Source organism: Mastigoproctus giganteus, chromosome 10 (genome assembly GCF_048544385.1).
Source record: "Mastigoproctus giganteus isolate SK-2022 chromosome 10, ASM4854438v1, whole genome shotgun sequence".
NCBI classification, from domain to species: Eukaryota; Metazoa; Arthropoda; class Arachnida; order Uropygi; family Thelyphonidae; genus Mastigoproctus; species Mastigoproctus giganteus.
The window spans coordinates 24,645,392-25,213,818 of record NC_143584.1 but is presented as its reverse complement, the minus strand read 5'-3'; the positions used below and the strand labels follow the sequence as shown (position 1 = coordinate 25,213,818).

At 37.0% G+C, this 568,427-nt stretch overlaps 2 protein-coding genes across 3 annotated transcripts; one reads left to right on the top strand and one right to left on the bottom strand.

The window, feature by feature from the left end:
* Positions 1-18,303: 18,303 nt before the first annotated feature.
* LOC150078879 (uncharacterized) lies at positions 18,304-75,307 on the bottom strand. Of its 2 annotated transcripts, none has more exons than XM_090382732.1 (4): positions 75,200-75,307; positions 39,014-39,173; positions 30,104-30,640; positions 18,304-18,637 (listed from the first exon to the last, which is right to left on the bottom strand). In XM_090382732.1, exons 2-4 carry the CDS (start codon positions 39,123-39,125, stop codon positions 18,447-18,449), a joined length of 840 nt encoding a protein of 279 aa, XP_090238858.1. In that variant the 5' UTR covers positions 39,126-39,173; positions 75,200-75,307; the 3' UTR covers positions 18,304-18,446. The 2 variants fall into 2 exon arrangements, with proteins under 2 accessions (XP_090238858.1, XP_090238859.1); XM_090382733.1 differs by having other exon boundaries at positions 39,014-39,168.
* A 23,226-nt stretch (positions 75,308-98,533) lies between these two features.
* Positions 98,534-549,013, top strand: LOC150078878 (RAB11-binding protein RELCH homolog). Its single transcript, XM_090382879.1, has 25 exons — positions 98,534-98,828; positions 119,752-119,841; positions 144,520-144,591; positions 157,205-157,368; positions 173,055-173,240; positions 193,467-193,555; positions 220,657-220,959; positions 231,024-231,201; positions 265,661-265,773; positions 281,861-281,951; positions 288,789-288,860; positions 307,646-307,786; positions 329,369-329,533; positions 356,720-356,900; positions 382,826-382,982; positions 396,231-396,400; positions 405,838-405,923; positions 417,230-417,336; positions 453,743-453,925; positions 466,913-466,976; positions 482,820-482,843; positions 500,816-500,954; positions 510,062-510,178; positions 526,772-526,925; positions 548,878-549,013. Exons 1-25 carry the CDS (start codon positions 98,534-98,536, stop codon positions 549,011-549,013), a joined length of 3,477 nt encoding a protein of 1,158 aa, XP_090239005.1.
* The last annotated feature ends 19,414 nt before the right edge of the window (positions 549,014-568,427 follow it).

Sequence of the window (568,427 nt, the reverse complement as noted above, 5' to 3'; positions counted from 1 at the left end):
GTATTATGTTGGGAAAGCAACCAGTTTTACTATTTTTCACTTCAGTATCTTAATCAACTAGAGTCATTGTGTAATTTAATTAAGATGTACATTTGTATTTTTCTGGAACTCACTACCAGAAATGCCATATGCATTTAGTGCATGTGTGCGTGTATATATATATATATGTGTTCTAGTTTATATGTGAAGAAAGCTGTACATAGCAAAACAACAAAACTTTCAATAAGTAGCAGTGGTGCTATATAAAAAATTATTTATTACATGCTATATGCAACCTTTATTAACATACTGTATGATTTTTGTTTTTATTTTCTTCAGCTGTACTGTAAGCCATTTGCAAAACATTGTATAATAGTCCATACTTGTAAAGACAAATCCTTCCATTTTAAGTGCATGATATATTTGAATGCACTTGCTAATATTTCAATGTATTTGTAAAATTTTCTCCTGTTATAGACTATATTTTTGTATACTTAACATCATTCACCAGAGGTTCATTAAACTCAGGCAGAAAGATTTTATATAATACTGTAGAATCTCTAACCATTTATGTAAATATAAATCATTGGTCATTTCATGAATGTGTGTCAAAATGCAAATCACAAATTGCCATTCATATATATTATATTTATAAGTAGTAATTATATTTCCCATTTTACCAACTGTGATATATACAAAGTGAAGTGTGTATTTGATTTTTTTTTTTTTTTTGTTTGATTGGCAGGATATAAGTAAAAAAAGTAGAAGTCTATAGATTTTACATTTGCAAAATTCAGTCCTTTTTGACATGTAGATATTGTAAAGATAAAAGAACATGAATGTACATTGTTTACTAGAGATTAACTTGCTATGAAATTTTTTTCACAATGGAATATTTGTTTCTGTTCCATTAAATTGCTTTTGTGTATGTACTTCATCTCTGATTTTGAACCTGGAGACCTTTCAGCAAATCTTTTTTCTCCAGTTATGTGCCATCTTTTATATCATCTTCCTTTTCTCCAAGTACAATCAGTAATATAAGCATCTAGAACATGGTCAACATCCTGTACCACATATGCACATGACACTACTTTAGTAGGCATCTCCGTAGCCAGGTGGGCAGGAGCAGCAGTGCGTAGCACACGCTTCTTGATTAGACCGGGGTTCGAGCCCGTGCCTACCAAATACGGAGGATGCAGTAAGGTCGGGGAATGACCACCGCATATCCCCGGAGCAATATGGCCTTAGTTGCTAATGCTCCTAAATAACCAACCAACTAATTTAGTGTCGTGTGCCTTCATTAATTGCAAAATGATTCATCATCCCAGCAAAGCTGTTACAAAAGTCATAACAGATAGGCATGCCCATTTTCCATTTAATTTCAAAATGAAATTAAATTGGAAAACAGAAACACTTGTGTTTCAGTGTAGGGCCCCTCATCCTGTACACCCATTTTTTTCCAAAATAATAGGGTGGTTTCCTTGTGTGTAGATACCTCTCGCTATAAGCCTCATAAATTAAAATGCTGTACTCTGCTTTACATAGTGGCAAGGCTTATCAGAAATTCAGCATTTCTGCGTGACCAATGATTTTATCTTTCTAGAAGTTTAGGGTGTGATGCCAAAATAGTTTAATAGAAAAATATTGATTACAAAATTGATTGTATTAAAAAAAATTTTTTGAGAATTTTAGTCTTACATGTTATGTTATTGATAAAATATTACAACTGCTGACTTGGATGTTAAATAATTTAATGTTCAAGTCAATGGTTGCAATATTTTATCAATATGAGTATACCTGATGCCCGAGGTCTCTTCTGTTATGTTATGATATATTTCATTCATGCGTATGTTAGAGAGACAGACATTAGAAAGTATCTAATTTTTAGAAGTTCTGGCTAAAATCTTCACACAAACTATAGTACGGCTTTAAAAAGAGAAATGTTCCTTTAATTAAGTTCCTAATTCTTACTGTTATAATAAAATAAATTCTGTTATTATTAACTTAAGCTGGCAAACTTAGCATACTACCTGCCACCAATTATAATTAAAAAATAATGTTTGTTATAAACGAATAATAATAATTTTACTATTATTATTCTTAAGTGGATCCAGAATGTTAACATATAAAAGATATTTGATTTAAGCACTCTTGACTCAAGATATGACAAAATTTTGAATTTGCTATACCATATTTCTCAACATGACCCTTGCATTTTCTGGAACATTAGCTTAAAAAGCATTTAAGCTTACTACTTTATGAACAAGTTAGTGCAGCGTATCATTTTAGTTCATAGTAAATCACTGAAGTAGGTAAAATGGCATTATTTTTGTTACATCTCATATTGTGAATGCATTCACATGTTTCTGTGATATTGCACTACCTCGTATAAGCAACGCTTCCCCAGTAGAGAAGACTAATGTTACTTATTCTTGGTGGATAACCACCACCCAGATATCACCATTTTGAAGCTTGTTGGCTTCTAATCAGTGGGCAGGTAGATACCCTGGTGCTACAATGATTGACAACTTAGTTATGAGGGTGGTGATATCCGCTGAGAATAAGTATCATTAGTCGTCTCTACTGGCAAAGCATTGCTTATTCAAGGTAGTGCAATATCATGGCAACTTGTTGTGAAAGCATTCACAATATGAGATGTAACAAAAATGATGCCATTTCACCTACTTCGGTGATTTACTATGAACTAAAATAATGCTTTGCGCTAATTTGTTCATCTAGTAAGTTTCCTGTAGTTTGAGGTTTTCAGCTTTAAACTCGTTTTTAGGCTTGCTACTTTATTATATGTTGTTATAATTAATTAGAAAAGTGCAAAATCATACTTCTTTGGATTACAGATGCAAATTAACTTAAGGATAAATTAGTATGTGTGTAAGCTCCATGAGATATGACTACACAGACCAATACTATACTTATAGAAACAGTGAAGAGATGGGGGAACTAAATTAAGACTAAGTGTATTGCATAAGGAATATGTACCTGATAAATTAAAATATGTTAAATAAATATAACTGGCTTGTTGATTTGCCATTATGGCAAATTTCAAGCCAATTATGAATAAATTAGACTGGCCCTTAAGCAATACTGAGACTAAATGTTGTGAAATATCACTAATGGTACTAAAAACCAATCACAACAATAAGCAATATATGAAACAAAAATGAATTAAAACAGAGCAACCACAGAGTCCTGTCACATCAGAAGGCACAAAACATGGGGAGTCTGCATTTAAAACCACAATGTGAGCAATATATATGGAACAGAAATAAATTAAACAGAGCGACCATTGAGCCCCATCAAGTCAAATACAACAAGCCATAATACAATTGTTGCAGAGTCTCATTTCAAACATTAAACAAATGAATGCATCTTTAAGATTTTTAGTATATTTAATAGATTTGATAATAGAGAGCTATTGAGTGCTCTATAATTCCTATATTCTATTATACCATGAAACAACAAGGATCACCTTTATTTTAGATATAGGAAGCTTCTTTTCCAACCAACTCCTAGTCCAACGCGCTAATAATTCTTTGGGAATGGGAAGGCGATATCAATTTTACAAAACATGTTTTGTAAAACTGATATCGCCTTCCCATTCCCAAAGAATTATTAGCGCGTTGGACTAGGAGTTGGTTGGAAAAGAAGCTTCCTATATCTAAAATAAAGGTGATCCCTGTTGTTTCGTGGTATATTTAATGTAATATTTCATAACCTTTGGTCTCTGTGTTGCTGAAGATGTGCCAGTCTATTCATAATTGGCTTATATTTTACAAGCCAATTATCTGTCACTTTTTTTTAGTGCAGTGCTAGTAAAAATTTTTCAGAACTAGTCAGTAAACTGCTGTGCAGATTTAATACTCGTACAGTTGCTCACAAAGTGATCTGTTCAGGAAAGGTATATTTGATGAAAAAAAAAAAAAAAAAATGTATGATAGTATAGCATGTTATTTCAGGAATATTTTATCTCTGCTTTTGCATACTTTAGAATTTTAATTCAAAGGCTGTTTGTCGATCATTTATTGTATTTGCCTCTTTCTGCAACAGTTATTCTTAATTTAGCTTTCCTAAATATTTTATATCACAATGCTTATCCCACTCTGTTAACTTATTCTTAATTTAAATCTGTAATTTACCTGAATTAGGTTCAGCCAGCATGCAAATCATTATGTTTTGCAACCACTGATGCTTTTCTTGTTATTATCACTTCAGTTTATATATAAAGATTTTTATTGTAGATATATCCCAAATGTGGCACAGTTCTGTATTATCAGTTTTTATTCTGATGAGTATGCTTTTAGCTGCATCGTTATTACCCAAAAGGAAACTGTCCCTTGTTGACCAGCATATTAAAATTGTCTAGATTTTTTTTTAAAAAAAAGTTCTGCTTTTTTTTTTATACCTTTTTATGTATACTATTAACAAATGTGCATTGTAAGAAAACTTTTAAATCATATTTCCTGTTTTAATAGTATCTTTGGTACAGAAGAAACATGAAACGTGCAGATTGACTCATGAACATACACACTTGTACAGACAAAATACAAAACAGTGCAATGTGGTAAAAGATGCTAATGCACCTGAAACTCTACAAAATGCAGAGATGGTTAAATTCAAAACATTGATTCTAAAATTCTAGTCAGTTTTTAAGCTAAATTTTCATTTGTGCTTCAGTTAAAGGTGTTAATAGTAACCAGTTGAAATATCATTTTCCGCTTTTAGTTAAATGGATGAAACAGATATATTTTTTAAGGTATTAAATCTCATTTTGTTACTTTTTTTAGTGCTGTGCTAGTAACAATGTTTTCAAAAACCAGTTGCTCAGTAAACTGTGCAGATTTAATACTCATACAGTTGCTCACAAAGCAATCTGTTCAGGAAAGGTATATTTGATGGGGAAAAAAAAATGAATGATAGTATAGCATGTTAATTCTGTAATATTTTATCTTTACTTGTGTACTTTAGAATTTTTATTCAAAGGCTGTTTGTGCTGTTCATATTAAGAACACATTCTTCCAGATACAAGTTTTTAAAAAAATATGCAGTCATTTTACTTGCTCCATTAAAAAGCATAGCTAAAGTGGTTGATAAACAGAAATAAACCTTCCAGGGATAGTTTTTAGAGTAAAGATAATAGTGCTTTGATTTTAGTTACATAAATGTCTTCCTATTTTTATAATTAATAGGAAATAATCTGGAGAAAGTTGCTGCCAAAATTTAGCTTATAGTGTGCAGGGTTCTCCATAAAGGAATGAAATTAAATAAAGGATAACCAATTAATTCCTCTGTCATATATTCCAAAAAAAAAGCAAAATATATATTATTATTTTTTAAAATTAATTCTGAATACTGTTTGAACTTTTCAAAAATGGCCAGTGAATTTTGATTGGGAAAAAAATAAACTAAAGCAGAAATGCACTAAGTATGAAGAAACATTTTACTACCATGTGTCTACTAATTCTTTTACTTTTTGCTGTTCAAATCTCCAGTCATTTTTAATTTCAAACGGCCATAGTTCCAACCATTCAGAATTGGACATGTTTACATTACTTTTATATTTTATTTTGGACCTAGGAGAATATGTCCCAAAATTTTTTTGCATACTCCTGAAATATTCTGTGTACAGTATATATATAATTATGCCATTAAGTGTTTAATTTTTTTTTCTTCTAAGCTTGTGGTGCACTGTGCCATTTGTTCTATTTCAATAAATGTGAAATAGTATCCACAAGAAAGCTAAACATATGAATTGTAAGTTTACAGTAATTAACCATAAAGCAGTTTAGAAATCAAAGTGGAATTGGGAAAGTTTGTACCACATAGAAACTTGGGCATGAGCAATGCAGTTTAGCAAAGAAGTGTTTTGAAAATTGCTAAAAATAATTGATTAATAGATCTGTCCCCTATAAGTACAGGATAGCTCTTTGTAAAGCAAATACAAGAGTTAGGTGTGCATTCAAGTTATAAGATCTCCAACTTTATTTCTCACAAAATAATCAAATTATATGGGTAGAACTGCCTTTGTTTTTTGCAGTATGTTCTGAATGTTTTCAGAAGATGGCAGCACAATGCAGTACATCATATTGATTGCAGTACCCTAAATGGTATACTTTGTTCATAATACTTAAAATGGCATTCATCAAGAATGTCATTATCTGATTTTTGCATCTCACTGGGGAAAATCCCACTTGCAATCTATTGGGAAATGTCAGAAGTGTATCCTGCAGGCCTTATGGATGTGAAAAATGTCGTACCTGGGTATGTAAGTTTTGTGAAGGACAGGAGTCTTACAAGGATGGAGCACATGATCAAAGATATTGAACCTGTCATTCTGAAGCTAACATCTGCCTGGTTCAGGAAATGGTTTGAGTGACAGATCAACAGTGGATGAAATTACAACAGCTACAGAAATTTCTATTGGATCCATGCATACCATACTCCATGAAGATCTCAGAATGAGCAAGGTAGCTTACCCAGGAACAAAAAGTCAACTTGTGTGAAGCAGTGCTGCTGCAGTGACTCATCAATCCAGAAAAGAAATGGCAGCCTGTCCAATGGAAGCAAACTGATTCACCACCACCCAAAAGGTTGTGTTTCTGCAAGTGCAAAGAAAATTGTGGTTACTGCTTTCTGGGATATTGATGGAATACTTGGGTCCATATTGTGTGCCCAGGTATTCCATCAATATTCCAGAAAACATTGTGTAACCAAGGGCTATATTGACAGGAAACTCATATGAAGAAGTTCTGAAGAAAAGTTCCTCCCAGCACTTCAGAAAAAATGTCCATCCAGACAATCACATTCGTTTCCATAAGGGCAACTCTTCCCCCTCATCGTTCTGGAAACATTCAAAATATTTTAAAAGAAAACATTGAGGTTATCCCAGACCTTCCATACTCGCTTGGCCTTGCACTTAGTGATTTTGGTTGTACCTAACAATGAAGGATGCTGTTTGTGGCAAATTTCCTAGCTGACAAGCAGCTGCTTCTGCCATTTACCAGTGGGCTGAGCATATCTCCAAAGAGAGCTTTGCTATGGCCTTCAGAGCTTGGAAGAACAGTTGCAAAAAATGTGTGCAGCTTCTGAGACAAGTGTCACCTCTGTATCTTGTGTACTTTGAGAAATAAATATGAAGACCTTAACTTGAATGTGCCTTGTACAATCTCTCTCACAAAAGTTTCCATTTAAAAATATTTGAGCACATTTGGAGTATTGACAGAATTTTCTGATCATATACACATCACAAAGAACTGGAAAATTGTCTTTTTTTATTGTAAGCATTCACTAAGTTTAAAAATAACTATATATAAACCAAAGAATGCTTATAAAATTATTTTCCAAAAAGCCAGGATACTGTGCATAATAACATCTCCGTGTATCTACTTCTTTACTTGCAGTTACTCAAAAAATTTGCTTCACCTTTAGTGACATTTCTAAGTGCTATCAGGATTCAATAACTTATAAATTACTTAACAAAAACAGCAGTCAAAGTAACTTGCAATAACCTGTTCCAGAAACTTTTACAAAAACTTGGCAAGTTGATGTTGGTAGAAAGTCAATCATATAGTACTGTACTTTGCAGTGCTCACACTACTGTTTTTAATGCTAACATTAAAGCCACTATTAAATTATAAATTTGTATATTAGGAAAAATCCAAAAAAAGTGTTTAAATCCCTCCACTTTTAAAGAATTTTGTTTTCATCTAATATATAAATTACATAATTTTAAACCAATTCCTAATCACAAATTTCCTTTCACTTTAATAATGAATTGTAGTATTTATTATATACAGTATGGCATTTTAATGCAAATATAGTTCCTATATTTCCCTCTCTCCTCCAACTAAGTATTTGTTAGAGGTGCAATAAGCATAGCTGTTTTCAGCAAGGCTGCAAATCCAGAATGAAATTTCTTTACTAACTGATAGTGATAAATGTTTGTTAAAGCTTAGAAAAACACATTTATCCAACACAATCATTTTGGATTACTGGAACATATCAAAATCAAAGAGTTAGGTTTTTTTTTGTACTATGTGTTTGTGAATATCCTGTATATAATTTTGTATCCCTCTTTAAATCTAACCTTTTAAGTTTATAACTTAATTCTTCCGTTATTTATTTCAAATATAAAATGCTTTCCACAAGTTTTCAGCAGTTGGTATGCATGTAAGAAAATTCTGATATTACTTTTAAGAAGTCTTAGCTGTTGCAGAAGTACATCATACATGGTATAGTTTATATATATTCTCCTCTTTGAAATGTTCATTTCGTTTGGTCAAATGGAAATGTATAGTTTACTTGAATTACATTTTCAATAAGAAGCAGGAATAAGTTTTTCTTTCATATGTTGCATACAAGTTTTGGTGTATCACTTGTTTTAATTAACCATTTTAGATGTATATATATATATAGATCCTTTTCAAAGAGTGAATATATTGTGTATATGTAAATATATTTGCATTAATAATTAAACTGTTATGTTTGGAACAATTTGGAATTAGTCATTTTTTTGCTTTATCACCAATTATTTTGATATATAATTAAAAAAAAAAAATTCTATAATCAAACTATACCCTCTTAAATTCATTGTAACCAACTCAAGAATTGTGTTTATGCATCAGTAGAATGTGAAATCCATTAGGATGAAAATAGGAAAAATTCATGCATAAAATTCTTATCACTAGTGAATAAACATCTACTAATAAAATAAAATGTTTAATTACTGTATTAAACAGAAAACTTGAAATTCAAAATAGTAAAAAGACAATGGTAATGATAAAAAGGGCTCACATCTGGTTAGTATGGGCTTGGCACCCACGGCCCCAAGCTGGATATCATCATTCTTCTCTTTCTTGGCAATTCCATTCTACTTCTGATTATTCTTGTTTTTTCTCTCTCACTTACACACACAGTAATTCAGAATTTTTTTTTTTTTTTTTGGCTGGTGCAGTATAAGCCTCAGGCTTTCTTGCACCATATGATATAAGATTTGAAATCAAGATGCATCATCAGCTCAATGTATATGGCAAATTAATAGTATCAATCCCAGGCTTTCATATAATTCAAAATGCAATCACATACAAAAAAAAAAAAAAAAAAACAGGAGTGACAACTCTTGCATTATAGGAAAGTACTGTGAATGGATTCAAAAATTGATGAAAAGAGGGCTGATGGATTTAATTGATTAAAAGAGAAAGCACTGGATAGTTACAATTAATGTGATACTAATTCATATTTATTTAGATTATAAGAATATATGCAGTGAAACTAATAACATAAAACAAGAAAAACCTAAGTGAGAAATCATTGTCAAAGAGCCAAGATGAGTGGTTCAGCTGCTATATACAAAAAAGAAAGTAATTCAGATAGACCCATTATGAAATCAAATCGGATCACTTCATATGAATGGCATTGCTGACAAACTGAATAAAAATTTGGACCTATATATATATATATATATATATTCACATATAAATACATTACAAGAGACAGGGATACTGGAAGATAAACAATTAAAAAAATTGGAAACAAAATTGTTGGAGCTATAAGAAAACAAGGCAGCTGGAGCCAATGGAATTGATCCACTTATGTTGAAATTAGCAAAAGAGCAAATCATCAAAAATAATTAGAGCATCCTTGGATTTGGGGTAAGGCCCAACAAAATAACATGTGCAATGTCTCTCCTATTCACAAAATCTGAAATGAAGCCAAACTTTCCCTGTTGTATTACTGATTGAGAAAGTATTCCCAAGATGCTGGCCTCCTAAAAATCATTCATAAACTGTAAAAACCTAACACCAAATCACACTGTCCCATTGTCCAGATTCTGCCTGCCAACCTGGATGAGCGGCTAGAGAGATTAATAGCTGGCAGAATCTCAACTTATCCCTAACAAACTACCAAATGTCCCCAGGCACCTACAGGTTTAGCCCGGGGAAGTTGAGTGAAAATGCCCTGGCTAACATCATAGAATGCATTGAAGAAAGCACAAGCAAATATGTCCTAGCAATCTGGTTAAGTTCAAAAGGTGCCATAAACTCTGGTGGAAAAGTATTCTTGATTATCTTCTCATAGTTGGCTGCTCCATCCATCTCTTCAGCAAAAGTACACTTTTCTTTCAGTAAAGTAGTTTTTGACAAAGCTATGTTGTTATTTTGGTTTTTAGGAGCATTAGCAACTAAGGCCATATTGCTCCGGGGATATGCGGTGGTCATTCCCTGAAACTTTCCGCATCCTCTGTATTTGGTGGTAACGGGCTCGAGCCCAGGTCTAATCAAGAAGCATGTGCTACACACTGCTGCTCCTGCCCAACTGACTAAGGAGACACCTTGACAAAGTTAGTTTACTGAAAAATCTAATCATTAAGGCTAAAAATCGATCTGTCATGAATAGCCGCTTGAGAGTGCGCACAAAGATCCATTTTAAGCCCCCTCTTCTGGAACCAAGTTATGGATAACTGGCTTCAAAAACAGCATGATATGCATCAAATTGTGTATGCCAATGATCTCACTATTCTACTCCAAGCAAATGCCAGAGTTGAAATTGAGAATTCAGAATGTAAATTCGGCCAACTATGGGATCTATTGAGTTGGTCAACTCGCAGCAAGCTAAAAATCTCATTGGTGAAACCAAAAATGATCTTCAAGGGCAAGCTGAGACATAAGATTGGCGAATAGGGGAAACCCTGGAGCCCGCCAAAAAAAATAATAAAATACTTTGAACTTTGAGACATAAGATTGCTGACAATAAAGCTGCTAACAAAATAAAAATGTTCATGGGTATGCTGATCAGACTTGCCAAATAAGACTGATCTTAAGAGAAGAATGCTATCTGTTCTATACAATTCAGTTTTCATCCTCCATTACCACCTCACCTCACCTTTGGGATAAGGGGCCTGGTACATTGAGCCAAGTTTCCTGCATGCTGGAAGAAGCTGCTGTTAATACAAAGATCCATGGTTTTTTCCATTATTAAGGTCTGCAGAATGGTCTCAATTCCGGCTGCACGGGATCTTGGGATAACTTCTACTGGATCTTCATATTGTCTACCAAGGGCTCTGTTATAACATCAAACTCTACAAATGATTAGTCAGAAGATTCCCATATATTATTCATATTTATATGTATTCACATATATATATATATATATATATATATATATATATATGTAATATACGTGATGAAAACAAATTGCTGCAATATGATATTGGGTAAGTTACTGCTAAGAATAAAGAAGACCAGTTTTCTTCAATGTTAAAAAAAAACCCATAAAAATTGCTCAAATCATTGATGGGATCTGAATCTAGGCCTTCTGCAGAAAAGACCTCAGTAGTACTACTCATAAGAACCACAAATTTAAAAGAGAATTAGTCAAATTATTAGAAGGGTTCACCAGTTTTTTTTTTTTTCTTTTTGTTGTTATCTTAAGCTTGCTTCCTTATAATAGGCACAGTGCCATATTGAGAATAAAAAAATAAATAAATGGATAGCCTATTTGAATTCCAGTAACAGTACTATACTGTATATCCCGTTGGATAATGTAAATCTCTGGAAAGCAAACCATTAGATAATGCTTGCTGTACTTTAGCCTGTTAATGGGAATTGAACATACAAACCTTTGTGTGCATAAGATGTGGTGTAATCACTCTTCAATAATATTCTAAATGTAAAATAAAAAGGCCATATATTTCTCATGCTTTATTACAGCTAAAACAGTGATTCACATGCTTTCTTACCTTTTGTTAAACAAATATTATACTTTAAGAGAATACATGAAAAGTTTATTACACTCCATACATTATCACTACTGTTTTTCATTCAAACAGGTACCAATTTAAATATAGTACCTGCAAATTGCATTCCTTAAGTTAAACTTTCATCCACCTTATAAATACTTTAAAATGAAACACACGGTAACACATACATATATATATGTTAATGCTCTATTCTCTTTAAAAAAAAAAATCTACATCTTGAAAGTAGTAAATTTTAAGCATGCAAAGACTTTTCATCAGAAAAGATCTAAATAATGCATAGTTATTATACAACAAATAAATAATTGAATCCCATTAATATATTTAACACTAATACTTTTTGCAATTTTAAACCCTTTAAATGCATACTTTTCTAACTTGAGATCTATGGTACTAGCAGAGTTTAAATCATGTACACTAACACAACCCTATAAAGATACTTTATGTGAACAGAACACGGAGGCTGTTCCACAAAATACACAAGACTACTGAAACGCAATATGAAATCAAATTGTCCAAAAATCACAGTTGCAAAAGTTTAATATTCGATTAACTCTAAAAAATTTATTTGTGACTCTGAGGCACTTGGATATGTCTTGAAAAATGACCATATTCTATAATAAATTAGCCATTTTTATTATACAATATAAATGGATGGACTGTGAGTCAGAAGTAGCTTGAATCTGTAATCAACTAAAAATTTTTATATTTATTACCAATAAACTATTATTCAAGCAGTGCACATAAATGAGCATTTTGTATATGCATAACAAACTGTTGATGCTTATAACTCTTTTTACCATTTATCCTATTTTAATTATTATACATAACATATGGACATACACATAGAATAAATTGTTCTCTACACAGATATGAGCACAAAATGATATCATGATACTACCACCCAAAATAATTGTGCCTAAAATCTACTAAAGGTTACAATATCTATAACAACTGCTATATAATTATTTTACTATAAGGACCATAAAATCTTTTTTTAAATTAATAAACGTCCTTAAATAGCAAATGTTAGAACATTAATTATGAAAGTAACTAGCAAATCATCACAATTTTTGTACGATAACTAAATCTGTGTGGCAGCTACTGCGGAATAATAATAAATTATGTACTAAAACTCAAGACAATGCATATATACAGATTTATACTTTAAAATAACAGTACAATCCAAACACATTGAGATTCTACTAAAGATTTAAAGGTAATTTAATTTATTACATGCACTTCATATTAAGTGCTATATATAGAATAAAGCTGGAAATTGCAGAGTATCTCAAAAAATGCATACACTCTTCAGTAAATGAAAAATACATGATTATTTGGAGAGAAGCTGTGTCACACTTCCTAATTATGACATTTTGATTTTGCACCAAGGCAACTAAGGAAATGAAGCATCATATGTTTGAGGGTCAGTGTACCTGTTTTGAAGGACAATAAACCAGTTCTAGGAAGAAGAAAAAAAATACGCAACCCTTGCTGAAACAAACTAATTTGGCCGATGTGTGAAAGAAGTCAATAAGCATCCCCCCCCCCATCTACAAAAGTTCAAACCAGGACTTTTCCACATGTGGAAGGACAGTGATCATATCCACTATGATTACTGTCCTTCACATTCCATTTATGACCCTCACTAGCTATGAGGGCAATATATAAACAGAATAACTGTTCAGCCAACTGCTCTGAGGGAGAAAATAATGCAAGGTAGTTAAGTCATGCAAACTGGTACTATGCAAGTTGATTTTAAGTGGAAATAAACCTGAGAAACTGTGTTGTGCAGAAACAGAAAAAATAGCCGAAGCTAAGCCACTATCACATAACAATGTCAAGAATTCATAAGTTTTCGGGCTGATGACTCACTGCATTCAACATTTGTGAGAACTCATACAAATTCATGCAATCGCCATAAAAAAAAAAAAAACTTAATACAGTATATTTCTTAAGACTGGAAGCAGCCCACTGCACTACATCACATTTATAAACTACTAAGCAAAGCAAATAAATTTCATTTATGCCATGTGTTCACATGGCATAAATGAAAACAATACTAATCACTGTGAATAAACATATCCATAGTACTGATCACATTCCACTCTGTACAGAGAGAATTTGTGAACTACAAACATTGTAAGATAAGAAAAATTTCTCCAGACTAACACTGTATAAATCTGAAATGCCACAATATCCACACTATTTGTAAGTCAGTGACAAATTTGGGGAGGGGATAACTGATAAGTTTTAAGCCTGTCCTACTTGAAGTTGTAAAATACTAATATTGAAACCTTTCCACATCAACATATCAATTTTGGTACCACATTAAGCAATTATTATGTTTGTGTTCGGGTGACCCTGGATTAAAAAAAAAAAGTGGCTGCTGTGTTATCATAAAATTGTTTTGTGAAGAGATTATTTTCGAAATGAAAGATTTTTGATGCTAAAGATGATGAAAGGTCAGTAAGCTTCATTTTCATTACAACTCTGGAAAACATCAAAGTGGAAAAGCAACTTTCTGAACATTAAATAACTCAAAAGGATAGCAGAGAGGCTCAGACTATCATATTTTCACTATTATTCATAGCAATTTGAACAGAAGTAAACTCTAAACAATGGGTCCCCAATCATTGAATGCATTCTGAGAAGCAATAGTAAAATGAATGAGGATAAAATGTAAGGGTATAAATGATTCTAGAACTAGAAGCCATAATTTCAAGTTACGGGGAAGATGTTTAGACTGGATTGTCAGAAGTTTTATTTTAGTCATTGAGTTATAAATTAGTGGAATAAGTTATCTACATGGGTGGTAGAGGGGAAATTCAAAGGTCAGTTATCTATGGGAGGAGGGAAATGCATAGGTTGTCTATTTCCTATTCTTTTATTACTTTTTTTTTTTTTTTTTTTTTTTTAATTTTCTTCTTATTTTATTCTTGGTTGGTGCAGCATAAGCCATAGGCTTCCTTGCACCATGTGGCCATTGCTAATACTAATAACATCATTCAGATCACCATAACACTGACAAAAATTTCAATGTGCAGATCTTCAAAGATCTCTTAGAATTAGGTTTTTTTTTACGATGCAGGGATAACCATGCTAGACTACAAAAAAAAAAAAAGTACATGTATTGTTTTCGATTATTATTGCTCATTATTAAATCACTCAAAAGAAAACACAGCATCAAGTACTGAAAAACTGTTCTGCATTACACTCAATTTTGTAGAAAAAAATCATGTTAAGACAAGGAATTCCTGTATTCTTTTTTACTAACCTCATTAGCTCTGATATAGGTACCTTCAGTTTATTAGGCTATTTTTATTTCATTTTTTTGATCTTCACATCATTTAATATTGTTATTCACTAATGGTCAAACACAGATATTACATCTGTCAACCAGTTTCACATTTCTCTAATTTTCAACAAATAGTTTAACAGCACTTGTATTCTCAGTCCATGCACCTTAAATTTGCTACTTGTCTCAGTTATCTAAGGCAACACTGACTCTCACAATCACTACAAGCTTTCAAACATCAGCTATGGTTACCGAAAAGTGAAAGAACAGGAACACTGGCTTTCAAAGCCTTGTCATACATGATGGCATGTGACAATCTTCTGAGTGTTTTTATTGACTAATCGTTAGTGCTTATGTAATGTCAGGTGGGAAATATATTAAGACCAAGCTGAATTTGATAAAAAAAAATTTGCAAGAAGAATGATGAGGATAAATAGTTTAAAGATAGTTATATTTATGAGGTCTCTCAAGTCCATTGGATAATAAGGAATAGCAAAATGATATGCATGGGTCCAATAAATTACATATTCTTATGGATGGAACTGATTGGTTGGTTAGTTGTTGGGTTTTAGGTACATCAGCAACTTAAACCATATTTCACCACTGTGTACTATTTTGTCCATGCAAATTGTGTTCACAGTCTGATTTACATGTTGTGTGGACTGAAAAACTCTACTCCTACCACCTGAGATCAGCTAACTACAGACTCAATTGAAGAGAATTGGAAAATTTCTCCAGTGTCACTGATGGGAATCAAATCCAGACTCTCCAAACAAGTAATATGTGACAAAACTACTACACTGTTAAGGAGGACTGTAGATGAAGCAGTAAATATGACAGGTTGGGGCATTCTGCATGAATACTGTTCCAAATTTAAGGAAACTTGCACGTACTGGTGTTTTTTTTTTTTTTTTTTTTTTTTTGATTTGGTAGTTGTTGGCGCATCGGCTTCTGTGGCCATATTGCACCTCCCAAGGTTTTTGCAGTACTTTGATCCAAGCCCGAGGCGGGAATCGAACCCGCGACCTTTGGGTTGCCGGGCAGGTACTTTACCCACTCGGCTAGCCCGGTCGGCACGTACTGGTGTGCTCAGTTCATATACATGTTGCTTTCATCCAAAGTATGTTATCCATTTGCAGGCAACATTTTGGTGAAAGAAACTACCATTCTTAAACAAGAACACTAGCTCTCACAATGAAAGAATGCAAGACAAAATAATAAAATTCATTAAATGGAATTTTTTTGTGTGGTTTATCATATTAATAATTATGCATTCCAACAGCAATAAGGTTTGGTTCAGAACCATTTTAAGAGTCAAGTAAAATGAAAAAGATTGCCATGGTGACAGTGAATGTCCCAAATTAAAATGACTGGTTCATTCATTGTGCCATACAACTCCATTGCTTTAGATAATTTAGACAGTACTCCATATCAGTATTCCTATGAAAAAATATATATAAATAACATCCACAAAAAAATTAGGACATTTAAGCCTGACTGGTTGAAAAACAGATTCAATTGCATTCTTACATGTTAAAGCCAAACTGCATGAATAAATGTTAAAGTTTTCAGTACAGGTTTGTCCCAAATGCTAAAAATTGACACAAGTTATCCTTTTTCTGAAAAAAATTTATATTTAAAAAAATAAATGAATTATAATAATAGTAATAAATAAAAAGAAATGGAAGAATGCTTTTTGGCCAACCCAGAAACAGTCAACAAGAAAGCAACCAACAGCTTCTTAAAAATATATATTATATTCTCCATTAATTATATTCAGTTTATAATTTGAGTACTTCAACAAGTACTATTAAAAAATAATCAGGCCATTTGTATATCTAATCTTGTAAACCTGTATATGTTTGATTTATTGAAATGCGTACACATTTTTTGAGGCATCCCATCTTGAGAATATAGAGTAATACCATCAGTCAAAGTGGTATTCGAGAAATTCTACTATAAAATAGATAAAATATTTTTGTTAAAATATTTATTGCAAAATCATTATACTATTTTTCAGATTAGATTATTTTGTATGTATTCCAGCCTTAATTCATCATAAATAATAAAAATGCATAAAAATTCAATATGTATAGCAAATGCATATTTAGAAATTGTCATATAATATTCTATTAAAAACATTTCAAAAATGTACACTTATAATACACTCATGTGTAATTATACATCATTCACATAACCACTCAACTACACAGAATAGAGTATTTTAACCTGAAGTTTTAATTGTTATCCAAATATCATACAATGGAGTGCATAACCTGTTTTTCCCATTACAAATGGCAAAAATCAACTTGTAAAAGGAAACAGCATTAATTTTTTTCCTATTATAACAGCAATTCAGATTTACTTATGGGTGTTTTGAAGTCCTTTTGCTGAAATATTTTACCCAAAGGTAACAGAGAATGGAATGATTATATTATCAATGTGCATTTCTGACTAATTCTTGAAAACCTAATATAGGTCTATAACTTATTAAATCCACACGATTCCATTGAAATTCTGAAAGGTTATTCTCTCATGTTTACAATTACCAATGGAACATGTAAAATGTTAATACGTACACACTACAAAATTAAGTTAAAATCATCCAATCTTTATAGACAAGAATATATTATTGAAATAACAATTAGAAAACATTTACAATTCTGTTTTCTTTAATAAGCTCTTTCTTGTTTATGAAAAGAAGATGGTATGTAATACTTCATTAAATTTCATTCCTTCTTTAGAAGGAAAACAGAAAATTTGAATTTAACATCATCTTTCTCTCACTCTTTTTTACAAGTGTGATGTATTAAAGCGATTATTGCATTTTATTTTGAAGCAGTGCAGATAAACTACGGAGGCGGATAATGATACCACCGTTTTTATTATATAACTCTATACACTGCAGACAATATGTAGAGGAATTTCCTTAAATGGCAGTGAATTTAATTATTATCGCAATTATACACATCTTTAAAAAAAAAAAAAAAAAAAAACTACGACTAACAATTCAAAATGAAAAAAAAAAAATTGCAAAACATAAAGCAATTTGTACAATAAATAATTTGTAACAAAACTTATACATTAACAAAACTTATGAATATGTATAGCTAATGTGCATTTTTTACTGTCATTCTCGTACTCATCATCTCACTGTAAAATATATTAATAAGTATTCATAAAAAACCATTCATTCACTTTGGGAAACTTTCATTAAAATATTAACTTTTTTTGTGAACTACTAAAGGACGGTAAAGATGTGTCAGGCAAGGTAAGTAACAATGTAAATAGTCTCTTCAACTAGTTTTTTTTTTTGTGCGATTCTTTGTAAAATTTTTTTCACAATACACTCAGATAAAATATAATACAAAAAGTACAGAAATACTAAATATGAGTGCATTAACATTTGCGATTGTTGCTAACTCTTGAATGATGCAGCCAGTGATCCTTTCTATGAGGATTCTTGACACTTGATTGATAATGATAAACAGAGTTCTGTCTAATCAGTTGTGCTCGATTGAGTTTCCTTTGCTCTTGCCGCTTATGAGCTTTCTGCGATAAATGTAAATTCTCAACTTTCCGTCTTGTATCTATAATAACAAAGAATTAGAATAATAATAAATAAGAATTTAAAAATTGCAACCAACTCAAACATAAGCATATGATATTCACATACTTCAAATTTTGATTTATAAGTTAAAACAGGGTAGCCAACACTAGCCATGAACAGCTGTTGTTAGCGGCATGCCTCCCAGTATGAAAAAATTAAGGTAAAAAATTTTACAACCAATTTGATAAGTCCAAAATTAATACCAGTTTTATTACTAGGAAATTATGATCTGGATTTCGACCTGACAGGAACTTACAGTTCATATTTACCAAATTTCAGTTGAAGTATGGGTATCAAATCAGCTCATCACAATGATTCTGTAAGGAGGAACATTTATTTCCCTAAGTGTATAGGATGTGTAGAAGTGCACATGACATGCAGGCTGAAAAATCCAGAATAACTCATGGGGAAACCCTATACTCTCCATGTGAGATCAAGTTAACTACAATCTTGAATGAAGAGGACTTTGGAGATTCTCTCTCTCTAGTAGTTGACAGGAATCAAACCAAGACCTCCCACTCAAATGGCAGATGGAAATATATCTGTGTCATTGAAGATGAGTATAAGAACAATAGACTTTTCTGAAAGTAGAGTCTTATGTTGCAAAAAATTCTTTTGAGAAATAAGACAACTGCAAAAAAGGTTAGCGATCCATAAGATTGTTCATTTAGAAGATATTTATGTCAGACTCAATCAAAAATCTGAAAAATATCAAGAGCAACTGCTTGAGTTCCAACTTTTCCATCAAATTTGTCCAAAAGTTTCCTTACAATATAAAAATACAAAGAAATTCAGTTATTAATATAAACCAGTGGATTAACAATGACGGAAACCATGTTGGCGATCACTGGTTGGATGGAAGACAGACAGTGACAGTTGAATTTTTTCATTACTTTTGAAAGAGGAGAGGTAAGTGTAAATGGGGTAATAATTGGAAGAGATTTGTCATCTTTTTAAGGAAATGGCTGGAGCAAATTTCCAATCAGAAGGAAAAATGCTAGTGGAAATAGAAAGTGTAAAAAAGGTGACACAGAACAGGAGAACAGGTCTGGAGAAAACATGGAGAAATGTCATCAAAACATGGAGCTTCCTTGGCATCAAGATTTGTAAAAATTCTTCAAATGACCCTCTGCTGGAAGGCCATGTGAAGTAATTAGTGGGAGTGTACTGGGTATGGTAGGAGACTGTTTATTAAAACTGATACAGGAGTTAAGTTTAAAAGCTGTCATAAAATGTAGGAAGGAATAAAACTGCAACTTTATTAATTTGGTGCCTACTGTACATTGCACATTTTACATGCAACTGTATTTTTACTGTATTTTGTTGAACAAAAACTTTTTAAAATTACTCTGCGCATATGCATTTGCATTGTACTTACATAATAATAAATACTGTACAGTAATAAATGAATCCCAAGTGTTATTAAAAAGAAATGGAAAAGGTGGGTTTACTATACAGTACAGTACAACCTTGAATAATCAGAGTCCTACTGTATACTATGTAGGAATTTTAGAAAATTATAGCATATAGCATAAAGGCATACACTAATGTACCACTGCACAAATTAAAAACAGATTAAAATATGTTGAAATGCTGATTAATTAAAATTTTCCTTTCATAATTCAGTCTAAGTAACGTGTCATGGGCAAGGTATTAAAAAAAAAAAAAAAAAAAAAAAAAAAAATTTATGCTCTATCATTTTAACAAGCTTAAAATTTAATAAGTTTTGCTGAATTTTAGGCATGAAATCTGCCCTGAACGAATTTTGCTAGTTATCTCTTCACTCCCACCCAAACTTCGACGCTTGGAAAGATGCTCTACCTGTATTGGATTTCATGAAGAGTTGGCATCCCTGTACACGGCATATCATAGCTGACTCAACTATGCCTAATATATATTAAGATCATTTACTGCACATTCTCACAGGACAAATATGGCCACAGTTCACTTCAATTTTACATAACCACACTTCCTTAAAGTGTAATTTCCTTACAATATAAAATACAAAGAATACAAAGAAATTCAGTTAATATCAGAAACACAAAATGCATATTCAGTGGAAACCTTACTCCCTCAATCTGAGACAGATTACCTCCTCAATGGCTAAAAACACCCAGGGAGGGGAAATTCCTCCAGTCACTGAAAATATACAAACTTAGACATTTCAAAAATTGTCAACATCAGCTGTTGCCACAAAAGCCAATGTTGAAAAATAAATGAGTGGAATGTGAAGGATATGCAAACAATCTTAAATAACTTCAAGGGGTGTGTCAGGGTAGTAAACTATAGAAGAATACTTAGTCTTAACTGTGTCTACAGTAATGTCATGAGTGTTGCCAATAAAATGGCTGAATTTGAACTCCTGGTTAGGAAAACTAATGCCAATATAGCAAGGCTAACAGAAAAACATGGTGCTACCTGGAAATTGTGGATGACAAGTTCCACTATGGCATGTATAATGTATTTAGGAAAGATAGAAGGGGTGGTGGTGTCATGCTTCTTATCAAAAGCATGCCTGAGCATGAAAAGTGTTTGCGGAGTCTAAAGTTAAGTCTGCCAGCATAGAATCTGTGCGGTCTGAGTTAGTTGGAAGTGAAGGAACAATGAGAGTGGGGGTAATCTATAGACCAGAAATTTTTGAAGAGTACGACAAGAGTCTTTACATGCAAATAGAACAGGCAAGCAAGTGCAAATGTTTTATTAGGGCAATTTCAATCTGCCTCAGATTGATTGGAATAAGTGGGAGGGGAACACACCTTGGTGAAAAAATTTTCTAAATAAACTAGATGGTTATTATTTGTACAAGCATGTTAGAGATAATACTAGGGGTGAGAATATTCTTAACCTCATCATTACCCATGAATTAGATGACATCACAGGGCTTAAAATACAAGAACCAATGGCAGGTAGTGATCATGCAGTTGTCGGTTGGCAGATGAAGAAAGATGTTGCAGTAGTTAAAGATAAAGGCAGGAGTTTTAATTTCAGAAGAGGGGACTTTGACAGTTTAAGGTGCTATATGGCATCTATTAATTGGTGGGGGGGATTGCAGAGTGAGGGCGAATACACTTGAATTACGGAATACTATTAAGAAAATATTGTAGGAGAAGGATGACAAAATGGATGAATGCAGAGCTGACTGGTCAAACAGAGCAGAAACAGAAAAAGATAGCACAGGACAGTTGCAGAGCAATGAAAAGTACCAAAGCCTACAACAGCTAAAAGCTGATTTGTGATAGTACCACAGATAAGGTTAGAGAGATCAAGGCTGCATGTGAGAAAGCACTGACTAAGAGAGCAAATAATGGCAATAAGAAATTTTTCATGTACATGAATACAAGGGGAAAAAAAAGTGAATCAATCGACCCCTGTGCACTCGGTGTTGGAAAGTCTTAGAAAACCCAGCTGATGTTGCGGATGAATTGAACAGGTACTTTGCATCTGTCTTTACTGAAGAAAGACCCTTCATGATAGAGGCTGTGCAAGTGAGGCAGAGCCATATAAAATTAGTGACTTCAAAATTACAGACTACTATGAATTAGAAAAACTTTCAAGCATAAAGGCAAGTAAGGCTCCTTGAGTTGAGGGCATATACCCACGACCAAGGAGCATATTGAACCACCAAAGTTAATTTATAAGGGCATCTTTGGACTCAGGATAGATTCCTTTGGATTGATAAAGTGCCAATACATAAAGGCAGTCCTAAAAGCGAAGTTGGTAGCTACAGACCGGTTAACCTGTCTTCAGTGGTAGGGAAAATCTTAGAAGCAATAAGTAAGAGTGCAATCCAGAGACATTTAGATAGATATGGCATTCTAAATAACACACATGGTTTTATTAAGGGAAAATCATGTTTACTGATTTTACCTTAACTTAGTAAGCCAATTTGACATAGTTACTCATGAGCTGGATATAGGGAACAATTTTGAAATAGTTTATTTTTATTTTAGTAAGGCATTTGACTCAGTCCCTCATGAGAGGTTATTGTATAAGCTGGAACATGTTAGGATTACTGGAAAATTACAAAGATGTAAGCCAATAGAGTTGTAAGCACAAGATAGAGTTGTGATTAATGAATATTTTTCAGATTGGTGTTTTTTTTTTGTTTTTTTTTATGTGAACCCCAAACACAAAAGGTATTAGAACCTATAGTACTTAGTACCGTGCTTGGGTTGGAGGTTGAAAAGACGAAAGAAGATATTTGTTGACATCGGACTTGAACTTCCGTAGATTGTAATTTTCAGGAAATACGTATGAAGGAAGGTTGTTCCAGAAAACGGCAGTTGAGTGAATAAATGAGGAAGATGGAAAGTTGGTTCTGTGGGTTTGAAGTTGGACATAAAATGGATGTTGGCTGGTATTCGGACTGTTTTGAAAGAGAGAGCAGAAATTACAGAAGCCAATTCAGAAGAACAGTGCCCATGGAAGTATCTGTAGAAGAGGCATGCAACAGAAACAGTACGTCTATGAGAAAGCGAGTGGAGAGACTCTGTTAGAGATGAATCATTAATTAACCTAACTGCCCTCTTCTGAACAGAATCAAGAAGCTTGAGAGAGGTTTTGGGTGTTTTTTTTTTTTGAGAGAGGTTTTTTTCTTTTTTTTGGCTGATGCTGCATAAGCTTGCTTTCTTGCATCAAATGCCTCTACTAATGCTAATGTGGGAACAATATTCCATGGCAGAGCGGATTTGCGATTTATACAGAGTGAGCAGCTGTTTGGAAGAAAAGTAACGCTGAGAGCGAAAGAGAAAACCAAGTTTTTTAGATGCAGAGGAAGCAATGTTTGTAATGTGCTTGTGCCAAGAGAGATTAGAAGTCAGGGTAATCCCCAAAAGAGATATATCATTTTGCCTAGAAATCGGAGTGTCACTAAAGATAAGCATAGGAGTAGAAGAATCCTTTTTGAAAGATATAAGACAAGACTGAGTTTTAGAAGGATTGAAATCAACAAAGTTGTCTTTGCCCCACTGGAGAATTACCTGAAGATCGGCATTTAAGGAATTGGTAGCAGATTTTCAAGAAGTTGAAGCTGATTGAGCAGGACAAGGTTTCTCAAAATAGAAAGTGGAATGCAATGTGCTATCATTGGCAAAACTATGAATAGGATTTCCAGTCAATAGAAGAACCTTTCCATTGAATTAGTCCATAAATGGGTAACATAAGCCAGAATATCACCAGTGGATCAACACTGACAGAATCCATACTGGCGATCGTTGATCAGAAGGAAGGTTTCTAGGTAGTTTAAGAGTTGGCAGTTAATTGATTTCTCCATTACTTTAGAAAGAGTAGAAGTAATTGCAATGGGACGATAATTGGATGGGAGGGATTTGTCACCCTTTTTAGGAACTGGCTGGATATGAGCAAATTTCCAAACAGAAGGAAAAACACCTTTGGAATAAGAAAGTGAAAAAAGGCAGCAAAGAATAGGAGTAAGTTCAGGAGCACAGGTTTTGAGAACAAGTGGAGAAATACCATCAGGACCTGGAGCTTTCTTAGCATCAAGATTCATCAAAATCCTTCTGATATCCTTTTGACGGAAGACCACAGGAGGCATTCAATGCAGTGTGTTGGGAATGGTGGGAGGTGTTTTACCAAGATCATTAATACATGAGCTGGAAGAAAAATGGGATGCTAGCAGGTCAGCTTTATCCTTGATTGAAGTGACAACAGAACCATCTGCTTTGGACAGAGGTGGGAGCAGAGATGGGCAAAAGTTGCGGCCAATAGCTTTGGCAAGAGACCAGAATGCTCGGCTATCATTAGGGCAAGAAGCAAGTTTTCTACTCTTAGCCTGTTCAAACTCTAGTTTGGACTGATTAATAACTGCTTTACAATTGTTGGGAGCTTTGGTATAGGCAGAAAATGAAACTGAAGAATTAGAAACAAGCCAATTACGATATGCAACGTTCTTCTCTTGAACAGCCTTAGCACATTTATTGGAAAACCAAGGTTTAGATAAAGGACGAGATTTTAAAGTGGAGTGTGGGATAAAGGATTCCATTCCTGCAAGAATAATTTCACTGACACGATCTGAGCAAACGTTGACATCAGAAGTTTTGAAACAGTAATCCGACCAAGGAAAAGAAGAAAAGAAGTCTCGCAGGTCATCCCATTTTGCATTTTTGTAATGCCAAACAACACGTGGTTGGGAATAGCCATGAGATAAAGGTTCCATTGGAGAAGAGACAATCACCAAGTTGTGATCTGAAATGCCTAAAGGAGCTCTCACTTCGACCGTGTACTTAGAAGGGTTGTTTGTGAGAAAAAGATCAAGCGTATTGGCTTGATCCTAATTGTAATTAGGATTGTCCGGTAATCTTGTAGGTAAATGAACAATCTGTGCTAGGTCATTAGTAATTGCAAAAGCCTGAGCATCTCGACCTGCTGGGTCGGTGTGACTAGAAAACGGAAGCCAGCTGGAGTTGTGAACATTAAAATCACCAAGGAAAATTACTTCACTGTTAGGAAAGTTGGACTGGAGAAAGTCAAGTTGCAAAGAGAGGAAGTCAAAGAGCTCCAAGTGATTAGTGGAGTTGGGAGAACGGTAGAGACAACAGATGAATTTGACACAATGAGGTAGAGAGATTTTAAGCCAGAGAAGATCAAAGAGAGGAGATTCCAAATTGCCAAGTCTCTGACAGGGAATATCAGAATGGACATATGCACAAGTACCACCTTTGAGGTGAAAGGAATCATACAGCGAATAATTTGGGCATCTGAGATGAGCAGTAGTTGAATCAACCAATAACTGAGATTCTTTCAGAAAAAGTACATGTGGTTTGGCAGACTGCAAGTGGAAATGGACATCGTTGAGATTAGAATTGAGACCACGTATATTTGTAAAATGAACTAGGAAGTGCTTGGGAGGTTTAGATCTTTTCGCAGATAAGCTTGCTCTATTAGTTTGACAATTCATGGTGTATTCAATGGTAAGAAAAATTGGGTGGGACATGCTGTATGAAGTAATGAAATTTTTGGATATGGCATACATGTGGTAAGAATATACCCAGATCCTTGACATAACGTGGCCTCGACAATGCTCCCCGCATACACACAACTCGGACTCCCTCCAGTCACTATCTGGCAGAGTAGAGGTAGCAAGATTATACACTAGCTGATCCGGAAGCCTCCTAGAGAGTTACCAATAGGTTCAGTCCGGTGTACTAACTAGTGCCCGGCCTGCGAACACCGTTTTAGAGCAGTACCCTCGAAATGTAAGGAATATTGGATCTCGCCACGACGTTCATCATAACCTCAAAAGTCAATCATACTGCATGATGGAAGAGATAGGGAAGGATTGACCGGAACTTAGCTCTAGAGACTAAACATGGGTTCCACCACTTCAAGCCTCCAATAAGCAAAGTGGTGGTATTTCTCCGGTTGATGAGAGTCATCTACCACCTAGTACTGCCTGGTAACATAGAGGGTCAGTGTTCCTCTGTGTGGTGTGGGCGCCACACCTCGACCCCTGCTTACGTTGGTTCACACCTGAGTGGTCACCCACCATGTACTTGTGCATGGAGGTTATACCCAGGATTACTAACAGTCCTACCATTGTGAAGGTGCAAGCAGAGGATTTGGCTGTCACAGACCGTCCGGACTTCGCCGAAATTGGGTCCACTTGACTTGAGTTTCACCCGAATAATAGTTCCATCAGCGTTTTAGACTCCCAGGTAGCAAGTACAGCTTGTCTGGCATATCTGAGAGAATGTCTGTGACAACCTCAAGTGTAAAGTTAGAAGTGGGCTTTGACCGTATGTCGTGATTACAGGAATGATTATTAGTGATTATTTGTCTTTGCACATGCGCAAAGACAAATAATGACTATTTAAGTTTCAGGTTTAACCCGATTCGGTAATTTTCATTCCTGTGATCACAACATATGGTCGAAAAGCGTTGTCAGCTTCAGGAAGGAAAATCATTTTGAATATTTTCATTAGATTCTTTTAATTGCGTTAATTTGATTTTTAATTGTTTTAAATTGATTTGAATTGTGTTAAATTGGTTTTTTAATTATTTAAATTTTACTCTAATGTACCGGTAAGTTGTCAATTTTTTCGTTTTTTCCGTTTTAATTTCTGGAGGGTATCATATGGAAGTGTTCTACGTACTATATTGAGGTAAACTCCTCTTATTATTTTACAAGAATTTTATATATAAAAAAAAGTTAATTCTTTGCATAAAATGTTGTTTTTTTTTTTTTTGTTTTTTACAAAATATAAAAGGTTTGTGAAAGCTAACTTCTGCTAAACAAAATTCTTTGCAATTTTTGCAATAAATTTCTGTAACTTAAAATGCAGAAAGATATTTATATGGGATGAATGATTTATTTAATATTGATAACTTTTGCATATAAATATGATTAAATATAATGTATTAAGCATGTGATATTGAATTGCATTAGCAATGGCAATGATATTTAACACTGCTCATATGCAATAAAGTTTAATAACTGTTAACTGGCATAAAATTTATAAATTAAGCAATAATATATTAGGGCAGAAAGCCTCAAACTACCTAAAATTCAAACTGAGATATTCGTTAGTGCATTCGCATCATTACTACATAGTTGAATTTTTTAGACAAATCAAAGTTTGTACATGCCATATTATTGTTACAACTCATATTGTGAAAACTTTCGCACGAGTTGCCCTCCATATACTTCAAATAAATAATGTTTCCCATTAGAGAAGACTACTGTTACTTATTTTCAGTTGAGTACCACAACAGTTTCAAAGCTATTTGGCTTCTCATCAGCAAGCAGGTAAGCACCCAGAGGTATAAAGGTTGACAACATAGTTGTAACTTATTTACACAATATGAGATATAATATTGGTGTTTAGATACACCATAGATAACTCTTAATAAACTACAAAGTAGTTGTTGTAGGCATCATTTGCTGTTTCTCATATTGTGCTCTGCCTTCACGACGAGTTGCCATGATATTGCACTACTTCGAATAAGTAACTCTTCACTAATAGAGAAGACTATTGTTACTTATTCTCAGTTGAGTACCACCACCCAGACAGCACTGTTTCACGGCTATTGGCCGATCATCAGTGGGTGGGCAGGTACCCTGGTAATGCAGACATGACGACCCAGTTGTGAAGTTAATCACACAATATGAGAGATGCCAAGAGGTGTAGATGTCAATATTTAAAATAAATAAATGCACAAGGCATCATACTTTAAGAGTTTGGTATCTATATAATATCGGTGTTTAGATACACCATAGATAACTCTTAATAAACTACAAAGTAGTTGTTGTAGGCATCATTTGCTGTTTCTCATATTGTGCTCTGCCTTCACGACGAGTTGCCATGATATTGCACTACTTCGAATAAGTAACTCTTCACTAATAGAGAAGACTATTGTTACTTATTCTCAGTTGAGTACCACCACCCAGACAGCACTGTTTCACGGCTATTGGCCGATCATCAGTGGGTGGGCAGGTACCCTGGTAATGCAGACATGACGACCCAGTTGTGAAGTTAATCACACAATATGAGAGATGCCAAGAGGTGTAGATGTCAATATTTAAAATAAATAAATGCACAAGGCATCATACTTTAAGAGTTTGGTATCTATATAATATCGGTGTTTAGATACACCATAGATAACTCTTAATAAACTACAAAGTAGTTGTTGTAGGCATCATTTGCTGTTTCTCATATTGTGCTCTGCCTTCACGACGAGTTGCCATGATATTGCACTACTTCGAATAAGTAACTCTTCACTAATAGAGAAGACTATTGTTACTTATTCTCAGTTGAGTACCACCACCCAGACAGCACTGTTTCACGGCTATTGGCCGATCATCAGTGGGTGGGCAGGTACCCTGGTAATGCAGACATGACGACCCAGTTGTGAAGTTAATCACACAATATGAGAGATGCCAAGAGGTGTAGATGTCAATATTTAAAATAAATAAATGCACAAGGCATAATACTTTAAGAGTGTGGTATCTATATAATATCGGTGTTTAGATACACCAGCAACATACACGAGAAACAGCAAATGATGCCTACAACAACTACTTTGTAGTTTATTAAGAGTTATCTATGGTGTATCTAAACACCGATATTATATAGATACCAAACTCTTAAAGTATGATGCCTTGTGCATTTATTTATTTTAAATATTGACATCTACACCTCTTGGCATCTCTCATATTGTGTGATTAACTTCACAACTGGGTCGTCATGTCTGCATTACCAGGGTACCTGCCCACCCACTGATGATCGGCCAATAGCCGTGAAACAGTGCTGTCTGGGTGGTGGTACTCAACTGAGAATAAGTAACAATAGTCTTCTCTATTAGTGAAGAGTTACTTATTCGAAGTAGTGCAATATCATGGCAACTCGTCGTGAAGGCAGAGCACAATATGAGAAACAGCAAATGATGCCTACAACTACTTTGTAGTTTATTAAGAGTTATCTATGGTGTATCTAAACACCGATATTATATAGATACCAAACTCTTAAAGTATTATGCCTTGTGCATTTATTTATTTTAAATATTGACATCTACACCTCTTGGCATCTCTCATATTGTGTGATTAACTTCACAACTGGGTCGTCATGTCTGCATTACCAGGGTACCTGCCCACCCACTGATGATCGGCCAATAGCCGTGAAACAGTGCTGTCTGGGTGGTGGTACTCAACTGAGAATAAGTAACAATAGTCTTCTCTATTAGTGAAGAGTTACTTATTCGAAGTAGTGCAATATCATGGCAACTCGTCGTGAAGGCAGAGCACAATATGAGAAACAGCAAATGATGCCTACAACAACTACTTTGTAGTTTATTAAGAGTTATCTATGGTGTATCTAAACACCGATATTATATAGATACCAAACTCTTAAAGTATTATGCCTTGTGCATTTATTTATTTTAAACAATATGAGATGTAGCAATAATGGTGCCAATGTACAAACTTCGGTTTGTCGAAAAAATGCAACTATGTATTAATGATGCAAATACACTAACTAATGTTATAGTTTGAATTTTACATAGTTTGAAGCTTTCTGCCCTAAAATATTATTTGTCTAAGATGCATACATGTTGGCATAACTGGGGTGTCAACCCTTGTACCTCTGGGTGACTACACGCTCATTGATCAGAAGCTAAATAGTTTCAAAACAGTGCTGTTTGAGTAGTGGTACTAGAATGAAATTAATTAACAGTAGTAGTCTCTAGTGGAAAGCATTACTTATTTGAAAGCATAAGGAGGGCAGCTCATTGTGAAGGATTTCATAATATGAAATGTAACAATAATGGTCCAATGTACAAACTTTGGTTTGTCTAAAAAATTCACCATATAGTAAAGGTGCACATGCACCATTACTACATAGTTGAATTAATGTCATAAATTAATAGCATTATATACTGTATATGACACTTATTTCTACAAGTAAAAATTTTTCGTTCTTAAAAATTTACTCACTTTCTGCAGCATTAAGGAGTGCAGAACAGCTGTCTGACAAAACTTGGGTCAGAACTTTTCTCTGTCTTACTGCATGTGATGAAGATGAATTCTGCAGATGAGAATCATCTGGTTTTGAAAATGACTGCTGCAACTGTGGCAGTGATAAAGACAAATCTTGGCTTTGATCAGAATCCTTGAAAGATGACTGACATTCAGTATCCTGAGTGGATACAATGCATTCCATATTGCTGTGGAGAGAGGTCAAGGAAGAAGATCCATAAACACTCATACTTGGATGCTCAATAAGAAGATTTTCTAAAGGAGACATTTCAACATGGATTGGTCCACCTGCAGTGAAACATGGTGGAGGAGTAATATACCAACTACCTTCCATCTGTGATGGACTTCCTGGAGGAGGAGGAAGAGGAGCACAAGCACCCAAATCCAAAGGTAAGAGCTGAACATTTATGGCTGACAGAACAGAACCTGAGGACTGTGGCATATCACATTTACCTTGTTTCTGTACACTTTCATCTTCTGCTGTTTTCTCGGGATCTAATTAAAGAAACATTTAAAAAATGTAAATTAGGTCATTTTAAGTCATTAAAACATAACAAAGTGAAAAGAAAACTTGAATGTTTGAGCCAAAACAGGAAGTGTTTTGTGGCCAATGCAATAGAATACTTTAAGATGTTAGAACACAAAGAAATATCAATGAGGCAGTAAGAGTCGTATGGACATGTCTGTCTAGCACTTCTGGCTAACAGTGGTTACACTTACTATAAATTTGGAAAAGGTTTTCATTGTAGTCCCATCTAGACAAGATTAAACTTTATGGGAACTTCTGCCTGCCTGCCTGCATCAAGTTAAGGAAAAGAGCAATTAAATGTTTCTACTGATGTTTGAAACTTGGCTGTACTGAGTGGCCAGGCTTCCACAAACTATTCAGGAGCGACTGTGTACAATTTAAAGGATCTTGTCATTAAGGAAATTAAAGGCATGGCCCACATAAATGCCATGGAAAGCAATGTCACGTTCCCCTCCATGTGGCCCCCCTGAATACTGTACTGTGCAGGTGCCCAGTCTACAGTAGTACTCAAAAGCACCAGAAGTCAACCCTGTAGACCAAGTTCTGATCTCCCTCTCAATCCCACTGTCAGTGAGAAGGATCACCAAGGGCAGCCTTTATATTTTTGATTTTAAGTGACTTTTTTCTACTATGTAAAAGTCATGAACTAATATTTGTATAGCACTTTTATCAAAACCGAAATCATGAATTATAGCTCAGCAACCTAAAGCCCATAACACTGATTTACACATATTCCTCCTCCCCACATCAGTGGTAAGCAACAGAGAGGACAGGCTAGAGTCCTGCATTGGGTTGGCTATCCACAGTGTGGTTTGGGTCTTCAGAAATTTTGCTGTTTGTGGGTCAAGTGCAGTACCATTTTTGTATGTTGATAATTTAATTCAATAATACCAAAAATAAATATAAAAAGAACTGTTTTTAATAGTTTTTTTTCTAAGAAACATTTATGAAATTATCAGGTGTATATCGGATTTTTTTTTTTTTTTTTTTTTGTATGCATGTGTGGTTTGCAATTAAACACAATCCAACTCCACTACTGAAATCTTTATCAAATTGTGTATATTCATCTAAAAGTTACAATTAGTTTTCTAGATTTATAATTATCATTTTAATCCACTTCCTCAATAGCAACATTGCCAGATGTAAAAAGTAGATGAAAATTTGAAACTCAGACATTCTTTTTCAATTTTTGAATTATCTCAGATTACAACATTATTGTTATGTTATATTGCTTCTGATTATGAAAGTTGCACTCTGCTTCAAGATTATGAAAGTTGCACTCAGTGCTTCAAGATTAGAAAGTGAATCAACACTAAAAATTAAATCTTTCAGCACAAAACAAAAAAAAAAAAAAAAAAAACATCATTAAAAGTTTCCATAAATTGAAGATTAAGATAACACTTAACTCAGGATTTCATTCACTGCAGTAAATTCAAATTTACTTTATAATTTAAGCAACTTAACATCATATATGCAAAATTGTCTGCGCTTTCATTTTTTACCGTTTATAAAAATAATTTTTATGAAATATATATTTTATTTGAATTTTTATGATGAATGAGCAACTTAAGCCCAAGTCCAAGTATATAAGGAAGATTACTATTGGTAAATCATGCAAGAAGGCAAGCTTATATAGCATCAGCCAAAAAAAAAAAAATCCCATTTCACCTATCCATCCCCTCCAATAGTTTGTCTAGTATGTATTTCCTTGAATTTATTCACACTATCAACTTCCACAATAATGGATGGAAGCTTCTTCTAGCAATGAACCACCCGTTGGCTGAAGGGAAACTTCCGCACATCTATTCTGCAACCATTCTTCCTCAATTTAAATGTATGTCCCCTCATGCGCATAGTCTGGGCAAGAGAAAGAACCCTATTAACACTGAGTTTGCTCAAGCCATTCAAAGCCCTAAACACCTCAATCAGATCACCTGTGAGGTGATCTGATTGAGGTGTTTAGGGCTTTGAATGGCTTGAGCAAACAATGAAACTTGCAGAACTGAAATCTTCAGACAATGAAACTTGCAGAACTGAAATCTTCTTAGTAAGAGCACTCCTTTGTTCCCCTCACTGGTCTCAGTGCCCTTCTTTGCACCTGTTCCAGCAGCTCTACATCCTTCCTAAAATGAGGCCTCTAAAGTTATATGCAGTACTCAGGATGTGGCCTGACCATTACCTTATATAATGGAATAATCACCTCCTTATCCCTGCTAGCAAAATTCCTGTATGCCATTGACAAAACCTCATGAGTTGTCCCAGCAGCCTGTCTGTACTGATCAGAGAACTTCATATCTGACTGCACAATTACTCACAGGTCCTTTCATTTTCAGCAGTACCACTCAAGGATTACTGCTACCCATATGCATTTGACCCATTAGAACTGACCTTTTTCCCGTGGATAGCAAGGGAGTAAACAACTTAGAAAAACTGTTTTCACTTTTTTTGTTAATTTAACATCTCATCCTTCATAATATTTTTCAGAGTGCACTTAAATTGTAGCTACCATAAACTGGTTTTGTTTATGCAAAAGTAATTTCTAACAAGTCAGTGCCATCATTCGGGAAAAGTGTGGCCAGAAGCAATGATAGGGACAGTAACTGGACAACTGTGCCAAATTTTGTATTAAACATACAAAATAACAATATTCATTTCTCGTGGGGTGAAAACGAACTTTGTAACATATATTAACCGAATTTTGTAATAAACAAATATATTTACATAGAAAAGCCTATCCTTTCACAGGGAAATGGCATGTGCTTCATTTAAACCGAGTTTGTATCAACGAGATTTTACTGTAATTTTTATTATTATGCAATATCGCTTATAAATATTTTATAACTTAAATATTTCATAATAAAAATTCAGAAATATTATATGATCTCAGAGAATAATAATAATAATAAACACATTGAAGCCTTTAGAGCAGTGGTTCCCAACCTTTTTTGACTCATGAACCCCTTTCAATACAGGGTGATTCACTACCAGCGCGACAAACTTGCAGGAGGTGTAGGGGGCACAAAGACAATTTGGAATCACATAGCATTGCAGGGTCCGAAATGCCTTCGTCACGCAGTAGAGGACATTGAACGGGAGGTCGCGTGAACAGGGATCCCGCTGGAAGTCAGCATTTGTGAACCGGTTCCTGAGGCAGTAGGATGGACGAGTATTCAAACGTTGAACTGGCCGACATGCACCTCGCATATGGAGCTGCGGAGTGTAACGGGCGTGCCGCTTTGCGCTTGTACCAGGAACGTTTCCCGCACAGGTGTGCTCCTCATCATACGATTTTCGCACGTGTGCACAGAAGGTTACATGAGACTGGTTGTTTCACGAGAGGTACCATGAATCGAGAGCGAACGACGAGGACGCCAGACAATGAGGAGAATGTCCTACGTCTTGCAGAAGGCAATCCGTGTACGGGTACTCGAGCGATAGGCCAACGATTGGGTATTTCTCAATCCACTGTATGGAGGATACTGTCAACAAAAACCAAATGAGTTCATACCATCTGCAACGTGTCCAATCATTGGAGCCTGAGGATTATCCACTCCGGAGGACTTTTGCTACTTGGTTTCTTCAGCAGAAACGGTTCGCAAATGCTGACTTCCAGCGGGATCGCTGTTCACGCGACTTCCCGTTCAACGTCCTCTACCGCATGATGAAGGCATTTCGGACCCTGCAATGCTATGTGATTCTGATTCGTCTTTGTGCCCCATACACCTCCTGCAAGTTTGTCGCACTGGTAGTGAATCACCCTGTATAATATTTTTAATGCAAATTAAAACCACTTTCAACATAATATTTTTGGTTTGCAAGTCAAAAAAGGTTGGGAACCACTGCTCTAAATGCTTCAATGTGGATGACACTATTAAAGATAACACAAGAATGACCTCAAGAGCTGGACTGGATGAAGTCGATGAATACGAAATGTGAAAATCTGCTTGATTCTCAGATAGTAGAAATAGCACTCAGATAGCACTGAACAGCTGTGGTGATGGAGAAGAGAGCCATAAAAAAATATGAAGCAGCAGCATCAGCTTTCATCAGCCAGCACCAACCACCAGGCCACCAACTTACAGTGAAACAACTAAAGGAGGCCTTCACCATCTTGAATCCTGCCTTATGATATTTGAATATGATCCAACATGGACAGGAGAAAAATGTTGGGATGTGCTGCTCCCAGTAAGAAATCCTCTGTGAGAAGAGAAAGTCACAAACTCAACCAACTCTGGACACCTTCAGGAAATCATTCACTTCTGCACCTCCTGATTTACCATGCCCATCCTTTGCTGAGTTAGAAGTTGAGAAAGGTGAAGAAGCTAATGATCCTGCCACTGCAGAGAATCCCCAGCTCCCAATCATCGAATAATTCATATAAGTTTTTTTTTTTTTTTTTATGAAAACCCCAAACACGAGAACTTATAGTACTTGGTACCGTGTTTGGGTTGGAGGTTGAGAAGACAAAAGAAGGTATTTGTTGACATTAGACTTCAACTTCTGTAGACTGTAATTTTCAGGAAATACATACGAAGGAAGGTTGTTCAGGAAAACAGCAGTTGAATGAATAAACGAGGAAAATGAAAAGTTAGTTCTGTGAGTTTGAAGTTGGACAGTAAATAGATGTTGGCTGGTGGCGGCATGTGTTCAGACTGTTTTGAAAGAGAGAGCAGGAATAATAGAAGCCAATTCAGAAGAACAGTGCCCATGGAAGTATCTGTAGAAAAGGCATGCAGCAGAAACAGTACGTCTATGAGACAGCGAGTGGAGAGACTCTGTTAAAGAGGAGTCATTAATTAACCTAACTGACCTCTTCTGAATGGAATCTAGAAGTCTGAGAGAGGTGAGAGGTTTTGGGGGCACCGCCCCAGATGTGGGAAAAATGTTCCATTGTGGGACGGATTTGCGATTTGTACAGAGTGAACAGCTGTTTGGAAGAAAAGTAATGCCGAGAGCAATTAATGTATTAATAATATTAATATGAGGATCTTCGAACACATCTATTACATTAACAGAGAACTTGCTGCATTTACAATTAAGAATTGATGATGTCATCCTAGCTGAGTAATTTGTGCTGAAAAGGTAATTTGAGAGCACATTTCCATACAAATTGTATGAAAACATGAAAACTGTATTTTTGATAAAAGAGAAGAGAATCAGCTGTCAAATTATCAAGAATTTAAAAGGAAACTATTCTAGCTTATGAAGAAAACAGATAGATGAATGATGGAAAGATTAACAGAGATGGAATACATGTCTAATGAGTATTGTGAACAAGCTGACATGTACTTCCTGTTACGAAGTGTTGAAGAAATGTACACAGCACCATCATGAATACTTGCAACAATACCTAGGCTGAAAGCATCCCAATGCCAATGTCACAGGTGACATGAGTGACTCAGAAGCTATCATACAGCATTATGCATAAAGTTAGTGCAGACAAGTTTGATTTGAGTGTTCTTAGTGCAAGAGCTACTGTGGCTAAAATGCATCTGGAGGGTTTTTATATGGCAATTCCGTTCGTGTTTATATTTTGCTGGGGAAGATTTCCAAGGGTCACAGGGTGTCTATAACTTACTGCAGAGATATTTGATTTTATATGATTATAGAAGTTTATTTCCTTGAGGAACTGAAAAACATCTGCTATATTTTTCCTGTCTTCCAATATGGTTTTGAGAGTGAGGGAGTGATGCTTGGTTCTTAACTCTTTAAAGCAGTTTTGGCATTTGGTTGCAAAAGCTGGACAAGTAATTAGTACATGTTTTACTGTTTGTTATTTGGTTTTTAGGAGCATTAGCAACTAAAGCCATATTGCTCCAGGGATATGCGGTGGTCATTCCCTGACCTTTCCACATCCTTCATATTTGGTGGTCATGGGCTCGAACCCCACTGTTTGTTGTGTGTGGCAGGTAAGACATAGGGGAGGGGGATCCTCTCCTCGCAAGAGATGACAGTGGTTGAAATGAGTGTGTCCTATTCTTAACCTTGCAATTATCACTTCATCATGTCTGTTTTGTTGTATGCTGTATTTCCACGGTTGGAGTAAAATTTTAATTTGGGGTAATTTATTATTGGTTAGAACTTGCCATTGCTGCTAGTGATGTGTCCTGCTGTGATGAATAACTTGTTTGTAATCTGAGAAAGGAATGTTTTTGGGTGAAGATATGTTGCTGTTGGCTTCTTTAACAGCTGTCTGCTTGTTCATCGCCATGTATTCTGACATGACTTGGGATCCAGCAAAGTCTAATGTTATGACCTTGTTCAATGAGCTTTGATACTCAGCATTGGATTGGTTGCTGGAGTGAATGTTTATTAAAACTGACATTTTGTATAGCTATCATGGAGCTAAGGGAGTCCATGAAAATGATACTGTTCTGAGAATTTGACAGTTCAATTTGATTTAAGGCTAACATAATGGCTTGCAGTTCTGTAGTATAAAATGCTGCAATCTTTTGAGTCTTTCGGTCAATGTGATATCTGAAGAATAAAATGCTGCTCCCACTTGAGATTCAGTTTTTGAGCCATATGTATATAGGATGCAATGATCTAAAAATTGTGACTTGTAAGCAGCATGCAGATGTTGATAGTTTATATGAGGGAGAGCTTGTTTGCTCCAGAACTGGAAGAAGTCTTATGCAGGCTGTTTGATTATCCAGGGTGGCATATACTGCTTCGTCAGTGGAGTAATTGAATCTAGATTAAGATCTCTACTGTGGAGGTTTTTCAGTCTCATGCTCACAGGTTTATTGATTCTTTGTTGTTGATAACGTTGTTCCCATTCTGATATAAAAAGAGTTTTCTGTAGGGGGTGACTTGGTAGGGATGTTATTTTAGCTCCATAAGAAAGTAATTTATTATGTCTTCTAATTTGTAAAGGAGGTTCTTGGGCCTCAGTGCACAGGCTCTGGTGCAGACAGGGACATGCACATGAGTGTCCAATATAGAAGAAGCAGTTCTGGAAACAGTGGTATCCAATCTCATAGTTAGCACATGTGCACCAGCTCCATGGTAAGAGTGAACCAAACTACCATTCACTGAAATTATGAGGGAGGAAATGGTTTGTACCTGTAATACTTTTACCATGTTCAAGGATCCCTGCCTGCAAATAATGAATATAATGTGTCCTACTGTGAATGGGTTCCACAAAAAGTCACCAATGAACTTGTAATGGTTTCCAAACACTTCTTGTGAACTGACAAAGTGCGATTCTCACAGAAGGGCACGTGAAACTGTCACAAAGTGCAGCATTTGGAAAATATAAAATGCATGTTGAGGCTTCACCAGAGAATCAGTTTATGGGCCTGTACTTGGAGACAAAAATCGCAGATCCCTATCTATTGTCTGGCTGAGAAGCATTACATTCCCTTTTTTATCTATTGTGCTACTGGACTTAGTAGATGATGTGGCCTTGGCCAGGTGGCACACAATATGGTTCAAACATGGTGTCCCTGTGCATTTTAGTGCTACCTTCACACAATCTACTCAATACTGTATTCCTGGGAGATGGATAGACTATGGCAGTCCTGCAGCCTGTCCACCCAGATCACATGATATAAATCTGTTGGGTTATTTCTTGGAAGCAATTTAAAGGTAGAAATTTACACTGACTCACCTTCCAGTTTGGAAGATTTTTTTGGCATGGCTTCATGCAGCTATTATCACTATGGATGTTTACTGTTTTACTGAAGATACATGGCAACCTGCGATGTGATCTTGCTGCTTGCTACAGCATGCAGAAAAACATTCTGAACATATGCTGTAGGAGTGAACCCTACCTCTCAGCAGCTGACCGTCTATCCAGATATGCTATTTCAATATTGTACAGTATACACTGCCACATGAAGTGTAATGAAATATTGTTACTTTTTGCTTGCCATTCATGAACTCAATTCTTTGAATACTATGGTCTTTTGTTTTTTATTTATTTATTCTGGTACTCAACACATTATGAAAGCAAATAAACAGCCCAGATGCCACTTCGACAATCTTTAATTGCAAATAACTTATTAAATGAGTGCTGGAATAAAAAAAAACATTCCAAACATTTTTGGTTTATTTTTGGCAATGGAATAATTTTCTGGACTGATTAAGCAGCATTAATGGTACACCCTGTATATTCCTAGTTAACAAGGGATTAATCCTAGAATTTACAATAAGAATTGGATGAACTATAATCATACAGATGTGAAAAATCTTTTATTCCTGCAGTTAGACATTGTTTATTCTCAAATTAATAAACTCAATAATTTCTCACTTTGAACAATTAAAATTTAAATCAATCAATGAAACCAAAATATTACTGTCATAAGTTATCCCAAAAATTCTAACTGGCATATTACCTGATACATCTACCAAAACCCATTCACCTTCTTCTCTAGTATTATATTGCAAGCAAGAGTTTTCTTGCACACTATCTTCTCCAAAAAAGAAACTTACAATACCACTGAGCATGATTGGGTACAGGAAGCAATAAGAAGGAAATTCCAAAGACAAGCTGTGCTAAAAAAAACATAGAAAGTCATTAGCTTTAATATCTCCATAATAAATCAATTATTTATTTTTTATTAATTAATTATTTTCACAGCACTGTCACTCCTTTCACCATCAAATACATCTCAACACTCAGGTAGTGTCAAAACACGTTAAAAAGAAACTTAATAAATGTGAATACAAACAATGGGGCTATATAAGTACAGTATTATCAGTTAAAAAAAAAAAAATATATATATATATATATATTTATATATATTCTCATCCTCAGTTATTTTAACTGCCTAATAAATTCAAGTCTCAATTCACAAAAAAAAAAAGGAAAAAAAAGAAAAGAAAACACCTTTCCAGTCACTTCCCTCATCACCACATATGCCCATCCATTTTGCCATGAATTTTGCTAAACTCCCGCACCTTGGCAAAATTATAAGCTAATTTATTCCAATGTTCTACAACACTGCTGCCCAAAGGTAAACGTTTGAAAATCCATTCTTTGTTAATCCCCAAGTTTTTATACACTGTGCTGCCACTTTATTAGGTACACCTACCTAGTAGTGTGCTAAGCCTCCTTTAGTCTTCAAAACAGCCTGAATCGAACAAGATGCTGAAAATGTTGTGCAGGAATGGAGTATCATGCAGTTCCTTGAGATTCGATGGAGGTGTAGGCCTGCAGCAAACAGCCCTTTCCAGCTCATCCCAAAGGTGTTCAATAGGATTGAGATCCAGGGACTGAGCAGGCCATGCAGCAAAGAAAAGTCATTGTCATGTTCCTGGAACCATTCCATAGTGATTCGGACTTCGTGCGCCGGCGCATTATGCTGCTGGAAGTAACCATCTGACTGAGAATAAACTGTCAACATGAACAGATGCACTTAGTCAGCAGCATTGGCGCCTCCGTAGCTAGGTGGGAAGGAGCAGCAGTGCATAGCACACGCTTCTTGATTAGACCGGGGTTCGAGCCCGTCACTACCAAATACGGAGGATGCGGAAAGGTCAGGGAATGACCACCGCATATTCCCGGAGAAATATGGCCTTAGTTGCTAATGCTCCTAAAAACCAAATAACAAACAAACTTAGTCAGCAACAATGTTTAGGTACGATATGGCATTCAGACATGAATCTATGGGTATCAATGGATCCCACATTTGCCAAGAAAACATTCCCCACACAACACTGCCCCCACCACCTTGCACAGTAGCCGTCAGACATGATGGATATAAATGCAGGGTTCATGTTGTTTTCGCCAAATTCTGAGCCTTCCATCAACATGATGCACCAGGAACTTCAACTCGTCAGACCAAGCAACTGTTTTCCAATCCTTGATAGTCCAGTGCTGATGTTGCTGTGCCCACAGGTGTGCTCTATTGTTCTTCATTGATAACAAATGTATGTGACGTGGCCGTCAGCTGTTGTAGCCCATTCGCGACAAAGTGCAACTAGTGGCCCATTGCAATATTTTGTTCTGCGCTCAAGGTCACATTCTGATGTGATGTGCAACATTGTGGCAGTCTGCTTGAACAACTCTAGCCATCCCATGACCTCTCTCTCAACAAGCGATTTTCTTCCACAGGAGTGCCATAGAGAGGATATTTTCTGTTCGTTGCACCATTCTCAATACACCCTTGAAACTGTGATGCGTGAAAAGTTCAGGAGAACTGCCATTTCAGAGATGCTTTGTCTAGCATGTCTTGCACCTACTACTATGCCACGTTCGAAGTCCGTTAGATCACTCCTTTTCCCCATTCTTGCTACAGTTTGTACGCTTAACTGATACTAGAAACGTTGTTCTGCTGCATTTATATCCACAACTGCGGTCATGTGACTTTCAATGTTGCGGTACAAACCATTTGTGTGCATAGCAGGGGTGTACCTAATAAAGTGGCAGCACAGTATTTGTATCCTCTGGTTATTGGTTCACCTTCTAGTAAGAACATATCCCTCCATCAGTCACTTTACCCATCCCCTCAGAACTTATGGACTTGGGTACCTTTCCCTAAGATACCTAGTACCCAAGCTACGGAAACTGAACTTGGCCTGTTATAACGTACGATCACTCATCGGTGAAGACAGGATATTAGAGCTGGAAAAGGAATTAGAAAATGTGAATTGGAATATCATCGGTTCGGCTGAAACAAGAAGAAGAAATGAATCACTTATAAGTTTATCAAGTGGAAATCTACTGTACACCAATGGAAACAGTGAAAGGAGTGAAGGTGGAGTTGGGTTTCTGGTCCATAAAGATTTTAAAAACATTTTGGAATTCAAAAGTACATCACCAAGGGTGTCAAGGCTAATACTCAAGATTTCTAAAAGGTACAAGCTAAAGATTATAATGATTTATGCACCAACATCGAGTCATGATGATGAAGAGGTTGAAGACATGTACACCGAAATTGAGTCTTCTAGATGAGCAGAAAACCAACTACACTATTATTATGGGGGACTTCAATGCTAAGGTTGGAAAAAGGCAAAACAGTGCAGAAAGAGGAACTATAGGAAATTTTGGAATTGGTGAAAGAAATAAAAGAGGTGAAAGACTTGTGGAATTTGCAGAATCTCAAGGACTGTCAGTAATGAACACTTTTTTCAAGAAAAGGGTGAACAGAAAGTGGACATGGAAGAGTCCAAATGGCTTAACAACTAATGAAATTGACTTCATCCTCACTAACAGAAGATATATTGTGAATGATGTTACCGTCCTGAATAAGGTAAATGTTGGAAGTGATCACAGAATGGTAAGATGTACACTTGATATAGATGTAGGAAAGGAAAGGAAAAAACTGACTCGAGTAAATAATACAAAGGTCTTTGAGATAACAGAGGAGGAGAAAAAGCAGTATGTACTGGAACTTAAAAACAAGTTTGAGCTTCTGCAGACTGCTCAGGACCAAGATATCGACGAGGAATATTACAACTTTCTGAAAGTGATAAAGCCCAAGAAACCTATAGGGAAACAGAAATCCAAAGAAGAAAAAATTAGTCAAGAAACACTTGTCATGATGAACCGAAGATGACAAATGATGAGCAAGAAAATCACTGACAGGGAGAAAATTTGAGTATACTGAGTTATGCAAAGCCATTAGAAAGAGACTCAGAGAGGACATAAGAAGATTTAACACAAGAAAAGTAGATCAAGCATTAAGGGAAAACAAAGGATTTAAATCAGCAGCCATGAGCATTAATACAGAAAGACAAATGATACTGAAACTGAAGAATAGCAATGGTGTACTTATAAACAGCAGAGAAAGCATAATTCAAATAGCAGAAGACTACTATAGAGAATTATACAAGGAGCGAGGGAATGATACCAGCAGTGGGGAAGATGGATTGCAAAGTAGCAACACATACGACATACCCGTATTCTTCCTGATGAGGTAGAACATGCATTGAAGAAAATGAAGAATCGGAAAGCTCCGGGCGAAGATGAAGTTACTGTAGAGTTGTTAAAATTGGGAGGAAGAGACATAACACAAAAACTGGCAAGACTCTTCACAAAGTGCATTAGAAAAGGGGTGACGCCTAAGCAGTGGAATAATGCAATCATAGTTTTGCTGCATAAGAAAGGAGATAAATCAGAAATTGGAAATTATAGACCAATTAGCTTGTTATCCCACATCTACAAGTTGTTCACAAGGGTCATTACTAACAGATTAGAAAGAATACTTGATGGGAATCAACCGAAAGAGCAAGCTGGCTTTAGGACAGGATTCTCAACTATGGATCACCTTCATGTAATATCACAGCTAATGGAGAAAGCAAATGAATATAAAACACCATTATGCCTGGCATTTGTGGATTATGAAAAGGCATTTGACTCTATACAGCATAAGGCAATGTTTCGGGCACTGGAAAGACAAGGCATAGATACCCCATATATTATGATTTTGAAGAAAATATATGAGAGTCCTACCTCCTTTATTAGACTAGACAAAGATAGTAGCAAATTTAAAATCGAGAAAGGGGTTCGACAAGGAGACACAATATCTCCGAAGCTGTTTACTGCTGCCCTTGAGGAAGCTTTCAGAAGATTAGACTGGTCGCAGAAAGGAGTCAATGTGAACGGAGAGTACCTAAACCATTTACGATTTGCAGATGACATTGTGGTTATAAGCCACGATCCAAAAGAATTAGAGGAAAATCTTAGTCAGTTATGCACAGTTAGTAAGGATTTTGGACTAAAGACGAATATGGCTAAAACAAAAGTAATGATGAACAAGTATGCCACGGAAAGGGAAATAATGATTGAGGGAGCAGTAATTGAAAAGGTGCAGTCATATACTTATCTGGGACAAGTTATTAGCTGTAATAATGATAAATGGCTGGAAGTCAAGAGAAGAATAAATTTTGGATGGATAGCATTCAGGAAATATAGTCACATACTGAAGAGCAATATCCCAGTTTGTCTGAAACGTAAAATAATGAATCAATGTATACTCCCCACCATGACTTATGGAAGTGAAACTTGGGCACTCACCAAACGAATGGAAGAGAAGCTGAGAACTACACAGCCAAGAATGGAACAAATTATATTGGGAATCAGACTGTTAGATAAGAAGAGAAACACATGGATTAGGCAGCAAACTCAGGTAAAGGACATTCTTATCAAAACTAAAGAACTAAAAATGGTCTTGGGCAGGATATATAGCTCGAAGACATGATGACAGATGGACTAAGAAAATAACAGAATGGTACCCAAGAGGAGCTAGAAGAAAACCTGGAAGACAAAGGCGGAGATGGATAGATGAAATTCATGAGTTTTTGGGTAGTAAATGGATGGCCAATGTTCAAAACAGAAGGAACTGGAAAGTTGCTGGAGAGGCCTTCATCCTGCAGTGGATTGAAAATGGCTGATGATGATGACCCAAGCTTTACACTTTGCAACTCTTAAACCATTCTTCATATGGTTTTAACTGTTCCTGTGATTCATCTATAATGCTACTAAAACACTGACTCAAGTCAATGAAATACCTTTATTAAATAAATATACTGACTGTATAAACTGTATATTAAAATAAAATAAAATAAGATGATATTATAACAAGAATGAAAAATAAAAGCACTAAAAAGATGTTTAAAATTACTAAAAACCACTAAAACCGTAGCTTTCGGCGGCGGCAGCAACCGCTTCATCAGTAATAATGGTTAGAGGTTATTCAACAATCTATATATGAACACCTATACATTTGTACATCAACAGCAGGTATGCAACACGAGCTATGGCACTTGCGTTTGGTCCACTTCCCGTGTGTTGGAACTGGAAATGGCATTGGAACGATCCATTCCGAAACGTTAGTCTCTCCCTAGGATAAGGGCTTCAAAGAGTGGATGAATACGACAGCCCTTATCCCTATTAAGACTATAGCATCCAGACGAACATATTCTTAGCCTCTCTAACCATTTTCGGTTCCAAAAACCATGCACTTTATCGACAATCACGGCTTCTTTAGTCGTAATACCATGCAGAGTTTCTCAGGCATGTTCAGCTATAGCTGAACCTACATAATCAGCCATCTTGAGGGCCCTATCATGCTCCCCCAAGTGATCACACAGCCTACATTTCGTCTCACCCACATAACATTCCCCACAATCCGGACATTCAATTTCGTATACAACTCCACTAGTGTCATTAGTTGCAATAGGATCTTTAATTGCGCACATTACAGTGAGCAGTCTCCGGCCCGGAAACTGCACACAGTGTATCTGACACAAGCGCAATATACGAGTGATGGGTTTCAAGATGCTCAGATAGTAGGGGATGTATGTGGTGGCAACAGGTGTAAAAACATCCCTACGACTGCAACTCATATCTCTTAAACATCCCTCAATAATGCTCTGAGGGTATCTGCACATTACTAGGTCAGCCGTAACCCATTTGGTCTCGTCATCCCTCTCCTCAGATGAACAGCAATGGGACCCCACACTACCAATTCAATTAAGGCCTTGACTACACTATTTTTGTGTCAATCAGCCTGGGCAGTTTTAAAGTGTGTATTGGCCGCAACACATTTGCCTTCTCTATACATGTACACGTCTAGGAATAGAAGGGCCCCACCCAGCTCCACCTCCGAAGTAAACTGAATGTAGGGTGAACCATTATTTAACCAATTAAGTACTTCAGTTTCATATCTTCACGATAATACAAAGGGGATATGAAACTGAAGTACTTAATTGGTTAAATAATGGTTGACCCCACATTCAGTTTACCTCAGAGGTGAAGCTGGGAGAGGTCCTTCCATTCCTAGATGTGTATAGAGAAAGCCGATGTATCGCGGCCAATACACACTTTAAAACTGTCCAGTTTTAAAGTCGGTTGCCACAAAAATAGTGTAGCCAAGGCCTTAATGGGTAGGGTGGGGGTCCATTGCTCTTCATCTGAGGAGAGGGACGATGAGACCAAATGGGTTACTGCTGACCTAGTAATGTGCAGTTACCCCCAGAGCATTATTGAGGGATGTTTAAGAGATATTAGTAGCAGTCATAGGGATGTTTTTACACCTGTTGCCACCGCATACATCCCCTACTATCCGGGAATCTTGGAACCCATCGCTTGTATATTGCACTCATGTCAGATACGCTGTGTGCCACTTCCGGGCCGGAGACTGCGCACTGTAATGTCTGCAATTAAACATCCCATTGCAACTAATGACACTAGTGGGGTTGTATATGAAACTGAGCGTCCGGATTGTGGGGAATGTTATGTGGGGGAGACGAAACATAGGCTGCATTATCGCCTGGAGGAGCATGATAGGGTCCTCAAGACGGCTAATTATGTTAGGTTCAGCCATAGCTGAACATGCCTGGGAAACTGGGCATGATATTACGACTAAAGAAGCCGTGATTGTAGATAAAGCGCATCGTTTTTGGAACCGAAAATGGTTAGAGAGGCTAAGGATATGTTTGTCTGGATGCTATAGTCTTAATAGGGATAAGGGCTGTCATATTCATTCACTCTTTGAAGCCCTTATCCTAGGGAGAGACGAACATTTTGGAATGGTTCGTTCCAGTGCCATTTCTGGTTCCAACGCACGGGAAGTGGACCGAACGCAAGTGCCATAGCTCGTGTTGCGTACCTGTTGTTGACATATAGGTGTACATATATAGATTGTTGGATAACCCGTAACCATTATTGCTGATGAAGGTGGCTGCTGTCGAAAGCTACGGTTTTAGTGGTTTTTAGTAATTTTAAACATCTTTTTAGTGCTTTTATTTTTCATTCTTGTTATAATATCACCTTTTTTTTATTTTATTTTAATAAAATAATACAGTTTATATGGTCAGTATATTTATTTAATAAAGGTATTTTATTGATTTGAGTCAGTGTTTTAGTAGCATTATAAATGAATCAGTGTTCCTGACTCCAGAGGCCTCTTCAATGATTTAAGTGTTCCTCACCAAGCAGTAGCCCTTCTTTGAACCCACTCTATAAATTCTTTTTTTTTGTAAGGAGGTTTGCAGGACTATCTTGTCCTTTCAACTGCTATTGCAGCCAACAGGATTTAAACACATTAAAATTAGATAATGCAGTTGTCTTAATTCTAACAGCAGAGCAAACTTTTTGCCCTTATGAATTGTCTGGTATTGCATGACTTTCAAACAGATGGCATTAGCAAAAGGTTAATCAGCCATTTGTTTAAAAGATGAGACACTCCTAAGATAGCCTATTTCAGAACTCACTGGTCCCTCATCAGACAATAGCTGGTCTGTAGTCTTGTTAACAATAACTCAAAACAACTGTAAAGATGTTATTTGATGTGAACTGTCTTTGATTTTGAATTTAGCAAAGTTGTTTGTTATTTGGTTTTTAGGAGCATTAGCAATTGAATTTATGCCCCCTGTTGTGTATAGTCTCAGAAAGTGGAAGAATACCATTAACATTCAGCTTAATTCATTCAAGGCTTTAAACACCTAAATCAGATCTTTCTGCAGGTGCCTGGTCTCAAGACACTGCAATTTGCAGAACTGAAGCCTTTCTAGGTAAGAGCACCCTTTTGTTCCTTTCGCTAATCTGGTTGCCCTTCTCTGTATCCATTCCAGCAGATCTACATCCTTCCTAAAGTGAGGCCTCCAGGCCTGTATACAGTACTCAAGATGCAGCCTAATCATGGCCTTATACAAAGGGATAATCACCTCATTATCCCTGCCAACAAAATTCCTGTATATCGTTGACAAAACCCCCATCGGCTGTGCTGGCAGCATATCTGCACTGCTCAGAGAATTGTCTGACTGCTCAATTACCCCAGGTCTTTTTCATTCTCCACTACCCTGAGTTGATAATTTACTCTGGTGTTACTGCTACCCATGTGCAGTACCTTTCATTTGTCAATGTTAAACTTCAACTGCTATTTTTCAGCACATTGACCCAATTTTCCTAGATCTTGTTGCAGTAGCTCACCCTAATGACTGTCATTAACCACCTTGCTAACCTTTGTACCATCTGCAAACTTAGACATTAAGTCTAAAATACCTTCATCAATATCACTGACAAATATTGAAAACTGGATCCAGCATTGAACCCTAGAGATCTGCACTAATAACATTAGTCCATGAAGAGCAGTGCCCATTGATAACTACTCTGTCTTCTCCTACCCAACCATCCCTTTATACATAGCAGTAACTCTCCCCTAATATCACACTGATACAATTTGTAGAGCAGTCTTTCATGTGGAACATAAGTTATTTTGAAATCAAAGTACATGTCAAATTTTTGCATTTAGTTCTATTATTACTACTCATAGTAGCCAATCAGAATGGTTAAACAAGATCACTCTTAACAAATCCACACTCTGATTACTGTCTAGATGGCCATGAATTACTTCTTCAAACAGGAACTCCATTATTTTCTCTGAAATAGAAGTCAAGCTTACGGGTTTATAATTACTTCACCCTTCAATAACTGGGGAGTCATTTGCACATCTCCAATCTATAGGGACCTCCAAAAATATACTCTCATAATTATAGCCAAACATTTGCTTACCTCTTCTGCTATTTCTTTTAATACTGGATAGATCCCACCAGCCCCCGGTGTCATTTACTTTTAGTTACAATTTCTTTTTCATTTTCTTTTCAGTTATCACAAATTCATTTAGCTCACATTTAGTTATAACTTGGTGTACTTCTAATCACTAAAAAGTTCTTCACAGGAGAATGCAGATGCAAAACATTTATTTAGCTTGTTAGCAACCTGAACAGGATTAGCAATAATTATGCCATTCATCTCTTCCCTTCTACTGTTAACACAAGTAAAGAATTATTTGCCACTTTTCTTTGCACTCTTAGTCAATGACTTTATTTTCCTTGGTGACTTGACTGCAGACTATTTTGTACTAACTGTAAGTTTCTGTGTCCCCTGATAATTATAATAATCCCATGCATTTTTCTTCTCTGCCAGTCTCATCAGTTCATCTGACATCCATTTAGATCTAAACCTTGAACAATATCTCTTACTTGGCATAAAAAGCTTGTAGCTTCTATGATTACTTCCCATTTATGATTTGCACTTGATAAATCAGTTGGTCCCAGTGAATGGAATTTAAAAATTGTCTACAACCACAGTAGTCACCTTTACAATAATAAAATCCCTTCCCTTTATCCTTCGCTGCAGTTATATCTTTAAGTAAATCTCACATCAAAATATTGTGCTCACTGCACCTAATGGTTCATCTGGATATGTTTAATGCATGAGAAGTTACTGCTAATGATCAGATCAAGAGTATTACTTTTTCTTGGTGCTTCTATAAGGTGTATTGGATGACTGTAGAAACCAGTCATCCAATAAACAGAGAAAAAGTTATTCAATATCTGGAAAGTTAAAACTCTCATTAAAAGACATTCTATCATTTTAACAGGTCATTATACTTATCATAGTCATTTTGGCCTGTAACACAATCCTACTTTCATTTTTTTTTTTCCCAATGCTTATGCCATACCAAACTAACACAACATTGCACTGGCCACTCACATCAACTGGGTGCCACTGCCTTAGATTCAATGCGCTTCTTAACCAAAAAGATCACTCCTCCACATCATCCTGTCATTGTATATATTACACTCACCATATTCAAATTCTGCACCACTTATATCTGAGTAGCCTTAGATTCAATGTGCTTCTTAACCAAAAAGATCACTCCTCCACATCATCCTGTCATTGTATATATTACACTCACCATATTCAAATTCTGCACCACTTATATCTGAGTAGCACCATATCTCTAATAACTCTACAATGTCACTGTTTGATCACCTGAACAGTAACTCATCAAATTTGTTTTTACTATACAAGTAACCATCATATAACATGGTTATTAAGTTCCTGTAAAATGTCCTGTTGTTAGAAATCGTGTTATACGGGACTAAGAAAGAGTACAAGAAGGGGGGTTAAGTTCCAAAAGCTAACAAAATGTTAACAAAACTAACAAAAATACACCATTCTAGATTTCATGTATCTTCTGCTCTCTTCAAAAAATCAGTAATCTGGATTTGTTTGCTTCTTGATAAATCTTTGTAAATTTCATCATATGGAACTAAGCATTTTTGAAGCTCCCTTTTGAACTTTGGGCTCCTTTCATTCAAAAAATAAGATTCTAATTGCTCAGCTAACTTTATGCCTTCCCCTATGCTTTTTAGTGTAAAATTTGGATGTTTAGAATTTTCATCTGCGATATCATCATCTGAATTGATTTTATTTTACCTCCAATGCCATTTGCACCAAATCCACTATGCCAGCTACTTTTTCTACCAGTAATTCTTGAATGTCATCAGTAATCATATCTTTTTTTAACTTTTTTAGGAGCATCGGCGACTAAGGCCATGTTACTCTGTGTATATTGTGTATAAACTGCGTGTCCTGAGGTCAATTTTCTGTTTTGCTGGACAAAAAACCTGAGTTTACAAGAGGAAAAAACCATGTTACCCCCTCCTGAGCTCGACTGACTTAGCCACATTGTGAAAAAGATCCATAAAAATTCCTCCCTTTACAACAGGATTCGAACTCGAGTCTTTTCCAGCCGGTGTGGGGAAGAGGGAAATTCTATCAACTTGCTACCCACGAGGGCTTCAGTAGTCATATGGAACGAGTACAGAGAAGGGCAACAAGATTAGTGAATGGAACAAAGGGTTGCTCTTACGAAGAAAGGCTTAAGTTTTGCAAATTACAGAGTCTGGAGACTAGGCATCGGCGAGGTGATCTGATAGAGGTGTATAAGGCTTTGAATGGCTTGAGCATGCTCAATGCCGATGGGATTCTTCCTCTTGCTCAGAATAATCACCTGAGAGGGCATAAATTCAAATTGAGGAAGGATGGATGTCGGATAGATGTGCGGAAATTTGCCTTTAGCCAGTGGGCAGTTGGTTTGTGGAATAGACTTCCATCACTTGTTGTTGAAGTTGATAGCCTAAACAAATTTAAGGCTCAGCTGGACAGGTATTTCGAACGAACGGAGGGGTGAAATGGGAGTAGTGGTTGTGTTTTTTTTTTTTGGCTGATGCTGAATAAGCTTGCTTTCTTGCATCATATGCCTCTACTAATGCTAATATCATCAAAACCTCCCCCTCCTACTGACGCAGCAAGTTCTACTATTGCACCGATTCCGTTTTCTGCCCGTTCGATCATATTTCCTGAATGAATTGACTCTGGCCATACATTTTTTCCACATGAACTTAATGTTCACAGTTTTACTTCTTTCAGCGATAAAGCTACGATTCTGATACAGTCCACAACTGAGAAATGTTACCATGCCTCCATTACTTCAATAGATTCGGAATCAATTTTTTCTAAAATCCATTTTAACGATTTTCTGATGGAATGAGTTTTAAAGGTGGATATAATGCCTTGATCTAACGGCTGAATGAAAGTACAGGGGTTGCCTGTACTACTAGCATTAGTGTACACACAACTATACAAGCACTTTTTTCTTCTCTTAGTAACCCTAACTAATGCAGCCCATGTATTTTTTTGTCCATGAGAACTCCCAGCAGGTCTTGTAATCCCAGACACCTTGCTTTCCATGCTGCTACATGTCCCATAGAAGCAATAAAAGAATCACTTTCACTTATACCTATGGCAGTGCACCCAGTTGATGTGGGTGGCAAGTGCAATGTTCAGTTAGTTTGGTGAAAATATTCTTGCACCCCTTAAATATTCTTGAAAACATTTAAGTGTATTCTATCTCTGCAAAAACAGCATATCCTGTTAGCAAGCACAGACCATGCGGAGAAACATTCTACCCCATGAGCTTTGCACAGTCTCAGAAGGGCCAAATTGATTGACAAGCCTCCCATCATGCACTCCCTCCTATCAGAATTGCAGACTCCCTTCAAATTTAATCCTAAATCATGACTATTTCTCAACACTGCTACGTACTTATGTAAAACCTCAGATCTCCTACTCTCAACATCATTAGCACCAACATATACAAAAATATCACCTTTTTTGTGTCCTTAAAAAATGACAGCTACTCTACAACATCAACTTTTGCCCTTGATAGACATACCTTGCTCCTATTCTGCTTATCTTTTTCACAAAATATATTTCCCATTTTCCTGACAACAGATCACTGACAATGGCTACTTCCACAGGATCAGTGCTTTCTGCCATGAAAAATTTTATGGGCATTTGGATTTTTCATTTTCAAAATCATACTTTTTTTCTTTTGAATCCAGAAGATCTGTCACTTTATACAACAAGTGAGAACAGCTCATAGTCATTGCCCTAGTATAGCACACAAAAACAATTAAAAATGAAGTTATGTGCTTGTTAAGAGAGAAAAACAATTTTGATGAAATTGTACCTTCCCTTGCCCTGGTGCAGAATATAAGTGGAAATTATTTATTTTACTATACCAGATGACATATTTTTGGAAAACAAACCTGCTGTTACTAACGATATCATTTCCCTGACTACCTCACTTTTAACTAGGTTCTCCATCTTTCCAGTTCTGTGGTCATTTTAACAGGTCAATGTGACAGAAAAAATCCATTTGAGGCAAATATGATATTATGGTATATAGTCGGACCTCTCTTTAACGAACTTCCATATAGTGAAGGTTTCTATGTAGTGAACTTTTTTTATTTCCTCTTGGTTATTATATTGAAAATAGTTTCCGTATAATGAACTGATTAAGAGACCTGGGTACACATTGTTCGCACCTCTGTGCCTTTAGGCAATAAAGCTGATGCTGTAGAAAGCACGAATTATGAGCTAAAAGGATTATGAATTAATCTCTTCAGCTTTTAGGAGCTAAAGGGATTAATTCCACGAATTAAGAGCCAAAACTTTCTACAATTGAGTGGCACCTGTAAAACCCTGCAGGAGGAAACTGGCCAACCACAATGCAGGATAGAAAAAGATGGAAGGTTTTGGGAGAGGCCTTTGCCCAGCAGTGAGTCAGCAATGGCTAAAAAGAAGTAAAACCTAAACAGCTTATACACTACTATACTGAGAAGTCGTGCTGATTAACTGCTATCTATGTGTCCACAGCCATTGGCAAAGATTAAGGCATTTTCCAGACGTGGACATTGACTCTGGTCAACCTGTTTTCTACATAAAAGCATCCTATTAGAGAATTAGAACAGAGTGATTTTCCTTTATCCCGGATTTTCATCTGTCGTTTGGAAGAAATTAGCCATCCACACTTTCACTAAATTTCACCTGTCTCTGTTTACATGGTAGGTACAAGTGGTCTCTAAATCAGTTTTGTTTTAGCTGCTGTACAAGTAATAGTGTCTAAGAGGAAATCCATGAGTGTAACATGAAAAGACAAAAGTGCTTAATAGTGTAGATCGGGATGTTAAAGGGAAAAAAAAAAAAAAAACTGCTTTAAAATTTCTTATTCCTGACATTAGTGTATTAACCATTCTGAAAAACTGTTTCAATTTTCAAACTGTTTGAGGAAATGGGACCCAGTTGGAAGCATGCGAAATTATGCCTGTGTGTGAAGATCCAGATGAAACAGTTTTTAAGTGGATGAAGTTGATTCAAGACCAAAATGTGCCAATATCACAGTCATTAATAAAAGAAAGGGCCATGGTGTATGCATCTTTTCTGGGACATAAAACATTTTAAGCCAATTCTGGTTGGCTGAACAAATTTAAAGAGTGCCATGGCACTCAAAAAAGTTATTTCTTATGAAAGTGGAGTAGCAATCGTAGAAGACTATACCCATTAGAAAGAAACAGTTTTGAAAAAAATTATGGAGGACTACGAGTCCAAAGACATATTCAACTTGCAGGTCTATTTTTTAAATGTTTGCCGAACAAGACAGTGTCTTTTAAAGGTGATAAAAATAGTAAGGAGAGAATTACAGCCTTGGTTGGTGCAAATATGGCTGGTAATGAAAAACTGAAACTTTTGGCAATAGGCAAAAGTAAACAACCCCAATGTTTCAAAGGAGTAAAGTCATTAGATTTGGACTACAACTACAACAAAAATCTTTGATGATAAGTGAAATTTTTGAGCAGTGGATTTTAAATTTTGACAGAATGATGACGAAAGAAAATAGAAAAATCACAGTGATTGTCGACAACTGCCCTGCGCAACTTCATTCGGTAATTTCAAAACTTACAAGTGTGAAGCTTGTTTTCTTCCCTCTGAATACCTCATCTAAATTGTAGCCAATAGGCCAAGGATTTGAAAATGCACTACCAAAGGTACATGTTAAAAAAATTATACTGAGAATAGAAACCAACCGAACTATAGATTTGCGGATGTGCATATCAGAGTTGGCAAAAGTGTGGAATCAAGATGTGACAGAAACAACAATTAAGAATTGTTTCGCAAAAGCAGGTTTTGCTAAAATGCCAATTAACAGCAATGAACTACTACAAGACACTGAGCAATCTTGGGAAGAGTTTCTGATTTATTTCCCATCTTCTATTTCCATCATGCAGTATGACTGATGACTTTTGAGGTTATGATGGACATCATGGCGAGATCCAATCTTCCTTACATTTTAATGGTACAGCTCTAAAACGGTGTTCGCAGGCCGGCCGATAGTTAGTACACCAGACCAAACCTATTGTTAACTCTTTAGGAGGCTTCCGGATCAGCTAGTATATAATCTTGCTACCTCTACTCTGCCAGATAGTGACTGGAGGGAGTCCAAGTAGTGTGTGTGTGTGTGTGTGTGTGTGTGGCGGACATTGTCGAGGCCATGATATGTCAAGGATCTGGGTATATTCTTACCATGTGTTGCCATACCCAAAAATTTCATTACTTCATATAGCTTGTCCCCTCACTTTTTCTTACTATTGATTACACCATGAATTTTCAAACTAATAGAGTAAGCTTATCTGCGAAAAGATCTAAACCACCCAAACACTTCCTAGTTCATTTCACAAATATACGTGGTCTCAATTCTAATCTCAAAGATTTTCATTTCCACTTGAAGTCTGCCAACCCCCATGAACTTTTTCTGACAGAATCTCTGTTATCGGTTGATTCAACTACTGCTCATCTCAATTGCCCAAATTATTCGCTGTATGATTCCTTTCACAACAAAGGTGGTACTTGTGCATATGTCCATTCCAATATTCCCTGTAAGAGACTGTAATTTGGAATCCCCTCTTTTCGATCTTCTCTGGCTTAAAATCTCTCTACCTCATTCTGTGAAATTCATCTGTTGTCTCTATCCCAACTCCACTAATCACTTGGAGTTCTTTGACTTCCTCTCCTTGCAACTTGGACTTTCTCCAGTCCAACTTTCCTAACAGTGAGGTAATTTTCCTTGGTGATTTTAATGTTCACAACTCCAGCTGGCTTCAGTTTTCTAGTCACACCAACCCAGCTGGTCGAGATGCTGAGGCTTTTGCAATTACTAATAACCTTGCACAGATTGTTCATTTACCTTCAAGAATACGGGATAATCCTAACCATACAGCCAACATGCTTGATCTTTTTCTCACAAACAATCCTTCTAAGTACACAGTCGAAGTGAGCAGTCATTTAGGCACCTCAGATCACAATTTGGTGATTGTCTCTTCTCCAATGGAGCCTTTATCTCATGGCTATTCCCAACCTCGTGCTGTTTGGCATTACAAGAATGAAAAATGGGATGACCTGCGATTTCTTTTCTTCTTTTCCTTGGTCGGATTACTGTTTAAAAACTTCTGATGTCAACGTTTGCTCAGATCGTGTCAGTGAAATTATTCTTGCAGGAATGGAATCCTTTATTCCACACTTCACTTTAAAATCTCGTCCTTTATCTAAACCTAGATTTTCCAATAAATGTGCCAAGGCTGTTCAAGAGAAGAATGTTGCATATTGTTATTGGCTTGTTTCCAATTCTTCAGTTTCATTTTCTGCCTACACCAAAGCTCGCAACAATTGTAAAGCAGTTATTAATCAGTCCAAACTTGAGTTTGAACAGGCTAAGAGTAGAAAACTTGTTTCTTGCCCTAATGGTAGCCGAGCATTCTGGTCTCTTGCCAAAGCTATTGGCCACAACTTTTGCCCATCTCTGCTCCCACCTCTGTCCAAACCAGATGGTTCTGTTGTCACTTCAGCCAAGGATAAAGCTGACCTGCTAGCATCCCATTTTTCTTCCAGCTCATGTATTAATGATCTTGGTAAAACACCTTCCACCATTCCGAATACGCTCCATTCAATGCCTCCTGTGGTCTTCCGTCAAAAGGATGTCAGAAGGATTTTGACGAATCTTGATGCTAAGAAAGCTCCAGGTCCTGATGGTATTTCTCCACTTGTTCTCAAAACCTGCACTCCTGAACTTACTACTGTTCTTTGCCACCTTTTTATTCCAAAGACATTTTTCCTTCTGCTTGGAAATTTCCTCATATCCAGCCAGTTTCTAAAAAGGGTGACAAATCTCTCCCATCCAATTATTGTCCCATTGCAATTACTTCTACTCTTCCTAAAATAATGAAGAAATCAATTAACAGCCAACTCAAACTACCTAGAAACCTTCTGTCTGATCAACGATCACCAGTATGGATTCCGTCAGTGTCAATCCACTGGTGATATTCTGGCTTATGTTACCCATTTATGGACAAATTCAATGGAAAAGTTCAGTGAAACACAAGCAGTTGCTCTTGACATCTCAAAAGCTTTAGTTTGTGTTTGGCATAAAGGTCTTCTAAACAAGCTTCTATCTTATGGTTTGCCAACTGTTTTTAGTAATTGCTTATCCAGTTTTTTCTCTGATCACTCACTGAGGGTGATGGCTCTCTGTCTTCTAACTGCTTCACTAATGCTGGTGCCCCCAAAGGTTCACTTCTTTCCCCCACCTTTCATCTTGTATATTAATGACCTTCTTCAATTGACTGGAAATCTTATCCATAGTTTTGTCGATGATAGCACATTGTATTTCACTTTCTATATTGAGAAACCTTACCTTGCTCAATCAGCTTCAACTTTTCGAATGTCCACTACCAATTCCTTAAATGTTGATCTCCAGGTAATTCTCCAGTGGGGCAAAGACAACTTAGTTGACTTCAATCCTTCTAGAACTCAGTCCTGTCTTATATCTTGCAAAAAGGATTCTTCTGCTTCTATGCTTCTTTGGTGACACTCCGATTTCTAGGAAAGTTGATATATTGCTTTTTGGGGATTACCCTGACTTCTAATCTCTCTTGGCACAAGCATATTACAAATATTGCTTCCTCTGCACTCTAAAGACCTTGGTTTTCTCTTTTGCTCTAGGCGTTACTTTTCTTCCAAACAGCTGTTCACTCTGTGCAAATTGCATATCTACCCTACCATGAAATATTGTTCCCACATCTGGGATGGTGCCCCCAAAACCTCTCTCAGGCTTCTAGATTCCATTCAGAAGAGGGCATTCAGGTTAATTAATGACTCATCTCTAACAGTCTCTCCACTCGCTGTCTCATAGAAATACTGTTTCTGCTGCATGCCTTTTCTACAGATACTTCCATGGGCACTGTTCTTCTGAATTGGCTTCTATAATTCCTGTTATCTCTTTTGAAACAGTCCAAACACATGCTGCCACCAGTCATTTACTGTCCAACTTCAAACTCACAGAACCAACTTTTCATCTTTCGTTTATTCATTCAACTGCCGTTTTCTGGAACACCCTTACTTCGTATGTATTTCCTGAAAATTACAGTCTACAGAAGTTCAAGTCTAATGTCAACAAATATCTTCTCAACCTCCAACTCAAGCACGGTACTAAATACTACAGGTTCTAATACCTCTCGTGTTTGGGGTTTTTATAAAGAAAAAAATATATATATATATATATATATATATATATATATATATTCATTTTACTATCAGGAATTTTGCAACCAGGGATGAGAAGGTGATTATCCCCTTGTATAAGGCAATGGTCAAGTCACACCTTGAGTACTGCATACAGGTCTGGAAGCCTCATTTTAGGAAGGATGTAGAGTTATCAGAATGAGTAAAGAGAAGGGCAACAAGATTGGTGAGGGTAACATATGGGTGCTCTTACAAAGAAAAGCTTTAAATGTTCTGAAAATTGCAGCATCTGGAGACTAGGTATCTGCAAGGCGATCTGACTGAGGTGTATAAGGCCTTGAATGGATTGAGCAGGCTCAATGCTGATGGGATTCTTTCTCTAGCTCACATTACAAACCTGAGAGGGATAAACTGAAATTGAGGAAAGACAGTTGTCAAATAGATATGCGGAAATTTTCCTTTAGCCAGCAGGTAGTTGATTGCTGGAACAAACTTCCATCGGCCATTGTGGAAGTCGATAGCTTAAATAAATTCAAGGCAGAACTTGACAAACATTTGAAATGAATGGATGGGTGAAATGGGAAGGGTTTTTTTTTTTTTTTTTTTGGCTGATGATGCAAAGCTTGCTTTCTTGCATAATATGCCTCTACTAATGCTAATATTTCTGAACTTACAGTATTTTTCCTTGTTGAAAAGATCATGTATATTTATAAAGAAATTTCTGTTTAACAAATTTTTTCAAGGGTATGATCGATTTCGTCATATAGAGGTCCGACTGTATTATTATATAGTTTTTTTAGGCTGTAGGTCATGTCAGGGCTCACATCTAGTGAGTATGGGCTAGTCACACCCAGGATCCTGAGCTGGATGTCATCATTCTTCTCTTTCTTGATGATTCCCTTCTACTTCAGACTCTTGGTCTCTCTCTCTCTCTCTCTCTCTCTCTCTCTCTCTCTCTCTCTCAGGGTAACTCAATTTTTTTTTTTTTTTTGGCTGCTGCAGCAAAAGCCTCAGGCTTCATCGTACCATATGGCCAATAAACTTACATGGCACTTGGCATACATAATGTCTGTTCCAGGAAAATAATCTAATCACTGATTAAATAAGTAATGCAGGACCATCTGGACAGGCATACAATTATACTGCAATCACAGCATGGATTTTTTCAGGGTCAGTCTTGTCTAACTGATCTGATGCATTACTATGATGCAGTAATCAAGGAACTGGATGAAAAAAATAATTTTGATATAATATACTTGGATTTCAGGATGGCTTTTGCTACTGTTGCACATAAAAGACAGCTGTACAAAGTGAAGCAATGTGGCATTAAGGGAAAGTTATTACGGATGATTTAAGTGGAACAAGACAGAGAATGGTTATCAATGGGGATTGTCAATTTACAGAAATTTTGCCAGCAGGGATAAGGAGGTGATTATCCTTTGTATAATGTCATGGTTAGGCCACATCTTGATTACTGAATACAGATCTGGAGTCTCACTTTCGGAAGGCTGTAGTTCTGCTGGAATGGGTGAGAGAAGGGAACCCAGATTGGTGAAGGGAACAAAAGGGTGTTCTTACCCAGAAAGACTTCAGTTCTGCAAACTGCAGTGTCTTGAGATCAGGCACCTGTAGGGAGATCTGATGGAGGTGTTTAAAGCCTTGATTGGGTTGAGTAAGCTAAATGTTAATGGCATTCTTCCACTTGCTCAGACTATACACAAATTCAAGTTGAGGAAGAATGGTTGCAGGATAGAGATGCAGAAGTTTGCCTTCAGCCAGCAGGCAGTTGATCGTTGGAACAGGCTTCCATCTGTTGTTGTGGAAGTGGATGGGTTGAATAAATTCAAGAACTAGACAAATTTTTGGAGGGTATGGATGAGTGAATTGTATACGTTTTTTTCCTGTCTGATGCTATATAAGTTGCTTTCTTGCATCATTTGCTACTGCTACTAATAATATTATCTAGGTAATTTTGTTTATTTTTTAACAGGGCAGTTCAACCTTTTGTCGATAGATGGCGACACTGAAATTTAACTGTGGTCCGTGCACACCTTAGGAGTCCGCAAATAATGTCCGAAAGTAAATAAATATTGAAAACGTGATGGAATGGAAACAGTTTTACTAGGTTTGGTGGCTCGTAAAAATTGTTGAAAGTGCGTCGAAAATTCAAATTGAAAGGGGGGGTCTCTTCATGTCACCAATATTTGAGAATCACTTTCGAAGTGTCAAGCCATGCTGTTCAATACAGTATATAGACTGATCTGATAAGAATGCTTTTCTTGAAAAAAAAAAAATAAAATAAACAATAGAATCTTTAAATACCACATATCATTGCGCTAAAGCGATACGTTTGAGGAATCTGAATGTAAATGCAGAAAAATGCAAATGTATTACGATTATGCATAATAAAAATATGGCAACATCGGAAATATTGCTACTGTACACTAATCTAGTTTTCGGTAATGTACAGGAGGAAGTTCAAAAACCATTCTCTATCAAACAGTTTCTAAAAATAAATATTCGTGCATATATGAATAAAATTAATTCTTGCCGGTTCCAATTTTTTAGTTGAGGTTATTTTATTTTTTTATTTTTTTAACACATCTACATATTTTCTACTTTCTGGGTGTACACATTAGGATTCTGTGTAACAACAAAGTTTGTCTGACGAACTATGAAGTGCTGACATGTTCCGTTCACTATCTGATCGATACTTACATATAAGCAAGTTGTATACGGCAGACTATTTCTGAACGTCTCCGTGTCAAAAGCCGATTCCGCATTTTCTGTTTCACGCGACAGACTTGAAATCCTCAAACTTTTCTTTCCGAATAGTTGCTACTAGTAGCAATTTCTTCATTCGGCACAACTTCTTTAAAACATAATTTTTACCTATGATATAAATGTTAAGTGGTGAACCACAATGTTTTAAATCACAGTGATAAGGTCCTAAACCGGAAATTACAAATTGTACAACTAAATAATTATGACAAAACTTCCTTGCAGTAATATTTTCCTAATAAATAACGTTTTACAATTAATTTTTTCGTTACAAAGTAATTTGAAAAATGTGTATTTTACATGAAAAATATTTCTTCTCACCCCCGCGCAATCATTTCCAGGTTGGGGCTTGTGAAGAGATGTCAACTCTATTTCTAATATAAAGCGAGAGAAAAATGCTTAGCTATTACTGTCCCATATAACTGCAATTGTTCAAATATAAGTAGTTAACCTTGAAAATCAGTAGGGTGAAGTTTACTGCAATAGACTTTAGGAATGCTGGTTATGTAATTACCCTGTCTTCAAATAGAAATGCTGTCTACTACCTTCGCCAGATCTATTTACAGAACATTGATCAAAGTTTCTTTACAGCGATAGGGAGAATGGAAGGGGGAGAGAGAGAGAGAATCCAATTGTTTCAAGGTAGACACCGTAGTAAACGATTAATTTTGCCAATAACGGAACTAAACTTTGATATCCTAAAAATGCACTAAAAACGACCACTTTAAACTTGCTCTGAAATGAGAGCAAACTTAGTCATATATTAGCAATTACTAATAGATAAAAACAAATACTGTCTCTATACTCAATACTGAGCCTTGTATAGAAAGTGCCTAAAACAACAGTATTTTCATTCTACTTCAAATCATTTAACCCCAGGGGGATCACACTGGTGAGTATGAGCTTGGCACACTCGGGGTCCTGAGCTGACATCATCATTCTTCTCTTTCTTGGCGATTCCCTTGTACTTTCTCTCTCAAGGTAACTCGGATATTTCCTTTTTTCTTTTGGCTGGTGCAGCATGAGCCTTGGGCTTCCTTGCACCATATGGCTAATAATAATAATAAACTACTACAATATTTCCTCTTAAATTTTCCTGTAAAACTTAATTTGTAAAAGAAGTAGACATAGATCATGAAATCACATCCTATGATTTTGTCACTAGTACCATGCCAAAGGTAAAATTATGCCAAAGTAACCTGAAATCAGAGTGACAGATTATAAAATATGCTTCTACATGTAGCCATTCAAACTCAGTTAACATTAAAAATGACAGCCCAGATCGAACTCAAATCTACTAAATATTGTACTTAGTTCCTCCCCACACACATACATATTCATAGGGTATGTGGCGCCCAGGTGCCAATCGCAATTTGGCGTCCCCTTTAAAATTTTCTTCATATGTGTAGGTTTCAGGTACCCTTTGAACGTTGTTGCCCAGGTGCAGTGCACCCCTTGCACCCTCAGAATGGCTGGCCCCTGCATACACAACTGACATGTTGATGGTATCCTAACTGTTGCTCAGATAATACACTCCCTTGAGTGTATTATCTGTTGCTCAGATAATACACTCAAGGGAGCAAATTTAAATTGTGGGGATGGTTGCTGTTAGATGTGCAAAAATCTGTCTTTAGTCATAGGGTAGTTGATTGTTGCAGCAAACTTCCATCTGGTATTGTGAAAGCAGGCAGTTTGAAAAATTTACAGAGGAATAGAAAAATTATTAGTGGTGAAGCATAGGAAGTTTTCTTTTTTTTTGGCTAATGCTGTATAAAGCTTGCTTCTTTGTAATTTTTGCCAATACTAATACTGATAGTCAGCAGTTAATTTTGAAAAATTGATACTGAATTCAAAGTAAAGCAGCATTAAATAATGTTACATTACAATTAAAACAAAAAAATTTGATCTGAGAAATTTAAAATTAAATTAAAAAATACAACATGCCACTGCAACAATCAACAATTTCCACTTCCCCAGTAGAAATGACCATGCTCAAAGTCTTAGTGGGAGAAAGGACCCATTCCATTCACAGAGCATTGTAAGACATGATTCCATCTTTTATGTAGTGATGGGTACTAACAAATGAAGTAGACTACTGATTAATAATTCAATAATTACATTTAACATTTGATTAATTAATTGATCATTTTTAGTCAATTTTCTCAACAAATAACTCATCAATTACTCCAATTGTGACTTTAAATGAGTTTTTTTTTTCATGGGTTACTTCCATTTAGAAAAGTAACTATCAATTAACACTGTCACACTGCAATTACCTAATAATCGGCACCTCCATAGCCAGATGGGCAGGAGCAGCAGTGCATAGCACATGCTTCTTGACTAGACCGGGGTTCGAGCCTGTGGCCACCAAATACGGAAAGGTCAGGGAATGACCACCGCATATCCCAGGAGCAATATCGCCTTTAGCATTAGCATTAGTAGAGGCATTTGATGCAAGAAAGCTAGCTTATGCAGCATCAGCCAAAAAAAAAAAATAAATAAATAAAAAATACCCACTTCCACTTCACCCCTCTGTTCGTTCGAAATACCTGTCCAGCTTAGCCTTAAACTTATTTAGGCTATCAACTTCCACGACAAAGGATGGAAGTCTGTTCCACCTACCAACCGCCTTAGTTGCTAATGTTCCTAAAAACCAAATAACAAACAAACCTAATAATCAGTGTAATCGTGTATTATTTACTAATCTACCATTGTGAAGATGCATACAAAGGATGTGGCTGTCACAGGATGATCAGACTTCACTGAAATTTGACCAAAAAGGCACCTGAATACCAGTTCTGTTGAAATTTTAGACTTCCACATAGCAAGCCTAACAAGCCTCTACTCTTAGCCTGTTCAAACTAGAGTTTGAACAGGCTAAGAGTAGAAAACTTGCTTCTTTCCCTAATGGTAGCCGAGCATTCTGGTCTCTTGCCAAAGCTATTGGCCACAACTTTTGCCCATCTCTGCTCCCACCTCTGTCCAAACCAGATGGTTCTGTTGTCACTTCAGCCAAGGATAAAGCTGACCTGCTAGCATCCCATTTTTCTTCCAGCTCATGTATTAATGATCTTGGTAAAACACCTCCCACCATTCCTAACACGCTCCATTCAATGCCTCCTGTGGTCTTCCGTCAAAAGGATATCAGAAGGATTTTGATGAATCTTGATGCTAAGAAAGCTCCAGGTCCTGATGGTATTTCTCCACTTGTTCTCAAAACTTGTGCTCCTGAACTTACTCCTATTCTTTGCCGCCTTTTTTCACTTTCTTATTCCAAAGGTGTTTTTCCTTCTGCTTGGAAATTTGCTCATATCCAGCCAGTTCCTAAAAAGGGTGACAAATCCCTCCCATCCAATTATCGTCCCATTGCAATTACTTCTACTCTTTCTAAAGTAATGGAGAAATCAATTAACCGCCAACTCATACTGTGGATTTTAGTGTTTTGCACCAACCTTGCGTAGAAATAAAACAAAGGAAACTGGACTTTTAATAACTGTGTTTATAATAAATTATAATAACCTGTATTTACAATAAATTTAACTTTACGATAAACTATACATATAAAATATTAAAATCTGCTACATTATGAACAATAAAATGCATTAAAATATACTAAGTTAAAAGCGATAAAGAACCAGAATATTAAAATCTGCTACATTATGAACAATAAAATGCATTAAAATATACTAAGTTAAAAGCGATAAAGAACCATAGCTTTCAAAGGCTCCAGCCTTCTTCTTCAGCGGTATTTTCTTATTCTGCAGTACATCTTTAAATATCAGCAGGTTTATGTTACTCATCACGTGTTTCATTCTCACGTGTTCCGTTCTCTTGCGTTGTGGAACCGGAAGTGGCTCGAGCGGGAGTCATACGGAACCGTTCATCCCTTCTGAGGATAGTGGCCTCAAAGAGGGGATGAATCCGCGTACCTCTATCTCTATTAATGTTGATTGTAGAACAGATCCGCAAACTCTCGAGCCACTTACGGTCCCAGAACTTATGCGCCCGATCGGTGATGATAGCATCGTCCGGGGAGATCTGGTGCTGCTTCTCCCAAAAATGCTCGGCCACAGCGGACTTGCCATACTCCGCATTTCTTATTGCCTTAGTGTGTTCCCCCAGACGATCTTTGAGACGGCGTTTTGTTTCCCCTACATAACATTCCCCACAATCCGGGCATCTAATGCTATATACGACCCCACTTGTGTTCTCTTTTTGAATGGGGTCCTTAACCTGAGACACGATTGTGTGCAGCCTCCGCCTATATGTATAGTTTATCGTAAAGTTAAATTTATTGTAAATACAGGTTATTATAATTTATTATAAACACAGTTATTAAAAGTCCAGTTTCCTTTGTTTTATTTCTATGCAAGGTTGGTGCAAGACACTAAAATCCACAGTATGAATATACCCAACCTCAGAGGCCTGTTTGAGGAAATAACCGCCAACTCTTAAACTACCTAGAAACCTTCCGTCTGATCAACGATCGCCAGTATGGATTCCGTCAGTGTCGATCCACTGGTGATATTCTGGCTTATGTTACCCATTTATGGACTAATTCAATGGAAAGGTTCGGTGAAACACAAGTAGTTGCTCTTGACATCTCAAAGGCTTTTGATCGTGTTTGGCATAAAGGTCTTCTAAACAAGCTTCCATCTTATGGTTTGCCAACTGTTTTTAGTAATTGGCAGTATTTTTTAGTAATTATCCAGTTTTCTCTCTGATCGCTCACTGAGGGTGATGGTAGATGGCTCTCTGTCTTCTAACTTCTCCACTAATGCTGGTGTCCCCCAAGGTTCAGTTCTTTCCCCCACTCTTTTCCTCTTGTATATCAATGACCTTCTTCCATTGACTGGAAATCTTATCCATAGTTTTGCCGATGATAGCACATTGCATTCAACTTTCCATTTTGAGAAACCTTGTCCTGCTCAATCAGCTTCAAGTTCTCGAAAATCTGCTGCCAATTCCTTAAATGCCGATCTTCAGGTAATTCTCCAGTGGGGCAAAGACAACTTAGTTGATTTCAACCCTTCTAAAACTCAGTCTTGTCTTATATCTCGCAAAAAGGATTCTTCTGCTCCTATGCTTATCTTTAGTGACACTCCGATTTCTAGGCAAAATGATATATCTCTTTTGGGGATTACCCTGACTTCTAATCTCTCTTGGCACAAGCACATTACAAATATTGCTTCCTCTGCATCTAAAAAACTTGGTTTTCTCTTTCGCTCTCAGCGTTACTTTTCTTCCAAACAGCTGCTCACTCTGTATAAATCGCAAATCCGCCCTGCCATGGAATATTGTTCCCACATCTGGGGTGGTGCCCCCAAAACCTCTCTCAGGCTTCTTGATTCCATTCAGAAGAGGGCAGTTAGGTTAATTAATGATTCATCTCTAACAGAGTCTCTCCACTCGCTTTCTCATAGATGTACTGTTTCTGCTGCATGCCTCTTCTACAGATACTTCCATGGGCACTGTTCTTCTGAATTGGCTTCTATAATTTCCGCTCTCTCTTTCAAAACAGTCCGAACACGTGCCGCCACCAGCCAACATCCATTTACTGTCCAACTTCAAACCCACAGAACCAACTTTTCATCTTCCTCATTTATTCATTCAACTGCCGTTTTCTGGAACAACCTTCGTTCATACGTATTTCCTGAAAATTACAATCTACAGAAGTTCAAGTCCAATGTCAACAAATATCTTCTTTCATCTTCTCAACCTCCAACCCAAGCACGGTACTAAGTACTATAGGTTCTAATACTTCTCGTGTTTGGGGTTCTCATAAAAAAAAAAAAAAAAAAAAAAGCCCTAGTCTGCAATACTTGAAAGAGCTCCGTGACAAAACTCAGGGACCAACATTAGACATGAATTTCTCTAGATTATGTAAACCTAAATTATAATTTTTGGGAAACACACTAGAAGGAAAACTGTTAAAAACACATGCACACAAACAGAAGGGATAAACAAAGAAGAGAAAAAGTTGGCTCTGCAAGTTTGGAGATGAACAGTGAATGGATGCCGACTGCTTTCAGAAAGTACTAGTTTGGAAGAGAATAGGGAAATTAGAGATACCAGTTTGGAAGAACACTGTCCACTGAAGTATCAACAGAAAAGAAATGCAGCAAAAACTGATAGCCTATGAGACAGAGTGGAGAGACTCTAAGAGATGGGTCATGTCATTGATTAAACCGATTGCACTCTTCTGAATACAGAAGTCAGAGAGAGAGAGAGAGAGAGAGAGAGAGAGAGAGAGAGAGAGAGAGAGAGAGAGAGAGAGAGAGAGAGAGAGAGAGAGAGAGAGAGAGAGAGAGAGAGGTTTTAGGGATACCAGCCTAGATATAGGAACGATATTCCATGATGAGACAGATTTGATATCTGTATAGAATGAGTAGTTGTTTAAAGAAAAGTAACACCCGGAGGGGGAAAGCCAGGACAATTTTCAGAGCGATCATATGATCTTGTCTAGAAATCTGAGTTGTCATCGAAAGAAGCAGAAGGCTTTGTTTTTTTTAATGAAAAATAAAAGAGGAATGAATTTTAGAAGGATTGAAGTTAGTTTTCTTTGCCCTTTTAAGAATAACCTGGAGATCAACAATTAAAAAATTGGTGGTAAATGTTTGAGAGGTGGAGGTTGTTTTTGAACAGCAAGGTTTCTCAAACGGGAAAGTGGAACGAAGCATGCTATCACTAGCAAAACCATGAATAGGATGTCCAGTCAGCAGAAGGTCATTAACATATATACAAGGAAAAAAAAAAAGAGAGAGAAAAAAACTGAACCTTGAGGAACACTAGCATTAATGGGGAAGTGAGAAGACAGAGCACTGTCTACCATCACCCACAATGATTAAGCAGAGACAAAACTGGATATCCAATTGTAAAAAAACAGTTGACAAGCCATAAGATGGGATTTTGCTTGGAAGACTTATGCCAAACATGATCAAAAGCCTTAGAAATGTCAAGGATAACTGAGTTTCACCAAACTTTTCCACTAAATTTGTCCGTAGATCAGTAATGTAAGCCAATATATCACCTGTGGCTAGACACTGACGGAATCCATATTGGCAATCAATAATCAGATGGAAGGTTGAGGAAGTTCAAGAGTTAGCAGTTTATGGATTTCTCCATTACTTTGGATAGAGAAGAGATAAGCGTAATTGGAAGATAACTGGAGAGATGAATTTGTCACCCTTTTTAGGAAATGGCTGGATACAAGCAAATTTCCAAGCACAAGGGGAAAAAGGTGACACAGGAGCACAAATTTTAAGAACAAGTGGAGAAATACTTGGAGCTTTCTTGGTATATTGTTCAGAATTCTTCTAACATCCTTCTGTCAAAAGACACTGGAAGCTTTGTTGGCAAGAAAAAGAGGGTGTCGAGTGTGTGGTTAGAATTGTCTGGTATTCAGGTAGTATAAGAACAAGCTGTGTGAGATCATTACAAAAGCCTCAGCATTGTAACAACTGCTTTCCAGCAATCAGAAAACTGAAAGCAACCAAGTTGTGAACATCAAAATCACAAATAAAAACTAACTCACTGCTAGGAAAGTTAGATGACAGAAAGTAAAGGTTCAAAGAAAGGAAGTCAAAGCATTTCCAAGTGATTAGTGAAGTTGAGAAAACAGTAGAGGCAACAGATGAATTTGACAGACTGAGGTAGATTTTTTAAGCCAGAGGAGATTCCAAGGCAGGAAATCTCTTGCAAGGTTGTTCGGCCCAATAGACTATCTAGCAGCTGAGCTTTTAAAACCATTTTAGAGCTATATTCCAAAAATGTAAGGAGCACTGGATCTCACCATGATACCCATTATGACCTCAAAAGACAGTATTATTTGGTAGTTCTGTCATCAATTGCCACTTCATCCACCTTATTAATAAGTTGGTTAATGTAACGGATATTCAAAAAGTTTGTTTATTTTCACTTCTTGGCACTTCTTTGTGAAATTAGGTATGCTGATTGTGACTACTGTCTTAGTTTTAATTTAGTTTTGATCTTAGTTTGAATAACACCAGTGGTTTACCCACAAATGAAAGAAAAGTAAATATGCAATAATACTATATCACATTTAGTAAAAATATCTAATGTTCATGCACAACAGAGTATTATTCTTTGCTACAAATAAACAAGCTAAAATCCAAAATCGCAAACTGAAAAGCAGAAACCCTCCTAGGGTTAATCAAAAGAAAAATTTTCCGTGATTTTTAATCAACCACTACTTTCTCTTTTTCACTCTGTGTGTTTCCTAGAAAGCCATCCACTACAAGGCAAAATGACTGTCAAGAATTTCACTCAACACTAGTCATTTTGTATTCTAGTTCTTGTGAAGCCAACAGTTGCTTAACTTGTGGACCAGTAAGTATGCCACCTTTCACTTGTGCATCAGACAATTTTGGAAACAGTCACCTTGAATGTCCAATACAAATAAATTCCCAGCTTCATATGGAATGGTGAATACAATACTGTTTCTTGAAACCAAGGGACATTGTGTGCACCATGATACAACTCAGTTCTGGTGGAAGACTATTCTCTTCTGCTAGTACCATTCAAGTAAAAATTTAAAGCTATGCTGCTTCACAATGAGAAGAGCAGCACAGTTTTAAACTTTTACTTTCTATAAAAAAGATACCACCCTTCTCTACTGTAACTAATACTAATTTCTTCAAAAACCAATTAAATCAAAGCAACAGCACAGGAATTCTGCAACAGTATAAAAAAACATGCATAACTGGCTTGTCTTTTTCTGTATGTGGAAATCTTTGCTAGGGTCCAGCAACTTCACTCTTTTAAATGAGATGTTGGTTAGAACCAGATTCTCACTAAGTCATCCAATTCCTTATTATTAAGGAAATGTAGCCCTTAACTTAACCAGGATTATGAGGCATAATCCACAAGATCTTAATCACAAAATTCATCATTGAATTCTAAACTCTACTCTGGAAGATGGATTGAGAATTGATAAACATTGTATGGCAGGAGCAATAGCAGATTGTACAAATGATGTCAGCTTTTCAATCCATAACCTTTTTACATTGATATCTATAAAAAAAAAAGTGGCAGCCATTATGATAGTGTGTGAGCACTCTTCTTATTTGAGGTATTGCAAAAGGCATACACTTATAATTACCACAAAACCAACTTGCCTTGATCACAGATAATGGACTTCATGTGCACTACAAAGCTTCATACCACCAACAGCTTCACCTGCTTTGGACAGGTGAAGCTATCCTCATTTTATTATTATTAGCTATATGATGAAAGGAAACCTGAGGCTTATGCTGCACCAGCCAAAAAAAATTTTTCTGAATTACCCTGAGAGAGAGAGAAGTAGAAGGGGAATCACCAAGAAAGAGAAGATGATGATATCCAGCTCAGGACCATGGGTGTGCCAAATATTATAAAGCAAAATGAGGCTGGAGATAAATTAACCTTCATTTGGTAGCCATAACAAATTAGGGGAGGGGAATTACACAAATACTACAAGAACTTATATACATATCACAATACTGGTGTAATAATCACAAAAACAAAACCTTCAAATGCTGCCAAAATACTGAACCTAGAAAAATTAAAAACATCACTAGAATCAGCACATAAAAAACATATACATATAAACAAACATTTTGCCACAGTCTTGTCTTTTATATATGAATGGCAGTGTGCTACTGCAACAGGATCTAGATAATTTGGGCAGATGGGCTAAGAAGTGGCAACTGAAGTTTAACCTTGACAAATGCAAAGATATGGGTAGAAGTAACACAAGAGGAACATACCAACTGTCTGGTACTACACTTAAGGTGGTAGAAAATGAAAAAGACCTGGGAGTAATTGTGCAGTCAGATATGAAGTTTTCTGAGCAATGCAGGTCATGGGGTTTTGTCAATTATATATAGGAATTTTGCTAGCAGGGAAAAGGAGGTGATTATCCCTCTGTATAAGGCAATGGTCAGGCCACGCCTAGAGTATTGTGTACAGGTCCGGAGACCTCATTTTAGGAAGGATGTAGATTTACTTGAGCATGTACAGAGAAGGGCAACAAGATTGGTGAGGGGAATGAAGGGATCCTCTTACCAAGAGAGGCTTAAGTTCTGCAAATTGCAGTGGCTGGAGACTAGGCACCTGCACAATGATCTGATTGAGGTGTATAAGGCCTTGAATGGATTGAGCACACTGAATTCTGATGGGATCCTTCCACTTGTTCAGATTACGAATCTAAGGGGGCATAAATTCAAATTAAGAAAGGACAGATGTAGAATAGATGTGCGGAAATTTGCCTTTAGCCAGCGGGTGGTTAATTGCTGGAACAAACTTCCATCTGTGGAAGTTGATAGGTTGAATAAATTTAAGGAGGAACTGGGCAGGCATTTGGAGGGAATGGTGTGATTTTTTTTTTTTTTTTTTTTTTGGCTGATGCTGCATAAGCTCATACACTTGCTTTCTTGCATCACATGCCACTACTACTAATGTGATTGAATGAAATGGAATAACAATTAGTCATTCAATTGTTACACTTATCAATTAATTATTCAATAGTTTTCAGTTGGTTTATTAAAAAAAAATAACCACATCAATTGCTGTATTAGCTGTCTTGTTATTAGTAGATAATAGTAGTAGTAACAAAGCAAACTTATACAGCATTGCAAAAAAAAGATACACACACACTTCCCATATCACCTGTCCATCTCTAATAGTTTGTCTAGTTCTTCCTCAAATTTATTTAGACCACCCACTTTTACAATGCCACATTATTATTCTTATTTCTCCTGCTTTTTGTTTCTTCCCCATTAGGCTTCCCCAACACCTATACTCACTCACCTGTGCTATTCTCTCTCCTGTTGTTTCCATATTTAATTCAGAGCTTTCTCCTCCCACTCTCAACACCTGTCTTCTCAACATTTATTCTCATTATCCAATTTCTGCAATCCTTCCTCAGAATTTGCCCACCTGTGCCAATATCACCCGAAAATCTAACACTTTTATAACTTCTCCCATAAAGTTCTTCCTCATTCATTCTTCCTTTAGTTAATGTGCCTTTAACATTTCTTCTAAATATTAAATAAAGTCAGGGACAGCTAACACCCCTGTCTATATTACTTTTAAAAATATTACTTTTTGACCCCTAACAATCTAATAATCATTTTTCTGCCATTCCAGTCCAATCCTATTCATTCAAATATATTCAATTAAAAGCCTTCTCCATATCTATAAAATATATACACACATGCTGTTTGAAGATAATAAGCACTCAAGACATATCAGTATTATTACGTTTATTTCCAAATTGGAAATATGTACAATGGATTCAACTGTTTTGTGGCATTTTCTTACTTCAGTGACTACAAAGACAGTAACTAAGGGTTATTCGTTATGGAATTCTTAAAATTTTTAATAGAATTAAAAGTTTTAGTAAATCAAACTTAGATCTAATTCAAATAATTTGTTTTAAGGTTAAATTTATATAGTAAATAACAATAATACATAAACACTTGCCAGCTGTCATTGCAATATCACCATTTCAAAAGATCACTTTGGTCACAATAATTTGTTGAAAAATCTTATGAGTTCCATAGTTTTGGGTGTTTTATTACCTTCAATAGTTTACCTACACATAATGCCACTCAAAGAATACCTCATGTACATATATCTTTGTTCACTTGGCAGAAGTCTTTCTGTCAACATTCTGTTCATACCTATTGCATTCCTTGTTCCATCTGTCCTTCTCCCATGTATTCCTTCATCCTTTGGGTTTAATATTCTTAGCATTATCTTTTCTGCATGCAGTAACAAACTTACAGTTCTAAAATCTTACTTCATTACATGATTTTTCTTTTCTACTGGCATCATTATTCTGGTATTAAAAATCTTCTAGCCATTCTCCTTGCTCATGCATTAATCTACATAATTTTGTTAATTTCCTTAAGTCCACTTCCCCTCAGTCACCTCCAGCAGAATTCCATCAATACCTACAGCCTTATTTCCTTTAACACTGTGATTACCTCTTGCTCCATTATGACTGTCCCCAAGCTTTCTTGATCCATTTTTTCTACATTATCAAAATCACCCTCTTTCTGCCACTCATTTAACACACAACTCCTTAACATATTCCACCCATTGCCCCCTTATCTCCCCTAGTTTTCTTAGTACCTTTCCTCTATAACAACTGACCTCTTCCCTTATTTCTTACTCTCGTGCATTAAATCATATTTTCCTAACTTTTCTATACTTCTTCTAATTACCTACAAAACCCATCCTCATTCCTCTCTTGTTTTATCTGTTACTCGTCTAATCCTACTATTAATCTCTCTATGCATCCTACTGCTGTTTTTGATATTAATATTTTTCCATTTCCTTCGTTTCTCTTACCAAATCCTCTGTCACCTAGTTTCCTACATCTTAATCATTACCTATATTCTATTTTCTCTTTAGTGAGGTCCTTTTTATTGTCTCTTAAACTTACTATTTTTTGTAGTAGTACTAGCAAATGATGCAAGAAAGCAAGCTTATATAGCATCAGCCAAAAAAAAAAAAAAATACTAACCACTTCACCCATCCATAGTCCCCAAAAATGTCTAGTTCTTTTTGAATTTATTCAAACAATCCACTTCCACAAAAACAGATAGAAGCCTGTTCCAACAATCGATCACCCACTGGCTGAAGGCAAACTTCCACACATCTTTCCAACTTCCATCTTTCCTTAACTTAAATTTATGCTCCTTCATGTGTGTGTAGTCTCAGCAAGAGGAAGAATGCCATTCACATTCAGCATACCTAATCCATTCAAGGCCTTAAACACCTCAATCAGATCACCCTGCAAGTGCTTAATCTCCAGAGAATGCAATTTGCAGAACTGAAGCATTACTAGGTAAGAGCACCCTTTTGTTCCCTTCAACAATCTGATTGCCCTTCTCTGCACCCATTCCAGTAGACCGACATCCTTCTTAAAGTGAGGCCTCCAGATCCATATACAACACTCAATATACGGCCTAACTATGGCCTTGTATAAAGGTTAATGCAGTAATATCTTTATCTGGTGATGCAACAGAACCATCCAGTTAAAACAAGTGGAAGTATAGATGGACAGAAGTTGTGGCCAATAGCTTTGGCAGGAGAACAGAACGATCAAATACCATTTAAACAAAAAGCAAGGTTTCTACTCTTAATCTGTTAAAAATCAAGTTTGGTTGATTAATAATTCTTTTAAAGATGTCATGAGCTTTAGTGTATGCAGAAAATGAAGCTGGAGATATGGATGCAATCCAATTATAATATGCTACATTCTTATCTTGAATAGCCTCAACATATTTAGTGGAAAATCAAGGTTTAGATGAAGGAAAATCTTAGGGTGGAATCAGAATAAAGAATTTCAGCCTTACAAGAATAATTTTACTGACATGAAATGAGAAAAAATTAGGATTGGAATATTTAAAACAGTAATCCAACCAAGGAAAAGAGGACTAGAAATCTTATAGATTGTACCATTTCTGGGAACAGCAGTTTCTATCATTCTTGAAGAGAGATGACTTACAGTCAGAAAACTAAGAGAAACCTTAGGTATTAGTTATGAGAGTGCAAAATGCATTTTAAAAAATGCATGCGTGAATGGCACTTATTTGTCATGTTGGGTCCCTCAACTCTTCATGTACATTAGCAGGCAGGGTCAGATTAAGGATAAATTTGAGAACCCTTTAATATATATATTACACACATACATATAGATACCACATAGGTTTTTATATTATATTGCTTTATTCATTGATACATATTTTTCTGTCATCTGTAAAAACTATTATTATTATTAGAATTTTTTTTTAATACACTACTATAGAAAACATTTACATTGAAAACGGGGCCCCTCTTTGGTTAGGCCCCCAGCCATGGTCAGTTTGGCCATAGCATTAATGCGGCCCTGGAAGCAAGTTAGCATTGACATCAGTGTTCACCTTCAAAATACCTACCAACGTTAGAAAAATTACTTTTTTTTTTTTTAAGCAAAATATGATTAGCCCTGAATCTGTCAATATGATCCCAAATCAAAACAACAAAGTTCACAGTGGAAGCAAGGCACATCCACCTCCAAAAAAACAAATCTACGATGCATGCTAGCAAGTGTGTGATGATCAACTTTCAAAACATGGAAAAACAATCTGAAAATTATTACACTGAAGTTCAAATTATGTAAAAAGTGGGCTAGAACATGATTTAAAAATGACCAGTGTTCTACTGCATCATGATAATGCAATCATGGGCACAGCCTAAATTGTTGAGGAAGGGCATGAGTTAAGCATCAAAGCAATTCTCCACTTACCCTACAGGCAAAATATTACCCCTAGGGCCGTGCAAATGGGGGATGCATTGGATGGGCCGCACCAGGATCATTAAAGTCTCAACATAAATAAACGATGTCCCTTAACCCCTTTTGCATCCGGGCTCCCAAGTACCTTTGTACGGTCCTGATGTTACCCCTTCTGATTTTATACAGCTCCTAAGGTTAAAGGTAAACTGAAAGATCCCCGTTTTTCCACCAGAACAAACTAATATCACTCAGAATAAGTTAAACTGGGTTTTAAACATCATCTCTCAAATATTTGAAAAATGGGCGGATACTATGATATAAGTGTCGAAGTACTAGAGTTTAGATTGAGAAAGAATAACCATCTGAAGCTTAACAAAAATTTTATATTTTTAATTTTTTTTTTTTTTTTTTTTTTGTAATCGTCCCTAGACATTAACTAAACATCCAGTTTTGCTGAATTACTGCGATCTACAGAGTTCAATCAACACTGTTTTGTAAAATACTACAAAAATATGGCAGTAGTTTCAAATCTGCCAAAAGAATAGATTTAATTCGCTTCGCTATATGTTATTACTATTAATATTACCTTTAGTCACCTGAAAATTGCTACAATATAAAGTTCCATATGACCTTGAAAATCAGCTGCTCAATCCCACACCCAAGAACTAACAACTATACATAGTTTGTCCTTGAGGACAACAGGCAATTGAGGAAGACAGCTTCACCTTTACAAAAACTTAATTTTAAAGACTTCATGCTTCTATAATCAAATAATAACAAAATTTTTATACTGTTTACCTTTCTAATATTTTTAATTACAGGTTTTGCTACTAGATAATGCTCTATAAATTACACAAAGCATACAGAAAAGAACAAAAAGGACAAGCAAAAGTCCGCACTGGCAGAGCGTTCATACCAGCGCACTAGAAAACGCTACTTCTCTGTTTACGTTTTCTCCTTACGTCATATGCCACTGTATCATGATTTCTATTGGTCAAATGAATTAGACGTATATCCAATGAGCAACATCTACGTCCAAGGGAAAGTAGACGTAATCTGCAAGGAGAAAGGGCATTAAGCGTGGGCTGTGTCATACGTACGTCAAGTGGCAGAGTGGGCGAGTCAAGGAGAACATTTGCAATATTTTACCAGTTTCGTATTCTTGTCAGTGATGTATTCGGTGAAGCAATCGTTGACGAGTACTAAAATTATTGTTACAATATAATTGTTTTACTCCGTCAAGTAATAATAATTCTAGTATTTGTTTGGTTTTTATTTTTCTTCTTTTATATTTAAATATAAATTAAGAGTTGTCTAATTTAAAACACAAAAAAGTGCCATACATATGTAAGGTTTTTAATTACTGGGTTTTTGTTTAGATATACAGTATAGTATTCCAAGAAACTCAAAAAAAAAAAAAAAAAAAACTTAGAAATCGATTATAAGAAACCATTGGCCAAATAATGGCGAACAAAATACGATAGTTTGCAATTGGTTAAATACGAATACAGTTTTTCTTTTTTTAAGTATTAAGGTGAAAACCAGTGGCGTAATTATGCCCACAGATAAACTGTCACTATGCCAATGCGGTGCATTGGGGCCCACGGTCGAAAGGGGTCCTCCTGCCCGAAACAGAAAAAAATTTAATTGATTAAAAATGTAAGTTTTTTTTAGTTATGATTACGATAAAATTTACTTTGTCTACGAACAATAATTTTTTTTCACACGAAGCATGTTGATTAATGATTCACAGCACACCTACAAGCCAAACTGCAGTGAATAGAGGTGAAATGGTATTAGCATAGCTGCTGCTTCCAGGCCAATTTTTAAGGATTTTTTTATTTTTACCAAAACAAATATTTTCGGGGGGAGGGGCACAATAAACTTTGCATTGGGGCCAACTTTTTCTAGTGACGACACTGGTGAAAACCATACATCTGGTGAGTATGGGCTTGGCACACCCAGGGTCCTGAGCTGGATATCGCCATTCTTCTCTTTCTTGGTGATTCCCCTCTCTCTCGGGGTAACTCGTTTAATTTATTTTAGCTGGTGCAGCATAAGCCTCTGACTTCCTTGCACTATATGGTTAGTAATAATTATAATAATATGCTCCATTTCAAATAAAAATATATTATATAAGTTTAAAACCAATAATTTAGAGTAGTTTGATTACAGGTTCAGCCTATTAAAAGAAGGGGGGAAATGTGATTATTTAATTAAGATTTTAAATAAGACACTTTTCACATGAAGTATTTCAATTCGTTTATTAGTATGCGAAGGACAATTAGTAAAATTAGACCCCCAAACAATCCCAACAACTAAAAAAAATTTGGTGGTTGTCGCTCATATCCGTATAGATTATTTTGTCTGAAGAAATGTGTGTGTTCGCAGGCCACTTTGCATGTTCCGCAGGTAAAAACCCTATTACTTATGCTTCAGATCCGTTTGCTGTAGCCACGATTGAAGATGAACATTAAAAATTGCTCCAGCCATCGACTGAAATGAGAACAGACCTATGCAAACAAATTATTATTTTTATCATTAGCCATATGGTGCAAGGAAGCCTGCACCAGCCAAAAAAAAAAAAATTCTCAGTTACCCTGAGAGAGAGAACAGAGTCAGAAGTAGAAGGAAATCACTAATCAAGAGAAAAATGATGATATCCAGCTCAAGACAATGAATGTGCTAAGCCCATGCTCGCCAGATGTGAGCCCCTAATGGCATACTAAGTTTCCATTGAGAAAACCTAGATTCCTTCGCAAAAGGTGCGATTAGTGGTTATCACATAGCAGGCGTCCACATTCGCTTGATAACAGAAAGAGTGGATATACTCTTTTTGCTATGAAGCTCAAAATCAACAACTGTAACCAATCCCACGCAAGGTAGACGAGATTTTGGCACCACCAAAACCAAATTCAAGGTAGCAGAGAAGAAATAAGACCTAAGAGTAGATCTACAGCCCAATATGAAGTTCTCTAAACCGTACATATAGGCTTCTAGGACAGCTCTTGTGGTTCTGTCAGTAATACACAGGAATGTTGCCAGCAAAGAAAAAAGAAATTATTGTCACATTTTATAAGGCAATGGTTAGATCCCATTGTGAATACTAGATACAGGTTTTAAATCCCCATTTTAAGAAGGATGTAGATCTATTTGAATGACTAGAGAAAAAGCACAAGAACAGGTTGAGTACAAAAACAGTATCCTAACCAAGAAAGACTTGAGTTCAGAAAATTTGCCGCATCCGAAAACTATGCATCAACAAGTAGATCGAAGTATTTATGACTCTAATCAGGAGAAAAAATACGTAGTAAATATCTTATAAGGAAAAACAATAATCACCATAACAAGGCGTATACGGTCGCCTTGTTACGATTAACATTGGGAGCCAATGTAAAAATATGGAACTACCACTTATTACTAGCGCCAAAGTATACTATCTTGAGGTCCGAACCTGTTCCAGAGTGCGTTCCTCAAGGAAGAGTTTTTACGACTCTCGAAGGGTGGCCAATGCCGATGTCGTGGATGAGTTGAAAAGAAATTACATAGAGTTTAGAAAGGAATAGTCTACAAAAATAAAAATGTTTAAAAGTCAGCCATAGCAGTCTTTTATGGAGCATGTTGGGAACTCTGATCCTTGGGGTTCCATTTATAGAATTATTACTGACAGGACTCACCTTGATGAAAATGGCTTACAGTGTTCTTAATGAAAGCCAACAGGACATTATTACATGGGCCCAATCTGTCACACAGGTCATGTCAGAACTATTTTTAAAAGACAATAACACTGTAAATAATAGTGTCCAAAATCAAATTTTAAAAGAGAACGATGAACATATGATTCTGAAGAAAGGGAAGCGCCTTTCTCGCTTGCAGAACTTAATGCAACTATGAATTTAATTAAAGATGGAAAGGCTCCAGGAATTGATTTCCTGGAGACTTGCGTTATTAAACGCTTTCACTTAAAGTTTCCTCTGTTCTTATTGGACATATGTAATACGTGTCTTAAGGCGGGAATATTTCCTAAGATCTGGAAAATTTCTGTTTTGAAAGTAATCCTTAAGAGTCCGGAGAGACCACTGAATGAACTGATGTCATATCGCCCGAATGTCTGCGCGAGTAGCATAGTGATGTCCTCCCCACACCAAGTAGAAAAGGCCCTGGTTCGAATCCTGTCGATGATGCGAGGAACTTAATGGGCTTTTTCACTACGTGGTTGAGTTAGTCGGTCTCAGGCGTAGATAGCAAAAATTTTCCCCCAGAAACTGGATTTTTTTCGTCCAGCAAAACAAGCAAATCGTCCGGAAAACACACGCACTTACAGCCACAAATAAGGGTTTATGTATTAAATTACGAGTAATCCTAATATAATAATTTGATAACAGTAATTTTAATATGGTCCGATTGCTCTTTTGCCAATTTTGGGCAAAGTATAAGAGAGATTAATCATCCTAAGACATCAGGCAATATATGAATCTTTGGGCTTGTATTCAAAACAATGAGGATTTAAAAAGGGGAATTATACCAATGATGCAATCAGAAAATAAATAATTTTCTGTTTATACTCCGGGACGACCAAACGGTCAGAGGAGTTCACAAGATAGACAGAATACAAGAAACAGCACCGTATTTAGCAGTCACGGGCTTGAACCCCGGTCACTCAAGGCACATGTACTTAAGCACCTGCGCGCCTGACCACTCTGCTACGAAAACTGTTCAGGAAGAGTCGCGGCGATGTGTGTTTAGTTTGTTCGTGGACTTCAGGGATGCGTTCAATGTCTTGTGCTGGGGTAGTATTCAAAGCAGGGCTAGAACGCCCTCTTTAACATCTTTAGGGATTACTTTTCTGATTTCAGGGTCATGGTTCGATCCCGTTTGGATCGAACCGAGGAGTTCTGTGTCGTTGAGCGCGGGTGTCCCAGGGCCTTATATGTGACACAAAGTTTTGGAGCGCGATATGGGTGACACTTGTGCCATCTCCTAAGCAGACAACTTAGTTTTAATTTTTGCAGGTGATTCTCGGAAAATAATTGAAAAAAATGACTAGTTCCATACTTCAGGAACTCTTAAATTGGTCAAATTTACATAAGCTACAAATTTCCAAAGAAAAAACCGCGGTTATGCTTTTAAAGGGCAAGGTCAGTTTGACTAGATTATTAAAACAAAGGAGCGTTTGTTTTTTATACAACATGTCAAGTACTTTAAACAGAAAATTAAATTATTGTATGCCAAGCTTCGGAGAGTTACTAGAGTATTATATGAAAGTGTTTTTGTCCCCATAATCACTAATGCCTCCGAAGCTTGGGTTATGAAGGCTCAAAATTCAACAATAAAGAAACATCGGTTAGTCTTTACAATCTGGTAGTCCTTCCAATTGATCGTTACGAGTAGCACTGATGGACATGCCTAGCTCACTATGGTTGGCGTTATTTAGAGTCTTTATCTCCACCTTGCCGCTTTTTTAATATCGGGAACTCGTTTTATTCCCACCTTGCTGCTGTTTTAAACGAGTTCCCGATATTAAAACAGCGGCAAGGGGGGATAAAGACCCTAATTAATGCTAACCATAGCAAGCTAGGCATGCCCATCACTGCTACTCGCAACGATCAATCGGAAGAGGTACCAGATTGTAAAGACTAACCGAAACATCTTCTTTCGGCCCAGTGATTCGCTCTACTGGGTATTACTGGGTATTACAATGAGGATTTAAAAAGGGGAATTATACCAATGATGCAATCAGAAAATAAATAATTTTCTGTTTATACTCCGGGACGACCAAACGGTCAGAGGAGTTCACAAGATAGACAGAATACAAGAAACAGCACCGTATTTAGCAGTCACGGGCTTGAACCCCGGTCACTCAAGGCACATGTACTTAAGCACCTGCGCGCATGACCACTCTGCTACGAAAACTGTTCAGGAAGAGTCGCGGCGATGTGTGTTTAGTTTGTTCGTGGTGTGTTTGTCGCACCGTATCTACAGTTGCCATTCAGGTTTTTTCTGGCAAATTGCCTGCTGACTTGTTGGTCATTCGTGACTGAGTTATGTATTGCCTCAGGTGGGGTATCCCTGCGGAGATGTTAGGTGTTGGAACCTGCCCAGAAGGTGAGAGGGGATTCGTGAGGCAACGGGCTGCAGTAGAGCGGAGAAGAAACTGTGATGAGCTTCTAAATCTATAGCAAAATTGCGTTGGAACCGCTCTGAGAAAGGCAGAAAAAAAAAACGTTTTAATTCCTGCCCTCCGTGTCTGCTGTGAATTACAGGATTAGAGCCTGGCTGCAATTTAGTTTGTATGCTTGTGTGATTCTGACGGGGCACGGCCTGATGTCTAGGCTAAATCAATTCAGCTTGGTCCCTTATAGCCTTTGTTTTTGCGGAGAAATGGAGACTAGCCTTAATGTCATACTCCATTGTCCATATTATGTTGACCTGCGAAGTGAGCTTAAGAGAGGAGTCTGCACTTAAGATAATGTATCGGTTTTATTTGTAAAGCATCTTAATTTTCAGTTATTTTGTTGTTAGATAAAAAATGTTTTAAGAGAAGATTGTGGTTATTGAACAAAGTTGTACCTGTGTGAAGTTCAGAACGGAAACGGTGGGACACTATTTGTACTGATGGATTTGTGTTCGTTTTATATATGTTGAGATCACTCAATTCTTTAAATAGTGATTGGCAAATTATTAACTGAAATTAATATTGTAAATATTGTTTAAGGTTTTATGGAAATTTTAAATTTTGTAACTGTTTCCAGTGCATATGGGCTCATTGCCCTTGAGGCACAAAAAATAAAAGATGCGTTCCAGTATAATGAGTTGTACTCATTATGCTAGAATGCAGGATAACTAATAAGAAAATGTATTAGGGTGGCGATGGAAACAGCCATTAATAGCTTCTGGCCATTTCTGACTTCAATCTGAACTTGACTAATCCAAAACTGCAGATACACTGATGAGCCAAAACATTATCACCAGCGAGTGGTTAAGCAAATCGAAGCAACTGCAGGTGAACTACGGCGCGGGTCGGGACACGGTATAAAAAACACCTCATAATGAGCTCCATTAATCAGTGTTACTCTTGTTCTTCAGATGGGAAAGGCAGAGGACTTAAGCGAGTAGCATAGATAGCAAGATTTTTTGTCCAGCAAACAGACAAATCGACCATAGAACACACGCAATTAACAGACATAAGACACAGTACCGCAGATGAATTTAATTATTAGGGTGGCCTAAATATAATAGTTTGGTTTTTTTTTGGACTTAAGCGACCAACTTTTAATAGGCAGACGACTGGGTCAGAGCATATCCGAAACGGCTGGTGGGATGCTCACGGTCAGCCGTGGTTAGTACCTACCGAAAGTGGACCGTGGAAGGAAAACCCACGAACCGCCAGCGAGGTGTTGGAGACCACGGCTCATATGCTCGAGATCAGCAAAGGTTCTCCAGGATGGTACGTGGCAACAAAGGGCGACAGTGACGCAACTGGCCGGTAATCGGAATGCTGGTGATGGGAGTAATGTGTCACAACACACAATACATCGAACCATTCTGAAAATGGGGATGCGTAACCGGAAGCTGCTCCGAGTGCCCATGGTTCACCGGCGACAGCCCCTACAATGGGCACGCGAGAATCGAAACTGGACCTTGAGTGATTGGAGGAAGGTCATCTGGTCCGATGAATCACGTTTCCTATTTCACCCTGTTGACGGCCGGTAACGTGTGCGTCATTTACCTGGGGAAATGATGGCGCCTGTATGCACCGTGGGATGAAAACAAGGCGGTGTCATGCTTTGGGCGATGTTCTGCTGGGATACCCTGGGTACAGTCATCCATGTGCTGGGAACTCTGACGTATACCACCTACCTAAAACATCCCCTGGTGCTGTCTGACACTAAATACACCTTATCAAAACATCATGTTCATCCAGCAAAACAGGCAAATCGACCAGAGAACACAGGCAATTTGGAGACAAAAAAAATAAATGGGTATATGTAAGAAATTATAGGTGGCCCTAATATAATAATTTTATTTTTTTACCTAAACAACATTGCTGACCAGGTACACCCTTTCATGGCAACGGTCTTCCCCTCTGGTGGTGCGTCTTTCAGCAGGATAATGCGCAATGCCACACCGCCGTATTGTTCGAGACTGGTTCGCAGAACATGAGGAAGACTTCCAGGTATTGCCCTGGCCTCCAAATTCTCCAGACATCAGTCCCATCGAGCATCTGTGGTTTGTGTTGGAACAGCAACTCCGATCTGCGGTATGGGCTCACATCTGGTGAGTATGAGCTTGGCACACCCAGGGTCCTGAGCTGGATATCATCCTTCTTCTCTTTCTTGGTGATTTCCTTCTACTTTTGTCTCTCTCTCGGGGTAACTCGGGAATTTTTTTTTGGCTGGTGCAGCATAAGCCTCAGGCTTCCATGCACCATATAGCTAATAATAATAATAATAATAATCTTAACCATGGGCCTTACAGGAGTTAAAGGATCTCCAGGTTATGTGCTGATACCAGATACCACAAGACAAGTTTAGAAATCTTGTAGCGTCCATGCCTCGCCGGGTACGAGCTGTTTTGGTTCCACGTGGAGGACAAACATCATATTTAAGTAGGTGGTCATAATGTCTCATCGGGGTATATATTTTTATTAAAGTGAAACAACATATCTTGTTTTATCCGAAAACAGAAATACGTACAGGTTTAAATTGGCAAAAATTATGTAAAGAAGCAGCTGTGATTTTTGTGCATACACGCAAGGTTTTAGCAGTGGCAATGAATTCTTTCACTTTTCCCACTGCGTTTTTTTTTTATTATTATTATTAGCCATATGGTGCAAGGAAGCTTGAGACTTATGCTGCACCAGCCAAAAAAAAATTTCCAAGTTACCCTGAGAGAGAAGTAGAAAGGAATTACCAAGAAAGAGAAGAACGATGATATCCAGCTCATGACCCTGGGTGTGCTACATTAGTGGCAGAGAGGCAGTTATCTGGAAAATAAAGGATTCTGGGCAAAGAACTGGGATTGACAGACGGGTAGTTCTCTTGGCAGTACAGAGGGTTACTTGTACAGCTCATGTGTTTTCAATAATATACAAGAATTTTGTCAGCAAGGACAAGGAAGTAATCATTCCACTGTACAAGGTAGTGGATAGACAACATCTTGAATACAGCATACAGCAACATCTTGAATACAGCATATCTGGCAGCTTCATTTTAGGAAGGATATAGATCTGCTACAACAGGTGCAGAGGAGAAGAAGAGCAAACTATTATTTTTGGCCACCCAAAGATGGCCTAAAAATAATACTTTGCTCTTCTTTTTAGGCCATCTTTGAAGATGGCCTAAAAAGAAGAGCAAACATTGCTTGTGTTCTATGGTCGATTTGTCTGTTTTTCTGAAGGAAAAACCCCAGATTCTGGGGGGGGGAGACCTTGCTATCTACGCCTGAGACCGATTAACTCAGCCAAGGAGTGAAAAAACCCATTAAAGTTTCTTGCGTCATCGACGGGATTCGAACCCGGGCCTTTTCCACCCGGTGTGATGAGGACGGTGACGATACCACTGTGCTACCCACGCAGACTAGGAGAAGAAGAGCAATGAGATAAGTGGGGGGAAGACAAAAAGAGTACGCTTACCGAGAAAGACATAAATTCTACAACTTCTGGAAACTAGAACATCTGCGAGGAGATCTGATTGAGATGTTTAAGGTTTAATTGCATTGAGTAAGCTAAATGTTGAGCACTCCCACCCTTGCTCAGTCAACATACAAATGCTAACATTCCATATCTGCAGATAAAACTGTTGGTCCGTAGCCGGCTAATTGGTAATCATCACATGTAAGCTTACGGTGGCTATTTATGAATGGCGGAAGTGCACAGACCAATTGGAAAAGTCCGCGGGGCTTCACTTCATTAAGGGACTGGGTACCTTTCTAGCCACAATTGTTGTACTTATATGGGGTAATTCATCTGGCTGCTGTTTTAAATGATGCAATATGTAGAGTATAAAAACATTCAGATATCTGATTATAAATCAGTAATTTTGATATTTTAACATTTAAAATTTAAAAAGATTATTGTCTAATTTTATAAATAGAATGAAGTAAACAATTAACCTAACTAACAACAAATTATTGTTGTTAGTGACGTGAATTGGCCTTACCAATGCCAGTTAGCAGTGCGGTGGAAGTGGGGACTGTCCGACCCTTATTAGCCGAACACTCCGGATACTGATACACTTTGGTCGGGCGCGTGCTCTCGCTTTACGTATGGCCTGGGTTTTGTGGTGGTCGGTTTTGACCCCGACAGTCCGGTATTTGTGCTTACTGTCCAGTACACAAATTGATAAAATACTACCCGATGTGTAAACTATCCGGTGTTTTGCTATTAAGTAAATTTTAAGATTATTGTAATTATGTAAGTTTGTTAATTTCGGTTTCATTCAATTTACGTTTAGTTTTCAGCCAAATTTCAGTTACATTCAATTTACGTTTAATTTTTAGCTAAATTTTAGTTACATTCAGTTTTCATTGTTCATTTTTCAACTATTGTTGATTTAAGGAGAAGTATATTCTTTAAATTTTTATTATTCTCACATGATCCGAATTCTAATGTTTGAACTGTTTCACATACAAACAATCAGTTATTTGGATTTCAGTTCATTTATGTGGAATCCATAGATGTCTGTTGATTTTTTTTTTGATGGGGAGGTCACCTTGCCTATTTAACCCTATGTAAAGCATTACTTGTGATTTTATACACGTAGTCATTGTTGAATTTCGCTCCTGCCAGCCTCAGAACTCGGTTAACACATTTTAAAAAGTTGTCATTGGCATTTTAGCCATCTTTCTCTTTTCTTTAGATAAGATCAGTGGTTCTCAAATGGTATACCAAATGTGCCACAAGAATGGAAAAACTCCATTGAATTCATTAAAAGATAGTTATAATTTAAACTTTTGTTATTCCATGATAATTCCTTTATACAATATGATACAATATGTTAGTGACAGGCATAGGTTCTCGAATCACATTCGAGAATCTATGCCTGTCCCTTGATTACACTCGCAACTCTTCTCCGTTTCCGGATATCCAATTAAGTCCTTGGTGATTCCCTTCTACGTATCTCTCTCTCTCTCTCTCTCTCTCTCTCTCTCTCTCTCTCTCTCTCTCTCTCTCTCTCTCGGGATAAGTCAGAAATTTTTTTTTTGGCTGGTGCAGTATAAGCCTCAGGCTTCCTTGCACCATACAGCTAATAATATTAATAATAATAATAAAGTAAGAGAAAATAGACCATTATGGTCAGTGCACGCTATTTCAGACTAATTCCAGAAAACAGATGATATCTGTATTAGTATGTTTAGATGTGTCAGCGATTTATGTCAAGTCGCAAATGATGCCGCCTCTTCAAGTCACAAAAGGTTAGTCCCCGAATTTTCGGAACACAATTGATTGCTCTATCTTTTGACTAGTCTGCGCGGGTAGCACAGTGGTATCGTCACCGTCCTCCCCACACCGGGTGGAAAAGGCCTGGGTTCGAATCCCGTCGATGACGCGAGGAACTTTAATGGGCTTTTTTCACTCCGTGGCTGAGTTAGTTGGTCTCAGGCGTAGATAGCAAGGTTTTTCTCCACAGTAACTGGGGTTTTTTCGTCCAGCAAAACAGGCAAATCAACCATAGAACATAGCAATTTACAGACACAAATACGGGTTAATGTATTTAATTACGGGCAACCTTAAAATAATAATTAAATGAATAATTATCTTTTGACTATTCCCTTGTGTGCGTGAAGGGATGGCGCCTCTGTAGCCAGATGGACAGGCTACAGACAGGCAGCAGTGAGTAGCACACGCTTCTTGATTAGACAGAGGTTCGAGTCGGTGCCCACCAAATACGGATGATGCGGAAAGGTCAGGGAATGACCACCGCATATCCCCGGAGCAATATGCCCTTAGTTGCTAATGCTCCTAAAAACCAAACAACAAACAAACAAACAAACAAACAGTGTGAAGGGATTAATTTAGAAAAATAACACAAAGTTAAATTTTTCACCAATCTTTATTGAGAATAACCTCAGGGGCTCACATTTGGTGAGTATGGGCTTGGCACACCAAGGATCGTGAGTTGGATAATAATAATAAAAAAAAAAAAAAAAATCCACAACATGTCATGCCTTCGTGGGCAAAGTTGGTATAATCACCGTCCTCCCCACGCCGGATGGAAAAGACCTGAATTCGAATCCCGTTAATGATGCAAGGAATTTTTATGGACCTTATTCACAACGTGGCTGAGTTAGTCAGTCTCAGCCGGAAGTAGAATGGGTTTTCTCCTTGAAATTCAGATTTTTCGTCCAGCAAACCGACCACAGAACACACCCAATTTGTAAAATATTATATACGGCCCATTATTTTCTAATAATAATTGATCTAGGCGAATTCTGTTCTCCATACCGCTATAAAAATTGTTCACTGAATATTCATATCCCTCAGAGAATTCTGTCCTTCAAATCTGAAAGGAAATCTCTATAAGCAAGCTATTTCAGATACATCATCTCGCCAACAACAGTCTGTTGTAGTCAGATCGAGCGATCCTGCTGGCTAGTGATGCGGTAAATGGCGACTTAAAATTCGCCATTCCTAGAAAGTTTGCCATAAGATCTCTTTGAAATCATGGTAAACATGGGGCGTAGCAGCTCTGCACATAAAAATTATGCTTCCATGCAAACTACTCTCATTAACTCTGGGACACTTATGATCCGAAATAGGTTACCGTTAACTGTGCATGTCTCAAAATGCCATCGATTTTTAATGGTTTAATCCATATGATGTTAAATAGCCATTTAACATCATATGGATTAAAGATCACTTCGATTCCAGTTAATACAGATTTGATTTTACACTGATGTGCAAAATTTAAGAACCAGCCAGGTTTTCACCTGTAGGTTCTCATAGGCGTGGACTGGATATGGGAAAAGCATACCAAAGGAACCTCGTCAGGTACAGAAATGATGAAGGAAACAACACCGACACAACAACGGAAACAAAACAGTACAGATGGACTTTATTCAAAAATGGCAACATAGCACTGACCGCCATGATACAGACGCATCACCGCCAAAGATGGAATAAAGGGAAGAGGTGGTCCTCAGTAGGAGATATGACCCCCAAATGTCGATGAAGGCTTTGCACCGCCTGTCCATGCTTAGAACAACGTTGTTGATAAGTTCTTAGGGTAACATCGTCTATTCCTCTTCAGCGCCATCTTCAGCTGATGAACATTTTCTGGTGCGTGTGCCGTGACGCTAGGCGTTTCCCCAGAGCCTCCCATATGTGTTCGATTTAGATCGGTGGAACGGGCAGGCCAATCCATACGAACAATGTCCTCACTTTCCAAAAGAATATATCAACAGCTACAGTGCGATGGGGTGTGGCGTTATCATCCATAAAAAAAAAAAAAAAAAAGTTGTAAGTTTGGCCACACTTCCCATACATGTACACAAACCACATTGACCTGCGGCCACTTCTCTGAGAAGGGCCATGAATTTAATAGCTGCCCCAACAAGACAAACGAACCTGTGTGTGCCAACTATAAGTCTCTCCAGTCGGATCACGCACACTCTATTCGAGATGCTAAGTATCCTACCTACTTAAAGGCCAAAAGCACATACCAACTTCGAATCAATTATGGGGACAAGGCTTAAACAATACAATTATGGAGTGCTTAAAATACACCAGCTAAACTCACAGAGAGCCAGAGCAGTGGCTGAACAGGTCCGCATTAAAATACACCAGCTAAACTCACAGAGAGCCAGAGCAGTGGCTGAACAGGTCCGCATTAAGATGGACGAGGAAAACGCGGATGTAATCCTGCTTCAAGAACCATATACACATATGAAACAGGTGAGGGGATACCCCCCTGGCGTACAAAGTGATCCACACTGATAAAGATACACCCTGGGCAACTGTTGTTATCCGCAATCCAGAAATAATTGCAACCCGTATTCCACAATTATGTACTAGCTGGGCAGCATGCGCCCATATTGCCACTTCTATCGGCAATCTCTACATGATCGCACTATACCGCAGGCCAGGACATCCAACAATCTATACGATACCTCCAGGCTGTCCAACACATCCTTTCAGGACAAAAGATAATAGTGAGAGCTGATGTTACCTGCCACTCGCCAGCCTGGCACAGCACAACCCAAGACCAGCATGGCACCTAAAACGGCCAGCAACTGGAAGACTATTTGTCAAACTCTACCTACACAGTGCAGAATAACCCTTCACGCTCCCAACCTTCTGCAATACGCTATGGGCAGCTACAATCGACATCACACTAACTACAAGGATCATAGCAGAGCATGTCTCAAACTGGGAAGTCCAAAGCGCCTGGACCACATCTGATCATCGCAACATAACATACCAAATTGACAGAACCATAACGAGGAGACCTACCATCAGGCTAAAGATGAACAGATTCTCAATAGAAAAAGCAAATTGGCAGATGTTTCAGGAGCAAATGAACTGAGCGACGAAAATCCTGACAGACAGGGAAACCTAGACATCCTACAAAAAAAAATAAAATAACCCAAATAATTCCAACAGCGGCAGAGGCAGCAATGAGAAGAAAGACCCCGGCGTCGGGTGCGAAGTTCTGGTGTACTCCGGAGCTCCAAGGGCTGAGGAGAGAAGTCCAAGCAAAAAAGAAAGAGTTCCAGCAGGCCCGTAGATCATGGCGGGCCGCGGAGGTGGAGTATCTGCGCCAGCACTATAGGGAAGCCAGGAAAAGATACACTGACAGAATAAAAAAAAAAACAAAAAAACAAGAGGGCACCTTGGGAATGGCTAGTCTCCACGACTGGGAACACAGATCCCTGGGGACTGGTTTACAAAATAACCACAAGCAAATTTAACCCCGGGGGCTCACATCTGGTGAGTATGGGCTTGGCAAACCCAGGGTCCTGAGCTGGATATCATCATTCTTCTCTTACTTGGTGATTCCTTTCTACTTCTCTCTCTCTCTCTCTCTCTCAGGGGGTAACTTGGGATTTTTTTTTTTTTTTTTTTGGCTGGTGCAGCATAAGCCTTAGGCTTCCTTGTACCATATGGCCAATAATAATAATAATAATAATAATAATAATAATAAATTCCTAAGGGGAGAGGTTCGAACTGCAACTAAGACACTACAAGGTACTATAACAATAACCTGGGAAGACTCAACAACTAACATACTGAATAGAATTCTACGGGAACCACAGAGCATGCTAACACCTCATCAACAGACCATCTGTCAGGCAAACGATGCATATATTACGCAGAGAATAGAACGACAATTTACAATGGACGAACTTCAAGCTGCAATTGGGCAAGTGAGAAACAAAAAATGTCCTGGCCCAGATTTACTGGAACCAGAGATTACCAAGAAAGTGGTAGAAATAGCCCCAAACCACCCGCTGGCTAAAGGCACACATCTGCTCATCTATCCTACAACTGTCTTTCCTCAATATGAATTTATGCCCTCTCAGGCGATTGTTCTGAGCAAAAGGAAGAATCCCATCAGCATTGAGCATACTCAAACAATTCGAGGCTTTATACACCTCAATCAGATCACTTCGCAGGTGGCTAGTCTCCAGAGACACTGTAATTACAAAACTTAAGCTTTTCTTCGTAGGAGCAACCCATTGTTCTATTCACTAATCTTGTTGCCCTGCTCGGTACTCGTTCCAACAGCTCTACATCCTTCTTAAAATGAGGCCACCAGAACTGTGAACGACAGGTTTGGTGCCAACGACCCTACATAACAGCCTAGCAGCAATAGGTTTCCCAGCGAACACAGTTAAAGCAATAAACACCTATGCAGTCCCAGTATAAAATACTCCTTCAAGGTCATAGATTGGACTAACACCTACAGGGAACTCCAGAAAGTCGCAATCCTGAACAACTGCAGGACAGCCAGAGAGTTCCTCGACCAACAGTAACACCAGATATAACAACACTCACCCTGTGTACTTTGTAGCAATACCCGTCACGAGGTGAAACCCCCAATCAGGGAGAAATAATATAAGAACAATAATAATAATATATCTATTTTTGGAAAGTTCTATTGACTCCCTTCTCCTCTCCCGCTGCTTTCCCAAAATAAGGGGAATCACACAGTGGCTTAGTTCTTGGTCGTTATGTAGAGTCGTTGGTTCGAAAATCGAATTATCGACAAAAGAATTTAGCGCAATGACAAGTGTCCAACTTTTCGGACAGCGCAGCTGTTTTATAATGATGAAATACGAAAGTGTCGTGTCTAATCATAAGCAATAATCATAAGAATATCATAATCATAAGAAGCATGAGCAAATCATAAGAATTTCATAATCCTAAGAAGCATAAGAAAATCATAAGAATTTCATAATCCTAAGAAGCATAAGCAAATTATAAGAATTTCATAATCATAAGTGGTACAGCAGACTCTCGATTAACCGGGATCGGATTAACCGGAAAGCGGATTAACCGGGACACTTCAAGACTCTAAATTAAAAAAATATATATAATAATCAACCAGAAATCATAAAATTCAAGTAATAACTAGAATAGGTATAAACAGATATTTTGCAAGTCGTGAATAAGTAGTAGTAGTAGTAGTAGTAGTAGTAGTGGCACATGATGCAAGAAAGCAAGTGTAGGAGCTTATGCAGCATTAGCCAAAAAAAAAAAAAAAAAAAATCACACCATTCCCTCCAAATGCCTGTCCAGTTCCTCCTTAAATTTATTTAACCTATCAACTTCTACAACGACAGATGGAAGTTTGTTCCAGCAATTAACCACCCGCTGGCTAAAGGCAAATTTCCGCACATCTATTCTACATCTGTCCTTTCTTAATTTGAACTTATGTACCCGTAGGTTGGTAATCTGAACAAGTGGAAGGATCCCATCAGAATTCAGCGTGCTCAACCCATTCAAGGCCTTATAGACCTCAATCAGATCACCGCGCAGGTGCCTAGTCTCCAGCCACTGCAATTTGCAGAACTTAAGCCTCTCTTGGTAAGAGAATCCCTTCATTCCCCTCACCAATCGTGTTGCTCTTCTCTGTACACGCTCAAGCAAATCTACATCCTTCCTAAAATGAGGCCTCCAGACATGTACGCAGTACTCAAGGCGTGGCCTGACCATTGCCTTATACAGAGGGACAATCACCTCCTTTTCCCTGCTAGCAAAATTCCTATATATCATTGACAAAACCCCATGACCCGCCCTAGCAGCCTGTCTGCACTGCTCAGAAAACTTCATATCTGACTGCACAATTACTCCCAGGTCTTTTTCATTTTCTACCACCTTAAGTGTAGTACCACACAGTTGGTACGTTTCTCTGGGGTTACTTCTACCCATATGCAGTACTTTGCATTTGTCAAGGTTGAATTTCAGTTGCCACTTCTTAGCCCATCTGCCCAAATTATCTAGATCCTGTTGCAGTAGCACACTGCCATTACTGTCATTAACAACCCTGCCAACCTTTGTGTCATCTGCAAACTTCGACATTAAGCCTGATATACCTTCATCAATATCATTGATAAATACACAAAACAACAGTGGACCCAACACCGAACCCTGTGGCACTCCACTAATAACATTAGTCCACGAAGAGCAGCACCCATTGATTACCACCCTCTGTCTTCTCCCACTTAACCATCCTTTTATCCATTGTAGCAACTTACCCTTAATACCATTCTGCTCCAATTTGTACAGTAGTCTTCCATGCGCAACAGTGTCAAAAGCTTTCCTGAAATCCAAGTATATGATATCAAAATTATTTTTTGCATCCAGTTCCTTTGTGACCACATCATAATAACCAATCAAATTTGTCAGACAAGACTTTCCCTTAACAAACCCATGCTGTGTTTGAATTATTGCTGCAGTCTTGTCTAGATGATCCTGCAATGCATCTTTAACCAGCGACTCCATTATTTTACCCGGAACAGAAGTTAAACTAACTGGTCTGTAATTACTCGTGTCACCCTTCGATCCACCTTTGTGAATTGGGGACACATTTGCACGTCTCCAGTCCGTGGGAACCTCCCCTGAGTCCAAGGATGCTCTCATAATTATGGCTAAGGGTTTGCTTAGTTGCTTTGCTGCGTCCTTTAAAATAACTGGATAGATCCCATCCACCCCAGGTGCCTTTCTTATGTTTAATTTCAACAATTTCTCCTCCACTTTGCTCTCAGTTATTACAAAATCATTAAGCACACTACTACAATTTGATAACCTTCTTCCATTTTCAAATTGTAATAATTCCTCACGTGTGAATGTAGATGCCAAATACTCATTCAGTTTGTTTGCTATCTGAGCAGGATCATCAACAGTCGAACCATCGATGTCAAGTGGACCAATCATATTTAGCCCCTTCCTTTTAGAGTTTATATAAGTAAAGAAATCCTTGCTGTTTTTCTTAGCATCTTTTGCCAAAGATTTCTCGTAATCCGCCTTTGCCTGCCGAACCTCCTTTGTGACCTGAGTACAGACTAGCTTATATCTGCCACAGGCTTCTGCGTCACCTGATAATTTATATGCATCCCATGCATTTTTCTTCTCTGTCACGAGTCTCATTAGTTCATTTGATAACCATTTAGGCCTAAACCTTGAACGATATTTCTTAATCGGTATATAAAGTCTAGTAGCTTCCACGATTAATTCTTTGAATGCTTCCCACTTAGAATTTACTGTTTGTAACATCGTCAGTTGATCCCACTGTACAGAATTTAAAAACTGTCTGAGACCACTGTACTCCCCTTTACGGAAGCAAAAACCCTTTCCTTTACCCCTGACGGTAGTTACCTCTTTGAGTAAATCCCACTTCAGCACACTGTGATCACTGCCACCTAGTGGTTCCTTTATCTGCAAATTCTTAATACACGAATGATCACTGCTGATAACCAGATCAAGAGTGTTACTTTCTCTGGTTGCCTCTCGAACATGCTGCTGCAGAAAACAATCATCCAATAACTCCACAAAAGTCTGACTAGTGTGTGAGTGACCAACCCACAAGTTCCAGTCAATATCTGGGAAGTTAAAATCCCCCATTATAAGACATTCTGATTTACTGGCCCACTCTATTTCTCTGTACAATTGTTCATTGTACTCATTCAAGTCATTAGGCCTATAACACACTCCTACTCTTATTTTTCCTTTCGCAGTGCTTATCTCACACGAAACTGACTCAACAGAGAACTGTTCATCTATATTAACTGGGTGCACTTCCTTTGATTTTATGTTTTTCTTAATTAACAGCATAACACCCCCTCCCTTTCTGTCCTGTCTATCCTTTCTGTACACATTGTACTCCCCAAATTCCAGTTCTGCATTCCTTATATCTTTGTGACACCACGTCTCTGCTATCCCAACAATATCCGCCTTTGATGTCTTGACCAACACTTCAAATTCATCAAATTTATTTACTATACTTCTAGCATTGGTATACATGCAAGCATACATGCTCCTATGCCTATTCCTTGTTACCCTAACACATCCCATATACCCAACTATTCCATGATGACTGCCATCAGTCCCTGAAACCCCCAACACCCCTCGCTCCAGGTCGCTTCTTATTCTAATAGAAGTTGTGCAGGAATCGCCTTCACCTCTGCCTGCGGTTACTGTTAAACTATTAGTCTTTGTATCCCCCCAAACTAGCAGTTTTCCGACCCACCTAACACTGCCTCGATAGCATCAGCAAATATTCTTGCACCCTTTCTATTTAAGTGTATCCCATCCCTGTAGAAGCAATCTCTCCTGTTAACAAGTACAGTCCAGGCTGAAAAAAATTCTACCCCTTGAGCCTTGCACAATCTTTCTAGGGCCGAATTGATCGACAAGGCTCTCATCATATATTCCCTCCTATCGTGTCTGGGCAGAATTGCAGACACTTTCAAATTCAATCCTATTTCACGGCTTTTTTTCAACAGTGACCTGTACTTGTTGAGTAATTCCGCCGGTCTCCTACTCTTAATATCATTAGTGCCAACGTGTACAACTATATCACCTTTTGTGCCCTTGAAAGATGATATACGCTCTACAACGTCATCAACCTTTGCCCCTGGCAGACATACCCTGGTCCTGTTCCACCTATCCTTTTTACAAAATATATTCCCCGTCTCCCTGACAATAGAGTCACCAACAATAACTAGTTCCTTTGGGACCAGCGCATTCTGCTTTGGAGATTGCCGCTGTGTTGCCTGATGCCCAGGAGTGAGCTCTGGCGTTGAGTTGGGCAGCTGAGAGCCTGATGGGCCCCTCAATTTAGATCTTTCGAGGGCATCCACCCTGTCCTTCAAACTCTCATATAGGCCCATAACAACGCTGAGTTGTCGCCTGATTTCCTTACACTCCTTACATCGCGCACACACAAAGACATCCCCCATGGCAATATTATGTTCCGTTCCAGAGAGTTCGGCAAACATTTCACAAGTTGCACATTTTTTTAGGCTGTGATGCGTTGGAGAATTGCCCCCCTCAGTTCTCCCCCGATTCACAGCACTCCTGCCACTTTGTGCCCGTTGCTTTGCTGCTCTAGTCTGGGGCATGGTAGTTTAAATTAATAAAATCAATAAATTAAATATCAATAGTATTTGAATAGAAACTATTAAATAGAAACAGTGAAGCGTATTACTATATAATTATGCGTTAGAGCTACCTAGCTACCTCAATTAAAAAATTTGAATTCCCTACCACTATATCCAAAAACAATGGCTACAAAATGGAACGAAATAACGGTTTTACCTATCGTAAGTAAAATCCACAAAAACTCTTTATCTAAATTAAAAATAAAAAATAACCAGCGTAACTATAACTATATGACTACGTATTAAGTACAATATAAAATAACAATCATGTAAATAAAAGGCAAACACTTATGTTTTTTGCGGAGCCTGTAACTGTCAGCTGTAACTTTTAAGTGACAAGCGGCAACCCTGCTGTCTTCACATCCGCCGTTAAAAAAAAAAAAAAAAAAAAAAAGAGAGAGAGAGAGAGAGAGAGACCAAATGTTTAGTTTGTTTTAGTGCGTCGCGTCGATTGTTGTGTTCCCTTGCAGCGCAAAAAGACATCTTGTTTCGTTATTTATGTCAGGGATGTCGAAATTTTTTTTATAGTAAATTTTTTTTTTTTTTGTTTAGAAATTGCGAAAATGATGGACAAACGCAAAAGAGTTGTGTTTTCAGTTAAACAAAACCTTGAAATTATTCAAAAGTTTGAAAACGGTGCATCTGTTAAATCTCTAAGGAATCATTATAATAAGGATGTATAAAAATGGCCAAACATTAACAAGTATCGCGTGGAATTCAGATTTGTCAATAATAATATAGCAGCAATATGTTATTAGTCATTCCCGAGTTAGGTAAAACTCGACGAAGTCCTGGAACGTATGTCATCGCCCGCATCTTTCCCAAAAATAACTGTAAAAAATACTCACATCCATCGCGATCATACGCGAAGAACTTAAGAAAAAATTTAACAAAAAACACCAACTTTTAAACTGCATTCACCAATTACGATTCCTTCTCAAAAGAAATATGCCATCAGACGCCTGGATCGAATATACTAACCACAACAATGTACATATCAACGCCACCATCCAACATATAACACAAAAACACACCAAAAATGGAACACACTCACATCCAAAACCCCCCCAAAAATTTCCACCGTTAACCTCTCTTCAAAATCCTTCACCCCTTCCGAACTCTCCGGCCTAGAATTTGGCTTTAATTTTGCCATTAAAGAACAACAGTATCCAATAAAAGATTGTATAATCGAACTGCAGTCTAAACTCGACCAACATCCCGATAAGTGGCGACTTATATAACTAGTCTAACAGGATAATAAATTCTAAACTCACATCTCTCCCTAACATAAAAAAACAACAACTCTCGGATTTACAAAGACTAAGCAAAACCCCAGATATCATCATCCAAAAAGCTGACAAAGGAGACACAATCGTTATCCTGGACAAGGACACCTACACAGAAAAAATGGAATTAATTTTAGCCGACCAAGATACATATACAAATGACAGCAACCACAACATTACAAAACTTAAAAATAAACTTGACACAATTCTCAGAAAACTCAGACAGAACAAAGAAATCAACCTCTTTACTTTACAACAGATAGGTATTCGCAACAACATTCTGCCCCACATGTTTGGAATAACCAAGCTACAGAAACCTGGCCACCCACTAAGACCTATTGTTTCTTTTAGTAGATCAGCTTTTGCTAATTTATCCGCCTTCCTTGCTAAAATTATATCCCCACTCACTCGATTCTCTACATTCAAAATTAATAATACAAACCAAGCGTTCCAAAAAATCAGCAACACCACCATATCCGAGGAAGACATATTAGCTTCTTTTGACGTCATATCCCTATACACTAACGTGCATATTCCTTTCACCCTACAAGCATTACGCGTACTTCTAACAGCTGATGACACTTTAACGAAACGTACATCTCTTTCAGTTTACCACATCCTTGAACTTACTACTCTTTTACTAGACGCTAGATATTTTAGATTTAATAATAAAATTTATCGACAAACATTCGGTTTACCAATGGGTTTAGGCATTTCTGTTCCCCTTTCTGAAATTTATCTCGCCACTATTGAAAACCAAATTTTACAACCTTTCCCTTCTGAAATTAAATTATACATCCGCTACGACGATGATGTCTTAATAATAGGCAACAGAACAACCATAGACAATCTTTTTTTAAAATTCAATACAATACATGACAGGCTAAAGCTTACCCTCGAAATCGGAACGGACAACCAAATTAATTTTCTTAATCTCACTATTTATACAACAGACACAAATTTAAATACCAAGATTTTCAGAAAAAACACGCACACTGGTAAATATCCACATTTCACTTCACATCATCCCCTTAGTACCAAAAAAGCCGTCCTATACAACCAAATCTACAATGCTATCAAATTCAGCTCTTCACAAAACGATCTACACAATGAACTTCAATACCTTACTGATAAATTCATAGCCAGGAGCTATCCCCCTCAACTCATCCAACACACAATATCCACCGTTAAAAACAACATTAATAACCCCATCAGACACAGTAACAAGACAAATACTCGCATAGTTCTCCCTTACCATAGTGAACTCGCAGAACAATTCCGACGTACATTCAAAGACACCGACATCTCCCTCACTTTCTCTACTTATAATAACTAGGTTCCCTATTTAATTCTTATAAAGAAACATACAAGTATCCCATCAATGATCTCAATAATATAATATATTTCATAAAATGCCAACCAAACTGCGACACCTATTACATCGGCAGCACTACCACCAAATTCGGTTCCTCCACAACTTCCAACACCCGCGCATACTACCACTTCAACAGTTTCAGGACAAGTCAATCCTGCAGTGAGTTAACAACCCAAGCTCAAAACCACAACCCCCCCCCCCCTTGTTGACTCTGCCATCACTATTATTAAACTTAGATCGAGCTACAGAATTCTTCAATATGAAGCCCTCACCATCGAATGGTACCGACACCATTCCGATCTCAATATTATTAACGCAAAACTTCCCTTCAACCTCTCATCGGCTTGGAACCTCTCGCAGCTAAAGTTCCCACGAGTCAAAAAGAGCATCACGAGAGTATAGACCAACTTTAAATACAACACGCGCTCACTTTTCTTCCATTTGCCAACTGATGACGGTTCATTTAACGAAGTCTCTCAGAACGACTATTGGCACCACCGGTCTTCTCTTTTATTTCATTCTTTCATTCGCGTCCTTCAACCTTTTTATGACAACCAAAGATTGGAGATCTGCACTTCTACTTCCTTGCGCTCATTTTAAAATTTGTTTAAAAATATTTTTACCCCATTCTCTGCCTTAGTTCTTTTTAATGCTTCTTCTAAACTAAATTCAGCCACCATTTACCAATAAATTTATTGCAGATTTATACAAGGTGAGTACCGTTTTTTAGGCATTTGCCATTCGAATTTCATAATCATAAGCAAATTATAAGTGGTAATTTTAACTCTTAAAACAAGCCATCTATTGACAAATTAGTGAACCAATGTTTTTTTGATATTCACGTGAAAAAGTATATGTGTGGCCAATATGGCTGATGAAGATGAACTTGGTGTTGTGGAAGATGATGCTAATTCACACGCGGATAATAGTGTTGTACAGGAAACGTCTCCAAGCCACTGTCATTCAGAAGAAAGTTTGGACTTCACTCTCGATAGGATAGCTGCTAAACTCTTGAAAGATAATTTTATTCTTACAGCTTTAGAGCTGCATACCGAACTAGTAGAAAATGGAAGGGAGCTACCGCGGCTACGAGACTATTTTTCAAACCCGGGTAATTTCGAAAAGCAGTCCCAAATAACATCGGAAGTGTCACCAGTTTTGCGTAAGTTATTGTAAATATTTGTTTCTAACCATGAATATTTATGAGAACATGTTTCACCACACGGAATTATTTTTTTTTATCAAACATTCCTTCGATGACTATTGTAGCTCGTAGTTTTATAGTATCATCATATCAGTTTACTGTTGGTGCGGACGGCATACAGGGATTGACGTTTCCTGTATTACATCATGTACTTCGTTCGGTGACTAAAAAAATCGATCTACATAAATAAAGCAAATTATACAACATATTATTTACTGTTGATAGAGCTTGGCATCAAGAGAATTGAGCTAGTAACTCTGGCGTAGCTGATGCCACTTGGACCCCTCTTTGCGGAGTGGCCCCGTTTTTCTCAGGGAGAAACCCTCCCCACCTCCCGAATAGTTTCATAACTCTTTCAGAAAATAAGATATCAAAAATTTTACTGAAATATAAAATATAGTACTAAATGGAATTTGAGAATGTTTTTTTCCCCTAAGGGGGGGGGGATGGTGGTTTCGCCAATCTTTCGGTGAGAGGGGATTCTCAAACCCCCTTCTACGCCACCACTACTCTTTCGACATACAGCTCACATTCTTTCGACTTTATGATAAATGTGAATCAATACATTTCGAGAAATTTCTGGGTGTTGTACCAAAAGCCATTCTGATAAATTTTGGTGCATCATTCGGTATACACTTTGAATTAGGATTATAAAAAGTAAACAGTTAAATCACAGTTGTGAAAGCAGTATGTGACAATGATGCATTGCTTTAGATTAGTGTTTGTTTCTCAAAGTGTATTATGTGGACAACTAATTTCATAAGGTTCACCGGGTAATCTGTTTACTGCTTGCAAATGTAAGTTACTGCTACAGATTGGCAGGTTTTTCTACCATAGCTAGCAGGAACCGGTGGGCAAGATGGTCTACAGACTGAAAAGTTTGAGAAACACTGCATTAATGGCCTTTTGGACATGTAACATTATTTAGACATGTTACATGGGATTTGGACATGTAACATTATTTAGCTAATTACATAACAGCATCAGTTCTCTGTCATTGTAGTTAGCAGGATGATTGCCTATTTGGAGGATGGAATAAAACTCACATGGCTGGTTCTAAATTAAAAAAATAATAATAAGAGTAATAATTAAAAAAAATATATTTAGCTTTTTTTAATTTAAAGTTTTGTTTGCTTCTAAATATGTAGTAAATTTGAACTAATTTGGACTTCACCAGTTGGGACACTCAGTAATTTGGGCTGCAACTATTTTATGCATTAGCAATTAGTAAAGGCACATGATGCAAGAAAGCAAGCTTATATAGCATCAGCCAAAACAAAAAAAAAAACCCCTTCTCATTTCACCCATCCACTCTCTCCAAATGTTTGTCTAGTTCTGCCTTGAATCTATTTAAGCCATCAACTTCCACAACAACAGATGGAAGTTTGTTCCAGCAATCAATCACCCGCTGGCTAAAGGCAAACTACTGCACATCTATCCTACAACTGTCTTTCCTCAATTCGAATTTATGTCCTCTCAGGTGATTATTCTGTGCAAGAGGAAGAATCCCACCAGCATTGACATGGGCTCAATGTCCTCTCAGGTAATTATTCTGATAAAGAGGAAGAATCCCATCAGCATTGACCATGCTCAAACCATTCAAGGCTTTATACACCTCAATCAGATCACCTCGCAGGTGCCCAGTCTCCAGACACTAATTTATTATAATCTGTTTGTGCAGAACAGTTATTTCATAATAATAATTCAGAATTTATTTCAGAATGGTTTTTCACTCACTTTGTAAAAGAAGTAAAATAAATCAGATGAAAACATGAAGGCAATGATAATATAAAATGGTGTTATTTACAACTTGGTTGCAAGTTGAAATGATATAAAGTAAATTACATTAGTAAGTGCATGAGGGCAAAAAGCTATTAAATGATGTACTTATTTAGATGTAATTGAAGATAAAGAGTGTAAAAATATGTTGTATAAAAGTTCATAAAGGATATTAATTTGTGGAGATAAGAACATGGCTAAAAAATGAAATAGCAACAGCATTGAAGGCCGCTGTAGCCTGGTGGTCAGGCGCGCAGGTGCATAAGTACACGTGCCTTGAGTGACTGGGGTTCAGGCCCGTGACTTCTGAATACGGTGCTGTTTCTTGTATTCTGTCTATCTTATGAACTCCTCTGACCGTTTGGCCATCCCGGAGTATAAACGGAAAATTTATTTATTTCAAGAAAAAAATCTGTACGTGAAGTGAAGAAAAAGAATAAAATAAAGAAAAAAGTTAAATTACACAAAGCAGAAGTTGTCTCAATACTGTTATTAAATTAGTAATAGTATTTGCCATATAGTGCAATGAAGCCAGAGGCTTTTGCTGCGCTGGCAAAAAAAAAAAAACACTTAAGTAGATAAGAAAATAAAATTATATGCTTCCTTCCTCATACAGTTAACTATCCAGTTGACTTTTGAATTTGTTCAAACTGTCAGCCTCAGCTACCTGTGAAGGCAACTTGTTCCAGCAATTAATAACTCACTGGCTAAACAGAAAACTTCCTACAATGTAATCTAAAGCTCAACCTCTCTAATTTGAATTTATGGCCCCTAGTTTTGAAATTCTTTATACCAGTGAAAGTCCAACCTCATTCATTTTACTAATCCCTCCCAGTGCCTTATAAACCTCAATCAGGTCACCTCTGAGGTGTCTGGTTGCCAAGCCCTGTAGCCCATATAATCAGTCTTACCTCGTATGGTCATCCTTTTGTTGATCTCATCATTAAAGTTGCTCATCTTTGGACCCTTTCAGGAAGCTCAATGTCTTTATTCAGATGAGATCCTCCATACTTGAACACACACACACAACATTCTAAATGTGGTCTTACAATTGCCTTATAACATCCCTATCTCTACAGGATAACGTTCGATAAATCATCAGTAGGACACTATGGGCTTTCTGGTTGCCTGTTTACACTGTTCAGAAAACTTCATATCTGCCAGTATTTTAACTCCCAGATCCATTTCCTCCACTGTTTTAATTCATCCCTACCACATGTATAATTTATTTATGGGTTGCTATTCCTTAAGTGTAAGACCTTGCATTTAGCAGCATTAAAACATTCTCTGACCATCTCTGAAGTCTGTTCAAGTCATTCTGAAGGAGCACTGTTTGGCACTGATCGTTAATAAATCTACCAATCTTTACGGAGTCTGCAAATTTTGACATCATGCCTTCTATCCCTTTGTCTGTGTCTTTTATGTAAATGAGAAACAACCATGTTCCAAGAACCTTGAGGGATCTCAATCCTGACTTTACACCAATCTGAAGAATATCCATTATTCACAACCCTCTGCTTCTTACCTGCAGCCACCCAGCAATCCATATTAGAATCTTACCAGTAAACCTATTCAAGCTTATGCAGTAACCTCTAATGAGGGACTGAGTTAAATGCTTTGCTAAAATCCAAATAAATTGTCAATTGTTCCCTACATCCAGCTCATAAGTAACTGTGTCAAAATTGCCTACTAAGTTAGTTAAATATAATTTTCCCTTAACAAAACCATGTTATGTGCCTTTTAGAATGCTATATCTATCTTAACATCCCTGGATTTCACTCTTAATTTCTGCTTCTAAGATTTTATAGATTGAAGTCAGCGGGTCCCTGTTCAAGAATTACTAGCAGGCCCTGGGGTCTTGTGCAAAAGTTATATTGGGGGTTTTTGTAATGTTTTTTTTTTAGTGTTTTTGTAACTAGACATTAAGACAGCAGTAGGGTTGTTGATAGAATTGGAAAAGATGTGGATGATATTATTATTTAGACCAGTGCTTCTCAAACTATCTGTGGTGAAGAACCAATTTGTTATATTTCCAGTCCGTCGCAGACCGGTACTTTTGTAAAATACAAATTTCACGGACCAGTAACGGACTAATTGTTGGGTCCGGTAACGTCTGTGACCGATTTCCAATTCTTTGCAGACCAGTAACAAAATATGCAGACCACACTTTGAGTAGCACTAATTTAGACAATTTGAACAAGGGGACCTGTTGGACTGAACTGGTTGAGCATGCTTGTGGCTGTCTCTGGAAGTTAGACTAACTGGTCTGTAGTTACCAACTTCACTCTTAGAACCACTTTTATGTATTGATATGTTGGCACTTAACATAAAGGCAGAATTTTGGTTGATTCCTCCTTCAACGCAGTGGTCAAGCTAGCTACTGATTGTAAGCATGTTAACCTAGCCCAAAGCGAACAATCCAGTCCATCTCACAAATGTTCATTGTTTGGGATTCTAGGCAGGCCAATGAAGCTTTTGCACATGGCTTTTAGTCGTGTCTTCAAACCAAATTAGTACAGTTTATGTAGTATTACATAGTGCATTGTTATGCTGAAACAGGCACAGTTACTAACTGTGAGCATGTTGACCAGATCCAAACTGATATTCTGGTTCAGTGAGATTAAGTTTGAAGCTGTGGGCAGTTATAGTGCAGTCCACCTACTGCACTATAACTCCAAGTCACTAAAAGTTATCCAGTATGGCCATGTCATACTACATAGCATGTAGCCTCCACATACTGCTATCACAGTGTTGGAAAAGGCAAATTGTTAATGCACCATATGATATTCATTGTTCTGGGAATGATAACTAATAGTTCAAACCACAAGAAAAAAACCACAGTTGGTGAATGCACCCCTGCTAAACTTTTGAGATGATATCATCCATTTTCAATCCACTGCAGGACGAAGGCCTCTCTAGCAACTTTCCAGTTCCTTCTGTTTTGTGCAGTGGCCATCCACTTACTACCCACGAACACGTGAATTTCATGTCTATTTCCGTCGTTGTCCAGGTCTTCCAGCTCCTCTTGGGTACCATTCTGTTATTTTCTTATTCCATCTGTCATGTCTTTGAGCTAGGTGTCCTGCCCAAGACCATTTTAATTCTTTAGTTTTGATAAGAATGTCTTTTACTTGAGTTTGCTGCCTAATTCATGTGTTTCTCTTCTTATCTAACAGTCTGATTCCTAATATAATTTGTTCCATTTTTCACTGTGTAGTTCTCAGTTTCTCTTCCATTCTTTTGGTGAGTGCCCAAGTTTCACTTCTATAAGTCATGGTGGGAGTATACATTGGTTCATTATTTTATGTTTCAGACAAATTGGGATATTGCTCCTCAGTATGTGACTATATTTGCTGAATGCTATCCATCCAAAATTTATTCTTCACTTGACTTCCAGTCATTTCTCATTATTGCAGCTAATGACTTGTCCTAGATAAGTATATGAATCCACCTTTTCAATTACTGCTCCTTCAATGATTATATCCCTTTCTGTGGCATACTTGTTCATTATTACTTTTGTTTTGGACATATTCGTCTTTAGTCCGAAAGAGTAAAAGTAATTGCAATGGGACGATAATTGGATGGGAGGGATTTGTCACCCTTTTTTAGGAACTGGCTGGATATGAGAAAATTTCCAAACAGAAGGAAAACCACCTTTGGAATAAGAAAGTGAAAAAAGGCAGCAAAGAACAGGAATAAGTTCAGGAGCACAGGTTTTGAGAACAAGTGGAGAAATACCATCAGGACCACGAGCTTTCTGAGCATAAATATTCGTCAAAATCCTTCTGACATCCTTTTGACGGAAGACCACAGGAGGCATTGAATGGAGCATGTTGGGAATGGTGGGAGGTGTTTTACCAAGGTCATTAATACATGAGTTGGAAGAAACATGGGATGCTAGCAGGTCAGCTTTATCCTTTGCTGAAGTTACAACAGAACAATCTAGTTTTGACAGAGGTAGGAGCAGAAGTGGGCAAAAGTTGCAGCTAGTAGCTTTGGCAAGAGACAAGAATGCTCAGCTACCATTAGGGCAAGATGCAAGTTTTCTACTCTTAGCCTGTTCAAAATCTAGTGTAGACTAATTAATAACTGCTTTACAATTGTTGCGAGATTTGGTGTAGGCAGAAAATAAAACTGAAGAATTGGAAACAAGCCAATTACAATATGCAACATTCTTCTCTTGAATAGCCTTAGCACATTTATTGGAAAACCAATGTTTAGATAAAGGACGAGATTTTAAAGTGGAGTGTGGAATATAGGATTTCATTCCTACAAGAATAATTTCACTGACACGATCTGAGCAAAAGTTGACATCAGAAGTTTTGAAACAGTAATCCGACCAAGGAAAAGAACAAAAGAAATTTCTTAGGTCATCCCATTTTGCATTGTTGTAATGCCAAACAACACTAGGTTGGGATAGCTATGAGATAAAGGCTCCATTGGAGAAGAGACAATCACCAAGTCGTGATCTGAAGTGCCTAAAGGACCTCTCACTTTGACTGTGTACTTAGAAGGGTTGTTTGTGAGAAAAAGATCAAGCGTATTGGCTGTATGATTAGGATTGTCTGGTATTCTTGTAGGTAAATGAACAATCTGTGCAAGGTCATTAGTAATTGCAAAAGCCCCAGCATCTCGACCTGCTGGGTCGGTGTGACTAGAAAACGGAAGCCAGCTGGAGTTGTGAACATTAAAATCACCAAGGAAAATTACCTCACTGTGAGGAAAGTTGGACTGGAGAAAGTCAAGTTGCAAAGAGAGGAAGTCAAAGAGCTCCAAGTGATTAGTGGAGTTGGGAGAACGGTAGATACAACAGATGAATTTGAAAGAATGAGGTAGAGAGAGATTTTAAACCAGAGAAGATCGAAAAGAGGAGATTCCAAATTACCAAGTCTCTGACAGGGAATATCGGAAAGGACATTTCATAAGTACCACATCTGAGTCGAAAAGAATCATACAGTGAATAATTGGGGCAAGTGAGATGAGCAGTAGTTGAATCAACCGATAACTGAGATTCTGTCAGAAAAAGTACATGTGGTTTGGCAGACTGCAAGTAGAAATGGACATCATTGAGATTAGAATTGAGACCACGTATATTTGTGAAATGAACTAGGAAGTGTTTGGGAGGTTTAGATCTTTTCGCAGATAAGCTTATTCTATTAGTTTGAAAATTCATGGTATATTCAATAGTAAGAAAAGTGGGGGGACATGCTGTATGAAGTAATGAAATTTTTGGATATGGCCTACACACTGTAAGAGTATACCCAGATCCTTGATCCCCCCCCCACGCATACACACTACTTGGACTCCCTCCAATACTATCTGGCAGAGTAGAGGTAGCAAGATTATACACTAGCTGATCCGGAAGCCTCCTAAAGAGTTACCAATAGTTTTGGTCTGGTGTACTAACTAGCGGCTGGCCTGCAAACACCATTTTAGAGCTGTACCCTCGAAATGTAAGGAAGATTGGATCTCACCATGATGCCTATCATAGGCTCAAAAGTCATCAGTAATACTGCATGATGGAAGAGATGGGGAAGGGTTGACTGGAATTTAGTTCTGGAGATTAAACATGGGCTCCACCACTTCAAGCCTCCAGTAAGCAAAGTGGTGGTATCGCACCCGTTGATGAGAGTCATCTACCACCTAGTGTTGCCTGGTGAAACAGAGGGCAGCATTCCTCCATGTGGTGTGGGTGCCACACTTTGACTCCTGCTTACGTTGGTTCACCAATCTCGTTGCTCTTTTCTGCACCTGTTCCAGCAGATCTACATTCTTCCTGAATTAAGGCCTCTAGACTTGTATACAACAATATTCCAGATGCAGCCTAACCAAGATCTTGTACAAAGGGATAATCACCTCCTTATCCCTACTAGCAAAGTTTCTGTGTATCATTGACAAAACCCCATGAGCTGTCTTGACAGCATATCTGCACTGCTCACAGAATTTCATATCTGACTGCTTAGTTATCCCAAGGTCTTTTTAATTTTTCACTACACTGAGTGTAGTTCCATACATTTGATAAGTTTCTCTGAGTTTAATGCTACCCTTTTGCAGTACCTTACATTTGTCAATGTTGAACTTCAACTGCCACTTCTCAACAAATTGACCTAATTTTTCTAAATCTTGTTTCAGTAGCATACCGTCATTACTCTCGTTAAATACCCTTCCAACCTTTGTATCGTCCGAAAGCTTTGAAATTAAGCCCGATATACCTTCATCAATATCATTAATAAATAATGAAAACAGCAGTGGGCTCTGCACTGAATCCTGGGGAACTCCACTGATAACAATAGTCCACGAAGAACAGTGTCTACTGATAACCACTCTCTGACTTCTTTCACTTAACCATCCCTTAATCCATAGCAATAACTTTCCCTTAATGCCACATTGGGCCAGTTTTTATAGTAATCTTTTATGTGCAACATTATCAAAAGCCTTCCCGAAATCCAAGTATATGATATCAATTAATATCATTTATTGCTTGCTCGGTGGTGTGTGGGGAGCCCAGGTGCTGAATAAAAATTAAAAAACTACGAATCTTGATAAAAGTATTTCTTCTGGGGTTCTAACATACTCCCTACCTAAAAAAATTAATGTTGACTCCGATAATGTTACTTCAGCAAAAATGCAGGAAACAGAAGTTATGTTAGGTCCAATACCCCATTACCTGATAATGCACTCTTCAAGTGACATAGCAGAAACCTTTGGGGAAAATGTCACCCTTCTTTATCCAGAAGGATTGGCAGGTTCTCCTAAATCAATGAAATGATTTCGCTCAGGCAACATCCTTGTAGAGAACAGAAGTGACAAATATTCAGAATAGCTCCTCCAGGCAACATCTATAGGGGAATGGCAATCATAGTTTTTCCCCATAAGACACTGAATTCATCCTGTGGTGTCATCGCGGAATGGGTTCTCATAGAAGTGTCTGAAGAGGAAATATGTTCTGAATTAAAACCCCAAAGAGTGACAGCTGCAGAACGAATATTCATGTGTAGGGATGCGAAACTATTCCCACGAGAAACATCATCCAAATATTCAATTCATCAGCGTCTCCTAATGAAATCAAAGCTGGCTATATCAACTGTTGAGTGTATCCATATGTCCCAAATCCTCTAAGGTGCTGCAAGTGCTAGAAATATAGACACTCACACATGGTATGCAAGGGATCCATGAACTCGATGTGCTGCAGAGGACTACAAAACTATATCATGTTCAGCTATAAAACCCACCTGCATTAACTGCCGAGGAGAACACCTTGCTTACTTGCAACCATGCCAGAGGTGGAAGGAGGAAAAAAGAAATTCAAAGACTTAAGGCAGAGCTAAACATATCAGGAGGCAAGAAAAGTGGTGAAATCCATGAATACCAACAAACCTACTCAGAAGATAGCAGGGAGATGGTCCATTGGAACTTGACCGAAATGACTATCCCAACTGTCATTCACTCTCATTGCACGACCTGTTAAGGTAAAAAAAAACCACATGCTGAAGTGTGAATCAGCTGCCACTCCTATATCTGTACTTTCTAATGCTCTACTAGTAACAAAAGAAATCGATGGAGAAAAGAATAACCCTGAAGCACCTCCTAGTTCTCAATAAAAAATGGATGTTGAGGGAAAAGAGGTATTGGATGAAACACTCTTGGAACTCTTTGTGGAGGAAGAAGTAGACAAAGGACAGTGTCCATACTTCTTCAAAAGAGATAAATCCAAAACTGAAAGAAGTAAGCCCTCAGCACTTCTAAAGCCACCAGATGTACCCACCAAGCCAAATTAATGGTTAAATACCTACAGTGGAATTGCAGTGGATTCCAGCAAAATACGGCCCTCCTGCACATGCATGAGCCAGTTTTCTTTAGTTTGTAGGAAACATATTTCAAGGCAAATGAAAACCCTTCCTTACATAATACAGGTAGGTCCCGTTTTACGACATGGTTAGGTTCCAGCAAAACAGGGTCGTAAAATGAAAAGTCGTAAAACAAGATCAAATTATAATGTAATTGAATGAGATAGATTCCAAAATTCCCAAAATTTTTCCAAGTATGCACTAATATGTCTGTTCTTTAGCATTAGCATTAGTAGAGGCATATGATGCAAGAAAGCAAGCTTATTTAGCATCAGCCAAAAAAAAAAAAACAAAAAAAACCCTCTCCCATTTCACCCCTCCGTTCGTTCGAAATACCTGTCCAGTTGAGCTTTAAATTTGTTTAGGCTATCAACTTCAACAACAAGTGATGGAAGTCGGTTCCACCAACCAACCACCCGCTGGCCAAAGGCAAATTTCCGCACATCTACCCGACATCCGTCCTTCCTCAATTTGAATTTATGCCCTCTGAGGTGATTATTCTGAGAAAGATGAAGAATCCCATTGGCATTGAGCATGCTCAAACCATTCAAAGCCTTATACACCTCTATCAGATCACCTCGCCGGTGCCTAGTCTCCAGACTCTGTAATTTGCAAAACTTAAGCCTTTCTTTGTAAGAGCAACCCTTTGTTCCATTTACTAATCTTGTTGCCCTTCTCTGTACCCGTTCCAGCAGCTCTACATCCTTCTTGAAATGAGGCCTCCAGATCTGTATACAGTACTCAAGATGTGGCCTAACCATTGCCTTATACAAGGGAATAATCACCTCCTTATCCCTGCTAGAAAAATTCCTGTATATCATTGACAAGACACCATGAGCTACTCTTGCAGCTCGTCTGCACTGCTCAGAGAACTTCATATCTGCCTGCACAATTACCCCCAGGTCCTTTTCATTCTCCACCACTGTCAGTGTAGTACCGCAGAGTTGATACATTGCTCTGGGGTTACTGTTACCCATATGTAGTACTTTACATTTGTCAATGTTAAACTTCATTTGCCACCTCTCAGCCCATCTGTTCAACCTTTCCAGATCCTGTTGCAGCAGCATAGCGTCAGTAGTGTCCTTAACGACCCTGCCAACCTTTGTATCATCTGCAAACTTAGACATTAAACTTGATATCCCATCATCAATATCATTCATAAACACCGAAAACAACAATGGACCCAACACTGAACCTTGAGGAACTCCACTAATAACATTAGTCCATGTTGAGCAGTGTCCATTGATTACCACTCTCTGTCTTCTGCCACTCAACCATCCCCTTATCCATAGCAGCAATTTGCCTCCAATGCCACAGTGCTCCAATTTGTGCAGCAGTCTTCCATGTGCAACAGTATCAAAAGCCTTTCTAAGATCCAAATATATAATATCAAAGTTATTCCCTGCATCCAGTTCTTTTGTGACTACATCATAGTATCCAATCAAATTGGTCAGGCAAGACCTGCCCTTAACAAAACCATGCTGCATCTGAGCTATAACTGAATTCTTGTCTAGATGATCCTGCAGTGCTTCTTTAACCAGTGCCTCCATTAATTTACCTGGAACAGAAGTTAAACTAACAGGTCTATAATTACTTGTGTCAGCCTTTGATCCTCCTTTGTGAATTGGGGTTACATTTGCACATCTCCAGTCTATGGGTACCTCCCCTGAGTCCAAAGAAGCTCTCATAATTATGGCTAGGGGTTTGCATACTTCCTTTGCTGCCTCCTTTAATATAACTGGATAGATCCCATCCACCCCAGGTGCCTTTTTTATGTTTATCCTCAACAATCTCTCCTCCACTTTCCTCTCAGTTATTACAAAATCATCCAGCTCACTGCCAATGTTTACTTTACCTACATCATTCTCCTTCCTGAATAACTCCTCATGCATGAATGTAGATGCAAAATACTCGTTTAGATTGTTAGCCACCTGAGCAGGATCCTCAACTGTTGAACCATCAATATCCAGTGGACCAATCTGATTCATCCCTTTCCTTCTCGAGTTCAAGTATGTAAAGAACTCCTTTCTGTTTTTCTTTGCATCCTTTGCCAAGGATATTTCGTAGTCTGCCTTTGCCTGCCTAATCTCCTTTGTGACTTGGTTACAGACCAACTTATATCTATCATAGGCTTCCATGTCACCCATTAATTTGTATGTACCCCATGCATTTTTCTTCTCTGCCACATGTCTCATTAGTCCATCTGACAACCATTTAGGCCTAAACCTTGAACAATATTTCTTAGTTGGTATGTAAAGCCTGGTAGCCACCAAGATTAGTTCCTTGAATGCTTCCCATTTTGAGTTGCTGTTGGTAACATCATCAGTTGGTCCCACTGTATAGAATTTAAATACTGTCTCAGACCATCATAGTCGCCTTTACGAAAACAAAAACCCTTCCCTTTACCTCTGATGGTAGTTACCTCCTTGAGTAAATCCCACTTCAACACACTGTGATCACTGCCACCTAGTGGTTCATTTATCTGCAGGTTCTTAATGCATGAAGAATCACTACTGATAATCAGATCAAGAGTATTGCTCCCTCTTGTTGCCTCCCGAACATGCTGATGTAGAAAACAATCATCCAATAAATCCACAAAAGCCTTGCTAGTGTGCGAGTGACCAACCCACAAATTCCAGTCAATATCTGGGAAATTAAAATCCCCCATTATAAGACTCTCTGATTTACTGGCCCACTCTATTTCCCTGTACAATATATTATTATACTCATCAGAGTCATTAGGCCTATAGCACACTCCTACTCTCAATTTTGATTTCCCTATGCTTATGTCACACCAGACTGACTCGACACTGCCCTGTCCATCGATGTCAACTGGCTTCACTTCCTTTGACTTTATGTGTTTCTTAATTAATAGCATAACCCCTCCTCCCCTCCTGTCCTGTCTATCCTTTCTATATACATTGTATTCCCCAAATTCCAGTTCCGCATTACTTATATCTGTGTGACACCACGTCTCTGATATCCCAACAATATCTGCCTTTGATGTTTTGAGCAATACCTCAAATTCATCAAATTTATTTACCAAACTCCTAGCATTGGTGTACACGCAGGTATACATGCACCTGTTTCTATTCTTAGCTACCCTAACACAACCCATGTGTTTACTTGTAACGCAATGACTACCAGCAGTCTCTGAAATATCCTGCATCTTGTTTTTCAGACTTCTGCTCATTTGAATAGAAGCAGTGCAAGAATCACTTCCACCTCTGCCAGTGGCTACTGTTAATCTATTAGTCCTTGTATCCCCCCAACTAGCAGTTTTCCGACCCACCTAACACTGCCTCGACAGCATCAGCAAAAATTCTTGCACCCTTTCTATTTAAGTGTATCCCATCCCTGTAGAAGCAATCTCTCCTGTTAACAAGTACAGTCCAGGCTGAAAAAAATTCTACCCCTTGAGCCTTGCACAATCCCTCCAGGGCCGAATTGATCGACAAGGCTCTCATCATATACTCCCTCCTATCGTGTCTGGGCAGAATTGCAGACACTTTCAAGTTCAACCCTAATTCACGGCTTTTTTTCAACAGTGACCTGTACTTGCTAAGTAATTCCGCCGGTCTCCTACTCTTAATATCATTAGTGCCAACGTGTACAACTATATCACCTTTTGTGCCCTTAAAAGATGATATCCGCTCTACAACGTCATCAACCTTTGCCCCTGGCAAAGGTTGATGACATTTATAAATAATTAAATATTTTAAACATTTAATGCACATGTTTTATTTATACTTATATATAAAATAATTAATAAAATAAAATTTTACTTTGGTCCTGTGGAGTCATTACTTGAGTACGTATTTACTCAAGTGATGACTCCACTTCCCGTTTTGTCCACACTAAAAACTAAATCAGGGTGGTAGTTGCCTTAATCTATTTAGCGTTTAAATTCGGAAGGATACTTTTCCACCACTGCAACATCAGCACTAGCAGCCTCACCAGACACTTTCGCATTGTGAATTTTACAACAGTTTTTAAACTGATGAAACCACCCTTTTCTGGCCGTAAATGTTTCAGTGCTACCAGACTCCTCACATATTTCATCAAATAACGACTTTGCCTTGTCCAGAATTACCACCTGTGTAACAGGAATGTTATTTTGGTTCATATCATCAACCCACAGCACTAACAATTTCTCCATTTTTTCCATTGTCTCACTGTATGATAAGTTGTTCTGGAGGATGACACATTTGTTTGTTATCCCTGTGGTGTTTTATTTTATCAACATTGTTCGCTTTATTTTATTTTATCAACATTGTTCATAATTGTTGATACAGTAGAAGGTGCTAAACTCAATGCCTTACACACATCCGACTGATGCTCACCAGACTCCATGTGATCACATCCATTTTCTCCTTAATTGTTAGTGTTTTACACTCTTTTTGCACCCCCCTGGACAGAAACTGCCCTATGCTTAGAACTCATGGTTACACAACAGTTATTATTAATGAGAAATAACACTGTGTAACCCATTAACAATTGAGGGAAAATTCGCAATGAAACGAACATGGCACACTGAAAGTAAACAAAGAACCCCGGGAGCTCACATCTGGTGAGTATGGGCTTGGCACACCCAGGGTCCTGAGCTGGATATCATCATTCTTATCTTTCTTGGTGATTCCTTTCTACTTTTGACTCTCTCTCTCTCTCAGGGTAACTTGGGAGTTTTTTTTTTTTTTTTTTCCAGGTGCAGCATAAGCCTCAGGCTTCCTTGCACCATACGCTATTAATAATAACAACTCTTGGTGTAGCTATCATTCCACCCATAATGCACCACAAAAAACAAAAGAAACGCCTAGTGCGTGTTTGGACTTGCAGGTGTTGCTGCAACATGTTACTGAGTTGTGATTTTTTTATTTTCAATTTTTTCCAGGGAATATTTTGAAATAGTCGTTAATGTGAAAAGTTGTACAATGGACCATCGTAAAACGGGATCTACCTGTACTACTATCGTACATAAGGATAGACCTGGGGATGGACCTGCCCATGGAGTTGTCATCATCCTTGTGGGCAGCCAGTCCTCATTTCAACCAGTACTGCTTTCCACCAACTTAGAAGCAGTAACAGTTTGCCTTACGGTTGGGTTTTATTAACAGTCTGTTTGATTTACTTGCTACCTGGCGCTGACATTTCCCAGAGAGACCTTGATGATCTCATTGTGCAGTGCCACCCCCTATCCTACTTTTCGGGGATTTCAGTTTCATAACATCTTGTGTGTGTTATGACATTAATGGAAGGGGATGTGTTGTTGAGCATATGCTCACTGACAATAACCTCTCCCTTCTAAATGTAGGAACTAACACCTTCCATATGCCTACCCGTACATTTTCTCCCATTGATCTTTCTATCTGCTCCCCCTTCTCTCCTCTCTTCACTTAATTGCGAAGTGGTGAGCCCATATGGAAGTGATCACTTCCCTGTGATAACCACACTAATTATTGGAAGACTACGTCTTCCTTTTAGGTCATTATAGTGGAAGATTGGTCAGGCTGACTGGAATGCCTTTCAACATCTGGCAGAATTTGATATCACTGCAGTCAGTCAGGAGCTTATCAGTAATGCAGTGGTGTACCTCACAGAGAGTATTGTTCATGCGCTGCATCAGCCATACTGAAAACCTCTTCTCGACTTCCACCTTTTTCTAAACCATGCCGGAATGTGCATTAGCAAAAAAGGCTCAAAACAAAGTTGGGGGATATTCCGATGATATCCTACCATGACAAATCTAAGCCTTTAAATGTGCATGAGCCAAAACACACTACATCTGCTGTCGGAGTCAAAAGGAATCGTGAATCCTTTTCACATCATCAATTACCCAGTCCACTAGTATAAGGTGATCTGGAATAAAATCCAGAAAATGGATGGAAAATATACATCTCACCTTTCATCGATCCTAGAATATAATGGATGCACTATTACAGAGCCAACTGCAATAGTCAATGCTCTTGGAGAAACATTTTCTAACATCTCTGCTACAACAGAATTCCTGGTCCTGAAACAGAAAAGTGAAATACAGGCACTTAATTTCACATTAAAAGGCCTTTACCCCTATAGCAGGCTGTTCACCACAGAGGAGCTGAGAACAGCTCTAACCCTCTCTGAGGCAAGTGCTGTTGGACCAGATGCCATCCATTATGAAATGATTAACACCTTTCACCAAAATCTCTGGATCACCTGCTCCTTCTATATAACAGAATTTTTACTGAAGAGCAGTTTCTGGATGCCTCGTGCAAAGCAACCATTCTTGCCTTTGTAAAGCCAGGGAAGGATCCGTTCCTACTAATTATCGTCCTATTGCTCTCATTAGCTGTTTGTGCAAAATCTTGAAAAGAATGGTCAATATCTGAATTGTCTGGCATTTAGAATGAAACAACCTACTCTCCAGCTTGCATTGTGGCTTCTGAAGGAACCGGTCTACTCTGGACCATTTAATTAGACCGGAAACTTCCATCTGGCATGCATTCCTAAAATATGAACATTTAGTGTCTGTATTTTTTGATATGGAGAAAGTGTATGACACAACTTGGAGATTGCATCTCCCCATTTTTATTAAAAACTTTTTAACCAATTAGTCTTTCCAAGTTTGTGTGTTATATTTTTTGCTATCAAAATAAATTGTATCACAGAACAACTTCCAACTGTGAACAACACCCTCAGTGTTGATGACTTTAACATATTTTCTCAGTCATGAAACATGAGGGTTATTGCACGACAACTACAACAAGCCATTGATGACCTTAATTCCTGTGCACTTGCTAATGGATTCAGGTTCTCGCCGCAGATGACCATTTGTGTACATTTTTGTCATAAGCGTAATCTTTATCCTGAAACTGAATTGAGGCTCAAAGTGCTATTCCCTTAGTTCTAGACAAAAAATCCTTGGGTTGTTGTATCTGATAAAAAGTTGACATTTCTCAAACACATCCATTAATTCCATACAAAGTGCATAAAAGGCTGAATATTCTCCACACTCTTTCCTCTACATCTTGTGGTGCAGACAGATGTACCCTACTACAAATCTGCCATTATCATTTCAGTGTGTAAGCAGTTGTCTCTAAAATGCACTTTAAAGCTAAAATCCCTGCCAGACCATTATACAAGGGTGGTTCAATAAAGAATCGCCCTGACCTAGCTGCAGAGGTGCTAGCCTGTTGATTCTTGGCACAGGTTTTAGTCCTTCTCTACATAGCCACCATGCAGATTTACACATTTTTTCGATCGATGGATGAGGCTACAGATACCGTTTTTGTAGAAGTGGTGAAGTTAACCTTTGAACCATGACTCTATTGCAGAAATTAGTGTCTCGTTGTCAGGGAAGTGGGTCCCCCAAAGAAACGATTTGAGGGAAGGAAACAAAAAGCAATCCGATGGTGCAAAATCGGGTGAGTAGGCTGGATGGGGCAGTATTTCATATCCACAAGTAGCCGCTTGTGTTGTTGCAATTTCAGAAGTGTGAACTGGTGCATTGTCTTTTAAAACATTCTCAACTCTTTTGAATAGCATGCCATGCCTACATGTTTTGATTTTCTCCCATAATTTTGTGAGTAAGTTGGCATAATAGTCACCTGTAATTGTTCTATCTTTCAGCAGGTAATCAGTTATTATTACGCCTTTCTCATCCCAAAACACTGTCAGCAAGACCTTTCCTGCTGATGCTTGGACCTTTGTTGGGGGGGCCGGAACCAGGATGTCACCATTTCATGGACTGCTTTTTACTTTCAGGGTCGAAATGGTGTATCCAACTTTCATCCTGAGTGATTAGACGAGAGAAAAAGTCTTCCTCATTTTTTTTGGCATAGGGCTAACAACTCTTGTGATTTCTGTTGTCGATCAGCCTTCTGGAAACCAGTCAATAATCAGGGAATCCATCTTGCACTCAATTTCCATAAATGGAGTTGGTCATGTAGGACTGTTTCAACAGAGCCCACACCAATCTTCACCTCCTGGGACAGTTCACGCACAAATATTCGGCGATCTTCCATGATTAATGACTCCACTTTTCTGATCATGCTGTCATCAATGGCTGAATGGGGATGACCTGGAATGGGCTCAGATTCTACCGATGTCCACTCAACCTAAACCATCTATGCCAGTGCTTCACAATGCCATAGGATGGGACTTCATCCTTATATACAGCAGTCATTTCCACGTGGATTTCTTTAGGAGATTTCTCCTTCAAGAACAGATACCCGATTACAGCTCTGGCTTCAACTTTGTCCATGATGCCACTTCGTCACACATTCAGCTCTGTAAGAGAAAAACAAATTAAGACACAGGGCTGAAATTTTACACCTTTAGTACAGAGATATGTATGATGCTACACACAAATTTTTTTTTTTTTTTTTTATGAAAACCCCAAACACGAAAGGTATCAAAAACCTATAGTACTTAGTACCGTGCATGGATTGAAGGAGAAGTATGGGGGGGGGATGCCGGAAACTTTGCTCTAGAGACTAAACATGGGTTTCACCACTTCAAGCCTCCAATAAGCAAAGTGGTGGTATTTCACCGGTTGATGAAAGTCATCTACCACCAAAATATCATGACTGTGCGATATGTGGAAGTAGATGAGGGCAATTCTTTATTGAACCACCCTTGTATGTTGACATCCATTTTTGAGCCTCAGGAAAATTTGTACAACACCCATCAGACTGCGAATTGTCCTTTCAGTATTTGTGTTCAAGAGCTACTTGGAGAGCTTAACATCATGGCAGACAAGGTTTCCCAATCACCAAAGCAGTCCCTTCCACCTTGGCATGCTCATGTTCCAGAAGACTTTCCCCTTAAGAACTTGGTGAGGACTGGTACTTCATCTGTCTACCTGCAGTTATGTTCAGCACACCGAGCTGATCATTCTGACTTCTTGTCAGTTTACAACTGACGGTTCGAAGTCAGAATCATGTGTAGGATCTGCTGCTGTCTTTTCAGACACCACTTTATCAGACCAGATGATCCCTGAGCCTAGCATATACACTGCAAAGCTGTATGCAGTAGAGTTAGCCTTGGACCATATCAGAACTTGCCCAGGGGCGGACTTTGGCCTAGGCAGACTAGGCAACTGCCTAGGGCCCGTAAAATGGTTTTATTATACATTTTTTCATTATTTTCTTTTAAATAAATTTATAATGTTCTGCTTGTTTTGTGCCGATCACTCAAAGCATCTTTGCATGGCATGCTATCTGGTGAATCATCGGGTATACCGCTCCTGACGCGATATACACGATTCACCAGATAGCGCTCGTCGCACATTGATTAGGTAGATTTAGTTACTTAATCAATGCCTCTGTTGTACGTTGGTATGAACTATTTGATTTAAGTTGGCAAATTCAATAATAGAGATCAAATGTATTTTTATATTTAGTAATAGAAGACATTTTTTAACCCATTCAACTGTGCCCTCCATTACATTTTCTGAAAGGTGGCAACCCTAGGCGGGGCCCGAAATGAGAATCTTGCCTAAGGCCCGATTTTTCCTTAGTCCGCCTTGCCAATACCAATGGTTTATGATATATTCTGATTCCTTGAGGCTCTATTAACTTTGAGATACAGTTCTCGTGGTTCAGCAGAAGATACACTCTCTCTCTCTCTCTCTCAACATAAATTTGATATCCGCTTTTGCTGGATTCCTAGCCACATTGGCTTTAGCAGAAATGATTTGGTTGACACTGCAGCCAAATCAGCAATTTTCACAAATAATCATGGCCTGTCAGCCCACTATACAGACTACAGGCAAATTCACAACAGATTCACTCCCAATGGCAAAATTCGTGGCATAGACAGACAACAAATAAATTGTATCAGATAAAACCTGTAACTGGAACATAGTAGTCTAGTCTGTGCAGGAATTGTAGCAAGAAAGCTGTCCTTTCTTGGCTCCATATAGAATACAGTCTTCAACAGGAACGAGTGTGTAAGATGACTGTATTCTTGGCTCCATATAGAATACAGTCATCTTACACACTCATTCCTGTTGAAGGCCCTCTTATGTGTGATTCTTGTAACACCATTTTAACTATAAAACATATTTTAACTGATTGTGTCAACTTCACCTATGCTTGGAACATATGTTTTACTGCTTTTACCAATGTGACTGGGCCTTGCACTCAGTTAGATTTTAGTAGACAGTGACCATGTGTCAGATGTTTTTAAACTTTGACAAATATATATAATTTAGTGCATATATTTTTAGCCTGAATGTAGTACGATTTATTCTGTTTTACATTTGTACATTTTTATACATATTTTGATGCGGTAACCTTTCTGAAAGGTATCAATAATCATTTTTAACTATTTTATGGCGTGGTCATGGTGCACTACATTTGCTTTTTTGCCAAAAAACAGAAACAGCATTGTAATTCAAATTTATTCGTCCTCTTCTGAAATTAAAACCCATGTCTCTAGCTTTAACTATTGACATCTTTTTTCATCTTTCGACTAATGATTGTGTGATTGTTACATGCCAATGGTTCTTGAACTTTAACCCCAGTGATGTCATGTGATTCTCGAGTAATGACAAGGGCAAGAATATTCTCACCTCTAGTATTTTCTCTAACATGTACTATGGGGTAATTCTTGTGCCTTGTGTAATGGGATAATCAACTCCTTAACTCTGCTAGCAAAGTTTCCATATGTCATTTACAAAACCCTATGAGCTATCCTGGTAGCCTCTCTGCACTGCAGGCACCTCCGTAGCCAGGTGGGAAGGAGCAGCAGTGCGTAGCACACGCTTCTTGATTAGACCGGGGTTCGAGCCCGTCACCACCAAATATGGAGAATGCGGAAAGGTCATGGAATGACCACCGTATATCCCGGAGCAATATGGCCTTAGTTGCTAATGCTCCTAAAAACCAAATAACACACAAACACACTCTCTGCACTGCTCAAAGAACCTAATATATGACGGCACAATTACCCCAGGTGTTTTTCAATTTCTGCTATCCATATGTAGTACCTTATAGTAGTCAATGTTAAACTTCAATTGCCATTTGCACATTAATACCCATATTTTATTATAATATGTTTTAATGTATCATAATAAAGCATACAGAAAGTTAATTTGATAACCATCATTTTAGTTAATTTGTGAGTTTTTATATTTCTGCAAAATTTTCATTAGCTGTATTGTTTTTGCAAAGACTTATTAGGATGTTTAAAAGTAATGCAGTATGTAAACATTATCCCTTTTTTTTGTTGTTGTATAAACATGGTTTAACCCTGCTGTTATTCCGTTTTTCTAGCACGGACATCTAGTGTACAGACATTCGATTCTTTAGATTTTGCTAGGTATTCTGATGATGGAGAAAGACAAGTAGATGAAAGGGTTGCAGGTAAATATCTGAAGGTCTCATTACATTTATTTCTGATGTCCTTAGAGCATATTGGTGGGAAAATTTTGAACTCCCCACATTTCAGGCCATGTGACCATCATATTGCTTTTTTTATATCTGTGTGTATTGCAATTACAATATCATTTAGAAAATGAGTGGGTTTGGTCTTTTATTTGATCTATTATTTATTTCACATTTGTTAACTGTGTTTAAATAACTCATTTCCACTAAAGTTTAATCAAGAATAAATGAGTGAGTGACATACTTTAATTATAATAAAATACAAAAAAGCAGTTTATCACAAAAAAAAAAAAAGAAAATTTAGAAAAATATATTACTTTTTAATGTCCATTTTAAATATTAGAGCTAATATAATGAATGGCAAATTATCACACATTAGTATGTTTACCCATTTCTTTACTGCAGTTGTAGACTCCTTTTCACAATAGAAAGCAGTATTTCATAATTGATTGGCTAGATTAAAAAAAAGAAGAATAAAACCAGTATAAGTACATTAGTAAACTGATTCCTAGCCATTATAACTACCTGTTCACAGATACAAAATTTGACCCTAGTGCTGAAAAATAAGAACCTTACAATAGGTAGGATTTTACTTTTCATTGGGGGATTAAATTTTTGATGATGCTTGTGAAAAGTAGATTAACAAATGGTGAGGTTAAGCACCTATAGAGAAAAGATAGGTTAGGTACTCAGCTTGCAAGATATCTTTGTGTAAAATATGCTTATTACATATTGACCAGTATTAATTTTATATCAGATGTACACTGAGTAACAGTCTAGAGCTGGGCTTCTCAAATGGTGGCCCACAGCAGGTTGTTTGAAGTGGCTTGCAAATTAGCTTCTGAAGACTATTCAACTTACAGAAAATATCAATACAAGTTAATTAATAAATGTGAATTCATTTTTGAATTTTGAATTTGTTGCCAAGCTGAGAACAGCTAAGTTGTTGTAATTAATAATTATTACCACTAGAGCATAGCATCTCTGTCATGATGAAAGTCACTTCCCAAGAGCTGATATATACATAGTTGCAGTATAGCCATTTTATAATTCAATGCAAATGTTTGAAATCCAACCAATTTTCAACACTAGAGTAGCTCCTTAAAAAAATGGAAATTTGTTTTAGAATTTTGCAGAGTTTGTTTATTTGCCGAGTTAGGTGGGTCGGAAAACTGCTAGCTTGGGGGATATATGGACTAATAGATTAATAGTAGCCGCTGGCAGAGGTAAAAGTGATTCTTGCACTACTTCTATTGAAATGCAATTGAGCAGCAGCCTGGAAAGCAAGGTAATGGGAATTTCCAGGTCTGCTGAGAGTCATAGTGGAACAAGTAAATACCTGTATACTTGCATGTACACCAATGCTAGGAGTATAGTTAATAAATTCGGTGAGTTTGAAGTACTAGTCAAGACATCAAAGGCAGATATTGTTGGGATATCAGAGACATGGTGTCACACAGACATAAGCAGTGCAGAACTGGAATTTGGGGAGTACAATGTCTACAGAAAGGATAGACAGGATGGAACGGAGGAGGGGGTTATGCTGTTAGTTAAGAAACACATAAAATCTAAGGAAGTGCATCCAATTGATGTGGGTGGACAATGCAATGTTGAGTCTGTATGGCGTGACATAAGCACTGGGAAAGGAAAAATGAGAGTAGGTGTGTGTTATAGGCCTAATGAATCTGATGAGTATAATGAGCAATTGTGCAGAGACAGAGTGGGCGAGTAAATTAGTGTGTTTTATAATGGGGGATTTTAATTTCCCGGATATTGACTGGAATCTGTGGGTTGGTCACTCACACGCTAGCAAGGCTTTTGTGGATTTATTGGATGATTGTTTTCTACAGCAGCATGTTTGGGAGGCAACTAGAGGGAGTAATACTCTTGATCTGATTATCAGTAGTGATTCTTCATGCATCAAGAATCTGCAGATAAAGGAACCACTAGGTGGCAGTGATCACAGTGTGCTGAAGTGGAATTTACTCAAAGAGGTAACTACTATCAAGGGTAAAGGGAAGGGTTTTTGCTTTTGTAAAGGTGACTACGGTGGTCTGAGACAGTATTTAAATTCTATACGGTGAGACAACTGATGATGTTACAACAGCAAATTCAAAATTGGAAGCATTCAAAGAATTAATCTTGGAAGCATTCAAAGAATTAATCTTGGAAGCTACTAAGCTTTTCACACCAACAAAGATATATTGTTCAAGATTTCGGCCTAAATGGGTATCAGATGAACTAATTAGACATGTGAGAGAAAAAATATGCATGGGATACATATAAATTAGCATGTGACACAGAAGCCTATGATAGATATAAGCTGGTCTGTAACCAGCTTATATCTATCTTGCTTATATATCTATCTATCTTATATCTCGTAATCTGCCTTCACCTGTTAGGCAGGCAAAGGCAGATTACGAGAAATCTTTGGCAAAAGATGCAAAGAAAAACAGCAGAGGGTTCTTTACTTATGTAAACTCTAGAAGGAAGGCGATAAATCAGATTGGTCCACTTGATATCGATGGTTCAGCTGTTGATGATCCTTCTCAGCTAGCTAACAAACTAAATGAATATTTTGCATCGACATTCACACGTGAGGAGTTATTCAGGGAGGGGAAAACCAGAGGTGTATTCAACTCTGGCAGTAAGCTAGATAATCTTGTAGCTGAGAGTAAAGTGGAGGAGAAATTGTTGAAGATAAACACAACAAAGGCACCTGGGGTGGATGGAATCATTAAAGTTATATTAAAGGAGGTGGCAAAGGAAGTAAGCAAACGCTTAGCCATAATTATGAGAGCTTCCCTGGACTCAGGCGAGGTACCCATGCACTGGAGATGTGCAAATGTGACTCCAATCCACAAAGGAGGATCAAAGGGAGATGCAGGTAATTACAGACCTGTTAGTTTAACTTCTGTTCCAGGGAAATTAATGGAGGCATTGGGTTAAAGAAGCATTGCAGGATCATCTAGACAAGACTTCAATTATAGCTCAGACACAGCATGGATTTGTTAAGGGGAAGTCTTGTCTGACTAATTTGATTGGATACTATGATGTGGTCACAAAGCAACTGGATGCAGGGAATAACTTTGATATCATATATTTGAATCTTAGAAAAGCCTTTGATACTGTTGCACATGGAAGACTGCTGCACAAATTGGAGCAGTGTTGCATTGGAGGCAAATTGCTCCTATGGTTAAAGGGATGGTTGAGTGGGAGAAGACAGTGAATGGTAATCAACGGACACTACTCTTCGTGGACTAATGATAGTAGTGGTGTCCCTCAGGGTTCAGTGTTGGGTCCATTGTTGTTTTCTGCATTTATAAATGATATTGATGATGGTGTATCAGTCTTAATGTCCAAGTTTGCAGACGATATTAAGGTTGGCAGGGTTGTTAATGACACTAATGACAGTACATTGCTGCAACAGGATCTAGAAAAGTTGAGTAGATGGGCTGAGAGGTGGCAAATGAAGTTTAACATTGACAAATGTAAAGTACTACATATGGGAAGCAATAATCCCAGAGTAACATATCAACTCTGTTGTACCACAGACAGTGGTAGAGAATGAAAAGGACCTGGGGGTAATTGTGCAGGCAGATATGAAGTTTTCTGAGCAGTGCAGATGGTCTGCAAGAGTAGCTCATGGTGTCTTGTCAATGATATACAGGAATTTTTCTAGCAGGGATAAGGAGGTGATTATCCCTTTGTATAAGGCAGTGGTCAGGCCACACCTTGAGTACTGTATACAGGTCTAGAGGCCTCATTTTAAGAAGGATATAGAGCTGTTAGAACGAGTACAGAGAAGGGCATCAAGATTAGTGAATAGAACAAAGGGTTGCTCTTACGAAGAAAGGCTTAAGTTTTGCAAATTACAGTGTCTGGAGACTAGGCACCTGCGGGGTGATCTGATTGAAGTGTATAAAGCCTTGAATGGTTTGAGCTTGCTCAATGCAGATGAGATTCTTCCTCTTGCTCAGAATAATCGCCTGATAGAGCATAAATTCAAATTTAGGAAAGACGATTTTAGGATAGATGTGCAGTGCAGAAGTTTGCCTTTAGCCAGCGGTTGTTTGATTTGTGGAAGAAACTTCCATCTGTCGTTGTAGAAGTTGAAAGCTTAATAGATTCAAGGCAGTACTTGACAAACATTTGGAGTGCGTGGATGGGGGAATTAAGGGTTTTTTTTTTTTTTGGCTGATTCTATATAAGCTTGCTTTCTTGCATCATGTACCTTTGCTAATGCTATATTCCTGAATTTGTGTCATTTAAATGTTAGGCTTTTAAAACTAATTGCTCATAGAAATGAAACAAAATGAATTACACCCATTTTTTTTACCATTATCAGATGCTGTTCTAGCAAGCCATGAATGACTTTGCACAAACTATATTATAATTGTTTTATTTACCCATTTTATGCGAAATGACAAATTTAATTACATACCTCTTTTATTTATTTATTATTATTTTTAATTGTTTTTATTCAATTTTAGCTGAAAATATCTTTCTCTAAACGAAGGAAAGTTGACGGTTTTAAACAGAATGGACAAATAACTGTTGCTTCGTACTACTTGATAATAATTTACCCATGTGTTTAATCTGTAACGAAGTCCTGTCAGTTGTTAAAGTATGTAATTTGAAAAGACATTATGAGACCAAGCATAACGATTTTCGTGTAAAATTTCCACCACACTCAGAATCCAGAGAAAGTAAGCTAGATAGCCTAAAAGTGTCATACATGCCAACATAATATTGTGTGGACCTTCTTCATCGTAGGAAAATGTACGGAAGCTTCTTTGAAAGTATCGTGGATTCTAGTTAAGAAAATGCTACCCTTCACTCACAGTGAGGTGGTGAAACAATGCACATTAGAAAGTCAAGGTATTAGAGGGGAAGAAACAGTTAAAAGTTTCAAAAGATTCCTTTATCAAATGATATGGCTACATATTGCTGTCATGAACTCACAAACGGTGAAGCTGATCAATTACTTGCTGAACTGTCTGCATGCAAATACTTTTCTTTAGCCATTGCACAGATACAGCTCAGCTTGCAGTTTTTGTGAGTTCTTGAATGGTTAATGTATTTATCGAAGATTTGTTGGGACTAATAGCTCTACATGGATGGACAACAGGAGAAGTAATCTGTAATGAAGTTTTAAAATTATTTTCTTCCAAAGAATTTTGAACTGAAGATGTGTTTCCATTACAACAGATGGGGCTCCAGCCATGATAGGTGAATGAAGCGGGCTTGTTAGCAGGCTTAAAGAAACAAAACACAATCTTATTTCCTATCACTGTATTATACATACTGCAACACTTTGTTCAAAACCGAGTGGGGACTTTTTTTTTTTTACTGAAATGACCAAATTATTTAATTTTCTAATAATGATCAAAATCAGCACTGTCACAGAGGCAGCTAAAACAGTTTTTAAAAGATGCTGATGCTGAGTTTCCAGACCTGGTTGCTTACAAAAGCATGAAGTGGTTAAGCAAGGGAAGAATGCCGAAAAGGATATGGGATTTAAGAAGTAAAATTTTGAGTTTTTTGCAGCAGATTGAAGACAGTGATATTTAGTAAAAACTAAATACAGGCAGTTCTCGCTTTTATGAGTTCCCGAGTTTACGAGTTTTTTTTTTTTAAAGTATCAACAAAATCGAAAATATAAACATTAATTGCAAAAAAATGAATGCCAAACATTCATAAATACTGCCTTTCGAACCACACTCGTAGCTATGCAATACAGTGTACTCTGCTTTACGATATTAATCCGTTACCATCATATTGCGAAAATATCGTAATGTGAACCCAGTAACACATTGTTTTTTTGGTAATTCATTCCACGACCTCAGAAGGTCAAATTTTTGCTATATAACTCCCTAAAAGGTCGTTTTTATAGTCTAAATTGTATTAGTTACCAATTCAAATCATTAAATGCACTACACTTTCATCTTTATCATATGTTATAAGAACCAATTTTGAACGGCTTTGATATATTTCTAAAGCACAATTCTGGAAGTCACGACCATAAAACGATAAAAACAATTTTCACTTTCTGGTTTATTGGGCTTTTCTGTTACTGCAAGCAATTATAAACAGGTAATAAACTCGGTGTTATTGCATTTGTGAAAATACCGATAGCTGAAATTGTGTGGGTTTTTACATTATTATGGTGAAATGTGTTTGCCCTTTACTGAAATCTTCAATCATATAAAAAACATAAATAAATTTTCAGAATCTTCTCTTCATTCCTTTTTTTTTTTTTTTTTTTAAAAGCTTCATAAACTTGTTACCCTGCACAAATTGTGTTAATTGCAATTTGTGCGCTCCATTAAAAATGCTTATGCATGCTATTGAAATTTATAAAGAAAAGAGAAGATTATCTTGGAAATAAATGCCTCTTGAAGCATTTCTGAAGACGACTCCTTTTGCAACAAACCAACGAGTGCCAAGCCAATAATGAGTGATCAACGAGCATGCATTTAGTTGACAATGATGATGAAGAATAAACATTCTTTAACATTTGTAAGTCATAAATAATTTCATTATTATTATTATAATTTGCTTGATATTACAGGCTATGTTTTCATTTCTTTGGATAAATCAATCATTGTATAAACAAAAACTAATTTCATTGTTGATAATGTAACCCCTATTTTTAACATTGTCTATGGGAAATAAATTCCCGCTTTATGCGTAATATCCATTAGTGGTGGCCCACTTTTTTGTAATGTGACCACCTACATCCTCATTCCTTGAAAGCATTCAAATGAACTGTATATTTAATTTAGAAGAGCCGTGTTCAAAATTGGTTATTGGATTTATTCATAATTTGGGAAATTAAGCTTCTTTAAAATAAAGGATTACCTAGAATTTATTCTTTGGTACTTCTTCAAACTCAGGATATCATGATTTTTATTTTACAAAAATCTAATTTAACTTTGAGAAGTCTGTCTATCTACATATCATTATAATAGCCATCTAAATAACTATTGTCCAGTTATTAGTTTGATAAACTACAAGACCTCTCAGGATATGTGCCCTCATATCAATGATAACAGAAATAAAACTTAAGTAGCCTTCATTTGTTATCTAGGGTGAGGTTTGACATTGTCTTGGTTAAGCTTTGAAGAAACTTATTTTTTTTATAAAAAAGTTGCTGAATTAATCTGGCAGTAGTATGGCCAACTTTTATAACACAAGTAGTATGTTGTCGCCTGATAGGACGAACTTTAACCTTAAGTTTTGAGAAAGGTATTTAGTAATTTGAATTGTGCTTATATTAACCGCAAACTCTTAAACAACCTAGAAACCTTCCATCTGCTCAACAATCGCCAGTATGGATTCTGTCAGTGTCGATCCACTGGTGATATTCTGGCTTATGTTACCCATTTATGGACAAATTCAAATGAAAAGTTCAGTAAAACACAAGCAGTTGCTCTTGACATCTCAAAGGCTTTCGATCATGTTTGGCATAAAGATCTTCTAAACAAGCTTCCATCTTGCGGTTTGCCAACTGTTTTTTGTAATTGGTTATCCAGTTTTCTCTCTGATCGCTCACCGAGGGTGATGGTAGATGGCTCTCTGTCTTCTAACTTCTCCACTAATGCTGGTGTCCCCCAAGGTTCAGTTCTTCCCCCCACTCTTTTTCTCTTGTATATTAATGACCTTCTTCCATTGACTGAAATCCTATCCACAGTTTTGCCGATGATAGCACATTGCACTCCACTTTCCATTTTGAGAAACCTTGCCCTGCTCAATTAGCTTCTACTTCTCGAATATCCACTACCAATTCCTTAAATGCAGATCTCCAGATAATTCTCCAGTGGGGCAAAGACAGCTTAGTTGATTTCAGTCCTAAAACTCAGTCTTGTCTTATATCTCACAAAAAGGATTCTTCTGCTCCTATGCTTATCTTTGGTGACACTCCTGTTTCTAGGCAAAATGATATATCTCTTTTGGGGATTACCCTGACTTCTAATCTCTCTTGGCACAAGCACATTACAAATATTGCTTCCTCTACATCTAAAAAACTTGGTTTTCTCTTTCGCTCTCGGCGTTACTTTTCTTCCAAACAGCTTTTCACTCTGTACAAATTGCAAATCCACCCTACCATGGAATACTGTTTCCACATCTGGGGGCAGTTTCCTCAAAACCTCTCTTATGCTTCTAGATTACATTCAGAAGAAGGCAGTTAGGTTAATTAATGACTCCTCTCTAACAGAATCTCTACACTCGCTGTCTCTTAGACATGCTGTTTCTGCTGCATGCCTTTTCTACAGATACTTTCATGGGCACTGTTCTTCTGAATTGGCTTCTATAATTTCCACTCTCTCTTTCAAAACAGTTCGAACACGTGCCACCAATATCCATTTTACTGTCCAACTTCAAATTTGCAGAACCAACTTTTCATCTTCCTCATTTATTCATTCAACTGCTGATTTCTGGAACAACCTTCTTTCCTTCATACGTATTTCCTGAAAATTACAGTCTACAGAAGTTCAAGTCTAATGTCAACAAATATCTTCTTTCGTCTTCTCAGCCTCCAACCCAAGCATGGTACTAAGTACTATAGGGGCACCTACGTAGCCAGGTGGGCAGCAGTGCGTAGCACACACTTCTCAATTAGACCGGGGTTCGAGCCCGTGACCACCAAATACGGAGGATGTGGAAAGATCAGGGAATGACCACCGCATATCCCTGGAGCAATATGGCCTTAGTTGCTAAGGCCATATTAAGGCTCCTAAAAACCAAATAACAACAACAAGTACTATAGGTTCTAATACCTCTCGTGTTTGGGGGTTTCATAAAAAAAAATATATATATATATATTACACTAATGCTTGATTTTTTTATGAGTAGGTTGAAATATTTATTAAATTTATTATTTATTTATTTTTTTAATAATAATACTGTGTTTTTTGGTTACTAGAAATGCTCATTAGTTTTAATGAAACAAAAAGTTTATTAATTATGATTAAATTTTAAAAATTTTTTTACAGTACTATTAATTACAGCCAAATTGAAAATTTGGCTGTAATTAATGTTTATTGCATGAAACTTTGACATTATTCTAACACTAAAAATTAATCGAGAAACACCTTGAAATTAATATTTTTCAATGAAAAAGAAATAATAATAAATTATTTATTCCCATATTGAACTAAATTGTAAACTTGAAATAATTAGATAAAATGATTCATCTTTATTGTTTTCAAGGTTCCAGTAAAATTTGTTGGCTACACATGAGCAGTTTCCCCACGGATCTATGGGATAAAACTCCAGATACACCGTAGTTTACCCATAAATTTAACTACATATGTAGCCTTTACACTACATATGTAATTAAATTTATGGGTAAACTATGGTGTATCTACACTGATATTATATAGTTACCGTATTTCCCCATGTATAAGACACACCTTAATTTTGGGGCCCGAAATTTGAAAAAAAATGTATTACATAAAGTTATTGAACTCAAGTTTTATTCATCATAAAATTCATACAACTCCTCATCACTGTCAAAACTCCCACCATTAGCTTGTCCTCATATGTCTCTGATGACGAATCACTGTCTTCATATACAGTAAACCCCCGCTATTCGCGGTATCTGTTTTCGCGTATTCGCGATAGCTGATTCAATATAAAATGAAACCTAAAAAAATGTGAATTTTAAAGCGCCGTGAATATTATCCGCCATAAAAAAACATGGGCGTGGCTAAAATTATCTTTCCCGGTCAGAACAGTGCTCAGTGGGTGGGGGGAGAGGGGTGACAAAATCGAAGCGTGGATGTTTTTCGCTAATCCTTGTTCAGTATGTGTTATGCGCTTGTAATGGAAGTTTTCGTCGTTTGCTTATAAATTGAATAAATTTATCAATTTATAAATTGATATGCTTACAAAAGTGATAAATCTACCGTTTTGCAGTGTAAAACAGACTTTTTCGAGTGTGTTAACGGACGAAAGTGACTTTATTGTGGACAAGTTCTTTCTAACTCGTACAAAAATATGGCTACGAATAACAAGAGAAATGTGAAAATATCAAAGAAGGGGATGACATTTGCAAATAAAATATTAGACAAAATTTCTAATGGTGAAAGTGTCTCCTCAGTGGCAAAACATTATAAAATCAATGAGTCAACGGTACGATCAATCAAAAAATCGGAAGAAAAAATCCGCCGTAGTGTCTGTGAAAACGCGTTAATTGCTTCAAAAATTTGCTCTGTAACTCATGATGTTAAACTAGAAAAAATGGAAAAGGCTTTAAATCTGTGGATAGAAGACCGAACTAAAAATAAAATTCCGTTAAGTTCACTCATCATTCGTGAAAAGGCAAAACTCCTTTATCAACACTAGCGAAACTGGTGATAGCACTGGCGGGATAAGTTTTTTTTTTTTTTTGCTAGAGCAAAGGCGCTGGTTTGAAAGAATTGTTTGAAATTTCTAATAAATATTACATTTAATATTAAATTGTTTCTTATTTTCATTTCGATGCCATATGCTTGCATTTCACTATGTACTGTCTATGTACATAGTCATATTATGAAGGTACATATAATACATACATAGACAAAATTTTAGACTAGTTTTTCTTATATATTTCATACTTTGGAACGGAACCCCTTTATTACTATGGGAGTCATAACTCAGTATTCGCATTTTCGGTATTCGCGACATTTCTCAGGAACGTAACCCCCGCGAAAAGCGGGAGTTTACTGTATTACCTCGTCCTCAGTTCCATCTATGGCATTTGAAACGCCATACTTCTTAAATGACCTGACAACGATCTCAATCTTGATATTATCCCAGGATCTTTTCACCCAGGTACAAACTTCTCCTATAGTTGGTTTCTTCACTTTTCCTGCTGGTGTCAAATTGTCCCCAGAAGATTTCATCCATTGGTTCCATTCGTCTCACATGGCAGCTTTGAAGGATTTGTTAATGCTGACATCAAGTGGTTGGAGCTGGGATGTCAAGTCTCCAGGTATGACAGCAAGTTTTGTATTTTGCCCTGCAGTAATCTTCTTTGTGTTTTTTGTTATGTGTGCCCTGAACTGATTAAGCACCAATAGGGCAGATTTGCGTAAGAGCCCACCTGGTCTCCTGCTCCAAACTTGCTCAAACCAGATTTTTATCCCATCTTGATCCATCCAACCCTTGTCATGAACGTGGACAATCACTCCTCGAGGAATGTCTTCTTTTGGCATTGTTTTGAGTTTGAAAATCAGCATAGGAGGCAGCTTGGTTCCGTCAGCACAACAAGCTAGAACAACTGTATTATGGCTCTTTTCTTGTCCACTTGTCTTCAGAGTTACAGTTTTCACCCCCCCTTCTTATCAACAGTTCTGTTACTTGGGACATCAAATTGAAGGGTGACTTCGTCCATATTTGCAATCTGTCCCAACTCAAACTGATGTGTCTTCCGATGTTGAATGATAAAACGATGAAATTCGAGGACCTTCTGCTCATAGCTTTCAGGCATCTTGTGGGCAAGTCTGGTGCCTGTACGCATGCTTAGTCCATTCCGTTTCACGAACCTGAAACACCAATTGTGTCCTCCTTTGAAATCAGTTACTTCTTTTTCATCAGTAATTCTCCTTGCCTCATGCTGAACCATCTTTGTGGACACAGGAATTCCAATTGCCCTTTGCTCTTCAATCCATATCTTCAATTCCCTCTCTAAATTAGGCCATTTTGCTGACTTGCCTCTCATGGCCTTCATCTGCCGTGGTGTTTTCAGTAGGGTTTCTTCTTCCCGTAGCCAGTCTCGGATTGTTTTCTCAGTTGGAGGAGGACCAAACTTGAGTTCAGCAGTATGATTTCCATTCACTTTTGCAAACTGGATCACTTTTAACTTGAATTCAGCACTGTACGAAAATCTTTTCTGAGCCATTTCTGGGCAGAACGTGGCAAAACGTAACCTAATATACTGGTAACAAGTGCGAAACAATGAGTGCAAAGACAACAAGCGCGAAAAAGCGGAAAATGCAAATAAAAAAAATCTACAACCACTGTAAAAGACGTACCCAGTTTTTAGACTCCAAATTTTTCGAAAAAGGGTGTGTCTTATACATGTGGAAATACGGTAATTTAAACCCATATCATATTATGCCTTGCTCATTTAATCTTCAAATACTGTATCATTCTGTACACTATTTGGCATCTCTCATATTGTGGAACGACTTCGCAACTGTGATAGCATGTTTGCCTTATTAGGGTACCTACCCGCTCGCTGATGATGAAGCCAACTAGCTTCGAAACGGCCATCTGGGTGGTGGTGGTGGTGGTGCCACTGAGGATAAATAACAGTAGTCTCCTCTACTAGAGGAGCGTTATTTATTCGAAGTAGTGCAATACCTGTTATCTCATTGTGAAGGCAGCCACAATATGAGATAAAATCAAATGATGCCTTTACACTACGTATGTAGTTATATTTATGGGTAAACAAACTATGGTGTATCTACACCAGTATTATATAGTTAATTTAAACCCATATCATATTATGGCTTGCACATTTAATCTTCAGATAATGATTTATAGGTAATTGTTCACTTTAAGCTAATTCAGCTGTGTTAAAATATTTCTTATTTCGGTTTTGCTTTATAGTCAGATATTAATGGCCAGTGTATGATTTAATAAAATTATTTTAATCAAATTATTTCATAAATGTGTTAGTTGACTCTCATCAACCAGTGCAATACCACCACTTTGCTTATTAGAGGCTTGAAGTGGTGGAACCCATGTTTTGTCTCTAGAGCTAAGTTCCGGTCAACCCTTCCCTATCTCTTCCATCTTGCAGTGTGATTGATGACTTTTGAGGTTATGATGAACATTGTGGTGAAATCCAATATTCCTTACATTTCGAGGGTACAGCTCTAAAACGGTGTACACAGGCCAGCCACTAGTTAGTACACCGGACCGAACCTATTAGTAACTCTCTAGGAGGATTCCGGATCAGCTAGTGTGCTACCTCTACTCTGCCAGATAGTGACTGGAGGGAGTCCGAGTAGTGTGTATGTGGGGAGCATTGTCGAGGCCATGTTATGTCAAGGATCTGGGTATATTTTTACCATGTGTACGCCATATCCAAAAATTTCATTACTTCATGCAGCATGTCCCACCCACTTCTTCTTACTATTGAATACACCATGAATTGTCAAACTAATAGGGCAAGCTTATCTGTGAAAAGATCTAAACCTCCCAAGCACTTCCTAATTCATTTCACAAATATACGTGGTCTCAATTCCAATCTCAACGATGTCAATTTCCACTTGCAGTCTTCCAAACCCCATGTACTTTTTCTGACTGAATCTCAGTTATCAGTTGATTCAACTACTGCTCATCTTAATGTCCAAATTATTTGCTGTATGATTCCTTCCGCCTCAAAGGTGGTACTTGTGCATATGTCCGTTCTGATATTCCCTGTCAGAGACTTGGCAATTTGGAATCTCCTCTCTTTGATCTTCTCTGGCTTAAAATCTCTCTACCTCATTGTGTAAAATTCATCTGTTGTCTCTACCGTTCTCCCAACTCCACTAATCACTTGGAGCTCTTTGACTTCCTCTCTTTGCAACTTGACTTTCTCCAGTCCAACTTTCCTAACAGTGAGGTAATTTTCCTTGGTGATTTTAACGTTCACAACTCCAGCTGGCTTCCGTTTTCTAGTCACACCGACCCAGCAGGTCGAGATGCTGAGGCTTTTGCAATTACTAATGACCTAGCACAGATTGTTCATTTACCTACAAGAATACCGGACAATCCTAATCATACAGCCAATACGCTTGATCTTTTTCTCACAAACAACCCTTCTAAGTACAAGGTTGAAGTGAGAGGTCCTTTAGGCACTTCAGATCACAACTTGGTGATTGTCTCTTCTCCAATGGAACCTTTATCTCATGGCTATTCCCAACCTCGTATTGTTTGGTATTACAAGAATGCAAAATGGGATGACCTGCGAGACTTCTTTTCTTCTTTTCCTTGGTCTGATTACTGTTTCAAAACTTCTGATGTCAACGTTTGCTCAGATCGTGTCAGTGAAATTATTCTTGCAGGAATGGAATCCTTTATCCCACACTCCACTTTAAAATCTCGTCCTTTATCTAAACCTTGGTTTTCCAATAAATGTGCTAAGGCTGTCCAAGAGAAGAATGTTGCATATCGTAATTGGCTTGTTTCTAATTCTTCAGTTTCATTTTCTGCCTACACCAAAGCTCGCAACAATTGTAAAGCAGTTATTAATCAATCAAAACTAGAGATTCAACAGGCGAAGAGTAGAAAACTTGCTTCTTGCCCTAATGGTAGCCAAGCATTCTGGTCCCTTGCCAAAGCTATTGGTTGCAACTTTTGCCCATCTCTGCTCCCACCTCTGTACAAACCAGATGGTTCTGTTGTCACTTCAGCCAAGGATAAAGCTGACCTGATAGCATCCCTTTTTTCTACCAACTCATGTATTAATGAACTTGGTAAAACACCTCCCACCATCCCCAACACTCTCCATTCAATGCCTCCTGTGGTCTTCCGTCAAAAGGATGTCAGAAGGATTTTGACGAATCTTGATGCTAAGAAAGCTCTAGGTCCCGATGATATTTCTCCCCTTGTTCTCAAAACCTGTGCTGCTGAACTTATTCCTGTTCTTTGCTGCCTTTTTTTTTACTTTCTTATTCCAAAGGTGTTTTTCCTTCTGTTTGGAAATTTGCTCATATCCAGCCAGTTCCTAAAAAGGGTGACAAATCCTTCCCATTCAATTATCGTCACATTGCAATTACTCTTTCTAAAGTAATGGAGAAATCAATTAACCGCCAACTCTTAAACTACCTAGAAACCTTCTGTCTGATCAACGATCGCCAGTATGGATTCCGTCAGTGTTGATCCACTGGTGATATTCTGGCTTATGTTACCCATTTATGGACTAATTCAATGGAAAGGCTCGGTGAAACACAAGTAGTTGCTCTTGACATCTCAAAGGCTTTCGATCGCGTTTGGCATAAAGGTCTTCTAAGACCTTTGGCATAAAGCTTCCATCTTATGGTTTGCCAACTGTTTTTAGTAATTGGTTATTCAGTTTTCTCTCTGATCGCTCACTGAGGGTGATGGTAGATGGCTCTGTCTTCTAACTTCTCCACTAATGCTGGTGTCCCCCAAGGTTTAGTTCTTTCCCCCACTCTTTTCCTCTTGTATATTAATGTCCTTCTATTGACTGGAAATCCTATCCATAGTTTTGCATTCTACTTTCCATTTTGAGAAACCTTGCCCTGCTCAATCAGCTTCAACTTCTCGAAAATCTGCTACCAATTCCTTAAATGCCGATCTTCAGGTAATTCTCCAGTGGGGCAAAGACAACTTAGTTGATTTAAACTCTTCTAAAACTCAGTCTTGTCTTTTATCTCACAAAAAGGATTCTTCTTCTGCTATGCTTCTCTTTAGTGACACTCCGATTTCTAGGCAAAATGATGTATCTGTTTTGGGGATTACCCTGACTTCTAATCTCTCTTGGCACAAGCACATTACAAATATTGCTTCCTCTGCATCTAAAAAACTTGGTTTTCTCTTTCGCTCTCGGCATTACTTTTCTTCCAAACAGCTGCTCATTCTGTATAAATCACAAATCCGCCCTACCATAGAATATTGTTCCCACATCTGGGGTGGTGCCCCCAAAACCTCACGGCGCCTCCGTAGCCAGGTGGGAAGGAGCAGCAGTGCGTAGCACACGCTTCTTAATTAGACCATGGTTCGATCCCGTCACCACCAAATACGGAAAGGTCAGGGAATGACCACCGCATATTCTCGGAGCAATATGGCCTTAGTTGCTAATGCTCCTAAAAAAAAACCCAATTAAATAAAACCAACCAAAACCTCACTCAGGCTTCTAGATTCCGTTCAGAAGAGGGTAGTTAGGTTAATTAATGACTCCTCTCTGACAGAGTCTCTCCACCCACTGTCTCATAGACGTACTGTTTCTGCTGCATGCCTTTTCTACAGATACAGTGAAACGTCTCCTAACGGACACCTCTCGTTAACGGACATCTCTCTACAACGGACATTTTCAAATTCCCCAACTCACCTCCATTGGTTTTAACGTGTTTGCAGCTTCTGTCTAGCGGACATTCTCTGTAACGGACGTGGACAGGCAATCTGCACTGTTTCGTTTAGATTAGCACTTAATTTGATCTCCCAATAATGGACAGCGGGCGAGCTCACGGCCCTTTTTCTAGGAATGTTTCTTCCACGTATTGCCTCAATCGTGTGTTTATTTTCTATTTCCGATTCTCTGAATTTTATCAAGGTTTACGTCGCTGTTCTAAACCCTTTTTCAAGAATTTTAAGGCACGTGTAAAACTTCTGATGAATTCAGTGTGTGCAGGGAGGGGGGAATATGGTCGGCCTTTCGTCTTTTCAGTTTCAGTTTTCAGTTTTGTTCAGTGTCGTGTGAAGTGCACAATGTCTTCTCGTAAACATTTAACTTTAAAAGATAGTCGAACTCATTAATGCGTATGATCGGCAAAAAAATAGTGTTCGCAATCTCGCTGTAAAATTCAAAATCGGGAAGACACAGGTAAGCGACATCCTAAAAAAAAAAAATGAACTGCTCAAACAATTTTGGCAACACGTAAATAATCAGGTTCAAAAATCATTCCTGAAAACTGTTGGACTTCAAATTTGTCGCGCACGTGCTAAAAAAATTACCATTAATGGGCCTATTATTAGGGAAACGGCTCTGGAGGTTGCGAAATCTATGGGAGTAAATGAGTTTAAAGCTTCTGTGGGATGGCTAGACAAGTTCAAAACTCGGCATAAAATTTCTTGGAAAACTGTAAGTGGTGAAGGTGGATCTGTTGATACTGGGGTTGTAACAGCGTGGATAACCCCAGTATCAACAGGGGTTGTAACAGAGTGGACCGTCAAATTGGAAGATTTATGTTGTGATTTTGAAGTTAAGGATATTTACAACTGTGACGAAACAGGGTTGTTTTTTTAAAGCTCTTCCTGAAAACACGAGTCTAAAAAACGAAAAGTGCCAGGGCGGAAAAATTTCTACGGAACGCTTGACTGTACTATTGTGTACAAATATGCTGGGAGACTTTGAACAACCTCTTGTTATAGGAAACCCACAAAATCCTCATCGTTTCAAGGGCATAAAGTTGAATCTTTTGGATGTTGACTGGAAGTCTAATAAAAAAGCTTGGATGACACGAGATATCATGAGCGAATGGATAAGTCACTTTAACCAAAACATGATTCGTCAAAACAGAAAAATTATTCTTTTCATGGATAATGCTGCATCTCACCTGCACATTGAATTGTCCAACATTCAAATCATTTTTCTGCCACCAAACACATCTGCAGAGTGTCAGCCCTTGGATCAAGGGATAATAAAAAATTTTAAACTTCACTACAGAAAATGTGTTTTAAGACATCTCATTGCAAACATGAACGATGTAACATGTGCGAGTGACCTTGCAGAGAAAATCAGCATCCTAGATGCGATTCAATGGATTTCCTCTTCAGTAAACGCAATTAGAAAACAAACTGTCGTGAACTGTTTTGTAAAGTCTGGCTTCTCAAACGCAAAAATTGAAGTTGTGAACAGCAATGTGGAGCACCAAGAAGAACAAGAACTTCAACATCTATTGATAATATACAATACTTCCGCTACAAGTGACCCTGGCTACAAAGATAGACTCAAACCTCACTACAGAAGATGGTGCTCTAGATATCAACGACATTATCATCGATATTTTTCAAGAAGTTCCTCATGAGGATGAAGAAATGGAAGGTCATTCTGTCGAAGAACGTATTAACGACGAACCACCGATGAAAATAGAAGAAGCGCTCATACAAATCAATCGTTTAAAAATGTTTTTCGCCGCTGAAGAAGATACTGAAAGACTTTCGATGGTTTCTTCACTCCAAACAAATGTTGAAAACAAAATTATCAGCCGGAAGAAGGTGCAGAAGAAAATAAGTGATTACTGTATGTATTTTTCTTAAGATAAAGTCATAATATGCATAGCACAATTGTATGTATATTATTTACAAAAATATTGTGCAAAATCAGTATATAATTTAATTTAATTTTACATTAAACGTTTAACGATTTTTCTTTATCTCTTGTGTATGTAATTGTATATTATTTACAAAAATATTGTTCAAAATATGTATATATTTTAATTTAGTTTTACATTAAACGTTTAATGATTTTTCTTTCTTTCTTTTTTTTTTTTTTCTCCCTTAGACTTCTTGTTAGCGGACACTTCTCTCTAACGGACACATTTTCATTCCCCATGGCTGTCCATTAAAGGGAAGTTTCACTGTACTTCCATGGGAACTGTTCTTCTGAATTGGCTTCTATAATTCCCGCTCTCTCTTTCAAAACAGTCTGAACACGTGCTGCCGCCAGCCAACATCCATTTACTGTCCAATGTACTTTGCTAGTAACTTCAAACTCACAGAACCAACTTTTCATCTTCCTTGTTTATTCATTCAACTGCCATTTTCTGGAACAACCTTCCTTCATATGTATTTCCTGAAAATTTCAGTCTGCGGAAGTTCAAGTCCAATGTCAACAAATATCTTCTCAACCTCCAATCCAAGCATGGTACTAAGTACTATAGGTTCTAGTACCTCTCGTGTTTGGGGTTTACATAAAAAAAAAAAAAAAAAGATTTGTATTTAATAGAATCAAAAAGACTCAATGAATATATATGTTTTTGCTCCTCGTCTAATACAAAAATAGAATGCTGGTTAATAATGATCTCTCGTGGTATGTCTCTAGAAAAAAAAATTATTTATCCTAATTTTCATTCAGATGATGGAGAAATCATCTGAAAGAATATTATTAATAAAAGCCATTTTATTTTATTTTAGTTTTACTTGCAGCAGAACACCAATAGTTATTCTGTTAAGGGATTAGTTATTGGGGATATTGCCACCATCTTCTATATCTCCTAATCTAGAGATTAGCATATAACAGATTGATGGTGGATATTTGAGAAGTTGAGGCTGTTGTTCTGGACAAAGTTTCTCAAACTGGAAGGTGAAATCAGGAACGTTTGAGAATTGCCCCTGAAATCAGGGGCAATTCTCCAACGCATCACAGCCTAAAGAAATGTGCAACTTGTGAAATGTTTGCCGAACTCTCTGGAACGGAACATGATATTGCCATGGGGGATGTCTTTGTGTGTGCGCGATGTAAGGAGTGTAAGGAAATCAGGCGACAACTCAGCGTTGTTATGGGCTTATATGAGAGTTTGAGGGACAGGGTGGATGCCCTCGAAAGATCTAAATTGAGGGGCCCATCAGGCTCTCAGCTGCCCACCTCAACGCCAGAGCTCACTCCTGGGCATCGGGCAACACGGCGGCAATCTCCAAAGCAGAATGCGCTGGTCCCAAAGGAACTAGTTATTGTTGGTGACTCTATTGTCAGGGAGACGGGGAATATATTTTGTAAAAAGGATAGGTGGAACAGGACCAGGGTATGTCTGCCAGGGGCAAAGGTTGATGACGTTGTAGAGCGGATATCATCTTTCAAGGGCACAAAAGGTGATATAGTTGTACACGTTGGTACTAATGATATTAAGAGTAGGAGACCGGCGGAATTACTCAACAAGTACAGGTCACTGTTGAAAAAAAGCCGTGAAATAGGGTTGAATTTGAAAGTGTCTGCAATTCTGCCCAGACACGATAGGAGGGAGTACATGATGAGAGCCTTGTCGATCAATTCGGCCCTGGAAAGATTGTGCAAGGCTCAAGGGGTAGAATTTTTTTCAGCCTGGACTGTACTTGTTAACAGGAGAGATTGCTTCTACAGGGATGGGATACACTTAAATAGAAAGGGTGCAAGAATATTTGCTGATGCTATCGAGGCAGTGTTAGGTGGGTCGGAAAACTGCTAGTTTGGGGGGATACAAAGACTAATAGTTTAACAGTAACCGCAGGCAGAGGTGAAGGTGATCCTTGCACAACTTCTATTAGAATAAGAAGCGACCTGGAGCGAGGGGTGTTGGGGGTTTCAGGGACGGATGGCAGTCATCATGGAATAGTTGGGTATATGGGATGTGTTAGGGTAACAGGGAATAGGCATAGGAGCATGTATGCTTGCATGTATACCAATGCTAGAAGTATAGTAAATAAATTTGATGAATTTGAAGTGTTGGTCAAGACATCAAAGGCGGATATTGTTGGGATAGCAGAGACGTGGTGTAACAAAGATATAAGGAATGCAGAACTGGAATTTGGGGAGTACAATGTGTACAGAAAGGATAGACAGGACAGAAAGGGAGGGGGTGTTATGCTGTTAATTAAGAAAAACATAAAATCAAAGGAAGTGCACCCAGTTAATATAGATGAACAGTGCTCTGTTGAGTCAGTTTGGTGTGAGATAAGCACTGCGAAAGGAAAAATAAGAGTAGGAGTGTGTTATAGGCCTAATGACTTGAATGAGTACAATGAACAATTGTACAGAGAAATAGAGTGGGCCAGTAAATCAGAATGTCTTATAATGGGGGATTTTAACTTCCCAGATATTGACTGGAACTTGTGGGTTGGGCACTCACACACTAGTCAGACTTTTGTGGAGTTATTGGATGATTGTTTTCTGCAGCAGCATGTTCGAGAGGCAACCAGAGAAAGTAACACTCTTGATCTGGTTATCAGCAGTGATCATTCGTGTATTAAGAATTTGCAGATAAAGGAACCTCTAGGTGGCAGTGATCACAGTGTGCTGAAGTGGGATTTACTCAAAGAGGTAACTACCGTCAGGGGTAAAGGAAAGGGTTTTTGCTTCCGTAAAGGGGAGTACAGTGGTCTCAGACAGTTTTTAAATTCTGTACAGTGGGATCAACTGACGATGTTACAAACAGTAAATTCTAAGTGGGAAGCATTCAAAGAATTAATCGTGGAAGCTACTAGACTTTATATACCGATTAAGAAATATCGTTCAAGGTTTAGGCCTAAATGGTTATCAAATGAACTAATGAGACTCGTGACAGAGAAGAAAAATGCATGGGATGCATATAAATTATCAGGCGACGTAGAAGCCTGTAGCAGATATAAGCTAGTCTGTAATCAGGTCACAAAGGAGGTTCGGCAGGCAAAGGCGGATTACGAGAAATCTTTGGCAAAAGATGCTAAGAAAAACAGCAAGGATTTCTTTACTTATATAAACTCTAAAAGGAAGGGGCTAAATATGATTGGTCCACTTGACATCGATGGTTCGACTGTTGATGATCCTGCTCAGATAGCAAACAAACTGAATGAGTATTTTGCATCTACATTCACACGTGAGGAATTATTACAATTTGAAAATGGAAGAAGGTTATCAAATTGTAGCAGTGTGCTTAATGATTTTGTAATAACTGAGAGCAAAGTGGAGGAGAAATTGTTGAAGTTAAACATAAGAAAGGCACCTGGGGTGGATGGGATCTATCCAGTTATTTTAAAGGAGGCGGCAAAGCAACTAAGCAAACCCTTAGCCATAATTATGAGAGCATCCTTGGACTCAGGGGAGGTTCCCACGGACTGGAGATGTGCAAATGTGTCCCCAATTCACAAAGGTGGATCGAAGGGTGACACGAGTAATTACAGACCAGTTAGTTTAACTTCTGTTCCGGGTAAAATAATGGAGTCGCTGGTTAAAGATGCATTGCAGGATCATCTAGACAAGACTGCAGCGATAACTCAAACACAGCATGGGTTTGTTAAGGGAAAGTCTTGTCTGACAAATTTGATTGGTTATTATGATGTGGTCACAAAGGAACTGGATGCAAAAAATAATTTTGATATCATATACTTGGATTTCAGGAAAGCTTTTGACACTGTTGCGCATGGAAGACTACTGTACAAATTGGAGCAGAATGGTATTAAGGGTAAGTTGCTACAATGGATAAAAGGATGGTTAAGTGGGAGAAGACAGAGGGTGGTAATCAATGGGTGCTGCTCTTCGTGGACTAATGTTATTAGTGGAGTCCCACAGGGTTCGGTGTTGGGTCTACTGTTGTTTTGTGTATTTATCAATGATATTGATGAAGGTATATCAGGCTTAATGTCGAAGTTTGCAGATGACACAAAGGTTGGCAGGGTTGTTAATGACAGTAATGGCAGTGTGCTACTGCAACAGGATCTAGATAATTTGGGCAGATGGGCTAAGAAGTGGTAACTGAAGTTCAACCTTGACAAATGCAAAGTACTGCATATGGGTAGAAATAACCCCAGAGAAACGTACCAACTGTGTGGTACTACACTTAAGGTGGTAGAAAATGAAAAAGACCTGGGAGTAATTGTGCAGTCAGATATGAAGTTTTCTGAGCAGTGCAGACAGGCTGCTAGGGCGGGTCATGGGTTTTTGTCAATGATATATAGGAATTTTGCTAGCAGGGAAAAGGAGGTGATTGTCCCTCTGTATAAGGCAATGGTCAGGCCACGCCTTGAGTACTGCGTACAGGTCTGGAGGCCTCATTTTAGGAAGGATGTAGATTTGCTTGAGCGTGTACAGAGAAGAGCAACACGATTGGTGAGGGGAATGAAGGGATTCTCTTACCAAGAGAGGCTTAAGTTCTGCAAATTGCAGTGGCTGGAGACTAGGCACCTGCGCGGTGATCTGATTGAGGTCTATAAGGCCTTGAATGGGTTGAGCACGCTGAATTCTGATGGGATCCTTCCACTTGTTCAGATTACCAACCTACGGGGACATAAGTTCAAATTAAGAAAGGACAGATGTAGAATAGATGTGCGGAAATTTGCCTTTAGCCAGCGGGTGGTTAATTGCTGGAACAAACTTCCATCTGTCGTTGTAGAAGTTGATAGGTTAAATAAATTTAAGGAGGAACTGGACAGGCATTTGGAGGGAATGGTGTGATTTTTTTTTTTTTTTTTTGGCTGATGCTGCATAAGCTCCTACACTTGCTTTCTTGCATCATGTGCCACTACTACTACTACTACTACTACTACTACTACTACTACGTTCAAACTTCCCAAGCAACCATTTCTAAAGTAGATTTTGCAAATGTGAAGGTGTCAATAATCTCTCTTCCCCTATACTTTGCTAGTAATATTTTATTTCTGTTCAGGTGAAGCTAGACAGTGAAATTGCCTCTTTGGGGATTTTCTGATAAACCATACATTTGTTGCAAAAAATACTGACTCTTTGATTCACACATTTCTTATATATATATTTATATATATATATATTTATTATTATTATTATTTTTAATGCTGAAGTCCATTTACCATGAGAAATAAAAGAAAGACATGTTCACTTGAAACAAAATAGATATTAATAAGTTAAAAATGCTAACTAATTTGTTTCCTTATAAGAATATACATTAAATCGTTCATCCTTAAAATTACAAACACAAGTCTAATACAGACACCTTGCTGATAATTTGTTTGATGAGCAAGTTTTCATAAACATCAATATTAAAACATATAATAGGCTAATGAACCAAAAGTTTATAATATTAAAACACAAAGGAAAGCTTGGTTGTGACTTTTACTCTTTTCTCTGCCTGTTGATATCAGGTAGAAGAACAGAAAGTTTACAATACTTAAAATTATGTAGCCTAATCCTGTGCATAAGATATAATGCCAGTGGTGGTCACTATGTGGATGTGTGATATGCATTTTCTTATCTTGCAAGTAGAAAACATATTTGTAAACTTAAAACTACCCCGCTTTATATAGAGCTGAAAGTATATACCTCTATGCTCTTTTAGGCAACCATAGATGGTCAATATTGCAATTATATATAAAAGAAAGAAGGGTTATGCATAAAACCTTGTATAATTATTCCATTTTACAGATTTTATGCATAATCTTGTATCCATTTTCTTATGCAGCTACTTTTTACATATTTTCTAACACACTTAAGACCAGAATGATTGTGATGATATTCATTCTACAAACTTGCTTAAACTTTGATTTCCATATTTTTTTTTATCCCCATGGCATCTTCAAAATAGCCAGCAGGTCACATTCACTTGCAATCTTTTTAACCATTATATTATGTTGCAGAAAATGACAAAAAATTGTGTACAGTAATAATTCTGCATTCTTTGATAAACATAATGGAATATATATACCAAGGATGTTATTTTATTATACAGTTAAGCAAGTTTTTATTCAGATTTTATCTCAACTTTGCAACTGGGTTGTCATCGTTGCAACGGTGACAACTGGGTTGTCATCGTTGCAACACCAGGGTACCTGCCTACCCACTGATGAGGAGCCATTAAGCTCTGAAACGGTGTCATATGGGTGATGGTATCCATTGAGAATAAGCAACAATAGTCTTCTCCAATGGTTGAAGCTTTACTTATTCGAGGTAGTGCAATATCATGGCAACTCATTGTGAAGGTATTCACAATATGAGATATACTTAATGATGCCAATTTATAATTACTTAAGTAGTTAGCTACCTACAGAAATGATGCAATTGCACTAACTTGTATGCTAGTGGTTTACTTGAAGATAAGTGGTCAGTTACACGCAGGAGGCAAATAAGACATTTTGTTAGATCCAAATGATGAGTAACTAATTGTTCATGTCTAGAGATTAAAATTAATGATTGTTAAAGAACTGCTTTTGTGCATTAGGATTTATTTGAATAGTTGTTGGTGTTAGTTTTTATGTCAATGAGTTTTGCTATTTTTTTTTTTTTTTTTACAGTATTAGAGTTTGAACTCCGTAAAGCTAGAGAAACAATAAAATCTCTAAGAGCCAATTTAACTGTGGTAACAGGTAAGATGTTAATAAATATTGCACCAAATGCATTCCCACCTAAAAGTTTGGAATCACAGCATATGACAGTAGTTCCTTTTTTAATATTTTTTTGAAATTAGCTTTTACAATGTTAAGTTTTTTTATATAAAAAATAAACACACTACAAAGTATCAGGGAAAAGGCCTACGTTCCCAGGATTCATGATGCAACAGTAATACTGCATCACTGGGAAACCAGGAAATAAATATAAATGGTTGGATTAAAATAGTTTAATGACTAATAGAACAAAAATATTACTTTTATATTTTGTTATATTTGTCATTAAATGATCTTAATCCAACCATTTATATTTATATCGTGGTTTCTCGTTGATGCAGTATTATTGTTGTAACACTACAAAGTATTTTAAAATTTTTTGTTGAGCATTGAAAAATTTACAACAGAGAATATTGAAATGATTAATATTAGAAGCTATACTGATTTTTCATCAAAATATCCTCCACAAGATTTCATCACTGCCTTACACAAACGTGGTATTCTGCCAATTAATTTTATTGTAGTGTCTTGACTGACTACCATTATTCTAAGAAATCTGCAAGGTTTCCCATAAATTTTGTGAAGATTGAGAAGGCTTGATGGTCTAGATGATCCCATAAAAGCTCTACTGCAGTTTAAGTCAGGCGATTGGGGTGGCCACACCATAATTTGTAGTACCCTCCTCCTGTTGTTTAGTTGCTAGAAAGTTCCTGCACAGCGTAGAGCTGTGCTTCGTGTCATTGTCTTGTTGCACTAAAAAATTTTTTCCACAAAGTCTATGTCCAGAGGATATTGCATTATATTCGAGAATGTTTTTTAGTCTTCTTTTCTTAAAGTTCCTTCTATTTTGACAATATCACCCACTCCAGAAAAACAGATGCAACCCAAAATCATGATGGAATCACCATAAACTACGCTTGGATCCAAAAATTTCAAATTTGGATTAATCTATCCACAGTATGTTTTTCCCAATCTTCGATTGTCCAATGTTGATGGCTCTTAGCCTGATCCAGTCATATTTTTTTTTTTTTTTTTTTTGTCAGTTTTAATAAGGGTTTTTGGATTGTTACATGGCCATGAAGTGCTTGTTTAAGATGAAGTTTTATAGTGGTTAGACACAGGAGTTTGTTCCAGCTGAACTCAGTGTGGATTTCAGGTAAAGTAAGTCATCAGTTACATTTAGAAATCAGTGTTATGGGCTTATCTTGTGCTTCCGTTGTTATGCACAGTTTGTCCTTTAAACTGCCAGTGTCCTTGAATTGTCAAATGATGTTGTACTCCTTTAAATTGAAACACCCTAATTTTTTGCCGATACTTACTCTATACAGAGTTATAATAGCACTTTTTTTTTTTTTTTAAATATTCATTTCCTTATTTCTTTGCCATATTTATCACAAAACTTACATCAAACACTCTTTCTGAATGAGAGGTGTTCACGTTTATAAGTTACAGCTCTTATTCCTCGATTTATATTATTGCAAAACACTCTAGAACCATTTTACAATCTTCTGTAATTTTGAAAAAATACTTCCACTTTCTAGAATATTCTGGAATCACCTACAACCGTCTACCACATTTAGGAATATTTTACGTTTTACCACATTATGTTAGTGTTTAGAGTTATTATATAACGGTGATGAGAGACTGAGGCGTCTTCTTCACCTTTCTGAAATATTCTTGAAATTCTAGAAATTTCTTGAATATTAAATGTTATTTAAATTTTTTGATTTTTATATATAACAGAAAATATTTTAACAAATTGGTAAACAAGTTGGTCCTATTTTTATAACTTTGAAAATTAAGAAATTGAAAATGAAACAGGATTCTAAACTTTTAGGCAGGAGTGTATGTATAAATCTTTTGCTTGCAGTTTTGTTTCACTAAATCAAAGATGTTAGTGGAATTCTTATTTTCACTATTGTATTATTATGGGACTGTTATTTATGAAAACCATATATACAAGATTGTAATAAAATCCCAATATGTTCGGATGAAAAATCAAATTCTTTCAGAATTAAACTGTAAATATTGCAAGGCCTATACATTTATGCCTTTAATGGTGCATCACTGTGTATTATCAACTATTGCTACTTTTGAATTATTGCAATATCCCAAAGCACTAGGTTGACAGAAATAGCTTTTATAAAAAATTTCCTGAGTATGTATCAATGAATGAAATCTAAAGGTAGTATGATTATGTTAAAGATTTAAATGAGATTTTGTTGACACTGAAGTACGTATTTTCGATGGAATACACAGGGTGTGCCATATGTTGGTTTATCAAGAAGAATTTGTACAATTTCATGTCTATATTACTTTATTAATATTATGTTTATTATTATATTGTTTTTGATATTTAAATGAGTTTGAACTATTTTCAGTAATTTAGTAAAGAATATACATGCTATTCAGCTGAATAAATACAGTAAACCCTCACTATTCGTGGTATCTGTATTCACGGTTTCGCTTATTCACGGTCGCTGATTTAATATAAAATGAAACCTAAAAAAATGTGAATTTTAAAGCACCGTGAACATTTTCCGCCATTAAAAAACATGGGCGTGACTAAAATTATCTTTCCTAGTCAAAACAGCACTCAGTGGGTGGGGGGAGAGGGGTGACAAAATTGCGAGCGTGGATGTTTCTCGCTAATCCTTGTTCAGTATGTGTTATGCGCTTGTCATGGAAGGTTTCGTCGTTTGCTTTTAATTTATATGCTTATAAATTGAATAAAATTTATCTTTTTATAAATTGATATGCTTACAAAAGTGATCAATCTACCGTTTTGCAGTGTAAAACAGACTTTTTCGAGTGTGTTAACGGAAGAAAGTGACTTTATTGTGGACAAGTTCTTTCTAACCCGTACAAAAATATGGCTACAAATAACAAGGGAAATGTGAAAAGATCAAAGAAGGTGATGACATTAGGGAATAAAATTGAATTATTAGACAAAATTTCTAATGGTGAAAGTGTCTCTTCAGTGGCAAAACATTATAAAATCAATGAGCCAACGGTACGATCAATCAAGAAATCGGAAGAAAAAATCCACCGTAGTGTCCGTGAAAATGTGCTAATTGCTTCAAAAATTTGCTCTGTAACTCGTGATGTTAAATTAGAAAAAATGGAAAAAGCTTTAAACCTGTGGATAGAAGACCGAACTCAAAATAAAATTCCGTTAAGTTCACTCATCATTCGTGAAAAGGCAAAACTCCTTTATCAACACTTTAGCGAAACTGATGATAGCACTGGCGGGATAAGTGTTTTAGCTAGCAAAGGCGCTGGTTTGAAATTTCTAATAAATATTACATTTAATATTAAATTGTTTCTTATTTTCATTTCGATGCCATATGCTTGCATTTCACTATGTACTGTCTATGTACATAAAATACATAGACAAAATTTTAGACTAGTTTTTCTTTTATATTTCATACTTTGGAACGGAACCCCTTTATTACTATGGGAGCCATAACTCAGTATTTGCATTTTCGGTATTCGCGGAATTTCTCAGGAACATAACCCCCGCGAATAGCGGGGATTTACTGTACATCAAAATTATGAAATTTTCTGAAGATAACTTCTTTCTTTTCATGATCTATAAGCAGAACTTATTTGGTTTTTGATGGGCTTGATGGTATATATTTATAGTTTTTAAAATCAAAATTGTGATCAAAAGGTATGAAACTAATTAAAATTATGAGGTGAAGGAGGATCACTAAGTAAGTTATGAATTAAGGAAATCTTTTTTCCTTAGAGAAGCAGTCGTGAAATTGATTTGAATATATAGCATTTATTTTTTTATCATAATCACCAAAAACATTTTTACACTTGTCCCATCATTTTATCAAATTATGAAACTTGCTTAAGGCATTGGTCACTTTTATAATCAGTGATATGTTATTAGAAAAATGTTTGCTACCAAAACTTGCTGTTTGGGCCACTTGCTACCAAACTTTTGTTTGGTAGCAAGTGACCCAAACAAACAGTCATTAAACTCTTGTTCCTCTCGGTCACCAGATTCTCCTCTACCATGTATGAACCTTGACTTATTGAAATTCATCACAACACATTAATCCTAATTTTCTATAGCAGTTGACAAGATAGGTGTTATTAACTTTATTCCATGTGCCCATTGTCATATAATATATATATATATATATATACACAGTAAACCCCCGCTATTCGTGGTATCTGTATTCGCGTATTCGCGATCGCCAATTTAATATAAAATGAAACCTAAAAAAATGTGAATTTTAAAGCGCCGTGAATATTTTCCGCCATAAAAAACATGGGCGTGGCTAAAATTATCTTTCCCGGTCAAAACAGCGCTCAGTGGGTGGGGGGGGAGAGGGGTGACAAAATCGCGAGCGTGGATGTTTCTCACTAATCCTTGTTCAGTATGTGTTATGCGTTTGTCATGGAAGGTTTCGTCGTTTGCTTTTAATTTATATGTTTATAAATTGAATAAATTTATCAATTTATGAATTGATATGCTTACAAAAATGATAAAAATACCGTTTTGCAGTGTAAAACAGACTTTTTCGAGTGTGTTAACGGAAGAAAGTGACTTTATTGTGGACAAGTTCTTTCTAACCCATACAAAAATATGGCTACAAATAACAAAGGAAATGTGAAAAGATCAAAGAAGGTGATGACATTAGGGAATAAAATTGAATTATTAGACAAAATTTCTAATGGTGAAAGTGTCTCTTCAGTGGCAAAACATTATAAAATCAATGAGCCAACGGTACGATCAATCAAGAAATCTGAAGAAAAAATCCACCGTAGTGTCCGTGAAAATGTGCTAATTGCTTCAAAAATTTGCTCTGTAACTCGTGATGTTAAATTAGAAAAAATGGAAAAAGCTTTAAACCTGTGGATAGAAGACCGAACTCAAAATAAAATTCCGTTAAGTTCACTCATCATTCGTGAAAAGGCAAAACTCCTTTATCAACACTTTAGCGAAACTGATGATAGCACTGGCGGGATAAGTTTTTTAGCTAGCAAAGGCGCTGGTTTGAAAGATTTGTTTGAAATTTCTAATAAATATTACATTTAATATTAAATTGTTTCTTATTTTCATTTCGATGCCATATGCTTGCATTTCACTATGTACTGTCTATGTACATAGTCATATTATGAAGGTACATATAATACATACGTAGACAAAATTTTAGACTAGTTTTTCTTATATATTTCATACTTTTGAACGGATCCCCTTTATTACTATGGGAGCCATAACTCAGTATTCGTGTTTTCGGTATTCGCGACATTTCTCAGGAACGTAACCCCCGCGAATAGCGGGGGTTTACTGTGTATATATATATATATATACACACAGTATATATTTTTTTATGATGTCAGATGAAATTCTAAACCATCATATATAGATTGAATGATTGTATCGTATTCAACTTATAAAAGTTCTTGAATGTTTTTATAATAGAGTAGAAGTGTGTTATAGGCATAAGGACTCTGACGAGTACAACAAACATCTGTACAGAGAAATAGAGTGGGCCAGTAAATCAGAATGTCTTATAATAGGGAATTTTAACTTCCCAGATATTGACTGGAACTTTTATTTATTTTTATTTTGTTACACAGAGCATTAAAACTATGATAAATGAATTAGCTTTCGGCTGGGGCAGCCTTCATCAGATTAAAATACTTTGAAATACTTTGAAATATTTAAAATACTTTGTAACAAAATAAAAAAAAAAAAAATAAATTATGAATCCAGAGCACGCAGGCGTGTTTTATTATGACTGGAACTTGTGGCTTGGTTTGGTCACTTGCACAGTAGCAATACTTCTGGATTTATTGGATGATAGTTTTCTGCAACAGTATGTTCTAGAGGCAATCAGAGAGTAACACCCTTGATCTGATTATCAGCAGTGATTATTCATGCATTAAGAATCTACAGATAAAGGAACTGCTTGGTGGTAGTGATCACAGTGTACTGATGTGGGATTTACTTAAAGATGTAAGTACCATTAGGGGTAAAGAGAAGGGTTTTTGTTTCATAAAGGTGACTATAGTGGTCTCACATAGTTTTTAAATTCTATACAGTGGGACCAACTGATGATGTTACTAACAGCAAATTCTAAATGAATTTGCTGTTAGTAAATGGAAGCATTCAAGGAATTAATCTTGGAGGCTACTAGGCTTTTCATACCAACTAAGAAATACTGTTCAAGGTTTAGTCCTAAATGGATGTCAGATGAACTAATGAGGCTTGTTTTTTTTTTTTTTTTTTTTTTGGTAGTTGTTGGCGCATCGGCTTCTGTGGCCATAATGCACCTCCCAAGGTTTTTGCAGTACTTTGATCCAAGCCCGAGGCAGGATTTGAACCCGCGACCTTTGGGTTGCTAGGCAGGTACTTTACCCACCTGGCTGGCAGAGAAGAAAAATGCATGAGATGCATATAAATTAACAGGTAACACGAAAGCCTATGATAGATATAGCTGGCCTGTAATCAAGTCACAAAGGAGGTTAGGCAAGTGAAGGCAGATTATCTTTGGCAAAGGATGCAAAGAAAAACAGCAAAGGCTTCTTTACTTAAGTAAGCTCGAAGGAAGGGGATGAATCGGGTTGATCCATTTGATATTCATTGTTCGACTGTTGATGATCCTGCTCAGGTAACTGACAAACTAAATGAGTATTTTGCATCTACATTCACACAGAGGAGTTATTTAAGTAGGGGAATGCTTAAAGTTTATGAAACTCTAGCAGGGAGCTAAAGGATTTTGTAATATCTGAGAGCAAAGTGGAGGATAAATTATTGAAGACAAACATAAGAAAGGCACCTGGGACAGATGGGATCTATCTAGTTATATTAGAGGCATCAAAAGAAGTAAGCAAACCCTTAGCCATAATTATTATGAGAGTATCCTTGGATTCAGGGGAGGTCCCCACACACTGGAGATGTGCAAATGTATCCCCTATTCACAAAGGGAGTTCAAAGGGTGACATGAGTAATTACATACCTGTATGTTATCTTCTGTTCGGGGGAAATTATGAAGTCACTGGTTAAAGTAGCATTGCAGGATCATCTAGACAGGACTGGAGTTATAGTTCAGACACATAATGGGTTTGTTAAGGGGAAGTCTTGTCTGACCAATTTGATTGGATGATGTGGTCACAAAGGAACTGAATGCAAAAAATTTTGATATCATATACTTGGATTTCAGGAAAGCTTTTGATACTGTTTCACATAAAAGGCTGCTGTACAAATTGGAGCAGTATGGCATTAAGGGCAAGTTGCTGCTATGGATAAAAGAATGGTTGAGTGAGAGAAGACAGTGAATGGTAATCAGTGGACACTGCTCTTCATTGACTACTGTTATTAGGGAGTTCCTCAGGGTTCAGTGTTGGGCCATTGTTGTTTTCTATATTTATCAATGATATTGATGAAAATATATCAGCTTAATGTTCAAGATTGCAGATGATACGAAGAAGATTGGCAGTGTTGTTAATCACAGTAATAAAAGTATGCTACTGCAACAGGATCTAGAAAAGTTGAGCAGATGTACTGAGAGGTGGCAACTGAAGTTTAACATTGACACTGTACTGCATATGGGAAGCAGTAACCCCAGAGTAACATATCAACTGTGTGGTACTACACTCACAGTGGTAGAGAGTGAAAAGGACCTGGGGGTAATTGTGCAGGCAGATATGAAGTTTTCTGAGCAGTGCAGACGGTCTGAAAGAGTAGCTCATGGTGTCTTGTCAATGATATACAGGAATTTTTCTAGCAGGGATAAGGAGGTGATTATCCCCTTGTATAAGGGAGTGGTCAGGCCACACCTTGAGTACTGCATACAAGTCTGGAGGCCTCATTTTAGGAAGGATGTAGAGCTACTGGAATGAGTGCAGAGAAGGGTAACAAGATTGGTGAGGGGAACAAAGGGTTGCTCTTAACAAGAACGATTTAAGTTCTGCAAATTGCAACATTTGGAGACTGGGCACCTGCGAGGTGTATAAGGTCTTGAATGGTTTGAACAAGCTGAAAGCTGAGGGAGCATAAATTCAAGTTGAGGAAAGGCAGTTGTAGAATAGATGTGTGGAAATTTTCCTTTAGCCATCAGGTGGTTGATTGCTGGAACAAACTTCTGTTGGTTGTTGTGGAGGTTGATAGCTTAAATAAATTTGAGGAAGAACTGGACAAACATTTGGAGCTAATGGATGATTGAAACGGGAAGGTTATTTATTTATTTATTTTTGGTTTATGCTGTATAATCTTGCTTTCTTGCATCATATGTCTCTCCTAATGCTAATTCCCTGGTGAAGAGTTGAATCGGCAATGTTGCATTTTGAATTAGAAAAACCAATTAAATACCATTTGAGTTTGGATAAGCCGAAGAGCTGTCAAAAACTAGTTTAGCCTTTTTCATGCCCAATTGCCTATTCCAGTTGCTCATAATCTTGAAATATGGAAGCTGTCATTCATAATGTTGTTGCTGGTATATTTAACAGGTAAGTTTCAAACATCTACGAGATTAATTTTTGCTTGTTGTTCAAGGCTTCATTTTGATTATTCCTGTTATCTTGTAGTTAGCAGAAACAGTAATTCTATTCATAATCTTTTTTCCTTTGCATAAGTGAAAGCATATTTAAAAATTTGAGTTGGTGTGGCCTTGTAAAGTCCCATTTTGTCTTATTAAAGATATTTTTGAATTGTATGAGTTTAATACAGTTTTTCAACTTGTTTGTAGCCACGTTCAACTGCTGAAAAATCGGATTCTTGCTTCTCTCCATGAATTTTTCTATACATAATGTCATGCCTCTCCGTGTCAGCCAGCCATCCATCTGTTGGTTGCTTGAACCAAACCAGCAATTCTCTATTAATGGCTGGATGATTTCCTTTGTATTTCCTTTTCTTGTTCTCATTAGCCCTGTTATTGTTTGTTGTTTCAAGCAATTTTAATAATAATAACAGGCATTCCTAATTTATCAGTTGCTTTCTTTTTTTGGAGAAGTTGCTTAAGTTTAACTTATCATATCTATCTATAAGATGCATCTTTTCTGTTACCCTCAAGTCATTTCCTTTCTTGCTAACTGACATATCCTTAAAATCACTGAAAATGTAGAAACAGTTTAAAATTGAGCTCTGGTTGAGGAGGATTAACACCAACAGGTTCAAGTGAGATACTGTAACTGAATAAAGAGGCAGACTCCAAGTGCAGTAGGAAGCCAAGATAGGGAGTGGTGCTGCATTAAGTATATTTTGCATACTGGTATGAAGAACCATAATTTTTGGAGGACACATTCAGAGAGCATGGGTATCATAAAATCCACATTGGTTTTATGATACCATGCACAGAAATTTGCTGCAACAAAGCTTTATTCTTCCATCTAAAGGATTTGTGATCAATGTTCTTTATAAGAGCAGTGCCAGCTGAGCTTTCTAGGATTGGGATAGCACTTAGCAGTGTAATGCTCCTTCCTGTTGCCATCTCCTACAGGGAGCCCATTCAGGATCACCTCTAAAACATTTTTCTGTTGACAACTGGACAAAACAATTATATATTTCAATGGTTTGGTAGCTAATTTTATTTGAAAAATTTCATATTGTTCTGGTATTTCCAACTTTCTTTTCTTGTTTTAACTTGTACATTCTAGTTCTTCTAGAATTATTGCTTTTCTTGAACAATGATAAACAAATGTTTGGTTCTTTGAAGCTGAAAATCTGATTCCAATAAGCAGTGAAAATATAGTGCATTTTGATGATTTTGAATTTGTTCTCTGAAGTTTATATAAAAGGGCTGATTCTAATAACCAGTGGTCACTGTACCTTTAAATAAAGATTTAAGGAACAAAAATATCAAGAGCACTGATTAGTTGCCTTTAAAAAATGTCACACTTAAAACTTAAAATTGCAAAATTATTAGTTATATTGAATAAAACTAAAATTTATTTCTGTTATGTTCTGTCATACTGGCTCTACATGATAAATATATTTGATGGATAGATAAAAATATGGGTGTTCATTTTTTTAAGATAAAATTACATCTTCTAATAAATTTACAATACATTTAATTCAAGGAAGGATAGTACCAGTTCCATTAATATTTAGCACCTCCGATTTTGACAATGGCTCAATGGGACATCCCAAACAAACTTTTAATGGCAAATAATAATGTTGGGCAGTTGGCAACTTTTCACTATGTGTGTTTCTCCATTGCCATTGCAGTGTGCAGAATTTTGGGTTTCACTTCCTGTTAATACTTAAGCCCAGTAATTCTCAAACTGTGATCTGCAGAACACTGATGTTCTGTGATTTGGATCAAGATGTTCTGTCATGAAATAAAATAATGGTGGTCTTTTCTTACTCTGCAGAAAAATATTTAATGTATAAAATTTTCTTAAATTTTTCCCCATCAGTGTTTCTTAAAACCTTTTCTCTTACTATTGGTTGTCCACTACAAGTACTAGCATACAACCAAATGAACAAGTAGTTAATGAATAGCGTAAACTCATTAAAATTCAGCACCCTTGGAAATTGAGAGGTGCTGGATTTTAAACTTTTTTGCATTTTACAGTGGTGTTTCTAATAGTTGAACAATTTTGGAGAAGCACATTTCATTTGAATAATTAACCACGAAGACTGAACTTATTTACTTCTGTAAACAATACATTTAATGACAAAAAGATATTATTATTGGGTTAAAATGTAATCCATGAATTAATATCTTGTTTACAATAAATGTAGTCACTGCAAATGGAAGAATGTCAGTGGATGTACTTCAGAGAAAAAATGCATTTGTAATGGAGAATAATAAAAAATAAATAACTGTTCTTCTTAAGAAATCATTATAACAGTGGCCTTTATCAGTTTACATGACGTTTTGACATTTAGTAATATACTGGGAGAAATTCAGTCAGTTTCTCGCACATAATAACCAGATTGCTGAGTTTTGTTTTTGCCAGTATTATAACTACAGCAGAGAGGGAGGAGAAGAAAAATAGGCAATCAAGGTCATTCACTAGAATGACCTTGACTCATTCACTTCTCTTTCGTAGTATGGTTTGGAAAGCCAGGTGGGGGATCTTGAGTCCCATGTTGTTTTTTGTTTTAGTCATGCACCTGACAAGCTGGATAACTAGTTAATGGTGCCAAAATAACTTTGGTATGTGGAATTAAATCTATTGTGTGTGTGTGTGTGTGTGTGTGTGTGTGTGTGTGTGTGTGTGTGTGTGTGTGTGTGTGTGTGTGTGTGTGTGTGTGTGTGTGTGTGTGTGTCAGTAAGTTTCTGTTTATGAAGATATTAACTACATTTAATGAAGCATATATTTTTTCAGCTGCATCCACACTGAATATTTTAACTCGCTCTCTTTGAGCAGTTTGCACTAAGTTACAAAGTTTACTGAAAAAGAGATAGCACTAAAAATGAGAAATTCAAAGTTATAGTATAGCTAAATCTATATGGCATCAGAGAAAAGACATTTGCAGGAATACCTTGTCTATTTTTACAAAATATATCTGTTTTTGCAGCCAGCAGGATTTAAACTACATTGATAATACAATGGTCTTAATTCTCACAGAACAAAATTGCCTTTGTTACAAGTTGCTCTGATATTGCACTGCTTTCAAACAGATGGCCTTGCCAAAAAGGTTAATTTGCCATTTTTTTAAAAGATGAGACTGCTAGGACAGTCTTTCAGGTCTAACCCATCCCTAATCAGATAAAACATGTTCCTAGTGATAACATTCAGACAAATCAGATAGCCTTAGCTATATTGAAAATGCTGATTTTGTATAACACATAGCAACTCACATTGAACAACTTCTTTAAAACTGTTTGTGTGTTGCTACTAGAAACAACCTGCTGTCTGCAGAGGGACTGACCTGGCAGATTCCTCATGAGACATGTAATGACAGCCTGTTTTGTTTAGTCCTGGAGCATGCTGTCAGAGCAGCCACATCTTTTAAACAAATGACTGAGTAACTTTATGGCAAGGTCATGTTTTTGAAAGTAGTGCAGGGGAAACTTGTTGCAAGCCAAGCTTGTTTTATTGTGAGAATTATAATCATTGCATTATCTATGCAATTTGTCTTGCTGGGTACAAAAAGTTTAACGGATAAGATAATCCTGCAAGAATAAAGAGAGAAATGTCACCCATTTCTTGCATGGATTCTTAAAGACTAATGTGATTGTTAATATGAGTTGCAGATTGTTATCCTAATATTTCCGTATTTTAAAATGCTGATATTTTTGTAAAATGTGCTGGGAAGTTTACTTTATTAAGGATTAGTTTTTATAACATTCAATGTACAGTTTCAAAATGCAGATATTACTGAAATTTACATACTTATATTTTAAATTATATATAATGTCATAATTTAAATAATTAAATAAAAGTATTTATTTTAGTTTGATATTTGTACGTTACCTACATGCATACCCAGGAACTTTATGGGGAGAAAGGGATTGAAGATTCATGGTTTCAAAAAAAAAAAAAAAAAAAAGCTTTAATTTTACAAGTAAATTATGAAGAGTATAAGTACAAAAAGTCTTGATTGGTATTATTAGTATTAAATATATCAAAGTAAGGGATTAAAAAATAGACATTTGAAAAAAAAATTTTTTTTTTCTAGAATCTGATCCTAATACTCCGGTTGCTGGTTTGGATAATGTGGTCTCAAATGAACGAGTTAAGCCACATGAGAAACGTGCCTTGAACTTTCTCATTTATGAATATCTTCTAAAGCACAACTACAAACTAACTTCTATTACATTTTCTGATGAAAATGAGGATCAAGTAAGTCATTATTTCCAGAAAGTTTTTCTTCCTCTTATAAAAAAATAACTATATTCAGACTTTCTGTATGACGATGTTTTTTCTTTGCCTTCCTTCTTTTCAGAAGTTTTGTAGTACAGTGTTATAAGTAGCAGGATTTGCAACCATTTTTTTATATGCCAAGATATGTAATATTTCTTGGCTATATAGTGGGATTCATCCCCTGGTACTCATTTGGATAGGTCTGCATTTCAGTCATGCTGAAGAATAAAGGAAAAAGGCCTCTCTGGTTTAAGCTGCAGTTAGTTAACCCAGGTGGAGGGGGTAAGTTTCCCCATGAGTATTTCTGGGTTTTTCGGCCTGCATAACATGCAAATTGGAGGGAAAATTTATACTTTTACAGACAATATACATTATGAAAGTTTAAACTTAATATCATATGAGCTAGCACAGTAAGAGAAAATAGTTGATGTCCCAATGAGTCTTAAATTAAAAAGGCTATGGAAAGGGCTAGTATTTTCCCAGCCCAGTAGTAGTCTTTTCACAATGGCATCGATTTCTCATTGTGAGACTATTGCAGCAAGTTTTCTCTGGGCTGTTCTACATATAATCATCACTTCTTATATGGTGAGTTATGATGCTGTATCACATTTGCAGTGCTTACCAACATGTTGGTGATGTAGTTCACAAGTTAAGAATAAGCAATCTGAAAATAGCTTTTTAGATTGCTTTATTGAATTTATTTAATACCTTAAGTAAAATAAACTATAAACAGTAGGACTTGCATTTATTTATTTATTTTTCATGTACTAGGCCAGGGTTCAAGAAATCCTGGGTGCAAAGTACTTAAAATATTCATTCTGGCACTTTGTTTATAGCTCAATCTTGCAATTATTTTCTCTTGCAGTGTTGCACTGTTCAACATTAAATTGTTAAAGAAAATTAAATTGTTATAATTTTATATGAGCTTATAAAAAAGGTTACTCACATCAAAAAAATACAAAAATCCAGATGCATTTCTTGTTCTATTAGCTGTTTCTTGGTTGAACATATACATGACCAAAGAAACAAGTTCAAAGAGTAAATAGGAATAATGGGAAGGACCACAGGTATAGATCATAAGTCACTGTATGGCACGTGATAATAGAGGTGTTAATTGTTCAATGAGAATATAGTGATTTCACCATTTGTCACTCATTTGGAGAAGTTTGAGTTTGAATGCTCTCAGAGACTGGAGGAATTGTTAAAGGCCTCTTCAGTTGAAGATATAGTTAACCATTCTCCTGGTTCCTGCCTATGAATTACTCTGGCACAACATAAAAATTGGTCTATGAACACATCTGTACAGTCAGAACATGTGCACACTCACACACAATATATACAGAGTGAAATATAGTCTTAGATGCACTGTAAAAATAACAACAGGTAATAACAAGAAATTTATCTTTATTTTTGCTTCAAGTCTGGATGAACTGTGGAGGGAACAAGCTCTCTCAGTGTTGTAGTGTCTTCTGGGATCATAAAAAATAAAGTTACAAACTTGTCGGAATTATAAAACAGCTGGTGTCCATTGCTGTTGATTCCTCCAATTAGTCTGAAAGGCAGGATCTTTTGAAGGGAAACATTTTTACTTCCCTTTGAAGGTGTAAAGCATAAATTTTTTCAGTTCATTTATGTGTCCAGTTGCACATTTAATTCAAAAGCTTAAGTGCCTGAAGAGTGTGTTTTGGTGTATGAAGAACAAAGGCCTCTGCAAGTTTTCAGACTGTAATTTGTCTCTTTAATAACAATAGCATATGTTGTGCCAATAGCTATTGATGTTGATGAATGCATCATGTTGTGTGTTTTTCTTCCCTCTTTAAACCACTTAAGTCATTTAAATACAGTGGAGCTAGGTTTCCACCATAGACTTTTTGCAAATGTTCTGTTTCTGTAGGTCCCCCCCCCTCCATAAAACAGAATTTCACATTGGCTTGCTGTTCATTCATTATTTTCCTTGTGGGTATATTTTCCTTATTTGAGTTTCATGATGGTTTTCAGAAATTATTGTGGGCCTGCAGAGACAAAAACAATGTTAGAGGAATATCTGATAAGTTTCATTAATATTCATTCTGTATATTGTGTAATAAAAATTAGTCTTGATTCATTATTGAAAACTCCTCATTTATCAAAAATTCAAGTTTGCTAGATTATTATAATTTTTCAGAAACTTGTGTTTGCATTTTTGAACTATACAGTGTATTGTACATTTTGAGTACTATTTCTCTGCATATTAACCATAATGTTAATGCACTTATCTCATTGTAGTATGAGGCATATTCTTGTTCTGTAAAAAATTGGGCTTACTTTGTTTGGGCATAAATGAACTGCATATTCCACTTGCTATTTGATTGAAAACCTTTGACCTCATGGGTGTGGCCCAAAAATTGATAGTTGAGAGGGACTGGGGGAGAGGTCAGTGTTTGCAACAGATTGGCACGATGATGACTGCAGCAAGCTCTGATTTTGATGTACATTTTGCAGTGTTGTATTTCCATACTAAAGAATCACTCATGTGAAAAAAGTTCAAGCATTTCTTTGATGACATCCTACAGTCTTAATAATGTTTGGCCCTGTGTGCAGTAACATCAGTTAGTATTAGCAAGTGATGCAAGAAAGCAAGCTTATATAGCATCATCCAAAAAAAATCCACTTCACACATTCATCATCGGCGGAGATGGGAGAAACCCCTTGTGCCATCAGACAATTAACCCTAACTTCACACATTCATTATTGTCCAAACCCTCTGATAATTTGTCTAGTTCTTCATTCAGTTTATTCAAACTATCCACTTCCACAATACCAGATGAGAGTTTGTTCAATCAACTACCTGCTGGCTGCAAAAAAATTTCTGCATATGTATCCTGCAACCATCTTCCTCAATTTAAATTTATCCACTGATGTCTGTTGTCTGATTAAGAGGAAGAATGCTATCAGCATTTAGTTTACTCAAGGCATTCAAAGCTACTTTAAATGCCTCAGTCAGATCTTCTTGCAGGATCTGGAAACATGCTGCAATTTGCATAATAGAAGCCTGTTTGGTAAGGATATCCTTTTGTACCCCTCACTAATCTCATTGCTCTTCTTTGCACCCATTCCAGCAGATCTCTATCCTTCCTAAAATGAGGCATCCAGACCTGTATTACTCAAAATCTGGTATATCATTGACAAAACCCCATGAAATATCCTAGCAGCACATCTGCAATGCTCAGAGAACTTCATGAGTTTGGTATGTTATTCTGATATGTTATCTTTGGTTTGTTATACCACACAATTGGTATGTTATTCTGGGATTAGTGCTACCCATATGCTGTACCTTGCATTTATCAGTGTTAAGCTTCACTTGCCACTCTCAAGTCCATCTGGCTAATTCTTTTAGACCTTGTTGGTGTAACATATCCTGATTACTGTCATTTACATCATCATTTTATATCCTTCCAACATTTATATCATTTGCAAACTTAGACATTAAGCCTGGTATGCCTTTGTCACTGTCATTAATAAATATTTTCAAAATTTGCAGAAGACTTAAAGAAGACACTAATGACCTTAAGAGTAAGAGATCTGCAGATTTAATTAACAAGTACAGGTCAGTGTTGAAAAAAATCGTGAGCTAAGGTTGAATTTGAAAATGTCTGCAATTCTGCCTGGACACGATAGGAGGGAGTACATGATGAGAGCCTTGTCAATCAATTCGGCCCTGGAGAAATTGTTCAAAGCATGTAGAAAGGGTGCAAGAATATTTGCTGATGCTATCGAGGCAATGTTAGTTGGGTTGGAAAACTGCTAGCTTGGAGGGATTCACAGACTAAAAGATTAACAGTAGCTGCACGCAGAGGCGAAAGCGATTCTTGCAATGTTTCTATTGTAATGAGCAGTAGCCTAGAGAGCAAGTTGCTAGGATTTCAAAAGCTGTTGGGAGTCATCATGGAACAAGTAAATATATGGGCTTTGTTAGGGTAACTAAGAGTAAGAACAGGTGCATGTACACCAATGCTAGAAGTATAGTAAATAAATTTGATGAATTTGAAGTGCTGATTAAGGCATCAAAGGCAGATATTGTAGGGATATCAGAGACATGGTATAACACAGATATAAACAATGCAGAATTGGAATTTGGGGAGTACAATGTGTACAGAAAGGATAGACAGGTAGGAAAGCAGGAGGGGTTATGCTGTTAGATAAGAAACACCTAAAATCTAAGGAAGTGCATCCAGTTGACATAGGTGGACATTGCAATGTTGAGTCAGTTTGGTGTGACGTAAACACCGGGAAAGGAAAAATGCGAGTAGGAGTGTGTTGTAGACCTAATGATTCTGATCAGTACAGCAGACAGTTGTGCAGAGAAACAGAATGGGCCAGTAAATCAGAATGTCTTGTAATGGAGAATTTTAGCTATCCAGATATTGACTAGAACTTATGGATTGGTCGCTCGCACGCTAGTAAGACTTTTGTGGATATTTTGGAGGATTGTTTTCTACCACAACATGTTCGAGGGGCAACCAAAGGGGGTAATACTCTTGATCTGATTATCTGCAGTGATGGCTCATGCATTAGAAATTTGCAGATGAAAGAACCACAAGGTGACAGTGATCACAGTCTACTGATGTGGGATTTACTTAAAGATGTAACTACCATCAAGGGTAAGGGGAAGGGTTTTTGTAAAGGTGACTGCAGTCGTGTCAGGCAGTTTTTATATTCTATACAGTGGAATCAACTGATGATGTTAAAAACAGTGAATTCTAAATGGGAAGCCTTCAAGGAATTAATTAATGGAAGCTACTACGTGTTTCATACCAATTAAGAAATACTGTTCAAGATTTAGGCCTAAGTGGATGTCAGATGAACTAATGAGGCTTGTGGCAGAGAAGAAAAATGCGTGGGTCGCATATAAATTAGCAGGTGACACAGAAGCCTATTGCAGATATAAGCTAGTCTGTAATCAAATCACAAAGGAGGTTAGGCAAGCGAAGGCTGATTATGAAAAATCCTTGGCAAAGGATGCAAAGAAAAACAACAAAGACTTCTTTACTTATGTAAACTCTAGAAGGAAGGGGATGAATCAGATTGGTCCACTTGATGTTGGTGGTTTGATCGTTGATGATCCTGCTTAGATAGCTGACAAACTGAATGAGTATTTTGCATCTACATTCACACATGAGGAATTCTGTAAAGAAGGGGAGGACGGAAGTTTACTAAACTCTAACAGGGAGCTAAATGTTTTTGTAATAATGGAGAGCAGAGTGGAGGAGAAATTATTGACGTTAAACATAAAAAAGGCACCAAGGGCAGATGGAATCTATCCAGTTATATTGAAGGAGGCAGCAAGGGAAGTAAACAAACCCTTAACTTTAATTATGAGAGCAACGTTAGATTCAGGGGGATGTCCCTATGGACTGGAGATGTGCAAATGTATCCCCAATTCAAAAAAGGCATTCAAAGGGCGACTCAAATAATTATACACCTGTTAGTTTAACTTCTGTTCCAGGAAAAATAATGGAGTCATTGGTTAAAGAAGTGATGCAGGATTACCTAGGCAAGATTGCAGTAATAGTTCAGACACAGCATGGGTTTGTTAAGGGGAAGTCTTGTCTGACCAGTTTGATTGGATATTATAATGTGGGGCGCCTCCGTAGCCAGGTGGGAAGGAGCAGCAGTTCGTAGCACACGCTTCTTGATTACACCGGGGTTCGAGCCCGTCACCACCAAATACGGAGGATGCGGAAAGGTCCGGGAATCACCACCGCATATTCCCGGAGCAATATGGCCTTAGTTGCTAATGCTCCTAAAACCCAAATAACAAACAAACTATGATGTGGTCACAAAGGAACTGGATGCAAAAAATAATTTTTATATCATATACTTGGATTTCAGGAAAGCTTTTGATACATGGAAGACTGCTGTACAGATTGGAGCGGTATGGCATTAAAGGCAAGTTGCTGCAATAGATAAAAGGATGGTTGAGTGGGAGACGGCAGAGAGAGTGGTAATAAGTGGACTAATGTTATTAGTGGAGTTCCCTAGGGTTTGGTGCTTGGCCCATTGTTTTTTAATATTTATTAATGATATCGATGGAGTTATATCAGGCTTAATGTCCATGTTTGCAGATGATACAAAGGTTGGCAGGGTTTTTAATGATAGTAAAGACAGTATGCTACTGCAACAGAATCTAGAAAAGTTAGGTAGATGGGTTGATAAAAGGCAACTGAAGTTTAATATTAACAAATGCAAAGTACTGCATATGGGTAGCAGTAACCCAAGAGAAATGTACCAACTGTGTGGTACTACACTCAGGGAAGTGAAGAATGAAAAAGACCTGGGGGTAATTGTGCAGTCGGATATGAAGTTCTCCGAGCAGTGCAGACTGGCTGCCAGAGTAGGTCATGGAATTTTGTCAATGATATATAGGAATTTTGCTAGCAGAGACAAGGAGGTGATTATACCTTTGTATAAGGCAATGGTCAGGCCACACCTTGAGTACTTCGTACAGGTCTGGATGCCTCATTTTAGGAAGGATGTAGAGTTACTAGAATGAGTACAGAGAAGTGCAACAAAATTAGTAAGAGGAAGGAAGGAAGGGGTTCTCTTACCAGGAGAGGCTTAAATTCTGTAAGTTGCAGCATCTGGAGTCTAGGCACCTGTGCGGTGATCTGATTGAGTTGTACAAGGCCTTGAATGGTTTGAGCAGGCTCAATGCTGATGGGATTCTTTCGCTTGGTCAGATTAAGAACCTGAGGGGGCATAGATTCAAATTGAGGAAAGACAGTTGTAGAATAGATGTGCTGAAGTTTTTCTTTAGCCAGTCGGTAGTTGATTGCTGGAACAGACTTCCATCTGTTGTTGTGGAAGTTGATAGCTTAAATAAATTTACAGCTGAACTAGACAAACATTTGGAGTGACCGGATGGGTGAAATAGGAAGGTTTTTTTTTTTTTTTTATTTTGGTTAATGCTCTATAAGCTTGGTTTCTTGCATTATGTGCATCAACTAATGCTAATTTAGTGCATCACACAGAAATCAGAAATTAACAAAATCGAAGTAAAATCTTTGGGGAATGAGAAATTTTGGTGACTTAGAAGGAGGAATGCAGAAATTTAAAAAAAAGAAAGTAATATATTTTTTATCCATTTATTTTGTATAAAAGGAATCACATTGATCTTTCTCATAGGCAGGTTGGAAAGTGACTCCATTCATATTGTAACATCTTCAATTCAAAGATAAGATGTGTTAAGTTTAGACAGGTAAGCCTACTTAAAAAAAAAAAAAAAGGTAACCCTATTTGATACTAGCCTACTACTAAGTTCTCTCAATAAAAACTGTAGCATGGATTGCAAACTGAATGTCAGAAAATGTGCATTGCTCAGCCAGCATCCATTAATGATCTGTACTTTGTTTCTGGAACAACCCCTCCCCATATGTATTTCCTAAAAAAATGCAACTTGCAGAAGTGAAAGTAGAAAGAATACACAAAAAACTAAGGTTTTTGTGTATCCAAATCTTTAATATGTCAGTGGCACTTTTTTAATAAGATTTCCTAAAAAAAAAAAAAAAAGTAGAATATGCAATAAAAAATGATATGCTCTATTAAAAATGTAAAATATGAAGAACAGTATCACGATCATTAAATTTGCCATTTACAGCATAGCATGTTAAAAGTTTGCATTTTCTGTCTTCTTATCTTCATTGTACCTCCAAATTGTTGTAGCCACCAATTGTCTTTCACTAAATTGTCATATACAGTGAAATGTCATTCATCAAATTGTTCCATGTACCAAACTGTCATACAATTGTATGACAGTTTGGTACAAATTGACATGATTCTGGTTCCCGAGTTTATTCTGCTCCTAGAAATTCCTTTATCCATTGGATGGATCCAATTAACCATTGTGCCTTTGTAAAGTCTTTATGTAGAATCCAATGAAGCACCATTGATGCTTTGACATCAGTAGTTTTTTTACAGTATTCCGTTAAAAAAAATCCCTGTCAGACCCTTCCTACGCGGACATTCGTTTATATGCCACAATGTGAGAATCTGTAATCATTAATTTGGTATCAAGATTCAAGGGCTAGTTCAAGGTACAAACTTTACATTGGATAATATATCCATGTCACCCATGCATATCCTTTCTTCTTGAAATATGTGACTTCCATCTTGTGATTTTACTCTTAGTTGCTGGCTGAGAGTTGACACATCTCCATGTATATACCAGCAACTATTTGCAGCACGTTAAGCTGAATACCCTGACATTTTGCCTGCATATAGAGATGGCTTGTAGTCTGAAATGTTATTTGGGATCTCCTTGTGTTTTTCCAAGTAAAACTATCTGCAGTTGGATTCCATATTAATGTAATATACACTGCAGAGTTACATGCAATAGAACTGGCCTTAAATCATATACATCCCATCAGTTCCAAAGGTGCATGTTACATACCAACTCTCCAAATGTTTTATGCACCTTATTAGATATGAGAAGCACTCATCCAGTTTTGTGTTGGGTATAGCAAATTCTGCATTCTCTTTCAGTTGATATTTGCTTTTGCTGGATCCCTAGCCATGTTAATATCACAGGCAGTGACCTGGCTGATGCCACAGCCAAATCAGCAATGCCACAGAATTTCATCCATTAGTGCCCTATACAGACTTCAGGCATCTAATCCACAAGAAACTATATATACACAATGGCAAGCATCTTGGCATGAGCACACTACCAACAAGCTAATGTAATTATGCATTGGCAGTCTACTCGGTGCATGATTTGCTGGGAGGAGGTAGTCCTTGTTCAGCTTTGCATAAGACATTGTCACCGGACACATTCCTATCTACTGAGGACTGATGATTGCCCTGTGTGGTTTTATTGTGACACCATTTTAACAGTTTGGTACTTTTTAATCAAATGTATGTCTTTTAGTAGTGAATGTCATATGTTTTACTCATCTGGCTGAGCCTTATACATTTAGATTTTATCAGACTATGACAATTCATCAGATATATTCAAGTTTTTACATCTTATTGATTTATATAATTTTATTTAGAGTGCTTTATTATTCAATATATGACTTTATATTATATATTCTTACATATGGGTAAGTGCGAAAGCATCAATTAACGTATCTATCTACCAAAGTAGTTAAGTTAAATTGACATCGTTTTGATTATATCTCATATTGTGAATACCTTCACAACGAGTTGCCATGGTATTGTACTACCTCAAATAAGTAACACTTCACCAATGGAAAAGACTATTGTTGCTTATTCTCGGCGGATACCACCACCCAGACGGCACCGTTTCAAATCTTGTTGTCTCTTCATTGGTGGGTGGGCAGGTACCCTGGTGTTGCAATAGTGACAACCCAGTTATGAAGTATAACTTCACAATATGAGAGATGCCTGAAGGTGTGCAGTAGTATAAACTATAAAATATAGTTTATACTACTGCACCCTTTCTATTTCATAGCATGAGGCTTATGCCCTTAAATATTTTATAGATTACATATACTTTTATAATTTATTAATTGATTGTACTATTTTATACCTTTTGACTTTGCCCATCAGCATCTGAGGCTTTAAGTTATAGCCTCAGATGCTGATGGGCCATAAAACCCACTAAACAACCAACCATAGCATTAATTTGCCCTTAATGCCTCCATGTAATTCAGTTGTTTCATGTGGTGTGAACACCAGGAGAATTACTCTTGCAAAAGATGACAAACTGATGCCATGACCTTTGTGTCATGGCATCAGTTTGGCATCAGATAGATGGAATAGGACCAGGGTATGTCTGCCAGGGGCAAAGGTTGATGACATTTTAAAGCATATATCATCTTTTAAGGGCACAAAAGGTGATATTGTTGTACACAGCACCAATGACATTAAGAGTAGGAGATCTGCAGATTTACTTAACAAGTACAGGTCAATGTTGCAAAAAAGTTGAGTTAGGGTTAAATTTGAAAGTGTCTGCAATTCTGCCCAGACACAATAGGAGGGAGTACATGATGAGAGCCTTGTTAATCAATTCAGCCCTGGAGGGAATGTGCAAGGCTCAAGGAGTAGAATTTTTTCCAGCATGTTCTGTGCTTGTTAACAGGAGAGACTGCTTCTACAGGGATGGGATACACTTAAATGGAAAGGGTGCAAGAATATTTGCTGATGCTATCGAGGCAGTGTTAGGTGGGTCGGAAAACTGATAGCTGGGGGGGGATTCACAGACTAAAAGGTTAAAAGTAGCTGCAGGCCGAGGTGAAGGTGATTCTTGCACTACTTCTATTAGAATAAGCAGTGGCCTGGAGCGAGGGGTGCTGGGGGTTTCAGGGACTGATGGCAGTCATCGTGAAATAGGTGGGTATATGGGATGTGTAAGAATAGGTGCATGTATACCACTGCTAGAAGTATAGTAAATAAATTTGATGAATTAGAAGTTTGGTCAAGACATCAAAGGCAGATATTGTTGGGATATCAGAAACGTGGTGTTACACAGATATTAGGAATGCAGAATTGGAATTTGGGGAGTACAGTGTGTACAGAAAGGATAGACAGGATAGGAAGGGAGGAGGTGTTATGCTGTTAATTAAGAAAAACATAAAATCAAAACAAGTGCATCCAGTTGATATAGATGAACAGTGCACTGTTGAGTCAGTTTTGTGTGACCTAAGCACTGCGAAAGCAAAAATAAGAGTAGGAGTGTGTTATAGGCCTAATGACTCGAATGAGGTAATACTATTGATTTGGTTATCAATAGTGATCATTCGTGTATTAAGAATTTGCAGATAAAGGCACCACTAGGTGGCAGTGATCACAGTGTACTGATGTGGGATTTACTTAAAGATATAATTATCATCAGTGGTAAAGGAAATGGTTTTTGCTTCCGTAAAGGTGAGTATAGTGGTCTCAGACAGCTTTTAAATTCTGTACAGTGGGATCAACTGATGATGTTACCAACAGCAAATTCTAAGTGGGAAGCATTCAAGGAATTAATCGTGAAAGCTACTAAAAGTTTCATACCAATTAAGAAATATTGTTCAAAATTTGGGTCTGAATGGTTATGAAATGAACTAATGAGACTCGTGACAGAAGAAAAATGAATGGGATGGATATAAATTATCAGGCGACACAGAAGCCAGTGGCAGATATAAGCTAGTCGGTGATCGAGTCACAAAGGAGGCTAGGCAGGCTAAGGCAGATTATGAGAAATCTTTGGCAAAGGATGCTAAGAAAAACAGCAAGGATTTCTTTACTTATATAAACTCTAAAAGGAAGGGGATGAATCTGATTGGTCCACTTGATATCAATAGTTTGACTGTTGATGATCCTGCTCAGATAGCAAACAAACTGAATGCGTATTTTGCATCTACATTCACACATGAGGAGTTATTAGGGTTCGAAAATGCCAGAAGGTTATCAAATTGTAGCAGGGTGCTTAATGATTTTGTAATAACTGAGAGCAAAGTGGAGGAGAAATTGTTGAAGTTAAACATAAGAAAGGCACCTGGGGTGGATGGGATCTATCCAGTTAACTTAAAGGAGCCGGCAAAGGAACTAAGCAAACCCTTGGCCATAATTATGAGAGCATCCTTGGACTCAGGGAAGCTCCCCACGGTCTGGCGACGTGCAAATGTATCCCCAATTCACAAAAGGGGATCGAAGGGTGACACGAGTAATTACAGACAAGTTAGTTTAACTTCTGTTCCTCGTAAAATAATGGAGTCATTGGTTAAAGAAGCATTGCAGGATCATCTAGACAAGACTGCAGCAATAATTCAGACACAGCATGGGTTTGTTAAGGGAAAGTCTTTTCTGACAAATTTGATTGGTTATTCTGATGTGGTTACAAAGGAACTGGATGCAAAAAATAATTTTGATATCATATACTTGGATTTCAGGAAAGCTTTTGACACTGTTACAAATGGAAGACTACTGTACAAATTGAAGCAGAATGGTATTAAGGTTAAATTGCTACAATGGATAAAAGGATGGTTGAGTGGGAGAAGACAGAGGGTGGTAATCAATGGATGCTGCTCTTCGTAGACTAATGTTATAGTGGAGTCCCACAGGGTTCGGTGTTGGGTCCACTGATGTTTTGTATATTTATCAATGATATTGATGAAGGTATATCAGGCTTAGTGTCGAAGTTTGCTGTGTTAATGACAATAATGGCAGTGTGCTTCTGCAACAGGATCTAGAAAATTTTGGAAGATGGGCTGAGAAGTAGCAACTGAAGTTTAACCTTGACAAATGCAAAGTACTGCATATGGGTAGAAGTAACCCCAGAGAAATGTACGAACTGTGTGGTACTACACTTAAGGTGGTAGAAAATGGAAAATACCTGGAAATAATTGTGCAGTCAGATATGAAGTTTTCTGAGCAATGCAAACAGGCTGCCAGGGCAGGTCATGGGGTTTTGTCAATGATATACAGGAATTTTGCTAACAGGGAAAAGGAGGTGATTGTCCCTCTGTATAAAGCAATGGTCAGGCCATGCCTTGAGTACAGCATACAGGTCTGGGAGCCTCATTTTAGGAAGCATGTAGATTTGCTTGAGCGTGTACAGAGAAGGGCAACAAGATTGGTGAGGGGATTGAAGGGATCCTCTTAGGAAGAGAGGCTTAAGTTCTGCAAATTGCAGTGGCTGGGGACTAGACACCTGCGAGGTGATCTGATTGTGGTGTATAAGGCCTTGAATGGGTTGAGCACGCTGAATTCTGATGGGATTCTTCCACTTGTTCAGATTACGAACCTAAGAGGCATAAATTCAAATAGAGGAAAGGCAGATGTAGAATAGATGTGTGGAAATTTGCCTTTAGCCAGCAGGTGGTTAATTGCTGGAACAAACTTCCATCTGTTGTTGTGGAAGTTGATAGGTTAAATAAATTTAAGGAGGAACTGGACAAACATTTAGAGGGAATGGTTGTGTGAAATTTTTTTTTTTTTTTTTGGCTGATGCTGCATAAGCTCATACACTTGCTTTCTTGCATCACATGCCACTACTACCTTTTTGGCCACACTTTTTAAAAACAGATGATCAAATCAACATAAAGCTTGCACCATCTCAGTGTTTACTATTCACTGGAACAGTGTTTGCTACAAAAGAAAATTAAAATCTGCATAGCACCTTAAAAGTTACAGCCTAGGAACATCACTTTTTGATCACCTCCTTGTATGTGCATAAACTTTTCCCATATTTTAATTTATTTCTAAACATCTGGAGTGAAGAAAATATCCATGATTTTCTAAATTTATAGGAAAATCTGATATTTGGTTTCATGACTTTTAATATATAACGTCTTCAATATATTTAACAAAGGAACACAAAATTTGTCATTTTCATATTTTCGTTTAATAGTAATATGAACTAATATTCATTTTATTATGAACAGATTATATCTGTTCATAATAAAATGTATTAGCTACATACAAAAATTTAGGTGAGTTTTTCCTTATCACCACAATACTGTATTATCATAGTTATTACAATTAACATCTATACAGATGTTGAATTTCTTATATATATACAGTGCATTCCCGCTAATCTGAACCCCGGTAATCCGAACGTCCGCCTAATCCGAACACGTTTCGGTCAGCGGAGAGGAAATTTTTTAGTTCGCAAAATATATGTTAAATACATTAAATTTAAATGGTATTAATGGTACAAAGACATTTAGAATTCCACAAAAAAATTGTATTTTATTGTAGTACTGTACTAATACAAAATTAATAAATCAGTGTTTGACATGGCCTATTAAAACTACAGATCAATACTTATACACCAAAACAGGAACAAAAGCATTTTTCAGAAGTAACAAACTCTGTTAATTTTTTTTGATGTAACGATGAAAATCGATTAGAAGATGCTATGTTTTGCCACCGGTTACACTCTCCCACAGCTCAGCAACCCAATATACAACATCTTTTAAGTTCACTTGTTTCATTTCCTCATGTAAAGAAAGTGAATTGGTGTTATCTTCTATCAAGGACCTAAGATATTTCTTTCTGTATGCAAGCTTGATAGACTGTAACACCCCCTGGTCCATGGGCTGTAATAACGGTGTTACATTAGGCTGTAAGAAAGCTGCCTTTATATCCTCTGATGTAAACTCGGAAACGTCTGGGTGGGATGGCGCATTGTCTATGAGGAGAATGGCGCGAGGTGGCAAATCATTTTCATTGCTGAAACGTTTCACTGCTGAGACAAATTGATTATGAAACCACTCAATGAAAAGCTGTCCGTTCATCCAAGCTTTTTTTTTGACTTTTGTAATGAACTGGAAGGTTAATGTTCATATTTTTAAAAGCGCTCTCGGCTTCGCTGATTTAATGATCATCATCAAAGGTAGCTTGTGATTTCCTGAAGCATTACTTCAAGCTATCAACGTCACTCACTCCTTATTCATTTTAAAATCTGGGGTACGTTATTCGGCTAATCCGAAATTCTGCTAATCCAAACAGGGCTCGGTCCCAATTAGTTTGGACTAGCGGGAGTCCAGTGTATATATATATATATATTGTGTTTTTAAATAATTATTATAAATGTCACAATATAATAGCGTAGCTTAATTTAATTTATTATGATACTCACCTTTTTATAATTGCATTGATGTTGGAATAAATTGGATGATAATTTTAAATTTAAGTTAGCATGAATAAATTTAAAATTATCATCCAATTTATTCCAACATCAATGCAGATTATAAAAAGGTGAGTATCATAATAAATTAAATTAAGCTACGCTATTGTATTGTGTCAGTTATAAATGGTACTTTAAGAGATCTACAATTTTCGAATTGTTATTATAAATGTCTAAATGATTATTTTCAATTTATCACTTGCAACGTTAATGCTGTTGCCGAGTGGCAATTAGACATTATACGTGCTTGATATATTATAGTTTGATTGTTTAAACTACTTCAATTTTCTGGTATTTATTTTCTTTAAAGGTATTAAGGTGTATACGTAACAGGAGATTCAGTTAGAATGTGTAGTCTAACCGATTCCTGGGGGTCTGTAATGGTATTAAAGATATGAGTAATACTTAATGAAGTTAAAGTTAAAATTATAATTATTTTAACAAACTTTAAATAGCATTTAAACGGGTAGATGACCAGGTAAAGAAATGTTTAGTTGATATTGATTTGATTATTAATTAATGCTATTTAAAGTTTGTTAAAATAATTATAATTTTAATTTTAACTTCATTAAGTATTAATCATATCTTTAATACCATTACAGACCCCCAGGAATAGGTTAAACTACACATTCTAACTGAATCTCCTGTTCCGTATACACCTTAATACCTTTATAGAAAATAAATACCAGAAAATTGAAGTAGTTTAAACAATCAAACTATATATATCTATATAACACTTTATTATTAATAGGGAAAAGCAGAATTGGTGTTGATCATATTAGTAAACATGTAGAGTACTGTTCCTTTATCATATTAACTTGATTCAGCTTTTCTGTATGGTGACACAGAAACCCACATGTTAATCCTTTCACTCATTTGTGAAAGATTTAATGTATTTTAAATGCACATTTGCATATTGGTTGGCTTTACTTTACTTAATTTATTGGTGTAGACAGGAGAATATTGAATGTTTCTTTGTATAATTTAATGAATAAGGTTAATTTAATAAAATGATAATTTTTAGACCTCTTTCTAAATTTTGTGTTTTAAGGATTTCGAAGATTGGGATGATGTGGGTCTCAATATTCCTAAGCCACCTGAACTTTTTTACCTTTATCGAAACTATTCTCGTCATGAACATATGTGGAAAGAGTTTAATGATATTGCATGCCAGATAGATATATGTGAAACAGTTGAAGTGAACGACAACTTGCAGGAGGAAAACTTTGTGATATTGGTAAGATAACAGAATTTGTTTAGCTCATTAAGTTTAATAAGATGTTAAGATATTGATTTGTTACAGCAGAATTGTTTAGATCTAGGGTTTGCAGCCTGCAGCATGCTAAAGATTCCTTTTGTTCTACCATAACCTTGTTCTGACTTGTTATTCTTATATGAAACCTAAACAGATTTAGCTAATTTCTCATAGCATATTAGAGTAAGTTGGCATTAGAAACAAAACAAGAAAAGTTCTATATAGAAAAAATAGCGACTACTCTTTATTTCTTTTTGTTTGCTAAATATTGAAGCCTACTTTTAGACTTCTTTCAATGTGGCGAATAATGTAGCTTATTTCAATTGTTTTCAAGATAGCAGAAGAGCATCAGAATGTAAGCACAAATTCCAAAAATTCTGAACAGGTGGTGATTATGATCTGAGTGGTTGCTCCTCCCCCCCCTTGAAAGATGCAAAAATGCAAGTTCTACTAGCACTATACCTTCTGCTTTCCCCAAAGAATCTCAAATTTTTCTGTACTGGTTTCTGCCTTGAGTAAGAGTGCAGTAGCACCACTCTTTGAATGGCCTGGGGTTCCAGCCCGTGACTGCTAAAATACAATTAAAGTTTGTATTGACGATTTATTGTAAACTCCACTGACCTAGTGGTCATGCCAGAGTATAAACAAGAAATTTTTGTTCTCAAGTGTTTGCTTACAAAGAATGCAGCAGAAGTTATGCAATGAATTTACTACATTGACTTAAGAGGTGTAATCTAGAAACCAACTCTATTTACTTATTGTACAATTGTTATGTTGTGTAAGGTTTTACTAATATATCCTATTTTTCTAGTCTCCCTCTTATTCTACCCACAGTTGTCACCTCTGTATCCAATTCTCATAACTGCACAAAGTATTTTTGTAGTTGTGTTGCTCCCACTGGTGTATTGCTATTTCCATTATGTTTCTGGATTAATACTGATTCCATGTGGGGCATCTTCCAGTTTGTTTAACAACTAGGAGTCTGTTATAGCTTGATCTGGGGAAAACTGGGATCGGGAGGGGTAGTTAAATATTTCAATTCCTTTGTTACATAGAAATTTGTAATGGTAATGGCCTTGTGAGGTAGTTTATTGTCTTGGTGAAAAATAAGGTTGCATTACTGAGTTTATTAATTGAACAAGTAAATGGGGTTTCTGTAGGAGTTGATAATACTGTCTTGCTGCTGCTGTTGTAACACCATTTTTAACAGCATGTTGCAGGAACAACCCTTCCTTATTCCAAAATATTGAGTACAGAATGTTGTTAGCTGATGATGGAGACTCCATTGTTTGGATTGTCTCTGGACAAAGAACTTGTCCATGTTTACTATTCTGATCAGAAAATACTTTGTATCTGCTACATAACATGTTAGCAGGACTTAACATTCACTCATTCACACTTGCTTTTTTCTCGGCATACAACTCCTGTGGAAATCAACATGCACACACCTTTGACATCATTAGGGATAATCTAGAAAGCAATTCTATGGGGAAAGATCTCTCTTTACACAGATATTTTCAATCAGGTGTCCTCCATGGTTGGTTTCTCCACATGCCATGCCATGGTTCCTCTCAAAGGCCTGTCTGCCATTTAAGTTCACAAAACCACTTGCAAATATACTATCAGAAAGTGCAGAGTTTCCACCAAACTGCTAGGAGCTCTCAGTGGATATCACTGAGAGCGCCTAGCAGTTTGGTTTCCTCTTCTTTTGTGAACTTACTGCTGTTTTTATTTTTTTCCAGCAAAAATTTGTGGTTAACAAAAGTCCCCAAAACTGGACAATGTACATCTTTCAATTTATTAAACCACCAGAGGTCCGGTGTGTTGTTCTGTGTGGGGCTGACTTCATTTTGAGGTGGGATGAGATTCTGCTGGCAACATCGAATTGGGTATTCCTTGAATTAGGGTTGAATTTGAAAGTGTCTGAAATTCTGCCCAGACATAGGAGGGAGTATATGATGAGAGCTTTGTCGATCAATTCACCCCTGAAAGGATTGTGCAAGGCCCAAGGGGATGAATTTTTTTCAGCCTGGTCTGTACTTGTTAACAGGAGAGACTGCTTCTACAGGGATGGGATACACTCAAATAGAAAGAGTGCAAGAATATTTGCTGATGCTATCGAGGCAACGTTAGGTGGGTCGGAAAACTGATAGCTTGGGGGGATACAAGGACTAATAGATTAACAGTAGCCACTGGCAGAGGTGAAAGTGATTCTTGCACTGCTTCTATTGGAATGAGCAGCAGCCTGGAAAACAAGATGCAGGGAATTTCAGAGACTGCTGGGAGTCATTGCAGTACAAGTAAACACATGGGTTGTGTTAGGGTAGCTAAGAATAGGAACAGGTGCATGTATACTTGTGTATACACCAATGCTAGGAGTTTGGTAAATAAATTTGATGAATTTGAGGTATTGCTCAAAACATCAAAGGCGGATATTGTTGGGATATCAGAGACATGGTGTCACACAGATATAAGAATGCAGAACTGGAATTTGGGGAGTACAATGTGTACAAGGAAGGATATACAGGACAGGATAGGAAGGGAGGAGGGGTTATGCTATTAGTTAAGAAACACATAAAATCCAAGAAGTTAAACCAGTCGACATCGCTGGACAGTGCAGTGTCGAGTCAGTTTGGTGTGATATAAGCATTGGGAGATCAAAATTGAGAGGAGTGTGTTATAGGCCTAATGACTCTGATGAGTATAATAAGAAACTGTACAGGGAAATAGAGTGGGCCAGTGAATCTGAGAGTCTTATAATGGGGGATTTTAATTTCCCAGATATTGACTGGAATTTGTGGGTTAGTCACTCACACACTAGCAAGGCTTTTGTGGATTTATTGGATGATTGTTTTCTACATCAGCATGTTCGGGAGGCAACTAGAGGGAGTAATACTCTTGATCTGATTATCAGTAGTGATTCTTCATGCATTAAGAATCTGCAGATAAAGGAACCACTAGGTGGCAGTGATCACAGTGTGCTGAAGTGGGATCTACTCAAAGTGGTAACTACCATGAGGGGTAAAGGGAAGGGTTTTTGCTTTCGTAAAGGCGACTGCGGTGGTCTGAGACAGTATTTAAATTCTATATGGTGGGACCAATTGATGACGTTACCAACAGCAAATTCAAATAGGGAAGCATTCAAAGAATTAATTTTGGAAGCTACTAGGCTTTACATACCAACTAAGAAATATTGTTCAAGGTTTAGGCCTAAATGGATGTTAGATGAACTAATGAGACATATGGCGGAGAATAAAAATGCATGGGATACATATAAATTAATGGATGAAATGGAAACTTATGATAGATATAAGCTGGTCTGTAACCAAGTCACAATGGAGATTAGGCAGGCAAAGGCAGATTATGAGAAATCTTTGGCAAAGGATGCAAAGAAAAACAGCAAAGAGTTTTTATCTATGTAAACTCTAGAAAGAAAGGGATGAATCAGATTGGTCCACTGGATATTGTTGGTTCAACTGTTGACGATCTTTCTTAGGTGGCTAACAAACTAAATGAGTATTTTGCATCTACATTCACACATGAGGAGTTATTTAGGGAGGGGAATGCCAGAGGTGAATTGAACTCTGGCAGTGAGCTAAATGATTTTGTAATAACTGAGAGGAAAGTGTAGGAGAAATTGCTGAAGATAAACATAAAAAAGGCACCTTGGGTGGATGGGATCTATCCAGTTATATTAAAGGAGACAGCAAAGGAAGTTAGCAAACTCTTAGGCATAGTTATGAGAGCTACTTTGGACTCAGGGGAGGTACCCATGGACTGGAGATGTGCAAATGTGACCCCAATTCACAAAGGAGGAGCAAAAGAGTGACAGAAGTAATTATAGACCTGTTAGTTTAACTTCTGTTCCAGGAAAATTAATGGCGGCACTGGTAAAAGAAGCACTGCAGAATCATCTAGACAAGACTTCAGTTATTGCTCGGACATAGCATGGTTTTGTTAAGGGAAAGTCTTGCCTGACCAATTTGATTGGATACTATGATGTGGTCACAAAGGAACTGGATGCAGGGAATAACTTTGATATCATATATTTGGATCTTAGAAAGGCTTTTGATACTGTTGCACATGGAAGACTCTTGAACAAATTGGAGCAGTGTGGCATTGGAGGCAAATTGCTGCTATGGATAAAGGGATGGTTGAGTGGGAGAAGACAGAGTGGTAATCAATGGTCACTGCTCATCGTGTACTAATGTTATTAGTGGAGTCCCTGACATATTTCCAATCGTTACAGTAGTAGTAGTAATAATAGTGGCATGTGATGCAAGAAAGCAAGTGTATGAGCTTATGCAGCATCAGCCAAAAATAAAATAAAATAAAATAAAATTTACACAACAATTCCCTCTAAATATTTGTCCAGTTCCTCCTTAAATTTATTTAGCCTATCAACTTCCACAACGACAGATGGAAGTTTGTTCCAGTAATTAACCACCTGCTGGCTAAAGGCAAATTTCCGCACATCTATTCTACACCTGTCTTTCCTCAATTTGAACAAGTAATCTGAACAAGTGGAAGAATCCCATCAGAATTCAGCGTGCTCAACCCATTCAGGGCCTTATACACCTCAATCAGATCACCTCGCAGGGGTCTAGTCTCCAGCCACTACAATTTGCAGAACTTAAGCCTCTCTTCCTAAGAGGATCCCTTCAATCTTCTCACCAATCTTGTTGCCCTTCTCTGTACATGCTCAAGCAAATCTACATCCTTCCTAAAATGAGGCCTCCAGTCCTGTATGCAGTACTCAAGGCATGGCCTGACCATTGCCTTATACAGAGGGACATTTACCTTCTTTTCCCTGCTAGCAAAATTCCTGTATATCATTGACAAAACCCCATGACCTGCCTTTGCCCTGTCGGCATTGCTCAGAAAACTTCATATCTGACTGCACAATTACTCCTATGTCTTTTTCATTTTCTACTTAAGTGTAGTACCACACAGTTCGTACATTTGTCTGGGGTTATTTCTACCCATATGCAGTTCTTTGCATTTGTCAATGTTAAACTTCACTTGCCACTTCTCAGCCCATCTTCCCAAATTTTCTAGATCCTGTTGCAGTAGCGCACTGCCATTACTGTCATTAACAACCCTGCCAACCTTTGTATCATCTGCAAACTTCAACATTAAGCCTGATATACCTTCATGAATATCATTGATAAATATACAAAACAACAGTGTACCCAACACCGAACCCTGTGGGACTCCACTAATAACATAGTCCATGAAGAGCAGCACCCATTGATTACCACCCTCTGTCTTCTCCCACTCAACCATCCCTTTATCCATTGTAGCAACTTACCCTTAATACCATTTTGCTCCAATTTGTACAGTAGTCTTCCATGCACAACAGTATCAAAAGCTTTCCTAATATCCAAGTATATGATATCAAAATTATTTTTTGCATCCAGTTTCTTTGTAACCACATCATAATATCCAATCAAATTTGTCAGACAAGACTTATCCTTAACAAACCCATGCTGTGTCTGAATTATTGCTGCAGTCTTGTCTATACAGTCTTATACAGAGACTTCACGCACTGCACGATTTTGAAAATAGAAACAGTCATGTGATTTACACGGTTGGATCAAAATCGAACAACTCAGTAGGTGCTGCAGTAGTTTTACCGGAATATACTGTCTGTCTCCTTGCCTCATGTTTGCAGTATTTTCACAGCTGAATTATATGCTATCAAACTAGCACTGCATGATATTAACAAGCACCATCTTCTTCCTGCTCTAATCTATACTGACTCCTTTAGTGCTATTGCACTAAAGGAGTCAGTACAGAATAGCAAATATTCCTCAAACCCCTTGATTCAACATTCTTAAAAAACAATTCGGAGATTTTCATGAAGCAAGAAAACAAGTTTCTGTGTGTTGGATTCCCAGACATGTTGGAATCCCAGGAAATAATCATGCAAACCAAGCTGCCAAAAATCCAGATCTTAATATACATGATGATAACTTTCAGTTTGTACCTTTTACAGATTATAGTGATGTCTTTCATGCCAAATATACTTCGAATTGGACACAACTTTGGAGGAACCAATCATGCAATAAACTCCACAGAATAAAAAATGATCTATGTGTATGGCATTCTAGTTCATGTACAAATAGATGGGAAGAAGTTATATTGACAAGACTGCACAATGGTACCTTTCTCACGCAGAAACATCTGTTTCTAAGAGAAGATCCCCTGCTCTGCTCTGTCTGTCAGTTACAACTTACAGTAATAAGGTACATTCTGATTGATTGTCCATCCTATTCAGCTGTTTGTACTTCGAATCATTAGCAAACTTGCAAGCTCATCTAACTCTGTTTCATATACTTTGTGACAAAGCAAACTCAAATGAGCTCTTTATGTATATTAAACATCTTGGGATAATAAATACACTTTGATATATCCATAAATTGTTAAAATGAAGATAGTGACTCTGACAGACACATATTGGCCATAGTTGCCCTTGTGTCGTGAAACCTACATAACAACAACAACTTAAATAAATTCAAGGAAGTACTGGACAAACCTTTAGAGCAAATGGATGTGTGAAATGGGATTTTTTTTTTTTTTTTTTTTTTTTTTTTACCAATGCTACGTAAGCGTTCTTTTTTGCATCACACGCTTCTACTAATACTACCTTGGGTGAAACTTTTACCCAAGTCTCAGTTGCTTCAGCCTACACTCTGGATTTCCAGGAAATAAGACCACCACTGAACAGAGACCCATCAACTTTCGAACTTCACTATTACTTCCATATAACGAGCCTCTTCAATATTGTGAACTTTTACAGGCCATCAGAACAACACACACAACAATGCTGTTGGGCCATATAGAATGTGTTGTATCATTTTACACAGCACCTTGATGAGAAAAACTTACAACTGCTGTTAGTCTTTTTAACTGAATCTTCCTGGAAAATATTTATCACACTTCTTGGCACCATGCTACAGTTCTGGCCTTTTTGAAACCCAGAAAAGATCCCTCCAATCCTTATAGTTACAGATCAATCTCTCTGTCAAGTTGTCTTGGTAAAAATTCTTGAAAAAACGATCACAGTCGACTCATTTGGATCATTGAAACTCAACGTCTACTGAGTAATAGTCAGCATGAATTTCACCAAAACAGGTCCTTCTTAGATCTGATGTTCAAGGCTGAAATTGAAATTTGCAATGCCTTTGTGAAAAACAAACACCTTGTTATGGTCTCCATAGATGTAGAGAAGGCATTTAATACTACCTGGTATTATGGCATTCTCAGTGACCTTCATACTCTTGGCCTACGAGGCAACCTGCCTATATTTATTAGGAACTTCCTCCAGAGCTGCTCTTTTCAAGTTTGATATCAAAACACCCTTTCTACTACATTCTGGCAAGGAGTACCACAAGGGTCACTATTGAGTGCAACCCTGTTTGCCCTTAGAATTTATTCCATTACAGAACTCCCAAATACTGTAGAGGTGTATGTTGACGATCTCTATTTCTTGCTAGTCTCAGAAAATGAGACCTATTCAATGGCAGTTGCAAATATCCCTCAATAAAGTACAAAAGTGGACTGTGCTCAGTGGATATATTCTTTCCCATCAGAAAATCGTTGTGATCCACTTTTGCAAGCAACATAAATTACATACAGATCCTGAACTTCAGTTATCAAATTCCTGCATTCCAATTGTCAACAATATCAGATTCCTGGGATTAATCCTTGACTGCAAGTTAAACTTCTTTGAGCACGTTAAATTTGTATATACTACCTGTCTTAAAAAGCTGAACATGCTAAGAACTTTATCTGCCCTGTCTTGGGTAGCAGATCATACAATTTTGCTGCTCTTATGTAGAGCACTGATTAGATTCTGTTTGGATTATGGTGCTCCAGTTTATGATTTTGCCCAAAGGAGTGTACTACACTGGCTGGTTCCTCTACAACACAATGTATTGTGCATTGCACATAGTGCTTATAGGACATTTCCAACTCATAGTCTATATATTGAAGCTCATGAGTTCCCCTCTGTACCTCCGCAGAAGAATGCAGTTATTTAAATATGCAGTAAAAATAAAAAGTTGCTCTCTGCATCCTATTCAACCATACCTCTTTAATCTACCACAACTCAATCTCTATAGAAATAACCCTAGTAAAATAAGACGATCATGCCTACAGCTCCTTGAAATATCACAGAATTGGAATGTTCCTCTTCACAATAGGCAAGAGGTAAAGAATTACTCTCACCCACCATGGACTCCCTTTCCTTAACTGAACTTTGATACTTTTCTTCAATGGGGAAAGAATTGTCTGCCGACTCTCAATGTGCAAGAACTCCATGCAAGCCATAATCAAAATTATGCTTACTTCTTGCTAATATATACGGATGGTTCCAAATCTCATTCAACCATTGGAGCAGTTTTTCCCTCTACTATTATATAAGCTTCTCTTCCACCTGAGTATAGCAGCATGGAACTACATGCAATAAAATTAGCTTTAGACAATTTTACCAATTAGCTCCAGACTTTTTACCCATCTGCAAAATATTTAGTTTATACCAACTCTCATCTCAATTAGAGCAATGCAAAATCCCTCTCATAAGGATCACCCTATTTTTAACCAAATCAGGAATTTGCTATTGCAAATTGAAGATCCTCAGCAACTAGTAAACTTTTGCTGGATTCCAGTTCTTTACTTCTGTCCTTATTATTCCAGACCCTGATTATAATATCACAATACAAGCAGCATGGCATGCACAAGGGATAGAGCTATGGCATAACCAAATGTATAAGAAACTTTTTCAGTTGAAACAGAACACGAAATTTTGGCACTCGAGAATTCAGACAGTGCACTGGGAAGAAGTTGTACGTGCACTGATAAGAATAGGATGTACTCATTTGGCTCACCTCCACCTACTCACAGGTGATGATCCTCCTCATTGTCCACACTATCAAGAACATTGAATTTCAATACAGGTGAACCCAGCTTAACGCTGATAATTTGTTCCGGAAAAACAGAGCGCTAAGTGAATCCGCGCTAAGCGAGCGCCGCATTCCCATAAGGTAACATATGTATTTTTGAGTTGCTGTCGGTGCCATAGGATATTTCCTAATCAATAATAAATGGTAGTGAAAAGATGCACAAATGTTGGTCAAAATATTTAATATTCAAATATTTGTACATATAAAATATTCTGCATTACATACGTATCAAAATTAAACTTAAAATTCCAATTAAAATCATGAATTTAATTGATCTAAATTGATTTAATTTAATTGATGAATTTAATCATGAAAAATGTGTTGATTTTGGGTTGAACTTTGGCCCTCTTCCAAATAAACTAAAAAGGGTATTAATTTTAAATCCCCCGCAGCGTTACCACCCAACAATAAAGTCAACTGATCCTTCGTCGCTTTGAAACCTGGCATGTTTTTTTTCTTCTTTCAATATGAAACTTCTTTTAGGCATTCGTTTCCACAAAAGTCCTGCTTCATATATGTTAAAAACGTGTTGAGAAGTATAACACATAATACCCCTCTTCAATAATTTTAACAAGTTCTTTTCTGAAAGTTTCAGCTCCTTGATCTGCACTGCGGTTTCTCCCTGGATTTTAAATCTATTCAATCAGCCCTTACTAGTTTTAAATGGTTCCAATTTTTTTTTTTTTTTTAAGTGAGTTTTCTTCAGATCATCATATAGGCTAATCTCTCTCTCTCTCTCTCTTTTTTTATTAACTCTTCGAAAATGTAACTGCGTTGGTTGCATTAATTATGATACAATGTTCAAGTAAACTGTCCATTACGCATGATGTCTAATACTGTACTGAGTGATGTCTAGACTTCCGATAAATGCATATAACGCAAATATTACAAGCAAGATACTTGATCATTTTTTAAAATGTTGATCTCGGAACTACGTAACAAGTCACAGTACTGCAATTAAATTAGCGTGGGAAAAGTTTTAACCGTATTTTTATATTCATTTTCAAGCTATCGACTCCATCAAATGAAATGATTTCGTTAAATATGCCAAAAATGCAATCTTTAAAAGAGCGTTATAGTGATCTGTGACAGCGTTATAGTTAGATACGGGTTATAATATGTATAACGAATCAGCGTAAAGCAAACTGTATTATAATGGGGGCCTGCTGTATTTTATTCTCTGACTAATCTCCGAGAACCCATGACATTACATCATATTATTGGAGAGGAGGCAAATATTAATGAACTTTTCTGTTTTCTGAAACAAATTGGAATGTATGATCCATTATGAATAGGTTGCTGAACTGAAAATAAAATTGAGCTGTTTTCATTCTTAATTATTTTCTAACATTCCTGTGAATAGGTGCACTATAGCCACAGCAGCTTATGGGCCAATAAACACACACACACACACACACACACACTCTCTCTCTCTCTCTCTCTCTCTCTCTCTCTCTCTCTCTCTCTCTCTCTCTCTCTCTCTCTCCCTCCCACCCAATATTTTCTCTTGAAAAAAAATATTAGGAATATGTAACTTATCCAAGTATCGAATTATATTCTGTGTTATTTTCACCAAAATGTAACATGTCCAAAAAAAAATTCCATTTCATATGTAATAAGGAGGTGATTATCCTGTTGTATAAGGAAATGGTTAGGCTACATCTAGAGTATTGCATACAGGTCGGCAAGTGTCATTTGCAGATGGGTGTGGATCTTTTGGAGTGGGTAGAGAGAACAGCAATAAGATTAGTGAGAGGAACAAAGGGTGCTCTTATCAGGCAAGGCTTCAGTTGTGGAAATTGCAGTGCTTGGAGATTAGACACCTCCAAGGAGATCTGATTGTGGTGTTTAAGGCTCTGAATAAATTGTGTAAGCTTAATGCTGACAGAATCTTTCCTCTTGCTCCAACTACACACGAGGACACAACTTCAAATTGAGGAAGGATAGTTGTAGGATAGATGTGAAGAAATTTGTCTTCAGCCAGCAGGTAGCTGAATGTTGGAACTAAATTCCATCTATTGTTGTGGAAGTGTAGTTTGAACAAATTCTAGGAAGAACTAGGCAAATTATTGGAGGGCATGGAAAAGTAATTTGGGAAGTTTTTTTATTTTTTTGACTGATGCTGAATAAGCTTGCTTTCTTGCATCATTTGCCACTATAATACTAAGTTTATTTTTCATTCTTTGCTATGTAATATCTTTTCAAATTGTAATGATAATGTTTTTCTTTCTTATACGAAATATAGCTTTGTTTGTTAAACGAAACTTTATTTCATTGTACAATCCATTGCATAGACTTTTGAAACACTGTTTATAGAAATCTGATCACCTTTTTATAAGGCGTCTCCGTAGCCAAGTTGGGCAGGAGCAGCAGTGCATAGCACACACTTCTTGATTAGACCGGGGTTCAAGCCTGTGACGGCGCCTCCGTAGCCAGGTGGGAAGGAGCAGCAGTGAGTACCACATGCTTCTTGATTAGACCGGGGTTCGAGCCCGTCACCACCAAATAGGGAGGATGCGGAAAGCTCAGGGAATGACCACCGCATATTCCGGAGCAATATGGCCTTAGTTGCTAATGCTCCTAAAAACCAAACAACAACAACAAGCCTGTGACCACCAAATACAGAGGATGTGGAAAGGTCGGAATGACCACCACATATCCCCGGAGCAATATGGCCTTTGTTGCTAATGCTCCTAAAAATCAAATAACACCATTTTATAAATTATCCTTATTATTGGGCCATATTATTTTTTACAATCACTGTATTGTTTTTACGAGCACTGACATATGGATTGTCGATCGTATTTTCAGTTTATTGTGATCAAACGGGTTCTAATTTTGAGTGATTTGACTGTGGAAGAATTTCCTTAGGTGTGATTAATAGTTTCGAGGTGAAACTTTTAATATTAAGCTTTTGTGATACAAATACAGCTATCTGGTTAAGTGAGTGTGGTTTACCACATATGGCTGCTATGTGGTAACGATCGGCGGCGGCGGATCCGTAGTTTTGGCGGGAAACGTAAATCACGTTTCTTATTTTTTTGCTGATAGATCAAGAAAGTTACTGTAAGTACAAATAATATTGTTGCTTTGAACCTAAAAGGAACAGTTCAAGAACACAGGATTTAGAAGTTGGAATTATTGAAATACTGTAGTTGTTATTACTAATACATTTGGAAGTTGCTTATTTAATACTACTAATATTAATCTATTTGTGAGTTTTTGATGTTAAAGAATTATGGAAGCTAGAAATCCTAATGGTAAACGATATTTAGACAGATCCAGCGGGGAGGGAGAGGATACTTCACCCCTACTCCCACCTAAAATTCCTCAATCTCATGGCGATATACAAAGGTTAGGTGAGTTCGTATATTCTAAAAGTATTGGTCACGAGCAGTTAAGACCCGCGGCTCAGTTGGTTCGAGAGCAGAGCACAGGTGGTGAGTTAATTGAAGTGGAGGGGATTGGGTCTATTCCCACCCCTATTTTGAATACTGATTCAAGTACAATGACTGACGAATGTGAAAATTATGCGAGTATAATAACTGATGAGTGCGATAATATTCAAGATGCCTCCTCTGTATACGCGGTCATTTCTAAAATGCGAAAAGATATCACAAGTTTTCTTTTCGGAGAGGCTAATAAGGTGACTAAAAAAAATGGGGATATCATTATGGACAAATGGTGTAATTTGGAGACTGTAACAACTGCATTATTGATAGAAAATGAGAGATTAAAAGCCATTAATGAGGAAATTGATAAAAGAGCCCAATTGCTACAAACAGTGTTAAAAACTTTATCTGTGGTCTCTGGTAAACACATTGAACAGGATGAAGGGAAGAACATACAAAAGTCAGATGTAGATACAGATGAGTTTCTGACGGATAGGTTACATACACAAGAGCCTGTGCATACCTATGCTGATACTGTGAGGGGTACTATTGAGAAGGGTGTTTCTTCTAGTGATATTCTTAAATCATCTAATAATGTTCTAATAATTAGAACTTCAGATACTAGTGACTTGAAAACAAGTTCTGATGTGAAAAATGTAGTTACTACAACTCTTAAAAATGATTTGAAGAATGTAAAAGTGAAATCTTTGCGACTTGTTCGCAATCGAGGAGTGGTTGTGGAAACAGCTACGAAATCAGATTTGGACTGCTTAACTTCTACGGCGGCGTTTTCCGAAGCTGGAGTGATCACTGGCGTTCCTCGTAAAGGTAATCCATCAGTCATAATTTATGATGTCCCACGGGATCTTTCAAAGGACGATATTATGGATAATCTCTATAACAAGAACTTGATAGATTACGGTTTCACATTGGAAGAAGTGAAGCAACAAACAGTTTTTCGATTTACTACTCAGGCCAGGTCGTCATCGCTAGTTCATTGGGTTGTTAGCTTCTCACCTAAAATTTATAAATGTGTCCTCCCTGGACAGGTTGTTTTTGACTTGGAGTTCTCATAAGCACCGTCCTTATACGATAGTCACTAAATGTTTTCTGTGTCTTGGGTATGGACATACTACCCAATATTGTTCGCATGAGTCCCCGTCTTGTGGACATTGTGCTCGAAGTGGGCATGTATTTAATGAGTGTCCATTTAAGGAAGAGCCACCTAGTTGTATCAACTGTAAGAGACGTAGGAAGGAATATCAGCACTCGGTTAGGGACGGCACATGTCCCGAGTACTTACGGGCATTACAGACGGCACGATTAAGGACCGCCAATGAATAATAGTTATAATAAAAGTTTTATTCCCGGAGGTGGATCTGTTATTGGAGATAATGATGTTCTTGCTGATTCTCCTGCGTCTTTGCTTGCTGGTATTAGGATTATGCAGATTAACGGTCAGCGTTCTAGAGCAGTATCAGACGAAGTTCGAGTGTCTGCTGAGCAAAATGCTATTGATATTATTGCAATTCAAGAGCCTTATACTGTTGAAGTGCAACCTGGATATACTCCAAAGGTAACGGGATTTCCACTCACTGCCCGTATAATTCAACCGGTCTCTGAGGAACTTAAAACATGTATTGTGGTGTTAAATAATCAGCTTGATATCACTATAATCAATGGTTTATGCAATAGAACAGCTACTTTTTATAGAACAGCTGAATTTTTATTTAATTTCTCTATATTGTCCTCCCTCAGAAGATTTAAATTTATCCTTTAATTATCTAGAAACAACTTTAAATTTCTTGGGTCCACAGAATGTCATAATAACTTCTGACATAAATGCTAAATCTCCACTCTGGTTCAGTAATGGAAGCGATCGTCGTGGTCATATGTTGGAGGAATTTATTATTAATAACAGCTTAAATGTAATAAACCTACCTCAAGTAGTAACAGCTTTTTCCAGCTCTGTTGGAGAATCAAATATTGATGTGACATTAACTAATTTTCATTTTAAAGCAGTTGTTCGTGATTGGGTGGTGAAATCTGATTGGACAACAAGTGATCATCGGGTTCTATTTTTTGTTGTTACTGATTTTTCTAAACCTGGAGATCAATTTCTACTACAGCCAGCTTTAGTCAGATTTTCCATAAATCATATAAACTGGGAATTATTTGACTCCTCCATTTCTGCAGATTTCCCTGAACAAGACTTTTCGTCTCTTCACTCTTTTACGGCTGCTGGAATTGCTTCCTTATTACGCCAGTCATTACTTAAGGCCTCATACAAATCGGCCAGCAAGAAAAAGATTAGATTAAAGATCTGTTCCTGGTGGACCTCAGAATTGTCTTCTTTAAGGAAAAAGGTACATCAAGCCCGTCGAAAATATCAGTGTCGACATAGGCATTGGCACTCTGATGAAGTAGCTTATTTTTACTCTCAATATATTTCACTCAAACAACGTTATGTAAAGGCTATTGCCACACGTAAGCGGGAAACATGGAAGGAGTTTGTTCACACTGCTGGTAATGATAATCCTTGGGGTCTTATTTATAAGATAGCTCGTAATAAGATTCACTCTTTAGATGTATACGGCACTGTGAAAGAAGATTTTCTGGAGACCACTGATTGGATGAATACAGTTAATGTTATTCTTGACAGACTATTCCCGGTGGATGATATAATTACTGATTCTGTTGTACATTCAAATATTCGAGTTGCAAATTCGCTTTATACCACCAATATTCAGACAGAAGAATTTACCATTGATGAGTTAACCGCTGTTGCTAAAAAGATTAATATTAAGAAATGTCCAGGGATAGACCTGGTTGAAAATACATTTATTTTGCGATTTTTCAAATTGCGTCCACAAGTACTGCTTTTACTTTTTAACAAATGTCTCCAAGAAGGTCTCTTTCCTGATATGTGGAAAATTGCGCTTTTAAAACTGATTAAAAAACCAGATAAACCAGCATTAAATCCCAGATCTTATAGGCCTATTGCACTTTTGCCAAATCTTGGGAAGTTTCTAGAACGTCTAATGACTCTGCGTGTTACTGATCTTCTTCAGGCGAAAAATATGGTGTCCTCTAATCAATACGGGTTCTGTGTAGGGAAGTTCTGTGAAGATGCACTTGTTGAATTTGCTGGCAGCATTGAGAGTTCAACATCAAAGTACACGTTAGCTACCTTTGTTGATTTCGAGGGCGCTTTTGACTCTCTATGGTGGCAGAGTGCTCTCGAACGGTTACGATCAGCCGGATGCTCTCAGCAACTATACCACCTATTTACAAGCTATTTCAGTAATCATCACATTTTAGTGAAATCTAAATTTCAGGAGGTGTCTAGAGAAGTTTCACGAGGGTGTCCCCAGGGGTCTATCCTAGGGCCTCTTATATGGAATATGGTATTGCAGGATTGGATTTCCCTTAGTTTCAGTGGTACCAAAATCATCGCTTATGCTGACAATCTTACTATCTTAATTCATGGTTCATCTAGATCTGCTATCGAAAGTAATGCCAATGATGTCTTACAAAATTTATTCCAATGGACAGTGGATAATAAATTGACAATAAGTTCGTCCAAGACTAAAATGATGATCTTTGGATCACATTTAAACCCTCAACGACCCCCCCCCCCTTTTGTGAAGATTAATAATAACAGGATTCCACTTGTCTCTGAAACTAAATTACTTGGGATTACAATCGACTCAAAGCTTAATTTTGTCTCTCATTTAAATAACGTAACAACAAAGATCAGAAGATTCACTGGTGCTATTGTAAAAATTTCTCGTTCAGACTGGGGACTTTCTAGACGTACCATGAGAATCTATTATAATGCCGTATTCCTTCCTATGGCTACTTATGCTGCAGGTGTATGGTTTCACAGGCTTAGAACTGTTAAATTTCGATTGAAGTTGGCTACTATGCAACGCACAATATTATTATGTATGTTAAGAGCTTGTCGAACTGTTTCAACTTCTGCACTGCAGGTTCTTGCAGGTGTATTGCCATTGGACCTTCACGTAGCTTACAGAGGTCTTTGTTATAGGTTAAAAAACCAACTATCAACTGAATTTATGGGTTTGGTTCTGAATATTAATTCAGATATTAAGCAAGAACGTAATTGTTTGTGGAATGAAATGATAAATCTGTGGCAGACCCGCTGGGATATGTCATCTGTGGGATCTGTTACTGGGACTTTTTTCTCTGAGGTGACCTTTTGTGTAAAGCAGAAACCTGCTTGGTTCTCTTTAGACTTATATACATCCTTCCTCTTAACGGGACATGGATCTCTTAACGAAAAACTATGTCGTTTTGGTCTTTCTAGAACGGAAGCTTGTCAATGCGGGGAAAATGAAAATTGGAGCCAAATTTTATTTGAATGTCCGCTGTATAATGACTTTAGAGATGTTCTTCATTCATCAGTTTCTACACTCTCTCATGGGCATGAAACTTTGCTGGTGGGAGACAAGAATTCTTATGTTGCTCTTCAGCAGTTTGCATCTGATGTTTTCACAAGAAGAAGAATTAGTTATACGGCTACGAATAATTCTACTCCTTTGGCTGGTGGAGCTGCTCAATAGGGAGCAACATTGCCTAAATTTTTTTATTTATTTATTTATTTATTTATTTATTTATTTTTATTATTTTATTATTTTTTTATTATTATTATTATTTTATTCATTATTATTATTATTTTATTTATTATTTATTATTATTATTATTTTATATATTATTATTTTATATTATTTTATTTATTATTATTTATTTATTATTATTATTTATTTATTTATTATTTTTTTTATTTATTTATTTTTTATTATTTATTTGTTTATTTATTTTTTTATGTATATGTATGTATGTATATATATATATATATATATATATTTTTTTTTTTTTTTTTTTTTAACACCACGGAGAAATTCTTTTTTTTTTTTTTTTTTTTTCTCTCCTCTGGAGTTGGCCCCCAGAGGAATCTGGCCCATATTTTGCCAACATCAGGTGGGTCAGAGTCTCGAATTGAGACAGTGCGAGCTCCATTGAGACTGGCCCACCTTCCCGTGGTGTGGACGAGTACCCAGAATCATCTGTCTAGGTGACTGATGATTCTGCTGGGTAGCCAAGCGGTCAGACACAACAACAGAACACACACAGAATACACACAAACATACACTATTTATTTCTGGCCCTTCTACAGTGGTACTGTTCTTCACAGAGATACGAGGCGGAGATGAACTGACGTTCTAGGTGCCGCCCATTACAAAAACACATGTCCACATGTATTGTTTTTACGCATGTTTGAATATTAGTATTTGTAGTGGCAAATGATGTAAGAAAGCAAGCTTATAAAGCATCAGCAAGCTTGATCCCTTCCAATGGAATGTCTTGCTGTTCCCTGAACTGAGGAATAATACCAACATTGAGCTTGCTGGGTCTGTATACAGTACTCAAGATGCAGCCTAACCATTGTAAAATGGGATAATTACCTTCTTATCTCCACTGGCAAAGTTCCCGTATACTATTGACAAAACCCCATGAGCTGGCCTGGCAGCCTGTCTGAAATGCTCAGAGAACTTCATATCCGACTGCATGATTACCCCCTGGTCTTTTTTCATTTTCTGCTAACCTGAGTGTAGTACTACACAGGTGGTATGCCAATTTGGGATTACTGTTACCCATATGCAGTACCTTGCATTTGTCAGTGTTATACTTCAACATTTGTCAATGTTGAAGTATAATTTCTCAGCCCATCTGCCTAATTTTTCTAGTCCTTGTTGGTAACTAATCCTGATTACTGTCATTAACCATCCTGCCAGCCTTTGTATCATCTGAAAACTTAGACATTAAGCCTGATATATCGTCATCAGTATCATTAACTTCATCGGTATCATTAACCTGATATATCTTCATCAGTATCATATCAGTCAACCCAGCACTGAACCCTGGGAACTCTTATTGACTTCACTAATAACATTAGTGAAGTCAACTTAATAACTTAGTGAAGTCAACATCCACAGACAGTGAGACGATTGCAAAGGTTGAGCAGCTGGTGCTGAGTGACAGACGTGTGACAATTCATTTAATTGCAAATGCAGTGGGAATTAGTTATGGGTCTGCCCACAGCATTTTACATGACCATCTACACATGTCTAAGGTCTCTGCATGATGGATTCCAAGATTGTTGATGCCTTTGCAGAAGCAATTTCGGGCAACAAAGTTGGCGAGAGTCGGCTTCAAACTACTGCAGCACCCACCCTACTCTCCTGACCTAGCACTGTCAGACTTCTTGTTTCGGGAAATAAAGAAACCATTGCGTGGACGCCGCTTTGGTTCATCTCAGGAGGTCATCAATAAAGTGGAATTGCAGTTTTGGGCAAAAAGTGTGGACTTCTATGATGAGAGAAATGTGTTACTCTACATCGAGAGTACATAGAAAAGGATTAAAGTTCCTGTGAAGTTTCATCTTTCTAGGGCTATTATTTCTAGATGAGGGTATGAACTTTTTGATACCACCCTTTTATATGGTCCTGCATTACTTCAACTTCTTAATATATATATGCATAAGCTCAATTGTCTTCACCATGTCTGTCTGCATGTAATATCTTGACTCCCAGTGGAAGGATTTGTTGAGCCTTCCCAAATTTCATTAAAATTGGACAAATAGAAATCCATTTAGTATTTTGTCAACTGATATCACATATGCTATTTACGTACCATATATTACAGCTGAAGCTCTGATATTATGTTTGTTGCCATATGCTGGTGATTTAGCAGATGTGCAGAAATGAAATATTCACCATTTTCACATAAGTTGTTACTTTTGAAAACATGTTTTTCATGTTATCAGTGTACTAAATATATGATCATGAATTAATACTATTTAGTTATTATATTAATCATAACAAAAATGTGATAAATTGTTATTGAAATCCAGAAAGAAATAAGTAAACTGCATTACAAGATGGTTGACATCATACTTATTGCTGTTTAGTTTATTAAATTGCAGAGCTTGAAATATGTATCACATTTTGTGTTTGATTACAAAGTGTTAGAAAATGTGGAGCGGATATTGAAGTATGCATTATGAAGTATGCACAGTGAAGTGAAAACAATTACTTTTATATATGATTAATTAATTGGTAACAAAGTAATTAGTTATTTACTTTTCACTTCTGTTAATCTGAAAAGAAAAAAAATGCAATTAATTTTAGAAACATAATTGAACATGCCCAAAATATAATAAACTATATAGTCCTGAATGAATCAGGACTGTATAGTTTCGTTTAACCGTCTTGGAGCATACTTGTACTACTTAAGTTAAAATATTTATCATAATTCAATATGGTATTCAGTTTGAGGTATATCATTAATTATTATTATTTTTTTTAACTGGAGAAGTATGGCCTAAAAAAAAATTCTTTATGGTTCCATGTTTTTTGTACAATGTGCCATCCACCCATTCCTCTGTTCATTTATTGTAGAGCTTTGTTTGTCATGCTCTGCATTGGAACTGAATTCCAGTGCATTTAAAATGTGCACTGGAAATGAAGTAGTCAAGAAATAATTTTTTTTGGTTAATAAGGCTGTTGTCACCAATGGTATTATTAGTTCTTATTATCCAATGTATTGTCATAATAAGGAATAAAATTATATATTGCAGCATTTTAAACTATCTCTGAGCTTTTATCCCAAAATTACTAAATAGTGATTGGTGTACACCAAACTCACCTGCTGGCAAGGTGCGTGCGTGTGTGTGTGCACGTGCATGCACAGTAGGAGATTAAATGCCCCTTTCAAATTACCAAAGTTGTTGCTGTTATTTTTATAATGCTATATCCATTTTTTAGGAAAAGGAAGCACAAAATCTGAGGGATGAAATTCAAAGGATCCTTCAAGAAAAAGAAAATCTTTCAGCACATGTAAGAAAGTTGGAGAGGTATATTTTAGCTCTTGTCGATTACTTTGTTTCATATATTAGATTGAGTTTTCCTTATGACAGAATAAGACTAGTAGATTTCTGATGATCAGTGAATCTTATCTTATTAATTAATGAATGAATTCTAATGAATTACATGACAGTGGGTCAGTTTATCTAGTGTGTAACTAGTTTGTGGTTATTGGGCATCATTATATCCTCAGTGGCAACTGAAATTACTCAATGAAAAATCAAACTAAACCACCTGTGAACTGTTAGATGCTACAGGATATTATAATGGAGCCTAATGAAAAAGGTCTTATTTAGCTTAAAACAGATTGGCCATAATCTAAGAATACTTAAAATTGTGATCCAGTCCAGTAGGACTGTATCACAATTTTAAGTATTTTAAGTATATACCCAGAAATAAATCAAAAACTACTTAAGGTAGTTAAAAACTGCTAGGCTATAATCAGATGCTAAGACTCTGAATGACTCCATTGCTCTCTGATAGAATACTGAAGGTTAACTGGTTAGGAAAAAAAAAATGACCAGCAGTGTCTAATGATTTCAGAGGAAAGCCAGTAAATCCCAGTGACTACTGAACCCTATTCACTGAATGAATAGGGTTCAGGGCTCTAACATATGATCATAAACTTGCAGTTTTTAATTCCTGTTTTAGTTTATTTATGAGTACATTCCAAGTCGCCAGTCTCTGGGATTGGATCACGATTTGGGGTGTACTTAGATCTGGATCACAATTTGAGATGTTCTTAAATTTGTATCATTATAGATCAGTAAAGCTTTTGATATAGCCCACATAAATGATTGTCATATGGATTGAAGCAATGTGGCATTAAAAGCAAGTTACTACTATGGATAAAGGGTTGATTAAATGATAGGAAACAGTAATTATAAATGGCCACTGCTCTTCATGGACTAATATTATGATTGAGGTCCCATAGAGTTTAGTTCTTGGTCCCTTACTGTTTCTATTGAAGATGTTGATTTCAAGTTTAATGCCTAAATTTACTGATGATACAAAGGTGGGCAAGGTGGTAGTGAAATTAATTAGGGGATGTTTCATTAAGCCCTAGATGAATTATCTGGATGAACTGAAAAATGGCACTGGAAACTGCATTCATTATCTTGCATCTGGATAGCAATAATCCTAGAACAGTGGTTCTCAACCTTTTTTGAACCCAATGGCCTCTTTTCACCTATTTCTAACCCCTCCCCCCCCCTTCATCGAAATCAAAATGACTTTTCCTGTATAAAACTAGTTTAAGAAATAGTATGTGTGCAAATTTACAAGTATTTTGATAGTATTTGTGAATTTTGAAGATTTTTTTATTTTAAAATAAAGCATGTATAACTGTGTTAATCTAAGAATTCTTATTAGCATTAGCATTAGCAGAGGCATTTGATGCAAGAAAGCAAGCTTATGCAGCATCAGCCAAAAAAAAAAAAAAAAAAAAAACCACTTCCACTTCACCCCTCTGTTCGTTCAAAATACCTGTCCAGCTGAGCCTTAAACTTATTTAGGCTATCAACCTCCACCACAAGGGATGGCAGTCTGTTCCACCAACCAACCACCCGCTGGCTAAAGGCAAATTTCCGCACGTCTATCCTACATCTGTCTTTCCTCAATTTGAATTTATGCCCTCTCAGGTGATTTTTCTGAGCTAGAGGAAGAATCCCATCAGCATTGAGCATGCTTAAAACATTCAAGGCTTTATACACCTCTATCAGATCACCTCGCTGGTGCCTAGTCTCCAGACACTGTAATTTGCAAAACTTAAGCCTTTCTTCGTAAGAGCACCCATTTGTTCCATTCACTAATCTTGTTGCCCTTCTCTGTACTCGTTCCAGCAGCTCTACATCCTTCTTGAAATGAGGCCTCCGGACCTGTATACAGTACTCTAGGTGTGGCCTGACCATTGCTTTGTACAATGGAATAATCACCTCCTTATCCCTGCTGGAAAAATTCCTGTATATCATTGACAATACTCCATGAGCTACTCTTGCAGCCCGTCTGCACTGCTCAGAGAACTTCATATCTGCCTGCACAATCACCCCCAAGTCCCTTTCATTCTCTACCACTGTCAGTGTAGTACCACAGAGTTGATACGTTGCTCTGGGGTTGCTGTTTCCCATGTGTAGTACTTTACATTTGTCAATGTTAAACTTCATTTGCCACCTCTCAGCCCATCTGCTCAACCTTTCCAGATCCTGTTGCAGCAGTGTAGTGTCAGTAGTGTCCTTGACAACCCTGCCAACCTTTGTATCATCTGCAAACTTGGACATTAAGCTTGATATACCATCATCAATATCATTTATAAATACAGAAAACAATAATGGACCCAACACTGAGCCCTGAGGGACTCCACTAATAACATTAGTCCACGATGAGCAGTGTCCATTGATTACCACTCTCTGTCTTCTCCCACTCAACCACCCCTTTATCCATAGCAGCAATTTGCCTCCAATGTCACACTGCTCCAATTTGTGTAGCAGTCTTCCATGTGCAACAGTATCAAAAGCCTTTCTAAGATCCAAGTATATAATATCAAAGTTATTCCCTGCATCCAGTTCTTTTGTGACTGCATCATAGTATCCAATCAAGTTGGTCAGGCAAGGCTTCCCCTTAACAAAACCATGCTGTGTCTGAGCTATAACTGAAGTCTTGTCTAAATGATCCTGCAGTGCTTCTTTAACCAGTGCCTCCATTAATTTTCCTGGAACAGAAGTTAAGCTCACAGGTCTATAGTTACTTGTGTCAGCCTTTGATCCTCCTTTGTGAATTGGGGTCACATTTGCACATTTCCAGTCTATGGGTACCTCCCCTGAGTCCAAGGAAGCTCTCTAATTATGGCTAAGGGTTTGCTTACTTCCTTTGCTGCCTCCTTTAATATAACTGGATAGATCCCATCCACCCCGGGTGCCTTTCTTGTGTTTATCTTCAACAGTTTCTCCTCCACTTTACTCCCAGTTATTTCAAGATTCTGTAGCTTACTGCTAGAGTTGAATACACCTCTGGCATTCCCCTTGCTGAATAACTCCTCATGTGTGAATGTCGATGCAAAATATTCATTTAGTTTGTTAGCTACCTGAGCAGGATCATCAACAGTTGACCCATCAATATCAAGTGGACCAATCTGATTCATCCCCTTCCTTCTAGAGTTTACATAAGTAAAGAACTCTTTGCTGTTTTTCTTTGCATCCCTTGCCAAGGATTTCTCGTAATCTGCCTTCGCCTGCCTAACCTCCTTTGTAACTTGGTTGCATATCAACTTGTATCTATCATAGGCTTCTGTGTCATGTGTTAATTTGTAAGTATCCCATGCATTTTTCTTCTCTGCCATATGCCTCATTAGTTCATCTGACATCCATTTTGGCCTAAACCTTGAACAATATTTCTTAGTTGGTATGTAAAGCCTAGTAGCTTCCAAGATACGTTCTTTGAATGCTTCCCATTTTGAATTTGCTGTTGGTAACATCATCAGCTGGTCCCACTGTATAGAATTTAAATACTGTCTCAGTCCATCGTAGTCGCCTTTACGGAAGCAATAACCCTTCCCTTTACCCCTAATGGTAGTTACCTCTTTCAGTAGGCGCCTCCGTAGCCAGGTGGGAAGGAGCAGCAGTGCGTAGCACACGCTTCTTGATTAAACCGGGGTTCGAGCCCGTCACCACCAAATACGGAGGATGCGGAAAAGGTCTGGGAATGACCCCCGCATATCCCGGAGCAATATGGCCTTAGTTGCTAATGCTCCTAAAAACCAAAATCACATCACCTCTTTCAGTAAATCCCACTTCAGCACACTGTGATCACTGCCACCTAGTGGTTCATTTATCTGCAGATTCTTAATGCATGAAGAATCACTGCTGATAATCAAATCAAGAGTATTACTCCCTCTAGTTGCCTCCTGAACATGCTGATGTAGAAAACAATCATCCAATAAATCCACAAAAGCCCTGCTAGTGTGTGAGTAACCAGCCCCCAAATTCCAGTCAATATCTGGGAAATTAAAATCTCCCATTATAAGACTCTCTGATTTACTGGCCCACTCTATTTCCCTGTACAGTTCCTTATTATACTCATCAGAGTCATTAGGCCTACAGCACACTCCTACTCTCAATTTTGATCTCCCAATGCTTATGTCACACCAAACTGACTCAACACTGCACTGTCCAGCGATGTCGACTGGCTTCACTTCCTTGGTTTTTATGTGTTTCTTAACTAATAGCATAACCCCTCCCCCCTTCCTATCCTGTCTATCCTTTCTGTAGACGTTGTACTCCCCAAATTGCAGTTCTGCCTCCCTTATATCTGTGTGACACCACGTCTCTGATATCCCAACAATATCTGCCTTTGATGTTTTGAGCAATACCTCAAATTCATCAAATTTATTTACTAAACTCCTAGCATTGGTGTACACGCAAGTATACCTGCACCTGTTTCTATTCTTAGCTACCCTAACACAACCCATGTGTTTACTTGTACCGCAATGGCTCCCAGCAGTCTCTGAAATACCATGCATCTTGTTTTTCAGGCTTCTGCTCATTCTAATAGAAGCAGTGCAAGAATCTCTTTCACCTCTGCCAGTGGCTACTGTCAATCTATTGGTCTTTGTCTCCCCCCAAGCTAGCAGTTTTCCGACCCACCTAACACTGCCTCGATAGCATCAGCAAATATTCTTGCACCCTTTCTATTTAAGTGTATCCCATCCCTGTAGAAGCAATCTCTCCTGTTAACAAGTACAGTCCAGGCTGAAAAAAATTCTACCCCTTGAGCCTTGCACAATCTTTCCAGGGCCGAATTGATCGACAAGGCTCTCATCATATACTCCCTCCTATCGTGTCTGGGCAGAATTGCAGACACTTTCAAATTCAACCCTAATTCTCGGCTTTTGTTCAACAGTGACCTGTACTTGTTAAGTAATTCTGCCGGTCTCCTACTCTTAATATTATTAGTGCCAACGTGTACAACTATATCACCTTTTGTGCCCTTAAAATTTGCACAAAATTTTAAGGAATTTTCACAAAATTTGCAAATATTTCAGATTTAATCAATGTTTAAATCATAGCTGTAGAAGAAACATTGGTAGATTATGGAAATATAAATCTTTTTATTTGTAATGTAATATGTACTTATAAATATATATAAAGAAAATAAATTTTATAATACAATCAAAGCTGTTTATAGTGACCCTATTTTAATATCCCAGCACATAATGAACTGTGTGGCAGGTCCCAGCCAATTTCCCATAAACATTACTTTTGTTTTAATGACCTTGAAAAATGAACTAATTCTGTATAATGACCCAAAAATCTCCACCACACTATCTTGTTTGTTACTTTTTTATTGTAATAAAAAGTGATAAACATTTCTTTCATTTTGAAATGTAACATACGATATTTGCATTTCCAAGTTAAAGGAAAAACAAAAAAATGCAAAAAAAGTTTTTTTATCATGGACGAAAATCATTTTAAACTTAAGTCTGGATAATTTGTGCATCAGATAACTATTGAAGGTGTAAAGTCTTCTGATTCTGGAAATTTAATTCTGGGAATGGAAAGAGAATGGTGTAAAAGATGTCTTGGTGACATGCGACCAGAACATCTTCAGAACTGACAATTGGATAAAACACTTGCATTTAAAGGGAGAAATGTAGTGGTGAAGGGGAAAAAAAGCAAAACGACAGATTGCTATTCTCCTGGAAGCAAACATGTATGACACAGAGAAGCTTCTTTACTGATCAGTGGGAAAGCAGATGCACCAGTGCTTTAAAAAGTTTTGAAGATATTGCCATCTACGTATTGAGCAAACCACCAAAAAGCCCTTGGATATCATCAAAAAATCTATGATGACTTAAGAAGAGACTTAGATCACAAGGTGAGCAGAGAGAATAGAATAATTTTGCTGTTTGTGGATAACTGCAACCTTCATTGCTAAGTGAATGGCCTGTTCAATTATTGTTAAGTACATAGCACCCAATAAGACATCTGTTCTTCAGCCATTTGATCAAAATTTAATCCAGTGCTTCTAAGAATGTTAAAAAAAACTGTGCTTTGTCTCAAGAGCAGAACACAATGCAAAGACATTGCATGCAAAATGCTGGCAATGTATTTATGTTTCAGCTTTGGATGAGGTTAACAAAAAAAAAGTGATTGCCAACTGCTTAAAACATTCTCAATTTGCCTTGAATGATACAGTGAATGAAGCTTTGCATGCTTCTGTTAATCTTGAAGAACAGTCCAATATTAACGAAGCAATTTTTAAGGAGGCACATCATCACCTAAACTTAAGGAGAAATGTGTTCTGAAGGCTATGCTGAAGTGGATTTAGACATTGGGTGTAATCAGGATATGCATGAAAGAAGAGGAACTCATTCTAGACATAATGAAACCCGAAATTTGTAATGATGAAGAAAAGGAATCTACTGTGGTTCAGCAAGAAGTCTTATTGAAGGGATATTCATCAAGGATTAGAACTTATAAGTGCAGCCTTACTGCTAAAGTGAATGAACTGCTATCATGTATTTTCCCAGTTTGTTATTAAAACACACATTTCTAACTCGCATCCACTGAAATAGTGCAATTTGACAGATTATTTTAAAGTCTGAAACCAGTTCCCCTATCTGTGGTTAGGCCTTGATATGCAAGGATTGTTCCCATCTGTGGTTAGGCCTTGATATATGAAGGCTGTTCATCCCATCTGTGGTTAGGCCTTGATATATGAGGGCTGTTCAATAAAGAATGATTGTAATTTTTTGTGAACAACCATGCAAGCAGCACGGTTGTTCACAAAAAAATTATTATCTAGCTGAGCTACAGAATTTAAGACCAAACCAAGCTGCATCACATATCAACTGCACAATTGACTTGTGCACATCATGTGATGTTGGTGGTCAGTCAAGTTTATGCTGTCATCTTCTCCACACTATCTTGTTTGTTACTCAAGAAAACATTATTTGAAGCATTTGAAATGCTGAAAGAGACTTTTAGTGAATCTTCACTTCCACGTAGCACAAATCATAGGTGGTTTAGAATGTTTAAAGATGATTCAATCACAAAAATCAGCAGTCCAACTACTGCTGTCACCACAGAAACCATAAATTGTTTCTGTAATCATGAGAGAAGATCATTGTATAACAGTAAGGCAACTGGCAGAGATGTTGAAAATATCAGTAGGAAGCATGTATGATATTCTCTATAACCATTTGCATTGGCATGTGTTTGTGTACGCAGAATTCCAAAACTGCTCACACCTGAGCAACAGCAAGTTCAAATGGAGGTTTATCAGGAGTTGTAATGAATGGTTTTATTTCCAAAGTTAAAGAAGGAGCTGCAAGGAAAACATTTCCAGTTGTCAGAAGAAGTTGTAAAGACATCGGAGCCGATTCTCATATGCATGTCAAAAAATGGCCTCCACCATGTTTTTGAAGAATGGCAGAAACATTGGAGTAAGTGCATTTCATCAAATGGGGGCTACTTTGAAAACAACCATTAAAATATATGCTGTGAAAAAAAACAATTATGATCATTGAACAGCCCTCATATATGCAAGTAGGTATACATATACATAGATACAGAACATGCATAATTTACAAATTAATCTTACTACACCATACAATCAATGCAGAATATGCAATCTTCATTTTCTTGTTTAATATTGTAGTACACATTCTGAATTATATCATACTATTAGTAGAATTATATTAAATTTTCAAAATTTTCTTTGTTCTTTTGTTGATTTTACGAACTGTCAATATAACAACTGTTTTTATTATTCTCCTCTGGGGGGGAAATAAGGAAATGGAGAATATTAAATTATATTTAATTTAAACAAACAGTTCTAAAAAGATCCAGAACTTGTTATTACTCAGCTAGTTTACAGACATTGGGTTCTGGGATAATGCCCCTGTTATCAGTGTGACAGACAAAGAATCCTCCTTTCCATTATTTCTAACTCGCATCCTAGGAGCATTAGTATCTTGTTGGGAAACACTGTCATCATTCTTTACACTATTGAAAAAACATATCAGATTGTACAGTTACTCTCAGAGCCTCTTCGTTACAAGAAAACTCATGCTTTTCTGTTAGTGATATATAGGAACTTAGCCAAAAGAGATGAAGTGGTGATTATTGCATTATGTATGCAGTGGTTAGGCTGAATCTTGAATATTGAAATATTTAAGATGTATTTCTAAAGTGTAATATTCTATTGCTTAGAATATTACACTTTAGGAAGATGTTGTGGACCCTGTTGGAGAGGGTTCGGAGAAGATTGGGAAAGGGCAGTTTTTTCTTATGAAGAGAGACTTAAGTTTTGAAAGCTATAATGTTTGGAATTCTGTAGGGTAACTTTATTAGCATTAGTAGAGGCATACGATGCAAGAAAGCAAGCTTATACAGTATCAGCCGGGAAAAAAAGAAAAAAAATTTCCACTTTACCCATCCATTCACTCAAAAAGTTTGTCCAGTTCTTCCTTGAATTTATTTCAGCTATCAACTTCCACAACGACAAATGGAAGTTTGTTCCAGCAATCAACTACCTTTTGGCTAAAGGCAAATTTCTGCACATCTATTCTACAACTGTCTTTCCTCGATTTGAATTTTTGGCCCCTCAGGTTCATAATCTGAGCAAGAAGTCCTAGTCTCAGATGCTGCAGTTTGCAGAACTTAAGCCTCTCTGGTAAGAGGACCCATTTGTTCCCATCACCAATTTTGCTGCCCTTCTCAGTATTATTATTATCATTATCATTATTATTATCAATTTATTTCTCTGTTGAAGAGACAACCCTGGGACAGCCATTGGCTAGAAGGGGTGAGAGTTACAATCTAAGGTGTGAAGCGGACCCATGAACAAAAGGTTACAAAGTCCATGGGACGTTCACCCTGAAAGGTTGAATACAAAATTTTGGAATACATGAGTAATTATGATTTTATAATAGAATATTTAAACTTTTGGCATCTTTGAACATCATAGAATATTTAAAATTTTCATATCTTAGGTTGGCATCTAGAATACCGAGAATATATAGTTAAAAGAGATCAAAATTAAATGCAGTTTTTGAGCCGAGTGGCTGTACACTATGGTTTTACGAGATGATAGGATTCAGCAAAGACTTTCAATCTGTAGGCCTTTTTTTGTTACAGAGCTTTTCCGGTTCAATTCTTAGTTGGTTGAAGAGTTCTGTTGTGTTTGCTGGAAAAAAGCGACTTAGGCTGTCCAGGTTTTTTAAGTTGCTTTGAAGTGGATGTCTTGTTTCAGAAATCCTGGTGGATTCTCGATGAGAGTGAAACAAGCCGTCAATACTGGGAGCATCTAATCTTCCTGTTAGTAGCAGTTGGGCTAATGTGAAAATGTTTCTTGTGTTAATTGTCTGTTTCCAGGGAGTAATGCTGAGATTGGAAAGTAGGGTGACTCTAGAGATAGTAAATGGGTGATTCGAGATCCTGTTCAGCCATCTCAAGAGCCAGTGTTCAATACTTAGGAAAGTTTTCAGGTTGCTCGGTGGAACAGAGGACCACATCTGTGAAGCATATAATGGGATGGGAAGTATACATTTCAAGATATACTTTTTAACAAGATCTGGGTTTTTAATGCCAATTAACTCCTGTTTGGCAGCCCAGAGCGCTGCATATGTTTTTGCTTTGATGTAATCAAAGTGCTCGGAGAATGTTAGTCCCTCATTCCATTTTAGGCCAAGGTCTACATGCGATTTAACCTTTGTACCTTCGCATCTGCTTACCATCATAGAGATATTGTTCCTGCTCTTTTTCTTTGTAATTGTCATCTGGGCAGATTTGCTTTGGTTTAAACGTAGTCCAATACAGTTGAGGTAATGCTCCAGTTCATTTATTGTGTTATTGGCTTGTTGATTTGTTTGTTTAACTTGTTGTAGATCTTTAGATTTGACAAAGAATTTCAGGTTATCAGCATATGTAATAAAGTTGTCTTTATGGGATGCAAAAAGTGGTTCCAGAGCTGCAGCAAATAACAGTGAAGAGAGAATGCCTCCCTGTGGCACTCCCTGCAAAATGGAGTAATGGGCAATAAAATCGTCATTACAGATTATGTGGCATCTTTCCTTCAGAATGTTACATAAAATCTTCAGGAGATTGCCTTGTATTTTGAAGTAGAAAGATAAAATTTGTTCCAGAGCCATTATCGAGATATGGTCAAAAGCTGTGGATATATCTAGGAAGATAATATCGAGCTGTTCCTTATTGTTTAGAGCTTGCTGCATCCGGAAAAGGATCTCAAGGAGATTTGTGACGGTTGATCGTCCTGATAAGACAGAGTGTAGGTGCAGAGGACGATGCCCGAAGCGGTGTTGGGTGAGAGCTGAGAGAAGAGTCTTCTCAAAAAATTTTCAAGATGGTGCAACTTATGGCTATGGGTCTATAGTCTTTGGCTTTTTTTGGTTTCTTTATTTTGGGAATGGGCCTGACTATGTAGCTGTTCCATATACAGGGGAGAGTACCTTTTTGAATGATTTCATTGAAAGTGTGTAAGGGCTGCTGATTTTTGCCATGAAAAGAGAGAAGTTGTCAGGACCAACAGTTGCTTTATTAAGAAGTTCATTTATGGCTTTCATGGGGTTTTCTTTGGTAACTGTGATGACTGTTAGAGGTGTCTTTCTTAGTAAGTTTGGAACAGATTCATCCTTTTCTGTGATTCGGTGAAGGCAATCAGTTATTCTCTTCCTGTTTTCTTCGGTTGCTAATTGGTTGGGTGTGGGAGGTTGTCCAAATATCTTCTTGGACCATTCGGTAAAGACCTCGGCAGTCATGTGACCCTTTTTTCTGTTATCACCAACAATCTAGCAACTCTTCATCCTTCCTAAAATGAGGCCTCCAGACCTGTAAGCAGTACTCAAGGTGTGGCCTGACCATTGCCTTATAGAAAGGAGATAATCATCTTTTCTGTACTAGCAAAATTCCTGTATATCATTGACAAGACCCCCATGACCTGCTATGGCAGCATATATACACTGCTCAGAAAACTTCATATCTGACTGCACAATTACCCCCAGGTCTGTTTCATTCTCTATCACCCTGAATGTAGTACCACACAGTTGGTACGTTTCTCTGGGGTTACTACTAACCATCTGCAGTACCTTGCATTTGTCAATGTTAAACTTCAGTTGCCACTTCCCAGTTGTCACTCCTGTTTTTAACATTCTTTTCTTCTTGTCCCATGGTCAATCTGGTACTATGCATTTTTCAGCATCTGTAACATTCACTTGAAACACCTTCTGTTTGTATCTCTATTTTAAAGTTCCAAGAAGAAATTAATCCAGATATTCCTCTTGAATTTTGGAAAGGGGTGGTGGTGGTGGTGGTGGTGGTGGTGTTGTTTGTGGTTTTATGGTGCAAAAGCTGCTTCGGCTATATTGCACCTGTAAAGGAAAGAATAGACTAAATTATAAGAATCGTTTATGACTCAGTTTGTTTACTTCATTGAAATAGTTTCTGCTGCATGTTTTCATTTGTTTATTTTGCATTTAACTTCTGAAACCTCAAAGGTAGAAAGGCTGCTCTTTAGAATTTAGCGTCATCTGATGCTTCCTGTTAGAGAAGTCTAGTGTTACTTATTTTCAGTTGAGTACCACCACTCAGAAGGCACTGTTTAAAAGCCATTTGGCTTCTCATCATTGAGATGGTTGACAACCCAATATGAGACACGCCAAAAGGTTTGCACAGAAAGCGTCAAACTAATATCATAGTTTTTCACCTCGCATATAAACCACTGCTTTGCAAATACAGTCAGTCCTCGTATAACACGTGTTTACACTACACGAATTCGATCATACACGATTTATAAATAGGGGAACGATATCTCATATAACACGAACCGAATTCGCTTATGCACGATTTGCCTTTGTGTTTACAAGAAATGGCAGTCGAACGCGGAATCGCCCCAACTGAATGCAACACGATAGGAATGAAGAGAAGATTCTGAAAATGTATTTATGTTTTTTTTATCAGTGAAGGGGAAACACATTTCACCATAATAACGTAAAAACCAACACAATTCCAGCTTTCGGTATTATCGCAAATGCAATGAGATCGAGTTTACTACCAGTTTATAACAGATTCCACTAGCAGGAACGCAACTGGAAATTGTTTTTATTGTTTTATGGTAGTAACCCCTAGAAATGTGCTTTAGTAAAATGTGAGGTGTTAATAGTGTATCTCTGCCTTTACGGTGTTGTTTATTCAGTTGCTACATGCGCACAGCCTTGTTTATGTGTATCAAGCGTGCCTCCTCGTTTTGTAATTGTGCTTTATTCCCTAAAAATGAGTAAAATACTTAAAAGGTGTGAAAAGGAAGTGTCCTGGTGAAGACACTGCAGATTCAGAGAGAAAAAGAAAAGCAATATCGATAAACAGAGGTGGACTGGGCCAAAAATTCTTACCCGGAAAAATTTAGTGGCCTCATACTATGGTTTATGGCCAAAATCACACTGGCCTCCGGCCCACTGGGGTTTCTCCTGTAAGGCTTATGGCCAGTCCGTCTCTGTCGATAGAGAAAAAAATATGAAATTGAATTGTGAAACGCTTTGGGTGAAATGAAAGACCATGTGATATTGCACGTGCTACAGATCTAAATGAGGCAACGCCGAGAGTTACAAAGAATGCAGAGAAAATAAAAACAACTTTGATAGCAGGAACAACTCAAAGTGTAATTAAAATCCATTAGATTAAGACAAAGAATTGGAAGAGATGGAACGACTGTCATTTGTTTGGATAGAAAATCAAACAAAAACAAGTTTGCTTACGATAGAAGAAAAAGCATTAGCAATATTTTATTACGATTATTTATTGTGTTTGGTAATGTTTTGGTTACAAATGTGTGTTCAATCTTGGGTGGTCGGCACCTAACCCTATTTTTCCCATAGGGCCCGTTGTTTATATTGCACGATTTTGCATTGCACGAGGGTTTCTAGGAACACAACTACGTGCTATACGAGGACTGGCTGTACTGCAAAAAGGAAATAAATGAATAAAATCAAAATTATCTACTAAAATATTGATAAAGTATGGAAATAGTTCCCAAAAAAGGTGTGGTCAGCATAGTCTCCTCAAATGCTGTAACTTATAGTTATCCTGTGTATTGAAATAGAAATGAAAGTCTGCCACAAAACCAAGTACAAAGAAATAACTGGAAGAACATTTCTGAAGTTCCTTCTTCACAGCTTCAGTTGCTTCACTGGTGAGGAATAAGTTTGCTTACTGGTTATCATAGTGTAGTGGTTGCAGGCACTCAGCTTAGACCTTTCTGGGTTAAGGGTTTATTAAAATGCTGTGTTCTTCATCTGCCAGTGGTGTGCTTTCTAACTTTCTCTGGAAGAGATGCATTGCTGGCCAAATTTCTCTATCTATCTTTCCAAGTATTTTTAAATTTATTCATTTTACATTTATTCTTTATATGATGTGAGTTGTTTGTGAGTTGTATACAACCTGCATCTTAACTCCATTAGTCCAACTAGTTTATTCTTCTCTAAATTCATTTGAGCTTATTTTAACTTTAGACCAATAAAGGAGACAGCTAATTCTAAAATGGAAGTGAAGAATAGTAACTAAATATACATTTTAAATTTAAAGTACAGGAACTCCCCAACTTATGTAAATTTGATTTTACGTAAGTTTTTGCCGGCCGTTGGAAACTGAAAAAAATATGGAAATGTATTTTGCATCTGTAGGGATAAATGGAAGTATTGTGAAAATATCGTGATGTCAACCCAATAACACATTGGTTTTTTTTTTTTTTTTTTTGGTTTTTTTTGTAATTCATTCCAAGTCCTTGGAAGTTAAATTTTGCTATATTACTAAGCTATTTATCTCTCTAAAAGGTCATTTTTATAATGGAAATTGCACTACATTTTCATTATTATCATATATTCTGTTATAAGAATCAATTTTCAACACCTTTATGATATTTTTCTAAAACACATTTCTGGATGTCACTACCATAAAACAATGAAAAAAATTTACACTTTCCCGTTTATTGGGCCTTTCTTTTAGCTCAGTTTATTATAAACAGGTGGTAAACTCAATCTTATTGCATTTGCGATAATACCGATAATTGGAATTCTGTGGGTTTTTGCGTTACAGTATTATGGTGAAATGAGTTCCCCTTCACTGAAATATTCAATCACATAAAAAACATAAATAAATTTTCAGAATCTTCTCTTCATTCCTATTTACTTATTACAATGGTGAAGAGAAAGGGACTAACGGAAAGTGCAAGTGCTGGCAGTGTTAGAAAACGAAACAAAATTGATTTAGAAATTAAGATGAAAATGATTAAGTACAAAGTACGAAGCAGCACAAAGTTTGTCATTTATTGCAAAGGAATTAATTTTGCTGCTTCAACAATGAATACTATTTTAAAGGACAATGCATGTATAAAAGAGTATGTTAAAGGATCAATGCATTTAAGATCAACGTGATCACAAAACAGCGTTCAGGGGCTATATCAAAGATGGAACAGCTTTAATAATATGGATGAAAAATCAGATTCAGAATCAAGTTCCCCTGAGTCCATTGGAATCAAAAGCAAGAAGTATTTATGAAGATATTAAGGATAAGTACGGGAAACCCCAAGCCAAGTTCATGGCAAGCAACAGGTGGTTAATAGGTTCAAGTGTCACACTGGTTTCCAAAACATTAAAGTATGTGGCAGAAGTTGCCAGTGCCGATTCTGCAGCTGCAGAGAAATTTTGTGATATGTTGTAAAAAATTATTGAAGGCGAATGAAAATTATTCAACACATCAAATTTTTAACGTTGACGAGACTGCTCTGTATTGGAAAAAAAAATGCCAGATCGAACATACATTGCCAAAGAGGAAAGACAATGCCAGGTTTCAAGGCTTCAAAACATGGGGCCATGCTCTTGCTTGGGATTGATGCAGTGGGAGATTACAGGTTAAAAACCACTGCTTGTGTACCATTCTGGAAATCCTTATGCATTTAAGGGCATCGATAAAGCCACTCTATCCGTGCATTTCCGATTGAACCAGAGAGAGCATGGATAACAATATCTCTCTTTGAGGATTGGCTTAAATGCTGCTTCATTCCCGAGGTTGAGAAATATTGTAAAGACAATCACGTTCCTTTCAAGATTTTGTTTCTATTAGAAAATGCTCCTGGACATCCTGTGCATCTAGATGATTTCAATCGAACGCAAGAGTCATTTCTACTGCCAAACACAACTTCACTCATCTAATGTGGATCACGGTGTTATTTCGAATTTAATAGCATACAATTTAAGCACAACATTTGCTCAGGCATTGTCTGCAGTAGACAGTGAGAAAAATTTACGTTAAGAGACTTTTGGAAATCTTACAATATTTAACACGCCATCTTAAACATTAATAAGGCCTGGGCAGAAATTACTAAAAGTTGTTTATATGACGCATGGAAGAAAATATGCCCACAGCACATAAAAGGCTTTGAACGGTTTGAAAAAGACGAATCATGTGAAGAGGTTACAGATAAGATTGTAAAGTTTGCAGAGCTACTTCAGTTGGAGGTTGTTGCCGAAGACATAGAGGAGTTAATAGAGGAAGAAGAGAAGGAATTATATAATGAAGAACTTATTGACTTGCAGGCAGCGATAGTGAAAGAAGAAAATGCTGACGAAGCTCAAGATGAATCAAATGAGGAGCTGAGATGCTTCATTACCAGAGAGATGGAAATGGCATTTTGTGAAATTGCATCAGCAAAGACGAGGTTTTTGAAGATGAATCCTGACAGCAAATGATTCTTAAAAGTTAAAAGAGGAGGTGATTGATATTAGCATTAGAAAAGGCACATGATGCAAGAAAGCAAGCTTATATATTCGGTCCTTGAGGTTGTCACAGACATTCTCTCAGATATGCCAGACAAGCTGTTCTTGCTACCTGGGAGTCTAAAACGCTGATGGAACTGATATTCGGGTGACACTCAAGTCAAAGTGGACCCAATTTCGGCGAAGTCCGGACGGTCTATGACAGCCAAATCCTCTGCTTGCACCTTCACGATGGTGGGACTGTTAGTAATCCTGGGTATAACCTTCATGCACAAGTACATGGTGGGTGACCACCCAGGTGTGAACCAACGTAAGCAGGGGTCGAGGTGTGGCGCCCACACCACATGGAGGAACGCCGCCCCTCTATGTTACCAGGCAGTACTAGGTGGTAGATGACTCTCATCAACCGGTGAAATACCACCACTTTGCTTATTGGAGGCTTGAAGTGGTGGAACCCATGTTTAGTCTCTAGAGCTAAGTTCCGGCCAACCCTTCCCTATCTCTTCCATCATGCAGTATGATTGATGATTTTTGAGGTTATGATGAACGTCGTGGCGAGATCCAATATTCCTTACATTTCGAGGGTACAGCTCTAAAACGGTGTTCGCAGGCCGGCCGCTAGTTAGTACACCGGACTGAACCTATTGGTAACTCTCTAGGAAGCTTCCGGATCAGCTAGTGTATAATCTTGCTACCTCTACTCTGCCAGATAGTGACTGGAGGGAGTCCGAGTAGTGTGTATGCGGGGAGCATTGTCGAGGCCACGTTATGTCAAGGATCTGGGTATATTCTTACCACATGTACGCCATATCCAAAAATTTCATTACTTCATACAGCATGTCCCACCCACTTTTTCTTACTATTGAATACACCATGAATTGTCAAAATAATAGAGCAAGCTTATCTGCGAAAAGATCTAAACCTCCCAAGGACTTCCTAATTCATTTCACAAATATACGTGGTCTCAATTCTAATCTCAACGATGTCCATTTCCACTTGCAGTCTTCCAAACCCCATGTACTTTTTCTGACTGAATCTCAGTTATCAGTTGATTCAACTACTGCTCATCTCAGATGTCCAAATTATTTGCTGTATGATTCCTTTCGCCTCAAAGGTGGTACTTGTGCATATGTCCGTTCTGATATTCCCTGTCAGAGACTTGGCAATTTGGAATCTCCTCTCTTTGATCTTCTCTGGCTTAAAATCTCTCTACCTCATTGTGTCAAATTCATCTGTTGTCTCTACCGTTCTCCCAACTCCACTAATCACTTGGAGCTCTTTGACTTCCTCTCTTTGCAACTTGACTTTCTCCAGTCCAACTTTCCTAACAGTGAGGGAATTTTCCTTGGTGATTTTAACGTTCACAACTCCAGCTGGCTTCCGTTTTCTAGTCACACCGACCCAGCAGGTCGAGATGCTGAGGCTTTTGCAATTACTAATGACCTAGCACAGATTGTTCATTTACCTACAAGAATACCGGACAATCCTAATCATACAGCCAATACGCTTGATCTTTTTCTCACAAACAACCCTTCTAAGTACAAGGTTGAAGTGAGAGGTCCTTTAGGCACTTCAGATAACAACTTGGTGATTGTCTCTTCTCCAATGGAACCTTTATCTCATGGCTATTCCCAACCTCGTATTGTTTGGCATTACAAGAATGCAAAATGGGATGACCTGCGAGACTTCTTTTCTTCTTTTCCTTGGTCTGATTACTGTTTCAAAACTTCTGATGTCAACGTTTGCTCAGATCGTGTCAGTGAAATTATTCTTGCAGGAATGGAATCCTTTATCCCACACTCCACTTTAAAATCTCGTCCTTTATCTAAACCTTGGTTTTCCAATAAATGTGCTAAGGCTGTCCAAGAGAAGAACGTTGCATATCGTAATTGGCTTGTTTCTAATTCTTCAGTTTCATTTTCTGCCTACACCAAAGCTCGCAACAATTGTAAAGCAGTTATTAATCAGTCCAAACTAGAGTTTGAACAGGCTAAGAGTAGAAAACTTGCTTCTTGCCCTAATGGTAGCTGAGCATTCTGGTCTCTTGCCAAAGCTATTGGCCGCAACTTTTGCCCATCTCTGCTCCCACCTCTGTCCAAACCAGATGGTTCTGTTGTCACTTTAGCGAAGGATAAAGCTGACCTGCTAGCATCCCATTTTTCTTCGAGCTCATGTATTAATGATCTTGGTAAAACACCTCCCACCATTCCTAACACGCTCCATTCAATGCCTTCTGTGGTCTTCCATCAAAAAGATATCAGAAGGATTTTGATGAATCTTGATGCTAAGAAAGCTCCAAGTCCTGATGGTATTTCTCCACTTGTTCTCAAAACCTGTGCTCCTGAACTTACTCCTATTCTTTGCCGCCTTTTTTCACTTTCTTATTCCAAAGGTGTTTTTCCTTGTGCTTGGAAATTTGCTCATATCCAGCCAGTTCCTAAAAGGGGTGACAAATCCCTCCCATCCAATTATTGTCCCATTGCAATTACTTCTACTCTTTCTAAAGTAATGGAGAAATCAATTAACCGCCAACTCTTAAACTACCTAGAAACCTTCCGTCTGATCAACGATCGCCAGTATGGATTCCGTCAGTGTCGATCCACTGGTGATATTCTGGCTTATGTTACCCATTTATGGACTAATTCAATGGAAAGGTTCGGTGAAACACAAGTTGTTGCTCTTGACATCTCAAAGGCTTTCGATCGTGTTTGGCATAAAGGTCTTCTAAACAAGCTTCCATCTTATGGTTTGCCAACTGTTTTTAGTAATTGGTTATCCAGTTTTCTCTCTGATCGCTCACTGAGGGTGATGGTAGATGGCTCTCTGTCTTCTAACTTCTCCACTAATGCCGGTGTCCCCCAAGGTTCAGTTCTTTCCCCCACTCTTTTCCTCTTGTATATCAATGACCTTCTTCCATTGACTGGAAATCCTATCCATAGTTTTGCTGATGATAGCACATTGCATTCAACTTTCCATTTTGAGAAACCTTGTCCAGCTCAATCAGCTTCAAGTTCTCGAAAATCTGCTACCAATTCCTTAAATGCCGATCTTCAGGTAATTCTCCAGTGGGGCAAAGACAACTTAGTTGATTTCAATCCTTCTAAAACTCAATCTTGTCTTATATCTCTCAAAAAGGATTCTTCTGCTCCTATGCTTATCTTTAGTGACACTCCGATTTCTAGGCAAAATGATATATCTCTTTTGGGGATTACCCTGACTTCTAATCTCTCTTGGCACAAGCACATTACAAATATTGCTTCCTCTGCATCTAAAAAACGTGGTTTTCTCTTTCGCTCTCGGCGTTACTTTTCTCCCAAACAGCTGCTCACTATGTATAAATCGCAAATCCGCCCTGCCATGGAATATTGTTCCCACATCTGGGTTGGTGCCCCCAAAACCTCTCTCAGGCTTCTTGATTCCATTCAGAAGAGGGCAGTTAGGTTAATTAATGATTCATCTCTAACAGAGTCTCTCCACTCGCTTTCTCATAGATGCACTGTTTTTGCTGCATTCTACAGATACTTCCATGGGCACTGTTCTTCTGAATTGGCTTCTATAATTCCCACTCTCTCTTTCAAAACAGTCCGAACACGTGCCGCCACCAGCCAACATCCATTTACTGTCCAACTTCAAACCCACAGAACCAACTTTTCATCTTCCTCATTTATTCATTCAACTGCCGTTTTCTGGAACAACCTTCCTTCATACGTATTTCCTGAAAATTACAATCTACAGAAGTTAAAGTCCAATATCAACAAATATCTTCTTTCGTCTTCTCAACCTCCAACCCAAGCACGGTACTAAGTACTATAGGTTATAATACCTCTCGTGTTTGGGGTTCTCATAAAAAAAAAAAAAAAAAAAAAAAAATATAGCACCAGCCAAAAAAAAAGGAAAGATAATAAAAAAAAACCAACAAATCTTCTAATTTCATCCATCCACTTGCTTTAAATGTTTGTCTAGTTCTGCCTTGAATCTATTTATGCTATCAACTTCTACAACAACAGATGGAAGTTTGTTCCAGCAATCAACCACATGCTGGCTAAAGGCAAACTTTTGAACATCTATCCTACAACTGTCTTTCCTCAGTTTGAATTTATGCCCTCTCAGGCGATTATTCTGAGCAAGAGGAAGAATCCCATCAGCATTAAGCTCAAACCATTCAAGGCTTTATACACCTCAATCAGATCACCTCGCAGTTGCCTAGTCTCCAGACACTGTAATTTGCAAAACTTAAGCCATGCTTCGTAAGCGCAACCCTTTGTTCCATTCACTAATCTTGTTGCCCTTCTCTGCACTCGCTCCAGCAGCTCTACATCATTCCTAAAATGAGGCCTCCAGACCCATATACAGTACCCAAGGTGTGGCCTGATGACCATTACCTTATACAAGGGGATAATCACCTCCTTATCCTTGCTAGAAAAATTCCTGTATATTATTGACAAGACCACATGAGCTACTCTTGCAGACCATCTGCACTGCTCAGAAAACTTTATATCTGCCTGCACAACTACCCCCAGGTCCTTTTCATTCTCTACCACTGTCAGTGTAGTACCACACAGGTGATACATTACTCTGGAGTTACTGCTTCACATATGCAGTACTTTACATTTGTCAAAGTTAAACTTCAGTTGCCACCTCTCAGCCCATCTGCTCAACTTTTCTAGATCCTGTTGCAGCAGTGTACTGTCATTAGTGCCATTAATAACCCTGCCAACCTTTGTATCGCCTGCAAACTTGGACATTAAGCCTAATATACCATCATCAATATCATTTGTAAATACAGACAACAACAATTGACCCAACACTACACCCTGAGGTACTCCGCTAATAACATTGGTCCACGAAGAGCAGTGTCCATTGATTAGCACACTCTGTCTTCTCCCATTCAACTATCCCTTTATCCATAGCAGCAATTTGCCTCCAATGCCACACTGCTCCATTTGTGCAGCATTTTTCCATGTGCAACAGTCAAAAGCCTTTCTAACATCCAAATATATGATATCAAAGTTATTTCCTGCATCCAGTTCCTTTGTGACCACATCATGATATACAATCAGATTTGTCAGACAAGACTGCCCCTTAACAAACAGGTCTATAATTACTTGTGTTGCCCTTTGATCCTCCTTTGTGAATTGGGGTCACATTTGCACATCTCCAGTCCATGGGTATCTCCCCTGAGTCCAAGGAAGCACTCATAATTATGGGTAAGGGTTTTCTTACTTCTTTTGCTGCCTCCTTTAATGTAACTGAATAGATTCATCCACCCCAGGTGCCTTTCTTATGTTTATCTTCAACAATTTCTCCTCCACTTTGCTCTCAGTTATTACAAAATCATCTAGCTCACTGCCAGAGTTTAATCGCCTTTGGCATTCCCCTCCCTGAATAACTCCTCATGTGTGAAATTAGATGCAAAATACTCATTTAGTTTGTTAGCTGCCTGAGCAGGATCATCAACAGTTGAACCATCGATATCCAGAGGACCAATCTGAGTCATCCCTTTCCATCTAGAGTTTACATAAGTAAAGAACTCTTTGCTATTTTTCGTTGCATCGTTTGCCAAAGATTTCTCATAATCTGCCTTTGCCTGCCTAATCTTCTTTGTGACTTTGTTACAGACCAGCTTATATCTATCATGTTTCCATTTCACCCATTAATTTATATATATCCCATGCATTTTTATTCTCTGCCATATGTCTCATTAGTTCATCTGACATCCATTTAGGCCTAAACCTTAAACAATATTTTTGTTGGTATGAAAAGCCTTGTAGTTTCCAAGATTAATTCTTTGAATGCTTCCAATTTTGAATTTCACGCTGGTAACATCATCAGCGGCTCCCACCGTATAGAATTTAAATACTGTCTCAGTCCTCTGTAGTCGCCTTTACGAAAGCTGAAGCCTTTCCTTTTATCCCTGATGGTAGTTACCTCTTTGAGTAAATCCCACTTCAGCACAATATGATCCCTAGTGGTTCCTTTATCTGCAGATTCTTAATGCATGAAGAATCACTACTGATAATCAGATCAAGAGTATTACTCCCTCTAGTTACCTCCCGAACATGCTGCTGTAGAAAACATTCATCCATTAAAACCACAAAAGCCTTGCTAGTGTGTGTGTGTGACAAACCCACAAATTCCAGTCAATATCTGGGAAATCGAAATCCCCATTATAAGTTCCTCTGATTTACTGGCCCACTATTTCCCTGTACAGTTTTTTTTATTATACTCATCAGAGTCATTAGGCCTATAACACACTCCTACTCTCAATTTTGATTTCCCAGTGCTAATGTCACACCAAACTGACTCAACAGTGCACTGTTTATCTATATCAACTGGATGTACTTCTTTTGATTTTATTTTTCTTAATTAACAGCATAACACCTCGTCCCCTTATATCCTCTCTGTACACATTATACTCCCCAAATTCCAATTGTGCATTCCTAATATCTGTGTGACACCACGTCTCTGATATCCCAACTATATCTGCCTCTGATGTTTTGACTAACACCTCAAATTCATCAAATTTATTTACCAAACTCCTAGCATTGGTGTACACGCAAGTATACATGCACCTGTTCCTATTCTTAGCTACCCTAACATAGCCCATGTGTTTACTTGTACTGCAGTGACTCCCAGCACTCTCCGAATTCCCCTTAATCTTGTTTTTCAGGTTTCTATTCATTCCAATAGAAGCAGTTCAAGAATCACTTTCACCTCCCAGTGGCTACTAAAAACTGCTAGCTCAAGCTAGCAGTTTTCCGATCCATCTAACTCTGCCTCAATAGCATCAGCAAATATTCTTGCACCCTTTTTATTTAAATGTAACCCATCCCTGTAGAAGCAGTCTCTCCTGTTAACAAGCGCAGACCATGCTGAGAGTTGCCTCCTTAGCCAGGTGGGCAGCAGCGGCAGTGCGTAGCACACGCTTCTTGATTAGACCGGGGTTCGAGTCTGTGACCACCAAATACGGATGCAGAAAGGTCAGGGAATGACCACCGCATATCCCCGGAGCAATATGGACTTAGTTGCTAATGCTCCTAAAAAAAAAAAAATAAATAAATATCAAAATAACCATGCTGAGAAAAATTCTACCCCTTGAGCCTTGCACAATCTCTCCAGGGCCGAATTGATCGACAAGGCTCTCATCATATACTTCCTCCTATCATGTCTAGGCAGAATTGGAGACACTTTCAAATTCAACCCTAATTAATGCTTTTTTTCAACAGTGATCTGTACTTGTTAAGTAATTCTGCCAGTCTGCTACTCTTAATATCATTAGTAAATTAGATATGCTTGCTTGCTACAATGAAAAGAAAAAAGCCACCGTCCAGTCATCCATTAATATGTTCTTTCGTAAGGTTGAGCAGCCAACCCCTTCTAAATCTCTACAGCCCTCAACCTGCACAGCGGCATACTTATCAGCTGAAGAATTCGATTCTGGCAAAGATGCTCGAGAGATAAAACTTTCTGACATTATGCTTGTCTCCTCTCTTTTTTTATGATTTTGAAATTTTTTAAATTGCAAGCTTTTTTAATTTTTCCTGCGCATGAGATAAAAAATTTAATAAATACAATAAAATTAGATAGTATGAATCAGAGCTGTAATACTCAATATGTTCTACGTTGATAATGATATTAGTAAATTAATAAGAGGAGTTTACCTCAATATAGTACGTGGAACACTTCCGTATGATACCCTCCAGAAATTAAAACGGAAAAAACGAAAAAATCGACAACTTACCGGTACATTAAAGTAAAATATAAATAATTAAAGTAAATTATAAATAATTAAATAATCAATTTAACACAATTCAAAATCAATTCAAAACAATTAAAATTCAAATTAACGCAATTAAAAGAATCTAACGAAAATATTCAAAACGATTTTCCTTCCTGAAGCTGACAATGCTTTTCGACCGACTGTCGTGATCACAGGAATGAAAATTATCGAATCAGGCTAAACCTGCAACTTAAATAGTGATTATGTGTCTTCGCGCATGCGCGTAAAGGTCCACGCATCGGAGATCAAATATGGCCGCCGAACATTAACAGAATTCTCGTGTAATTTAATTTCAACGGTTTCTGCAATTAATAGTCGCGTATAATTACGTTGAACGTTAAGTATTTTGGCCTCGTTAAATAAAAATAAAAATTTGGCCTCGTTAAATAAATAAAATTTTTATTTAACGAGGCCAAAATACTTAACGTTCAACGTAATTATACGCGACTATTAATTGCAGAAACCGTTGAAATTAAATTACACGAGAATTCTGTTAATGTTCGGCGGCCATATTTGATCTCCGATGCGTGGACCTTTACGCGCATGCGCGAAGACACATAATCACTATTTAAGTTGCAGGTTTAGCCTGATTCGATAATTTTCATCCTGTGATCACGACAGTCGGTCGAAAAGCATTGTCAGCTTCAGGAAGGAAAATCGTTTTGAATATTTTCGTTAGATTCTTTTAATTGCGTTAATTTGAATTTTAATTGTTTTGAATTGATTTTGAATTGTGTTAAATTGATTATTTAATTATTTATAATTTACTTTAATTATTTATATTTTACTTTAATGTACCGGTAAGTTGTCGATTTTTTCGTTTTTTCCGTTTTAATTTCTGGAGGGTATCATACGGAAGTGTTCCACGTACTATATTGAGGTAAACTCCTCTTATTAATTTACTAATAAATACAATAAATAATTCTATTCACATGTTCGTCGAACATTTCCTTTTTTGATTCAATCAATTCAGCGAGCACAGTTGCGAGTGCTGCACAAGCATGTGGGAGAATCTGACTTACGTAGAGTTCTACGAAATGCAACCCTTCGTTAATCGGGGAGTGGCTGTATTTGAACACATAATAAGCATAAATATATGTGCCCGTGCAGATTTAAAATTTTGCATGCTTAACTTCTTTCCAACTGGAAATGGACTGGCTAATGGATTCATGTCTATGTTGTCCGTAATGTGTTAATTTAAGAAATTGAATTAATTTAAGAAACTGAATTCGGTGCGTGATGTTTTGCAAAAAATCTGTGTATGGTCAAGGAAAATGAAGTCACATTGAACTTCACATAAATGAACTGACAAAGGAACACATACCATATACAGGGTCCAGTCACATTATTATGACTACCTACCTAGTATCCATAATATGTGCTTTTCGCAGCATGCACCGCAGCCAGCTGCCGTGGGAGGGATCAATAACTCCGTGGAAGGTTACTATGGGTATCTGTGACCATGCCGACTGCTCTGCACCCCAGAGTTCATGTAGGTTCCTTGGTGGAGGATCCATCCATCTGATGTGTAGCTCGAGGTGGTCCCATAGATTTTCAATTGGGTTAAGATCCTGGGAATTCGGTGACCAAGGGAGTAGCTCGAAGTCTTCGTCATGCTCCTCAAACCACTTGCAGAAAATTCTGGCGATATGGCATGGCGCATTGTCTTGCTGATAGATACCATAGCCCCCAGGAACACAGTCAACATGTACGGGTGTACCTGATCGGCGACGATCGATAGGTAACCATTTGCGTTCAGGGTGCCCTCCAGAGGTATCAGCGGACCCAAGCCATGCCATGCCATGAAAACATTTCCCAGACCATAATACCGCCCCCACTAGCCTGCCTTCTGCCAACAATCGTGTCCAGGTGTCTGTTCACTCGGTGAAGTAGAAATTGTCACTCATCAGAGAAGGCCACCCATTGCCACTCGGTTGGGGCCCAGTGTCAGTATTGCTGTGCAAACTGATGAAGTTGTTTGCAATGAACAGCCGTCAGCATCGGTGCTGTCACCAAGCATCTGCTCCAGAGTCCAATGTGCAACAGTGTTTGTTGCACTGTCATGTTGGAGACCTTTCTAGTGGCCCCACGGTTTATTTGGACAGCCAGTCGAGCAACAGTAGTACGCCGATCAGTCCTGGCCAACCGTTTCAGCCAGCATTCACATTTGGGATCAATGGCGCATGGGGTTCCACAGTTGGCACGTCAGGTCGTCAAAACTGTCCCATTGGTCCAGCCTTGATACGCTTTCACCACTGCAACGTGTGAGCATTTCACAAAATCTGCTGTTTTGGAAATGCCGGCACTCCTGGACCAATAGCCGACGATCATGCCTTTTTCCAGGTCTGATAGGTCGTGTGCATGGATGCCAAACATCAAGCGTTATATGCTTGTGCTGTGTGAACTTCACACGTGCACTGTATGATTCGTTAGGCGTGTATGATTGCATTTGGGGGTAGGCATAATATTGTGAATGGACTCTGTATTCTCATATGTGTTCTGGTGTATAAGTTGACCTTTGAACTCGTACAGAGAGTATAAACTTGAATTAAAACTACCTGCTTAGGTTAGAAAGATATGAATTAATAACAATATATTTAGAGTTTAATACATACATTTTTATACACATGTACTTTGTTGCTCACCTTTTAAAACCAAAGAATTTGTTAATCTTCATCAGATGAAAAAAAAATAATGGAATCTGTTGGGATTTGCATTTTCAGTGTTACATTTTCAACTTCGTGAAAATTAAACTTTTCAGATTGTCAGTTTCTTATAGTAAAATTGCTTCCTTATTAAGGCATTGCTTACAGAGAAACTAATTTGCAGTATAATAATAATATAGTATAAGCAGGCCCAAGGAACATCTCAATTATATAAAACAAACCTTCCTAATACACGTATAGCATCCATTAGGGCAGTTTCATATCATACATATGTCTGTAGGTTTTGTAGCATTATACATATGGGAGTACTGTACGTGCTTACCACTTTCCTTAAAATTTACCGTGCAGTGTAATAAAATGTCATAATGTAAACTTTTAAAAGAAAACAAAAATAATTAATATCATTTGAGAAAATTATGTTTTTCTAAGAGAAAAAACATAATTTTCTCAAACTATTTCAATTCCCATGTTGAAATAGTACCCTACTTATTTACTAGAAATAATTAAATTAAAAATGGAGACTGTGATTCTTAGTGCAGATTTTTACTGTAATGCACTACTGCATGAGATGCAAAAGGTGACTTAAAAGGTGGGGGGGGGGGAATTGACTTATACAGTGAATATATGATTAAGCATGAATTTTCAAGGGGAAAAAAAAATAGTTGACCTTACTCTGAATTGAATTATACACCAGAATATATGGTTATTAGCCAGAACTTAAAATCATATATATTCATTGTACGGCTGTGATAGTTCTTTGAACATAATTTTAACGAAAGAGTTTAATTTTATGAAGTGATTTTTTGAAGATAGATAATGTTCCAATGATCACTTATTTGATGCAAAATAATCTTTCACTTTTAGGGAATTAGAAGCATATAAAAGTAGTCTGTTATCATCTGCTCAAGATATATCATCATCCCAAAGTCATAAGCTTAATTGGCACAATGAATTAAAAGATGTATCTAATATTACATCAGTAGAGCACACTATGGAAGAAATACACTCAAAATACATTCCAGTCTTACATGAAAATATAAAATGTTTGTGTGAAGAATGTGGCTGCTGTAAATGTTTCAAGCAAACTCATAAAAGTGATCCTGTAGTTTCCATGGAGAGCTTACCTCAAACTATAAATGTTTCATTCAGGAAACCAAAAAATTGCAGGTAAGGTTTAGTTCAATTATCTGACAATCAGATAATTTATATAAACTATCTTAATTATAATGCCTGGTTGGTAAAGTGAATATGTTTTTTGGTTATATACTTTATAAAATTACTAACTCATAACGACACTTCCCCTTCCAAATTTGGTAATTAGAAATTTAATTGCTGTATACTGAGCTGTCACGTTTAAAATTAAAAAAAAAATTAAAGGAAATTTTAGTTGTAAAACAAGCACATTAATGATTTTAGTATTTAAATGTTTTAATATCATATAAATATCAAAATCATTTAATTTATTTTTGATGTCATATTCAGTGGAAATTATATAATAGCAAATAAGCAATATAAGTGTAACACATCTGTGTGTATTATGTGTTCAGAATATGTTAGTGGCCAGTTTGGATGTTTTTCAAAAAAACTAGAATATCCTATAAGCAATTGATATTGGCCAGGTTTAAAAGGCCTTTTCAAATGAGTGACAAGCTGGCTCAGTATATTTAATGTGATAATAGTGTCTGCAGATAAGAGGGAGTAGGATCTTCTGTAAATTATTCTGTATTTTTCAGTCCACAGAAATTATACAGACTCTCCTGTGAACACACGCTTGTACAGACATAATGCATAACAAAACTGTATGAACTATAGTACTATATCTTGATGCAGACCAGTGGTCACAAAATAAAGAATACAAGCAGATTCATTTAAGAAAAATGTGTTTGTGTAAAAATTTGAATTGTGCTTTCTGATAACTAATAATTTAAACCTCTAATTTTAACATTGATTTGTTATTTTCCCACTGGTCTCTGTTCTGGGGTTACCCAGTTGATCATAAATATGTCCCCAATAATAATAATAACACTTTGCATGGATTTCAATGTTCGTAACTTAGTAGCTGTTTTTAACTAAGTTTTTTATTCTGATTTCAGAAATGTTATTTGGTTTTTTCTATCATGTACCATATTTTCACAATTCACTTAAGTTGATGTCATGAGTTGTATTATTGAATGTAGTAATAAATATTAAGTTACAAGTAAATGCTGTGAATTTGTAAACTAAATCTCCATACGTTGGCAACACTGACTTCGGTCAGTGTTACCAACATATGAAGCTCATTGTGAGCTCAGTTTATTTTTGAGGTTGTTGTATCAAACTTGTGCTGAAAAGTGAGTAAAATGTTTTCGCACAAGTGTTTGGACAATCTGAACTTATTTCATTATATTTGTAGAAGTTATGTAGTCCTCAAGCAAAAACAAGATGTTAGAGAATTCGTAAAAAAAGTGTGTATTGTGCAGATTTTGGAATGAAACTCTGTGACCAAGATATAGTGGGCACCACACAACATTTGCCGAACATGTATTTGAAGCATTGAGATTGGGGAAAAATGGTAAAAAGAAGGCTATGCCATTTGCAATTCCCATGATTTGGCAGGAGCCTACAAACACTGTGATGACTGTTACTTTTGCTTAGTTAATGTAGAGGGATAAAGAGTAAGAAGGTTATTGTGTATCCTAATATTCCATCTGCCATTACAAAAGTTCTACATGGGAATGGAAATAACCTCCACTTATAATGGAGAATGTAGCAGTAGAGAGTGCTGAAAGTGAAGCTTCTGAAAATGAAACTGAAGTCTACATATCTGTAGATATGAGTCCAGCCCCTAACTGTTTTCATAGCATGAACTCAATGATCTGGTAAGAGATTTAAATTTACCAAAGGAATCTGCAGAACTGCTTGGTTCTAGATTCAAGCCAAAAAATGTTCTAGCACATGGGACATTTTTTCCATAGTACAGACACAGAGAATGAGTTCTAGTCCTCTACTTTTTTGAGAAATATTCTGTTTTTTGCAGTAATATAATATAAATGACAATGAACGTATTTAGGAATTAATTACAATCGTACACAGTGGAGACTTTTTATTGACTCATCAAAGAGGAGTCTCAAAAGTGTCTTTCCCCACGATGGAAATAAATATGGACCAATTCCAGCAGCTTTCTCTGTTCATTTGAAAGAAATATATGAGAACTTGAAGTTGTTGACAAATATTAAGTATGAAGAACATGGTTGGTTGGTTGGTCTGTGCTGACTTTAAAGTGATAGGCATGTTACTTGGACAGCAATCTGGGTGCACAAAAATGTGTTGCTTTTTGTGTGAATGGGACAGTTGGGTGAGCAGTAAGCACGTGGGATGTCAAGGTCTAGCCAAAGAGAGACAGTTTGTTGCCTGGATCAAAGAAAGTTCATAAACCACTGGTAGGCCCCAAACTGTCCTCCTTCCACATTTGCACTTCAAACTGGGTTTCATAAAACAGTTTGTGAAAACATTACCTCAGGAAGGTCTCTGCTTCACTACCTTTGTACTAAATTCCCATCGATCGCCCAAGAGAAGCTAAAACAAGTTATTTTTGCTTGACCTCAAGTTTGCAAACTGATAAGGGACCACGATTTTAAATGAACTATGACTAAATGAGAAAAACAGGTATGGATTAGCTTCGGGTCTGTTGAGAACTTCTTAGGGAACAATGTGGATCCAGACTACAAGAATATAGTTGAAAACATGTTGACAAACTTCAAGAACTGGATGTCATGAGTGTCAAGGTACTTTTTTTACATTCCCAAATCGACTACTTCCCAAAAAAATCTAAGAAGAGTTAGTGAAGAACAGGGTGAGAAGTTTCACCAGGACATGAAAGACATGGAGATTAGGTACCAGGGAAGGTGCAATGTCAACATGCTGGATGCTGAAGAGGGACTGTAAAGTAGTAGGATCTTCAAGAAACTCAAAGAAACAAAAATTTGACCCATTGTAGATCAATTTTTAAAGTGAGAGGTGAGTGTTTAGTGGGCTTTTTACCATACCGTCCTTTTTAAGTGTTTTCAACATGTTATAATAGTGTTATAATTTCAGTGTGCACAAATTATAACAAAATTATAGCATTTTGTTATAATAATGCAAAATTTCTGCCAGAATTAATAAAAATTAGTGAAAAGTCAAATTTTCTTTCATGATTTTTGAAGAAAAATCATGAAAGAAACCCGATGTGATGAAACAAACGGAAGTCATTTTTGAAATGAGCATTAGAAAATAATTCAAAAACACTTTTCTGAGAAAACATCGGTGAATTTTTTTTTTCAAAATACAGAGTAATGTAATTATTATTATAAGAACTGGAGCACTGCGACCTGATTAGGAACTGTAGTGCCAGAAAAAACATGAGCACTGTGATCTGAGTCACTGACATCCCAAATATTCCCGAGAACAGGAGTACACAGATATATACAGGGTGATTTATGAAGATATAGGGTAATTTCAGGAGCTGATTTCTGAGGCAATTTTGAGTAAAAATGTTCATATGAACACCAGTCCGATTTTGAATAATTATGGCATTATGTGTAATCTTCACGGATTCTCAGAAATGCACCACTACAAATCGTGCTCATGACTTGTTTAATGTAGCCAGACCAAATACATGCAATGGGCAGAGCAGTCTTGCACACATTCCTTCCTGTGTCATTCCTTTCTGTGTTCCATTGTTACTTTCAAGATGCCTTTTACATTTACAAATGTTGAATATGCCAATTTGGGGCGCAAGATTATGGATTTTACAACGGAAATGCTGTTACTGTTGCTGCTGTAACAGCTGTTGTTGCTGTTTTTTTTTTTTTTTTTTTATGTAAACCCCAAACACGAGAGGTATTAGAACCTATAGTACTTAGTACCGTGCTTGGGTTGGAAGTTGAGAAGACGAAAGAAGATATTTGTTTGACATTGGATTTGAACTTCTGTAGACTGTAATTTTCAGGAAATACGTATGAAGGAAGGTTGTTCCAGAAAACGGCAGTTGAATGAATACAAGGTTGTTCCAGAAAATGGCAGTTGAATGAATAAACGAGGAAGATGAAAAGTTGTTCTGTGAGTTTGAAGTTGGAGAGTAAATGGATGTTGGCTGGTGGCGGCACGTGTTCGGACTGTTTTGAAAGAGAGAGTGGGAATTATAGAAGCCAATTCAGAAGAACGGTGCCCATGGAAGTATCTGTAGAAGAGGCATGCAGCAGAAACAGTACGTCTATGAGACAACGAGTGGAGAGACTTTGTTAAAGATGAATTATTAGTTAACCTAATTGCCCTCTTCTGATTGGAATCAAGAAGCCTGAGAGAGATTTTGGGGGCACCACCCCAGATGTGGGAACAATATTCCATGGCAGGGCGGATTTGCAATTTATACAGAGTGAGCAGCTGTTTGGAAGAAAAGTAACGCTGAGAGCGAAAGAGAAAAACCAAGTTTTTTAGATGCAGAGGAAGCAATATTTGTAATATGCTTGTGCCAAGAGCGATTAGAAGTCAAGGTAATCCCCAAAAGAGATATATCATTTTGCCTAGAAATCGGAGTGGCACTAAACATAGGAGTAGCATAGGAGTAGAAGAATCTTTTTTGCGAGATATAAGACAAGACTGAGTTTTAGAAGGGTTGAAATCAACTAAGTTGTCTTTGCCCCACTGGAGAATTACCTGAAGATCGGCATTTAAGGAATTGGTAGCAGATTTGCGAGAAGTTGAAGCTGATTGAGCAGGACAAGGTTTTTCAAAATGGAAAGTGGAATGCAATGTGCTATCATCGGCAAAACTATGAATAGGATTTCCAGTCAATGGAAGAAGGTCATCAATATACAAGAGGAAAAGAGTGGGGGAAAGAACTGACACCGGCATTAATGGAGAATTTAGAAGACAGAGAGCCATCTACCATCACCCTCAGTGAGCGATCAGAGAGAAAACTGGATAACCAATTACTAAAAACAGTTGGCAAACCATAAGATGGAAGCTTGTTTAGAAGACCTTTATGCCAAACACGATCGAAAGCCTTTGAGATGTCAAGAGCAACAACTTGTGTTTCACCGAACCTTTCCATTGAATTAGTCCATAAATGGGTAACATAAGCCAGAATGTCACCAGTGGATCAACACTGACGGAATCCATACTGGCGATCGTTGATCAGACGGAAGGTTTCTAGGTAGTTTAAGAGTTGGCGGTTAATTGATTTCTCCATTACTTTAGAAAGAGTAGAAGTAATTGCAATGGGACGATAATTGGATGGGAGGGATTTGTCACCCTTTTTAGGAACTGGCTGGATATGAGCAAATTTCCAAGAAGAAGGAAAAACACCTTTGGAATAAGAAAGTGAAAAAAGGCGGCGAAGAATAGGAGTAAGTTCAGAAGCACAGGTTTTGAGAACAAGTGGAGAATAACCATTGGTACCTGGAGCTTTCTTAGCATCAAGATTCATCAAAATCCTTCTGATATCCTTTTGACGGAAGACCACAGGAGGCATTGAATGGTGGGAGGTGTTTTACCGAGATCATTAATACATGAGTTGGAAGAAAAATGGGATGCTAGCAGGTCAGCTGTATCCTTGGCTGAAGTGACAACAGAACCATCTGGTTTGGACAGAGGTGGGAGCAGAGATGGGCAAAAGTTGCAGCCAATAGCTTTGGCAAGAGACCAGAATGCACGGCTACCATTAGGGCAAGAAGCAAGTTTTCTACTCTAAGCCTGTTCAAATTCTAGTTTGGACTGATTAATAACTGCTTTACAATTGTTGCGAGCTTTGGTGTACGCAGAAAATGAAACTGAAGAATTAGAAAGAAGCCAATTACGATATGCAACATTCTTCTCTTGAACAGCCTAAGCACATTTATTGGAAAACCATGGTTTAGATAAAGGATGAGATTTTAAAGTGGAGTGTGGGATAAAGGATTCCATTCCTGCAAGAATAATTTCACTCACATGATCTGAGCAAATGTTGACATCAGAAGGTTTGAAACAATAATCCGACCAAGGAAAAGAAGAAAAGAAGTCTCACAGGTCATCCCATTTTGCATTCTTGTAATGCCAAACAACACGAGGTTGGGAATAGCTATGAGATAAAGGTTCCATTGGAGAAGAGACAATCACCAAGTTGTGATCTGAAGTGCCTAAAGGACCTCTCACTTCAACCGTGTGAAGGGGACTTAGAAGGGTTGTTTGTGAGAAAAAGATCAATTGGCTGTATGAATAGGATTGTCCGGTATTCTTGTAGTTAAATGAACAATCTGTGCAAGGTCATTAGTAATTGCAAAAGCCTCAGCATCTCGACCAGCTGGGTCGGTGTGACTAGAAAACGGAAGCCAGCTGGAGTTGTGAACATTAAAATCACCAAGGAAAATTACCTCACTGTTAGGAAAGTTGGACTGGAGAAAGGCAAGTTGCAAAGAGAGCAAGTCAAAGAGCTCTAAGTGATTAGTGGAGTTGGGAGAATGGTAGAGACAACAGATGAATTTGACACAATGAGGTAGAAAGATTTTAAGCCAGAGAAGATCAAAGAGAGGAGATTCCAAATTGGCAAGTCTCTAACAGGGAATATCAGAACGGACATATGCACAAGTACCACCTTTGAGACGAAAGGAATCATACAGCGAATAATTTGGACATCTGAGATGAGCAGTAGTTGAATCAACCGATAACTGAGATTCTGTCAGAAAAAGTACATGGGGTTTGGCAGACTGCAAGTGGAAATGGACATCGTTGAGATTAGAATTGAGACCACGTATATTTGTGAAATGAATTAGGAAGTGCTTGGGAAGTTTAGATCTTTTTGCAGATAAGCTTGCTCTGTTAGTTTGACAATTCATGGTATATTCAATAGTAAGAAAAAGTGGGTGGGACATGCTGTATGAAGTAATGAAATTTTTGGATATGGCATACACATGGTAAGAATATACCCTGATCCTTGACCTAATGTGGCCTCGACAATGCCCCCCGTATACACACTACTCAGACTCCCTCCAGTCACTATCTGGCAGAGAAGATGTAGCAAGATTATACACTAGCTGATCCGGAATCCTCCTAGAGAGTTACCAATAGGTTCGGTCCGGTGTACTAACTAGCGGCCGGTCTGCGAACACTGTTTTAGAGCTGTACCCTCGAAATGTAAGGAATATTGGATCTCGCCACGATGTTCATCATAACCTCAAAAGCCATCAGTCATACTACATGATGGAAGAGATAGGGAAGGGTTGATCGAAACTTCGCTCTAGAGACTAAACATGGGTTCCACCACTTCAAGCCTCCAATAAGCAAAGTGGTGGTATTGCACCGGTTGATGAGAGTCATCTACCACCTATTATTGCCTGGTAACATAGAGGGGTGGCATTCCTCCATGTGGTGTGTCACCCGAATATCAGTTCTATCAGCGTTTTAGACTCCCAGGTAGCAAGTACAGCTTGTCTGGCATATCTGAGAGAATGTCTGTGACAACCTCAAGGACTCAAGGATCAGAAAACAATGCTGGTACTTGTTGAATACCAGCAGTGTTTTCTGAACCACAGGGTTCCATATCAGTAAATTATTAGCTGAGTTTTCCAAACATTGTGAGATACCAGCTCACTTCACAGTGTTCACATTCCATGTGAGCATGCGTTTCAACAAAATGTCACCGAGAAAGAGAACATCATCACGGCAGTACAGTGCAATCCTCGTGCTAGTAAGTGAAGGATATCCACATGCCATGTACATGACAACATTCTCTTGATCAACCAAAGTAACAGTGGAACAGAAAGGAATGACACTGCTATGCATATGTTTTGTCAGACTACGTTCAATGAAGGTCATGCAAGCACATGAGTTACTAGTGCAATTGCAATGGATGGTGTAGGAATTAAATCTGGGTCTCATCAAGCACTCAGAAGCCCACCTTAATATTACAGCTATCTGGCTGCAACATTAAAGTGGATAGCTGACTTCTTTTCAGGTATTACCTCTTTGTCTTGAAAATGGATATAAACTAAGGGGATATATATATATATATATTGGGGAAAAAAAAATAGAATATGCTGTTTCTTGATTACCAAGAAAGATAAACTGTTGAATGGACCATTCTTCTTTGAAGAATGTTTGACCACTGGTTTGAAAACTTTCATGTTTTGTGATATGTCACCACACTGTCATAATTAGCCTTTAGGAATGGAATGCAGTCACACCACAGCTTCCATTCACAATGGTGCTCCAGCCCAATATTGAGCAACCTGTAAACCATGGCAGCCTTTGCCACTAAATGGCTACTTGTCAGACATTATCCACATGAATTTCCTTCTCCATGCGCAGATCCCCAACTGCTTAATGCCATAAGACAAGGGTCAGTAACCTGCGGCTTGCGAGCCACGTGCAGCTCTTTGAACATATAACTGTGGCTCTTAAACTTTGTCCACATCTGCAGCAAGCAACGTATTTCTGTGTGCAAATATTTTCGAACATGAACTATATTAAAAATAAACAAAGAACCCATCTAAAAACAATGTGAGTCTCTCTGCATGTTTAAAGATGAAAATTGCAGCATACTCGCCTGATGTTGAGAGACTCGCTCAAGAATTTCAGCAGCAAAAGTCACATTAATTTGTACCTAGTTGGATGTTTGTTATGTTTTTTGCAGTATTAATAAATAATATTTAAAAAATATATATATTTTTTAATGGAACTCCTTCCCATTCAATTCCATTTCTTAAAAAACTCTTCCCCCCCCATCCCAGCTTTGACTGAGGTGCGGCTCTTCGGATCCTTTTTTTTTTTTTTTTTTTTTTTTTTTTTTTAATCAAAAATGGCTCTTCACTCAAAAAAGGTTGCTGACCACTTAAATTTTCTTAAAAGTGTCAGCATTTCAATTTTTAGTTTAAAATGAGTTTGTTTCTAATAGACTGTGTATATACGTCGATGAGCCAAAACATTATGACCACCGAGTTGTTATGCAAATCAAAGCAACTGCAGGTGAACCCTGCCTTGTGCATGGGTCGGGACATGGTATAAAAAACACCTGATACTGAGCTCTGTTAATCAGTGTTACTCTTGTTCGTCAGATGGGAAAGGCAGCAGACTTAAGGGAGTTTGACAAAGGCCAAATTGTAATGGCCAGACAACTTTGTCAGAGCATATCTGAAACGGCACAGCTAGTGGGGTGCTCATGGTCAGCTGTGGCTAGTACCTGTCGAAAGTGGTCTGACGAGGTCGTCTAACCACATCGATGAGCTGTGGTTGGATGACTACAGCTCATCGATGCTCGAGGTGAGCGAAGGCTCTCCCGGATGGTACTTGGCAACAGAAGGGCGACTGTGGTGCAACTAGCTGGTAATTGGAATGCTGGTGACAGGAGTAATGTGTCACGACACACAGTACATTGAATCCCGCTGAAAATGGTGCTGCTCCAAGTGCCCATGCTAACCATGGTTCACCGGAGACAGCACCTACAATGGGCACACGACATTGAAACTGGACCTTGAGTGATTGGAAGAAGGTCATCTGGCCTGATGAATCGTGTTTCCTTTTCCTTTTGCACCATGTGGACAGCCAGGTACATGTACATCATTTACCTGGGGAAGTGATGGCGCCTGGATGCACTGTGGGACGAAAACAAGCCAGTGGCGGCAGAGTCATGCTTTGGGCGATGTTCTGCTGGGATACCCTGGGTCCAGTCATCCATGTGCCAGGCACTCTGACATCTACCACCTACCTAAACATCATTGCTGACCAGGTACACGCTTTCGTGGCAACGATCTTCCCCTCTGGCGGTGCTGTTTTTCAGTAGGATAATGCACCATACCACACCACTCAGATTGTTCAGGACTGGTTCGCAGAACATGAGGAAGACTTCCAGGTATTGCCCCGGCCTCCAAATTTCCCAGACATCAATCCCATCGAGCATCTGTGGTTTGTGTTGGAACAGTAGCTTCGATCTGCGGCATCTCAACCACGGACCTTACAGGAGTTAAAAGGATCTGCTGGTTACGTGTTGGTACCAGATACCACAAGACACATTTAGAAATCTATAGCGTCCATGCCTCACCAGGTATGAGCTGTTTTGGCTGCACGTGGAGGACCAGCATATTAGTTAGGTGGTTATAATGTTTTGGCTCATCGGTGTATATATGCCTATGATGGAAAGTGTTAAAATTTTATATTGCGCAGTCTGGAGTCATTTTTATGTATATATAGCAAGCACTTTGGTTAACAGAAATATATTATACATATATTTTGTTTTAAAGAACCGTATCTCAGGACTTCCAGAAAGCTCTTTTTCATGCAGCTCACCAAAAAGTGGCTCAAGATAATCGTTTAGTGAATGAAGTTGCAGAAACTGTAGATTCTAATGAAGAGGTTGTTCTCATGTTATCTCGCTGTCTACCTCATATTGTGCCGAATGTTCTCTTAGCAAAAAGAGAAGTAAGTAAATATCTGCCCATCCCATTATTTTACACAAAGAATGTGTTTTCTGTTACTGTGCAATATTTTAATATAATTATTTACAAATAAATATCATAATATTATAGATGTTCTCTTCATAGACACTGCTGGAGAAGGAGAAAATTTTTGTATCCAAGATGAATTCTTTATCTTAGATGCCAGGTTATTTCCGTCCCCCCCCACCCTACTGAATTTATTTACATATCTTTCAAAGTCTAAATTTTTAAATAAATATGAAAAAAAAAAAGAAAAAAAAGAGAAAAATTGGTTTATTTTGTTTTTGCCATTCCTAATATTCATCATAGCTCTCTATTGCATCAGTATCACTAGATTCACATAACTTATTGATTGAGTTGATTATCTGACCACCTTCTGTAGTCTTCACTTTTGACCATTTTATAGTAGAAAGCACTGCTGAATGATTAACGGCAGTGCTTTTTTTGGGACGGTACGGCGTACCGGCACCTTTATTAACAGTGACGTGTGACATTTGGACAGTGCACTCCGAAATTTGTAATATTTCGTAAATTTTTTTTGCATGTTTACCTATTATTCAAATAAGTTTAAAATTATTTAACTAAATTTGCAATTTTTACTGACTATTGTTAAGATATTTTCTATATAAAACAGTATAACCATTTTTATACCTCTAAATTACTCGGTCGAACCTCTGTTTAACGAAGTCCTTTTATAGCGAATCATTTTGAATTCCCCTTGGAAGTTACATTTAAAATAGTTTCCTTTGAGTGAAGAAAATTTTCATATAGCGAACAGATTAGGATAGAATTAACTTGGTATGCACTGTTCACATTTCTGGCCTTCAGGCAATTTAGACAATTAATGCTGCTGTGCGAATTAAGAGAGCTTAAAGGGTTAGTGGTACCTGGTAAAATCTATCCGACCACCTGTCCCACATATGGAGAAGTCGCGCAGGTCAACAGTGAACAGATCAAGGGGCATTCCCAATGGGCTCTGGTCCACCTTCTACTGCAGTGGTGTCCAAAGACAGTTTCAAAAAAAAAAAAAAAAATCAAATTTAAGCACTAGTAACAATATTGGTGATGAGAGAAGGAAAACGAAGACGACGAAGGTATTAAATCTTCTAAACATGAATTGTTGGCATTTGGTGAAAATTAAATTAGAAAATTATCAATTAGGTTTCAGTTAAGTGAAAGATACAATTCGTGGATTTTGGGAATACTTAATTGTATCATTCAACTGGTTTCAGAAGAATGGAAGCATTTGATGGACGCTCTGAGTACGATACCAATTTCATTGAGTGAATGAGGATTTTCACAAATTAATCTAATCGCCAGCTGAACCAGCTTAACACTTTGTTGATGACAAAAACAGTTTCTTCCCTACTGTTTCTTAAAATTGTAGGCCCACCACTGACCCGCTTTGGTCCAGCAAAATATGTCGATTCATGGCTGCTCCGGAAAGGTCATTCAGCAACAGACACACACAAAGAGGAAGAAAAGAAGTTGGCATAGGGTGTCAGATGAGAACTTAATAAAAATTTGGAATATTCTACAAAAACTTTATTATGAAATTATTTTTACTTCCGTTATTTATTTTTACTTATTATTTTTAGGGTCTGTAGTCTAACGAAGGACTCTTATTATAATGTCACTGGGTTGTCTGTCCATCCGTCTATCACAGCATTGTATCTCCGGAACCTATTGACTTGAAATTTTGCATGGGTTTGTACATCGTGTGGCCAACATAACGCCATATTGATCGTTGTTGACAAAAATTTGTCTGAGAAATGGGGGGATAAATGTTGGGTGACAAAAGTGTTGTCGACAACCTATAGCTAATTATACACGGTTGGAAAGAGCTCAACGAGTAGATTTAAAATATAATTTTTTAAAATATTTTAAAAATTAAAGATGGCCGCCAGACAGGAAACAGAGTAATTTTTGTGTCCCCCCCCTCCATTTTCATCGCTAATGGAGCTAAACATTTAAAAATCACATTTGCTATGCGTTATTCTGTGCTTATCAAGAGAACACTATTCCGACTGATATCTATCATTTAGTTTTGTGTTAAAATTAAAAAACAATTTTTTATTGCACTTCGACAGCGCGCTTCTTTGTACTAAGTAACACTCCTTTTGGTGAAGTAAAGGTTGCTAAATAGTTGGTTAATAATTCTATAAAGGTCATTTATAAATTTTGCATCGAGAAGTATTTTTTAACAATTTTCAAAGCTGGAGTTGTCCCGGCAAGGAGATACTCAGAGAGCCAGTGTTGAGGTCACGATGGTGGGGAAGCGCCTGCACGGAGTCTTGCACAGCTCTCACCTGCCATTCGCTTCTCCCCAAGACTTGAATCGCTTCTCCAGGAAGAAGTCGGAGTTGCTTTTCCCACCCTTGTCATTCACAACTGGAAAGACTCAAATAGACAATGTTTTTGTTAGTTTCTCAGTTTTAGGCCAAGCCAGGGTACTAGAAACTTTTTTTCAGTTAACATAAAGATCTCTATTTGAGATACTACACTAATGACCATTCGTGACTACGGACCCTTCATCCTGAGTGATGATGGGCACTCAGGATCGGTCCAATTTATTTACTTATTTTACTCACATTTTACTTATTTATTTAATATACTTGAATAATAAATTTATGCTTAATAAACTGTGTTAATATACTAAATTTGTTCTTATTCCAAAAACATTACTACTAAAGTAACAATATCAAAAAAAAAAAAAAAAAAAAAATTTCATATCCTTTTAATTTTCAATTTTTCCTGATAGCAAAGAATGAGTACTGGCACCTATTGTTTTACAAAAAAAAAGCACTGACTAACGGTAATATAATTTTGCATATCATATTATGCAGTGGTGATCTGTCATCACATACACGATAAATTCAACCTTTTGAAGCAAGCCACCTCTTGTTCATTTGTTATAATACAGCATAATGGTTGCATATACACACTGCTTCTCCATAACTTTTTCATCAGTGTTTCTGTTCTGTTGATCAGACATTCCAACAGGTTGCCAAAAAAAAGTAACATTCTACCCCACCGTTGAGCTTTATGATGTATGATTACCGCCATTATAGTCTATAATTGACATAACTCAAAAGATCACTGTTGAATATAATTTAAATAGTTAATTCTGGACAGAACTGACTCTAGACTCCATGATGCCTTGTGCAGCAATCCTTCGTTAGAGGCCCTACCTCTCCATTGTGGTTTTGTAAGTTTTTCTGACTTCTGATTTTTGTCACATACAGTGCATACACTAAAGCCAAAAAGTAGTGCAAAATTGCAAGATGGGGAAGATCTCTATGTTTGCTCGTCTACTGTCAGGTCGAGAATTGAATATCTGTGTTGTATCTGTCAGTTATAAGTTTCCCATTAATAATGCTTAATATTTCTACCATATTGGAAGGTGTGCTCAACACATTTGCACCTAAAAGGCTAGCATATTTGCTCCATCTTTTTGTGTTTAATTTCCTAGTTATTAGCAGTTAGATAGTATGAACCAGAGTTGTAATGCTCAATATGTTCTACGTTGATATCAATATTTGTAAAATAATAAGAGAAGTTTACCTCAATATGGTAGTACATAGAACATTTCCGTATGATACTCTCCAGAAATTAAAACGAAAAAATCGAAAGACTTACATTAGAATAACAAATAATTTAAAAAATAATTAAAAATCAATTTAACAAAATAAAACTCAATTAAACACAATTAAAAATCATTTTAATGCAATTAAAAATTAAGAAAATTAATTAAAAGAATTTAACGAAAAAAATTGCAAAATGATTTTCCTTCCTGAAGTTGACAACGCTTTTCGACCATATGTCATGATCACAGGAATGAAAATTACTGAATAGGGGTGAGTATGAAACTTAAATAGGGATTATTTGTCTTTGTGCGTGCGTGTAAAAGCCTATGAATCGGAGATGAGATATGGCCAATGAACATTAACAGAATTTTTGTGTAATTTAATTTCATACGGAAGTGTTCTATGTACTATATTGAGGTAAACTTCTCTTATTATTTTAAAAATATAGTTATTAGCAGTGTAATGTTAATATGCCAAAATTTGTTTTTCAGTATTTTTATTTTGGGCCCCTAGGTTGTGGATCAAAGTGAGTATTTTTTCCATTCTCCATGTTGTTTTCATGTTTGAGACTTTCTCCTTTAGTGCAAACAAAAAGTTAGTAGCATTCCTTTGCTGTCAGTCATCGTGGCTACAGCTCTTATCCAATTTGCTTGCAAATTCTCCAGCTACAGAGGAAATAAAGAGTGGGAAACCAAAAGAGAAACCCAAACTTAACTGCAACAAAAGTCACAAGTCCTGTTAATTGCTCTCTTCTCCTGACTGAATTAGAATGAAAAATTGCTACCTAAATTACCAACAGAATCACATGATAATTACATAGCTTTTGGCTGCTGCATTTTAGCTGTGGTGCTTTTAATTGCATGGTTTTGTCTCCTGAAAAACTCCAGGTTTTATTTTTTATTTTTTTTGTCTAAAAGTTAAACTGACCAAAGACATACAGTTACAGCAGAATATAACAGTCATAGTTTTTATTAATAAATTGCAGAAAATCATGAATACTCTATCTTCCATGCCTGCATTGAAGGTGATCCACCTGGGCCAGAATACAGATGTATGCTTTCAGAATTTGAGTCCCTATCAGATAACAAATGCATGTTCTATAGTATTCTGTTCAAATGACACCTTATGTTTGCCCACAAAAATAATATTGTAGCACTATTAAAAACTAAGAAATTAAAGGAGTTCATTGTTATAACCTGTCTTTATCATTTAATTTTACATTTATGTTTACAGTTACATTTTTTGTAACTAAATAGTTACAAAAAATGTCGCAACAGTGGTTTTAGTTTTCACAGCTGAGAAAATACTTAAACATCTTGAAACAGTTGTCATAAAGTTGTCAAAATTTGTTAACTAATGGGAACCATTATTCAGTTTTTTTAAACAATAAGGTGGTCACTCAGAAACCTTCACTTGTGTTAGTGTCTTAATTTAAACCAAATTCTAATCAAAGTGTGAGCAAAATGCAATGGAGTTTAACTTTGAAAAAGAAAGGCATGGGAAGAATGAAAAGAAGAGGAAATAAGATTCTGGCTACAAGCCTAATTCTGATAGGAGAAATTGTTGTTACAAGTTACAATAGGGAACAGCCAATTTTTAAAAATCAAAATCCTTATTCTAAGTTTTTCATGTTTCTTTTTATTTGAAGAAGGCATTCTGTATTTTTCCCTTTAGTATATCTCTTAATGGTAATGGAGAGAGAGAGAGAGAGAGAGAGAGAGAGAGAGAGAGAGAGAGAGAGAGAGAGAGAGAGAGAGAGAGATCAAATTTTCAAAATTTTTACAACTTTTTTTTTTTTTAACGAAGACCAAAAGCATGAAAGGTATTAGAAGCTATAGTATTTACTACCACATGTGGGTTGTACATTGAGAAGATACTTGTGTTGACATTAGACTTGAATTTTTGTAGATTGTGATTAGAAAAACTGTGAAGGGGGAGTTGTTCCAGAAACTGGAAGCTGAAGGAATAAATGAGGAAGAAGAAAAATTGGTTCTATGAGTTTGAAGTAGGACAATAAAAGAATGCCGACTGGTTTGGAAGATAGAGGGGGGGAATTACAGAAGCCAGCGGAAGAATGAAAACAGTACCCATGGAAATACCTATAGAAAATGCATGCATCAGAAACAAAACGTCTACGAGACAAACTGCCCTCTTATGAATGGAATCTAGAAGCCTGAGAGAAGTTATGGGGGCACTGCCCCAGATGTGGGGACAGTATTCCATGGTAGGGCAGATTTGAGATTTGTACAGAGTTAGTAGCTGTTTAGAAGAAAAGTAACACTGAGAGCAAAAGTTAAAACCCAGACTTTTTAGATACAAAGGAAACAATATGGTAATGCGCTTATGCAAAGAGAGAGAGAGAGATTAGAAATCATGGTAATCCCTAGTAGAGATATGTGATCTTGTCTAGAAATCTGAGTATTATCGAAGATAAGCATAGGAGCAGGCAGAAGAATCGTTTTTGCAAAATATAAGAGAGGACTGAGTTTTAGAACAATTGATATTAAGTTGTTTGCCCATTGGAGAAGGCTGTGGAGATCTGCATTTAAGGAATTGGTGGTGGCTATTCAAGAAGTTGAAGCTCTTTGTGCAGGGCAAGGTTTCTTAAACTGGAAGGTGGAATGCAATATTCTGTCATCGGTAAAACTGTAGATAGGATCCAGCCAATGGAAGAAGGTCATTAACATAAAAGTGGAAAAGAGTGGGTGAAAGAACTGAACCTTGGGGAGCATCAGTGAAGAAGTTAGAAGACAGAGAACAGTCTACTATCACCTGCAGTGAGTGATTAGAGAGAAAAAAAATAGATACCCAATTACAGAAAACAGTTGGCAGTCCACAAGATGGAAGCCTATTTAAAAGAACTTTATGCCAAATGATCAAAAGCCTTTGAAATGACAAGAGCAACTGCTTGTGTTTCACCAAACTCTTCTATTGAATTTTTCCATAGATGGGTAACTTAAGCCAGTATATCTCCAGTGGATCGACACTGACAGAATCTATATTGGTAATCATTGATCAAATGGAAGGTTTCTAAGTAATATAGGAGTTGGCACGTGGATTACAAATGGATTAATGGGTCTCTCTATTACTTTAGAAAGAGTAGAAGTAAGTGCAATTGGACAATAATTGGATGGATGGTTGGGATTTGTCACCTTTTTAGGAGCTGGCTGGTTATGAGCAAATTTCCAAGCAGAAGGAAAAACATTTGTGGAATAAGAAAGTGTAAAAAGGTGAAAAAGTGACAAAACCTGTGCTCAGGAGCACAGGTTTTGAGAACAAGAGAATAAATACCATTAGGACCTGGGACTTTCTTGGCATCAAGATTGTTCAAAATTCTTCTGACATCTTTTTGAGGGAAGACCACAGGAGGCATTGAGTGGAGTGTACTGGGAATGGTACCAGATGGTTTACCAAGATCATTAATACAAGAGTTAGAATAAAAGTAGGATGCAAGCAAGTCAGCTCTATCTTTAGCTAAGGTGGCAGTAGAACCTTCATGTTTTAACAGAGGTGGGAGTACAGATGGATAAAAGTTGCAGTCAATAGCTTTGTTTGTTTGTTTGTTATTTGGTTTCTAGGAGCATTAGCAACTAAGGCCATATTGCTCCGGGATATGCGGTGGTCATTCCCTGACCTTTCCGCATCCTCTGTATTTGGTGGTTACGGGCTCGAACCCCGGTCTAATCAAGAAGTGTGTGCTACGCACTGCTGCTCCTTCCCACCTGGCTATGGAGGTGCCTCAATAGCTTTGGCAATAAACCAGAATTCTCAATTATCATTTGGGCAAGAAGCAAGTTTTCTACTCTTAGCTTGTTCAAAATTTAATTTGGACTGATTAATAACTGCTTTGGTGTAGGCAGAAAATGAACCTGGAGATTTGGATGTAGCCAGTTATGATATGTAACATTCTTATCTTGAGCAGCCCTAGCACATTTATTGAAAATCGAGATTTAGATAAAGAACAAGATTTTAAGGCAGAGTATGTAATAAAGGATTTCATCCGTACAAGAATAATTTCACTGACACGATCTGAGCAAACATTGACATAAGAAGATTTAAAACAGTAATCCAACCAAGGAAAAGAATAGAAATCTTGCAGTTCATCCTATTTTGTATTCTAGTGTAGCTAAAAGAAATTGCCCATTGCTTAAAATTCATTAGCACTTCATTCAGAACCAAAATATTAAATAATGATTTAATTTTAATCTTATTAGTTTTTTATTTTTTAAGTTTTTAGTTTTTAATTTAAATAGTTGCTAATAAAATATTGAACTTAAAAACACATACGAAGAAAAATAAAATCATTTTCTTCTCATCAATTACAGAGAGCAAAATGTTTAGTGAATGACATTGATGTGCAAGTTGTTCTTCAGTCTGTTTCTTTGTGGAATTATTTCACTACAATCAGCCTCTGAAGGTTGATCAAATAAAGGATACAAGAAATAAAAGTTCAGAAGAATTAATAACCTTTAAGATTGATAATGTGATTTTATTTATTTTATTTTACATTATGAAACTGAAATTTGTTAGTGTTATGTGCATAATGTACTGTTGATGTGATATTGTTAGTTGTCTGAATAATTAGGTAGTTTGTTGATATGTGGCATAAAATTTAATGATGTTTAGCATAGAAATTAAAATAATAAGAAAGAGAAAAATTCACTTACCTTTGTATGAAAATGTTGTTTTTGCAGTTATTTTCAACATTCCAAAGACATTTAATATAACATCTTTGGAATATTACAAAATAACTGAGGCAGAACATGGTCATCTAAGTGGCAATTATTACATCAAAATATATGACTGAGAATAGCCTCAAACTAGAAAAGTTAGCTTATTGATTTTATCTGAGAACTTGCATTACTGTTCATGATGAAAGACACTTAATGCTGAAAACATATTTGTTAATTTTTAGCTTGAAATAAAGTGAAATAAAATAGAGAATGCTGGAATGGTTGTTTAGTATGACATTTGCTATCTGCATAACTGCCAACTCTCCAGATGTAACTGCCAACAGAATCAGTCTATTTGATCCTTCTCTGTCTCATTCTCACAGTATTCTGGTCTCATCATGGTGACAAAATGTTGCTCTGTCTTTTTTGAAAAAAATTATAAATTTTTTTTTCATAAGTTTTTTTAAGACTTTCTTTCCAAACGCACAAAAAAATTAATAAATAAACTGCATTAAAATTGGACTTCTAAAAAAATTTTGTGAATTTCTTTTTATTTCCATTAATGAATTGGCTGTTATGTGCTGTGGGAAATAATAGCATTATTTTCTGTTATGCAATCATTTCTTACTGTAGTGTGAAGCTAATTAACAATGTCTTTCAGTTAGATATCAAAGAAATACAGTGTAAAATTTGAGAACACATAATATGCACAATTTTCCATGTAACATCTGAAAAAGGTAAAATTTGTCTTGTGTAATGTATAATGTATATATAAGTGAATTTTCAATTTCAAGCAGTGGGAAATGTGATGTAATCAGACATTTGCAAAACAAATAAGCATAATGACAGTGCGCAATGAGAAAGAAATGCAAAATCAGATGTTGCATTTTGTGGTGATGATTATGTTATGTATGCCAAATGTTTATTTTCATCTTCCTCTGAGTAATGCTGATCATGCAGGTGCATTGTTTAGTAATATGTTTGAATAACAGAAAAAATTGTTTCGATAGCAGAAAAACGTTGTGGAATAACAAAAACAGTAGGCATTGTCAATGCAATTGCACAGATAGGAAAAGAAGAGGTAGTGATGGCTCTCAAAAATGTGCCATTTTTGATTGCTACAGATGGCAGTAACCAAAGTGATTCCAACTTGCATCCCATTGTGTTGAACTTTTGTTTTAAAAAAAGTCACATCTTAAACAGCTTCTCTTACTGGGAGTACTGGATGGTAACTGTACAGGGAGTACAACATTGGACACCTTAACAACTTAAAAGCATGTGGGATTCCTTCAAAAACTGCCAAGCTTAGTAGAGTCTGTCCTCGTATAGCACGATAGTTGCGTTCCTAGAAATCCTCGTGCAATGCAAAATCGTGCAATATAAACAACAGGCCCTATGGGAAAAGTAGGGTTAGGTGCCGACCACCCAAGATTGAACACACATTTGGAACCAAAACATTACCAAACACAATAAATCGGATAATTTTAATCGTTATAAAATACTTACGTATTTTATAACGATTAAAATACGTAATAAAAATAATATTATATCATAATAAAGTATTTTTAGTATTTTTTAATACTAAAAAAGTATTTTTACGGATAAAATACGTATTTTATTCGTAAAAAAATTATTATATCAAATAAAATAGTCGTAATAAAATACGTATTTTATAATACGTAAGTATAAATTATAATACGTAAGTCGTAATAAAATATTGCTAATGCTTTTGCTTCTATCGTAAGCAAACTTGCTTTTTGTTTGATTTTCTATCCAAAGAGATGACAGCCGTTCCATCTCTTCCAATTCTCTGTGTCTTAATCTAATGGATTTTAATTACACTTTGAGTTGTTCCCGCTATGAAAGTTGTTTTTATTTTCTCTGCATTCTTTGTAATTCTCGGCGTTGCCTCATTTAGGTCTGCAGCACGTGCAATATCACATGGTCTTTCATTTCGCTCAAAGCGTTTCACAATTTCGTATTTTTTCTCTATCGACAGAAGCGGACTGGCCATAAGCCTTACGGGGGAAACCGCGGTGGGCCGGGGGTTGGTGTGATTTTGGCCATAAACCGTAGTATGAGGCCACTACAAATTTTCCCGGGTAAGAATTTTTGACCCAGTCCGCCTCTGTTTATCGATATTGCTTCTTTTTTTTTCTCTCTGAATCTGCAGTGTCTTAGCCAGGACGCTTCCTTTTCACACCTTTTAAGTATTTTACTAATTTTTAGGGAATAAAGCACAATTACAAACGAGGTGGCACGCTTGACACAGAAACAAAGCTGCGCGCGTGTAGCAACTGAATAAACAACACCGTAAAGGCCGAGATACACTATTAATTAACACCTCGCATTTTACTAAAGCACATTTTTGGAGGTTACTACCATAAAACAATAAAAACAATTTCCAGTTGCATTTCTGCTAGTGGAATCTGTTATAAACTGGTAGTAAACTCCATCTAATTGCATTTGCGATTATATCGATAGCTGGAATTGTGTTGGTTTTTACGTTATTATGGTGAAATGTGTTTCCCCTTCACTGATATAAAACACATAAATACATTTTCAGAATCTTCTTCGTTCCTATCGTGTTGCGTTCAGTTGGGGTGATTCCGCATTCGACTGCCATTTCTTGTAAACACAAAGGCGAATCGTGTATAAGCGAATTCGGTTCGTGTTATATAAGATAACGTTCCCCTATTTATAAATCGTGTATGATCGAATTCGTGTAATGCAAACACGTGTTATACGAGGACCGACTGTATTAATAAATAATGCACCTGTAGTAGGCCTAAAAACTGAAGTAGCAAGGGTATTAAAAGAGGAGATTGAGTTACTTGGTGGTAATAGGCTGCCCTTTTTATCTTATTAATTTGTGTGTTGAAAAGGGATCTGCATGCCTTCTTGTGAAAATGGATGAATACTTTTAGAAATTTACTACTATCTAGAAATCAGTGCTAAAAGCAAAAAATGGATTTAAACAATTTCAACTAATGCATGCCACTGAAATAAAAAAGATTTTGAAGCATGTGTGTACATGTTGGCTGTCTTTGGCAGGTCTGAATTTGACATATCTATTCAAACTCTGAGTTACCAAATTGAACCAAAGGTTTTGAAAGAAGTCAAATTGATGAACTCAAAAGAATTTTTGAATTAAACTTCTGGTAAAAGCAACCCTAAACAGGCTAAGCAAGCCGATAATTCAATGCATATTATCCTCACTTGTGCAGAAAGCCTGTTCATTTTCTCTCTTCTGGCTTGAATAAAGCAATTTGCTTGTTTCTTTTAATGTAACTCACATCTGTGTACTGAGGTCATTATTCCTAATTATGTTGAAGAATGTTATATGCAAATTTATTTTGCCAACAGTTTTCAGATTTTACATTTTGGAAATTGATTACCATAGCAGACTAAACTAGAAGAATGATTCTTAGTCATAGCATTTCTTCTGCCAAAGTTGGGGAGAGTCTGAAACAAGAGAAGATTCTGTTCTTTTGCTCATTGAGGAAGTGGCATCTAACTACATGGTGCACAAATTACAAGGCTGCATGTAACTACATGGTGCACAAGTTCCCAGCCGACCAGGCTAGCCAGGTGGGTAAAGTGCCTGCCTGGCAACCCAAAGGTCACGGGTTCGAATCCCGCCTCAGGCTTGGATCAGAGTAAAATGTAAAAACTTTGAGAGGTGCATTATGGCCACAGAAGTCGATGTGCCAACAACTAAAAAAAAAAAAGTTCCCAATTAAAAATTCCATCAGATTGGCAGTGCATCCTTTTCACATTAAAATTTTTTTTTGTGGACAAGTTTACAGTACTTATGCACAAAATTTGGTGTCATTAAAAATAAAGATGAAGCAACAAATGTTTTGCAGCATTAGATTTGTCATTTCATTTTCAGTGTAGAAACCAACCAGAGACTATTATGAAAGAAGAAAGAATTGATGTACAGTGGTGCCTGGTTGGTAAAATAAGTGTACAAGGAAGCTTGAAATGTTAATAGATTAGAGATCTATTAATGTTAATAGATCCAACGTTACACTTGGCATTTTAACAATTCCTCATATCTCTGAGGAGTGTGAGAGATTATTCAGCTAGGTTAAAAAAACAAAACTGGCTTCAGATCTCTTTCTAGTGAAGCTTTGGAAATGCTCCTGACAGCCAATTCCATACAGCAGGACCATTATTATGAAAAAAAAAAAATTGACTCCCCATTTCTGAAGGTGGCTGATCTTTCTTGAAGCAATCAAAATCAGTGGATATCTAATAGAATATCTAAGCAGAAATATACAGCAGAAAAATGTTTGGTAAGCCAATGTGTAAAAACATACTGTACTATTAAACAAACATGTCTGCATTTTAATATAAAATGTGTATTTTGCCACTGAAATTAATTCCTAGTGGTGTAGTGTGGACTTCTAAAGAAACCTCCCACTTTTTCTAAAAAGTCTCCTGTTTTCCTCTTGCTTACAAATTCCTCATGTCCAGCTTATTGAAAGTGAAATGTTGGCATCTATGTATCTGCGATAAAAGTGATGATCAGATGGTTGTGGTGCTTTATATGTGATATGTGACAAAGTGTCAATAGTAGATGTTATTTATGTCATTTTTGGAAAGAATATTAAGGCATAATTTCCTGCATTATGAAGTTATTGTCAACATTAGTTAGATTAATGGGTTTATGCTGCTCTTTGTAAGAATTGTCTTTTATATGCAGAAGCACAAACATATTCCCTGACTAACAGATGAGTTGTTAAAATATGCATTCAAACTTGCCTCAGTGCAGTTTATAACGTGCATATATGCAAATATATCGTATCAAATTTCTAAAGAATATAAGAAAACATCAGCCTTTTACACAATCAAGTTTTTTTTAATGTGAACATAGTTATAAATTCTCATCACATAATGCAATGTGGAATTGTTTTCTCTTGAACTAGTTTACGGAAGCAGGAACTAAACTGATAAGGTTCAAACAAATAATAAGCTAGGATCCTAAACTAGGCAAAGTAATAGCAGTTAAATGGTTGGTATAGTCCTACATAGGATGTCAAGATAAAATTTATTTAGATATTCAGAAATTTATTTTGATATATATTGGTGTTAAGAAAATTAGCAGTGAAAAGAAAGACTGGTAATTATTAATTTGAGGATGATTGTGTTCTCCTGCGCTCACCAGGTTCAAGTTTAATTTGCAGAAAAACATGTTTTATATACATTTAAGCGGGTGGGTTGACAAATTATTTATTATATTTTAATTTGTGTGCAGTTTTATATTATAAATTATAACAGAATATTTTTGAACTACATCATTGTATCATAAGTAGAATGTGATATTTTTATAAGTTTTACTTTAATAATGGTGATTGCATGACTCAGGCAGGAATGACTGCAGCAATTCCATTATGTATCATAAGACTACACCTAAAAAAAAAAGGGTCCAAAGATGGGTAACTTGCCTGGTGAGATCAGTAAAAGGGCGTCCACATGAGGAAAGACTTCGAATATGTAGGTTGCAGAGCTTGGAAACTAGGCACTTTAGAGGAGGCTTGATTGAGGTGTTAAGACTCTGAGAGGCATAAGTAAAATGAATGAGTCCTCAAATAGGCCTCTGAGGTTGGGTATATTCATATTACGTTCTTAGCGTTTTTTTCACCAACCTTTCATGGAATAAAATAAAATTAAAACAAAACAAATCTTGATAACTATATTTACAATAACCTGTATTTACAAAATTAATATACGTATTACAATATTAAAAGTATTAAAACACAAGATTAAAATGCATTAAAATATACTAAGTTAAAAGCGATAAAATCCCGTAGCTTTCAAAGGCTCCAGCCTTCTTCTTCAGCAGTACTCTCTATTATTCAGTACACCTTTAAATATCAGCAGGGTAATGGTAGGCATCACATGTTTCCATTCTCACGTGTTCCGCTCTCTTGCATTGTGGAACCGGAAGTGGCTCGAACGGAAGTCGTACGGAACCGTTCATCCTTTTTTAGGATAATAGTCTCTAAAAGGGGGTGAATCCGTACACCCCTATCCCTATTAATGTTGGTTGTAGAGCTGATCCGCAAACTCTCGAGCCACTTACGGTCCCAGAACCTATGCGCCCGATCGGTGATAGTGGCATCGTCTGGGGAGATCTGGTGCTGCTTCTCCCAAAAATGTTCGGCCACGGCGGACTTGTCATATTCCGCATTTCTTATTGCTTTTTTGTGTTCCCCCAGACGATCTTTGAGACGACGTTTTGTCTCCCCTACATAACATTCCCCACAATCCGGGCATCTAATATTATATACGACCCCACTAGCATCCTCTTTTTGAATGGGGTCCTTAACTTGAGACACAACTGTGCGCAGTCTTCGTCCCGGAAGCTGCACACAGCGTGTCTGATATTTTCTTAATACTCTGGTTATATAATCCGTCAAGCCCGGATAATAGGGAATGTATGCAGTAGATACTGGTATAAAAGATTCATCTCTCCTCTGATTTTCATTAATAAATTTATCTATAATCCTCTGGGGGTAACCACATTTAGTAAGATCCGCCGTGACACGTTCATACTCTGCTTTCCTATCATCGGAGTTACTGCAATGTGATTTCGCTCTATTAATTAGCGTTCTTATCACACTGTTCCTATGATGGCTGGTCAGGGCTGAATTATAGTGCGTATATTGCCCTTTACACATCGTTTTTCTAAAGACTTTTGTCTTTAACCGCTGGTCTTCCCTACAGACCAACACATCCAGGAACGGCAGAACTCCTCCATCTTCAACTTCCGATGTAAATTGTATGAATTGGGAGAAGCCATTTAAGATATTCAACACATGATCTTCACTCCCCTTCCGAACAAATGTAAACGTATCATCCACATACCTTTTCCAGGGGCGCATAGGGAGAACACTAGCATTAAATATTCTGGTCTCGAGCTCCTCCATAGCTAGATTTGCTATAATTGCGCTAATGGGGGAGCCCATAGCTGTACCATTAACCTGCTTATACATAATGTTATCAAAAACCATAGTGTTACTTGAGAGGCACAATTCTATACCCTTCCTAATATCTTCTGGATTAAGTTGCGTCCTAGTATTTAGGGTAATATCCCTCTGTAAAACCATGTTTGCACACCACACTCCATGGTCAATAGGAACATATGTAATGTTATTTTACATCAAATGATGTAAAATAACGATTTTACATCATTTGATGTAAAATCGTTATTCACTTGTATTCCTATTGACCATGGAGTGTGGTGTGCAAACATGGTTTTACAGAGGGATATTACCCTAAATACTAGGACGCAACTTAATCCAGAAGATATTAGGAAGGGTATAGAATTGTGCCTCTCAAGTAACACTATGGTTTTTGATAACATTATGTATAAGCAGGTTAATGGTACAGCTATGGGCTCCCCCATTAGCGCAATTATAGCAAATCTAGCTATGGAGGAGCTCGAGACCAGAATATTTAATGCTAGTGTTCTCCCTATGCGCCCCTGGAAAAGGTATGTGGATGATACGTTTACATTTGTTCGGAAGGGGAGTGAAGATCATGTGTTGAATATCTTAAATGGCTTCTCCCAATTCATACAATTTACATCGGAAGTTGAAGATGGAGGAGTTCTGCCGTTCCTGGATGTGTTGGTCTGTAGGGAAGACCAGCGGTTAAAGACAAAAGTCTTTAGAAAAACGATGTGTAAAGGGCAATATACGCACTATAATTCAGCCCTGACCAGCCATCATAGGAACAGTGTGATAAGAACGCTAATTAATAGAGCGAAATCACATTGCAGTAACTCCGATGATAGGAAAGCAGAGTATGAACGTGTCACGGCGGATCTTACTAAATGTGGTTACCCCCAGAGGATTATAGATAAATTTATTAATGAAAATCAGAGGAGAGATGAATCTTTTATACCAGTATCTACTGCATACATTCCCTATTATCCGGGCTTGACGGATTATATAACCAGAGTATTAAGAAAATATCAGACACGCTGTGTGCAGCTTCCGGGACGAAGACTGCGCACAGTTGTGTCTCAAGTTAAGGACCCCATTCAAAAAGAGGATGCTAGTGGGGTCGTATATAATATTAGATGCCCGGATTGTGGGGAATGTTATGTAGGGGAGACAAAACGTCGTCTCAAAGATCGTCTGGGGGAACACAAAAAAGCAATAAGAAATGCGGAATATGACAAGTCCGCCGTGGCCGAACATTTTTGGGAGAAGCAGCACCAGATCTCCCCAGACGATGCCACTATCACCGATCGGGCGCATAGGTTCTGGGACCGTAAGTGGCTCGAGAGTTTGCGGATCAGCTCTACAACCAACATTAATAGGGATAGGGGTGTACGGATTCACCCCCTTTTAGAGACTATTATCCTAAAAAAGGATGAACGGTTCCGTACGACTTCCGTTCGAGCCACTTCCGGTTCCACAATGCAAGAGAGCGGAACACGTGAGAATGGAAACATGTGATGCCTACCATTACCCTGCTGATATTTAAAGGTGTACTGAATAATAGAGAGTACTGCTGAAGAAGAAGGCTGGAGCCTTTGAAAGCTACGGGATTTTATCGCTTTTAACTTAGTATATTTTAATGCATTTTAATCTTGTGTTTTAATACTTTTAATATTGTAATACGTATATTAATTTTGTAAATACAGGTTATTGTAAATATAGTTATCAAGATTTGTTTTGTTTTATTTTATTTTAATTTTATTTTATTCCATGAAAGGTTGGTGAAAAAAAAAAAAAAAAACGCTAAGAACGTAATATAAAATGAATGAGGATGAAATTTTCACGGTTATAAATGATTCTAGAACTAGGGGCCATAATTTCAAGTTAGGGGGGGAGATGTTTAGACTGGATTGCAGGAAGTTGTATTTTAGTCAGCGAGTTATAAATTACTTCAATAAGTTACCTACATTAGTAGAGACTGACTTTGGGGAAATTTAAAGGTCAGGTAGGATTATCTACAGGAGGAAAATGCATAGGTTGTGTATTTCCTTTTATCTTATTAATTATTTATTTTTTAATTTTCTTCTTATTATTATTTAATCTTTTGGTTGGTGCAGCATAAGCCATAGGCTTCCTTGCACAATGTGGCCAATACTAATACTAAGTTCACTGCTTATATAGCTTGTGTTATGTATTCCAAGGTAGTCATTCTTCTAGTAATTTCTTCTAGATAGTCATAATTCAACTGGTGAGTCTTGTATGTTCCAGATATAAGGAGTGTATCACTCTTAAACTAAGAGTTTGTGCGCTGCTGTATGAAATTAATCACTGAAGAAATGAGATGCGATCTTAGAGAAATAAAACTAGAAATTTTTGAGGAATTCCAGTATTTGTGAAAACTTCAGTATTCCGATTCAGACCTCTGAAGAATAATGGTTAAGTGCAGACTGATCTGGTCCAGTATTTCGTTTTGGACACTATTAGAGAAATGGATAACATGTTTTGTAATAAAGCTAGGTCGACTATAACTGGTGTTAGTATGTCTGCTAGGAACCAAAACTGATGATGTTACCAATACGTTTTTAGTGGGGGGGGCAAAGATTATTACTGTATATTCACATGGGAACTAACAATATTAACTGATGACCTGCATTTGCTAAGTGTAGGGTATGCTGAGAAAGTGCTTCAAAACCATGGATTAACTAAGACTTCGGTTCTCTGCAGGGCAGAGGGGAAGTTTTATCAGAGTGGCCAACCCTAGTAGCTAAAAATTAGCCAGGGTGGTTAAAAACATATCAAAAACTATTTCTAGTGCCACCCAAATTGAAATAGATTCTCAGATTTCATCAGGTCTCCTCTTCAATTCTGGAACTTAATCAGCAAAATCTGATTATGCCCCCAGAATGACATCACTCCACGTCTGTTAGAATTGCTAGCAAGCTAAGAAGAGTCATCCAGCAATGTATCATCATCATCATCATCATCATCAGCAACCTACCCAGCAAATCAGTGTTCTCCTTTGTCTGGCTTTATTTAGCTTGTGGCATGTATCCAAAGGTACTCTTGTTGATGGTCATAATTCAGTTGATGAGTCTTTCTCATGGCACAAATGTTAAGTGCATGGGGGGCTTTACCAGACTATTTTAGTTTGAGCAGTCACTTGGGACAGTTTAAATATGTAAACGCAGTAAACCCTTTAACATCTGGCACTCTGGTAGATTAAAAGGGGTGCGGTTTTTAAAATTTTGTGGAAAAACATTTAACAACTGCACTGTTTTTTTTATGAAAATAAATGTTTCAGTTGTCAGTAGATAATAACAAATGAAATTATTTCTATTCATAACATTAATAACTAAAAGGTACGCTAGTGTTTAAAAAAAAACAGTGTAGTTGTTAATTGTAAATAAACAACAATAAACCGAGTCACAGCAAGTGTCATTATTCAGTGGATGATAATAGGCATGTACTTAAAATTGATTGTAATGTTAATTTTAAATGCATTCCTGGCACAGTATCAGAGGGAGAGAGAGAGAGAGAATATCAATGGATATACTTCAGACAAAAAATATTTCTGCATTGGAGGATAAAAAAAATTCTTAAAGAATGATTATAACAAGGTATATGCAGACTATGAATTACATAAAATTTTGAATTGAACAATGTACTTTGAAGAAATTCAATCAATTTCTTGTGGGTAATAACAAAGATATGTAAGTTTTGTTTTTGTCACCATTATAACTTGTCATGCAGCTGACTAGCTGTATGACTGGTTATAATGGCAACAAAAACCTTGGTCATGTGGAAATAATGTATTATTTCTGTGCATCAGTAAGTTGCTTGTTATAGAAGTAATGTACTCTTCATTATATTTAATAGATTTATTAATTTCATAGATTTAAAGAAGAATACATTTTTCTGTCTACCCTGGACATCTAACTTGTTACCAGTTCATGCTAGTACTGTATAAACATCCACAAAGCTATGATTTGCAAGAGCAGTTTTTGCTAAGTTACAAAGTATACTGAATGAGTGATATCACCAAAAGAGAGAAATGTCACCCTTGTCTGCACAGTTTAAATACATATGTGATTATTGATAAAAGTGTCAGATTGCTTTCTTAATATTTTCAGATTATAAAAAGGTTTATAAAATATGGCGAATATCAAAGAATTTTGGATTGTAAAGTGCTGGATTTTAGCAAATTTGCTGAAGAGGACCTTAAGTATCTGTTCAAAACCTGTGACTAAAATAAACCCTGTTACAGTGTGGGGAAGTGTTGCTTTTCATTACACCCATTTAATTTTATTAAATCGATGTGAAGGACAGTTTCCTTATTTATTGAAAAAGCTAAACATAAAAAAAAAAATTACAGGGTTCTAAGCAGTTTGAAACAACTGAAATATAACATTATTTTATATAAATTAACATTTACAATCGCAGGATAAATAGAACATTTTGTATCTTAACTCTTTTTATTGTATTGTAAGTTTACTTTTTTTTTGGAAATAGTAAATCTGTAATTAAATGGATATATTAATATTTATATAAACAGGTGTATTTGGTTTCTCTTCCTATATCCAAATGAAAAGTATGTAAGGTATGTAATTTTCAGGTATAGGAATTTTTCTCAACTTATGATTTTTATCCTAAGTTGTCTTAGTTGTCTTGGTTGGTACTTAGGTACCCATCACATATCTCCACTGAAATTGCCTTATCCTGAATGCAACTTGCAAAGCTTCCATACACCAATACAAGAAGTCTTATGCTTCTAATGAAGTAAATCAGTACATTAGGTTATTTGTCGATAAGCATGCCATATATTCATCACTGAGCTGTGATATACATGACTATTTGGTGGTGAACTGGAATTACTACCTGGCACTATATGATCACCATTATTACCGTCAAGTTCATTTACATAATCTTTATGAAAAAGTACCACTCCTATAGTGATAATTGTAACATAGAATCCTTACATATGGGTTCTCCATGATAGTGTAGATTGTGCCACTTTCCACCAATTTGTAAATGCCAAGGTGTAATTCATATTACAATACTGGAGTGATTTGGGATGTCAGTGCAAACTTGTAATGGACTTTTCAAAAAGTGGTTGAGTAAGTAATTTTTAAATGTTGTTTTTTCCTCAATAACTTGCGAGTCTTAGTTGTTTTGGTACTTACCTAAAATAACTCATCTGTTTGAAGAAGCACCATGAATGTGGATACTTAAGTATCCATGAAACCCCAGGAAAATAATAATAATATTATTTTCGTATAATGTCGAAAATAATATTATTATTGTCGTGTTGTGCGAAACCGTGTTATACAAGACTAAGAAAAAGTTTTTGAAGCTCCCTTTTGAACTTTGAGCTCCTTTCATTCAAGAATCTGCATTCAGAAAATAAGATTCTAATTGCTTGGCTAACTTTATGCCTTCCCCTAGGAAGGCATAAAGGAATGCCAAGAAATAAAAATTTGGAAGTTTAGAATTTTTATCTGTGATATCATCATCTGAATTGATTTGATTTTACCTCCAATGCCGTTTGCACCAAATCCGCTATGCCGGCTACTTTTTCTACCAGTAATTCTTCAACATCTTCGGTAATCATATCTTTTTTTATTTTTTTAGGAGCATTGGTGACTAAGGCCATGTTACTCTGCGTATATTGTCTATAAATTGCATTTGCCCTTAGGTCGATTTTCTGTTTTGCTGGACGAAAAACCAGAGTTCCCGGTTTTCCATCCGAGCCCGACTAACTCAGCCACGTTGTGAAAAAGACCCATAAAAATTCCTCCCTTCATCGACGGGATTCGAACTTGGGTCTGTGTGGGGAGGAGGGCGATTCTATGAACTGTGCTACCCACGAGGGCTTCAGTAGTCATATCATCAAAACCTTCCCCTCCTACTGATGTAGCAAGTTCTACTATCACACCGATTGCATTTTCTGCCCATTCGAACATATTTTCTGAATGAACTGACTCTGGCCATATATTTTTCCACATGCATTTAACGTTGACGGTTTTACTTCTTTCAGCAATAAAGCTGTGATTCTGATACAGTCCACAATTGAGAAATGTTTCCATGCCTCCATTACTTCAATAGATTCGGAAACAATTTTTTCCAAAATTCATTGTAACAATTTTCTGATGGAATGAGTTTTAAAGGTGGATATATGCCTTGATCTAATGGCTGAATGAAAGAAGTTATATTAACCCAGTACAACTGTGGCGGTAGGAACATAACTTCAACGTTTGGATGGCCTGGTGTGCTCTCCAATAGTAATAAAACTTTGAATTCTAGAATTTTCCACAAGTACAAGTTCAATAGCACAGAATGTAACACGGAAATTTCCCAACAAAATAAAATACACGGATTTCTCAATTTTTTTTTTTTTTTTTTTGTCTAGTTAGTCAACAGCGGGAAATCAAAAAGAGTGGAAATATTGAAAAATTACATCCAACATAATAGCAAGGTTCCCCCCACACAAAAGCTCAAAAATACCGTGTTATGCGAGGTTTACCGAAATTCTCTGTGTTAGAGCGAAACCGTGTTATATATCAGTACCGTGTCGTGCCAGGATTGCCGCAATTTATCAATCATGTTAGAGCGAAACCATGTTGTAGAAGTGCAGTGTTATACATGGGTTTCCTGTATTATGATCCAGCGAAATTCAAAAGTCTGGTAGGTTGAAGAGCATTTTTCAGTTCAGGCAGGAATACCTAAATATTATTATGGGTAATGACCTAAATATTATTAGTATTTGCCACAAATTTGTAAGGAAGCCTATGGAGCACCAGCCAAAAAAAAAATAAATAAAAAATAAGAATAAAAATAAAATACAGCAGACTCTCGATTTACTGGGATCACATTTCAAGACTCCAAATTTAAAAAAAAAAGAAAATAAACCATAAATCATAAAATTCAAGTAATAACTAGAATAGGTATAAATAGATATTTTGCAAGTCTTAAATAAGCGACATTAATAAGTCATCATTGGGAGATTAGTGTACCTATTATCTTGCAACCCCCCACTGTCTTCATGCATACCGCTAAAAACAACAAAGAAAGAGAGACCAAATGTTTAGTTTGTTTTAGTGCGTCGCGTCGATTGTCTTCTTCCATCGTACCGCAAAAAAGACAAATTTTGTTTCGTTATTTATGTCAGGGATGTAAATTTTTTTTATAGTAAATATATATATATTTTTTGTTGTTTAGAAATTGCGAAAATTATGGGTAAATGCAAAAGAGCTGCGCTTTCAGTTAAAACAAAGACTTGAAATTATTCAAAAGTTTGAAAACAGTGCATCCATTAAATCTCTAATGAACCATTATAATGTTGGTCAAAATTTAATTTTGACCGTTATCATGGTGCCGACTAAGAATAAGTGACAGCGGTACTAGTAAATCCACCAAGAAAAGGAAAGCGATCGATTTGGATCAGAAAATTAAACTAATAAGAATGTATGAAAATGGTCAAACATTAACAAGTATCACGCTGAATTCAGATTTGTCAATAATAATATAGTAGCAGTATATTACTACTCATTCCCGGCGCCTCCATAGCCAGGTGGGCAGGAGCAGCATATGGACATGTGTGTGTATAGGTAGGGTGGCTCCTAGAACGTCCGTTCAAATCCACCTCGTTTCTTTGTACGTTAAACAGACTGCAAAACAGGCCAGCGTGTAATATAATGCAATGTTCGTGTAGTTTAATGCATGTTATGTTGTTGTGTTATGCTGACCTCTTGGCTACCCAGAAGCAGCTATCACCAGGAAGGCTGCTTCTTGATACTCGTCCACACCACGGGAAGGTGGGCCAGTTCCAGTAGATGGGACGCATAAGGTCTCAGGTTATGAGACAACACCTAAAAAAAAAAAAAGGGCAGGAGCAGCAGTGCGAAACACACTCTTCTTGATTAGACCAGGGTTCGAGCCTGTGACCACCAAATACGGAGGTGCGGAAAGGTCAGGGAATGACCACCGCATATCCCCGGAGCAATATGGCCTTAGTTGCTAATGCTCCTGAAAACCAAATAACAACTAGTCATTCCCGAGTTACGTAAAACTCAACGTAGTCAGAAGTCCTGGAACGTATCTCTTATGTATGTCGGGGACTTCTATATTTTTGGATTAACAGGGAAATCGATTATCCGGGATTTGGTTTTTACCATCTATCCCGGAAAATCAAGAGTCTACTGTAATAATAATAATAATAATAATAATAATAGGAGAAAAGGAAATAGACGACCTATGCGTTTCCCTCCTCTCGTAGGTATTATCCAGCTGACCTTTAAATTTCCCCAAACTGTCAGTCTCTACCACCCATGTAGGTAACTTATTATAGTAATTAAAACTTGCTGGCTGAAATAAAACTTCCTGTAAACCTGTCTAAACATCTCCCCCCTCAACTTGAAATTATGGCCCCTAGTTCTAGAATCATTTATAACTGTGAATATTTTGTCCTCATTCATTTTACTTATGTCTCTCAGAGCCTTAAACACCTCAGTGAAGTCTCCTCTAAGGTGCCTAGTTTCCAAGCTCTGTAACTCATATATTTGATGTCTTTCCTCATATGGATGCCCTTTTGCCAATCTCACCAGACGAGTTACCGTCTTTGGACCCTTATAAGAACAATATCTTTCTTTAGTATTAGTATTAGTAATGGCCGCATGGTGCAAGAAAGCCTATGGCTTATGCTGCACCATCCAAAAAAAAAAAAAAAAAAAAACCCTAATAATTAATAAAAGAAAAGGAGATTAAACCTATCATCCTATGTGTTTCCCTCACCCGAAGGTACTATCCAGATGTCCTTTGAATTTCCCCAAACTGTCAACCTCTACCACCCATGTAGGCAACTTATTCCAGTAATTTATAACTCACTGGCTAAAATAAAACTTCCTGCAGTCCAATCTAAACAGCTCCCCCCGTAACTTAAATTTATGTCCCCTAGTTCTAAGCATCATTTATAATCTTGAAAATTTCGTCCTCGTTCATTTTACTGATTCCTCTCAGAACCTTAAACACCTCATTCAAAGGTGCAGTCTCCATACTAAAACACAGTATTCCAAGTGTAGTCTAACAATAATCTTATTAGCATTAGTAGAGGCATTTGGTGCAAGAAAGCAAGCTTATGCAGCATCAGCCAAAAAAAAAAAAAAAAAAAAAAAACCCCCCACTTCCACTTCACCCCTCTGTTCGTTCAAAATACCTGTCCAGCTAAGCCTTAAACTTATTTAGGCTATCAACCTCCACTACTAGGGATGGAAGTCTGTTCCACCAACCAACCACCCGCTGGCTAAAGGCAAATTTCCGCACGTCTATCCTACATCTGTCTTTCCTCAATTTGAATTTATGCCCTCTCAGGTGATTATTCTGAGCTAGAGGAAGAATCCCATCAGCATTGAGCATGCTCAAACCATTCAAGGCTTTATACACCTCTATCAGATCACCTCGCTGGTGCCTAGTCTCCAGACACTGTAATTTGCAAAACTTAAGCCTTTCTTCGTAAGAGCACCCCTTTGTTCCATTCACTAATCTTGTTGCCCTTCTCTGTACTCGTTCCAGCAGCTCTAAATCCTTCTTGAAATGAGGCCTCCAGACCTGTATACAGTACTCTAGGTGTGGCCTGACCATTGCCTTATACAAGGGAATAATCACCTCCTTATCCCTGCTGGAAAAATTCCTGTATATCATTGACAATACTCCATGAGCTACTCTTGCAGCCTGTCTGCACTGCTCAGAGAACTTCATATCTGCCTGCACAACAACCCCCCAAGTCCCTTTCATTCTCTACCACTGTCAGTGTAGTACCACAGAGTTGATACGTTGCTCTGGGATTGCTGTTTCCCATGTGTAGTACTTTACATTTGTCAATGTTAAACTTCATTTGCCACCTCTCAGCCCATCTGCTCAACCTTACCAGATCCTGTTGCAGCAGCATAGTGTCAGTAGTGTCCTTGACAACCCTGCCAACCTTTGTATCGTCTGCAAACTTGGACATTAAGCTTGATATACCATCATCAATATCATTTATAAATACAGAAAACAATAATGGACCCAACACTGAGTCCTGAGGGACTCCACTAATAACATTAGTCCACGATGAGCAGTGTCCATTGATTACCTCTCTGTCTTCTCCCCCTCAACCACCCCGTTATCCATAGCAGCAATTTGCCTCCAGTGTCACACTGCTCCAATTTGTGTAGCAGTCTTCCATGTGCAACAGTATCAAAAGCCTTTCTAAGATCCAAGTATATAATATCAAAGCTATTCCCTGCATCCAGTTCTTTTGTGACTGTATCATAGTATCCAATCAAATTGGTCAGGCAAGACTTCCCCTTAACAAAACCATGCTGTGTCCGAGCTATAACTGAAGTCTTGTCTTTACATATTTAGACTCAAGAAGGAAAGGAATGAATCAGATTGGTCCACTGGATATTGATGGTTCAACAGTTGAGGATCCTGCTCAGGTGGCTAACAATCTAAACGAGTATTTTGCATCTACATTCACGCATGAGGAGTAATTCAGGAAGGAGAATGATGTAGGTAAAGTTAACATTGGCAGTGGCTTGGATGATTTTGTAATAACTGAGAGGAAAGTGGAGGAGAGATTGTTGAGGATAAACATAAAAAAGGCACCTGGGGTGGATGGGATCTATCCAGTTATATTAAAGGAGGCAGCAAAGGAAGTAAGCATACCCCTAGCCATAATTATGAGAGCTTCTTTGGACTCAGGGGAGGTACCCATGGACTGGAGATGTGCAAATGTAACCCCAATTCACAAAGGAGAATCAAAAACTGACACAAGTAATTATAGACCTGTTAGTTTAACTTCTGTTCCAGGTAAAATAATGGAGGCACTGGTTAAAGAAGCACTGCAGGATCATCTAGACAAGAATTCAGTTATAGCTCAGACGCAGCATGGTTTTGATAAGGGCAGGTCTTGCCTGACCAATTTGATTGGATACTATGATGTAGTCACAAAAGAACTGGATGCAGGGAATAACTTTGATATTATATATTTGGATCTTAGAAAGGCTTTTGATACTGTTGCATATGGAAGACTGCTGCACAAATTGGAGCAGTGTGGCATTGGAGGCAAATTGCTGCTATGGATAAGGGGATGGTTGAGTGGCAGAAGACAGAGAGTGGTAATCAATGGACACTGCTCAACGTGGACTAATGTTATTAGTGGAGTTCCTCAGGGTTCAGTGTTGGGTCCGTTGTTGTTTTCGGTGTTTATGAATGATATTGATGATGGGATATCAAGTTTAATGTCCAAGTTTGCAGATGATACAAAGGTTGGCAGGGTTGTTAAGGACACTACTGACGCTATGCTGCTGCAACAGGATCTGGAAAGGTTGAACAGATGGGCTGAGAGGTGGCAAATGAAGTTTAACATTGACAAATGTAAAGTACTACATATGGGAAACAGTAACCCCAGAGCAATGTATCAACTCTGCAGTACTACACTGACAGTGGAGGAGAATGAAAAGGACCTGGGGGGTAATTGTGCAGGCAGATATGAAGTTCTCTGAGCAGTGCAGACGAGCTGCAAGAGTAGCTCATGGTGTCTTGTCAATGATATACAGGAATTTTTCTAGCAGGGATAAGGAGGTGATTATTCCCTTGTATAAGGCAATGGTTAGGCCACATCTTGAGTACTGTATACAGGTCTGGAGGCCTCATTTCATGAAGGATGTAGAGCTGCTGGAACGGGTACAGAGAAGGGCAACAAGATTAGTGAATGGAACAAAGGGGTGCTCTTACGAAGAAAGGCTTAAGTTTTGCAAATTACAGTGTCTGGAGACTAGGCACCAGCGAGGTGATCTGATAGAGGTGTATAAAGCCTTGAATGGTTTGAGCATGCTCAATGCTGATGGGATTCTTCCTCTAGCTCAGAATAATCGCCTCAGAGGGCATAAATTCAAATTGAGGAAGGACGGATGTCGGATAGATGTGCGGAAATTTGCCTTTGGCCAGCGAGTGGTTGGTTGGTGGAACCGACTTCCATCACTTGTTGTTGAAGTTGATAGCCTAAACAAATTTAAAGCTCAACTGGACAGGTATTTCGAACGAACGGAGGGGTGAAATGGGAGTGGTGTGTGTGTGTTTTTTTTTTTTTTTTTTGGCTGATGCTAAATAAGCTTGCTTTCTTGCATCATATGCCTCTATTAATGCTAATGCTAAATGATCCTGCAGTGCTTCTTTAACCAGTGCCTCCATTAATTTTCCTGGAACAGAAGTTAAGCTCACAGGTCTATAATTACTTGTGTCAGCCTTTGATCCTCCTTTGTGAATTGGGGTCACATTTGCACATTTCCAGTCTATGGGTACCTCCCCTGAGTCCAAGGAAGCTCTCATAATTATGGCCAAGGGTTTGCTTACTTCCTTTGCTGCGTCCTTTAATATAACTGGATAGATCCCATCCACCCCGGGTGCCTTTCTTCAACAGTTTCTCCTCCACTTTACTTCCAGTTATTTCAAGATTCTGTAGCTTACTGCAAGAGTTGAATACACCTCTGGCATTCCCCTCGCTGAATAACTCCTCATGTGTGAATGTCGATGCAAAATATTCATTTAGTTTGTTAGCTACCTGAGCAGGATCATCAACAGTTGACCCATAAATATCAAGTGGACCAATCTGATTCATCCCCTTCCTTCTAGAGTTTACATAAGTAAAGAACTCTTTGCTGTTTTTCTTTGCATCCCTTGCCAAGGATTTCTCGTAATCTGCCTTCGCCTGCCTAACCTCCTTTGTAACTTGGTTGCATATCAACTTGTATCTATCATAGGCTTCTGTGTCATGTGTTAATTTGTAAGTATCCCATGCATTTTTCTTCTCTGCTATATGCCTCATTAGTTCATCTGACATCCATTTTGGCCTAAACCTTGAACAATATTTCTTAGTTGGTATGTAAAGCCTAGTAGCTTCCAAGATAAGTTCTTTGAATGCTTCCCATTTTGAATTTGCTGTTGGTAACATCATCAGTTGGTCCCACTGTATAGAATTTAAATACTGTCTCAGTCCATCGTAGGCGCCTTTACGGAAGCAATAACCCTTCCCTTTACCCCTAATGGCAGTTACCTCTTTGAGTAAATCCCACTTCAGCACACTGTGATCACTGCCACCTAGTGGTTCATTTATCTGCAGATTCTTAATGCATGAAGAATCACTGCCGATAATCAAATCAAGATTATTACTCCCTCTAGTTTCCTCCCGAACATGCTGATGTAGAAAACAATCATCCAATAAATCCACAAAAGCCCTGCTAGTGTGTGAGTGACCAGCCCCCAAATTCCAGTCAATATCTGGGAAATTAAAATCTCCCATTATAAGACTCTCTGATTTACTGGCCCACTCTATTTCCCTGTACAGTTTCTTATTATACTCATCAGAGTCATTAGGCCTATAGCACACTCCTACTCTCAATTTTGATCTCCCAATGCTTATGTCACACCAAACTGACTCAACACTGCACTGTCCAGCGATGTCGACTGGCTTCACTTCCTTGGTTTTTATGTGTTTCTTAACTAATAGCATAACCCCTCCCCCCTTCCTGTCCTGTCTATCCTTTCTGTAGACGTTGTACTCCCCAAATTCCAGTTCTGCATCCCTTATATCTGTGTGACACCACGTCTCTGATATCCCAACAATATCTGCCTTTGATGTTTTGAGCAATACCTCAAATTCATCAAATTTATTTACTAAACTCCTAGCATTGGTGTACACGCAAGTATACCTGCACCTGTTTCTATTCTTAGCTACCCTAACACAACCCATGTGTTTACTTGTACCGCAATGGCTCCCAGCAGTCTCTGAAATATCATGCATCTTGTTTTTCAGGCTTCTGCTCATTCTAATAGAAGCAGTGCAAGAATCTCTTTCACCTCTGCCAGTGGCTACTGTCAATCTAATGGTCTTTGTCTCCCCCCCAAGCTAGCAGTTTTCCGACCCACCTAACACTGCCTCGATAGCATCAGCAAATATTCTTGCATCCTTTCTATTTAAGTGTATCCCATCCCTGTAGAAGCAATCTCTCCTGTTAACAAGTACAGTCCAGGCTGAAAAAAATTCTACCCCTTGAGCCTTGCACAATCTTTCCAGGGCCGAATTGATTGACAAGGCTCTCATCATATACTCCCTCCTATCGTGTCTGGGCAGAATTGCAGATACTTTCAAATTCAACCCTAATTCTCGGCTTTTGTTCAACAGTGACCTGTACTTGTTAAGTAATTCTGCCGGTTTCCTACTCTTAATATCATTAGTGCCAACGTGTACAACTATATCACCTTTTGTGCCCTTAAAAGATGATATTCGCTCTACAACGTCATCAACCTTTGCCCCTGGCAGACATACCCTGGTCCTGTTCCACCTTATATAATGGGATTATGATGTGCTTATCTCTACTAGCAATTGTTCGATAAATCATCGACACCATGGGTCTTCCTTGCGACCAGTCTACAATGCTCGCAGAACTTCATGTCTGACCTTATCGTAATGCCCAAGTCCCTTTCCTCCACTACCGGCTTTAGTTCAACTCCAAGTGTGTAAATTATTTTGGGGTTACTGTTCCCCAGGTGCAATACCTTACACTTTGCTGGATTAAAGCACATCTGCTATTTTTCTGACCATCCCTTAAGTCTATCTAGGTCACTCTGAAGAAGTTCTGCTTGGCGGTGATCATTAACTACACTACCAATCTTTACATCATCTGCAAATTTAGACATCACGCCCTCTACCCCTTCTTCGATGTCATTTATGAAAATCAAAAACAACAGTGGTCTTAATAGTGATCCTTAGGGAACCCTCACTTCTTACATCAACCCAATCTGAGGAATAACCATTTATCACAACCCTCTCCCTCCTACCCTGAAGCCATCCAGCTATCCATCTAGGGATTTTCCCTGTGATTATGACCTGTTCCAGCTTATAAAGTAACTGTTGATGTGGGACTGATTCAAATGCTTTGCTGAAATCCAAGTACACAATGTTGAAATTAGTCTCTAAGTCCAGCTCTCGAGTGACCCTGTCAAAATAGCCACCCTGATTGGTTAAACATGATTTTCCCTTTACAAAACCATGCTGAGTATCCTTCCGAATTTCATTTCTATCTAAATGATCCTGAATTCCACCCTTGATCATTGTCTCCATGATTTTCCCTACTACTGAAGTTAGACCAACTGGCTGGTAATTTCCAGCTTTACTCTTAGAACCACTCTTATGTATTGGAGATACATTGGCACTTTTCCAATCCAACAGAATCACTCCCGAATCCAGCAATGGTCTCATAATTAGCCTCAATGGTTCAATGTACTCGCTTGCCACCTCCCTTAAGATTATAGGGTATATACCATCAATCCCAGGAACCTTATCAGCCTGTAGTCTTGAAAGTTTTTCATTAAATAAACATGAAATTTCAACATCATTAATTACATTTTTTTTTTCAACTTCACTCCCATAATTTCTCATTGACGTGAAGGGTTTTTCTTCTGTAAATATCGATGCAAAGTAACTGTTGAGTTCATCTGCAACTTCAACTGGGGTATCTAATACTATCCCACATCCATTACATAAGGGTCCAATCTGGTTTGTCCTTCTCTTCTTTGCATTTATATATGTGAAGAATTCCTTATCGTCTCTCTTTGCTGGTGATTTCTCATAATCTGCCTTTGCCAGCCTAACCATTTCTGTGGCGCTATTATGGATCACTTTGTAGCTGTTATAGGCATCAGTACTTTTTATTGCTCTAACTTTTCCATGCCATCTTTTTCTGCCCAAGTAATATGGCAATTTCATTATTCATCCAACTTGGAATCTTCCTCGTGGAGTAATTTTTTAACGGTATCACAGAAGTCTTGAATGTGTATACCTTCAAGGCTTCTGTGATTAATGTTTTAAAGGTATACCATAATTCAGTTGTATTTGCTCTCTGTAAGATATCTACCCAGTTAATAAAGCCATGTACCAACTTAAGCTGTCATAATTTCCTTTCTTGCAATTATAACCCATTACTTTGCCTTTAACTACTGCTACCTCTCTCTCTCTCTCTCTTCATCATCCACTCTAGAACTCAGTGATCATTTCCTGCTGCTGGTACCTGTACTGTCAGCCCTATTATGCCATCTGATTCATTGGTGATGATGAGGTCTAGAGTATTCTTTTCCCTAGTACTATCCCTGACGTGTTGATACAAATAGCAATCATTTAGTTGATTTAAATCCCCCCCCCCCATGTGGAGTTTCCTTCCCATTTGCCCCAGTCAGTTAGAGGCAAATTAAAATCATCCATAGTAAGACATTGATGTTTATGTGCCCATTCCATTTGCATGTAAAGGCTCTCATCATAATCTTCACGATCACCTAGCCTGTAGATTATTCCACACTCATTATACCTTTTCTTCCAACCATCTCACACCATACAGATTCTATACTGCCATGCAAAATGTCTGAATCAAGGAAAGCTTTCGTCGTGCTCAGGCTGTTTTTGACATGAACCACCCCTTGTATCTTCCCTATCCTTACTAAAATTCATTATACACACCATACTGAAACTCATCATCCCCTACTTCTAGGTGGCAGCAGGCTTCTGTTGGCACTATTATATAAAGAGCAGCAGCCTAGAGAGGAAGTTGCTGGGGACCTCAAGAGCTGCTGGAAGTCATCATGGAACAAATACAAGGGCTGTGTTAGGGCAACTAAGAGTAAGAACAGGTGTGTGTGTGTGTGTATTTGCATGTACACCAATGCTAGAAGTGCAGTAAATAAATTTGATGAATTTGAAGTGCTGATCAAGGCATCAAAGGCAGATATTGTAGGGATATCAGAGACATGGTGTCACACAGATACAAGCAGTGCAGAATTGGAATTTGAGGATTACAACGTGTACAGAAAGGATAGATAGGGTAGGAAGGTAGGAGGAGTTATGCTGTTAGTGAAGAAACACATAAAATCTAACGAAGGGCATCCATTTGACATGGGTGGACCGTGCAACGTTGAGTCAGTTTAGTGTGACAAACACTGGGAAAGGGAAAATGAGAGTAGGAATGTGTTATAGACCTAATGACTCTGATGAGTACAACAAACAATTGTGCAGAGAAATAGAGTGGGCCAATAAATCAGAATTTTAATTTTAACTTTCCAGATATTGATTGGAATTTGTGGGTTGGTCACTTGCACGCTAGCAAGACTTTTGTGGATTTATTGGAGGATTGTTTTCTTCAGCAACATGTTTGAGGGGCAACCAGAGGAGGTAATATTCTTGATATAATTATCAGCAATGATGACGAATGCATTAGGAATTTGCAGATAAAGGAATTACTATGTGACAGTAATCAGTCTACTGATGTGGGATTTACTTAATAAGGTAACTACCATCAAGGGTAAAGAGAAGGGTTTTTGTGAAGGTGACTACAGTGGACTACAGGGTAAAGAGAAGGGTTTTTGTGAAGGTGACTACAGTGGTCTCAGGCAGTTTTTGAATTCTATACAGTGGGATCAACTGATGATGTTAAAAACAGTGAATTCTGAATGGGAGGCCTTCAGGGAATTAATCTTTGGAAGCTACTAGGCTTTTCATACCAACTAATAAATACTGTTCAAGATTTAGGCCTAAATGGATGAGGCTTGTGGCAGAGAAGAAAAATGCATGGGATGCATATAAATTAGTAGGTGACACAGAAGCTTATGGCATATATAAGCTAGTCTGTAATCAAGTCACAAAGGTGGTTAGGCAAGCGAAGGCTGATTATGAGATATCCTTGGCAAAGGATGCAAAGAAAAACAACAAAAACTTCTTCACTTTTATGTAAACTCTAGAAAGAAGGGGATGAATCAGATTGTTCCACTTGGTGGTGGTTTGATGATCCTGCTTAGATAGCTGACAAACTGAATGAGTATTTTGTATCTACATTCACACATGAGGAATTCTGTGAGGAAGGAGAGGACAAAAGTTTACTAAATTCTAACAGTGAGCTAAATGATTATTTTGTAATAACAGAGAGAAAAGTGGAGGCAAGATTGTTTGAAGTTAAACATAAAAAAGGCACCTGGGGCAGATGGAATCTATCCAGTTATATTGAAGGAGGCAGTGAGGGAAGTAAGCAAACCCTTAGCCATAATTATGAGAGCATCCTTATATTCAGGGGAGGGCCCCATGGACTGGAGATGTGCAAATTTATCCCCAATTCACAAAGGGGGTTCAAAGGATTATGCAAATAATTATAGACCTGTTAGTTTAACTTCAGTTCTGGGGAAAGTAATGGAATTACTGGTTAAAGAAATTATGCATGATCACCTAGACAAGACTGCAGTAATAGTTCAGATGCAGCATGGGTTTGTTAAGGAGAAGTCTTGTCTGACTAATTTGATTGGATACTATGATGTAGTCACAAAGGAACTGGATGCAAAAAATAATTTTGATATCATATTCGGCAGTCTCTCGATTTACTGGGAGTGGATTAACTGGCACACTTCAAGATTCCAAATTTAAAAAAATAAATAAATAAAAATCAACGAGAAATCATAAAATTCAAGTAATAAATAGAACAGGTATAAGCAGATGTTTTGCAAGTCGTAAATAAGCAACAAGAAGCAGCATTATAAGTCATCATTAGGAGATTAGTGTGCCTATTATCTTGCAACCTCCGCCGCTCAAAAAAAAAAAAAAAAAGGACCAAATGTTTAGTTTGTTTTAGTGCGTCACGTTGATTGTTGTGTTCCATCGCACCACAAAACTACAAATTTTATTTTGTTATGCCTGTCAGAGTTGTCAATTTTTTTTTTTTTTGTTCAGAAATCATGAAAATGATGGGCAAATGCAAGAGTTGTGCTTTCATTTAAACAAAAACTTGAAATTATTCAAAAGTTTGAAAACAGTGCATCCGTTAAATCCCTAAAGAACCATTATAATGTTGGTGACCAAACCATATGTGACATTGTAAAAAGTAAATGGAAGCATCATACATCATGCAAGTAATGTTTGGTAAGCTCTTTATCTGGGCCATGTCCAGCCCATAAACTTGAGTTCTTTGGCTGTTTAGTTACAAGTTGATTTGATTTTGTGTTATGGATGTAGTATAAGTGTGTTGACCACATACTACCATAATCATCAAGAAGATTAATACTATCATTAAAATAACTAAATACAATATAATAAGAAAATGAATGCAAATGAAATACCTTTATATTATATATTTTCTAAAATGAACAAAATTATATTGCAGGAGTTAATTCCACTAATTCTTTGTACAGTTAGTCTTCATCCTGATGCAAAAGAAAGAGATAAATTGTTAAACATCCTTTTTAACCTTATAAAACGACCAGATGAAGAACAAAGGTGGGAAAATTACTAATTATCTATGTTATAAAATATTTGACATTTATTACTTTAATGCCTTTAGAATATTTATTTTTCAATTATGTACTGACATTCTTATTTCAGTACATTATGTTGCATATCATTGAAGTATAGTACAGTTTGTTACCGATATACATGATTTTGCTATTGGATGACTTGCATCCATATTTTATGCTACAGTCAGGAAGAAAGATGCCAGGTCTTATGGAAGGTGGTGATATTTCAAGTTGAAAGGCTACTCTACAAATTGCAGATGCTGCACTTCTCTAAAAAGAGAAGTATAACATTATTTATTAGTAATGCTCTGCCCCCCCCAAACAGCTGTTTCAGTGCTTGTTGGCACATAATCATTTTACAATACGGTGATTATCTAACTCACAAAATGAGAGATGCTAAAAGGCCCGAATATTAAATTTCCAAAATTCAGCAAGAAATTCTCTGAGCCTATCTGCAAATAAAATACATTAGCTGTGGTATTATTTTGGCAGGATTTCTTAAATTGTAAGGCTATCATCAAGTTGTACTATTGTGACACTTCCTTAAAAAGAGAAGTATAATGTTACTTATTACCTATTCCTCAGATGTCTATTTCATTGCTAATAAATTACTTTATATTTCTCTTTTTAGAGAGGTGTTATTAGTAGTGCAGCATGGAGCAACTCATGGCAGTAACCTTACGTTTTGAGAGATCAGCACCTTTTTTAGACAAGACAGCAGTAATAATTCAGACACAGCATGGGTTTGTTAAGGGGAAGTCTTGTCTGACCAATTTGGTTGGATACTATGACATGGTCACAAAGGAACGATGCAAAAAATAATTTTGATATCATAACTTGGATTTCAGGAAAGCTTTTGATACTGTTGCACATGGAAGACTACTATGCAAATTGGAGCAGTATGGCATTAAGGGCAAGTTGCTACAATGAATAAAAGGATGGTTGAGTGGGAGAAGACAGAGAGGTAATCAATGGATACTGCTCTTCGTGGACTAATGTAATTAGTGGTGTCCCCCAGGGTTCAGTGTTTGGCCCATTGTTGTTTTGTATATTTATCAGTGATATTGATGAAGGTGTATTAAGCTTAATGTCAAAGTTGGCAGATGGTACAAATGTAGACAGGGTTGTTAACGATAGTAATGGCAGTGTGCTACTGCAGCAGGATCTAGAAAAGTTGGGCAGATGTGCTGAGAAGTGGCAACTGAAGTTTAACATTGACAAATGGAAAGTACTGCATATGGATAGCAGTAACCCCAGAAAAATATACCAGCTGGATGGTGTTACACTCAGGGTAGTGGAGAATGAAAGAGACCTGGGGTAATTGTGCAGTCAGACATGAAGTTTTTTGAGCAGTGCAGATAGGCTGCCAGAGTAGGTCATGGGGAGTCTTATCAATGATAAACAGGAATTTTGTGAGCAGGGATAAGGAGGTGATTATCCCCTTGTTAAATGCAATGGTCAGGCCACACCTTGAGTACTGCATACAGGTCTGGAAGCCTCAGTTCAGGAAGGATGTAGAGTTGCTAGAATCAGTACAGAGAAGGGCAATTAGGTTGGTGAGGGGAACAAAGGGGTGCTCTTACGAAGGAAGGCTTAAGTTCTGCAAATTGCAACGAGGCACCTGCTAGGCAATCTGATTGAGATGTACAAGGCCTTGAATGGATTGAGCAGCCTCAATGCTGATGGGATTCTTCCTCTTCCTCAGGCACCTCCGTAGCCAGGTGGGCAGGAGCAGCAGTGCGTAGCACACGCTTCTTGATTAGACTGGGGTTCGAGTCCGTGACTACCAAATATGGAGGATGCGGAAAGGTCAGGGAATGACCACCGCATATCCCCGGAGCAATATGGCCTTAGTTGCTAATGCTCCTAAATAACAAACAAACAAACATCCTCTTGCTCAGATTACAAACCTGAGGGGGCATAAACTGAAATTGAGGAAGACAGTTGTTGAATAGATGTGCGGAAATTTTCGTTTACCCAATGGATAGTTAATTGCTGGAACGAACTTCTATCTGTCGTTGTGGAAGTTGATAGCTTAAATAAATTCAAGGCAGAAATAGTGAAACATTTGAAACGAATGGATGGGTAAAATGGAAAGGGGTTTTTTTTTTTTTTTTTGGCTGATGCTCTATAAGCTTGCTTTCTTGCATCATATATGTCTACTAATGCTTTCACTAGTTTTAGTCTTTTTTTTTTTTTTTTTTCTCTTGCATGTGATATAAAATATGTAAGTCCTACTATAACTAAAGTTAATTTTTCCAGAGAGGCTCAGAATGTTTTAGCTCAACTTTTGAAAGTTATTTATAACAGAAAGTAAGGTAGATATTTTAATACCTTTTTTTTTTTTTAAATCAGTTATCACAGGTTAAAATTTGCTCTCAAATTTCTACTCTTTCATTAATTACCAGTATATGATTTGTTACCTATAAATAGTTACATATGCATGTAGTGCTTTCTTTAATGGAAATTAAAGAAATGTGATTTCTGTTTAATGTGATTTTAAATCCTGTTACTATGCATTTTCATTATTATACAAAACATTTTCATTTAAGCATTTTCATTGCACCTGGTATTGCACAGGGAATGTTAATTGATATGTAGTTATTCCCCACCTTTTCCTTTAATTAGTCCCATGAAAACAATGTGCTAAGGATGAATCCATGAGAAACAGCAGAGTTTGTCCTTAAAAAATAAATTAAATAATCATAACCTTTTGTTTCTGACTTGTCCCTTCAGCCAAGTTTGAAACCCAAAGTTCCTGTATAATAATTGTAAATGTAAGGGAAACATCAAAAACCTTTAATTTGTATAACATTAGCTGTTGTGTGAGTGTCTACCACAGACCCTAACACATTTGGAGCTTTAATATCATTAGCATTTGTAAATATTTCCTGTTAAATGTTTTTCAACCAGCCAGGGTGGAAAAATACAATGTAAGATCAAAATGTTCCAGAACTGAATTTTCATTTAAACAAATATAACCTTTACAGTAATTCTTTAGGGAAGGGGATGACAGAAGTTTATTAAACTCCGATGGACAGCTAATGGCTATGTGATAACTGAAAGGAAGGTTAAAGAGGAATTAGCACTAGCATTAACATTAACAAGGGCACATGATGCAAGAAAGCAAGCTTATATAGCATCAGCCAAAAAAAAAAAAACCCTTAATTCACCCATCCCCTCACCCCAAATGTTTGTCAAGTTCTGCCTTGAAAGCTCTATTTAAGCTATCAACTTCTACAACAACAGATGGAAGTTTGTTCAGCAATCAACCACCCGCTGGCTGAAGGCCAGCAGGTGGTTGATTGCTGGAACAAACTTCCGCACATCTATCGTACAACCGTCTCTCCTCAATTTGAATTTATGCCCTCTCAGGCGATTATTCTGAGCAAGAGGAAGAATCCCATCAGCATTGAGCATCAAAGCATTCAAGGCTTTTTACACCTCAATCAGATCACCTCGCAGCTGCCTAGTCTCCAGACACTGTAATTTGCCAAACTTAAGCCTTATTTGGAAGAGCAACCCTTTGTTCTGTTCACTAATCTTGTTGCCCTTCTCTGTATTCATTCCAACAGCTCTACATCCATCATAAAATGAGGCCTCCAGACCTGTATACAGTACTCAAGGTGTGGCCTGACCATTGCCTTATACAAGGGGATAATCACCTCCTTATCCTTTTGCTAGAAAAATTCCTGTATATCATTGACAAGACACCATGAGCTACTCTTGCAGACTGTCTGCAGTGCTCAGAAAACTTCATATCTGCCTGCACAATTATCCCCAGGTCCTTTTCATTCTCTACCACTGTGAGTGTGGTACCACAGAGTTGATGTTACTCTGGGATTACTGCTTCCCATATGTAGCAGTGTACTGTCATTAGTGTCATTAACAACCCTGCCAACCTTCATATTGTCTGCAAACTTGGACATTAAGCCTGATATACCAGCATCAATATCATTTATAAATACAGAAAACAACAATGGATCTAACACTGAACCCTGAGGGACTCCACTAATAATATTAGTCCACGAAGAGCAGTGTCCATTGATTACCACTCTCTGTTTTCTCCCACTCAACCATCCCTTTATCCATAGCAGCAATTTGCCTCCAGTGCCACACTGCTCCAATTTGTGCAGCAGTCTTCCCTGTGCAACAGTATCAAAGGCCTTTCTAAGATCCAAATATATGATATCAAAGTTATTCTTTGCATCCAGTTCCTTTGTGACTATATCATAGTATCCAATCAAATTATTCAGACCAGAGTTCCTTTTTACAAACCCATGCTGTGTCCGAGCTATAACTGAAGTCTTGTCTAGATGATTCTGCATGCTTCTTTAACCAGTGCCTCCATTAATTTCCCTGGAACAGAAGTAAAACTAACAGGTCTGTAATTACCTGTGTCTCCCTTCAATCCTCCTTTGTGGATTTGGGGTAACCTTTGCACATCTCCAGTCCATAGGTACCTCACCTGAGTCCAGGGAAGCTCTCATAATTATGGCTAATTGTTTGCTTACTTCCTTTGCCACCTCCTTTAATATAACTGGATAGATTCCATCCACCCCAGGTGCCTTTCTTGTGTTTATCTTCAACAATTTCTCCTCCACTTTACTCTCAGTTACAAGATTATTGTAACTGAGTTAAACTTCAATTACAATTGAAATTTAACATTGAGTTGCAGTAATTCAATAATTACTGGAGATTCAAGGATAATTTAATTTAATAATTAGGGCTAATAATATATTAAATATAATTTTTAAAATAATTTAGCCATAATATATTAAATATAATTTAATAATTATGGCTAAAGGTTTACTTTGTTCTTTTGCTTCCTCCCTTAAGGATAAGTCCTACCAACCCCAGGTGCCTTTATTACATTTAGCTTCAACAGTTTCTCTTTCTTCTTGGTTATCACAAAATTGTTTAACTGTTTGTTAGCATTTGATACGCTACTGGCGTCCCCATTCCAAAAAAATTCCCCTGTTTGAATATAGATGCAAAATATGTTCAGTGTGTCAGCAACCTGGGAAGGATCAACAGCTAAACCATTCATATCTAGCAGATCACTATGATTCATCCCCTTCCTTCTAGTGCTTACATAAGTAAAGAAGTCTCTGCTGCTTTTTTTTCCATTCTTTGCCAGAGACTTCTCATAATCTGCCTTAGCTTGCCTAACTTCCTTTGTGATTTTAATGCAGCCGAGTTTATATCTAACATAGGCTTCTGTATCACTTGAATTTATATGCATCCCATGCATTTTCTTCTCTGCCACAAGTCTCATCAGTTCATCTGGCATCCATTTAGGTCTAGGCTTTGAACAGTATCTCTTAGTTAGTATAAAAAGTTTAGTAGCTTCTGTGATTACTCCTCTGCATGCTTCCCGTTTAGAATCTGTTGTTGGAACCTCGTCAGTTGATCCTGCTGCATAGAATTTAAGAACTGCCTGAGAGAACTTTAGGTGCCTTTACAAAAGCAGAAGCTCTGCCCGTTACAGTGGTTGCATCTTTAAGTAATCCAAAATCAGTATACTGTGATCACTGCCATCCAGTGTGGTTCTTTTATTTTCAGATTCTTAATGTATGAAGAATCAGTGATTATAATCAGATCAAGATTATTGCTTTCTCTTGTTGCCTCAAACATGCTGCTGTAGAAAACAGTCATCCAATAAATCCAGAAAAGTCATATTAATGTGTGTGACCAACCAACAAGTTACAGTCACTGTGTGAAAAGTTAAAATCCCCCAGTATAAGACATTCTGATTGACTGGTTCACTCTGTTTTTCTTTATATTTGTTCATTATACTAATCATAGTCCATTAGACCAATAACCCGCTTCTCTCATTTTAAACATTGCACTGGCTACCCATGTCGGTTGGTTGCACTGCCTTAGATTTTATATGCTTCTTAACTTGGAACATATCCTCTCCCCCTGTTCCTTGCTGTGTTATTTCTGTACACTTTGTACCCCCCCATATTTAAATTCTGAATTCCTTATGTAGGAGTGACAACGGTTCTCCGATATCCCTACAATGTCTCCATTTGATGACCTAACCAGTACAGGAATCCCTTGATTAGCGCGATTAATTGGTTCCACGAAAATGCCATGCTAATCGAAGTTAATAATCAATACAAAATAGCCTAATTCATTCCAAGACCTACGGTGCCTCTGTAGCCAGGTTGGTAGGAGCAGCAGTGCGTAGCACACGCTTCTTGATTAGACCGGGGTTCGAGCCTGTGACCACCAAATACGGAGGATGCGGAAAGGTAGGTCAGGGAATGACCACCGCATACCCCCCAGAGCAATATAGCCTTAGTTGCTAATGCTCCTAAAAACCAAACAACAACAACAACCAAAACCTACAATATACCAATCAATATTTTTAAAAATACGTTTTTTATGGCAATTTAATTTACAGCAGTATAAAAGCAAAGGATAATTATAAATATTTGCAGTACAGTAATCAAAAGTTTAAAATTAAAAAAAAATTACAATATATAACTCACTTTATTTCTTTATAAAATATTTCAAAAGGCTGGTTTGCGCAGACTTTTTTTCTTCCTTTTATCATAAATTCGCTTGTATGGATACACATCTTTTTCAATGTTCCTGCAAATTTGCATACTGCGCTCGATATCTGGGTCTACATCCATGATTAGTTGTTTCAAATTTTCAGCTGCACAAAATATTCCTTCAAGTTCTTTTAATGTCAACTTCTTTTCTTGAACATTTTCTTCCTCGCAAATTTCCACCTCATCATATGCTCATTGTTCATCAGTATTAAGGAGGTCAGAATCACTTAATTGTTCTGAATGTGATTCCAGCAATTTGCGAACATCACTGTTGGCGATTTCATCAAAACCTAGATCTCTTCCAATATTTGCTATTTCATCAATAACAGTGTTGATATGAGTGAAACTATAGAAATCATTTAGCAATTGGCAAAATATGCTTCCAAACTGCTCTCATATTGCTGGATGTTACTTCAGACCATGACTCATGAATATTGTCTATTGCTTTCCCGATGTTGTAATTTCTCCAAAATTCAACTAAAGAAACTGCACCATCTCCAGTTGTTGCTTCAGTTGCTTGTACAAATGTTCTGCATAAATAATAGGCCTTAAAAGTAGTGATTATGCCTTGATCCATAGGCTGTAAAAGTCTTGTTGTATTTGGAGGTAAAAAAATAATTTTCACGTTTTCACACAAATCAGAAAGTGCTGGTAGGTGGCCTGGGGGATTGTCTAAAATTAATAAAATTTTGAATGCAAGATTATTTTCTTCACAGTAGGCCTTAATTTTCGGACAAAAATAGCTAGTGAACCACTCTTCAAATAAAGCTTTCGTGACCCAAGCTTTTCTATTAGAGCGCCAAACAACAGGTAGGCTTGCTTTATTAAAACCTTTACCGAAAGATCTGGGAGTTGCATTTCTATAGATAACCATGGGTTTTAATTTCAAATCGCCTTCTGCATTGCTTCCCAATAAAAGTGTTATTCTATCTTTGGAAACTTTATAGCCTGGTTGAGCCTTTTCTTTTTTTTTGCTAGAAAGGTTTTTTTTTTTTTTTTTTTTGTCATTTGTTTCCAAAAAAGGCCTCTTTCATCAACATTAAATATTTGTTGATCTGCATAGCCACCGTCATCAACAATTTTCTTTAAAATTTCGGGATATTTCATGGATGCATCTTTATCTGCACTTTCCGCTTCTCCAGTCAATTCAATGTAGTACTAGTAGTAGTAGTAGTAGTGGCATGTGATGCAAGAAAGCAAGTGAATGAGCTTATGCAGCATCAGCCAAAAAAAAAAAAAAAAATCACACCAGTCCCTCCAAATGCCTGTCCAGTTCCTCCTTAAATTTATTTAACCTATCAACTTCCACAATGACAGATGGAAGTTTGCCCAGCAATTATCCACCCACTGGCTAAAGGCAAATTTCTGAACATATATTCTACATCTGTCTTTTCTTAATTTGAATTTATGCTCCTTTAGGTTCGTAATCTGAACAAGTGGAAGGATCCCATCAGAATTCAGTGTGCTCAACCCATTCAAGGCCTTATACACCTCAATCAGATCACCGCGCAGGTGCCTGGTCTCCAGCCACTACAATTTGCAGAACTTAAGCCGCTCTTGGTAAGAGGATCCCTTCATTCCCTTCACCAGTCTTGTTGCCCTTCTCTGTACATGCTCAAGTAAATCTACATCCTTCATAAAATGAGGTCTCCAGACCTGTACACAATACTCTAGGCATGGCCTGACCATTGCCTTATACAGAGGGATAATCACCTCCTTTTCCCTGCTAGCAAAATTCCTATATATAATTGACAAAACCCCATGACCTGCCCTGGCAGCCTGTCTGCATTGCTCAGGAAACTTCATATCTGACTGCATAATTACTCCCAGGTCTTTTTCATTTTCCACCACCTTAAGTGTAGTACCACACAGTTGGTACATTTCTCTGGGGTTACTTCTACCCATATGCAGTACTTTGCATTTGCCAAGGTTAAACTTCAGTTGCCACTTCTTAGCCCATATGCCCAAATTATCTAGATCCTGTTGCAGTAGCACACTGCCATTACTGTCATTAACAACCCTGCCAACCTTTCTATCATCTGCAAACTTCGACACTAAGACTGATATACCTTCATCAATATCATTGATAAATATAAAAAACAACGTTATGTAGTCCTGTTCTTTTCTTAAAACGTTCAAATCAGCCTTTACTGGCAGTGAAATTTTCTTCCGTTTCTGCTTCAATCACTTTTTCTTTTGAAGAATTTGCTTGAACATTTTCTTCAGTTACCGCTCTACCGAAGTTTTCTATTGTTGACTTTTCTTTAACATTGCAAAAATACTCAAGGCTTTTGTTTTTATGGTCATTGTGCAGATTGGAATTCTTTTTTGATTGCAGTCTTCTATCCAAATGGCTAAAAGATGTTCCATCTCAATCATTGTAACACTTCTGTTTCTTGTGGTTTGTGTGCATGCTGACAATGAAGCAAGCTTACCTTTTTCCTTATATGCATTGGCTTTACTTAAAATCATCTGAACCATTGATTCAGGCATTCCAAGATGTCAAGAAATTTGTATTTTACTATCACCACCTTCAAATCTTTTTATGACTTCAGTTTTTTCATCTAACATTATCACTTTTCTTTTTACCAGAGGCACTATCAGATACACTTTTCCTTTTATCCATAGTTAATTATTACGTAATATATAAAAAATTTAATAGAAATTAATGTAATTAATTAGTATCACAGTAATTAATGGCGGGAGACAGATGGCAGATAGGCGGGAGATGTGTGTTAACGTCTGCACGTTAACACACAACGCAGGAACAACTGAAAGCAGCTGATCTGCATGTACGTAATAAATGTGGTGGCGCCGACGTTGTCCTTCAGAGTGCATAATGTTAGAAAATACTTCAATTGTTGTAATAATACATGTTTGAAATAATCCGTTTCTTTTTATTTTCGTATGGTTGAAAAACAAACTAGCTTCCCACATTGTATCTTGTGTTAGTTTTTGTTTATTTCTCGATAACGCTTCTCGATGGAGAAGGTATGATGTGATGCAAAATAAACAACTCCCTTTTGTGAACAGAGCCATGCACTCACTAAGAAAACAAGCCAAAATACTGCACTAATAAAAATTTTGATTTGTGCTAATCGAAAATTGGTAGCTAAATATAAACCGTGCTAATTCGAGTCTCATGCTAATCGAACCCATGCTAATCGAGGGATTCCTGTACTTCCAGTTTATCTACTATGCTCCTAGAGTTATTGTTCACAATCAAGTAGACATTTACCTGTTTTTACTCTTAGTAACCCTAACACAGCCAGTGTATTTGCCTCTTCCATGAAGACTCCCGGCAGGCCTTGAAATCCTTGATAGAAAGCAGTGCAAGGCCCTCTGCCTGCGGCTGCTGTTAAAAGTATTACTCTGTGTCCCCCCCTCCCCCCAAGACCTGCAGTTTTCTGACTAACTAAGACTGCCTTGATAGCATCAGTAAATATTTTTGCACCCCTTCTATCTAAGTGCATCCTGTCCCTGTAAAAAATCTCCCCTATTAAGCACAGTCCACACTGAAAAAATTTTGATAATGAGTTGGCAAACCATCCTTTAAACATACGACCTGAGAATTTAAATTACAATCTGCTGATAGGCCAAGTAACTGTTTTACTGTCTCTGTCTACCATATTTGACCACTCTAATGCCAATTTGTGACTTTTCCTTCCAGAAATGAGGGAGAACGTCCTTACTTAGGCTTGGTCTCTAGCAGTTGTTTGCCACTTGTGCTCAGTTTCTGATTCAGATTCCTGTATACTCAGATGATTCAAAATCCATAGTATCACAAAAGTAGTTCACAACAGCTCTCACAGGAATACATCATGCATACAGAGGAACCCCATGCAATGAAAATAACCTGTAATATCAAAAAATTAAACTACTACAAAGAAGTATCATTTACATTGACTCTTTAAATATGTTACAAACATTACAAATCATGAAAAGAAAATCATTTCACTTCTGTTTTTTTTTTACTATTCCATTCATTATAGCAGAACTTCTGGAAAGCAACGGATATCTACCCACGTTGGATTCCGGAGGACATTGGCATTACAGATAGGATTACATGGAAATGAATGAAATAAAATGAAAGTAACTTTGGACTACCTAAAAAACAAATAACTACAAAGAAGTGTCATGTACACTGACTCTTTATTAGAAGTGTTGCAGGGCACAACAACCATTTTCCTTCCAGTTCTTGTTTTCATATTCATTTAATGTTAGTAGAACCCCTGGAAAACAACAGATATCTGCCTGTGTTGGATCCCAGAGCATGCTGAAATTACAGATAGTGAGATGGCCAGTATAGTTGACTGATGGGTTTTTAATTCCATGTACAGACTATAGGCAGATAATTTGATACTTTTTACTGAGATGTTGGTACATGGAGTGGCAGGAGCAGCAGTGCGTAGCACATGCTTCTTGATTAGATCGGGATTCGAGCCCGTGACCACCAAATACGGAGGATGCGGAAAGGTCAGGGAATGACCACCGCACATCCCCTGAGCACTATGGCCTTAGATGCTAATGCTCCTAAAAACCAAATAACAAATAAACAAACGTGGAGTGGCAAGCACAAACTAGAATCAAACTGTGTCAGGTAAAACCAAAAACAGAATTATGGACTACAACTTTAGTTGTCAAAGATGCAAACTCCAAGCAAAGGATCTGCCCACAGTGGCAAAATATTGAAGAGAACATCAACAAACCTTTAGAAACCTCTATAGAATATATGAACTATTTACCCTTAAGGTATTAGGTGAAAGAGATACAATCAGATTTTTTTTCATCCCTGCAAATGATTAATTTCTACTACAATCTTAAGACATTAGAATGTACACCTCTAGAAAATCATGTGTGTGTCCAAGGACAGATAGGGTTCCACATATCCGGAATAACAAGTAACATTTAGCCTTTTATAAATATAATATTTTTGAACCCTGTACAGCCACACTTTGGCCCAAGCTACTGACGCATGATAAAACGCCAATCCAACCAACTGTTCCAGAAATAAAACAATTAATTTGACAAGTCTAAAGGTAAAGTTATGCCAGAATTATTTTGGCTGTTATGAATTTACATTCAGAAGTGATATTCTTAATAATCTGCTGAGTTATTCTAGAATGACTAATATGTTAGTCATTCTACCTCGTAGCATGAAGCCTTTGCCCTTAAATATGCCCACCCACCGAGGAGAAGTCAACATGCTTTGAAACGGTGCCGTCTGGGTGGTGGTAGTATCTGCTTGGAGTGGGTGGCAGTGGTCTTTTTCACTGGTGAAGTGTTGCTTGTTTAAGGTGGTGCAGTACCGTGGCGGCTGTTCACAATGTGAGATGTAGCCGGAGCAATGCCAGTTTGATTGATTGATTGATTTAGCTGCATTGGTGGGTGGCTGCTTTGTGGTAATGCTTTTGCACTGGCCTGTGTATTAGTCGTTTTGCCTCGATTGGTGGGCCTTTGTCCTTAAATATGTTATAGTCTATATCACTGCACACCATCAGGCATCTCTCATATTGGGAAGCTATACTTCATAACTGGGTCGTCACTATTGCAACACTAGGGTACCTGCCCACCCACCGAAGAGAAGCCAACAAACTTTGAAACGGCTTTGAAAGGGCGAAAAGAAATACAGGTCAAACCGTCTGGGTGGTGGTATCTGCTGAGAATAAGTAACAATAGTCTTCTCCACTGGTGAAGTGTTACTTATTCTAGGTAGTACAATACCATGGCAACTCGTTGTGAAGGTATTCATAATATGAGATATAACCAAAACAATGCCAATTTATTTAATTAATTTAACTACTTTGGTAGATGGCTATGTTAAAATGATGCTTTTGCACTAACCTATATGTTAGTCCCTCAACCTGTTTTATTTGATCTGTTTCTTCCCAGTGGCACTGCATTGTTTTCATTAAATAATCGATGGTAATGTAGTGCTTTTCATCAGCATTATCATTTCATTAGTATAGGTACTCAGCATCTCAATAGATGCTCAGTACCTACACTAATTATTACAAATCTGTCCAAGCTCTCAAAAAAAGAAATCAATAGAATTTTCAAACCTTTTGGGAACTGTGGTTACTCACACAAATTTAGAGTCAAAACTATTAAAATAACTAAAGAAAATATCAATAGATGCTCAAGTAACAAAGAATCTGATGAAAAATAATACATTATCATTTCCTAAGTCTCAAATTAATGAACAGATAAAGAATATTAATAAGAAATACAGGTTAAAAACCAGATTTACCAGAGTCTATGCCATTAAAAAAATTAAAACACTGTCCCCCTTTCTATCCATAAGGTGTATAACTTTAAATGTTGGGATGGCCAGGAATCTTATATTGGAGAAGACAGATGAAGGGGCGCCTCCGTAGCCAGGTGGGAAGGTGCAGCAGTGCGTAGCACACGCTTCTTGATTAGACCGGGGTTCGAGCCCATCACCACCAAATACGGAGGATGCGGAAAGGTCAGGGAATGACCACCACATATTCCCGGAGCAATATGGCCTTAGTTGCTAATGCTCCTAAAAACCAAATAACAAACAAACAAACAGACAGATGAAGACTATTTGGGGGAATAGGAGAACGTAAGTTAGACATAACCCACTGTCACCAGTCTCACATCTGGTGAGTATGGGCTTGGCACATCTAGGGTCCTAAGCTGGATATTATCATTCTTTCTCTTTCTTGGTGATTCCTTTCTACTTCTCTCTCTCTCTCTCTCTCTCTCTCATCTCTCTCTCTCTCTCAGGGTAACTCAGGAATTTTTTTTTTTTTTTTTTTTGGCTGGTGCAGCATTAGCCTCAGGCTTCCTTGTACCATATGGCTAATAATATTAAATAATAATGAGACTTGGAAATTTTTTTTTTCTGAGTACATTACTGTGTACTTAAAAAGTGCTTGAGGCATGTACTTAGAAATGCTTGAGAGATTCGATAGAAAAGAAAAAACAGTGCTCCTGCTCATTATGCAGCAGTAATTGCTAATCATCTTTCCAAACACTGATTGACTCACAACATCCTCTTCATTCATCTTATTTTACTGCATATGAATTAACCCTTAGCCTTAATTATGAGAGCTTCCTTGGACTCGGGGCATCCCCGTGGACTGGAGGTGTGCAAATGTATCACCAATTCACAAAGGAGGTTCAAAAAGTGACACAAGAAACTACAGACCTGTTAGCTTAACTTATGTTCTGGGGAAAATAATGGAATCACTGGTTAAAGAAGCATTGCAGGATCATCTAGACAAGACTGCAATAAGAGGAGTTTACATGTTAAGGCAGCATGGGTTTGTCAAAGGGAGGTCTTGTCTGACCAGTTTGATTGCTTACTATAATGTGGTCACAAAGGAACTGAATTCCAAAAATAATTTTGATATCATATACTTGGATTTCAGGAAAGCTTTTGATACCGTTGCACATGGAAGACTGCTGTACAAATTGGAGAGGTATGGCATCAAGGCTAGCTGCTACAATGGAGAAAGGGATGGTTGAGTGGGAGACAACAGAGAGTGGTAATCAATGGACACTGCTCTTCGTGAACAAATGTTATTAGTGGAGTTCCCCAGGGTTCGGTGTTGGTCCCATTGTTGTTTTGTATATTTATCGATGATATTGATGAAGGTATATCAGGTTTAATGTCCAAGTTTGCAGATGATACAAAGGTTGGCAGGGTTGGTAATGACAGTATGCTACTCCAACTGGATCTAGATAAGTTGGGAAAATGGGCTGAGAAGTGGCAACTGGAGTTTAACATTGACAAATGCAAAGTACTGCATATGGGTAGCAGTAACCGAAGAGAAACGTACCAACTGGGTGGTACTACACGCAGGGAAGTGGAAAGTGAAAAAGACCTGAGGATAATTGTGCAGCTAAATATATAATTCACTGAGTAGTGCAGACAGGCTGCAAGAGTAGTTCATGGTGTCTTGTCAATGATATACAGGAATTTTTCTAGCAGGGATAAGGAGGTGATTATTCCCTTGTATAAGGCAATGGTCAGGCCACACCTAGAGTACTGTGTACAGGTCTGGAGGCCTCATTTTAGGAAGGATGTAGAGTTGCTAGAACGAGTACAAAGAAGGGCAACAAGATTGGTGAGGGGAACAAAGGGGTGCTCTTACCAAGAAAGGCTTAAGTTCTGCAAATTGCAGCACCTGGAGAGTAGGCACCTGCGAGGTGATCTGATTGAGGTGTATAAGGCCTTGAATGGGTTGAGCAAGCTGAATGCTTATGGGATTCTTCGTCTAGCTGAGACTAAGAACCTGAGGGGGCACAGTTTCAAATTGAGGAAAGATAGTTGGAGGATAGATGTGCGGAAATTTGCCTTTAGCCAGCGGGTAGTTGATTGGTGGAACAGGCTTCCATCTTTTGTTAAAATGATGCTTTTGCACTAACCTATACGTTAGTCCCTCAACCTGTTTTATTTGATCTGTTTCTTCCCAGTGGCACTGCATTGTTTACATTAACTTTTGTTGTGGAAGCTAATAGCCTAAATAAATTTAAGGCTGAGCTGGACAGGCATTTGGAACGAATGGAGGGATGAAATGGGAGGGGTTTTTTTTTGGCTGATGCTGCATAAGCTTGCTTTCTTGCATCGTATGCCTCTGCTAATGCTAATATGAATAACACTAATTGAACCACATGAAATGAGTAAATTTTATTAAGAAGGGACAGATACTGGTGAACAATTTGGCATCCCCCCCTTTTGTTTCTTTTGTAGTCTCACATACTCCACATATAAACTAATTTGGTGTAATTTAGTTTCATTAATATCCTAATTTTTAAGTCATGATGATAGGATTTAGCATGGAATCCAGAAAGGATTCTCATTCATATGTGTTGAGAGAAGGGAATTGCAGGCATTCACAATGATTTAATGAGAAATGTGAATAAACAAATTAAACCATATGTGGAATGACTTTTCATGTCCATTTTCTGGGATGTAGTGTGGGTATCCTTCTGATGGGGCTGAATTAGAATGAAAAACTTTTTTTTAGCTGATATGGTCATTCAAATTTAATGAAATTTTGTTAGTTTCTGTGGTAATCTGCTAACTGATAACTATGGACCTCTTAGATCCATAGCTGTGAGTGATCTTTTTACTTATTTGCCAGTTCAGCAGTTGTAATGATGTATAACTAAAATGATCATTCAAATATTCTTTCTTTTACCTTGGTTTACAATGAATGACTTTAAACATGTATTTACTTTCATATATTTTTGATCTCTATTGTAGTATGTTGTTCACTATTAACACTTAATGTATGCCTGGCTTACGGTGTTAAGCCTCCTTTTAGGCACAGTGAATGGATTTCATTCATTCATTTATTTACATATCATCAGTGATTTTTATGCTGCTGTTCACTTAACAGTACAGCCATCAGAAATTCAACATTTGGTACAAATGAATTTACATATTTATTAGGAACTAAATTTATAATGAAATTTGTCTGATTTTTAATGATTTAAAGAAAACCTTTTTTTTTCCCTATAATTTAGACAGATGATCCTTACTGGATTTGTTGCCATTGCTCAACATTTAGGACCAGCCAGAATTGAAAATGAATTATTACCTCAGTGTTGGGAGCAGGTAACACGAATATGTTTTCATTGTAGTGATATATTTAGCATTAGTATTAGTAGTGGCAAATGAAGCAAGTTTATACAAAATCATAAAAAAAAAAAAAAAAAAATTGCATCCCCCTCTAACAACACTAGATGGAAGTTTGCTTCAATAATATTACTCTCTGGCTGAAACCCAAATTTCACATATCTCTTCCAAGTATCCTTTATCAGTTTAAATTTATGTTCCCTTATTTGTCTTTTAGTATAATATCTCTTGTTGATATTGCATTTATTAACTTTCTTTCATTGTGCAATTTATTATAAATGTTAGTTATTATAAATTAGCACAGACCCATTTCATGCATATGTTATCTAGATAGACAGTTGTTTTATATAGTATTGTTATTTAGTGACTGTATATAGGACGTCTTATGGCATTGTCATAATTTCTTCAGGAGGTCATTCCTGAGGTCAATCTAAGTGAAAAATGCATCAATATGAGTACGATTCTTAATGGTTATGGAACTATAGATATTTGAAATGTAGCATCTTTAGTACTGTGTTGTAACAGAAGTAACTGTGAATATACTGGGTGTTTTGTTTTTTTTTACCCAGTGAAGAATACACTGATATGCATTTTGTATGCAGGTTTTGTGGTGGTAACTCCAGTGCTGCCATTGGGGAATATTGACAATGCTTCTCACAGTGACAGTGAAGAATCAGTGAGTATTTATTAATGCACTAATTTTGTCAATCATCCAGTGTGATGGATATGGGTGAGGAGGAACACTTGACTAAACTGTGTAAATTGTACAGTGAAGGTAAAGAAAGAAGAAGAAACGTCCCCTGGAAAACTTTATTGCTACCAGCAGCTTCCCGCTACACTTGCTAAATGGGTAACATGTCAGTCATATACCAATGAGGTTTCCACATAGGCCAACAGTTTCCAGTACCCACAGTGGCAAAATGCAAATGGATGTGAGGGAAGAACACAAGTGTTTGGTTACTTACAAAAACCACAGCAAACTCCTTTCCTGCTGTTGGCAGCTTCCCACTATTCGCTTGGTAAATGGAGAATATTTATGATTAGTGAGTCGTTTATCAACAGGGTTTCTCATTAGGCACTCAGCATTGTAATGTCAGCTCACTCATAAAGAATTAATCTAAAACTGACAAATTTATGCTAGAGCATCTTAATAAACTTGTGAATGGCCCACATCAGCATGACAATGTGTCTACTTTTTTACCAATGGCATAAGATGATACTGAGCATTTTAACATTTGTTTCTGTATGCAGAGTCACTGTTCAGAAATTTCTAAACAATACATGACTCTCCCCCCCCCCCCCCAATTGGAGCTGTTTTATACATGAAAGTTTACCATGTTTCATTCTTGTTGTTGGAGCTGGCTTTGCCTCTGCATGCACCAGCCATATTTCATCACAAATATTTGCAGTCCACTGTACTCAGTGGTAATGGCAAACTGAACTTCTATATTTTTACCAGTGGCAAAGTGATTACAATTAAGAGTGACAATTTTTTCTCCCAATTAATTTTGGAACTAATCACAATTAATCTTTATGCCATTGGTAAAAATTTTACAGATCAGTTTGCCATTACTATTGAGTACAGCAGACTGCAAAAATTTACCATGAAACATGGGTGAATGTTTGGGTATCAAGAACTTCTTACTTGATATTATATTTAGTACTTATAATAGATATATTTTCATTTTGACAGTTAGATTATGGGAGAATACCGTTTCCCCTCCCCCTTTTGCCCTTGTATAAAAGTTGGGAACTGTGATTCACTTGTATAACTGATAGTGTTAAGTTAGTTGCAGTTTCTGCATTTCATACAAGGGCTACTCCTCCCATACCTTGCTGTTAAAATGAAGATTTTGTGGACGGAGTATCTCTCCCCCAGTTTCTCAGATGGGCTGCATAAAATTAACATTGTATATTGTAATTGCCAGTGCCAGTAACAGATGATAAATTAATTGGTGCATGGGCATAATAGACTAAATAATCATAGATTCAAGTGATTGATTGATGCAATGATTCAGCTCAGTCAGCACTTAATGGAAAGCAGCTTGTTAGGGTTACAGCAGTTATATAGATGATTTACTGTAAACTCCACTGACCTGGTGGTTTTACTGGGGTATAAACAAGAACTTTTTTTTTCCAGTTTCTTTCTTTACCTTTACCATATATACAATGCAAACATTTTCCAGTGTTATCAATGTATTGTAAAATGAGGCAATCTTTTCCATAGTTGGAATAGTATTTTTCAGTACCAAACTTCTTTACTTAATGTTACATTTCAAATACAGTAAACCCCCGCTATTCGTGGTATCTGTATTTGCGGTCGCTGATTTACTATAAAATGAAACCTAAAAAAATGTGAATTTTAAAGCACCGTGAACATTTTCCGCCATAAAAAAACATGGGCGTGGCTAAAATTATCTTTCCCGATCAAAACAGCGCTCAGTGGGTGGGGGAGAGGGGTGACAAAATCGCGAGCGTGGATGTTTCTCGCTAATCCTTGTTCAGTATTGTGTTATGCGCTTGTCATGGAAGGTTTTGTCGTTTGCTTTTAATTTATATGCTTATAAATTTATCGGTTTATAAATTGATATGCTTACAAAAGTGATAAATCAACCGTTTTGCAGTGTAAAACAGACTTTTTCTAGTGTGTTAACGGAAGAAAGTGACTTTATTGTGGACAAGTTCTTTCTAACCCGTACAAAAATATGGCTACGAATAACAAGGGAAATGTGAAAAGATCAAAGAAGGTGATGACTAGCGAATAAAATTGAGTTATTAGATAAAATTTCTAATGGCGAACGTGTCTCCTCACTTTCTGTTATTGAGAAAATCTATTATAAAATCAATGAGTCAACGGTACGATCAATCAAGAAATCGGAAGAAAAATCCGCCGTAGTGTCCGTAAAACGCGCTAATTTCTTCAAAAATTTGCTCTGTAACTCGTGATTTTAAATTAGAAAAAATGGAAAAAGCTTTAAATCTGTGGATAGAAGACCGAACTCAAAATAAAATTCCGTTAAGTTCACTCATCATTCGTGAAAAGGCAAAACTCCTTTATCAACACTTTAGCGAAACTGGTGATAGCACTGGCGGGATAAGTTTTTTAGCTAGCAAAGACGCTGGTTTGAAACATTTGTTTGAAATTTCTAATAAATATTACATTTAATATTAAATTGTTCCTTATTTTCATTTCGATGCCATATGCTTGCATTTCACTATGTACTGTCTATGTACAGTCATATTATGAAGGTACATATAATACATACATAGACAAAATTTTAGACTAGTTTTTCTTATATATTTCATACTTTGGAACGGAACCCCTTTATTACTATGGGAGCCATAACTCAGTATTCGCAACACTTCTCAGGAACGTAACACCCGCGAATAGGCGGGGGTTTACTGTACCTATAAAATATTTAAGGGCAAAGGCCTCGTGCTATGAGGTAGAATGACTAACATATAGGTTAGTGCAAAAGCATCATTTTAACGTAGCCATCTACCAAAATAGTTAGTCCACTGAGAATAAGTAACAGTAGTCTTCTCCACTGGTGAAGCGTTACTTATTCGAGGTAGTACAATATCATGGCAACTCGTGAAGGTAACGCTTCACCAGTGGAGAAGACTACTGTTACTTATTCTCAGTGGATACCACCCTCTGGATTTCATTAATAGTAGATGGCTACGTTATAAGTGCACAAGACTAAAAATACTTTAAGCTCATAAAAATTCACATTTTATTAAATGATTTGTTAATAAACTAGTAAAACCAAAATCTTAATTTTCTCAAAAACTAGATGTGATAGCAAAATCTAAAGTTATGTTGGTCAACACTACAAAATACATGAATAACTTTTTATTAGGAGAAAAAAAAAGTTTAAATTTGTTGGTTAGTATAATTAGCTAACGTACAATTCTGTTTTGTTATGCCATTTGTGAAACAGTACATCATAACTATAAAAAGGCTTAGAATATATATGAAGAAGTGTTTCTTATCCATATTAAAATTCCAAAATTTAGTACAGGAATAGTAATGAGAGCTGGCTTGCCAAATTATATATTTTTCCTAATATTTTCTATAGAATTCAAGGCTAAAAATTTGAATTTATGCACATTACAGTTGAAGCAACAGGCATGCTCTCAGTGCAGTTAAAAATATATCAAAGGAAGGAAAACCAGCTATCTCAGTGTCAGGGAAAGATAGTGTTTTCTTCCTCTAATGATTAAAGTAATTACCAAAAAGTTATAAACATAGATAATAATATTACAAAGGTGTGCTATTCATTTTAAAATTCATGACTTTTACCTTTTAAAAAAAATCCTCTGACCTAAAAACACTTTCTGCGCAGAGAATATCTTTAAAATCTATTTAAATAAATGGACTTTACGTGGAAAAAGTGCCAAGACTGCTCATCAAAAAATTTAAAATACTGGTCATGCAAGGCCAGTACTTATAAAGAATACAACATATCATATTCCAAGGCAATGAAATAATTTACATTGATGAAATATATGTCCACATCAGTCACACAGCAGCTAGTTGTTGGCAGTCTTGTGATAAAATCAATGTACTTCTGCCAATTGGAAAAGGCCATTAGTTAATTATTGTTCATGCTGGAAAAGGTAAGTGATTTTTAAAATGTGCATTCCTTTTTAAATCAAGACAAAATACTGGAGATTGTCATAATGATATAAACTTTAAATTTTTTTTAAACTGGATGGAATCAAAACTTATATTGAATCTTTAATCTAATTATGTAACTGTAATGGATAACACTAGTTATCATTGTGTCAAACAAAATAAAATATAAAATGCAGAAGAGATATTATACAGGTAATATATAGCAATGATTGGAGTAAATCAGAACTCCTGGAATTGGTCAAAATGACCTAAAATTTACAAAAATATTTAAGGCTCATAGGAATACTGTTTATGGACTTCTACCACACTATGCAGATTTGAATCTAATTGAGGTCAGGGGAGAAATAAGAAACTGAATTGCTTCAGAAAAAATTGCATTAACCTTGTAATTAACCTTTACCTATTAAAATACAGGTGGAACTGTTTGAATACATGTTTCATAAATGAAAAAAAGTATTACAATCATGAAATCAAAATTGAAAATAAGAATTGGGGAAAATGGAAGTTGAATAGATAAAGAATTTTACAGAATAAGTGCAGGAAAAGATGCATTGTTACATGATTGTGATAGTGATTATAGTACAGAAAAGAAATATTCAATAATAAATATGAGGGGGTGAAAGATGTGGCAGTCAGAATAATTGCAAAAAAGTCAAGCTGTATAGTTATTTTATCGTTGAATTGTGGCTCAATTTCCCAGTGATTATTTTTCAAAAGAAAATCTATTTCCAGTGAGCATTTTCCAGAGGAAATAATAGTTAAGGCTAATGAAAAAGGAGGGGGATGGATGAATAGAGAACGTGAAAATGGGGATTTTTACAGCAAACTTCACTTTCAATAATGCATTCCTGCAGAGCTCACTTAACTGAGGAAGTGTAAAGCATTGGTTTTTTTTTTTTTTTTTTTTTTCCCTCTCTCAAAGTTGGCAATCATACCTGGCTCAATACTGAGGTTGCCACCTTCTTGATATTGCTGTTAATAAATAATTTAAATCACTTTCTGAGAAAAAAGTGGGAGCATTGGTTAGTTGACAGATGCCATTAATGCATAAGAACTAGATCAATGAAACAAGTTGCATATGATGAGATATGTCAGTCAGTCATATGGTCCAATTTCATGTGCAACAACTAGATTTCACAAATCTAAATAATGAACCAGTCACTAAAATATAGATAGAAATTGAAGAGGAAGAAATGGAAATTAAACTTTCATGGACTCCAGCAATGAATATTATGGATTCATTTAAATTACACTTCAAAGCTGGCCAGTATTGGCAAGATATTAATATTTTGTTGGTAATACCTATTTATTGCTTTTTATTTTGATTCAGTTATTAGTAAATTTGAAATTAATTTCTAGTACCTGGCCAAAGTATGCAAAGTTTATTTACTTTTATATCTCTTTCACAATGACATGCATCTGTTGATTGTTTAAATTTTTAGTTTTTTTTTTTTTTAAATTTTGATTATTAGGGCTTTTCATCCATTAATAAAAAATAAATAAATCTTCTGTTTATACTTCGGGACAACCACATGGTCAGAGGAGTTTACAAAATAGAGAATATATGAAAGAACACTGATTTAGGAGTCACATGGGCTTGAACCGCAGTCACTCAAAGCACATTTACTTGTGTACCTTTTCACTTAACTACGCGGCTAAGGTGGCCTGAGTTAGATTAGCTAACTAAATAATGGATAAAAAGCCTTAATCATCAGAATTCAGCCCACTTCTGCCAGAAGAAGTAGAATTTCTAATTTTTTACCTTGCAAAGCAACTGACTTTAAAAATACACACACACACACAGCTGTTATTATTTCTTTGTATTATTATTTTTGAAAAGTTAACAAGATAAATGTCTAATTGAAAAATAACTTCAGTAAATATGTGGTGTCAAGTTCTAACAACATTGCTTAAAGCATTTTTTTTTATTTCCTAGATAAAATTTTAATCTTCAAAATAATCGTATATTTCACACATCTGTAGATATGCTAAATTGATCTCAGCTGCACATGGTATGAATTATCTGATAAAAATCTTCCCAGAGTTGAATTAAGATGGTGATATATTTGTGAGGGCAATTTAATAACTGAAATAAGTATATTAAAATAGTGGAAATTAATAATAAATTTCAAAGAAAATTGGTATACGTTTATTATTATATTTTTCCCCCTTAGATCAATCATCGTTATGCAGAAAGGCGGTTGTTAGTTGCAGAGTCTTGTGGGGTGTTGGCACCTTTTATTCCAGTAAGTATATAGATAGGGTAGCTTCTATAATTTTTAGTAATAGAAATGTTAAGCTTCTCTCGCTCTTCCCCCCCATGCATGTACACACTGTGTGTGTGTGTGTGCGTGCGTGCGTGTGTGTGCACGTGCTGAAACAATGCACTGGCTTTTGCATCTTGCTCCCTACATGCATGCACATAGGGTGTGAGATGGAAAAGCCAGTGCATTGTTTCAGTGTATTTTATTTGTTTGTAAAAGTTTTTACCAACAAATAGTTGGTAATTTTTATTTTATGGTAGTTTTATTTATTTTATTTTTCCTTTTGTCTTCTGAACCTATCCAATTATCTGTTTTGTCAGTTTTAGTGTAATGTGAGGAAATTTGCTGAATTCATTTGTAGTTTACAAGTTACTTGTATTATTATTTTTTTAATCTTGCACTTAGTGTCAAACTACTATAAATTTCAAGTGTGCACCACAACTGATGTGCAGATTTGATGTCAACCATATATTCATTTTGTATTGGCAAGCACTTGGTAATTGCTTATAGGTAACTTCATCATCATCATAATCATCATCAGCCATTTTCAATCCACTGCAGAATGAAGGCCTCTCCAGCAACTTTCCAGTTCCTTCTGTTTTGAGCACTCGCCATCCATTTACTACCCACAAACTCGTGAATTTCATCTATCCATCTCCGCCTTTGTCTTCCAGGTTTTCTTCTAGCTCCTCTTGGATACCATTCTGTTATTTTCTTAGTCCATCTGTCATCATGTCTTCGAGCTATGTGTCCTGCCCAAGACCATTTTAGTTCTTTAGTTTTGATAAGAATGTCCTTTACTTGAGTTTGCTGCCTAATCCATGTGTTTCTCTTTTTATCTAACAGTCTGATTCCCAATATGATTCGTTCCATTCTTTGCTGTGTAGTTCTCAGCTTCACTTCCATTCTTTTGGTGAGTGCCCAAGTTTCACTTCCATAAGTCATGGTGGGGAGTATACATTGGTTCATTATTTTACATTTCAGACAAACTGGGATATTGCTCTTCAGTATGTGACTATATTTCCTGAATGCTATCCATCCAAAATTTATTCTTCTCTTGACTTCCAGCCATTTATCATTATTACAGCTAATAACTTGTCCCAGATAAGTATATGACTCCACCTTTTCAATTACTGCTCCTTCAATCATTATTTCCCTTTCCGTGGCATACTTGTTCATCATTACTTTTGTTTTAGCCATATTCATCTTTAGTCCAAAATCCTTACTAGCTGTGCATAACTGATTAAGATTTTCCTCTAATTCTTTGGGATCATGGCTTATGACCACAATGTCATCTGCAAATCGTAAATGGTTTAGGTACTCTCCGTTCACATTGACTCCTTTCTGCGACCAGTCTAATCTTCTGATAGGTAACTTAACAGTTCCCAAAGGTTTATCAGGAAGATACTTTTCCAAATATTCAATCACTTTGACCTGACATTCCAGTCAATCAGTTGTTAGGATATGTGATGGGTAGATTAGGTTAAGATTTCCCCATGCAGTCCTAGGAGAAACTGCATTGAATGAAATTGTACATCAAATTTAATTGACTGGTGAATCATGTCAGTGGCCAGTGAACTAACAGTGGAAAAGCTGTTTGGTGATAGAGCTAGGGAACAATTAAATTACTTATAAGCAGACTGGGTTTTCTAATGTTTTGTAATTTTATAAATAGCATTCATCCGGTTAATTTTTGGAAATCCATAACAGATTCATTAGTAAGAAACAAAGCTTGAAAGTTTCAAATATCGATACTTCTCTGTGTGCAGAATCATGTAATAGTGGCCAGTGAACTAACAGTGGAAAAGCAGTTTGGTAATAGAACTAGGAAACAATTAAGTTACATATAAGCAGATTGTCTGCATACCTGTTGGGTTTCTAATGTTTTGTAATTTTATAAATAGAATTCAGCCAGTTAATTTTCGGAAATCCATAACAGATGCATTAGCAAAACAAAGCTTGAAAGTTTCAAATATTAATACTTCTCTGTGTGCAGAATAATTGGATTGTACAGGGTGCAGAAAAAAAAAAAGTGATCTATAAAAACTCATCAAAATAATTTTAATAAATTATAATAATCATGATTAACTTGAGGAGACTGGGTTAATTGATTTGTCGGAACTCTCAATCATGTGGACATAGCAGGCAGATGTCATGGTTGCCACATTTTCATTGTCCTTGAAGAAGTAAGAGCCAGTAATCCTGAAAGACTATATTGCCCACTGAAAACTGTAACCTTTACATAAACCTTCCTAATATACAGTAGTTTGATATTTTTGTCTGACCTCCAGAAAGACAAAAATGTGCCTCACCAGTCACAAACTGATTGTGAACAAAGTCTTCGTTCCCATCCAGGAGCCAATGGCTTAAGTACTGCACAAACTCTGAAAATTTATACCTGATGGCTTCAAAATTGACACAGCTATGGGAGCAGCAGCTGCTCTGGTCCTACCAATATCAGCAGTCTCTGTCTCATTACTTCAGGAATGCAGTGTGTTCACCACAGAACTCTGTGTCATTAAGATGGCTTTGACCTTTCTTACTAATGATTTCAGTCTGAAGACTATAATCAATACACTCTTTGAGTGCAGTGATGGCCCTCCAAGACAATTTTCACTCTCCACATCCATACCTAAAACAAATAAGATCTCAAATATCACAACTTGATAACAATAAATAGACTGTCACATTCTGTTGGATCCCCGAGCGTGCTGAAATACCAGGAAGTGAATGTGCAGATAAAGCAGCAAGAAACCCCTTTGACAACAACTGCACCCAGATTCCTTTTACAGGTTATAAATCAATCATATACAAAGTATGCAATGAAAAATGGGAAGAAGTTTGGTATAACCAGTAATATAACAAGTTATAAAACACAAAACAGAATCCACAGCTATGGAACTCCAACTTCTGATCAAACAGACATGAAGAGGTTGTACTGGCCAGAGCACATATTGGTTATACTCACTTCATGCATCTCTTTTTATTTCTAGGAGGTGAACCCCCCCACTTTGCTTGCACTGTGGTTCACCACTAATTGTAAAACGTATTCTTATTAAATGCACTTGTCGGTTTGTCAGATCCACGTCATTCTGATCCCTCTCTGACTTCAGCTGTCATGTTATTGGGAACAAGCCCAGTCTGAGTTTTCAATTATCCAAAAATTTGATTAATTTATATATACTCTTCTAAATCCATTTTAATAACCTTGTATGTTCATAACTTTTACAGGAGAGTTGGGTGTTAACAACAAAAATTGTAGTAGTTAATGTAATATGAACTTTCAGTGCATTGAACTACCCGGTTGTGTAGGCAGAAATTGAATTCCTTATGCAAAATGTGCTGTAAGTCTGCTTAACAAAACTGCACGATAGTGCAATTTTGTTAAACAGACAAGTAACACATTTTTCCTCAGAGTTCATAATCAATGTCTTAGTGGCATGAGCAGACTGTACCAGATTATTTTGGTTGATGCTGAACTGACAATGAAATAAGAATTGCCATTTTTTAAAATATGCTTAAGTGATAAGTGCACGTTGCATGCCATTCCACTGCTCCATAGTTACAAAAATATATGGTGCTGACAACACATCACAGTTAACTAAATTATCTGTACCAAAGTGGTGTGCTGTAAAACTAGTTTTTGTAATTGTCCGTTCTCCACTACACTCCATACCAAAGGTTTTTGTTTCTTGTGTCACTCTCCCTTGGGATGTACTAGATTAGTTACAGGAACTGGGATACTGAAGCTAAGATAAGCTTTAATCCTGATGAGGGCACAGAAAATGTGGAAAACTTTATTTCATATTTAAGACTTACTGTTTTTATGGAAGGGGTATAATTACAGTGGTTAATTCTCTGCCATTAGTATATTATATCCCTGAAAGAGGGTCATGACAAGTATACCAGAATCCAGTTATTCTGCATGTAAAGAAATGTTAATATTGTATTAGCTCAGTTATCTGGCATGTATGGGAATTGGGATTTCCAGTTCAGTGAGCATTATTCCTACATTCCTACACTATACAGTGAAATGCCATAATGCTCTGTACCACACCAGTGCCACACCAATATACCCTGTACTTTATTTACTTCGGCTTAATTTGAAAGTAATACTTAATACTTGTCATTGATTGTGTTTTTATGTCATAAATTGTCAAAGAGCCCATATCATACTCCTTCATAAGTCCTGACAGGGGTTCTGCCCCTTGACCTAGAAGTGATGAGGCATGGTATGATGTATCTACATAAGAAAGGTACTGCCACAAACATCCTTAATATAAGCCTTGATATTGATATTGATGAAGATATCAAGCAAGAAAAGAAGCATATCGTGGAGGAACTGTACAGAATATGGCAGTTACACTGGGATGAAAGCACGAAAGGTGATATAATGAGGTGCTTTTTACTGGAGGTAAAATTGACAAGCCTCAAAGCTCTGCCGTGGTTTCCCCCAGGTGTGTATGTGATTTTCCTTATCACGGGGTATAAATTCTTCAAGGATAAACTGACCTCTCTGGAAATTACTGATGATCCTACACGTAACTGTGGCAAAAGTGAAACGTGGGAACACATTAAGTGTCACTGCCCAGATACACAACCTGCCAAATGGTCATGAGCACCTTTTTGTCACACAGGAGCATTATTAAAAAGTACTGACTAAATATGCACAGGCTGTATTCACCACTTGCCGAAATATGAACAGGACTCAGAGTCCAAGATTCTGGAGGGAATCCAACTTAAGCGCTCCTGTCTAAATAACCCTTAGCTGGACCACCTGATTCTAATATCCAATTTTGACTGCTAACAACTAATGGTGTAGGGTGCTGACACTGTCACAGTGTGGGATTACATCCTGGAATAGGCCTCCTGGATGAACCACCCACGGCACCATTTGCTGACACCATGCTTTGCATTGGATACACCAGGGCACCAACACCACAAGCTACTCTGTCTAAACAAAGGACCATTTTACTAAATTAGAGTGCTGACACCATTAGTTGTGGGATGCTGATGCCGTCACAGCATGAGATGTCTGCCACGATACCCTGGCAGTACTGATTTGATGGAACAGAGGAACTCAGAGATAGTGAACCCTGTATAAATAAAGGACGATAATGACAGTTTTGGGACACAGACAACCTCTACTTGGCTGGTAAGAATTGTAAGTACCACTGGCCGTCTGGGGTTAGGGGGCGCCTCCATAGCCAGGTGAGCAGGAGCAGCAGTGCGTAGCACACGCTTCTTGATTAGACCAGGGTTCGAGCCCATGACCACTGAATACGGAGGATGGGGAAAGGTCTGGGAATGACCACCGCATATCCCCAGAGCAATATGGCCTTAGTTGCTAATGCTCCTAAAAAAAAAACCAAATAACAAATAACCTGGGATTAGGATGCTAGGGGCCTCATGCCTGTCATCTAGAATGAATTGTTTAATGGTTCTGAGCATCTTACTGGCATGGTCCCTGCCGATCGGGCTAGCCGGGTGGGTAAAGTGCCTGCCTGGCAACCCAATGGTCGCGGGTTCGAATCCTGCCTTGGGCTTGGATCAAAGTACTGCAAAAACCTTGGGAGGTGCATTATGGCTACAGAAGCCGATGTGCCAACAACTACCAAAAAAAAAAAAAAAAAAAACTGGCATGGTCCCTGCCTTATCATATATGAAACATCTGGGACACAGCAGGCAGAAGATGTAGAATACCCCCTATGCCTGGAGATCCTCTCCCTTTCTGGCCCATGCATTCCTAGGACCAGGATGTTATTTTCCCCCCTGTGTTCGGATGCTGCTGACACACCTTCTTGAGGGTGGGGGATATGGACTTTACTCATGACTTTTATTTTCTTCTCCCCCGTGGGAGATGGCCTCCTGGATCCCCATTCCCTATCTACCCCTTTTCACATCCCTAAGGTGGATGCTTCCACCTCTTTACTTCTACTTCCTCCCCTACCTCCAATCTATTTGTCCCTCCTTTTCACTACTATAGGGATCCCATTCCCTATATCTTTACTCCCCACAGGTGGACCTCCAAATTCCACTTTTGCTGTATGTCCTGTTTACTAATAAGTGATTGTTTACATATTTTAACGATTTTGTGGCTAAAGTGTTTCAACAGAGAACACATTTGAATGATAGATGGTAAAAACCCACCTCCCATGATCATACATGATCATGTATCAATATTTATTTCTGCTGACATCAGATATAGCATATTTTGCATTACCTATATTAGACCTTTTACTAAAATTGTTTTCCCCCATATCTTATTGCAGCTATACCATTTTCATTTTATTTTCATTTTTATTTGCTTTTTATTAATATTTTGTTGTACTAATTTTACTTTACAGTTCCCCAACTTTATATTGGCTTGGCAATTCAGCCCATAATTTACTTAATTCATCATAATCTCTAGGATCTTAACATTCTGGCACCTTGTGTAACTTTCACATCCATTTATACTTACTTAATTTAATTTAATATTAATACAAATTATGTATATACTGGTTAATTGAATAAATTTTGCTGTATTACTAGTTAATTGATTAAATTGCTTCGGTTTGGTCGATTTTTCTTTTACTGTTATTTATCTACTATCTGTATGGGTATTTAGGTGTATCGGGAACAGGAGATCCAGTTAGCCTGTGCAGTCTAACTTCTTCCTAGGGGTCTGTACATGTAATGGTAAATAATAATAATCATAATAATAATGATAATGATAATAATAAATGAAGTTAATATTTTGTATTTCAAACAAACATCAAATGAACAACAAATAAATCAATGTTAACTAACATTCTTTTACCTGGTCATCTATCCGCTACTTCATCGGGGGCTTTGAGCAGGTCGATAGCCGGATTAAAGGAATGTCTCATACCTACCTGTTTCTGTTATCCCTTTATCAGTTTTGCCTTTTTAGTGATACTTTTGTACATAATTACTTAATTTTAGAAAACTTTAATTAATTGATTTTAGATAACTTTAATTAATTGATTTTAGATAATCTTTAATAAATTGATTTTAGATAATCTTTGATTAATTAATTTTGGTAAACTTTATTTATATTGATTTTAGATAATCAAATTATAATTTTAGAAATAATTTTTTTAATCTTAGAATCGGAATCAGCAAACTGGTATAGGTGATACAAAGCCCAACGGGTGAGTATCTGGATAAGTGAGGAGGTTTTTACTTACAGTCAGTTGTCCTGTGGTGGTCTGTCGGAAAAAGGGGGTTAGTCCCATTCTGTGTTTGTTTTATTGACCGATCGGTTTTTAGTGTGCAGATGCGCCTATTGTTTGTTATGCCGTGATGTCGATATTGCTGTCAGACGGTATATTTTCAAGTCATGAGAGGGTTGATTTTTACGTATTATCGGGCGTGGGGGGCCGTGGTTGGGGGAATTCTTCCACGTTGAAATGATATGTTTTTCGTATATATTAGAAAATTACGTGGTGATTATTATTGATGATGAGGTAGCAGTAGTAGTAGTGGCATGTGATGCAAGAAAGCAAATGTATGAGCTTATGCAGCATCAGCCAAAAAAAAAATCACACCATTCCCTCCAAATGCCTGTCCAGTTCCTCCTTAAATTTATTCAACCTATCAACTTCCACAACAACAGATGGAAGTTTGTTCCAGCAATTAACCACCCGCTTGCTAAAGGCAAATTTCCGCACATCTAATCTACATCTGTCTTTTCTTAATTTGAATTTATATGCCCCCTTAGATTCGTAATTTGAACAAGTGGAAGGATCCCATCAGAATTCAGCGTGCTGAACCCATTCAAGGCCTTATACACCTCAATCAGATCACCGCACAGGTGCCTAGTCTCCAGCCACTGCAATTTGCAGAACTTAAGCCTCTCTTGATAAGAGGATCCCTTCATTCCCCTCACCAATCTTGTTGCCCTTCTCTGTACACGCTGAAGTAAATCTACATCCTTCCTAAAATGAGGCCTCCAGACCTGTAAGCAGTACTCAAGGTGTGGCCTGACCATTGCCTTATACAGAGGGATAATCACCTCCTTTTCCCTGCTAGCAAAATTCCTATATATCATTGACAAAACCCCATGACCTGCCCTGGCAGCCTGTCTGCATTGCTCAGAAAACTTCATATCTGCCTGCACAATTACTCCCAGGTCTTTTTCATTTTCTACCACCTTAAGTGTAGTACCACACAGTTGGTACGTTTCTCTGGGGTTACTTTTACCCATATGCAGTACTTTACATTTGTCAAGGTTAAACTTCAGTTGCCACTTCTTAGCCCATCTGCCCAAATTATCTAGATCCTGTTGCAGTAGCCCACTGCCATTACTGTCATTAACAACCCTGCCAACCTTTGTATCATCTGCAAACTTAGACACTAAGCCTGATATACCTTCATCAATATCATTGATAAATATACAAAACAACAGTGGACCCAACACCGAACCCTGTGGGACTCCACTAATAACATTAGTCCAAGAAGAGCAGCACCCATTGATTACCACCCTCTGTCTTCTCCCACTTAACCATCCTTTTATCCATTGTAGCAACTTACCCTTAATACCATTCTGCTCCAATTTGTACAGTAGTCTTCCATGCGCAACAGTGTCAAAAGCTTTCCTGAAATCCAAATATATGATATCAAAATTATTTTTTGCATCCAGTTCCTTTGTAACCACATCATAATATCCTATCAAATTTGTCAGACAAGACTTTCCCTTAACAAACCCATGCTGTGTCTGAATTATTGCTGCAGTCTTGTCTAGATGATCCTGCAATGCATCTTTAACCAGCGACTCCATTATTTTACCCAGAACAGAAGTTAAACTAACTGGTCTGTAATTACTCGTGTCACCCTTCGATCCCCCTTTGTGAATTGGGGATACATTTGCACATCTCCAGTCCATGGGAACCTCCCCTGAGTCCAAGGATGCTCTCATAATTATGGCTAAGGGTTTGCTTAGTTGCTTTGCCGCCTCCTTTAATATAACTGGATAGATCCCATCCACCCAGGTGCTTTTCTTACGTTTAACTTCAACAGTTTCTCTTCCACTTTGCTCTCAGTTATTACAAAATCATTAAGTATCCTGCTACAATTTTATAACCTGCTATTTTCAAACCTTAATAATTCCTCACGTGTGAATGTAGATGCAAAATACTCATTCAGTTTGTTTGCTATCTGAGCAGGATCATCAACAGTCGAACCATCGATGTCAAGTGGACCAATCAGATTCATCCCCTTCCTTTTAGAGTTTATATAAGTAAAGAAATCCTTGCTGTTTTTCTTAGCATCTTTTTCCAAGGATTTCTCGTAATCTGCCTTCGCCTGCCTAACCTCCTTTGTAACTTGGTTACAGATCAACTTGTAGCTATCATAGGCTTCTGTGTCATTTGTTAATTTGTATGCATCCCATGCATTTTTCTTCTCTGTTACGAGTCTCATTAGTTCATTTGACAACCATTTAGGCCTAAACCTTGAACAGTATTTCTTAATAGGTATGAAACTTTTAGTAGCATCCAGAATTAATTCCTTGAATGCTTCCCACTTAGGCGCCTCCGTAGCCGGGTGGGCAGGAGCAGCAGTGCATAGCATACGCTTCTTGATTAGACCGAGGTTCGAGCCCGTGACCACCAAATATGGAGAATGCGGAAAGGTCAGGGAATGACCACCGCATATCCTGGAGCAATATGGCCTTAGTTGCTAATGCTCCTAAAAACCAAATAAACTAACAAACAGCTTCCCACTTAGAATTTACTGTTGGTAACATCATCAGTTGATTCCACTGTACAGAATTTAAAAACTGTCGGAGACCACTGTACTCGCCTTTACGGAAGCAAAAACCCTTTCCTTTACCCCTGATGGTAATTAAATCTTTAAGTAAATCCCACGTCAGTACACTGTGATCACTGCCACCTAGTGGTTCTTTTATCTGCAAATTCCTAATACATGAATGATCACTGCTGATAACCAGATCAAGAGTATTACTTTCTCTGGTTGCCTCTCGAACATGCTGCTGAAGAAAACAATCATCCAATAAATCCACAAATGTCTGACTAGTGTGTGAGTGCCAAACCCACAAGTTCCAGTCAATATCTGGGAAGTTGAAATCCCCCATTATAAGACATTCCGATTTACTAGCCCACTCTATTTCTCTGTACAATTGTTCATTGTACTCATTCGAGTCATTAGGCCTATAACACACTCCTACTCTTATTTTTGCTTTCGCAGTGCTTATGTCACACCAAACTGATTCAACAGTGCACTGTTCATCTATATCAACTGGATGCACTTCTTTTGATTTTGTTTTTCTTAATTAACAGCATAACACCTCCTCCCTTCCTATCCTGTCTATCCTTTCTGTACACATTGTTCTCCCCAAATTCCAGTTCGGCATTCCTTATATCAGTGTGACACCATGTCTCTGATATCCCAACAATATCCACCTTTGATGTCTTGACCAACACTTCAAATTCATCAAATTTATTTACTATACTTCTAGCATTGGTATACAAGCAAGCATACATGCTCCTACTGCTATTTTTTATTACCCTAACACATCCCATATACCCACCCGTTCCACGATGACCGCCACCCGTCCCTGAAACCCACAACACCCCACGCTCCAGGTCGCTACTTATTCTAATAGAAGTTGTGCAAGAATCACCTTCACCTCTGCCTACGGCTACTGTTAAACTATTAGTCCTTGTATCCCCCCAAGCTATCAGTTTTCCGACCCACCCAACACTGCCTCGATAGCATCAGCAAATATTCTTGCACCCTTTCTATTTAAGTGTATCCCATCCCTGTAGAAGCAGTCTCTCCTGTTAACAAGTACAGTCCAGGCTGAAAAAAATTCTATCCTTTGATCCTTGCACAATCTTTCCAGGGCCGAATTGATCAACAAGGCTCTCATCATATACTCCCTCCTATCGTGTCTGGGCAGAATTGCAGACACTTTCAAATTCAACCCTAATTCACGGCTTTTTTTCATCAGTGACCTGCACTTTTAAGTAGTTCTACCGGTCTCCTACTCTTGATATCATTAGTGCCAACGTGTACAACTATATCACCTTTTGTGCCCTTAAAAGATAATATCTGCTCTACAACGTCATCAACCTTTGCCCCTGGCAGACATACCCTGGCCCTGTTCCACCTATCCTTTTTACATAGCATGTTCCCCATTTCCCAGGATGTTTTTATGATTTAAGGATGTTGTCCATTTGCATTTTTTCATGAATTTGTATTTACATGATTTTCCATTGTTATTTACATGAAGTTTGTTATTGCTATCCCTTGGACTGGGCCGGTATAGCTTTTCTAAGGCATAACGGTCTGTATTGTCCTAGGGGATAGCTATTTACATATATATAGCCTCTTACTAAGTGAATGTTTACCTTGTCTCCTTGTGCTGTTTAGTTTTTTGTATTTTGCTATATTTCCATTTGTGCTTTTCTAATTATTATATCGAAAGGGTGGGTTAGTATAGGATGCCGGATTACAAGTGCGGTCAGAGGACGAGCCTCTTCTGAGGGCAATAAATCCGGGCCTCAATTTAGGTAGTTTTTATCCTGCTTTTTAATTTGGTTTTTTGCTACTGATGGTTTATAGCTGTTTTGTGGTGTTTTCAATTATTCTATATGGGCAGATGTTCGGTTGATTTTTGATGTTCATATGTATGACCGCTTTAATGTGGTGTTTGCTGTCCCTTGGACTGGGCCGGTATAGCTTTTCTAAGTTGTTTAAGTTGTATAGCTTTTCTAAGTAGTTGTTAGGTATATTGTTTTTGGCGAGGGTTTTTATAAGTTTTTTAATTGCTTCCGTTATATTTTCTGTATTATTGCATATGTTTATTAATGTGGTTGTTTGGTTCCTAATTGTGTTTCCTTGTATGTGCTTAGCTATGTTGCTATCCCAGTGGATGAGCTTTATGGCGGGAAAGTTGAAGTAGTCTCTTTTGTCGTAATGTTTAGTGTCAGTATTGTCTTTGGTGATATTGATCTGGCTGTCGAGGTAAAATGCTTGCAGGTTGCTGTCTGGGTTGGTACTTTCAATGCTAAGGTCTGTGGGGTAGATTTCCTGGGCTAATGTTTCGAAGTTGTCGTAGTTGACGACTAGGACGTCATCGATATATCTATATATGTTGATTCCTTCTTGTATGTTATTTTCAAAGTGGTGTAAGTAAAGGTTGTCTATTGTGCTGGTGCAGCAAGATCCCATGGCTATCCCTCTTGTCTGTAAGTAAATGCTGTTTCCCATCATTATGTAGTTATTTTTGACGTTGAGATTGATTAGATCGTGCCAGTATTGTTTATTACATTTCAAATTTTTTTGGTGGTTTTGAAAGTAGTGTATGAAGACTTTAACTAGATTGTCATGTGAAATGCTAGTGAAGAGGTTTTTGAAGTCATAGGTGTAGATGCTTCTGATATTGTTGTTTTTATTTTGAATGTAGTCTAGATATTTTTTGTTGTTAGTTATTTTGCTAGTTATAATTTTAAGTTTGTCTTCCAGTAGGCTGCTGGATGGTTTTATGTAGCTGCTTTTTCCAGATGTGATGAACCTTTTTCCCATGGGTATTTTGTGAAATTTGGGATCCAGTAAATGAGTGGGTATTTTGTAGTGTCTATTTTCAGCTTGAGTTTTTTGTGTAATGCTATGATTTTCTTGCTGATGCTGTTTGGTGTGGAGTTTATATCAGCAAGAAAATCATAGCAGGCATCAACATATATAGATATATCGATGACGTCCTAGTCGTCAACTACGACAACTTCGAAACATTAGCCCAGGAAATCTACCCCACAGACCTTAGCATTGAACATACCAACCCAGACAGCAACCTACAAGCATTTTACCTCGACAGCCAGATCAATATCACCAAAGATAATACCGACACTAAACATTACGACAAAAGAGACTACTTCAACTTACCGCCATAAAGCTCATCCACTGGGATAGCAACATAGCTAAGCACATACAAGGAAACACAATTAGGAACCAAACAACCACATTAATAAACATATGCAATAATACAGAAAATATAACGGAAGCAATTAAAAAACTTATTAAAACCCTCGCCAAAAACAATATACCTAACAACTACAGCAAACACCACATTAAAGTGGCCATACATATGAACATCAAAAATCAACCGAACATCTGCCCATATAGAATAATTGAAAACACCACAAAACAGCTATAAACCATCAATAGCCAAAAACCAAATTAAAAAGCAGGATAAAAACTACCTAAATTGAGACCCAGATTTATTGTGCTCAGAAGAGGCTCGTCCTCTGACCGCACTGTAATCCAGCATCCTATACTAACCCACCCTTTCGATATAATAATTAGAAATGCACAAATGGAAATATAGCAAAATACAAAAAACTAAACAGCACAAGGAGACAAGGTAAACATTCACTTAGTAAGAGGCTGTATATATGTAAATAGCTACCCCCTAGGACAATACGGGCTGTTATGCCTTAGAAAAGCTATACCGGCCCAGTCCAAGGGATAGCAATAACAAACTTCACGTAAATAACAATGGAAATTCATGAAAAAATGCAAATGGACAACATCCTTAAATCATAAAAACATTCCTTTCTTCAAAACCTCATCATCAATAATAATCACCATGTAATTTTCTAATATATACGAAAAACATATCATTTCAACGTGGAAGAATTCCCCCAACCACAGCCCCCCACCCCCGACAATACGTAAAAATCAACCCTCTCATGCAAATATACTGCCCTATAGCAATATCGACATCACGGCATAACAAACAGTAGGTGCATGTGCGCACTAAAAACCGATCGGTCAATAAAGCAAACAGAGAACGGGACTAACCCCCTTTTTCTGACAGACCACCACAGGACAACTGACTGTAAGTAAAAACCTCCTCACTTATCCAGATACTCACCCGTTGGGCTTTGTGTCACCTATACCAGTTTGCTGATTCCGATTCTAAGATTAAAAAAATTATTTCTAAAATTATAATTTGATTATCTAAAATCAATATAAATAAAGTTTACCAAAATTAATTAATCAAAGATTATCTAAAATCAATTTATTAAAGATTATCTAAAATCAATTAATTAAAATTATCTAAAATTAAGTAATTATGTACAAAAGTATCACTAAAAAGGCAAAACTGATAAAGGGATAACAGAAACGGGTAGTTATGAGACATTCCTTTAATTGGCTATCGACCCGCTCAAAGCCTCCGATGAAGTAGCGGGTAGGTGACCAGGTAAAAGAATGTTAGTTAACATTGATTTATTTGTTGTTTATTTGATGTTTGTTTGAAATACAAAATATTAACTTCATTTATTATTATTATCATTATTATTATGATTATTATTATTTACCATTACATGTACAGACCCCCAGGAAGAAGTTAGACTGCACAGGCTAACTGGATCTCCTGTTCCCGATACACCTAAATACCCATACAGATAGTAGATAAATAACAGTAAAAGAAAAATCGACCAAACCAAAGCAATTTAATCAATTAACCAGTAATACAGCAAAATTTATTCAATTAACCAGTAATATGACAATAGCATTAACGTAGCAAGTGATAAAGAAGCCATAATCAAATAGGCTTAAATAAAATAATAATTAAAGAACATAATATATATATATATATATATTTTTTTTGAATAATGTTTAAAATAGTTGAAACTAAATCTTTCATAATAAAAAATAAAAAACTAAAGCAAACATCAGAGGCAGCAAAAAGCATATTCCTCTAAATGATGCTTGAAATATAAAAATGAGAATGATAATTAAATAAAAATAATGCCAGCAGCATGCCAAGACAGAATATTGAAAATAGTCAAAATTAAATATAACGATCAAACCAACAGGGAGGGAAGAGAAGGGTAACAAGAATAAAAATATTGTAGCAGAAACTCTCCAAGATAATTTAGAAAATCTAAATGGAAAGATAATAAAATAATAATCAATTAAATATAAATTTAACGGGGGACCCCCTGGTGGGCACCATGTCCAAATTTATATGAAATATCACCAACAGAGATGCAAACCAACTACAATAAAATAAAACAAAAAATAAGCTAAAAATAGACTGATCGTTACTCCCCATCTCAACAGAGGACCACAAAGCCGTTAATGGTCAGGGAATCGCTGCATTTCGATCGCCAGACAAATCGCCGCAAAGGCGAGTCAACCGAAAGATCAGTCCACCATCTGATCCCCAGATCGAACTGCCAATGCAGAGGATGTGAATAGCAGTGGTCCTGATGTAGTGAAAATTAAAAATAGGACAGATACTAGGACTCCAATGCAAAGCCACACCACTGACAAAGAGTAATCTTAACCAGATTATTATTCGGCTATAATCTGGCCAAATTGACAGACAGGCTGCTAGGACATCTCATGGGGTTTTGTCAGTGATGTACAGGTAACCTTCATATAACACGGTAGTTAGGTTCCTACAAAATCTTGTGTAATGCGAAACCGTGTTATATGGGACTAAGAACCAGTACAAAAAGGGGGGGGGGGTTACATTCTAAAAGCTAAGAAAAATACACCATTTTTTTTTTATAACTATTGGAACCTTAATTTTATAATAGTAGTAACTTAAATAGTAATAACTGAGCAAACATCTTATCTTACAAACTGTGATACGTATATGTCATATAAGTAGTCATATAATGTATGTTCATTTAATGTTCTTCCTCTTCATCGCTGCTAAGCATAATCAAAAGAGAACATTTTGTCTGTTGCAGAATATCACCTTCTGAACGTTCTTCTGCAGCATCTAGATTTTGTGTATCTTCTGCTCTCTTTAAAAAATCAGTAATCTAGGTTCGTTTGCTTTTGCTTGATAGATCTTTGTAAATTTCTTGGTATGGAGCTAAACATTTTTGAAGCTCCCCTTTTGAACTTTATGCTCCTTTCGGTAGAAGGATCTGCATTCAAAAAATAAGATTCTAATTGCTCGGCTAAGTTTATGCCTTCCTGTATGCTTTTTAGTGTAAAATTTGGAACTTCAGAATTTTCAGCTGCTTTATCATCCTCTGAATTGATTTGGTTTACTTCCAATGCCATTTCCACCAAATCTGCTTTGCCAGCCTCTTTTTCTACCAATAATTCATGAATGTCTTCAGTAGTCATATCATCAAAACCTCCTACCGACTTAGCAAGTTCTACTATTGCACCGATTCCGTTTTCTGCCAGTTTGACCATATTTCCTGAATGAACTGACTCCAGCAATAAAATACAACCGTCAACACTCAGTTGACGGTTGTATTTTACTTTGAGCGATAAAGCTATGATTCTGATACAGTCCACAATTAAAATGTTTCCATGCCTCCATCACTTCAACAGATTCGGACAGAATCAATTTTTTGCAAATTTCATTGTAACGATTTTCTGATGTAATGAGTTTTAAAGGTAGATATAATGCCTTGAGCTAATGGCTGAAGTTATATTAGGCAGTAGGAACATTACTTCAATGTTTATTAGATAACGTGCCAGGATGGCCTGGCACGTTATCTAATAGTAATAAAACTGAAATCTAGATTTTTAAATAACAAAAACACGGCACGCACAAGTTGCAACAAACACGATATGTGCAAGTGAGACACGGAGTAATGAGTTTCTGAAAATTTATTTATGTTTTTTATTTGATTGAATAATTCATGGAAGGGGAAACACATTTCACCATAATAACGTGAAAACCCACCCAATTCCAGCTATCGGTACTATAGCTGGAATTGATTGAGTTTACTACCCGTTTATAATTGATTGCACTAACAGAAAGGCCCAATAAAATGGAAAGTGCAAATTGTTTTTATTGTTTTATGGCATGACCTCCAGAAATATGCTTTAGAAAAATATCACGGAGGTGATAACGACTAGCTAGTCAACAGCAGGGATTCACAAAAAGGAATGGAAACATTGAAAATTACATCTAACAATAATAGCAGGGTTTTCCCAGAACAAAAGCTCAAAATTACCATGTTTATTCGAGGTTTCCAGCAGTTCTCAAACCATGTTAGAGCGAAACAGTGTTGAGTAAGGATTGCTGCAATTTATCAATCGTGTTAAAGCGAAACTGTCTTGTAGAAGTACCGTGTTATATGGGGGCTGCCTGTACTGGAAATTTGCTAGTAGGGGACAAGGAAGTGATTATCCCATTGTTATAAGGCAATGGTAAGGCCACATCTTGAGTACTGCATACAGATTTGAAAGCTTCATTTTAAAAAGGATGTGACTCTCTTTGGATAGGTACGGAGAAGAGCAACCAAATTAATCAAGGGCACAAAAAGGAACTCTTACCGCAAAAACTTAATCTGAAAATTGCAGCACCTGTAAACTAGTCACCTGTGAGGAAACCTGATTGAAGTGTTCAAAGCTTTAACTGAATTGAATAAACTAAATTCTAATAGAAGTAGTGCAAGAACCACCAGAATCAATAGTTAAATAGTGATGGCATAACTACAGATGGTAGTTTGTTGGAACAAACTATCATCTCTTGTTATATGTAGTTTAAATAATTTAAGAAAGAATTAGACAGATTATTAGAGGTGATGGAAAGCTGATGTGGTATAAGGTAGGTTTTGTGTTTTTTTTTTTTTTTTTTTTTTTTTATGCTCTAAGCTTGCTTCCTTTTATCATTTGTCCCTACTATTACTAAATAAGGCATGGCTACTGTTGGGTTATGAATTCTTTCAGTCTCCAGTCGGATTTGTCCATGATAGTATATTGGTTTGTCACTTGTTTGGACAGGTTTGGGTTCAAATACTGTTGTAGACTGGAGGAATTCTTAAATCCTTTTTCAGTCAAGGCTGTCCTTAGCTGAACTCAGGCAAAGGGAGTAGAGCTGTCTCCTTACAAGTTATTTAGGTTTTTCTGCCATAGAACATGCAAATCAGCCCATGCACACTACTGTGCAAACATAAGGTAGCCGACTGGGCTAGCCAGGTGGGTAAAGTGCCTTCCTGGCAACCCAAAGGTCGTGGGTTCAAATCCTGCCTCGGGCTTGGATCAGAGTAAAATGCAAAAACTTTTGGAGGTGCATTATGGCCACAGAAGCCGATGCGCCAACAACTAACAAAAAATAAATAAATAAAAAATAAAAAAAAAAATAAGGTGCAGACTGCTGTATTGTCTTTGATGCTGATTTTCTATATAAGTAATAATAATAATAACAACCTCATCAACAATCTAAAGGGATTCTAACCCAAAGCTCTTCAAACAAATGACAAGAGGCAAACCATTATACTATACAAAGAACTCTACTGGAATAATTCAACAAATCTGCTCAACAATAATTGTGGAAGTAACCACAATTATTCTTGTAAGATGAACAGCTGATCTTCATCCTTTGCATCTTATTGTCAGTTAAATACCTTCTGTTGTGCTATTATCTGTAAATATATTTTAATAATAATATAATTTCTGTTAATATATTGTAGTAATAATATAATTTCTGTTAATATATTTTAGAAATATATATAGGCTGAAACTTAGTACTATATCTATTAAAGACAATGTTTTATGCTTTCTGCTTATGTTTTATTTTGAGCACAGAATAAATCATTTTTGTGAAACACGTGGGACATTGGAATTTTCGTGCTGTTTTTCCATATGTCTAAATTTTCACAAATAAGTTTTCACAAATTAAAGCAATACTTAAGTTTCCTTATGTATTGCTTTTCACAAATATATCTGTTGTGATAAGCAAAATTTCTGTAAAATAATTGAATAATGTGATGTTAATGGAGGTAACATTTGTACTTTTGCTTGTTTAGAGTGAAATGTGTAGCTCTCTTGTCCTCTCAATGCTCCAACAGATGCTTAAAGAAGACAAAGAAGAAATTGTGCGTGAGTCTGCAACAAGGAACCTTGCGCTGCTTATAGCCTTTGTTGATGATACTGATAAATTTTCTCAGGTAATTGCTTTCTGAAGAGATATGAAGGGTATCAATTTTTTTCTTAATTAAATTGCTGTGTAACACTGCACATTTATGTTAGCCTTCCTCTCTGCCCTCTCCTGTTTTGGAGGTTAAAAACAGCCAAAAATTTCTGTGGATGTTATTTTGAATTTGCTTTGGGATTTCTTTCTTAACTTACTCTTTTCTTAGTGCACTTCAACACCAGTTGCTTCTAAAAAATATTAAAGATATTGGCATTTCACATAAAATGAAATTTCCAATCAGTTAATAGCATATGATGCAAGGAAGCCTGGCATAAAAAAAAAAAAAAAAAATACATTGTAACCATGTATTTTTCTCTCCTGTAGCTACTGATCCAGCTGTTTAACCTTTGAATTTTCTCAAGCTTTTGGCCTCAGCCAATAATATAGTTAACTTATTCTACTAATTAACAACATGCCGAAAACTTCCCACAGTCCAGTCTATACCTCTCCTCCTGTAATTTAAATTGGTCTTCTATTTCTGTTATCATTAATAATAGTGAAATTTTCATCATCATCCATTTTACCATTCTCTCTCAGATGCTTTGCTAAAATACAAATAAAAAATGTAAATATTCAGAATTTATTAAAAATTACACTTGACTCCATATTATTTATGTAGTTTTACATGATTTATTTAATCCCCAAACTAGAAATTTGACAAAAAAATCAAACCTGTTTCCTACCAAACAGCAAGCCCAATATGGTAAATAATATTGCATTCTTGTCGACAGTTCAGTCCAACCTTGCGTATCCATAATCAAGACAATTGAATTGAGCTTTTTCTTGATAGTTGTCTTCCTTTTTAATGTGATTTTTTTCCTTTGTGTTGATGACAGGTTTTTTCCAAGTTTGCCCAACTTTATCTTGATAATAGATACCCAAAACTGGATCCAAAATGTTGACAAGAATGCAATATTATTTAGTATATTGGGTTTTCCTCTCTGTAAAAAATAGGTTTAATTTTTTGTCTGATTTATGTTAAGTGGGTCATTTTTAATAAATTTTGAGAATTCATCCGACATAATGCCTTTAAGAATTCTTCTAGTCTCTAACAGGATTTCATCCAAATTTGTCCGAACAAGTGACAAAATCACAATACTGTTATGGGCACAAATCCCACTGGAAACTAGAAGAATTCATAACCCAACAGTGGTCATATCCCTGTTTAGTATTAGTAGGGGAAAATGATACAAGGCAGCAATCTTATACAGGAAACAAACTTATAAAAGTAAACAAGCTTATGAAAAAAAAAAAAAAAAACCCACCCTATCCCACATAATCTTTCTATCACTTCTAATAATTTGTCTAATTCTTCCTTAAATTATTAAAACTATCCACTTCCATGACAACAAACTACCCACTTCTGTGAAAACAGATGACAGTTTGTTCCAACAGTCACTCTCTGGCCAAAAACAAATTTTTGCACATCAATTCTGCAGTCATCCTTTTTCAGTTTATGTCCCTTTATATGTGTTGGCTGAAAAGGAGTAAGGATGCCATCGGCATTTAATTCACTCAATCCATTTATAGATGTGAACTGCTGTGAATTTCAGCACTTGTAAACTGGCCACTTAGTTTACAAGTGCTAAAATTTTCAGAAATTAATCTTTTGTGATAAAAGTACCCTTTTGTGCCCTTGTCTTATCTGGTTGCTTGTTCTGCACCTGTTTAAAGAGATCCACATCCTTCTTAAAATGAGGCTTCCAGACCTGTATGCAGTACTCAAGATGTGGCCATATCATTGCCTTATACCAGCATTTCGCAAACTGTTTTAGTCACGGAACACTTTTCAGCTCACAATATATTGATGGAACATTTATATATTTACGGAACACTTACGAGAAACAAGTTTAGCAGAAGCCAAAGAACTGTTTGTAATATTTTATTACATATGGCACACTGTGCATCAGAGCATGTTTATTTCCAACACATTCAAATTTTTGGGGAACAAAAGGCTGTGATTGTTCATCCTCACTTTGAAGTGTGACAATATTGTGTTCGTTTTCATCGACCACAGTTGCACTACTAGAAGTACATGCTTCTCGTTTCAAAGTTTCTTTTTCCAACCACAAATTCATGGTCATTTATTTTAATAATAGTATTTCAAAATACTGATAATTATCAAAAAAAAAATTTGTGAAATAATAAGAGAAGTTTACCTCAATATAGTATGTAGAACGAACACTTCCGTATGATACTCTCCATTTTTAATTGTATTAAATTGATTTTTAATTGTGTTAAATTAAATTGATTTTTAATTATTTATTACTCTAATAGTGTGAATAGCAGTAAAGCTTAATAGACGTTACTCACCTTGATTGAACTGCTTATTTACATGAAGTTGGGGTGGAAATGAAGTTTAAGTTGAAGTTTAAAATTAAAATAAGTTAATTGAATGAATACGGAATTGTTAAAATTTGCTGAAGGAAGTAGAAGTGTACTACCTCGTCCCTGGTTGTCATTTTAAAAATTGAAATTTAAAATAATATGAAATAAGCAAGGCCAATAGTCACACGAGTGACTTTCGTATTAAACGTCATCATTTGGCAGTGATAAGAAAGGAAACCGTGTATTTAAAGGATTTCTATATTCCCACAATGCATTTTGTGACATGTGGGAATCGTATGTGTGTAAGATTCCAGACCGGGGAGAGATTGGTAGGTAGTTTCGTATTTAGGACATTAAGTTTAGTATTATGGCGACGCCATTCTGTGACAAGTGCTTCGTGTTGGAAGATTTTGTAACTGGATCTTAATTGAATAAATGTAATGGCCGAATCGACTAGGGGGTTGTGAGAATGTACATGTTGTGTAAGTTTGGTGCTGGTTTGATTAGTTCTGAAGCTGTTATAATGGTAATAGGTACGTGTATTGGAAGTTTTGGTGGAACCGCATTTTGTGGTAGTGCTCCTGATGTAGCATGCGTTACAACCGGATTGGCATTTAGCATTAGCATTAGTAGAGGCATTTGATGCAAGAAAGCAAGCTTATGCAGCATCAGCCAAAAAAAAAAAAAAAAAAAAAAAAACCCCCACTTCCACTTCACCCCTCTGTTTGTTCAAAATACCTGTCCAGCTGAGCCTTAAACTTATTTAGGCTATCAACCTCCACGACAAGGGATGGAAGTCTGTTCCACCAACCAACCACCCCGCTGGCTAAAGGCAAATTTCTGCACATCTATCCTACATCTGTCTTTCCTCAATTTGAATTTATGCCCTCTCAGGTGATTATTCTGAGCTAGAGGAAGAATCCCATCAGCATTGAGCATGCTCAAACCATTCAAGGCTTTATACACCTCTATCAGATCACCTCGCTGGTGCCTAGTCTCCAGACACTGTAATTTGCAAAACTTAAGCCTTTCTTCGTAAGAGCACCCCTTTGTTCCATTCACTAATCTTGTTGCCCTTCTCTGTACTCGTTCCAGCAGCTCTACATCCTTCTTGAAATGAGGCCTCCAAACCTGTATACAGTACTCAAGGTGTGGCCTGACCATTGCCTTATACAAGGGAATAATCACCTCCTTATCCCTTCTGGAAAAATTCCTATACATCATTGACAATACTCCATGAGCTACTCTTGCAGCCTGTCTGCACTGCTCAGAGAACTTCATATCTGCCTGCACAATCACCCCGAAGTCCCTTTCATTCTCTACCACTGTCAGTGTAGTACCACAGAGTTGATACGTTGCTCTGGGGTTGCTGTTTCCCATGTGTAGTACTTTACATTTGTCAATGTTAAACTTCATTTGCTACCTCTCAGCCCATCTGCTCAACCTTTCCAGATCCTGTTGCAGCAGCATAGTGTCAGTAGTGTCGTTGACAACCTTGCCAACCTTTGTATCGTCTGCAAACTTGGACATTAAGCTTGATCTACCATCATCAATATCATTTATAAATACAGAAAACAATAATGGACCCAACACTGAGCCCTGAGGGACTCCACTAATAACATTAGTCCACGATGAGCAGTGTCCATTGATTACCACTCTCTGTCTTCTCCCCCTCAACCACCCCTTTATCCATAGCAGCAATTTGCCTCCAATGTCACACTGCTCCAATTTGTGTAGCAGTCTTCCATGTGCAACAGTATCAAAAGCCTTTCTAAGATCCAAGTATATAATATAAAAGCTATTCCCTGCATCCAGTTCTTTTGTGACTGTATCATAGTATCCAACCAAATTGGTCAGGCAAGACTTCCCCTTAACAAAACCATGCTGTGTCTGAGCTATTACTGAAGTCTTGTCTAAATGATCCTGCCGTGCTTCTTTAACCAGTGCCTCCATTAATTTTCCTGGAACAGAAGTTAAGCTCACAGGTCTATAATTACTTGTGTCAGCCTTTGATCCTCCTTTGTGAATTGGGGTCACATTTGCACATTTCCAGTCTATGGGTACCTCCCCTGAGTCCAAGGAAGCTCTCATGATTATGGCTAAGGGTTTGCTTACTTCCTTTGCTGCCTCCTTTAATATAACTGGATAGATCCCATCCACCCCGGGTGCCTTTCTTGTGTTTATCTTCAACAATTTCTCCTCCACTTTACTCCCAGTTATTTCAAGATTCTGTAGCTTACTGCTAGAGTTGAATACACCTCTGGCATTCCCCTCGCTAAATAACTCCTCATGTGTGAATGTCGATGCAAAATATTCATTTAGTTTGTTAGCTACCTGAGCAGGATCATCAATGGTTGACCCATCAATATCAAGTGGACCAATCTGATTCATCCCCTTCCTTCTAGAGTTTACATAAGTAAAGAACTCTTTGCTGTTTTTCTTTGCATCTCTTGCCAAGGATTTCTCGTAATCTGCCTAACCTCCTTTGCAACTTGGTTGCATATCAACTTGTATCTATCATAGGCTTCTGTGTCGTGTTAATTTGTAAGTATCCCATGCATTTTTCTTCTCTGCCATATGCCTCATTAGTTCATCTGACATCCATTTTGGCCTAAACCTTGAACAATATTTCTTAGTTGGTATGTAAAGCCTAGTAGCTTCCAAGATAAGTTCTTTGAATGCTTCCCATTTTGAATTTGCTGTTGGTAACATCATTAGTTGGTCCCACTGTATAGAATTTAAATACTGTCTCAGTCCATCCATCGTAGTCGCCTTTACGGAAGCAATAACCCTTCCCTTTACCCCTAATGGTAGTTACCTCTTTGAGTAAATCCCACTTCAGCACACTGTGATCACTGCCACCTAGTGGGTCATTTATCTGCAGATTCTTAATGCATGAAGAATCACTGCTGATAATCAAATCAAGAGTATTACTCCCTCTAGTTTCCTCCCGAACATGCTGATGTAGAAAACAATCATCCAATAAATCCACAAAAGCCCTGCTAGTGTGTGAGTGACCAGCCCCCAAATTCCAGTCAATATCAGGGAAATTAAAATCTCCCATTATAAGACTCTCTGATTTACTGGCCCACTCTATTTCCCTGTACAGTTTCTTATTATACTCATCAGAGTCATTAGGCCTATAGCACACTCCTACTCTCAATTTTGATCTCCCAATGCTTATGTCACACCAAACTGACTCAACACTGCACTGTCCAGCGATGTCGACTGGCTTCACTTCCTTGGTTTTTATGTGTTTCTTAACTAATAGCATAACCCCCCCCTTCCTATCCTGTCTATACTTTCTGTAGATGTTGTACTCCCCAAATTCCAGTTCTGCATCCCTTATATCTGTGTGACACCACGTCTCTGATATCCCAACAATATCTGCCTTTGATGTTTTGAGCAATACCTCAAATTCATCAAATTTGTTTACTAAACTCCTAGCATTGGTGTACACGCAAGTATACCTGCACCTGTTTCTATTCTTAGCTACCCTAACACAACCCATGTGTTTACTTGTACCGCAATGGCTCCCAGCAGTCTCTGAAATATCAAGCATCTTGTTTTTTAGGCTTCTGCTCATTCTAATAGAAGCAGTGCAAGAATCTCTTTCACCTCTGCCAGTGGCTACTGTCAATCTATTGGTCTTTGTCTCCCCCCACGCTAGCAGTTTTCCGACCCACCTAACACTGCCTCGATAGCATCAGCAAATATTCTTGCACCCTTTCTATTTAAGTGTATCCCATCCCTGTAGAAGCAATCTCTCCTGTTAACAAGTACAGTCCAGGCTGAAAAAAATTCTACCCCTTGAGCCTTGCACAATCTTTCCAGGGCCGAATTGATCGACAAGGCTCTCATCATATACTCCCTCCTATCATGTCTGGGCAGAATTGCAGACACTTTCAAATTCAACCCTAATTCTCGGCTTTTGTTCAACAGTGACCTGTACTTGTTAAGTAATTCTGCCGGTCTCCTACTCTTAATATCATTAGTGCCAACGTGTACAACTATATCACCTTTTGTGCCCTTATGTATTAAACATAGTCCCTAATTTATTGTATGAAGAAAATATTAATGTGATTTCTGTGTTTGCAAACACTTGGCAGAACTGTCTGGCGAGACTGCTGTGATAGGTAGAATAATACGTGTGTTCTGTTTGGTGTTATGAATACGCAGGTTATTGACATTATTCCTTGCAACAGAAATTGTGTGTTGAATTAATTGTAATGGATATTTCTTTGTGAGATATTGTAATTCGGCGGATAAGTTGTCTTGCGAAGAACTGAACTTTATGGCATTGTGGATTTGATTTCAAAGAACGGACTTTTTCATACTGAGTGGGTGATGTGATTCAAAATGTAGATATTTTCCCGTGTGTGTATTTTTTCTATAGATCTTGGTTCCTAGTTTGGTACCTATTTTATATATTGTGAGGTTAAGAAAGTTGATTTTATTGTCAATTTCTATTTCTAGTGTGTATTTTAATCTTTTGTGTATTGTATTGAATTTAATAAAGAGATTATCAATGGTGGCTCTGTTTCCTATTAATAATATGTCATCTGCATACCGCATGTAAAGTTTAATACCAGGAGGGAAAGGTTGAAGTACTTGGTTTTCAATAGCAGCTAAGTAGATTTCTGACAAGGGAGCTGAAATTTCTAACCCCATGGGAAGGCCAAATGTTTGTCCAAATATTTGGTTTTGAAAACAGAAGTGTCTTGCGACTTGTGGGAATCTTATGTGTAAGATTCACACACATAAGATTCCCACATGTCGCCAAATGCATTATGGGAACATAGAAATCCTTTAAATACACGGTTTCCTTCTTTCTTATCACTGCCAACCGATGACGTTTAATACAAAAGTCGCTTGTGTGACTATTGGCCTTGCTTATATTATTTTAAATTTCAATTTTTCAAATGACAACCAGAGACGAGGTAGTGCACTTCTACTTCCTTCAGCAAATTTTAATAATTCCATATTCATTCAATTAACTTATTTCAACTTATTTTAATTTATTTTAAACTTCGACTTAAACTTCATTTCCACCCCAACTTCATGTAAATAAGCAGTTCAATCGAGGTGAGTACCATCTATTAAGCTTTACTGCTATTCACACTATTAAGTCGATTATACAACGGTACATTAAGAAGCTCTATAAATCATCTAATTGTTACTCTAATGTAAGATTTTCAATTTTTTCATTTTAATTTCTGGAGAGTATCATACAGAAGTGTTCTGCGTACTATATTGAGGTAAACTTCTCTTATTATTTTACAAATATTGATATCAGTATAGAAAGTATTGAGCATTACAGCTCTGGTTCATACTATCAAAAAAAAAATTAAACAAGGAAGTGAGTTTAGTTATGATATCGGTTCGCTTCTTCCTCTCCTTCAACCTGTGTACTCCAGGCTAAATCGCATACGAATGGCATATTAGATCACTACATTGCTAGTTTTCCATAGATGGCATTACCTCTATTCTATTCTCAAAGCCCGCCAAAATAAAGCGTTCTGCAATCTATTTGATTATGTCTATGCCAGTATATTAATAACCGAAAAAAAAAGTAATGTTAAAAATTATAATGATACAAAAGTGGTGTCTGCTACAAATATGCAAAATTTGTTTTATTTATTATTTTTTTTTAAATTATTAATTAAGATTGTTTGTGGAACACTTGTTTACATCTCGCGGAACACAGATGGAGAAACCCTGCCTCATACGATGGAATAATCACTTCCTTGTCCCTACTGACAAAATTCCTGTATATCATTGATAAAATCCCATGAGTTTCCTAGCATCCTGTCTGCACTGTTCAGAAAACTTCATGTTGGATTGTACAATTACCACTAAATTTATTTTGTTCTCTATAACTCTGAATGTGGTACTATCTGATTGATATGTTATTTGAGATTAATGCTACCCATATACAGTACATTGCATTTGCCAATGTTATGTAGTTGACACCTCTCAGCCCACCTGCCTAATTTTTCTAGTTCTTGCTGCATTAGTGGTATGCCCTGATCTGTCATTAACCACCCTGCCAACCTTGATATACCTTAATCATTATTGCTAGTAAATATTGAAAACAATAAGAGGACCAATGCTGAATCCTGAAAAACTTCAGTAATAAAATTAGTTGAAGAAGAGCAGTGCCTATTTATATCCGCCCTCTGTCTTCTATCATTCACCCATCCCTTTATTCATAGCAGTAACTTGTGCCTAATGCCACACCACTCAAATTTGCATAACAGTCTTTCATGTGGAACAATGCTTTACTGATAACTAAATAACATTTCACTAACACCATGCTGGTCTAAATTGTACACCAGTGCTGTAAAAATTCTCTTTTGCATCCAGTTCTGTCTTCCAAAAAATCCATGTACATCTGCTTCAAATGATTTGCTAAGCTGCTATTTTACTATCCTGTGAGTTTCTTTTAGAGAGAGAGAGAGAGATCACTCCAGTTCTTCTAACTTGTATATTTTATCAGTTCTTAATTGATTTTAAATTTGAGTTTTATTTAAACCCCTTTCTAACTTTTAGGCACAATAACATATATGCATAAAGTGCCTCTAATCTTCATCATGTCAATCCACCCACATGTAATAACTCAACTCCTAATGGATAGATTTCCATGAAATTTTATATTTGGTTCTTAAAAGAATTTGTCAAGCTATTCCAGATTTCATTAAAATTGGATGATTACAAATCTGGCAATTATTATTTCTTTGTCCATCCATCTGTATGTAATAATTTGACTCCCAATAGATGATTCCTGTGAAATTTTATATTTAGCTGCATTAGAAGACTTTGTTGAGCCATCCCAAATTTCATCCCATTTCAAATGGAGAAATTTTCTATTTAAACTTTTTGAACAATTTTTTGGGCTTTTTCAGATTTCATTGAAATTAGTCAAATAGAAATCTAGTAATAATAATATTATTTCTTTTGCTGACCTGGCTAGCCGGGTGGGTAAAGTGCCTTCCTGGCAACCCAAAGGTCGCGGGTTCGAATCCCACCTCGAGCTTGGATCAAAAGTACTGCAAAAACCTTGGGAGGTGCATTATGGCCACAGAAGCCGATGCGCCAACAACTACCAAAAAAAAATATATATATATATTTCTTTTTCTCATACATATCACATAGGCAATCCATATACCTGTGTTGATTGGAGGAATGAATGGACAGATTGTGGTGTATTGTAGTGTGGTGAGTATGCAGAAGTGATAGTGACAGAATTTTATGAATAGATTAAACTGGTTCTGACACACACACACACACACACACACACACACACACACACACACACACACACACACACATGAACCAAAACATTGAGTCTGTCTCCACTTTTGGAGATAGGCTCAATGTTTTGGCACATGGGTGTATGTGGAGTGACAATACTTACCTGTACTGTCATTCCATGGCATCTAAAGTGACAATACAGGTAGGTGTTTGTCAGTATGAAGCCTGCCTCACTAGGGAAAGGGAAGAACCTGATGGAGTTTGAACGGTGAATGATTTTTGGCATTATAAAGGCAGGGACCAGCACCTCAGAAACCACAGCCATTGTTGGCTGTTCAAGGGCCACCGTAGTAAAGGTATGGTGGTAATGGTTTGAAGAGGGAAACACAAAACCATCCAGTGTGCTGGGATGGGGAGACCACCACCGTTTGACCGTCAAGGTGGATGGTGATTGACCCTTGTTCGAGATACCTCAATTTACAGCAGATTACAACCAGAGCATGCAAAGAAATGTTTCTGACCATACCATCCAGCAGGTAGGCTTACAGAGCAGGTGACCTGCTCATGTACCCATGTTGACTGACCATCATTAACACCTCTGCAGTGGGCATGGGATACACCATTCCTGGGTATTAGATGACTGGAAATGAGTTGCCTGGTCTGTTGAATCAAGGTTCCAGCTCCATCATGCCGATGGATGGGTGCATATTATTCGGCGGCAAGCAGGTGAACGGATGCAACCAGACTGCACAGTTAGATGAAAACAGGTCATTGGTGGTGGTATCATGGAATGGGGTATTTTCTCACAGACATTGCTGCCCCCCCCCACACACATCCACATTGAACACACCCTCACCACCAGATCCTACCTTGGTATTTTGTTTCAGACCAAAATTTTTTCCCTACATGGTGACAGTGTATCCAGATGGCACTGGATTCTTTCCACAAGACAGTTACCACAAGACCTGCATTGTGCAAGAATGGTTTGAGGATCACGTCCAAGCATTTTGTGTGCTCCCCCTGGCTGCTAAATTCTCCTGATGTCAGTCCCATCAAATAGTTCTGGAATGTAGTGGAATACAGTATTTGCAAGTCCATACCAGTGCTTCATTCTTTTGCCAAACTCCAGGGTGTCCTGCTAACCATGTAGTCCAGGATACCCGTTGTTTGACCAAGTCAGTACCACACTGGGTACAAGCATTTATCATAGTGAAAGGCTAACCAACACTATTAGATAGGTGATCCTAATCTTTTGGCTCACGAATGTATATATGTTACTGGCAAAGTATAGAATCTAGATGTATGGAATGCCTGGATTTTATACTTTGCATAGATGTATACGTTGGAAAAGTCCAGTCACCTATGGTACTGATATTAGCATTAGTAAAGGCACATGATGCAAGAAAGCAAGCTTATATAGCATCAGCCAAAAAAAAAAAAAAAGGCACCTTTCTCATTTCAACCATCCACTTCCTTCAAATGTCTGTCTAGTTCTACCATGAATCTATTTAAGCTGTCAACTTCTACGACAGATGGAAGTTCGTTCCAGCAATCAATCGCCCACTGGCTAAAGGCCACACATCTATCCTAAAATTGTCTTTCCTCAATTTGAATTTATGCCCTCTCAGGCGATTATTCTGAGCAAGAGGAAGAATCTCATCAGCATTGAGCATGCTCAAACCATTCAAGGCTTTATACACCTCAATCAGGTCACCTCGCAGGTGCCTAGTCTCCAGACACTGTAATTTGCAAAACTTAAGCCTTTCTTCGTAAGAGCAACCCTTTGTTCCATTCACTAATCTTGTTGCCCTTCTCTGTACTCGTTCCAGCAGCTCTACATCCTTCTTGAAATGAGGCCTCCAGACCTGTATAACACCCAAAGTGTGGCCTGACCATTGCCTTATGCAAGGGGATAATCACCTCCTTATCCCTGCTAGAAAAATTCCTGTATGTCATTGACAAGACACCATGAGCTACTCTTGCAGACCATCTGCACTGCTCAGAAAGTTTCATATCTGATTGCATGATTACCCCCAGGTCCTTTTCATTCTCTACCACCATGAGTGTAGTACCACACGTTTGATATATTACTCTGGGGTTACTTCTACCCATATGCAGTATTTTACATTTGTCAATGTTAAACTTCATTTGCTACCTCTCAGCCCATCTTCTCAACTTTTCTAGATCCTGTTGCATCAGTGAACTGTCATTAGTGTCATTAACAACCCTGCCGACCTTCATATCATCTGCAAACTTGGACATTAAGCCTGATATACCATCATCAGTATCATTAATAAATACAGACAACAACAATGGACCAAACACTGAATCCTGGGGAACTCCACTAATAACATTAGTCCACAAAGAGCAGTGTCTATTGATTACCACTCTCTGTCTTCTCCCACTTAACCATTCCTTTATCCATAGCAGCAATTTGCCTCCAATGCCACACTGCTCCAATTTCTGCAGCAGTCTTCCATGTGCAACAGTATCAAAAGCCTTTCTAAGATCCAAATGATATCAAAATTATTCTTTGCATCCAGTTCCTTTGTGACTATATCATAGCATCCAATCAAATTATTTAGACAAGACTTCCCCTTAACAAACCCATGCTGCGTCTGAGCTATAACTGAAGTCTTGTCTAGATGATCCTGCAATACTTCTTTAACCACTGCCTGTATTAATTTCCCTGGAACAGAAGTTAAACTAACAGGTCTGTAATTACTTGTGTCACCCTTTGATCCTCCTTTGTGGATTGGGGTCACATTTGCACCTCTCCAGTCCATGGGTACTTCCTTTGCTGCCTCCTTTAATATAACTGGATAGATACCACACACCCCGGGTGCCTTTATTATATTTATCTTCAACAATTTCTCCTCCACTTTCCTCTCAGTTATTACAAGATCATCTAGCTTACTTTGAATGCTTCCCATTTAATACACCTCTGACATTCCCCTCCCTGAATAACTCCTCATGTGTGAATATAGATGCAAAATACTCATTTAGTTTGTTAGCCACCTGAGCAGGATCATCACCAGTTGAACCATCGATATCCAGTGGATCAATCTGATTCATCCCTTTCCTTCTAGAGTTTACATAGGTAAAGAACTCTTTGCTGTTTTTCTTTGCATCCTTTGCCAAAGATTTCTCATAATCTGCCTTTGCCTGCCTAACCTCATTGTGACTTGGTTACAGACCAGCTTATATCTATCATAGGCTTCCATGTCACCCATTAATTTATATGTATCCCATGGATTTTTCTTCTCTGCCACCTGTCAAATTAGTTCATCTGACATCCATTTAAGCCTAAATCTTGAAAAATATTTCTTAGTTGGTATGAAAAGTCTAGGATCTTCCAAGATTAATTCTTTGAATGCTTCCCATTTTGCATGTAAAGGCGACTATCTCCGTAGTTGCCTTTACGAAAGCAAAAACCCTTCCCTTTACCCCTGAAGGTAGTTACCTCTTTGAGTAAATCCCACTCCGGCACACTGTGATCGCTGCCACCAGTGGTTCTTTTATCTGCAGATTCTTAATGCATGAAGAATCACTACTGATAATCAGATCAAGAGTATTACTTCCTCTAGTTGCCTTCTGAACATGCTGTTGAAGAAAACAATCGTCCAATGAATCAACAAAAGCCTTGCTAGTGTGTGACTGACCAACCCACAATTCCAGTCAATATCTGGGAAATTAAAATCCCCATTATAAGACTCTGATTTACTGGCCAACTATTTCTTTGTACAGTTGTTTATTATACTCATCAGAGTCATCAGTCCTACAACACACTCCTACTCCCAATTTTGCTTCCCCAGTGCCTATGTCACACCAAAAAGAATCGACACTGCACTGTCCAGCCATGTCGACTAGCTGTACTTCCTTCGATTTTATGTGTTTCTTAATCAATAGCATAACCCCTCTTCCTTTCCTATCCTGTCAATCCTTCCTGTATACATTGTACTCCCCAAATTCCAGTTCTGCATTCCTTATATCTGTGTGACACCACATCTCTGTTATCCCAACAATATCTGCCTTTGATGTTTTGACCAACACCTGAAATTCATTAAATTTATTTACCAAACTCCTAGCATTGGTGTACACGCAAGTATACATGCACCTGTTCCTGTTCTTAGCTACCCTAACACCGGCCATGTATTTTCTTGTTCCGCAATGACTCCCAGCAGTCTCTGAAATTCCCTGCATCTTGTTTTCCAGGCTGCTGCTCATTCCAACAGAAGCAGTACAAGAATCACTTTCACCTCTGCCAGTGGCTACTGTTACTCTATTAGTCCTTGTATCCCCCCCCCCCCCAAGTTAGCAGTTTTCTGACTCACCTAACACTGCCTCGATAGCATCAGCAAATATTCTTGCACCCTTTCTATTTAAGTGTATCCCATCCCCGTAGAAGCAGTTTCTCCTGTTAACGAGCACAGACCAGACTGAGAAAAATTCTACCCCTTGAGCCTTGCACAATCTCTCCAGGGCCAAATTGATCGACAAGGCTCTTATCATATACTCCCTCCTATCGTGTCTGGGTAGAATTGCAGACACTTTCAAATTCAACCCTAATTCGTGGCTTTTTTAAAAATTGACCTGTACTTGTTAAGTAATTCTGCCAGTCTCCTACTCTTAATATCATTAGTGCCAACGTGTACAATAATATCACCTTTTGTGCCCTTAAAAGATGATATCTGCTCTACAGTGTCATCAACCTTTGCCCCTGGCAGACATACCCTGGTCCTGTTCCACCTATCCTGTTTTCACAATATGTTCCCCGTTTCCCTGACAATAGTCACCGATAACAACTAGTTCCTTTTGGACCAGTGTATTATGCCTTGGGGGATGCCACTGTGTTACGTGATGTTCAAGTGCAAGCTCTGGCATTGATGTGGGCAGCTGAGTGCTGTTGGGCCACTCAATTTAAATTCTTTGAGCGCATCCACCCTGTCCTTCAAGCTCTCATATAGGCCCATCACAATATCATGTCTCATTCCTGATTGCTCCACAAACATCAAACAAGTAGTGCATTTCAAAAGGCTGTGATTCAGAGGACAACTGCCCCCCCCCCTCAGTCCTCCCCTGAGCCACAGCACTCCCATTAATTTGAGCCTTTTGCTTTGCTGCTCTGGTCTGAGTCATGATTTCGATTCAATTTCAAGTAAAATTTCAATACAAAAATATAACTCTAAACTTATATCCCAATGCAGTTATAAACCTATATATATATTTCAGTATCGAGTATTATCTCAGAGTTATGTTATATAACTTTCTTATCTCCTGTCAAGTTATATGTATTAATTTATATGTTATGTTTGTAAAATGTAGGTTATATGCATTTAGTTAAAAAAACAAGTACAATTTAATTGACAATGAAATTTAATAAGATTAGTAAATTTTACTAATTAATTGATACTACTATAGTATACTAAGCTAACAGATTTCTAATACAGTGCTACATGTTTTGCTGTCTAGTTTTACGTAAACCTTACACTATCTAGTTTGGGATATACGTTATATCGTATAACAATGGCGGCAAGTTATGAATGGTAAATCTATGGACACTAAGTATTAATTACTTTCAAAATTGCCTTATCTAAATTCAAAATAAACCAGAGCTTGACTAGGTCTGTAAGCTACTTATAGAAAATAATTTAATATAACAACTAAGTCAATAAAACGGCTAAATATAATTAAAAACTTAATGTTCGCAGGAGCTGCAAAAACTTGTCTAACACGTGGATTTGATACCCTTACCGATACTGAGTAATAACCGACAAAATCTCTAAGTTCAAAAACTAAGTATGTTACTAGGAATATAATGCTACTTCTAGAAAATAAATTAATATGTCAATAAAAAAGCAAAATTTAAGAAAAACTTCTCTATTAGCTGGAGCTGTAAAAACTTTACCTGTTCACATATACTCTTGTACCCCATTTATATAAGTTAATCCCAGTTTTCCTGGCTTATATACAATGGCATGGTGAAGGAATACTAATTAAAGTGAATTAGTATGAAATAAACTTTTCTTTCATCATCCTATGCTGTTATGTAAGTGAATCGCAGTTTACCAAACTTTTGTGGATAGTCTGAAACTGTGATTCGCTTATATAAGTTTTGTGCTGATTTACTTTAGAATAGTATTTTCTCCCATTGCTCTTGTATTAAGTCAGGAATGGGCTTCATAACAGCAAGGATTTATTTTGAGAGAAAAAAAAAAAGAAAGAAATTTCCATATGCTGGGAATTCTCCCCCCCCCCCCCCCCTAGTAGTAATACATTGGTGTGTAAAATTTAAGGACCAGTCAGGTTTTTACCTACAGCTTCTCATAGGAATGGACTGGATACAGGAAAAGCATACCAAAGGAACCTGGTGAACTACAGAAATGACGAATGAAACAACACCAACACAACAACAGAAACAAAACAGTACAGAGGGACTTTATTCAAAAATGGCAATATAGCACTGGCTGCCATGATATAGATACATCACTGCCAAAGATGGAACAAAGGGAAGAGGTGGTCCTCAGTAGATATGGCTTATGGAACTTATCAACAACACTGTTGTTGATAAGTTCCACTTCACCCCTCCATTCATTCAAATGGAGGGGTGAAGTGGAAGGTTTTTTTTTTTTTTTTTCTTGGCTGATGCTGGATAAGCTTGCTTTCTTGCATTATATGCCTTTACTAATGCTAATGCTAAGTTCTTGCAGTAACATCGCTCATTCCTCTGTTATCACCATTTTTCTGGTGGGTGTGGACGTGCCGCTAGGCATCTCACTGTACAGAATTTAAAAACAGTGGTCTCCGACAATTTTTAAATTCTGTACAGTGGGATCAACTGACGATGTTACCAACAGTAAATTCTAAGTGGGAAGCATTCAAGGAATTAATCGTGGATGCTACTAAAAGTTTCATACCTATTAAGAAATATTGTTCAAGGTTTAGGCCTAAATGGTTATCTAATGAACTAATGAGACTCGTAATAGAGAAGAAAAATGCATGGGATGCATATAAATTTTCAAGCGACTCAGAAGCCTATGGCAGATATAAGCTAGTCTGTAATCAGGTCACAAAAGAGGTTAGGCAGGCAAAGGCAGATTACGAGAAATCCTTGGCAAAAGATGCTAAGAAAAACAGCAAGGATTTCTTTACTTATATAAACTCTAAAAGGAAGGGGATGAATCTGATTGGTCCACTTGACATCGATGGTTCGAGTGTTGATGATCCTGCTCAGATAGCAAACAAACTGAATGAGTATTTTGCATCTACATTCACACATGAGGAATTATTAAGGTTTGAAAATGGCAGAAGGTTATCAAATTGTAGCAGGATACTTAATGATTTTGTAATAACTGAAAGCAAAGTGGAGGAGAAATTGTTGAAGTTAAACATAAGAAAAGCACCTGGGGTGGATGGGATCTATCCAGTTATATTAAAGGAGGTGGCAAAGCAACTAAGCAAACCCTTAGCCATAATTATGAGAGCATCCTTGGACTCAGGGGAGGTTCCCACGGACTGGAGATGTGCAAATGTATCCCTAATTCACAAAGGGGGATCGAAGGGTGACACGAGTAATTACAGACCAGTTAGTTTAACTTCTGTTCCGGGTAAAATAATGGAGTCACTGGTTAAAGATGCATTGCAGGATCATCTAGATAAGACTGCAGCAATTCAGACACAGCATGGGTTTGTTAAGGGAAAGTCTTGTCTGACAAATTTGATAAGATATTATGATGTGGTTACAAAGGAACTGGATGCAAAAAATAATTTTGATATCATATGTTTGGATTTCAGCAAAGCTTTTGACACTGTTGCGCATAGAAGACTATTGTACAAATTGGAGCAGAATGGTATTAAGGGTAAGTTGCTACAATGGATAAAAGGATGGTTAAGTGGGAGAAGACAGAGGGTGGTAATCAATGGGTGCTGCTCTTCGTGGACTAATGTTATTAGTGGAGTCCCACAGGGTTCGGTGTTAGGTCCACTGTTGTTTTGTATATTTATCAATGATATTGATGAAGGTATATCAGGCTTAATGTCGAAGTTTGCAGATGATACAAAGGCTGGCAGGTTTGTTAATGACAGTAATGGCAGTGTGCTACTGCAACAGGATCTAGATAATTTGGGCAGATGGGCTAAGAAGTGGCAACTGAAGTTTAACCTTGACAAATGCAAAGTACTGCATATGGGTAGAAGTAACCCCAGAGAAACTTACCAACTGTGTGGTACTACACTTAAGGTGGTAGAAAATGAAAAAGACCTGGGAGTAATTGTGCAGTCAGATATGAAGTTTTCTGAGCAATGCAGACAGGCTGCCAGGCAGGTCATGGGGTTTTGTCAATGATATATAGGAATTTTGCTAACAGGGAGAAGGAGGTGATTGTCCCTCTGTATAAGGCAATGGTCAGGCCACGCCTTGAGTACTGCGTACAGGTCTGGAGGCCTCATTTTAGTAAGGATGTAGATTTACTTGAGTGTGTACTGAGAAGAGCAACAAGATTGGTGAGGGGATTGAAGGGATCCTCTTACCAAGAGAGCTTAAGTTCTGCAAATTGCAGTGGCTGGAGACTAGACACACCTGTGCGGTGATCTGATTGAGGTGTATAAGGCCTTGAATGGGTTGAGCATGCTGAATTCTGATGGGATCCTTCCACTTGTTCAGATTACGAACCTAAGGAGGCATAAATTCAAATTAAGAAAAGACAGATGTAGAATAGATGTGCGGAAATTTGCCTTTAGCCAGCGGGTGGTTAATTGCTGGAAGAAACTTCCATCTGTCATTGTGGAAGTTGATAGGTTGAATAAATTTAAGGAGGAACTGGACAGGCGTTTGGAGGGAATGGTGTGATTTTTTTTTTTTTTTTTTTTTGGCTGATGCTGCATAAGCTTATACACTTGCTTTCTTGCATCACATGCCACCACCACTACTACTACTACTATCTCCCCAGAGCATCCCATAATGTGTTTGATGGGATTTAGATTGGTGGAACAAGCAGGCCAATCCATACAAACAATGTCCTCAATTTCCAAAAGCATATCAACAGCTGCAGTGTGATGGGGTGTGGCATTATCGTCCATAAACACGAACTCGGGGCAATTGGCCCTCGGAACAGATGCACATGGGAAGGATTACTTCAGTACAGTATTGCTCACCGGTTACAGTACTGCCTTCCAGTTCTGGAGTTGTGTACGTCCATCCAAGATAACGCCTCCCCAGACGAGAACACCTCGACCACCATATCGATCCCTTTCAGCAATGTTTGCTGGATAATACCGTGTGCCAACCTCTCGCCAGATTAGCTGACATCCAGAATCACTGCTGAGACTGAATCTACCCTCATCAGTAAAGAGTACTTTAAGTAAAGATTTTGAGCTTGTGAACTTTAGAAATAGCTTTGGTCCTTAAGTTTTGCATACCAGTGTAGTGTTAGTATTTGTCATTATAGTGCAAGAAAGCCACAAGCTTTTGCTGCACTTGTAAAAAAAGAAAAAAACACAAATTATATGCTTCCCTCCTCACATAGGTAAGTATCCAGTTGACCCTTGAATTTATTCAAACTGTCAGCCACAATTACCTGCAAGGGTAGTTTGTTCCATCTATCAATAACTCGCTAGCTAAAAGAAAAGTTCCTACAATCTAATCTAAACCTTAACCCCTCTAATTTGAATTTATGACCCTTAGGTCTGGAATTCTTTAAAATAGTGAGAATTACACCTTCATTCACTTTACTAATCCTTCTCAGAGCCTTATAAACCTCAGTCAGGTCACCTCTGAGGTGCCTGGTTGCCAAGCTCCATACTCCACATAATTCGAGTCTTTCCTCACACAATCGTCTTTTTGCCGATCTTGCCATTCGAATTGCCCGTCTTTGGACGTCAATGTCCTTTTTAATATTATGGATGCTTAGTGTCTTTTTTAATATTATGGGTCCATAATATTACTGCAAGCTGGTATTCTACTGTTAACAGGCTTGTACATATTGTACATAATATAATCCTAGCCTCTTTGATGTCTTACAGTATGGAAAATTCTGTATCCACCAATTCACTACCAAGGAGTATAGGCTTTATATAATCTTAATTTTTTAATTTTACTCTTAATTTTTTAAAATTAACTCTACATAACTGACTTAAGCATACAAAGTACACTCCCCGTACTATATTTGGGGTGCTACTTTGGAATGGGAAAAGCAACCCCAGACTGCCTGAACCAAACTCTTTCCTTCTTATTCCATAATATTCTTTTTGCTTTCCTACTACCCTATTTTTATTTCTCGTGAGCCATTAGTTTACCGAACATAATATTGAGTTGCTATTTTTCTGCTATAATATACTTTTCTCACCTACACAAAGTTTAGAGACTAGTTTCCGCTACTTTGTAAGTATTATTTTTCTTTCTATCCTGGGATGTCCTACTTCGTACGTTTAATTCTGAATTCTCAACTCACATTTTTCATAATTTAATTTAATTTAATTTTACTGTCTCTGAATTTTGACACATGGAGTCATCATGGTATACACCTACTATAAATATATTTGCACAGCTTCAACTTTGATTGTGTCTTTCCACCTCTGTCAGATCAGCTATGAAATACATGTATGTCTCTACCATTAGGCTGTACTTCAGTTACCACTAAATTCAAATTGCTTTGCAGATATTACCGTGTGCTTACATACATTTCATGTCAGAAACAGAGGCCCTACTTCTTGCTGTCTTTCTTGTGATTTCAATGGTTGACCCTTGACGAAGACATGGAAATCATATGTTTTTCAGCATTAAGTACTTCTTTTTATTTTTCCATTATCTTTCCGTGTTTTCCAAAGGTAGCTCATTGATACCTATGGAATATCATCTCCAGTAGATCCCACTTGGTAGTTCATTTCCTGTTCTGATCCTCTCAATCAATTATAATGACACCAAGTGTGTAAGGTTAAGGTTTCATGTTATAAAAGTATAGATAGTATTGTAAATTGGATTAATTTTATAAATTGTTAATTTTACAAGTTTGAAACTTCTAGAATGGACCCGTGACAGAAAAATGCCCTGCATAACAGTGTTATAGAGCCATTAAAAAGGGGGTGGGGGTTCATACTTTGCTTGGCATTCTATAGAATCCTTGCCAGTAACATATATCAGAATTAATTTAATATTGCATTTGTTAGGTAAAAATAAAAGCATTAAGTTCTAATTCAAATAAATAGTTGTTATTGTATTCTATTAGTGTCATAATTTAGGCACTAAATCATTATTATTGTGTATAAAATACAGTAATACAGACAAAAAGCAAAACATTACATAGAGTGAAAATATCAGCTATTAATCTGCAGTAGCAATAGAGAGAATCTAATTGCTTTTGATACTCATGAAGCTTACTGGAAGCCAGTGCTTAGTAACACTAGTAGTGGCATCAGGCTTGACAGGCCAAAAATTAATTATTTGGCGGAAAAAAAAACTGGTATTATCTGAATTAAAATTCTAAACCAAAGATATTTCCATGACTCTTCCTTGTATTGTCGATGGCAAGTTATAAACACTAAGACCTGAACAAGCACAAATGCACTGTAAATTCACATAACTGCCAAAAGAAATGGCAAAAAAAAAAAAAAAAAAAAATTCAAATGATTTCAGTTTTTTACCACTGCTATCAACAGCTTTTTCTCTTTTTGTTTTCACCTTACACTGGTGTTTCTCTCCATCACCCCCTACCCATATTAAGTCTAGTGCCGTTCATTGTAGGCTACAAAGTACTGCCATTGGTAACCTTCATAAGTATTACCTAGTAACCATGTTATTTTCTCTCATTGTATACTGCAAATTAATATTTCGTTTTCACTCCATATAGTGCTTTATGTTGGGTTTTACATGCAATAAAATAATCTTTTCTTTGCTGCTAATTTCAAATTTATTTTTATTTGAACTGCACTTTACTTTTTTTTTTAATTATGACAGTTAATTTTTTTCTCCCCTCTTTAGGCAACTGAACTTCTTTTACTTACTTTAGAAGACAGTGGCACTGGAGTTGTAGATACAGGATTAAACATTCTGTTGCCTTCAGTTGCAGCTTGGGCCCTGGAAATGAACAGATTAGAGACTGAATTGTTTTCTACAGTTTTGAAAGAATTAGAAGAACAATTGAAGGTATATTAGAATGGTCCTTCCCCATACATTTAGTGAATTTTACAACTGGTTTTATGTGCACACACATATCACTGCTTATAGCAATGCTGGATTGTTTTGAAAAATTTACAACTTTAAAGTAAAGTTAAAGATGAGAAGTAAAAATAATTAAATTTAGTTAATGGGTTGTTGGTAAAGCCAAATTTAGAAGGTCACTTTGTCTTCTAGGCTGAGATTCCTATTAACTGACTTTCAAAGCACAACCCAACTGACCTGCATGAGCTGTTAAACCAAACTGATCCTTACAATGGCCTATAGGAATCACTTTAGTTGTACACCTTGTGTAGCTTGGTTGGGTTGTGATTTGAAAGCCTGTTGTCAAGGCATTCAAGCCCCAAAGAAGACAAAGTGGCTTTCAAAACTATCTTATTTATTTTTACTTTAATTCAACTTTTAACTTTATTTTAAACTTGTACATTTTCCATAATAAACATTCCTATGTTATTATATGCAGCAATTGAGTATGCAGTTATAAAAATTTAGTTTTAATTGGCTTAATTTTTGTCTATAACCCACATTTTTAGTTAAGTTATTCAAATAAAAGTGAAATAAAATATGCTTTAAAACTGAACGAAAGTCTAGTATTTTAGCTACAAATTCAGGAAGGTTAATTGAATAATAAAATCTATCATACTGTGATGCTATTACCTGTCATCACTTTGATGGCAGAGAGGAAATTAATTTCTGTCATAGGGGATAGTAGTTACTGAAGAGTAATTGGGTCAGACATCATGAGCACTAGTGAAGAAAAGGACTGCCTGTTAGGTGCCTCCGTAGCCAGGTGGGAAGGAGCAGCAGTGCATAGCACACGCTTCTTGGTTAGACCGGGGTTTGAGCCCGTCACCACCAAATACGGAGGATGCGGAAAGGTCAGGGACTGACCATCGCATATTCCCGGAGCAATATGGCCTTAGTTGCTAATGCTCCTAAAAACCAAAAAACAACAAAAACTGCCTATTGCTGTTTTCTGTCAGTGTTGGTGTACAGCAGTGGATTAATTTAAGCCACAGTGAGAGGCTAGAAGAAGTTAATAAAGCAGGATGGTGTGTTGGAGGGTGGTATTAGACCTGGAATCTTAAAAATTTACTTAGTGAGGACTGCTCTGATGTAATAAGTTAACTTCCATCCCAATTGTTAAACTCTCTCTTCAGGTTTGGGTTCATAACTAATAAATAGTTTGGAGTTAAAATCTAGTGGAATGTTTTGCAACTAGAGAACTTTCACAAACTCTGGGATTTCTACTACTGCTTCATAAGCCATCTAGTCAGCTAGCATGAAGGAATGGGCATGAGACCATAATTTCTCATAGCATGCTTGCTTCACTGTAGAGTGACATTTAAAAGAATGTTATTATCTTCATTCAGAAGGGGGGCTAGAAGGAATCTCAGTCACTGAAAGTCCTCTAATCAGGGAAGTTTAAATTGTTAAACTCTCTCTCTCTCTTCAGGTTTGGGTTCATAACTAATAAATAGTTTGGAGCTAAAATCTAGTGGAATGTTTTGCAACTAGAGAACTTTCACAAACTCTGGGATTTCTGCTACCGCTTCATAAGCCATCTAGTCAGCTAGCATGAAGGAATGGGCAAGTTTATAATCATTTTACCAGCCTCAATAATTTCTGTAATGCTTATATACCTTGTGCTTCTACTGGAAAAGCTGCTGTAGCTATTAATGGTACTACCATGCACACCGCATTGAAAATGTCAATATCGAAAAATTTCCTCTGTATATGAAGTTGCTCAACAATATCGCTCTTTTCAGATATGTATGTGTTTTAATTATCACCGAGGTTATTATGATTGGAGCTGAACTTTTATCTCAGATAGATGTTCACCTGCTAAAAATTACAGGCCGTGTAGATCATAATTTCGGTGGATTAGACAATTCTTTTATTGGTGATTTGTGACAGCTGCTCCCTGTACGAGCAATACCTATTTATCAACAGATTAAGCAACACGTCACAGGCCGCAGTCTTTGGCGTGGGTTACAATATCACGAACTGAATGAAGTGATGAGACAGGCAAATTCAGAATTCCTGAGAATGTTGACTGAAATTGGAAATGGTGTTCAGTTAACCGACGACGAACAGAAACTTATTGAGTCGAGGTTTGTGAGCAAACAATAAGTGGACAATTTGTATTCTGATGGTGTTTGTTTATATTTGAAAAATAAATCTGTGAATAATTATAACAATTCATCTTCAGATACCTTTATGTCGATTGCTCAAGACATATTTGTCAGGTGTAGAGATGCAGAATGTGAGGCTCATGTGCAACAAAAACTTCATAAAATGGCAGTATTAGACACCGTTGTTTTACCGGTGTATAACCACATGAACTTCCTTTATTTATTGACAAACCATACTTGACAACCACTAATATTGACGTATCCGATGGTCTGGCTAATGGAGCTGTAGGAAAATTAGCATGTGTTAAATATGACAAAGAAGCTAATTGTATTAAATGTCTTTGGTTGAAATTTCCAGGATCACCTGTTGTGGGTTGACTTGTTAGAACGAAGACTGTCGGTTTGTTATGACTACAGAAACCGATCGCAAAAAGATATAAGATGGTTTCTTTCAATAACAACAGAACAATCTTGGTTAAACAAAATCATTTTCCGCTAATACTGGCTTGTGCCATTGCCATCCATAAATCTCTCAGGGCGGTGCTTTCGATTCCGTAGTTTATGAATACAAGAAATATCACGAAGAACAACTAGTTTATGTTGCATTATTTTGAGTTACTGATATCAATGATCTTTACATTATTGCTGCAAATGAAGGAAAGAAATTTTATCATGGACTGAGAAACACTACATCCACTCTTGCACTTTAAGCTGAAATGACTAGGTTGTCGAGTAATCCTCTATTTACCATGCAAGATGCTTTATACGAGTTCATCAGTAAATGAAAAGATCTTTCCATTCTAACATTAAATTGTCAAAGTTTACATGCTCACTGATGCAGTCACACAATAATCCACTTTACTTCTATTTTCTGAAATGTGGCTAAATAACAAAGAAGGAAGTATACCTAACTTTGATTGTGTCTTTCAATTCAAACGAGAAGATCAACAAGCTGGCACTGTACCAGTTTATCATAAGAGAGAAAATCATACTCGTGTTGTTACTTCTCATATGGAAGTGATTTATCGACAAACTTTTGGCAAATCCATGAGTGTTGGACCTGTTGGAGACATTGTGCAGCTGAATACCTTCTTACTGATGGTCAAACAATATTGTCAGTAGTCATTTACATTTCACCTAACCAAAAGATTGAATTCATCCATTTTATTTTGCTTCCTTACACGATTGCAGGGGCTGCATTGCTACAACAATTTTCTCGCAAAAAATGCTAATGAATACCAATGATACTTAGTGGAGATTTCAACATTAATTTGCAGATACTCAATCCAAACCTTTGACTGATTTCTTAGAAAATAAATTTGGATTAATGTTAGATACTTCTAGATCTTATATTCTCTCAGGTATGACACACTAGGGCTTGCTACCCGGGAGTCTAAAATGCTGATGGAACCGATATTCAGGTTACACTAAAGTGAAGTGGATGAATTTTGGTAAAATCTGGTCATTCTGTGAAAACTAAATCCTCTGCTTGCACTTTCAGGATGGTGGAACTTTCAATAAGCCTGGGTATAACCCCTATGAGCAAGTCTTGAAATATGGTACCTACTACTGTACTGGAAATGACCACCTAGGTGTGAACCAACATATGCAAGGATCGAGGTGTGGCATCCACACCACACCACACCACACAGAGGAATGTTGCCCCCCCCCCCATTACCAGGCAATACTACGTGGTAAATCGCTCTCATCAACCAGTGCAGTACCACCACTTTGCTTTTTGGAGGCTTGTAGTCCACCAGGCTGAACTGGTAAATCTCTAGGAGACATCCGGATCAGCTGGTGTATAATCCTGCTGCCTCAACTCTGCCAGACAGTAACTGGAGGGAGTGTGAGAGTAGTGTATGCAAGAGGCATTGTCAAGGCACTGAGTATATTCTTGCTATGTGTACACCATATCCAAAAATTTCATTACTTCATATGACATGCCCCCTCTACTTTTAATTTACTACCAAATACATCATGCATAGTCACACTAATAGAATAAACTTAAATACAAAAAGATTTAAACCTCCAAATAAACTTCCTCATTCATTTCACAAATATATGCAATCTCGGTTCCAGTCTATGTATCCATTTGCAGACTTCCAAGCCACACTTAACTTTTCTGACAGAATCCCAGTTATCAATCAATTCAACTGCTGCTCATCTCGGTTATCCTAATTATTTGCTGTACAATTCCTTTCATTTCAAAGGGGTACTTGTGAATATTTCTGCTCTGATATTCCCCATCAGAGACTTAATAATCTGAAATCTCATTTTGATCTTCTGTGGCTCAAAACCTCTCTACACCATTTTGTGAAAATTGTCTGTTGCCTCTATCATTCTCCAGTTTCCACTAATCACTTGGAACTCCTCTATTTGAAGCCCAACTTTCTCCAGTCTATAACTTTTCTAGCAGTGAAGTAATTATTCTTGGTGATTTTAATGTTCACAACTTTCGCTGTCTTCAGTTTTCTAGTCACACAGACCCAGCTGGTCGAGATGCTATGGCTTTTGCATTTACTAATGATCTCACATGGATTGTTTACTTACCTACCAAAGTACTAGATAATCCTAACCACACTGCCAACACTCTTGATCTTTTTCTCACAAACAACCCTTCCGTGTACCCAATCGAGGTGAGTGGTCCTCTAGGCACCTCACATTACAACCTAATGATGTACTCTTCTCTAATGGAGCCTTTCTCTCATGACCATTCTCAGCCTCATGTTGTTTGGCATTACAAGAAAGCAAAATGGGATGATCTTCAAGATTTCTGTTTTTCTCTTTCCTTGAGTGGATTTCTGTTTTAAATCTTCTGATATCAATGTTTGCTCATTACTGTTTTAAATCTTCTGATATCAACATTTGCTCATTACTGTTTTAAATCTTCTTATATCAATGTTTGCTCAAATCCTGTCAGTGAATTTATTCTTCTAGGGATGAAATCCTTTATTCCACGCTTTTCCTTAAAATCTCATTCTTTATCTAACCCTTGGTTTTCCAATAAATGTGCTAAGGCTGTTCAATATAAGAATATTGCATATTGCAATTGGTTTGCATTCAAATCTTTTCTCTGTTCTCTGAGCAGTGCAGACGGGTTGCAAGAGTAGCTCATGGAGTATTGTCAATGATATACAGGAATTTTTCCAGCAGGGATAAGGAGGTGATTATTCTCTTGTATAAGGCAATGGTCAGGCCACACCTTGAGTACTGTATACAGGTCTGGAGGCCTCATTTCAAGAAGGATGTAGAGCTGCTGGAACGAGTACAGAGAAAGGCAACAAGATTAGTGAATGGAACAAAGGGTTGCTCTTACGAAGAAAGGCTTAAGTTTTGCAAATTACAGTGTCTGGAGACTAGGCACCAGCGAGGTGATCTGATAGAGGTGTATAAAGCCTTGAATGGTTTGAGCATGCTCAATGCTGATGGGATTCTTCCTCTTGCTCAGAATAATCACCTGAGAGGGCATAAATTCAAATTGAGGAAAGACAGATGTAGGATAGATGTGCGGAAATTTGCCTTTAGCCAGCGGGTGGTTGGTAGGTGGAACAGACTTCCATCCCTTGTAGTGGAAGTTGATAGCCTAAATAAGTTTAAGGCTCGGCTGGACAGGTATTTCGAACGAACAGAGGGGTGAAGTGGAAGTGGTTATTTTTTATTTATTTATTTTACTTTAATTTTTTTGGCTGATGCTGCATAAGCTTGCTTTCTTGCATCAAATGCCTCTACTAATGCTAATGCTAATATTTATTAGTCCAAGCTAAATTTTGAACAGGCTAAGAGTAGAAAACTTTCTTCTTATCCAGTCGGTAGTTTAGTGTTCCAGTCTCTTGTCAAAGCTATTGGCTGCAACTTTTACCTATCTATACTCTGTTGAAATGAGATGGTTCTTTTACCACCTTAGCTAAATGTAAAGCTGCCCTGCTTGCTGGCATTCTATTTTACTAACTCTTGTATTGATGATCTTGGTAAACCACCCCACCATTCTTAGTACACTGTGCTCAGTGCTCCCTGTGACCTTCCATCAAAAGGATAGCAGAAGAATTTTGAATAATCTTGATTCCAAGAAAGCTCCAAGTCCTGATGGTATTTTTTCAGTAGTTCTCAGAACTTACTCCTGTTCTGTGTCACCTTTTTACTCTTTCTTATTCCACAGGTGTGTTTCCTTCTGCTTGGAAAATTTGCTCATATCCAGCCAGTTCTTAAAAAGGGTGACAAATCCCTCCCATCCAATTATTCTCCCATTGCACTTACTTCTACTATTAGTAATGGCCATATGGTGCAAGGAAGCCTAAGGCTTATGCTACACCAGCCAAAAAAGAAAGAAAAAAGAGTAAAATAATAATAATAATAAAAGAAAAGGAAATAGGCAACCTATGCACTTCCCTAAATTTCCCCAAACTGTCAGCCTCTACCACCTGTGTAAGTAATTTATAACTAGCTTGCTAAAATAAAACTAGCATTAGCATTAGTAGAGACATATGATACAAGAAAGCAAGCCCACCCAGCATCAGCCAAAAAAAAAAACCACTTCCCATTTCACCCATCTGTTCGCTCCAAACATTTGTCCAGTTCCTCCTTCAATTTATTTAAACTATCAACTTCCACAACAACATGTGGAAGTCTGATCCACGAATTAACCACCCCGCTGGCTAAAGGAAAACTCCCACACATCTACTCTACAACTGTCCCTCCTTGATTTGAGTTTATGCCCCCTCAGGTTCGTAATCTGAGCAAGAGGAAGAATCCCATCAGCATTGAGCCTGCTTACCACACCCAGGGTCCTGAGCTGGATATCATCATTCTTCTCTTTCTTGGTGATTCTCTTTTACTTCTGATTCTTGCTCTCTCTCTCTGTCTCAGGATAATTCAGACATTTTTTTTTTTTTTTTTTGGCTGGTGCAACATAAACCTCTGGCTTCCTTGCATCATATGCTAATAATAATGATAATAATGAATACATCATACCAAGTAGTTGGAACGATTCCCAGATATTCAAGTCACCGAACACCGATTAGCGGACCAAAGAAAGACCATCGTCACGAAGAACCTAATAGCTCCTGCCACCTTGGAAAAAATCAAGCAGGATGTGAGCAATCAACTACAAAGAATATGGTCAGTATGGAACCAGAGGAGGAGGAGGAACAGCATACCACAGAACCAGAGGAAGAAGAGCAAGAAGAAATACGACCCAGAGCAGCTGAAGTGGAAAGAGACAAAGTCATGATATCCAGAATAGAAGATGAGTGGAAGAAGGTCCTAACAGAATTCGAAGGAATGGACCCCACAAGAACCCACATGATACCTAAGCAGAGGCCAAATAAAATCCTGTGGAGAATAACAGACCACCTCAATTGGCAAATAATACCACATTACCTTGACAACAATGGTGCAATGCTGGAGGCTATCCACACAGCCATATACTGTGCCGCCATAGCATCCACTAGGATTAATGGAAAAGAAACGAGAGACCAGCAGCAGAACAACTGAAAACAGAAGGAACCGCCAGCTTGGGAAAGAAGACTTCAGCAGAAGATAGAAGAATTAAGAGTCAAGATAGGTCAGTTGACCCAGTACCAACAGGGTAATAGAAGTAAGAAATTGATTGGAAAGGTGAAGAGCATTCTCAAGAGAATAGGAGAATACTTGGACACACTGCAGCAGAACCTCCTCGCACTCAGCAAGAGACTATGCCGATACAAAGAGAGCTCTCAGAGGAAAATAAACAACTGAATCTTCGATGAGGATCAAAGGGCTTTCTACAGGAAACTGGGAGAAGATGAGAAAGCAGAAAACGAACCACCCGAGAAGAAGACGATCAAGGAGTTCTAGGGAAATATCTGGAGCAGTGAAGTAAGGCATAACAGCCGAGCCCCCCCCCCCCTCTGGATAGAAGTAGAACGGAAGAAAACCAAAGACATACAAGAGATGAGAGAGTGGGAGATTCGAGAAGTAAAACAGTTGATCAGGAACACCCACAACAGGTGAACCCCAGGAATTGATCACATCCAAAGTACTGGTACAAGAAGCTCACACAAGCACCTAGCAGAGAAGTTCATTCGAAATGATAAGGCACCCGGAGACAATCCTGAAGTTTCTCACTGAAAAGGAGTCACATATCTGAAGCCTAAAGATGAAGATATAAGAAACCTGGTGAAATACAGGCCAATCACCTGCCTCCCAATGATGTACAAGATCCTGACCAGCTGCATAACCAAGTAGACATCAGAGAGTCAGAACATAATTGCAAGGAGCAATTAGCCATAGATGCCGCAGTTATGAAGCAAGCCTACAAAAAGCACCGCCTATATCGATTGCTGCAAGGCCTTTGACTCCATACCTCGTAGCTGGCTAATAGAAACACTGAAGATCTATAAGGTCAATCCGATAGTGACAAACTTCCTAGGAGCAGCAATGGCAAAATGGAGTACCACCATTAAGCTCGAGAACATCACAACCAGGCCAATCCCCATCAGAAGAGGAATCTTTCAGGGAGATGCTCTGAGCCCACTGTGGTTCTGTTTAGCACTCAACCTGCTATCCACCAGACTTAACGGCAGCAATTATGGATATAACCTCAAAGAAGGAAGAACTAAGGAAGTGCATCCAATTGATGTTGGTGGACAATGCAATGTTGAGTCTGTTTGGTGTGACATAAACACTGGGAAAGAAAAAATGAGAGTAGCTGTCTGTTATAGGCTTAATGAGTATAATGAGCAATTGTGCAGAGAAATAGTGGGCCAGTAAATCAGAGTGTCTTATAATGGGGGATTTTAATTTCCCAGAGATTGACTGGAATTTGTGAGTTGGTCACTCACACACTAGCAAGGCTTTTGTGGATTTATTGGATGATTGTTTTCTACAGCAGCATGTTCGGGAGGCAACTAGAGGAAGTAATACTCTTGATCTGATTATCAAGTGATTCTTCATGCATTAAGAATCTGCAGATAAAGGAACCACTAGGTGGCAGTGATCACAGTGTGCTGAAGTGGGATTTACTCAAAGAGGTAACTATGATAAAGGGAAGGGTGTTTGCTTTCATAAAGGTGACTACGGTGGTCTGAGACAGTATTTAAATTCTATACGGTGAGACCAACTGATGATGTTACCAACAGCAAATTCAAATTGGGAAGCATTCAAAGAATTAATCTTGGAAGCTACTAGGCTTTTCATACCAACTGGGCGCCTCCGTAGCCAGGTGGGAAGGAGCAGCAGCAGTGCGTAACACACGCTTCTTGATTATACCGGGGTTCGAGCCCGTCACCACCAAATACGGAGGATGCGGAAAGGTCAGGGGAATGACCACCGCATATCTCGGAGCAATATAGCCTTAGTTGCTAATGCTCCTAAAAACCAAATAACAACAACATCATACCAACTAAGAAATATTGTTCAAGATTTAGGCCTAAATGGATATCAGATGAACTAATTACACATGTGACAGAGAAGAAAAATGCATGGGATACGTATAAAATAATAGGTGATACAGAAGCCCATGATAGATATAAGCTGGTCTGTAACCAAGAGTCACAAAGGAGGTAAGGCAGGTGAAGGAAGATTATGAGAAATCTTTGGCAAAGGATGCAAAGAAAAACAGCAAAGGGTTCTTTACTTATGTGAACTCTAGAAGGAAGGGGATGAATCTGATTGGTCCACTTGATATCGATGGTTCAACTGTTGATGATCTTCCTCAGGTAGCTAACAAACTAAATGAATATTTTGCATCTACATTCACACATGAGGAGTTATTCAGGGATAGGAATGCCAGAGGTGTATTAAACTCTGGCAATAAGCTAGATAATCTTGTAATAACTGAGAGTAAAGTGGAGGAGAAATTGTTGAAGATAAACATAAGAAAGGTGCCTGGGGTGGATGGAATCTATCCAGTTATATTAAAGGAGGCAGCAAAGGAAGTAAACAAACCCTTAGCCATAATTATGAGAGCTTCCTTGGACTCAGGGGAGGTACCCATGGACTGGAGATGTGCAAATGTAACCCCAATCCACAAAGGAGGATCAAAGGGAGACACAGCAAATTACAGACCTGTTTGTTTAACTTCTGTTCCAGGGAAATTAATGGTTAAAGAAGCATTGCAGGATCATGTGTAGACAAGACTACAGTTATAGCTTAATACAGCATGGGTTTGTTAAGGGGAAGTCTTGTCTGACCAATTTGATTGGATACTATGATGTAGTCACAAAGGAACTGGATGTAAAGAATAATTTTGATATCATATATTTGGATCTTAGAAAGGCCTTTGATACTGTTGCACATGGAAGACTGTTGCACAAATTGGAGCAGTGTGGCATTGGAGGCAGATTACTGCTGTGGATAAAGGGATGGTTGAGTGGGAGAAGACAAGAGTGGTAATCAATGGACACTGCTCTTCGTGGACTAATGTTTTTAGTGGAGGGACTCCACTAATCCCTCAGGGTTCAGTGCTGGGTCCATTGTTGTTTTCTGTATTTATAAATGATATTGATGATGATATATTGGGCTTAATGTCCATAAGAAGGTTGCAGGGTTGTTAATGACACTAATGACAGTACGCTGCTGCAGCATAATCTGGAAAGGTTGGGCAGATGGGCTGAGAGTTGGCAAATGAGAGTAACATATCAACTCTGTGGTACTACACTGATGGTGGTAGAGAATGAAAAGGACCTGGGGGTAATTGTGCAGGCAGATATGAAGTTTTCTGAGCAGTGCAGACAGTCTGAAAGAGTAGCTCATGGTGTCTTGTCAATGATATACAGGAATTTTTCTAGCCGGGATAAGGAGGTGATTATCCCCTTGTATAAGGCAATGGTCAGGCCACACCTTGAGTACTGTATACAGGTCTGGAGGCCTCATTTTAAGAAGGATGTAGAGCTGTTGGAACGGGCACAGAGAAGGGCAACAAGATTAGTGAATGGAACAAAGGGTTGTTCTTACAAAGAAAGGCTTAAGTTTTGCAAATTACAGTGTCTGGAAACTAGGCACCTGAGAGGTGATCTGATTGAGGTGTATACAGCCTTGAATGGTTTGAGCATGCTCAATGCTGATGGGATTTTTCCTCTTGCTCAGAATAGTCGCCTGAGACGGCATAAATTCAAATTGAGGAAAGACAGTTGTAGGATAGATGTGCGGAAGTTTGCCTTTAGCCAGTGGGTGGTTGATTGCTGGAACAAAATTCCATCTGTCGTATAAGTTGATAGCTTAAATAGATTCAAGGCAGACTTTACAAACATTTGGGGCGAGTGGATGGGTGAAATAAGGGTTTTTTTTGGCTAATGCTGTATAAGCTTGTAAATAGATTCAAGGCAGAACTTTACAAACATTTGGGGCGAGTGGATGGGCGAAATAAGGGTTTTTTTTTTGGCTAATGCTGTATAAGCTTGCTTTCATGCATCATGTGCTAATGCTAACCAAGGGGTGCTCTTACCAAGAAAGGCTTAAGTTCTGCAAATTGCAATGCCTGGAGTGTAGGCACTTGCGAGGTGATCTGATTGAGGTGTATAAGGCCTTGAATGGGTTGAGCAAGCTGAATGCTGATGGTATTCTTCCTCTTCCTCTTGATTAAGAACCTGAGGGGGCATAGATTCAAATTGAATAAAGACATTTGTAGAATGGATAAGCAGAAATTTGCCTTTAGTCAGAGGGGTGAACTTTGGCCTGTAATTCTTTGGGGCCCGTAAAACGGTTTATTATACATTTTTCATTATTTTATTTTAAATAAATTTATAATGTCCTGCTTGTTTCACGCCAATCAAGACCTGTATTTTTATATTTAATAATAGACCTTTTTTAGCCATTCGACTGTATCCTCCCTTACAATTTCTGAAAGGTGATGCAGGAAATGAGAATCTTGCCTAGGGCCCGATTTTTCCTTAGTCAACCATTGGGTGGTTGACTAGTGAAACAGATTTCCGTCATTTGTTGTGGAAGTTGATAGCCTAAATAAATTTAAGGCTGAGCTGGTCAGGCATTTGAAACGAATGAAGGTGCGAAATGGGAGGAGGTTTTTTTGGCTAATGCTGCATAAGTTTGCTTTCTTGCATCGTATGCCTCTACTAATGCTAATGCTAATAAACAGGTGCTCCGTAGTCTAGCTGAGATCTAATTAGGGACCTATGTAAGTGGAGCAGAGTATAGTGATCTGCACTTCACAATGTACTAGAGATAATCCAGAATATATTAATTTTCTTAGTGAAAGTAGTTCATATATGTTTGACATTCTCTTGGAAGTTTAGCTTGTCAAAAATTAGCCCTAAGAGACAAATTTGTTCATTTTGTAGTTTTGGATTCTTTTTTTTTTTCTTTCTTCCAGATTTCACACTCTCTTGAATATGCAGTATGTCCCCCTTTACAATTTGCACATTTTCCAGCTGTACAAGTAGAAGTGGCATGTTCTTGAGAACCACAGTTTGCATACATTGCCTTACCTCTACATAGTCTACCACTGGCCAAGCTTCTGACAAAACTCCCAGGGGTTCACATCTGGTGAGTGTGGGCTTGGCACACCCAGGGTCCTGAGCTGGATATCATCATTCTTCTTTTTCTTGGTATTTCTTCTATTTCTGACACTCTCTCTCAGTGGTAACTCAGAATTTTTTTTTTTTTTTTTTTTTTTGGGCTGGTGCAGCAAAACCCTCAAGCTTCCTTGCACCATATGGCTAATTATAATAATAATAATTAATTGAAAGAACCTGTACACCCTCACCCACCTGATGTACATGGATGACATCAAGCCCTACGCGGCAACCAAGAAGCAACTCCAGATCACTGAAGAATTCAGGGAAGGCATCAGGATGATATTTGGTCTAGACAAATGCAAGACCCACACACTGCACAAGGGAAAATTAGTCAGCCGAAACTACCAGCTGCTGTCTATTAAAGAGATCGAAGCTATGACAGAAGGAGAGACCTACAAATACCTAGGGATGATGCAGCCTCAGCAGTTAGAGCACAAGGAAATCAAGAAGTGCCTGACAGAAAAATATCATCACAGACTCAAAAGCCTGCTGAAAGCAAAATTGAACAGAGGGGACACAGTTAAAGCCATAAACGCCTATGCAGCTCCAGTACTAACATACTGCTTTGGGGTCATAGATTGGACTAACACCGAGCTAGAGGATATCATGCAAAAGACAAGGATGACCAAGAGCCGCCAAAACCACACAAAGTCAGCAGTGGAGAGACGCCCAGACGTCACAAGGAACGAAGCTAGAAAGATGGGCAAAGAAGACACTCCATGACAGACACTACAGTGACCTCCATCAAGAACACATTGATAACATTGCTTCCAATGCATGGCTCACAAGCGGGACACTCTTCCCCAAGACTGCAGGATTCATGCCGGCCAATCAAGACCAGGTAATCAACACCAGAAACTATAGAAAATACATCGCAAAGGAGCCCAGGATGTCAGATGACACATGTTGATGATGCCACATGGCCCCAGAAACAATCCAACACATCACCGTGGGAATACAAGGTGATCACCCAGACCGTGTACACTCATAGACACGACTATCTAGCAAGGATAATACATCAGGTGCTAGCGAGGAAATACCAGTTGACCAAAGGAAGTGTACAATACAAGTACAAACCCCAGGCAGCTAGAGACCCCAACCCAAAAGCTGTACTGGGACCGCGTGATAATAATAAATAAGACCATCCCGCACAACAGACTGGACATAACCCATGTGGATAAGATAGAAAAGGCTACCTACCTGATTGACATAGCATTGCCCAACACTAACAATGTCCAGAAAACCCACGAGGAAAAAATTAGGAAGTACACAAACCTGAGACATGAGATCAAGGAGATGTGGCATATACAAGAAGTAATGACCATACCAATCATTGTGTCAACCACCGGTATGGTGCCAAAGACACTACATAGCAGCCTAGCAGCAATAGGTCTCGCAGAGAATACCTACGAGGAACTCCAGAAAGTTGCAATCCTTGAACACCTGTAGGATAGTCAGAGAGTTCCTCAACCAACAGTAACACCAGAATTACAACCATCCTGTGTACTTGGTAGCAGTACCCATCACGGAGTGGAATCCCCCAATCAGGGAGAAATAATATAAGAGTAACAACAATAATAATAATAATAATAAACCATTCAATGCCCTGTACACCTCAGTCAGCTCACCTCACAGGTGCCTAGTTTCCAGATGTTGCAATTTGCTAAGCATTTCTTGGTAAGAGGAAACCCTTTGTTCCACTAACCAATCTCGTTCCAGCTGCTCTACATCCTAAAATGATGCCTGCAGACCTGAACGTAGCACTCAAGGTGTGGCTTGACTATTGCCTTATACAAGGGATAATCACTTCCTTATCCCTCTGCTTGAGAAATTCCTGTATATCATTGACAAGACCCGATGACCTACTCTGGTAGCCCGTCTGCACTGCTCGGAAAAGGTCATTTCTGACTGCACAATTACCCTCAAGTCTCTTTCATTCTCCACTGCCCTGAGCATAACCCACCCAGTTGGTACATTTCTCTGGAGTTACTACTACCCATATGCAGTACTTTGCATTTGTCAGTGTTTATCTTCAGTTTACACTTCTCAGCCCATTTGCCCAACTTGTTCAGATCCTGTTGCAGCAGCATACTGTCATTATGTTTATTAACAATCCTCCCAACCTTTGTATTATCTGTGAACTTTGACATTAAGCCCGACATACCTTCATCAATATCATTGATAAATATACAAAACAACAATGGGCGCAACACCGCACACTGGAGGACACCACTATTAACATTAGTCCATGAAGAGTGGTGTCCATTGATTACTACCCTCTGTTTTCTTCCACCCTTTGGTCCCCCTTTGTGAATTTCAGATACATTTGCATATCTCCAATCTGTGGGGACATCCCATGAGTCCAAGGATACTCATAATTATGGCCAAGGGTTTGCTTACTTCCTTTGCTGCCTCCTTTAATTTAACTGCATAGATCCCTTCCACCCCAGGTTCCTTTCTTGTGGATTTATTGGAGGATTATTTTCTACAGCAACATGTTCAAGGGGTAACCAGAGGGAGTAATACTCGTGATCTGGTTATCAGCAGTGATGACTCTTACATTAGGAATTTGCAGATAAAGGAACCACTAGGAGACAGTGATCACAGTCTAATGATGTGGGATTTACTTAAAGATGTATCTACCATCAAGGGGAAAGGTCAGGGTTTTTGTTTTCGTAAAGGTGACTACAATGGTCTCAGGCAGTTTTTGAATTCTATACAGTGGGATCCACTGACGATGTTAAAAACAGTGAATTCTAAATGGGAGGCCTTCGGGAAATTAATCTTAGAAGCTACTAGGATTTTCATACCAACTAAGAAATACTGTTCAAGATATAGGCCTAAATCGATGTCAGGTGAACTAATGATGCTTGTGGCAGAGAAGAAAAATCTGTGGGATGCATGTAAATTAGCAGGTGACGCAGAAGTCTACAGCAGATATAAGCTAGTCTGTAATCAAGTCTCAGAAAAAAGGTTAGGCGGGCGAAGGCTGATTATGAGAAATCCTTGGCAAAGAGTGCAAAGAAAAACAACAAAGACTTCTTTACTTATGTAAACTCTAGAAGGAAGGCGATGAATCAGATTGGTCCACTTGATGTTGGTGGTTCAGCTGTTGATGATCCTGCTCAGGTAGCTGACAAACTGAATGAGTATTTTGCATCTACATTCACACGTGAAGGAATCTGTAAGGAAGTGGACAGAAGTTTGCTAAACTTTAACAGGGAGCTAAATGATTTTGTTATAACGGAGAGCAAAGTGGAGGAGAAATTGTTGAAGTTTAACATAAAAGAGGCACCTGGGGCAGTAAGAGAAGTAAGCAAACCCGTGGCCATAATTATGAGAGCATTCTTAGATTCAGGGGAGGTCACCATGGACTGGATATGTACAAAAAGGTAAAAAAAAAAAAATGTAAACTGCAGCTATTATCAATCCATTGCAGGATGGAAGCCTCCTGAACAATTCATGTTGAGGGAATTGGACTATAATCTGCTGTGCTGGTCCAGTGCAGGTTGGCAGATCGACTGTATTTAGCAGTCAGGGACTTGAACCCCGGTCTACTCAAAGAGCATGTGCTACTGCACTCTCACTCCTGACCACTGGAACAAACGGGTTTCAAAGGGTGACGAAAATAATTATAGGCTTGTTAGTTTAACTTCTGTTCCGGGGAAAATAATGGAGTCATTGGTTAAAGAAGTGATGCAGAATCACCTAGACAAGACTGCAGTAATAGTTCAGACACAGCATGGGTTTGTTAAGGGAAGTCTCGTCTGACCAATTTGATTGGATACTACGATGTGGTCATAAAGGAACTGGATGCCAAAAATAATTTTGATATCATATACTTGGATTTTGGGGCTTAGAAGGGAACAGGCATTCTGTGTGTTATCAGACACTCAGTCTAAAACACTGATGGATCCAATATCTGTCTATTACAGAAGATTTAGAAGAAGTCCGGTTGGCCTGCCTCCCTAAAATCCACTCATGCACACCTTCTCAATGGTAAGCCCTGTTACGTCACTTAGGTGGCAAAGAACGTGTAGAGTGGTTCTCTTCAAGGCGCCTGATCAGCGTGAAGAGGAAAAGACCAAACCCTCCAGCATATGACAGCACGACAAAACAAATGGCCCCTCAGTCCCCAGCAGCTTTCACTCCCCCTCTTACGGCAGCGAGAGGATCAGAGGGGAAACAGAGGGTGCTAAGAATCTCTGGGTACGACCAGGCTGCCATGCACGGAAACTGAACTTGGCCTGTTACAACGTAACATCACTCATCGGTGAAGACAGAATATTAGAGCTGGAAAAGGAATTAGAAAATGTGAATTGGAATATCATCGGTTTGGCTGAAACAAGAAGAAGAAATGAATCACTTATAAGTTTATTATTATTTATTAGGCCCCGGGTGCCAAGCGTTCCGTGGCCAAGCGATTTGTAGTGCATTTCTAAAAGCGATTTCTGCAAAGAGTATTTGAGCAAACAGATTCTATTTTTTGTTTCAAAAACTGTTTTCTTGATTTGTTTGTATATTCGAGTAGCACTTTCACTCTACAAGAAGTAGGGAAAGGCCCAGAAAGGGAAAATCCACCTTTCTGTTTTTTTTTCTATAAATACTAATTACTAACCCAGCCGCTTGGTCACCTCGTGGCACTGCTCCTGCCTCCCCGTGGTGGGGCCGGTAACCTGGGTGGAAAAGATAATCCCCCAGGGCCAAAAGGAGCCAACATGGATTCGACAGATTTTCCACCCTTAGAGCCTTCAAGCTCAAGACCAGAATATTGTAATGAAGACAAGGAAAATAGCCAACCCAAAAGGCTTCGAACAGAAACACACTGTTCAGACATTCCCAATTTTTTTGTAGTACACTCTCTGTCTACCCAGCCTGTGGGTAAGTTATCTCCGTTCGTGATTCAAAGACATCTAGAATCTATTGCAGGATCACCAAAAATGGTAAAGCGACTACAATCCGGAGATCTCCTGATTGAAACAGCCACCACCAAACATTCGGAGTGGCTATTAAAGACAACGACATTTGGTGGGTTGCCAGTATCTGTTACTCCCCACAATACCTTAAATTCATCAAAAGGTGTCATCACAGAATGGGACTTAATTACTGTGTCTGAGGATGAATTAGTACAAGAACTTAGCAATCAAAAGGTAATCAGTGCTAAAAGAATAATGACAAAAAAAGATGGAAATCTCATTCCAACTCGTTCCATCATTTTAACTTTTAGTACTCCTGATTTGCCATCCTCAGTAAAAGCTGGATATTTAAACTGCCGAATTCGTCCATACATCCCAAATCCTCATCGCTGTTTTAAATGCCAGAAATATGGCCATTCCCAACAGGCATGCAGAGGTGACGCCATCTGTCCTATTTGTGGAGCAAAGGATCATACGCAGGCAGATTGTCCAGCCGCAATTCCCATCTGCCCCAACTGCAAAGGCAATCACCCCGCATTTTCTAAAACATGAGAAATGTGGAAAACAGGTAGGAATATCCAAAAATATAAAGTAGAACATAAAGTCACATATCCTGAGGCACGCAGACAAATAATGCTGACCATGCCAAGTCCATCTTATGCCTCTCGAACCTGAAGTTTTTATACAACTGCAATTCAAACAGATGTGTCGATACCGCCCAACGTCTCGCTAGCTAATTGGGTTAAAGCAACCATATCAACCACAGGAAAAGAAAATTCTAAAACAAAAACCAGCAATGCCACCAACACCCCAATTAGTATCCCAAATGATACTGTGACAGTCTCAAATGACACAGAAAAATTCCCAATTGAGACTCGGACAGTTCCGCATAACAAAGAAAAACTAAAAACTGCTAAAGATAACAATAAACCTGAATCATCAGCCAGTAGTATGGAAGTAGATGTAAACCCAGATCATGAAGAACCCATACTAGAACTTCACGCAAATGACATGATGGATACCGGACCCCCTACTTTCCCGAGAAAAGACCGGAAAAAAATCCTCTTCAAACAAAAAACAGTCAGATGATTCATCCTCAACTAAACCAAAATGAACCACAACATCTTACAATGGAATTGCAGAGGCTTTCGTTCCAACACAGACGATATTCAATACCTAATTAACCTATATTCTCCGGTTGCCTTTTGTTTACAGGAAACTTATCTAACCACACAAATTTCTCCTTCGATAAAGAACTATTGCATTTATCGAAGAGATCGAAATACTGCTAACGCTGCCCATGGTGGTGTGGCAATCCTAGTAAATTCAAAGATCCCATCTAAACATATCCCACTCCAAACTGAAATAGAAGCTGTTGCTGTTCGTATAACTCTCCATGGTACAATAACACTAGTCTCAATCTATCTACCACCAAACTGTACTTACTCTTTAAAAGACTTTGAAGACCTCTTTATACAGATACCTCCACCTTTCTGTATATTAGGGGACTTTAACGGGCACCACCCATTATGGGGCTCTCCTAAATTGGATAGACGAGGTCGACTAATTGAAAGTTTTTTGGAGGCACTAAATCTCACTGTACTCAATACAGGTGCACCGACACACGTACAGCTCCCAGCAGGACACACCTCAGCAATAGATCTCTCAATTTGTTCACCAGTACTAGTCCCAATCATAGAGTGGTATGTAATAAACGATCCCATGGGCAGTGACCACTTCCCAATAGTATGCAACTTTCTGAAAGCAAAGACTCCTTCATTTCAACCCTGCAGAAAGTGGAAATTTGTCCGAGCAGACTGGACAAAATTTCAGTCATCAATCGACCTTGATGAGGAAAAAATCCGCCTCCAGCATATTGATAATGTGACAGAATACATCACGTCGCATCTTCTAAATGTGGCTAAAGACACAATACCACTATCAAATCCGCAGGGCCAAAAGCATTATAATTACTGGTGGAATGACAAATGCACCACAGCAAAGAGAGCAAAAAACAAAGCCTGGAATTTGTTTCGGCAGTGCCCAAGCACAGTCAATCTCATTAATTATAAGAAATTAAGGGCAAAAGCATGCTTTATACAAAAGCAAGCAAAGAAAGAATCCTGGACCTGTTTTGCATCCAGTTTTCACAGAAATACTGATCCCAAAATAATATGGAAAAGAATTAGACAGCTGTCTGGTAAGTTTCCTACCATACCTTCTCCAATCCTCTCCTGGAATGGGAAAGATATATCAAATCCTGTAGATATAGCCAATGCTTTGGGCAATATTTTTGCAGAAATCTCAGCAACATCAGCCTATACCACCTCATTCCAAAGAATTAAAAACACTAAAGAAAATCATGGTATTAATTTTGAAACTTCAAGCCTTCTCCCATATAATAATCCTCTGCAATATTCTGAACTGTTACATGTTATTAGAACAGCCCGCAATGGTGCTGCTGGACCAGATGGGATTTATTATGTCATGCTACAACATCTTAATGACAAAGCTTTGCGCCTCCTCCTAGTCTTTTACAATCGTATATTTTTAGAAAATGTTTTTCCAGTTTCTTGGCATCACTCTACAGTTTTGGCATTCCTAAAACCTGGAAAAGATCCATCCAACCCATATAGCTATAGACCCATATCTCTCTCAAGCTGCCTCAGTAAAATCCTTGAGAAAATTATCCACAGAAGACTCGTCTGGATCATTGAGTCGGAAGAGCTAATGAGCCATAGTCAATATGGCTTTCGTCAAAACAGGTCATGCTTAGACCTTATGGTCAAGACTGAATTTGCCATCCGTAATCTTTTGTCAAACATGAACATCTAGTAATGGTTTCAATAGACATAGAGAAGGCATTTGATACCACCTGGAGGCATGGTATACTTAGTGATCTTTACTTTCTCGGACTACGTGGCAACCTTCCTATATTTATTTAGAACTTTCTACATACTAGATCATTTCAAGTTCGATACCAACATGCCCTCTCTTCAACTTTCATTCAGGAAGAAGGTGTGCCACAGGGATCAGTATTGAGTGCCACTCTTTTTTCTATTAGAATTGATTCCATCACCAAACAGCTTCCAAACACAATTGAGACTTATCTATATGCAGATGACCTTTCCATCTCCTGCCATTCCCAAAACATGAGATCTATTGAAAGACAGCTTCAAATTTCACTAAATAAAATACAACAATGGGCCAGCCTCAACGGCTACCGACTCTCTCAGCAGAAAACAACTGCAATACATTTTTGCAGACAACGAAAACTTCATCCGGATCCTGAACTTCAAATTTCCAATGTCTCCATCCCAATCGCTACTAACATCAGATTTCTAGGATTAATCCTTGACCACAAATTAAATTTCCTAGATCATATTAAAAATGTACGGACTTCCTGTCTGAAAAAGATAAACATACTCAGAGCTTTATCCGCCCGAACGTGGGGTGCAGATCGTACCTCCCTGCTTCGGTTGTACAAGGCATTAATCAGATCCCGTCTCGATTATGGTGCTCCAATCTATGATTCTGCCAGAAAGAGTGCATTACGCTGGCTTGATCCTATTCAACACAGTGCTTTGAGAATTGCAATTGGTGCGTTCAGAACGTCACCAGCACATAGTCTCTACATAGAAGCTCACGAGCCCCCACTAACTTTACGCAGGAAAACACTGTTATTGAAATATGCTGTCAAGATACAAAGTTGTGCCTCTCATCCCGTTCAGTCATACCTTTTAAACCCACCATTAGAAAACCTATACAGAAACAAACCCAGCATAGTTAAACCAGTTGGTCTTCGCCTTCTTGAACTGGCGCAGGTTTGGAATATTTCCATCCGGAAAGTACAGCAGGTACCAACCTTTACTCAACCACCATGGGCTCCTCCTCCTCTTCCAACATGTGACACTTACCTCTGCCAATGGAGAAAGAATACTTTGCAAGCAACAAACTTCAAACAAATTCATGATGTTCACATTCAAAGATATATTGATTTCTACCAAATTTATACAGATGGCTCTAAATCTAATTCAAATGTTGGAGTAGCTGCAGCGTTTCCAAATACAGTTGTATCAGTATCCCTTCCATCAGATTTTAGTATATTTTCTGCTGAATTATATGCAATAAAACTTGCTTTAGAAAATCTCTATTCTGACTGTTCTTTAAAATCTGTTATTTATACTGATTCCCTCAGCTCAATCATGTTGCTAAGTAATTCCGAAGATAAAGTTCACCCTGTTCTAGATGAAATCAGAAGCTTGTTACTACAAATCAAAAAACGTCACCAACTGGTTATCTTTTGTTGGATTCCAGCCCATTCCGGTATTTTAGGCAATGAACTGGCTGATAAAGCTGCAAAAAATCCAACTACCTTTGATTTAACCAATATCCCTGTTCCAGCATCAGACTGTGTACTAACCGTTCATGCTGCTTGCCTATCACAATGGACAGCACTCTGGCACTTTCAGACTAATAATAAACTCTTTCAGTTTAAACAAAATCCGAAAATTTGGCGTTCCAGTGTCCGTACATCGAGACGAGAAGAAGTAGTCCTTTCAAGGGCAAGAATAGGTCATACTCATCTGACACATCTTTATTTACTCACAGGAGGTGATCCACCACAGTGTACACATTGCTCTTACAACTTGACTGTTAGACATATTCTCATTGGCTGCCCCTACTATAAACAACACAGAGCTTCATCCTTGATCTCACTGATAAATAATCGTAAACCAATAACTCTTGAAAATCTCATTGGTGATAAGGCAAATATTTCTGAATTTTTTGACTTCCTCAAGCAAACTGGACTTTTTAATAATTTCTGATTTCAAATTTTCTTTTGATTTTGTGGAAATTCCTCATCTCTTAAAATAATAAATGAATAGGCACATTATAGCCATAGATGCTTATGTGCCATTAAGCCTCCATAACAACAACAACAACATAAGTTTATTAAGTGGAAATCTGCTGTACACCAATGGAAACAGTGAAAGGAGTGAAAGTGAAGTTGGGTTTCTGGTCCATAAAGATTTAAAAAACAACATTTTGGAATTCAAAAGTACATCACCAAGGGTGTCAAGACTAATACTCAAGTCTTGACACCCTTGTAGAGGTACAAGCTAAAGGTTATAATGATTTATGCACCAGCATCGAGCCATGATGATGAAGAGGTTGAAGAAATGTACACCGAAATTGAGAGTCTTCTAGATGAGCAGAAAACCCACTACACTATTATTATGGGGGACTTCAATGCTAAGGTTGGAAAAAGACAAAACAGCGCAGAAAGGGAACTATAGGAAATTTTGGAATTGGTGAAAGAAATGAAAAAGGCGAAAAATTTGTGGAATTTGCAGAATCTCAAGGATTGTCAGTAATGAACACTTTTTTCAAGAAAAGGGTGAACAGAAAGTGGACATGGAAGAGTCCAAATGGATTAACTACTAATGAAATCGACTTCATCCTCACTAACAGAAGATATATTGTGAATGATGTTACCATCCTGAATAAGGTAAATGTTGGAAGTGATCACAGAATGGTAAGATGTACACTTGATATAGATGTAGGAAAGGAAAGTAAAAAACTGACTCGAGTAAATAATACAAAGGTCTTTGAGATATCAGAAGAGGAGAAAAAGCAGTATGTACTGGAACTTAAGAACAAGTTTGAGCTTCTGCAGACTGCTCAGGACCAAGATATCGACGAGGAATATTACAACTTTCTGAAAGTGATAAAGCCCAAAAAACCTATAGGGAAAAAGAAATCCAAAGAAGAAAAAATTAGTCAAGAAACACTTGTCATGATGAACCTAAGACGACAAATGAAGAGCAAGAAAAACACTGACAGGGAGAAAATTGAGTATACTGAGTTATGCAAAGCCATTAGAAAGAGACTCAGAGAGGACATAAGAAGATTAACACAAGAAAAGTAGATCAAGCATTAAGGGAAAACAAAGGATTTAAATCAGCAGCCAGGAGCAGTAATACAGAAAGACAAATGATGCTGAAACTGAAGAATAGCGATGGTGTACTTATAAACAGCAGAGAAGGCATAATTCAAATAGCAGAAGACTACTATAGAGAATTATACAAGGAGCAGGGGAATGATGCCAGCAGTGGGGAAGATGGATTGCAAAGTAGCAACACATACAACATACCCTATATTCTTCCTGATGAGGTAGAACCTGCATTGAAGAAAATGAAGAATCAGAAAGCCCCGGGGGAAGATGAAGTTACTGTAGAGTTGTTAAAATTGGGAGGAAGAGACATAACACAAAAACTGGCAAGGCTCTTCACAAAGTGCCTTAGAAAAGGTGTGACGCCTAAGCAGTGGAATAATGCAATCATAGTTTTGCTGCATAAGAAAGATAAATTGGAAATTATAGACCAATTAGCTTGTTATCCCACATCTACAAGTTGTTCACAAGGGTCATTACTAACAGATTAGAAAGAATACTTGATGAGAATCAACCGAAAGAGCAAGCTGGCTTTACGACAGGATTCTCAAATAAGGATTACCTTCACGTAATATCACAGCTAATGGAGAAAGCAAATGAATATAAAACACCATTATGCCTGGCATTTGTGGATTATGAAAAGGCATTTGACTCCATACAGCATAAGGCAATGTTTCGGGCTGGAAAGACAAGGCATAGATACCCCACATATTATGATTTTGAAGAAAATATATGAGAATGCCACCTCCTTTATTAGACTAGACAAAGACAGTAGGAAATTTAAAATCGAGAAAGGAGTTCGACAAGGAGACACAATATCTCCGAAGCTGTTTACTGCTGCCCTTGAGGAAGTTTTCAGAAGATTTAGACTGGTCGCAGAAAGGAGTCAATGTGAACGGAAAGTACCTAAACCATTTACGAGTTGCAGATGACATTGTGGTTATAAGCCACGATCCAAAAGAATTAGAGAAAAATCTTAATCAGTTATGCACAGTTAGTAAGGATTTTGGACTAAAGATGAATATGGCTAAAACAAAAGTAATGATGAACAAGTATGCCACAGAAAGGGAAATAATGATTGAAGGAGCAGTAATTGAAAAGGTGGAGTCATATACTTATCTGGGACAAGTTATTAGCTGTAATAATGATAAATGGCTGGAAGTCAAGAGAAGAATAAATTTTGGATGGATAGCATTTAGGAAATATAGTCACATACTGAAGAGCAATATTCCAGTTTGTCTGAAACGTAAAATAATGAACCAATGTATACTCCCCACCATGACTTATGAAAGTGAAACTTGGGCACTCACCAAAAGAATGGAAGAGAAGCTGAGAACTACACAGCGAAGAATGGAACAAATTATATTGGGAATCAGACTGTTAGATAAGAAGGGAAACACATGGATTAGGCAGCAAACTCAAGTAAAAGACATTCTTATCAAAACTAAAGAACTAAAATGGTCTTGGGCAGGACACATAGCTCAAAGACATGATAACAGATGGACTAAGAAAATAACAGAATGGTACCCAAGAGGAGCTAGAATAAAACCTGCAAGACAAAGACGGAGATGGATAGATGAAATTCATGAGTTTGTGTGTAGTAAATGGATGGCCAGTGCTCAAAACAGAAGGAACTGGAAAGTTGCTGGAGAGGCCTTCATCCTGCAGTGGATTGAAATGTTCCAGCAATCAACCACTTGCTGGCCAAAATTCCACACATGTATTCTGCATCTGTTCTTCCTCAATTTGAATTTGTGCCCTATCATGTATGTAGTCTGAGCAAGTGGAAGAATCCTATTAGCATTGAGCTTGCTCAATCCATTGAAAGCCTTAAACACCTAAATCAGATCACCTTGCAGGTGCCTAGTCTCCAGATGCTGAAATTGATAGTAAGAGCCTTTCTTACTGTCAAAAATCTCATTGTCCATCTCTATACTCATTCCAGCAGCTCTGCATCCTTCCTAAAATAAGGCTTCCAGACCCATATGCAGTACTTGATGTGACCCGACCATTCCTTATACAATGGAATAATCACCTCCTTATTCCTGCATATTATTGACAAAACCTCCATGAGTTGGCCTGGCATCCTGTCTGCATTGCGCAGAGAACCTCATATCTAACTGCACAATTACTCCCTGATCTTTTTCATTTTCCCCCCTGAGTGTAGTACTTCACAGTTGGTACGCTACTCTGGTGGTTACTGCTACCCATATGCAGTACTTTGCATTTGTCGATATTAAACTTGAATTGCCATTTCTCAGCCCAACTTTTCTAGATCCTGTTGCAGTAGAATACCGTCATTCCTGTCATTAACCACCTTGCCAATATTTGTATCATCTACATACTTAGATTTTAAGCCTGATATGTCTTCATCAGTATCATTGATAAATATAGAAAACAACAATGGGCCCAATGCTGATCCCTAGAGGATTCCATTAATAACATTACTCCACAAAGAGCAGAGTCCATTAATTACCACCCTCTGTCTTCTCCAACTCAACCATTATCTTGGGATCTTCCGAGAAGATAATGCACCCTGTCATTGGACCAGCACTGTGCATCAGTGGTTTGTACACAGTGCTGGTTCTGATATCATCCATCTTGATTGGCCTCCTAATTCACGTGACCTCAATCCAGTTTTGAACACCTGTGGGTTGTCTCAGCACATATAGCACTGAGGCGTATGGACATGCAGCTGTTATCTTCCAACACTGTGGATAGCCTTGCAGGCAGCATTGCTGCAGGTAATTTTTAGGTAAAACCTATGGACATCTTCAGACATCTAGTGGAGTCAGTGGCTAGGCAAATAGCAACTGTTATCCATGCAAACATTGGTCCAACATAGTATTAGGTAGGTGGTGGTCATAATTGAGCAATAACTCAGTGTATATCTTAACCCTAAACAAAATATAGTTTATGGTTGAGACATAAGTGTTTACATATTATTGTTATTTACTTATATAAAATTTATCTTAAACAACATTCTTTGAATTAGATCTAAGGCTGATTTACTAAAACTCTTAATTCTACTAAAAAATTAAGAATTCCGTAATAATAACTCTCAGTTACTGTCTTTGCACTCACTGAAGAAGCAGTAAGAAAATACCATTAAATGTTTGGCACTATTATGTATATATTTCCAATTCAGAAATAAGCATAATTATACCAATGTAGGTTTGACTGCTTTATTATCTTCAAACATCATAGGATGAACTTGTCTTTGTCATATATATTTGCTGAAAACTACAATCTACAGAAATTCAAGTCTAATATCAACAAGTATCTTCTTTCATCTTTTCACCTACAACCCATCTATGGTACTAAGTACTATCTATGAGTACTAAGTACTTCTAATACCTTTCATATTTGAGGTTTTTATTTAAAAAAAAAAAAAAAAAAAGGGAAGAAAACTTTATTTCTGCTAAAAGTTTAATCCTTGTCTTTGCCATACCCTGACTCCCAACACCTATAAAAGCAAATACCCTGAAAAGTGGTGAATTTGTGCTGTCTTGGAGGACTTTCTTTTATTTACTCATTTCTTATTAAAGAATTTGTATGGATAAGAAAATTTTTAGGTAAAACCAGTAAATATTTCTGAATTTAATATATTTTTTATTTAATTTTTATTTTTTCAGATTTTATTAGAAAAACAGAAAGAAAACATGTCAAGCTCCCCTCTTAGTGAAGAACATAAAGCCATTTTACTGATCAAAGCATTGCATATTTTGCTCCCATTTCTTCTAGTTTCAGTGATCAGCTCATGCCCTTTTGTAGAAAAAATAGACTTGTCCTGCCAGACACCAACAGAAACTGAAGGTTTTTTTTGTTTTTGTCAATTTATAAATGTTATATCTACATCTTTTATGTTATCATTGGTTGTAAATTTAAAGTTTTTGTGCATGGCAGGGAGATAAATGTAATTCACTTAAATGCATTTTAATGAATTTGAATGAATGTTTATGAATTTTTAAAATATATGTTTTATTAAAATCATGATTTCATTAAATGAAATGGTTATTTTCATTTACTGAAACCATGGGTTTATTGGAAGGCATATTATTCAATGTCGATGGAGGCTCTCCAGGTAAATTCAGCAACAGTAAATTAATAATAACTCCACTCAAACTTATTCTGAAACTGGGTCTAAAAAAAAATCCCACCCTTGTTTAGTCATAATTCTCCCATCGCCTATAACTATCCATTTCTACCTTGAACTTCATCAGACTCACTACCCAAACCACCTTGAGAGATAACTTTCTAGTTGTCAGAAGGTGCCTGAAAGTGAACTTGGTAAGTTTTTTCAGACAACACATTATAAAGTAAACTTTATAACCTGTTGCTTCCAAGAACAGGGAGGATGGAATGTTATATTCATCCTCCTTGTTCTCGTTTCACCATCCAGTGCAAGTATATCTCATTCATATTTGTTATTCCTTTAAGGGCTTTTCAACACCTCAATCAGATTACCCCGGGGGGTCTAGTTTCTGGGCTGTGTAGTCCACATCTTCTAGGATTTATCTCAGTGACAATTCTTAGCACTCCTAATCAATCTAGTTACCCTTCTTTGGACTAATTCTAGAAATGCTGTGGCTCTTTGAAGTGAGGCTCCAGACCTGTGTGCAATATTCCAAGTATGGTCTCATAGTTGTTTTCTGAAATTAAATAATAAAAGTGTTTTCCCTGCTAACAAATGCCCAATAAATTGGTAGTGCATGCAGAGCTTTTATGTCTGCTTGTATCATAACCCTTAGATCTTTCTGAACAGTCAGTATTTTGAGATAAATTTTAGTCAGCTGTTGTTAGTCAGTTAGTGCAATATTCCAAGTATGATCTCGCAGTTGCTTTCCAAAATTAAACAGATAACAAATGCCCAATAAATTGGTAATTTTTTTTTATTTTTTTATTTATTTATTTACATATATACAAAAATGCATAAACAGAAACACTATTTACAAACATTCGAACCTGTGTAAGAAATTTCAGCAGAAAATGGAGCTTCTCTTACAAAATTGTAAAATGCAACAAAACTGAGACTCAAAAGTAAAAGAAATGCATGTATGCACACTCAATGGCATTTGTGTGTGTGTGTGTGTGTGTGTGTGTGTGTGTGTGTGTGTGTGTGTGTGTGTGTGTGTGTGTGTGTGTGTGTGTCCTGTTTGTAGTGGCTCCAGGGCCTGGGCCCATCTTCACAAATTGTCTCTGTATTAACTACAGAATCTCTGTAAACAGGGCCTGAAATGTGAGCAGCCAACGCCTGATGCATGTCCCAAGCCATGTGGAGCCGAGCATATTCTACTATCTTTGCCTCAATAGTGCACTAAAATTCCGCATCCACTGGAGGTAGTGCAATACCAATGGATGCCAGCAATCCCATAAGTAGGATGCCCAGTCCTGAGTACTAGCAGAAAAAAAATTAATAATAATGAAATAAAATAAATTAATTAATTAAAAAAAAAAAAAAAAAAAAACACCAGTGATTGACATCTTTGAACAACCTCAGAGTTCAAGAGGATTCAAGTCCAGGATGGCTGGTAGGTGACACAGGAAACAGCTGAGCATGGGTTTGGTGAATTATCCGGTGTGGTGAAGCATCTGCATTCTTTTGCTGAAGACGTCGTTGGTGAATATTTGAAGGGATTAAAAGTTAAGTCTAATTTTCATTTAAAGCTTTAAGATTGACTTCTGAGATGTTCTGAACCTTATTTTTAAGTGTTGTCCATTCTTCGTATATTGGTAATGCATACAGAGCTTTCATGTCTGCTTGTATCATACATAACCCTTAGATCTTTCTGAACACTCTGTATTTTCAGATAAATTTAGTCAGCTGCCTTCTATATATATAAAATGCTTAGGTAATGCTGCCCAAATTTTCCAACTGCTAATTGTTGCCAGCACCCATTCATGTGGTTCACCTCACATGACCACCATACCAGGCATTCTTTATTAATTTTTGTACTAACGTTTTTCAACTGAAGAAAGGCAACCTATGCCTGAAAGCTATCAATGTATGTTTATTTTAACTTTATTTTATCTGTCTTCAATTTTAATAAACCGTTCTAAGTTTTAAGAAGTGTAAAAATGGCTGAACAGTGTGTAAGAACTTTGATAAAATGTAGAAGAAATGCTAATGAAACATTACAGGAGAGATCAAATAGACTAAGAGACTGAAATGAGACTCTATGACTACAAAGACAGAGACAGAAAACATTGAAGAAAGAGAAGCAAGATTGGAAATGAGAAAATGGGTGAAATGCCATAGGACTAATCAAATAGAAGTACCAGATGCAAATAATCAACAAGCTGTAATTAATATGGAAGAGCATGACATAGGAAATATGTGTTACAGCTGTGAATATTGCAATGCAAGATATTGGGGACATGAGTTAAACACATCGAATAAATACACTAAATGCTGTCATGATGGAAAGGTTTCACTTGATCCACTGTCTGAGACACCTACTCTATTACGAGAGCTGCTTACAGGGGACACACGTAAAGCAAATAACTACAGAGAAGATATACAAGAGTACATCTCAGCAATGCCATTCCCATCAATGGGTGCAGAGATTAAATCACCACCTGGAAATGGTCCATATTCTTTTAGAATACACGACCAGATTTACCATTTTGTCTCGCCGCTACTTGATCTCACCGCTATAAAATGAGGCAAATAAGCCAGGATATGGACAACTTTATATTTTCAATTCTGCTGAAGCAACAACAAAACAGCTTGAAAAACAATCAAACCAAGGTTGTATGGTTTGTCCAATTGTCCAATGTGACAATTGTACAAGATGCTGCGACAAGTTAAGCCATTTTCTGAGGCATATAAACAAATGCATCAAATAACCCAGGCCAATCCAACAATGAATGTGGGCATGGCATTTATAGAAGTCCCAGACTTAGAAGATAAGAGACGATATAATGCACCTACATCCAAAATGGAGGTTTTTGCAATATTTGTTGGAGAAGACAGGAAACCACCTGCAAATAGAGACATATGCATATATCCCGCAGGTGACTGCTGTAAAATTATATCACCGCTAAACAAGAATGGTGCAGACTGAAGGATCTAGATTAAACTCTTTATGCTATAATCAGAAAGCTGCCGTGTGTTACGCAGGGTACAACTAGTTATTACCAATAGTTTTAGTCAGCTACCATAATTACCAATAAAAGTCCAAATATTTCTGTGTAACACTATGCCAATTGTTTGCAACAATAGGAACTTTATAACTTTCACTTTGGCTTATCACAGTGTTTGGCATAAAGGTGCTTCCATCTTATGGTTTGCCTACTGTTTTTTGTATTTGGTTATCCAGTTTTCTCTCTGATCGCTCACTAAGGATGATGGCAGATGATTCTCTGTCTTCTAACTTCTCCACTAATGCTGGTGTCCCCCCCCAAGGTTCAGTTCTTTCCCGCACTCTTTTCCTCTTGTATATTAATGACCTTCTTCCATTGAATGGAAATCCTATCCATAGTTTTGCCGATGATAGCACATTGCATTCCACTTTCCATTTTGAAAAACCTTGCCCTACTTAAACAGCTTCAACTTTTCGAAAATCTGCTACCAATTCCTTAAATGCCGATCTCCAGGTAATTCTCCAGTGGGGCAAAAACAACTTAGTTGATTTCAATCCTTCTAAAACTCAGTCTTGTCTTATATCTCGCAAAAAGGATTCTTCTGTTCCTATGCTTATCTTTGGTGACACTCCGATTTCTAGGCAAAATGATATATTTCTTTTGGGAATTACCCTGACTTCTAATCTCTCTTGGCACAAGCGCATTACAAATATTGCTTCCTCTGCATCTAAAAAACTTGGTTTTCTCTTTCGCTCTCTGCGTTACTTTTCTTCAAAACAGCTGTTCACACTGTACAAATCGCAAATCCGCCCTACCATGGAATATTGTTCCCACATCTGGGGCGGTGCCCCCAAAACCTCTCTCAGGCTCCTTGATTCCATTCAGAATATGGCAGTTAGGTTAATTAATGATTCATCTCTAACAGAGTCTCTCCACTCGCTGTCCCATAGATGTACTGTTTCTGCTGCATGCCTCTTCTACAGATACTTCCATGGGCACTGTTCTTCTGAATTGGCTTCTATAATTCCCGCTCTCTCTTTCAAAACAGTCCGAACACATGCAGCCACGAGCCAACATCCATTTACTGTCCAACTTTAAACTCATAGAACCAACTTTTCATTTTCCTCGTTTATTCATTCAACTGCCGTTTTCTGGAACAACCTTCCTTCATACGTATTTCCTGAAAATTACTGTCTACAGAAGTTCGTCCAATGTCAACAAATATCTTTTTTTGTCTTCTCAACCTCCATCCCAAGCACAGTACTAAGTACTATAGGTTCTAACACCTCTCATGTTTGGGGTTTACATTAAAAAATATATATATATACTTTCCAGCCACTTGGCCACTAGGTGGCACTGCTCTTACCTCCACGTGGCGGGGCCGGAAACCTGGGAGGAAAAGCTCTCACTACCAGGACTAAAAGGAGAAACAATGGACTGTGGTGCATGTCCACCACTGGAGACAACAGGCTCTCAACATACTGAGACCCACAGAATGGAAGACGATCTCAGTCTTCCAAAAAGAATAATAAAAGACTAACAAATCAAAATCACCAGCTTTTCTGATAATACATTCCTTATCGACTCAGCCAGTAAGCAAACTCTCTCTCTCTCTCTCTCTCTTTGTCATCTAGAGATGTCTCAAGAATGCAGCAGGTACACCGAAAATGGTGAAAAGGCTCCAATCAGGAGATCTTTTAATTGAGACCATTCAAGCAAGGCATTCAGAATTATTACTAAAAATGTCATCTATAAGCAGAATCCCAATCAAAGTCTCACTGCATAACACATTGAACTCCTCAAAAGGAGTAATAAGTAAGTGGGATTTATTGAACGTGACTGAAGAGGAGATAGTCGTGGAATTACTAGAACAGAAAGTAACTTAAGCAAGAAGAATTATGATACGGACGGATGACAAGCTTGTTCCAACACGTAATATTATATTGACCTTTAGTACACCAAATTTGCCGACTGCAGTTAAAGCAGGCTACCTAAACTGCTGTCTACAGAAGTTCGTCCGACCATAGATTCCTAACCCTTTAAGATGTTTCAAGTGCCAAAAGTTTGGTCACTCCCAGACAACAGGCAGAGGCGAAACTACTTGTCCTAACTGCTGGTCAAAAAATCATTCACAAACAGTGTAGTGAAAATGCTCCAGAATGTCCAAATTGCAGGAGTGACCATCCAGCATACTCAAAATCATGTGACCTCTGGAAAATTGAAAAAAGAATACAAAAATATAAGATCGAGAATAAGGTCACATATCAAGAAGCAAGAAAGCAAATAAAGTCAACAGTCCCAAAACGCATGTATGCTTCCATTACACAAAAGTGTCAAACTGTTTCAGCCCAAACTGAGTTATCAATTCTGCCCAATACATCCATTGCAGAATGGGCATGATCTGTGCTATCAACACCTCAAATTACCACCAAACCTGTTCTAGTTGATGAAATAAGTAATACCCCTATCACAGTTCCGCCTAAAATCTCATGTGATAAAATGTCAAATAAATCACGAAGGCAATAAGCCACCAAATTACAAAATAAAAACTCAAATAGAATGGACTCTGAAAATATAATTGCACAAGAAGAAACAGTCTTTGATCTTCATGCAGATGATGATGTGGAGACCGGATATTCACTTGGCCAAACGGATATAGAAGAGAGTACAGATTCCGGACGTCCCAATTTTCCTAGAAAAGATAAAATGAAATATGACCATCAAAAGCAAACCACTCACAAAAAACAGACTCGCCTTCCCTCTTCAAACCCAAATAATGCAGCACATTGTACAATGGAATTGTAGAGGTTTACGCAGCAATACCAATGGCATCTGTGATTTAATCTCCCAATATAGTCCTATAGCCGTTTGCTTACAAGAGACTAATCTAACTCCACAAATAACACCATCAATTAAAAATTATACAATTTACAGAAAAGATAAACTCTTCATTATCTGCACGTGGAGGCGTTGCGATCTTAGTTGACTATAAAATACCTTCTGGAAACATTCTGCTTCAGACCCACTTAGAAGCTGTTGCAGTACGTGTATCAGTTGGACAAATTCTAACTCTGGTATCACTCTACCTTTCACCCAACAATATGTACATGTACAAAGAACTAGAAGACCTCATAAAACAAATACCATCACATTTTTGTATCCTTGGTGATTTCAATGTGTATTGTCCATTGTGGGAATCAGCCCACATGGACAATAGAGGACACTTGATAGAGACAATACTAGACCAACTTAATCTGACATTACTAAACACTGGTCAAAATACTTACACTCACCTTCCTACTGGATCTATGTCAGCAATTGATTTAACAATCTGTTCTCTCATATTGTATCCCAGTATAGAATGGACAGTTTTAAATGATCCACACAATAGTGATCACTTCCCAGTTGTATGCAGGATCCAAACACTACAAACCTCATGCCCTGATCATCGGGTAAAATGGCAATTCTCAAAAGCAGATTGGGAAAAATATTCAACCCATCTTTCTTTTAACAGCCAATTGATTAAATTACAACACATTGATGAAGTCACTACACATGTTACTGAGGAAATACTAACCGCAGCCTCTGAAGCAATATCTCAGTCCTCTGCATGTAAACACAGAAATCTTAAACACTGGTGGAATGAAGCTTGTAACAATGCAAAAAAGGAAAAAAATAAAGCTTGGAACCTCTTTCGAAAGATTCCAACTGCCAACAACCTAATTCAATATAAAAGACTTGAGGCAAAAGCTTGACAAATTAGAAGAAAGGTCAAAAAGGACTTGTAGATACAGTTTGCCTCCACTATCACTTTGTGATAGTGGAGGCATACAACAGCTCCTTCCTTCAAATTAAAGCTCTAGCGGAAAGGTACAAGATCAACTTCCATACAACCCAAAATCATGCCTATAATCAACCATTGAACCTATTTGAACTACAAACAGCATTAAACAGATCACCCAATAGTGCAGCTAGACCTGATGGAATATATTATATTGCTGAAACATATAAACAGTACTGCCTTGAATTTATTATTAATGTTCTATAATCAGATTTTTCTCGAAGGTACATATCCTTCTGCCTGGCATCACTGTTATTTTAGCCTTTCCTAAACCAGGAAAAGATCAGTCTCTGCCTCAAATTTACTGACCTATCTCCTTCACTAGCTGCCTAAGTAAAACTCTTGAAAGAATGATACACAGACGACTTACCTGGTTTCTGGAAACAAAAGAACTTATGAACAGCAATCAGTTCGGATTCCAACAGAACAGATCCATTTTAGATTTAATGGTGAAAGCTGAGACTAACATCTGTAATGTTTACGTCAAAAATGAACATCTTATTATAGTAAGTCTTGATATAAAAAAGGCTTTCGACACTATCTGGAGGTATGGCATATTGAGAGAACTTTTTTCCCTAGGATTGCGAGGGCACTTACCAGAATTCATCAGAAATTTTCTTCAACAGAAGACCTTTCAGGTCTGCTATCAGTCTGTACTTTCTTGGTCTTATGCTCAAGAAGGTGTCCCACAAGGATCAGTACTTACTTCTACCCTATTCTCACTTAGACTGAATAATATAACACAGAACATCCCCAATACTGTAAAACTATATATGTATGCTGACGATCTAACTATATCTTGCTGTTCACAAAATATTCATACCATTAAAAGACAGCTGCAAATTTCCATAAATAAGTTGGAGACACTGGTACAGCAGAATGGATATCGTTTATCTGAACAAAAAACAATTGCAGTCCATTTCTGCAAAAAACGCAAGCTACACCCAGAACCGGAACTCCGATTAAAAAACCATCTGATCCCTCTCACCAGCAACCTTCATTTCCTAAGTTTAATGTTGGAAACCAAACTTAACTTTAGTTCACATATCACATACCTTCAAACTGTTTGTTTAAAGAAACTTAATGTACTCGGGGTCCATTTCTGCAATGACATGGGGGTGCTGATAGATATATCCTTTTACAGTTGTATCGGGCTCTTATCAGGTCTCATTTAGTTTATGGTGCTGTTGTCTATGACTTGGCCAGGAAAAGTGCACTGAACAGACTTAATACCATCCAACACAGTGCCCTTCGTACTGCTCTGGGCATGTTTAGAACATCAACTGTCCAGAGCCTGTATGTAGAGGCATGAACTTCCACTTCACCTTAGAAGGAAAATGCTGCTCCTCAACTGTGCAGCCAAAATTCAAAGCCTTCCAGCCCATCCCGTCCACCGATACTTACCAATCATCAATGGACAACATTCTATAACAGTAAACTGACTTAAAATAGACCCACTGGTATTACATTAAAAGATTTGCTTCACACCTGGAATATTAATTTTGACAATATACTTCAAGAGACTGATGTACCTGATCCACTCTGGTCTGTAAACCTCCCTTTCTGTGACACCTACTTTCAGCAATGGGGAAAGAAATCCCTGGCGGACGAAAATATAAAACAAATACATAAAGAACATGCTCTCAAGAATATGCAAAGCTGCCTAATATATACAGACAGCTCAAAAACAAGTTCTGCCATTGGGGCTGCGGCTGTCTTTTCTTCTTTAACAGTCTCCTTGTCACTTCCGGTTGAATGTAGCTATTACACTGCAGAATTGTATGCAATTAAATTAGCCCTAGAGAAAATCAACACTTTTGCCAATGCTATCAGTGTAATATACATCACAGATTCCATGAGTGCTGTGTCTTCACTGGACAATAAATATTCAGTATTTCATCCCATCATAAAACAAATCCTTTCCTGTTTAAACCATCTAAAGAATAAAAATCATTCAGTGAAATTTTGCTGGATCCCAGGGCATACTGGTATCACAGGCAATGAAAGAGCAGACCAGGCAGCCAAACAACCAACCAAATAGTACAGCACGAGCAATTTACCAAGTACCATACGTAAATTATTTGAAACATATAAAAAAGACTTCTGTACATTTCAGTGGTCAAGAAATATGGAAGTCGCAAAGGAATAACAAACTGCTCCAAATCAAAGAGGAACCAGCATTATGGAATTCCAGCTTCAGACAAAACAGACAGAAAGAAGTTGTACTGTCAAGACTCAGGATAGGATATATGCACCTAACCCCATATGTTTCTTCTCATCGGGGACGACCCACCTCAATGTATACATTGTACATCACCACTTACAGTCAAACATATACTTTTAGAATGTACACACTTTTTCCTTTCTTAGAAAAAATACTTTCCACTCTCACTCACAATTGCAAGGATCCCTATCACTTACCCACATCATTGGGAATAATGCTAACTAGTTGAACTGTATACTTTCCTTAAACAAATACACTTATATGAATTGATCTGATGCTAAAATGAACCAAATTATTATATAATTATACAATGACAATATAGAAATTGGCACATTTTGGCATATGCTGCCCTTGTGCACCCATACCAATGCCAATGTCCTGGTATGCAATGTCTAAAGAGGTATCTTGTGGTGCATGAAGCACTTGCTTATAACATGCAGCATTAGTCAATGCCATTGTTATTTCAAATGATTAGCAGCTATATTTTCTTATCTACTTTTTTTTTTTTCTTTTTGTTTTTCTCGCTTTTTTTTTTTTTTTTTTTTTTTGCCCATAAAGCAAAAGCTTGTGGCTTCCTTACATATTTGGGGTAGAGTTGGGAGGAGCTTATGGTGCCACTTAACAATCAGCGCTACTCTACATTCATATTTGGGTATTCTTCAGACCGTTTTAATAAGTTAGTTAATGTATGCAGTGTTACAACATATTGAGTGGTTTTTTTTTTTTTTTGTTTTTTTTTTCTTAAATTAAATATTTTTTTATTTTTTGTGATTAATAGAAATGAATTAAATATAGTTACTCTCTATCAATTAATTACTAAAATGTAACCATTCCATTTAGTTTAATTATAACTGTACAATATTCTCCTCCTGTATTTCTCTCTCTCTCTCTCTCTCTCTCTCTCTCTCTCTCTCTCTCTCTGTGTGTGTGTGTGTGTGTGTGTGTGTGTGTGTGTGTGTGTGTGTGTGTGTGTGTGTGTGTGTGTGTGTGTGTGTGTGTGTGTGTGATCATATTCTCTAGTCTTGCATAACAATACACAGGAAGCATGCACAGACAAAGCTAACAAAACTGTATTTAATCTATAAATTTCTTTTTTCCACACAATTTGTATAAAAAAAAGAAATCATAACTGATGCATTTCCGATTTTAATGAAATTTAGTTTGGCTCAACAAATATTTTTAACTAACCCAAATACAAAATACTATGAAAAATCCAGCCACTGGGAGTTCTTCTATTACATGAGTATAGTATGAATCAGAGCTGTAATACTCAATATGTTCTACGTTGATAATAATATTAGTAAATTAATAAGAGGAGTTTACCTCAATATAGTACGTGGAACACTTCCGTATGATACCCTCCAGAAATTAAAACGGAAAAAACGAAAAAATCGGCAACTTACCGGTCCATTAAAGTAAAATATAAATAAAGTAAAATATAAATAATTAAATAATCAATTTAACACAATTCAAAATCAATTCAAAACAATTAAAATTCAAATTAACGCAATTAAAAGAATAACGAAAATATTCAAAACGATCTTCTTCTTAATCTTAAGAAGAAGATCGTTGGTGATTCCCTTCTACTTTTGACTCTCTCTCTCTCTCTCTCTCTCTCTCTCTCTCTCTCTCTAAGGTTACACGGGAACTTTTTTTTTTTTTTTTTCCTGGTGCAGCATAAGCCTCAGGCTTCCTTGCATCATATGGATATTAATAATAATAATAATAACATCCAGATGGACTGATGGATGGACATAAAAGGAAAATGCACGGAGGATGCCATTTGGACCATGATGGTAGCCAGCAACACCAAGAGGAAATATGCCCTTGGCCTCTTTATGGATTTCAAAGGGGTTTTTGACACCCTTTGGTGGCAAAGCATTCTGGAGAGATTCTGAGGCCAGGGTGTCTGCACCAATGTATTGCCTAGTGTCCAGCTACCTGGACAACTACCACCTCATGGTCAAAACACCTACTGAGGAAGTTACCAGACCTTCGACTTGGGGTTGCCCACAAGGATTCATTCTGGGTGCCCTCACAGGGAACACAATGTTCGACACCTGGCTATCAAAACACTACCCCAATATCACAAAGATAGCTTATGCCAATGATCTGGTAAAGGCCCTCCATGGGGTTTTGAGACAACATTTGTAAGAAGCAGCCAACAACATTGTAGATCTCTCATAGTGGTGTGAAAACCACAAACTTACAGTCTCAGCTGCTAAAACTCGACAGATGCTTCTCAAAAGACACCTAAACTCAACCGGATCCCTCCCCCCCGAGATTAAGTATTGGGACCAATGAATAAAGCTCGACCTTACCTACAAATATCCTGAAGTCCTGCTGGATGAGAAGCTATCCTTCAGAGAACATTCCAACTACATCAAGGAGAAGATCAAAAAATATGCTGGCAAGCTCCTGAGGGTTACCAGGAAGAACTGGGGTCTGAAGGGGGAAAACCTTAAAGCTCTACTATGAACGTATCTTTCTCCCAATAGCCATCTGTGGGGCCGGCACCTGGGCCATAGAGCCGACTACACTACAGTAAAACAGCTAGACCAAGCACATTGCACCTAGGGCCTGCAGAACAGTTTCTACTCATGCACTGCAGGTCCTATCCAGCAAGCTACCTCTTCATCTCAAGGTGGCATACCATTATCTAATTAGCATTAGCATTAGTAGAGGCATTTGATGCAAGAAAGCAAGCTTATGCAGCATCAGCCAAAAAAAAAAAAAAAAAACAAATAAATAAATAAAAAATAACCACTTCCACTTCACCCCTCTGTTCGTTCGAAATACCTGTCCAGCTGAGCCTTAAACTTATTTAGGCTATCAACTTCCATGACAAGGGATGGAAGTCTATTCCAGCAACCAACCACCCGCTGGCTAAAAGCAAATTTCCTGATGTCTATCCTACATCTGTCTTTCCTCAATTTGAATTTATGCCCTTTCAGGTGATTATTCTGAGCAAGAGGAAGAATCCCATCAACATTGAGCATGCTCAAACCATTCAAGGCTTTATACACCTCTATCAGATCACCTCACCGGTGCCTAGTCTCCAGACACTGTAATTTGCAAAACATAAGCCTTTCTTCGTAAGAGCACCCCACTAATATACCATAAGAGATGGAAACTTCCATGCAGCAGCAACAATATAGTATTGGTCCTGAACAATACTATCCGAGAAGAAAAGAATTAGATGTGAACTGATCTCCATCTGGCAGAATTCCTGGGTTGCCAATCCACTTGGAAGAACCATTCATAATTACATGCCAATAGTGCAGGAGCACCCTAAACAGCTCAACAAATGGTTCATACCAAGCTTACACATGACTTTTCTACTAACTGGACATGGAAGCCTCAATGCGAAACTCCATGCATTGGGCCTGGCACAAACCCCTACCTGCACCTGTGGAATGCTGGCTGGAGAGAGCCCACCACATTACCTTCACCTGTCTGATTTATCAAGACCTGCGAACATCTCTTCAAACTCTCACAGAGGGATATGCACCGAAACAGGTACCTCTACTCATACAGTTTTGAAATTTTTAAATGGATAAAAAAAAAACTTCATGTGTGTGTTTACTGGCTACTACAAGAGCAAATAAAATCCCTTTTTCAAACTGACAATGTCACATATAGAAAAGTGCAGGCCAGAATGGGACTTCTGAAGAGAAGCAAATGCAGAAATAAATTTTCATGAAATGGAATAGAAACTTAGACAAGCCTAAAATTCAGTTGGATTATTATTTTTTGTAATGGCAAATGATGCAAGAAAACAAACTTATACAGCATCGGCCCACCTGGCTACGGAGGGGGTGCCTCCGTAGCCAGTGGCAGGAGCAGCAGGTCTAATTAAGAAGCATGTGCATAGCACATGCTTCATAATTAGACCGGGGTTCGAGCCTGTGAGCCACCAAATACGGAGGATGTGAAAAGGTCAGGGAATGACCACCGCATATCCCCGGAGCAATATGGCCTTAGTTGCTAATGCTCCTAAAAACTAAATAACAACATAACAAATCTCCACTGCCCTGAGTGTGGTACATTAATCTGAGATTACTTCTCTCTATATGAATTACCTTGCTTTTGTCAATATAACTTCAATTGCCACTTCTAAGCCCATCTGCCTAATATGTTTAGATCTTTGCAGTAATATACTGTGATTAACTACCCTATTAACCTTTGTGTCATCTGTAGACTTAGACACTTCTTTACTTATATAAACTCTACAAGGAAGGGGATGAATCTGATTGATCCACTTGACATCGATGGTTCGAGTGTTGATGATCCTGCTCAGATAGCAAACAAACTGAATGAGTATTTTGCATCTACATTCCCACATGAGGAATTATTAAGGTTTGAAAATGGCAGAAGGTTATCAAATTGTAGCAGGATACTTAATGATTTTGTAATAACTGAAAGTAAAGTGGAGGAGAAATTGTTGAAGTTAAACATAAGAAAAGCACCTGGGGTGGATGGGATCTATCCAGTTATATTAAAGGAGGTGGCAAAGCAACTAAGCAAACCCTTAGCCATAATTATGAGAGCATCCTTGGACTCAGGGGAGGTTCCCACGGACTGTAGATGTGCAAATGTATCCCCAATTCACAAAGGGGGATCGAAGGGTGACACGAGTAATTACAGACCAGTTAGTTTAACTTCTGTTCCGGGTAAAATAATGGAGTCACTGGTTAAAGATGCATTGCAGGATCATCTAGACAAGACTGCAGCAATAATTCAGACACAGCATGGATTTGTTAAGGGGAAGTCTTGTCTGACAAATTTGGTAAGATATTATGATGTGGTTACAAAGGAACTGGATGAAAAAAATAATTTTGATATCATATATTTGGATTTCAGGAAAGCTTTTGACACTGTTGCGCATGGAAGACTATTGTACAAATTGGAGCAGAATGGTATTAAGGGTAAGTTGCTACAATGGATAAAAGGATGGTTAAGTGGGAGAAGACAGAGGGTGGTAATCAATGGGTGCTGCTCTTCATGGACTAATGTTATTAGTGGAGTCCCACAGGGTTCGCTGTTAGGTTCACAGTTGTTTTGTATATTTATCAGTGATATTGATGAAGGTATATCAGGCTTAATGTCGAAGTTTGCAGATGATACAAAGGTTGGCAGGGTTGTTAATGACAGTAATGGCAGTGTGCTACTGCAACAGGATCTTGATAATTTGGGCAGATGGGCTAAGAAGTGGCAACTGAAGTTTAACCTTGACAAATGCAAAGTACTGCATATGGGTAGAAGTAACCCCAGAGAAACGTGCCAACTGTGTGGTACTACACTTAAGGTGGTAGAAAATGAAAAAGACCTGGGAGTAATTGTGCAGTCAGATATGAAGTTTTCTGAGCAATGCAGACAGGCTGCCAGGGCAGGTCATGGGGTTTTGTCAATGATATATAGGAATTTTGCTAGCAGGGAGAAGGAGGTGATTGTCCCTCTGTATAAGGCAATGGTCAGGCCACTCCTTGAGTACTGCATACAGGTCTGGAGGCCTCATTTTAGTAAGGATGTAGATTTACTTGAGCGTGTACAGAGAAGGGCAACAAGATTGGTGAGGGGAATGAAGGGATCTTCTTACCAAGAGAGGCTTAAGTTCTGCAAATTGCAGTGGCTGGAGACTAGGCACCTGTGCGGTGATCTGATTGAGGTGTATAAGGCTTTGAATGTTTTGAGCACGCTGAATTCTAATGGGATCCTTCCACTTGTTCAGATTACGAACTAAGGGGGCATAAATTCAAATTAAGAAAAGACAGATGTAGAATAGATGTGCGGAAATTTGCCTTTGGCCAGCTGGTGGTTAATTGCTGGAACAACCTTCCATCTGTCATTGTGGAAGTTGATAGGTTGAATAAATTTAAGGAGGAACTGGACAGGCATTTGGAGGGAATAGTGTGATTTTTTTTTTTTTTTTTTTTTTGGCTGATGCTGCATAAGCTCATACACTTGCTTTCTTGCTTCACATGCCACTACTACTACTACATTAAACCTGGTATGCCTTCATCAGTATCATTAATAAATATAGAAAACAACAATGTGCCCCAGCACTGAAACCTGGGAGAACTCCACTAATAGCATTAATCCATGAAGAGAGTACCCATTGGTAACCCCTCCATCTTCTTCCACTCAACCATCCCTTCATCCATAGCAATAACTTTACTACTCTGGTTTGTATAGCAATCTGTTATGTGCAACAGTATCATAATCTTTTCTGAAACTTAAGTGTGTGTTGGCAAAATTATTTTTTGCATTCAGTTCCTTTGTCACTGTTGTAGTATCCAATCAGATTGGTTAGACAAGGTTGCCCCTTAACAAATTCATGCTGTGGCTGCAATATAACTGTATTCCTGTCTGGATGGTCCTGCTTGTTTGTTTGTTATTTGGTTTTTAGGAGCATTAGCAACTAAGGCCATATTGCTCCGGGATATGCGGTGGTCATTCCCTGACCTTTCCGCATCCTCCATATTTGGTGGTGACGGGCTCGAACCCCGGTCTAATCAAGAAGCGTGTGCTACGCACTGCTGCTCCTTCCCACCTGGCTACGGAGGTGCCTGGATGGTCCTGCATTACGTCTTTAACCAGTGACTCCATTATTTTCCCTGAAACTGAAATTGAGCTAACTGGCTTATAGGTACTCTTATTTCCTTTGTGAATTGCAGATACGTTTGTATGTCCTTGGTCCATATGGACCTTCCCTGAATCCACGGATGCTCTAATAATTATAGATATAGGTTTGCTTACCTCTTTTGCTGCCTCCTTTAATATAACTGGATAGATAGCATTCACCTCAGATGCCTTGTTTGTTTAGCTTCAACAATTTCTCTTTCACTTTCCTCTCAGTTATCACAAAATCATTCAGCTTCCCACCAGAATTTGACTTAATTTTGGTATCCCCAATCCCTAAAATATTTCTCGTGTGAATGTAGATGCAAAATACTTATCCAGTTTGTCAGTAACCTGAGCAGAATCATCAACAGTTAATCCATTCATACCATGTAGACCATGTGATTCAACCAACCCCTTCTTTACATTAAGTAAAGAAGTCTTTGCTGCATTCTTTGTCAGGGTCTTCTTGTAGTCTGCCTTAGTTTGCCTAACCACCCTTGTGACTTGATTGCAGACTAGTTGATATCTACTGTAGATGCCTTCCTATATTCAATTTCTGAATTCCTTATATCTGAGTGACACAATGTCTCTGTCTGTATTTGATGATTTGATTGGCACTTCAAATTCATCAAATTTATTTACTATGCTCCTAGCATTAGTGTACATACAAATACACCTGCAACTGTTTTTACTCTTAACAACTCTAACACAGCCCCTCTATTTGCTTATTCCACAAGGGGCCCACCCCACTTAGCAGGTCTTGAAATCCCCAACACCTTGTTTTCCAGGCTGCTGCTTGTTCTGATGGAAGCAGTACATGAATCACTTTCACTCTCCCTGCAACTATTGTTACTGTATTAAGCTGCATATCCCCCCAAACTGGCAGTTTTCTGACTCCACCCAACACTGCCTTGCCAGTATCAGCAGATATTCTTACATCTATTCTATTTATGTGTATCCCATCCCTGTAAAAACAATCTCTAATGGGCCAAATTGATTGATAAGGCCTTTATCACGTACTCCCTCCTATCGACAGGATTGCGGATACTTTGTTTCATTCCTAAATTCATGAAATATTGAACAATGCAATTTTAGTCCAGTGAGAACTATTTGTGAGTTTTGCAACTCCAAGAAACAAAATTCAGCAAGAAACAAAATTAGAATATTCAGTTGAGCTTTTCAAGATTTTCTTCTTGGACTAATGTCAGATGCTGGTTCTCTGCATAAAAATTTCACAGGAAAAAATTAGAACTTACAGTAGCACAGAAAAAAATTGTAATAATAGTTCTATCATAGGGAACATTTGCTCACTGATTTTTTTTTTTTTTTTTTTTTTTCATCATTATATGGCTAACTAATCATTATCAAATTATGTCTCAAGTTCCTCAGCCATTTTTACCAAAAAAGCTAATTGTAAACAGTATACAGTTCTCTTTCCAGTGTGCATTTGGCCACTAAAAAATTCCAAATGTATTAAAGGAGGAATGAAGCAGATAACTTACATGAGATTTAAATATCTGTTAATTTCAAATTGAAAATTATGCAGTTGTTAATCACACATTCATGGTATGTTCTTACCACTTTATCATTGTTGTCATTGCTACTTCACTGTGGTTCATTCCTCCTTTAATATATTTACATTATCTACACACCATGCTATTCAAGCAACATATAAGAAACATAAACAGATATCTTTATTGTCAGCCATCCAGCACATTCCTAATTTTAGTATATAAAAATCAACCTTTTTAGAAAATAACTTTTATAACTATAAATAAGATATTTTGTCATTCTAGTAGAAATTTATAAATCCAACAACTGGGGCATAACATTTTCTGTATTTTTTAAAAATTCCAATTTTTGAAATCTAGTAACATTCAATTCCATTGGTAGTAAAGGGCATGTAGTGAACTACTGTATAAAGAATATTCAGTGTTTTGATGCATCAGAGAAGTAATGCCTGCTGCTGTGGCAGCTATAGCATATCTCTCATTTTAGTTATCTTTCCTGAAATTTAACTGAAAGCCTTAAGTTAGAAAAAAATATATACACCGATGAGCCAAAACATTATGACCAGCGAGTCGTTATGCAAATCAAAGAAACTGCAGATGAACTACAGTGTGAGCGTGGGTCGGGACATGGTATAAAAAACACCTGATACTGAGCTCTGTTAATCAGTGTTACTCTTATTCTTCAGATGGGAAAGGCAGTGGACTTAAGTGAGTTTGACAAAGGCCAAATTGTAATGGCCAGACGACTGGGTCAGAGCATATCTGAAATTGTACGGCTGGTGGGGTGCTTACGGTCAGCCATGGTTAGTATCTACCAAAAGTGGTCCGAGGAGGGGAAACCCACCAACCGCCAGCAAGCTGTTGGACGACCGTGGCTCATCGATGCTCGAGGTGAGTGGAGGCTCTCCCAAATGGTATGTGGCAACAGAAGGGCGACTATGGAGCAATTTGCCAGTAATTGGAATGCTGATGACAGGAGTAATGTGTCACAACACACAGTACATCGAACCCTGCCGAAAATGGGACTGCGTAGCCACAGGCAGCTCCAAGTGCCCATGCTAATTACGGTTCACCAGCGACAGCACCTACAATGGTCACGCGAGCATCAAAACTGCACCTGGAGTGATTGGAAGAAAGTTGTCTGGTCCGATGAATCACATTTCCTGTTGCACCATGTGGATGGCCGGGTACGTGTGCATCGTTTACCTGGGGTAGTGATGCCACCTGGATGCACTGTGGGATGAAAACAAGCCGGTGGCGGCAGTGTCATGCTTTGGGCATTGTTCTGCTGGGATACCTTGGGTCCAGTCATCCATGTGCCGGGCACTCTGACATCTACCACCTACCTTAACACCATTGCTGACCAGGTACACCCTTTCATGGCAATGGTCTTCCCCTCTGGTGGTGCTGTCTTTCAGCAGGATAATGCACCATGCCACACTGCCCGGATTGTTCGAGACTGGTTCGCAGAACATGAGGAAGACTTCCAGGTATTTCCCTGGCCTCCAAATTCCCCAGACATTAATCCCATCGAGCATCTATGGTTTGTGTTCGAACAGCAACTCCGATCTGCGGCATCTCAACCACGGACCTTACAGGAGTTAAAGGATCTGCTGGTTACGCGTTGGTACCAGATACCACAAGATATATTTTGAAATCTTGTAGTGCCCACTAGCTGTTTTGGCTGCATGTGGAGGACCAACATCATATTAGGTAGGTCATCATAATGTTTTGGCTCATTGGTCTATATATATATATATATATATAGATAATAAAGTACTGGCATGATGACAACTATATCAATACAGTCAAATGTATTGATATGTTTTTTTTTTTTTTTTTTTTTTTAGCTTTCCATGATTTTTAGGATTATTAAAATGGTGCATAATGAAAAAATTGCCATAAAGAGTTTTATGTTATTTATTGTAATATTTACACATAATGTACATATAATCAATTTTATTAATAAGCAAGCCAAAATACAATTTAAGATAAAATTACAAAAATGCAATTACAGTAAAAAAATACAAATACAATTGCAATATTTTTTTTTATAATATATAATGTGGATGGCCACATTAAATATTATAAAAAGAGATGAATGGATATCTGTCGTAGCAATTCAAAGAGTATTTTATAAATTTACGTCAGAAATTCTATTAATTCAAAAATATCTATAATAAACATGGACCATTTATTATATATATTTTGAAAATGACCAGGGGCCAGATTATGCACATTCATGGGCTGGAGGTTGTCCACCCCTGATCTAAGCCATTACCATCTCTTTCAAAAAGAAAGAGCTGAACAAGAAAATTTTATCTTGCAAATCAGACATGGCTACAACATAAAAAAATTATACAAAAAACCCAAAGATGACAACAACAACCTTGAACTACAGATCTCCAAAAAACTAACCTGAGTTAAAGTAGCAGTTATGTAATCTTATGTGAACAAATTGTCAAAAACATGAAAAGATCCCAAGATGAAGATCTGAGCGTAACATTAATAGTGGCAAATGATGCAAGTAAGCTTATACAGCATCAGTCAAAACAACCCGCTTCCCACAACACCTGTCCATCTCTAATACTTTTGTCTGGTTCTTTCTTAAATTTATTCCCAATTTCACCTACTACTCTTTCACAACTGCCCACCTTCACGTCAGATGGAAGTTTGTTCCAACAATACAGGATCATTTATCTTGGTAAGACTACCATTTGTTCCTCTCACTAATCTTGTTGCTCCTTTCTGGATGTGTTTCAACAGATCCACATCCTTCCTAAGACATAAGTCATTGTAAAGGAAGATGATTAGTCTGATAATATTATTTCTAAAATCATACACGAGACAATGAGAATTTTGTTATGAATCAGAGAAACCAAGCAACACCAGAACCATTCCTCTGGTTCATAACAACAGAAGTCAAAAGGCTGCAAGAATACTCAAACTTTTAATTTGTTAACCAACTATACAGATCTTGCTCCTCAAAAAGAAAAGTTATGGCATGCTAACTAGACAGATGAACCAAAGGCCAAATCTACAAACTCACTTTTGAATACCAACAAGTTTCTGTATGTGAATAATACAGATATGCAGATCACACCCACAAGAAAGATGTATGTGGAAGGATTGAAAATTTCCATGCAGCTATGCATGCAAGCTGCACTGCAACTTTGATTCCACTCCAATTCTGTTCGCATCTTAACCACCTTACCTCAGAGTTGCTTATTTTATAATATATTACATCGTATGAATCAGAGTTGTACTACTCAATATGTTCTATGTTGATAATAATATACACCTCAATATAGTGCGTAGAACATTTCCGTATGATACCCTCCAGAAATTAAAACAGAAAAAACGAAAAAATCGACAACTTACCGGTACATTAGAGTAAAATATAAATAATCAATTTAACACAATTCAAATCAATTTCAAACAATTTAAAATCAAATTAACCCAATTAAAAAAATCTAACGAAAATATTCAAAACGATTTTCCTTCCTGAAGCTGACAACGCTTTTCGACCGTATGTCGGGATCACAGGAATGAAAATTCGTGATCACAGGAATGAATTTTCATTCCTGTGATCATGACATACGGTCGAAAAGCGTTGTCAGCTTCAGGAAGGAAAATCGTTTTGAATATTTTCGTTAGATTTTTTAATTGCGTTAATTTGATTTTAAATTGTTTGAAATTGATTTGAATTGTGTTAAATTGATTATTTAATTATTTATATTTTACTCTAATGTACCGGTAAGTTGTCGATTTTTTTCGTTTTTTCCGTTTTAATTTCTGGAGGGTATCATACGGAAGTGTTCTACGCACTGTATTGAGGTAAACTCCTTTTATTATTTCACTATAATGTATTACAGAGGTATAACTATCAACAGAAAAGAGGGAGTGCACATCAGACCAGAATACTTTCACAGATTCCAAAAAGACACAAAACTCTTTCCAATAAAAAAAAAAAAAAAAAAAGACATTAACAACAGAATTATAGGGAGAGGTTTTCCAATCTTAAAAACAGATAATAACAGACCTCCAGGAAGAATGAACACTGCATACCTCCACAAAGAAGAGGTTTGCCTCTTCTTTGTGGAGCCAACAAAAATGCTGCCACTATAATTTAATATAAAAATAAAATACAGTGCACAGAATATAAAAATAATACCTTTTACCTTGGTAAGGTAAGTTAATTTAGAGAATTTGATCTTATCTTACTTGATAATTTTCAAAACTGAAATATCTATGTTTTAGGGTTTTATTTTATATATATAGACAATATATTATAAAGAAGAGTAAACTTTTTTTTATAATATATTCAGTCTACTTCTCATGGGTGCAGTGAGGGCTAGTTGCTTTGCATTGTTCATACTGGCCACTATTTTCCCTTTATTTTCTGTAAATAAAGAAAATCTACTTCATTTATCTCTCTTTGGTGGCAGTCTGTTTTTGTCAGTAGTTGAGAGCTTAGGGCCTCCATGGTGCGATAATATTGCTTCGGTGGGCTGGCATTTGAGTGAATGTCTGTTGTGGTAATTTGCATTATGCTCGAAATGCACGGCTGTTATGTCCAGGGGCCATCTGTGAGTTTGGATACGACAGTTGTCTATTATCTGTTTCTTGCTTTGTTTGGCATTTTTCTTTTGTGGTGTTTTTTATTTATTTATTTTTTATTATTATTTTTTTTAAATTTATATCACACTTTTCACACTTTTATTGGCCTCAACACGGTTAGGTGGTGTCAATCTAAATTATTATTTATTGGCTTTTTTGCCTTACATTTAATATTTTCCAAATTTTCTACATACATATTCCTTCCATTCTCCTTCCTTTTCTACTTTCATCCTCATTTATTTATTTGTTACTTTGCTCTTTTTCCCACACTTTTTCATATTATATATATATAGACAATTCCGGTTATTTAGAACTAGGTGCATTTTGGCCCGATTAAGCAGCTGTTCCAATTATGCAAAGTTTCACATAAATAATTAAAAAGATTAAAAAAAAAAAGACAAACTACCATTTCACTGAGCAACAAATTATTTATTAAAATAATTTTCAGAATAAATTAGAGCCAAATATTTAATATTTAAATATTCTTCGTGCAGAACTTTCCATTTTGGCTCATTGTCAATATCAACATCATTAATGACCAGTCCGAGGATACGTATGTTGTCCTTCTATTTAATCCTATTAAAAGTAAAATACACAACAAATTGGAGAAAAATATTTGATATTTAAACATTTAATTTTATAACAAACATATGCATACTTGCTCTTCAACTTTTAGTTCCTAATTGTCATTGATGGAGGAATTTATCTAGTGTACTATACTGCGTTCTTTTGATTTACTGTGAGTGAACACATCAGCACAGATATCTAGTACAGCCAATGGACTGCCTTCATTGCCTTCCTGCATGAAGTATCGTCGTATACCTTCAATAAATTTCCTGGCATCCTGTGTAGTCACTTGTTCAAGTTCAGATGTGTCACCTTCATCACCTTCTGATTCCTCGTCTTGGTGTTTTGATAGAATGCTTTCAACGATTGTATCCTCACAATTTTAATTTTTGTTGTAACATTCAATATTGTCAACACCTTCAAATTCTTCATAGTTCCTAATTTTTGCAGTTCTGAAACCACTTCATATTCACTTTGGGTTGTTTCTGGCATCTCCAAGCCTGAAAGCTTAAAACTAAAGTGAGAAAAACAGTTCAGAATTGTCAACTATCAGCAACAAACTGTATTGCCTGAAGATTAACATTTGCACTCACTTCCTTGGCTGTGGAAGATGATGTCAGTAGATTTTCTTCAATCGCTTCTAGGATGTGGTTCACTAACTTTCCGTGGTACAACTTCCAATTTTTTATGATTCCTATATCCATTGTCTGCACCAAAGATGTTGTGTTGGCAGGCAAGAAATTGCCGCTGGATGTTTTTCAAACACTCTGAACACTTAGGGTGTGCCACACAATTGTCAAGAATCAGAAGAACCTTTCTTGATTTCCACTGTAATTCCACATGCCACCACATTAACCATTCCTTAAAAATTTCAGAAATCATCTATGCATTCTTATTAGCATAGTACTTGACTGGTAAACTGTCCATTCTTAGCCCCTTAAAGCATCAAGGTTTATCACTTTTCCCAATAACCGATACCTGCTTTTTATCAGTTCCTGAACATGTTTGAACAACATAACATAGTTATGCAATCCATTTCTTTCTTTGAACCCGACAATGTTACATGACTGTAGCACAGAGAACCATCTTGCGTGATAAAGAAGCCTGTTTCATCAGCACTGTAGATATCATCTGCACAAAATTTCTGAAGTAAGATGGGTAGTTTCTTGGATTTCCATTCTTCTGCACTTATAGCATCAGCACTATCTTTTTCACCATGTGCTTTCTTGAATTTAATCCCATGCCCACATTTCCATTGAGAAAACCAACCATCTGTTGCTTTAAAATCATCACAACCCAGCTTTTTAGCTAGCTCCTCTGAATTCTTTTTCAACATTGGACCACTGATCCACACTCCTCATCCCGTTACAATGGAGAACCTCTGGTTTAAGGTATCCTCAAGGTCAAGATCCTTACATTAACATTTATATTTTTGGGATGCGCCCTGTTTTCCATCTTGTGTCCATTCCCCTCACAGTTTATCTTGCTGGTGTATCAGGCGTACAATTGTAGATTTCAGTACTCCAGCTATCTCCACCAAATGACGATGACTGATATTGGGCAGACGGTCTTTTATCTGGTACAGTAAAGCCATTTTTTTCGGCTAGTGAAAAATCTTTACATGGCATCTTGTTAAGGGTCTGAAATTTTATAAAATTAAAATAAAAAATTAACAAAAATCACATCACTGAAAAGTCTCTATACTTCCTGATTCGGCATTGGTTCAGTATGAATTATAACACAAGTGCACACAACTAATGCTAATTAGACAGTATGCTCTGAGAAGGCAAAACAAGAGTGAGATGAGTGATTAGTCATCCACGTGAGACAAACAGAAAATCTGGGGTAGAAACAAAGTGAAAGGAGAAAGAAGAGGGAGAATAGACAAACTCAAGCTTCCTGATGAGTCATTTACAAGTGTCAACTAGAAGGTTAGGGGAGATCTGGAGGGAAACTAGAAAGAAGAGGGAAAATACGCAAAACCAGGCTTCCTGTCTGCCACGGTTGTGTATAGTAATCTCAAGTGCTGCAGTCTCCTTCCCCAATTAAATGGCACGTTGTCCCAATTAAGGGAAGAAAACCCTTGCTATTTTTACAGGTTCTGTTCTTTAAGATTTGTCCCAAATAAACGGCTGCCCCTATTAAAGGTGGCTCAAATAACTGGAATCCACTGTATATATTTGTTATTTTTTTAACATAGTCACTACAGGGGCTCTAGAGAAATTCCCTGTCCCAAAAAAAGGGAGCAGGTATTACAGTGATGGGTATCCAAATACCCATTCATAATTCCACCCACACTCTCATTATGCAGTTAGTTAATATGAGCTGACAATTTCATCAGTACTGTATTTGTCAAGCTACAGAGTAAAAGGAATTGCTTATTGAACTTTCTAAACAGGATTTTATTATATCACATACATCTCTGTATGTAATATTCTTATAAAGTATGGTATTTTTGTTACTAAGTAGTCTGGTTTATTTCAAAATTCTCTCTGAAAGTTTTTTCACCATTACTTACATAATACGGTCAGGATACCCTTCTCTTCTTTACTCATAAGTGTCATAGTTGTGAAGGACTGTTCTTTTGTAATTATTGATTAAAATTATAAATGAATTATGCCAATAATTACCAATGAGAAGTTTTTATTATTTTTTTTTTCTTTTGAATTTTATAGTGTATTCCTAGTCTTTCACCCAAGAAACAGTTATGGCAAAATTAATAATGGTCATATTTACATAACCACATTAATTATTATTAATATAATAATTAATGTGGTTATGTACCATCTCTCTCTCTCTCTCTCTCTGAGTGAGTTTCCCATTTTAAAGCCAGTTTTTCAGAAAACATCCTCCTTGGAATGCTAAGGGACAACAGAGAACATATCTATTTGCATTCCATATTTTAATTTTGGTTCATGCTTAGTTTTACTGTTCACTTTAAAATAAAATTACAATATTAGCATTTTTTTAGTTTTATAAATGTCAAAGAATTGAATATCATAAATTTAGGATACTTAAAACTCTTACTTAATTTTGATAAAATTTTGAATACAAATTGAGAATATGACAAACTTTTCCACCAATTTCATTTTTAAATTAAAAAAAAAAAAATCAGATGCACATTTCATTCTCGCATAATGTAAATCTGAAATTAAATTCATTTCATTATTCATAAAATCATTTGTTTTACAACTACTGATCATTATTAATGTTCAAAAATTTATGAATTATAATATATTAATTTATTATGTTCATTTCGTTTAACTAGTTGATCGGTTACCCATTTTCTCCTTTCCACTTCAAGATCCATGTGTTATTCTTGGAGACAGCTTAAAGTTTTCAGTTTTGATCAAACATTTTGATAGATATATCAGTGAAGAATGGTATAAACCCTGGGAAAAATGTGACTGGCTTCTGAAAACATTGTAAGTAAATTCAAATAGTTGCTTAAAAGAAACCTAAATGCTGCATGTTATTGTTTGTTATTTGGTTTTTAAGAGCATTAGCAACTAAGGGCATATTGCTCCGGGATATGCGGTGGTCATTCCCTGACCTTTCCCATCCTCCGTATTTGGTTGTCACAGGCTCGAATCCCGGTCTAATCAAGAAACGTGTGCTATGCACTGCTGCTCCTGCCTGCCCGGCTACGGAGAAATGCTGCATGCATTTAGCTCTTAACTCTTCATACTAATAGTAGATTGTTTTTACAATAAGTTTCTGTTAGGTTCTAGTTTTTATTTTATCAATGTTTTCTGGGTTATTTAATTGGTTAAGTTATTTTTAGCTCTCTTTCTTTAACCTAACAGTGCTCACAGGTGTCATTTCAAAATATTGAATATATGTTAATTGTTGGTTAAAGATTAATGGCTGAAATTTTCTCTGTGCTTTTCTAGAGTATTTTATGTATTCTACAGTAAAAGAGGAAAGCAACTGTAAGGTATAGCAGAACCATTCTTTTGGCTATTTTGTTTAATAACGTTCTGCGTCTTCCTATATACACAGGCATGTATTTAATTACATAACATATGTCACAGTACATATATGTTTTATACTAATAAATTTGAGAGTTACCTCAATATCCAAATAGGCGATCTTCTTTTCCAACTTCCTAGATAAAATTAATTAGAATAAATCAAAATTTACATTTAATTTTAAATCTCCGAGCAAATTATAAGCAAAAAATACCTCAATGTGCTCATACTTCCCGTACGTGAACCCTACAAGCACCGGAAAACAAGTCTACATCAACCAGCTCCAGACACTAGTTAACCCATGCACTTAAGAAGACTGAATGCATTTTGTCAAAATTAAAATCAAAACTCCATATAAAATCATGTAATACCTTCTAAATCTAAACTCCTTTGAAGGGACCAAACTTTTTGTCATCGAGACGTTTTCACAAGAAGGATGATAAAACTGATGTTTTAAATTTTGCCCCTATGTTTATACATTAGTTTATACATAATTGCGCATGTGCACAAAGGCCCATGAGTCCGAGATTATATAAGGACAACAAATATTAATAGAATGTTCTCTAATTCTCATTTCAACCGTTTCCACTATAAGTAACTTGATAAAATTCCGCTGTATTGTGAGAACCTTCGTTTCCCAAAATAAAAACGAATGGTTTTCATGTACCACTTGGAAAGAAAGTTCCGTAGCTCCTGACCATTGAGCTCTAACAGAAGCTTCATGTTGTTTTAGTCTTACAGAAAGCATATTTTTTGAGGAGCCTATATATAATGCATTACAATCTCCACAAGAAATACAATAAACAATATAATTTATCTCACCACTATTATTTAAAAACAGCGAAGAATTTTTAATTAAAGACTGAAGTTTATAGGTAGGCCTAGCCACTATTTTGAATTCTTTATTCATGAAAAGTGCATTTAATTTCTTATGCCACTGTTCGACATAAAGAAGCGGAATAAAATATTTTTTAGAAATTATGCTATTGTGTGGTGTGTTTCTTACTATACTCATAGCCTGTAACTTAATATTATTTATGGTGTTTAGGGGATAATCTCTTTTTAAAAGACGACCTGCGAGTTCCTCTATTTCATTCCTCAAGTCAACATGGGTAGTTATATATTTGTATGCATTCATAAACTGATTTAAAATAACTGACCGTTTATACGAAAAGGGGTGGTAGCTTTCATAATGTAAAAATAAGCCTACATTCATGGGTTTTCTATATATTTTAAATTGAAGTGATTCGTTTACTCTCGTTAGAGTAAAGTTCAGAAAATTGATTGAATTTTTGTTCGCATCCTCATATTCCAATGTAAATTTTAACCTACTTTGTATATTATTAACAATTTGAAAAATATCAAATATTGTTTTTTTTATCTGCTATAATTAAGATGTCATCAAGATATCTGCAGTAAAATTTTATATTTGATACAAAAGGAGTGATGAGTAATTGTTCAATCCTATCAAGGTAAAAAAAAGTAAAGTGCAGCCATTATCAACCCACTGTAGGATGGAAGCCTCCTCAACAATTCATGCTGAGGGAAATGGACCATAATCTGCCACGCTGGTTTATCAGTTTAAAAACATCATGTTTAGGTAATTTAATAGGAAGGCTACTGAAGGAATCTTTATTTAAAAGCTCCCACAATATGTCTAGCGAAAATTCAATATTCACATTAGTATAGAGAGATTCTACATCTAAAGAACAAAAAACATTATCCGTTTCCAACCTACAATCTTTTAACATAGTGAATAGGTAGTCTGAATTTTTTATGTTGAACCTAAGTAGTAGTAGTAGTGGTGGCATGTGATGCAAGAAAGCAAGTGTATGAGCATCAGCCAAAGAAAAAAAAAATCACACCATTCCCTCCAAACGCCTGTCCAGTTCCTCCTTAAATTTTTTTAACCTATCAACTTCCACAACGACAGATGGAAGTTTGTTCCAGCAATTAACCAATCACTGACTAAAGGGAAATTTCCGCACATCTATTCTACATCTGTGTTTTCTTAATTTGAATTTATGCCCCCTTAGGTTCGTAATCTGAACAAGTGGAAGGATCCCATCAGAATTCAGCATGCTCAACCCATTCAAGGCCTTATACACCTCAATCAGATCACCGCGCAGGTGCCTAGTCTCCAGCCACTGCAATTTGCAGAACTTAAGCTTCTCTTGGTAAGCGGATCCCTTCATTCCCCTCACCAATCTTGTTGCCCTTCTCTGTACACGTTCAAGCAAATCTACATCCTTCCTAAAATGAGGCCTCCAGACCTGTATGCAGTACTCAAGGCGTGGCCTGATCATTGCCTTATACAGGTGATCCCAGCTTAACGCTGATAATTCGTTCCAGAAAAACAGAGCGCTAAGTGAATCCGTGCTAAGCGAGCGCCACATTCCCATAAGGTAACATATGTATTTGTGAGTTGCGGTCGGTGCCAAAATATATTACCTAATCAATAATAAACGGAGTGAAAAGATGCACAAATGTCGGTCAAAATATTTAATATTCAAATATTTGTACATATAAAATATTCTGCATTACATACGTATATAATTATGTGGTAACTAACTACTTACGTATCAAAAGTAAAGTTGAAATTCCAATTAAAATAATGAATTTAATTGATTTCATTTAATTGACGAATTTAATCATGAAAAATGTGTGGATTTTGGGTTGAACTTTGGCTCTCTTCCAAATAAACTAAAAGGGGTATTAATTTTAAATCCCCCTCAGCGTTACCACCCAACAATAAAGTCAATCGATCCTTCGCCGCTTTGAAACCTGGCATGTTTTTTTCTTCTTTCGATAAGAAACTTCTTTTAGGCATTCGTTTTCACAAAAGTCCTGCTTCATCTATGTTAAAAACTTGAGAAAGTATAACACATAATACGCCTCTTCAATAATTTTAACATGTTCTTTTTTGAAAGTTTCAGCTCCTTGATCTGCACTAGCGGCTTCTCCCTGGATTTTAAATCTATTCAACCAGCCCTTACCAGTTTTAAATGGTTCCACATTTTTTTTTTTTTTTTTTTTTAGGCAAGTTTTCTTCAGGTCATCATATTGGCTAATCTCTTTCTCTCTCTCTCTCTCTCTCTCTCTCTCTCTCTCTCTCTCTCTTTTTTTTTTTCTTTTTTTTTTTAATATTTAACTTAACTGAATTCTGCATTGGAATATTATCTTCAATAAAATTAGTCTTTCCATTTAAATCCTAATAACCGGCGTAGTCCCAGTTGCTTGCAGTGGAACAGCTATCTTTCCCGCTGCTAAAATTAATTCTTTATTTTTTTATAATTGTTCTTACAGTTAAAGTTGCAAGTCGTAAATTATGCCACACATCCGTTTGTCGTTGACCGGAATCGATTCGCTTCAAAACGTCTAATTTAATTTTCAAATTCAGTCTCTTTCTTACATTTATAGTCTTCGTACTGCACCCAGACGTTGCTTTTTATTCCTATCGGTCATTATTAGCTCTTCGAAAATGTAACTGCATTTGTTGCATTAATTATGATACAATGTTCAAGTAAACTGTCCGTTATGCACGATTTTTAATACTGTACTGAGTGATGACTAGACTTCCGATAAATGCACATAACGCAAATATTACAGGCAATATACTTGATAATTTTTTAAAATGTTGATCTCGGAACTACGTAACAAGTCACTGTACTGCAATTAAATTAGCGTGCGAGAAAATTTCACAAATCGGCGTGGGAAACATTTTAATGCTGTTTTGCTATTCATTTTCAAGCTATCGACTCCATCAAATGAAACGATTTCGTTAATTATGCCAAAAATGCAATCCGTAAAAGAGCATTATAGTGATCTGTGACAGCGTTATAGTCAGATATGGGTTGTTATATAAGAACAGTGTTTTAATAGCGAATCAGCGTAAAGTGAACCGCATTATAACGGGGAGCCTGCTGTATATCATTGACAAAACCCCATGACCTGCCCTGGCAGCCTGTCTGCATTGCTCAGAAAACTTCATATCTGACTGCACAATTACTCCCAGGTCTTTTTCATTTTCTACCACCTTAAGTGTAGTACCACACAGTTGGTACGTTTCTCTGGGGTTACTTCTACCCATATGCAGTACTTAGCATTTGTCAAGGTTAAACTTCAGTTGCCACTTTTTAGCCGATCTGCCCAAATTTTCTAGATCCTGTTGCAGTAGCACACTGCCATTACTGTCATTAACAACCCTGTTAATTGACAAAATGCGTTCTGTCTTCTTAAGTGCGTGGGTTATCTAGCATCTGGAGCTGGTTGATGTCGACTTGTTTTCCGGTGCTTGTAGGATTCATGTACGGGAAGTATGAGCACATTGAGGTATTTTTATAATTTGCTTATACTCAGAGATGTAAATTTTGGTTTATTCTAATTCATTTTATCCCGGAAGTTGGAAAATATCTCCTATTTGGATATTGGGGTAACTCTCAAATTTATTAGTACAGTTTATAAAAGGAGATTAATTGAGATTTCTATCTCTTAGATACTTTACAATACATGTTTTATATATACAGTAGCCCTGCTTCTCAGCGCTTGTTCCACTTTTTCTGCATATCACACTCAGCAGCCTAGTCCGAGAAGGGCATCAGCCGCTATTTGATTGTCAGTGATTCAGTCTGTTTATAGCATATGTTAGTGTAAATATGTTATTAGGCTTTTGTATGCATTAGCAAGTGAAATAAGGCTTTGTTCCACTTTTTGGTGATTTTTGTTTTTCAGCAGGGTTCTGGAACCAAACCCACCCTATGAATGGGGCCCCTGATTGATTGGGGGGGCAGGGGGGGCAGGCGATGGCCCTTCTTTGACTTCTGAGGAAAAGAGGATCAATGATGAATTAGAGACTGTATGTCAGACCCAGTGGACTAATTCTGACTGAGAAGGGTAGACAGACAGACAGACAGACATGCTTTCCTCCCCTCCATTCATACTGTTGGCCTGAGGTCTCTTCCCTGGCTTGTTTGTTTGTTATGTTTGTTTGTTATTTTGGTTTTTAGGAGCATTAGCAACTAAGGCCATATTGCTCCGGGATATACGGTGGTCATTCCATGACCTTTCCGCATTCTCCATATTTGGTGGTGACGGGCTCGAACCCCGGTCTAATCAAGAAGCGTGTGCTACGCACTGCTGCTCCTTCCCACCTGGCTACGGAGGCGCTCCCTGGCTTGTTGCCTCCTCACTAGACTGCTTGAGTCTAGGCTTTTCAACTGGGCCTGGTGCCATCAGAATTATGATCATGTGATGAGCCAGTTACTGGCCTCCACATTATGTTGTATTGTCTGTTATACAGACTGGCCCTTCTTTGACTTCTGAGGAAAAGAGGATCAATGATGAATTAGAGACTGCATGTCAGACCCAGTGGACTAATTCTGACTGAGAAGGGTAGACAGACAGACAGACATGCTTTCCTCCCCTCCATTCATACTGTTGGCCTGAGGTCTCTTCCCTGGCTTGTTGCTTCCTCACTAGACTGCTTGAGTCTAGGCTTTTCAACTGGGCCTGGTGCCATCAGAATTATGATCATGTGATGAGCCACTTACCTGGCCTCCACATTATGTTGTATTGTCTGTTATACAGATTTGCACGCTCTGCGCAAGATATACTGGCTCTCTACAAAGACACTGTTTGTGTCTTGTTTGAAGATTTTGATTATTTTAATCAATTTTGTTGCTTTGTGAGAGTGATTTTAACCACAGAGCAGCTTTGTATTAGTAGATACCAACCTCCACTTGGTAGTGACAGTAACTCGTAGTGGGGGTGTGACGATCTGTCCCCACTGTAAAGCTAATGGTCGCTGCTCAAGCTGTTCTTTCATTTACATGTTTATATTTTGTGTTGGCTGTTGAGTCTCTGTTTTTGAGTTAAGCAACCCAGCTGATAAGTTGAGAATTTCAAACAGATGAGAGTCACTAGTTGTATGTTGGATGAAGCCAAGAGGGCAGCTGGGATGCAAGCTTGCTCGATATGTTAATGTAATATGCACGTATATTTAATTACATAAAATAGGTCACAGTACACATGTTATATATATATATATATAACAGATAATTCATATAAAAATAAAAATAAAATTAATATATATACCAGCAGCATGGCAAAACTGTAGAGTGAAAATTAACATAAAAATTAAATCAATAGGTGGGGAAAGTAAAGGTAACAAGACAAACTCTAGCTGAAAGTCTCCAAAATAATTTAAAGTTAGATTAAATCCAATTATATAATAATTTAGTGGCACTCCCCCAAGTAAGGTACCAGTTCTGAGAGACGTGAAATATCAAAAAAAAAGGGACTAAAACAAACTACTAAAATAAAACAAAGTAACAATATAATAGACAGACCATTATGCCCCATATCGATGGTGGACCACAAGGCCAAAATGGTCATGGAATCGCTGCGTTTCAATCACTAGACAAATCATTGCAAAGGCGAACCGATCAAAGGACCAAACCACCCCTTCCTTCTCTGATCAATCCACAAATGCAGAGGATTTGCATAGCAGTGGTCCTTATGTAGCATGAAATAAACTATAGAACAGACAGCATTCCAGAGCAGAGCCACACCACCGACATAATGTAAGCTTAACTAGCTTATATAGACAGAAAGGTGCCTCCGTAGCCAGGTGGGAAGGAGCAGCAGCAGCAGCAGCAGCAGGTGCATAGCACACGCTTCTTGATTAGACTGGGGTTCGAGCCCGTCACCACCAAATACGGAAGATGCGGAAAGGTCAGGGAATGACCACCGCATATCCCGGAGCAATATGGCCTTAGTTGCTAATGCTCCTAAAAACCAAATAACAAACAAACAACAACAATATAGACAAATCATTTCAAACACACCAAAAAAAATTATAGCCATGCACAAAAAACTCAAATTAAAAATAATATAGACAGAAAAAGTAAAATAAAATATAAATGGCAGTACAGGCGCAGCTATAGCACGTCAAATCCACTACTACCACCTGATTTATATTTGAATAATGGCTTTAAAAATTAGAATGAAATAAAATGAAATATTTAATTTTTTCATTTTATTTCATTCTAACTGAATTCAGGATATCTGAATTCAGACCCAACACCCAAGCCAACCTAAAAAACACATGCAAATCTATTTACATGGATCTACTACAGTTTGCCTTTAAAACCGCATACAAATTCAACACACCAGTAGAAGCCTTTCAAAGTTGGATAAACACTTCCACCGAACGTATTCTGGCTAGATTCAAAGAAATCATACCACTACAAAAATGCGTTATGCAATACAACCTAAAAAGAATTAACTACAAAACGAAAGAACTGCAAAATAAATTTGTCATTACAAATACAGATAAGGCCAATAACAACTTCAGCGTTATTTGCAAAAAGTTCTACATTGACACTCTTAATGAGGAGATGAACCACAGCGATACATACAAGCTTATGAACTCCACACCTAACAGAATTTAGAATATCTGAATTCAGACCCAACACCCAAGCCAACCTAAAAAACACATGCAAATCTATTTACATGGATCTACTACAGTTTGCCTTTAAAACCGCATACAAATTCAACACACCAGTAGAAGCCTTTCAAAGTTTCAAACACACCAAAAAAAAAAAAAAAAATATAGCCATGCACAAAAAACTCAAATTAAAAATAGATAATACAAGATACCCATTCATTTATTGGATCCCCAAATTCCATAAAGTCCCGATTGGAAAAGGTTCATCACCTCAGGCAAAAACAGCTACATAAAACCATCCAGTAATTTAATGGAGGACAAATTAAATAGTATAGCCAACCAAATCACTAATTCTAAAATTATTTCCAATAACAAAAAATATTTAGAATACATCAAAAACAATAGTATCAGAAGTCTATACACTTACGATTTTAAAAACCTTTTCACCAGTATATCCCACGACAATTTAATTAAAGTTCTTTTTCAGTACTATGAAAATCACCAAAATTTAATGGAATGTAATAAACAGTATTGGCACGATCTTATTAATCTTAATATCAAAAACAATTACGTGCTTATGGGAGATAGTATTTACGTACAGACTAGGGGGGTTGGCAATGGGGGCTAGCAGTTCCTGCTACATAGCCAACCTTTACCTACATTATTTCGAAAACAACATCAAAGAAGAAATTATATTCTACAGATATATTGATGATGTCCTGGTCATCAGTTTCGGCATTATAGCCCAGGAAATTTATCCCACAGATTTAACCATAGAACGCACTAATCCGGATGGCAACTTACAAGCTTACTATCTCGACTCTAGTCTTGGCGCATTATAGCCTTAGTTGCTAATGCGCAAAAATATCCAAACAAACCAAACCAAACCAAACTATCTCGACAGCGAAATCACCATCACCAAAGACAATGTCTACACTCAACACTATGATAAGAGAGACCATTTTAGCTTCCCAGCTATAAAGCTTATCAACTGGGAGAGCAATCTAGCTAAGCATATCCATGGCAACACTATTATAAATCAAACAAACAGGTTAATACACATCTGCAGTAATATAGACAACATGACGGATGCAATTAAAAAACTTATAGATACTCTCATCAATAATAATATGCCTACCAACTACAGCAGACACCATATTAAAGCAGCCATACTTACGAACCTCAACATACACCACCCTAACGCCAGTCCCTATACACTTATTGAAAATACACTGAAACAGTTTAGAACTATAAATTGCCCGTAGCCTTCCATTACTAGGTTGTCTGAAAATCTGTGTCCATTATCAAATTAAGATAAAAACTTCCAAATTTTGATCTCCGGGTTTATGGCGCTCAGAAGAGGCTCATCGTCTGACCGCACTGTAACTCGACATACCAAACTCTTTTCCCCCCTTCCTAAATCCGACAATCTAAATAATGGGAAATTATCACCAGCAACAAATTCCCAACAACAAAATAATTGTGACTAAGGTATACTATACACATAATGTTTATATCCCTTCATTTAAATACAGTATAAAACCTAGTGACACAGGGTGAAAATTCACTTGGAAGGAGGCTGTAAATATGTACATAGCTATCCCCCTGGACAAACACAGGTCATTATGCCTTAGAAAAGCTATACCAGCCCTGTCCAGGGGATAGCATCCCCTATTTATTAACATACTTCTTATATTTAATTATACCAACACATTTTGAACTGGTATAAACACACCATTTCATTTATATAGGTTCCTTCTGACATCAGAAGCAACCCCCCCCCCAAGCACAAACATAAACCCTCTCATGGGTTTCAAAACACTCGCATTGACACAGGATATATTGCCTACGGCAATTTTAATATCACACCATAATCTATGAAAAGTGTGACTGCACAGTATAATCTAATCAACACACAAAACAACCAGAAGGCGGGAATTGATCCCCTTTTCAGTCTGACCACCACAGAACAAGAAGGAAGTAAGAACCTTTCTCATTTATTCTGATACATACCCGTTGGGCTTTGTGTCACCTATCCCAGTTTGCTGTTTCTGACACTACGTTTGCAAAATGTAAAATTTAAATTTAAAATTTTTTACGAAAATTAAAATTAAATTAAAACATCTATTCTCATTTAATTTCTATTAATTTTAATACTATCACTTAAAAATTAATTTAAATTTTTCCTTTAGTCTGGCTATTGTTCTGCTCAAAGCCCCCGATGAAGTAGCAGACAGATGGCCACGTGAGGGAATGTTATTTGCAATTTTAATTGTTTATTATCATTTTTGTTATTTTCATTGTGTAGCATCATTTTATTTTTATTTCCATTTCAGTAATATAACGTTATATAGGCCTCCCAGACTAAAGCTAGTTTAATTTTACTAACTTGGTAGCTTGGTCCATATACCCTAATTCCCTACAGATAAATACCATTTAATTAAATAAAATCGACCAATATATATAAATAAAAAAAAATAAATTGCAGCCATTATCAACCCACTGCAGGATGGAAGCCTCCTCAACAATTCATGCTGAGGGAAATGGACCATAATCTGCCGCGCTGGTCCAGTGTGGGTTGGCAGATCAACCGTATTTAGCAGTCAGGGGCTTGAACCCCGGTCTACTCAAAGAGCATGTGCCACTGCACTCCCGCTCCTGACCACTCGGCTACGGAGGCCGTAATATATATATAAAATATGTATTGATATTATACAGGGTGTTTCAAAAGTGATGGTCAATAATTTAAAGGTGAACTGTACAGACTACAATATGCAAAAAAGCCTAGTAAACATGGTACTTAAGTGTGTCATTTCTGAGATATTGCACATTTCTAGTTGGGATCCACCACTAACTTGTTTGTTTAGGTTAGGTTATGCTCATTCTCTCCCTTTCCCCTTTCTCAATGCTCTGAGACATAGCAGGCATACCAGTACTTGTCAAAGAATGGTCAACATAGAAAGAGGTTACGGCAACGATAAGTATGCAGACATGCTCTTCGTTATGGTAAAGCCAACAGCAGTGCACTCGAGGCTGCAAGTTTGTACCAAGAAGCATTTCCCTGCCAAAGGCAGCCCAACGGGCGCACATTCATTAGGGTACATCAATGCCTTAGAGGACATGGGCGCTTCGCACATGAAGTACGAGCAGGTAGGCCCAGGAGCATATGTTGAGGAAAGGGTGTCCGAAAGAATAGAACAAAATCCAGGAATTTCGGCAAGGAGAGTTGCTCTGCAAGAGCGTGTACTGAGTCATAGCGTATGGTGAATTTTACATTGCCAATTACTGTAATCCTACCATATCCAATGTGTACGAGGTCTCAGCAGTACAGACTACCCTCCAAGAGTGCTCCCATAGTCAGTGGCAGATCTTAACAGAAAATGTGCATTATCTCAGAAACGGTTCATTTGTGGCCCAATGTTCACTGGGACTTTTTTGCTTATTTTAGTTTGTACTTTTCACCTTTAAATTATTGACCATCATTTTTGAAACACCCTGTTTATTTTTTATATAAAACGTGTATTGTATAGTTTGGGCTCTGAAATGCTCATTTGACAGCCCATAGTTTGCAGTGGCCACAGCTGCTCTCTAAATACCCTTTCTGACTGGTTAAAGTTCTCTGTGAATTCTAAGTGATCAGCATATAATTCTCAGAGCACTTTAGCAGTGACATGATGTCAGTCAATCACAAACTCTGATATATATATATATATATGTTTGTGTGTGTAATTATTATTATTATTATTATTTAATCTATTTATTGGTACAGCCTTTGGGCTTAGGTGGGTTACAAATACCTCTTATACAATATTCAAAATTACACAACTTCTTAAGATAACATATTAATGATATTAAATACATTGAAATTCATATTTAAATTTTAAATGGAATATAGAATTATCTATGGATTGATATAACATATATCCTTCAGAGATTTTACAGTACTGTTTGCATTATATTGTGAATTGAATTTCCGAATTTCAGAAATTTATTGGTTAATTACAAAGATAGAAAGTAACCATAAATATTTATTCATATTAGTAGTGAAATGATGTAAAAAAGTGAGCTTAACAGCATCAACCAGAAAAAAAAAAAAAAAAAAACCCAACACTTACCATATTACTTGTCCATCCTGTCTCACATTTTCTCTAGTGTTTCCTCAAACTTATTAAAATTACCCACCTCTACAACACCAAATGGGAGTTTGTTCCAACAGTCACACACTGGCTGAAAGTAAATTTCCATCTACCCTGCAACCATTCTTCATCAGTTTGAATTTATGCCACCTCATGCGTGTAGTCTGAGCAAGAAGAAGGATTCCATCAGCACTGAGCTTATGCTGATGAGCCATTCAAAACCTTAAACACCTTAATCAGATCTCCTTGCAGGTGCCTAGTCTCCAGAGCCATAAGCCCATCAGCGTGGATTTGTTAAAAGGCGATCGTGTGGTGACTAGTCTGTTTTGTTACAATGAGGTTGCCACTCATATCAGTAAAGCCTTTGATACTACCACATGCACAATATTTGTATAAATTAGAGTAATGTAGCTTTAGGGGGGAAGTACTGCTATACATAGTGGGATGGTTAAGTGGTAGAAGACAAAGAATAGTTACAAATGGTAACTGCTCTTTATGGACCAGTGTGGTGAGTGGGCACCACAAGGGTCAGTGTTGGGTCCCTTACTGTTTTTTAATATTTATTAATGATACTAATGTAGATGTTTCAAGTTTGATGTCTAAGTTTACTGATGTTATAAAATTGGCAGGGTGGTTAACTGTGCTAATCAGGGTATACTTCTTCGATGAATATGTTAGCTACATCTAGCTCCATATGTGAAATGAAAAGTTAATCCTCTCAATAAATTTTATAATAAGTGGTTAATAATGTAGTTTAAATTTGGATTTCAGGAGTACTTTTGGTTTACCATTATATATAGTAATTCTTTAATTCGGTCAGCAGCTATTTACTTTTTTTGTAGTAAATATGCTTGAGCAAAGTAATTTAATTATGACTTTCTGTTGGCCTACTGGTGAGTTTTGGGACACTGTTTTCCTAATTTTCTTCTGTATAATATAAATTAAGCTTCTCCAAATATATATTTTTTTACGGTGAATGGTTTTTACAGAGGTCCTGAGGCAAGCTCAGTTTAATATTGACCAAGTTAGAATATGATTAAAATAGAATTTTAAGTCACATTTAGAGTTTTTCAAATATATAAGTTTTTAAGACATTAATCAATATGTATTCATATTTAGCGTACCAAGAATATTATATCTGCTGTCTCTTGTGGATCCTGCTCAACAGGCTGTTGTTCATAACTTGGTTGAGATGATGCATCACTTTTCTGTTTTGTTTGGAAGGATGTTTATCCAAACCAATGTAAAGCCAAGTTTCTTGAGTTTGCTGAAAGTATCAGAAGAATTAGGTAATGAACATTTCATGAAATTATTTACTTTATAGTATTGGTATAATTGAAAAAACTGCTGACAGCAGCAGAGGAATTAAGTAAGCTAATATTGAAAAAATTAGCTAATGAACATTATATGAAACAAGTAAATCACATAATTCCTCTCATTCTGCCAGGGAGGGGGTTTTTTTTTTGTTTTTTTTTATGAAAAACCCCAAACACAAAAGGTATCAAAACCTATAGTACTTAGTACCATACATGGGTTGAAGGAGAAGTATGGGGGGAGGGGGATGCCGGAAACTTTGCTCTAGAGGCTAAACATGGGTTTCACTACTTCAAGCCTCCAATAAGCAGAGTGGTGGTATTTCACCGGTTGATGAAAGTCATCTACCACCTTGTATATACTAGATGGTTCCAGTCTTCTATTTCACCACATGCACAGTAGGGTGTCAATGATTCCCATGGATGTTAGTTCGTGGTTTATTGATCCGTGTCCAGTAATGGTATAAAGACCAGGAGAGAACAAATTTGGAGACTTGGGAAATACAGCATTCACATAAGATAGAAATTTCTTGGTGATTGGGCCCTTGTCAGTAGCAGTCCATCTGTCCTGCCAAGTCTGAAGTAGAAGGATGGCAATTTATTTCTTTTCCTGCCTGATTTCATTCATGTTATTGATGGAGTGTCCAAGGATAGTTGCTGGTATGCCCCTGGATAAACAGTAGTGGAGGCTCCTTCAAATAACCTCCAGATTGAGTGGAAGGACGCCCGCAAGAACCTGAAAGGCTGAGTTGCTGATTAGACTGTAAGCAACATACAAGGGATATTTCAAAAAATTCTTGCATTTCTTCATTCTTTAGAAAGCAACCTAGAATTGAATCAACTTTTATTCAGTTTGATCACCTGTAAGGGCTCAGCATACCTAATGCAGCATTTCCTCATCTTTTCTATATCCATGTGTTGAGTCTCCAACTAATTCTGGACTGCATGAATAGCATTATTGTTTGTCCCAAAGTATTGCCTTTTTGAAAGCTTTTTCAGAAAGGGAAATGGGTAGCAATCTGAAGGGGCCATAATAGGAAAATAGGTGTAGGTGTGACCACTCATCACCTAAATTGTTGATTGGCTCCATGGTTTAACAAGCCTTATGACTCTGAAGGTTCATGCAAAAGATGATCTCTACTGAGAGTTTTGCATGTTTTGGCCTCAAAACGTATTTACCTTTTATATGTCTTTTTCTTTCTTTTTTTTTAAATCTCAGAAAGCAGATGCTGTCACCTTGGTAATTGCTTTTACCTTTTTAAATTTCTTGTGATGAGATGATACTTCATGATACCAGTCCATGGATTGTGGTTTGGTCCCTCAATCAGAGTAATGAATTCAAGTTTCATGTGGCCGACCGGGCTAGCCGAGTGGGTAAAGTACCTACCCGGCAACCCAAAGGTCGCGGGTTCGATTCCCGCCTCGGGCTTGGATCAAAGTACTGCAAAAACCTTGGGAGGTGCAATATGGCCACAGAAGCCGATGCGCCAACAACTACCAAATCAATCAATCAATCAAGTTTCATGTGTAGTCACCAGTTGACTGACAAACTTTGATTCTTGGTCAAATATTGCAAGTATTGTCGTTTCTCTATTGTTGGTGTGGCCTTCCTTCTTATGTTTTGGTACCCGTTTTGCATGAAATATTTTCATGCTTAATTAATTGTGGAAAATATGACTGATTTGGTTGGTGTCTTTTGTGAGTATTGTAACCCAATCTTATGTTCTTTTAAAATCAAGTCGTGAATAGCATCAGTGCTTTCTCTGATTTTCATGGGTTGTCCAGACCTAAATTCCCCTTTGGTAATTTTACAATCCTTTTGAATTCAGTAATCCAGTTCTTGATGGTATTGTGCAGTGGTCAGTGATGGTTTAACGTCTCCATCGTATCCTCATGTATTTGTCATAGACAGTCCTCTGGTGGGTAAAAAACTGTATTTCATTATTGTGTGGCTCTATGAAGTTTGGTTAGGGTTTCAGTGGGTAGGAATTTTTTAAACCAAAAAAATATATAATAGTAATATTTAAGATGTTATTTTAAAAATTGAGTTACATGAATATATGTACTACTAATTTATATGTATTTTATAATACATATAAAATAATGAACAGATTGTGATACAGTCAGGTGTTTTATGATGCATGCCCTATATCACTTTGTCAATGACTACAAAGACAGCAGAATAGGAATTGTATTAACATATGTATTAGGAAATTAATTATGTTTATTCTAAAAGAATTTTGATATATAGCCGACCGGGCTAGCCGGGTGGGTAAAGTGCCTGCCTGGCAATCCAAAGGTCGTGGTTCGATGCCTCGGGCTTGGATCAAAGTACTGCAAAAACCTTGGGAGGTGCATTATGGCCACAGAAGCCTATGCGCCAACAACTACCAAAAAAAAAAAAAAAAAAAAAATTATATAAAAAAAAAAAACATTTTAGTGTCCGATTCATAAATATATTTATTAGGGCTCTAAGGTTAAATAAAATGTTTAAGCTTTAGAAAAATTTAACTCTAAAAAGAATTCAGTTTCAGAGGAATTAATTTACAAAAGAAATTGCCATATGTTCTGAATCATATGATGCAACAAGCTGTAAGATGTATCCACATTTTTGAAGGCAGATTTTTGTGAGAAAAAAATATTTTATTGCATATATTTGAAAAATACAAATTCACAAATGCTTAGTAAACAAAATAGTGTGGAATGAAGCTTTCACTTGTCATCATGGAATGCTGAAATCTCATCATCACTACTGTCACATTTGTTATTATCATTTTTTTCAGGGGTGGGGGTTATTTTATTATATATATTTGAAATACAAATTCACAGATGCTTAGTAAACAAAATATCCATGCAGAATGAAGCCTTTACTTGTTGCGGAATGCTGAAATCTCTACTCTATTACATCACTATTGTTACATTTATCATTTTCATCTTTTTCAAAGGGTGCATCATCTTTACTGCCAGCGAGGGAATTAAATAAATCTTTATTTGTCCTACCAAATATAAAAGATGGGTATACATTAGTAAGTGACAAATTCCCTTCACAGCAGAAAATGCCAGGGGATTACCATAAAATGAAAAATAAAAGAAATGGCTAAAATATACAAGAAAGGTAAAATATACACGAAAAGATGAAATATAAACTGCATTACTCATCACTACATTTCTGTGTAGAGTCCTGGTAATTGTAATACAAAAGTTCATCTTAACATCACATCCACTGAATCAACTTGTGCGAAATATACACTATTCAATTGTGTACACATAGTTCTTGACAGAAATTCACACAACTACTAGGCAACAGTAGACTCAGCGAGCCAACTGCGGTTTGTTTCCTGTGTTTTGGATCTTCTATGAGCCTTAGTAGGTCAATTTTGATATGTGTTAGGCACTGAATTGATTCAAATGCACTGGCGGGTATAAACTTGTTGGCCATCTTCAGTCTGTTGGTCTTCATTCTCAAGGATTTGGCGCCTCTTAATGCAGATGGCGGGATGTGCCACGGGATAAGTATTACCAAAGCTGCCAGAAGCATAGTGATGATATCGTGCCAGTCATCATTTTGATTGTGGTTATTAATCATTTTCAGACAATAATGTCTTGTAAATGCTGCAGTTTAAGATGTTCAGAAAGCTGCATGGTCCTTAACTGTTGAGGGAGATGGTGCTTATGGTTTGACCACTTCAGCAGCCAGAATTCACTCGCATATATTCTCCTAATGTGGGTAGGGGTGGCTGACGCCCACAATTCGGTGCCATACAAAATTACTGATTCCATGTTTCTTGAAGGACTGGACAAGTGTGTTTTTCACTAATTTCCGTGAATTTTCACACTTGTGAAAATGTTGGTTGCTGCTGTGGTTCTTTTGGTATGTCCATCTGCTTGGTTCACTCCTTACAATGAAAATCAAAATAATGCTTTAACGGGTTTGTTAATTGAGATATCCAATAATTGGTTAGCTGAGACTTCCTGGAATCACAGCGAACTCAGTATTTAGTTCCACCTATCCTTTCTGTTGCCTCCATTACATGTGATCTCAACTGGACACACTAAAGGAGACTAGTTTTTTATTAGGCCACTTAGACATTTTGAACATATTTTCTTTAGCCAAAACTAGAAACATCACTGCATGCACCTAGTATACTTTCAGACCATAACATGCAGGAGAATTTTACACAAAATTTTCTATAGAAACAAATGCATTTTGTGGTCCGGAAAATATAGTACCCATTTGTTCTCTCTGCTTTCGCTGTTACAAAACTTATTTTTGAGAAACTATATACTTGACTGTGTATACAGTAAAATTCATTTAATGAATACCACCATAACAAAAATTTCACTATAATCTCATTACCATTATTCTGTGAAAAAAACTGTATCTGAAAATCATGAATTGTTAGTGCAGGAACAAATGAAATCTAAAATTTTGTCACCATATCTGAAACTCATTGAGAGTGCACCCATTTTGCAAATATGTCAAGGAATAAAGAAACACCAACAGCATTTTCTTTTAAAAAGAAAAAGAAACAAAAAAAAGGAATCCTTTAAACATGGTATTTCCAGCAGCACTAAACTTTTATCACTTCTGCTGAAAATAAAAAGCATAAACACAAGAATATAATATAAATGAAATTATTAATCACTTCCATTTTCAGATTTATAAAACTATTTAGCATGTGAAATTTACAAACTTTTATATGTGCATGTAATTTTGTATTATTGCACATTTTATTTATAAAATAAATAATTCAGAAAGAGCCTCTTTATAATTATAAGTATAAAAAAAACTGTCATATTAGGGCCATCAAAGAACCAATTCAAACGTCCACTTGTAATATGTGCTTAAATTGCACGTTTTCTGTTCAATTTGCCTGTTTTACTGGATAAGAAATAAATGAGCCGTACATAATTTACTGTAATATTAACGGACATAATGGCAGTAGTCAGCTACCCACTGAAAATGACAGTGATGTACACTTCAGCTATCAGTACATTTTACATAAATAATTATACATAAACAATAACTTGTGACTTCAAAAACCAGTTAAGTAATATGCTTAAATGGTTACAAGGTTCAGAAAATAATAGCCAACAACCTTTCACCAGCAATTAGCATGCAATAGATATTTTACTGATGGGCCTAGTGGGAAAGTTGCCCCTATTGCCAGGTTACCACTTTCACTCCTGACTTGTCTGACAACTGTTTCAACCTGTGATTAGATCAATCTAGATTAGAAAGGGCAGAAACATTTTTTTTTGGTTTTCTTCTCACTATGACTGAATTAATCAGCCTCCATTGAAGGTTGCTTGACAAAAATATCCAGTTTTTCCTCTGTCAAATTGGAAGAAAAAGTTTGAAAAAGAGGGTGGTTTACCTTCTAAGTGTATTAAAATCCGAAGTCACATATTTGCATTCGGGAACCAGTGAATGTATTAAGAGGGCTATTAAAAGGCTAAAGAACAATCTTAGGAAGATTTTGGAAAAGATATGAAAAATAAAGGTAGAAAAATATTTTAGCATTTAGTGAAAAATATGAGAACAGGGAAATAAAACTAAGGTAATCAGAAATGATAATCTTGATTATTATTAATGGTAGATGGCTCTCTGTTTTCTAACTTATCCATTAATGCTGGTGTACCCCAAAGTTCAGTTCTTTTTCCACTTGTATATTAATGACCTTCTTCCCCCGACTGGAAATCCTATCCATTTTGTTTAATGTTAGCACATTGCATTCCACCTTCCAGTTTGAGGAATGTTCCCTGCTCAAACAGCTTTAACTACTTGAATATCCACTACCAATTCCTTAAATGCTGATCACCAGGTAATTTTCCAATGGGTAAAGATAACTTAATTAATTTCAATCCTTCGAAAACCTGGTTCTGTCATATATCTTTCAAAATAATTCTACTACTCCCATGCTTATCTTCAGTCGCACTCAGATTTCTAGACATGGTTACATATCTGCACGGCAACCCAAAGGTCGCGGGTTCGATTCCCGCCTCGGGCTTGGATCAAAGTACTGCAAAAACCTTGGGAGGTGCAATATGGCCACAGAAGCCGATGCGCCAACAACTACCAAATCAATCACATATCTGCATTAGAGAATACATTGCTTCTAATCTCTCTTGACATAAGCATATTATATTTTATATTGCTTCCTCTGCATAAAAAAAAAACTAGGTTTTCTTTTTCACTCTTGGCATTACTTTTCTTCTAAACTACTCACACTGTACAAATCTCGAATCCCTCCTATCGAGAAATATACTTCCCACATCTACGGTGGTGCCCCAAAGCCTTTCTCAGGCTTTGACTCTATTCTCTAGAGGGCAGTCAGGTTAATTAATGATCCATCACACAGTCTCTCCATTCTAGCTCATAGATTTTTAGGTTCTGCTCCATTCCTTTTCTGTAGATACTTCCATGGGCACTGCACTTCTGAATTAATATCTATACTTGCCAAACTCCTTTCCAAACACTGCTGCAACCAGTCAGCATCCATTTGCTGTCCAACTTAAGACTCACTGAACTCTTCTTCTTCATTTTTCCGTTCAACTTCTGTTTTCTGGAACACCCTTCCTTCATTTATATTTCTTATAAATTGCAATCTACGGAAATTCAAGTCTAACATCAACAAGTATCTTCATTTTTCCCAACTTTCTTCTTTCAACCCATGCACAGTATTTAGTAGTATAGGTTCTAATACCTTTTGTATTTGGAGTTTTCATTTAAAAAAAAAAAAAGTTTATTAAATCTGATTTCACTATTTTGAATGAACTATATTCAAAATCAGATTAGTCAGAAGTTTCTGATGCAAGTTAAAATTAAATGGATTTGGGACGCATTACAACATTAGATATACAATTCCTCATAATTCATTCTGCTCCATCAAAAGATTGATCCAAGAACTCAACACTAAGGATTGTTTTTTTTTTTTTTTTTTTTGTTCAACCTAGTGACAAATGCTCTTTTTCCAATTTTAAAAAATCTGATACACCTCTGGGACAGCTTTTTCGAAACTTACTGGCCGCTATTAGTGAAATGTTTAAAAATGTATTGTGTCCAAATGAATAACTAATCTGTGTGTGGAAGGAAAACTTCATTGAAACACATAACAAGGGTTGTGTGTGCATTACCTTAGAAATGGCTGTGCTAACTGTATAAAGTATAATATTCAAAATTAAACAGATTTGGGATGCATTATTATGCTCCCTCCAAAGATTGATTCCAAGAAATTGGCACTAAAGCTTGGTCTTATGTCAAACTTATAGATAAATACCATTATCCATGATCCCTCCTGAGTTAATATCTTTTTAAATTGCATAATATCACCTGAATGAGCAAGTCTGCTATACACTTAAAAATATGGACACTGAACAGCTGTTTCAAATCTTACTGGCCTCTCATCAACTGTACACTACATTTGCTACTAGAGGTCACTGCTGGCTGATGAGAACCAGTAAGCTCCAAAACAGCTGTCTTCTTGGTGTCTCAGATTTTTAAATGCATAGCAGGTTCACATTCTAAATTTAAAAAAGATATTAATAGCTTAGGTGGAACCTTGGATAACAGTATTTGGCTCTAAGTTGGACATAATACTAAGCTTTAATGCTGCATTCTGGACATCAATCTTTTGAGAGAGCAGAATATTCTCCACGATCAAGTAATGCATTCTAAAATTGATTTTTAATTCTGCATTGAATTATCTCCTGCAATCCTGTATTATCAAGTTGAAGTTGTCTAATGCAATCTAATTTAAATACATTTTACTTTATTATTATGAACTTGTACCTCCACCACCCATCTAGTGGCAGTACAAATTCATATTCATGGATTTTGACTTCTGCTAACTTAAATTCCATATGTCTATACAGAATTTTCACAAATTAATAGTGATTTTGTAAATGGATTTGAACAAAACTGGTTCTTGCTTTACATTATACTTTTATTTATTTGATTTGCTAACTCAAAAAGTTTTTGACATTTTTGAAAAACATTTTATTTTTTATTAACTGTTATCTCAATCAAATCACTTTAAACCTGCACAGCATGCAAATTGTCCTATGAGTACAGTTCTATAGCCATAATATACTGATACAATATGACCTAAGGTGCATATGTGCCACAAAAGCCAAACATCAACAACAATGAAATCATAAATTTCTTCACTAATAGAGACCAAATACCGATCTTCTATATATTAATACCTCCCTCTATATATATTTATTCCATTACTGATTGAACGCTGTGCAGTTGCTATAACAGTGAAATTGTTATTCCTCCTCTTGCCAATATAATTTTCTCAGAGGATAACCAGAAATTTTATTTTATTTTCTTTATGTTTCTTTCTGTAACCATGAATGAACGGGGGAACTAATATAATTTGGACAGCTATTTTCTCACGTAAACAAAGTAATCAGCTTACCATCCTCATTTCTGGACTACAAGAGAAAAATGTTTGGCCAAAATCAAGATCTTACTCACTAAACAGTCCTGATATTTAAACCATGGCAAAGTTTCTAGCATCAAGTTAATATATCCTGTAAGAACTCTTGTAGGTCACTTATTTGCTTAAAAATAGAATTTGTAATTAATTAAATAAATTTATTTTGAAAAGTCTTTGCTGCTGCTTTATAATATTAATGTTTTAAGTTTTTTGATATTTATATTAATATACTAATTTCATGGTCAAGGCCTGGATTTAATAAAATCTTAATTTTTAACTGATAAAAATTAAGAATTCAGTTTTTAAAATTTTAAAGTTGGCCAGTCTGAACATTACTCTGTTGCTTACATTGTATGACAGCTCGATCTTGATGACTGCTCAAGACCACATTCAGAACCCAGTGCACATCATGAAATTTATTGGTTGTGCAGACACTCTTAAGATGCTCTTCAAGCAGACTCACCATTTCTCAAGTATCTGTATAGTTTCTTACAATGCTCTCAAAGCATCTTAAGAAAATTCTCTCTCAAAATCCAGAAAAGTGAAGTAGAACTAAAACAAATAAACTGTCATAGCACTGTCTTATCTTTGAAATAAATGAAAGATTAAATTTTCGATGATGCCATTTGTTCTAAAAGCACTTTGATATCATGGCAACTTATGATGAGGGCAGTGTTTTTTCTGCTGTGAGTATAAGGCCATTACATTTACTAGGCAGTTTAAATCCTGCTGGCAAAATAAAAGTTTAAAAAAAAATTTAAAAAGCAAAAATGAAAAAGTCCTTACTTCACATATTTTAAAAAATGAAATTGTTCAGTAGCCTATTATTTAAGTGGAACACAAATTAAAGTATGTTACTGCTAATGAAATATAATTTTAATCAAAAAGTGTTAATGCAAGAGAGAGAGAGAGAGAGATTTTTTTATTTCATTGGTTAATTGATTTCTTTTCATTATTCTAATTTAGATGCTAGAACATCTATGGAGGATTCAGTCTTAACAGATGCCACAATTCCTGTGTACACTGCAGGAATTCTGACTGCTTTTCATCAGGTAACTAGTTTAAAAATAAAATTTATAGAAATGTAACTGTTGGTAATATAAAGTAGAAAAGTTTGGAAAATGTCAAAATAATAAGAGTCCTCTTATGATACTGACTTAATTATTTCATTACAATTTGTTCATTTCAAATTAGTTGGCAGGACTGTTGTGCATTCAACTCGTGTTCCTCAAAGAACCTGTATATTTATCATGGTGGACAGTTGCTTTGGCAACTTAAGTGTGCCTGCCAATATTGATAAACATGCAGAATTGCCAGTTTTACCTGATCTGCAGTTTTCAGATATGCTTAGGCATTTGTGGCACCCTCTAGTGGATCAGGAGCCCAAGAGTATGCCAGAAAAACATGCTACATACCATTACACCTCCTTCAGCAGCCTGCACTATCAGTTTGCAGTATAGGCTGCTGGAGGGTATTAATTACGCCAAAAGATGCAAGGAAGCAAAGTTATTCTCCTCAGCCAAAAAAAAAAAAATCCCTGAATCAATCACAATTTGCTAATTTCTAAAAAGTAGCAATCCACTTTGAACATTGTTGGACTCTCTACCTCAACTACATTGGAAGGCAACTTATTTCAGAAATGCACTACCCAAAGGCAAACCTCAAGAGATCTAATGCAAAATGAATGAGGGAAGTATTTCACTACTTCCTCATTCATTCTGCTCACTTCATATCTGCTTGTATTGTGACCCCCTAAACCTTACTCATTTTCTGAACCACTCCATGTTCCCTAGTCTGTGTAACTCCTAGATTTCTCTTCTCCAAATGAAAATTCTTACATTTAGCAAGATTAAACTTCATTTGCCATCTTTCAAATCATATCTTAACTGTCATTAACATATGATTTGAACAACCATATGTTAAAATGTGAAAGCAGACCATGTGTTAATGACGTACATGTCGTTAATACATGGTCTGCAAGCCATATTTAACCATCCTACCAGATTTTAAATCAATGGAAAAATTTTCTGTCAAATAGATTCTTTATGGCTTCATAATAGTAACTAACCTAGGCAGGATTTTCCATTAAAGCGATGCTGTGATCTATTTAGGAATTCATTCTTATCAAGGTGTCTCTGTGTTGCATATGTGATAACAGATTCCATTATTTTGTCCACTACAGAAAGCAAACTGACCAGTTTGCTTTCTGTAGTGGACTTAGTCTCTCCATTATGAATGTGTGAGACATTAACACTTCTCCAGTCCAATGGAGAATTCCAAATTACCTTGAAGTCTAGTTCAGTTGTAGCAATCATAATGGTATCAAAAAACGGGATGCATTTCTGTCTACATCAGGAGCTTTCATCTCTTTCAGCTTCATAGTTTTTCTGATAAGTGCTTCTCAGAGATCATTTTATCACTATTCTTATTGCATTCTGTCTCTTTTTCTGTGTACCTCCCTGTTCAAATGTGCCTTCAATTGTAAAAATGGATGCAATATTCTTGTCAGCTGATCCGCAATTCTTGCTGGGATTTCAATGATTTCACCATTTTGGACCTACAAAGGACTTATATGATTTACTGCCTTTGTTTTTGCATTAACATACGAGAAAAACTCATCCTAATTTTTAGTTGTTTTTTGCAAGTGATCTGTAATAGTGTAACATATCTGCTTAGAGTTCTCATATGTAGTAGTCACATGATAAACTGTAATTATCCCATGCTTTCTTCTTAGGCTGTATGAGATCCGTCAAGTCCTTCACCATCCATCTTAACATCCTCCTTTTGTAATACTTTAGAACAAATTTACCACTAGAACAAATTTGTAGCCTACAGCATAATTTGTCTAAACACTTCTCACACAGCAGCATTTGTGTCCAATGACCTCAAATTACCATCCCTTGCCTTTCACTACTGAAATTTCCTTGGACATATCCAATTTACAACATTGTGGTTCCTGAACAACCAAATCTTTGATAATTTTGGATCTTTAGTGAAGACTAAGTCAAAGATATTTGCCTTGTGTGGTTTTTACGATATGTTAAAGTTAATGATAAGGAGTAAGTTAGTCACCTGTAATAAGGCTTTGAAGCTTGTTTGGCCATTTAAATTACTTAAATAGATCTATATTATATTCCACAATCAATTCATACCCCAACTGTTAACTTTACGTTAGCTACTGTATCCAAGTAGTCAAACAAGGATATAGAAGTAGAAGTGTTTGAGTTGACCATGGTTCTATCCCACAAGGCTCCTAAATACTGCTTCTTCTGTCTTGTCAGCTCATCTAACCTTAAGTAGCCATCTTAAAGTATAAACAAAAAAAATTTTAAAAATGTGTTAGTGGCAAGTCCTGTGCCTCCAATGGTTTCCTCCATATGCACATTCTTTCATTATTGCTGAAAAGCATAAATCAGGACTCATTAGACCATGTGGCTTGCCTTCAACCCTTCTGTGTCCATCTTTTGAGTTCTTGCCATCAACTCATCCTTATTTTCTATTTATTGATTGATATTTGTGGGATTTGTGAAGATCACTTGCTACTGTAATGCATTCTTTGTAAGCTTATTCACCTGGTACAGGTAATGCTGTCTTTGTTAGAATGGGAAAGATATCTTTCCCATTATAACAAAAATCTTTAAACCCATGTACTATACTAAGTATTATATATATATTTCATGTTTGGGGTTTCATTAAAAAAAAGAGAAAAAAAACCTATGACATCTGAATGCAGAATGGATATCAGCTCTCTCTTTGTAGGAAATGCAGCCTCTGAGCTTTCTTGGAAGCAATTTACCTTCAGTGTAGATCTCTCTCACACTTACTCACTCTCTCTTAACAGCATAAGTTTTCTCAACTTGCACCAGTTAATGCCACACATAATGCTGAAACAATAGTTGATTCTAGATATGCAAAGATGACTCTGAGACACAGCACTACAGAAGTGCAGTAGCATTGTTTCTGAACTCCTAGCTCTCAAAAGCTATATCATTCATCTCTAGTATAATACCTATACACTCTGTATGCAAACTGTCTCTGGACAACATTGAAACACATCAGATTTCCCTGCTACAGCAATGCAGACTCTTTGTGTGTTATAAACTGCCCTTGCTAGAAATAATTTGACTGTGCATCCTCTGATGCAGCATTTCCCAAACTGTGTTCCGCGGAACACGAGTGATGTGAACAAGTGTTCCGTGAAAAAACTTAATTAACAATTTAAAAAAAAAATAATAAATAAATTTTTGCATATTTGTAGAATACACCACTTTTGCATGATTGTAATTTTTAACATTATTATTATTTTGTTTATTTTATTATTATTTTTATTATTTTTATTTTTTTCGGTTATTAATACACTGGCGTAGACTAATAATCAAATAGATCGTGGAACACTTATTTTGGCGGGCTCTTGCATAGAGAAGTATGCGTAGAGGTAATGACATCTACGAAAAAGTAGAAATGTAGTGATCTAATATGCCATTCGTATACAATTTAGCCCAGAGTATACATGTGCTGAAGGAGAGGGAGAAGCTACCAATATCATAACTAAACTCACTTCCTTGTATAAATTTTATTTTTGATAATCATCAGTATTTTGAAATATCGTTAAAATAAATGACCATGGATTTGTGGTTGAAAAAAGAACTTTAAAACGAGAAGCAAGTACTTCTAGTATTTCAACTGTGGTCGATGAAAACGAACACAATATTGTCACATTTCAAAGTGAGGATGAACAATCGCAGCCTTTTGTTCCCCAAAAATCCGAAGTGAAAAAACAGGAACCAACTAATAAAAGCCCAAAACGAATGTATAATGACAGCTATTTGAATTTCAGCTTTACATGTGTTGGAAATAAAGATGCTCCTGATGCATCATATGTAATAAAATATTAACAAACAGTTCTTTGGCTCCTGCTAAACTTGTGTTCCATAAATATATTGTGAGATAAAGTGTTCCATGATTAAAAAAGTTTGGGAAATGTTGCTCTGATGAATCATGTTTAGAAACAAATTCAGGGAATTATATAAACTGAATCATGATATAAAGATATACTGGATCCCCAGTCATATGGATCTAGTGTGGATCTTTGAGCTCCAAAAAATTCTAATGAAGAAGAAATACAAAACTTTCAGTTTATTCATTTTATGGGATTCAAAGTAGTCTAGAAAGAAACAAATTTGGATCAATCTGTGAAGAGAACAAGCACGTAATAAACTGCATAGAATAAAACCTGAGCTACACATATATCAGATTTCAGTATAAAGAGTTTTCATTAAAATCAGCAGGAAGTAGTTAAGGTTGAAAATTAAATATAGTTTTATCACACACAGTGACTTTTTAGTAAGAGCAGAGCCTCCTTTACACCCAAACTGTGAAATTCAGTTTATGGTATGTAATTTCCTAACAGACCTCCCACATGCTGAATCCACCCAAAATACATCTTTCCAATCAAGCCCTGACTAGTAATCTCTGTTAAATTTGTCTCAGTTGCTTGGGGATAATGCAAATGAGAATGATCTCTTCAATCACCTAAAGGAAATTGACTATGTGATCAAGTATGACATTAGAAGATAAATATTTGCATGCTTTGCTCCTTGAATAACATTTCAAATAGAACTTCAGTTGTGTGAACCAAGTAGATGAGTGTGACATTGCCAAAATTGTGTGGGACACCGCAGACCTTGCTCAGGACTGAAGGGATTTGAACAAGGAGTTAAAATATCGCAGTAAGTGGCCACTTCTAATGACTAAAGTCTAACATTTTGCCAAATTATTTTGAATCGAGAGCTTTGTGTTGATAGATCAATTTAAGTTGCAGCACAACATATGTTGTCATAACAAAACCTTCTTGTATCAAAAGATAGGAACAATATAACCATTCTGGAGTGATTAAATTCAGCGTAGCGCGAAGTGCATGAAGGATACACAGAAAGATATTTTTAATGTAAATGAAATTGGAATTGTTTTTAAACTCATGAAAAACATTAAAATTCATTAAAATAGTATTATCAATTAATCAGTAATAATTTATTGCCTAGACTAGAAAAGTGTCTGGGCAGTAAATTATCAAGAGAGAAATCGTGTTACAGTTCCAATTTGTCCTAGAAAAATCTAAAAATGTGCAATGTTTTGAAAACACTAAATAGTTAGCTGTTCAATATAGTGTAAATGAAAAAGCTGGGGTGACATGAGGCTTATCTGAATATGAGTTGCTTCGTGATTTACAGAAACGTGATCAAAATGTTCTAGTTAATTGTGTGGCACACAAAGGGGATGAAAGCAAGATAAAAGTTGTGTAACTTGTATTTCTTCCAGAAAAACAACAAGCATCCTTTGAGCCACAGATCAATGTGTTATGAATTTTCAAATTTCATTTTCGAAATCGATTTTAAATTGCTTGTCCTGAAAGAGAGAAAAGTTGCAAGATAACATTATTGGTTGCAGTAGAAAATGTAGAAATTATGCAGGATTTGGTACAGAAACTCATAGGACTGATTCTGTAAAACTGATGCTAATGTTGATGAGACGTGCTTATTAAGCATTACCAAGAAAAACCCTAGTCACTAAAAGAGAAATGCCTACACCAGGTTTTAAGATGAGAAAAGAGGGAGTTACAATTGCTATGTGTGTGCAAATGCCACTAGGACACACTGACTGTCCGTGCTCCTGTAAAACCTACCTTGTACAGGGTTAGAAATGATCAACGACCTCCTGACCAGAGGTAACAATCAACTAGATCTCATTCTTGCCTCCTTTCCTTGCACACCTGATTACATGCCAGAGACTTATTTTAATTCGGACCACAAGCCAATTATTGTTCTTTTACAGATACCTGCTCCGAACTTCAATGTTGTGAATTCAACTAACACCAGAGTAATACTGGAGTTAGTCCCAGGTTTTTGAGCATTGCTAAATGTGTTGAGGCTGCCTCTGCCATCCCGTGGTCAGTCCTAGAAAACTGTGATCTTGAAATTGCAGTAAATCTGCTTACTAATTGGCTTAAGACGATTGCGACATTTGCAGCATCAAAGAAAATTTCTATTATGCCTCGGTCCAGAGCATGGTGGACTCCCCATCTTAATATGAGCTTCAGATTAAAACAGCAACTGCACAAAATATGGAAGCAGTCGCAAAGTGTTCAAGACAGGATAGCCTACTCTAGAGCCCGTGCAACATTCAACAAGCTGAAATCTCAAGCAATTAAGAATTATATGGACACCACCCTTCATAGAGGAAAAACCCCCTACTTTGAACAGCCTTCTGATTTCCCCCTAAAACTTGAACCTGACCAGTGGCTAGACTTTATATCTAGATTTGCCTCGAACTCGGAACAATGTGCTGATCTTGAGACACCAACAACTGAAATCCCACCTGACACGCTATCTGCAGTATTAATTTCCAGGGAACAGCTTATTGCCGCCATAAATTCTACGCCGGCTTCTGCTAAGGCAGGTGCAGATGAAATACCCCAATTCATTATTAAATGTCTTAGCCCATACATTTTGGGTCCCCCTTCTAACTATTTTAATGCTATTTTGTCAAGTCATTTCTTTTCCCAGCAGTGGAACTTCTACCTTGTGAAGCCTATACCAAAAATTCAATCTCCTACTCTTCTTAAGCATTACCGGCCAATCTCGATTGCCTCAAGTCTTCTAAAACTCCTAGAGAAGGTACTTCTCCCCATTCTAACTAAACAACTTCTTCCACATCAGCCTCGCCAAATCCACTACTCTCTTCCTCATAGATCCACTGTGACTAATCTCTTAGCCACCACCAGCTCTATCCTCTCTGCGTTAGAATCTCATGCAGAGCTTGCAGTCACCTATATAGACCTCGAAGCAGCTTTCGACTCAATAAACGTTCCTGCAATGCTGAAGCTACTTTCAGACCATTATCAAATCAAGGGAGACACTCTACAGTTCCTCACTTCACTCCTTCAAAATAGAATAATTCGGCTTACTGTCCACGGCCAAACATACGAGCAATGTCTCTCTTCAGGAGTGCCACAGGGTGGTGTCTTATCTGGGCTCTTGTTTACAGCGCTTATCTCACCACTTGTTGAGTCCAGGAATGATACTCTGTTATGCTGATGATATGAAACTCCTCACACTGATTTCTCCACATGATGATCTTCTTATGATAACAGCATCAATTAACAATATACTTCTGGAATTTGCAAACTACCTCAACCAGTTTGGACTAAAAATAAATCCAGAAAAGTCTGAATTTATGATATTCTCATTAAAGAAAACACCTTCCTATATTCAGCCAACACTATGCAATTTCCCTATTCCCATCATCAAAAAACATACTGATTTGGGGGTTCTTTTTGATCCCAAGCTCTGCTTTGGTAACCACATGGAAAAGCTGCTCACCCAGGCAGCTCGACTCCGATGGATGGCCAAACGGCATTTGCATTATATTAATGAAGTAACGACCACCAGAAGATATATAAAAAGCACAGTGTACTCTCCGCTTCTATATGCTGCAGAACTATGGGCATCTACTGCCCCTAGCACAATTTGACCACTCTTTTCTACTGAGTTTTGGCTCTTAAAATGGGCCATAAACAAACATAAACTTCCTCCACAATTAAGGACAACTGAAATGGCCAGTTTGATAAAAATTCACAGGCTTCCCACACTGATTAGTGTGTAATGCCTTACCACAACTGTAAAATTGATCACTGGCAAGATCTCGGCACCATCATTCTGGGACCTGTGCTCTTGGAGCGTCCCTCAGAGCGACTCCAACTCTGTGCCCACATCTCAGCCGCCTCCACCTATCCGATAGGCTTCTCCCATATCAGCTACTTTTATGTGCCCAGTCTTTGGATGCTGACCTTAATAAGTTTTCTTGTGATAAGGAGTACAGACGCCGCATCCTTAAATTGTACTTCCCTGTCCCTGATCCTTCTCCTTGAAACTCGCCTTAATGCCGCAAGCCAGCAGTATGACATGAAGATGGCTTACCAACCAACCTTGCAGTTTTTCACCTATATATCCTTTGTACATTGTGATGTTTATAATTGTATTATACTTTTGAGTGTTGAGCTGTATTTACTTTTATTCGTTCACATATGCATTTTTATATTTAATTTATTAATTTATTTTTCTTATATATTGTAATATTACTGTTAACCCCTGGCCTTGTGGCCGTGAAGGGCTTATTGCAATGTATCCATTGTATTACTATTATTATTATTATTATTATTACAATAAAGATTTCTATAAATGTGGAAGACCTGCCTCTATCATAATGAATTTGCAAAACAGATCTCATGGATTTAATCCATACAATTTAGAACACTTATGCTATGGTTGATGACACCATAATCTCATCACAAATTTCAACGATGACATTATTGACAAGGTGAAGAATCAGATAAGTGAGAAAGATGGAAGTGAAGATGTAGAACTGAAAGGTCTGACAGTTAAATACTTCAAGCTGCTAAACCTTTGGATCATTTTTTATAAAACCAGAGGGCAGTCACAATACTGTTTTACAAATTGCAAAAATTGAATGTGATTTGGAAAAACACTTGTGATCAAAAAACAAAAAAATTAGTACAGTAGAGCATCAGTTATCTGGAATAATTGATGTCAGACCTCTTCCGAATAGCCAAATTTTCCAGATAATCGAACTGGAAAATTTTTCTGGTAAGATTACATAAATTTAATTATCGTAAGGTAATTATTTAATATTATATATTAAATAATTTAATATATGATATTAAAGTGGCATTTGAAGTGGCATCGAAGTGGCATTTGCACACATAGCAATTGTAACTCCCTCTTTTCTCATCTTAAAACCTGGTATAGGCATTTCTCTTTTAGTGGCTAGGGTTTTTCTTGGTAATGCTTTCCATAATAAGCACGTCTCATCAACATTATACACACTTCTTTCTCTTAATTTGCCACAACTGAAGCAAACTTACTTTTAAAGGACACTGTTGCCGATTCGTCTGCAGAAAGTTCCTCGTCTTGAATAATCTAGTTCACGTATACCATGTTTCAGTTTAAAGTTTTTTTCAGCCAACCTGTGCTTGCTTAAAATCTTCATTACCTCTTAATTTTCGATTAAAATCCAATGCTTTTTCACACAACATTGGGCCATACACTGGTTCACCTAAACTTCGCTTCTGAAGAAACCACAAATAAAATGCACTCTCTAATGTGGCATTTTCAGGTTTCAACATAGTCTTTTTCCTGCTAGATCCTCCTTCACTATCCGTACTCGGCACAAATTCTGTTATAGCATTGGAATTTTTCTTGATGTCGTAAATTGTCGAAGTCCTCACATTAAACTCTTTGGAGAGATTTCCTAAAATCTTTTCTAATTCTAATTTCCATTTTTTGTTGCAATATTAAGACTACGCATTTTCTTTTCGTTCACATTTTACCGGAAAAAACTGAGAAAAATAATAAATCGCACAGTTTCGGGCCGATATTATTCCTACCGAATCCAGAGCTAAACTAATCTGAAATTCACTCATGCTTTCCAAGAAAACCCAGTTGTCTCTGTGATATTTTTCTACAGCACATTTCTGAAGGTCATATAGATAGAAGTCACAACCATAAAACAATAAAAACAATTTGCAGTTTTCGGTTTATTGGGCTTTTTGTTTGTACAATAGGTTATAAACAGCTAGTAAACTTGATCTTTCGCTTATTATAATCAAAATTCAATTTGCAAACATGATCACTATAACCAGAGCTTACTGTACTACCGTTAATTAATAATAATAATAAATAAAAAAAAACAGCCTTTCAAATTATTCCAGATAACCAATGTTCTACTGTATTAAAAAAATTTAATAAAATAAGTATAAGTGTTATTAGTAATCCTGAAAAAAATGTATTGTTATAATAATAATATTGTGGTTCCTGGTTGACACTAAAACTGATTTTGACTGTATAGGAAAGCATGAATATAAAACTTGTGTGTCATAGCCAATTCTGTATGTATTAAACTTAAGTGCAGTAATACCCCGAAGTTACGCGACAGGTGGGTCCAACGAAAATCGCGTAAGTCGAATTCGCGTAAGTCGGGGTACAACTTTGCATATAAATACATATAAATTTTGCTTAATTGGGACCAAGGACTAACAAAAACACTAGTTTAGAAGAAAAATATTAATAAAATTGCAGTTCTTTATACATATTAATACAAAATATGTATTAAAAAAAACAAATGACTTACGTAAAAAAGTTATTTCGATGTCGATGGCTTCATAAAATCTAACAAATTCGTCTGACGACACAGCGCGTTCTTTTTTTCATGCAGAATTTCTTCGTAGCAAGCTAATAATTTTTTTATTCCTTGCTTTGTAGCTATAACGCGTTCTTCGTTGGAGTCTATGTTTTCTAAAATTTTTAAGCCCTTTACAATTGAGCCCTTTTCAATTTTCAACCTGTCAAGTTTGCAATTGTCATGTGCTTTTTGCCGTTGCTTCATTTAGGCCTGTAGCACGTGCAATATCACATGGTCTTTCATTTCGCTCAAAGCGTTTCACAATTTCATATTTTTTCTCTATCGACAGAGGTGGACTGGCCATAAGCCTTACCGGGGAAACCCCGGTGGGCCAGTGTGATTTTGGCCATAAACCATAGTATGAGGCCACTATAAATTTTCCCGGGTAAGAATTTTTGACCCAGTCCGCCTCTGTTTATCGATAATTGCTTTTCTTTTTCTCTCTGAATCTGCAGTGTCTTCACCAGGACGCTTCCTTTTCACACCTTTTAATTAAGTATTTTACTCAATTTTAGGGAATAAAGCACAATTACAAAACGAGGAGGCACACTTGACACGCATAAACAAAGCTGCGCGCATGTAGCAACTGAATAAACAACACCATAAAGGCAGAGATACACTATTAACACCTCACATTTCTAGGGGTTACTACCATAAAACAATGAAAATCCAGTTGCGTTTCTGCTAGTGAAATCTGTTATAAACTGGTAGTAAACTCGATCTAATTGCATTTGCGATTATACCGATCTGGAATTGTTGGTTTTTACGTTATTATGGTGAAATGTGTTTCCCCTTCACTGATATAAAAAACATAAAAGCAGCAAAGTTGAATTTTGTTCATCTTTCGCTCTCATTCTCCGCCGTCGCACCGTATATCGATAACATATGAAAAACGACCTTGAAGATAGTGGGCAGCAGCGTTGCCAAACGAAAAAAATCAAGAACTGCGTAACTCCGAGTTCGCGTAAGTCGGTGTAGCGTAAGTCGGAGTATTACTGTATTCTGATTTCAGATTTTTGAATAATCTTATAATTTTAACAGTTTTTTGTGGAATGTATTATAAATGGTGCTGTATGAAAAAATAATCCTAAGAACTTTATAGGAAGAAGATAGGAAAGAACTTGCTTCATTTCTTCAGAATCTGCTTTGTGTCCTTTCCATTTGTCAAGTTCCACTTCGAAGCATCAAGTCTGCCATTTTAGAATTGAGGTATTTTTTAATTATTAATCAAACTGTTATTAATACAGTAAACCCCCACTATTCGTGGGGTTACGTTCCTGAGAAATACCGTGAATACTGAGTTATAGCTCCCATAGTAATAAAGGGGTTCCGATCCAAAGTATGAAATATATAAGAAAAACTAGTCTAAAATTTTGTCTATGTATGTATTATATGTACTTCCATAATATGACTATGTACATAGTGAAATGCAAGCATATGGCATCAAAACGAAAATAAGAAAATTTAATAAAATTAATTTAATATTAATTTTATTAAATTTTAATACTAAATTTAATATTAAATGTAATATTTATTAGAAATTTCAAACAAATCTTTCAAACCAGCGCCTTTGCTAGCTAAAATACTTATCCCGCCAGTGCTATCACCAGCTTCGCTAAAGTGTTGATAAAGGAGTTTTGCCTTTTCCCGAATGATGAGTGAACTTAACGAAATTTTATTTTGAGTTCGATCTTCTATCCACAGATTTAAAGCTTTTTCCATTTTTTCTAATTTAACATCACGAGTTACAGAGCAAACTTTTGAAACAATTAGCACGTTTTCATGGATACTACAGCGGATTTTTTCTTACGATTTCTCGATTGATCATACCGTTGACTCATTGATTTTATAATGTTTTGCCATTGAGGAGACACTTTCACCGTTAGAAATTTTATCTAATAACTCAATTTTATTCGCTAATGTCATCACCTTCTTTGATCTTTTCACATTTCCCTTGTTCGTAGCCATATTTTTGTACGGATTAGAAAGAACTTGTCCACAATAAAGTCACTTTCTTCCGTTAACACACTCGAAAAAGTCTGTTTTACACTGCAAAACGGTAGATTTATCACTTTTGTAAGCATATCAATTTATAAATCAATTTATAAATTGATAAATTTATTCAATTTATAAGCATATAAATTAAAAGCAAAAGATGAAACCTTCCATGACACATACTGAACAAGGATTGGCGAGAAACATCCACGCTCGCGATTTTGTCACCCCTCTCCCCCCCACCCACTGAGCGCTGTTTTGACCGGGAAAGATAATTTTAGCCACACCCATGTTTTTTTATGGCGGAAAATGTTCACGGCGCTTTAAAATTCACATTTTTTTAGGTTTCATTTTATATTAAATCAGCGACCGCGAATAGCAGGGGTTTACTGTATAGAAAAATAAGTATTTTTTAGTCAAAATAAAGCATAGAAAAATGAACATATTCACTAGATAGTTAAATGTGGAAATATTTTATCACTGGTTGAATGAAGTAAAAAGCAATAGATTAAAATCAGTGTATGCAGAATCTCTAACAAATCTTTTCATAATCTGCCTTATCCTGTTTCGCTCTCTTAGTAACCTGATTACCAGCTACTTTATGCATTTCCTATTTGAATAGCGCCTTTTGATAATTTGAAGATATTCCCAATGGTTTTCTTTTCTGATACTCATTACATAAATTCTTTGGTTATCTGTTTTGGTTTCCACTTTGTGCATTATCTTTTTTTTTTTTTTTTAAATATTATTTATTTTTATTTATTATTATTATTGTGTGTGTGTGTGTGTGTGTGTGTGTGTGTGTGTGTGTGTGTGTGTGTGTGTGTGTGTAATATGGAAAAAGTGCAGAAAGAAAGCTAAGTAATGAATAAATATATGAGATGGAAGTAGAAAAGGAAGGAGGATGGAAAAAATATGTATTTTAAAAAATAAGAAAATATTAAATATAAGGCAAATATAGCCAAAGTTTATAATAAATTGTTTCTTGCTTTGTTTGTCTCTTATATATTTTTCTTTTGTTGTATCATATTTGTGATATTTCACACTTTTAGCTTCTGCTCAGTCAGGTGTTGATGGTCTGAATTTATTATTCATTGACTTATAACTTGGGCTATATTTGCCTTATATTCAATGTTTTCAAAAAAATTTTAGATACATATTCCTTTTCTATTCCATCCTCGTTTATTTATTTATTCATTACTTTGCTCTCTTTCTGCCCTTTTTTTTGTATTGTATACAGGGTGTTTCAAAAATGGTCAATAATTTAAAGGTAAAAAGTACAAACTAAAATAGGCAAAAAAAGTCCCAGTGAACATCGGGCCGCAAATGAACCATTTTTGAGATAATGCACATTTTCTGTTAAGATCCGCCACTGACAATGGAAGCACTAGTTTAGCAAAAATCTGTGAATCCTTTGCTAAGGATGGTTTTATTAAACATAAGATAATACATTTTTAATTTTTGGTTTCCACACCACGGGATTTTACAGATGTTACAGGATGTTCTTTCTAACACCCTTTCCTCAACATCAGGTGTTATGCTTCTGGGCCTACCTGCTTGTACTTCATGTGCAAAGCACCCATGTTCTCTGTGGCGTTGATGTATCCTGATCAATGTGTGCCTGTTGGGCTGGCTTTGGTGGAGAAATGCTTCTTTGTACAAATGTGCTGTCTCAAGTGCACTGCCATTGGCTTTACCATACATGAAGTGCATGTCCGCATACTCTTCGTTGCTGTAACCTCTTTCCATGTTGACTATCCTTTGACAAGTACTAGTATGCCTGCTATGTCTTAGAGCATTGGAAAAGGGTGAGAATGAGCAGAACCTAAACAAACAAGTCAGTGGTGGATCCCAACTCTGTACAGTTCACCTTGTACAAAGTTGGGATCCACCCAACAGCTGCCTTTAGCCAGCGAGTAGTTGATTCCTGGAACAGACTTCCATCTGTTGTTGTGGAAGTTGATAGCTTAAATAAATTTAAGGGTGAACTAGACAAACATTTGGAGTGACCGGATGGGTGAAATGGGAAGGGTTTTTTTTTTTTTTTTTTTTGACTGATGCTCTCTAAGCTTGCTTTCTTGCATCATATGCCTCAACTAATGCTAAATGGGTAATAAAGTCAATCTTTTTGCATTTGCAATAATACTGATAGCTGTAATTCTGTCTATATTTATGTTATTATGGTGAAATGTGTTTCCCCTTCACTGAAATCTTTAGTCATATAAAAAAACAAATAAATTTTTAGAATCTGCTCTTCATTCTGTAAAAAGTTACCATGTCACGTTAGTTCCTATTTCTGCATGCCATGTGCTTTGTTATTGATTGACGGTAATCTTTTTTTTTTTTTTTTTTTTTTTTACTGTTTTAAGTTTTACTTCCCAGAAAAAAAAAATAAATAAAAAATTTCAGTGAGCAGAAAGAGAGTGAATTTGAATGAAGTTTCCGAAACCTGCATTAGCAACTGTTTCAAAAAATGTGGATTAATTCCTGAGTTATTCATGATGACCAACTAAGTCACGATACTGATCATGTTCAAAATCCTGAGGACATGCACGAACAGGAGATGGATGGTGATCTACAAGTTACTACAGCTTTAACAGTTGAAGAAATTTCCCAGTCTGTTGCTGATTATTTCGCCAAGGAGGAGGAAAATCAGGATGAACCCGAACAAATTCCAGTTACAAAATGGCAAAATCGTGACGCTATAGCCAGCCCGAGGAGAGCATTGGAAGAAACTGGTGCAAGTGATCGTGAATATAGACTGTTATACAATTTTGAAAAATCTATAAATAGACTTTGTAGTGATAATTTAAAGCAATCTAAAATAAGTGACTGCCGTATTTTAAAATTATAATCATATTACAAAGTGTTATGTTTAATTAATATGTATATTAATTAAGCTATGTACATAAGTATAAATTTATTTTTATTTTGATTATCATTTAATTGGGAATAGACTTTTGGTAATAAAGTGTAATTTCATGCTTTATATCTTTATTTTTATAGCCTATGGATAATATTCATCAGTTTTCGCTTATTAGAATCAAAAATTCAATTTGCAAATGTGATCACTATAACTGGCGCTTACTACATTTATATCTTTGTGTACATGCGTTTTGTGGTTATAGGCAATTGTATGGCGTTTTAGCTAACAGGAGGCAAAATTTGGTAAGGAATTAGGATAGAAATATGCCCTCATATCAACTAACAACAGAGTGCGGAAAATTTTAGTTGTAGGAAAGTGAACAGTTTATGACTTAAGAGTATAAAGTTAGTTAATGCCTGAGTTATCTGGGTATGCAATTTCCTGTCCATGCTAGTAATGGCCCTGGACATGGTAGATATGTGTAGCCACAAGTAATTGCATGTGTACAAATATGTAATAATCTTATAATTAATCTTCTACTTAACAGTATTGGCTTATACTTAAACTTTTACTATTATAATCTTAAACTTGTTAGTTTAGTCTAGTTTAATTCAATTTAATGTACAGTAAACCCCGGCTATTTGCGGGGGTTACGTTCCCGAGAAATGGCCCAAATACTGAGTTATGATGCCCATGGTAAAGGGTTCTGTTCCAAAGTATGAAATATATAAGAAAAACTAGTCTAAAATTTTGTCTATGTATGTATTATATGTACCTACATAGACAGTACATAGTGAAATGAAAGCATAAGATATCGAAATGAAAATAAGAAACAATTTAATATTAAATTTAATATTAATTTATTATTTAATATTAATATTTAATCTTTCAAGAACATATCAAGAATATGGGTTGCTAGGCAAAAAATAACTCTTAATCGAAGTTTGTTTCTTCATTTTTTTTATTGAGCTCCTTTTGGATTTTCCTGTAAGGCAAGAATAATTGTTCTAGGTCTAGTTTAAATTTGGTGCTTCTTACAAAATTAGGATCATTTCCACCACCTTTTCTGAAAGTTGTATGGAGAGGCTAAAGACTTCCTTTAATGATTTATTATTTTATTCTGGCCTAACAATGTTGATCTTCCTTCTCAGGATCATTTTGGTTCTCATTTGTGCTTGTCACCAATTCATCCAGCTCTTCTCTTTTATTGTACGTTTGTCTGCATGAGTCACAATAAGTTCCTGAATGTCTGTTGCATCGATGTGCAACACTATCAAAAGCCTTTCTTAGATCCAAGTATATAATATCAAAGTTATTCCCTGCATCCAGTTCTTTTGTGACTGCATCATAGTATCCAATCAAATTGGTCAGGCAAGACTTCCCCTTAACAAAATCATGCTGTGTCCGAGCTATAACTGAAGTCTTGTCTAGATGATCCTGCAGTGTTTCTTTAACCAGTGCCTCCATTAATTTTCCTGGAACAGAAGTTAAACTCACAGGTCTATAATTACTTGTGTCAGCCTTTGATCCTCCTTTGTGAATTGGGGTCACATTTGCACATCTCCATTCTATGGGTACCTCCCCTGAGTCCAAGGAAGCTCTCATAATTATGGCTAAGGTTTGCTTACTTCCTTTGCTGCCTCCTTTAATATAACTGGATAGATCCCATCCACCCCAAGTGCCTTTCTTGTGTTTATCTTCAACAATTTCTCCTCCATTTTACTCTCAGTTATTACAAGATTATCTAGCTTACTGCCAGAGTTGAATACACCTCTGGCATTCCCCTTGCTGCATAACCCCTCATCTATGAATGTCGATGCAAAATATTCATTTAGTTTGTTAGCTGCCTGAGCAGGATCATCAACAGTTGAACCATCGACATCAAGTGGACCAATCTGATTCATCCCCTTCCTTCTAGAGTTTACATAAGTAAAGAGCTCTTTGCTGTTTTTCTTTGCATCCCTTGCCAAAGATTTCTCGTAATCTGCCTTCGCCTGCCTAACCTCCTTTGTAACTTGGTTACAGATCAACTTGTATCTATCATAGGCTTCTGTGTCATGTGTTAATTTGTATGTATCCCATGCATGTTTCTTCTCTGCCATATGTCTCATTAGTTCATCTGACATCCATTTAGGCCTAAACCTTGAACAATATTTCTTAGTTGGTATGTAAAGCCTAAGATAAGTTCTTTGAATGCTTCCCATTTTGAATTTGCTGTTGGTAACATCATCAGTTGGACCCATTGTATAGAAGAGGTGTATTCAACTCTGGCAGTAAGCTAGATAATCTTGTAATAACTGAGAGTAAAGTGGAGGAGAAATTGTTGAAGATAAATACTGTCTCAGACTATCGTAGTCGCCTTTACGAAAGCAATAACCCTTCCCTTTACCCCTGATGGTAGTTACCTCTTTGAGTAAATCCCACTTCAGCACACTGTGATCACTGCCACCTAGTGGTTCCTCTATCTGCAGATTCTTAATGCATGAAGAATCACTACGGATAATCAAATCAAGAGTTTTACTCCCTCTAGTTGTCTCCCTGACATGCTGATGTAGAAAACAATCATCCAATAAATCCACAAAAGCCTTGCTAGTGTGTGAGTGACCAACCCACAAATTCCAGTCAATATCTGGGAAATTAAAATCCCCCATTATAAGACTCTGATTTACTGGCCCACTCTATTTCCCTGTACAGTTTCTTATTATACTCATCAGAGTCATTAGGCCTGTAGCACACTCCTATTCTCAATTTTTATCTCCCAATGCTTATGTCACACCAAACTGACTCGACACTGCACTGTCCAGTGATGTCGACTGGTTTCACTTCCTTGGATTTTATATGTTTCTTAACTAATAGCATAACCCCTCCTCCCTTCCTATCCTGTCTATCCTTTCTGTAGACATTGTACTCCCCAAATTCCAGTTCTACATTCCTTATATGTGTGACACCACATCTCTGATATCCCAACAATATCCACCTTTGATGCTTTGAGCAATACCTCAAATTCATCAAATTTACTTACCAAACTCCTAGCATTGGTGTACATGCAAGTATACATGCACCTGTTCTTTTTCTTAGCTACCCTAACACAACCCATCTGTTTACTTGTACCGTAATGACTCCCAGCAGTCTCTGAAATATCCTGCATCTTGTTTTCCAGGCTTCTGCTCATTCCAATAGAAGCAGTGCAAGAGTCACTTTCACCTATGCCAGTGGCTACTGTTAATCTATTATTCCTTGTATCCCCCCCAAGCTAGCAGTTTTCCGACCCACCTAACACTGCCTCGATAGCATCAGCAAATATTCTTGCACCCTTTCTATTTAAGTGTATCCCATCCCTGTAGAAGCAGTCCCTTCTGTTAACAAGTACAGACCAGGTTGAAAAAAAATTCTACCCCTTGAGCCTTGCACAATCTTTCCAGGGGCGAATTGATCGACAAGGCTCTCATCATATACTCCCTCCTATCGTGTCCGGGCAGAATTGCATGCAGCAATCACACCTTGGTCTACCGGTTTTTAAAAGTGATGTGGTTGTTGGGTAGCAAAAACACAATTTCAACATTTGGGTGGTTAAATATTAGACTGCATGGATGTCCTGGTGCATTATCAGTAAGAAGCATAACTTTGAAAGGCAAAGATTTTGAAGCTAAGTAACTTTCCACTTCTCACACAAAGCTATCATAAACCAATCTCTAAAAAGTGTAGTTATTACCCAGGCTTTTTTATTGGATTTCCAATAAACTGGAAGATGTTCTTTATTCTTTTCCTTCAAAGCATGTGGATTCTGCAATTTGTACACGAGCATCGGTTTGATCATGTGTCCACTAGTGTTTGCACAAAAGATTAAGCTTATCTTTGGAAGCTTTGAATCCAGGAGCAGATTTTTCATTTTGTGTTAAGTACATTCTGGCTGGCATTCTCTTCCAAAACAACCCATTTCGTCTGCATTGAACACATGTTTGGGAACATAACCTTTGTCTGTAATCAATTTTTTTAATTCAGGCAGGAAACTTTTTGGCGATGCAGACTCATCTACAAGTTTCATGTTATGAAGGCCATATTGATTTTTAAACCTTTCAAACTAGCCTTTGCTTTCTAAAAAAACTTATCCCGACAGTGCTATCACCAGTTTGCTAAAGTGTTGATAAAGGTGCTTTGTCTTTTCCCAAATGATGAGTGAACTTAACGGAATTTTATTTTGAGTTCAGTCTTCAATCCACAGATTTAAATCCTTTTCCATTTTTTGTAATTTAACATCACGAGTTACAGAGCAAATTTTTGAAGCAATTAGCGCGTTTTCACAGACACTACAGCAGATTTTTTCTTCCAATTTGTTGATTGATTGTACCATTGACTCGTTGATTTTATAATGTTTTGCCACTGACGCGACACTTTCACCATTAGAAATTTTGTCTAATAACTCAATTTTAATCACCAATGTCATCACCTTCTTTGATCTTTTCAGAATTCCCTTGTTATTTGTAGCCATATTTTCGTAGGGGTTAGAAAATAACTTGTCCACAATAAAGTCACTTTCTTTTAACCGTTAACACACTCGGAAAAAGTCTGTTTACACTAACACTGCAAAATGGTAATTTTTCACTTTCGTAGCATATCAATTAAAAGCAAACAATGAACCATTCCATGACAAGCACATAACACATACTGAAGAAGGATTAGCAGGGAAACATCCACACTCGCGATTGTGTCACCCCTCTCCCATCCCATCCACTGAGCACTGTTTTAGATGTTACAGCAGCAGCCACCCCAGATATTGCCAACAAACTATACAAAAATGGACCATACAAGAAGCTTGGACCACGTCAGACCACAGAGTGATATCATTTTCTCTGGTTCGCTCTATGGAATGGATCCCTCCAATCCCAAGAGATGTGATATGATACAATTCAAAAAAAGGCAGACTGGCAATGCTTTCAGACTGAGCTAACAAGAAGACTCCCTGAAGATGATTGCGTACAGAATATTACCACTGCCATAAGATCTGTGTGTGATCTCTCCATCCCACGCAGAAGGCCCTACCGGTGTGCAGTTCCCTGATGGAATCCCCAACTACAAGATGTCAGAAGAAGAGTCCACTATGCAAGAAAAATGTTCCAGCAGGCTCGATCAAGGCTACCTCCCCATGAGGTAGATGCCACCAGTGAGGCTTACTGCATTGTCAGAAATGAATACACAAAGGCGATACATAAAAGTAAAAAGCAAACGTGGCAAACCCTGGTATCCACTTCTGGGAATAAGAACCCCTGGGGCATCGTTTTCAAGATCGTAACAAACAAGCTGCCGCGAGGAGAGGTACTCGACATGACACTAAAGGTGGATGGCTCCACTACTTACACCTTTGAGGATAGCATTAACAATATTCTAGACACCATTTATCCCATTGAAGCTGCAGCTATGACTCAACAACAACAAATAGTAGATCAAAACCACAACTATCATCCTGCCTCTGTGGAATCCCCCTACGCTAACATTGAGATGGACTTGGCAATAAACAAAATGAAAGAAGGAAAAACACCTGGCACAGACCTGCTGGAAGTGGATGTGGTTGAAAAATTTGCAGAATACTACCCTCTTACTCTCCTAAGCCTTCTAAATAGGTGCCTTGACAGAAAGCACCTTTCCAACATCCTGCAAAACGGCAACCCTGAAATTTATATTGAAAAATCCCAACAAGCCACCACAAATTCCAACCTCCTACCGTCCGATTGCCTTGCTCTCTGTAATGGCCAAGCTACAAGAATGCCTTCTCCTATTTCACTTAACCACCAGATATGAAGAACAAAAACTTCCAAGTGACAAGCAATTTGGATTCAAAGCAGGTTGCAGTACAGAAGATGCCATAAATAGATTAATCACACAGCCTTTAAGTACTCCCTTGCAATCATAGTAGACTTCGCAGAGGCCTTTGATCGACTATGGTGGCCCATTGTTCTTCGGAGGCTTTGACAGTCAAATGTTTCCAACAACCTGTACATCAGCTTAAGGTCATATCTAACTGCTAGAAAAGTCCAAGTTACCAACAGATTCCAGACAGTGACTAGATACATTGATCGAGGCTGTCCGTAGGGCTCTGTGCTTGGCCCGTTCCTCTGGTCTATTGTCCTGGATGAGTTCCTGGGCATGGACCAGGGGTGAGAATTTGAGCCCTTGGCCCTCGCGGATGATCTTGTCCTTTTGGCATGTGCTGATACCAGGGCGACCCTGGAGACAGTGGCAAATGGAGCACTGGTGAAACTGCAGAACTGGGCAGCCCTGCACAACCTTACCATTTCAGGAGAGAAAACAAAATCCATACTCCTTAAAGGCAGGCTACAAATCAGGAGACCGCCTGCAATGAAATTAAACTTTACACCCATACAACTGCACACTGAAGTCAAGCTCCTAGGTATCTTCTTGGACTCAGGGCTTGCCTTCTACCACTGCCTAAAGTATCTAGCCAACAAAATTCAAAGGTACACTGCTATGATAAGGCAGGTCAGCAGGGCAGACTGGGGGCTGAAACACGAGGCTCTTACTCTCATATACCAAGTGGTATACGTGTCATTGTGTGCTATGGTGCCTCCCTCTGTACCGAAATGCCATCCTAGCAAGAAACAAATGTAAGCTGGATTTAATCCAGGGGTTCACGCTCCTTTCAGTTTGCAGGGCGTGCCGCATCATCAGCACCCCTGCTCTGCAGGTAATAACTGGGTGCCAGCCACTATACTTAAAGTGGTTAAAAGAGGGCTTTTCTATCATTTAAGGGAGTTCCAACCCAACTGCTTAATTTTCAACTTGACATCACAAATGGCCCCAGGCAGGAAAGACAACAGATAACCCAACATCTACAAGAGATATGGCAACATGACTGGGACACCATAACAAAGGGGCCATCACAAAATGATTCCTTCCATCTATAAGTACAACTCACCCAGAACCTCCCCCCTGGTTTTCACCAGGTGAAAACCAGGTCACATGGAGACCTGGTTTTCACCTGGTCTCCATGTGACCTTTATCATCACCGGGCGTGGATCCTTCCAACAAAAACTGACTGCCATGGGAATTGAGAATGATCCACGTTGCCACTGCAGCGAAGAGGAGTCTTTTGGGGAACCACAGGTATCACCTGACCCTAACACTATGCACAGTGTAGTTAGGTATATACAAAGGGTACTAGGAAAGTTTTGCAATATGATGCAACAATGAATCACAGGAAGCTGCTTGTTGCTGCATGTTGAGACATGTTCATACGTGCATAGTAGCCGCCGTGCCAAGTCGATGGGCTCAGTTATTCATTAGTAGTGAGAGTGTAAAGTGCTTGCGATGGCATCGTGGTCACAAAATGAGATAAGGACAGTTTTGCGGTATAATTTCGTGCGTGGTTTAACCATAGACCAGTGCTTAGAAGAAATGACTCTTGCACTAGATGATGATTGTCCACATCGTACAACGATATTCAGGTGGTATAGAGAATTCCAAAGGGGAAATTTCACTCTGGAGGATTCTGAGAGGCCGGGAAGGCCACGAACGTCAGTTACGGTGGAAAACGTTACCGCTGTGAGGAAAATGCTTGACGAAAACAGGCGAGTGACCTACCAACAGATAGAGGATACTTTGGGCCTAAATGCACCAGCAATTCGTTCGATTCTGCAAGATCATTTGCACGTGAAGAAACTTTGTTCTCTCTGGGTGCCGCATCAACTGACTGAAGAGCAGATGACACGACGTGTGACTTGGTGCCGGGAGATGTTAAAAAAGTTTGATAAGGGACAATCTCGGTATGTGAACAACATCGTGACAGGTGACGAGACTTGGCTGTACTATTACGATCTACCGACCAAGGCTCAAAACAAAGTTTGGGCCTTTGATGATGACGACACACCTGTAATTGTCAGAAAATCCCGATCTGTAAAGAAGAAAATGATAGCTGTATTTTTCAAATCGAGTGGAATTGTGGAACGTGTTGTTTTGGACACGCAGAAGACAGTCACAGCTAAGTGACTGCAAGAGCTGCAAGAGTAGCTGCAAGAGTTACGAGCTGCAAGAGTAGCTCATGGTGTCTTGTCAGTGATATACAGGAATTTTTCTAGCAGGGATAAGGAGGTGATTATTCCCTTGTATAAGGCAATGGTTAGGCCACATCTTGAGTACTGTATACAGGTCTGGAGGCCTCATTTCAAGAAGGATGTAGAGCTGCTGGAACGGGTACAGAGAAGGGCAACAAGATTAGTAAATGGAACAAAGGGTTGCTCTTACGAAGAAAGGCTTAAGTTTTGCAAATTACAGAGTCTGGAGACTAGGCACCGGCGAGGTGATCTGATAGAGGTGTATAAGGCTTTGAATGGTTTGAGCATGCTCAATGCCAATGGGATTCTTCATCTTTCTCAGAATAATCACCTCAGAGGGCATAAATTCAAATTGAGGAAGGACGGATGTCAGATAGATGTGCGGAAATTTGCCTTTGGCCAGCGGGTGGTTGGTTGGTGGAACCGACTTCCATCACTTGTTGTTGAAGTTGATAGCCTAAACAAATTTAAAGCTCAACTGGACAGGTATTTCGAACGAACGGAGGGGTGAAATGGGAGAGGGTTTTTTTTTTTTTTTTTTTTTTTTGGCTGATGCTGAATAAGCTTGCTTTCTTGCATCATATGCCTCTACTAATGCTAATGCTAATGCTAAAAGTGGTATACTGAACAATGCCTGCCTAAAGTCATTGGATCTATGAAGAACCTGCGGCCAAAGTCAAGAATGGACACCTGGTACCTCCATCACGATAATGCTCCAGCTCACCGTGCCAAAGCCTGCACCGAATATTTGACCACGACAGGACTGAAACTTCTCGAGCACCCTCCCTACAGTCCAGACCTTGCTCCCTGCGACTTTGCACTGTTCCCGCATGTGAAAATGAAGCTAAAAGGGAGGCGGTTTTCCAGTGATGAGGACCTTCTACGGGCTTGGGACAACGAGTGTGCTTTACTCCCTAGTGAAACTTGGCAGAACTGGTTTAAAGATTGGTTTCGGAGGATGGAGAGGTGTATTGAATGTAGAGGAAATTACTTTGAAAAAATTAAATAAACAAAGCTGTATTGCAAAACTTTCCTAGTACCCTTTGTAGACATAAGATGCATATAGAATTAGTTAAAATAGGTACATGTATATAAGGAAATGTGTGTGTGTTTATAAATGAATATATATATATTCATTTATATACACGCACACATTCGCACAGCGGTGGTCCTTATGCAGCGAGAAATAAATATAAACGAATATATATAATAAATAAATAATGTGTGGTTTGTAAAATAGATAGTGTCTGTGAAAATGGAAATGAAAAGTATAACACGGTGCCTGAACTAAGAGAAGTTTAAGGGATAGTCGAAAGTGGAAGTGAAGTAGTGTAAAACATGAAAGAATTTGAAAAACCTAGTACAAAAATGAACTGGGACTGAGGTAAAAAAAAAAAAAAAAAAAAAAAAAAAAAATCAATAACAAAAAAATAAATAAGTAAATAACACTATATTCAGATATGGGAGGGCAATTTTAGCAAGTGGTCAAATCAAGGGATGGCAAATATGCAAAATCTGAATATAGTAGATGAAAAAATGATATATAGTCAGGAAATTCATCAGGGGACTATTCCTGACCATGTATGTATCAAGCACTGCATTTCCAAATTTGTCTGTAGTATTAGAAAAAGGGGGAAGCAAATATACGGCCTTTATTGTAATACTAGTAGACAAGGTAGTCCCTATGCCATGAAAAAAAAAAAAAGTTAATAATGTAAATTGAAATGAATACAAATTTACAAAAGTGTAATGCGAAATATAATACAAATGTGGAGTGCACAAGGGGTGAAAGATAATTAATTAATTTATTTTTTTTTAAAATTCTGTTTCCATCTATTTTGTCACGCTCTTCAATGGATTCACTAAACCTTTTATCAACCTCAGTTGTGCCAAATTGTGCTTTTCTCTTTCTTCAGTGGTTTGTCATCATGGAAGTTTGGAGCCGTGATCTATAAACCCTATTCTCTGATCATCTAATTTTATCTCCTGTAGTTCAGAATTATGCTTGTTGTACTTTCTGTTTCACATCTTCCTTCACATATTGGTATGTCTGCGGCCTTTTGTTTGGCATTTCATGTTTTTAGGCCACTGTTCCCACTTTTTTTTTTTTTTTTTTTCCAACGATAGAGGTCATCCCTATCTGTTTCTCTAAATCTATATAACTCGGTGACTTGTCATTGTTTCCTCCTTTTGCATCCTGGTTGTGTACATCTCTCCTCTGATCGGCATTAATGACTCCAGTTAACTTCCACTTTTAGTTTTGGTTTCGATTTCCCTTCCTCTCTACAAGCCTATGGTATTAACACCCATTTTTACTAATGCTTGTTTATACCAGAACCCTTTCTTTAAGGTTGGGCCTTACACACCCAGTAAGTTCAGTATTTTTAATGACTTTTTCTACACATTTTATCTTTATACTATCTTTTTTTTTTTTTTTCCATTCGTAGAACTATTAGTGTAATACGAGAGTGATACGAAAGTTCCGTCTATCCTATCACTATTTTCGCCTTCATTTGACCATCTTTTTCTTCCCCTCCCCTCCCCAAGAATTTTACCATTCCCTATACCATTTGCTTGCCCACACTTTTTCTTTCAAATTTCTCTGCTTTATATTTGAATTTTAATTTTCAACCACGTTAATTTAATTACCTTTCACCCCTTACGCACTTCACATTTGTATTACATTTCACATTACACTTTTGTAAATTTCTATTTATTTTAATTTACATTAGTAGAGGCATTTGATGCAAGAAAGCAAGCTTATGCAGCATCAGCCAAAAAAAAAACAAAAAAAACCCACTTCCACTTCACCCCTCTGTTCGTTCAAAATACCTGTCCAGCTGAGCCTTAAACTTATTTAGGCTATCAACCTCCACCACAAGGGATGGGAGTTTGTTCCACCAACCAACCACCCGCTGGCTAAAGGCAAATTTCCGCACGTCTATCCTACATCTGTCTTTCCTCAATTTGAATTTATTCCCTCTCAGGTGATTTTTCTGAGCTAGAGGAAGAATCCCATCAGCATTGAGCATGCTTAAACCATTCAAGGCTTTATACACCTCTATCAGATCACCTCGCTGGTGCCTAGTCTCCAGACACTGTAATTTGCAAAACTTAAGCCTTTCTTCGTAAGAGCACCCCTTTGTTCCATTCACTAATCTTGTTGCCCTTCTCTGTACTCGTTCCAGCAGCTCTACATCCTTCTTGAAATGAGGCCTCCAGACCTGTATACAGTACTCTAGGTGTGGCCTGACCATTGCCTTATACAATGGAATAATCACCTCCTTATCCCTGCTGGAAAAATTCCTGTATATCATTGACAATACTCCATGAGCTACTCTTGCAGCCCGTCTGCACTGCTCAGAGAACTTCATATCTGCCTGCACAACCACCCCCAAGTCCCTTTCATTCTCTACCACTGTCAGTGTAGTAGCACAGAGTTGATACGTTGCTCTGGGGTTGCTGTTTCCCATGTGTAGTACTTTACATTTGTCAATGTTAAACTTCATTTGCCACCTCGAAGCCCATCTGCTCAACCTTTCCAGATCCTGTTGCAGCAGCATAGTGTCAGTAGTGTCCTTGACAACCCTGCCAACCTTTGTATCATCTGCAAACTTGGACATTAAGCTTGATATACCATCATCAATATCATTTATAAATACAGAAAACAATAATGGACCCAACACTGAGCCCTGAGGGACTCCACTAATAACATTAGTCCACGATGAGCAGTGTCCATTGATTACCACTCTCTGTCTTCTCCCCCTCAACCACCCCTTTATACATAGCAGCAATTTGCCTCCAATGTCACACTGCTCCAATTTGTGTAGCAGTCTTCCATGTGCAACAGTATCAAAAGCCTTTCTAAGATCCAAGTATATAATATCAAAGTTATTCCCTGCATCCAGTTCTTTTGTGACTGCATCATAGTATCCAATCAAGTTGGTCAGGCAAGACTTCCCCTTAACAAAACCATGCTGTGTCTGAGCTATAACTGAAGTCTTGTCTAAATGATCCTGCAGTGCTTCTTTAACCAGTGCCTCCATTAATTTTCCTGGAACAGAAGTTAAGCTCACAGGTCTATAATTACTTGTGTCAGCCTTTGATCCTCCTTTGTGAATTGGGGTCACATTTGCACATTTCCAGTCTATGGGTACCTCCCCTGAGTCCAAGGAAGCTCTCATAATTATGGCTAAGGGTTTGCTTACTTCCTTTGCTGCCTCCTTTAATATAACTGGATAGATCCCATCCACCCCGGGTGCCTTTCTTGTGTTTATCTTCAACAGTTTCTCTTCCACTTTACTCCCAGTTATTTCAAGATACTGTAGCTTACTGCTAGAGTTGAATACACCTCTGGCATTCCCCTTGCTGAATAACTCCTCATGTGTGAATGTCGATGCAAAATATTCATTTAGTTTGTTAGCTACCTGAGCAGGATCATCAACAGTTGACCCATCAATATCAAGTGGACCAATCTGATTCATCCCCTTCCTTCTAGAGTTTACATAAGTAAAGAACTCTTTGCTGTTTTTCTTTGCATCCCTTGCCAAAGATTTCTCGTAATCTGCCTTCGCCTGCCTAACCTCCTTTGTAACTTGGTTGCATATCAACTTGTATCTATCATAGGCTTCTGTGTCATGTGTTAATTTGTAAGTATCCCATGCATTTTTCTTCTCTGCCATATGCCTCATTCGTTCATCTGACATCCATTTTGGCCTAAACCTTGAACAATATTTCTTAGTTGGTATGTAAAGCCTACATACCAACTAAGAAATATAAGCTACTAAGCTTATCTTGGAAGCTTAGTAGCTTCCAAGATAAGTTCTTTGAATGCTTCCCATTTTGAATTTGCTGTTGGTAACATTGTCAGTTGGTCCCACTGTATAGAATTTAAATACTGTCTCAGTCCATCGTAGTCGCCTTTACGGAAGCAATAACCCTTCCCTTTACCCCTAATGGTAGTTACCTCTTTGAGTAAATCCCACTTCAGCACACTGTGATCACTACCACCTAGTGGTTCATTTATCTGCAGATTCTTAATGCATGAAGAATCACTGCTGATAATCAAATCAAGAGTATTACTCCCTCTAGTTGCCTTCCGAACATGCTGATGTAGAAAACAATCATCCAGTAAATCCACAAAAGCCCTGCTAGTGTTTGAGTAACCAGCCCCCAAATTCCAGTCAATATCTGGGAAATTAAAATCTCCCATTATAAGACTCTCTGATTTACTGGCCCACTCTATTTCCCTGTACAGCTCCTTATTATACTCATCAGAGTCATTAGGCCTATAGCACACTCCTACTCTCAATTTTGATCTCCCAATGCTTATGTCACACCAAACTGACTCAACACTGCACTGTCCAGCGATGTCGACTGGCTTCACTTCCTTGGTTTTTATGTGTTTCTTAACTAATAGCATAACCCCTCCCCCTTCCTATCCTGTCTATCCTTTCTGTAGACGTTGTACTCCCCAAATTGCAGTTCTGCATCCCTTATATCTGTGTGACACCACGTCTCTGATATCCCAACAATATCTGCCTTTGATGTTTTGAGCAATACCTCAAATTCATCAAATTTATTTACTAAACTCCTAGCATTGGTGTACACGCAAGTATACCTGCACCTGTTTCTATTCTTAGCTACCCTAACACAACCCATGTGTTTACTTGTACCACAATGGCTCCCAGCAGTCTCTGAAATATCATGCATCTTGTTTTTCAGGCTTCTGCTCATTCTAATAGAAGCAGTGCAAGAATCTCTTTCACCTCTGCCAGTGGCTACTGTCAATCTATTGGTCTTTGTCTCCCCCCAAGCTAGCAGTTTTCCGACCCACCTAACACTGCCTCGATAGCATCAGCAAATATTCTTGCACCCTTTCTATTTAAGTGTATCCCATCCCTGTAGAAGCAATCTCTCCTGTTAACAAGTACAGTCCAGGCTGAAAAAAATTCTACCCCTTGAGCCTTGCACAATCTTTCCAGGGCCGAATTGATCGACAAGGCTCTCATCATATACTCCCTCCTATCGTGTCTGAGCAGAATTGCAGACACTTTCAAATTCAACCCTAATTCTCGGCTTTTGTTCAACAGTGACCTGTACTTGTTAAGTAATTCTGCCGGTCTCCTACTCTTAATATTATTAGTGCCAACGTGTACAACTATATCACCTTTTGTGCCCTTAAAAGATGATATTCGCTCTACAACGTCATCAACCTTTGCCCCTGGCAGACATACCCTGGTCCTGTTCCACCTATCTTTTTTACAAAGCATGTTCCCCGTTTCCCTGACAATAGAGTCACCAACAACTACTAGTTCCTTCGGGACCAGCGCATTCTGCCTTGGGGGTTGTCTCTGTGTCACGCGATGCCCAAGTGCAAGCTCTGGCGTTGATGTGGGCAGCTGAGAGCTTGATGGGCCCCTCAATTTAGTTTCTTCGAGGGCATCCACCCTGTCCTTCAAGCTCTCATATAGGCCCACAAGAACGCCGAGTTGTTGCCTGATATCGATACACTCCTTGCATCGCGCATGTCCCGTACTCGATTGCTCTGCAAACATCAAGCAAACAGTGCATTTTATAAGGCTGTGAGTCAGAGGACAACTGCCCCCCTCAGTTCTGCTCTGAGCCACAGCACTTCCATTAGCTTGAGCCTTTTGCTTTGCTGCTCTGGTCTGAGTCATGATTCTATTAATTTATTAATTAATTATGTTATGTTATTAATTATGTTAAATATAATTAATTGTATTACGTTTGTAATCTAAGTCGTTATATGTATTTATTTAAACGTTTATTTATTTATTTTATTTTATTTTATTAATTTATTTATTTAAACAAGGCCGAGTAAAGAATAAATACACCAAATTAATCAGAAAATCACAAAATAATGTTATACTACTAAATTTAAATCAAAAGTTTTAGAAAAACAATAATTTCAAATCAATAAATAAGAAAAATCCACTTAGCGACTTTGAACACGACCATCTCTAGTAGCCTCGTCAGCAGACCAGTTAACTTTAGACATTGTTTAGACATTGTTAACTTTATTTTTACACTGCAGTAGGAACTACCTTGTCTACTAGTATTACGATAAAGGCCGTATATTTGCTTCCCCCTTTTTCTAATACTACAGACAAATTTGGAAATGCAGTGCTTGATACATACATGGTCAGGAGTAGTCCCCTGATGAATTTCCTGACTATGTATCATTTTTTCATCTACTATATTAGATATTGCATATTTGCCATCCCCTGATTTCAACCTTTTGCTAAAATTGCCCTCCCATATCTGAATATAGTGTTATTTACTTATTTATTTCTTTGTTATTGATTTCTCTTTTTATTCCCCCCCTTAGTCCCAGTTCATTTTTGTACTAGGTTTTTCAAATTCTTTCACCTGTTTTACTACTACTTCACTTCCACTTTCGACTATCCCTTAAACTTCTCTTAGTTCAGTCACCATGTGTACTTTTCATTTCCATTTTAACTTTCGCAGACACTTTATCTATTTTACAAACCACACATTATTTATATCCTTTTGCTTCCTTTACTGCTGCACTGCACGTTTTGGAGCATTAGACATATGATAACTTTTTTTTATTTTCCTTTTTCTGCTTATTTTGCTTCTTAACAGTTGTATACTACTACTATATATACAGGGTGTCTCACAAATACATGGCATAACTTCAGGAATGAGTTCCTCATATGTAGACAATAAAAATATTTTATATCAACCTCTACTTCAGGAGTCGTAGATCTTTGTCATCCTCTGTCGGCAGCACGAAGTGTAAAGGTCCCATGTTCACAAAGGCGCCGATGGATACCTTCAAACATTTTCCTGTGTGTACATCTTCGTTCTGGGAACCTTTCGTGGTACAAACGATGAGCCTCCAGACCATTGCCGTCTGCCAAACCGTTCATAAAGTGCATATCCGCTTGCTCCTGATTTGAGTACATGGTCGGAATGGAAAACTACCAGATTCTGTCAGTACCTTGTGATGAAGGAAATCACCTGCGGGAGATAAGACATTCCAGTTAATAACTCGGGAGCCAAGCATTTCCGGAACTATGTTGATATAAAATATTTTTATTGTTTATATATGGGGAACTCTTTCCTGAAGTTATGCTGTGTATTTTTGAGACACCCTGTCTATATATATATATTCATTTTATATATTAATATGTATTTTAATAAAACAATTTAATGAGTGCTTTATTTTGTGTGCTTTACAGCATATTTTCCCAAATTATATCATGTTAATCCTGGACCTGCAAGAAGTCGCCCCTTGAGCCAATGATAGGGGGCGGCAGCAATCTTGAAATGTAACTCTGAAAAGCAACTTGATAGTTTTTTGGTTCAACCGGCAACATGCATCATGGCATGTTCTCACTATGACTCTTTTTTTTTAACTGTCAATTAACTTTTAATTAACAATTGGTAAACCGTTACCCAGCAGTATAACATTTTCAGTGAAACTTATGTTTTTTTTTTTTTTTTTTTTTTCAGTTAAATGAATAATAGATTTTACTTTTAAAATGAACATAGCTCATATGCCACAATTACCTGTACATTTAAAAAACCCATAAAAAATTAATTTCGATTAAAATTAAATAAAATTTTATTGTCTACACTGCAAGGGTATATGTACAGGAAATTATTAAAATGCTATAGGCCATATATATGGACTGTCTTGATATATATTACAGCCACCCCGCAAATTACGTGAGGGTTGCATTCCGCGTAACTCTACATAAGTCTGAATTTCCCTAAATGCTTATGTAGCACTTGCAAACTTGATTGAAGTAAAAAAGAAATGTTTGACAAACGTGTAAATAGAATTATTTATTCAATTTTTTTTATCTCATGCGCGGGAAAAATTACAAAAATTTCAAAATTATAAAATTACAAAAAGAGAGAGGAGATAGGCATAATGTCAACAAGTTTTACCTTTCGAGCATTGTTGCCAGAATTAACTCTCCAGCTGATAACCACACCGCTGTGGAAGTTTGAGGGCTGTGGAGATTTAGAAGGGGGTTTTTCCAACACATTACAAAATTTCTCTGCAGCTGCAGAATCGGCATTGGCGACTTCACTGCATACTTTAATGTTTGGAAACCAGCACGATGCATGATCCTATTGAATCACATGTTGCTTGCCACGAACTTGGCTTGGGATTCGCCGTATTATCCTTAATATCTTCATAAATACTTCTTGTTTTTGCTTAAATGGCCATTGGACTCAGGGGCACTTGCTTCTGAATCTGATTTTCCATCCATTTTATTAATAGCTTTTCCATCTTTGATATAGCACCGGAACGCTGTTTTGTGATCACTGTTGATCTTAAATGTGTTGATCCTTTAACATGTTCTTTTATACGCACACTGTCCTTTAAAATAGTATTCACTGTTAAAGCAGCGAGACCTAATTCCGTGCAACTGATAACAAACTTTGTCCTGCTTTGTAATTCTTAATTAATCATCTTCATTTCTAAATCAATTTTGTTTTATTTTCTAGCACTGCCAGCACTTGCACTTTCTGTTGGTCCCTTTCCCTTCACCATTGTAATAAGTAAATAGCAATGAAGAGAAGATTTTGAAAATTTGTTTTTTATATGATTGAAGATTTCAGTGAAGGGGACACATTTCACCATAATACCATAATAATACCAAAAAGAATTGTTACACCATTTCTGTGATTTTTATATAAAAAATGTTCCCCCCCCCTCTTTTCTCTCCTTATTTTGATAACGCTACTTATGTATAGTGCTTGGTCAGTGAACCGTGACAAAGAAACTAGTTTCTATATCTTTAAATTATTTTTGAGACTTAGAAAAATTGCTATTTACACCATATATCATCTAGTTTGTTGTGACAATTAAATCATCTTTCTAATATTATTTTTTACTCACTTGAATATCTGTAAATAAAAATTTCCTTTATTGGATTTTTTTTTTTTTTTTTATGTGCCATGTTTACCTGAAACGAATTCCAGTTATCAGTATTATCGCAAATGGAGTAAGATCGAGTTTATTACCTGTTCATAAAAGAGAAAAGCCCAGTAAAAGTGCAAATTGTTTTTTTGTTTTATGGTAGTGACATCCAGAAATGTGTTTTAGAAAAATATCATAAAGGCATTCAAAATTGATTCTTATAATGGAACATATGATAACGATAAAAGTGTAGTGCAATTTCCATTATAAAAATGTCCTTTTAGACTTTTAGAGAGATTAGTTATATACTGAAAATTTCGACTTCCAAGGTCTTGGAATGAATTACCAAAAAAAAAAAAAAAAAAAAGTGTTATTGGGTTCACATTACGATATTTTCACAATACCTCTATTTATTCCTACAGGATGCCTGCCTGCCTACCTACCAGTTGAAGATTATAATAATAAAAGTTTAAGTATAAGCCAGTATTGTTAAATAAAAGATTAATTATAAGATTATTACATATTTGTGTACATACAACTACTTATGGATATAATCTACCATGTCCGGGGAATATTACTAGCACGGACAGGAAATCGTGCCCCTGGATAACCTGAGCACCGACTTTATATTCTTCAGTTATATACTGTTCACTTTCCTACAACTAAAATTTTCTACACTCTGGGCTATTAGTGTATATGAGGGCAGAAGTGTTTATTTCTATCATAATCCCTTACCTGATTTTGCCTCCTGTTAGTAGCTAAACCGCTATGCAATTGCCTATAATCAAAAAACACATGTAAACAAAAATATAAATATATATGTTATACTTACATGCTCTATATTTGCAACCAGTTGCACAATAGGCCTGTAGATATACACAAATATAGAAATCTCATAAATAACACACACACACACACACACACACACACAGGGTTGTTAAAATTAAAGTATCCCTAGGTAGAGGGCTCAGGAGCGAGTTCTAAGGCTCGTACTGAAAAGAAATTTGGACAACAGGTACAATAAAGAATGCGCTTGCCATTTATTGGGGAAAAAAAATTAGTTACAAAATTTTTCACTGTATGGCATGTAACTATCTTAGTTATGATTATGCAAATAACTTACGTTATTTGCATAATCGAAAATGAGTGGACTCCTCTCTTGTTGAAGATGTGGCTATGGCTGCTGTGGAGTTATCAAGTCAATCTCCATGTGATAGCGCAAGTGTGCCAGCTGTTTCTCGTGAAGTCGACATGCCATATTCCACTGTAAGGCTAGTAATGCATCAGGTGTTGTGGTACTATCCTTACAAGATGCACATGCTGCAGCAGCTAAAGCATGGTGATACAGATATACATTTCACATACGCACTTCAGTTTCTAGCACAAATGACAGTAGATATCACTTGGCCGTGGAACATCTTTTGGAGTGATGAAGCCCACGTCTGCTTAAATGGACAAGTGAATACGCACAACTGTCGCATTTGGGCAACAGAAAACCCTCGAGTTATCTAAGAGGTCCCGTTGCATTCTCCAAAAGTGACAATGTGGTGTGGATTTACGGCAACATTCATGATTGGGCCATATTTTTTTGAACAAGTAACACCGACTGGACCCCGCACCTGTTCCTTCACTGGACAGCGATATTATGAAATGTTGGAAAATTTTGCGATACCAGAGCTGCAACAATGTGGGTGCCTTCAGGATACCATATTCATGCAAAATGGTGCACCACCCCACATCCACTGTTGTGTCCAACGATTGCTAAGGCAACACACTTTATAGACGAATGGGTCATCAGTTATTGTTTCCAGACATCTTGGCCGCCCCAGTCACCGGACCTCACCCCATATGACTTTTGGTTGTGGGGTTTTTTTGAGGAATCGGGTGTATCGGGTGGGATTTCAATCTCTGGCAGATCTGAAGGACAGCATTAGACGTCATGTGCTGGCTATTCCAGTTGACATGTTACGTTCTGCTGTAGAAAATTCTGTTCTTCGAATGGAAACTGTTGTTGACCAAAATGGAGGACACATTGAACAATTGTAGTGCTGTTCAAGTGATTTGTACTGCCACAGCACCATATAGTGACAAATTTTGTAACTTTTTTTTTTCCCCCCCAATAAATGGCGAGTGCATTCTGTATTGTACCTGTTGTCCAAATTTCTCTTCAGTACAAACCTTAGAACTCGCTCCAGCGCCCTCTACATAGGGATAAAGTAAACCCCCGCTATTCGCGGGGGTTGCGTTCCTGAGAAATGCCGCGAATACCGAAAACGCGAATACTGAGTTATGGCTCCCATAGTAATAAAGGGGTTCTGTTCCAAAGTATGAAATACTGTATATAAGAAAAACTAGTCTAAAATTTTGTCTATGTATGTATTATATGTACCTTCATAATATGACTATGTACATAGTGAAATGCGAGCATATGGCATCGAAATGAAAATAAGAAACAATTTAATATTAAATGTAATATTTATTAGAAATTTCAAACAAATCTTTCAAACCGGCGCTTTTGCTATAGCTAAAAAACTTGTCCCGCCAGTGCTATCACCAGTTTTGCGAAAGTGTTGATAAAGGAGTTTTGCCTTTTCACGAATGATGAGTGAACTTAACGAAATTTTATTTTGAGTTCAATCTTCTATCCACAGATTTGAAGCTTTTTCCATTTTTTCTAATTTAACATCACGAGTTACAGAGCAAACTTTTGAAACAATTAGCACGTTTTCACGGACACTACGGCGGATTTTTTCTTCCGATTTTTTGATTGATCGTACCGTTGACTCATTGATTTTATAATGTTTTGCCACTGAGGAGACACTTTCATCATTAGAAATTTTGTCTAATAACTCAGTTTTATTCGCTAATGTCATCACCTTCTTTGATCTTTTCACATTTCCCTTGTTATTCGTAGCCATATTTTTGTATGTGTTAGAAAGAACTTGTCCACAATAAAGTCACTTTCTTCCATTAACACACTCGAAAAAGTCTGTTTTACACTGCAAAACGGTAGATTTATCATTTTTGTAAGTAAATCAATTTATAAATTGATAAATTTATTCAATTTATAAGCATATAAATTAAAAGCAAACGACGCTAACCTTCCATGACGGTTAGCGAGAAACATCCACGCTCGCAATTTTGTCACCCCTCTCCTCCCACCCACTGAGCGCTGTTTTGACCAGGAAAGATAATTTTAGCCACGCCCATGTATTTTTATGGCGGAAAATGTTCACGGCACTTTAAAATTCACATTTTTTAGGTTTCGTTTTATATTAAATCAGCAACCGCGAATAGAGGGGGTTTACTGTACTTTAATTTTAACAACCCTAATACAGGAACTCCCCGACTTAACGTAATACTCGACTTACAGAAATTTGACTTTATGTAAGTTTTTGCCGGCTGGTGCAAACTTAAAAAATTCGTGGAAACATATTCTGCATCCTGTAGGAATAGATGGAGGTATCGTGAAAATATCGTAATGTGAACCCAACAACACATTTTTTTTTTTTTTTTTTTTTGTAATTTGTTCGAAGTCCTTGGAAGCTGAAAATTTCACTTTATTACTAAGCTATTTATCTCTCTAAAAGGTCCTATTTATAATGGAAATTGCACTACCCTTTCATCATTATCATATGTTATAAGAATCAATTTTTGAGTGCCTTTGTGATATTTTTCTAAAGCGCGTTTCTAGAGGTCACGGCCAAAAAACAAAATCAATCTGTACTTTCTGATTTATTGGGCTTTTCTTATTATGAACGGGTAGTAAATTCAATCTTATTGCAATTGCGATAATACCGATAAATGCAATTGTGTGGGTTTTTACGCTATTATGGTGAAATGTGTCCCCTTCACTGAAATATTCAATCATATAAAAAACAAATTTTCAGAAACTTCTCTTCGTTCCTATTTACGTATTACAATGATGAAGGGAAAGTGACCAACGAAAAGGGCAAGTGGTGGTAGTGCCAGGAAACAAAACAAAATTGATTTAGAAATGAAGATGAAAATGATTAAGAAGTACGAAGCAAGACAAAGTTTGTCATCTATTGCAAGGGAATTAGGTCTCTCTACTTCAACAGTGAATGCTATTTTAAAGGACAGTGTGTGTATAAAAGAACACGTCAAAGGATCGATGCACTTAAGATCAGCAGTGATCACAAAACAGCATTCAGGTGCTATATCGAAGTTGGAACAGCTGTTAATAATATGGATGAAAATCAGATTCAGAAGCGAGTGCCCCTGAGTCTAATGACCATTCAAGCAAAAGCAACAAGTATTTATAAAGATAATAAGGATAAGTACAGCGAACCCCCACCCAAGTTCATGGCAAGCAACGAGTGGTTTAATAGGTTCAAGCATCGCGCTGGTTTCCACAACGTTAAAGCATGCGGTGAAGTCGCCAGTGATGATTCTGCAGCTGCAGAGAAATTTTGTAATGCGTTGGAAAAAATTATTGTTGTAGGTGGCTATTCAGCGCAGCAAATTTTTAACGTTGACCAGACTGCTCTGTATTGAAAAAAAAATGCCGGATCAAACATACATTGTCGAAGAGGAAGATACAATGCCAGGTTTCAAGGCATCAAAAGATGCGGCCACGCTCTTGCTTGTGGCTAATTAGCATTAGTATTAGTAGAGGCATTTGATGCAAGAAAGCAAGCTTATGCAGCATCAGCCAAAAAAAAAAAAAAAAAACCACTTCCACTTCACCCCTCTGTTCGTTCAAAATACCTGTCCAGCTGAGCCTTGAACTTATTTAGGCTATCAACTTCCACGACAAGGGATGGAAGTCTATTCCACCAACCAACCACCCGCTGGCTAAAGGCAAATTTCCTCACGTCTATCCTACATTTGTCTTTTCTCAATTTGAATTTATGCCCTCTCAGGTGATTATTCTGAGCAAGAGGAAGAATCCCATCAGCACTGAGCATGCTCAAACCATTCAAGGCTTTATACACCTCTATCAGATCACCTCGCTGGTGCCTAGTCTCCAGACACTGTAATTTGCAAAACTTAAGCCTTTCTTCGTAAGAGCACCCCTTTGTTCCATTCACTAATCTTGTTGCCCTTCTCTGTACTCATTCCAGCAGCTCTACATCCTTCTTGAAATGAGGCCTCCAGACCTGTATACAGTACTCTAGGTGTGGCCTGACCATTGCCTTATACAAGGGAATAATCACCTCCTTATCCCTGCTAGAAAAATTCCTATATATCATTGACAATACACCATGAGCTACTCTTGCAGCCCGTCTGCACTGCTCGGAGAACTTCATATCTGCCTGCACAACCACCCCCAGGTCCCTTTCATTCTCTACCACTGTCAGTGTAGTACCACAGAGTTGATATGTTGCTCTGGGGTTACTGTTTCCCATATGTAGTACTTTACATTTGAATACACCTCTGGCTTTCCCCTCGCTAAATAACTCCTCATGTGTGAATGTCGATGCAAAATATTCATTTAGTTTGTTAGCTACCTGAGCAGGATCATCAACAGTTGACCCATCGATATCAAGTGGACCAATCTGATTCATCCCCTTCCTTCTAGAGTTTACATAAGTAAAGAACTCTTTGCTGTTTTTCTTTGCATCCCTTGCCAAAGATTTCTCGTAATCTGCCTTCGCCTGCCTAATGCAGCGAGAGATTACAGATTAAAACCACTGCTTGTGTACCATTCTGGAAATGCTCGTGCATTTAAGGGCATCAATAAACCCACCCTACCCGTGCATTTCCAATCGAACCAGAGAGCATGGATAACAATATCTCTCTTTGAAGGTTGGTTTAAATGCTGCTTCATTCCCAAGGTTGAAAAATATTTTAAAGACAACAACGTTCCTTTCATGATTTTGCTTCTATTAGATAATGCCCCTGGCCATCCTGCGCATCTAGATGATTTCAATTCGAACATGAGAGTCATATTTCTACCGCCAAACACAACTTCACTCATCCAACCTATTTTTTGTAATTTTATAATTTTGAAATTTTTAAATTGCACGCTTTTGTAATTTTTCCTGCACGTGAGATAAAAAACTGAATAAATACAAGAAATAATTCTATTTACATGTTCGTCGAACATTTCTTTTTTTATTCAATCAATTTAGCGAGTACTGCACAAGGATGGGAGAAATTCTGACTTATGTAGCGTTTCGCGGAACGCAACCCTTGCATAAGTTGGGGAGTTCCTATATATATATAGGAACTCAAAAATAGGAAATTAAAATTCAAAAACAAAATTGGCAGTGAATATCTGCAACATACAAAAGGATCCTATCGGCATCTATATAAAGCAAAGCTAATAATAATCATAATTCCATATTTACAAAATACAAAATCTAAAATACCAAATTTTACCAGTTATTATTGAATAAGGCTTACATTGAAAGGCACATCAAAGCCTGTCTGCACTGCTCATAAACTTCATATCTGACTGCACAATTACTCCCAGATTTTTTTCATTCTCTACCACCCTGAGTGTAGTAGCACACAGTTGGTAAGTTATCTCTGGGGTTACTTCTTCCCATATGAAGTACTTTGCATTTGTCAATGTTAAACTTCAGTTGCCACATCTGAGCCCATCTGCCAAAGTTTTCTAGATCCTGTTGCAGTAGCATACTGTCATTACTGTCATTAACAACCCTGCCAACCTTCGTATCATCTGCAAACTTGGACATTAAGCCTGATATACCTTCATCAATATCATTGATAAATACAAAACAACAATGGGCTCAACATCAACCCCTGGGGGACTCCACTAATAACATTAGTCCAACAGTATCAAAAGCTTTCTTGACATGAAAGTATATGTCATTTGCATCCAGTTCCCACGTAATGGGAACTGGATGCAAATGATTGCCAATAATATGATCTTTATGCCGGGAATATAATACAGGGTAAGTACAAAGCTTAAATACGAGTAAAGTAAAAGACAATTATGTGTTAATAACATCAAGCAGATTATATTTAACTTAAATATAATAATAATAATACATCAAATTACAAAAAAAATAATAATAAAATAAATTAGAATAACAAGAGATAGTTTTCTTCAGTCGGGTTTTGTGTGAGACTGTTGTCGAGCCGGAACGATCTCAGATCAAGCGATGGCTGTGGAAACAACGTGTGGATTTAAGACGAGACATCTATACTTCTTGTCCTCTACGATTTTACACATGTCGGCATCCGGGAGTTGAACTAGATGGAGTTTCTGATAAGGGAGGAGACAATCTTTAAGATGTGGACTCAAAGAGAGAGCAATAAGCTTGGGAGTGGATCGGAGCTGGTTGGGGGATCCACCAATGCACTTTGTCCCAAATGTTGGCCGCTGAGATTTTGATGGTGCATATTAGTTTTCTTTCATGGATTAAGGCTGAAAATCTAGTTAAATTCAGTGCTTTTGGCCATCAGTATTGTGTGCTGCTGTGGTGGGAGACGACACTTCCAGGTTGCGCACTTCAGAAGCCAGTATTCTTTCTGCAGCATTTAATGGTTTAATTGTGGTGTTTGCAGCCAAGCCCCAAAACTCTTCCATACAGTATGCCTTCAAAAATCATCATCCTGACATATATTTTTATCAGATTTCTGTTCTGAATGTGTAGCAAGTGCTGCTTGACAATCCACCGTTTCCTATTGAATTTGGCATGGAGCTCTTCTATATGAAGATGGAATTTTAGTTTTTGGTCAAAGATCACACCTTGATCTCTTTGCTTTTCGATGCTGGGGATCAAAACTCCTTCAATCACCGTCTGAATTATTGTTGCTGTGGGTTTCAGTGAGAAGTCCACGATGGCGGATTTTTCAGGGTTAACTTGAAAGTTAAATCTTGTGAGGTACTCCTGTATTTCTGATAAGATCTTTTTGATGGTTGCTGTAGTGTCTACTACTTCGTCAGCCGATTTTATTTTTGTAAAGAGCTCCAAGTCATCGGTATATGGTAATATATCTGTTCTGTTGTGTATTAACAGGTTAATTACAGTAGTAAAAAGAATGCCAGACAGGGCTTCCCCCTTGTGGCATTCCTGCTTGTATTTGTCTGCTTTCCTATGGACAGTTGGATGGTTCTATTCTGTCAAACTTCAGTACTTTGGCTGTGGTGCGATAATAATTTTGAAGGAGCTTAAGCAAGGCTGTGATGTTAACACTATCAAATGCAGCTTGTATATCTAGATAAGTGATTGCAATTTCTTCTCTTTCCTCAAACGATTCAAGGATGGCATTGGTAGTCATAAGTAGATTACAAACCGTTGATCTATCCTCCAGAGCATAATGAATTTGTTGAGGCCTGTGAGGAAGGATGTGCATGGTAAGTGTTTTCAGCAATGTTTTCTCAAGCAACTTCAGTAAACACGAGGAGCGTGAGATGGGTCTCAAGTGCTTGGCTTCAGTTGGCGGGGAAACTTTTGGGAGTGGCTTAACTGAATACATATTCCATGTTGAAGGGAAAAATTCTCCTTTTAATATGGTGTTAAAAATCATTAAGAGAGGATCAGTTAGATATGGACTCAAACGTTTAATGATAAACTGTGGAACTTTTTCAGTCCCCAAAGTACCAGTTGCAGGCAATTGATTAATCGCAGATATAAAATCATGTCTTGTGATTAAGATGGTTGCAAGTGCATCTCTGGGAACATCATCATCAAACATGGGAATATCACTGGATTCATGGTGACCTTGCTGAAATTGTGCAAAGAAGTCCGGCGCCTCCGTAGCCAGGTGGGCAGGAGCAGCAGTGCGTGGCACATGCTTCTTGATTAGACCAGGGTTCGAGCCCATGACCACCAAATACGGAGGATGCGGAAAGGTCAGGGAATGACCACCGCATATCCCCGGAGCAATATGGCCTTAGTTGCTAATGCTCCTAAAAACCAAATAACAAAATAACTAACAAGCAAAAAAGTCCATCCAGACTTCAGGATCGAGCTGTGAGGAGAGTTCACAGTGTTTCTGTGTGGTTTCAACATGATGTTTTATGGCTTGAGACTTGAGGCAGTTAAAGCTTGCTTGTGCTTTGGAGTATGCAATTCAGTCTGAATTTGTCCTGTCCTTTTCCATTATTTGTAGAGTTGCTGTTTAAGCTTAAAGCTGTTGTTCAGCTCAGGGGCCACCATCCTCTCGTGCATTCCAAGATCCTTATTTTCTTTGAGGCTGCAAAGTTAGAAATTGTGACGAGCCAGCTAGTTAACAGATCCAAAGCAAGTTGACTATCACACTGCTCAAGTGCATTCCAATGGATTGCAGTCGCTGCTTTAAGACATAAATGTTGATTAATTTTGGGCTTGTTATTACTTTAGTGTGGATCCAAGTCGAGACATTGTAATTTGGAGTTAGTTATTGTTTGTTATTTGGTTTTTAGGAGCATTAGCAACTAAGGCCATAAGGCTCCGGGGATATGCGGTGGTCATTCCCTGACCTTTCCGCATCCTCTGTATTTGGTTTAGAGTCTGTAAAGACCTGTTAATGAAAATTGGCATATGGTCAGATTGAAATGCCACTTCTGCTGTTGAATCAAGTTCACAGTCACTTGATGATAGCACAAGGTCAAGATGGTTGTCACCCGTTGTCGGGAGATTATGAATTAGATGGATTCCTAATGGATGAAGGTTATTTAGCATTCTGGACTGAAGATGCACAAGTTGAGGGAGTAAATTGAAATCTCCACAGATTATTTGCCTTGGCGAAGGACAAAGCCCATGAATGTGCTAATTAGTTATCTCATTGATGGTTTCAGCATCCGGTCTGGGGGGGGGGGTTAGATAACTGCAATATCGATGTGGTCTGATTTAAATTGGCATGGTGCAATTAGGCCTTCGATACTTAGTGGAATGGCTTTTGTAATTCTTAGTTACAATCATGCGTGGTGTTTTGTAGAAGAGTCCCACTCTCCTGTTGGGAGCAAAGAATCATATTATAACCAGCTGACAATGCAAATGGAAAATCCTCTTCATTATGGTCAAGCCAAGTTTCTGTTATGTAAATCACATCATAATTGTGTGAGAGTAAAAGCTCTTCTACAGTTTCGAGCTTATTACAGATGCTATGGGCATTCTGATAAAAAAATATATATATATCCAGGCTATTATGTCTTGGGATCTTCCTTATCAGATCTATAGCACACTGTGCTGCTTTTATTGATCCAGTCACACCAGATTGATTTGATATTATTCTGATATTCTATTTAATAGATATACTCTCCTTGACAATTAGAATCTTCTAAAACAAGACATACAGCTTCTGATCAGAAGCACAACTTCTCCTCTCCTTCTGCAGTGCTTATCTTTCCTGTACATGTTGTACTTACCATATTCTTCATCCAGTGAGCTGAATGACACCATGTGTCCAATACCCCCATCAGCATTCATTTATTGACCCAGTACCACAAATTTGTCAAATTTATTGACTATACTTCTTGCATTAGTAGGGAAGTCAGAGGCTGTAGCTGTATGCATTGTTTTAGGATTCATGTTAATCTGACATAGCCGAGTGGTCAGGAGTGAGAGTGCATAGCACGCATTCCTTGAGTGACCGGAGTTCAAGCCCGTGACTACTAAATACGATAAATATTTGTATTGACAATTTATTGTAAACTCTACTGACTTGGTTATCGTGCCGGAGTATAAACAGAAAATTTATTTATTTATTTATTTATAATTTCTATATATTTTTCACCAGGCAAAGAATGTACTCTGAAAGGTCTAGATGTAGCTTCTTCCTTCTTTTTTTTTAGTACTGAGTGATTTTAATGAGCACTATCCTCTGTGTGGTTCTCAAATCAGTAGATGAAGAAAACTAATTGAATCTGTCTTTTAGCAAATAGAATCTCACATTGCTGAACACTGGTTCTAACACTTATATCCATTTCTCAGCTGGAAAGTCTATAGCAGTTGTCTTTTGATCTACTCCTCAGTGCTGTTTCCAAATATTCAGTGGTCACCTATAGACAAGCTGCTCAGTAGTGATAACCACTCAGTTGTTTTCAGACTTCAAGCAACCAATACATCACAGACAAAGCACTGCAGAAAATGGAAGTTCTCCGAGGCAGACAGGAACATTCAGCACCAGTATTTCCCTTGACAATAAATGCCAACCTACTGATGATGTTTCCAACCACAAAATAACACAGATTCTAACAGCAGTGACCATTGCTATACTCTGAACCTCTAAGTGCTTATAGAGACATGCTAAGCATCAGCAGAACAAAACATCATGCTAAAAAAGAAAAGAACAAAGCATGGAACCTGTTCTGGAACCGTACAACTGAAAATCTTATTAATTTCAAAAAAACTTAAAGCAAGAGCATGCTATGTAAGTGGGGGAAGACTTTGTTCCAATTTGCTTCCACTATTACAAAGGATATGGAAAACAGCCATTGGAGGAGAATTCATTGTTGCATTCTTGAAACCAGTTTGCAACCTATAGGGTATTGTGGCATGGCGCATTGTCTTGTTGATAGATGCTAGAGTTGTTTGAATATGCTGTCATCACAAAGGAGATGTACTTGGTCACTGACGACAGAAAAGTAAGCGTTCCCATTAAACCATTGATTAATGGTTATCAGAGGAACTAGGACATTAAGGACATACTGCAAAAACAGTCCCCAAACCATAATATCACTGCCTCCTGTTGCATTTCTCCAAATACAGATATATCCATCATCGTAATAGAGTTGGAAACTGGAATTTTCAGACCAAGTGACGGATTTCCAATGTGATTGTGGTCCAGTGTTGGTGCTGACATGCCCATGCAAGGTGCAGTTTTGCATCTCATCTCACAATGTGTATGAATACCCATGACAGCTATCAATTGCCATAACCTATATGAGCTAATGAATGAATAGCAAGACCAATATCTACATGCACATAGTGCATGTTGATATTGGTCTTGCTATTCCTATATTGTACTGGGTGTTTGGCTGGGCCACTCTGCTGCTTTACAAGATGAGACATGATTTGTGCCAAGAGCATGAACCACATGTCCTTTAGCCGGTTGTTAGGCTGCTGTTGAACTAGTCATGGTAGACTGCTTGACACCACAGAACAGGAACACTTAACCATGTTGGCTGCTGTTAAGATAATGGCACCTGCATGTCTTGTCCCCACAATCATTCCACATTCAAAGTCAGAAAGATTTCTAGACTGACCCATTCTTCCTTGCACACACTCATAAACTGATCACTATATGTGCAAACTACAATCTTATATCAGCTGTACCCAACTTTGGGCCTTTACCAGCTGGCACACTATGGCCATAGATGTCGATGTGCCAAAAAAAAAATCGAACAAACCTTCACCCCATCACAGTCCATTCCATTCCTACATGAGGGGGTGTTGCTAATATAAAACCAACTCTTATATACAGTCGCTCCCCGGCTTACGAAAATTCAACTTTACGTAAGTTTTTTGCCAGCCGGTGCAAACTTAAAAATCGTGGAAACGTATTTTGCATCCCGTAGAAATAAATGGAGGTATCGTGAAAATATAATGTTGAACCCAATAACATGGTTTTTTTTTTTTTTTTTTTTTTGGTAATTTGTTCCAAGACCTCGGAAGTTTAAATATTTTTGTAATTTCATACACTTTTGTAATTTTTCCTGCGTTTGGAAACCATTATTCAGGCCAATGTATACTATTGTTCATACTGTTTAGATATCCACTATATATAACCATGCATACTGTTTATGTACTATATCCACTACGCACTGCTGTATTTCATTTATTTTTCCTCGACCCCCTTTGAGTTTGTTCTAAATGGATTTAAGTGTCTGTAGTTTCAGTGCAGTTTATCATGTATAAATAAATAAAAAACAGATGCCATGTTGAGAACCAAGACATAGACCAGAAAATGATAGAAAAGAGGGGGAAAGACTTGCTTTGGGTTATCATGTGCCATTTTAATGTATGTGCTAAAATGATGTAATTTCCATATACTTCTTGACAGTGATTTCCAAACATTTATATATACTGATAGATAGTCCAATATTTGAAAATATTTGTTTCTACAAATGTTCTTTTGTGGTTATCTGTTTAAAAAAAAAAAATCCTTAATTTGGTATTGTAGATCTTTTATGCTGTGCATTAGAAATAATGCACAGCATCCTTTGAACCAGATTGTTCCTCCATACAGGACTGTGACATAACTGCCTCAGTGCATGGATTGCCTTGATGGGTTTTCCATGAATTAAAATAAAAATTTTAATTAATGGCAAATAAAGCAGTGCCAAGATTTTCTTCACCATCGCTATCAGCATAAGGAGTCATGTAAACCTCCAGCAAGGATATTTGAGGCTTTTCAGATTCCAAATAAGCTTTAGTCAGAGGTTTCAATGTATGACAGCAAAATTCCATGCTCTTCTATTCCAAAATAAGTGCAATAAAATGCAATATTACGTTATTTTATATTTTTTAAATTTTATAGTGTATGCCACTTTTTTATAACATTCTGACATCTTCAGAGACTACAAGGGAGGTTCAAAAAAGATTTCTATTCAACTAGAAGTAGTTGTGATAGAAGGTTGAAACAAACACCATGTATTACACTTTTCAATGTAGTCACCAGCCAAATTAAGACACATTTTTGCGACCCCTCAATACTGCAGGCCAGTTTTGTAGAAATCCTCTGACTGTCCTTCAAACCATGACTCTGCAACAGAAATCACATCATCATCATCATCAGCAGCAGCAAAGTGTTTCCCATGAAGAAAGGACTTCAGAAAAGGAAAGAGAAAGAAATCTGAGAGTGCAAGGTTAGGAGAATAACCAGAATGTGGCAATATTTCAGCTTTTCCTGATACATCAATAACATGGTGCATGTTGTGCCCTTTACTTCTTCTGGTTAGGTGTTGAAAGTCTGGGAACCCATCTAGCAGACACTTTACTCATATGCAACTATTGATAGATGATGTTCTTATCACACCCTACTAGTTTGGAGCTCTGCAGCTTGTTCTTTGACTCTAATATGTCAATCTTCCAGAATTAATGCCTCAAATTTTGTAACACTCTTCTGTTACAGCAGTGGCTTGGAATTGTGGGATTTCTTCATCATGCACTGAGGTTTGAATTGTTTATACCAATGTGCAGCAACAACAATACTGTAACCTGGGCAGCCTTCTCCATAAACAGCAACAATTTCTTCATGGATTGTTTTGGGTTTCCTTGCAGAAAGAGGAACGAAGTCACTGATCTGCATTCCACTTTGTCCATTGTGACACAATTCGTTCAGCGCTGCAAAGAAAAAAAATGAATTAGCCAGATCAAAACCAAAATGTTTGTGGGTGCTATAGAGATTTCAAAGTATTAAACAAAAAAAAATTCATTTTTCTGTCAACTACTTCTCGGTGAATACAAATCTTTTTTAACCCCCTCCCTCCCTTTGTATATGTATTGCTTTTGATTGGACAAATCAGAAACAGGCCTTACCCCCAAGTAATCTGTTCAATCAATGTTTTAGTTCACCATGTATTTGCTAGCACTTTTGATCTGCCTGAACTAAGAGTTAAATTTTTTGCCAATGCTGTAACACAGCATTGGCAAAAATTGAAGTTCATGGCTTTAATATTAAGTAGTATGTATTTTCTGTTCAAATCCATATTATTATTAGTGTCCATTATATTAACACTACAGCAAGTTTTAATGCTGCTGGCTTAATACTATTTTATAGCAGGTTATGAACGACTTTGTGAAGTTATTCTAATTTTTATAGATTTGTTTCTCATTGATTTAGATTGAAACTTGTTTTATGGATATATGTATTTCTGTAAATTTTAATATTTTTCAGCTTCAGTGGTGTTTATCATGAGACACTTTTGTTTGTGTTTTGGAATGGTGTTGTTCATACATCACCACTTGTAAGGGCTACATCTGGAAGGTTGCTTGAAATACTAGTTAGTGTTGTCAGTGAAAACCTCCTTAGAACAAGAGTTACACCTGCACTAGTTACATTAGCAAGTGATCCAGAAATGTGAGTAGGTATAATATATATATATATTTTTTTAATTATCATTATGATTGAATTATATCCATGAATTCAAAATATTAAATACACACACATCAAGTAAACCTAAGTTATTATATGCATAAAGTAATCAAAAGGTCACCAGTGGATCAACATTGATGGAATCTATATTGGTGATCATTGATAAGATGGAATGTTTTGAGATAGTTTAGGAATTGGTGTTTAGTGAATTTCTCCATTACCTTGAAAAGAGTAGAAGTACTTGAAATTGGACAATAATTGGATGGAATGGATTTGTCACCCTTTTTAGGAACTGCCTAGATAAGAGCAAATTTCCAACAGAAGGAAAAACATCAGTGTATTAAGAAAGTGTAAAAAAATGACACAGAACAGGAATAAGCTCAGGGGGGCACTGATTTTGAGAACAAGTGGAGAAATATCATCAGGAGCTGGAGCTTTCTTGGCATCAAGATTGTTCAAAAATTCTGACATACTTTTGACAGAAGACCATAGGAGACAGTGAGTGGAGTGTACTGGGAATGATAGGAGGTAGCTTACCTGGATCATCAATACAAAAGTTAGAAGAAAAGTAGGATGCTAATAAAACCACTTTACCTTTAGCTGAGGAGGCAATAGAACCATCAGGTTTTAACATAGCTGGGCAAAAGTTGCAGCCAAGTAGCATTTCACAAGAGACTAGAATGCTCAACTACATTTGGACAAGAAGCAAGTTTTCTACTCTTAGCATGTTCAAAATCTAGTTTGGACTCGTACTTGTTTTGCAATTGTTGCAAGCTTTAGTATAGGCTGAAAATCATCCCAGAGATATGGATTTAAGCCAATTGTGATATTCAGCATTCTTATCTCGAACATCTTTAGCATACTTATTGGAAAATGAAAGTTTATATAAAGGACAAGATTTTAAGGTGGACTGTGGAATAAAGGGTTTCATCCCTACAAGAATAATATCACTGACATTATCTGAGCAAATGTTGACATCAGAATAATATTTAAAACAGTAATCCAACCAAGGAAAAAAGAATAGAAATCTCTCAGGTCGTCCTATGTCATATTCTTGTAATGCCGAACAACAAGAGGCTGAGAATGGCCATGAGAAAAAGTTTCTGTTGGAGACGGGACTATCACAATGTTGTAATCTGAGGCATCTCATAGGTGGTAGATGACTTTCATCAACCGGTGAAATACCACCACTTTGCTTATTGGAGGCTTGAAGTGGTGAAACCCATGTTTAGTCTCTAGAGCAAAGTTTCCGACATCCCCCCTCCCCCCATACTCCTCCTTCAACCCATGCACGGTACTAAGTACTATAGGTTTTGATACCTTTCGTGTTTGGGGTTTTCATAAAAAAAAAAAAAAAAAAAATCTATAGGACAACCACTCACCTCAGCCATATACTTTGAAGGATTGCTCATGAGGAAAAGTTCAAGAGTGTTAGGCATTTTGTTAGGATTGTCCACTGTTCTAGTAGATAAATTAATAATCTTTCTGAGATCATTAGTAATTGCAAAAGCCTCAGCATTTCAACCTGAAGTTTTGAGTGTTGAAATGTCCGAGGAAAATTACCTCTAGCCGTTAGGAAAGTTGGAGTGGAGAAAGTCAGGTTTCAAAGAAAGGAATTCAAAGCGTTCCAAGTGATTAGTGGAACTGGGTGAAGAATAGAGGCAGCAGATGAACTTGACAGAATAGGGTAGTGAGATTTTAAACCATTACTATTTCTCTGACAAGGAATATCAGAGCAAATATATGATTCCTTTGGATCAAAAGGAATCATACAGTGAATAATTATGACAACTGAGATGAGCAGTGGTTGAAACAACTAATAATTGGGATTCTGTCAGAAAAAGTAAATTGACATCATCAAGATTGGAACTCAGACCACATATTTGCAAAATGAATGAGGAAGTTTTTTGAGAGGTTTAGATCTTTTTGCAGTTAGGTTTGTTCTATTAGTTTGACTATTCATGATATAGTATTCAGTAGTAAAGTAAAAGTGGGAGGGACATTTTGTATGAAGTAATGAAATTTTTGATATTGCATATACATAGCAAGAATATACTCAGCTCCTTAACATAACATATCCTTTACAGTGACCCCTCCCAAATACTACACACTACTCACACTCCCTCCAATCGCAGTCTGATTATAGCAGGATTATAAACTAGCTGATCCAGATTCCTCCTAGAGTGTTCAATCTGGTGGACTATCTAGCAGTCAGCCTGCAAAAATCATTTTAGAGCCATACCCTCAAAAAATAGGGAATATTGGATCTCGTTATGATGCCCAACATACCCTCAAAAGACATCAGTTGTACTCTGATGGAAGAGATGGGGCAAATCATTATTAGTTCATTTAATGATTAACTCTTAAACTATCTCCCCCAAGGAATTGTTATGCACCTGAGCATGTGGGCTCTGAGGGATCTCCATTTTAAAAGCAGCACACAGTGGCATACCACCAGCATATATGAAAATATTTCCTCACAGCCCCCCCCCCCCCAATTTAGTAATACTGGCTAGTTTTCAAACTAAAATATTTATTAATAATTGCAATAGTAATTTTTTTTTTTTTTTATTCTGCTTCATTAAATTTTTTTATAACAATACAAATTTCAGAAAACAGTGCATTACGAGTAGTGTGTGTTTTGTACACAAATTACAGATGAATGGTAACACTGTTTTCAGAACTTCATAACGTAGAGAGAATTTCTTGAAATTTTGTTAGTAGATGAAATACACTGAAGAAAGAATGTAATGCATCACCCCTTGCCCCCTTCCCCAACACACACACAAAAAAACCACTTTGTTATGAGGAGCATGCAGTGTGGTTTTTTTTTTTTTTTTTTTTGACAAACAGATGAGATTGGCCATGAATATTCCAGTTTTTGGAGAACACATATCCAGGATAAGTGCTGTAGTAGCATTGTTTACAAAAAAAAAGCAGTGCCATATGAGTATTGCAGACTTCTTTTTTTATATCTAGTGCCCAAAATGGTGTTTTCTATTTGACACCAGCTTTTGTAGTTTTTAATGCAGCTTCCATTAGATGAATTTCCTTAATTTTGTTAACACAATAGAAGCCCTCTCAACTAATCTCCATTTAACCAACTCCCCAAATTAAGTAATGCTTCACCATTCTGTAAACGATGGGAATCAAACAGATGAATTAGGTGTAAGAAAGACAATACAAAAGATAAGAAAAAATCATAAAAAAATTAAAGGTTTTTGCACCACTTTAAAGAAAACCAAAATTAGAGATACTAGTTAATGCATTATTTATTTATGTTTTATTTTATTTATTTATTTATTTATAAAAACTCCAAATACAAAAGGTTGGAACTTATATTACATAGTAACATCTATGTTTGAAAGTTGAGGAAGGAAAAATATACTTCATTACATTAGTCTTGAATTTCTATAGATTGTAATTTTTGGGAAATACATGTGAAAGAAAGATTTTACAGAAAACAGAAGTAGAGGAATAAATGAAGTGGAAAAGTTGGTTCTGTGAGTTCGAAGATGGAGAGTGAATGGATGCTGCTGGTTGTGGCATGTGTTCAGACTGGTTTGGATGAGAGTGGGACAATTACACATGTCAGTTCAGAAGAAGATGCACTTGGAAGTATCTATGGAAAAAGCATGCAGCAGGAACCGAATGTCTGTGAGACAGATTGAAGAGATTTTGTAAGAGATAGATCATTAATTAACATGACTGCCTTTGTTATATCTGTGTTCTCTGCAGAAAAGACAGCACAGAATTAGCATTAGAAGAGGCATAATATTGCAAGAAAACAAGTATATACAGCATCAGCAAAAAAAAAAAAAAAAAAACATTTTGCACATCCATTCACTCAAAAACTTTTTCCAGTTCTTGCTTGAATTTGTTTAAGCTATCAACTTCCACAATGACAGATGGAAGTTTGTTCCAGCAATCAACTACCTGCTGGCTAAAGGCAAATTTCAGCACATCTATTCTAGAACTGTTTTTCCTCAATTTGAATTTATGCCCCCTCAGGTTTATAATCTGAACAAGAGGAAGAATCCCATCAGCATTGAGCCTGCTCAACCCATTCAAGGCCTTATACACCTCAGTCGATCACTTCACAGGTGCATAGTCTCCAGACACTGCAGTTTGCAGGACTTAAGCCTTTCTTGGTAAGAGGGTCCCTTCGTTCCCCTCACCAATCTTGTCGCCCTTCTCTGTACTCATTCTAGCAACTCTACATCTTTCCTAAAATGAGGCCTCCACACCTGTATGCAGTACTCAAGGCATGGCCTGACCATACCTTATACAAAGGGATAATCACCTCCTTATCCCTACTAGCAAAATTCCTGTATATCATTGACAAGACCCCATGACCTACTCTGGCAGCCTGTCTGCACTGCTCAGAAAACTTCATATCTGACTGCACAATTATCCCCAGAGTGGTTGCAGGATCGGTGTGTGGAAGTTTACCTTCAGCCAGCAGGTGGTTGGTTGTTGGAACAGTCTTCCATCTGTTGTTATGTAAGTGAATGGGTTGAATAAATTCAAGGGAGAACTAGAAAAATTCTTGGCGGGAATGGAGCGAACTGTTTTTTTTTTTTTTTTGCTTTCTTGGCTGATGCTATGTCAAGATTGCTTTCTTGCAACATTTCCCATAACCAATGCTTCCGCTATCAGCCTACTGCTTAAAAATTTCCAGAAGATTAAAGGTCACTTATCAACAGAGAAAAACTGATTGAAACAACTATGTAATATGGACAAAACAGATCTGGATTGTTACCTTTAAAAACAGTGTCAAAAAAAAAAAAAATGTGGGACCTGCTACACCTGGATATATAAAAAAAAAAAAAAAAATCCAAAGAGAGAGAATCATGAGTAGTATGTAGAAAACATAAATTCTAGGACAAATTTAGTTTTACAAATGCAAAAAAAAACCAAACGATCTAAAAAAACACCTCCTTTCCTCTTAAAATCATTCATTTTCTTAAAATAAACTACTGAAAATTAAAAAATATTTTATGTCATTATAATTAAAAACAGTATATGTATGAAATTAATATTTAAATGTTTTCAAAATCAATCATATGAACTTATTTATTTTTTCCAACGTTTTTTCATACCTTTATAAATTAATTTTTTTATTATTATTAAGTGATGAAATATTTTCCATGGTTATTTTATTTTAACTCTATCTGGTGATAAAAATACTTTAAAAGTATTTTTTTTTGTCACTAGATAAGGTAACAGTTATTTTTGTCCTCATATTGTGTTTTTTTTTTTTTTTTTTTTTTTTTTTTAATTCTTTTATTGAAGAATCGATCAATATCTAAGTCTTTTAATTTGAGTTAGATGATTCCAATTAAATTAAATTTTGAGATTTGATGCTTTGCAATGAAAATAAGGTTAAAAATTTATGTGCAGTTCATATAAAAAAAAAAAAGTAAATTTAGTAACTTTAGATAAACCTATTTACGTTGGAATGTGTATTTTAAATATTTCTAAGCTGTTAATATATACGTTTCATTATGATGTCATGAAACCTTAATGTGGTGATAATCTAAGCCTTGTGTATACAACAGATACACAAGGCTTAATTATCGTCAAGTTTGTCAGTCTTAATATCATATATTAAGACTGACGACTTTTACAAAAATATGAAAGAAATGATAAAGTAGTTTGATACATCAGATTATATAGAAAATGATATCTAGAGCATACCTAGAGTAAATAAGAAAATAAGTGGAAAATGAAAGTTGAATGTAATGGCAAAATTATGAGTGAATATGATTTACATCACCAAATGGAGAAGATGATGATTGTTAGAAAGACATGGCATCTAGCTGAAGTAATTTGTTCATTACTGCTGAATAATTAGAATTTTGCGTTCTGTTTATCAGATGGAAACTTACAAAGAAGTGCCTACTATGACTGAAGAAATATTTCGGGAAATCAAAAAACCATTCCAACCAAGAATTACATGGCGAAAATGGCTGATGTGCACATGAACATTTTAGCCTATCTCCAACCCACAGACATTCTACTATGGGGGTGCATCCAACATGTAGTTAAGCAGACAGTCCTAAGAGTTATGTCTCCCGCCCCCTCCAAATTCAAAACTTGTCACAAAAAATATAGTTTCACATTAACTTATTTGTATACTTTCACTTAAAATATATTGGTTCCTTTCTCATGGTTTCACTTATAAATAAAAGATTTTCTTTTATCTATAACATTTGTAAAATAATAAGAGGAGTTTACCTCAATATAGTACGTAAAACACTTCCGTATGATGCCCTCCAGAAATTAAAACGAAAAAATCCAAAACTTACATTAGAGTAAAAAAAAAAAAAATTAAAAACCAATTTAATGCAATTAAAAATTAAAAAGAATCTAGCGAAAATATTCAAAACGATTTTCCTTCCTCTAGATAGTATGAATCAGAGCTGTAATATTATTAATGATATATTAATATCAATGTAGAACGTATTGAGTATTACAGCTCTGATTCATACTATCTAATTTTATCTATAACGAAAATGAAATGAAATATTCTTACTTTTATTAGGCAAAGTTTAAGTTAACGTTAGAAGATGTGTACCAAGAAAATAATCAGGTTTTTACCTTTCAGCAGACTTCGTCATTTCAGAACCAGAAAATTAAGTCCCTTGAACTTTTATTAAATATTCTGCTCAATCAAGCATGTTTGTAGTCAGGGTAGATAACTTATTTAAATGCACCACATTCTTTAGTTGTAAGAATCTAAAATACTAAGAGATGAAAATCTCAATCTATCTCCCTTCTCTTAATTATAATAATAAATATGAGAGTTACCTCAATATCCAAATAGGAGCACATTGCACCTTCACGATGGCGACTGTTAGTAATCCTGGGTATAACCTCCATGCACTAGTTATAGATAAAAGATTTTATCACCCAGGGTCACCGTTTTATCACCGAAGTGTGGCGCCCACACCACATGGAGGAACGCCGCCCCTCTATGTTACCAGGCAGTACTAGGTGGTAGATGATTCTCATCAAACTGTGAAATACCACCACTTTGCTTATTGGAGGCTTAAAGTGGTGGTCCCCATGTTTAGTCTCTAGAGCTAAGTTCCGGTCAACCCTTCCCTATCTCTTCCATCGTGCAGTATGATTGATGACTTTTGAGGTTATGATGAACATCATGGCGAGATCCAATATTCCTTACATTTCGAGGGTACAGCTCTAAAACGGTGTTAACAGGCCGGCCGCTAGTAAGTACACCGGACCGAACCTGTTGGTAACTCTCTAGGAGGCTTCTGGAGCAGCTAGTGTATAATCTTGCTATATCTTCCTCTATTCTTACCACGTGTACGCCATATCCAAAAATTTCACTACTTCATACAGCATGTCCCACACACTTTTTAAACACTTCCAAATTCATTTCACTCTCTCAAACACTTCCTAATTCATTTCACAAATATACATGGTCTCAATTCTAATCTCAACGATGTCCATTTCCACTTGCAGTCTGCCAAACCCCATGTACTTTTTCTGACAGAATCTCAGTTATCGGTTGATTCAACTACTGCTCATCTCAGATGCCCAAATTATTCGGTGTATGATTCCTTTCGCCTCAAAGGTGGTACTTGTGCATATGTCCGTTCTGATATTCCCTGTCAGCTTAGCAATCTCCTCTCTTTGATCTTCTCTGGCTTAAAATCTCTCTATCTCATTGTGTCAAATTCATCTGTTGTCTCTACCATTCTCCCAACTCCACTAATCACTTGGAGCTCTTTGACTTCCTCTCTTTGCAACTTGACTTTCTCCAGTCCAACTTTCCTAACAGTGAGGTAATTTTCCTTGCTGGTTTTAATGTTCACAACTCCAACTAGCTTCCGTTTTCTAGTCACACAGACCCAGCAGGTCGAGATGCTGAGGCTTTTGCAATTACTAATGACCTAGCACAGATTGTTCATTTACCTACAAGAATAATAATAAATAAATAAATTTTCTGTTTATACTCCGGGACGACCAAACAGTCAGAGGAGTTAACAAGATAGACAGAATACAAGAAACAGCACCGTATTCAGCAGTCACGGGCTTGAACCCCGGTCACTCAAGGCACGTGTACTTATGCACCTGCGCGCCTGACCACTAGGCTACGGGGGCCTCCCGGACAATCCTAATCATACAGCCAATACGCTTGATCTTTTTCTCGCAAACAACCCTTCTAAGTACATGGTCGAAGTGAGAGGTCCTTTAGGCACTTCAGATCACAACTTGGTGATTGTCTCTTCTCCAATGGAACCTTTATCTCATGGCTATTCCCAACCTCGTGTTGTTTGGCATTACAAGAATGCAAAATGGGATGACCTGCGAGACTTCTTTTCTTCTTTTCCTTGGTCGGATTACTGTTTCAAAACTTCTGATGTCAACGTTTGCTCAGATCGTGTCAGTGAAATTATTCTTGCAGGAATGGAATCTTTTATCCCACACTCTACTTTAAAATCTCGTCCTTTATCTAAACCTTGGTTTTCCAATAAATGTGCTAAGGCTGTTCAAGAGAAGAATGTTGCATATCGTAATTGGCTTGTTTCTGATTCTTCAGTTTCATTTTCTGCCTACACCAAAGCTTGCAACAATTGTAAAGCAGTTATTAATCAGTCCAAACTAGTGTTTGAACAGGCTAAGAGTAGAAAACTTGCTTCTTGCCCTAATTTAGCATTAGCATTTAGCATTAGTAGAGGCATTTGATGCAAGAAAGCAAGCTTATGCAGCATCAGCCAAAAAAAAAAAAAAAACCACTTCCACTTCACCCCTCTGTTCGTTCAAAATACCTGTCCAGCTGAGCCTTAAACTTACTTATGCTATCAACTTCCACGACAAGGGATGGAAGTCTGTTCCACCAACCAACCACCCGCTGTCTAAAGGCAAATTTCCGCACGTCTATCCTACATCTGTCTTTCCTCAATTTGAATTTATGCCCTCTCAGGTGATTATTCTGAGCGAGAGGAAGAATCCCATCAGCATTGAGCATGCTCAAACCATTCAAGGCTTTATACACCTCTATCAGATCACCTCGCTGGTGCCTAGTCTCCAGACACTGTAATTTGCAAAACTTAAGCCTTTCTTCGTAAGAGCACCCCTTTGTTCCATTCACTAATCTTGTTGCCCTTCTCTGTACTCGTTCCAGCAGCTCTACATCCTTCCTGAAATGAGGCCTCCAGACCTGTATACAGTACTCTAGGTGTGGCCTGACCATTGCCTTATACAAGGGAATAATCACCTCCTTATCCCGGCCAGAAAAATTCCTATATATCATTGACAATACACCATGAGCTACTCTTGCAGCCCGTCTGCACTGCTCAGAGAACTTCATATCTGCCTGCACAACCACCCCCAGGTCCCTCTCATTCTCTACCACTGTCAGTGCAGTACCACAGAGTTGATATGTTGTTCTGGGGTTGCTGTTTCCCATGTGTAGTACTTTACATTTGTCAATGTTAAACTTCATTTGCCACCTCTCGGCCCATCTGCTCAACCTTTCCAGATCCTGTTGCAGCAGCATAGTGTCAGTAGTGTCCTTGACAACCCTGCCTACCTTTGTACAGTCTGCAAACTTCGACATTAAGCTTGATATACCATCATCAATATCATTTATAAATACAGAAAACAATAATGGACCCAACACTGAGCCCTGAGGGACTCCACTAATAACATTAGTCCACGACAAGCAGTGTCCATTGATTACCACTCTCTGTCTTCTCCCCCTCAGCCACCCCTTTATCCACAGCAGCAATTTGCCTCCAATGTCACACTGCTCCAATTTGTGCAGCAGTCTTCCATGTGCAACAGTATCAAAAGCCTTTCTAAGATCCAAGTACATAATATCAAAGTTATTCCCTGCATGCAGTTCCTTTGTGACTGCATCATAGTATCCAATCAAATTGGTCAGGCAAGACTTCCCCTTAACAAAACCATGCTGTGTCCGAGCTATAACTGAAGTCTTGTCTAGATGATCCTGCAGTGTTTCTTTAACCAGTGCCTCCATTAATTTTCCTGGAACAGAAGTTAAACTCACAGGTCTATAATTACTTGTGTCAGCCTTTAATCCTCCTTTGTGAATTGGGGTCACATTTGCACATTTCCAGTCTGTGGGTACCTCCTCTGAGTCCAAGGAAGCTCTCATAATTATAGCTAAGGGTTTGCTTACTTCCTTTGCTGCCTCCTTTAATATAACTGGATAGATCCCATCCACCCCGGGTGCCTCTCTTGTGTTTATCTTCAACAATTTGTCCTCCACTTTACTCTCAGTTACAAGATTCTCTAGCTTACTGCTAGAGTTGAATACACCTCTGGCTTTCCCCTCGCTAAATAACTCCTCATGTGTGAATGTGGATGCAAAATATTCATTTAGTTTGTTAGCTACCTGAGCAGGATCATCAACAGTTGACCCATCGATATCAAGTGGACCAATCTGATTCATCCCCTTCCTTCTAGAGTTTACATAAGTAAAGAACTCTTTGCTGTTTTTCTTTGCATCCCTTGCCAAAGATTTCTCGTAATCTGCCTTCGCCTGCCTAACCTCCTTTGTAACTTGGTTACAGATCAACTTGTATCTATCATAGGCTTCTGTGTCATGTGTTAATTTGTATGTATCCTATGCATGTTTCTTCTCTGCCATATGCCTCATCAGTTCATCTGACATCCATTTAGGCCTAAACCTTGAACAAATTTCTTAGTTGGTATGTAAAGCCTAGTAGCTTCCAAGATAAGTTCTTTGAATGCTCCCCATTTTGCATAATGGTAGCCGAGCATTCTGGTCTCCTGCCAAAGCTATTGGCCGCAACTTTTGCCCATCTCTGCTCCCACCTCTGTCCAAACCAGATGGTTCTGTTGTCACTTCAGCCAAGGATAAAGGTGACCTGCTAGCATCCCATTTTTCTTCCAGCTCATGTATTAATGATCTTGGTAAAACACCTCCCACGATTCCCAACACGCTCCATTCAATGCCTCCTGTGGTCTTCCGTCAAAAGGATATCAGAAGGATTTTGGTGAATCTTGATGCTAAGAAAGCTCCAGGTCCTGAGGATATTTCTTCTGTTGTTCTCAAAACCTGTGCTCCTGAACTTATTCCTATTCTTTGCTGCCTTTTTTCACTTTCTTATTCCAAAGGTGTTTTTCCTTCTGCTTGAAAATTTGCTCATATCCAGCTAGTTCCTAAAAAGGGTGACAAATCCCTCCCATCCAATTATCGTCCCATTGCAATTACTTCTACTCTTTCTAAAGTAATGGAGAAATCAATTAACCGCCAACTCTTAAACTAACTATTCCGTCTGATCAACGATCGCCAGTATGGATTCTGTCAGTGTCGATCCACTGGTGATATTCTAGCTTACGTTACCCATTTATGGACTAATTCGATGGAAAGGTTCGGTGAAACACAAGTAGTTATTCTTGACATCTCAAAGGCTTTTGATCATATTTGACATAAAGGTCTTCTAAACAAGCTTCCATCTTATGGTTTGCCAACTGTTTTTAGTAATTGGTTATCCAGTTTTCTCTCTGATCGCTCACTGAGATTGATGGTAGATGGCTCTCTGTTCTAACTTCTCCACTAATGCCGGTTTTCCCCAAGGTTTAGTTCTTTCCCCCACTCTTTTCCACTTGTATATTAATGACCTTCTTCCATTGACTGGAAATCTTATCCATAGTTTTGCCGATGATAACACATTGCATTCCACTTTCCATTTTGAGAAACCTTGTCCTGTTCAATCAGCTTCAACTTCTCGAAAATCTGCTACCAATTCCTTAAATGCCGATCTTCAGGTAATTCTCCAGTGGGGCAAAGACAACTTAATTGATTTCAACCCTTCTAAAACTCAGTCTTGTCTTATATCTCGCAAAAAGGATTCTTCTGTTTCTATGCTTATCTTTGGTGACACTCCGATTTCTAGGCAAAATGATATATCTCTTTTGGGAATTACCCTGACTTCTAATCTCTCTTGGCACAAGCACATTACAAATATTGCTTCTTCGGCATCTAAAAAACTTGGTTTTCTCTTTCGCTCTCGGCGTTACTTTTCTTCAAAACAGCTGTTCACGCTGTACAAATCACAAATCCACCCTACCATGGAATATTGTTTCCACATCTGGGGCGGTGCCCCCAAAAACCTCTCTCAGGCTTGTTGATTCCATTCAGAATATGGCAGTTAGGTTAATTAATGATTCATCTCTAACAGAGTCTATCCACTCGCTGTCCCATAGACGTACTGTTTCTGCTGCATGCCTCTTCTACAGATACTTCCATGGGCACTGTTCTTCTGAATTGGCTTCTATAATTCCCGCTCTCTCTTTCAAAACAGTCCGAACTCGTGCTGCCACCAGCCAACATCCATTTACTGTCCAACTTCAAACCCACAGAACCAACTTTTCATCTTTCTCATTTATTCATTCAACTGCCGGTTTCTGGAACAACCTTCCTTCATACGTATTTCCTGAAAACTACAATCTACAGAAGTTCCAATGTCTACAAGTCCAATGTCAACAAATATCTTCTTTCGTCTTCTCAACCTCCAACCAACCAGAGCAAAGTTTCCGGCATCCCCCTCCCCTCATACTTATCCTTCAACCCATGCACGGTACTAAGTACTATAGGTTTCGATACCTTTCGTGTTTGGGGTTTTCATAAAAAAAAAAAAAAAAAAACCCATGCACAGTACTAAGTACTATAGGTTCTAATACCTCTCGTGTTTGGGGTTCACATTAAAAAAAAAAAAAAAAATCTTCTTTTTTTTAATTTCTGGGATAAAATCCCGGAAATTGAAAAAAGATCTCCTATTTGGATATTGAGGTAACTCTCATATTTATTGTTATTCTTTAGTTGTGAAATAGTAAGCTTTGATTTGAGCTATACACAACAATTGTGTATGTGTAAATTTAATGTGTATTCTTAATTTCCTAATTTAGGTTTAAAAGCAGTAACCTTTTTCCTTTATTAAAATTTAGTTGTGTAAGGATATCTACATTGCCAGCATTTGGAGCTATCATGGAAATAAGTTGCCAGAAAGATGTAAGAATTTCTTATGTTATGTTATAGCTGAAAAATATATTTCTATTTACTGTTATTAGAAAATTGGCAAATATATATTTTTTTATATTTATTGGAAAATATATTAATTTGACACTTATTTTTTAAGATGAAAACAAAAAAAAAAAAAAACCATAAAGGAGAAAGTAATTTAAACAGATACTGGTTTCATACAATACTCAATTACGAAAAATTTTAATTTAGCATATTTCGTTTTTATCATTGATGTGAAAACATCTATTGCCACCCTTAACATCAAAAATGCAAGACAAAAATTGTTGACAAATATTTGTATTGTTGCAATCATACTATTCAACAAATGGCTACAATCATACTTTCTAATTAGGCTGTTGATTTGGATTTCGGGCAAGACAGAAACGACACGTGGCATCACATCCTAAACTCAGTCACTAACATTGATTCAGTAGAGTAAGTAGCAGGTGTGAGCATAAAACATTACATCGGTCATACTAAATATTTTGTACTGAAGTAAAACTGATTGGTAATGAAAATGTGAGATGGAAATGAGTACATCACTTCCTTAATGAAGCTAACTAGGTCACTAATGTTGATTCAGTAGAGTAAGCATAAAATGTTACATCATTCATAACTTTAAAAATTGAAACGATTTTGATTTTTGTCAGAGGTGTTTTTCACATAAAATAAAACATCTTTTATGCGTACACTTGCGGGTTTTTTCCCCTTTCGATGAAAATCATAACTCTCTGAATCAGATTTATTTACTGGTAAAATCTATTATAATCAACTGAGATCGAAAATTTGCATATTTATTCACACTAGCAGTGAATTCAACTAGTTTTTGAAGATTTGAAAAAAAGGTTATTCAGAATCAGCTGAACATAGTAATTAGAAATTCAGAATTTATATTTAATAATTATTATTAGACTTTTCTGATTATCCATCCCATTATATTATGATACTGCTGATACTGTTTAGTGAAACTACACCACAGCCACATAACTTATCACTTCAAGCTCTTTGTTTGCATTTTTTTTTTAAAATTATTAATAATACAGCCTTATGTGCATAATAAAAAGTCTTTTCTTTAACTGAAGTGCAGTTTCAGAAAACTGTGCAAACCTACTACTATTGTCAACAAAATATAATCGGAGAAAAAAAAAGTAAAAAGAAATGTAATGAAAATTTTCTCAATCCTGGGGCACAGTGGACCAAAGTGATAACCAAGATTCCTAGGCTCAGTGCTCACCAAAAGAAATTCTAGATTTCTTTCAGTTTAGTAATTATCTAAGTACACTTTGTGACATTTACTTACTGCAACAACTGGAACATTCACTTTAATGCACAAATTTCTGTATGATTACTAATTGCTAATTATTTCTAATAACCATATTATTCATTCAGATTTAGTTAGATGCATTTCCCTATGAAGATTATGGGACATCCTCTATATAATGTAAATATATAAGGTGTGTATATGTAAGAGTTGGGCATGATTTGCATAAAAAATTATTCCTTATTTAATTATTTGTTATTCATTATTTGTTATTTTTATTCAAATTTCAAGTAAATTACTACACATAATTTCTTTTGCCTGTTCCACTAATACTGTGTAATAAATGGCATCTACCATGTGGTTTAACTAAAGTCCTTAGTTAATTGTTTATTCTGTATTACAGACACAAAGTATCTGATTTTCATAAATGACATTGACAAAGGGATACAGGGAGTGATGCTAAAATATGCAGACAATGTGAACATTGGGACAGTAGTTAATGACTAGAATCAAGCAAGGATGACTTGCCCTCAGAGGTGGCAAGTGGGTATAATTGCCATCTTCCTCACACAAGGTATAAAATTTTGAATCCTGTCAATGATGCAAGGAATCTTTATGGATTATTTTTTTTTTCTATTATTTATTTTTATTTATTTATTATTATTATTATTTTTTTTTTTTTCACAATATAAATCAGTCTCCAGTTAGGGTTGCATGGCTCCCCCCCCCCCAGATGATGGCTGCAAATTGCAGCCATCATCTGGAAAGTAGATAGGAGATATAATTGAAATTTTTAAGACTTTGAGTGGATTGAGTAAGCTAAATGTTGATGACATCCTTACTTTAACTCGGATATCATAAGAGGGTTTAAATTTAAATTGCAGAAAGATAGTTGCAGGATAGACGTGTGGAAACTTACTTTCAACCAGAGGGTAGTAGTAGTGGTGGCATGTGATGCAAGAAAGCAAGTGTATGAGCTTATGCAGCATCAGCCAAAAAAAAAAAAAAAAATTCACACAACCATTCCCTCTAAATGTTTCTCCAGTTCCTCCTTAAATGTATTTAACCTATCAACTTTCACAACTACAGATGAAAGTTTGTTCCAGCAATTAACCACCTGCTGGCTAAAGGCAAATTTCTGAACATCTATCCTACATCTGTCTTTCCTTAATTTGAATTTATGCCCCCTTAGGTTCGTAATCTGAATAAGTGGAAGAATTCCTTCAGAGATCACTGTGCAGGTGCCTACTCTCCAGCCATTGCAATTTGCAGAACTTAAGCTTCCCTAGGTAAGAGGATCCCTTCATTCCCCTCACCAATCTTGATGCCCTTCGCTGTACACACTCAAGCAAATCTACATCCTTCCTAAAATGAGGCCTCCACACCTGTACGCAGTACTCAAGGCTTGGCCTAACCATTGCCTTATACAGAGGGACAATCACCTCCTTTTCCCTGCTAGCAAAATTCCTGTATATCATTGACAAAACCCCATGACCTGCCCTGGCAGCCTGTCTGCATTGCTCAGAAAACTTCATATCTGACTGCAGAATTACTCCCAGGTCTTTTTCATTTTCTACCACCTTAAGTGTAGTACCACACAGTTGGTAGGTTTCTCTGGGGTTACTTCTACCCATATGCAGTACTTTGCATTTGTGAATGTTAAACTTCGGTTGCCACTTCTCACCCCATCTGCCCAAATTTTCTAGATCCTGTTGCAGTAGCACACTGCCATTACTGTCATTAATAACCCTGCCAACCTTTGTATCATCAGCAAACTTCGACACTGATATACCTTCATCAATATCATTGATAAATATACAAAACAACAGTGGACCCAACACCGAACCCTGTGGGACTCCACTAATAACATTAGTCCAAGAAGAGCAGCACCCATTGATTACCACCCTCTGTCTTCTCCCACTTAACCATCCTTTTATCCATTGTAGCAACTTACCCTTAATACCATTCTGCTCCAATTTGTACAATAGTCTTCCATGCGCAACAGTGTCAAAAGCTTTCCTGAAATCCAAATATATGATATCAAAATTATTTTTTTCATCCAGTTCCTTTGTAACCATATCATAATATCTTATCAAATTTGTCAGACAAGACTTCCCCTTAACAAACCCATGCTGTGTCTGGGTATTTGATTGTTTGAACAGACTTCCATCTTGTGCTGTGGATTAATTTGAATATGGCTAAGGAGGAACTAGACAAATTATTAGAGACATCAGAGAAGTGATGTGGAAGGAAGAGTTTTCTTGATACTATATAAGCTTGCTTTCATACATCATTTTCCACTGCTAATACTAATGGCAATTGTACATTGCTTCTAGAGCAAGAGAGAGAGAGAGAGAGAGAGAGAGAGAGAGAGAGAATATGCATTTCTTGGGATATTATTTGATATATAATACTTGATAAATACCTGATGACTTTTCTCTCTTGTATATTTATTACTCATAATAAATTTGATAAACTAGCATGAACTGACATCGCTAATCATAGCTTGATCTTCAGTGGTGTACTTACATAGCTTTGGTTAATACAATGCTTGTATGAGCTTGTGAGCAGTTTGATGTTACTTTAGAACAGATTCAGATGTCTAGTATCATTGTTGCGGGCTCCAGAATTTCCCCCATTCTCCACTGAGTCCTCAGTACTGAGCATAGCCCAAGCCATTACATGTTTTGCTGTTGGCCAGACTTTACAGGCGTATAGCAGCCAGGGTGCACCAGACACCAGGTTTAGCTCCCCGTGACCCCCATCCCAGGTTATAATTATGTTGTGGAGGTTTCCACATGTATTAGAAGGTTTCTATTGAAATGCTTACAAATTTTTGTGAATTGGAGTTCGCACCATTCCAGGATTTTTGAACCCCGACCCAATGTTATAAGCATATGGCCATGTGGCCCGGTGTTGTGAGGCGGACGAGTTCTGCAGTCACTATGTTGGAAGGGGCCATACGTACAAAACCTGCACTAAACATGCAGATGCACTGAAGTGTGTTAATTGCTGGAGGAGGAAGTCTTCTTCTTCTTGCCATGCGGCAAATGACAAGATTTGTCCTGATTGTCTCCGAGCGGTAGATATGCTTAAGAGATGAACTGAACTTGACTAAGTTTGGATCTGCTGGACGGAGGAGGACTCCTTCAGCGAGGAAGACGAAGTTAGCACCTCATGGCGGGTGCCGGAGAGCTGTCGGCTATAAACCAGCATCAGGGTCGATAGAGACTGGACCAGTGCTTGGTTGTTAGATGTAGATCAAACAAGGATACAATGTTATAATGATGGTGGAGCTTCTTTACTCACGATGTGGGTTGAAGGTCGCTTTATGTAAAATGTAAAAGTCAATGAATATATATTATTTTGTCTGGCGGGTGTCTAAACAATGGTTTCCTGGATAGGGCGACCTACCTCCTCATGGTGGGGATGGAGATGCCGTCCCCGCTGCGAGGCTAAAGGTCGTACTGTTCAGTATTGTTTTTGTTATTAGTCAAAGCGGACTAGTGTTACGTGTTGTAATTTAATAATTGGCCTAGAAAGGATTTGTTTGAGTTGCAACATTGTGATAAATCAGCATATGGGCGAAAGCCTAGGAGGCTGAGTCGGAGAGGAGTTTGACAAATTACCCCCATCCCTAGCCGTGTGGAGGCACGCCAGGTTCTACTATCGATGACTCTTTACTGGGGTCCCAGGGTAGCTGGGGGACCCCAAGGAGTAAGTGAAAGGAGTTTGTGATAGTGGAAGAAGTTTGGGATGTTTGAGTGGAAGGGGGGGAATAAGAGGATAGTAAGTTGGGAATGAGAGAAGGCATTCCCTAGAAAACTAAGTGATGAGAGTAGGAAAAGAATACAGATTGTAGTGATGGACAGTGAGTCAATCCCAAACGACAAGTCCATCTAGTGGTTGGGTCCCCGAAGGGGTTGAGATCCTAACCTCTAAAGGGTTAGCGAGTGGCTCTCTGGTAGGGAGCCTACTAGGCCCAGTCCTGTTTCCCACTCAGTGTGACTGAGTCAGATTGTGTAATCCTACCCCAATATGGCATTAGTTGTCATGGTCTGGAGTGTCTTCTGAGTTTGGTAGTCATTGTCAGTGGGGTGGAACCTGCAGGCTGGTCATGTCCAGGCAGGATCCTAGTTCGGGTGAGCCATCAGACGTCATCACCATTTTGAATACACTTTCTATGAATTGATTGAATGATGCAAAGTTTTCCTTTGTTTGTATAAGTAGAAGTGCCTGTTCTGGCGTACATGCCTCCCTGAGAGTTTGAGAAAGCATTCGCAGATCTTGGTAAATCGAACAGGTAAAGGTAATGTGGTTGGCCATCTCTGGCATTCCACAGGTGCAGGCAGGGTTTTGTACCAGGCCCAACACATGAAGATTTGTGTTTAGGCTTCCATATCCAGTTAGTAGAAAAGTTGTGTGTAAGCTTGGTATGAACCATTTGTTGAACTGTTTGGGGTGCTCCTGCACTGTTGGCATGTAATTATGGGTGGTTCTTTCAAGTAGGTCGGCAGCCCAGGAATTCTGAAAGATGGAGATCAGTTCACATATAATTCTTTTCTTCTCTTCTTGGATGGTGTTGTTCAGGTCCAATACTATGTTGTTGTTGCTGCTGCATGGAAGTTTCTGTCTCTTATGATATATTAGGTAATAGTACTACCTCGAGATGAAGAGGTAACTTGCCGGATAGGTCCTGCAGCGCAGGAGTAGAAACTGTTCTGCAGGCCCTAGAGGTCATCAGGAGGATGATGCGATGAGCTTGGTCTAACTGTCCTGTTACTACGGTGTAGTTGGCACTATTCACTTTGGTATGTTGGCGCCTCCGTAGCCAGGTGGGCAGGAGCAGCAGTGCGTAGCGCACACACACTTCTTGATTAGACCGGGGTTCGAGCCTGTGACCACCAAATACGGAGGATGCGGAAAGGTCACGGAATGACCACCGCATATCCCCGGAGCAATATGGCCTTAGTTGCTAATGCTCCTAAAAACCAAATTACAACAACTTTGGTATGTTAAACTTAGCCAAGTAGTATTGAAAATTAAAGTTCTTGAAGCAGCCGTAGTTAGCAAGAGCAGTTCATGCTATGTTAAGAATAAGCAACGATGCTAAGAGAGAGAGAAGTTTTACCCACTGTGTAGTTTACAGGTATTGAACAGCAAATAATATCTCAAACATGGATACTCTTTCTTGTTAACAGAGATGTACAGTTCTGCATAATAAACATAGCAATTGTTTTAAAGTGCAGTTTCTACACCTTGAATGTTGCATGATTATTTATGGCATTAGAAACAGAACTCAGTCTTTGTTATTACGTGCAAGAAGTTGAGAAGGATTTCACATACTGCATGAATTCCTTAAGTTGTATTTATTATTTTTTTTATATCCTCAATTCAAATGTAAAAGTATTTTTTCTCCCAAGCACGTTTGTCATTGATCCCTCTCATGTTGAGCTCGTACGTGCAGTGGCTTAAAGGAAGCTGTACTGCACCTGTTGGGAAATTGAAAATTTTGTATTTTGTGTGAGTTAAAATTGCCTGATATCCCTTGATTCTCAGGGAAGTGGAGAGGCTGAAATTTAAAGGTAATGAAACTATCTATTGTGTAACAAAACTGAATGGGAAGAAACTGAACTGAACAAAGGTTCAATTGTAGTTACTTTCAGTAGTCTTTTTAAATTATACAAGCTATTTACAAATTAATTAAGGACCCAATTCAAACTAGTATAGTAAAATACATATGAAATCTTTTGTATCATTATTCAGGGAATGATAGCAACTTTGAAATGCATCATGTTTCAAATAATTCAATGTTAAATTAACAAGAAAATACTGTATTATAATAGAGATAGCTGACAATTATGGTAATATTTATTTGTTGTGAATGCAATGCATATGTCACTGTTCAGGCCATGCTAATAGGGAAAGATCATTAAATGAATTGCTATAAACACAAACTGTACTGGATAAAACTTTATTAAAATAACATAATCACAATATAATAAAGGGGTTGAATTATAAAATATATATATATATATATATATCTAGGTATATATATATATATATATATATATATATATCTATATATATATATATATATATATTAGGCAACATACAGGGATACCGATGGGTGCATGTAGCTCATGCATTGTGGCAAATTTATACCTACACCACTTCGAATATAATTTTAAACAAAATATGGTTCTATACAGATATATTGACGATTTGATAGTTTTTAATATGCCTGACTTCCATATGGAAGCAATCAAATATTATCCGCCTGAATTAACATTAGAAAGCACCAACACTAATAATTCCAAATCTGCTACCTTCCTTGACATGGATATAAGGATAGATAACAATACTGTACACACTAAACTGTATGATAAACGCAAAAATTTTCATTTTAATACTATTGACCTCACTAACTGGAACTCGAATATCTCAAAAAGGATACATCGCAATACCCTAATCGCGCAAAGCATCAGAAGAATACATATATGTAACCAGACAGATTATATAATAGATACTCATTGAATTCAGATCCAAGCTTTTAGAAAATTACTTCCCACACCACATAATTACTAGATATATGTATAGAGCTTTATTGATAGCTAACAACAAGGGGAACTATAATCTTAACGCACAGAATATTATAGATAAAGTCCTAAACAGGCGCTAATATAACATAGCCGTTGTAATAAAATAATATAAAAAATTTTCGTAGGTGTTGCTTTGGCTTAGATAAATTTCGTTGGTTATGTAATTATGTAAATAGTAGGCACTGCCCATGGAGTAAGTTACATATAGCTTACTCGCATTAAAAACCTGTACCTATATTTGCTCCATGGGTAGGAACTTATTCTGTAAACTTCTATTATTACTTCGAGATATACTTATTTGACGGCTTTTCTATGTGTAATACTATACAGTATATTAAATAACAGCAGAGGGCGCTGTATGTAATTATACTTATTTTATCACTTAACTTTACTATTACATTTCCTAGGGGGGGATGCGATCGGTAGTTATATACGCTACACGCGCCAATACATGTGGTTTTCTAGTACCTTGGCCATACGGTGGTAAGCATTCTAATTTTAATCTTAAATCATTCTAACCAGGATACCTTACTATAAGGTACATCCTATGTTAATTATTTTGCTTTTTCTTTGCTGTTTTACTTTCACTTTCTTATCCCTATTTTTTCATACCTCATGAACTATTAGAGTATTCGAGGGGGATTGAGGTACTATATCTATTCTTATACCTTTGTTCCGTTCGCCTTAGTTAGCTATAGCTCACACTGTTACTATTTTTATTAATTTGATGAGACTACCGTGGCAGCATTTACTATCAACTACGCACATATGCCTAACAATAATTATAGCTCTTTCTATAATTTTAATTTAACTTAATATTTTGGCTATCCGTCGGGCTAACAGTCATCTTGCCAGTTAACTGCTAAATTTGGATTTATTACTACTATTTGGCTCTAAATTACTACTAATTTTATATTTATACCATTGGCTCTAACTTAATACTATTTTACGTATATTAGGACATAGTTATGCTGGACGATGACTACAGAAACGGATAGCTCGTTAATTATGGTTGATACATTGTAAGGGTTAGCCCTCGAAAAAGTCCCTTGCAATGTATCTGATTGCCATAACTAACATTTTAATGGTATTTTTATATATTTTTATTGCTTATGTCATGGCATAGATTGATTTTTTCCAGGTCACGTTGGGTACTCACCATGGTTTATGGTTTACCTGATAAGCTAGTATATCATATTTTATTTTTAAAAAAAACTCTAACCATTATTAACTTAACTCATATATATATATATATATATGTATACAGTGGATTCCGGTTATTTGGGCCACCAGTTAATCAGGGCAGCCGTTTATTTGGGGAAAATCTTAAAAAACAGAACCTAATCGAGGAAATAGCCAGGATTTACTTCGCTTAATTGGGACAACATGCCGTTTAATCGGGGCAGGAGACCGCAGCACCGGAGATTACCCTACGATCGTCTCTGACCGAACCACGTGATACGGTTGGATTTCTAGAGGTAACAACCATAAAACAATAAAAACAATTAGCAGTCACCTGTTTATTGGGCTTTTCTGTTAGTGCAATCTATCATAAGCGGATAGTAAACTCGATCTTATTGAATTTGCGATAATACCGACAGCTGGAATTCTGTGGGTTTTTATGGTGAAATGTGTTTACACTTCCATGGAATCTTCAATCATATAAAAAAATTTATTTTCAGAATCTTCTCTTCATTCCTATTTGTAAAGCTTCATAACTTGTTACTCCGTTCTCACGTGTGCGTGTGCGCACGCCGTGTTCTTTGTTATTGTTTGCTTATCTTTTTACTGTTTTACATTTTAACCCCCACCCACAAATGTCAATGAACAGAAATGTCAACTAGTTGGTATGTACATATTACAGTATGTATTAATTATCACATATCATTTAATTTTTTAATTGGTAAGGTAATAAAGGGTAAATTTGTGCTTAATATATCTTTACTTTTATAGCCTGTGAATAATAAATTCCTCCTATTTTCGCTAATTAGAATTGCTGTTTAATAGAATTAAAATTCAATTCACAAACGTGATCACAATGATCGGTGCTTACTACACATCGTATAGTGAACGGTACTTTACTATGGTAAGTCCATCGTAACATGATTTGATTGTACAGTGAACCAATTGTAAAGCGGAGGTTCATTGTATTTTTAACTATTTACATGAAACTTTGGATAATTCGGGCAGCCGCTTAATCGGGCCAAAACGCATTAGTCCCGATGTGTCCCAAATAACCGGAATCAACTGTATATATATATATATATAAACAGCTAAAACAAGATAAATAATAGTAATAATAATAAATGCCTGTAGAAACTTTTTGGGCACAGGCTCTATCCTTTTTCAGCCTAAAGGCTTGTTAGTGATAGTAGTTGTTATAAAGAAACAAACCATGTGATCAAGTGGAACATGTCAATAGATGTAGGGAAAGCAAATATTTCAGGGGGAAGTAAACAAGAAAGTGAGGGGAAGGAGAGAGAGAGATAGTCAGACTGCAAATGCAAAAGTCATTCAAAGATTCTTCCCACCTAACCATTAATTCTAGTACAGGAAGAATCCATCATCCTTGATTTAAACTCATGACATTGAATCTAATTCTTAAGTACAGTGCTTCCATCCAACATATGTGAGAAAAAGTTGTCTATATCTAAAATCTCAATATTATCAACATGAATACAGGGTGTTCACAAACCACCTTTACAAAACTAAAACATTATGTGAATAATGTATTAGTTTTGTAAATGTACATGATACAAACCTGAAACAGCTTCCAGGTGATAGGGGATATCTTTAACTTTTTATTCACTAACCAGAAAATGTGTGCTGCAGTAGATGGCAACATGATCACAAAATTGTAGCCATGGGAATTTATCAACAGAAATTGACAGATTACAAAACCAAGACAATTCCATTGTCTTGGTTTTGTTGTCTGTCAACAGCTTCTGATGAGCTGTAACTTTATATGGTTTCATCTTCAGATGGTGATGTAATGCATTACACACTGTTGACCTTGGTATGTTGGCGCCTCCGTAGCCAGGTGGGAAGGAGCAGCAGTGCATAGCACACGCTTCTTGATTAGACCGGGGTTCGAGCCCGTCACCACCAAATACGGAGGATGCGGAAAGATCAGGGAATGACCACCGCATATCCCAGAGCAATATGGCCTTAGTTGCTAATGCTCCTAAAAACCAAATAACAAACAACAAACAAACCTTGGTATGTTTAGCTTGAAACTGGAACATTGTGTGGATTTCTCTGGACTCTGCTTGAACTTCCTTTTGCCTTGTCTAACTGGAAAAATTGCACAAGCAGGCATCCTTTATGAGCTTTCAGTACCATTGCAGAACCTCAGAATGTTAAAAGTGTATGCATAACAGTGGCGGCAGACTACAGATTACTGAACCAAAATATAATCTGTGCCGTCTCAAGGTTAATAAATTCTGCCGTGATCACAGTTTTGCATTTATGCTATTATCTACTGTAGTGCACACATTTTTCAGTTGATGAATAAAAATTTGTAGATATCTTCTATCACCAGGAATGGTTTTGGGTTTGTATGTATCATGTACCCTGATCATCGTGTCAGTCCACTTGCAGCTATCATTCTGAGGAGGAGTTCTCCTGCATAAGCATGAGGAAATATGCAATGACTGTAGCAATGGGCAAAAAACCATTGTCCAACAGCTTGCCACAGTGTAAACATTCTCAAGTATCTGTTTGTTTCAAGAGAACCTCCTAAATAAATACCTGCAGAAGATGGCCAAGTGCTCTCTCCTTTATCTCTGCAGCTTACATCACCTAAAGCAGGTGAAAATCCAGAACCAATAAGATCATTTCCAGAATTCTTGCTCCCAGCCAATCAGAAAACAAAAATGAACAAAATACATCCTTTGCACAGACCCCTTTATTCCTTTATACTGTTCAGAGGAGAATGGCATAAATATATGGCAAGCCTTCAGGTAATTTTTACCTTTTTCAGTTGGTGAATACAAATTTGTAGATATCTTCTATCACCAGGATTGGTTTTGGGTTTGTATGTATCATGTACCCTATTCACCAGTTACTTTCAGGTAATTTTAACCTTTTAACATATTAATCTAATTTTACTTATCCCTAAGGCTACTGAAGAAAGGATTAAAGTAAGTCACATAAGGTATATCTGTATATGTAATTTTTTCCAAATTCTGTATAAATGTTTGCTAGCACAGAATTCAGTATTTTTATACTAAAACAGTTTTTTTCACATTAAAAACCCATTTTTAAGTTATGACTTTAAACAATTTCTTGCCTTTTACCTAAAATATTAAAATATGCATAGTGTACTGTGTGGCTGCTTGAACATTAAATCTTCTAGCAAACAACTCAGTACAAAGTGCTCTCCCCTCCCAACACAAGATGTGGCAATTTGATAAATCTGAAAATAACAGAAGTGGTATGTTCAAACTTCTCCAATAGATGGTTGTACAGAGGTTGTTCAGTAGCCTGACTGGTTATAAGTAACAATCAGTTTCATTAGTAGCTTTAATGTTCCATGTCACTATTTTGCGATAGAGCAATGTCCAAATATCAAATTTTGCATTAAACTGAGAAAACCTGCAGCAGAAATGTTAAAAATTGTTTATGGTGATGAAACATTGAGCCATACTAACATTTTTTTGATATAAGTGGTATAAGTGGCTCAAAGATGGAATGAGGATGTTCACAATAACCCAAGAAGTGGAAGTCCGTCAACCTCTCAAAATGAGGATAGAGTTACAAAAGTTACAGAAGTTCGGGAAATTTTTGGCAAGAGATTGTCATTTGACCCTCAGAATGATGACTAATAAATTGAATATGAATAAGGAGACAATGCATCAAATTCTGTGTGAAGATTTAGGAAAAAAGGAAGGTTCTGTGCAAAATTTGTGCCACACGACCTCACAAATTAGCAGAAGCAATGAAGAGTGTCATCATGCAAAGACTTCATCCAGATTTGTCAAGGCAGTCCTAATTTCCTTTACCGTATTTTCATTGGAGATTAGCGTTAGATGTTTCAATACAACCCTGAGACGAAGTGTCAGAGCATGCTGTGGACTTCAGAATTATCTCCAGGGCCCAAAAAGTTTTGTTTACAGAAGTCCAGAATCAAGAAGATGCTTATCATGTTTCTCGACAAACGGGGTGCAATTCACGAGGAATTTGTACCCAAAGGGGAAGAAGGTCAATGCTGCACTCTACATACATGTGCTTCAAAGACTATTGAAGTGCCTTTCCCAGGTGAGGCTGTAATAAGTGCATTCAATCAGGGGGTGATTACTTTCAATTAAAAAAAAAAACTATTTTTGAGTTCCTTCACTGAGTTCTTTTTATTCCACCAGTCCAGGAACTTTATTGCCACACCTCATATGTGCTGAGTGGGAAGTGTATTAGTTACACTCCCTATTATCCTAGGAATTGATTACACTGTCAGAAAGTGTACTTATGCACACATGTGCAATTCAGAAAAGAGAATGGACCAGGTACAACCCAAGTGACTAAAATTAAATTTAGTATGATCATTGGTTCCAGATTTGCTAGTGCAAATATAATGGCTACTGCCATCCTGCCAGGCTGTTCATCCATAAAAAATATCTAGAGCATGCCAAGAATTGGCCAAAAATCAGAAATGTACAGCAAGTGGCAGTTTTATGGCCGTAACTTGTTGATGTGAAAAAGCAATGGGGGAAAAAATGCATTCTAACTGATTACCATAGTCATATATATGGTAGCACAGTACGGCATGAAGTGCAAAGGTAATATCAGGATGCACAATACACCAGACCTGGTTACAGATGTGGAGTAGCAGTAGTTGACTGCACTGAGTTTCACCCTTGTTGGCTAAAAATAAGCAGCATTGGATACAGTAGGCACAGGAACACAGACATTTAAAATATGAGAGGGGAACAAGGATAGACTTCCTGGATCAGTAAATCCCAATTCCAGTTATTTTATGCTGATAGCAGGAGCAGTGTATGCCAAAAGTAGCATGCATTCAGTTGATTAATGATACCACATGTCAACAACACAAACTGGTAATGAAAAGGGACTGTTTTTGTCCCTTTATTAGGATCTACCATTTGTTAGATCCACTGATACTGGTGGAACAGCTTCTGAATGCCACACCCTACTTAAATATTGTTGACAACCAGGTGCACCCTTTCATGCTCATTTGGTAAAAATTTCTTTCATTTCCAAAAAATTTTTTCCAGCAGGATAATGCACCACGTAACAAGGCACAGATCATCAGGGAATTGTTCCAGTAACACGAGGATGACTTTGCTCCACACTGTTGACTTAGTCACTGGATCTCGACCCAGTTTAGCTTAGCATCTGGTATGAAGTGGAACAAGCCATTTGCAGCAGATATTTGCCAATTTCCAGTCAGAGGTAACTGCAGAATGCAATTAAGTCCACATGGACCAGTATCCCTGTGGAATGGTTTCGCCACCTTGTGGAGTCCAATTCCAGCAACTTGAGACTGTTCTAATAGCTAAAGGAGGTGTCACTCGCTATCTTGCAAGTTTACCAAATAAACTGTCCATTCATTATATATACCAAAATAAATATTGAAAGGTCCAGGAATAAAATTCAGTGATTAAATACTGTACAGGAGTTGGGGGGAAAGGAAAATGAGAGAGAGATGTGGACTATAAGAAATATACCAAAATATAATAGATGAAAATGTAACTAAAAGAAAATTGGTAAGGATATCAACAAGTTTTACATACTTCATTTTGCTTACATCTTTATAAGCTTTTATTTTGAAGACTAAATGCACAAGGCATAATATGTTATGGGTGAAATTAACTATATAATATCGGTGTAAATACACCATCATTTACCCATAAATTTAACTACATAAGTAGTGTAATGGCATCATTTGATTTTATCTCGTATTGACTACCTTCACAATGAGATACAAGGTATTGCACTACTTCGAATAAATAACGCTTTTCTAGTAGAGGAGACTACTGTTATTTATTCTCAGTGGACACCACCACCCAGATGCATTTCGGAGCTTGTTGGCTCACTCATCGGTGGGCGGGCGGGCAGGTACCCTGATAATGCAGACATGCCATCACGTTTGCGAAGTTAATGCCACAATATGAGAGATGCCAAATGGTGAAGATAATGATAATATTTTAAAAACTAAATGCACAAGGCATAATATGTTATGGGTGAAATTAACTATATAATATCAGTGTAAATACACCATAGTTCACCCATAAATTTGACTACATAAGTAGTGTTGCAGCATCGTTTGATTTTTGTTCGATGAGTGAACCAACAAGCTCCGAAACGTGTCTGGGTGGTGGTGCCCACTGAGAATAAATAACAGTAGTCTCCTCTACTAGAGAAGTGTTATTTATTTGAAGTAGTGCAATACCTTGTATCTTGTTGTGAAGGTAGTCACAATATGAAATAAAATCAAACAATACCATTACACTACTTATGTAGTTAAATTTATGGGTAAAGTATGGTGTATTTGCACTGATATTATATAGTTATTTTCACCCATAACATATTATGCCTTGTGCATTTAGTCTTCAAAATATTATCATTATCATCACCATTTGGCATCTCTCATATTGTGGAATTAACTTCGCAACTGTGATGGCATGTCTACATTATCAGGGTACCTGCCTGCCCACTGAGAATAAATAACAGTAGTTTCCTCTGCTAGTGAAGCATTATTTATTCAAAGTAGTGCAATACCCAGTATCTTTTTGTGAAGGTAGCCACAATATGAGATAAAATCAAACAATGCCATTATACTACTTGGGTAGTTAAATTTTTGGGTAAACTATGGTGTATTTACACCAATATTATATAATTATAAGCTTTTACTATTATTGGTGAATTATTAATATTAAGAAACTTATTTTAACTTGATCTTTTTTTCTGCCATGTGTTAAGCATGATTTTTCTTTTTTAATGCTGCTGTAGAATATTTCATGCTATTTAAAGCAGGTATGACTCAGACTTCCATCAATATTAATATTTATATATATTTTATGTATATATGCTATATATATATATATATATATCAAGTCATAAAAATTAAATGATTAAAAAATAATGAACCATGGCAATGTTAAAAATGTTTCTTTCTTTTGTCTATATTCTCTCTGAACTTGTGATTTCATTTCAGTTTTCTGGTTTGTCTGTTGAGAAGGCATTATAGTTATACCAGTTTCAACTGAAATGAATTCATTATGCCTAGACTACATCCTTCATGGGTCTATTGTATTGACTGGAACCACTCTCAAACATAGCGCACGGTTTGTCTGTGGGGGAAGGGAAGTCTTAAATTTTATATACATTTGTAATGGATCATTTTAGTTAGTTTTAAAATCTTCATTGTCAAAATTTGGTTTTGGAAGTTTCTTTCTGGTATGTTTGGATTTTTTAAGGTGGCAGTTGAACATTTTCATAGCTTCAGTCTTCCACATCGGATAAATCATCTTCCTTCTTTCTTTTGAAATGAGCTTTCAGAATTACACGACAATGATGAATTTGAATTGTCACATTTAGTGGTAAGATGTTTTTCTTTTTTGTTCACGTACCAGTCTTCTTATTTCATTTTTAGTTTTTGCCCTTTCTGCTTTATTATCTAAAAGCTTAAAATTTTAGTTTTGGATGGAAAAAAAAAGTATTTTGTATAATAAATGTGGCAAAGTTTTTGTTGCAGAATAGATGTTTTCTTTTAATTTCAGAAGCAATTACTCCTTCCATATGTGAAGGCTGAAGGTGCCATTCTAACCTTCTAAACTGAACTATATTCAAAAATAGTATTAGCTTGCTTCAAGCTTCCAATGCATTTGAAGTTTATTCAGTTGCTTGAGAAATGTAACAATATTTTTTATTAGCTTCGTATTCAAATCATCAAGATGATGATCCTCAGATCTTTCCAGAAATAATTCTGTAATTTACTCATACCCTGTGTGAATAGATTTGAACATTGTGATTAAGTGGTTTCATCTTGTTTCAACTGGCACTTCCAGAATTTTGTAAAAAGTTTCTAGATTTGACTGTTTAAAACAAAGAGATTTTTCAGTGCTCATTGTTTTTTATGAATTTATGTGATCGTATTTACTTTGTCTTGCTAATTCAAACACATTGTGCAAAATTGTGCAGAACAGTTGAAATATTTAACATTTTTTAATGATGAAGTCATATATTCACCATAATTAGTTATATAAACTAGGTTAGAAAAAATAACATCATCTAGCTCATATCTCTGAATACTTTGAATTATTGCAGACTTGATATGGTCACCTGCTTTTTGTTTATGAAAATATCCCATTGTGCCATACATGATACTCTTTCAAACAGAAACTAGATTCCATCAGTGTATTGTAAAGTTAAACATTAATATTCAATTTTTCTAAAATTTTCTGTCCACAAAACTAAAGTTAACTAACTCTCCCATTTGACAAAACTTCTTGAAGTTCAGAGATAATTTTAAGTCAGAGTTCTGATGCCAGTTTTTTCATATTAAGTGACAAGCAGTAGGATCCAGGAATCAAGTAAAAACACTTTGGCATCAATACAACCAAACTTTGTACCAATATTAATAAGCTGCTGTGAAAATTCTATAAATCCTTTACCAACAAACACTGAAAGTATATTAGATCTTTGCACACATATTTCACTGCCATTTTTGCTATTGTTTGTTTCTTCTTTACTTAGCATTTTTAATGTATTATCTTTCCAAAGTACCATTTTATAGTTTTTAAACTAGATGCTGTGGAGTTTGAAAATCTTTCTTCTTAAAAATGACATACTAGTTTTTATGGCTTTTGTTTATACTAAACAAACTTTATGCAGTTTTACTAATTAAAAAGTTTTACTAATTCTTAATTTTTCATTAATCACTCATCAAAATCTGTTCCAAACCTCCAATTTAGCATTCAGCTTTGTCCTTTTTATCAAAAATACCTATTGTGTTCTTTTGTTTAAGGAGACTGGATGGAATTGCATATGTGTTACAGATCTTAAAAATACAGATCAAAATACAGATCTTAAAATTTTGATATGCAAATGTAGAACTACATTATTATTATTATTATTATTATTATTATTAGCCATTGGTGTGGCGCCTCCGTAGCCAGGTGGGAAGGAGCAGCAGTGCGTAGCACACGCTTCTTGATTAGACCGGGGTTCGAGCCCGTCACCACCAAATACGGAAGATGCGGAAAGGGAATGATCACCGCATATCCCGGAGCAATATGGCCTTAGTTGCTAATGCTCCTAAAAAAAAAAAAAAAAAAAAAAAAAGCCATTGGTGCAAGGAATCCTAATCATTATGCTACACCAGCAAAAAAAAAAAAAAAAAAAAAAAAATTGTTGAATCACCCTGAGAGAGAGAGAGAGAGAGAGAGAGAGAGAGAGAGAGAGAGAGAACAAGAGTCAGAAGTAGAAGGAAATCACCAAGAAAGAGAAGAATGAGGATATTCAGCTCAGAACCCTGGGTGTGCCAGCCCATACTCACCAGATTTGAGCCCCTGGAGTTGTCTCAAAACTATGGTTGGAAAACCTGTAGTTAAGAAGGATTACTACACTCTCAATTTATTTTTTTACTTCATTCACAGACATTATTAGGAAGTCTGTTTTTTTTTTTTTTTTTGTTTTTTTTTTTTTTCGCAAAAAAAAACACTAAAATCTAGTGTGCTGTTAATAGAAGTAAGATATACAACATATATGCTTGCTACAAGACATACTGTTCACACTCTTAAAGTAGGCCCTTGAACTTTCCTGACCGAACAAAATTAACTATTCCTAATACTCTGTGAAATAATAGTGTATTTTCTTTACCATTATTAAAGCACATGCAAACTAACCCAAGCACAGTACTAAGTACTATAGGTTCTAATACCTCTTGTGTTTGGGGTTTTCATAAAAAAAAAAAAAAAAAAAACTTCAAGACTAAACTGAAACTTGAACAAAATTAAATGGAGATGCATTAAAAGTCATTTTAGAAATGATTATGCTTGTATACTAGAATTAATTAATTCTGTTATTAATTTCCCCAGTTTACACAACATTTAGAAAAAGGAGAATTTTCACTTATCTTCCTTGATATTACTGCTGCCTTCACTTCAGTTGCTGTTAGTCTTCTGATATCTGTGCTACAGAATTGTTACTGCATCCCAGGATCCCTGCTGAATGTACTTCAACAGTTACTCTACAATTGCAGTCCCATCTTTTTTAATAAATCCATTATCTGTATAAGCTTAGACCTGCCCCAAGAAAGAATCCTCTCAGCCATATTATTACCTTTTCTTAAGCCACTCCTAACTTTTTTTCTGGCTTTACCAGCCCTTCTCAGTCCAGCCTGTATGGATCAACAACTTATTGATGACTTCCTAAGTTATATTGAACTTTTCAGTTTGTGTATCAGCCTGAAGATCCAGTACTGTCACCTACTATTGAAATTTTCAGTTTGTGTATCATCCTGAAGATTCAGTACTGTCACCCTGCTGCAAGCTCCCCTTTCCTATAGGTTAGAATCCAGTCTAAAGTAATACCCTCTGTAAACCATACTGAATTTTTAGGCATGCTCATAGATTCTGTAAACATTTCTTCTCGGTCCATTGCACAGAGCTCTACCAGTCTAACAACCTTTTGCTTTATGTGGCGCATCCTTGCTATCTTTATCCGAGCACTGTCCAGAAATACCATGCCATCTATATTCTTATCTCACTTCCTTTATGTATCCCTAACCTTGATCTTCATCTTGATACCCACCCTTCAGCCTGTTATGTCAGTCAGATATTTTCTCATCAATCAATTAAATTCTAAGCTTGAATTTCCTCTTGTTTTCTCGACATCAGCTGTACTAACACATTGAAATTATGCCTCTTACTTTTCACTGGCATTACAAAGCTATCCAGTGTTTTGTGCCCCTGGCCAAAGTGACTTTCTCAACATTTGAATCTTCTTCAATGACAAATTCCACCCAAGACTACCAGAATGTTGGATCTTATTAAACCCACAGTTGTCTATTTAATGTTATTATTAGGTTTTACTTGATGTGTAAACACTTTAGTTTATGTGTACCAGGATATTGCCCTCACGTTTTTTGGTTAGCAATAAGTGATTATATATACATAATTATATGTAATTATTATAATAAATTTTAATTTTACTTGCAAATTAACATTTTCCAATTAAAGCATCTGAAAATCTACTCACATAATGCCTGAACATGTACATTTTATTCTTTTCAAACTCTAAATAGTCACTATTTTGCTTAGTTATAAGATTATACCATTTTATTAATATTATTTTAAAAAACAATTTTTGTAAACAGCAGAAGGAAAATGCCAATAATTTGCATTGATGACGAAGATTAAATTTTACAGTAGTTTGAATTTCTCTTTTAGCAGTTTCAACCTAAAAAAAAAAATTTATATGTATATACACGAGTGCTGTTCAATAAAGAATGATCATAATTTTTTCCCATCTTCCCCCCCCCCCTTTTTTTTTCCATCCATATTTTGGTGGTCCTTTTCAAAATAGTCCCCATTTAATAGAAATGTACTTACACCAATATTTTTGCCATTCTTAAAAAATGTGGTGGAGGCCATCTTTTGACTTGCATTTGAGAATCACCTCCAATGTCTTTACAGCTTCATCTGACAACTGGAAATGTTTTCCTTGCAACTCCTTCTTTAACTTTGGAAATAAAAAAAAAATCTCAGGGTCAAGGTTATGGCTGTAGGGAGGGGGGAATAAGGAACACATTTTCCTCAATGATAGTATGAGGTCTCACACTGTCGTGATGTATTCACCCACCTGCATGCAGTTGTGGTTCTGTGTGATAAATGTGACCCAAATCATCCTGTAACAGTCATATGACATGGCACAACATGCTGGTAAACCATTCTTTGAATGTCAAAAAAAAAAAGAGATGACCATAACCATTCTTGCAGAAGCTACAACTTTTGCCTTTTTCCATGTTGGGTTGACATAGACTTCCAAACAGAGCTTTTTTGCTTATTCTCGGTCAAAATGATGAAGCCATGACTCATTCGCCATTATTACCTTGTGTAGAACCTCACCATCTTCGGTAACCGTCCATTGCAGCTTCTGACAAACCTCCATGCAAACTTGCTGTTGCTCAGGTGTGAGTAGTCTTGAAACCCATCATGCACAAACAAACATTTCATATGCAAATGGTCATGGAGAATACTGTGCATGCTTCCTACTGATATTCTCAACATCTCTACTAGTTGCCTTACTACTATATGGCTATCTTCTCTCACAATTACAGAAGCAGTGTTCATGTGGTGACAGCAGTGATTGGAGCTCCAAGACCACTGATCTTTGTGATTGAATCATGTCCATCTTTAAACATTCTAAACCACCTGTGAGCTATACTATATGGAAGTGTAGATTCACCATAAGCCTCTTTTAACATTTCATACACTTCAGCTGATGTTTTCTTGAGATGGAAACAATTAAGAACAGCATACTGTTCCTCACAAGTGTCATCCGTTGATATGTAGGCAAAACTGAACAGGCATAAACCATGCACATGAATGAGCTGCACAGTTGCTGTGTGATGCAGCTTGGTTTGCTCTTAAATTCTGCAACTTAGTTAAAATAACAAGCAGTACATTTGTTCAAGAGCTGTATTTCTGTTGTTTGGACTGATCGCTTATCTCTAGCTGAATGTCATGAACCTAACATCCCAGCCATTCAAGGGAATCACCCTTCAAGGAAATTTGCTGGATCTACTTGAAAATAATGCAGATGTTCACTTGACTTGTGCTTGAATTGATCTGCTGTCAACAACTTTGGGATTTGTCGTGCTGACACATTTTTTCCTAGCAAGAATCTCAGTTATTGTATGATACACAAGTTCAGATGAGATGCCCAAGATGTTGGCAATGTACTGACTGTCACTCTTCAATCACTTGTCACCAGATCATGCACACTGTCAACAACTTCTGGAGTGATGAATATTGCAGATCTTTCACAGCATGTGTCATCTTTCAGGCTTCCCTCCCTCATTTAAATTCTGCTCTCACTTCTTAACAATGAAATAGGATTGGGAATCCTTCCCAGTGTTGTAATCATATCCTCATGAATTTTGGCATTAGTCCTTTTTTTTCCCAAATATTGACTGACTGCACAATGATTGATTTCGTCCATCTTTCCTCATTCACACAACTTTGTTAACTTCAGGACCAGTAATTAAAAAAAAAAAAAAAAAAAAAAATATTATTGAAACTGCATGAAACTTGGTGAGTTACTAATTAAAGTGTTATAAATTAAGTACAGAAATTTTTAACACTGTACCATCACCCTTTCATACTCAAGCCATGAACTTTTCAAACACCTCCTCTAGAATAAACTTTTGATAAAATTTTAGTTTTATTCTGATTTACAATACAGCCCAAAAGTAAGTGTTCACTTTTAACTATGAATTCTAGAGTTTTACTTTTCCACCATTATTTGCAAATTTTCAGAATGTTGTTACTCAACATCTGAAAATTACAGTATATTGAATGCACTCTCTTAAATATAAGCAGTGAATGTGTTCATCTTTTCCTTAAACAGTAACTTACTGATATGCACAACCAGTAGACTTAATGCTACACAGCAAAGGTGTTTGAATTAAGCTGTATGACTATTTATAGAGTTGGCTTTCCACTTTGTACAGTTGCTATGGAAAAGAAGGCCTAGTGAATGACCTTGTGCCACCTGCCTCGCTATAATTATTGCTTCTTCTTCTTCTTTCTTCTTCTTTGGTCCTTAGCTGGCAGCTGGGGGAGGCGATTGGCCACGCAACCAGTATGCTGCTGTAGGTGCCGCAGGGTTTCGGACTTGCTCTGTGATGTTCTTCCATACCTTATGATCCATGGCGTCAGTCCTGGCTTGGTTAAGGTCGAGACGTCGGCTCTTCAAGTCATTTTCCACTTGCTTGGCCCACGTTTTCCTAGGCGTGGTCCGTTGGATGCTCCATTGGGTGGGTCGTTGTCTCCAAAGGAGTGTGGATGGTATTCTGTTCGTGCCCATTCTACATACGTGGCCAAACCATCTAAGCCTTCGCTTCTGGATTTGGTCGGCAATGGTTGGTTGCTTTTGGCATCTGGCGCGGATGGTATCATTAGTGATGCGTTCGCGAAGAGAGATGCCCAAGATCTGCCGCAGGCATCGCATTTGGAATACCTCAAGTTTGTTCAAATCTAACTTGAGACAAATCCATGTTTCCGATCTGTAAAGAAGAATGGGCAGGATCAAAGTCCGGAAGAGTCAGATTTTAGTCTTTGTGGAAATGTTGGTCCTCTTCCACAGACACCATTTGAGCGAGGCGAACGCAGTGGCCGCCTGTCCAATTCTGCTGTGAATTTCCATGGTGGATGCAACTTTCTTCTCCTGAACCAGCGACCCAAGGTATTTAAAGTCCTGCACTTGCTCGATCTGGACGCCTTCGAGATAGATGGTGGCTTGCGACCCATCTGTTGTCAGGGCCTTTGTCTTACCAGCATTGATCTTCAAACCGTATGGCCGGGCAATGTGGGCAATGTCGTAGAGGATGTCCGTGGCTTCAGCGTCGTTACTGGCAAGGATAGCACTATCATCAGCAAACATCAGGTCAGTCACATAGTGATCCTTGTCATATTGTATGCCCTGTCTGTTTCTGAATGCTTGCCTCATAATGGCGCCGACCACGATGTTGAAAAGCAACGGGGAGGCTACATTCCCTTGGCGGACTCCAGTTTGGATGGTAAATTTTTGCTTAAGATATTTTCCTTATTCTCCATTGCGAAAGTATTTTTTCTCTGAAACACATTGATATTCTGTCTGATGCTGTACTACTCATGCATTTAAATTTGACATTACAGTACATGACGTTTGCTGTAACTATTTGTCTACATTTATTTATTGTCATTTGTTTATATTTACTTATTTTGTTTGTTTACATTAACAAATTGAACTACTATTTCCATTTCAATCACTAGTACTATCTCTTAGTCATTATAAATGTTAACAGTTGTAAATAAGTTAGCATTTATTAAAATGTGCTTCTGTAAAACTGCTCAATCACTAGGTATACCTTTCTCTCTAAAATCCAGCACCTCTCAATCCCCAACAACGCCAGATTTTAAAGTTTTACTGTATATTAGTTTAATTGTTGTATAAAAACTATTGCAAAATTATTCATAAAATACTATTTGTTAACAGCTTTTTAATTGTTTCGTGAGTGCTCCTGGTATGTTGGCTGTAGGGAGTTTTCCAGAATTGTTGTTATTTGGTTTTTAGGAGCATTAGCAGCTAAGGCCATATTGCTCCGGGGATATGTGGTGGTCATTCCCTGACCTTTCTGCATCCTCCATATTTGGTGGTCACAGGCTCGAACCCCGGTCTAATCAAGAAGAGCGTGCTACGCACTACTGCTCCTGCCCACCTGGCTACAAAAGCGCCTTTCCAGAATTGGCCTAATCTGTGCAGTAGAATTTTTTTCATGGAAGTTTGAAAAACTGCAGAAATAAAAACTTTGATTGTTTTTAAATATTAATTTTTTCATATTTTATCCAACATTGGAGTAAAATTATGGCTAAAAATCAAATTGGAATTAAAAATAATAATTTAAAAAAAAAGGCTTGTTGTATTTTATTTTATTTATTTATTTATTTTATTTATTTATTTTTTTTTTATGCAATTAAATCATCTTTATGTATTTATGAATCATCTGATTCACTTTCATTAACATCTGGATCTGAATTTCAGCTTTCTTAAGCCCGGTTTGGATAATTGAGGCTAATGATTGAGATCTCCCTCTGATTTTCAAACTGTTTTTTTTTTTTTTTTTTTTTTTTGTGTTGCAATTTAATCTAATAAAATGTCTCCTATTAATTGGAAATATAGTAAGACGAAATAAGATAGAAGTGTGTCTGGTATATTGAGACAATTTGCATATAATTACACATTATTTGAAGTATAGTTGAAACAACGCTGAAAAGCCAATATAATTATGTTCTATAAGGCCATATATCGGAAACGTAAATATATATTCTTATAAAAATTTATGCTTATTTTACTGCTCCAATAAATGCACTAAAAAAAAGCTCAGTAAACAAAGGATTCCTGCTGCTATATTGGAAGTTGTAATACCAATAGTAGCTATATTAACAAATTATAATTCTATTTATAAAATTCTGCAAAATTTTAATAATACTTATATACTGCTCAGAATATGTTAGTTTTCAAATGTGACCTCTATCATAGATTATTGTTTCAATTAGATATATAATTTACAATAAATTTTGAACTATTTTATGGAGTCAACTCTGCAGTGGTGGATCCTGGTCTGACAGATATATTATACATTAATCATGGGTTCAAGGTTAATTGTTAAAATTATCTACCTTCATAATTTTGCACACAGACTTGCTTCAGTTTTGGAAGTGACATGTTATTGTTTTCTCAGAATTAAATGCAAAAATGTTCTGGCAGCCAGGTGCCATGGTCTGTGTTATAATTTTTGCCTTCAGCTTTGTGAAAATAAAGGCAAAATATCTAATGTACATTGGTTTTTGTTTCAAGATTAGATTAGTGGCTCAGTAACACTTAAATATACGGACATGGCACATTGTGTTTACTTGGAATTTATATGAAAAGGTCAGGCAACAGGCTAGTTGTTATAGCTCATCCATGTTAGTTAGTCTCCCTCACTGTCGGTGTGCTGGGAATATTCTGTTTCTGCAGTAGGAGAAATCACATCATAGTGTGAAATTTAAGCTTGTAGTCTTTTGTGTTACTGTATGCATGTGGTATACAAGCAGTTGACATAAAAATATACAAATGAATGAACTGATATCTGTATCAAAGAGAAAAATCTGTACATAGCCAAGGAAAGAAAATTATATTCAACATTATTGACATTTTGTTAAAGAAGCATTAAATAATCAACTGAATATACCAATCAAGCAAGCAACAAAGCATGCCAGTCTAGCAAAAGGTAAATGTTCTACAAGTTTTCTCTTGGCCAATTTGATTGTGATGTGTTAAGGTGAACTCAAAACTTTTCTGTTTTCTCAAAATAGAAAAGTTTTGAGTTTTTTACGCAAAACTTTAATGGAAAGAAAAGAATAATGCTTGAGCAAATGAAGTATTTATGGGAAATTAAATGAATAAGAAATTAAAAAAGACCTATAATGAAACCTTGATTAACAGTCCAGAAAATGTAATTCAGAAGAAACAGTTATCAGTTCTTCTAGTGATAGTGAAAACAACTATTAAGATTTTTTTTACTAATACTGTTAAATATGTTTTCACTGAATAAGTACAACTGAAGGTCCTAGTTTTTCTTTTCATATTTGTATATTTTTAGGTAATATCTACCAATAGCATACACTCAATGAAAATGCTGTTTTTAAGCATTTACTAAAAGTTGTATTTTTAAAATACTTTTTATGAAATAAGCTTACTTAGCAAGTACAGGTCGGTGTTGAAAAAAAAGTAGTGAGTTAGGGTTAAATTTGAAAGTGTCTGCAGTTCTGTCCAGAAATTATAGGAGGGAGTATGTGATGAGAGCATTGTCAATCAATTTGCCCTGGAGAGAATGTGCAAGGCTCATGGGGTAGAATTTTTCTCATCCTGGTCTGTGCTTGTTAACAGGAGAGATTGTTTCTACAAGGGTTTCTACACTTAAATAGAAAGGGCACAAGAATATTTGCTGTTGCTATTGAGGCAGTGTTAGGTGGGTGGAAAACTGCTAGCTTAGGATGATTCACAGACTAATAGATTAACAGTAGACATAAGCATCAGTGAAAGTGATTCTTGCACTGCTTCTATTGGAATGAGCAGCAGCCTGGAAAGCAAGATGTTGTGGATTTCCAGGCCTGCTGGGAGTTATCATGGAACAAGTAAATATATGGTTTGTGTTAGAGTAACTAAGAGTAAGAACAGCTGCATGTATACTTACATGTACACCAATGGTAGGAATATAGTAAATAAATTTGATGAATTTCAGGTGCTGGTGAAGACATCGAAGGCAGATATTGTTGGGATATCAGAGATGTGGTGTCACATAGATATAAAGAATGCATAATTAGAATTTGGGGAGTACAATGTGTACAGAAAGGATAGACAGGAGAGAAAGGGAGGAGGATCAAGCTGTTAGTTAAGAAATACATAAAATCTAAGGAAGTGCATCCAGCTGACATGGGTGGACAGTGCAATGTTGAGTCAGTTTGGTGTGCATAAGAACTGGGAATGTAAAATTGATAGTAGGGGTGTGTTATAGGCCTAATGACTCTGATACAGAGAAATAATGTGGGCCAGTTAATCATATTGTCTTACAATAGGGGATTTTAACTTCCCAGATATTGAGTGGAACTTGTGGGTTGGTTATTCATACACTAACAAGGCTTTTATGGATTAATTGGATGATTGTTTTCTACAGCAGCATGTTCGAGAGGCAACTAGAGGGAGTAATACTCTTGATCTGATTATCAGCAGTGATTCTTCGTACATTAAGAATCTGCAGCTAAAGGAACCACTAGGTGGCAGTGATCACAGTGTGCTTCTTTTTTGCTGATGCTGTATAAACTTGCTTTCTTGCATCATATGCCTCTGCTAATGTAGCTTCAGGGGTAAAGGGAAGGGTTTGCTTTCATAAAGGTGACTACAGTGCTCTCAGACAATTTTTAAATTCTATACAATGGAATCAGCTGATGATGATTCTATACAATGGAATCAACTGATGATTTCTGTTGATACCAACAGAAAATTCTAAATGGGATGCATTCAAGGAAGAAATCTTCAAAGCTATTAGGCTTTTTGTCCCAACTAAGAAATACTATTCAAGATTAGGCTTAAATGGATGGCAGATGAATTAATGAGACTCTTGGCAGAGAAGAAAAATGCATGGGATGCATAAATTATCAGGTGACACTGAATACCATGGTAGATATAAGCTACTCTGTAATCAAATCACAAAGGAGGTTAGGCAAGCGAAGGGAGATTATGAGAAATCTTTGGCAAAGGATGCAAAGAAAAACATCAAAGAGTTCTTTACTTTTGTAAACTCTAGAAGGAAAGGGATGAATCAGATTGAGCCAGTTAACATATATGGGTTGACTATTGATGATCCTGCTCATATAGCTCTCAGACTGAATGAGTATTTTGCATCTACATTCAAACATAAGGAATTCTGTAGGGAAGTGAAGAACAGAAGCTTATTAAACTCTAGCAGGGAGCTAAATGATGTAATAACTGAGAGCAAAGTAGAGCAGAAATTGTTGAAATTGAACATAAAAAAGGCATCTGGCATGGATGGATGGGATCTATCCAGTTATATTAAAGGAGGCAGCAAAGGAAATTAGCAAACCCTTAAACATAATTATGAAAGCTTCCTTGGACTCAGGAGAGGGCCCTATGGACTGGAGATGTGCAAATGTGTCCCCGTTTCACAAAGTGGGATCATAGGGTAACACGAGTAATTACAGACCTGTTAGTTTAACTTCTGTTCCGGGAAAATAATGGAGGCACTGGTTAAAGACACATAAGCACTGCATGATCATATAGATAAGACTAGTAATTATTCATACACAGCATGGTTTTGTTAAGGAGAATTTTGTCTGACCAATGTGAATGGATACTAAAATGTGGTCACAAAAGAAATAAATGCAAAAATAATTTTGATGGCATGTATTTGGATTTTAGGAAAGCTTTTGATACAAGTTGCTGCAATGGATAGAAGAATGGTTGAGTGGGAGAAAACAGAGTGGTAATCAATGTTCTGCTCTTCGTGGACTAATGTTATTAGTGGAGTACCCCAGGGTTCAGTGTTGTGCCCCCAGTGTTGTTTTCTGTATTTATCAGTGATATTGATGAAGGTATATCTGGGTTAATGTTTAAGTATGCAGATGATGTGTAGTTTGGAAGGGTTGTTAATGACCGTAATGATTGTATACTACTGCAACTGGATCTAGAAAAATTGAGCAGATGGGCTGAAAGATGGCAACTGAAGTTTAATATTGACAAATGTAAAGTACTGCGTATGGGTAGCAGTAACCCTAGAGTAACGTACCAACTGTGTGGTACTACACTCACGTATATATGTTGTTATAACGTAAGATCACTCATCGGTGAAGACAGGATATTAGAGCTGGAAAAGGAATTAGAAAATGTGAATTGGAATATCATCGGTTTGGCTGAAACAAGAAGAAGAAATGAATCACTTATAAGTTTATCAAGTGGAAATCTGCTGTACACCAATGGAAATAGTGAAAGGAGTTAAGGTGGAGTTGGGTTTCTGGTCCATAAAGATTTTAAAAACAACATTTTGGAATTCAAAAGTACATCACCAAGGGTGTCAAGACTAATACTCAAGATTTCTAAGAGGTACAAGCTAAAGATTATAATGATTTATGCACCAACATCGAGCCATGATGATGAAGAGGTTGAAGAAATGTACACCGAAATTGAGAGTCTTCTAGATGAGCAGAAAACCCACTACACTATTATTATGGGGGACTTCAATGCTAAGGTTGGAAAAAGACAAAACAGCGCAGAAAGGGGAACTATAGAAAATTTTGGAATTGGTGAAAGAAATGAAAAAGGCAAAAATTTGTGGAATTTGCAGAATCTCAAGGATTGTCAGTAATGAACACTTTTTTCAAGAAAAGGGTAAACAGAAAGTGGACATGGAAGAGTCCAAATGGATTAACTACTGATGAAATCGACTTCATCCTCACTAACAGAAGATATATTGTGAATGATGTTACCGTCCTGAATAAGGTAAATGTTGGAAGTGATCACAGAATGGTAAGATGTACACTTGATATAGATGTAGGAAAAAACTGACTCGAGTAAATAATACAAAGGTCTTTGAGATTACAGAAGAGGAGAAAAAGCAGTATGTACTGGAACTTAAGAACAAGTTTGAGCTTCTGCAGACTGCTCAGGACCAAGATATCGACGAGGAATATTACAACTTTCTGAAAGTGATAAAGCCCAAAAAACCTATAGGGAAAAAGAAATCCAAAGAAGAAAAAAATTAGTCAAGAAACACTTGTCATGATGAACCGAAGACGACAAATGAAGAGCAAGAAAAACACTGACAGGGAGAAAATTGAGTATACTGAGTTATGCAAAGCCATTAGAAAGAGACTCAGAGAGGACATAAGAAGATTTAACACAAGAAAAGTAGATCAAGCATTAAGGGAAAACAAAGGATTTAAATCAGCAGCCATGAGCATTAATACAGAAAGAGAAATGATACTGAAACTGAAGAATAGCAATGGTGTACTTATAAATAGCAGATAATGCATATTTCAAATAGCAGAAGACTACTATAGAGAAATATACAAGGAGCAAGTGAATGATGTCAGCAATGGGGAAGATGGATCACAAATTGGTAACACATACGACATACCTGATATAATTCCTGATGAGGTAGAACATGCTTTTAAGAAAATGAAGAATCAGAAACCCCCGGGGGAAGATGAAGTTACTGTAGAGTTGTTAAAATTGGGAGGAAGAGACATGACACAGAAACTGGACTTTACAAAATGCATTAGAAAAGGCTTGAAATAATGCACCTAAGGAGTGGAATAATGCAGTCATAGTTTTGCTGCATAAGAAAGGAGATAAATTATAAATTATAGACCAATTAGCTTGTTATCCCACATCTACAAGTTGTTCACAAGGGTCATTACTAACAGATTAGAAAGAATACTTGATGAGAATCAACCGAAAGAGCAAGCTGGCTTTAGGACAGGATTCTCAACTATGGATCACCTTCACGTAATATCACAGCTAATGGAGAAAGCAAATGAATATAAAACACCATTATGCCTGGCATTTGTGGATTATGAAAAGGCATTTGACTCCATACAGCATAAGGCAATGTTTCGGGCACTGGAAAGACAAGGCATAGATACCCCATATATTATGATTTTGAAGAAAATATATGAGAGTGCTACCTCCTTTATTAGACTAGACAAAGACAGTAGCAAATTTAATATCGAGAAAGGAGTTCGACAAGAAGACACAATATCTCCGAAGCTGTTTACTGCTGCCCTTGAGGAAGCTTTCAGAAGATTAGACTGGTCGCAGAAAGGAGTCAATGTGAACGGAGAGTACCTAAACCATTTACGAGTTGCAGATGACATTGTGGTCATAAGCCACGATCCCAAAGAATTAGAGGCAAATCTTAATCAGTTATGCACAGTTAGTAAGGATTTTGGACTAAAGATGAATATGACTAAAACAAAAGTAATGATGAACAAGTATGCCACAGAAAGGGAAATAATGATTGAAGGAGCAGTAATTGAAAAGGTGGAGTCATATACTTATCTGGGACAAGTTATTAACTGTAATAATGATAAATGGCTGGAAGTCAAGAGAAGAATAAATTTTGGATGGATAGCATTTAGGAAATATAGTCACATACTGAAGAGCAATATTCCAGTTTGTCTGAAACGTAAAATAATGAACCAATGTATACTCCCCACCATGACTTGTGGAAGTGAAACTTGGGCACTCACCAAAAGAATGGAAGAGAAGCTGAGAACTACACAGCGAAGAATGGAATGAATTATATTGGGAATCAGACTGTTAGATAAGAAGAGAAACACATGGATTAGTTAGCAAACTCAAGTAAAAGACATTCTTATCAAAACTAAAGAACTAAAATGGTCTTGGGCAAGACACATAGCTCGAAGACATGATGACAGATGGACTAAGAAAATAACAGAATGGTATCCAAGAGGAGCTGGAAGAAAACCTGGAAGACAAAGGCGGAGATGGATAGATGAAATTCATGAGTTTGTGGGTAGTAAATGGATGGCCAGTGCTCAAAACAGAAGGAACTGGAAAGTTGCTGGAGAGGCCTTCATCCTGCAGTGGATTGAAAATGGCTGATGATGACACTCACGTAAATAATGAAAAGGACGTCGGATAATTGTGCATTGAGATATGAATTTTTTTGTGCAGTGCAGACAGGCTGCTAGAGTAGCTCATGGTGTCTTATCAGTGATATGCAGAAATTTTGCTAGCAGTGATGAGGGGATTGTCCCCTTGTATAAGGCAATGGTCAGGCCACACCTTGAGTACTGCCTACAGGTCTGGAGTCCTCATTTTAGGAAGGATGTAGAGCTGCTGGAACGAATATAGAGGACAACGAGATTGGTGAGGGGAACAAAAGGGTTGCTCTTATCAAGAAAGACTTAAGTTTTCCAAATTGCAGCATCTGGAGACTAGGTACGTGTAAGGGATCTAATTGAGGTGTATAAGTCCTTGAATGGTTTGAGCAAGCTCAATGCTGATGGGATTCTTCCTCTTGCTCAGATTATTCACCTGAGTGAACATAAATTCAAATTGAGGAAAGACAATTGTAGAATATATGTGCAGCAATTTGCCTTTAGCCAGTTGTGGGGGTCAAAAACTTTAAGTCCAAGGCAGAACTAGACATGCTTTTGGAGTGAAAATCTTCCCTATTGGTGAAATGGGAAGATTTTTTTTTTTTTTTTTTGGCTGATGCTATATAAGCTTGCTTTCTTGCATCATATGCCTGTACTAATGCTAATATTTCATAAAACTCCTTATTAAAATATTTATTTTCTAATTCCCAAAAATTGTATTTATATTTAAATTCAAGTACTGCTATAGGTGTCAATCTAGTTGTGATTTGAATTTCCCATGCTATCAGCCTTAACTTATTCCAGTAATTAACTCACTGGCTAAAGGAATTAAAGTGACAAACCCACCTGTTGACCTTACTTTCCCATTTCATATAAAAGGGTTCAGGGGACTAACTAGCATTAATGAACTGTAACGTGCGTGTGTGTGTGTTCAATTTAATTATTGAAACCTGTTTGATTTAATTAATTGTTTAGTTAGTTATTATTAAACAGAAGATTAAAATTATTATTAAATATTACATTTAAAGATCATTAGTTCTTAGAATTCTTCATATGCTACAAGCAGAAATCTAACCTGAACGCTGAAGTTTCATTCATTTAATGATTTTTTTTTTTTAACTTGAAAATGAAAGAGAGAGATAATTTCATTTATACCGTATGCCCCCCCCCCTTTTTTTTTCCAGCTGAATTAATGAAATTTGGTTTCACTGAAAATATACAGGTGTAAAAAAACATTTTTTTATTTTCAAATTTTTCTTTAAAAAAATTTGAAAAGTACATTTAATAAGTATTGTGATCATCCATTACTAATAGGTCAAGCATTGGTATACTCCAAGTAGAATTAAACACCAATAACCTTTTTTCAGAAATAAAGAATAAAATTTGATGTTTTTCAGACCACTTGCCACTCTCTTTGTTACAGATGCCACTGCTAATGGGTTAATAGCATAAAATAGCACATTTAGAATGTATGTAGTGTGGCATGGGTTGTGAAGACCTGCTAAGATTCAACATTTAAGCAACCATTCTCCTAATTGTCTGATGTTCACTCAGTATAAGAGTAGACATTAAAAAAAAGCAGGCAAATAACGAACATATTTAAGAAATTGCTCCTTTATAACTTGTTCATAAAATGGTGTAAAACTTATGCTGAGGTTAATAAATAATAGTTGTCTGTAATTATATATAGGATTTTATTAAATATAATTAAGAGTTCAATTAAGAATTGCATTCTTAATTATATTTCTCAATATTGCTGAGATGCAGTGTGTGAGATGGAATTATGTTTAGAATGTGGAAGGAATGGGATCATTTCGGTTGATGATTAATCTTGTAGTGTAGTGTTGTTTTTTTTTTTTACTTTAATTAGAAGTGGTCTTCAAAATTCATTTAACAATAAAACAAAATCAGATTAGTTAATTACTGAGAACTAATTTAATGTTTTTTCAGTAATACAGTAAGTAATTTTTCAATTTATACATATATATATATATATATATATATACACATACAATCTTTATATATATTCTGTTAAAATTCTTATGTCAAAATTAGCTCCTAGAAAAGGTTCATCTTCAACTTCAGACATTTCTTGATGATCCTGTGTACAGAGATCAGCATACTTTGCAAATTGAAATTATTCACACATTTGCAAAAGTTGGACCTAATACAGAACCAAAATTTCGAGATGATTGTAAGTTAATTTCCTGTCATAATTTTTAAGAATGTTGTTTTTATGATGCAGTAATTTCATAATACCATATCCCATATTAAAATTATGTAAATCAGCCAGAAAGTAATTACTTCTAATTTTTATTTCATCCAATTTGTAAAATACAGTAAACTCCCATTATAAGCACTTTCAAAGGGAATGGCCCAAAAGAGTACTATAAGTGGGAAAGTGCCATAAGCAGGATCTTCCCTCTGCATTTTTTATAATGAGTACTGAACTTTCTTCCCACAGCTGTTATTGATTTAAACTCTGCAGGCCAATGCATTCAGTTAACTTTTTATTCAGTTGTCGTATTTGGGGTCATTCAATATCTGCAAATAATAGAGAAATTGAAAAAATATAAATGCAACAAAAGAAAAATCAGATTTACATGGCTGAAATTATTATATAAAAAACTTTGAGACGAACTTTCATATAATTTTTACTAAATGGTTCTATCATTTGTATAACGTTAGTTATTAAAATTTAAAACTGCTGCAGGACTTTATGACCACCCTGTATGATCACCCATGACAAATAGCTAGAAACTGATTTGTAAAGAGGCTTTTCTACCTTCATAGGTTTAAATTAAATATGAAACAAACAGCTGGGAACAATTTCTGTGAAGTGAGCAAACTGCATGTTTAAGGATTTCTAGAATTCTAGAATTTAGTCTCTATGAATAGGGTTATATCCAAGTTTATTTCTTCTTGGGACCTTAAGAAAAAGTGATATACAGTGGTGGACAAAAAAACTGCATTACTTGTGAATTTTGTAAATAATGTGATTTGTGCTGCATTGTGGGTTGCAGAAATGTTCAAAATGCATTTGTTAGATGGGATATATATCTCTGTGAATGAAATCCAATAAAAAGACTCCACCTGATATACCTAATTACCATAAATATCTTCCCAAAGGGTAAAATGCGTAATTAATGAAAATATGAGAAATCATGCAAATGGCAATCGTGACAACCAAACATACATTTTATTGCATTTACATGTACAAATTGAAATGACAAATTAATGTAATAGTATTTTGTACTGTAAATCAGTAAAATAAGTCCTCAATATTTTGTTGTTCCTCCTCGAGCTGCAATTACAGCCTTGCAAAGATCTGGCATAGAGTTAATCAACTTCTGGATATACGGTTGCCCAATTTCGTGGTACCACACCATTACAGTGCTCTCCTACAGCTGAATCTTACTTGTTGGCTTCTTCTGAGGAATTTTAGATGACATTATGTACCAGCAATTTTCAATAGGGTTCAAATCTGCACTGTTGCCGGGCCAGTCTCAGAAATGCCAGCATTTCTGAGATGACTGCATCTTAAGGTAGAAAAATGAGGGAAAACATTGGTGTATGTTTTAAGCGTTGTGAGAGTGGAAGACAAACTCATCGTTAAATCTAAATAGCATAAAACTTACCAATTTTGCTGAGTCCTGTTGTGCTGAAAAATACAGTTTTGGACATCTGTGTGGTGATCCCTATTAACAGGTTTCAGGCACTCCTCCATATAGCAGTGTAGGTTTCTACATTTACTATTCCGTTAATAAACTTAATTCACCCCACTCCTTTGCTTGTTATGAATCCCCAGACCATGTGACCGGCAGGGGAACTTTACAGTCAGTGTTATGCAGTCAGGATGGTATGCCTCCAATTTTAATCTTCTGATATATCACTTCCCATCCGAGTCATGCAGGTTGGATTTCAATTCGTCAGAAAAGATGACAGTGTCCCATTGCTCTTTTGTCCATGAAACATATGTTTTAGCCCAAGCAAGTCACTCTTTTTGCATTTGTTGGGGCAACAAAGGCTTCTTCTTGGGCGATAGGCATGCAGACCACATTCTGAAAGCCGTCTTTGGATAGTTCATGCATTTGTTTCAACACCAGAGGCCATCTCAAAGTCCAGTTTTAGATCAGAAGCACTAGCATGGTGATTATGAAGGCATAGCCGTTTCAAATATCGATCTTGGGAAGGCATAGTCACTCTCTTACAACATGATCAAGGTCTTCTCTTCACATCACTGGTTTCACACTTTAATTTCAGCACCCGGGATACTGTTGACTGGTGGCAGCCTATCAGTAGCACGCGTAGAAAGCCCTTCCTGGGACAGAGCAACAGCTACACTTTTTTCTTGGTGTCAACTGAACATGTGGAGCCGTGCTTACACCTCCGCAAAACAGGATACTAATGAGCTTATTTACCCTTCCAACACCATATTTGTAGAAACGGCTGGTGGCAATACCTTGCAATTACTGTCTGATGCAATGCAATACCTTTACTCTGACAACAAAATGACTGTAATCAAACAATATCTTATGCATTTCACTACAAATATTACTTTTTTTAAGGTGATGCAGTTTTTTGTCTGCCACTTTAAGCTGAAAAACTTTTAAATGGAAATGCTATACCCATTAAAAAATGTATGACACATCATAGGATTAACTTTGTTTTTTACCCTAAAGAATGCAACTTTGATATTAAGATTTAGAGGTTTTCCAAGGGCTTTGTCCAGGAGTAATAATTCTTTAAATAGCAGTTGCTCTGCTGACAGTAACCCCAAACAGCTGGAAGAAAAGACACCTGTGATCCGTTCTTCTAAAAGGAGTACCCACTTATCTAGGATCGTAATTAGATTTCCGGAAGACAAGAATTCTTCCCTTAACATAACCCTTGAAAGCTCATGGGCTTTCAGCATGATAAACAATCAGATTTTCAGCTTGAAACTGTCTGCAGTGCTGGAACCAAACAAAAAGTTTAATGTGTCCTTTCCTAGTTTAAAACTAGGCATTGACTTCTTCCTGTCTGATGTAGGTTCTTAAGCACATCATCCTCCAAAAAAGCCGTCTTATCAATATTGAAGACTGTACTGGAACAATTACTTCCCTCTTCAATGCACATCAGGGTGCAAGGCAAAACTGCCTGTTCAGCAGCATTAGCAGCTTTGCCTTGCATCTGGATGTTATTTAAACCATATCTAGCTTTGAACCACATTAACTACCCATTACATGCACTGAAACTTTTGTTCTTGGCTTCTTCTCTATGATATTGGTTTTTGACTCTCAGAAAGACTCATAATCCTTAACTGTAGTGGTGGCAAGATTTAAAGAAGGCATGTTATTTGGCCTTGAATCCAGAAAATCAAGTCTGGATTCAATACAGAAAATCAATTTTGTAAGGCATTCCCTATATATTAGTAGCTGAAAAACAACATGTATGGTATTTCAAATTCAGCTCTTGTTACTAGTTTTATTCATTCAAATGCTCTCTCATAGCATTTTTATTTTTAAACTACAACTGTAGATGAAGAATAAAATTACATTTCACATTTTGGTTTTTTCGCCTGATATTCCCTGACAGTGGTTTTGCCACTTATCACTCATTTGGAGAGGTCTGGCTTCAATTCCCATCTGTGACTGGAGCAATTTTTGGAGGTCATCTTCATTTGAAGCTGTAGTTAGCCAATCTCAGGTGGAAGGAGTAGGGTTCCCCCCACTTCAGTTATTCTGGGTTTTTCAGTTCACACAATATACAAATGAGCCAATGAACATGCGTATATACTTCTGCAGACATAATGCACAACAGTGCAATATGGTCTAAGTTGCTGATGCACCTAAAACCTTACACCTGATATTGCTCAACTAAGCAAATCCAGGCTTCTCAGTCTGAATGTGACAGTTACTTCCAAGGAATTAGAAAAATAAATGCAGACCAGACTATCACAAATTCAAATCTGACTTTCCATGAATAACAATATAGATGGCACTGCACTAGTGACAAATTGTAGGTCAAAGTAAGCTACGTGTGATATGCACCACACTACCATTAATATCCAGACACTCCTCTGTTAATCCTTGGTCAAGTCCTACCCAAGCACCTCTTGTCAGCCAATTATAAATATGCTCGTATGCCTTCAAGGAGACAGTAGTACGATCATGAATGCAGGATTCCACAAACGAAAGCGTTAACAACGCAGAATGATAATGGGGTGCAACATAAGCATTCAGGCTGTATCAACATTTCAACAGCACTGAGGATCCCTAAGTCAGTGATTGATGAAGATGTATCTGCAAATGGAAGGGGACCAGTGCTGAAATCATCAGGAAATGACTTTGAAACCTCCAAAGCTGGCAAAACGTGGAATGTGATGGAACAGTTCTGCAAAAGAATCAGTGGATCAGAATGCAGGTTGACATTGTCGAAGTGCATACAAGCCCTCAGTGAAATGATTAGGACACATGTCAGCACCAGTACAGTGCACAGGATGCTGCATGGTTTTTAGTTACCATGGTCATGCAGCTAGCCACTAATCACCCCAACTAATGCCAGGTGCTGTCTAGCTTGATGTAACGCTTCCATTCTTGGACCATAGACCAATGGAAACCAGTTCTTTGACATGTTGAATGATAGTACAGAGTCTAGAGGTCTGATTGGCTGGAGAAAACTACCTGCCTGACTGTATTGGCCTGACAATTAAATTGGTTGCAGGCAGTGTTGACAGTCTGGGGTTGGTTTGGCCAGGGACTTTTGGTTGTTTTGAAAATAAAATCATGAATGCTGAAATTTGTCTAGATGTCCTGGACAATAGTGCATTGTGGCAGTGGCAGAACATACTGTTTTTTGTTATTTGGTTTTTAGGAGCATTAGCAACTAAGGCCATATTGCTCCGGAGATATGCAGTGGTCATTCCCTGACCTTTCTGCATCCTCTGTATTTGGTGGTCACGGGCTCGAACCCCGGTCTGATCAAGAAGGGCAGATCATACCTGTGTCAGCAGTACACCATTCTGTCATACTACTTGTATTGTGATGGGCTGGTATGAGGACATGAGTATGAAAGTTGGACTGGCCAGCCTGAAGCAATGACCTCAGTCCTATAGAGAACTTCTAGGATGGATTGAATCATCGGGTGCACTTGAGGAGATATTGTCCAAAAAAAAAAAAAAACGGTACTGAACTGTCTGCTGCTTTGAAGGCCTATGACGATATTTTCTACCTATGATAGCAAAAAATATCGGAGGACATTGATGAAAAACTGGAGGAGTTTGTTCCATGAAGGCTAAAGGTTTCATCACACATTATTAGTTTTCCTGTTTTTTTATAAAAGAATAAGAGAAGCGTTCCTCAATGTAGAACACTTCCGTATGATACTCTCCAGAAATTAAAAATCAAATGAACACAATTGCAAAACTATTTTCCTTCCTGAAGCCGACAATGCTTTTCAACCATATGTTATGATCCCAGGAATGAAAATTACCAAATAGGAGCAACATGGAGCTTATATAGGGATTATTGGTCTTCACGCATGTGCATAAAAGACCAAGAATCGGAGATTAGATATGGCCGGCGAACATTAACAGAATTCTCGTGTAATTTAATTTTGTTGGTTTCTGCAATTAATAGTCTCATATAATTACGTTGGACACAAAGTACTTTGCCCTCATTAAATAAAAAAGTGTTTTTCATTAATGGCATGAAAGGCTAATTCTGATGCTGCTGAATGAGAAGCATGAACAAAGGCCGTGTGTTCATTAACATGAAAATTGAGAGGAAACCTCATAGAATCTTGATACGAGTCACATTCGCCGCAAGAAATGTTGTATACCAGGTCATTTATTTGTGTTGCGAACGAGGAAAGGATTGAGCAATTGTTCAATTAGTGTGTAATTTCCGTATTGACCTGGCTACAATTTTAAATTCAGTATCTTTAAAGAATCTGTTAAATTGTTTGTGCGACTGTTCAACATATGGGACAGAAATAAAGTATTTTTTGATATTACTGTTGTTGGTTGGTGTATTTTTTGTATTCGATCCTTAGCTATTACCCCAATTCTGTCTATCGTAGCAAATCGGTAACCCCAGTTTAAGAATCTGTTGGTTAATATTTGTATTTTTGAGCCCAAAGCAGATTCCGTCATTGAATATTTATAAGTATTGAGAAATTGATTAATGATAATCGATCTTTTGTAGGTGAATGGGTGATAGCTGTTATAATGCAAAGGTTTACGATAGATATTAAATTGGATTTTATTCGCATCCCGAGTAAGCATGAAATTTAGAAAATTTAATGACTTAGTATCTGTATTCTCCCTCTCCAATGTAAATGGTGCACTATGGCCATAGATGCCCATGTGCCTAAAAAAATTCCCAAACAAACAATCCAATGTAAATTTGAGTCTAGAATGAATATTATTAAACGAATGTAAAATGTCTTCGATAGTGCTACTATCGGTAATAATTAGAACATCGTCTAAATACCTCCTATAGTATTTGATACAGGGTAGAAAAGGCATCAAATGTATACGTTCAATTGTTGAGAGATAGATCTCCGATATTAGGCTGCTCAGACTTAATTTGAACCAAAAATTTGTTTTTATACTTTGTCTCAAAAGGTGATATAGTTGGCTTCAACTAAGAGTTTAATTAAGTGAAAAATTTCCTTAATAGGAAGCTTCGTATAATTAATCGGTATCGAGTTATTTAACATATCCCAAAGAATATCTAATATGTATTCAACGTTTACATTCGTGTATAACAAGATAACATCTAGTGAGAATAAATTATCATTACTGCCAGGTCTACACTCCTTAAGGTTATTAGATAGTGTATCATAGTTCTTAATCCCAAATTGTATCACCTGTCTAAAGGGTTTTATAATGCTATTTACATGTGTGGCCAAGGATGAAAATGCCGAGTGTCTGTAGGAAACAATAGGCCGAATAGGAAATCCAGTCTTATGTAGTTTTAACTGACCGAAAAGTGCAGGAACATTGTATGTTCTGGCCTTCAATTCCTTTAATTGCGCCATAGTAATGTAGTCATTTTTTCGATACATGGCTAATGTTTTATTGTATTGATTGACCAAATTGGTAAATAGGGCCGGGTCTACTTCAAGATAAGTGGCGGTATCTGATACAACTGACTCTAACTTATTAATGTAATTAGGTTTATTGAGTATTACCACTGTATCTCCTTTATCAGTTCTCTGAATAATAATGTCTTTATTTTCCTGAAGTCCATGTAAAGCTGAATTGTCACGTGTATTCAATTTAGGAAGTCGCATTTCTTTTATGTTATTCACCACTTGGTTAACTTGTTGAATAAATAAATCTTTTTGTGGAACATTACAAAGTCCAAATTCAATATCAGTTACACATGTTTTTTTTTTTTTTTTAAACAGTGCATAATTGATATTGAATTGATATATCAGATACCTCCACTTATCTTGAAGTAGACCCGTCACTATTTACCAATTTGGTCGATCAATACAATAAAATGTTAACCACATATCAAAAAAAATGACTACATTACTATGGCTCAATTAAAGGAATTGAAGGCCAGAACATACAATATTCCTGCACTTTTCAGTCAGGAAATTACAAAAGACCGGATTTCCTATTCGGCCTATTGTTTCCTACAGAAACTCGGCATTTTCATCCTTGGCCACACATGTATATAGCATTATAAAACCCTTTAGATAGGCGATACAATTTGGGATTAAGAACTACGATAAACTATTTAATAACCTTAAGGACTGTAGACTTGGCGGTAATGATAATATCAGAGATCTATCTCTCAACGATTGAATGTATACATTTGACGCCTTTTCTACCCTGTATCACATGATATGGAAGGTATTTAGATGATGTTCTAATTATTACTAATAGTAGCACTATCCAAGACATTTTGCGTACGTTTAATAATATTCATTCTAGACTCAAATTTACATTGGAAAGGGAGAATACGGATACTAAGTCATTAAATTTTCTAAATTTCACACTTACTCGGGATGCAAATAAAATCCAATTTAACATCTATCGTAAACCTACAAACACTGGTATGCCTCTGCATTATAACAGCTATCACCCATTCACCTACAAAAGATAGATTATCTTTAATCACTTTCACAATGCTTATAAATATTCAACGACAGAATCTGCTTTGGGCTCAGAAATACAAATATTAACCAGAAGATTCTTAAGCAGGGGTTGCCCTTGCTACGATAGATACCGATTACGATAAAGATACTGATTTAAAATTGTAGCCAGGCCAATACGGAGATTACACACTTTACTGAACAATCGCTCAGTCCTTTCCTTGTTTGCAACACAAATAAATGACCTAGACAACATTTCTTGCAGCAATTGTGACTCGTCTTATCAGGGTTCTGTGCGGTTTCCTCTGAATTTTCATGCTAATCAACATGCGGCCTCAGTTCATGCTTCTCGTTCAGCAGCATCAGAATTAGCCGTTAATGGAAAACGTACTTCTTTATTTAATGAGGCCAAAATACTTAGTGTCCAAAGTAATTATACGAGACTGTTAATTGCAGAAACTGTCAAAATTAAATTATATGAGAATTCTGTTAATGTTCACCGGCCATATCTAATCTCCAATTAATGGTCTTTTACACGCATGCATGAAGACAAATAATCCCTATTTAAGTTCCATGCTCACCCCTATTTGGTAATTTTCATTCCTGTGATCATGACGTACAGTTGAAAAGCATTGTCAGCTTCAGGAAGAAAAATCGTTTTGCAATTTTTTCTTTAAATTAATTTTTTACTTAATTTTTAATTGTGTTAAATTGATTTTTAATTGTTTTCGTTTTCATTTCTGGAGTGCATCATATGGAAGTGTTCTATGTATCATATTGAGGTAAACTTCTCATATTCCTTTACAAATATTGATATCAACATAGAACGTATTGAGCATTATAGCCCTGGTTCATACCATCATGTATCATATTGAGGTAAACTTCTCATATTCCTTTACAAATATTGATATCAACATAGAACGTATTGAGCATTATAGCCCTGGTTCATACTATCAAATTATTAGTTTTCCTATAAATAAAGGTTATTTGTAGATATGCAGGTGCCTGGATATTAATGATAGGGCAGAGTATATAGTGCATAATGTGAAAAAGGATGCCTGGTATGAATTCCTCTGTTTTTGTGGTAATTATTTTTGGCAGTTAATTTTATTTTGGTTTTATTTTAAATTAATTAAATTATCAAGTACATTATATTTTACTTTTTCATTCATTACATGTGAATAATAGACAATTTTACTTTCTGTTTAGTTGTCCTTCCTAGGTTAGCAGCTCTTGCAGCCCAGAATAATAGTATGGCCAATGAATCGAAAAAACGGGACATATCAGTTGCCTTAATGGAGGCATATACTGCACTTTCCTGCTGTTGTATCCTTTTGACATTTTAAAAATTAGAAATTTGAACACCTCTAGAGTTGAATGAAATTTCACTGTAACAAATATTAATTTATTATACCTTGTGCCAGGTAGATTCAGATTTGAATCAAAATTTTGGTCACAGCCTGTTAATTATCTTACCTTTTTCATACTTAGCAGTCTGTGTTATACTTTCATCCTACATATACATACTTGCTTCATCAACATGGAGTGCTAGTTTCCTTGAAGCACAGGATGCTTTAGAATGAATTTACAGCCACTGGAGAACACATACTTTTATCGCTGCAATTTCTGTCAAACTTATGTTATTAAAGAAATTCTTCTAATGGTCCAAACGTGGAAATATTAAGGAGACATGTCTAGATGTGGGAGAAGAAATGTTCTGAATCCTCAAACTCGGTGTTGAGTATAGTGATGGATTTATTGGCTGGGTGTTGTCATAAAGAAGAATTTCTTGATCCCTTTCTTGACGTTTTCAGGATGCTTTTTCCTCAGTACTACCTTCACCTTCATTACAAGAGATTGAAATAATGGTGAGCATTTATTATAATACTCTGCCTCAAAAAATCTGCACACACACACACATGTTGAGGCTCAGTAGACCAAAGCCATTACCTTGATATCAGATTTCTGGAATTTGAATTTTTCGGTGGTGGTGTTTATGTGATGTTATTGCATGCTTGCCAGTTTGCTCTCAGGTGTCTAATGGTGAGCTTGTATCTCATCAAAATCTTGTCGAGAAATTCATTCCTGTCTCTTCTCTGACATTCTAGATGTAACCTCAACTCTCCATACATTTCTGATCAATTGTCAGCATCATTGAAACCCATATTGTGCTCACTTTTCAGAAGTGAAGATGCCCTTAAATAATTCTGCACTACTCACTGATATTCACTTCTGGTGAAATTTCATAGTATAAACCAGAGCTATGACACTCAATACATTCTATGTTGATTTCAATATTTGTAAAAGAATAAGAGAAGTTTACCTCGATATGATACATAGAATACTTCTGTATGACTCTCTCCAGAAATTAAAATGAATAAAAAATTAATTACAAAAAGTTTTAACATAAATATGAAAAACGATTTTCCTTCTTCTTGAAACTGACAATGCTTTTTGACCGTATTTCGTGATCACAGGAATGAAAATTACCTCGTATGTGTGAGCATTATTAGTCTTCGCACATACGCATAAAATACCACAAATCAAGATTAGATATGGCAGGCAAATGTTAATAGAATTCTCATGTGATTTAATTTCAGCAGTTTTGAAATTAATAATTTTGTATAATTACGTTGGACACTAAGTGTCCAACGTAATTATACAAAATTTTGGCCTCGTTGAATAAAAATGTATATTTTTCATTAACGGCTAATTCTGACGCTGTCCAGCAGCGTCAGAATTAGCACTGCAAGAAATGTTGTATACCAGATCATTTATTTTTGTTGCAAAAGAGGAAAGAACTGAGCAATTGTTCAGTATAACGTGTAATTTCCATATTGGTCTGGACAATCTTAAATTTGGTATCTTTAAACAATGTGTTAAGCGGTTTGTGCCACTGTTCGATGTATGGGACAGTGATGCTACTATTGTTGGTTGGTGTAGTTTTTTGTATCCTATCCTGAGCTTGTACCTAATTTGGTTTATAGTTGCAAGGGGGTAACCCCTGTTTAAGAATCTGCTGGTTAATATCTATATTTCTGAGTATAAATCAGATTCAGTCATTGAATATTTATAGGAATATTTGAGAAATTGATTAAAGATAATAGACCTCTTGTAGGGGAATGGGTGATAGCTGTTATAATACAGAAACATACCGGTGTTTGTTGGTTTACAATAGATGTTAAATTGGGTTTTATTGGAGCCCTGAGTAAGCATGAAATTTAGAAAGTTTAATGACTTAGTATCTGTATTTTCCCTTTCCGATGTAAAATCAAGTCTGGGATGAATATTATTAAACGAATGTAAAATGTCTTAGATAGTGCTTCTATTGGTAATAACGAGAACATTGTCTAAATACCTCCCATAGTATTTGATACGTTTAAAATATGAATTTGATTGTATAAACCACAGCTATGATGCGCAATAAGTTCTACATTGATTTTCCTTCCTCAAACTGACAACGCTTTTCGACCGTATGTTGTGATCACAGGAATAAAAATTACCACGTATGTGTGAGCATGAAACAAACAGGTTACAAAGCTTTCCTCGTATACACTATTGCAGGACCAGATTTCACTTTTAGCCAAAGGATTAAATTATAATTTACCACCTCGCAAACTACCTAAAAAAACAGTTCATAATAGATATTGAATTTGAACTTCGAAATGTCCCACAAAAAATTTATTTATCCAACAAGTTAACCAAATGATGAATAACATAAAAGAAACGTGACTTCCTAAGTTGAATAATCATGAAAGTTCAGCTTTACATGAACTTCGAGAAAATAAAGTATTATTATTCAGAGAGCAGATAAAGGAGATACAGTCGTAATACTCTAAAAGTGATTATATAAATAAGTTAGATTCAGTTATATCTGATACCTCCACTTATCTTCAAATAGACCTGGCACTTTTTACCAATTTGGTAAATCAGTACAATGAAACATTAGCTACGTATCTAAAAAATGACTATATTACTATGTATCAGTTAAAGGAATTGAAAGCCAGAACACAATATTCCTGCACTTTTTGGTCAGTTAAAATTGCACAAGACCAGTTTTCCTATTCGGCCAATTGTTTCTTACAGAAACTCAGCATTTTCCTTGTTACCCACATATCTATATGGTATTATAAAACTCTTTAGACAGGTGATACAATTTGGGATGAAAAACTATGATACATTATTTAATAACCTTAAAGAATATACGCTCGGTGATAATTTATTCTCACTGGATGTTACTTCGTTATATATATGAATGTAAACGTTGAATACACATTAGATATTCTTTGGGATATGTTAAATAATAACGCTATACTGGTTAATTATACAAAGCTTCCTATTAAAGAAATTTTTAACTTAATTAAACTTTTAGTTGAAGCCAACTATATCACCTTTCGAGAAAAAGTATACGAACAAATTTTTGGTTTGCCAATGGGATTAAGTCTAAGTGACTTAATATTGGAGGTCTATCTCTCAACGATTGATCATATACATTTGACTCCTTTTTTTATCCTGTATCACATTACTATGGGAGGTATATAGACGATGTTCTCATTTTACATTTGTTTAATAATATTCATCTCAGATTCAATTTTACCTTGGAAAGGAAAAATACTGATACTAAGTCATTAAATTTTCTAAATTTCATGCTTAATCGAGACTTGAATAAAACCCAGTTGAGCATCTATCGTAAACCAACAACACCGGTATGCTTCTGCATTATAACAACTATCACCCATTCAACACTACAAGAGGTCTATTATCTTTAATCAATTTCTCAATGTCTATAAATATTCAATGACTGAAACTGCTTTAGACTCAGAAATACAGATATTAACCAGGGGTTAATATCTGTATTTCTTAATATCTGTATCTCTAAAATTCTTAAACAGGGGTTACCCCCTTGCAATTATAAACTGAATTAGGGTACAAGCTAAGGATAGAATACAAAAAATATCGGCGCCTCCGTAGCCAGGTGTGAAGGAGCAGCAGTGCGTAGCACACGCTTCTTGATTAGACTGGGGTTCAAGCCCTTCACCACCAAATACGGAGGATGCGGAAAGGTCAGGAATGACCACCGCATATCCTGGAGCAATATGGCCTTAGTTGCTAATGCTCCTAAAAACCAAATAACACCTAACACACAAAAAATACTTTATTTCTGTCCCATATGTTGAACTGTGGCACAAACAGCTTAACACATTCTTTAAAGATACCAAATTTAAGATTGTGGCCAAACCAATACGGAAATTACACGCTATACTGAATAATCGCTCAGTTCTTTCCTCTTTCGCAATAAATGACCTGGTATACAACATTTCTTGCAGTGATTGTGACGTCTTACCAAGGATCCACACAGTTTCCTTTGAATTTTCGGGTTAAACAACACACATCCTCAGTTTGTGCTTCTCGTTCAGCGGCATTAGAATTAGCCTTTCATGCCGTTAATGAAAAACATACATTTTTCTTCAACAAGGCCAAAATACTTAGTGTCTAACGTAATTATACAAAATTATTAATTTCAAAACCGTCAAAATTAAATTACATGAAAATTCTATTAATGTTCGCCTGCCATATCTAATCTGCGATTTCTGGTCCTTTACGTGCCTGCACAAAGACTAATAATGCTCACACATACACAGTAATTTTCATTCCTGTGATCACAACATGCGGTCGAAAAGCATTGTCAGCTTCTTGAAGGAAAATCGTTTTTCATGTTTACATTAAACTTTTTGTAATTATTTTTTAATTGTGTTCAATTGATGTTTTTAATTGTTTTCAATTTATTTACATTATTTTACATTAATGTTTTATTCTTTTTAATTTCTGGAGAATGTCATACGGAATTATTCTATGTATCATGTTGAGGTAGTAAACTTCTTATTCTTTTACAAAAATGGTGAAATTTCATGCACAGAAAAATGACAGCTGTCCAGAAGAACAGCCACAACTGTATTAATATTCATGAGATTGATTGTAGTAAGTGGCCATACAACGTGAGAATGGTGCACACCCCAACTCACAACTATCCTTGAATTGCAGTACACTGTTTTCAACCGTGCAGCATTCTCAAATTTTACTATGAGTTTTCTGTGAAGATTATCTGATTTTGAGCCTTCTTTCACCAAAGTTTGATTACACATCGCCCCGCTCCTTTCTCATTAACTTCTACAGATTCCATCTTACATATTCCATATGACTAAGCACCAGCATGCTAGTACATTTGAAAAGGGAAACATGATATGACTGCAAAAATGACAGGATATTGAACTCAGAGCAGTGGGTGTTGTGGCTGAGAGTTGTCATAAAGAAAAACTGCTTTATTAATTCACATCATTGTTTAATTGTCAGATCAACAATAACTTCAACAAACTAATCCTCTCTCTCCACTTAATTTTTAATAATTGAAAGATTTGTTTAGATTTTGGTGCAGGATTTTGCCATTTATTAAGGTTTAAACTATTTAGATTAAACTGCAGCCACTTTTTGGAACTGATGAGAATCCCTCAATGTGGGCTCCTGTTTTGTGGTGAAGAAGACATTCCAATGATGCTGCTCATTCCCCAGCTACTATGCACAACAGACATTAGATTCCTGTGGCAGTATTTTGGAGGTAGGAGGTGATCACTCATCTCCTGCCATTGCCATAGAAATCTGGTATGCCATATGTTGTGACTCCTGGAGTTTGGTTGGGGAGAGTAGGACCTAGTCTTATTAGCTAGAATCTCAGTTTCGGTACATCTTGGTTTCTGCTTCAAGACTTTAAACCCTGAATGACTCACTTAGGATCAATTGGCTATTGAGCACGTTTGCAAGGGTAAACAAAAGCACTGTTTCTTATAGCCTTGTGGTCTGAGGTACAGTACTAAAAAATAATAATAAATAAAAATATGAATCTGTGTAATATAAGTTTTATGGAACCCAAATACATCCCTTTCAGAATGTATTGACTTAGAATCTCCATAGCACCATCACAACAGCAAAAACAAAGAAATGCAGAATGGAAGCCATATCAGTTACTCTCCCTGCTCTGTTGATTATTCATTCAACAAACTAATAAGTAATTTTTAAAATGCCGTTTTTTTATACAAAATAATCTGGAAGATTTGGCAGATTCTCCAAAGTCTGTCATGTGACTATGATCTGCAGATCCATGAGTGAAACAAAACTTTTAAGAAGGATGTAGAGCTGTTGGAACAAGTACAGAGAAGGGCAAAAAGATTAGTGAATGGAACAAAGGGTTGCTCGTACGAAGAAAGGCTTACGTTTTGCAGATTACAATGTCTGTAGACTAGGCACCTGCGAGGTGATCTGATTGAGGTGTATAAAGCCTTGAATGATTTGAGCATGCTCATAATCACCCGAGAGGGCATAAATTTAAATTGAGGAAAGACAGTTGTAGGATAGATGTGCAGAAGTTTGCCTTTAGACAGCAGGTAGTTGGTTGGTGGAACAGACTTCCATTTGTTGTGGAAGTTGATAGCCTAAATAAATTTAAGGCTGAGCTGGATAGATATTTGGAACGAACGGAAGGGTGAAGTGGGAGCGAGTTTTTTTTTTTTTTTTTTTTTGGCTGATGCTGCATAATTTTGCTTTCTTGCATCATATGCCTCTACTAATGCTAACTTCGGGAAGTTACTATAAACTGCTGCTGCGGCTGTTTGGAGGAATACCAGTCATGGCATTTCCTTATAAGACATTGAACTCTTCTCTTGGTGTAATATCAGAATGGGAGCACCTTCTCTGGGGAGTAGAACTGCTCTGACTTGAAATTGCAAGCAATGACAGCCATAAAATAGGTCTGTGAACTGGGATGGAAATTTTATGCCAACTAGAAATGTCATATGTGCTTTTGATTTTGTTAAAACCACAGCATATATTTTGTTTGAGTTTGACAAGACCAAGACTGATACCAGTTAGTTTTCCCTGATATTGGACTTATTTGCTATGCACAGACTATACAATCCGAACATTGTGTATTTTCCATTTCTGTCTTTTGTTCTTCCCCGTATTCTCTATCTTTTATTTCTTCACCTTATTCTGTGTCTTTTTTTTTCTCCCCCTTATTCTCTGTCTTTTCCTTCCAAACTTGTTGTTCTCTTTCTTTTCTTTCTTACTCTGCATACTTACACTTCTATGGTGTTCTGAAGATCAGTATGCTGAGTTGGTGGGTATGACAATACCTGTGTATCCCTGGCCCAGCTCCACATGCCAGGGATGAAAACTAGCTTGCAGTGGTTTTCTGCGGTGAGCTAGGCTAAGTGGCCAGTCACACAACATAACCCAGTACTGCACTATGATACACCTACACTACTACTGATTGGCTTTTATCTGTATGGTATCTACACATATAACACAGGAGTTGCCAACATTTGATTGGGACCACACACACACCAATAAATTTTTAAAAAATGTGCATTTGATTTTTCCATTATCCCCAAAGCTGTATTGTAGCTGGGTATCTGAACTGCACAGTATGGCCAAAATTCCAAATCCGTTATGATGATATATTAAATGTCAAAAGTATAGGCATTCACAAATGGGCTAAATCCCACAAGATAAAAATCTTTCCAAAGCCAGGTTATAATAACTGTCAAGGAGAGTACCTTGCATACTCAAGCATGCCAATGGTGAGGGGGGGGGAGAATTAAAAGCACTAAGCAAAGCTGATGTTTTGTATCAATGATGAAAAAGTCCTCCATGACAGTATAGTAATTTAATCACTTGTTACTCAGATGGAAGATCCAGGTATGAATTCCAACGGTGGCTGGAGAAATTCTTAAAATCTCCTTTTCTGATCCCAAGTGGAAGAAATATGTTTTCCTAGACAGAATGCACATTATTCCAGGAGCACATACTTGTAAAAACTTAAATCAAAATTCACATGAACTAAAATGAAAAAATGCATGAACTGATGTATTATGGCCTGAGTAGCAAATGCACTATTTATTCCAAAGAATAAGGCCCTGTCACCATATTGATGGCATCAATGCCCTCCCATATAAGTCAGTGTGCCTTTGCATTCAGGAGACATGCTTGTAGGCAAATGAGGACTGTTCTCTGCACAACATTAGCCTAATTTGTAAGGACCAAATGGGCGATGTACCATGCACACATTGGCTTAACCATCTTAATTGCTAGCCATATCCATTTTCAAAAAATAGACAGTTTCAGTTTGCCGCTTTGTAGTAACTCCTTTTCTTTTTTTCTTTTTTTTTCCTTTGTTAGTTGTTGGCGTATCAGCTTCTGTGGCCGTAATGCACCTCCCAAAGTTTTTGCATTTTACTCTGATTCAAACCCGTAACCTTTGGGTTGCCAGACAGGCACTTTACCCACCTGCCTAGACTGGTCGGCGTAGTAACTCCTAAAAATCTTGTTCTCTATATTACCACCTAGGAATATATCTCCCAGACAGACCATGGTTATCTCATTGATCACTTGCCTTCACCCTGTTCTTTTAATGTGGGATCCCAGTATTCTCCCAGTATATTCTGTGGAGTAGTAGTGCAGATATAGTAGTGACAAATGATTTAAGAAAACAAGCATATACAGCATCAGCATCAGCAAAAAAAAAAAAAAACTCACATCATCTGTCCATTTCCTCCATTAGTTTATCTAGTTCTTCCTTTAATTTATTCAAACTACACACTTCAACAATAACAGATGGAAGTGTTTTCCAACAATCTGCAACCATCCTTCCTCAGTTTGAATTTATGCTTCCTCATTTGTGTAGTCTGAGAAAGAGAAAGAATGGCATCAACATTGTTTTCTCAATCTAAAATCTTAAACACCTCAATCAGATCACCTGGCAGGCGTTTTGTCCCCTCACCAACCTCATTGCCCTTCTTTGCACCTGTTCCAGCATATATGTTTTGACTCATAGGGCATTATTCATTGTGAATTGTTCCAAATATTGAACTGAAAATATTACAAAACAATACTATATCAATTATGCATATGCTTTTGGAGAAAATGGACTGGGGGAATGGGCACTTGCCACATGACATTGTCTCTGCACACTCGACATTTCCTGTTGAAGAATTTTTTGAATAGTACTCCATTGCTATAGTTCTATACAAAAAATCCACCCCATCCGTCATATTCACCAGATTTAGCTTCCCATGACACCAATCCTCTCAAAACTACCTTTAAAAGGTAACAGATTTGCAACAGCTAGGAAATAATTCCAAATGCAACACAGAATTGTTAACATTTTCAAAAGAAGCCTATCGGGAATGCTTCAGAAAATTGTAGGAGTGGAATCAGTATATACAATATTAAGGAGGTTACCACCTTGAAGAGGATCCATTTGAATAGCTGGTAAGCTTCATCTCCCAAATATTAGTTCAGTCTCTGAACTTTTTGATCATACCTTCTAATTAATTCTATGAAAACAGTCAGGCCAAATAATAGATTGTATGCAGTAGTATCATTTTTGCATACCTATCCATACTTTTTTATTATCATTGATCTCTATTTGTCCCCTCCTCTCCTCCCTTTGTTTGCTTAGAATGTCAAAGACAGCCTTTACAGGCATGATTAACTTCAAGTGGTATTCACTTTGGCAAGTAATAAACCTTGTTACCCATCAAGGATGTCACAACGAACGTGTAATAAGGCTAACCAGAATGCTTTTTTGGCCTGCTGATTGTTCAACTTTACCAGTTTGCCAGCAGCCTATCGGCGATGCACATTACAAAACGTATTATCCATGCAGTGGTAGTTGTAATTCCAAGAACATTACCCAGTTTTTTACCATTTCCAAAATCACAGTGACACAAAATACACAGCAACAGAAAATCACAAAATATGGCATAGTGAGATTTCCAAAATTCCACTATTAGAAATCCCATTTGATGCATGCACATTGTCTATGAATGTGTGTGTGTTTCAAAGCACATTATATTTCATGTCAGAACATAAAAGGGATTGTGGATATGTTTTATTTCATCCATAATCCAGTCTACTGTTCTCTCAAATATTCTCTCAAACTACAGAAAAGTAGTTTGAGAGAATATTTGGAAAATGCAGGGACCCATTGTAACCTCCAGTGATACTAAAGCTCTGGATGTACAATTGCAGATTCAACTGCAGTTGCAAATACTATAGGGCAGAGGTTCCCAAATTTTTTTATACCTTGTGTCCCCCTTAAAATACAGTCGAACTTCCCTATAACGAATTCGATAAATCCAGCGAAAAAAATTCGTTATAGAGAAATTTCGTTATACAGAGAATATCTTTTTTATTAGAAATTGTTATCTAATTATAAAATGAAAACGAATCTACATTTATTTATAATGTATTTTATTTCAAAAACATACTTATTTAAATTACGTTTACACAATTTTCGCTGGTAAGTATCACAAATTAAAAAAATCTGTAATTTTCGTTTGCACAGTACAATTAAAAAATTGTCTGGTTCTCAAAGAAAACCTCACATTTGTTCAGAGCATTAAAAACATTATCAGGAACATTTTCACAAAACTGTAGACCCATACGAACCGTTAATCATTTCTTCGCAAGTTGGCTTTTCTACGGGTTGTTCTGATGCGTCATCGTTAATTTCTTCGTGATCATGGTCGTGTCTAACACTGTTCAACAGTATTTCATCTTCATTTGGATGTTCTGCTGTGATCTACATAAACATAACTATCCAGTGTTATTTCATTTTCGATGTTTCCGGACGATTCTAATAATGTCCAAAAGTTTTTCAGTTGTGAAAGGGGCAGTTCATCTTGTTCGTCCAGTCGTTGTTCGACTTCTGTATTCAATGCAAATCCCGCTTTCGAAAAACAATTTTGAATAGTATATTCAGTGACATCGTTTGTCCAAACTTTTGCCAGTTCAGAGATGCAATCTCTAAGGTTAATTGTAACCTCCAAGTTTCTGTTTTCTGATAACGCATTGACAACCTTCATTATTATTCTCTTTCGATAATGAAATTTAAAATTTTTAATAATGTCTTGGTCCATTGGCTGGAGTTTTGATGTTACGTTTGGTGGTAAAAACAACTTCGCACTTTTAATTTTTTAGTGTTTCTCACCAACCATTGAAGTAAAAACGAAAGACGAAAAAACCAAATTCTTAAAATTTTTAATATTTACAATAAATTTATTTACAAACAAAACAAAATATCATATTACTGATGATAGCAATTTTAAAATAAGACAATTGTGATACAAATTGCTATCATCAGTAATATGGTATTTTGTTTTGTTTGTAAATAAATTTATTGTAAATATTAAAAATTTTAAGAATTTGGTTTTTTCGTCTTTCGTTTTTACTTCAATGGTTGGTGAGAAACACTAAAAAATCATAGTATGAATATACCCAACCCCAGAGGCCTATTTGAAGAATTCGCACTTTTAAGTTTGGCAGAAATACTGGCAGGATGTGCCGGACAGTTGTCAGTTACCAACATGATTTTCCTTTTTTCTTTTGTTATACGCTTGTCTAGTTTTAATATCCATTCTTCAAAAATATCACTTGTCATCCATGCTTTTTTTATTAAAAGGTGTAGTCAACTTCCAAAGATTTTGTGCCTCTAAAACATCTTGGATTTTTTGATATTCCGATGACTAAAAGTCTTAATTTTTCACTTCCTGTCATATTTGCTCCAACTAGCACAGTGATTCTTTCTTTGCTTTGTTTTCCGCCAAAACATTTATCATCCTTAAAAGCAAGTGTTCTATTCGATAAACATTTAAAGAATAAACCCATTTCGTCAGCATTAAAAACATCCTTACGCTCATATTCTTCCAAAATCTTCTTTAAGGTATTGTTCCTCCAACTGTTGCAATCTTCTTCGCTTACATTAACACTTTCTCCACAAATAACCTTTTCCACAATTCTGTGGCACTTCTTAAATTTATCTAGCCACCCAGTGCTCGCATTAAATTCTGTATGTCCAAGGGACTGTGCAAATTTCAGAGTTTGTTGCTTAATTATTAGGCCCGATATTGGGATATTCTTTTCATGTATCATTTGCACCCATTTTACAACAGCTTTATCAACATCTTCATATATACACAACTTAATTCACTTCTTGTCTGCTCATCGTTCAATTGCATTTAAAATCATAGATAAACTGCTTGCAGATTGCTATATTTCTCTGCAACATCGTTTTTCTTAAAACCCTGGTCAATATCATAACAATCTTTGCTTTATCATTAATACTTAAACACTTTCTCTTCGACATTGTTTTCGCAATTGTAAAAATTACTGGACTGCAGCTCTTGCTGATACATACACCACAAACTTCGCTGCACTGGCCATATAGTGAATTGTTAGTACAGGTACCGCTTACTCAATGACGTTCGCTTGTCAAGTCAACAGTATCACTCACTTTGAAGAAATATACGACTTTGTGAATTTCTTTTATTCCACTTTCATTCATATATACACGAAAGAAAATTTATAATTAATGTATGCTGTATGTTACTTTTCAGAAAAAAGAAAAGAGCATATAGCCTATGTGATTGATGACGAATGAAATTAAAAAAAAAAAAAATCATGAAACCATCTACTGGGAGTCCAGTTAGACGAGAACGGACATATCATATAATGATTGGCATGAAGGTCACGTGGTACAATTGAGGTGAGAAGCGAATGTCACTCAGTAGGCGTTACTAAAAACTGACTATGGTAGCATTCTATGTGTTGCCGCTGCAGCATGCTAAAGGTTTACCGCAGTGAATTTCATTTTCCCCTGAGTGGCCACAAGTGTTCACTAAAAGGATGATTATTTAATTCCGGATGCTAATGCGCAATTTCGGAAGGAAGGAGGCAGTATATTTGAGCGTCTGTTTATCAGTAAATGATTGAAAATTTTCAAAAATGCTTTTACTAATTTTTTTAAAAATTCGTTATAGAGAGACTAACACTTCGTTATATGGGGTTAATTTTACATGTAATTGTTTCAAGGTGCAATGTTTCGCGAAAAAATTCGTAATATAGAGAAATTCGTTAAATAGAAGTTCGTAATAGAGAAGTTCTACTGTATTTCATAAATTTCATCCCTTCCAGAACGTGCAAATAAACAAATTTTACATAATTTATCTATTCATCTACATACTTTTATACATTAATACAGTCAGTCCTCGTATAACACGTGTTTACACTACACGAATTCGATCATACACGATTCATAAATAGGGGAACAATATCTTACATAACACGAACCGAATTCGCTTATGCACGATTCGCCTTTGTGTTTACAAGAAATGGCAGTCGAACGCGAAATCACCCCAACTGAATGCAGTTGGGGTGATTAGGAATGAACGCGGTTAGGAATGAAGAGAAGATTCTGAAAATGTATTTGTTTTTTATATCAGTGAAGGGGAAACACATTTCACCATAATAACATAAAAACCAACACAATTCCAGCTATCGGTATAATCGCAAATGCAATTAGATCGACTTTACTACCAGTTTATAACAGATTCCATTCACAGAAACGCAACTGGAAATTGTTTTTATTGGTTTATGGTAGTAACCCCTAGAAATGTGTTTAGTAAAATGTGAGGTGTTAATAGTGTATCTCTGCCTTTATGGTGTTGTTTATTCAGTTGCTACACGCACGCAGCTTTGTTTATGTGTACCAAGCGTGTGCCCCCCCCCCCCCAGGAGCATTCCCCATACTTTGGGAACCTGTGCAATAACATCATCTTCTCCAGAGTTCCCGGCTCTAAAACAAAAAAGATGAAAAACGTTTTTTAAATTTTCCCTCAAATGAACGTGAGCCACGCAACTAGCCACATAGAAGGAATCAAAGGCAGGACTATTTCTCTCACAGACAACTCCTGTTATACCAGATGTGTAAAATAGATGTTATAATAAATTTCAAAATAGATGTTATATCTGTTTTGAAATTAAGTGCTTTTATAATATAATTAGGAAAAGATGTTACATGGTTTCTATCCATGCAGTAAAATTTATACTATATAGTAGTAGTTTCAAATTATGCAAGAAAGCAAGCTTATATAGCATCAGCCAAAAAAAAAAAAAAACTGTGCACTTCACCATCCATACCCTCCAAGGATTTGTCCAGTTCTTGCTTGAATTTATTCAAACCATCCACTTCCACACATATGTCCTACAACTATTCTTCCTCATCTTGAATTTATGTCCCATCATGTATGTAGTCTCAGCAAGAGGAAGAATGCCATTAATATTTGGCTTACTCAATCCATTCAAGGGTTTAAACATATCAATCAGATCTACCAGCAGGTGCCTAGTCTCCAGATGCTGAAATTTGCAGAACTGAAGCCTTTCTAGGTAAGAGTACTGTTTTGTTTCCTTCACCAATCAAGCTACACCTCTCTCCACTCATTCCATACATATAAAAAAATAAAATAACACTATTATACCACATGAAAATTCTTAACAAATAGGTTTTATTAATACAAGCTCAGTACTACACTAATTTGTTAGCAGGTGATGTTTCAGGATTCTGGCCAAACCCCATCTTCAGAACATAAATACCATGGGAGGATATAAGAACATCTTCACAACATGAAAATGAATACGAAATTAATTAAGAGGTTAAAACTAATGCTATGTTAAGGAATGTATACACTTTCGTTAATATAATGCTGAGAATACGGAAGGTTTAGAACTCTATAGTTAAGCTAAACCACAAGTCAAATATTAAAAAGAAACATGAAAATTATACCTACATACACTTGGGAGGAATTGGACTTCTTGCATTATAGTGCAGAAAGAAGTCCAGTTCCTCCAAAGTGTACGTAGGTGTACTTGTCATGTTTCTATTTAATATTTAACTTGTGGTTTAACTTAACTATAGAGTTCTAAATTTTCTGTATTCTGAATATTATATTATATTTCTTAATTAATTTCATAATAATTTTCATGGTGCGAAGATGTTCTTATATCCTCCCACAGCATTTATGGTCTGAAGTTAGATTTCAACAAGAATCCTGAAACATCACCTGCTAACAAATTAGTGTAGTATTGAGCTTATATTATATATATGTTTAATAAAACCTATTTGTTAAGAATTTTCACACGGTATTAGTGTTATTTGATTATTATATATAGTATAAATTTTACAGTAAGTGCTTTTTCAGTCAGATTTATGGATCATTTACTAATCTCATTTTAACAGACTCTTTCTTGGAAGACACTTTCCAAATTCCCAGTAAAAGACAAATTATTCTTTCCTTTCCAAAGCCAGGAAACTATTCCAAAAATCTGATTAACTACTTTGTGCAAGACCTAGAAAGAAAGTCAGTGCTTTGCATGGCACTTAAGAGACAAACCTTTCCGGAGTACAGAGTTTGGACCATTTAATTAAATTGGAAACATTTTTGATGCGTTTATAAAATCTGAGCACCTGATGTATTTTATTATTGAGAAAGTATGACATGGTCTGGTTAAAAGATCTTTATAGCTGTGGTCTTAAAAGTTGTCATCACCCCCCCCCCCTTCCCCATTGGTTATTCTGTGAAGAGGATGAGGTCTACAATTAACTGTCACACTTTTTGGCATCAAGCTAAACTCTCTCACCTTGCAAACAGCTTGCATCTGTAAACAGTCAGCGTCAGTGAATTTATTTTTTGCCAGTTATACAGTATGAGGTTTATTTAAAGAAAACTGAAAAAGCAATTGATCATCTAAATTCCTGGAAATTGTAGTTCAGATTTTTCTAACAAAATCGTTTGGGTGCACTTCTATCACAAGCAGAATTTTCATCCTGACCTCCAAATATCATCCCATTTGTAATAGAAGCTAATTTGATCTTTCTGCATTACAATTACCAGCTAAGAACAAGGTGCACAAGGAGTCTTTACATCCTGTGTCCTCTGTGCCCTTCTTGACTTCATAGAGGGCAGATAAATGTACCCTACTTCACTTTTACTATGATCTTATCTGTTCTGAACTAGATTATGGTTCCTGGGTGTATGCATCTACTAGAGATAGCACACTTCAGTAGTTAGATCACATCCATGGTGAAGCTGTCTGCATTTCACACTAGACAGCTTTATTTCTTCAAAGAAACAAAACATAAGCAATTGCATAAGCTCTTGTCTTTACAGTATGTACTTAAATTGAAATCCTTGCCAGGATTGAGCCACATAATTGAGCCACAATGAAAAAATCTGTATAACCCTTATAAGACTGCTAATTGCCAAAAATCTTTTGGTATATTGATCATTGTGGTATTGGATTCAAAGAGTGCTAATGGAACTCAGCATTTGGTAGATACCTATGCAACTCTTTCCACCTTGCATGTTTATTTTGCATCTGACTTCTCTCGTTAAATTTGGAAGTTTTCCAGACTTGTTACTAATGATATTTATGTACATATTTCAGCTTTAATATGTTAGGTTTTCTGATGATAACAGAGTGATTAATGACAGAAGTCAAAGTACTTGAGTTCACCAGAATACTTCTACTTCAGTGTAGCATTAGTGTTGCTGTCATTAATCACCATGCTGACCTCATCCAGAATTCTTTGGATGAGTTGAGAAATGTCAGTTGTCATATAATGCTGGAAATTAAATGTCATATAACACTGAAAAATGCAAGGTCTTCATATGGGTAACAGTACTCCAAGAGTAATGCATCACTTGGATAGCACAAAAATCTAAATAGTTAATAATGACAAGGAATTGGGAGTAGCTGTACAATCTTGTGAAGTTCTCTAAACAGTGTAGACAGGCTTCTAGGACAGCCCATGGGGTTCTTCCAGTGATATATAGGAACTTACCACCTGTTATTAAATAGAGAGTTAGTAATTCACTGTAAAGATTTATTTTAAATGATGTTATGGTGCCTTATCTTTCTATTAAAAAAAAATTGATTGTATTATTCATTTCTTAATGAATCTCTGTTTTCTGTGTATAAGAGAAAGTTTGCAGTTGTGGTAGTAGTTTATAGTTCCTTACTAAAATATAGTTATGAATGATCAGTTGATAGCTGAGGCATTTCTTCCTGGACTTCGGTGTCTCCGTCAGGATTTGCAGCAAGTGGCTCCAGAATATGAAGAAGCAGTAAATACAATGATTCGTGAATTTGAAGCAAAGGTTGATTTGAACAAATCTCCTGAAAGGTAATCTGTCTCTCAGGAATCATGTTAAATCCAGATAGACACTTGGCTGTAGTGCTAACCTATAACTGTAGAAAAACTACAAGCCATGTTATTGGCTTGTAGTTTTTCTACAGTTATAGGTTTGGCAGTTTATAGTTAAAATTCAGGATCATTTAGAAGCATTTATTTCAGTAATTAAACAACTAATGTTTGCTAGTTTGTTTTAAAATTCTTTACATGCAGCATGAATAGTTTAATTTATTTATAAAAAAAAAATATGGTATTTCCGTTACAATATCATGCCACATAAAACAGCACTTAAATAATAACAATAATAATAATAATCCAAATTATTATTTGGATTATTACTAGCATCTACTGCGTCTCAATATATTTGATCTTATCAAATATATTGAGACGCAGTAGATGTTAGTAATAATTTGTGATAGTAGTTTGCAGTTCCTTACTAAAATATAGTTACGAATGATCAGTTGATAGCTGAGGCATTTCTTCCTGGACTTGCTGGTCACTATGGCAGTACAAATCAGTCCTTCTAAACTGATAGCCTTCCATGTACTATTTCCTTTTTCCATTACTGGCCTATTTACTGTTAGTTCTTTAACCCTGCTCTCTTTCTTATAATGCATGATCGGTACCATATATCCACCTTCCTCTTGGTCTCTGCCTTTGGAATTTTTTCTTGTAATTTTTGCTTCAAATATATGTTTAGTTAACATTCCTTAGCCCATCCTTTCTAAATGCCCATACTACCTTAACCCATAAGCAAGTTCTGTGTGTGTGTGTGTGTGTGTGTGTGTGTGTGTGTGTGTGTGTGTGTGTGTGTGTGTGTGTGTGTGTGTGTGTGTGTGTGTGTAGGGGGGGGATCAATATAGTGGGTTTTTGATAGGGATGGGCTCTGTACAGTGTTTCTTTATTATATTTTGAAGTTTTTTTAAAAATTAAAACTTTGTACATACTGGGCCTCAGTATCTGAGTGGTCAGAAGCGGGAGTGCAGTAGCACACGCTCTTTGAGTAAACCAGGGTTCAAGTCCCTGACTGCTAAATAATGTCGATCTGCCAACCCGCACTGGATCAGCATGGCAGATTATGGTCCATTTCCCTCAGCATGAATTGTTGAGGAGACTTCTATCCTGCAGTGGGTTGATAATGGCTGCAGTTTACATATATGCTTTTAAATATTAATTTCTTCTTATATTGACTTCATTGTGCATTAAAGTAAGTAAATTTTTTTTCAAAAGTGAAACCAGAATTTAAAAATATAAATTAATGAAAAAAAATCACAAAAATTTCTTCAAAAGACCATTACTGTTTTTTTATCGAAGCAGTAATATCCACTACATCTATGTCTATATCAGTTAATTCTATTTCATTGATTCTAGAGAATTTCAGATTTTGTAAGCTAAAATTGTCCAACAGTGACATAGGTAAGATTTCCTCATTCAATTTTTGAAAATTATTTTTCATGTTACCATCTAAAATTTTAGCTACTGTTAGTTGGAAACACAAATAAGAGATAGCAGCAAGTACTAGAAAAATTTCAAGGTGATTTGTACAAAAAAGAACACATTATTTTAATATATCGCTATCCTCATGGGCAACCAGACCCCACTTCAGCCTATGCAACTTACCACCAGCATAGAGGCTGTTACAATTTGCCTTACAGTAGGATTTTTATTTAGTCTGCTCTTATTTATTTGCCACCAGAATAGCACTACTGCCTCCTCGAAGTCCTAGAACTGACATTCCCCAGAAGGACCTTTTAGCATTAGTAGAGGCATATGATGCAAGAAAGCAAGCTTATGCAGCATCAGCCAAAAAAAAAAAAAAAAAAAAACTCCCATTTCACCCCTCTGTTCGTTCGAAATACCTGTCCAGCTGAGCCTTTAATTTATTTAACTTATCAACTTCCACAACAAGGGATACAAGTCTGTTCCACCAACCAACTACCTGCTGGCTAAAGGCAAATTACCACACATCTGTCTTTCCTCAATTTGAATTTATGCTCTCTCAGGTGATTATTCTGAGCAAGAGGAAGAATCCCATCAGCATTGAGCATGCTCAAACCATTCAAGGATTTATACACCTCTATCAGATCACCTCGCCAGTGCCTAGTCTTCAGACACTGTAATTTGCAAAACTTATCCTTTCTTCATAAGAGCAACCCTTTGTTCCATTCACTAATCTTGTTGCCTTCTCTGTACTCGTTCCAGCAGCTCTACATCCTTCTTGAAATGAGGCCTCCAGACCTGTATACAGTACTCAAGGTATGGCCTGACCATTGCCTTATACAAGAGAATAATCACCTCCTTATCCCTTCTAGAAAAATTCCTGGATATCATTGACAAGACACCATGAGCTACTCTTGCAGCCCGTCTGCACTACTCAGAGAACTTCATATCTGCCTGCTCAATTATCTCCAGGTACTTTTCATTCTCTACCACTGTCAGTGTAGTACCACAGAGTTGATATTTTGCTCTGGGGTTACTGTTTCCCATATGTAGTACTTTTCATTTGTCAATATTAAACTTCATTTGCCACCTCTCAGCCCATCTGCTCAATCTTTCAAGATCCTGTTGCAGCATATAGCGTCATCAGTAGTGTCCTTAACAACACTGCCAACCTTTGTATCGTCTGCAAACTTGGACATTAAGCTTGATATACCATCATCAATATCATTTATATATACAGAAAACAAACCTTTATTCAGGATTTTAATGGACATAATATCCTCTGGGGTAGTATTGATATCAATGGATGGGGCGACTCATAAAGAATATGCTCACTGGCAGTGACCTCTTCCTTCTAAATGTGGGAACAATCACCTTCAACATGATTACTCATACATTTTCTGCCATTGATCTTTCCATCTGCTCCCGTTTTCCTGCCTTCACTTACCTGGGAGGTGGAAGAAAACTCGTATGGAAGTGAACACTTCCCCGTGATATTGTTTAATGTAGTAGGAGACCATGTCTTCCTTTTATGTCACTGTGGTGGAAGATTGATCAGGCTAACCAGAATGCCTTTTCAACATCTGGCAAAATTTTAGCATCACTGCAGTCAGTCAGGAGCCTATCAATGATGCCAAAAAATGTCCATGCAGCTGCAACTGCAGTTCCAAAAACATTCACCCATTTTCTACCATTTCCTAAACCAGCGTTTCCCAAACTGTTTTCCGCAGAACACTAGTGTTCCTTGAGATGTGAACAAATGTTCCACAAAAGATCGTAATTAATAATTAAAAAAATAAAATAAATAAATTTTGCATATTTGTAGTGTACACCACTTTTGTATCATTATAACTTTTAATATAATTTTTTTTCAGTTATTAATATACTGGCATAGACTGCAGAATCAAATAGACTGCGTAACACTTTATTTTGGCAGGCTTTGCATAGAGGTAATAACACCTACAAAAAAGTAGCAATGTGGTGATCTAGTATGCCATTCGTATGTGATTTAGCCTGGAGTACACGGGTTAAAGGAGAGGAGGAAGCAAACCGATATCATAACTAAACTCACTTCCTTGTATACATTTTTTTTGATAATTAATAGTATTTCGAAATATTATTATTAAAATATGTGACCATGGTTGAAAAAAGGAACTTTAAAACGAGAAGTAAAGTACTTCTGGTGGTGCAACTGTGGTCGATGAAAACGAACACAATATTGTCACACGTGAAAGTGAGGATGAACAATCACAGCCTTTTGTTCCCCAAAAATCTGAAGTAAAAAAACAGGAACCAACTAATAAAAGACCAAACCAAAATGAAAGTATAATGACAGTTATTTGAATTTCGGCTTTATCTGTGCATCATATGTAATAAAATATTAGCAAACAGTTCTTTGGCTCCTACTAAACTTGTGTTCCATGAATACGTTGTCAGGATTCACCATAGTTACGTGCATTATGTCCTTGCTGCCCTTGTGCTGTAAAGCCCATAAACAAACAAACACAATATGTTGTGAAGTGAAAAGTGTGTCACGACTAAAAAAGTTTGGGAAACACTGTCCTAAACCATAGTGGAATTCACAGTGCAAAAAAAAGGCACAAAACAAAACTTGGGGAATATTCTGGCAATATCCCATCACAGCTGATCACACAACCTTTAAATGCACATGCACTAAAGCATGTTATATCCAACATCAGAGCCAAAAAATAATCCTGGATCATTTTTACTTCTATTACCGAAGTGACATAGTGCACCCCTCATCAGTCCTGGAATATAATGGATGCATTGCTGCATCCATTATATTCCAGACAGCTGCAATAGCAAATGCTCTTTGGGAAACATTTTCTAACATCTCAACAACATCTTACTCACCTAGAGTTTCTGATCCTTAAACACAAAACTGAAAAACAGTCACTTAATTTTACATCAAAGGATAATGAACCATTTACCACATAAGAGCTGAAAACCTCTCACTCTTACCAAGTCTAGTGCTGTTGAACCAGATGACATCCATTGTGAAATGATTAAATATCTATCACCAAAATCCATGGACCACCTGCTTTTCCTGTACAACAGAATTTTCCTTGAAGAGCAGTTTCTGGACAGCTGGCACAAGGCAATTATTACTTTCTTCACTAAGCCAGGAAAGAATCTTGAATTTCCAAAAAATTACTGGTGGTGCAACTGTGGTCCATTTCACTAGCTGTTTTTGCAAAATATTGGAGAGAATGGTCAATGGTTAAACATTACCTCTCCTGTGGTTCAGCTTCCAAACAGGTCCACTTTAAACCGCTTAGCCCGGTAAAGCTACCCAAGATGCTTTCCTAAAAAGAGAGCGCCTGGTGACCATCTTCTTTAACATGGAAAAAGTGTATAACAGAACTTGGATAATTGGTATTTTAAAAGATCTTTATAACCTCAGTCTAAGAGGTCGCCGTCCTGTTTTTATTAATTTTTTTATCCCGACATTTTTGTCCAAGTTCAAGTACAATCCACCCTCTCTCGGTCCTTTTGCCAAGAAGAGGGAGTACTGCAAGGATCTGTTTTGAGAGTTATGTTTTTTGCCATTAAAGTAAACTCCATTACCGAACACTTCCTCCCACTGTAAGCTGTGCACTCTGTGTCAATAACTGCAGCATATTCTCCCGGTTGTGCAGCATGAGGGTTATCGAGAGACAACTGCAACAAGCCATTGATTCTGTTATCTCCTGGGCAATAGCTAATGGTTTTAGGTTCTCACCGAAGACGACAATTTGTGTCCATTTTTGTCACAGGTGTAACCTTCACCCTGAACCTGAATTAACACTTGGACAAAGCACTGTTCCAGTAGTAATGGAGATGAAATTCTTGGGATTCATATTTGAACAAAAAGCTGACATTCCTCTAACATATTTATCAGCTGCACACAAAGTGCATTAGAAGGCTGAACATTTTTCATTCTCTCTGTTCTACTTCTTGGAGTGCAGACTAGTGCACTTTACCTCTGTCTATATCATGCACTTGCACAATCAGAATTAGATTATGGATCTCAGGTATATGCATCAGCTAGAAATAGCATACTTCGGTGGCTTGACCACATATTGCCACTGGTACGTTCAGAACATCACCTGTCCAAAGTCTGCATGTCGAAGCAAATGAACCATCCTTGTTGCTTCGACGCCCTTGTGCAAGTGAAGTTTTTATGACTCCGGCTAATAGAGAAGCTTTTTTTAATTTTTTCTGTTTTATTAACTTAAATTGGCATATTCATTTATTTTCTAGAGTGGCTTTATATTCCTAGTTACAATACTTAGTTTAATTTTTAACTTCAATAGAGATTTTGAAGGTTATTACTTAGTATCGGTAAGGGTATCCAATCCATATGTTTTACAAGTTTTGCAGCTCCGGCGAATGCTAAGTTTTTAGCTATATTTAGCCGCATTATTGACTTAATTGTTATATTAAATTATTTTCTACAAGTAGCTTATAGACCTAGTTAAGATCCTTGGTTTATTCTGAATTTAGATAGCGAGATTTTGGAAGTTAATTAATACTTAGTGTCCGTAGATTTATCATTCGTAACTTGCCGCCATTGTTATACGATACAACTTTATATCCCATACTAGATAGCGTTAGCTTAGTATAGTATAAAGTATTATCAATTAATCAGCAAAATTTATTAATCTTGTTAAACTTCATTGTCAATTAAATTGTACTTTTTTTAACTAAAGACATATAACGACTTACATTTTATTAGCGTAACATTAATTAATACATAACTTGATACGGAAGTTATATAACAAAACTCGGCGATAATACTCGATAAGGAAAAAATATATATATATATATAGTGTTATAACTGCATTGGGATATAAGTTTATGGTTATAATTTTGTACTGAAATTTGAAATTTTGTTGAAATTGAATTGAAATCATGACTCAGAGCAGCGAAGCAAAGGCTCAAGCTAATAGGAGTGCTGTGGGTCAGGGGAGAACTGAAGGGGCAGTTGCCCTCTGAATCACAGCATTTTAAAATGCACTGCTTGTTTGATGTTTCTGGAGCAATCAGGTACAGGACATGATATTGCCAAGGGGAATGTCTTTGTATGTGCGATGTAAGGGATGTGAGGAAATCAGGCGACAACTCAGCGTTGTTATGGGCCTATATGAGAGCTTGAAGGACAGGGTGGCCCTCGAGGGACCCATTGAGCTCTCAACTGCCCACATCAACGCCAGAGCTTACACTTGATCGTCACACAACACAGCGGCAACTCCTAAGGCAGAATGTGCTGGGCCCACAGGAACTAGCAGTTGTCGGTAATAACTCTATTGTCAGGGAAACGGGGAACATATTGTGTAAAAAGGATAGGTGGAACAGGACCAGGGTATGTCGGCCAGGGGCAAAGTTTGATGACATTGTAGAGCAGATATCATCTTTTAAGGTGATGTTGTTGTACACGTTGGCACTAATGATATTAAGAGTAAGAGACCGGCAGAGATGCTTAACAAGTACAGTTCATTGTTGGAAAAAAGCCATGAATTAGGATTGAATTTGAAATTGTCTGCAATTCTACCCAGACACGATAGGAGGGAGTATATGATGAGAGCCTTGTTGATCAATTCGGCCCTAGAGAGATTGTGCAAGGCTGAAGGGATAGAATTTTTCTCAGCCTGGTCTGTGCTTGTTAACAGGAGAGACTGCTTCTACAGGGATGGGATACACTTAAATAGAAAGGGTGCAAGAATATTTGCTGATACTATCGAGGCATTGTTAGGTGGGTCGAAAAACTACTAGCCTGGGGGGATACAAGAACTAATAGATTAACAGTAGCCGCTGGCAGAGGTGAAAGAGATTCTTGCACTGCTTCTGTTGGAATGAGCAGCAGCGTGGAAAACAAGATGCAGGGGATTTCAGAGACTGCTGGGAATCATTGCAGTACAAGTAAACACATGGGTTGTGTTAGGTAGCTAAGAATAGGAACAGGTGCATGTATATTTGCATGTACACCAATGCTAGGAGTTTGGTAAATAAATTTGATGAATTTAAGGTGTTGGTAAAAACATCAAAGGCAGATATTGATGGATATCAGAGACGTGGTGTCACACAGTTATAAGGAATCCAGAACTGGAATTTGGGGAGTACAATGTGTATAGGAAGGATAGACAGGATAGGAAGGGAGGAGGGGGTTATGCTATTAGTTAAGAAACACGTAAAATCCAAGGGAGTGCAGCCAATCTATCACTGTACAGTGCAGTGTCAAATCAGTTTGGTGTGACATAAGCACTGGGAGATCAAATTTGAGAGTAGGAGTGTGTTATAGGCCTAATAACTCTGATGAGTATAAAAAAAAAACTGTACAGAGAAATAGAGTGGGCCAGTAAATCGGAGAGTCTTATAATGGATTTTAATTTCCTGGATATTGACTGGAACTTGTGGATTGGTCACTCACACACTAGCAAGACTTTTGTGGATTTATTGGATGATTGATTTCTACATCAACATGTTCGGGAGGCAACTAGAGGGAGTAATACTCTTGATCTGATTATCAGTACTGATTCTTCATGCATTAAGAATTTGCAGATAAAGGAACCACTAGGTGGCAGTGATCACAGTGTGCTGAAGTGGGATTTACTCAAAGAGGTAACTAACTACCATCAGGGGTAAAGGGAAAGGTTTTTCTTTCGTAAAGGCGACTACGGAGTTCTGAGACAGTATTTAAATTCTATACGGTTGGACCAACTGATGATGTTACCAAAAGCAAATTCAAAATGCGAACCATTCAAAGAATTAATCTTGGAAGCTACTAGGCTTTATATACCAACTAAGAAATAATGTTCAAGATTTAGGCCTAAGTGAATGTCAGATGAACTAATGAGACATGTGGCAGAGAAGAAAAATGCATGGGATACATATAAATTGATGGGTGACATGGAAGCCTATGATAGATATAAGCTGGTCTGTAACCAAGTCACAATGAGGTTAGGCAGGCAAAGGCAGATTATGAGAAATCTTTGGCAAAGGATGCAAAGAAAAACAGCAAAGAGTTCTTTACCTATGTAAACTCTAGAAGGAAAGGGATGAATAAGATTGCTAACAAACTAAATGAGTATTTTGCATCTGCATTCACACATGAGGAGTTATTCAGGGAGGGGAATGTCAGAGGTGTATTAAACTCTGGCAGTAAGCTAGATGATCTTGTAATAACTGAGAGGAAAGTGGAGGAGAAATTGTTGAAGATAAATATAAGAAAGGCACCCAGGGTGTATGGTATCTATCCAGTTATATTAAATGAGGCAGCAAAGGAAGTAAGCAAACCCTTAGCCATAATTATTAGAACTTCCTTGGACTCGAGTGAGGTACCCATGGACTGGAGATGCAAGTGTGACCCCAATTCACAAAGGAGGATCAAAGGGCAACACAAGTAATTATAGACCTATTAGTTTAACTTCTGTTCCAGGGAAATTAATGGAGGCACTGGTTAAAGAATCACTGCAGGATCATCTAGACAAGACTTCAGTTATAACTCAGACACAGCATGGGTTTGTTAAGGAGAAGTCTTCTCTGACCAATTTGATTGGATACTATGATGTGGTCACAAAGGAACTGGATGCAAAGAATAATTTTGAAATCATATATTTGGATCTAAGAAAGGCTTTTGATACTGTTGCACATGGAAGACTGCTCACAAATTGCAGCAGTGTGGCATTGGAGGGAAATTGCTGCTATGGCCAAAGAGTTGGTTGAGTGGAAGAAGACAGAGAGTGGTAATTTGGACACTGCTCTTAGTGGACTAATGTTATTAGTGGAGTCCCTCAGGGTTCAGTGTTGGGTCCATTGTTGTTTTCTGTATTTATAAATGATATTGATGATGGTATGTCAGGCTTAATGTCCAAGTTTGCAGACTATACAAAGGTTGGCAGGGTTGTTAAGGACACTAAAGATAGTACGCTGCTGCAACAGAATCTAGAAAAGTTGAGCAGATGGGCTTGAGAGGTGGTAAATGAAGTTTAACATTGACAAATGTAAAGTCCTACATATGGGAAGCAGTAACCCCAGAGTAACGTATCAACTCTGTGGTACTACACTGACAGTGGTAGAGAATGAAAAGGACCTGGGGGCAATTGTGCAGTCAGATATGAAGTTTTCTGAGCAGTGCAGACCGTCTGCAAGAGTAGACATTCTGCACTTCTTCAAAATTCATGGTGTCTTGTCAATGATATACAGGAATTTTTCTAGCAGGGATAAGGAGGTGATTATCCCCTTGTATAAGGCAATAGTCAGGCCACACCTTGAGTACTGTATACAGGTCTGTAGGCCTCATTTTAAGAAGGATGTAGAGCTGTTGGAACGAGTACAGAGAACGGCAACAAGATTAGTGAATGGAATGAAGGGTTGCTCTTATGAAGAAAGGCTTAAATTTTGCAGATTACAGTGTCTGGAGACTAGGCACCTGTGAGGTGATCTGATTGAGGTGTATAAAGCCTTGAATGGTTTGAGCATGCTCAATGCTGATGGGATTCTTCCTCTTGCTCAGAATAATCACCTGAGAGGGCATAAATTCAAATTTAGGAAAGACAGTTGTAGGATAGATGTGCGGAAGTTTGCCTTTAGCTAGTGGGTAGTTGATTGGTGGAACAGACTTCCATCTTTTTTTGTGGAAGTTGATAGCCTAAATAAATTTGGGGCTGAGCTGTACAGGTATTTGGAATGAATGGAGGGTTGAAATGGGAGCGGGTTTTTTTTTTTTTTTTTTCTGGCTGATGCTGCATAAGCTTTCTTTCTTGCATTTTATACCTCTTCTAATGCTAAAACAGTTGTCTTTACAGTATGCCTTTAAACTGAACTCCCTGCCAGACCATCCCACATGGATGTCTGTATTTGAGCAATGATAGAAAAATCTATATAGCACACGTCGGAGTGCCAACCATCCATTTGATAATCTTGTCCAAGAATTATTCGGAGAGCTTAACATCATGGTAGACAAGGTTGCTCGATCACCAAACCAACCCCGTCCACTCTGGTAAGCTCAAATACCAGCATGTGATTTTCGCTTAAGAATGGGACAAGGTCTGATACCCCAACTTCTCTCTACCTTCAGCTCTATTCAGAACACTGCCAAACATTTTGACTTCTTACCAGTTTACACATATGGCTCAAAGTTAGAATTGTGTGTGGTATTTTCAGCCGTTTTTTTTTTTTTTTTAAGATAATACTACATCTAAGTATTATTCAGATAATCCCTGAATGCAGCATATACAGTGCAGAACTGCACACTAAAGAGTTAGCTTTGGATCACATAAGAACTCACCAATACCAACAGTTTATTATATACACTGAATCTTTTTGTGCGCTGCAGGTTTTATCAGCAAATGATATACACTCTCTGTGAAGATGGATTCAATATCTGCTTCTGCTGGATCCCCAGCTACATTGGGATTAGAGGAAATGATTTGGCTGATGTTGCAGCAAAATCAGCAGTAATGACAAATAATCTTGACCTGGCAGTCCCCTATACAGACTACATGCAAGTATTCCATAATAAATTACATTCTCAGTGTCAAGGTTTGTGGCATCAGCAGGTTACAAACAAACTATATCACTTTAAGCCTGTGATCAAACAGTCTAGTCTGCGCAGTCTAGTCTATGCAGTCTAGTCTGCGCAGTGATCGCAAAGAGGAAGTTGTTTTTGCTCAGCTCTGCATAGGACACAGTCATCTGAAATGATCCTTTCTGCTGAGGGCTGATGACCATCCTATGTGTGAGCAGTTCAACACCTTTTTATCCATTAAACATATTTTATCTGAATGTACCAATTTTAGAGATGCTAAAATTACTGCTTTCAACCATATGACTTAGCTTTATACACTCAGTCAGTTTATATCTAACAATGGCCATGTGTCAGCAGTTGTAAGTTTTTACGAGCTATTAATATATACAGTAATACCCCGACTTACGCGAACTCTGAGTTACGCAGTTCTTGATTTTTCCGTTTGGCAACACCGCCGCCCACTATCTTCAAGGTCGTTTTTCATGTTATCGATATACGGTGCGACAGCGGAGAGTGAGAGCAAAAGATGAACAAAATTCAACTTTACTGTGCATGAGCTGCACACATATACAAGAATTTGTATTCCAACTGTCATATTTATATGTGTGCATTTGAATTTCGTGCTCAACGTTTGTCGGAAATTACATCGTTTTCACGAGAGAAATGGATCGTGTCGGTCGAGCCGTATACAGTCAGTCCTCGTATAACACGTGTTTACACTACACGAATTCGATGATACACTATTTATAAATACGGTAACGATATCTTATAATATAACACGAACCGAATTGGCTTATGCACGATTCGCCTTTGTGTTTACAAGAAATGGCAGTCGAATGCAGAATCACCCCAACCGAACGCAACACGATAGGAATGAAGAGAAGATTCTGAAAATGTATTTGGTTTAGGTGAAACACAATTCCAGCTATCGGTATAATCGCAAATGCAATTAGATCGAGTTTACTACCAGTTTATAACAGATTCCACTAGCAGAAACGCAACTGGATTTTTATTGTTTTGTGGTAGTAAACCCCTAGAAATGTGAGGTGTTAATACGGTGTTGTTTATTCAGTTGCTACATGCGCGTAGCTTTGTTTATGCGTATCAAGGGTGCCTCCTCGTTTTGTAATTGTGCTTTATTCCCTAAAAATGAGTAAAATACTTAAGAGGTGTGAAAAGGAAGTGTACTGGTGAAGACACTGCAGAAAAAGAAAAGCAATTATCAATAAACAGAGACGGACTGGGTCAAAAATTCTTACCCAGGAAAATTTATAGTGGCCTCATACTATGGTTTATGGCCAAAATCACACAGGCCCACCGGGATTTCCCCGGTAAGGCTTATGGCCAGTCCGCCTCTGTCGATAGAGAAAAAATATGAAATTGTGAAACACTTTGAGCGAAATGAAAGACCATGTGATATTGCACGTGCTAAAGGCCTAAATGAGGAAACGGTGAAAAGCACATGACAATTGCAAACTTGACAGAAGGTCTCAGCTCAATTGAAAAGGGCTTAAAAATTTTAGAAAACATAGACTACAACGAAGAACGCGTTATAGCTATAAAGCAAGGAATGAAAAAATTATTAGCTTGCTACGAAGAAATTCTGCGTGAAAAAAAGAAGTCTCTGTGTCGTCAGAAGAATTTGTTAGATTTTATGAAGCCATCGACATTGAAATAATTTTTTACGTAAGTCATTTATTTTTTTAATACATATTTTGTATTAATATGTATAAAGAACTGCAATTTTATTAATATTTTTCTTCTAAACTAGTGTTTTTGTTAGTCCTTGGTCCCAATTAAACAAAATTTATATGTATTTATATGCAAAGTTGTACCCCGACTTAAGCGATTTTCATCGGACCCACCTATCGCGTAACTTCGGGGTATTACTGTATACACATATCTAAAATAAATAATTTACTTTTATTGTTATATTGCATTTTATTTATTTATGTATATATAACACTTTGACAAGGTAGCCTTTTCAAAGGTTACCAAAATCACGATCTTTGTTAAAACTTTAAGTTTTTTCTTGGCATATTATAACCCCAGCCATGTTTGTGCCAATAAAATCACACCACTCACTATCCCTTCTAGGAAAACATCTCCTTTTCTTACATACCATCCAAGAAGCACAGTTTGAAACATACACTTCAAAAGTGCAACTCTTCACTAGTAATAGTATGTGCTGAACAAATGCTTATCTTGCATGCTGATACTAATTCAGTTTTATCATTTTAATTCTTCTACTATCATTTAATTCTTCCACTACCGTTGTGACCTGCTGTCACAGCGCAGTCTGGTTGCCCTGGTCATGTACAACTGGCTAAATCTGAAAAGTGATGCTGCTAAACACATCAGCAAATTATTTAACATTTCTCAGGCTACTTGGCTATCAGAGTGACTTTTGTTGTTATGCCCACCTATTAGTATTAGCAATGGCCACATGGTGAAAGGAAGCCTATGGCTTATGCTGCACCAGCCAAAATAAAAAAATAATGATAATATTAACAAGAAAATTTTAAAAAATAAATAATTAATAAAAGAAAAATATATAGACAACCTATGTTTCTCTTCTCTCATTGGTAATTATCCAGCCGACCTTTGAACTTCTCCAAACTGTTAGCCTCTACCACCCATGTAAGTAACTTATTGCAGTAATTTATAACTCACTGGCTAAAATAAAACTTTCTGAAATCCGGTCTAAACAGCTCCCCCTGTAACTTGAATTTATGGTCCCTAGTTCTAGAATCATTTATGACCATGAAAATTTTGTCCTCGTTCATTTTACTTATGCCTGTCAGAGCCTTAAACTCCTCATTCAAGTCTCCTTTAAGATGCTTACTTTCCAAGTGTGGTCTAAAAATTGCCTTATATAATGGGATTATGATGTCCTTATCTCTATTCACAATTGAATAGAGATAAGGACTATTCACAATCTATTCACAATTGTTCGATAAATCATCAATAGGACACCATGGGCCTTCCTTGCAACCAGTTACAATGCTCTGAGAACTTCATGTCTGACCATATCGTAATACTCATGTCCCTTTCCTCCACTACCAGCTTTACTCCACCAAGTGTAAAAGTTATTTTGGTGTTACTGTTCCCCAGGTGTAATACCTTACACTTTGCGATTAAAGCATAGCTGCCATTTTTCTGACCATCCCTGAAGTCTATCAAGGTCACTCTGAAGAAGCTCTGCTTGGCGGTCAGCATTAGCATTAGTAGAGGCATTTGATGCAAGAAAGCAAGCTTATGCAGCATCAGCCAAAAAAAAAAAATAAAATAAAATAAACCACTTCCACTTTACCCCTCTGTTCGTTCAAAATACCTGTCCAGCTGAGCCTTAAACTTATTTAGGCTATCAACCTCCACCACAAGGGATGGAAGTCTGTTCCACCAATCAACTACCCACTAGCTAAAGGCAAATTTCCGCACGTCTATCCTAGCACGTCTTTTGCAAATTTAGAAATCATGCTCTCTACCCCTTCATCGATATCATTTATGGAAATCAAAAACAACAGTGGTCTTATTACTGATCCTTGGGGAACCCTACTTCTTACATCAACCCAATATGAGGAATAACCATTTATCACAACCCTCTGCCTACTGCCCTAAAGCCATCCTGCTATCTATCTAAGGATTTTCCCTGTGATTCGATCCTGTTCCAACATATAAAATAACCGCTCATGTGGGACTGAGTCAAAGGCTTTGCTTGAAATCCAAATAAACAATGTCAAAATTATTCCCCAAGTCCAGCTCTTGAGTGACCCTGTCAAAGTTAAACATGATTTTCCTTTTAACAAAACATGCTGAGTATCCTTCAGAATTGCATTTCTATCTAAATGATCCTGAATTCCACCCTTGATCATTGCCTCCATGATTTTCCCTACTACTGAAGTGTGGTGCCTCCGTAGCCAGGTGGGAAGGAGCAGCAGTGCGTAGCACACGCTTCTTGATTAGACCGGGGTTCGAGCCCATCACCACCAAATATGGAGGATGCAGAAAGGTCAGGGAATGACCACCGCATATTCCGGAGCAATATGGCCTTAGTTGCTAATGCTCCTAAAAACCAAACAACAAACAAACTACTGAAGTTACTGACCGACCAGTAATTTCCCACTTCACTCTTAGAACCGCCCTTAAGTATTGGAAATACATTGGCAGTTTTCCAATTCAACGGAATAACTCCCAAGTGCAGTGAGGCTCTCATAATTAGCCTAAATGGTTCAATGGACTCACTTGCTGCCTTCCTTAAGATTAGGGTATATGCCATCAACCTCAGCAGCCTTACTAGCCTGTAGGCTCGAAAGTTATTTCATTAAATAATAATGTGAAATTTCAATATCATTAATTAGATATTTTTTGACTTCACTTCCATAATTTCTCTTTGCCATAAAGGGTTGTTTTTCTTCTGTAAATATCGATGCAAAGTAACTGAGTATCTGCAACTTCATCTAGTTAGTTAGTTAGTTATTTGGTTTTTAGGAGCATTAGCAACTAAGGCCATATTTCTCCAGGAATATGCGGTGGTCATTCCCTTGACCTTTCCGCATCCTCCATATTTGGTGGTGATGGGCTCGAACCCCAGTCTAATCAAGAAGCGTGTGCTACGCACTTCTGCTCCTTCCCACCTGGCTAAGGAGGTGCCTGCAACTTCAGCTGGGGTATCTAATACTATCCCACGTCCATTACATAAGGGTCCGATCTGGTTTGTCCTTCTCTTCTTTGCATTTATATATGTGAAGAATTCCTTATCCCCTCTCTTTGCTGGCGATTTCTCATAATCTGCCTTTGCCAGCCTAACCTTTTCTGTGGCACTATTACAGATCACTTTGTAGCTGTTATAGGCTTCAGTACTTTTTATTGCTCTGTTACTTTTCCATGCCATCTTTTTCTGCCCAAGTAATATGGCAATTTCATTATTCATCCAACTTAGAATCTTCCTCGTGGAGTATTTTTTAACAGTATATACACATTCAAAGCTTCCATGATTAATGTTTTAAAGGTATACCATAATTCAGTTGTATTCGCTCAATTCGCGCAATATCTACCCAGTTAACAGAGGCCATGTAGCACCTTAAGGCATCGTAATTTCCTTACAATTTTTAGTTTGAAAAGCTTACAAAGCTTACAATTTTTAGATTATTTCAATGTGTGAAATGCAACTAGCGCAAAATTTAGTGTGGAATTTTGGATTCAAGCAGTTACGGTTTGCTTTATTCTTCTCCCAAACTGTTTTAGCATGGGCAAAATTTGAATAATGGGCAGAGTTTAAGACAGAGTGAGATATAAAAGATTTTTGCCTACAAGTTGCATTCATCCATCCATTCATAGTGTGTTTCTAAGTTCTACTAACCAAGCTTTCTTCATTCATTTCCTCTGCTTCCCTTCTCTGGATCAGTCCTCCATTTTTGTCTGGAATCACCATGGATAGTTGCACATGCCACATGTTCGAATTCATGTGATACCACAAAATATTTTAATATTCATGTAGTCTTTACATTATAAGCTCCTCTGATCCTATGTGGCAATTCTAGAGAGAGTATAAACAAAAAATTTATGTATTTATTTATAAGAAATTTTTTTAAAAAAATTTATTTTTTTGGTGGCCTCATTTCTTAATTTTATATTATTGAATAGATATCCATATTGTGTGTACACGTGTGATCTTGGCCATCTTAGTCATTGAATCTTATGGTTATAATTTATTTATTTATTATTTTTTTAACCAGGATTCACAAAAGATTGTTGGCTAAAATAATTCATTATTTTTATGAATACTATTATAGTATTAATGAACAAATACTAGTTACAACTGTGTAAATTTTGCTGTTCAACTGAGTTATTGGACTGCACTGAAAATGTTTTCATATGAATAAAAATTCTAGTTTCGTGTTTTTTGGAATTGTGCATTCAGCAATTATGTACTTTATTATCTTAGGAAGTAAATTCTATAAAAAATTTTGCATCCCTCACCCCCACAAAAATCCTGTATATACAGTAAACTCCCGATATTCGTGGTATCTGTATTCGCGGTCACTGATTTAATATAAAATGAAACCTAAAAAAATGTGAATTTTAAAACACCATGAACATTTTGTAAACCCCTGGCACCACCATGCCGTGCCGTGACGGGACTAATTGTATGTCTATCATTGCTGCAATTAAAGATTCTATTCTATTTTCCGCCATACAAAACATGGAAGTGGCTAAAATCATTTTGCCTGATCAAAACAGCACTCGGTGGGTGGGGGAGAGTGGTGACAAAATCGCAAGCATGGATATTTCCCTAATCCTTGTTCAGTATGTGTTATGTGCTTGTCATGGAAGGTTTCGTCATTTGCTTTTAAATGCTTATAAATTGAATAAATTTATAAATTGATATGCTTACAAAAGTGAAAAATCTACCCTTTTGCAGTGTGTTAGTGTAAACAGACTTTTTCGAGTGTGTTAACAGTTAAAAGAAAGTAACTTTATTGTGGACAAGTTCTTTTCTAACCCCTACAAAAATATGGCTATGAATAACAAGGGAAATGTGAAAAGATCAAAGAAGGTGATGACATTAGCGAATAAAATTGAGTTATTAGACAAAACTTCTAATGGTGAAAGTGTCTCATCAGTGGCAAAACATTATAAAATCAATGAGTCAACGGTACGATCAATCAAGAAATCGAAAGAAAAAATCCACCGTAGTGTCCATGAAAACGTGCAATTGCTTCAAAAATTTGCTCCGTAACTCATGATGTTAAATTAGAAAAAATGGAAAAGGCTTTAAATCTGTGGATAGAAGACCGAACTGAAAATAAAATTCCGTTAAGTTCACTCATCATTCATGAAAAGACAAAATACCTTTATCAACACTTTAGCGAAACTGGTGATAGCACTAGTGTGATAAGTTTTTTAGCTATAGCAAAGGTGCTGGTTTGAAAGATTTGTTTGAAATTTCTAATAAATATTACATTTAATATTAAATTGTTTCTTATTTTCATTTCGATGCCTTATGCTTGTATTTCACTATGTACTGTCTATGTACATATAATACATACATAGACAAAATTTTAGACTAATTTTTTTCTTATATATTTCATACTTTGGAATGGAACCCTTTTATTACTATGGGAGCCATAACTCAGTATTGGCGGCATTTCTCAGGACCGTAACTCCCGCGAATAGCGGGGGTTTACTGTATATGATAAGTAAAGTTCTGATATTGATGAGCTAAAGTATTCCAGAAATGCCCTTAACACACATTCCAGTCACTATAAAAATAAATTTTACATAAATCTCAGCTTTCATGAAATAAGAAAAACAAAAACAACTTTGACATATGAACATACACTGTGCTGCCATGTTATTAGGTACACCCCTGCTGTTCACACAAGTGGTTTGTCCCACAACGTTGCAAGTCACATGACTGCAATTGTGGATATAAATGCAGCAGAACAACCTTTCTAGTATCAGTTAAGCATACAAACCGTAGCAAGAATGGGGAAAAGGAGTGATCTAATGGATTTCGAACGTGCCATGGTAGTAGGTGCAAGACGTGCTGGACAAAGCATCTCTGAAACGGCAGTTCTCCTGAACTTTTCACGCTCCACAGTTTCAAGGGTGTATCGAGAATGGTGCAACGAACAGAAAACATCCTCTCAATGGCACTCTTGTGGAAGTTGTTGTTGTTGTTGTTTGGTTTTTAGGAGCATTAGCAACTAAGGCCATATTGCTCCGGGAATACGCGGTGGTCATTCCCTTGACCTTTCTGCATCCTCCGTATTTGGTGGTGACGGGCTCGAACCCCGGTCTAATCAAGAAGCGTGTGCTACGCACTGCTGCTCCTTCCCACCTGGCTATGGAGGCGCCTCTTGTGGAAGAAATTTGCTTGTTGATGAGAGAGGTCAGAGGAGGATGGCTAGAATTGTGCAAGCAAACAGACGGGCCACAATGTCACACATGTCAGAATGCAACCTTGGTGCACAGAACAAAATATCGCAATGGACCACTAGTCACCCTTTGTCGCAAGTGGGCTTCAACAGCCAATGACCACATTGTGTACCTTTGTTATCAATAAATAACAAGAGAGCATGCCTCCTGTGGGCACAGCAACACCAGCACTGGACTATCGAGGATTAGAAAGCAGTTGCTTGGTCTGACGAGTCGAAGTTCCTGGTGCATCATGTTGATGGAAGGCACAGAATTTGGTGAAAATAACATGAATCCATGGACCGTCATGTCTGACGACTACTGTGCAAGGTGGTGGGGACAGTGTTATGGTGTGGAGAATGTTTTCTTGGCACATGTTGGGTCCATTGATACCCATAGATTCACGTCTGAATGCCACATCGTTGCTGACCAAGTGCATCCATTCATGTTGACGGTTTATCCTCAGTCAGATGCTTACTTCCAGCAGGATAATGCACCAGTGCACAAAGCCCGAATCACTATGGAATGGTTCCAGGAACGTGACAATGACTTTTCTTTGCTGCAGTGGCCCGCTCAGTCTACGGATCTCAATCCTATTTAACACCTTTGGGATGAGCTGGAAAGGGCTGTTTGCTGTAGGCCTACACCTCCATCGAATCTCAAGGAACTGTGTAACACACTCGTGTCTGCCTGGTACTCCATTCCTGTACATTTTCAGCATCTTGTTCAATCCATGCCTAGTCGAATTCAGGCTGTTTTGAAGGCTATAGGAGGCTCAACACACTACTAGGTCATCATCATCATCAGCCATTTTCAATCCACTGCAGGATGAAGGCCTCTCCAGCAACTTTCCAGTTCCTTCTGTTTTGAGCACTGGCCATCCATTTACTACTCAAAAACTCATGAATTTCATCTATCCATCTCCGCCTTTGTCTTCCAGGTTTTCTTCTAGCTCCTCTTGGGTACCATTCTGTTATTTTCTTAGTCCATCTGTCATCATGTCTTCGAGCTATGTGTCCTGCCCAAGACCATTTTAGTTCTTTAGTTTTGATAAGAATGTCCTTTACTTGAGTTTGCTGCCTAATCCATGTGTTTCTCTTCTTATCTAACAGTCTGATTCCCAATATAATTCGTTCCATTCTTCGCTGTGTAGTTCTTAGCTTCTCTTCCATTCTTTTGGTGAGTGCCCAAGTTTCACTTCCATAAGTCATGGTGGAGAGTATACATTGATTCATTATTTTACGTTTCAGACAAACTGGGATATTGCTCTTCAGTATGTGACTATATTTCCTGAATGCTATCCATCCAAAATTTATTCTTCTCTTGACTTCCAGCCATTTATATTATTACAGCTAATAACTTGTCCCAGATAAGTATATGACTCCACCTTTTCAATTACTGCTCCTTCAATCATTATTTCCCTTTTCATGGCATACTTGTTCATCATTACTTTTGTTTTAGAGATATTCATCTTTAGTCCAAAATCCTTACTAACTGTGCATAACTGATTAAGATTTTCCTCTAATTCTTTGGGATCGTGGCTTATGACCACAATGTCATCTGCAACTCGTAAATGGTTTAGGTACTCTCCGTTCACATTGACTCCTTTCTGCGACCAGTCTAATCTTCTGAAAGCTTCCTCAAGGGCAGCAGTAAACAGCTTCGGAGATATTGTGTCTTCTTGTCGAACTCCTTTCTCGATATTAAATTTGCTACTGTCTTTGTCTAGTCTAATAAAGGAGGTAGCACTCTCATATATTTTCTTCAAAATCATAATATATGGGGTATCTATGCCTTGTCTTTCCAGTGCCCGAAACATTGCCTTATGCTGTATGGAGTCAAATGCCTTTTCATAATCCACAAATGCCAGGCATAATGGTGTTTTATATTCATTTGCTTTCTCCATTAGCTGTGATATTACGTGAAGGTGATCCATAGTTGAGAATCCTGTCCTAAAGCCAGCTTGCTCTTTCGGTTGATTCTCATCAAGTATTCTTTCTAATCTGTTAGTAATGACCCTTGTGAACAACTTGTAGATGTGGGATAACAAGCTAATTGGTCTATAATTTATAATTTATCTCCTTTCTTATGCAGCAAAACTATGACTGCATTATTCCACTCCTTAGGTGCATTATTTCAAGCCTTTTCTAATGCATTTTGTAAAGTCCAGTTTCTGTGTCATGTCTCTTCCTCCCAATTTTAACAACTCTACAGTAACTTCATCTTCCCCCGGGGCTTTCCGATTCTTCATTTTCTTCAATGCATGTTCTACCTCATCAGGAAGAATATCGGGTATGTCGTATGTGTTGCTACTTTGCAATCCATCTTCCCCACTTCTGGTATCATTCCCTCGCTGCTTGTATAATTCCCTATAGTAGTCTTCTGCTATTTGAATTATGCCTTCTCTGCTGTTTATAATTACACCATCGCTATTCTTCAGTTTCAGTATCATTTGTCTTTCTGTATTACTGCTCATGGCTGCTGATTTAAATCCTTTGTTTTCCCTTAATGCTTGTTCTACTTTTCTTGTGTTAAATCTTCTTATGTCCTCTCTGAGTCTCTTTCTAATGGCTTTGCATAACTCAGTATACTCAGTTTTCTCCCTGTCAGTGTTTTTCTTGCTCTTCATTTGTCGTCTTTGGTTCATCATGACAAGTGTTTCTTGACTAATTTTTTCTTCTTTGGATTTCTGTTTCCCTATAGGTTTCTTGGGCTTTATCACTTTCAGAAAGTTGTAATATTCCTCGTCGATATCTTGGTCCTGAGCAGTAGGTGTACCTAATAAAGTGGTAGTGCAGTGTATCTTAGCCTACATTGTAACTTGACAACAAAGTGCATACTCAGATTATTAAATGTAAAAGTTGTCTGTCAGTAGCTTCTTACACCTGGTAAAGCTCCTTTCAACATGAACAGATCTTAATGGAGCACATTTAAAGTAAAATGCATTACCTTCCTATTATATAATAGTTATATGTTGTGTGTGCTTTTTAAAATTGACTTTTTAAATAATGATTTGGTTTTATAATCACTACTATGGTTATTTTTATATAGCCTTCTACCTTCTGGTATAGCATTTACACAAGGTACTATGGAAGACATGAAGAATAGGATGACAAAAATTTTTGCTGCCAGACCCAGTGCGCCAAGACCTAGCATTCCAAATATTTTCCAAATTAGAAAGAAGTAACATAATACAAGAAAATTTTAACCTGATGAATGCAATTAAATTTCACATTGCTTGCTTCTACTTATGAAAAGAAAATAGGAAGATCCAAAAATGGAAAATTATCATTTTCATTAAATTCTGTGATTAAATTTCATTTATATTGCCATATGCTAAACAGTTGGATTTCTGTTATTATATTATTTTGTGGAGAAAAAATTTTATTTAATATGAAAACGTCTAGTCTGTGAATGAGTGATAAGTATTGCCTTTTTTTTTTTTTTTTTTTTTTATTGCTTCCATAATATAAGAGGTGGACTTGTACGATGAAAAGTACAAGTGCCATTCAGGGATATTTTATCTTTATAGTTATTAAAGTGAGTAGAGTTTCAGTGAGTGAAAAATAAAATATGTTCATCGTAGTGAAATATTAATAAATTTAGGTGGGAAGAAACTGACTTCCATCCAAATGTTTCGAGGCTGTTGAAAACTTAACATACTTTTCACATATATCTTCATTCATTAATCATTTTAACATTTTCATATGATACAAAACAAATAAATCATGCAGTTAGGTAATTAAACACGTGTAGCTATTTTATTACTGAAAAATCATCTTGATAAAATGTCATTGTTATATACAAATATCATCTGCTGGAAAGATTATATAAAACTGTATCTAGTGTAATAAAATATAGAGATGCTTTTAAAATTATATCTGTTAGTAATTTCTCACACTTAGATTTAGATAGAGATAATTTGAAATTTTATATGAAGACCCACAAGCAATGCATATGTACAAAAAAAGAGCAATTTTATTTTTGTGTATTTACTGGTTTTCTTATCACACTGATATTAAATTGTATACAAGTTCCCAATAGGTTTGTATGTATTTTCATTAATTATGAAAAATGTGTACCCTTAGGAATGTTTAATAGTTTAAACCACTTCATTAAATAGATATACAAACATTGTGCATTAACTGTAGAAATGTTTCTATAGTGCAGTGAAATTGACTAATGATATTTATTTATTGGTGGGTAGGGAATCTAGAATACCTCTTCACTATGTTGTGGATACTTTGTCCAAGATTGTCATTTAGCAACATAGCTATCTTTATACATTCACTTGGATTAAATAGTTCGCATTTCCAAAAGCAGTTTACATCTGTAAGCAAATAAGTAAATCAAGCTAAAATATATATTTTTTTTCATTTGAGGTTATTTTGATTCTAACATTTGATAAATGAAGCCACCACCAACTCAGTGAAAGCATATTTTCAACTGTTGTTGAAGAATTGGCATGCACATCAGACATCTATACCAGAGTTCCTATATATATATTTAAAGGTACTTGTTAGAATGTTATTTATGTTGTTCCTTTTTTAAATGTTTAAATGTCATAATTTTATTAGTAAGGTAAATGGATGTTTAGATGAATAAATCACTTAAATATATATTTTACCATATTTATGGGGTTCATGCACATTTTTTATTGCTTCTTTGGACTACAAAAGTAACCAAAAATTAATTGAAGCTAGCAGATAAAAGGTATTAAAAACAATGTATATGCCCCAAAGATTGCTTTTCTGGCAATGTATATGGCCAAAGAATACCGTATAATGCAATTACCATATACCATATGGCAATACTAAAAATTATTCTTACATAAACAAAACTCATCACTGTAATAAATCACAATTTTTCATCCTCTGCTTTGAAAGCTTTTATTCTTTTACAGAATTTCAAAATTTATTACTGTTTTGAAATTTCTACTCTTTTGCTAGAACTAATGCTGATTGTTTATCTGATTACTATGTTTAATTAAAAGAGCAAGCATGCTTAGAGTTGACTGCTCACGTACAACAACTGGACAAACTGGAGATAACCAGGCAGATTTTAAGGGATGAATATATATAACTCTCAGAGTACTGAAATCTTTACTTGAAAAGAAAACATTTAGTCAAGGCAAAAGGGAAGAATCCCTTTTGCCTTGACTAAAGTATGTAACGCAGAGTTTATCAGTTCACTTGACAACAGTTTCATTAATTGCACAGTTTTTTTCAATATATAATGTATTGCTAACAGAAATAAAGATGTGAAAATTGTTAGAGGAAAGAAATATACAAGGAAGATAAATTATTTGCAAAAGACATAAAACAAAATGGAATTTGCCATTTTATTTTATTTATGCAAATTTATATATATATGAGAGAGAGAGAGAGAGAGAGAGAGAGAGAGAGATTTTCTAATCAGATGTAACTTATATAGTACAGTCACCATTCTGAATTTCACCGTAAGGGATAATCGTTTGTATTTACAGGTCAAAAAGCTCTAGTAGCATTATAAAAGTCAATTTATTTCACTAAATTATGTAAGCACAATGCCATTTTGTTGTTTTATATATATATATATCATAATTCTGCAATAATGTAAAAAGTCAGGATGTGTATACTCATTCAACAGTATCAGTGGTATTAGGTTATAACCAGTGCTATGGATTTATAGTTTAACCTTTTCACAAGGAGTGTATAAGATCTGTGTGGGCCTTGAGGAGTGAGGTTCGGTTTTTTTTTTTTTTTTTTTTTTTCAAAATTTTGAAAAAGTTGTAAAATTACAACTTTTTACATAAATGCTTTTAAATATTAATTTGTTCTTACTTTGGCTGTCCGGTATTACAGTGAAATTATTTTAAAAATCAAATTACAATTTTAGAAAATTGCAAAAGAATTTGTAAAAAACTTCTTTTTTTGATGCAATACTATCTTCTGCATCTGTTTATGTATTACTTGATTCAATTTTATCAACTTCTGGATCTGACTTCCAGAGAATTTTGGCTTTTTGTGAACCAGAATTGAACAGCAGCAGCTGATAAGTGTGATCTCCCACAATTTTAAAATTTATTTTTGTGCTGCTATCCATCATAAATTTTCTCTACAATTACTTAGAAACACAGATAAGCACTTACTGGAATATTTGTAACATACTTTGAATTATCCTGAAAACCATATGTACATACGCTCAAATAGATTAATGTTTCTTGTCCAGGTTGTCCTGTCCTTGTTGTCATTTATCTTCCAATAATTTTCATGTTGATTCTGTTCTGCCGATGATAATAACATTATGGGACAAGTCAGTGCTGACTTTTTTTGCACACATAATGTTAATTACATTGTTGTTGATGGTTATATTATGTCTTTCAAGATTTGGGGACAGAGGATCAGGCTATGCATTGTTATTTATATCTCTCACCTAAAGTAATTAGAAGAAAAAAAAACTCTAGACCATTTATCATAACTACTACTACTACTACATATACTTAGATTTTGTAGCCTCAGATACAAGAATTGTTGTTAACTGAATGATTTTGAAAGTAGATATGATTATCATTCAATTTCATTATTAAGATTTGAAGTAACATGCTTACAGGTTAGTGCAAATGCATCAGATCTGCTCTCAGCTAACTACTAAATAGTTATAAGATTGGCATCATTATGTATATCTCATATTTTGAATACCTTCAGAACGAGTTGCCTCGAATAAGGAACCCTTCACTGTAGGAGAAGACTATTGTTACTTATTCTCAGATGCCACCCAGACGACACCATTTTGGAGCTGATTAGCTCTTCTTGGATGGGTGAGCAGGCATCCTGGTGTTGCAATGATGGCAAGGCAGTTGCGAAGTATACCTCCACGATATGAGAGATGCCTGATGGTGTGTAGTAATTTGAATTACATGGAATTTTAGGACAAAACCGCAAATTGTGTAGTGAGTTAACATGCTTACAAGTTAGCACAAATGCATCAGATCTGCTCGCAGCTAACTACTAAATAATTATAAGATTGGCATTATTATGTATATATCATATTGAGAATAAGTAACAATAGCCTTCTCCTATGGTGAAGAGTTACTTATTCGAGGTAATGCAATATCATGGCAACTCATTGTGAAAATATTCACAATATGAAATATACATAATGATGCCAATCTTATAACTATTTAGTAATTAGCTGCAAGCAGATCTGATGCATTTGCACTAACTTGTAAGCATGTTAATGCACTACGCAACTTATGGCTTTTGCCCTAAAATTCCACGTAATTCAAATTACTACACACCATCAGGCATCTCTCATATTGTGGAGTTATATTTCGCAACTGCCTTACCATCATTGCAACACCAGGATGCCTGCCCACCCACCAAAGAGGAGCCAATCAGCTCCGAAATGGTGCCGTCTGGGTGGTGGCCATCCACTGAGAATAAGTAACAATAGTCTTCTCCTACGGTGAAGAGTTACTTATTCGAGGTAGTGCAATATCGTGGCAACTCATTGTGAAGGTATTCACAATACGAGATATACATAATGATGCCAATCTTATAACTATTTAGTAGTTAGCTGCAAGCAGATCTGATGCATTTGCACTAACTTGTAAGCATGTTAACTTACTACGCAACTTGAGGCATTTTGTCCTAAAATGGCACGTAAGATTTGAAGATTAAACTTTGATTTTTGTGTCATTCAAGTTGCAAATAGTTTTGAAAACTGAGTATACATGATCTGGTTATGCAGTACTCTATGTTTAAATATACACAAATGGCTTTTTGTTGCATATAGGCACGTTTAATTTCTATACTCTCTTTGTTTCTCATTTTCCATTTCCATCCTTTGGGCATGATTGTAGAAGGTTGGTTCTTCAGCATATCCTATTACCTCCTGTTATCTATTTCCATATTTAAACTATATTATTTAGGATGAACAGAGTTTTCTAATTGAGAAGCTGATTTTTCATTTGTTGAGGTCAAATTTATTTTTTGTTTTTGGTAATGTGTATCCTTTGCAGTCTGAATTCATTGTATGCTGACAACTTAATGATCTATAAGTGTGTCTTTGTTAAGTGTATTATTGATCATTTTCATAATTCTTTTGTCAGTTTTAGGCATAACTTGTTTGAGCCTAGCTAGAGATTATAGCATATTATACTCCTCATATAAAAAGAGTGAATTTGCTTCAAGAAATATTCAGAAATATTATAGCACTTGTGTACAAATATGCTAAAGCATTGTTTTTGTATGTAGCTAAAAAAGCAAACCAAGTTAGTTTGCCACAAAAGCAGTAACTATTAGAAATTATGCTTTAACGTTCTACTTATACATTATCATATTATAATGCATATATCTGTATATTGAGTGGAATGCATAAAATTGAAATTGCCAAATCTGGCAACCTCAATCTGGTCCTATTATAGTCATAAAAAAACAAAAAAAATTGCATTTCTATGCTGCAGCTTATTGTACATAGTGTACAAGTGCAGCCTTTTTTTTTTTTTTTTTTTTTTTGTAGAGGAAGGTAACATGCAGTAAATATTATTCAATAGAATAAAAATGAAATTATTTCTCCTTTGAAAAGGGAAAAGGTGTAGCTTCATGTAATTGCTTCACTAAAGTCGTATGGCGCCTCCGTAGCCAGGTGGGCAGGAGCGGCAGTGCGTAGCACACGATTCTTGATTAGACCGGGGTTTGAGCCCGTGACCACCAAATACAGAGGATGCGGAAAGGTCAGGGAATGACCACCGCGTATCCCCGGAGCAATATGGCCTTAGTTGCTAGTGCTCCTAAAAACCAAATAACAACAACACTAAAGTCATAATGGCAAATGTTTTTGACAATGCAACCTTTTCCACAATAAATAATATCTGTAAATGGATTTTCAATACCACAGTCTTTTGGGCTACTTCTAGGTGTCATATGGATAAAAGTTTGCTGTGTTGATTTTGTTTACAAATAACTATGTCAAGTTCTGAAAACATTCATTAAACAAACATGTTTTTAGTGAATTCTTACGTCATTATGATGCTTCATTTGCAAATTATGAAACCCAGAAACTGCGCCCATCACTTATCAGTGAAGCACTAATCTTATTCATGAATAGCAATTGTGTTAACTAACAGAATTTTTCTGTTAGACAATTCTGTGAACTAGCAAATTTGTCTGTTGAGGATTGGTAAAATCATTTTATGCTTCTGAGGTGAAATCTTCAACTTGAACAATCATCTTATTGCTTGAGAGAATGCCTGTTTCAAAAACAATCCTCTGATAATGTAGTGGTTTTGCCACTCACTGCTCATTTGGAGAGGACTGGGTTTAAATCATGTCAAAGATACAAATCGGCCCATTAGTGTGCACCACACAGTACTTGTACAAACATATGCAATATGACCTATGCTGCTGATGTTGCATGTAAAACCAACAACTGAGAACTAAATTTTCTGATTCTCCATTTTCTTACACATAGCCGAAAAGTGATTGATGCACTGTAGGCACTGTAGTAGTACAGCAGAACCTCCAGATTATGGAGGTTCTGCTGTACTATTACTACTACATTGCTAACTACTATAGACTGTCTGTAGACTGTGGCTTTCTGTACACAGTTTTGAGAATTTCGGAATATTCTATGCATATCCAGAACTACATAATTTGTTGTTATTGTATTAGAATATTGTTTTTAATGTCTAAAAATTATTAATTGTAAGATCTGTAAATGTAGGTATCTTAATTTCTTCCCTTTCCAAAGTGTAATTTTAATGCACAGTATTTATATAGTATATATATATTTATTTATTTACTTAAGTTTGTAGAAGTATAGGCTTCCTGTTATGTTACTTATGGGAGTTAAAATATGCACATGCCAGTAGTATTTAACTGTTGTGTTAAATACTATTGGTATGTGTATGTTTTGCATTTCTACACCTCAAGTCCATTTGCTGTTAATGGCACCTCCGTAGCCAGGTGGGAAGGAGCAGCAGTGCGTAGCACATGCTTCTTGATTAGACCGGGGTTCAATCCCGTCACCACCAAATACAGAGGATGCGGAAAGGTCAGGGAATGACCACCGCATATCCCGGAGCGATATGGCCTTAGTTGCTAATGCTCCTAAAAAAAAATAACCAAATTTGCTGTTAATTTTCCAGTATTTTCTCTTAAGTGAAAGAAAATGTGCCCTCTTTATTTCAGTAGCATTTAAATAAAACAGTTTAACACCTGTAACATGCAAATGTGCAGTTATAGGTTTTACTTAACATGCTTATCATATAAAGTCAAGAACACGCAGTTTATTGGCAATTACGTACACAATGTTTAGTCCTGTATACAGTCAGCTTGTCACCTATCACTTATATGAATGGGTCTGGATTCAAATCACAACACTGACTGGAAGAAGTTGTAAATGTCTCATTAATCAGGGCTGCAGTTAAAATAAAATAAAATCCTTGTCAAAGAGACTGTTATTCCTCCTATAATTTATTCAAGGTTTTCAATCCATGCAACATTTAAATCAAGTAGTAGTGAACACTTACCACACACACACACACACACAGCTCAGATGTAATGTGTAATAAACCATTAGAATTGGGGTATCAAAGGAATTGGTACACTGTGGCCAAATTGGCATTAACATTAGTAGAGGCATATGAAGCAAGAAAGCAAGCTTTTATGGCATCGGCCAAAAAAAAATCTTCCCATTTTACCCATCCATTCATTCCAAATGCTCGTCCAGTTCTGCTTGAACATAAGTTTTTGACCTCCACTATGACAGGTGGTAATTTGTTCCAACTATCAACCACCGCTAGCTAAAGACAAATTGCTGGACATCTATTCTACAATTGTCTTTCCTCAATTTGAATTTATGTCCACTCAGGTGAATAATCTGAGCAAGAGGAAGGATCCCATCAGCATTGAACTTGCTCAAACCATTCAAGGACGTAAACACCTCAATTAGATAACCTTGCAGGTTCCTAGTCTCCAGATGCTGCAGTTTGCAGAACTTAAGTCTTTCTTGGTAAGAGCAGTCCTTTGTTCCACTCACCAATCGTGCTGCCCTTCTCTGTACCCGGTCCAGCAGCTCTGCCTCCAGACATATATGCAGTACTCAAGGTGAGGCCTGGCCATTGCCTTATACAAGGAGACAATCACCTCCTTATCCCTGCTAGCAAAATTTCTGTATATCATTGACAAGACCCCATGAGCTAATCTTGCAGCCTGTCTGCACTGCCCAGAAAACCTCATATCTGCCTGCACAGTTACCTCCAGGTCCTTTTCATTCTATACTACCCTGAGTGTAGTATTACCTCACAGTTGGTACTTTACTCTGGGGTTACTGCTACCCATATGCAGTACTTTACATTTGCCAATGTTAAACTTCATTTGCCACCTCTCAGCCCATCTGCTCAACTTTTCTAGATCCTGTTGCAGTAGTATACTATCATTACTGTCATTAACAAACCTTCATATCATCTGCAAACTTAGACATTAAACCTGATATATTTTCATCAATATCATTGATAAATACAGAAAACAACACTTGGCCCAACACCTGGTGTACTGCACTAATAACATTAGTCCACAAAGAGCAGTGTCTGTTGATTACCACTCTGTCTTTCCCCACTCAACCATCCTTTTATCCATTGAAGCAACTTGCCCGTAATGCCATACTGCTCCAATTTGTACAGTAGTCTTCCATGTGCAACAGTATCAAAAGCTTTCCTAAAATCCAAGTATATGATATAAAAATAATTTTTTGCATCCAGTTCCTTTGTGACCACATCATAGTATCCGATCCGGAACTTTGTCAAACAAGACTTCCCCCCTAACAAATCCATGCTGTCTGAACTATAACTGCAGTCTTGTCAAGATGATTCTGCAGTGCTTTTTGAACCAATGACTCCATTATTTTCCCTGGAACAGAAGTTAAACTAACAGGTCTGTAATTACTCCTGTCACCCTTTGTTCTTCCTTTCCTTGACGACTCAGGACAGTATGACAAAATATATCATGGCTTTGTCATAAAACATATATTTATTTTCTGTGTACCAGAAATCACAGAAGTTATCTATCATGTCTTTGATGTCATCTGCCCTTATAAATCTCACTTTTTCAGTTAAATTAAATGCCATGTTTTAAATTTCTTTATATGTAGCAGGGATTTTTTTTTTTTTTTTTTCAGCAAATGCATCACACACACAGGTGTGGGTGATGCATTTGGTTAAAAGGCCTTAGCTAAATGTAAAAATGTAGTTTAAATTTTCTGTTTCTCTCTCTCTCATTAAAGATACTGCATTAAAAATGAGGGTATGTTTTCTTATTTACTACCATGTGTATTTTTGAGGATGTTACAAAAGTTTGTCAAAGGGCATGTCACACATCTGTGCTGCATGAAGTAATCTTATGTTTCTAAGTAATTGCACTGAGTATCAAAATTTTTTCACTTCAGTTGAAACATGTAATCACTGACATTAGTTCATATTAAATTATGTAGACTATTTATAATAAATTAGTGTGTGTACAATTAAAGTGTGGTTAAAAAAAAAACTATTGTAAAATATAAATACAAATAAAATTAATAACATCAAAACCGAATGGCATCAAGGCCATTGGCAGTTGAGTGCTATCTTTATCAGTGAATGTTCAACATGTGGGAGCCTCCTAACTAGTGCAGGCCAGAGTATGGACACAACCACATGATTCCCTTGGCAGTTCATTTTGTAAACAGCCCAACTTATATATCAGTTATCATGTTTCCCAGAATATTCCAGTGTTACTAATGTTTTCCTTTTGCTGTTGCAAGTAACACCACAATACAAGGGGCTCAAATATAGGGCAAATCCTGATTCTACTGTTCTTCCTTAATATTAGTTTGTATATTGTGAATGTGAAGTTCTCAAGTCAGTGGTGGACATTTTTGGTAATTTTCATAATCCATAATGACAGCAGCAGCACAGGAATCAACACAGTGTCCCTTTGTCATGCTTGTTTAGCTATTGCTGAACTAAATTCTGAACTGTGGATAGCATCAATGTGGATACCAAGACAGTTCCTCATTTGCCCCTTAGCCTCATCAGTGTATCTCCAGGGCCAGATTTACACATAAGCTAAACAAGCTACAGTTTATGGTATCTCATTACAAGGGGCCTTGCTCCATCTTTAAAAATCCTTTTTTTTTTTTTTTTTTTTTAATATTGTCACAGGTGAACTGTAAGACAGAAGGGCCTCGTACGTGTTATAGCTTAGGACCACAAGTTTAAATTTGGCCCTGTGTAACTCACATTAGTCTTGACACTGGAACCCTGTGCCTCAGCGTGTCTGGAATGAGGATTTTACTGAAGTATAAATTTCATGTTGCTTGCCAGAGGCTGTATATGTTTCTAGTGTCATATTGTAAGAGAATCCTGGCAAACACAAAAAATGGATAGAATTCAGACCATACTAGCACTAAAGTATTCTACCTCCCAAGGCTCTCAATCACCAACAACCTCACATTGATCAATGGCCCAGTACAGAAAACAAACCACAAGTGCTTGTTCTCACCACAACATTCTTCAATGCACAATTGTTTTCTTACTGAGACCAGGTTTGTCCATTAGGCCAGGTGGTTAGGAGCAAGAGTGCAGTTGTGCATGCTCTTTAAGTGAACCATGGCTCAAACTCATGACTACTAAATACTATTAACAATTGTACTCACAATTTATTGTAAACTGATCTGACCTGGTGGTCATGAAAGAGTATAAACTTATTTTTAAGTCCATGCCATGCTATGTTCATCACATGACTGGCATAATTAGTGAATTGTCTTGCACACTGGCTTCTTATATATCATTGTAAATGGGTGTGAGTCACTTCTACACCAGCACATCAACAAAAGGAAGGGCCTTGTATTCTATATCTGTGGTATTTAAAATATGCAGGTAAAGGACACACTGAAAATTGTGATTTGCAGAGGCTATGATAAATATTACTCTGCCATATTCAGCACTTACTAATCTACTCAAAGATAATATGTAATTCCTGAATGAAAATTGAAAGATTCTTTCAATCTTTTGGCTATTGATTGAACAGGTGACACATCCTCCAGTGACAATGTGACTACCTTGCAGTTCCATCCAGGTTTAAATTGATTCATTGCTGTGATTCTGCAGCAATATGACAAACGAATATAAGCTCCTGGCAAGAAACTAAAAGAAATTTTCCAGTTCAGTAAAATCTTCCATTTCAGACGTGGTGCCTCCATAGCCAGGTGGGAAGGAGCAGCAGTGCGTAGCACATGCTTCTTGATTAGACCTGGGTTCGAGCCCGTCACCACCAAATACGGAGAATGCGAAAAGGTCAGGGAATGACCACCACATATCCCGGAGCAATATGGCCTTAGTTGCTAATGCTCCTAAAACCAAATAACAACAACAACAATTTCAGATGTGTTGAGGAGTGGGCGATATATAGGATCCAATGTCAAGACAGATAAGATGATATGAGCTACATCAGAGGCTAATTGGTAACTGTTAATGCTGTATTTAATATGGAATCTAGCTCAGCAGGTATGGCAGAAGGGACATATCGTTGACCCTGGCACACTTCTGATGTTGTGGATTACAAAAAGTGATCAACAATGCAAGCATTGGCCCAGATTTGTATTAATAATATTAATACACATTTGTATTAATAATATTAATACACAGCCTAATATGAGTTAGAAATTGGAATTCACTCTATATTTGAGTCCCTCATATTGAAGTGTGACTTGCAATAGTGGAAAACAAATAAGAATAGAAATAGGATTACTTGATAGTGAAACATGATAATTGACACATACAATGAACATTTCTGGATGTCACCAACCCAAGGGAAGGAAAGGGGGAAGGAAATCATGTCTGTGCTCTGCACTATTTAAGAGGCTGAAACTATTGAAAACTGATTGATTTTATTTATACTTCTGATAGCTTTTAAACCACATTTTAATTGTATGAAAATTTTTTTATTATTTTGTAAATACAGTGATTTTATTGAATATAGTCTGTATTATTAGTGTGGATTAAAGCCTTATTTTAACTTCTTAGTTATGTTAGTTGTTAGTATTTGATGGAACTCTGTATGTATCCTATCCCCAATCTTATTAGTTTTATATCTGATGTAACATTTGTACATTTCACCTAAAATAAATTTTATGCAACTCTACAAAACAGTTTGCCATCATATGTTTGACCACTAGCAAATTGCATAATGAATTTTATATTATATTTATGGTCTCTGATAGTTCAGTTATGATCTCTGATGTTATGGTTAAAGTACGTTATCAAAGTATTGGAAATACAGCACATTTGATGAGTCTTATGTGAGTAAGGTAGCACTACTAAAGCAAATAGATTTTTTCTTTCATTTTATCTTATGGTCCATGACATTGGTGAGATCATTAATCTGTATAATGTTAATGTATTATAATATTGAGATGTGAGATTAAATTACTTTTGGAAAAGCCAAGATTTTTAGAGGGATAATTACTTCCAATTATAAACCTTTCTTTTTTCATTTGCCAGTCCTGTCCTTTTAGTATGCAGCATAGATTTACTTAGAATGCCTGCCTTTGAAAATTGAAAGTGTAATGTTTAAAGATTTTTTGGTAATTCAACTTTCCTGAGAAATCTGAAGGTATAACACAAATATATGTCAGTTTTAAACTGATTTATTTCAGACCATATATAAATTTTAAAAAATGTTTACTTTATTTCAATGGACTGCAGTTGTTATTTGCATATTGAAAATCAAAATTATTGCAATATGGGGGAAATACATTACCAGTAAAGATTTTTTTTTTTTTTTTTTTAAAGCAGTAAAGTACTAATCTGTTTTGTAATGATTGTTATTCACAAATATTATCATAAAATGAGGTGGATAAATGTGAAATATACTTTACTTTTATAATTTTATTCTTGGTGTTTTTGCTTTATTTAATATATTGCTTTACATAAATATTAGTTTGAATGAATTAGTTTGTTTAGTATACACATTCATTCTTATGAGTGAAAAATATGGTTTAGGTTAAAAATTGATAGATCAGTGAGGAAAGAAATCTTAAGTCTTGGGCAGAAAAAATATTTTTTTTTATTATTATTGTTATGCTTAGAGAACATTAATAATATGCCATTAACATATTCCTTTATTTTAAGAAATGTGAGGTTTTCATTCTGCAGTTTTTACTTTTATTAGTGATCATAAACAAAATCATAGGTTTTGGGAATATATATTTTTTGTGGAATCATCTTTTTCTTATACCAATAGATCCAAAATAAATTTTGTGTGCATTGTATATGAGGGGTATTATTAGTTTTGGTTAGATCTACCAACAAACATTCCATTCCTTTGTACATAAATCCTCTCCCCCCCCCACTAACTGCTATCTTCAGTGAACCTGCTTGGTCCAAGAAAATTGTTTGTGTACATGCTTACATTTTCATATTTATATAGATAGATATACATAGAAAGTGAAATAAAAAAAAAAAGGGAAAAAAAATTATACAATCTATCATTTTTATAGGTATAATGAATTTGCTCATTCATACTTGTATCATTTGAATCATATTTACTTAATTCATGTTCTTTTCTGTCATGTTTTTCTCTGCATCAGTATAACCTTAGAATTCTGTGATAATTAAAAAAGGTATTTTAATTTACTGGGGACATAAGGAACAAAGGTAACTGTAAATATTTAATGATTATATTGGTGAATGCATCATCATTATTTATAAGATATGTGTATCATTAGTTGTTACTTGACATGTGATAAAAATAGATTTTTCGTAAACTTTCTTTAATGCAGTGCCTTCATCATTCCTTCTGTCTTTTTACACCAGCTGTCCAATTAAACATATTCGTGATATTGTTATAATTTTGGAGATCCTGCCATGTAATATTTACAATCTTTGTAGATTAAGCATCTGAGCTATACTGTATGTGCAATGTCCGTTGATATTAATGATATGTAAAGGCTTCTGTTTTACCGCAAATTGAATTAGAAAATTAAAATTTATTCATTCAACTAACAGGACCACATGAAATGCCATGCAGAATATGTATTAGATTAAATGTTGTATTTTATCTTTATTCTTGTAAATATATGTATTTTTAGAAAAATTAAAGCATGTGTAATAATTGTCTTTGTATTCATTCTTAGATTATGATAGTATGAACCAGAGCTATAATGCTCAATACGTTCTACATTGATATCAATATTTGTAAAAGAATAAGAGAAGTTTACCTCAATATGATACGTAGAACACTTATTATTATTAGGCATATGGTACAAGGAAGCCTGAGGCTTATGCTGTACCAGGCAAAAGAGAGAAAGAAGTAAAAGGAAATCACCAAGAAAGAGAAGAATGATGATCAGGACCCTGAGTGAGCCAAGCTCATACTCACTAGATGTGAGTATGATACTCTCCATCTGGAGAGTAGAACGTATTGAGCATTATAGCTCTGATTCATACTATCAAATTCATTTTTAATCTCTTATTGACTATTTCATTCACTTCCTTTCTCTCCAGGTATAACCAATCGAAACACACAATTATGGGGATTTTAACACCTTGGTGCAAAATTACATTAGATTAACACTAAGGTACTCGGCCCAAAGTTACCATATTTATTTTCTAAAGTATTGCCTTCAAAACAACATTGTTCCAAAGTTTGCCAGGGTCAATTTAAATCATAAAATTTCGGGCATTAAGCAACTAGCACTTGCCACATCGTGTAATATAGTTAAGCTTGCCTTAAAATCTCTGTATTCTAATAAACAAAAATACCTTTCCCAAGTTAGGAAACTTCGCAACAAATTAAAAAATCTGCATCGTAATGATTGGTCTGTATTGAAGACCTCCATTGAATGCATTATCGGTAGTGTCAAGACACGTTCATATAAGTTCTAACACAGTGTCGCAAGCGTGCAACCAAATGCATAAGAGTTGTGTGACTACCATGCATATGCACAACGGTCTACCACAAAATACTTCAGCTAGTTCGCGAACACCCCCCCCCTTGCCCAATATTCAAAGAAGTGACATATCAACAGGTTACAATCTGGCAAGTATTCTATGTATCATATTGAGGTTAACTTCTCTTATTCTTTTACAAATATTCTTAGATTATGCACACCTCATCATCAAATCTCTTATCTTGCATCTAAAGGGAATATCTGCTTTCATTGCAGAGAATGTGAAGAAATTAAGTGCCAATTAAGGTTTGAGGAACATGGCTGATGGTCCCCCAAAGAAATGAGAGGGGGCTCCATCAAACACTCAACCACCCACAATAACACTACACAAGCATTGCACAACACAGCAACATCCTACACTGTAGAATGCACTGGCCTCACAGGAAGTAGCCATTGTCAGGGAAATGTATTTTGTAAAAAGGATACATGGCATAGGACTAGGATATGCCAAGGGCAAAAGTTGATGTTCTAGAGCAGTATAATTTTTTATGGGCACAAAAAGTAATATTGTTCCATATCTTGGTACTAATGATATTAAAAGTAGAGCTGACTACTTAACAAATACAGAGTAATGTTAATTTGAAAGTGTTTGCAATTCTGCTTAGACATGATAGGGCGTATATGGAGTGTGGGCTCGCGAGAGCCCATTGATATTTTTTTTGAAAATTTGCAAGCCCATTGTTGAGACGATCATTTATTTTACAAATGAAATCCTGGATGCAATTATTGAGTATCCAGAGCCGAAAGTACGGTGGAGCGAGTGGGGGGGGGGGGCCCCATTCCCAACATTTTAATGGCGCAATCTATCAGTTATGTAATTTAAAATTGCTTAATTTTTGATTTAATTACAGTCGGACCTCTCTTTAACAAACACTTTATATCGAATTTTTTTTAAAATTCCTCTTGGTAATTACATTTTAAATACAGTAGTTTCCGTTGAACGAAAATAATTTCCATGTAACAAACGGGTTGTTCTCACCTTGCCTTTACTTAATTAGAAAACGCGAATTAAGGGTGAAAGGGATTACCATTCCACGACGTTAGTGGTGTCCGTAAAAACCTATGCAGCCACATTCCAAGAAGTTATGCTAGTCAATATGCTTTCCTTAGCCAGAGGATTAAGAAGATTCCCGACATGGACCCTTTGGTCAACTTGTGGTTTCCCTTTACTCCAACAAACGGGCATATGTTTTTCAGAGAAGTGAGTGATCCATGCGTTTCAGTAAATTTCTGTTTACATGGTCACAGTAGCTGAATATTTGTGATTCCGATATTTTGCACAGTATTCAAAGAACTAGTGACAGTAGCAACGTAGTTGGGGGGGGGGGGTATTGAGGCAACAAATTTTACGAAGATGAAATGTTGGCAGATTTTGATTTTAAAATTGAGTTGAGGCTTTCACTGTGTAAAAAATGTTCTAAAATATAATGGCATAGGAACAATAATTTTTAAAAAAAAACTATCCATTATATCACCAATCTCCAAAAAAAACACGTGAATTAAAGATGATTTCTAAAGAACTTGATGTGGAAACTACAAGGATCAGTCGTGTGTTTGGGCTACGAAGTAGTAGTAGTAGTAGTAGTAGTAGTGGTGGCACTTGATGCAAGAAAGCAGTGTAGGAGCTTATGCAGCATCAGCCAAAAAAAAAAAAAAAAAAAAATCACACCATACCCTCCAATTGCCTGTCCAGTTCCTCCTTAAATTTATTTAACCTATCAACTTCCACAACGACAGATGGAAGTTTGTTCCAGCAATTAACCACCCGCTGGCTAAAGGCAAATTTCCGCACATCTATTCTACATCTATCCTTTCTTAATTTGAACTTATGTCCCCGTAGGTTCGTATTCTGAACAAGTGGGAGGATCCCATCAGAATTCAGCGTGCTCAACCCATTCAAGGCCTTATAGACCTCAATCAGATCACCACGCAGGTGCCTAGTCTCCAGCCACTGCAATTTGCAGAACTTAAGCCTCTCTTGGTAAGAGGATCCCTTCATTCCCCTCACCAATCGTGTTGCTCTTCTCTGTACACGCTCAAGCAAATCTACATCCTTCCTAAAATGAGGCCTCCAGACCTGTACGCAGTACTCAAGGCGTGGCCTGACCATTGCCTTATACAGAGGGACAATCACCTCCTTTTCCCTGCTAGCAAAATTCCTATATATCATTGACAAAACCCCATGACCTGCCCTAGCAGCCTGTCTACATTGCTCAGAAAACTTCATATCTGACTGCACAATTACTCCCAGGTCTTTTTCATTTTCTACCACCTTAAGTGTAGTACCACACAGTTGGTACGTTTCTCTGGGTTTACTTCTACCCATATGCAGTACTTTGCATTTGTCAAGGTTAAACTTCAGTTGCCACTTCTTAGCCCATCTGCCCAAATTATCTAGATCCTGTTGCAGTAGCACACTGCCATTACTGTCATTAACAACCCTGCCAACCTTCGTGTCATCTGCAAACTTCGACATTAAGCCTGATATACCTTCATCAATATCATTGATAAATATACAAAACAACAGTGGCCCCAACACCGAACCCTGTGGGACTCCACTAATAACATTAGTCCACGAAGAGCAGCACCCATTGATTACCACCCTCTGTCTTCTCCCACTTAACCATCCTTTTATCCATTGTAGCAACTTACCCTTAATACCATTCTGCTCCAATTTGTACAGTAGTCTTCCATGCGCAACAGTGTCAAAAGCTTTCCTGAAATCCAAGTATATGATATCAAAATTATTTTTTGCATCCAGTTCCTTTGTGACCACATCATAATAACCAATCAAATTTGTCAGACAAGACTTTCCCTTAACAAACCCATGCTGTGTCTGAATTATTGCTGCAGTCTTGTCTAGATGATCCTGCAATGCATCTTTAACCAGTGACTCCATTATTTTACCCGGAACAGAAGTTAAACTAACTGGTCTGTAATTATTCGTGTCACCCTTCGAACCTCCTTTGTGAATTGGGGATACATTTGCACATCTCCAGTCCGTGGGAACCTCCCCTGAATCCAAGGATGCTCTCATAATTATGGCTAAGGGTTTGCTTAGTTGCTTTGCCGCCTCCTTTAATATAACTGGATAGATCTCATCCGCCCCAGGTGCCTTTCTTATGTTTAACTTCAACAATTTCTCCTCCACTTTGCTCTCAGTTATTACAAAATCATTAAGCACACTGCTACAATTTGATAACCTTCTTCCATTTTCAAACTGTAATGATTCCTCACGTGTGAATGTAGATGCAAAATACTCATTCAGTTTGTTTGCTATCTGAGCAGGATCATCAACAGTCGAACCATCGATGTCAAGTGGACCAATCATATTCAGCCCCTTCCTTTTAGAGTTTATATAAGTAAAGAAATCCTTGCTGTTTTTCTTAGCATCTTTTGCCAAAGATTTCTCGTAATCCGCCTTTGCCTGCCGAACCTCCTTTGTGACCTGATTACAGACTAGCTTATATCTGCTACAGGTTTCTGCGTCGCCTGATAATTTATATGCATCCCATGCATTTTTCTTCTCTGTCACGAGTCTCATTAGTTCATTTGATAACCATTTAGGCCTAAACCTTGAACAATATTTCTTCATCGGTATGAAAAGTCTAGTAGCTTCCACGATTAATTCCTTGAATGCTTCCCACTTAGAATTTACTGTTTGTAACATCGTCAGTCGATCCCACTGTACAGAATTTAAAAACTGTCTGAGACCACTGTACTCCCCTTTACGGAAGCAAAAACCCTTTCCTTTACCCCTGACGGTAGTTACCTCTTTGAGTAAATCCCACTTCAGCACACCGTGATCACTGCCACCTAGTGGTTCCTTTATCTGCAAATTCTTAATACACGAATGATCACTGCTGATAACCAGGTCAAGAGTATTACTTTCTCTGGTTGCCTCTCGAACATGCTGCTGCAGAAAACAATCATCCAATAAATCCACAAAAGTCTGACTAGTGTGTGAGTGACCAACCCACAAGTTCCAGTCAATATCTGGGAAGTTAAAATCCCCCATTATAAGACATTCTGATTTACTGGCCCACTCTATTTCTCTGTACAATTGTTCATTGTACTCATTCGAGTCATTAGGCCTATAACACACTCCTACTCTTATTTTTGCTTTTGCAGTGCTTATGTCACACCAAACTGACTCAATAGTGCACTGTCCATCTATATCAACTGGATGCACTTCTTTTGATTTTATGTTTTTCTTAATTAACAGCATAACACCTCCTCCCTTTCTGTCCTGTCTATCCTTTCTGTACACATTGTACTCCCCAAATTCCAGTTCTGCATTCCTTATATCTTTGTGACACCACGTCTCTGCTATCCCAACAATATCCGCCTTTGATGTCTTGACCAACACTTCAAATTCATCAAATTTATTTACTATACTTCTAGCATTGGTATACATGCAAGCATACATGCTCCTATGCCTATTCCTTATTACCCTAACACATCCCATATACCCAACTATTCCAGGATGACTGCCATCCGTCCCTGAAACCCCCAACACCCCTCGCTCCAGGTCGCTTCTTATTCTAATAGAAGTTGTGCAAGAATCACCTTCACCTCTGCTTGCGGTTACTGTTAAACTATTAGTCTTTGTATCCCCCCAAGCTAGCAGT

Bases quoted from the DNA above. Each gene is read 5' to 3' on its own strand.
- LOC150078878 (XM_090382879.1), top strand. From the start codon at position 98,534: ATGGCTGATGAAGATGAACTTGGTGTTGTGGAAGATGATGCTAATTCA. The intron at 231,202-265,660 runs GTAAGTAAATAT...ATTATATTGCAG, and splicing joins TTCTCTTAGCAAAAAGAGAA to GAGTTAATTCCACTAATTCT. The intron at 466,977-482,819 runs GTAAGAATTTCT...ATGCTGCTGTAG, and splicing joins AAATAAGTTGCCAGAAAGAT to AATATTTCATGCTATTTAAA.
- LOC150078879 (XM_090382732.1), bottom strand. From the start codon at position 39,125: ATGCTCAGTGGTATTGTAAGTTTCTTTTTTGGAGAAGATAGTGTGCAA. The intron at 30,641-39,013 runs GTAATATGCCAG...TTCTTTAATTAG, and splicing joins GGTTTTGGTAGATGTATCAG to ATCCCGAGAAAACAGCAGAA. The intron at 18,638-30,103 runs GTGAGTAAATTT...TTGTTATTATAG, and splicing joins ACTCCTTAATGCTGCAGAAA to ATACAAGACGGAAAGTTGAG.